General features: G+C 35.9%; 2 protein-coding genes and 2 long non-coding RNA genes across 4 annotated transcripts; 2 read left to right on the top strand and 2 right to left on the bottom strand.

The window, feature by feature from the left end:
* Window positions 1-202979: 202979 nt before the first annotated feature.
* On the top strand, window positions 202980-216967 carry LOC145686150 (uncharacterized). The gene is made up of 3 exons (XR_014131534.1): window positions 202980-203158; window positions 212519-212661; window positions 216173-216967. It is a non-coding gene; the product is annotated as an uncharacterized LOC145686150 (long non-coding RNA).
* A 50946-nt stretch (window positions 216968-267913) lies between these two features.
* On the bottom strand, window positions 267914-558453 carry LOC145684700 (sodium- and chloride-dependent glycine transporter 2-like). The gene is made up of 8 exons (XM_081757078.1): window positions 558204-558453; window positions 506547-506740; window positions 486512-486692; window positions 465399-465636; window positions 395794-396022; window positions 336880-336989; window positions 303873-304034; window positions 267914-268233 (listed from the first exon to the last, which is right to left on the bottom strand). Exons 1-8 carry the CDS (start codon window positions 558434-558436, stop codon window positions 267985-267987), a joined length of 1596 nt encoding a protein of 531 aa, XP_081613204.1. The 5' UTR covers window positions 558437-558453; the 3' UTR covers window positions 267914-267984.
* On the bottom strand, window positions 349647-358543 carry LOC145684699 (uncharacterized). The gene is made up of 3 exons (XR_014131369.1): window positions 358465-358543; window positions 352654-352874; window positions 349647-349921 (listed from the first exon to the last, which is right to left on the bottom strand). It is a non-coding gene; the product is annotated as an uncharacterized LOC145684699 (long non-coding RNA).
* Window positions 558454-559795: 1342 nt separating the features above from the next.
* Window positions 559796-560725, top strand: LOC145685268 (uncharacterized). The gene has a single exon (XM_081757635.1). It carries the CDS (start codon window positions 559796-559798, stop codon window positions 560723-560725), a length of 930 nt encoding a protein of 309 aa, XP_081613761.1.
* The last annotated feature ends 15991 nt before the right edge of the window (window positions 560726-576716 follow it).

The following is a 576716-nucleotide window of genomic DNA, read 5'->3' as shown; positions in this document are numbered from 1 at the left end:
CCTTGTGGAGTCCAAGGATATACATATATTGCAATATGTTGTTGTGTGTACTTGACAACCGAGAGTAACAGTGCCATCTTAACGGTACCATAGCCACTTGGGCGGGGCCCCCATGAGCAAAATGGCATATATTAATTACATGTATTCGGAAAAATTTAGTCATAGGGACCACAACACTTGTTTGCTCTTTGGCCTAGTATACTGTTAAAACGGCATCGGAGCGTAGATTAGTCGGCAATAGCGCGGGGCCCGATTGGAAGCAATCGGTCCAAACGGCTTAAGGCCGGCCCTGATACATTGTGGAATTGCTGTACCCTAGATATATTTTCATAAATTGTTAAAGAACAGCATTGTAATTGTTAGAAATATTGTACCTATTTTACATACCGACGAGTTCTATATCATTTTGTACAAATGTACAGTAATATGGTCCAAAGAATGATCAATAAATCTAATCTAACCTAATCATTTCACTTCGACAGTAAAACTTAAGGGACGGGAGTTATAAAAATATAAATAAAACTTAATAACTCTGGAAACAAACGACCAACCTCGGTCAGATTTTTGACATAGATGAGGTTCAAACCTAGGATGCTTTTTTATTATTTCACTTTGACGGAGCAACGTAAGGGAGGAGGAGGAGATATACAAAAATCAATATAAATAAAAATAAAAATGACTAAGTTTGTGACTTAATAACTCTTGAACCACCTAACCGATCTCAGTCAAACTCCCAACATAGATGAGGTTCGAGGCTGGAAAGTTTTTTTGTTATTTCCCTTTGATGGTAGATTCTAGGGGAGAGGGAGGGGATATATAACTCTTGAACCACCCGATCAACCTCAATCAAATTTTCAACATAGATGAGGTTCGGACCTGGGGTGTTTTTTATCGTATCACTTTGACTGGAGACCTTACGGGAGGAGGAGGGGATTGGGAAGTATTTAAAAATAAATAATACTTAATAACTCTTGACTCATCTGACCGATCTCGATCAAATTTTCAACATGGATGAGGTTCGGGCCTGGGACGATTTTTATTAGGGAAGGGATATATATATATATATATATATATATATATATATATATATATATATATATATATATATATATATATATATATATATATATATATATATATATATATATATACACAGGGTGGCCCATTTTAATCTTTCCACGGAAATATCTCGAAAAGGGTTTAACATATATGAACTGAATACAAAAACTCAAGAAATACCATGGGGCAAATCGAATGGTGATGTCGCGGCGCCCCCAGGGCCGTTTTTCAAGGGGCCCGGGGCACAACTTTAAAATTTTAAATGGAAACATGGGGCGAGTGACACCTCGTTCGATAGATCTTTGAAAACTAAAAAGCGATGCGGTAAAAGATTTTTCATATCGGTCACCGTGTTCGTATTCAAAATGGCCGCCAAGATATGTTACCTGTATCAGATTAAGCGTCTAGTACCACTAATATGAAAACGGTTGAACATAAATGAACCAAACAAAAACTCAAATAATAAAACCACGGAGCAAATCGAATGATGATGTCGCGGTGCCCCCAGAGCCGCCTTTCATGGGGGCCCAGGCCCAACTTAGAAATTTTAAACGAAAATATGGGACAAGTGATATCTCGTTCGATAGATCTTCATACACTAAACAGCGTTGTGGCAAAAGATTGTTCATATGGGTCAAAGTTTTCAAAAGGCTGTCAAGACAAGGTGCCTGTATCCGATAAAACGTCCAGTACCACTAATATGAAAACGGTTGGAGATAAATGAACAGGATAAAACTCGTATAGGAAATCACAGAGGGCGTTTATCATTCCACGCCTCGAGAATAATGCAACGGAGAAAAGGATTATTAAAGTATAAGTGACAAAATGCTCAAATTATTAGAAAATTATCTTTCTGATCTTCCTCCGTAAGTGGGTGAAGAGAGAATAAATGATAAAATCTCAAATGAGTACCCCACTTTTACTTGCAATAGGTATGATTTTTCTGAAACACTTGGGTGCATTTAACAAGAATTTTACCTACTTTTTTTTCATCACAGACATCTATCTGTTATAAAACCACATTTCAGATAATTTTGTTGTGTACATACAATTTGTAAAAACTAAGGTTCTCATTTGCAATTTCACCGTTCCTACCCGATCCGCTTCACCCGCTTAAGGAGGACGTTAGAACGATGATTTTCTAGAAACTAAATTTCCTCCTGTGCATTATAGCACTTTAACTCTAATCATCGTCTCTTCTGTTGCAACATTTTCGAGCCCTGGAATGATAAATACCCTCTGTGATTTTCTATAGGAGTTTTATTCTGTTCATCCGTTATTATCTTCAACCGTTTTCATATTAGTGGTACTGGACGTTTTATCTGATACAGGCACCATGTCTTTGCGCCCATTTTGAAAACGGTGACCGATATGAAAAATCTTTTGCCACATCGCTTTTTAGTTTTTAAAGATCTATCGAACGAGGTGTTACTCGCCCCATGTTTCTATTTTAAAAAAGTTGGGCCCCGGTCCCCCTCGAAAAGCGGCCCTGGGGGCACTCCGACATCACCATTCGATTTGCCCCATGGTATTTCCTATTTTAGTTTTTATTCAGTTCATTTATGTTTAACGATTTTGGAGATATTTCCGTGGAAAGATTAAAATGGGCCATCCTGTATATAATAATTAAAGTAACTGTCTTTGTGACGTCATCACTCTTGAACCAGCCGACCGATCTCGATCAAATTTTCAACATACATGAGATTCGTACCTCATATGGTTTTTGTCATATCACTTTGACGGTGCAACTTAGGGGAGGGGGAGAGTAATTTAAAAATGATCGAAAATTCCTGATATTAGTGTCGAATCTATAGTTTTCGGGATCGCTGAGATGAACAGTGACATTTCCGTTGCTGTTTAAATCCAAGTTCAGCCATTCACCTTGGTGGAGGGAGGGGGAGATATGTATATAAATGATCGAAAATGACTATTATTAGCATCAAATCCACAGTTTTCGGGTTCGCTGAGTTGAACAATGATACTTCCGATCCCGTTTACGTTCAAATTCAGCCCCGTAACTTAGGAGGGGGGGGGGGGAGATACATAAAAATGATAAAAAATGACCAATATTAGTGTCGAATTCATAGTTCTTGGGGTCACTAAGATGAAAAGTGACACTTCCCGTTTAAATCTACATTCAAATCCAAATTCAGCCCGCAATTTGGGGGAGGGGGAGGAGGGAGATATATAAAAATGATTGAAAATGATCATTATCAGTGTCGAAACCATGATTTTCGGGGTCAATGAGATAAACATTGACACCTCCGATGCCGTGCCTCGGAACATGGGGGAGATATGAATAATCGAAAATAACAGATATCAATGTCGAATTCATAGTTTTTGGAGTCGCTGAGATGAAGAATGACACTTTCGATGCCGTGCCCCGCAACACAGGGAGGTGAGGGGGGCATATATATAAAAATCATCGAAAATGACCGATATCAGAGAGCGCTTTAGTAATAGTAAAATTTGACTGACTAACGGAAGGTATTACTATATTCACTTAATTTAACCCAGCAAAGCGGATAATTGATGCTAGTTTGTAATAAAACTTCGAATATTGGTGTATCTGTTTTCATGATAGTTGAATGGCTAGAAGTTCATTCTGGTGTTGTAATTAATTTTGATTTCATTTTTCGAGTCACGTTCGATTATCAGATTTGTCAGTTATTCTAGTATTGTTCCGTATTTGTAATATATTTGTGTATTTCTTTTTTCATAATTGAATGAGTGAGTTGAAAAAGGTACACATTCCAGAAAATAGGTAAGCTAAACTGGGTTGGTTATAATTATTTTATATGTACCTACACCGCATGAGAGGAACAAGGAATGCATTCATTAATTTTAGGTCCTCTTTACTGAAATCTACGGGAACATATGAGTGAAAAATCGAACATATTTATGGAATGTGTTCATATTTCCACCCAATGTTTGAAAGTTGACGTTTTTGGAATATGTTCCTTTTTCAACTCATCCATTCAATTGAACTGTTTATAAGCACGATTGTGATGATCCTGTGTTTATTTTGTTCATAAGGATAAGGAAGAACCTTCACAAGTGAAAGGATCTAACAGAAAACAAGCTACCTCGTCGAAATTAAAAAGGAAAGCGAAAGAAACGAAAACTTCACAAGTATGCAAAAGAAGGAGGCAGGAGGTCAATCCCCGTGATGAAATTTTGAATGATGAAGGAAGCGGAAATAGCTCCCAAGTTCCGGAGGTGAGTTCTACTTGTAATTCTGTCTGTTTCATTTTTCATTTCCCCTCGCAGGCAATCTTGACGATCAACAATATTGCAGTAATTATTATTGTAGTATGTGCTAAAGCGCCTCAGTTATTAAGTGTGTTTCTACCTTTCAATGCGATGTGCATTTTTGTGTCTATTGTATCTGTTTGTCTCTATTCTGCGACAACTTTCATAAATTCTTTATTTTGATTAAGCTTTGTGTGTGTTTTCTTTGATGTTTCATAATAAGGCCTATTAATTGAGGTTAGAATCTTGAGTGAAAAAAAGAAAGGACTTTAGTATCAGTTTTTGTGAAAAATGGAACATGATGTATGTGCAAATGTTTTCTATTGTAATTTCGTCTTCGAGCGGAAGGAATCATCTTTGAAAAATTTAAAGATAAATTAATTTGCTATATTTGGTTCTGCACAGAGCAAACATCTTTGAAACAATCGAAACAGTCTTTTATTGATCCTTGAGACTGTTGTAAAAGTGATAGAAATCGGAAACATTATTGCAGTAGTTTCCAAACTTTTTCAGGTGACGTTGTATCAGTACTTTTCTGCTTTCCAATGACAAAGAATAAATCCTATACGAATTCAAACAGCGAGTGTTATTTCGCGGTACTAAAAGGACTAAGACTAAATCCCATTAACATTCTTACATCAAATGCCTTTGGCGGCGATATAGCGCATAAATTACGTTATTATTATTATTATTATTATTATTATTATTATTATTATTATTATTATTATTATTATTATTATTATTATTATTATTATTATTATTATTATTATTATTTTCTTCACTCTTTTCTCAGCAGGCGATATAATAATATACGGATTACCTAAGTATATCACTTGGCCTCTCTGTTTTTCCCTTAATTCAAGGGTTTGCAGAAAGTTTCATACAGTTCTGTGTATGTCCACTATTTCGCTTTTCTGTATTTTCTTTATGACGTATTCTTGAATTCAAATTGCTTCAAGTGAATTTTTCAGCGTCTTGTGGACAACCTGGTATTCGATATTATTACTTGTATTATTTTCACATTTTTGTATTCCATTGTTCTTTTATATTTTGGGCTAGCCGTTTGTATTTTGAAATTTTTTCTTTCTGCAGGTTTTTTGTGTTCGGTATTGTGATGTCTATTAGATACACCTCTCCCTTCTCTTTGCGTATTACTGTGATATCCGGTCTGTTATGGTGTACTTCATTGCTATTATTATTATTTAGGATTGTAACAAAGATTTCCTAGGGCAATTATGTAAAAGTAAGAAAAAAATCTTATGTATATCTTTAGAACTATATACTGGAGGTATTATATCGAAATATTTAGCTTTCGAATCACGATCAGATTGTCGTCAGTGTGCAGGGAGATTTACAAAGCTTCCAATGATGTGTTACTCCTTTGCCATTTTGGATATTTTGATGGAAAAACGAATAACCAGGTAAATTGGGGAAGATTTCAAGAAAAGTAATAAGACACTTAATAGATAAATAGGTAACCGGATAAAAATAATATTTCAAAATTTCTAGCTGTGTTTGTACCAAATAGAAGAGATAAAGCTCTGAAGAACATGGATTGATAAATGTTTCAGTTAACGTCAAGAAAGCTGTCAAAATTTCCAAAAATAAATTTCTTAACTGCTCTGATCTACAAGGATATATCTGAATGACCTAAAAAATTGTATAATAGTATAAATCCTGAGAACTTTGCGGAGACTACCCAACGAATTTTAGAAAATAATGTTTTTCATTGTAATGATTTCCACCAATTTCTTAACTTCCTCTTACAAAATTAATATGCTACTGAAGAATCTGAATCAATTACTCATATTTTAGTGTAATGTCCTCGTGGATATTTTGTATCTTTTTTTGTTTAATTTCCTATATTTCGTAATTGGGCTCCTCCTTAGTGAACGCTGTGACCCTTGATCCTATCTTCCTTTACGAAAATATCTGTTATTTAATTAATTAGGATCTAACTTGCCTGTATAAGCTTCAGAAGTAAATATTGCCACTGAGTTACTTATGTATCACTTAGAAAAGATGTAAAATTTTATAATACATGTGACTGATTTTCAGTTTTCTAAACGTGATTGAAAATTTCACTCGCTGGATTTCCAACTGTCTAGTGTTATCACTGGTATCTGATTTTCGTAATCAATCTATTCTATTAGGCGTGTACAGGTTACGTGTTTCCCTTTCTACAGACATAACATTTTATCATTCTCCTCCCAACGGGCAGTGTTATAGACTCTAGAACTGTGTTACAGTTTCCTGACCGGATTAGGTATGGTTAAAATTTAAGTTTTCCGTAGTACCATTCTTACTCTCAGTGGGGTTATGGTGCTGACAATTTAGGAAAAATGTTTGAGAGTTGAGAAAAACTGCGAGGCATGTTTGGAATTAGTAGGAGAATCGTTTAAGCCATAGACGTATATTTCATTATAATTAACTTATTGTCAGTATGTAATACGTAATTGATGTAGTGCGTATTATTGATCAGCTATTTTTAATTCAGTTGCAGAACACGAACCAGCTGCAAGATGCTTCATGCCCGAGAGAAAGCTTGGAATCCAAGACTTCGTGTCATAAACCAGGTACTAGATTTTAGAACAGATGATTAGACCATTTAAATAAAGTAGTTTTACTTGGATGAGCAAGGAAATTGATTACTTATTTGCGCAATATTATAAGGTATCAACACTATTATTTTGGTTGCCTATTTGCAACCAGTTTGTTTACAAAATCTCAACTAGCAGAAACCTCTCCTGGCCAGGACCTCGCTGGACGAAATCATACGTAGGACAAAACCTTGCTAGGACATCTCGCCATAGCAATTTCTTTAGTATATAATGTACAAAATATATCTGTGAATATAAACATTAAAATAAAATATATTCTCATTGAAACATTTAACCACATAATAATAATAATCAACGCTTGGAAAATACTTTAACATAATAAGTTATTTTAATAACTTTACAGAAGAAAGAGGAAGATACCTTAGAAGTTAAGATGGACTATTTATCTTAAAACGTACTAGATTTCTTACTCTTAAATGGATACGTAAAAGAACTATGGAATTTTGTAACATTTAAATATCTTCAATACCAAAAGGAAGATAGCTTAGAAGTTAGGATGGACTATTATTTTGAAACGTCCTTGTAACTCTTAAAGGGATAGACTACTAAAAATGATATGAAAACTAACCATTTTTCTTTTGCTCGTTTTTCGTAAGTGAAAAGAGATAATGAAATGCAACTGACCAGAATAATAGATAATGTTATTCTACAACCGAAAATATGAATCAAAAGAATTTTCAGTGTTGCCATCCATAGAAATTACAGTGTGGCCAGAATATGAATTGCCCAAAAATCTAGGTTAAGGCAGCGACTAGAAAAATGAACTCAACGGTAATTGATGACTTATTATCTTGGTAGTTGTCTTGGTTCCTTGTTAACTACTTTTTAAATAATATTGGTATTTATTTTGTACTGTTTATTACAAAGTTATCTATTTTGTATTGCTTATTATTTTGTATTGTTTGTATTGATTTCCGCTTGCGTTATTTTGTATAGCGAGATTTTGTCTTGGGAGTTTTAGCCAGGCGAGATTTTGTTCCGTGAGGTTTTGACAACGCGAGAATTTGGTTTGCGGGTTGTGAATGTCAATGTTTTGTCTACGAGATATTGTCTGTATGCTCTGCATCCGTCTACATTCCCATTTTAGAAGGCGCTGGGAATCCTAAAGTTCAATGTTATTAATTGCAAAGCTAATATCCTTGGTGTGTAATGTCTAATTGTGAAATTATACAATAGCTTTTACATAATTGAAATTATAGAATCATGGAATTATTATTAATAGGAGCGAAATTATGATTTTGGAATGTTGATGTTTCGGTACAGAAATTTTGCATACGGCCTTTACAAGTGGAGGAGGAGAGTAGGGGAGGGTTCATTTTCATCAGTTTGTACATTAGTTGTTTCAGACTTCGGTTTACTAAAATTTTACTGTATAAATTCAGGATCACATATCACACATCAAGGATAGTATCTGTGGAAGAAGAGACAAAACATTTCGATTCTAACAGGCTTCTGAGGTGAGTCTGTGCAGATGGTTGCAAATAGGCAACCAAAATAATTGGTCTGATAAATTAATTCACTGTGTAAATATGTAAGCATTTTTGTGTCTTTTATTTATTAAGAGTACACACTGCACGAACTTCAACTTAAAGCGATACTTATTTAATTTGACTACCCTTAATTAAGATGAAAAGAAGGAAAGAAAATACGATATAAGATGAGTAACTAACATACAGAGTAATAAAAGTATATGCAGTAGAACTTTCCTTAACAGACACCTGTCGATAACAGGCAGATTTTTGGGCCTGGTAAAATATATGCATTATTCTTGGATAGGGCTGTCTTTTACGGACACTCTCAGATTTACATAAAAACAGCCTTCTTTTTCCCCGAACGTTCAAGCAAGCTTTTCATAATAGATAAATATTATCCTCAGTTCATATACCCTTTTCAGTTTAATAATTCGATCCGAGACCATGTAGTAATTAGGATGTATAATGTTGTGTATTTTTGTCAGGTAGTTTCTATACTTCGTTACGTTACTATTATTTATTTATTATTGTTATTATTATTTTGTTTGTTAGTTGCTGCAACTTCAAAGTCTCGCCGCCAACTTACTCCGAAAGAGCGTGCGGCTCGAGATAGGTACGCAAAAAGATATTTCTGCCCTCCTGGATATGGAAATGCGTTCGAAGACTTTCCCCGTCGAAAACCAAATAATATCACTGACCAGGTAAGTATTTAGAACTACTCATGTACTTGAACATTAATTAATGTTACGCTTTTACATAAAGATGATCGGTGTATATCCAACAGACTTCACAACGCTGCTGTCGTGTGAATATTTGCACTGGAAACATGAAACCGTCGTCATTGTCAATGTACTATATCAGCTTGCAAATGTCACAGTGCTAGCGGAATAACACCAAAAATGAACGGTTATTGTGAAGGATACATATCATTACTCTTATTTCACACACATTTTTTTTTTTTTTTTTTGCATAACCAACTAGAGAAACTGTGTGAGAAATGTTTAACCATGAGAGTGACCACAGCTAAAGAGATCGTGACCAGACGAACCCAAATGGGTACCATGCGGAAATATTAGCCAACAAATGTGACCCTCAAGAAGTTACCATCAAAAGTGTCCCCTGAGTTGCTTCGTAGAAATCGTAGACTGACAGGCGAGGAGAATCCACCTTCCGAACCTGACGTGATTTAGAGGCTAAATGTGGCGCAGTCCACTGCCAACCATGTCATTTGCTCCATCTTTGTTGTAATGTCGATTTAAGGGCCAGGTCCACAAACTCGTCCCTCATCATATTTCTGAAAGTAAGACAAACAAACAGTACTAGGGATATGGAGTTTCTCGGACAATCTTCTTCTCCAATGACTATTTTATATTGAATTTATAAATAAAAATTTTATAAATATATTTTACGAAAAAATACCATGCCAAATTGTCTATTTCTAAATTAGATTAAATTATGTATGATTTTAAGTTTTCTGATTAAATATTTTTCATATAAAATTCTTAATTTTGTTATTTTGAACATATGATGTTTACAATTGAACAGCGCATAGATCTTATAAACCAAGAAGAAAATACCTGAAAACTATAACATATTACTACTATATCTTTACAACGTATATTTTATTTAAAAGTCTCAGATACATTCCTTGAAATATTGTTTAAATATTGGTTCTCTCTTAGTATTCTCATTTTCTAGATAAACAAAGATTCGTCCTTGCTATCTTGAAGTACTTGCAAAACTTTCAGCTTGATTTCTCAACACCTCGATTTCAGGATTCACCCTTTCTTTTCCAAGGTCCTGTTATGATGCCATTACTAATTTATTATATAGAAAATATTTTTTAAAAAAATGTTCATTTTTATTAACACAAAATTCTAAAGTTGGACAATAATCTTTCAATTCAGTACATTTAATAGACAATCCATCTTTAACTATCTAATCTATTATTTTATCTATCATATGTTTAGTAAACCGAAGAGGAGAAACATTTTAAATTCATTATTTTCGGCGAAAATACTTTTCCGAAACTTACTTTTTAACTTTCCATCATCTCAAATTTATATTTTATTTCTAATTCTTTCAAACTAATAACAAGTTTGTTTAATATTTCCAATGTTATTTAAGAAATCAATATATTTTGCCATTATTTATTATACACAGAATCTTCATTTACGACTTCTTGGCAATATATAGCCATAAAGATCAATATATAACACATGACAACATAATTAAAATTCTTTAATCACTTTATCATTCTTTGAATCATATGACCGATTAAAATCTCGTAACAAATTGTATTTTTAGCTATAGCTTCTCCAAAATCTACAACAATTTTTATATTCTTTTCTTTACAAATGCACTCTTTTTTTCTACTACAATTAAAGACTTGAAATGCTAAATGATCTAAGTGCCAAAAAGTAGTGTTCGAGGAAACTAAGAAAAACATTGCTACTTTCACAATATGAAAAAGTTTAATGCAGATAGTTCATTCTGTTGGCAGTTATTGCAAATGCTTAGAGCCCTATTGGCTCTTAGATGTCTTAGCAGGGCATTGGTATGGGGACAAAGATCACATATAAGCGACAAAACAATATTTTCTAGTTTGGCACTTAGATCATTTATAGAGACACGATTTTTTGGTGATACGCGAAAACGCGAAATGTATCAGTTTTGTATGAAAATGTTGTGTAGCTAAAATAGATATTTTTTCAATATTTGTTAGGCCATATAACGCTTGCGATTAAACGCGAAATTTTGTCAAATTAGCGAAATTTGCTATAAGTCTTTATATTCCACGAAATTTATGCAAAAGTGACAGTTTTTCGACGCTTTTACGATTTATTCATTACCATTATTTGGCAGTTACTAGCAACGTGACGAAAATTTCTATTTTTGAGAAAATAGACCACTATGAATTTTTGAAACTTTATATGCAGTTACAAAATGAGCTTCAAACGGTATTTACTGGTGATGTGGATAGTGTGGTAAGAGTGTTGTGAGGTATGTTAGATGAGCATTCAAAAATCGCATCTTAAGACCTGAAGGTACATATCAGTTTCGAATGTTGATGTGGAGAGGACTTTCTCTCTTTTTACAATGACATACTTACCGACAAAGGAACAAATTTAACACTAGAAAACGTTGAAACAATGCTTACGTATTATTTGCATAAGTAAACTGTGAACAATAAAGTTATAATGTTCTCTCTGGGTGTTTTTTTTTCTTTCTTTGCTTAAATGATACTTTTATTCAATGAGGATGTTGTGTTATTTTTTAAAAACTCAAATATTGTTTAATATAGTCATGCATGAGTTCATGTCATGATGATGGATGAGTGGAAATTAAGGTGAAATAAAAGGTAACTGACTGTAATTGCCAAGGAAAATAGTGTTCTTACATTGAATTTTCATTCAACGATTTTATCCCGCTTTACGCATATTTTTTATAACGAAATTACGAATTTTTATTTACCACAAAATCGTGTCTCTAATCATTTAGCATTTCAGGTCTTCAATTAATTACATACATTAGTCTATTTTTAATGAATTCATCTCATCACGATACATTACTATTTCTACACATTATTCGACATTATACATCTTCATATAGCTACGAAATTCGTTGCGGTGCTATCCGCTACCCAGTGTCGGCAACCTTTCACAAGTTCTTGCATACAAAGCTCTTTTAAAATTCTTATACACACAAAATTCTCTTAAAATTTTTTTGCACAATTCTTACATAAAAGACTTTCTTGAAAATGTCTACACACGCACTTTCTCTTAAACATTCTTTTACACAATTATTACATAAAACACACATGCTTTCAAATTGTTACACATAATTCAAGTTTATCTTAAAATTCTTGCAACTCTTACACACAAGTTTCTCTTAAAATTCTTAGACACACAAGTTTTTCTCAAAATTCCTGCAGGAAACCAAAAACTCTCGTAAAATTCTTTACAATTTCTTTTTAAAAGTCTTACTATCTTTTCCCCCTTACAATTATTTTAATTTCTTATTACTGTTTTCCAATTGATGTGCTTAGTTTTTTTTTTTTTTTTTAAATAAATATGGAGCCAGAAATTAATAAATCTCCTATTGTACATATAACTAAGTGTAATATAAGGGAATCTATGAGAAGTGTAAAACGTTTCGAAAAACTATTTAGATTTGCATTTCTTTAGGAAAATTTACAGGATAACAATCGCTTAAGTGATGTAGGTCAGATAAATCACTCACAAGGAAAGGAAAGGAAAGGAAAATAGACAATTTAACACCAATTTCCAAGCCGCTCTGCGACAATATTATGTTAATAAAAATAACCTATATTTCTGATTGAGAGAATAAAAAGAAAAATAACAGGTCTTCTTGTAAAGTCGGATTTTGAGGCAATTTTATTTAGCATTTAAGATCCAGATTTTCTAACTTTTCTCTCATTTTACACGGTTTTAAATCCCCAAAACTACTTTTCTTATCACAAGAATCCGCCTGATTTAATGGAATTAGAGAAATTGTGGACGTTGATTTTACACAAATTGAGAAAAGATATGCAGAACCAGTTGTACCCTATAAAATTGAACCTTCTAATATAAAATTGGAATATTTATTACAGGATTACCGGAGAATTTAGAATCACTTAGAAAGGAATCCTACTTTGTTTTTGACTTAGATATCACACAACACTTGGGCGTGTTTATTAAGCAAGAAATTATTTCGGATTTTACAGAGAATTAGTTTTTTGTTTATAAGGGAAGTAGGAGAATATCGTAGAGACTTAGATCCAGAGAAGTCAGAAGAAGTTAAGAGGAGTTTAAAAATTATAGTTAAGGATGATCATACCGTAAGAATCGATTGTCTTCGTTGGAATTTTAGAAACTGTCCTGTGAAAATTTATAACAAATTTGTCTTCCAACTCACACGGTCTGGTGTTTAGAAAGTAATCGGAAATATTGTAATTTAAGTGATTATTTTATTGTGTCTCGACCGAAGATTACAACATACGTTTTCTTCTCGTCATGCACAGAAATTTGGAATTACCAGATTGGAATCTATGATTTATAACGATTACACTAAATTTTGTAAAATACAGCAGAGTTTTGATCCTGTTCTAGACTGTTTGAAAATTTTGAATAAGCATAAGTATTTCAGAAATGGAGCATTTTACAACTTTCGTATTCATAAGATTTGGGAGAAATTAGTTAGCAAATTGCAGAATAGTTGTTGTGTGGTTAACGAAGAGAAAAAAAACTTTCACAATATAATTATTGGGGAAATTTTACTACTAAAAAATTAACCAGAGTCTGTGTTCGATAACATGGCATTTCAAGGAATGCACAAAAGCAATTCTGCTTATAGTTTTAATTTGTTGCCTGTAAATTTAATACGTGTTGAACAACAGCAGAATTCCAGTAGCGAGGTAATTGTGGAACATTTGTGTTATTTAAAGAGTGGGAAAACGCTTATTTCTAGATCTAATTTTTGTTTAGTTCTATTTCTCCAGAGATTTTCATTTCTAGTTTAGGGCTTGTGCAGACCGAGAAGGTTAGCGTAGAAGTTCTCATGAAACGGGTTAATTTATTACGTTAACTTAAAACGTATAAATTAAAAGAAATTAATCCTGTTTTATATATATATATATATATATATATATATATATATATATATATATATATATCTTCGACGCAAATCTCTTAGAGACAGAGAAATACGAACATTAGCGTTAGGAGAGAGGCTCAAAACATTTTTGAATAAATATACTAAAGAAAGAGACGACTATAAGAGATTGGAGGCAGTATCTGTTTTAACATAACAAGAAGAAGCAAAAATATTACCCTATTTCCGAAAGAGATAGCGAGAATTAGACTTGTTTACAACTTAACGAAGTAATCGCTTTCTTTGTCAATGATTTTCCGTAATTACGCTTATGTTGGTGCATTAGTAAAAGACACACAAACTGGGGAGATGTCTGTTCGATTTATAAAGGAAATACCTAAAAAATAAATTTTTGGATAGCTACAGAAGAAAAGAGATTTTGATTCGTCGTTATAATTTTTGTCACTTTTTTTTTTTTTTTTTTTTTAAACATACAGTTCAGCTTTCGACTGTGCATCATTTTATGTGGAAGTAGTAGGTTATCTACGAGAATTGAAGTTTTTAAAATTATTTATCGGGTATTTATAATACACAGTTGATGTAATCGAACAGAAAGAGAAGAAAAAGAAGAAATTCGTCATCGTTCTTATACTTTTTGCTTTTAATTCCTCTTAGATAGATAGACAAGTATGTAAGAATTTTCCTTTTAAATGCTATAAACAAAGAAGGGAAGGAGAAGAAAAAGAGAATTTTCGCGTCCTGTCTGGCCGAGAAATTTCTTATGCATTTCTCTAGAAGTTGTCTCTAATTGCTGTAATGTTCTGGCTCTTACGTATGTTATACGTTTTACAAAAATTCCATTTGTTTAACCTTGGGTGTGTCTTCCTTAAAACAAGGAGAAAAATAAAATTATATACCTAGAGAATTCTGCTAATATCTAGTTTCCTCCAGTAACTAAAAAAAAGAAAAGCGAGTAGTATCGTGCAATGTTAGATTTGTCAATAGAATTTTGTTTCGTTCTTCTCGTACCACTTTCCTGTGTTCTAACATTCCAAAGGACAAAAGACAATAAGGTTTCTTATTTATTTTATTTTTGTTTATTTACGATAATTCCAAATACAGCTGAACGCCAGTTTACACTGAAAATCTAACAAATCTGAAATGAAAACATAATGCAGTAATAATAATAAGAAGAATAAGAATAACAACAACAAAATAACATTAAGTAATGACAAAAAAGGTTGACGATAGCTGATTAAAGTTTATCCACTAAAATGACGTCGTAGTGCAGTTATTTGCAGTTTCAGAATTAAATAAATCTACAGGTACACGAGACATTTCATTGTATAATTTAGAAGCCTATAGAGCAGAGAACGTAAAATTATTCAAAGTCTAGATTGTACTATATGATATAAAGATATGTGTTACGTGTTTGTCAGTGAAATTCTGAAATATAAATCTGAGAGTAGCGTTTCGGTCCTGAATTGACCATATGTGAGTTTATACAGATATTTAAGGTAACTGATTTTATGACGAGTGTCAGATAGTTGAATATTTATTGTTTGTAACGGTTCGTGTTCTCTCCTCGCACTTGTGCGAGGTACTATTGCAAAGAAGTTTAGAACTGAGTTTAGCCGGGATAGATTTGTAGGAGCTGACATTGTTTAGATAGGTGAATACTAATTCATTTTAGGAGAAATTATTGCCTTGTAGAACATTGCTTACAGAAGTCCTAGAATGCGCATCGATTGGTTAGTAATAGTGTTTCGTATGTTCTGTCAAAGTTAGTTTTGTGTCAAAAGTAACTCCAAGATCCTCAGAACCATTGGCTTTTGTAAATGGGCTGACCCAACATTTATATTGTATAAGATGTGTACAATTTTTTTTTTCTTCAGAAAAAAGTTATGGATCAACCCTTATCAGGATTCACTTTTAGGGGCCTTGTGTTACACCAGGAGAAAAAATTTCTTTGTCGTTTTTAAGTAGTGTGGAAGCTTCTATACTATTCACTTCCCGAAGATTTTCTACTCGTCTTCAAATAAGATTCTGCTGGAAGTTGAGTTGAAGCGACTAGTCCGACCATCTATGTACAATATGAATAAGAGTGGTTCAAGTACACTTCCCTGTGCTACTCCAGCTGTTACAGGTAAAGGGTTAGAAATCGATCTTGCCAAGACGACTCTCTCATTGCGACCTTGTAGGTAGCTATTCAACAAGGATAAGAGTGGCCCATGAACACTGAGTCTACTGGAGATTTTGTAAGTTACATAAGAATAGTTAATGGTATTGAAGGCTTTAGATAAATCGAAATATACGGTGTCAAGTTGTGAATATTGAACAAAAAGGAAAATATTGGATGTTGTTCGAAACCAATTATAGCCAATAGAATTTTGTTTTATGTTTCTTGTACCACACTTTCTATGTCCGATCCATGATCTAGCAGTTTCTTGACGGCGTATAAATACTCCGTAAAAATTCCGTCCTCTGTCTCGTACGTCTCCAGCAAACAAATACGTGTAACAGCAGAGAAAGACAACAAGAAAGAAGCTTGCACAAGTTAAGTTAAAGCAAGCGCCTCTGATATTCGAACTTTGAGCAATTGACTTTGTAGATTAATAAGAAAAAGAAAAGTAAAAGAGAAAGTTAGCCAAAGTCTCAGAAGAAGAAAACTTTGCACATAATTCTGTCTTAACTGGATATTTAAAAGAAGACCTGTTGTTTTCCCTTTATTATTTCAATTAGAAATATAGGTTATTTTTTCCAACACAATATTGTCGTAGAACTGCTCGGAAATTGATATAAATTGTCTATATTTTCCCTTGTACGTAAATTATCTGACCTACATCACTTAAAAGATTATTAAGCTGTAAAAGTTTCAGAAGAAATGCTAATCTAAACCTTTTTTCGATACTTTTTACATTTAAAATAAGTTTCCTAATATAACACTTAGCTATATGTACGGTAGGAGAATTATTAATTTCTGGTTCCATATTTATTAAAGGAAAAAAATAAACGTATGCATATCAATGAGAAAACAGTAACGATAGAATTGAGAACAATTGTAAGGGAAAAATAGTAAGAAAAAAAGAAAAAATAATTTTATTTTTTAATAAGAAATTGTAAGAAATATTACAAACAAAAACTAGTAAAAAGGGCTCAAAAGTATATATATATATAAAAAAAGATTATATATAGGCGAGCTGTGTGAACAATGTTAAGAAAACTTTGTGTTTGTAAAAATTTAAAGAGAAACTTGTGTTAGTAAGAATTGCGTATGAGAATTTCGAGAAAATTGTGTGTAAGAATTTTAAGATATATTTATGTGAAAGAATTATATAAATGAATTTTCAAGAATGTGTATTTTATGAAAGAATTGTCTCAAAGAACTTTAAAAAGAATTATATTTGTGCGCGTGAGTAAGAATTTTTAAGAATGATTTTTTTTAAATGTAAGAACTGTATAAAGAATTTTAAGAGGATTTTGTGTGCGTAAGAATTTTAAAAGAGATTTGTATGCGAAAACTTGTACTCGGTAGCGGAAAACACCACAACCAAATTTCTTTCCTATATGGAAAGTGTTAATAATTTCTTCCATACAAGTTATTATCCGCAAAATAATATACTAAATACGAACTACCATAAACAAGAAAATGGTGAAATGAAGGATAAAGTTAAAGGAGCAATTATAGAAGAGTTTGTCGGATAAAGATAAAAGATGTACTTAAAACACCACAAATTGATCTGAGAGACAAAGACTAAAATAAATTCGATAAAGAAATATATTATAAAAATCCAAAGGTACTAACAAGAATGTTGTATATGAAGAGCTCACTTTTAATGAATACAAATACTTAAAGGGAACGGGTGAGGGTCAACACTCAAAACACAGCTTTACCCTCTTAATTTACATATCACAAGTTTTGCAATTTAACATTTAAGCCTTGAACTTCAGTAAGTCATAACTTCGTGAGATACGCGTCACCACATATTGATGGAGATGGTCTTCCATATTAACAAAGTTTTTTGAGTATCTCTTAACACTTAGTGTTGTAACTGTGGTGATTAATTTTACTATTAGCGTAATTTTGTCTTCACCAGAAAGTGTCAGCTGATCTAGAAACTATTGAGAATATTTAACATTTTTGACAGCATTTACAATTGGTAAAGCGTCTGAAAATAAGTATTTATTTAACAAACTTTAAGAAGAATATATACACCGTTTTTAGGTGCCCGTCGGATATAAAGTGGTTTTATCCCACGCACTTTCTACACCTTTTGTTTCGAGGAAAAGGTAAAAGAAAGTATTTCTGCTGATTATTGGTCGCCACAATTAAACTGAAATGCAAATGAGAACAGATCAGTCAGAAGTACCCTAAACAGCGTTACACTGGCTTCTGTCTTTTACGAGTTTATAAACTAAGAGCAGGCTCTAGTGAAACGAGAGAAAAATATGCTGGTCAGTCTATAGGGCCATGGTAAATGGTGGACATTACAACGATGGTTTAACAAATTTTAAGAACTGCGATAAATTCCTCCAGGAAGCACCACGCACGGGACATCCACAAGCCATACACAACAGACACTCGAGGCGACTATTGTGGTTAATAATGACCAAACATATGAGCCACTGAGAGAGGAATTCATTTACAGTGTAGAACACTCTGTCAACTACCAGCTTGGGAACTGTATAAAGTGGCACGATCTATTCCACTGTGGCTCGGAAGAACACGAGCAAGTTCTTGTGTTTATTGTCTCGTCAGGGGGAGGATTCGTTTCTGTACAGAGTGATGCCATGGAATAGGAATTCTTCATGATTCCGTGGTTCCACCATCATTTTTTTTTAGCTCCACGTGAATCCACTCACAAACAACGAAAACGATCACTGCGTCAGAAAGTTTTGCTTGTTCGGTGGGACTTCTTGGGATGTCGTGCATTGCGGATGCCGCGCCTGCCCAAAGTGGTTAATGTAACTATATTTGGATCAATTCGAACGTGTGAATCAAACTTGAAATCAAAAGCCAGTGCTTGTTTTTCTGCTTCAAAATAACGAAAAATCTATCTTGCTGAGCTCTCTTCAGGTACCAATGTGCATTTTGGTTGGGAAGGGGTAAAGTATCACTCATATATCTGATGGTGAGTCATTGAAATAACAGATTTCCATTTGTTTCGTTCATATCGCTAAAAATGAGGACAAAAGTCACTGTCTGAACTATACATTAAAAATGCAAAATGGTTGTAGAAATCATCCTTTGTAGTCAGTTTTTATAATTACGTAATGATTATTGTGATTTACTGTAATTCTTTAGTTAATCGTATATCAATAGTTTGGTCCTTGGTTTTCGCTATGTGGACCACTGTGCAGCGGTTTCAATGCATGGCCAGCAAAGCCCCTTGCTTTGTCCTGTGTCCTTCTGTTAATATAATTCACGTTATATGATGGGTTTCAAGACCCCTGCTCTATAAGGTGTCCCACGCACTGGTCGACCCTTTGTCTAATAGCATAGATGGCATAGTGGTCTCCCAGATCCACTCTGCGTAGTTTCCATAGTTATTCACATTCCACTAAACTCTATTACCGTTTAATCCAAACTTTGCGGACTCCTCCTGCCGACTATAATTTATTTTTAATTACGTCATGTTGTTGCATTTGCCTTTGTAAGCCAAAACCCAACTTTTTTTTTTTTTTTTGTAACTAAAAAAGTATTTCTATTATATCTAAACTTACTAACATTTACAGTAATAGAACCTTGAATATTGATGTGTCTGTGTTCGTGATAGTTGAATGGATGGAGCTGGTGTTGTAATTAATTCAATTTTTTTCTTTTTTTTTTTTAAATTCCTGATCATAGTTTGACAACTTCGACAGTGATGACTCGATTGGTCTACGAATCATTGAAGTACCACCGAGAAGTCTGTTGAAAAAGAAGCGTCTCCATACACCTGCTAAAAGCCCACTTAAAAAGGATCAGGATCCCAAGAAAAAAAGGTTTGTTCAATCTACTTTTCTTTTTTATTACTATTAAAAGTTTAACACAAGATGAACTTTTATTTCGTTGTTACTGAAAACAAGAGATGGTGATAGAAATACTCCTGTAGAATTGACTAAAATCTCCAGGCCGTGAATATTTTTTCTTACATATATTTAAGCAATGCTTGTATCACTTTAATAGAACAGAGCTCTCTCCGCTCATCTGGAAGCTAGCATGTGTGTGTGGGGGGGAGGAGGGGGGGTGCACGCTGGTCCGGATTCGATTCCCAGTTGGAAAGCATTGAACATATTACGGTGATTCAGAATCCATCTTAAACGCATTACAGGTCTATGTGTCATACAGTGTCGATGCTGGAAACGAACGCTGAGCTTCAACAAGCAATAACTTCAATATAATTTGTGTTTATATAATATGATCTAGCAATTGAAAGATAAATCTGGTTCTTTATTGTGTTGCATGTGTGTAGGGCATACTGTGACCAGTGTCGTAAAATTTCCGGAAATTTTGAACCTGTTCGTAAAAAACATTTTTTTTTATTTCTTTAAGGAAAAATTGGGAAAATAACAAAAATCTTTTATTAGGTTAATTTTACTAGTAATGGATTTTTTTTTTTGAATGCGTGAAAAATATAAGTTGAGAAATTTCAATATTGCGAATATTTAAAAAAGAAGCATTCGAAAATAAAACTACAGTAATTATTCTTGGAAATTAATAGTCTGCAGTAATTTCTTTTATGTGCTTTGTAGTCGTTTATTCGTGGTTGTGCATTAATTACAGAACTTTTACAGTTGCATATACATCTACCACCATGAAGCATTTCTGTTCCAACAAATAGATTTGATAATTCTCCAACAAATAGAGTTCTTAAATGAGTTTGATAATTTTAATCAAATTACTTCTTAAAATAGAGAGCAATAGGCAAATTTCACTAATACTCATGCTCTAAAACATTTAATTACTATTATTTAATATTCTAATATAGACTTTTATATAAACTTTATGTACAAAATTTTGTATGTAAACAAATACCTGTTTTCTAGTGCAATAAATTATCTATACAGAGGGTGTTTTAAAACAACACCGACAACGTTTGGGAGAAAATTCCTGACACCAAACTAAGACGAAAAGTATAGATGAGCCTGAGTGCAGAAATGCTTCCTTTCGGACGAAAACATTAAAAAAAAAAAAAAAAAAAAGTATAATGGTCCTTAGCTCTAGAACTATGGTAGATCCTAAGAGCGCTATCCAAAAATACATGTTTGAGAATCCCAAGATAGATACGCAGCAATTTTTATAGAGGCAGTTTGTCTACGGGCATATAATTTGAAGTACTTGTCAACTACCTCTATAAAATTGTTGCTGAAGTACTACAGGATTCTGAAACATTGATATCATATTTGGATAAGGCACATACTAGTTCCTAAGTGAAGTCTTGGCTCGACTACGATACGTTCCATAGTTTTGAAGCTATGGACCTTTAAAATTCATTTTTTTTTTTCATGTCGGCAGCCTACAACTCAGAAAGGAGGCATTTGTGCACCAGGTTTGTCTATACTTTCCGTCTTATCTTAGTGTCAGGAATCACCTCTCAAATGTTGTCGGTGATGTTTTGAAACAAGCTATATATAAAAATAAAAGTGACTATATTTGTAACTTAACTCTTGAACCACCATACTGATCTCGATAAAATTTTCAACATAGATGAGGTTCGGGCCTGGGATGGTTTCTATCATTTCATTTTGAAGATGCAACTTGGAGGAAGGAAGGGAAGAGATATATCGAAAATGACCAATATTAGTGTCGAATCCATAGTTTTCGGAGTCGCTGAGATGAACTATGACACTTCCGATGCCGTTTAAATCCAAATTCATCCCCACAACTTAGGGGAGGGGAAAAGCAATATATATCCCCGAAAAAGAGACCTTAATCAAAGTAGCTCTCCCAAGAGAGAGAAAAGTTTTCAAATTTCCATGTTGCTCACCAACTTATTGTTGAAGAGAGAAATATATATATATATATATATATATATATATATATATATGTAAATGATTGAAAATAGCCGATATTAGTGTCGAATCCATAGTTTTTGAGGTCGCTGAGATGAACAATGACACTTTCGATGCGTTTAAATCCAAACTCATGCAGGCAAATTGAGAGAGGGGGAGATATATAAAAATGATGGAAAATGATCAATATTCGTGTCGAATCCATACGTTTCGGGATCGCTGAGACAAACACTACACTTTCGATGCCATGAAACTTAGGGAATAAGATATATATATATATATAAAGAATGAAAGTGGCCGATATTAGTCACCGCAATATATCACTGGTAACTGCGAACTGAATCATGACCCCGCCACGCCTCTGAAACGAAAGTGCGTGTTTAATTTAAATCTACAGAAACAATATACTTTCATTTTAAAAAAATCGGGTTACAAAATGGAACCTGGGAATCAGGTTTACACCACCTCTCCAGCCCCGCATTCATATGCTTCCGATTCTTGCAAAATAAAATTCTGGTTACCTTGAGGCTACGCTCATCTTCCAAGAAGCGAACCTCTCCCCCCTCCCTTAAACGATCTTTCTGGATCCGCTAGTCGTTATTGGATGGTAATTTATCAAACTGAGAAGTAATACGTTTTTCTTTTTTTTAGGAAAGTTTTGTCTTTCATTATTTCCCAGACAGAAAAGAATAACTTAATCACATCTTGGTAATTGTATTGTGATCATGAAACCGCCTTTTGAAATACGAACACATGTTCATTCTTTGATAACTTTCTATTCATTGTAAACTTACTTAATTACAAATATAACAAGGTTTAAATATTTTATAAAATCTCTTCTTACGACGTATTATTTACGAACTACACCATAATATATTGTTTACATCAATCAGCTACTGCTAATGTACTCAATGAAGAGTTGAATAAATCTTAGTGTCAACCAACTTGTGGCCTACGCTGTGTTCCACTTCACTTCACTTTAGGCGCCAAATTTCACCTATTGACATGCTAACGTGTTACTTAGTGAAGTCAGCAACCAAATTTAAACTGATGAGTTAATAAATTTGTTTTGTAGAGTTTTTTAAACTTAGAATTAAGGAAGTAAGCAGAATTTTGAGAGGATAGATGGTGCTACACCACAGTAACAATAGTTGTTGGTCTATTTCTCGACTGTGTTTTAATTGTTATTATATAAGATTATAGAAATTAATGTGCAATGTGAGTGTTGATATGAAGAGAAAAATAGAAAATCTCAACACACAGGAAAAGAAAAAAATGAAATCTTTAAGTTTTACGTCCCACGGTTATGCCGGTTAGGCTAAAGGAGACGGTGATGATGAGTAATGAATGAAAATGGTGGAATGAAGAAAGTGGGAGGAAACGGGAGAACCCCGAGAAAACCCACGCACACGGTGTTTGTCCACCACAAAGTTCACTTGGCGGGGGCTGGGATCGAACCCGGGACCCCAAGACACAGGAAAAGAATACACGGGGTGTTCGAAATTAATACTTTTGTTTGTTTGTTTGTTTGTTTTGAAAATGAATCTTCACACGAAAACATGAAAGAAATATAGAGCCACAGGTGTGTACAAATGCCCACCAGCCCACCAACAAATGGTAGAAACGAAATGAGAAGGGTCGCGGCTTGAGAATGAAATGTCGGAAGAAGGTTGGGTGAAGTAACAGTAATTATTTTAAGTTTACATTCCATTAATGTATAACTCAATATTGAATATGTGCATGTTTCCTGTTTCTGACCCATCGGTTTTCTTGTCTACAAAACTTCATGAAAATCCTTCTAAGTTTCAAGACTTACCATATTCCCCGTCCTTGTTTCATATCCTCTGGTACATTAAAGGAATCTAGGCTGAAAATAATCACTATGCTCTTTTAACAGACCTTGATCCGACATTTTGTTCTCGAATTAGAATCCTCTTCACATTGTTCCTACCAATTTTCGGGGGGAATCCGAAATGAGCATTTGTGCACCCATGTTAATTTGTAATTTTTTCATGTCCTCTTGTGCGGATTCATTTCCTTAAGTTTTTTTGTTTTGTTTTTGAACACCATATATACAGAGGTTGATTCATTTATATTGAGCCAAATTTGAATATGTTACTACTTTGAAAATGTCCGTTTCCACCACCGGTTGTGTTCGATCTGTAGATCATCATTTCTACTGACTATTGCCTGGCACCGGAGTTTCCATTGCAGAAGACTGCGTTGCAGCTAGCCTATGAGTATTACATCCAACTCCTCTTTACAGCCTTTCCACAGGTCGGAGACTGTGAGGACTCGACGATGGGACAGTCACCATTTGAGAAGTCCGAAAGCACAACAGTCCATTGGGCTGGCATCTGGACCCTTGACAAGGGTGTCAGAGAAGGGAATTGCCGAAATTTCAGATTCCTGTTCCATACGGCGATAGAATTTTTGCAGTTTCTTTTTCGCTCAGCCACATGACACAGTTTCAGTGGCGTACAAACTGTTTTTGCGAACGACCGTGAGACTGTGATTGGTGCGGTTGACTGTCACTTGCGATGTTCGGCATTCGCTATCCCACGCTGTGTGGAGGATTTTCGGAGGTCGCCATACGGCGAACTACATGCAATAGCGGCCGGGTTCTCCTCACGGGAGGGCACTTTCTAGCTCCTCGCGTTAGTGTGTTTGGCCCAGGACTCTGTGCCACATATTTCCTTATAATACAATTTACAGTGGCATGACCTACACGAAAGTTAGGCACTTGACACATTTCTATGATGCGCGACGCCGTAAACTCGGCATCGAAAAGGGCCACAATAAACCCCTCCCAGAATTTGTTCAGTTTTGGTGGCATCAGACTACACTCAACAACAAATATATATGAATGAACCTGTTTATAGTTGAAATTCTATAGAAAAATGGGGTTCGTATTACTCTTTTAAAAAAGCAACAAAAAGAGTTGCATATGCCGTAGACAGAATTGTAAGAACTGTTGTTGAAATTGGTAGTGTGTGTAAAATATCATTATTTAACCAAAATATTGTATCACGAAATTGGTAGTGTGTAAAATATTCATCGTTATTTGGGCAAAATATTATATAAGCGCTGAATATGAGGAAACATATTCATTCAACAGTTTCGAACAGTCCTGTTACTTAATGTTCTATATAGCCTAATTTAATCAACCTCACTGTAGAATATATGAATAGTCTCACTGTAATCCTACTAGTTTTGTTTGTTTAATGACTGAAAGTATATTTTTCATGCGGAAATATTAAGCTAGCAACCAAGTAGATGCGTGTAATGTTTTATTCCACATTAAATACTTGTACAACACGCTTCGAACCAGAATGGAGAATTGTTTCATGCGTCATCTACTCCAATTTTACTTCCATAAAGACCTGAGTCAGTGCAAGGAAGACTTTTGTGTAAGTTGCGTTGCATCTGTTGAGGCGTTTTACAAACTGCAAATGATCTGGACTTCAATTAATGGAATTAGAGCACTCGGAGGGGGAGGGGGATACTCATGCTGGTGGCTGTACAAAACCTAAATGTGAAGATAAAAGAGGAGCTTGTGATGGTTAGTTTAAATAGCCAACTCTTTTTTGTACAGTTAGACCGTGAAATTTAGTTTAGTTTGTATATTAAAACATATTTGTTTTCGTAACTAGTACTTAATGAATTCCTCTCCTTATAGGCAATACCGAAGAAGAAGGCCATAAAGAATCAGCGACGTGATAGGAAACTGAATGAGAAATCTTCAAAGGCCAGCGTATTTAAATTTTTAGTTGTAGTTGTCTCGTTATCTTGTTTGTTGTTCAGTAGTTGTCTTTATTTTTAATGTATATTTATATGTGTTACTACTAATGTTATGATACCATTATAGTATCAAAAGTTTGTTGATATTTATTTTTATTTTTTATTTTTATTTGCGAAGTTATATGTTTCTTCAAATTATTTTAGTATTGCCATTCCTATAGAGAGGTTGCTAGTAGTAGGAACCTTCTACACTTTTTAGGATTGTTCACCAAATAATTGAGAAAAGTGTAGATGTTTCCTTTTCCAATATCTCGCTCAAGCGGATAGTCCACGCATTCATGTTCCCGCGGCATACATGACATACATATTCGTTAAGTACTCATTGGATGTACATGGCTTACGTGTTATTTGCCTTGAGCTTCATGGTCTGAAACCAAGTAAATTCTTTGGAAACAAAATACGAGCTTTCTCAAAATTTCGTTCAGAATCTTAGTATAATAACGTTTATAATACAACCAAAGAGATTATGTATAAGGTAATATAATTTCCATCTCTTCGTCAATATATTAATAGAATTTCAAAGACATGTATACGGATTTCATGCTTTTCTTTGTTCATTTATTCGTAGCTTCTACTCAATGTAACAATGTAATTCCCACTAGGCCAAAATATTTATTCGTTGTAAGTGTTTTATTCATTGATAAAATGCATTTGCATATTTTACCAACATATATTCTAGTGACTTTTTACTTCATTTTATTATTTTAACTTATTTCGTGGTCGATCGTTGAAGAATACTAGATGGTGTTTCAGGGGTGTTCATGGGTGGGATTTAGGAAGTAGGTTGCATCCATGAAATCATTTTTTTCGTGAAAGAGGCACAATTTTCTATTGTAAATGATACAACCAATCTATTTTAATTGTATCATAATAATGCTTTTAAGAACATTAACTGTGACGGAGAACTTAGCAAAATATCATTTTAAAGTAACTAATTGTCACAGCAGCACAGAATTCAGTTTCTTTTGATTGAAAGGAGAAAATTGTGCCGGGAGACGTCAGCGGATATAGACTGATTCGCTTTAAAAACAAGTGGTTACCGTGTTTGATGGTATGGAACCTTACAATATTCATCAGCCATTTTTTGCCGTCTATTTTTTAACGTTAAATGGCACAACCAAGATGTGAAAACCCAAAATAAATAAATATAATTAATATAAAATAATAAAGAGTTTTTCAAGAGAATTCGTAAAATCTTCGCCGTTAGTTTATCTTTATTTATTTTTGTTTAAAACACATGATGCTACAACCTTATCAGGTGGCAGCTTACGAAATATTGGATGTGAAATCACTAACGGAAAATAATTCGTCTAAATTGTTATTTAACTATGTTCCAAGTGATAGAGGAGGTAATTTCTGCTAATAATGCTTAAAAATCTTATGTTTTATATTAGTAAAAGTGTTCATAGTCAGTTTTTCTACCAGTTTATTTATTTTTAATTATATTTATTTATTTGTCGTGGATACAATTTCAACATAATAAGCCACTCTTATTTTCAACCCTACCCGATTTGGTCTGTCGATTCCCTCCAGAGCAACGAAGTCCATCAGTTCTGAGTCAGATCAGTACTTGGATGGCTAACCACTGGAGTCCAGGTACTTCTGGCATTGCGGCGAACATCCAGCATCTTAAAAATTGTTGAAGTTATCCCCCGTTTTCAGCAGCGAGGCTATATGAGACGTAGAACCACATTTTAAGGTGGAATCCGAACTACCGCTCGTGCGTTCTATCCTCTTCCACCTAGAATCGAACACAAAACCACGTGCACCGAAAGCGCACGTGCTCTAGCCACTAGACCAGCATGGAGGGAAGCCTAGTGAACAATTTGAAGAGCTACTGTAATGAATGAAGCGTGAATTCTGATCAAGGAAACCAGCAAGAAGGAATGGTACAGTTTGTCGCTTAGAAATCGTTACAAAAATTTTAAGTCCAAATTAATAACAAACTCTTGCCCTGTTTGCACATGCATTCAGAAACACATGACTCGATCGACTAGTTGCTTCTAGTATTCAAACCAACTCACCCCTCTTTCACCTCTCCTTGTATAAAACAGTATGTGTCGTAATATATTCTTTCCATTCAGAAGGAAGAAAACAGGAACCAAGTTTACAAGGTTTATAGCTCTAAAACCATTTCTTTCATTCTTTTGTTCTGAAATGCCTTTTTACAGCCTGAATAAAAGAAATTTCACAAAATATTTCCATAGCTTTATATATGCCTTTATTTGCATTCTTTCTCTTCTTCGAAGACTGCAAGCTAGGAAGATGATCCTTGTGAAATCTTTGGAAATTGTCAATCACGACAATAGATTTTGTGCTTCCCAAAGTTTGTAATGTGAGCGCAGAGCTCTACTGACGGAAAAATACTGACAGAAATGAGTGTTATTTCATGATTAATTTAATTTTCTTGTCAGTAATTAAAAGCAAATGTTTCAGCGACGTGATTTGAGCAGGAGAGGAGGGTGTAATTTCCCCTCCTTTAATCCTGTTTGCTCAAATGTATAGTAATACATCAATAAAAAAAGTGAAACTCTTATGTCGGCGGAGGATCTCCCCCCCCCCCTGGGCAAAATCGAAAATGACGCTGCTTATTAAAAACAAACCTATAGAGTTACGATAGCACATTGCTGAAGCATTTACATTTGGTTTCAAGAGTCGAAGGTTTGATCCAAGCCATATGAGTTCATAGTGGATAACACTAAGGGAGAAAGGTTCAAATATAAAGACAGAGAGGGATGAATTACATATGCAAATTTAGAATTGGAGAAAAATGATCGGATAACATCCGTATTATGACGAAAATTGTGATTTTGTGAAACAGAAGGAAAGGTTTTGAATTGCGAGGATCACATTAGCCTGTTGTCGAATTTAGATTGAGAACTCTTTTTAGAGCATCATTGTTTGCGAAGGGAGAGAAAGATCATAAGATCTGGGGAATTTAGAATTTAAAAATCTTAGCTTCCGAGACGGGTTTCGAACAACGAACCTCTTCGCTTCCATGACCATGACCATAACCATAACCATAACCTTATCCATTCATCTACAGAGACCTGTATGCAGTAATTCATATACTTTAGTTATAGGTTGCACAATGAAGTCCCCATTGTTCAGGATATGTTTTAAGGCAGTAAAAGTTTATTACTATTGTGTTGATTGAGTTATATTTAATAGAATCGTCTGATAAAGTAGTACCAAATACTCAGACATAGATGATCGTTTCCGAAGCTCTAGTGTAAAATGAAACAAATCGTGGTAAACATGTTAGACTTTTGGAACGTAAATGTTTAAAAAAATGCGCCTGTGTGTGTCTTTTGGATGCGAAACTATAACTTAAAAAAGTAGCATGTTTATTACTACGTAGGAGTAGTAGGAGTCCCTTACACTAACCATTCGTCTAACAGACAAGAAAGTAAACATGCTACTTTTTAAAGTTATAGATTCACATCCAAGTGATATACTCACGCGCATTTTTTTTTAAAAAAATCTTTCACGTTCCAAACTGTAACATGTTTACGACGATTTGTTTAATTTTACTCTAGAACTTCGGAAACGTTGATTTATGTCTCAGCATTTGTCACTATTTTATCAGAGAGGTCTATCAAATATAACTCAATTAACACAGTAGTAACAAACGTTTACTGCCTTAAAACGTGTTCCTGAATAAGGGGAACTTCATTATGCACCCTCTAAGGTATATGAGTTACTGCATAAAGGTCTCTGCGGCTGAATGGATAAAGTCATGGTTTGATAGCAAAGAGGTTCGTGATTTGAAATCCGTCTCGGAAGCTAAAAATTTTTTAAATTCTTAATTCCTCAGATCTTATGATCTTTCTCTCCCTTCGCATTCATCTGTTTCTCCAAAAAGAGTTCTTCATCTTAATTCGACAACTGGCTAATGTAATCCTCGCAGTTCGAAACCTTTCCTTCTTCAGTTTCAGAAAATCACAATTTTTGTCATAATATGAATGCTGTCTGATCATTTTTCTCCAATTCTAAACTTGCATATGTAATTCATCTCTCTCTGTCTCCATATTTGAATCTTTCTCCCTCAGTGTTATCCACTATGAACTCATATGGCTTGGATCAAACCTTCGACTCTTGAAACCAAATGTAAGAGCTTTAGCAATGTGCTTTCGTAACTCTATAGGTTCGTTTTTAATAAGCAGCGTCATTTTCGATTTTGCCAGGTTGAGGAGAGGCGGCGGAGATTCTGCGCCGACACAAGAGTTTTACTTTTTTTAAATTAATGTATTACTATACATCTGATCAAACAAGATGTATTTATCAAGATTAAAGGAGGGAAAATTGCACCCTCCTCTCCTGCTCAAATCACACCGCTGAAACATTTGCTTGCAATTACTGACAAGAAATGAAATTAATCATTAAATAACACTTATTTCTGTCAGTAGTTTTCCATCAGTAGAGCTCTGCACCCGCATTGCAAACTTGGGAAGCACAAAACCTACTGCCCTGATTGATGATTTCCAAAGATTTCACAAGGATCATCTTCCTACTTGCAGTCTTTGAAGAAGGGAAAGAATGCAAATAAAGGCGTTTATGAAGCTATGGGAACATTTTGTGACATTTCTTTTATTCAGGCTCTAAAAGAGCATTTCAGAACAAAAGAATGGAAGAGACGGTTTTAGGGCTATAAACCTTGTAAATCTGGTTCATGTTTTTTCCGTCTAGATGAAAAGAATATATTACGTCACATACTGCTTTAGACAAGGAGAGATAGAAGAGGGAGTGAGTTGGATTGAATACCAGAAGTATATAGTCGATCGAGGCATGTGTTTCTGAATGCATAAGAAAACGGCGCAAGGGTTTGTTATTAATTTGGACTTAAAATTTTTGTAACGATTTCTAAGCCGCGAACTGTACTAGCTGCATTCTGGTAATTACATTCTCCAATTTTAAGTCGGTGGTTGAGAATTTAGTCGATTTGTAACATTTTTACTGAACAGAATCAAATACGAGTTTTCTTTTACCTAATTACGTTCGAACTATTTCAGTAGATTTCTCAGTTAACAAAAAACAAATTGTTATAAAACATTTCATTGAAATAAGTGCATCGCAAAAGAATGGAATCACTGGTTTATAATATATGAACTACGTTTTGATGGAGATAATTTTTAGGGGGGAATGGTTAAAGGTTATTTTTATTTCATTTATTAAGTTCTCTCTAATCTCCCCTGCCATTTCGCTTTGCCTAGCATCCTCTGGTGTCGCTAATACCTCTGTCTCTACAGTTAATCTTTCTTTTTTCCTCTGTCTTTCTCTTTCTCTTTACAACATTTCTTCCTCGGCAGTTTTTGGAGCTACTTCAGTTCATTTGTTTCCTTGTTTTAACAAAAGACCGTTGTTTCTTAATTACCTTTATCTGTTTTTAATTATCCAGGGTTCCTACTGGTTAGATAAATCAGGGAAAATGATGCAGGTCAGGGAAACTCAGGGCAAAAAAATTGGAAATCAGGAAAATTTTATAAAATATATTTTTTCTAGCATTAATTGTATACGAATTTCAGCTTAGCCAGTCATTAATGACCACAGTATGGGACGTTGCTCTAATTTTTGTGGGAGGTAAGTGGAATGTACGTATGAGCAATCGATTATTATTTGTCTCTATGGAGTAAATGTTCTGATATATAAATATTCACCGTTATTTATCCCTTATTTATATGTTAGCGTCATCCGACAACTATCATGAAAGTCAGGGAACTTCCTACCAAAGGTCAGGGAGAAGTCAGGGCAATAGATTTCTCCAGATCAATAGAAACCCTGTTATTGCATTTAATAAAAAAACATTTACTTATTACGAGGGCCGTGGTGGCTCAGTAGTAAAGCGTTCTCCTCTGGTGTATGAGGATCTTGGTTTTATCCCTGATCGCGTCAAGTGAGCTTTGTAGTGGACAAACACCGTGTGTGTGGGTTTTCTTGGCGTTTTCCCGTTTTCTCCCACTTCATTCCACTATTTCATTCAGTTCTCATCATCACCGTCTCTTTTAGCCTAGCCGGCATAGTCGTGGGATGTAAAACTTAAAGATTTTATTTCATTTAATTCACTTACATATTACAAGTATATACAGGGTGTATCAAAACAACGCCGACATTTGCGAAATTATTCCTGACACCAAGGTAAGACAAAAAGTATAGACCAACTTGAGTGCACACATGCTTTTTTTCGGAGATATAGATTGACGAAAACATGAAGAAATGAACTTTAAAGGTCCATAGCACCAAAACTATGGGACTTACTGTAGTCGGGTCAAGACTTCACTTAGGAACTGATATGTGTGCTATCCAAAAATACATGTTTCAGAATCCTAAGGTATTCACGCAACGATTTTTATAGAGGGAGTTTTTCTACGGGGATATAATTTGAAGTACTCACTCTATTAAAATTGTTGCGGAAGTACCACAGGATTGTGAAAGTTAAATATTTGGATAGGACACATACTAGCTCCTAAATGAAGTCTGGATCTGACTACGGTACATCCCATAGTTTTGGAGCTATGGACCTTTAAAGTGTGTTGAACTTTTGACATTATCCTAGGTATTATTATTCTATCATAAACCATTTTATAGGTCTTACTCCTTAGCTTTTCATCTCTTCTTTCTGACTAGACAAGGAATACAGATTGGTTGTTTTTCGTTATTAAACCAGTCTTCCTTTTCATAATTTTCATTGCCGCAATGAAGGCATCTAGTACATGAGGAATTACGATACTTGGCAGTGTGTCCTAAATCTGCACATTTGATGCATTTGTTTAGAGAAATAAAAGCTTGTTACGGAAAATGTCTCGTGAAAGTAGTTTCTCATTTTCAAGGAACTATTTGTGTAGTTTGTTAATTCAATTACTGGACCACATTTTACTATTCTTTTAATCCAATTCTGAATCTGGCTATCATAATTCTTTTCTTGTTTCTACGTAGTTCTGTTTTTCAAAGTTTTGTTCAATTGTTGTGTCAACTATTTCGTCGTTCTTTTGATCAGCTGAAACACATATAGATATTCATCATTGGCAAGGCTTGAAAAATCTTGCATGCAAGTACTAGCCAGCCAAAAAATCTACTAGTTAAACCATTTTGCAGTCACAGTGTTTATACAAATAAACAAAAATCACTTTGCGACACAGTAAACATATCAAGACATTTTTATTTTCTTTATTATTGGCATGTGTCTTACAAATTAGAAAAAGAGTGACACTGCTATTTATTCTTGAACTTCCTGTGGGTATGTCCAGCTATATGGTGTCCATTGCTTTTGAAATACCAGTGATCGATAGACTGCTTTGGGTCAAATAATTCAAGGTGAGGTCCATTTAGATTTATAAGCATCAGCAAATCCAAATTAGAACTTTCGAGTGTTGAACGTAGTTTCATTTTGATTAAATCCATGTTTGCTGAAACATCTTTCACAACAACTGGTGGAAACTGGCAGAACACAAAGTATACTTGACCGTTTTGAAAGAAGGAAACCGTCTTTGTGTCGCAATGTCTTGTGCAGAAGTTCGGGAAGATGAAAGTTTTTTGAAATGGCTTTGAATGTGTAGCACTCGCTTAAATTATCCTTAACTAGCTCACCCTTCTACATTTTTTGTTCGTTGTATGGAATAAAACACATTTTTGATTGATCGGACTTTACTTGCCAAATATAAAAAAAGTCTCCGCCACTGACGAGCAGGCGAGTGGATTTATCGAGCCCTGATCATTGGTTTTCTTTTTCTTCTGCTCTTTCATCTTGAACTTATTTTTACGCTCTTATTTTGTGTGATCTTTGACATATCTTCTCTAGATGCTTTTTCAACTACTAATGAATTCCTTTTACTAAGTGTAATTTCTTTAATTTTGTCCTTGGCCAAACTTATTTAGCTTAAAATTCTTTTATATTGTCTCACTTTCTCGGTTTTGAAAAGATAACAGGTTTTTTTCCTTGTACAGATTTCTGGATTGCGTTCGCTCTTTCTGATTTTGATGAGCTTGCGCGTATGTTAACTTGATGAAAGGTTCCTGTATTTGCCCTAGTGTTGTGAACTATTCTTTTTGCTTCAGGTTTTGAATTTTGTTATAGCCAGCTCTTCTTTGCGTTTGTTATTTTCTTTCTTTAGTTAATTGTTCTCATCCTCAACATGTGCGAAAACACCGTGATCGTGGGGTTTTCTCGGGGTTCTCCCGTTTCCTCCCACTTTCTTCATTCCACCATTTCACTCATATCTCATCATCACCGTCTCCTTTAGCCTAACCGGCATAACCGTGGGACGTAAAACTTAAAGATTTCATTTCATTTTTTTTTTCAACATGTGCGAGTTCACTCTCCCAATCTGGATTCATGCATCAGCCATTCTCTGAGATTTTTCTTAATTGCTTCTAGTTTTGTTGCTTCCATTTTTGTTAGTTTCAAAATATTGTCAACAAATTTTTAGATCTTTCACAAACACTGTGAAATTTCGTAATATTCTCCAGTGGGGAAGACTCATTACCCTCACCTTTGTCTTTTTCAATTAGATATTATCTCACAGGTGAGTTAAATAAGAGTTCTCTTTAACTTGGGGGTACTAGGGAAAGATGAACCTGAAGACATTTTTGTTTTTGAGGGACGTTCCCTTTTCGATCGATTTCGTATCACATCTTTTTGTAATTAATCTCCGAGTCGTTCAAATCTTCAGTTACTGTTCTGTTGTTCGTTGAAGTCACTACTGGTATGCCTAAGAGGTAGGCAACCAACAACGTTTAAATACTGTGCAAACAACATGACACAATAGCTGCCTATGTAACCTGATTATCTAATGAAGATTTTATTAAAACGTTGAATGGTTTATTAATTCTCTTTTTAAGTTACATTAATCGGAATTCGTATTTTGGATCCACTTCTTTAGTCTCCTTTCAGATAATGCTGAGTTAGCGTTATACGTAATGAACGAGCGTCTTCTCCAACAGGAAATTCCATTTGTATAAATACTTGCATTGTATTCATACGTCACAGTTCTTCACACAGAACACTCGACCTTATAGACTTGTACACGACATACTCAAGCAGTTTTGCTTTTAATTTTAGAAAAGACGATAAAATGTTTTAGTCTGTATAGTTAATAGTTAATAGTTATCCGATTAACACTAGGCTTCTCGCATTTAAATAGTCACACTTTCGCGTCCACGACACAAATTCTGAAACAGTCGTCCGACGTATATGATGGGATACACCAACTGACAAAATGGAGTGACCATGAGATACATCCATCCACACGTCACAACACGCATGTACTGTCCATCTGTGAAGAGAGGTATTTCGAAAATTGTGAAAATCGAGTGAGCTAGAGAAAAAAAAGCCACTATTCTTCCGCACCGGTGTGTGTAGAGCGGTATCTTTTATCTCTAGGTAACTCTCGTATTTGCTTTTTTCGGGGGGGGGGGGGGATTTTAAATTTAATTTATCACAATATCAAGTTTAGGAGTTAAATCACTTTGCACACCCACCCGAGATTATTTTTGCTACTTTTTCTCGTGTGAAAATGTAAAGAAGCTTGTAGTCGAAACATTTTATTTCTCAATGTGAGGCGAGGAACTTTGAACAGCTGGCATAGCTTAACAGCATTCAAAGCAAAAGTTTTTGAACCTTCTCCATATCTGTTACGCAACAGATATTTCTATACTCCTGTTGAATTTTCAAATACAAATTTATGACACTTTAGAAAGGAGGAACTGTTACGCGCATTTTTTTTTTTTAAAACGGAAACCTTCACTTGCAGTCAGTGCATTCTTTCATTTCCCGTCTTTACTACAATGTGTGTATTTGCAACAAACAAATCCATGTAAGTTTCTGAATCCCCTTTGCTGGTAAAAGGAAAGATCTTCAACCATTGTTGCAACTGTTTGTGTGTGTACATTCTTCTAAGTATTAATTTCTCGCATGGATTTTTCTGAGATCCTTAAAATAGGCACTTTGGTAATAACACATCGAAAGGAAGAAAGTAGTGAAGTATTCTTAAATTTTGCTGTTTGAAATATTCAGCTCCTATTTTGTTACTTAATAGAATGAGACTTTCAGAAAACAAATACTTTGGCAAATGCAGAAAATTTGTTGTAGTTAAAAAAAAAAATAATAGCATTTCTACCAAAATCAAAACATTGTAGGAAACAAGACTGGTTACTAAGGAGTTCGTTAGTCATCAATACAACTGAAGCATAACTCTATAGTTATTTCAATAGTCATGCGTGTTATAAGTTGTTTCTGTTTGCTGTGATTCATTACTTTTGAACCTGATTTGAATTCCACTGGATTATTTGATTTTATTTATTTTTTTTTTAAAAAACACTTTTTCACTATTTTTGGCTTACAATTTCTGATTTTATGATTCATTTCCTACTTTGTTTCTTAAGAAGACTCACGTTTTAGAAAGTCGTTAACAGATCCCCGTTTGTTTCCGACGATTTCCCAAATACCAGGAATACTAATAATCTCAGCAATTAAAACAACGATGAAGAATTTACAAAAACCTGTGAATCAAATTGAAATATTCTGATATTGTTCAATGCTATATAATTTGAGAGAGCAAATCTGCTAAGATGTCAGAAAAAAAGAGTACAGATTTCTTTATGATAATGGATTTGTATGATGTGTGACTATTATCAATGAAGACTACACTACTGTAGATTTCTGTCTATTTGAGTTCATATTCATTTTTGGCTGTTTTAAAATTGTGTTGTCTACTGTGTATCTGTTGAAAACGTTTCTTTCTCTTCTTTTTCTTTTATAAGGTACATAGATACTACTTAATTGTTACTAAAGTGAGTGAATTTATTTATCCGTCTTCATTTCAAGTACTCAGAAATTGTGGCAAACAGTTTAACTTTACATAAGTGTTTTATCTTTCTCTTGTTCTCTTTTTTGTATTGTGTTCAATAAGCATTCTATCTGCTTTCAGTGAAGTTCAGTCAAGTTTACTTCAGTTTATACGCAAATTCTATTCATATTATTCCCTAGATAACTTGACTAGAAGAATGTTATCAAATTTCATAAATTTCTGCAAGAAAACAGGTAAAATATTTAAATCTAATTAATATCTACACATCTGCTTAAGATCTTCAGCTTCGTCATATTTTCTTGTTTTAGGTTCAGTGACATATATATCACGTTAGTTATGAGGAATGTGTGATGAAAACATTCGAAATTCAATAAATTTTGTAATTATTCAAATGTGTATTTCATTAAAAACTGTATCTCACTTCAGATAAATTTAAGTCATTCCCCCCCCCCCCCAACACTAAAAAAAAATGCTACTTCCAAGAATAGTCACAAACATGATATTGAAATTGCACTCACACCATTTGCTGGATTTCTTCAATGCGGATAGAGGTGAATATTTTTATTTCTTTCTACTACAAATCTTAGAAACATTTTAAATCTATTTAAACGTATACAGCAGGATAAGGTGTTAGGTTTCATCATATTTCTTTCTCTTTTTCAACAATAACTTTTTCAATATCAGCTACGAAGAATATATAACAACGTAAAAAGTGGTTGGAAATCTAACATTTCGTCGTTGTACATTTATTAAAACGTGTTTTTCACTATTCTGAATTTTGTTCTGTATTAATTCCGTACCATTTCACAACAATGAGCTACTTCCAACAATTATTACAAAAAATATTGAAATTTCAGAGTTACTGTTTCTTAAACACCTTCATTGGAGTTAGTGCTACAAAATTTCGTCGTTTTCTGCTTAGTTGTCTCGAAATTATTGAAATGCGTTTTCCATTAAAAACTAAATCTCACTTTAAGATAGTTTCACAGCATTTCACTGAAGTTAGTTACTTCTAACAATGCTCATGAGACAAAATACCGAAATTGCCCTCACACCATTCGTTAAATACCCTCACTAAGGATAGAACTGAAACGTTTCATGTCTTTGTATTAGAAAACGTGTGAATTATTTAAATCCATTCGAAACATGTGTATTTGCTTAAGGTCTTCTGTTTCGTTATATTTCTTTCTCTTCTTGTAACAGTTACTTATTCGCTATCAACTACGAATAATGTATAATAATGGAAGAAATGCTTGTAATTTGTTCTGTAATTATTGAAACGTTCAGTATAAACTAAATTTTTCTTTGAGACAGGCTGATTCTCTTTCAGAAAATTGAGCTGCTTCCAACACTGGCCAGAAACGATATCGAAATTTCAGACATACTATTATCTAGATATCAGGGCTTGGCATAGCCCTACAAAAATACCTCTGAATTCTATTAGAAAATTTCTAAAAATATTTAAGCTGAATTTGAATGTGTGCACTTGGTCAAGGTCTTCTTTCTCGTCATGCTCCTTTCTCCTTTCGCAACAATCAATTATTAGCTACCAAGAATATATACCACAAAAAAAGTGATTTTAAGCTTAACATTTCGCGATTGTAATCACTAGAACGTATTTTTTTATTACGAACTAAATTCTACTTCAGCTATCTCCATTCTATTTCCCAGCAATGAGCTACTTCCAAGAATCGTCACAAAAAATATCTAAATTCCATTCATACAATTCCCTTGGAAGAAATATTGATTTCCAATAGTACTACAAAATTTCACAAATTTTTGCTACAAAACAAGTGAAATATTTAAGCCCATTAAACGGTGTGTACCTAGTTAAGGTTTTATGTTTCGTCATATTTCTTTCTCTTTCTGCAATGACATATTTTATATTAGCTGCTAAGAATGTATAATTGAGAGAAAATCTTTGGTAACTCAAGATTTCGTTATTCTGTAACTATTGAAACACGTTCTCATTGTAAAATGAAAATCTTCTTTTGGGATAGCATTTCACAACGATGAGCCATTTCAAACAATAGTCACAATCAAAATAATGCAATTTCATCCATATTATTCATTAGATATCTTCACTAGGGAGAATGTTATCACTAGGGAGAATTTCATACATTTCTGCAAGAAAATAGGTGAAATATTTAAATCTAATTAATATCTATACATCTGCTTAAGATCTTTAGCTTTATCATATTTTCTTGTTTTAGTTTCAGTGGCATATATATATATATCACGTTAGTTATGAGGAATGTGTGATGAAAACATTCGAAATTCAATAAGTTTTGTAATTATTCAAATGTGTATTTCATTAAAAACTATCTCACTTCAGATAAATTTAAGTCATTCTCCCCCCCCCCAACACTAAAAAAATGTTACTTCCAAGAATAGTCACAAATATGATATTGAAATTGCACTTACACCATTTGCTGGATTTCTTCAATGCGGATAGAGGTGAATATTTTTATTTCTTTCTACTAGAAATCTGAGAAACATTTAAATCTATTAAAACGTATACAGCAGGATAAGGTGTTAGGTTTCACCATATTTCTTTCTCTTTTTCAATAATAACTTTTTCAATATCAGCTACGAAGAATGTATAACAACGTAAAAGGTGGTTGGAAATCTAATATTTCTTCGTTGTACATTTATTAAAACGTGTTTTTCACTATTCTGAATTTTGTTCTGTATTAATTCCGTACCATTTCACAACAATGAGCTACTTCCAACAATGATTACAAAAAATATTGAAATTTCAGAATTACTGTTTCTTAGACACCTTCATTGGAGATAGTGCTACAAATTTCGTCGGTTTCGGCTTAGTTGAAAGTGGGTGAAATATTTAAGCCAATTTAAATTGTGTACACCTGGTTAAGGTCTATTGTTTTGTTGTATTTATTTCCGCAATAATGTAATATCTCATATTTGTTTCTTTAAATATATAATAACAGAGTCGATGTCGGCTTTCTGGAACTTTCCAAAAATCTTTTTCATTATGAACTAAGTATTACTTCCAGATCACACTACAACGAGCTATTTCCAAAATTGATTACAATCAAAATATTGAAATTACACTTACACCATTCCCTAGTTACTTTTACTGGGAATAGGCAAGGAAATCACAAATTTCTAATAAATAATAAGAGAAATTATAAACTTTTTAAGAATCAGTACACTTGGTGAAATCTTCAGTTCGTTACATTTCCCTCTTTTAGTTTCAGTGGTATGTATCATGGTGACCACAATAAGTGAAAAATGAAAGTAATGTTTTTCGAAACTCAGCTATTTCTTTGTTTTGAAATTATTGAAATGCGTTTTCCATTAAAAACTAAATCTCACTTTAAGATAGTTTCACAGCATTTCACTGAAGTTAGTTACTTCTAACAATGCTCATGAGACAAAATACCGAAATTGCCCTCATACCATTCGTTAAATACCTTCACTAGGGATAGAACTGAAACGCTTCATGTCTTTGTATTTGAAAACGTGCGAATTATTTAAATCCATTCGAAACATGTGTATTTGCTTAAGGTCTTCTGTTTCGTTATATTTCTTTCTCTTCTTGTAACAGTTACTTATTCGCTATCAACTACGAATAATGTATAATAATGGAAGAAATGCTTGTAATTTGTTCTGTAATTATTGAAACGTTCAGTATAACTAAATTTTTCTTTGAGACAGGCTGATTCTCTTTCAGAAAATTGAGCTGCTTTCAACACTGGCCAGAAACGATATCGAAATTTCAGACATACTATTATCTAGATATCAGGGCTTGGCATAGCCCTACAAAATACCTCTGAATTCTATTAGAAAATTTCTAAAATATTTAAGCTGAATTTGAATGTGTGCACTTGGTCAAGGTCTTCTTTCTCGTCATGCTCCTTTCTCCTTTCGCAACAATCAATTATTAGCTACCAAGAATATATACCACAAGAAAAGTGATTTTAAGCTTAACATTTCGCGATTGTAATCACTAGAACGTATTTTTTATTACGAACTAAATTCTACTTCAGCTATCTCCATTCTATTTCCCAGCAATGAGCTACTTCCAAGAATCGTCACAAAAAATATCTAAATTCCATTCATACAATTCCCTTGGAAGAAATATTGATTTCCAATAGTACTACAAAATTTCACAAATTTTTGCTACAAAACAAGTGAAATATTTAAGCCCATTAAACGGTGTGTACCTAGTTAAGGTTTTATGTTTCGTCATATTTCTTTCTCTTTCCGCAATGACATATTTTATATTAGCTGCTAAGAGTGTATAATTGGGAGAAAATCTTTGGTAACTCAAGATTTCGTTATTCTGTAACTATTGAAACACGTTCTCATTGTAAAATGAAAATCTTCTTTTGGGATAACATTTCACAACGAGGAGCCATTTCAAACAATAATCACAATCAAAATAATGCAATTTCATCCATATTACTCCTTACGTATCTTCGCTAGGGAGAATGTTATCACTAGGGAGAATTTCATACATTTCTACTAGAAAATAGGTGAAATATTTAAATATAATTGAAATCTGCGCATCAGCTTACGATCAACAGGGTCATCATATTTTCTTTTGTTTTAGATTCAGTGACATATATTACGTTAGTTACGAGGAATGTATGACAAAAGCATTCGAAATTCAACAAGTTTTGTAATTATTGAAATGTATATTTCATTAAAAACTATATCTCACTTTAGATAGATTATTCAAGTCATTCTACAAGAAGTCCAACAAGAGTCACAAACGGGATATTAAAATTATACCCACTCACTTGCTGGATATCTTGAACGCGGATAGTATTAATTTCTTTCTACTAAAAGTCGGAATTCGATTTATTCATATTTCTTTCTCTTTCAAAATTGACTTTCTTGATATCAGCTACGAAGAATGTATATCAACGGAAAAAGTGCTTGGAAGTTTGAAAATACATCGTTCTGCAATTATTGAAACGTGTTCTTCCCTATTTTCTAAATTTCATTCTGAATCAATTCCACTCCATTTCACAAGAATGAACTACTTCCTAAACAGTGAGCTACTGCCAGCAATGAGTACAAAAAATATTGAAATTTTATAGATACACTCCGTATAAAAAAATTGACAGCTAACGCCGTGCAGTTAGGCCACCCAATATACACCATATTCTATGATCATGTCTGTTAAAGAGAGCCCTCTCTCTTCTTCTTTCCTCTATCCCATGTTAAAATCAGCAAACATCGTGAGCGCAATTATAATTTCAAATTATTCATGAATTAGTATCGATAAAATGAAAGAATAAAACCAAGACAAAACAAGATTCTTAAGCTGATGTGGGGAGAAACTTAAAGACACACAGAGTGAAAATTGAAACCAATAAATGATTGTTAGAAAGAGGTTCAGAAATGAGACAGACTAGAGGGGAAAAAAGAAACAGAAATGGGAGAAGAAATAAAAATATGAAATTTAAACGTAGTAAGAAAAGAACCTAACATTATAAAGTTGCGTTTGCAGAAATTAAACAGTAATCAGAAGTAATGTTTCTTTTTATATTTTTCAGGGCTATTAGAAAATATAATGGATGCTTGAGAAAACCATTAAGTTATTTTCGAAATAAATAGCAAACTTGGTGGTCAAATTAAATACTTAATTTCCATTGGAAATATAGATCTCCGAGACACATCTAGGATAATATCAAAATTTTAATACACGTGCTTTGTTTCAGCGTTGTTCGGTTGCAAATTTGGTAGTGTCATTGGACTACTGATCCGAAATACATTCTAATAAACCCAGTATGTGGCGTAGGTCTTACCTTCCAGTCCAAACACATGCACATTAAACAAAAACAAACAAAAACAGAAAGAGATTAAAATGATTGAATGATATTTTGCTGCTAAATTTCTATCAGGAACAGCTTATATTAAAAGAGCAAACTGTATCATGATGAAAATTTACACATGTTCAAAAGGAAAATAGGATGTTCCTTATGGATTTAGCAGAACTTACATGTTTCACATTTCAAACGTGAATAAAACACATTAAATTATAGGATGGAAACGAATTTTGTGCCAAACTAATATATATAAATATATATAAATCATGTTTTGAAATAACCAAAAAAGTGGCAACTTTCTAGTCATCTCTGAAGAATTATGTGTTTCGAACATCCAGTTCCGATTTCATCTATTGCAGATATAACGTTGAAATTCGCACACATAGAATGAACACGTTAGAGCTGAAACGGGTCATGGGGTAAGCCGGGTGATGTCGGTTAGCTTATGGACCACCACTATGTCAAGAATTGTAACCTGTAGTGACTTGGTGATTCGATTGAGACTCGGTAACTCGGAAGATTAAAAAAAGATTTTTACTTATTTCCTTGCGTTTAAACAGTATTTCCTTCAGAGGTGACTAGGACTGGAGATGTTATTCCCAGAACACGAGAAACATGACGCCGAAGTTCCCAGTTAATTAGATTTTCCAGACCAGGTCGATTGAGCTAGGCCATTAAAACTGACTCGGTTTTAACACTGGGACACGCACACGCACATCAAGTGTGTATGTGAATGTGAGAGAGAGGGGAGAGAAAAGAGAAAATGCAAAGACATGATAAGGAAACGTCAAGAAAGAGAGAGAGAGACGAATATAAATATGAATTCTACTTATCATTAGTGTATGATGAAGAACGCACACACTGTTTATTCGGATTCTCACCAGTGATGCCTTGTAAGTTCTCGAACCGCAAATTAATCTTTCTTTGCAGCCATTATTTTATGCGACAAAAATATTACTGTTTGATGGGAAATCGAACCGAGATTTTCCGTTTGGAAATCTAGTACTATACTAATACTTCACCGATCGCTGTATGCAAAATTGGTTTAACAAATGGCGTAGTGTTTCTTTCTGAGAACAATAACACGAAAAGTGGATACTTCAGATGAATTAAGTATTTCGAATGTCCTGGTAATTCCCATAGATATTATTTGCTCTTTCCTAACTCAACATTTGTAAATCGTCTCTATCAAGATACAGGGGTTGGCTTCCACATTCTCAAGGATTGCTCGTCGAACATGAGAAGTCGATTCTCAACAATCACTTTGTAAGCTTGAACAGGATTTGAACCCGCGTTTAGTAGCTATACTAATCGTAAGTGCAGTACGTTACTTTTACACTATTAGTCCACCAAAAACTATAGGCCAAATGCTACTAAGGTCAGCCCTGAACTGACCGGCTTCTTGTGAGGTTATTCACACAAAAGTGAACGCCGAAATTAATTTACTCGACGACCTGTAGACAAATTAGTGCCCACTAATAAACTAAATAACATACAATCCAGGACAAATTACAAAAATAATAACATTTGATTTAGTAATTTTGCCGTACAAGTTCAAAAGTACGCTTATAATAATAATAATAATAATAATAATAATAATAATAATAATAATAATAATAATAATAATAATAATAATAATAATAATATAATGATGATGATAGTAATATAAATAATAATAATAATAATAATAATATAAATAATAATAATAATAATAATAATAATAATAATAATAATAATAATAATAATATATTTTTGTAATTTTCCCAGGATTGTTTCTTATTTCGTTTATTAACGGGCACTAATTTGACTTCAGGTCGTCGAATAAATTAATTTCAGCGTGGACTTGGGTGTAAATAACCTTACAGGAAGAAGCCGTTTAGTTCAGGGCTCGAATTAGTAATATTTGGCTTACAGTTATAGGTGGCATGATAGAGTAGCGGTAACATACTGACACTTACGAGTAGTACAGCTACAAAACATAGGTTCAAATTCTGTTCAAGCTAAAGTTGTGTTTTTCTACAAAGTGATCGTGAAGAATCGACTTCTCATACTAGACGTGCAATCCTTAAAAATGTGGAAGCCAACCCCTGTATTTTGATAGAGACGATTTACAAATGTTGGTTAGGAAAGAGCAAATAATATCTATGGGTATTACCAGGACATTCGTAATACTTCATTCATTTGAAGTATCCATTTTTTGTATTATTGTTCTCAGAAAGAAGCACTACGCCATTCGTTAAACCAATTTTGCATACAGCGATCGATGAATTATTAGTATCGTATTAGATTTCCAAATGGAAAATGTTGGTTTTATTCCTCATTAGATAGTATAAATTTTTCGCATAAAATAATGGCTGCAAAGAGAGATTCATTTGCGGTTCGAGAACTTACAAGGCATCACTGGTGAGAATCCGAATAAACAGTATGTGTGTTCTTCATCATACACTAATGATAAGTAGAATTCATATTTATATTCATCTCTGTCTTTCTTGACGTTTCCTTATCATGTCTTTGCATTTTCTCTTTTCTCTCCCCTTTCTCTCACACTCACATACACACTTAATGTGCGTGTGCGTGTTCCAGTGTTAAAACCGAGTCAGTTTTAATGGCCTAGCTCAATCGACCCGGTCTGGAAAATCTAATTAACTGGGAATTTCGGCGTCATGTTTCTCGTGTTCTGGGAATAACACCTCCAGTCCTAGTCACCTCTGAAGGAAATACTGTTTAAACGCAAGGAAATAAGTAAAAATCTTTTTTTAATCTTCCAGGTTAAGGAGTCTTAATCGAATCACCGAGTCACTACAGGTTACAATTCTCGACATAGTGGTGGTCCATAAGCTAACCGACATCACCCGACTTGCACGATGTCCCATTTCAGCTCGAACGTGTTCATTCTATCTGTGCGAGTTTCAACGTTATATCTGCAATAGATGAAATCGAGACTTGATTTTGGGAACAAATAATTCTTCAGAGATGACTAGAAACTTACCACTCTATTGGTTATTTCAAAACATGATTATATATATATATATATATATATATATATATATATATATATATATATATATATATATATATATATTAGTTTGTCACAAAATTCGTTTCCATCCTATAATTTAATGTGTTTTATTCACGTTTGAAATGTGAAACATGTAAGTTCTGCTAAATCTATAAGAAACATCCAATTTTTCTTTTGAACATATGTAACTTTTCATTATGATACAGTTTGCACTTTTGATATAGGCTGTTTGATAGAAATTTGGCAGCAAAATATCATTCAATCATATTTCTTTTTCTTTTTATGTTTGTTTGTTTTAGTTTAATGTGCATGTGTTTGGAATGGAAGATAAGTCCTACGCTACATACTGGGTTTATTAGAATGTATTTCGGATCAGTGCGTCGAATGACACTATCAAATTTGCAACCGAACCATGCGGAAACGAAGCACGTGTCTCAAACTTTTGACATTATCCTAGATGTGTCTCGGAGATCTACACTTTTACTGGAAATTAAATATTTAATTTGATCATTAAGTTTGCTTTTCATTTTGAAAATAACTTAATGATTTTCTCAAACATCCTCTATATATTGGAATTGCCCTGAAAAAATATAACAACAAACGTTACTTATGTATTACTGTTGGATTTCTGGAAACTCAACTTCATAATAGATTCTTTTCTGACTGCGTTTAAATTCCATATCTCTCCCATTTCTCTTCTTTTTTCCCCTTTACTCTCTCTGTCTCATTTCTGAACATCATTCTAACAAACATCCATTGATTTCAATTTTTGATTCTGTGTGTGTCTAAGTTTCTTCCTACATCAACTTAAAAATCTCTTTTGTTCGGTTTTATTCTTTCATTTTATCGATTGCAATACATGTATAATTTGAGAGTAGAATTGCACTAACGTTGTTTGCTGATTTTAGTATGGGAGAGGAAAGGAGGGGAGAGAGGGGGGATCTATTTACCAGATACGGTTACGGGATAAGCAGATTTATATTGGGTGGCCTATCTCCACGGCTTTAACTGTCGAAATTTTTTTGATGCGGAGTGTACCATTCCTTACACATTTTGACTGGAGATTGTGCTACAAAATTTGGTCACTTTCTTACTTCAAACTGGGTGAAATATTTAAGCTAATTTAAATTTATGCACCTGTTTAAGGTCTTTTGCTTTGTCGTACTTCTTTTTTTTTCTTCAGTAATGAAATACCTCATATTTGTTGCTTCAAGCATATAATAGAGACATTGAAAACTTACCATGTCGGCTTTCTGCAATTTCCAAACATCTTTTTCATTACAAAATAATATTACTTCCAGCTCACTTTACAACGAGCTGTTTCCAAAAATTATTACAATCAAAGTAACGAAATTCCACATATATAATTTCCTAGTTGCCTTTACTCTGAATAGTGCAAAAAGAATATCACAAATTTCCACTAGATAATGAGACAAATTATAAGCTTTTTAAAATTAGTACACCTGATTGAGATCTTCCGTTCGTTACATTTCCCTCTTTTAGTTTCAGTGGTATGTATCATCTTACCTACGAAGAGTAAGGAACGGAAGTAACGTTTTTAGAAATTCAACTATATCTTCATTCTGGAATTATTGAAATGTGTTTTCTGTTAAAAACTAAAACTAACTTTATGATAATTTCACAACATTTCACAAAAATGAGTTACTTCCAGGAATGCTCACGGAAAATAATACCGAAATTTCCCTCACTCTATTCGTTAAATATCTTCGCTAGAGATAGAATTGAAACGTTTCATCTTTTTGTTACGAAACGTGTGAATTATTTAAGTCCATTCCATACATCTGCATCTGCTTAGGGTCTCCTGTATTTCTTTTTTTTTCTTAACAGGTACTTATATGCTGTCAACTACAAAGAATTTATAATAATGGTAGAAATGTTTGTAATTTGTTCTGTAATTATTGAGAAGTATTTCTCTTTATAAACTCAATCGTTTTCTGAGATAGGGCAATCCTCTTTCAGAAAATTGAGCTGCATCAAACACTGGCCAGAAACAATCGAAATTTCAGTCATACTATTCCCTAGAGATCAAGGCTTGGCATGGTGCTACAAAATATCTCTGAATTCTACAAGAAAATTTCTCAAATATTTAAGCTGAATTTGTATGTGTACACTTAGTTAAGGTCTTCTTTCTCGTCATACTCCTTTCTCCTTTCGCAACAAACATTAGCTACCAAGAATATATATCAGAAGAAAGGTGGTTTTAAGCTTAACATTTCGCGGCTGTGTAATCATTGGGACGTATTTTTATTATTATTATTATTATTACGAAGTAAATTCTACTTTCAGATACCTCCATCCTATTTTACAACAATGAGCTACATTCAACAATCTCTGCAAAAATTATTTAAATTTCACACATTAGTTCCCTTTATATGTCTATTTTCAATAGTACTACAAAATTCCACAAATTTTTGCTACAAAACAGGCGAAATATTTATTTCCATTGAACGATGTGCATCTGGTTAAGGTTTTGTTTCTTCATATTTCTTTCCCTTTCCGCAATAATGACATATTTTATATTATCCGATAAGGGTGCACGATCAAGGTAAATTACTCCGAAACTCAAGATTTCGTCGTCCTGCAACTATTGAAACATGTTTTTATTGTACAATTCGCGGTAAAAAAACCTGCAACATGAGCATATAAGTTTATTGTGAAATGACGAAGCCTTTTGCTCCAAAATAAGTGTGTACGGGAGGAGGCCGAGGTTTATCCTGGCATGATTCGTTCCACTTAGACGTTATGTTCATTCCCTGTGCTGTTAGGCGAAGTTTCACAATAAACTTACATCCTCATGTTGCAGGTTTTTTTGCCGCGAATTGTACAATGAAAATCTTACTTTGTGATCGCATTTCACAACGAAGAGTCATTTCCAACAATCGTCACAAGCAAAATAATACAATTCCATCCATATTATTCCCTAGATATCTTCACTAGGGAGAATGTTATCAAATTTCATACATTTCTACAAGAAAATCGGTGAAATATTTAAATCTAATTAAAATTTATGCATCTGCTTATGATCTTCAACTTCGTCATATTTTCTTCTGTTTTAGGCTCAGTGGCATGTATATAACGTTAGTTACGAGGAATATGTAATGAAGTCATTCGAAATTCAACAAGTTATGTAATTATTGAAATGAGTATTTCAGTAAAAACTGTATCTCACTTTAGATAGATTCAAGTGATTCACACAAAGGAAATTCTACTTCCAACAATAGTCACAAATAAGATTGAAATTGCACTCACACCATTTACTAGATTTCTTCAATGCGGATAGTAGTGAAAATTTTTATTTGTTTCTACTAGAAAATCTGCGAAACATTTAAATTTATTAAAACGTATACTCCAGGATAAGGTTTGCGGTTTCATCATATTTCCTTCTCTTTTTCAACAATGACTTTTTCTAAGAATGTGAAATAACGGAAGAAGTGGTTATAAGTTCACATTTCGTCGTTCTCTCATTATTGTAACGTGTTTTTAGGTATGTTCTAAATTTTATTCTGAATTAATTCCACTCCATTTCACAACAATGAGCTACTTCCAACACTGATTACAGAAAATATTGAAATTTCAGAGGTACCATTTCTTAGACATTTTCACTGGAGATAGGGCTACAAAATTTCGTCGCTTTCTAGTTGCTTGAAAGTGGGTGAAATATTTAAGGGAATTTGAAATTTGTGCACCTGGTTAAGGTCTTATGAATCGTCATATTTTTGTTCTTTCTGCAGTACTGGTGTCTCATATTTGTTGCTTCAAGTATTTAATAGAGACTGAAAACTTACGATGTAGGCTTTCTGCAACCTTCTAAACATTTTTTATTATGAACTAAATATTACTTTCAGATCACACTACAACGAGCTGTTTCCAACAATGATCACAATCAAATAATAAAATTATACGTATATCATTTCCTAGTTACCTTTACTGGGAATAGTGCAACAAAACAACACGAATTTCCAATAGATTATAAGAGACATTATAAGCTTTTTAAAAATCAGTACACCTGGTTGAGATCGTCATTTCTCGATCGTCTTCTTTCTCCTCATGTTTCTCCTTTCTCAACAATCAAATAATACCTACTAAGAATATATATAACACAAGACAGGTACTCTTAAGCTCAGTTGGCGGTCGTGTAGTCATTGTTACGTATTTTTGATTATGGACTATCTTCTACCTTGAGTTACCTGCATCATATTTCACAACAATGAGCTACTTTCAACAGTCGTCACAAAAGGTATCTAAAGTCCACTCATACAATTCCCTTGATATATTTATTTCCAATAGTACTACAAAATTTCACAAATTTTTGCTACAAAATAGGTGAAATATTTAAGCCCATTGAACGGTGTGTACTTGGTTAAGGTTTTATGTTTCGTCATATTTCTTTCCATTTCCACAATAATGGTATATTTTATATTAGCTGCTAAGAGTGTACAATGGAGGGAAATTCTTTACAAACTCAAGATTTCGTCGTTCTGCTAAAATTGAGGCATATTTTCATTGTAAAACGAAAATTTTACTTTGGGATCGCATTTCACGTCGATGAGCCACTTCCAACAATCAAAATACTACAATTTCATCCATGTTATTCCTTAGATTTCTTCCCTATGAAGAATGTTATCAAATTTCATAAATTTCTACAAGAAAATAGATGAAATATTCAAATATAATTAAAATCTATACATCGGTTTAAGATCTTCAGTTTCGTCATATTTTCTTCTCATTTAGGATCAGTAGCATATATTACTTTAGTTACGAGGAATATATAATGAAAGCATTCGTAATTCAAGGGTTATGTAATTATTGAAATGTGTATTTCATTAAAAACTATATCACATTTTAGATAGAATCAAGTCATTCTCCCTCCTCCCCCAAAAATTCTGCTTCCAACAATAGTCAGAAACAAGATATTGAAATTGCTGTCATACCATTTGCTGGATATCTTCAGTGCACATAGTGCTGAAAATTTTAACCTCTTTCTACTAAAAAAATTGGCGAAATATTTAAAGTTCCATCTACGAAAAGTGAGGAACGAAAGTAATATTTTCCGAAACTCAACTATTTCTGCGTTGTTAAATAATTGAAATGTGTTTTTCATTAAAAACTAAATCTCACTTTAAGATAGTTTCACAGCATTTCACAAAAAATAGTTAAAGAGTTAAAGGTAGTTTCACAGCATTTCTCAAAAAATAGTTTCTTCTAACAATGCTCATGAGACAAAATACCGAAATTGCCCTCACACCATTCGTTAAATACCTTCACTAGAGATAGAACTGAAACGTTTCATATCTTTGTATTAGAGAACGTGGAAATTGTTTAAGCCCATTCGAAACGTGCATCTGCTTAAGGTCTTTTGTTTTGTCATATTTGTTCCTCTTGTTGTAACAATTACTTATTCGCTATCAACTACGAAAAATGTATACTATTAGAAGAAACGCTTGCAATTTGTTCTGTAATTATTGAGATGTATTTCTCATAACAAATTAAATCTTTCTTTGGCATAAGTCAATCCTTTTGGAGAAACCTGAGCTGCTTCAAACTCTGACCAGAAACAACATCGGAATTTCAGACATACTGTTCTCTAGATATCAAGGCTTGGCATAGTCCTACAAAATATCTCTGAATTCTATTAGAAAATTTCTAAAATATTTAAACTGAATTTGAATGTGTACACTTGGTCAAGGTCTTCTTTCTCGTCATGCTCCTTTCTCCTTTCGCAACAATCAAACATTAGATACCAAGAATACATACCACAAGAAAGGTGGTTTTAAGCTTAACATTTCGTGGCTGTGTAATCATTGGCTCGTATTTTTATTACGAACTAAATTCTACTTTCAGACTAAATCCTATTTCTCAACAATGAGCTACTTCCAAGAATCGTCACAAAAAATATCTAAACTCCATTCATACAATTCCCTTGATATATTTATTTCCAATAGTACTACAAAATCTCACAAATTTTTGCTACAAAACAGACGAAATATTTAAGTCCATTAAACGATGTGTACCTGGTTAAGGTTTTATGTTTGTCATATTTCTTTCTCTTTCCGCAATAATGACATATTTTATATTATCTGCTAAGGGTGTAAAATCAAAGGAAATTCTTTGGAAACTCAAGATGTCGTCGTTCTGTAACTTTTGAAACGTTTTCATTGTAAATGATTTTTTGGGGGGGGGGGGAATCGCATTTCACAACGACTGAGCCATTTCCAACAATCGTCACAATCAAAATAATACAGTTCTATCCATATCATTGCATAGTTATCTTTACTAGGGAGAATGTCATGAAATTTCATAATTTCTACAAGAAAATAGGTGAAGTATTTAAATCTTATTAAAATCTGCACCTGCTTAAGGACTTCAGCTTCGTCATATTTTCTTCTGTTTTAGACTCAGTGGCGTATATCACGTCAGTTACGAGGAATATGTAATGAAAGCATTCGAAATTCAACAAGTTATGTAATTATTGAAATGTGTATTTCAGTAAAAACTGTATCTCACTTTAGATAGATTCAAGTGATTCACACAAAGGAAATTCTACTTCCAACAATAGTCACAAATAAAATTGGAATTGCACTCACACCATTTACTGGATTTCTTCAATGCGGATAGTGGTGAAAATTTTTATTTGTTTCTACCAGAAAATTTGCGAAACATTTAAATTTATTAAAACGTATACTCCAGGATAAGGTTTGCGGTTTCATCATATTTCCTTCTCTTTTTCAACAATGACTTTTTCTAAGAATGTGAAATAACGGAAGAAGTGGTTATAAGTTCACATTTCGTCGTTCTCTCATTATTGTAACGTGTTTTTAGGTATGTTCTAAATTTTATTCTGAATTAATTCCACTCCATTTCACAACAATGAGCTACTTCCAACACTGATTACAGAAAATATTGAAATTTCAGAGGTACCATTTCTTAGACATTTTCACTGGAGATAGGGCTACAAAATTTCGTCGCTTTCTAGTTGCTTGAAAGTGGGTGAAATATTTAAGGGAATTTGAAATTTGTGCACCTGGTTAAGGTCTTATGAATCGTCATATTTTTGTTCTTTTTGCAGTACTGGTGTCCCATATTTGTTGCTTCAAGTATTTAATAGAGACTGAAAACTTACGATGTAGGCTTTCTGCAACTTTCTAAACATTTTTTATTATGAACTAAATATTACTTTCAGATCACACTACAACGAGCTGTTTCCAACAATGATCACAATCAAATAATAAAATTATACGTATATCATTTCCTAGTTACCTTTACTGGGAATAGTGCAACAAAACAACACGAATTTCTAATAGATTATAAGAGACATTATAAGCTTTTTAAAAATCAGTACACCTGGTTGAGATCGTCATTTCTCGATCGTCTTCTTTCTCCTCATGTTTCTCCTTTCTCAACAATCAAATAATACCTACTAAGAATATATATAACACAAGACAAGTACTCTTAAGCTCAACAGTTGGTGGTCGTGTAGTCATTGTTACGTATTTTTGATTATGGACTATCTTCTACCTTGAGTTACCTGCATCATATTTCACAACAATGAGCTACTTCCAACAGTCGTCACAAAAGGTATCTAAAGTCCACTCATACAATTCCCTTGATATATTTATTTCCAATAGTACTACAAAATTTCACAAATTTATGCTACAAAATAGGTGAAATATTTAAGTCCATTAAACGGTGTGTACTTGGTTAAGGTTTTATGTTTCGTCATATTTCTTTCTCTTTCCACAATAATGGTATATTTTATATTAGCTGCTAAGAGTGTACAATGGAGGGAAATTCTTTACAAACTCAAGATTTCGTCGTTCTGCTAAAATTGAGGCATATTTTCATTGTAAAACGAAAATTTTACTTTGGGATCGCATTTCACGTCGATGAGCCACTTCCAACAATCAAAATACTACAATTTCATCCATGTTATTCCTTAGATTTCTTCCCTATGAAGAATGTTATCAAATTTCATAAATTTCTACAAGAAAATAGATGAAATATTCAAATATAATTAAAATCTATACATCGGTTTAAGATCTTCAGTTTCGTCATATTTTCTTCTCATTTAGGATCAGTAGCATATATTACTTTAGTTACGAGGAATATATAATGAAAGCATTCGTAATTCAACAAGTTATGTAATTATTGAAATGTGTATTTCATTAAAAACTACATCACATTTTAGATAGAATCAAGTCATTCTCCCTCCTCCCCCAAAAATTCTACTTCCAATAATAGTCAGAAACAAGATATTGAAATTGCTGACATACCATTTGCTGGATATCTTCAGTGCAGATAATGCTGAAAATTTTTACCTCTTTCTACTAAAAAAATTGGCGAAATATTTCAATTACCATCTACGAAAAGTGAGGAACGAAAGTAATATTTTTCGAAACAACTATTTCTGCGTTGTTAAATAATTGAAATATGTTTTTCCATTAAAAAATAAATCTCACTTTAAGATAGTTTCACAGCATTTCACAAAAAATAGTTAAAGATAGTTTCACAGCATTTCTCAAAAAATAGTTTCTTCTAAGAATGCTCACGAGACAAAATACCGAAATTGCCCTCACACCATTCGTTAAATACCTTCACTAGGGATAGAACTGAAACGTTTCATATCTTTGTATTAGAGAACGTGGAAATTGTTTAAGCCCATTCGAAACATGTGCATCTGCTTAAGGTCTTTTGTTTTGTCATATTTGTTCCTCTTGTTGTAACAATTACTTATTCGCTATCAACTACGAAAAATGTATAATATTAGAAGAAACGCTTGCAATTTGTTCTGTAATTATTGAGATGTATTTCTCATAACAAATTAAATCTTTCTTTGGCATAAGTCAATCCTTTTGGAGAAACCTGAGCTGCTTCAAACTCTGACCAGAAATAACATCGGAATTTCAGACATACTGTTCTCTAGATATCAAGGCTTGGCATAGTCCTACAAAATATCTCTGAATTCTATTAGAAAATTTCTAAAATATTTAAACTGAATTTGAATGTGTACACTTGGTCAAGGTCTTCTTTCTCGTCATGCTCCTTTCTCCTTTCGCAACAATCAAACATTAGCTACCAAGAATGCATACGACAAGAAAGGTGGTTTTAAGCTTAACATTTCGTGGCTGTGTAATCATTGGCTCGTATTTTTATTACGAACTAAATTCTACTTTCAGACTAAATCCTATTTCTCAACAATGAGCTACTTCCAAGAATCGTCACAAAAAATATCTAAACTCCATTCATACAATTCCCTTGATATATTTATTTCCAATAGTACTACAAAATCTCACAAATTTTTGCTACAAAACAGACGAAATATTTAAGTCCATTAAACGATGTGTACCTGGTTAAGGTTTTATGTTTGTCATATTTCTTTCTCTTTCCGCAATAATGAAATATTTTATATTATCTGCTAAGGGTGTAAAATCAAAGGAAATTCTTTGGAAACTCAAGATGTCGTCGTTCTATAACTATTAAAACATGTTTTCATTGTAAATGAATTTTTTTTTTGGGGGGGGGGGAGTCGCAATTCACAATGACTGAGCCATTTCCAACAATCGTCACAATCAAAATAATACAATTCTATCCATATCATTCCATAGTGATTTTTACTAGGGAGAATGTTATCAAATTTCATAATTTCTACAAGAAAATAGGTGAAATATTTAAATCTTATTAAAATCTGTACCTGCTTAAGGACTTCAGTTTCGTCATATTTTCTTCTGTTTTAGATTCAGTGGCATATATCACGTGAGTTACGAGGAATATGTAATGAAAGCATTCGAAATTCAACAAGTTATGTAATTATTCAAATGTGTATTTCAGTAAAAACTGTATCTCACTTTAGATAAATTAAAGTGATTGCTACAAAGGAAATTCTATTCCAACAATAGTCACAAATAAGATTGAAATTGCACTCACACCATTTACTCGATTTCTTCAATGCGGATAATGGTGAATATTTTTATTTGTTTCTACTAGAAAATCTGCGAAACATTTAAATTCATTAAAACATATACAGCAGGACAAATTGTTAGGTTTCATCATATTTCGTGCTCTTTTTCAACCATGACCTTTAGTGCACTCTGTTAGTCCTCCGATAGTTCTTATTTGGATACCAGCGTGAAATTTGGATACCAATGACAGTACCTCACTCTTGTTTCATTTGAGTTGGGGAAGATTTCTTGAAATCGTACTCTATAACAGCTTCATACGAATAGGTTTGAAAATAAAACTCAATAATGCGTGTTCTCTCGGACGGAATACTTCATTGTAACAAAAACAATGTCAATAATCAACGCAACACAACACAATGAAATTCGATAAGTACCTGACTCGAAGCAAAATTACACCGTGAATAAAGAGTTATGTATTTTTCTCCTTGCCAGTAATGGTTACCAACTGCAGATGAGTAATTATTTTTATCGTTTTTTTTTTTTTGGGAAAAATATTTTATTGATGAATCACATTGTCCAACATATGCGTTGATGAGTTACACCTGTGGTAGTGTTTTTGCTGGAACATTGTTGCCAAAAATGCGCTATTTTATTTTGAAAATGTGTTCTTTTCTGAATACGTAAAAAAAAAAAAATAAAAATAAAAATAAAATAAAATAAAAAAAAATAAAATAAAAAATAAAAAATAGCATTTCAAACTGTTAACTCTGCAAAATAACATGCAGTTTTTGTCCCACCCGATAAACATTGATGCGTACTAAACATTTACGTTAATAATTACCGCGATTTATTCTTTTCCTGTTTCGTAAATTTCTACTAGTAAATAGGCGCAAAAGATTTTGAACCGATTAAAAATATACACCAGATCTTCAGTTTCGTCTTATCTTTCTCTCTTTTAGTTTCGGTAGCATCTATCATTATATCTACGAAGATTAGGCCTCTATAATGGAAGGAATGTCTTCGTATGCTACTTCCAACAGATGAAACCTTTTTTTCGAGCGACTGCTTTCGGATAGAACAATTCTTATATTTTGAAAACTTCCCTTTTTCTCTTTTCTTGGTACTCACAAGGACAACGAATTTCAAGGGACAGTCACAGATGGTGTCACCTTCCATCTTGTTTTATGACACACAATATCTCTTTGGATTTTCTTCCAAACTGTCGAAAGACCTAGTCGATTATTGAAAGTTCATAATTTTCAACTTGTGTAAAGAAAGAGCTGAATATTTCAAGATAGCTTAAACCATGCCAACTCCCCAAAGTTCTTCACATCTCGCTGAGAGAAAAAAGAAAAACAGTTTCGTCTGCGAACTGCTTAAAATCTTCATACGATTAAAAGCAGGGAAATAACAATCTTCATTGAAACATAGTTGTAAAGGGCATCTTTATTCAATGCTTTGTTGACTCCCTACTTTCTTAACCGGTGAATACCAGGATCGATATGGGATGTAGAGAACCAGTAGACTTTGTAGGTCACGAATACGTCGATTTCGATGTCGCAAAGTGAGGTGTGTTCGAACAGGAGTCGAAAAACTGATCGACGGTTGCGACAGTGTTGTAGTCACCACTTCTCGGGTCACCGTGCGCCACTGGAGAGATTTTCAGTGGAGGTGTTTAGATCTATCCTCATCTCCTGACTGTTGCGTAATTCTACGCTGCACATTACCCATGAAACCACAGAGATCTAGTAGGATCCTCACAAGAAGTGACGAGAACCGGCACAAAAGCATGGACAAAACGCCTCCCATAGGACAAAATCGGAAGCCTGAAGAACATGCACACGTTGCAGGTGATAGGGATAAAAAAAATATTCTCATATAGAATTTGTAAGATAGTACGTCGACCAATTGCACTCACACTGGCTAGCTACCCGGAGCTCACACCAGGATTTCCCGCAATATCCTGTAGCACATATCCATCTCAGATGTCCGAACCGTAGACGTTTGTTCTACGTCCGCATACAAAGGTGCTAGAGTCCCCAACTCACGTAGACAACTATACACTGCAGCAAATGTTCGCTGATTAGGTTGCTGTCCTCGCAGATATGTTGCCTGGTACAGTCTTCCACCCTCCCGAGGATTTCCATTCGCTTTGAAATATGTAAATATTATTTCGGCTTGTTCCTCGTACGAATAACGGACCATTCTTACAGCACTGACTAGACGTACACTACGAGGCTTTATTACACTTTACGCACTTTAACTGCCTCCCTCCCAAATCATCTACACCACCGTCGCGTCGGTTCTGCCGTCTCACAACACGTTGTACTCTTACCGGACACGAAGTTATTAGCTTTCGTTCAGAAAATACTATCTTCCTCAACAAGTGCTGCCATCAGGTCTTTTTGCTTCACGTTCGTGTGCTGCAGTTGTTTCCTTGTACACAAGAACTGTAAAGTACGACTGCTAGTTCACAACATGCCGCTCATGCGTACCGAGGTCGACCAGCAATCGACCCTTGTACAACCTTTCACCCTTGTATCGCGTCTCTACACACGTACGTAAGTTGGTGCACATCTTTCTGTTCCATTCCAATTGTCAGGATTCGATTTTCGATTTCAAGTTGGCACACCTGTCACTGGTACACGATGTGGTATGACATATGTTTAAAAGTAAAGGAAAATCATGTATTCATGAAACCATCATACAGTAAATACTGATATTATTACCGTTTAACGAAAGAGAAAACGATCGAAGATGAAACATACAACAATCGATAGATTTGATCGAGCTGAACAAAATGCTATGAATGAGTTTAAATTCTCATGTGTAATTTCCGAGAAAATCGATCCTGATAAAGTTTCTTGTTCGTAAACCTAAAAATGGATGCAGTACAATAATTGCACCATTTAAAATGAAACTGTTCCTGAAGTATACACTAATAAAACTATTCATTGTGACAATAAACAGTCTGATTGATAAGATAAGGCCCAAATCATCAATTATCGTGATAGTTTTCGACAGAATCAAGAGAATCAAATTTTTGTAGCGTTAAAATGTCTGTTGTCCATCTGATGGAGTTGATAATGTTTATTCTGCTGGAATAGTTTTTATATTAATTTATGTACCGAATAGAAAAATATTAACCGCTATGTAGCAGATTGTTTCTATTGTTTGATTTATATGAACAGTGCCGCGTATACACTTGTTAATTATTATTTGCTCCGTGTGTATATAAACTAGAAACAGCCAATTCCGGAATTTTTACTTTCTGGATTCCGGAAAGTAAAATCGAAAAAATTCTGGAATTTAAAAATTCCTATTTTCGGAAAATTTCTGGATTTGTCTGAAATCCGGATATTTCCGAATTCCGGATTTTTCCGAAATCCTGAATTTTTCTGAATGTCAGAATTTTTCGAAATCCGGAAAGTAAAATTTCCGATTCCGGAAAACTTTGGTCATTCCTAGTATAAACAGTGTCAGAAAGGTCAAGAAATATTTATTTGTCAACGTAATTTTTCTATTGAACTACAAATAACATGAAAATTAACAGAAATATAAAGAAAGGTCCCGAAATAAACATTAGAATCTATTTGGGACTTATAAACAGTATTAGAATCATTGCTCTATCTTCAAAACTAGAAAAGACGTTCTACATCATTTGCTGCAAATTGTACCGAGTCTTGACCTGGTAAAATTTCACACGTCACATCATTCCAGATGAATAATTTTCGGCAGTGTACTGGATTTTGGGGGGAAACTTTGTAAGTTTAAGGTCACGTGGACGGTGCTAAAGTAAATGGTCAAACAGATCCCAGTATGAATTGCTTGATTGTTGTCAAATACAAGAACTTAAATTTCGAACAGTTCCATTTAGCTAGTTATCACAGCTTTGATATGAAAAATAGTCTTGTCTTTGTCAGAAATAAGTTCCTTATCATTGATGGTGGAAGCAAATTAAAAAAAATAACAGATGTAAAAGGAAAATCAAGAAATAAATATAAAGCGCTAGTTGCACTGGAATTCCAAATTGATATATTGAGATTGAAGCTCAATATTGAATTCTACAAAAGGAATTACCATATTTCCTCTGCAGGTGTGTTTGGTTTATCTTTCACTAACACAATATATTTTTTTTTAAAAAAAAAGACACAACGAAATTATATTTGTGTTGTTTAGGCCTTTGAGTGCGAGTGCCCTTTCACTTTCCTTTGTTGTTCATGACGGGACTTAAAATGTGGCTCTTAAGACTTCTTCTTTCTGGAGAAAGATTAGTGGCAAATGATGCCATTGCACAGGGCCGCAAATTGCCTAGGGCCAGGCCCTGCTAGGCATTTATGCTTATTTCGGGGTTTTCTCCTTATCTTTGTTAGTCTTCATGTTATTCGTAGTTCCATTTAAAAATGACGATCGTTTTTCGTCATTTCTGACATACTTTTTACACATGAGGAGAAAATAGTACTTGTATATGTTATTTTTTAATACAGTTTAGCATTTATTTCCATTAATTTGGCTTAAAAATCGTGCTTTAATTTTGATCCATTCGTAAGTTACAAAATTTTAAACATTTTTTGGTTAATTTCGCGTGGCTACCTTGACTTCGCCATTACAAAGAAAAGTGTGATGTTGGTCGAACACACCCATTTTTTCTCTTTCCTACATATGCAAGAATATATGAGGTGCACACCTAAAGTACGTGCCGTTTCGTTCTAATTTCCAAGAGCAAGGAAATAGAGAGAATTAACCCTTTTTATTGATACACAGTTGCCATCTCTTCGTCTGTTTTGTGTAGCATGTGGCATAGTCTTCTTTGCGCGTATGCTTCAGATACTGGAAAAATCACTGTCCAGGGATGATCTACGGGGAAAACGACATCCACGAAAAAAACCCTTGAGGCTAGGGAACAACCAAAAGTCACTCGGGACTAAATCTGGTGAGTGGGATGGGTGTGGCAGAAGTTCCATACCGTGGTAAGCCAAGAATGAGATCACAACATTAGCACGATGTAGTGGTATATTGTGCATGTGGAGAATATTGCCATTTGCGGTCGTTTCTTAGTCAATTTTGCAAAAATTATGTATACAAGTGTACGAAAATACACGTCCGTAACTGTATGACTTTTCGAAAGAAAGTGGGACAATATCAGTCCCTAGATATCCCAGAAGATAGCGTACAACTCATTGTCATTAGATCTATCTGACGATTTTTTTGGGGGGGAGGAGTGAATCTGCGTGTTTCCGCTGTATCGATTGCCTTTTTGTTTCTGGGTTGGACAACGGAATCTGTGATTCATCCATTGTCACAACACTTTCGAAGAAACGCGTTCCTCTGTTCTGAAGTGTAGCAAATTTGCAATACTTGATCGAATCCTTGCCCCTTTTTCATTGTCATTAAGCAGTCATGAAACCCAACGAGAACAAACGTTCTCTAGGCCCAGTTCATTTGTAATTATTCGTTCTACGGTTCCCATTGTTAGCCTCAAATCTCCAGCATAGTGACGCCTTCTTTTCATGATGAAATTTTCAACACGGACAATGTTAGCGTCAGTTGATGCTGTTTTTCGTCGTCCGGACCTCTATTCATCTTTCACAGTCGTTCGTCCAGCTTTGAACTCACGCACCCACTTCCTAACAGTGTTTTCTGCTAGAGCACTATCACCACACACACTCCAATTGGCGATGAATATTGTCTGCAACGTCCAGCTACGGTGAAGGATTTCACAATCACCCGTTGCTTTTCAACCGAAAATCTGTGTCCCAGGGCAGTATCAGAAACACACCTTATTCGTTCAGGGACTTTGCCACCTAGGAAGCAAAACCTGTATTGCTTAGAAACGAAGGATGGGGGTCTCCGATGTCGCAGTTGCTTTCCTGAAAAGCCAAAATATGAGGACTTTAGAACAAAACGATAGGTACTTTTGGTGTGCACCTCGTATTCCAGTGTGATCATTTCCTCCTTCAACGACTTGCTCATAGAAATACTATCAGCTGGTATATAACATCCACTTATGTTGATGAAATATTTTATAACAATTCGATTCTTGGCAAGTGAGAAATCCACAGAAAGAATTCGAACATTATTAGGTAGAAGAAATAATGTTCAGTAAATTGTTACAGTTCGCGGCATAGAAAATGTTACAAAAAGTTTAAGTTCAACTTTGAAACAAATCCATGCGCGTGTGCTTATGCATTCAGAAACACACTTCTCCATCGACTACTTACTTCTGGTATTCAATGCAACTCCCTCCCTCCCCCATCTCTCCTTGTCTAAAGCAGCGTGTCACGTAATATGCTCCTTCCATTCAAACGAAAAAAAAAAAAAAACGAACCAGTTTACAAGGTTTATAGCTTTAAAACAGTCTCTTTCATTCGTTTGTTCTGAAATGACTTTAGAGCCTAAAAAAGTCACAAAATGTTCCCTTAGCTTCATGAACGCCTTTATTTGCATCCTTTCCCTTCTTGAATGATTGCAAGTTAGGAAGATGCCCCTTGTGAAATCTGGAAATTGTTAAATCACGGCAATAGGTTTTGCACTTCCCAAAGTCTGTAATGCGGGCGCAGAGCTCTAAAAACAACTGACAAAAATGGGTGTTATCCGTTTCCAGTAATTGGAAGTAAATGTTCCAGGGCGTAATTTGCACAGGACAGTAAGGTGTGATTCTCCCTGCCTTGAGCTTGATAAATTCATATTAGTTGATCACAGGTAGAGCAATACACTAATAAAAAGAAGTGAAACTATTATGTCGACGGAGAATCTTCGCCTTACCCCGCTCCATGGGCAAAATTAAAATGACCAAAAATGACATTACTTTTAACAACAAACCTGTTCCGAGACAAATTTTATACCACGAATCTTTTAATCATCGAACCATGACTTTATCCACTTGTTTTTTTTAATAGTTAACTGATTCACCCAACGTGCATCATTTACTTGCTTAACTACTTATTAAAAGATTTTTACTTGTTGTTCTCGCTTAACTCGTGTTTCTATTAACCTAGAATGACAGGGATACAATCACAAAAACATCGAGGACAGTTAAAAATTCCAAAGGCTTTCCCACCGGGAGTCGAACCCGGAACCCCTTACACCAAAGAAACAAGTGCTAATCCACTCAGCCACGGAGAACTCTATACAGTTAGTCTCATACTTTTCCTTTAACTACTAGAATGGGATATTCCAAAATTGACTCGGTGGATGTGCCGTTCAGATGGGATGTAGACCTCTTGTAGCTTAGTTACAGAGTGTATAATGAACTTCCCCTTGTTCAGGAAAACTTTTTAAGGCAGTAAAAGTTTATTACTATGGTGTTAATTATATTTCATAGAACCATATGATAAGGTAGTGTCAAATACTTTGTATCATTGTATGTTAGATGAATGTTTAGTGTCAGGGACTCCTCTTTGGATAGTTTTAGGTTCGAATCCCGACCGTTTTTATTGATTTTTCTTTTAGCTACGCTCATACTGTGCACTCCAGACGACGATTCCTACCCTGCTATTCTTACCCTGGTGGCCCTAGATTCGAATCTCATCTCGTTCATTCTTGTTTCTTTTATTTTTGTTTCTTTTTTATTTTAGCTACACTTAGTTTGTGCATTCCAGATCTTCAAACTTGAATCAAATGTAATAGCAGCTACTGAATTAAATGTAGCTGACATTATTTTCAAAGTTGAATATTATATGCTAATGACAAGTATGTAGCTGGGGGCACGGGAGAAGGGGAGGCGGAGATTTTTTGCCCACATAATAGTTTCACTTTTTATTAGTGTATTACAATACATGTAATCAACCAATATGTATTTGTCAAGCTCAAGTTTGTTGTTAAAAGCAGCGTCCTTTTAGATTTTGCTCGATGGGCGGAGGAAGGAAGAGATTTTCCGCCGACATAATAGTTTCACTTTTATTAGTGTATTGCTATACATGTGATCAACCATTATGTATTTATCAAGCTCAAGGGAGGGGAAATTACACCCTCCTGTCCTGTGCAAATGACGCCCTTGGAACATTTGCTTCCAATTACTGGAAATAAATGAATAACACTCATTTCTGTCAGTAGTTTGTAGAGTTCTGCGCCCACATTACAGACTTTAGGAAGGGCAAAACCTACTGCCGTGATTAATAATTTCCGTAGATTTCACAAGGGGCATCTTCCTAGCTTGCAGTCTTTGAAGAAGGGAAAGAATGCAAATAAAGGCGTTCATGAAGCTATGGGAACATTTTGTGAAATTTTTAAATTCAAGCTCTAAAAAATGCATATTAGAACAAACTAATGAAAGAGACTTTTAAAGTTATAACCCTTGTAAACTGGTTCTTGGTTTTTCTGTCTGAATGAAAGGAGTATATTACGTGACACACTGCTTTAGACAAGGAGAGGTGGAAGAGGGGGTGAGTTGGAGTGAATACCAGAAGTAAGTAGTAGATGGAGAAGTGTGTTTCTGAATGCATGAACACACGGCTCAATTTGTTCCGAAGTTGGACTTAAACTTTTTATAACATTTTCTATGCCGAGAACTGTACTAATCGACTAGACTCCCAGCCAATGACTTAAGTTGTAGTCCAGGAGTAACTCTTAAGTTTGTGAGTTTTTGCGTGAAGCGATGTTCTCGGTAGAAGGAATACCTTCATTAGAAGGCACGTAATCGCGTAATAACAGGTTTCATGCCAAAAAATGTGGTAGGGGCCTGGAGGGTTCGCCGGCGGAATTCGTCTCAAGTTTCAAAGTTTTAAAACTTCTGAAAATTTTAAAACGAAAACTTTGTCTGTCAATATTTAGATAATATATTAGAAATTACATATGAAGACAATTCGTTGTCATAGCAACGCCATCTTTTAAATATGGTGTCCATAAAATTCAAAATTAAGTATTCTCGATCCCTTTTCCTTTATGTCCAAAATCAGATAACTGAAATTGCTATATGTAGAGGAAACTGCCCTAAAATAAACATTGTTGACAATTCAAGAGCTTTCGAATAAGCTATTTACAATTATCTCATCTTTAAGAGTAACCAACTAATCTATTTTATGTCATGGCAGATTTAGTGCTTTATGATTTTTAGTGTGGAGCCCGAAATATTGGTCTAAAACCTGGTGAAAGATAGAGATTACAAATCACAAATTGAAATTTTCGGAATATGTTCCTCTATGCCTACGTATTAATATAATAAAATATTTAAAATTCCATGTGGGGAAACTAAGATTTAAAGATTTAACATCACCAATATGGCTGCCACGCTTTCTGTTTACGGTCTGTTCAGTTTATTATAACAAGGATCGGTTTCATTTGGAAGAACAAAAGCCATTAAGATATAACATTAGTTGAAAGTTTCATTACTATCATCTTATGAATTTTTCCTTTGTAAACTATTGTTAAGACAAACATCTTTATCTTCGTCACAAAGAGACCATTCCCTACATCGCAGGAACTTGGCTCGACATCTTCATGCCAAACAAAATTTAGTTTTTGTGCAACCACAGCGAATTTACTGTAATACAATTTGTATCGTTCAAGGTAGTGTGCATACCAACAATCTTCTTTTCATCTTATTTTCTTCTTTCCATCCATAATCTATTGGGTTTGGCAAATTTGGTTGTGATTTTCCAAACCAGTACTGGGAAGTTAACCCTTTTAATGAAAGGTGTGAGGTCGCTCTTATTTAATGAAAACCTGAGTCTTGAATGTCTCTTTCCGAGAGTAGTTTCGCAGCAGCTTCAATTTTAATGTTAGACAAATTAACTTTTCATTAATTCTATCGTCAGCTTCATATTACACCGACTAGAACCAAGATTTCCAAGAGATTCAACTCCCTTGTTGTGAAATGCTTTCCAAAATAACTTTTAAGACTTCCTTGAAAATGTTTCATCAGTAATTGCGCATCCTGTGATAGCACGAAGCCTAAGTAAAGATTCTGCTGTAAGAAGTACAAAAGAGGTACCAATAGTATGAATATCTATCATCCTCTTATTAACTCCAAATCCTATAACAACCTTCGTATCTGTAAGTAAGTGTCTAGACCACCACACAGACAGAAAGAGGATGTTAGTGTATTAAGGGATAATGTGGATGGTCTGTGTCCCTTGAAATGTTACATAAAAACTGTGAAGTATTATTTTTGTATCTGTTTCTTCATGAGCACTTTTTAACTCATTAATGCCATTTCCTCATGAAGATTTTGCTTCTGACCTCCAGCTGGCAACTAATCGTTTCTTAACTTATTTCCATGAAGGAAATTTTTTCCTGAAAGATAAATATATTTTTGGTTTTTTTGAATGGGATAGAAGACTCATTGTGACATTTTTATACTGGCAGAGTCAGATACATTTTATTTTTATTGACGGACTGTTTCCTTGTCTTTTCTTCGACATTGACATCTTTAATGATTTATTTCCTAATGTCAAACACAAGGTGAATTTCAACGTACTTCAAAATTCTGACTATTTTATGCTGAATTCTGTAGACAAAAACAGACATGTTCATGTGCGTCAGGTTTCTCAGCACCTGGAGTTCCACCATGTTATCAAGCATAGCAACAGAGTAAGAAGAAGCAGATCGCTGCTTCAGTGCTAGTAAGTACGGGTTGTGTTGAATCAATGTCTTCCAGTTAAATTATTTTCTTATATTCCACTTCGATTTTGTCTCTCTCTCCAACTTCCTGCACAGATATCATCTTCCTAGAATAGTAAATATTCTGTAGGTTTTTCATCCCCTTGTATAGCTATTTCGACATTTTCTAAAATTTTCATAAGAATATTTTCATTTTAGGGCAAAATCATGTATCGATCTAGGTGAAATAGTAAAATTGTAACTGGTGAAAATTCATATATGCTAAGGGCACCCTCTAGATCAATGGCTATCTAGGATGTTGAAACAATAATCATTTTAGTATGCAAGGAACTATCAGCTTTAAGTTGTAAGATACTACCAGACATCCTTGTCTTCACTGTTTTCCCTCCAGACTTACAAAGTTCATATTTTTCACACTGTCCCAAAAATTTCTTTGTTGTTACTCGATATGATCCTCCTTGCACTGCTTGAATAATTCAAGTCATTCCACAACAATTCTTGTCAATACTTTTAGTAAAAACTGCCCTTGTATGAGGAATTGTTGTTTGTCACGGGATAAGTGGAATTACATACTGTTATGTACACAAGTTACAAATCTTTTCGATTTTGAATCTTGAATCTGATTTTGTTTGTGTGGTCTCTTTTCATTCCCAGCATAGATCTGGCTTCATTCTATACTCTAGCCAGTTCAAGACCAATCAAGAAAAATGTCAATACATCTTTTTTCTGAGTTATATTTTTAATATCTCCAAAAACTTTCATACTTCTGCTATTTTTTAAAAATAATATTATTTATTTTTATTTTATTTTACAGTATCATGTACAAGTGCCTCATCAGATCCACTTGTAACAAAATGGTATGGTTGATTAATTAATTACCCAATTCCCTTTACCTGGTCCATTTCGGAAAAGCTCCAAGATGTCATGCTCGAATACTAGGTCAGGTGAACAGCGAAGAAATACTTCACTAATTCTTCTAATACCTCAAGGTAAAACAATCATTACTAGTTCTCACAGATCATGTGAAAAAATCATAAGACGCACCATCTCCATGTATTGACACCAGTGGGGGGGGGGGCTTCCGGGCTTAAGCCCCCCCCGAAATCTTACTTGCTATAGTAAAGTATATGAAATATCTTGCAGAATTGTCACATTTTCAGGCAAAGCCCCCCCGAAAGTTAGCAAAGCCCCTCCCGAAATAAAATCGTAAATACGCCACTGATTGACACATAACCTTGAACTATGCAAACTTGCTCATATTCGAAGTAAATATGAGATGACATACTGTATTTGTGTCGTCTTTTCGTGACTTCTTCTTTCACTCGACATCTGACAGCTGCAAACTTCTTATGACGTTACCATTATCCTGTTCAATCTGTGCTTTACTTTTCATATGAGTTTTTAGAAATTTTAGCAAAAGGTTTGCAAAGAGCTGTTTTCGCTGTGATGAACCCACAGGTCTCCGCACATATTTACCAGCAAGAATCTTTGAAACCACATTCTCATTGTCAAGTCCATTTATAAATGTACTTAACAAGTAAAATAAATTTCTAATGAATTATCGAAGAATTCTAATATTTTTAATTGCAAAAAATCTGAGCGTTCTCTATTTCTAAGACGCAAGAACGAAGTTCTCTCTTTAAAATGCCTAGATCTTAAATATCGCTTTGAAATTCTGAGAGATGAATTCCAATGGTGGTTGTATTGATGACGTTATATCTTGATTTCCGCAAGTGGGATTTTGAGACCTCTTATATTAATATATAGGCATAGAGGAACATGTCCAGAAAACTTAAGCTTGTTATTTGGAATTCGCCTTTCGCAAGGTTTTAGTCCAATATATCTGGCCCCATACTAAAAGCCATAAGGTACTACACTTACCATGACATAAAATAGACTAGTTGTGTTAATTTTAAAGTTGTAACAATTGTACATATCTCATTCGGAATCTCTTGAATTGTCCAACAACGTTTATTTCAGGGTATTTCACTTACATGTAACAAATTAAAACTTATTTGACTTTGGACATAAAAGAAATTTCGTTATTTATAGACGCCATATTTAAAAGATGACGTTGCTATGAAAACGGGTTATTCTGAAATGCAATTTATAATGTGTTAGCTAAATATTAACGTAAACATAAGGCTTCATTTTAAAACATTTAGAAGTTTACTTTAAAACTTGAGAAACGAATTTCACCGTCGGACATATTAATTCACCCGCGCCCCTTCAAGACCTCTAACACATTTTCCAGGATGACACCTGGTATGACATGTTTACGTGCCTTCTAATGAAAGTACTTCTCCTACCTGCAACATCCCTTCACACAAAAACCCACAGACCAGGAAATTATTGACACACGCTCCTGGGCTATTTGGGGAATGTGTGGTTGGCATGTAGCTAGTACCATTACCCTTCCTGCTAGTTTCCTTGACCAGAATCCACTGCTTCATTTATGAAAGTAACTCCTTAAACTGTTCATTAACTTTTCCTCCATGCTGGTGTAGTGGCTAGCATGCGCACTTTCGGTGCACGTAGTTCCATGTTCGACTCTAGGTGGTGGAGGACTGAACGCATTACGGAAGCTTGGATTCCACCTTAAACTATGGGTTTACGTCCCATAGCTTTATTGCTGAAAACTGGGGATGACTTCAACAATTTTTAATATGCTGGATGTTCGCCGCAATGCCAGAACTACCTTGTCTCCAATGGTTAGCCATCCAAGTACTGATCTAACCCAGAGCTGATGGACTTTGTCGCTATAGAGGGAACTGGTAGGCTAAATTGGGTAGGGTTGGAAATAAGAGTGCTTTATTATGTTCAAATTGTATCCACAACAAATAAATAAATATAATAAAAAAAATAAATTGGAAGAAAAGCTGACTTTGAACGCTCTTATTAATATAAAACATAAAATTTTCAAACATTATCGGCAGAAACTATCTCCTCCAGCATTTAGAACATAATTAGAATAACAGTTTAGACGAATTATTTTCCGTTAGAAAGAGACAGAGAAAAGAAGAAAATACAACAACCTTATGGAAAAATATCAATTCGTACCAGTTGCAGTTGAATCCGGTGGCTCGTGGGGAAGGGATGGTCTAAACTTTATAAAGGAAGTAGGAAAACGCATCACACACTTATCCGGTGATGAAAGAGCAACCAGCTTCCTAATCCAAAGAATAAGCATGGCGGTGCAGAGAGGTAATGTAGCTTCAATACTAGGAACCATACCTCCCGGTAAAGCACTGGAGGAGATTTTCGTACTTTAAAAACAAGAGTAATGTGTCAATATTGTTGTATAGTAACTATTTTTCATTGTTATTCATTATTGTATCTATATTTATATCTATATGTATATTTATATCTTACCACGAATTATATTGTGAATAAATTTTCCGTTAACGATATCAGCCAATATGATGAAAGATTAGTAATGTAGCCAGCAAATTTTCCGTTTTTTTTCAGGCATCAAAATCACTAGCTGTAACACTTTTTTTTGGTACATTGTAGCTGGCCCCACTCAAAAACGACGGGCTCCTCCTAGATAAACTTGCTGGCTACATTCCTAATCTTTCATCATATTGGCTGATATCGTTAACGGAAAATAATTCGTCTAAACTTTATTCTAATTATGTTCTAAATGCTGGAGGAGATACAAATATTTTGTCTTCAAAATCTCTGTTAGTGTAAATGTTTATATGTCTTTAAAACTGTAATTATTTCTGTACATTAATGTAAAATGATAATTTTATAAAATAAAGACTTGTTTTTAAATAATTTTTATTTATTCAATTCATAGCCAGTTGAGAATGCTCCAAGATCATTTACAGAATGAACTTAAAAAAATGGAGAGATGGAGCGAGAAGGATAACTTGGATCCTACATGTAAATCTTTTTATGCGCACCTTCTGTTTCTCGCAAAAATTCGCAAAATATCATCTCTCTATGACTTACGGTTCCCGAGATTTGGCTCCTTAAATCCCCTGAAATTTGAACTTCTTTGGCCAACATCTGGGGAACGGTGGCCACCGATTACTGTTTGGTACCAAAATGTTCACCATCCTCTTAGGTATTGATCAACACCAATGTAATCTCTCTATAACTAAGGGTTAACTTCCTAGTACTGGTTTGGAGAAGTGTCGGAAAATAACCAAATTTGCCAAACTCAATAGATTATAGATGGGAAGAAAATAAGATGAAAAGAAGATTACTGGTGTACACCTACCTTACACTCCACAAACTGTATTACAGCTGATTCGCTGTGGTTGCATAAAAATTAAATTTTCTTTGGCATGAAGATGTCAAGTCAAGTTCCTGCGATGTACGGTACGGAACTGTGTCTTTGTGTACAAAGCCATGGAACCAGGAATATACCGAAAATACATTGGACATAACCCCTTAATATGGTTAGTTGAAAAGAACTGGAAAAACTAGATCTACTCTAATGATTCCTTATTTATTCACCGAATAATAAACGACAAGCTCACAGACCAACTAATTTACATACTTTTCTCTTAAATTGTTAAAACGGGTACTAACAAAATATGTAAACACTTTCCATCCACTACAACATTCTACTCCTCTTCTTTTTCTTAAGGCACATATCTATGTGGACATCTGCGCTGCCGCTCGGAGCGACGTAATGTTGTTTCATCCATCTCCTTTTTTTTTTCCTGATAATATTGGTGGGCCAAGATTATTGGGCAAGGTTTCAGTTTCCATATACCACCAAAAGTTATCAGGAGACTTATTTACTGTTGTTGGTGTCTGTACGTTTTCACTTGCCTGGTTATTCACTGGTAAGTCGTTACGAGACCCTTTCATGTTCTCTGGTTTTTGTCTTCGAGTACGTAAGTGGTGTACATGTATTGTCTGTCTCATAAGTAAATGCACGTTTTCCGCATGATAGTATCTTTTGCCCCTTGAAGCGATGGAAGATATAAGAAAATCAGTTCGCTTAATGTAATTGACCTTTAAAACTTTTAAAGCTGTGGATCCTGGTAAAAGCACATGCAAATGCAATTACGTTTGCAAATGCAATTTACACAACAAATAACACGAATAGTGTAACAAGCTGGGAAGGCTGAGAAACTGCTATACTGTTATACGGTAAGACGACAGAAACAAAAATCATAAAGTGAATGTTTAAAGTATATAGCAAAAAAAAAAAAAAAAAAAAAAAAAAGCACCTGAGTGTGTGGTGTTGTGGGTAACGTTCTACCAATCAGCTGATCCATGTTCGAATCTTCGTCAAGTGCCTTTTTCTCTCTTCGTCGAAGGAACAGCCATTGTTTGTAATTTTTACTTTTTTACTTTTCGTCAAAGGAACAGCCATTACTTGTAGTATTAGAGTTTTATACATGGTGTCACGTGTCATTCTGTTAGATTTTTTCTTGTTCTTGTCTAAGGGAATAATATAAGGCTACAAGTATGATTTTACCTAAGTAGATCAAAAGTAACGATGTTCTAGATTTCTTTTCATTAATAAAATTTAAAAAATAAGCTTATATCCGAAACTAAATATACAAGTAATTGAAATGAAAGTAGCAGGTTGGTGCAAATATAACCTGAGGGCAGAAAAACAAAGCAATATAACCTGAGGCGCTTTCAAGTGGCTGTCTTATCTCTGTCTTTAACTGAACTGAACACACCTTTTAAAACACAATGTTACCAATGAAATACTGGTCTGTGTGAAAACATAGAGAAGAGAAAAGAAACAATATTAGTATATTTTTTTATAATTAGATGTTTCAGTATGTTGAGAAAAGAAATGTCCACTATTAAATGAGAATATGATTAATAAACTAGTGTTCATACCGAGTGGAATGACAGTATGCATCTGGAAGGTCATATTCTATTTGGGAATACTCACGTGAGAATGAAAAGAATGTAACATTTTTGGAATGAACTCTATCAAGAAATTGATTTCTGATGGGAATTCATTTAGTGAGGGATCCCAAGTTAAGTTGTAGAACCATGTCTCATATAGTCTCGGTGCTGAAAAGGATGTTACACTCCCAATGAACCAACTGACCAGTCTTAGAACTATTAGTTTCAGGAAAGATGATTGGTTTGTGAACTGTGAAAGGTTTCTATTATCTACAAGCCAAGCTGGGAGCAATTTCCACATAGCCCAAAAGAGATTAAAGTCACAAATCTGCGTATAAAAATTGATCGCTCGCTGAACTATTATCGTCCATAATTAAATTTGATTTTTAGCTTCCTAAAATTGAGCTTCTAGGTTCACTGGAGCAAATCCTGAGGGAATGAGAGGGACATGTCCCCTCCAATCTTGGAACTGAGGGGGACTGTCCCCCCAATAATCCGATTTGAAGTGTTTTTTTTTTTTTTGGGGCAGAAAAGTGATGATTTGTGTCCGATTGCCACAAAGGAAAGTGAGATGAAATTGATGTACCCCAGAATAAGCCTGAAATCTGCCTGCCTCCCAATGTTGAAGACAATTCTGCTCCCTTTATCCTCCACACCATTGTTTTTCAACTTTATAAATATTTTGAACATCGCTTTAAAAAAATATGTGAACGGTCTTACCCGTTGCCCCCAATGTTGAAGACAGATTTGTGCCGTAGTCTAGGTTCCAAGTACGGGCTCAAAAGACCTCTAAATATATTTTTAAAAATCAAAAAATAGAATACACAGTTCGTTTAAAAATATAGGCTGAAGCAATCTTTAAAGGTCAGAAACGAACTAGTTGAAATGCTCATTCTTCGAACGAGAAGAATAAGTTTATAGGAATGTTATTTGCGTAAGATTCAAACCTCTTTCCCGATAGAATAGCATAACAATCGAAGTGAAATGAAAAAGATCCAAGTGAATCCAACTGCTAAATATCTTCTAGATTTATTTTAATCAGCTAAAATGCTTACTCACTTTGGTTTATGAACACAAAACGGGTAATCAAGATATTGTGGCAGTTGCCTTGCTTTCTTTGCTAGAGTTGGAATTTCCGAAAACGATGCACCACGTGGTCACAAATTTGTAAGGAGGAGTTTAAATACCGAATTTCATCTTCCAATGATAAGAGATTCGTCAGAAACGCTCTTTATATTTTTAATACTCCTTTTCTTGCTTAGAACATGTATTGTATGAATGTAAATGTATTGCAAGAAAAGCCCGGCGAGAGTTAACTAGCAAGGGGCAAGCAGCAATAAGCTTTGAGGACATCCTTCGGGAAGGTAAATAAGCTTCCAACTTGCCGCATGTATGTGGCGAAGCGTTGGTATCAAGTGACGGCGTGGTAGAGTTAGAAAGATATACGACTCACGTGCAAACGGTCCTGGGTTCGACTCCTGCTTGAGTCTTTTATTTTTTCCTTTAACCAATGAAGTGACCATTTTTAACGAGTAAAATATTAATTCATCGTATTTTTTAAATATGTTTGTGAAGTTTCCAGTAGACCATAGCTAACCATTTTCTTCCAAGTACTAAATGTATTCAAATATTCATTTCAAACGGTTTATTCGATTTCCCGTGATGATCGAACAGACAATCACGATGTCACTTTTACATATTGACCGCGTATTTAGAGCTTGTTCCCTTTTCCCCTCAAAAGCGGATTTTTAAGGACAACGGAGATGGGCTCACATATTTGAAAATAAGGTGTTTATGTTCATCTCTTCTTCTTATGATATATGCGTTAATGAATTATAGAAACCCGACTGGACCAAATGCTAAATACACTATATTAAAAAGATAATTTCAAGTGCTTCATCCGTTTTGCTATGATGACAAGATACAACCTCGATGTTATCATTCTTAAATATTGAGCAAAAATGATACAAATTACCCCTATTCTTCACTTAATACCGAAAGTTTTAAACACTGTCGGACACGTGCACACTCGTTTAAAATAAGGTTTTTATATATCAAGTTTCATCTCACAAACGTTAGATATTCTATTTTTGGCATAAACTTTTAACCCCCTCTCCTCTCTTACGATAATCAATTTAATAAAAATGGCGTGACAACAACCCAGTTCGAGGTAGATGTTAACTATGTTAATAAAATTCCTTTTAAACGGTTCAGCCATTTTTCGTTATGATAGACAACGTATTTTTCATTTATATACTATGTAGATATAGATTAATAGTATTGTTACTGACTTGTTATTTTCTTATTTAAATTATTAATTGATATAATAATGACGTGTTATGTTTAATGTTTAACAATGCCTATCATTTTTCATATTATGAACAGTGAAGTAGCAAACTTTGTGTAATATTTATAGTACATTGAATTTAGTATGTCACGCTAGTAGCAAATTAAGCATGCATGCTTAAACATTGTTCAGTTTCAGTTCTCAAGAGATTTTCTTTCCTGTCTTTCTATTATTTTGTCAATAGCTTACAAAACACTACAGCAGACATTTTTCACATGTAGTCTTTAATATTTTTTCCATATACTTTTCTCAACGTTTAATTTCTTTAGGCTAAAGGAGATGGATGATTAATGATAGAAAGTTCTAGTTAAAGTAAAATTTTAATTGACCCTTAACGGGAATCGAACACGAGAGTACAAGAACCAAAAGTGCATGTGCTAACCACTAGACCAGCAGAAAGCAAGGATAGTGTTATATCAATTCCCCATGTGTATGACGACGTTTCGTCGTCTCCAGGTCTGTTCCGCTCATACCGGGACACGAGTGTGACTGCTTCCAGGTCACGAAATTCTTAACCAGTTTCATCACTGCTTTCCAATACTAGTATAATAATAGGGTCTGTTCCAACCCCATCAGGTAAGAACAGACTGGTAAGATACTTTTTTTTAAAAGAAAAAACGGAGTTCGAGTCTTGGCGGGGGCTCATGTATTTCGGATTCCACATTAGGCTGTAAGTCCATGTCTCATAAAGCTTGCATGGGACGCTAAAGTCAAATCAACTACTACAATTGATGACAGGCATTCTAGAAAGACCTCTGAAGACCATTTTCTTTATAATAAACTTTTTCCCGTACCAAACAGAACAAACAAATATGTATAATAACAAGCATTCTGTAAAAACTTCCGAAGTATTCAAACACTTTAAAAAATATGTAGGAACTTCCACCAAAAATAGGTTCTAGCAAGCAAAGTAGGCTATTTTTGGTATTATTCAATTTCATCAGTTGCTACATTTGCTAATGAAATGTTGACGTTACATGTTCTCCCTGAAATATATGTAAAGGAAAAAATATCTTTTGACCAAAAATCCGGCGTTAGATACGTTAATTTATATATAAGGAAAAACCTGAAAACGATCTAATTTAGTAAGCTACTCCTTGTATTTATCGCTAGTTTAGTCAGTTTGTAACTACAATATTATAACCATGGGACGTCAAACTTGTGTTGCGTCCTTCAAGGTTTAAAGTTCTTAACATATTTCGCATTCTATCGAGGGTTACATTCATGGTGTATATTTCAAGGTGGTTTCCCTGTCTATTCAAGAAACTTGTATTTGAGCATATAAGGGCAAATACTTTTGCTAACTTCAAACACCCTGCATTTCATCGCAGTTTATTTTACTATAAACCATTGCTTAATTCTATTATAGAATTGTTCATAATTGTCATATTAGCTTCGACATTTTCAAGTATAAATATATTATTTTTCATTTCTTTATGTAACGAAATGCAATGCCATAGTGACATTTTGCTCTATGCTCTGTGTTTCGTTAAGAACTAAAGGTGAGTATTTTATATCTAAACGAAAAATAAAATTAGTTATATTTAGTTCCAGAAATAAAGATGATGGAAGCCAATGTGCTGACCACACACAAACAACTGAAATGCACCTCCTTGACCATAGCAAATTATGGAGTACAATTGGAGAGCATTCAATTTATTTTTGAGCTGTAACCTTATTTATAGTTTTTATTAATACTCAAATCTAGAACACTTTTACGCTTGTAAAATTCTACTTCATGTTGTTCGCTTGACAATAAATAAATATACAAATACTTGCAGATAATCAAATCGCACCTTAAACTGTTACCATGTTTCTTTTTACTGGAGTTCTGCCTGATAAATGAAAAAAATAAAAATAAAAAAAGTTGGAGGTTGAAGATTCGAACGCGGGTCGCGGAAATTGAAATTCTGCGCGAATCCAATGAACTACGGAACAAGATACACAAGGCCTCTAGTCTATAAATATATGCCGACAGCCGTAACCTTCACGCTGGGAAAGAACGTTTTGTTTTCTTTTTCTTAAGTTTTACGATATTTCTATAGTGTCTTGTATGAACTGCAAAGAGAGAAATCATGCAGTTATCGATTTGGTTAGTGATTGAGCTTTTAAAACCTTTAAAACATTTAATTAAATCGCAAGGTGGTAGCAAGGAATGTGTACCGATTTCATTTTCATAGTAAGGGGCAAACGATAATATCCCGCGGAAAATATGCATTTACTTATGAGACAGACAATACCTTTCTACACTTGTTTTCTACCCACCTTTGTACAAAGAGTTACCTATCCGTCGAATAATTCTTCCTGCTATAAATTTTGGAAAGTGACAGGGGTTATTTAACCCCTAACCGCATGCCGTGCCATATATGGCACATAAGTTTTTTTCACTTTAGCTTTTTTGTAATTTATCAAAGGCATCAAATGATTGTTTTGTCTGCTGTGTGAGATATTGACGTGTATGAATATGAATAAGTGTTTTTGGTGTCATCTGGCATGTTCTTTGTAAGTTGCAAGTGTGTCATATATGGCACTTATTATTTATCATCGGAATTAAGTGAAAAATCTAAAATTCAAGTTTTAATTCATTTTTCAAGTTCCCATACGAGGATTTCCAATACTGATTACTGTTTTCGCTAAAAGAAACAAATCATGCAGAAAGGGGTTAAGACCCATACTAATTTACCTTTACTGTATTGGTTCTGGTTTAAACACCGTTGTCTCTGCTAGTATCCTAGTCATCTTTGAGTGTTCATATCGGAAGAGTAAACCACTGGTGAATTATGCAACTTTTCCGACCGTGTGAAAATAAGTCAATATACTATGTCTTCCAAGAACATTAACAACTGTAAAGAGGAACACACAGAAAGTCCCTTTTCCATTAACTTCTTTTTAATCAAACCCTTTACGATTTCACAGTCCTCTCTGCTAGACCATTTCTCTGAGGATGCATGGAGGAGAATTCAGTATCTTCACTCCCAGTTTTAGCCAATAGTCCTTGAAGTCCTTACTACAGAAGGGTGGACAATTGTCCGTTACCATGACGTGAGGCCAATCAAATTTATTGAAACAAGTGTTCAACTTTGTTTCTGAAGTATTCGTAGAGTTAGTTTGCCATACTCCTATCCATTTTAATATCGAATACACTAACAAAAGAAATTTTCTTCCAGTCAGGTCGAAGAAATCTATATGAATTCGTTGCCAAGAATATATTGAGTCTCTCCATGATATATCCCTTTATTTACTGTCGGGTACTTTTAAGTACATGCAGAAAAAAAACGTTATAGAAAATCATTCGTACGTTGTGTTCGAACGGTACTTCTTGGTAACGCTTCACTCTGTTTCGCAAAACGACCAACAGCTGGTTGCATGATGTAGAAGAAATATTTTCCCCGCCAAAGCCATTTCGTTTCAGCAATTCAGAAAGGGTGCCACGCAGTTTTGGCTACTAAAGATTTGAAAGGTCCTGGAGAGTTAACTAAAACAGGTAGGTGCTAAGATATTTTTTATTTTTATCAACGTACTCAGTATTCATGTGTTCATTGTTCAGTTTCGGAATCATTTGATTGTTGTGTGCGAGAAAGCCAATTGTTGTTTTTTGCCTTTGATGTACCGTCGGGGCTGTAAAGATAGAGTATTGGCTCATTTTACTTGTTTCTGTGATTTTTATGGGAGAATTGAGTAAACTTCTCCATGTAATGTGAAATGGGTTTGCAGCTTCTTTGAGTGAATGAAGCATATATATATATCTGACTCAGATGCAAGCAGTGGCGTATATGGACAGGGGTTTAGGGGGCATTCGTCTCCATGATTCTTTTATATAACGTAATGTATATTTGGAAATAATCTGAAAAATGGATACCGTAATCAAGTCAAAGTAAATAGGGAATGTTCGGGAGAGCATCTGATGATCAATCTTCCCATGCTGGACGCGCCAATAATGAACCCGACCAGCAAGGTACACGTGGTGAGAGTTTGGGACAATCTGATGGGCAATCACACTTCCGGTTGTGCTAGTAAATTTGTAAGTTTCTACTAGATTCCTCAGTAACATTAGTGTAAATAAAATAAACATCCGGCGCAACAGCCTGTTAGGACCAGGGCCAGCTAAGCGGCTTTTTTGCGGGGTGCACGTAGTCAGTGTGCCGCTATTCCCAGCCACTTTGAGTAACCTCGACTGGTTTGATTCCGGTTTTCCTCGGCACTCATTTTCAGAGGATGAGTGAACCTCTTGGATAGTGCTCTCAACGGGTCGGGTCAATGTCCAACCCGACCCGACCTGGGACCCGAGTAGCTCTGACTTGACCCGACAAGTGACTCGAGCTGCTCTGACCTGACCCGGCCCGTTTGAGAGCACTACTCTGGAACTTAATTCCTGAGGTGAAAGGTTCCTCTACTACATCCACCGGAAATCGAACCTGGGTAGATGGTTTGTCTGTCGGCCACTTTACCGACTGAGCTACAGGCTAGGCACATTTGAGTAAATAGGGCTCTAAAATTAACTTATTTGTACGATATTTATGTAATTCTCCTACGATACTAACATTTTTTTTAGATGGCTGAACATAAACGCCTGCTCCCCTCAGACGAAATCCTTTTTTGCTTGGAAGAGATGGATGACAATGTTATAACGCCTGAGGGTTCAAGCGACGAAGAGAATGAAAATTCGAGTTCTGGTCAACAGGCAAGTTCTTGTACCAAAGAATCTCCATTACCCGAAGATAGGGAACCAGAAGTTGCTGTTGAAGATGAATAAAGTTTGCTTCCATATTCCAATCGCAAGGAAATGGCGGAAGAAGGACGTAAGCATAACTATCCCGATTTTCACACTGCAGAAAGGTCCCATTACAGAAATATTGTATTCATTGGATACCGCTACTGATTATGTCCTGACATTTTTTGACAGTAATATCATTAATAACATCGTCTACCAATCCAATTTGTATTCCGTGCAAAAACAAAGGAAGATTCAGCCAAAGGTGTGGAAGAGATTTATGGGTTTCTAGGTTTACAGTTTCTCTTTGGGTAGCACAGACTTCCGAAAATCAAAGACTATTGGTGCAGTGATATAGATTTGTGCGTTCCAATCGTGCCAAAGTAGTCTAGGCTCAATAGAAATAGATCGAAATTAGTATTAATGTGTATACTAATTTCGACGTTATTCCTGTGGGCACGTAGGCTATCTTGTATTCAACTGTGATTAGTAAATGTCTACATTTATTTCTGACTGGTAATAAACGTCGGTTGTTCACTTACAATGTCCTATTTTATTTAAAAAATCAAAAAACAAAGAGTTAAAACATTTTTTTGTATATTGCGCATTTTGTGAAAAATGACATTTCTGACCTGACAGTACTTTTGAGTCAAAGGGACCGCCAAAAATTCAGGAAAGACTTTTTTCAATTGTTGCGCAAAAATATTTTATTTTACTCCAATTCAAGCAAAAAGCACTAAAAAGATAATGTCTAGCTTCATTGGTTCATAATGTCGTAAATAAAGGGATATATTTCTTTTGTGGTGTTTTATTGTGTAGAGCCTGACAAGAAGTACATGTTTGAACTACAAAATCGGTGTCTTAATACAACGAAGGCCACTAAAAATGTGACCTTGCCTCAGCCTTTATGTTTTGTGCACCTAAATGTCCTTCATGTAATATTTGTAATATCATAGATCTTAAAGATGCTGGTAGTACCAGTTTATGACATCAAAAGAGACAATGTTGTTGCACATATAACTCATGACGTCAATGATAATAAGCTTTTAATTCCTTCATATTACCTGTAAATGGCAATCGTGAAGGCCAACCATGAAGCAAATAGTTCTGTATCTGATTAATCGTAGAATCCAGAGTCGTTTCCTTGGAAATCCTGGCGAACAATGATGGATCAACTGTGATATTAGTAACAAAATTTTGAGATATTTCCCAATCTCCCACCTCTTCTGACAATGGCAACCGAGACAATCTGCTACTTCCATTTGTTTGGAATAATTTATCACATAGTCATAATTAAGTAAGAATAATGCCCACCTTTGTAAGTGGTGTGAAGCAAAAGTTGGTATGCATGTTTTTTCACCAAAAATCAAGTTTGCTGATAGCGAATCCGTTTAAATCTCGAAAGGTCTACCAAACAGACATTATGGAACTTTCTAATAGCGAATATTATTGCTATGGTCTCCTAAGGGTGCTGATGCTCAATCTACAGTATGCAGTTTCCCTTGTTTCCTGTTACAAAGTTGAGCTCCAACTCCGTATGCACTACTATCAGTGATGAGAACGACTTCAGCTGATTTGTCGACAGGTTGATTCGATTTCACCATCCTTAGCATGTCTTTTGATAATTGGAAACCCATCTCTGCTTCTTTTTTAATAATTCAAATTAGTGAGGCAGTTTTAAAGAAAAATTTGGCAGGTGCTTGTGAAAGAAGTTTAACATACCTAAATACGCTTTTCATCGAGACACGTCTTTTGGTGTTTCAGATTTTAAAATTGCCTCTTGATGTTTTACCATCGGAAAAATTCCCCTTGGAGAAATCTATGTCCCAGATGTTCAATCTCGGGTTGTGAAAATTGATATTTATCCAAACGTACTTTAACGTGATGCTCTTGTAAACATTGTAGCACTTTGCGTTTAAAACACTCTTCTCTATCATGTCCAGCTATTAAGATGTCATCTAGAAATGCAAATACACCCGGAAAATCTTTTAAAATTTGCTCTATTACCCTCTGAAATATATGGGGACTGCACGTTAATCCAAATGGTAACCGTTGTGGTTGACAAAGCCCCCCAAGGCGTATTTACTGAAAGAAAAGGTTTGGATTGATCATCAACCAATATTTGTTGATACGCCATCCGTAAATCAATTATCGTAAAAGCGGTCATTCCCAGAATATTGTTAAAAATATCTTTTGGTTTAGGAAGTGGATAAACCATTTTTTCTAGACCTTGTTTAACGTCACCTTATAGACTATATATAATCTAAATTCTCCATTCTTTTTCTTCACCACTACCATTGGGATAGTCCAATCCGAGTACGATACAGGTTTCCAGATTCCTTGTTTGACTAAAACTTCAATATCCTTCTTCACTTGGTCAGCAACTGTATGAGGTAATTGGTAATATTTTCTAAATATCGGTACGGCATACGGCCTAACTGGAATCTGACACTTGAATCCTGCGATTGGCTGGCTAACAGAATCCGAGAAGGCCTCAGAAAGTGTTTGCTTTAAGGTACTCCTAATGTCATTCACTAATGTATAATTCATATTAAGTACCGTATTGTCTACTGGCTTTTGAAACAATTCTCTCCAATTTGTAAACATGACATCAATCCATGGCCTACTCATAATCGGATGATTTACCTTATCTGTGACAATCACCATAATTATTTTCCGAGCAGCATTCTTTCTGCACTAATACTGTGATTTGGCCTTGCATAATTAAAGATGAGCCTTCCGCTGCGCTCAAATGAATATCTGAAACTTCTAATTGAAGATCACTAAAATATTTGTAATATATGTTAATTGGCACTATTGTGGCTGCAGCTCCTGTGACCTCAAATTTCAATGGAATGTTGTTGCAAAATAATAGTATCCAATATATGTTACTCCTAATTACCATTTGTTGTTCCTCTACCAAACTACTTTATAAAATTGAATTAGATTGTTCTCTGTTTTGGTTCGATTTCACCATGCATCGTCGCCAGTTGATAACTTTAAACGTTTTCATATAATTCCATAAGATAGTAATACATTTCACCATCGGTTTACAATAGAATCAGATAAGCAATAGCACAAATACACCGGTTGCGTAATAACCTGCTATTATACAAAGCCATGGAACCAGAAATATACCGAAAATACCTTGGACATAACCCTTAGTATGGTTAGTTGAGAAGCACTGGAAAAATAATAATTAATAATTTTACTCTAATAATTCCTTATTTATTCATCGAATAATAAACGACAAGCTCACAGACCAACTAATTTACACACTTTTCTACACAGATAACAGCTTTTCTACTAAATTGTTAAAACGGCTACTAACAAAATATGCAAACACTTTCCATCCACTATAAAAGGGAATGCGAACATACAGCTTCAAGAGCAGGAAGAGGATTAGGTACTGTCTGCGTGGAGAAGTTTCTGTAAAAAAGATCATTGAATGATTCAGTTCTATTTCCCAATGATAGTGCTACCAGCATAGTTGACATCCTTGGATATGCTAGTTTTGTTTCTCCTTGAATTAATGAGAGACGAGAAGCTGTTAGGTCTCGCACAAAACGAAGTTATAATGTTGGAGACGAAATTATTTTAAATTTTCTAAGTAGAAACTTGGTATATCGACGACTTTGCGAAAAATTATTGTAAGTAAACTGGTTTGGATGTTGTTCCCAGAGAGACTATGCTAGCCTCTTGGTTTTAAGAGCAGATCAAATCTCAGCATCAAACCAAGGAGGGAACTAGATGACTTTTGTGGTTTTTGGCGAACAAAGTCTTTGACAACAGCTGCAATGGTATCAGTAAGAAGCGTTGTAGCATCATCGATTGTCACATTTTATAACAAGCACCATAGAGAAAGATCTAAGGCACGACAGATGTCATCCCACGTAGCTCTGTTCCACAGTCTGTTAACATGTTTAACAGGACTAGAATTTCTGTTAAAAGTTCGCATGTTTCGACAAAAAGTTATATCCAGTGAACCATGGTCCGCAGATAAAAAGTTCGTACGTGGAGTTACGTTAATCTCATTTAGTGAGGAGACAACATAATGCAGGTTGCTGTCCCCGCGCGTGTTGAACATATTAAATTTACTTAAGTTCAGACCATGAATGAATGTCTAAAAACCAGTTATCATTTCCACACTTACCAACTCCCATATTAAGTGATACCCAAAAGTCTGGCAGTATAGCCCCTCGACTTTAGAAAATTGAAACAATGACTAGGTCATTCGTTTGTATTATGTTGATACCGTTTGTACCGAAAATAGTTTCGTTTGAACCATGTTCCTTATAGGGTTACTTGAGAGGCTAACTGTGGGGCTATCTTGGCGCCAAGATAGCCCTCCCAAATGTCATCCCCTTTTTCTCGAAAACTATCAGGGTACAAACAAAACTTTTTTCGGTACAAAACGATTTGCTTTTGAATGGTGTATTTCAATTTTTTATCCTGTGAACCGGGGTGCTATCTTGGCGCCAATATAGCCACCCCAGTTGACCTTTCAAGTAACCCTATAAGGAAATTGGTAGAAACGGTACAAACGTAGTACAAACGAATGACCTAGTCATTGTTTCAATTTTCTAAAGTCGGGGGGCTATCTTGCCATACATGATACCGAATCAATGGACATATTAAAGTCACCCATTAAGAGCACATCATCTAAGGAAAGGGCTGCTAATACCGAAACTCTGCAAGCTTCCGAGATGGAAAACGGTGCGTGTTTATGTGTCCTATAGTAACAACCAAGGAACACGTTTTTATCTTTAGTAATATTAACTTCTACCCGTATCATTTCTCAATTTCTTGTTAGGAGTTCCATTTATTATTTGTACAAACGATTAACACTACCATCCCGAGCGGATTCACGATCTTTCCCATATAATATTATGTCGTAATGATGTCAAAATGGAAATTCATCTTGTACAAAATCATTCAACCACGTTTCGGTGAAAACTAGACAATCATATTGTCCTAAATCAGTCTCTGAAGTTCACACTCTGTTAACTTATTCTTTATGCTCCTGACATTTTAATAATAAATTGAAAAAAATTAACACTGCAATTTAAAGGACCAGGATTCAGCTGAATGTCACCACTAAGGAGGACCAAAAATAATAAATAAAAATTCATAGAATTTCTTTCTTAGAATTCATTTTTTAGAATATCGCTATCACTAAGTGCCAAGGGTGTTATAATATAGATGTGCTTATATGTATCTTCATTGTATTAACTTAATCACATCAGAAAACAACCGAGTATCAGTACGTCTGATTGGCTACCCTCGTTCCCGACATCGTCTGATTAGCTACTTTAGTTTCCGCCATGAATTGGAACATTGTAATCACAACATTGCAATCGAATTGGGCGGAGTGGGAGTGACAAAACTGTGACATCTGTGTTTAAGATTTTGTTGTATAGGCAGATCCTCTATTTTATAATATCCTTGCTAAGCACACGTTTCCGATCCATTTTACAAAGTAGGCCTACAAGATGAAACGTAGAATGTGGTATGTAACTGAATTTTGAACAAAAATGTAAGCAGGAGTCACGACTTATAATATAATATAACGTAAGGCAGTACAAGGCAGGATATATGGCAAAACAACTGCATATAGAACCTACAAATTTTATTTTACTTTTTGCATGTTACATTGTGGTTACAAGGAGTAACGTACCACGATACAATGAAAATTTGAATGCTGCCATCTGGTGAACATCGTGCCAAGTGTGGATTTCATGATAAATTAAGAATTAACAGGAAGGGTATAGGTACACTTATGTCCAAAATTATTGTAGCATATCTATAATTGTCTTCTTGTAAGAATATAATTTGACAATGATTTTGGAGGGTATTTTTAATACTGATACTATGTGTATAATCGGGAAATGGTAAATTTCATAGGAAAAGTATTATAAATACGAAAATTAGAATGAGTAAAATAAAATGTTGCTAAATGGACAAGGAAATTTTATTTTTGTTTTATTATTCTTATTTACTGTTTTTTTGACATGAAATTTGCCATATACATATCTTTGCCGATTATACGTATACTAACATTATAAGAAATACCAGGCGAATTGGGTATCAAATTATATTCTTAGAACATATTTATAGACATGCGACAATAATATTGTACCTGAGTGTACATAAGTATTACCGTGGGATCGTTTGAGACCCTAACACACAAAAAGGTCTTTATGCAAAAGACAACTGAAATTTTTGATAGACTTACTTAGCAAAGCATACACTCGGGATAGAATACAAGAAAAGACTGAATTGTAATCTCACTCGTTTAAAATATATATCACTTTGAACATCTCTGGTGTCCCAAAAGACCCTTGGTAGTACACAAGAGTTAAATATGTATTTCTCGGAGGAAAGTTTATTTGGGATTTCAACTAAAATATTTATGTCATCAGCGAAAAGAACGCTTTTGTTGGATCTATATAATCGGGAAGTTGATTAATACATATAAGGAGAAGTGTAGGACCTAGTATTGATCCTTGTGAAACTCCTTGCCTAATGTGGCTTACACCTGACTTGGTTGTTCCTATTTTTACATATTGTATGCGGTTAGTTAGATAGGATTGGAACCATAAATTAGCATGACCTATAATACCATAATCATAATTTATTTAATAAAATTTGTGGTTAACAGAGTCAAAGATTTTTCTGAGATCCAGAAAAATTCTATATATTTTAATTCTGCTCTTTCTTACTTTATATATATCACTTAGAAAAGCAAAGCAACCACTGCATTGTTAATTGTTTTGCACTTCCTAAAACCGAATTGGTTATTTGTGAAGATATTATTCTTTTCCAGAAAATGTACCAAGCTGTTATACATAACATTTTTCAAAATTTTGGAGAAAACAGATAGAATAGAGATAGGATGATAATTTCCTGGATCAATAGATGATCTTTTTTTTGTATATAGGTCTTATTTTTGCAAGTTTAAGGTCTGGAAATGCTCCCGTTTCAAGAGAGGAATTGCATATATTAGTCAAATGTATAAGAAAATGTTCGAGACATATTTTAAGCAAATAATAAGGAATATTATCGGGTCCAGACGGATTTTCGTCTTTTTTTTTTTTTGATAGTTGATCTTAGTCGATCTTATTTCTAGCTTTGTGGTAGGTATTAAGTATGTAGATTTAGAGTTTCTACATTATTTTTTGTTAAGCTTATCTCAGACGGGCCTGAAGTAAGGATGCGATTCACGATCTAAAACTCACAACCTTTCTTAACGATCATGTGAGAAATAACTTGTCCTTGTAACTTGAAATTCTCTGCTGTCCTTTATTGGATCCTGACTTGGAAGAAATAGAAACAGTTTATATTTTCTTCTGGACTTGCATACAACTAACAGTTAGAAAAGAGTAGTGCCTGACGATATTCAACTATTTCTCGCTGTCATTTCAAAACATAACTACCTGGACAAGGGAAGCATCAATCGTATTAATAGAGTCATACGAAAAATATATAATTTTTTTGTATAACGTGAAGCACAATTTATATTATAAAAGTTGCAAGAATAGAGCCCTTAGAGAAGGTGTGCATTAAACTAAGGAATGTCCGCCCGATGTAATTACATCTTTTGAAAGATTAAAAATAGGAGATAATTTTAGGAAACGGTTCTAGAATGCTGGCCGAATACACAATTCCGGATGTAGTGTATGAGAGGAGCCCGAGTCGCGGTATAAGTTTATTTTATGGAGTATTTGGGTAGAGAGTTGAGCGGATATCCTCAGTATCTAAACTAGAAAGTTGCTCTTCCTCCTTTATTTTAGTTGCCTGATAACGATAACTACCCTCAATTACAAGGTTGTTCAAGTCATATTGCGAAATATAAAAACAATAATATTTACGATTACAACAGCTGATTTCCGTGTACGTAACACATTCTTCTAGTGTTTTTCGTCTATTTAATACAGCGGCCAAGAGAGGCTCTGCTGATAACATCTACCTAATTCAAGGATCATACGAGGCCCCTACATTACTTCAGGATAAAAGAAATTGCGTGGATGTTTGCGTTAAGCAACACTGTCAAGTTGTAACCTGGGTTGAGGCCTCACTTCAGGTCCATGTGAGAAGGGCTAGCTTTTTGAATCCCAGAATTATATATGTTTTAGCAACATTGGGAAAAAATTATTAAGTAGATTTGCAATATGGTATTTAGGACTTGTGTATAGGATACGGAAGTGACAACTTTGAAGATAGTGACGCTCTTAATTACCAGTGTACAAGTGCTAGTTCAATTCTCATAGTGTAGCCAAAACTAAAGTTTTGTGTGTGTAATACTTGTGGTGAGGTGTTTGTCTCAAAATAATCTAGTGCTATTAGTGAGCAATTACCCCGCCTCATGGCGGAGGTATCGGGAGGTACTTTCCCTCCACCCTCGATAGTGTCTGTACCAATTACTCATAGTGAAAACGAGGTGCACATGGACGAGACTATTCCGATAGCTACCGAAGATACAGTTAATTCCACCCCGGCGATTAACTTATACTTGCCCCATTATCCACCACCATATGTGGTACATATTGTACCAGACTCTACTTCAGACACTAATGCAACTACGGTGCGAAAACACCCGCAAGTACTAGGTAAAATTCTCTTCCAATCGAAAGTGATGGGAGTTAAATCGTTTCAACCCACGGGAAGAAACCTCATTAAGATAGAATTTCATACAGGCCAACAGGCGAACGAGTTCCTTCAGCATGAACTCCTCAAAACACATGAATATTCGGCCTTCGTTCCGTACTACACAACACGCTCAGTGGGTATTATCCACGGTGTATACCCGGACTTTACAAAAGAAGAAATAAAAGACAACCTAGAGTGTCGTGCCCAAGTAATACACGTAAGACGCATTAAAAAGCGTGTGGATTCGGACATCCGAGCTACCCCTCCGTTGTAATAACCTTTGACTCCCAACGTCTTCCGGATTTTTGTTCCCTATATCATGGAGGACATACCATCCACACATATGTACCGGCAGTCAAACAATGCAGAGAGGGATGTTACCGTCTTGGCCACCTACAGAGTGCGTGCCGATCTAAACAAAGACTGTTACCGCTGCGGAGCTCCACGTGACTCCAATGCATGTACTCAAGATCCCAAATGTACCAATTGTGGGAGGGGACATATGGCCACTGATCCACAGTGTCCAAAAAGAAAACGTCACCAACGCATCAATCAACATATGGCGACAGAGAAAATCACATACAAAGAAGCCCTGAAACTTATTCCCCCGACAACACCATCTTCTAAAACCGCCTCAAACCCGGTCAACAATAGTCCCTCTCACACACCTGATCTATTCTTTATTTTCAAGGGTCCATCCACGTCAGCCATTTCGTTCCAAACCACACCCTCCTGCTTCAATATCACCAACCCTTCATCACCAAATAACATACTCACTCGGCCTGTGGGAAGGACGCAGGACCAAAGAAAAAAAAAACGAAGAGCGCCTCGGCAAGAAGAAGAGAAGGGGACGTCAGAAGGCACAATACACACGTGTTTTATATGATCTTTAAACAATAAACAACGTAGGACACAGGAAGACTAAAAGGAACAACCAGGAGAGCGCACATCCATACATCGCCGCAGGACGTCGTTCCATTCGAGGCCATCCGCTGAAACTGATCAATCTAAGGAATCATTAAAAACTTTTTTTACACAATTTATTATCTAGTATAGAAAAGTATGTTGCTATCAATTATGGTATTCAATCCTCAACGCACCCCACAGAAGATTCTCCGATCTACAAACTTTTACACGAATACTTCAGAACCCTAGAGAATGGTCATTAATTCTGCCTTCAACATATTACAATGGAACTGCAGACAACTAAGAGGAAAAGAACCATTTCTATGACATCTATGCCGCATCTTTACACCCACTATAATACTTTTACAAGAAACATGGACTTCAGTAGACTACTCTCCAAGGATTCCGGATTATCGATTGTACAAGCAGCATAGATTAGACGGATATGGAGGAGTAGCAATTGGTTTCCATAAACAGACACCAAACGAGGAAATCCAACAAATAGCTCTTCAACATCCTCTGTTGATACCGCCAATACAAGCACAAGGTTTCCGATACAAACAGCTACATATTATAAACGTATATTCTCCTCCTGACCAGGAGATTCCGAAGACATACCTCTTTACACAATGCCGGTCACCATGTATCATCACAGGCGACCCGAATACCAAAAGTGTACTATGGGGATCCTCGAGAAACAATAGGGCGGCGGACCACCTCATCGAGGCTCTGGAAGGACAAACATTATTGATAGCAAACGATGGAATGGCTCCTCGCTTTCCCAATTTGAATTCACCTCAATCTGCACCAGACATAACGTTGCTTAGTGTGGACATCTTTCTACAACACATCTGGCAAGTTTACGGCTACACGGGAGGCAGCGATCACTTTCCTATTATCACCACCTTGGCACATCTGCAAGGAGGCCGATCAACATATCAACCCGACTACGCTTCTACACCGATTCCACATGTCACCAGAATTTATGACAAGGAGCAATACCAGGTATTCGTAGACCATGCAATCACTTCTTTACAGACTATGGACGGAATCAGTTCACTACAACACTTGATGGGTTACATCCAGGGCCGTGCTGGGATACTAATGAGGGCGGTGGACAAGTCTACTAAAAGGGCGCTCATACAAACGGGTATATATATATATATATATATATATATATATATATATATATATATATATATATATATATATATATATATATATATTTTGAAAGAAAGTATATTACCTTTCTATATCAAAATTACCATCAAATTTGTTTTCGAATTAACGTAAATAGCTAATTTGTGGAAACCTTGAATCGAAATCCTATTTACTAGAGAAAAACATTTTAGTTCCTGTAGTAACATTTCTGTCAAATAAAAAGAAGCTAAATGTATGAACAACTTAATATAGCTCTATGGCCTATGGACACAGGAGGTTCAGTGCCGCATTTACAAAAGCTTTCCAATGATTTCCGTCCTTAGCCTACTGAATCCAGTTTCTACTTTATATTTCAATCTCTGCGAGAATAATTTTAATATTGTTCTCCCATCTGCGCCTCGGTCTTCCTAATTTTCGTTTCCCTATCTGGATTTTCAGTTCGAACTTTGAAAGCCTTTCTAATTTCTTCCGATCTGGCTACATAACCTGCCCATGTGACCTCCTAGACTTGATGACCCTAACAATGTTTTTGTAAACGGTATAAAATTATGTCGTTCATCGTTATGGAGTTTCCACCATTCCCCATTCCCGTTCCTCTTGGAGTTCGAATATTGGTTTAAGAATCTTGTTTTCAAATATTATCAGTCTGCGATTTTCGCTCAGAGTCAGTGACAATGTTTCGCAACCATACAGCACAACAGGCATGATTATCGTTTTATATTTTAGGCTACAAATTCCTCAACAGAATTCACAACAATTTTTTTAAACTGAATAATAACACCAAATCCCCGCTTTCAGTTGACAACAAATTTTTTTGTGATTATGGTTTTGGTCTGTTAATAATAATTCTAGGTATTTGGAAGTATCCACTTTGTCGAAAGAAAATATTATTTAGTATTTTAATGCATCCATAAAATTCAGTATTACGATCTCGACAAACTTTCCATTTATTTAGTTTTCTCTGCATTTGTTTTTAAGCCCATATCTCTGCAAGCGTTAAGTAAGATTTCTGCATTCCTTTTTATTGTTCTATCATCCCCTATTAAATTTTCATCATAAGCATACGCCATAACCTGGTAAATACAATTCAGCTCTAGGACCTGATTCCTGTCTTTGATTTTCCTTATAGTGTTCTCCAGAACAAAGTTAAATAATATTGGCGGCAACGCATCTCCTTTCAGGCTATTCTCAACGTGAAAGCTCCTGAACAAGAATTTCTCTACTTGAACCTTACTTTGGGATTCATTTAAACATATCTTAATTAATCTACATTTTTCGGTATTGCAAATTCTGTAAGCATGTTGTACAATGTTCCCTCCTACCAGAGTCCAAAGTCAAGAATTGATGTGCCAGGATGTTGTATTCTCTCATTTCTTTTCAAGTATTAGACGAATGGTAAATATCTGGTGGATAGTTGATCGATTTAACCTAAATCCGTTCTGATAATCAATAATAATTTGATCTGCGTATGGAGTCAATCTTGCTAATACAGTGTTTAAGAGGATTTATTGGATGTTGACAGAAGAGAAATGCCTCGATAATTATTAAATCTGTTTTGTTGCTTTCCTTCTGAACTGGAACAATGATTAATTCTCTTCACTCTTGTGATAATTCACCCTTGTTCCAGATAATGAGAATGAGTTTGTATCTTCCTCTACAATTTTTCCTCTCCAGCTAAAATTAAGTCAACCAGAATTTCGTCTACACCCGGAGATGTGTGTTTAATTTTTTTAAATAGCGATTTCTATTTCTGTCTGGTTAGGTTCTGGAATATACGGATATGCTGTATGCATTTCACTTTCTCCACGCACATTGGGTTTTGGCTATGTGTTAAGCAAATCATCAAAGAAATCTTTCCATCTGTTTAAGACGCTATCCTGATCAGTGAGAGCTGTTCCTTTAGCTTTCTTTAATTATAAGTAGGAAATTGATAGCCTTTCTTAAGTTCGTTGATGCATTTATACATGTCCGGAATGTTTTTATTTTTTACTATTATCTTCAATTTAATTAATTTTAGCTTTCAAAAATCGCCTTTTTGTTGTTCTAAAAGTTTTGGAAATTTTCCGCCAGATGACAGTGAAATTTTATGTAGTTATTTCGTTCGGATTTTGTAGCCAACGCTGTTTCTTCTGTTTTCTCTTCTCTGCTACTTTAGTGCATTTCTGGTTGAACCATGCTTTGTTCCTACGTATTTCTGCGTGTCCCAATATTTCTTTTGCTGGAATCTTAATGTTTTCTCTAATTTCAATCAAGTATCCTGAACGCTAGTGCACTCCGAACCCTGTAAAACCGAGAATCTATTCGACACTTTAATCTGGTTCCCCTCCCACTTGACGATCCTCTAATTTCTTTAAATTAAACCGCTCCGTTTTCAGATATTGAATATTTCCTTTATTCAACGACAGTCTCTCTCTTATTATCATAATCAACTCCTCTGAACGACCGAACATCAGTTGTGCTAGACTGTTTTCTTCTATCTACTAAAACGTGATCGATTCGATTATGTGTTTTCCCGTCTGGTGAGATCCAAGTATATATATGAACGTCGCGATGTGGGAATTTTGTAATCATCACAATAAGGTTTCTGGATGTTGCAATGTTCACGAGCCGTTATTACAACCTTCCTTATGCAGACATTTATTTACTATAATCGGTTTGAAAATACCCTCTCGTCCTACCTTCGCAATGAAACCGCCTAACAGAATTTTTATATGATATTGCATGAGATGATCAAATACACATTCTATTCTTTCGTAAAAACTCTTTTTTATTTTTATCCTTATTTTCTGTTGGGGCATATACATTTAAAACAAATTACACCACCGACCCTCAAGAGGAGTAAAAGAAAATCTATCATCGACAAATTCAACCCATGTAATTACTGATATTATGTATTCGGTTGTGAACGAAAAGCCCTGATCCTAGTTGGTAATTTTTAATTCGTTCCCCGTAAAAGAACGTAAAATTTCCCTACTTGACTCGTCCATTTCCTGCTCATATAACTTCCTGATATCCCACTAGGCCCATCTTCTATTTCTAAATTCATTCGTTACATATTTTAACGCGCTTGCCCTATAGAGGCTTCTTATCTTCCATGTTCCAATTCTCATGTCGATTTTAATTTGTTAAGTTCGTGCCATGTTATCAGTTCTGATCCGAGGATTCTGTGAATATATCTGAACAAGCCTTTTTTTTATTACAGGATGAGTTGTTAGCCCCACACCTAATCCCCAAGCTGGAGGATCATCCCTTGTCTTTCCGCGACTGCTTATTCAGTATATTCGGAGCTAACCACTATATCCCAGAGGACTTCTCCTCGATCCTCAATCTGAGGACGCGCTGTGCCGTGGTGGTAGGAAGGAAGACCACATTTTATGGAAATTAATATAGCTATATTTTAGAATTACAATAGGTACTGATTATCCTGTGTGACTTAAATCACACAGGAGCAATCAATATGCTCGGATATATGAATGCATATTAAGACTGTGAAAGCTTTGATGCCGTAAAAATCGTAAATTAGAGACTAGTGTCAGTATAGTATTTCATGAATGCTTGTACGTTTGACTATCCGAACTATTCTTGATGTATCACGTTGTTTCGTTTTATAGCTACAGAACTTTATAATATTTTTGTAAGTGATTATACTCTTTACCTGTTCTCTGCCAATAGCATTTGTATGAATTGTAAAGGGCGACTTGTATTCTTCACAGCTTCTTTATTAACAATCACTATTTGAATTTATTATATAAAGCTGGTACACAGGATAACTAAAACCACTTATCTATAGGCCTAATGTGATGTTTCGTAGGGCGCCTTATGTAAAAGACGCACTGTATCTTTCACGGGTTCTTTAAAAATAGTAACTGTATGTGTTTATTGTACAGAACTGCAGTATACAAAAGAGTAAATAAAATCGTGCATCTTTGATGTGGGCTCGCAAGGGCGACTAATGTAAAGGGCGCACTGCATCTTTCACGGGTTCTTTACCAATAAAACTGTAAGAATTTATTACTAAAAACTTGTACCTTTATTTATGCTGTGATGTTTCGGAGGGCGCACCGGGACACGTCCCGGGCCCGGTGGGCCAGCACGGGCCTGGTTACATCGTCGCCGGCGCTCATCATGCGGAATGAGGAAGGGAAACCCGAAGGGAAAGACTTCGATGCTATAAATATCCGTGGTGGGACACTTATTGTCAAAAATTACTGAATAATAGTAAAAAGGCGCAGAAACAATATTTTCACGTTAGAACTCCCGAAACATACTTTCTCTCAAAACAGACACAGGGAAAACTAAAACAATACATACAAAGATGTCGTAAATCACATTGGCAACAATTTTGCAACACTCTTCAAGCAGGAACCAGCGCCAACTCTATCTGGAAATTCATAAGGAACAATTTGACAACACGCTCTCTCCAGGCTGCGCCACAGCTCAATCCCACCTGGTTGGAGGAATTTCACTGCACTTTAACGGCATCAACAGCCTTGTCTTCACGCACAGCTTTGATGTCAAACCTTACTACTACACCACTATCTCCTGTCCTCCCAACCGTCTACTATGAAGAATTAGCAGAAGCCTTATCAGCTGGAAGACACACGAGCCCGGGCGCAGACCAGATCACCTATCAGCACCTCAAAGACCTCCCAGTTACAGGTCATCAGCTATTAACGCAGTGCTATCAATATGTCTGGTCTACGGGACATGTACCGCCAAATCGGAAACATCATTTAGTAATACCAATTCTGAAACCGAAAAAAACAAAGGTCACGCCAACAGTTAACGACCTATTACACTGCTCCCCTGCCTCAGCAAAGTACCTGAAAAAATTATCTTACGGAAAATGGAAATGGTACATTGAATACCATAATATTCTCCCATCTACAATCATAGGAGCTTGTAAAGGTAAGGCTACTCACGACGCGCTCGCCACCTTTCCCATAGACATATAGCAAGCATTTCAACATCGCCAGTATGTAGTGGCTCTCAAACTGGACTTTGACAGATCAACCTAGATAGACTGGTACAGCATCTCTCAAATGCAAAACTGGCGTCTCAATTTATCAGGTATGTACATAACTTGCTAGTTAATAGACGTATTAGTGTAAAATATCAAGGGAAAATATCAGATTCGCGCATCACATCTCAAGGTCTACCTCAAGGATCATGTCTCAGTCCGCTCCTATTCAATATTTACATGCTAGAATTTCACCTTACACTGAGACAACATGTCAGAATCCTGAGTTATTTCGATGATCACCTATTATATGTACGCAGCCCATCTCTAATTGAAGCCAAACACAAACTTCAAGCCGCACTACTATACATCAAACATTGGAACCTAAACAACGGAATGCACGTCAACTGGGAGAAAACGAGATATACCATATTTACAAGAAACGACAAGTGGGAAACTTTTGATTGCATATAGACAACCACATACTGACACATCAACCACAGCTTCCTTAATTGGGAATTTATTTTGATTCCCGCCTATCTTGGAAGCCTCAATTAGCATTCATTCAGGTCAAGATACAACCATACATCAATATCATAAGAAGTGTCAGCAACAAAAAGTGGGGGACGGACATATTACCACTCCTTCGAATATCTCAACAATGTATCAAATCCATATTGAATTATGGAGGATATCTCCTAACTCCGATTCCAGCGAGACTCAGTACTATACCTCTCCATCTTCAAGCTATTACTCACCGCACAATCTTCTCATTACCTCAATCTGCGCCGACGAATGCTCTCTTAGAAGCAGCAGGCACAATACCGTTTCAGATACAAACACAGTACACGGCTGCCCGTTTCATCATGAGCAGATTAGGAACTTCTTCATCTACAGTTATTCCCAAACTGGAACTGCTGTATACACAAAATCGAACCGGTTGTTTTCCGTATCGCCAAAGACTTCCCTGGCTGTATCAGGCTTATGTTAACCTACGCCGTTGGACACATGCTATATATCGCAATCCTCGCCTGGCATGTTATAATATTCAATATAATACCATTCTTCAATCAGTGGAACTGGAATTTCCGATCACTACTACCAAACGAACGAATCTATTATGTCCGAGAAGCGTGGCGCCGAGATGGGAATATTATATGGATCAACATCATCCTCACCGCACCCTAATATATACAATACAGATGCTTCCAAACGAACGCAAGGAGGATTGGAATATACAAGAGTGGGCATATACATACCCCACACATCTCAGTTTGTATTTCAACGATTACCAAATCAAATGTCTATATTTCACGCAGAATTATGGGCTATTTGCACAGGATTAAGACATGCCATACAGCATAAATATCGTTGTTTTGGCATCTGTAGTGATAGCCTTAGTGCCTTACAAAGTTTACATACAACGGCTCTATCGAATCGAATATCATGGATTCATAGTAATATCAAACAACAACTCTCGATTCTTAGGGAAAGAAGCCAATCTGTCTCCTTTTTCTACAGTCCTGCACGTCTTGACATACCTGGCAACACTGTCTCAGATATCTTGGCAAAGGCCGGAACACGGGAAGATCATTTCATCGACATCCCTCTTCCAACGGAGAGTCTACACGCTTTCCTACATCAACAAAGACAAGAAAAGTGGTGACGCTATCAAGAGCAAACACGACACGGCAAAGGTAAACACTTCTGGAATATATTTCCAAGTTCTACGACCAAAAAGTGGATTTCAACCGAAGGTTGTACGAGGAGACACGTCTGTTTACTCTTTAGGTTATATCTAGGCATAGCCCAAACGCCGTATCGATTATATCAGCAAAGAATACCGCAATACTCCTTTATGTTACTGTGGAGAATCAGAAGGAAGACACCCCCCCCAATCTCATCTTTCAGTGTAAGTTAACGCCAGCTTATCGTGATATCCTTTACATGGTTCTGTACCGGTAACACAACATAACACCAGTGAATGTGTCGTTTACCTTAGCAAATAATATACGCAGCGTAGTTTATCATCTTCTCCAATACATAATAGTGAACAACATTTCGCTCTAACAATACTTTTTACAACAATTCAGTGAACATAATCAAAACGATCAGTTTATCTTAGTGGACCGTATAAAGTATACTAATCCCGTCAAACTCATCAGTTTATAAAGTGTCCAAAGGTGGAAGCCGGGGCAAGAAAGCAAACAAGAACCATTGAGATAATATGTAGACCTATCTCAATGACAAGAACAAGAATATGGTATTTATTTGTTATTTCTTGGCCATTTTATAATTCTTATTTTCCGAAGTTTTGTTGCGGTTAAAAAACAAAAAATAATGATATTAAAAACAAATAATGAAGATAAAATATAAAGGTAAAATACCTCGCCGAAGGATAGAATTTTAAAACAAGATACAAAAAAGAACACACACACACCAAAGGCGCAAATCTGTCTTCAACATTGGGGGGGACGGGTAAGATGGTCCCGTATATATATATATATATATATATATATATATATATATATATATATATATATATATATATATATATATATATATATATAAAAGCGATGTTCAAAATATTTATGAAGTTGAAAAACAATGCTGTGAAGGATCAGGGGAGCAGAATTGTCTTCAGTGACGAATTTAGGAGGCTATCGGGCTCATTCTCCCCTCGAAATAATTTGTTAGTTTTACGCATTCCACGTACAACAATAATCCTTCTTACCATTTCTAGGAATGTCATTGACTTTCCATTTTCTTATGCTTTTTGTTTAGAAATAATACTGTATTTGTCAAATTTCATTCCATGTAAGAACCGCGTCCTTAATTGTTCTTTCTGTCATCCTTTCTATTTTTCTGTTTCTTTTTCTTGACGTTACTTTCTTTCATTTCGCCTATCATACTTTATCGACCGTTGTCAGTTGTGATTCAAGTTGGCCGTCATCAGTAACACCAAAACTAAGAGGAGTTGATAAGCGAAACTAGTGTTCCACACCAACATGCGCGGATATCAACATGACAGGACTTTAGTTATTATAACAAAGGAACAATTATATCGTTTAGTTATTTTTAAAAGAAGGAAATGTTTGAAATAAAGAAAATCAAAACGGGGAAATAATTAGCCCGGGAAATTAGGACGGCCAAGAGGATGCTTTCTTTTTCTTGTATGAATAGAATAAAGGGTTAGATTCACTTCTAAATTTTTGTGTAATATCATATAGGATTTATCGATCTGTAATTCTTGTCATTATAACTTCAATTTATGCATAAATTAAAATATATTTAATTCTCAAACTCAGGTGGGCAATTGCCCACTTCCTTCCTTGTATTGGGCATAGCCCTCAAAAGAAAATCCTAAATACGCCATTGGTTGTCTTCAACATTGGAAGGTGGGCAGATTTGAGGCTTATTCTAGATAAGGGAGATGAAACTCATATTACGGTAGATGAATCTGATCAACTGTTGTAGAGTATATTATATATTAGGTGATGTAGATGAAGTAGTAGTACATATGGGTGACATCCAGAAGTCCTAAAGTGCAGAAGTCCTAAAATGCAGAAGTCCTAAAAATATGGGCACTAGACCTAAATTTTAGGACTTCTGCACTTTAGGACTTCTGCACTTTAGGACTTCTGCATTTTAGGACTTCTGCACTTTAGGACTTCTGCACTTTAGGACTTCTGCATTTTAGGACTTCTGCACTTTAGGACTTCTGCATTTTAGGACTTCTGCACTTTAGGACTTCTGCCTTTTAGGACTTCTGCCGTTTAGGACTTCTGCCGTTTAGGACTTCTGCCATTTAGGACTTGTGCCTTTATCATTCACTTGCTTTAGTTCTGAAATTCGCCACCACCACACGAAATTGGGACGATGCAGCAACTAGTTGGCAATAATGTTACGAACGTATCTAATTCCAACAGTAACAGCTATATTTGTCTACTAAGATCGTTATTATCACTATCTGTTCTGCACTTATACACGAATGACATAATACAACCTATTTCATTCTAAGAATTAATTACATAATTTGTTAAGAAATTCGTTTCTTTCGAATGGAGATACGAGAATCCCAAGACAAATTCCTAAAACAAGAATAAATAAATAAATAAATAATAAAAAAAATGTTTAAAAAGAATATTTTACCAGACTTCTGAAACCAAGCAAACATTCAGAATTGCAATATATACTGTGCGGAGCGTATTTTATTAAGAGTAGGACAAAAATCCACCAAAGTTTACTTAATTAGGACAAAAGCACACTAGACATTTCACGAGTGAACATTAAATACCAACTGTATACATAAAGAACGCAGTAAATTTAAAATTGAGCAAAGAACATTTATTATGCAATACAGTGGGTGACATTAATAAGTCTTAAATGGCACAAGTCCTAAAAATATAGGCATTAGACCTAAATTTTAGGTCCTGTGCCATTTTTGCAGAAATTACTACATAGTCATTTAGGGGTGTAGCCTGCAAATTTTTCTAGGGGAGCATGATTTTTATATATTAAAAGCAAATCAAAAGTTTATTTCCAGATTACGAAAGCTTCAATAAGACAATAAATTTATACATATTACACATGTACACAAATACATAATATTATTATATTTCCAGTTAGTTCCTTTTTGAAACCTGGACCTTGACAGAGCGTAAATTTAAAATCACAGCTTGTGGGAAATGTACGAATCAGGTAGTTATAAGAAATCGGAAACTGTTCATGGAAATCCATTTGTTTGACTGTATTTATCTTCTGTACTCTTATATAAAAGAGTAAAGATGAGTGATTTTTTGGGCATACTACTACAAGTAGAGTCGTTAAATTTTAATTATAAAATATAATTTTCTTATGAAAGCAGGACATAAGAAAGAATTTTTGGAAATAAGTATCGTAAAATGGGTGGGGCAAGATTTTTTTAAAGGGTAGTGTATCTCGCAAGTTTCTGAAGCTAGTAAAATGAAACTTGGCATATAATCTTTCCTGTTAAAAAAAACTGAAAATTGAACACATAAAAAGGAAAGAGCAAAGGGAGCACTTTTTTAATGTTCGAATTCCCCATTACTTACTCAGAAAATATGTAAATAAATTAAGGAAGGATTTGTTTAAGCTAGATGCGTGAAACTCTGTATTCTTTGCTGATATAATCGATACGGCGTTTGGGCTATGCCTAGATATAACCTAAAGAGTAAACAGACGTGTCTCCTCGTACAACCTTCGGTTGAAATCCACTTTTTGGTCGTAGAACTTGGAAATATATTCCAGAAGTGTTTACCTTTGCCGTGTCTTGTTTGCTCTTGATAGCGTCACCACTTTTCTTGTCTTTGTTGATGTAGGAAAGCGTGTAGACTCTCCGTTGGAAGAGGGATGTCGATGAAATGATCTTCCCGTGTTCCGGCCTTTGCCAAGATATCTGAGACAGTGTTGCCAGGTATGTCAAGACGTGCAGGACTGTAGAAAAAGGAGACAGATTGGCTTCTTTCCCTAAGAATCGAGAGTTGTTGTTTGATATTACTATGAATCCATGATACTCGATTCGATAGAGCCGTTGTATGTAAACTTTGTAAGGCACTAAGGCTATCACTACAGATGCCAAAACAACGATATTTATGCTGTATGGCATGTCTTAATCCTGTGCAAATAGCCCATAATTCTGCGTGAAATATAGACATTTGATTTGGTAATCGTTGAAATACAAACTGAGATGTGTGGGGTATGTATATGCCCACTCTTGTATATTCCAATCCTCCTTGCGTTCGTTTGGAAGCATCTGTATTGTATATATTAGGGTGCGGTGAGGATGATGTTGATCCATATAATATTCCCATCTCGGCGCCACGCTTCTCGGACATAATAGATTCGTTCGTTTGGTAGTAGTGATCGGAAATTCCAGTTCCACTGATTGAAGAATGGTATTATATTGAATATTATAACATGCCAGGCGAGGATTGCGATATATAGCATGTGTCCAACGGCGTAGGTTAACATAAGCCTGATACAGCCAGGGAAGTCTTTGGCGATACGGAAAACAACCGGTTCGATTTTGTGTATACAGCAGTTCCAGTTTGGGAATAACTGTAGATGAAGAAGTTCCTAATCTGCTCATGATGAAACGGGCAGCCGTGTACTGTGTTTGTATCTGAAACGGTATTGTGCCTGCTGCTTCTAAGAGAGCATTCGTCGGCGCAGATTGAGGTAATGAGAAGATTGTGCGGTGAGTAATAGCTTGAAGATGGAGAGGTATAGTACTGAGTCTCGCTGGAATCGGAGTTAGGAGATATCCTCCATAATTCAATATGGATTTGATACATTGTTGAGATATTCGAAGGAGTGGTCCTATGTCCGTCCCCCACTTTAAGAATGGCCTGAAACAAGAAGATGCGTTGTCGTCATTATTATTCAACTTTGTCCTGGAATACGCTATAAGGAAGATGAAGGATAGCAACCAGGGCCTAGAGCTGAACGGTGTTCACCAGGTTATGCGTACGCTGATTATGTAAGTTTAGTAGGGCTTGATATGAGAAAAATAGAAAGAAATGCAGAGGTCTTATTAGGCACGCTTGCATGGACATGAGTTTAGTAGTAAATGCAGAGAAAACTAAATACATGGAAGTGCGTCGGGACCGTAATACGGCAAATTATGTATGTGTTAAAATATTAAATAATACTTTTGATAAAGTGGATACTTTCAAACATCTAGGATCAATATTAACAGACGAAAATCATATTCACGAAGAAATTAAATGTCGACTAAAAACAGGGAATTCGTGTTATTATTCAGTTCAAAACCTCTTGTCGTCGCGAATTCTGTCGAGGGATTTGAAGCTTAAAATGTATAAAACGATAATCATACGCTTACTGAGTACAGAGCATAGACTGAAAGTATTTGAGAACAAGATCCCGAGAGAAATTTTCGGACCAAGAGGAACGGGAATGGGGAATGGTGGAAACTTCATAACGACGAACTACTTAAATTATATGGCTTACCAAACATTGTTAAGGTCATCAAGTCTTAGGTGGGCAGGACATGTAGCCAGGATGGAAGAAAGTAGGAACGCTTTCAAAGTGTTAGCGGTAAGACCAATCGGAAAACGACTATTAAGAAGACCTAGGCGCAGATGGGAAGACAATATTAAAATGAATCTCGCAGAGATAGGAATTCAAAGTAGAAACTGGATCCAGTTGGCTAAGAATAGAAGTCAGTGGAGAGCTTTTGTGAACGCGGCATTGAACCTCCGAGTTCCATAGGCTATAGAGTTTGTTAGCTTACGAAGCATGAGTAGATGCCTAGGCTGATACTACAAATAGATTAAATGCGCATTTACTGAAAAGATAGGTTCTACTGACATTGGATAGTCTATATACTCTTCGTGTGCTAGGGCCTAGGGGAGAGGAGGAGATAAGATTTCATATGAGGTTACGTCACGCACAGTCGCACGCCTTCATTTTCATTATAAATGGAAAAGCCAAGAGAAACAAATTTCATCTAACTTTCCTTTGTGGCAGTCGGACACAACTCATCACAGTTATCTGCAAAATGCACTTTTCAAATCGGCACTTTTCAAATCGGATTATTGGGAGAGCCTCTAGTTCCAATGTTGGGGGGGACATGTCTCCCCATTTCCCCGGAATTTGTGCCCGTACCTACAGCTGAGACAACTTTCCAGCATGATGAGAGGGGCATATCCTCCTCTGGCATTTATTGCAATTTGTGCCCAAATAGCGGAAGTGGAATTAATACATATTGATGAGACTACTAAACTCACTACAGCACGAAGTTCAGTTTGAAATACTACAGAATACGATTCTTTTTATAAAAAAAATGGAAAAGCCAAGAGAAATCAATTTCATCTTACATTCGTTTGGGGCAGTCGGACACAAATCCGAAAAAGCGCTTTTAAAATCAGATTATTGGGGGGGACAGTCCCCCCCAGGTCCAACATTGGGGGGGACATGTCCTCCTCGTCCCCCCGGGATTTGCGCCAGTGACACACACAATTTATTGCAAATGGCGACACAGACTTCGGTCTGTACCAGAATAAAGGCCTTTTCTTTCCAGGAAAGAAATAGGATAGAACGAAGATTAGGGGTTGGAAAAACATGGCGGATAAATAAAGGATCTGCGTTTGATATGTGTGAACAATAATTGATGTTGCCAGGAAAATGATTTGAGTTGTGATCTAATGTTTTGTGTTTTGGAAAGTGAATAATTCAAGAAAGACTTGTCTTCTCAATAAAACACAAACAATTATTTACTTACGGGTTAAAAGACTAGATTAGTGTTACAGTGAAAACAAACACTAAGAAAAAGTGAATACACGAACTCCAGTTTGTGGTGAGATCTAAGCTTTTTAATCTATTCTTATTTTTGCAGTTCTCAGTGTTTGTGTGTGTGTTAGCCAATTGAGTTTCTTATTTTTTAGTTCATTAATTTTGTGGTTTAGTTATAAGTTGTAAATATCTTGATTTGTCCTATAACATGCTTGTATATACCTAACAATCAAAAAATGGCGGAAGGAAATGATATGGAAATCTCCATACCGGTAAAAGATATAGAACATAAGGAAGAGAATATAGAAAAAGGTATCCAATTGGATACTAATGGTTATCAAAACAAAAACACGAAAATAGATACGGTTACATGTTCAATTGAAGAGCAGTCAAAACAATATTCAGTTTCCTTAAGAGAAAATCAGAAGGAAAATAATGACCTTATCAATAGGTATACTTTACTACATGCAGGTCCTTTTTTTGTTTTTCTAAAATCAAACAAAGATGATTTAGGTCGAAAACATTTAATGTCTATCAGTAGGAAACTCTATCTGGCAGGCATAGAAGGCATTACTAATTTTCAAACAATAGGGAAAAATCTAGTTAAAATTTACTTCAACAATGGCATGAAAGCTAATAATTTCCTGTTACATCCCATCCTCAAAGAACAAGATTGGATTGCACTTATTCCCAAACACGCCATTTATACTATGGGTGTAGTTAAAGATGTGGACCCAACAGTAGAAGTAGATGAACTACTTCAGGAAATCAAATGTGATGTACCTATAATGTCAATAAGAAGAATTTACAGATTTAATGAAGAACGTAAAAAAATAACAACCCCTACTATAATAATCACATTTAATTCCCAAAATTTACCACTTGAAGTAAAAGTATTTTATCTTAAACTGAGAGTTGATCCATACATACCGGCAATTAGACAGTGTAAACTGTGTCTACGATATGGCCACACTGATCGCACATGTAAAGTGTAACCCACCCAAGTTTCATAATAAAATGAAAATTTTGTAAAAGGAAAAATTTTGTGAGATGAAACTCCAGTTTACTGTTAAGTCGGTTATTTCTCTTGGAGTTGGAAGCACTGCATAACCTTCTGTTGGATTGCGCGAGTCGTCGATCGGGATGACGTCACGTTGCAGCCGAGGTTCTGGCTTTAAGACTGAAGCGCTTTGCAGTGTATAAAATGAGGTAAGAGTGATAGGTCATCTGAATGAAAAAGAATGGGTCATTAAATTAATATTCTTTCCGTCTAATCGTATGGTTTAATTAACTTCTTTTAAGAACTATAACAGTTCCTGACTATGGTTATTATTCAGAAGACATTATTATTATTCAGTATATCTGGAAGCATTTATTTCTAAAATATTGAGAAAGAGAGGAAAAAAAAGTAAAATAGTTATTCGATCAGTTAATGTACATGGTTTTGTGTAGGCAAAGTTATGCCTTTTGTTAAAACATGTTGATTCTTGTTTTCCTTGATAAAACTAAAGTAAAGTCGCTAGTCAGGAAGTTTAATATATTGAAATTACGGAAAATATTAAGGCTAGTGGAGACTTCAAATGAATGTTTTATGTCTTAGGTCCGCTTTGAAAAGGAAAAAATAAAAGGATTTTATAGAATTACAGTTGAGCTATTGCTCGTAATTCATGTATTTTGACCCATATTTAAGGAATCATTTCCTCCCACATTTTCATTCCAAAGAAAGCCACTTTGCAGTAACTTCGAGTTCCATACATTTTGATGATATTGTTGTATAGGGTTCTAAATTCTATATTTGGATTTACGATTGGTTATAATAATACTTCAGAAAATTTTGTCACTTGGAAAAAAAAATCCTTTTGGGAAAATGTTGCTTGCTAACGGAGATTTCGATTAATGATATTCTTACTTGTTAAAATTATTGAATGTTTTCTATATTACTATTTATATAACACGTTTCGGATTTGTTATAATAAAATTTTCCATTTTGTTAGAAAACTTTTTTTACATTTACAAGTAATAGTAGAAATATTCCTAATTATCTTAATAGGATATTTTGCATTCAGTGTAAGCCTTTTCCAGTATTGAACCTCACTCTTCACGTCGTCATTATTCTCAGCCGTGGGGGAGTGGAATTCTCCTTTCTCTCTCCTTTTAAAATTCTTATATTCTAAAGGGGGAAGTGGGGTGACGTCCGTTCTCGCAGGACTGTGGGTAGTGGGGGCTATTTAAAGATTATATGTGTATCGTTCATCCGTTACATATATAATTTTTAAATAAAAATAAATTTTATACACTGCCCTGGAAAGGCAAAATTTATGCTGGCTTCGAGGTCCGGCTCGGGGAGGTCCAGCAAAAGGTGTTTCCCTTTATATTCTAAAATTTATGTGTAGTTTTTGGTCAAATTAACCTCTAAAACAAGTAACATATTTTCATTATACTATGCCTTTCTTGTTGAGTAATATAAATGTTGTATATGAATGTTAACGTAAAATACTTAATACAGTGTTGCCGGGGTCGGATACAAAATTTATGGTTTAGTAGGTCATTGTGTAATAAGCAAATAATTATTGATAAGGTTGTAAAAATAGTAGTAATTATCCTTTTGGATTCTTTGTGCTCAATATTTTGTGGTGTGCTTGTAAGGATGGCACAGTCAAAGGAGACACATGTAAAATCTAGATTTTCGGATTCCTCAAGTTCTAGTGGGGATGAATTTCTTGGATATTCTTATGAATTTAGTAATCCTATGTTTGATCATTCAAGGCCTTCAGCCCATATTCAAGTGAATCCTCACGAACCTTTGCTAAGTGGTCAAAGTAGACCATTTCAGGATGAAAATTATAACGTGGATCCACAAAGAAAAGTGGGACACAGTTCACGGTTTGCGAATTCCTCGCCTAATTTAAGAGCAGGAGGGAGTCAGAGCTTTCAAAATAAATATAGAGATCGACCATTTAATATGGCAGCTTCATTAAATTTAAATTTTGAGAAATTTGCTTCGGAAGGAATCTATAAATCTTTGTTGCATGATATTAATAATCTACCTATAATAGATGGTACCAATACTGAGTCTGCATTTCAGTTTTTACTAAAACTTGATAGTATTGTCAGAGGAAAGGGTTTGCCTTTAGATCTTGTGTTAGTAGCTTGTCTTTCTCGTACAAAAGGAGAAATGCAAGAAGTAATACAATCGTTCATTGGGGACGCTTCCCCTTGGCAAACAGTTTGTAGACATTTAGTGGTGCGATTTATTTCCACTATTGGTAGAACACAATTCATGCGACTATTTTTCTACGTTCCCATGCGGGAGGATCATTCATTATATGAGTTCGTAGATAATAAATTATCGATTATTCACGTTCTTGATATGTCCTTTGATGAAGCCACCATTTGTAGTGTAATCACTAATATGGTAACGCCTTCTGCCCATCAATTTCTTGCTGAAAGAGGTATGCCTATCGATTTAAATCAGTTGTATTTAGCTGCAGAACACTATGATGCTTTGCATAGGTATAGGAAGGACTATTATAGGTTACGTAATCAAGGTTGTAACGTACGGGACTTGGTACCACCCCGTAAATCATCTTCCTTTATCGGAGCGAAGAATACAAAACAGCAAGTAGTGTTGCAATCTCGTGAACCAATAAATTTGCATAAAAATTTAGTTTCTCCAGCTAGGTATTCTTTACCATCTAACTATAAAAAATTTGATAAGGCGGAATTTTCTCATTACCATAATTTAGAATATCAACACTTAACTCAAAATAACTTAGACGTAAAACAAAATGGTAGTAAATTGGAAAACTTCTTAGCGATTCATGTTTACATTACGGGCATGCGTTTTAAGTGCTTAATTTATACTGGGAGTACGAACTCTTATTTGGCTCGACATCTTTATGATGAACTTAGAAAAAAATGTAAAATAAAGGCAGAAAAGGTGAACGTTCAGACTATCGGCTTAGGAAATATTAAAGTTACAGTGGATATGAGAGTAAGACTATATTTTAAAATTGGAAGACACCAATTTAGTGAAATTTTCTTCATCGTGGACTCTAATGAGTTTGATCTTCTGCTTGGAAATGACTTTCATACAAAATACGACGCCATAATAGACATTGCTGGTAATTTATATAATATAAAAGCTCGGAAGTTAGTGGTTCCTATGATCCGAGCTGATGAACTTTTGTGTGCCCAGACTTCTCTCGCTTCTGCATATACTTCTAGGAATGGGGTGAGTGGAAAGCAGCCGCCATGCGACCTTGGTTGTCCGAAAGCTACACCTCAACCTAGATCTTTTGGTAATTCTCATCAGATTTTGACTCCATCGACATCAGTAACCAGAGACAGCGGAGTTAATACCACGTTTGACCCAGGAGTGGAATTCGTTTTTGATCAGTCCATATTGCATCCACCGGAGACTAAACCGGAGGAATCTCAAGGTAATTATACGGTTCCTGATCAATTATTACTATGTGATTCTAATTTACAGGAATATGTTAATAACTTGTTAACTTCATATTCTGATGTTATTGGAAACAAAATTGGTAGAGTAAAAAATTTCACTTACAAAATTGAACTTGCCGATAAAACTCCCATTCGATTGCAACCTTATCAACTTCCAACGCATAAGCAAAAGGAATTAGATTCTTTTATTGCCCAGCTTTTAAAAGACGATATTATAGAGGAAGTAGATTATTCTCCCTACACATCACCCTGCTTTCTAGTAACAAATTCAGACGGAAGACGGGCTTGTAATTTCATACGGAGAAGTGAACAAAAAGGTTATGGTAAACAGCTATCCTTCTCCTAATATGGAGAATGTAATATCTAGTATTTCGGACAATAATATCTTTTGAAAACTTGATTGTAAATCCTGTTTTCATCAAATTCCTCTGTCTGAAGAGAGTAGAAATATTACTGCTTTTGTGACAAAAAATAAAATCTATCGATATAAATCGGTACCAATGGGATTAGTGTTATCACCTTTTGTTTTAAGTAATTTGATGTCAAAAGTCTTTGAAGGGTTAATTGGTAAGAATTTAGAGATATATTTTGATGACATAATTTTATTTAGCAAAGATATTGAGAGTCATAAAGTTCTATTAGAGGAGGTATTATCTCGACTAAGAAATTGGGGAATTACTATTTCAGAAAAGAAGTCCTGTCTATTTCAAACTAGTATTAAATATTTAGGGTTTCGTTTTGAAAATGGCAACATGTCAATAGACCCTGAGAGAATTAAAGCTATCCAGGAGATACCAAAACCAAAGAATAGAAAAGGAGTGAACAGAATATGTTCATTTTTCTCGTTCTATTCTAAATTTATTTATGGGTATTCAGAGTTAATTGCTCCCCTTCAAGAATTAAGATCTGTAAAAAAGCCTTTTAAATGGACTAAAGTTCATGATGAAGCCCTACAAAAATTAAAGGATGCCTTTTGTAGTCAGGTCATTTTGAAAGTCCCAGATATGAATTCCAACTTCGTAATACATTGTGATAGCTCTTTGCGTCATTTTTCTGGGGTTCTCAGCCAATACGATTCGGAAGGGAATCTTAGACCTGTATCTATGTTTAGTCGGGCAATTCCACAATCTGATTGGAGTAAAAATATATACGAATTAGAACTTAAGGCTCTTTCTTTATCTTTGGAAAAATTTGAGTATTACTTGGCAAATCCCTTTGTAGTATATACTGATAGTAAGAGTTTAACTTGGTTACTTAATAACCATAAAAGACAAAGGAGATATGGAACTATGTTAGAGAAAATCTCGAGGTTTAAATTTCGTATAGTCCATGTAAGGTCAAAAATAAATAGTATAGCCGATTTCCTTTCAAGGGTTGGAAACCATCTAGAATTCTATACAAAAGATGAAAACACAATGGAAGTCATAAAAGATCATAATAAAACAGTAAACTTGTCTTTCATTAATTTTTGGCAAAATCCTGTGTTTAATGTGCCTCTTACAGATCACCAGAGGAAGGATCCTGAATTAAGAGAGATTATCAATAGGTTAGAGCGAAAGGAAGAAGTTCCTCCGTATGTATTAAGAAATAAGATCTTGTTTAAAAAGACAAAAGGTAAAGGGAATAATGGATTTAGAATTGTAATACCTAATTCTTTAATTCAGTCGATTATTGAGTATTCTCATTGTCCAATAATTCATGGTGGGCATATGGGATATCGAAAAACCATTGCTAAGGTCGCTGAAAAGTATACCTGGCCTACTTTATATTCTGACATTAAGAATTTTATACAATCTTGTCATTTGTGCCAAACCTGTAAAGATTCCAATCGAAAACCTATGGGTCAATATTTTACAAAAAAGGTAATGCACCCAAATTATACTTGGTTTATTGATATTGCGGGGAAATTGCCTAGTAGTTCTGGATTTGAATATATTTTAATTGTCACTGACGCCTATAGTCGTTTTGTCTTTTTAGAACCTTTAAGACGACTAACCTCAAAAATCATCTGTAATAAGTTACAGGAATTATTTCTTCGATACGGCTTTCCTGGTAAGGTCCTAAATGATGGCGCCTCTTATTTTGTGAGTGATTACTTCTTAAAATTCTTGTATAGCTATGGTATACAGAGTGTAAAATTCTCTCCATATAACCCACAATCGAACAGAGCCGAACGTACGGTGAGATCGGTTAAAAATTTAATTCGTATTTATGTTGATAAGTCTCAACAGAATTGGGCCCAATTACTATCTAAAATTGCTTTTACTATTAACATAAGTATGAATGAAACTACTGGGACCAGTCCATGTGAACTTTATATGGGACGGAAATTTTACCATCCATTAGATGTTAAATGGTTGATGGATTTAGATCTTTTAGACGATGACCAGGATAAAGAGCAAAAATTATTCAATATAAATAACAACATTGAACGCGCTTGGAAACATAGTGCGAAGGTATATAGTCAAAAACATAGTCCTGTTAATTTAAATATTGATGATTTAGTATTGGTTAAAAGGTTCATGAAAATTTCAGCAGAGAAACATTTCAATCCAAAGATCGCCCCTCAGTGGGAAGGCCCATATCGCCTTATTTCTAAACCCACACCAAATACAGTTTGGCTAGAAAATATTGAAAGACCATATGTTCATATAAAACGTCATGTTCGTTTTTGTAAGAAATATTTTCCACCAAGACAAGTTAATCAACCTAACCCATAAGGTAACACGAAAAAAAACTGATTTGATTTGAGAATTTAGGTTAAGAAAATTATTAATATTGTACTTATTTATATATTTTAGGATGTTTGTTCGAACAAATTTTGTGTTGTATATTTTTTTTATTCCTGCAGGAATGCCTCGTCCGAGAAAGTGAGAGGTCAACCCTTTTCATTTTGTAAATACCTCATCATCATCCTTTGTGCATGTTATGTAAGGAATTGGAAAATTTACTGTAGAAGTTTGTAAAGAAGGCGTTAGCATTTGAATATTTACGGAAGATTTGGTAATGTATTGAAATTATTTTATTATTCAACTTGAGATTTGTTATGGTTAGGAATTTTTTTTGACCGACCCTCGGATATTATGTAACCCACCCAAGTTTCATAATAAAATGAAAATTTTGTAAAAGGAAAAATTTTGTGAGATGAAACTCCAGTTTACTGTTAAGTCGGTTATTTCTCTTGGAGTTGGAAGCACTGCATAACCTTCTGTTGGATTGCGCGAGTCGTCGATCGGGATGACGTCACGTTGCAGCCGAGGTTCTGGCTTTAAGACTGAAGCGCTTTGCAGTGTATAAAATGAGGTAAGAGTGATAGGTCATCTGAATGAAAAAGAATGGGTCATTAAATTAATATTCTTTCCGTCTAATCGTATGGTTTAATTAACTTCTTTTAAGAACTATAACAGTTCCTGACTATGGTTATTATTCAGAAGACATTATTATTATTCAGTATATCTGGAAGCATTTATTTCTAAAATATTGAGAAAGAGAGGAAAAAAAGTAAAATAGTTATTCGATCAGTTAATGCACATGGTTTTGTGTAGGCAAAGTTATGCCTTTTGTTAAAACATGTTGATTCTTGTTTTCCTTGATAAAACTAAAGTAAAGTCGCTAGTCAGGAAGTTTAATATATTGAAATTACGGAAAATATTAAGGCTAGTGGAGACTTCAAATGAATGTTTTATGTCTTAGGTCCGCTTTGAAAAGGAAAAAAAAGGATTTTATAGAATTACAGTTGAGCTATTGCTCGTAATTCATGTATTTTGACCCATATTTAAGGAATCATTTCCTCCCACATTTTCATTCCAAAGAAAGCCACTTTGCAGTAACTTCGAGTTCCATACATTTTGATGATATTGTTGTATAGGGTTCTAAATTCTATATTTGGATTTACGATTGGTTATAATAATACTTCAGAAAATTTTGTCACTTGGAAAAAAAAATCCTTTTGGGAAAATGTTGCTTGCTAACGGAGATTTCGATTAATGATATTCTTACTTGTTAAAATTATTGAATGTTTTCTATATTACTATTTATATAACACGTTTCGGATTTGTTATAATAAAATTTTCCATTTTGTTAGAAAACTTTTTTTACATTTACAAGTAATAGTAGAAATATTCCTGATTATCTTAATAGGATATTTTGCATTCAGTGTAAGCCTTTTCCAGTATTGAACCTCACTCTTCACGTCGTCATTATTCTCAGCCGTGGGGGAGTGGAATTCTCCTTTCTCTCTCCTTTTAAAATTCTTATATTCTAAAGGGGGAAGTGGGGTGACGTCCGTTCTCGCAGGACTGTGGGTAGTGGGGGCTATTTAAAGATTATATGTGTATCGTTCATCCGTTACAAAAGCTAAAAGACACTTTTGTCACAAATGTGCTCAAGATAACCAATCCCAAACATGTACAAACACGGTCAATTGTATCCATTGTGGTGAAGAGCATGATGCCTTTTTTACCGACTGTCCAGAAAGACATAGGCAAAAGAAAATCATGCTGATTATGGCACAGCAGCATATATCCTTCAACGAAGCTAGTGCTCAAATTGATAAAATCTCACATAATAAAGGGATACCACTTTACAGCAAGGTAGTCAAGGACTCACCAATGAATCGTACGGAAATCTCAAATAAATTTAGTATTACAAATCCTGAAATGCAAACAATGAAGTCTCCTGTAATAACCAGCTCTCAGATAGTACAAAGGGATCACTCCCCTCCTCCATGGAAGCGACGTAGAAATGCTGATAATTCAGTGACTGCAACAAGTCATAAATTTTCAAATGATAGAGTATTAAAAGGTTATAACTCTAATGTCAGCAACAAAAAAGATCAACCATCGCCTGCTCAAACAAGTAAAAACTTCAATAATAAAACTACATTACAAAATTGGGATACTAATTACAAGTTTGGTTCCACACAGGGACACTTCTCGAAAGATAACACGTACTCCTCTAAGGATCAGCGAGTAATCTTTAAGCAGATAGGAGAGACAAAAGGTCTCAAAGGGAACACTAATATGGATTATTCCAAAAGATTATGGTCATATTCGCAGAATCAAACATCTCAAGAATCTACAGAGCTATCATATGAGTCAAATGAAAAAACAAATTTTCACATAACAAAAACAAAGATAGCTATAAAACAAATTTTAGGAAATATACTTACCTCAATCAATGGTGACATCAATAGTGAAACAATTGAAAAACTAGCACAACCTCTCTATGATCTTCTCATCTCCATACATGAATAAAAAAAAGTTCAAATCTAGACATAGATTATAGTTATCTTTCCGATATGTATATATAATTAAAAAAAAGTTTGTGTTTACTACTTGGTAATGGATAGTATTTTTAGGAAGAGTTTGGTAATAATTCAATGGAATTGTCAGAGTTATTTTACTAAACAATATGCTATAAGACATCTCATTCAAACGTATGAACCAGATATTTTGTTTATCCAAGAGACATGGGGAAAACCCAATATACCAATTCATATTAAAAATTATGTAGTATTAGAACATTTGAGATCAGATGGTTATGGAGGTTTGGCAACCATCATCCATAAGAATATTGCGTTTAAACAGGTAAATTCACAATTTGCTCATACATATCAGAATGTTCAAATGCATGGTATTGAAATAGCGAACACAACATTTTTAAACTTATATGTACCACCTGATGTTATACCTAATAGTAAATTCTGGTCTGATATTTTTCAACATCAGAATAAGTTTGATTATATCTTAGGAGACACTAATACACAATCTTCTCTAACCGGTAGCACAAAAATAAATAAAGCTGGAAAAAATTTTAATCAAGCATTACTAACTTCTCCGTACTTATTGTTAAACGATGGAACACCCACTAGAACAGCCCTGCCCACGGCGAGCAGATAGTGGAAACTCTCCTCGTGAACGCTCACGAGCATTCTACGGGCAAATACCATTGTTCGTGCTTCGTGGATCTTCGGGTTTTGTCCTTAGAGGAGCGGAAGTGTTGTCAACCTTGGCGGTAATCACTAGCTTACCAAAAAAAAAGTATGTATGGTAACTGATTGCCATTTAGTGTAAAGTGTTTTTTTACAATGCGGTAACCGTTAACTATAGACAATACAAACTTGTAACAGCAATCAAATGATAAACTATGTAGTTCCTTTTCTTCTTTTTTCTTTCCTTTTGTTAAAGAGGGATGTGGGTTTGTTATATCCGAGTGTGGGTTTGTTATATTATGTTGTTTCGCTTTTTAGGAAAAGAGATAATCTGTTGATAAGAAAAAAAACTGTAGCACTTGTTTGTAATTATCTAAGTATATCTCCAGAAAATTAGCTTATGCATGTATGTGTGTACGAATAGGCTTAGCAAGGGGTTGGTTGTGGAGATTAGAAGCCACATTACACTATCAATAGGAAGAATAGTATTTCTTACTCCACTTTTAAAGTTACTTTGATCGCAAAGAATCAAACAAAATATTAAGAGAGCCAAAGAGATTTTCCATTTTTAAGTGTGACCGTTAGTGACTGCAATTAGTTTTTTTTTCTAACAAGGAGTGTCTTTTTAATAAGGAAAAATGTATTGTCCCTGGCTGGTTGCTTGCCGGTGGCTTGTTAAAAGTGAAAAAGAATGTTAAATCATTTCAACGACTGAAGCTACACGCTTGTCTTTCTTCGATAGTTACTGACTGATTTTGAAAGTCACAATGTTGTAGGCCTACTGTAATAGCGTAGGTCTACTGTAATAGCGTAGGTCTACTGTAATAGCGTAAATTCGAAAGGAAACGTTCCAACTGAATGATACGAACAATTATTCCCAATGTCTTGAACATGAAACGTGGGTTGCACGGATAACGCTTAAAATAGGCTGGACTGCACTGGAATTTCCTTCCGGCAAATTAGTGTTTGGTCGAAACTCGGTTCTTCTGTGTAATTGTCTCTTAACAACATTTGAACATTTCTTTTAGATAATAATAACTAACTAACTCTATGGTCTATGGAACCCGAAGGTTCAATGCCGCGTTTACAAAATATTTCCACTAACTTATGTCCTTAGCCAACTGGATCCAGTTTCTACTCTGTACTCTTATTTCTGCAAGATCCATCTTAATATTGTCTTCCCATCTACGCCTAGGTCTTCCTAGTGGTCTTCTTCCAATTGGGTTTTCAGTTAAAATTATGAAAGCGTTTCTAATTTCTTCCATTCTGGCTACATGGCCTGCCCACCTGAGCCTTCTACACTTAATAACCCTAATAATGTTAGGTGAGCGGTATAAACTATGCAATTCCTAGTTATGAATTTCCTCCAATCCCCATTTTCATCCCTCTTTGGTCCGAATAATAATAATAATAATAATAATAATAATAATAATAATAATAATAATAATAATACGTATTATTATTATTATTATTATTATTATTATTATTATTATTATTATTATCAACCTCCCGTCGTTCTCCTATCAATCTAGCAACGAAAGGCGTTTACAACTTAGCAAACGTGAAGCGAATGACAAATTACAGACCGAGTGCTAATGTAATACAACGTCACGAATTGTGTAAGCAAGCTAAAAAGGTCTGAAACAATTCGTTTCCGATTTTTGCAGTCGTTTTTACGTCTGTAAGATGACATGTTTAATATTAGTTTCTTTCTTTCTTTCTTTCTTTCTTTCTTGTTCATTTGTTAGTTACTTCAACGCTAACTGTAACCTCTATCATGCGTCTTCCTCAACCAAAAAACGTACCAATTTTATTTCCTGCAGTGTTTTCGCGTCACTGCTTTCGAAATGGGGAGGGGGAGAGCACACCTGCACATTTCACGCTTGCGTCTGCTCAATGCTTATCATCGTGCGAATTTCTGGCCAGGCTTGGCCATAGGTTTTTTGCCATCATGTGTGGTTGGCAACACTTATCGGATGCAGTGGAAGAAGCGAAGCTAGCAGCACCTGTGCTCACCTGTTCTTATCTTCGCTCGTGCCCGCTCACGCTTTGGCTCCGGGAGCCAATTCATGGACAGGCCTGCACTAGAATAACCTTAGAGGGTGTGAGTGTTCCAGATATTTCTTTATGTAAAATTTCTCTATATATTCAAGCTTCATGGAAAGTACATTACGATTCTTTTGGCAGTGATCATCTTCCTATAATCATTTATACGCATCCTATATCTGTAAAAAGACATGATCAATTTCCTCAGGATAAGACACACTATTCTATGGTAAACAGAATTGAAACTAAATTAAACTGGTCAATTTATAATAACATGATATCTAGAAATTTAAATCAGGACAATATAAGAAAGGATAACTTGAATGATCTGAATAACGTAATAATAAAGTCGGTTGCAAATACAAAATCGGAATATCTTACAGACAGGGCTCAGGCTGTTCATAAAAAATATCATAAAAAACAAAATAGCAAACCTATTTGGTGGAATATTGAGGCACAAAAAGCAATCAATATGAGACAAAAAGCTTTTCGGAATTACTATCAAAATAGAAGCAAGGAAGACTTCCTTCAATACATAAAAATAAAAGCAAAAACCACTAGAATTCTAAATCAAATTAAAAGGAGCTGTTGGATAAATTTTTGTAATTCACTCACTTACCAAACACCTAAATCTACAATATGGAAATTTTTCAGAAATCAGTTCAATAGATTTAATAAACAACCGAATTCTAATTCAATGCTCGAACAACAATGGATAGAAGACTTCCACAGAAATCTTACCCCGGATACGTCTCATACGGATAGATCATTTTTACAAGCATACTTCAATTTATCAACACCATCGGAACTTGAAGAATCTTTTACAAAATTAGAATTACAAATAGCATTAAATAAACAAAAAAAGAATTCTGCCCCGGGCATTGAAGGGATTCATTACTGGCATTATAAAAATTTAACAGAAGAAGGGAATCAAGTATTACTTAATGCATTTAACCTAATTTGGGATACTGGAAACATTCCTAAATTATGGAAAAAATCTTTAGTAATTCCTATCTTAAAATCTAACACACAATGTAACATAGCTAAAAACTACAGACCCATAGCATTATTACCATGCAGTCTTAAAATCTTTGAACAACTTATATTGAATAGACTACAGTGGTTTGTCGAACATAATCAACTACTGCCAGAAAATATGTCGGGGTTTAGAAAAAACAGCTCAACTTATGACGCAATAGCTCCATTAATTTTAGACATTTGGTGTTCCTTTCAACAACAAAAATTTCTAATAGCTATCAGTATTGATTTCAAGAAAGCCTACGACTCTGTTAACTTAGATATATTAATACAAAAACTAGTACGACTAAAAATATCAATAAAATTTACTAGAACAATTCATAACATCCTCTTTGATAGAAAAGTTCATATAAAAATTAATAAATTCATGACTAAGGCAAGAACTACGTCCTTAGGACTTTTACAAGGAAGCAAATTAAGCCCATTATTATTTAATTTATTTATAAGAGACCTAATATATCAATTAAAACAAATAACCAATGTACAAGCATATGCTGATGACGTAATAATTTGGGAAGCGTCTTCAACAGTTGATACGGCGGCAGAAAAATTGAACAAAGCATTGGAGATCCTTCAAGAATGGAGCTTCCTAAATGGTTTAGATATCAACTGGTCCAAATCTTCATACATCATTTTCACGAAGAAAAAAATAAAAACAGTTCCAAAATTCAAAATTAAGGACTCTTATCTAAATTACACGAAGCAATTGAAACATTTAGGTCTCAATTTAGATCAACAATTAACATGGAAAGGTCATTTAAAATATTTATTCAATGAATCGCAACTTTATATGAATATAATGAAAAGCTTAAGTGCAAGAAAATGGGGCATAAATCCTGTGATTCTCAATAAAATAATAAATAACACCATAATGGCAAAAATATTATATGGAAGTATATTTTACTCTCAACAATTATCACAATTCTACGACAAAATTCAGCAATTACAATATGATACAGCGAAGATAATTTACTCACAACCATCATATTGTCCAAAGAATGCACTTTTAGAAATTTCTAATAATATTCCTATTGAAATTCAAATATATAAACTTACTGCTAATTATCTACTTTCAGGAATGGGCAAAAACTCGACTCTATTATTCAAATACTTGGACAAATTAATAATAATAAAACAAAGAAAAACACGCCATATCAAAACAGACTTCCTTGGATATTTCATGTATATATTGAATACAACCAATATAAGACAAGTATCTCTAAAGTTCCTTCAATAACTCCATTTATATTTCAGTATAAAGTAAACTTAATTAAAATACCATCAATAATACCTAACTACATACAATTTCACTCAAAAGAGAAATTGCCAAACATACATAAAAACATATGGAATTATTATAAAGATCAGCTGTCAGATGATTGCACATTCATCTTCACCGATGGATCAAAACAGCAAAATAACCCAGTTGGTGCTGCGGTTATCATTCCTAAGTACAAGATTGAAAAACAATACAAATTACCAAAAAGTACGTCAATATTTGAAGCAGAAGCGTTTGGAATTCGTCAAGCTTTCTTATTAATCAATACGCTACAGATAAAGAATGCATGCATATGCACCGATGCTTTAAGTGTTATAACAGCCATAAATCATCCTAAATGGTCAGCTTGTACATCATGGAATATCATGTTAATTAAATCTAGCTACTTCGCTCTAAAAAACAAGAATTTTCAAATCCATCTATTTTATACCAAGGGTCATGTAGGCATAAAATTTAATGAATTAGTGGATGAACTATCAAGAAAAGCGACTACAACTGGCATTAGATACAACATAAAACTTCCATTTCATAATTTCAAGTATATAGTTAAACAACAACAAAAAAGGAAACTAGACTTATGGAAAAACAAAATTAGACTTGGTCCTGGAAAACACTATTGGGAATTAATGGAGATCAACGATAAATCGTTATACAATATCATAGAAAAATGGACAAGATACAAAACGATACTACTCATCCGAATGTTTCTTCATACAATATTAACTCCTATAAAACTACATCAAATTAAAAAAAAAGAGAATAATCTATGCTGGTGTGAAAAAGATCATGGTTCGATCAATCATTTGATATTTCAGTGCGAACTATTTAATAAAAATAGAAATATTCTTTGTCAACAATTAGTAAAAACTATGCAAACGCTGCCAGTTAACATTAGTATGATTTTATATTCAAAAGATGTTGATATATTAAGCTATCTCATCCAATTCATGATTCAGAACAATCTAAACTTTTAAAAAAGAAAGACAGATAAAATAACAATCAAGGAATTCATCAGATATTATCATACAACCCTGCGAATTTAGTCAAGAGCAAATGGATAAAAAGGAAAAAAAAAAAAAAACAATCATATAGTATTCAATCTTAAAATTAAACATCCTACTTAATACTAAATTTTATAATCTCAATTTCAGGATATAGGCAATCAAGGATGCAAGATCTGTGCCTTTAAGAAAAAAAAACCCTCGTTGGAGGTAGAAGGAAAAGAACGAAGATTATTTTCTTCACCATTTCATGGGAGGCTGTCTTTTTGAAATAAGGTAGTTGAATTAATTAGGTATGAATTGAAGTGCAGTTACAGAACTGTGCTTTCTCACTAAATGTAAAGAACTGGGGGGAGCGGGCTATACACAAGCCGTAAATTCAATTCTTTATCCTTACTAGTAGAGTGTTCCGTACTCGAGGATAGTTCCATAGTTCTTACTCTTGCACCACGTACAGAAATGGTGGTATGTCATGTACAAGTGGTAATAGAACACAGAAGAAACCCAGATCATGTTGTAATCACACTGGAATATGCAGTATGAATACACCGTGATCTGCGTTTCTTACGTGTGCTATTACAACTTCTACATGAAATATCATCACGTTTGTACGTAATGCAACAGTAAGAACTATCCACGAGCACGAGACATGCATATGCGTTCAAGTCCCCCCCACTCCCCACACAGAGTGAAATATAAAGTGCAAGGGCACTACAGAGGCGCACATAAAGTAATGGGTACCGGTACGTACCGGTCTTCACGAAAACCTGTACGGAATGACCCCCAAACCTTCCTTTCTGTCTGTAAACACCGCTAGGCAATCACGCTTGACCTGGTACTACTCCGTACACCTCAGACATTTGAACATCAGCAGTCGTGAAGAAAAACAACACGTAAGAACAACAAAGGTGAATACAGGTTCGTTTTTTTTTTATTTTCGTATCAGTCGATAAGTAAATGAAAGTCGCTTTGTTACCCCATTTTCAAGTCCCTAGATCCTCAATGAATAATCCGTAAAAGACTGAACTTCGTGAGTCCTCGGGGAATGATGAGGATCTGTTGTATACTATATCCCAACATGAAAATATCTTACTTGGACTAGATAAAATTCAAGGAGACCACCAGAAATAATTGTTGAAAATTTATAATTCTTTCACTATTTCTTTGCGTCCTTAAGTATGCATCCTTTGGGTTATAAATTTAAAAAATGACACAATTTCTATAAATACTGCAGTATAGAAATTTCATGCGTGTAGAGAATGTGTATAAATACGGCTTTCGGATATTTGGCAGACTGCAGTGCAAAAAATAAGCCAATCTGTGCTAGGTTGTAAGAGTTAATTTGCTTTTTTCCTTTCCTCAAAATTTGGCCTATGTTGGATACTCTCCTGGGTACTGAAAGTATTCCAGGCTATCCAACCATAACTTACAGTAAATTGTATTTGCGCAAGAAAAAAAAATGCATCTGCAATAATGAAGAAAAGATTTTAAAAAAGAGAAAAAATCTATTAAGAACTATAGGGGAAACTGTTGTACCATGGAACACTTTTTGCGTTTTTCAAGATATAATATTACCAACAGTTATTTCTGCAATTGTATTGCAGTGCATTTAAACTTGGATTCTTCTGAATTAAACTGTATCATTATTTAAGTTCTTATTTCTGTTCTTCGTTATGTTTTTAAGTTTTCAAAAATTCCCAAGAAAGTGTTCCGTGGTACAAATACTCATGTACCTTGGAACACAGCTTCATGTGCCTTGAAACATATATTTCTAATATGGTAATTCACAAATAATTGTTCTAAGATTTATTTTGTATATCCAGATTTGTTTTTGATATACAAAAGCGTGTGAAAAAGAAAGAGAATGGAAATTTTAATACTTACTCTAATCAGGCAAGTTTTTACCTTCATTTTTAACCTATTATTAATCGGAAGGTTAACCTTACTTATTTATTAAAAAATTCGTAAACCTAGCAATAACTAAAGTATGAAAAGAACACTATAACAATATTCTATTTGTTATTCTATTCTTAAAATCCTGAAGAAAAAACAAAGAACAACGGCTCTAAAACAGTTACAAAATTGATCATACGTTGGGCATACTATGTTCTAATTCTTTCAACGTAAAGTAGACAGACCTATCAGAAGATAACATAAGGAATTACTAAATCGGGAAATATTGACTTATTCGTGAAAATGGTCTCGGCCTACGTGATCTATTACTTATGTAACTCAATGTTACTCAATTATAAGAACCAAATCCACTTGAAACCACAATTGTTCAGACATTCTACTGGAGCCTATTGGCCGAACGGGTGGTGGCAGTTCCACTATAATATCAGATGTATTCACTTCAGACTGTCCTGCAAACTTTTCATAAAATTTATTTGCAGTACCTGAAATATGCTTAAATAACTTGATTTTAAATTTATTGTAATTAGATTCAACTGGACAAAATCCTGCATAAAATTCAATGCTTCGTTTTTTCTTAAACTGCACCAACACATAGTCATCCAGATTGGCATTATGGCTTCAATGCTTTAGTCTAATTCAACTTCTGTGTCCATCTGTTCTGCAAGCATAACATCACTATCATAATTTTCATACAGGCTTATGTTCTCAGATTCTTCATCAGATGTTTCGAAACTATTTTTTCTATTGGATTTGCTCTTTCCTTTTCTTTGCTGTTCTTGCTTCTTATTTCCTTTCTATGTGGCTCTGTGCTCTTTCTTATATTTCAATACTTGCTTTGCAAGTGTCTCTCTTACTACCCTACTTCTACCTGTGACAGTCTTTCTTCGACATTTTGTACTTTACCAAGTTTGTGCTTTCTGGTTTGACTGTACTTCCTCCTTAAAGACTGATGTAGGCCTATGACATGGTTTCTTGACTACTGTAACGGACAAGGTTCTCTTTTGAAAGCCACACCTCTTACTTGACAGTTTTATTTTGTTAATTTAAAAATCAGTTTTATTTAAACAAACATGTAATGCAGTGGTGCCCCCCTTATGTCCATGACGCACCCCCTCAATTGTCTATCCGTAGGTGTTCTTCCATGAAAACAATCTTCTTTTCGATTAATTTTTACACCCCCTCAAACATATTTATATAGATTTTTACCCCCCCAAATATTTCAATGACGCAGTTTGCGTCACAGCCCCCCTCTGTGGGCACCCCTGATGTGTTAATGTATGTAGAACTTTCTTCTTTCGATTTATATGACGGTCTGTTCACTACTGTAGCGGACAAGGCTTCATTTCAAAGCAGCATCTGACTATGATTATTTGCCTGACGTGACATGAGTGTTTATATATCACTGGCATCCTTTTCAAAGCATTCGGTACGGAAAAACCACAACGGTTTGAGAAAAGTTCCTTTTATGGAACTTGGCAATGAACAGACAAGTAAAAGGGATAACGTGACAGCATTATCTTTCGGGAGAACTGGTCTAAAGACGCATGATCGGCAGCCCTGACAGCAGGGGCGGAACAAGGGAAACTTTTTTATTTTATATATAAATAAACCCATCCATAAAAAGTTTGGAGCTCTTAAAAGTAGCTCTAAGTAGCAGTATTACTACCGACCGCCCCCCCCAGAAGTCCGTCCTGGATCCGCCCCTGCCCGACAGTATTTTGCAGCATCCGCAGCCAGTCTCAACATAACACTCAATGATCTGCATGGTATCCCATGAAAATCGGCTTCTTAGCTGTCAATTTAATTTTATACTTTCTGTTAATCTGTTTTATACCGCAAAATTTGGAGAATTTTATATAGTCTACTTTTGTAATTACATGCAGTATATTTTGATTTCATAGTTTTTGCGAGACGTGGATTTTCGCCAACATTTTTTTTTTTTGCTCCGAAATGTTTTTTTTTTTAATTGTGGAAATTCCCCAAAAATCATGAGGCCGAGTATAAAACAAAATTAAGTGAAAATTTATCAATAGTTATTATATTTTTCTGACTACTCCACTACAGTAAGGATTAGTATTATGCATTAGGTAAAGTATCCATTTCATTCTCCTATAATTAATTTTCTGCTCTTGAGCAAATCCAGTTCTTTTAGGGGGAAAATCACGACAATATTCTTCTTTCGGGGAAAGTCCACGAAATTCACATTCAGGTAATCATTATTTTGAAGAATAACCACTGAGCATCTATTTTATTTTTATTAGCTTAGTTTGCAAATATAAATATTTTTCTAGCTTTACAGTTTATTTTATTTGATAATATCTTTATTTACATATAAGATACTTAGGTAGTGTGGTCTAAGATGTAGAAAAAATTTTGTTTTTAGTTTAGACGACACAGTCGACAGTTTTATTATGTATTCTTATAGTTGGAATTTGATTTTGTTTAGTAATTTTAATATCACAAGTTGCATACAATAAGCTCATAATTACATATATTTTTTCTCTTGAGATATCGTTTTTTTTAGAGTTGAAGGCTTTTTTTTTTTTTACATAACACGCAACTGATTTTTATTTGCCTGATGCAATTGTTTAGATTATCCACAGACCGTTTTTTAAATTATTTTGTATGAATAATCATTAGATTGAATTAACAAATTACTTTTATGCATATTTCCAACGTGTGAAATGAATTAGTGGATTATGCAGAACCTTGGAAGCTCAATCCTCGTGGCTGGCAATCGTAAGAATTTTTTATTCACACAATCCTTTTTATCTCATCTAGGTAATAACAAGTTATATCGAATAATAAAGCTATTATTGGTTCCTTCTCTTTTATGGTAATTTTAAAAACAGTTAATGAGGGATAATAATTAATCAAAAGTTATTACTTATAGGTATTTAGAACTCTTGTGGATTTTTTTTAGGGGTAACAGTAAGTGGAGTATTTTGTTACATAATCAGCCTAATCCACCATGAAAATTGGCAACACTGTACAAACCAAGCTACAAAAAAGTTTATACTTTCTCAGGTAAAACTTCTTTCTGACAAGGGAGGGTCACGAAGTGGCTCAGCTGAGATCCGAACGAGACAATTGTGTTTGCATTTGATATGTTATAACTAGAAGAATCCCAAAGTTATACGTGCCACCGCGTGGAATATCATGAGTTACAACATATTTTGTAATGTAAAAGCTGCAAAAAATTACCTGGTAGAATAGTTTGAAACGAGTCATTTCTTCGAAACGGTTGGGTAAATGGAAAACTCGGCGAACACGTATCTCATCATTTTCAAGGGCACACTTTTTTGGGATAAAGTTTGCCCCAGGGTCCCAGACGGGATCCAACTCAAAAGTTTCAAATGACACGAGGAGGGGGGTTAAGTACACATTTTTTTTAAATTTGTAAAATGGAAGAAAGTGGAGCAAGTCTCGACTCTCTACGAAAAACCTGTGCAAAATGGTGGCGGGCAAAATGTAAACAAAAACTTAATTGAAAAGTCAATGGTTACCCCTATAAATCGGAAACGATGAGACAAATGTGAAAACAGGAAAGGACGTGTAGCATTATTTTCAAAGTACAACGATTTAACTTAAAACGTCTTGTCCCAAGACCCCCACAAGGTCCCAGGTAAGGTCCAACTGAAAAGTTTCAAATGGCACGGATAGTTAAGTATAGCACATCGTTTGAAAAGTGTTGTTAAATGAAAGTAGTTGGAGCAAGTCTCGACTTTCTACGACAACTCTGTGCAAGTTGGCGGCGGGTCAAAATGAAAACAAAATCTTAATTGAAAAATCTATGGCCACCTTAAATCCAAGATGACCGCTTAAAACCTATGCCGAGAGGATAGGCATACCAGACTGTTGAAGGTAGGAAAACCAAATTTGGCATGAACGTTGATCATTAGGTGACGAAAAGATACGAAATGTTCAAAAACGCGACATCTTGAGTTCAAAATGCCGCACTAGGTATCGAATGCATGTCCAGTTCAAACACTGATGTTGTAAAAACGAAATGTGATATTTACGTTTATGGTCAATAGTAGATATCCACAAAATATAAAGAGTAACACCTGCAATCCAATATGGGTGCCAGCGTGAAAAATGAGTTTGTATATAAATATGCTATTTTTTGGAATATTGTGACCAAACAAACAAAGTTCAAATTTCAAATCTCGATGTACTGAAATGATTTACACGTTGGTTTGGTACTGCTCGCCAATCTTGCAAGTAAACGTTTATTATATATATATATATATATATATATATATATATATATATATATATATATATATATATATATATATATATATTTGTTATTGCTTGAAATATTGCGATCAAACCAACGAATGGCATACAAATGTAACCATCACGAATACGTTACAATATAGCCCCCAACCTGACTAGTGCAGCAAGTCCTTTATGTATGAACTAGTGTATGATAAAATTAGAAAAACATCCGTATGATAAAATATTCGACTTTTGTTTAGCAGTATGAATAGGAAATCAGAGTTGTGTGTTCATCACATATTCATTATATTAACACAAATGATATCGAGAGAACCGTGACGAACGTGCATTAGGAACAAAACATATATGTGTTGTTACGGAATGAAATAATAGTTGAAGTGAATCGAAATACAGTTGTTATTTAGTCTTCCTATTGTTTCTAAATACATATTTAAAAAAAAAAGATTTAGATTTGTACTGTTATGAATGACACAGGTTTTAAGCAGCCATCTTGGATTCAAAGTAGCCATAGACCTTTCAATTTGGTTTGTGTTTATACTTTAACCCGCCGCCATGTTCCACAAGATTATCGAAGAGAGTCGAGACTTGCTCCATCTTCTTTCATTTAACAACAGCTTTAAAACGATGTGCTACTTAACCTCCCTTGCCATTTGAAACTTTTGAATTGGACCTCACCTGGGACCTTGTGGGGGCCCTGGGACAAGACGTTTCAACTTAAATCGTTTGAATATAATGCCACACTTTGCAAATAATGCCACACGTCCTTTCCTGTTTTCACATTTGCCTCACCGTTTCCGATTTATAGGATAAACATTGACTTTTCAATTATTTTTTTGTTTTACATTTTGACCCACCGCCATTTTGCACAGGGTTGTCGTAGATAGTCGAGACTTGCTCCATTTTCTTTCATTTAACAACAGTTTTCAACTGATATGCTACTTAACCCCCCTTGTTTTTTGAAACTTTTGAGTTGAACCCCGTCTGGGACCCTGTGGGGGACCCTGGGACATACTATTTTACCCCAAACTGTGTGCCCTTGAAAATGGTGGGATTCGTGTTCGCCGAGTTTTCCACTTACCCAACTGTTTCCGAACAAATTACCCGGTTCCAACTATTCTGGTAGTTTTGTAGCTTTTACACTAAAAAATATATTGTAACTCACGATATCCCGCCCGGTGGCACGTGTAACTTTGGGATTCGTCTAGTTATTATAACATATCAAATGCAAACACAATTGTCTCGTTCGGATTTCAGCGGAGCCACTTCATGACCCTCCGTTGTGGGTATAAATTCCCTTTAACTAGTTTTCGGGATAACAGGAAGTGCTGATGCGTTGAACATGGCCGCCTGCACAGGTGTGCGATAATTAAGTAGGCAAAGACATTCGGCGAAACTGAAATAGGCGAAACAGGAAAATACAACATGTTGCAAGAAATGTAATTTCCAATTATTTGTCGCAAATTCTATAGTATCTGGCTGTGGAACAGAAAACCACTTTACACAAAATAAACCTAAAGTAGCGTACACAATAGTCCAAAAGTTTGATGAATAATTTGTTAATTGTGTGTTAAAGACATGGAGAAAGTCATATTTGATTTTTTAATTTTCTTTCTAACTTACCCGGAGACTAAGAACAGTTTTTAAAAGTAATTCTGTATTCAAGTGTTTTCGTTTCAAATTTGATTAAGAAACCATATTATAAGAACTGCAAATGTAAAATGCCATAGCTGAAAACAGGATGGTAAATATCTTCACTGTTTCAACGGTATTACTGTAATTTCTTACGCGAGGCACCAGATTTCGATTATAGGTAGAAGCATATGCGGTGCGGGTCCCACGTTGAGTTGTGTTTCCATATCTCAAGTAGACCCGCTGCTGAAAGGGACGCTAAACTCTAATTGAGTTCATTTTGAGTTTAACACCCCTTTCAGCAGCGAGGCTATATGAGACATGGACCTACTGATTAGCGTGGAGTCCTAACCATGGCTAAACTCTAATTAATCAACTATTACTTTCTGATTTGTAACATAAAATCATTCCTCAATGCTTTCTTGACAAATAGAATAATTCACTGGTTTCTTGCTATACATCTCGTAATGGCAGAATTATAACTTTTATAGATAGAACAAAGAAATATTTAGATTATTCTATTACAATTGGCATGTATAATATCGATTTCAGCGGAAGGAAGGTGCTTAACTCGCTCATGTAAAAATAGTATTGAAAACGAACGTTAAATCTCAATTAATTTATTAATTAATCAATCGAACAAGTATGAAACATGTCGCAGTGGGGTGGGGTGGAATCCACTCCATCGTTCTTGATTGATTTTAAATCTAACAAAGGACATCACTCAATTGTCCGGCTCTGATTTCAATATTTTTTTTTCTGTTAAAGGACATGTATGCACTATTTGTGATGATAGAAATATTTGCCGTGGTGCATGTTTCTATTTTTTATAATTTTTAAGAGTTGTGATGTGGTTATTAGAGATTACTGCAGAAGTTCCTTACTACCCTTTGTAAACGGAGCGTTAATGAAAACAACAACAACAATATATATATATATATATATATATATATATATATATATATATATATATATATATATATATATATATATATATAAAGCTTAGGGGGAAGCCGTATGGTAGGTATGACCTTGACGGCATCGATCTTGAAATCCGCCATTTTGAATTAAGGCCAAGTTTTTAAAATAGGAATAGGTAATACGATACATAATTTCGGGCTATAATTTAATTAGGAAGACAATGGTGAAGTTAGTTTTAAGATACGTCAATTTGGGTGAACCTGCGCTCTCTACACAGCGCATCATTCGCATATGAGCATAAATTTCCTTCTCATTCCTCACAACATCTGTACATGTCCCTTTACAGACACAAGTGAAAGACATATTGATTAAAAAAAAGGCAAGGGGTATCATAAATGGGAGGCTATTTTCGATTATTTTTCCTCAATATCTCGCACCGTTTACAAGATTTGAGCCTACTTCCGGTTGGAGTTTCTAATTCATGTATGACCAGTGTTTTCTTTCTTCTTGCATGCAGTATGTAATAAGACAATACATTACATACACAATTAATTATAATGTCAGTTATATATGGCGTTCATTGGGCAAAACACTCCAAAAATAAAGGTTCATCTTAAACTGGAGAAATGGTTATCCTTGCCGTTCCATTATTATTTGGTCATGAAACAAACGCCTGAGACATATACAACCCCTATATATAACTATGTGGTATTGGAATGTATAATGCGTAGGATGTGATGCTTTAGTTTTTTTTTAAATTTCAACCCTTCCAATGTACCCGTAAAAATGTAATAAAGAAATAGTGTCCATGTTTTTTTTAAATATTCAATTAGAACTGGACAATCTACATGAAATTTGCAATCGATCAGTGAAAACGCCATCTTTCTAGAGCCTGTAGTTTCCGAGATGTCATTGTCGAAAAGATTGACCACAAACAGATAACCGTCCACAACATCTATCTATTAAAATGCTACAATAGCAATTAAAAGCGTTTTTTTTAAGTGCTCGCCATAGGCTAGCTCCCTTTTTGAGGGCTACACCCTCTCTTAGGTGGGAGAAATGAAGGTATTATGGTAAATAAGTAAGGAATGAGTGGGCTAAGAGTAATTTATTTATTTATTTATTTATTACTAGAACTAGGACATTATGATCTTTTCGATCATAATCATACTTGAATGGTTGGTGTAGTTTTAGTAACATAAGAGCAGTAACATAATAACGAGTATAATTGAATACAACATAAATATAAATATGGTAATTATAGAAATATATATATATAAGTGAGGAAACAAAGCAAAATATGAGAACAATAGAAGTGCGAAAGGTAAGATGAGATAGATTATATAAATAGATGAAAAGAAACTTTACTTTACATATATATGATTGTTATTAATAAGAAAATAAATAAGAAAATAATCAGACAGCATATTATAAGCAAAGAACATTAATGATCATAACGAAGGGTTAGATATAGCATGCACGATACGTATGATATAGTAATCGGCGTGAATGATGTGGCGAGGTGCATACACAGGACAACACGTGGGTGATATTAGTTAGACAAATGAGCTTATCTTCAGCCTAGAGACTGCTCTATTCAATGATGAAAACGAATGAGGCCCATGTTAGTAAATAATGGTAATCACTGTGCTGGAAATGATGGGTGAATGAGAGGAAGATGTTCATGAATGACGCAATCGGCGATGATCTAACGGTGGTAGAGTATAGTGATATAAGGTGAAGAGAAGCGAAAGTGGAGAATGATAGTAACGGTGAGGTGTTGGGTGAAGTGCTAAATAACGCATTGTATCCTGAAGTAAAGGATGTCTGGTTTCGAAACGTCTGGCAATATATTTTAGCCGCAGCTTTTCAAGAAAGTATTGTAAGGTCGGAAAGGTAATTTGACGGAGTGTGGAATTAAAATAGTTATCGTGGGATATGAAAAGAACACGAGAAGCTGACTTCCAATACGAGGCCGAAACATGTAAGTAGCCAGTAATGACATTTAATGCCTAAATGATAGATTTACTCTTAAAACAGTTCTAAGCGATATAGCCCAAGGCTTATCCAATGCCTGGCGTGTTATTTCAAATCATTTTGCTAATATGATAATCTTTGTAAGTCAAACAAAATATATATTATTTTAAACTCTGTTAAACTAACTTTTGTGACACACAGAGTTTGACCCTGGTTTAGCAGATACGCAGTAGTGACCAACAGATTCCCTTTTGTTGTAGGTATACCTTATGTAAATAAACAATCATCATCATTATATATGTTCTCTCTTATTCCATTTTGCAATTGTTAAATAAGATTACCAAAAGATTGTAAGAACTAATAGCGTTATATTAACAAAGGTTCACCAATTAGTTTATAAAATAATTTCGCCCTTATTTGTAATGGAATTGCAGGGGCTTATCGCCCAGCATTGTTAGGAAGAAGAAGCATATACAGTTTATTGCATTGCAGATAGCATACCCTACAGGGAAGTTAAATCATAGGTCACACTCTATCACTGTACTACCAAACCAAACTAGTAATATTCCAAGACAAGAACCATTGTCTTGTTCTACAAATAACACTAGACTAGTATGTGATAACACAATACGTGTACAGAAACCAATACATAGTCATTCAGGGTGTAGCCAGCAAGTTATTCTAGAGGGCCTTGATTTTTACAAACTAAAAACAAATCAAAAGTTTATTTCAAGATTATGAAAGAATTAATAACACAAAGATACATATGTATTTCAGAAGTACATATTATTATTATTATTATTATTATTATTATTATTATTATTATTAGTAGTAGTAGTAGTAGTAGTAGTAGTAGTAGTATAGTAGTAGTGGTAGAAGTAGTAGTAGTATATTTCATATATGCTACATTTCTGAGACTGGGACCGGGACCCGGGGTTAGTCTGTTTTATGTTTATTAAACGTGTTTAATAATTACAGCAAATGAAGGATGTTTATAATAGAATGTGAAAGAATACAGTTTTAAAAGAATTAAACTACGTCAACATGTTAAAATAATTAAAAGAACCTAATTAATCAGCCACTTTGTACTCTCGTTTGCTTAACTGGATGAACCGAGGCCTTTTAGGAAAAGAGTTTTCTGCCCAAATCTCATAAGCAGTGGGATATTTTAATATTATAGAAATTGACCCTCCTTTCGCTTAGAAGTGTAATTTTCAAGACGCTGAAACATATAGTATTTTATTACTTTTAGTTAAAAGTTCAAATACCGAGTTTCACGCATCTAGCTTAAACAAATCCTTTCTTAATTTATTTACATATTTTCTGAGTAAGTAATGGGGAATTCGAACATAAAAAGTGCTCCGTTTGCTCTTTCCCTTTTATGTGTTCAATTTTCAGTTTTTTTAACACGAAAGTTTATATGCCAAGTTTCATTTTACTAGCTTTAGAAACTTGCGAGATACACTACCCTTTAAAAAAGTCTTGCCCCACCCTTTTTACGATACTTATTTCCAAAAATTATTTCTTATGTCCTGCTTTCATAAGAAAATTATATTTTATAATTAAAATTTAACGACTCTACTTGTAGTAGTATGCCCAAAAATCACTCATCTTTACTCTTTTATATAAGAGTACAGAAGATAAATACAGTCAAACAAATGGACTTACATGAACAGTTTCCGATTTCTTATACCTAACTTATTCGTACATTTCCCACAAGCTGTGGTTTTAAATTTACGCTCTGTCAAGGTCCAGGTTTCAAAAAGGAACTAACTGGAAATATAATAATATTATGTATTTATGTACATGTGTAATATGTATAAATTTATTGTCTTATTGAAGCTTTCGTAATCTGGAAATAAACTTTTGATCTGCTTTTAATATATAAAAATCATACTCCTCTAGAAAAATTTGCAGGCTACACCCCTAAATGAATATGTAGTAATTTCTGCAAAAATGGCCCAGGACCTAAAATTTAGGTCTAGTGCCTATATTTTTAGGACTTGTGCCGTTAAGACTTATGAATGTCACCCACTGTATTGCATAATAAATGTTCTTTGTTCAGTTTTAAATTTACTGCGTTCTTTATCTATACAGTTGGTATTTAATGTTCACTCGTGAAATGTCTAGTGAGCTTTTGTCCTAATTAAATAAACTTGGGTGGATTTTTGTCCTACTCTTAATAAAATACGCTCCGCACAGTATATATTGCAATTCTGAATGTTTGCTTGGTTTCAAAAGTCTGGTAAAATATGCTTTTTAAACATTTTTTAATTTTTTTTATTTATTTACTTTTGTTTTAAACATTTGTCTTGGGATTCTCGTATCTCCATTCGAAAGAAACTAATTTCTTAACTAATTATGTAATTAATTCTTAGAATGAAATAGGTTGTATTATGTAATTCGTGTATAAGTGCAGAACAGATAGTGGTAATAATAATCTTAGTAGTACAAATATAGCTGTTATTGTTGGAATTAGCTACGTTCGTAACATTATTGCCAACTAGTTGCTGCATCGTCGCAATTTCGTGTGGTGGTGGCCAATTCCAGAACTAAAGCAAGTGAATGAAAAAGGCACAAGACCTAAACGACACAAGTCCTAAAAGGCAGAAGTCCTAAACGCCAAAAGTCCTAAAAATCATATCGCGGCACAAGTCCTAAACGACAGAAGTCCTAAACGGCAGAAATCCTAAAAATCATACCGCGGCACAAGTCCTTAACTGCAGAAGTCCTAAAATTTAGGTCTAGTGTCTATATTTTTAGGAGTTCTGCCGTTTAGGACTTCTGGATAACACCCGGCACATCATGCTGCCTCAGTGATGGTTTGGTGAGGAGTGAGCTACTCAAGCACAACTCAGCTGTAGTTTTGCGAACAAGGTGTTAAAACATCTGCCAAGGTATACCAGGGCACAGTGCTAATACCTATAGTGTAACCACTGTCTGCTACCATGTTCCCTGGAGAAAGGTGGACCTTCCAACAGGATTCCGCTCCAGGCCACACAGCGAAAACAACTTAGGACTGGCTGGCACGGAACGTCCATTTCTACCACTGATTGGCCTTCTAGCAGCCCGGACTTTAACCCGTTGGACTACAAACTTTGGGCAGTCCTTCAGGCAAAGGTCTGCCATAAACGGCATCCATCTGTTGACAGTCAGAAACAATCCTTGGCCCGAGCAGTGAACAATTTTCCCATGGACAGTGTTGGGTAAGTTACATGTAAAAATGTAACGCGTTACAAGTTACTTTACTTTTTCCTAAAATCTAAAGCGTTACTTGTCCCCAAAAAGTAACTGTTGCTTTACTTCGAAAGTAACGCGTTACTAACGCGTTACTTTCAAGTCCGAAACTTAGAATATGTGGAAAAAATGTTATCACTTCAATTTTCCTTACTACTATTACTATCGCTTTTATTATTATTATTATTATTATTATTATTATTATTATTATTATTATTATTATTATTATTATTATTATTATTATTATTATTATTATTATTATTATTATTATTATTATTATTATTATTATTGCACGTTCTGAATCGCTTTATGTAAATGCAAGGACAAATTTTTACTTGACAGCTATAAGTTATGAATATTTTCATATAATGTAACATTGGCTAAAATGCCATACTGCGTTACTCGTATTGATGGGCTAGGGTAACCAGACGTACTGATTTTCGCAGTACAGTACTGTTTTTTCAAAGAGCTGTCCTGCGTGTTGCGAAGATGCCTAGGAAATCGAGAAATATCCTTCTTCTTTAAAATGTCCTGCGAAATATCCAGAGTTAATTTATTTGCAACATTTTAATGTTTCATGCTTTATTCACAATATTTTGAATCAAACACACTCTTTTCCTGAATGATGAACCGCTGTTTTTTAACACTCCTCAAAAGACTAGGGATGGAGAACAATCAACAAACCATTTTTTACAATACATCGCTTTTACTGAGAAGGGCTTGTTGAGATATCGGTAAAGTAGGAAAGGTTTCTTTTTGAACTTATGATAGTGATCCCAACCAAGTTAAATAGAAGTTCCCTTGTGCCGGTCTAAATTTTCTCTCATTTAAAATAATACCACGCTTCGAAATTTATTATTATTATTATTATTATTATTATTATTATTATTATTATTATTATTATTATTATTATTATTATTATTATTATTATTATTATTATTTTTAGCCCAACACGAACTTTGACTTACGTTCATAAAATAAACCAATTTGTTATTCATCAAAGCATTTCGAGTGTATTTAATTCCTTTAATACTTTTGTTCAGTGCTTCTTCTTAACAAAAATGTTTACTAACTTAAGGTTAACATTAAATGAAATAGATATGCGTATTACCGACGCAGTAAGATATCAACTATTATACTTGTGTCCTACTTTTCGATTGTTAGAATGTAGTCATCCTACGATGGGCACGAGCGAGTACGAGCGAGTATTCTTTGAAACTCGATTCGACTAAAAACAGACATCTTTGAACTCGATTCGAAAAATTTCCTCCAACTCGACTCGAATTCGGGTCGAGTCGAATCAAATCTGGTGTGTAGTTTCGAGTATTCTCTTCAAGTATCTTGCATAGACAATATAGGTTATCAATGATACTAGTACTACTACTAGTACAACTTTTATTATTATTATTATTATTATTAATAATAATAAATAATAATTATAATTATAATTATAACAACACTGTGTTTAAACATGAAAGATACGCGGTCTGTATTTGAATACTACATAAAAAACTAGTTGATTGCCAACCTCGGTAGTCGTGAAGTCTAGGAGTCAAGGATATTGTTCACGAGCTTCTGAATTTGGGTTGAGGGTTTAGGTTGAGTATTCGGGCTCGAGCCAAACATTGTTAAAAGTTATAGGGCACTGGCCAAATATCTTCAAAACTGTTCGGCCCGGGTTTACAATTGTCAACAACTTGAGCAGCTCGGCTCACAGCTCACTCACTATCGACCCGAACCGAGAAGTGAGCCGAGGCAACAGCTCACCAAAGCGAGTCAGCTAGAGCCTTCGGCCCAGATGAGCCGAACCGAGCAGATGGCTCATCCCAACCAATCCAGCTCGAGCCGATGGTTCACCCCAAGCGAGCCGGCTTGAGCTATCGGCTCAGTTATTACTTCCCAACTGAGCTTCTTATTAAAAAATCTCTTGTGGTCTCGATATCGAGTGTTTCCTCTCGTGAGCAACATTAAAAGTATTCCATATTACTACTTAGCTTACATTTCTCATGGCTTTCGCTTTCCAGTGTAATCAGGCCATGATTTCAAAACGAGTTAAAACGTAATAATAATAATAATAATAATAATAATAATAATAATAATAATAATAATAATAATAATAATAATAATAATAAATATAAGTATTCCATACATATAGAAATGCTTTTGACCAAGCACAGAAGAAATTACATTTTGTCCATTTAGCACTATCATTCTTTTGTCACTCACAATTATTAATATTCATATAGTAAAGATCATATAATTTTTATATTTTAAAATCAATTGACAGGGCTCTGATTGCTTTTATGAGAAATAAATCTTTGGTTTTATAGATCCTACGCAGTGGCGATGATCGTGCGTCGTTTCGGTCCTATGCCGTTTCGGTCTTGCGCCGTGTCGATCCTGTGCCCTTTCGGTCCTATGCCGTTTCGATCGTACGTATTCTATGCATATAACTTGCACAGGCATAGGATCGACAGGAGTTTATAATTTGTAAGAGCAAAGATTAAACAGATAAAAATATTTTTTTAGGCACATGATTAAAAGTTAAATTATTTCAGAGCAGTGGCGTAAGAGCAAAACGGCACAGGACCGAAACGGCATAGGATCGACACGGCAATGTAGATAGGCCTGCTTATTGTAAATTACTCCTACAATGGTTAAAGTAATAATAGTTAAACTTCTTCCGAATAATGGAACCTAGAAACATGATCGCTTAAAGTAACTATTTCCGGTCAAGCATGGGTCCTCAGTCGCCTGGGTGATAGAATTCGTCCTTCCTCTCCCTTCACTTCCACTTCCACTTTCCTCGGTCAGAACTTCAAATATCGAAATTTACGTATAGGTTAGCACCTCTCCATATCAAATCCGCGCCTAATCTTTTTTTTATGTGAATTTATTTTCTTTGTTAGTTAGTTATAGTGGTTAGGTTAGTTTTAGTATTGTTAACGATTGCTTATAAAGTCTAAAATTGGCTCTGTTGTTTGATGTTACTAGGATCCTCCTAGTAAACTATATATATATTAATCCGGGGTGATGTTTAGCTCATTCACTGCTCTCTCTACCCTGCTGACATGTTATTAATGTTCATGCATTTAATAATGGAACTACAGGGTGCGGCACGGTAAAAACGGCCCGTCGTAATATTCTGGTATATTGTGTTTTTGGCAACACTTAAATAATCTACCTTCCTACCAAGAGATGGCGTGTCGAGGTCGGGTCGACTTACGTGACCTGCAGCAGTCACGTGCAGCCGCAGCCAGTGAAACTTGTCGAAACCATTGAGAAAAAGGCCTCGTTGTGTTAAACCGGGTGAGTGTCAGTGTGTGATAATGCCGTATTCGATACCCGAGCGTGTTGCCATTGTTGAAGGGTTCATTCTCACTGGATCTTTTGTGAAAACAAAGAATTTGTTTCGGGAGAAATTTCCAGGATGTTCTGTGCCAGCAAAAAGCACCATTCAGGAATTGATTGAAAAATGGCAGCGTACAGGATCGGTTCAAAATGCTCCCAGGAACAGACGGCCATCTGTCTGCACACCTGAATTAAAGATGCAGGTGGTGGAGGAGATAATGACAAGAAGTCCGCGAAAGTCAACCAGGAGATTGAATCAACAGGTTCATGCGAGTGAGAGAAATTGCAGACGTGTTTTAAGGGGACTGAAGTTAAAACCGTACCGGATAAGTGTTGTGCAAGAACTGAAGGAGCCTGACCTGCAGAAGAGGGTGCATTTCTGTTCATGGCTGTTGAGCAATGTTGCCAGTGGTTTCTTGGATCCAATAATGCTCATCATGAGTGACGAGGCGTGGTTCCACCTGTCTGGGTACGTAAATTCCCAAAAAACTGGTATTGGTCGACAGAAAATCCACACGCAATCCACCAGGTACCCTTGCATGATGAGAAGATTGGTGTTTGGTGTGCCATTTCCGCCACACGCGTTATTGGGCCCATATTCTTTGAGACGACAGTGAACAGTGACGTGTATATGGGAATCCTGGAGCAGTTTTATACACACTTGACCGAAGAGGAGCGTCAGTTATGTTACTTTCAGCAGGACGGTGCAACATGCCACACATCAGCTGCATCATTGCCCCTTGTGCATGAGATGTTTACACCAGAGAGGACAATCAGCAAAGGCTTGTGGCCTCCTCGGTCACCAGACTTGTCCACGTGTGACTTTTACTTATGGGGACTGTTAAAGGGAAGAGTATACGAAACAAATCCACATACAATTGAAGAACTCAAGACCAGGATCCAGGATGTCACCAATAGCATTACAACACAAGAACTGACAAGAGTATATATGAATCTCCTCAATCGTGCTCACATGTGTGTTGAAGTGGGCGGAGGACACTTTCAGCACCTGCTGTGACGGTGAGTAGTCATATTCAATACATTACATTTCATTTATGTGTTGTAGTTAATCATATTCAACACATTACATTTCATTTTATGTGTTCACTTTACGGGCCGGTTTTACGTGCCGCACCCTGTATATTAAGCTTACTCTCTCGGACCCGTAACACAACGAAGTACGAATTGGCAGATGTAAATAGTTAAAAAATCGTATTATAACTGAGTGAAATTGGAGTAGCTATTTAATGAGCCATGGGCGAAAATAGTTAAACATCTGAAGATTATGTGTATTCGTAGACGTGTTGCGCCTGAAACGGACAGGTTGCCCGCTCGAGGGAGAATTATATTTCATTTCTTCAGTGTGTTTTGTAGGCCCGGCCATTCTCTATCTCCATCGCTGCCACTTTTATAGGGTGCTCCGCCATTAGGAAAGCTGAGTGAAAATTGTATTTAAATTTGTGAACCGATCTAATATGATGATGTGAACCCTTGTAATAGATTTTTTTAAATACTTATTGTGTGTCAGCAGGTCAAGGAAATGTTACCACCCCCTTTCTATTTGAGTGATGTGATAAAAGCTTTAGTTCCATTGTGAAATTTAATACTAAATTGTCTCAAAATTTAATTTGGATAACACAATAATTCATTATTATTTAAAGGTCAAACCGATATAATTGAAATTGTATTTTGTTTCATGTAGCTCGAAATCTTTAAAATCTTAAGAATGTACTCGCACTAAGAATCGGATTGACCAAACAGAGTTTATATTGTACGAAACTAACTAACTCTAACCTTAACGAAATTATTCTTTGAAAATTTAAGAGGTGCATTAAAAATTTGTTCTGTTAGCGCGGAAATTGTTGTGAAAAGTAAGATTTGTGAAGATAAAATTAGAATTGAGAACTAAAATTAGGTCTAAATTTTAAACCTTTCTATTATTTTTATTTTTGTTAATCACCACTTACAATGTGTGCTTCAGTCTTTTTCCTCCCCGTGCGGGAAGGTAGCTCTGTCATTGTAGTTTTTTTTCTGTTCTGACAATAAATTTTAGTTTGTCATTAGTGACAACGCCAGAGAGTTTCAAGGGGGCGACCGCCCCCCTAGTAGCTACTTCTGCCCCCCTGACTTCCACCTAGACTGCCGCCCAGTCTCATACAACATTCTACATGTAGTATTTTATATCAGTATCATAACTAATCTCATTGTCAAATTGTAGTCTACTCACTGTACTTTCCATGAATTTACTGTACTATGTGGCAGATAAGTCCTCAAGCTTTCTTCTTTGAGCGTCTGAGTATTTCTGTTTTCTAATTTAGCGCCTTTTGAGGTAAATTTTAGTTATACTTCTTATGATTTTTAATTATTGTGCCTAGCGAGCAATAGTAGATTTGGTCGACTTGTTTTCTTCTCATTGGATCAACTTCGATTGAAAACAAAAGAAAGGAAAAACCAGTTACGTAACTTGTTTGTATTTATCCAGGTTTGAGGTTTTCAGTTTCATATTTTGTTTTATTTAAAGGTTCTATACCGGTACTTATTTTTTCTGAAACATTATTCTCGGCTTTCAATATGCAGAGGATGTGCTTATAACAGCTTAGTTTGCAACTACCAGGGCTTAATTTTTTGAAGGGGATAAAAAGAGTTGTGTTTTCCCTTCCTGCAAATCATAATAATAAATTTATGGAATTAAATTGATTCCCAATAAAACGTATTGTCAGAGTGCTGATCTTTAGTTAGTAATTGGCTTACACTATTGCTTCCTTAATTATTTTGTTTCAAAGTACTGACGTGACGTCTACCATATTGACTAGGAACTGCTGAAAACTTCGTAGCCCAACCCAGAAGGAGTGCACGTGGAATGGTAAAGTTTTACTTCTTCTACACTTTCCTCGAGAGTCAATATACTACCTTGTGCAATGCTCCAGTTTTTGCAGAAAAGTTAAAAAATCTGAAGATTTCCTCGTACCACTGTTCGTAGCGCTATCCCTATCAGATATAAAATGGCATTCTTTCAAGTGTTATTTAAGTTTGGGGAATAAGTACACGTAATAGTTAGACAGAGCTAAATCTGCGGAATAATAATGATGATCTAGACATTGAAAACCTAGATTATGCAATGTCAGTTGTGTTCGCAGGGGCTTGATGGACAGATGTATTCTCCTGAAAAAACAGAATTCCTTTCTTTTCATTTTCCGCGGCGTTGAACTTTGAATTTTTCTTTCAGTTTTGTAAGTAATGTAGAGATTCTGGATTAAATATTTGACCGTTGCGGAGGTAGTCTATGAGTACGACTTCATATTTATCCCAGAAGAAAGTTGCAAACAGTTTCTCAACCTACTTCTCTGTCTTGAACTTCTTGGGGCGCTGGAGAAATGAGCGCTACTACTCCATTGACTATTGTTTCGATTCAGGATCAGAGTGGTACAACCATATTTCATCTATGGTTACTATTCGTGAGCGAAATTGATCAGCATTACGGTCAAATTGAAAGAAGGCTTCTCTTAATGCCGTCACTCTTTTATTCTCGTGACAGATATTTTGGGAACCCATTATGTCGAGAACTTGAGCATACCCAAGCCATTCTGAATTATGCTACCGACGAGTTCCAAAGAAATGCCCAGAATCTCTGACAAGTTTTGCTGAGAAGGTAAAAACTGAGAAAGCGAGGTGCAGCCATGCCTCAGACTATCATATGTATATCGTGAGTTTACTATACACTTTAAAAACTATATAAACAATAGATTAAATTATTTTTGTCACTCAAAAACTGGGGTAGCCCCGGACTATATCCACCACTGGCTGAAATGCTGCAATTTTCAAGAATAATGTCACAAATTGTATCCATGATTTCGGGAAAAGTCATTGCTTTTAATCATCCTGGATGTAAAGCATAATTTGTTGAGAAATCGCCACGTTTATACTAACCCACTTACTTCTTCACCACTGTATATAACGGAGGAGAGTCCCGTGGTGTTTCACTGATTTCCTAATTAATTTACTTCGGAGACTTTCCTTGGTGAAACAAAAATGTTATAAGAGTTAGGATCTGGATGTTCGTGAAATTCGCTCCTTGGGCACACATAATCACTTCAGAGGCCTGAGAAACAATAAGAATTTCATTATTAATATGCAAATTTGTATTTGTATATACAGAGATATGTTTTTTCTAAACTACGGTATCATTTTTCTACCTAGTACCTGCACTCCTTCTGGATTGGACTAGGACATTTTCAGCAATTCCTCGTAAATTCATTCTCTCTCTCGATATATATATATATATATATATATATATATATATATATATATATATATAGAGAGAGAGAGAGAGAGAGAGAGAGAGAGAGGGGGATACGTAGCATATAGTTCTGGACGAATGTGTTACTCGCAGCATACGCGAAAATAATTCAATTTATGTTTAGATTTCAAAAGTTTCATTGAAAAATATTTCTATGCAGACGTTACTTATTTGTTAGTTACAAATTTTACCTGAAATAAGTTTAATTTATAATCATATAGGTCTAATATAAAAACAGCAACGAAATTACACAATGTAATGTAAAATAAGTCAAACGTAATAAATATGCCATATTTGGCATGGCAAATAGCCGCCCCCCTGAAAATGTATCTGCCCCTCCTTTGCCCCTTAAGAACTTAAAGCTGGCGTCGTCACTGTTTGTCACGTATGAAGTAATAGTCATTGTATTATGAGATCTGGATATCCCTTAGTTATAAGTTGGATTAATAATATGTGGCAAGTGGTCTTTAGAATGAAAGAATTATTATCAACAGTTACAGTGCTTCTCGCAGTGGTCTCAACAGGAGAAAAGATCCTGATTCCAAGTAGGGGAAACCGTTGTACCTTGAGCATAGTGTACCTTGGAACACTCGCATGTTTCTGAGCTCCTATACTATCTAGAGGTGATTCACGAACTATATGATGCTTTAACATTGTCAGACAGTGCCATCGTGGCTTTCGTTGTGCTAAGAAGTGTATGTGATTTATGAAAGTGAAAAACTTTATTTCAGGGATAAAACGAACTATTTAGAAATTGAAATATTGTTTTTTAGTGCCATTACTGTTTGTTGTTTGTATAATCTGTAATAATCTATTAGTTCAGAGGGATTAGGTGAGCATTTTTGTGACTTGCTTTCCTACTCTGAATGTAGCGTTATCATTATTGCGCCATTTTAGTAATTGACTACAGCCTCTTGTACCATGAAACAGAAACATATCTTGTACCTTGGGACATGTTCCAAGGTACATGAACTCATTGTCAAGTGCATTTTTTGAACATTCTTTTACTATCGTTGCAGGAATCGAAATGCCAAGAGGCAAGATAGGAAAGAAAAGGCCTGGCATTAACCCAAATTCAATCAAGAACGCAATTAAAGCAGTCATTCCCGAGCCTGGGAAGCGTATTTCAATTCGTGAAGTTTGCAAAGTTTGCCAAGTGTCTTTAGCTACTTTATCCCGACATCTGGAATATTTTAGACAGTCAGGGAAAGAAACATTTGAGTATAGTGTGAAATGTGAGGACGGAGGGGAGAGATTAACTACATACATAACAAATATACCCAATGGCCACATCAATAACTATGAAACGCACTTATCTGTTGAGGCTGTTGAGATGGTTGCTGAAGCTGGAGTTGTCATGCTGACTCCCCATTCGCATACTTCAGGACTACAATCACTGGATGTGGCTGTTTACGGTCCTTTTAAATGTTTTTATAACTAAGCTGTGGAAGAATGTTTACATAATAATCCGGGGAAAGGTTTTGATATTTATGCTGTGGCCGAAGTGTTGGGAATTATCTATCCACGCGTGCCTTCAGCACATCAAATATCACCAGTGGTTTTCGCTGTTCAGGAATTTATCCTATAGGTAAAATCTTTTCTTGGAGTTAGACTTTTTACCAGCTTCACTAACAGACCATCGGCCGGATTGTCATCTAAATGATATACGTGAAAAGGACAACAGTCTGGTACATGAACGAAACGAAACAATTGTGCAACTCGTGCAAGTTTTGCCTTCTAGGCTATAAACTGAAAAAAAGTTTACAACTGTGAACACATTGTATGTAAATAAAAGTGATCTTTATATTAATGGAATCCTATTAAGAAATCCTATGAAAGAAAATCTTAAGAGATTTAAGTTGCTGTTGTAATCGTGCAGCCATATTTTCGTGAGCGACCCCCTCCCCCTGCCCCTTCGGCCGCGCATGGGTATAGGCTATAGCAAGATACTGTTACAGTTGTCCTTCCCTGTTAATGTTATTGGGTTTATGTCATGAACAAAGTCGGCTGAGATAATCGCTGTAGTTATTTGTTACAGAGAACAGAATTGCCAAATTTGCTTACATGAACGGGATTACCTTACAGATAACCAGCGTTAAAGTCACCGTTATCCTTTAAGGAAGTCGGTAGAGATATTTGCTACAACTATTTATTTAAAAAATTCATATCCATTCAAGAGGTATCCTGCGCAGTAACAGACAGACGGACGTACAACACAATCTTATAAGTCTCACAACGTGATCCTATTAATCAACGAATTATCTTATCCGATCTTAATTGAATCAATTTGGAGTTTAAGATCTCGTTCAGCAGCGAGGCTATAAGACATGGACCTACTAATTAACGTAGAATCCGAACCACATGAGCTCCTGCCGGGAATCGAACCCGGGTCTCTCACGCCAAAGGCGCGTACGCTAACAGCTTAGCCACGAAGGAGCTCCCCGCTCTTAATTCTGGATTGGTGCAACTAAGCATAGAACTACTTAGAATCTATCTTCTTTATCCGAAATCTATACTAGTTTAGAAAAATGAAATACTTTTGAACTTGTATATATATAGATAGATAGATAGAGAGGGGGGAAGGGGAGAGAGAGAGAGAATGATAAAGAAAAAAGGTGTTCAGATGTGAAATCCCATCTTTGTATGGCTTATGAGATAAAGAAATTACCGCGGCGTTAGTTTAAGATGCACATTTGAAATTTGTATCGATTGGTCTCTATTCTAATTGGGAGTTTATTGAGTATTTTTATGGTTTGGACTTACGTAGAATTGGCCCCACTCTTGTGACAAAAATTGGAAATTTTTGTTAGGATTTAGTGCTGATTTAGACAAAGGTGTTTTGCTAAAATGATGGGATTGTAATCAAAATAGCTTTGTTTAAAGTATTTGTATATTGATTTGTGTGTTTGTGAAAGTTATCTGCTTTTATGAAGTGTCAAAATAAAATAAACTTCACTTTGCATACGAAAACTTCTAGTTTTACTATAGATTAATTTCTTGATGGCAACTGACCAAATCTGAACGATTTGCTGGGCAAGTATCCCTCGTTTGAGAAATACATTTCGGTGTCCATTTAATTGTAGAGCGACATCTTCCAATTCAAAAGTAACTAGCTCAGAATTTTGTCCAATTTTTGTACCTTTTTGTATTACCAAGAAAAAATGTACCATTCAAATAAATAATGGAGGTTTATTTAGAAATATTGGCCACTTCGATCACCTTCAGTATGGCGTCTTCAAATTAGAAATTTTACTTGCCTAGAATTTTGTACCATTTTTATACTTCTTCGTTCCACGAAGAAACAAAATGATATCATTCAAATAAACGAAGGACGGCCATTTCAAAATTTTGAGGGTCGATTTAGTTGTAGTGCGACATTTTGAAATTTGAATTTTAACTAGGTCGTATCTTTGTACTATTTTTGTGCCTTTCTGTGACAAGAAAAAAATGTACCATTAAAATAAACGCCGCAGTGACATTTCAAAATTTGAGACTGTATTTAGTTGTAGAACATCATCTTCAAATTCGAATTTTATTTCTTCGCAGAACGAAAAAGTAAAAAATAGAATAAAATTCTGGTCTAGTAAAATTTCTAATTTGAATACATCACACTGAAGGTGATCATAGTGGCCAAAATTTTGAATTTTTAGTGATGTATACTTTGCCTAAATTTTCGGGAGCGACTACGCTTCCCTTAACCTTAAAAAGAAACTTATAAATTATTTCCTTATATTAAGGTATTTTTCAATAATTTGTCCTACTTTTCCTGGCAAGAATCAAATTTCCTGACATCCCCTGATTTTTGAAGGTCCGTAGGAACTCCACAATAGTAAAAAAATCTAAGCAAATCAAAATTCAAGTTTCAGATGTCGCATTACAACTAAATGGGCCCAAAAAATTTTGGAATGGCCTTCCTTCGTTTATATAAATGGAATAATGCTTTTTTTGGTGGTACAAAATGGTACAAGAATGGTACAAAATTCTGAGGTAGTTAAAATTCGAATTTCAAGATGGCGCACTACAACTAAATGCACAGTCATAATTTTGAAGTGGCCCTCCCATGTTTATTTGAATGTCATCATTTTGTTTCTTCCTGGAACGAAGAGGTACAAAAATTGTACAAAATTCTGGGCTAGTAAAATTTTGAATTTGAACACATCGCACTAAAGGTGATCGAATTCATCGGTGAAATGGCTAAAATTTTGAAATAGTCCTCCCTCGTTTATTTGAACGGTACAATTTTTCTCTTGGTGGTACGAAAAGGTACAAAAATTGACTAAATTGCGAATTAGTGAAATTTGAATTTGAAGATGTCGCACTGCAACTAAATGCAACCCCCAAATTTTGAAATGAGACTCCTTCGTTTATTTGACTGATACAAATGTTTTCTTGGTAGTACAAAAATATACAAAAATTGGACAAAATTCTGAGCTAGTTAAAATTCGAATTTGGAGATGTCGTACTATAAGAGATCGAAGAAGTCCAAATTTTGTAATGAGCATCCATTGTTAATTTGAATGGTAAATGTTTTTTATGGTACAAAAATTTACAAAATTGGACAAAATTCTGAACTAGTGAAATTTGAATTTGAAGACGTCGCACTACAAGTAAATGGAACCCCAAAATTTTGAAATAAGACTTCTTCGTTTATTTGAATGGTACCATTTTTTTTCTTGGTGATAAAAAAATGAACAAAAATTGGATAAAATTCTGAGCTAGTTAAAATTCGAATTTGAAGATGTCGCACTACAAGCGATCAAAGTGGCCCAAATATTTTAATGAGCCCCTTTTGTTAATCTGAATAGTACAATTTTTTCTTGGTGGTACAAAAATGCTGAGGTAGTTAAAATTCAAACTTGAAGATGTCGCACTATAAATAAATGTACCTTAAATCTTGATATATTTGATAACTGAGCTCTGTCAGATACAGGTTTGGCTCGGCAACAGAGGATGTCTTCCATAGCTTTGCTCGTCGGGAAAGAGTTACCATATATCAAAAATGAAAATCCGGGACGCAACTAAATTACGAAGATCTTTGAAATGCTTAAAATGAAAAGAAGTGTTATATACTAATTTACTTTCTTCCATTAGATATTGTTGTTCAAGTATTACATAATCACATTTTTACTAGTTATTTAGTAGACCTGCCTTCTCCTTCCTGGTTAAACAAACTTAAGCAGATGATTTGTCAGGATCTGTTATGTTTCATGGCTTTCAGAGTCTGTTTTAGCTCATTCCAGGCTCAGTGAAGTGCTGGCTCAGAAGGGGCAACGGAAACGCGTGGCCATTGTTGCGTAAAATGAAGGAAAAATAAATCTACCGCAAATAATTAAAAAAAAAAATAAGTTTTTCCCCATCTCATAAGCTTCTGTTTTTTTTTTTTCAAAAAGTACTCTCAACATTTTTCTATTGCTGTCTCTTCAATTGTACTAATTAAAACAATATATTTTTCTTCTTGAATGGTGGGCGGAAAATTGCCAAAAATATCGATCAGGGATTATTGATTAAAATATTTGTGAAGCAAGATGAAGATTGAAACAGAGTACTAAAGATAACAATAAGATTGAGCAGTAAAACCTTATGTCCCTAGCCCAATGAAACGAATGCTTTGTTCAATGTCAAAGTAGTTAAATCGTGAAGTTAATTAAATTATTGTTTTATGTATTCATTGTTTTTTCGGCGTTTGAATTGCCATACTCAGAAATTGAAGAGAATAATGATATACATAATCATGTGAAAAAAGCAAACTATAATATTCCCTTCATTTCTTCTTCACTGAAATTCGGGACACTTAAGCGTCCCGAGAAATATTTCCGGGACGCAGATCTCGATTCTGTGACTGTCCCGGATTTTCCGGGACAAATTGCAACCCTACGTCGAGAGCTTCTGAGTTCGGTTCACCTCAGCTTGTTACATTTTATATTTATCTGGTTGATTTATTTTTATTTTTATGATATTGTTCTAAAAGGAAACGTTAAAAATTTGTGCAGCTCTCAACTGTATAGTGTAATAGGCGCGCACCCAGAAATTTTTGTTAGGAAGGCTCCGATAATAAAAGACACTATGTTTAGGTAGTATCTAATGTGTGTTATTCAAAGGAAAAGAAAAAAAAAGTAATTTTTAAGTGCTAACTAGGGATGATTCCATACCGGGACCAAGTACCTTGGGAAAACCTATATATCTTCTGAAAGCTCTTGCCATGACAAGTACGAAACCGTTTTCAATCTGATCTTATAAGGGACATGTTTGTTGGTGTTTGCGACCCTATGTATGTCATAGTCGACAGATGTAAATATGAATGTTACGATGCATTACGGGTAAGCGCCTGAGCCAATCATGATCCTTTTCGGCTCATTGCTAGAAAGTAACCCCGGCAAAGGTTTGAAAATATCAATTTGCACAGAGACATTTGGTCAGTGTTGCCAACGAATTGTAAATACAATGTGGCAGATGGTTTTTGTGTCATTGGATGTATATCCATGAAACTTGGCATAAACATCATTCGTCACTAGTGAAAATATAATTTTAACGTATTCCTCTTACAAGAAATCCATTTTGTTAGTGTTGCCAACCAATTTTAAAAATGAGAAGTTGTAAAACAGGTTTCATACGATGAGAAGTTGCACCAAGCTTGCCAGAAACATCACACGACACTTTAGCAAAAAGCCGTTGAGTGTCACCGTCTCCCAACCATTCCACGTTCCCAACCATTAAGTGTTGCCAACCGCATGTTCATATTATTAAACAATATAAAAATACCACCAATCTTGCATACTGCTATTTGAAGTATTTCCCTTTGAAAACGCTAGCAACACTGACAGACTCGGGTGCTTGGGAATGGTAACAACCAAAATATATTTGCTGTTGTGTCCAATAATATTTATGCCAAGTTTTGTCTCTATGCATACAATGGTCAAGTCACCTTTCGAGAAAATGTATTCTAGAATGGTTGGAAACACTGACAACATAGGTGCTTGTGGATTTACACTATAGTACAAACCTAGTGTGGATTACAGTCTAATTATGTCCGCCAATGATGTAGACATCGTGCGAAAATCTTGAATGTTTGCATTAGTTGGCAACACTGCCAAACTTGTATGCTAAGGACGCGGTTACACTCACATTATGTTTTCCATTGTCCAATGCTGCTTCTGTCACATACGTTATATATTCTTTCAATGACACGCACGTCATTTGCAACATTGTGATGCTTACACTTGTTTGGCAACACTGACAGCCTAGAATGGTTGGGAGACGGTCACACTCATCGTCTTTTATAGCAGGGGCAGCAAGAGAAGGTTTCTGACAGTTCACAACGGTGTTGCCACTACTCATGTATCAAGGCTTTTTTGAGTGCATCTATAATGACCATTTAACTAATGGTGTAAGACAGACTAACCGTGTTTAGTAACACTAGCACCAGTGGCGGCGTTTGGACGTTGAAAGTGGGGGGGGGGGCAAGACATGATCTGAATATTTGTGTATCACTGTTAGTTTCCCTGGTTGTTTCCAACACTTTGTTTGACGAAAGGTTGTATAACTAATAGGATACTATCTTTTTCTGTTAAATTACTGTATATCGTATTTTTATATTTTATTAAATAAATTGACAAGAGCAACAGAAGTAGGCACTAGCCCTTTGTACTCTTAAACAATGAAGGTGTAAGAAGAGATTTGATTACTTGCTCACGAACATCTTAAAATTCTGGGGGTCGCGGTGGCTCAGTGGTAGATCGTTCACCTCTGGTGCATGGTGTTCCTGGTCCAAACCCTGCTCCCGCCAAGTGGATCTCGTGGCCGACAAATACGTGTGCGTTGGTTTTCTCGGGTTCTCCCGTTTCCTCCCACTTTCTTCATTCCACGATTTCATTTACAGTATTTCTCATCTACACCGTCTCCTTTAGCATAGCCGGCATAAGCGTGGGACATAAAACTCAAAACTTTCATTTCATTTCTTTCTCTTAACATTCTGTCTGGAAAATTGTGTAATCAGATTATTTAATAACAAATTTACAAAGCAAATAAATAGATAGGATAATATTAATCATAGTAATGAATAATGAGGTATATGTTATGTAGAAGTAATATTGAAACTGGGGATTAATGAACAACTTAATTTTTAATTCCACATATGCTATTAAATGAATGTTATTACTCTTGGAAAATAAAAGCCAGTAAATACAACAAACATTTGCTACGACACTTAAAGCAATACATGTATTTGCTTGTGCAGCTTCTCGAAACATGTTCGTTGCTATTAGGTGCAGTTGTAACTCACTTGGAATACATCAAAACACAACCACACTTAGAATCATTTCACACTCCAGTTATACAAAATAATTCTAAAACCTAGAATTATGTTGAATTTACTAACTCTAATTGTGTATACACTCGTACACCTCTAAACAAACCACTGCACTCGTATATTACACTACAAAACAATGGAAAAGGTAGAAGTTGTTTCTTATTATCTTTTTTTTAATCAATATTCCTTACTTTAGAAAGAAGAAAAGATATTTTAGAAACTGTCAATTTTTGTGCAATTAAAGAATTCCTTGAGAAATACTTTTTTCAAATGTTCTCTCAATTATTTTCAAAGCGGCTGACTAAAATATCGAGCCGTTGTAAGAATGTTGTATAGAAGCAAAACCTTCTAAATTCGTTCCTGAATTTTGTCTGGGAACGAAGAAAAAGTTACGCCCTCATGTTTTCAGAATTTCTGAACGACTTTTTTGTTTAGTTGTTGATTTCACTCATTTGTATTATTATTGATCACTAAACAAAAAAATGTTCAGCAATTCTGAAGCGTAAGGGCGTCACTTCTTCGTTTACTGACAAAATTGAATAATGGATTTATCAGGTTTTGCTTCTATACCCCTGAATTGAAAGTATGCTGGAATTGTTGTGCTCCAATAGGTTAATTTTGGGGTTGTTTTCCATGGCAATTAAAACGCAATTCCTGTTGCTTTCTTAACTTCACGGGAAAACAACCAATATATACTCACGCAATGACAAATATTATATGGCCCAATTTTTTCTATGAAACAGTAATACATACAAAAACTACATTTCTAAATGAAACTATATACATTAATGGGTTACTTCAAAAAAGTGGGGGGCAAATGCCCCCCTTTGCCCCCCCTAATCGCCGCCCATGACTAGCACCAACGTAGAAGTTGCATTTTCCCTCCGCATATGGTAAGAAACTGCAGAGACCATCGTTTGTTAGCCCTGCTATAGTTATAGCGTCGTGTGATGTTTTTGCTAAGCTTGGTGTATAAACGTTTCATCGCACGGAACCTGTTTTACAGCTTCTTATTTTTTAAAAAAAATGGTTGGCAACACTGACAAACTGGAGTTCTTGGGAGATGAATACGTTCACAGTATATTTTCAGTAGTGATGAATGATGTTTATGCCACCTTTCATGGATATGCATTCAGTGGCTCAGAAACCATCTGCCACATTGTATTTACAATTCATTGGCAACACTGATCGAATGGGTACGCGTGGATACAAAGCGATATTATAATACCCTTGCCCGGGTTACTTTCTAGCAATTAGCCGAAAAGGATCATGACGGGCTGAGGCACTTACGCGTGATGCATCGTAACATTCATTTTTACTTCTGTCGAATATAACACATAGGGTCACAAACACCAACAAACACGTCCCTTATAAGGTCAGATTGCGGGTTTGCCCGTGATTTGAAAACTGTTTCGTACTTGTAATGGCAAAAGCTTTCAGAAGATATATAGGGTTTCCTAAGGTATTTGGTCCCGGTAAGAGCTATATTTTCACGTAAAATAATGAAATTAGATTGTTTTTATCATAAAAAATAGTACAGATGATGAGGAAGATCAAATCTTTGACTATGACAAGTATTTCTCTGGTATACAAATAATTACAATTTGATTAAGAAAGTGTGCAAATGTACACAGTATGTTAGAAAAATAACGGAACTTTTTAAATTAAACCAAACGAATTAGGTATTTTACCAATTGTACTTTATTTATTCCAAATACATCACTTCCACATCAATATACCGCTGGACACGTTCAACCAATGCTAATATAGTTTGTAATGTCCTTTCGGAAGCGCCTCAATGACCCTCGTCACGGTAGATTGCACATGTGTAACATTGTCATTAAATATTCTTTCCTGGCCAATTTTAATTTTGGGAAGGAAATAGTCAGACGGCGATATAGAACGGTTCAGTTAAATTATTGAGCCATTAAAATGCCAACTCCGTTGAATAAAAATCCATGTATTTATTTTTTGTGTTGTCCTGACACCGACATTCCAAAATCCTATTATTTAAAACATATAAAAGCATATGAATATCTTTTTATATCGATATTATAATTAACATATTTCTTTTTCTTTTTCTTCTTCGAATTACATAATCAGCCTAGTACATATTTTAAAATATCTTACGCCCTAATAAAATAAGGATTTACAAGTAGTAAAAATATACAAGGATTTACAAGTAGTAAAAAATATACAAATATACAACGTTCTGTTGTATATTATGGCGCTCGACGGACTTTTCCATTTTATTTATTTACTCAATAAAAAGAAAAAGAATACTGGACCGTTTACCTTTACATGTTAATCATTCGAATTTTCGAATGCACCTCGTATACTTGAAAATTAAAATTCATATAAATATACATATATATCATATTTAATTTCATACACTGACGCAAACCCAGGGGGATGAGGGGGACATGTTCCCCAATCTTGGACCTGGGGGGACTGCCCCCCTCCAATAATCTGACTTAAAAAGTGCTTCTTGGGATAAGTGTAATGATTTGTGTCCGACTGCCACAAAGGAATGTAAGATGAAATTGGTTTCTCTTGGCTTTTCCATTTTTTAAAAAGAATCGTATTCTGTGGTATCTCAAACTGAACTTCGTGCTGTAGTGCGTTTATTAGTCTCGTCAATATGTATTAATTCCACTTCCGCTACTTGGGCACAAATTGCAATAAATGCCAGAGAACGATTTGCCCCTCTCCTCATGCTGGAAAGTTGTCTCAGCTGTAGATACGGGCACAAATTCCGGGGAAATAGGGAGACATGTCCCCCCCAACATTGGAACTGGAGGTTCTCCCAATAATCCGATTTGAAAAGTGCTTTTTTGCAGATAAATGTCATGATTTGTGTTCGACTGCCAAAAAGGAAAGTGAGATAAAATTTGTTTCTCTTGGCTTTTCCATTTTTAATGAAAATGAAAGCGTGCGACTGTGCGTGACGTAACCTGATATGAAATCTTATCTCCTCCTCTCTCCTATTCCCTAGCACACGAAGAGTATATAGACTACCCAGTGTCGGTAGAACCCATCTTTTCAGTAAATGCGCATTTAATCTATTTGTAGTATCAGCCTAGGCATCTACTCATGCTTCTTAAGCTAACTAAATCTATAGCGTATGGAACCCGGAGGTTCAATGCCTCGTTCACAAAAGCTCTCCACTGACTTCTATCCTTAGCCAACTGCATCCAGTTTCTACTTTGTATTCCTATTTTTGCGAGATCCATCTTAATATTGTCTTCCCATCTGTGCCTAGGTCTTCCTAATGGTCGTTTTCCGATTGATCTTACCGCTAACACTTTGAAAGCATTCCTACTTTCTTCCATCCTGGCTATATGTCCTGCCCACCTAAGCCTCCTAGACTTGATGATCCTAACAATGTTTGGTAAGCCGTATAATTTATGTAGTTCCTCGTTATGAAGTTTCCGCCATTCCCCATTCCCGTTCCATTTGGGTCCAAATATTCGTCTGAGCATCTTGTTCTCAAATACTTTCAGTCTCTGTTCTTCCCTCAGAGTAAGCGACCATGTTTCGAAACCATACAGAACAACAGGTATGATTATTGTTTTATATATTTTAAGCCTCAAACTCCTCGACAGAATTCGCGACGACAAGAGATTTTGAACTGAATAATAACACTAATTCCCTGTTTTTAGTCGACATTTAATTTCTTCGTGAATATGATTTTCGTTATCCTAGATATTTAAAAGTATCCACTTTATCAAAAGTATTATTTAATATTTTAACGCATTCATAATTTGCCGTATTACGGTCCCGACCCACTTCCATGTATTTAGTTTTCTCTGCATTTACTTCTAAACCCTTGTCCCTGCAAGCGTTTAATAAGACCTTTGCATTTCTTTCTATTGTTCTCCCATCATCCCCTATTAAATTTACATAATCAGCGTACGCATAACCTGGTACCATTTCTTTCTTTACTATACCTAGCGCTCTCAACGGGTCGGGTCGGGTCGGGTTGAAGAACAACCCGACCCTACCCTTGACCAGAATTGACTGACCCGACCCGACCCGAGTGACCCGACCCGTGATCCGATTCGATTGACCTGACCCGACAACCCGATCCGAGCTGACCCGATTGACACGACCCGAATAACCCGATCCGACAACCAAACCCGAGCTGACCCGACTGACAACCCGACCCTAGTAGCCTGACCCGACAACCCGACCCGAGCTGACCCGACTGACCCGACCCAACCCGATCCGTAATCCGACCCGAACTGACCCGACCCGTTTGAGAGCACTATGGTAATATAGCACTTATATCCCAACATCTTCCCCGGGTCTCCGCAAACAGTTAATTCCCAACATTTCCCTCGGGTCTTCATGAAAAGCCCTCCTGTACTTCTCGTCCAACCTTTATGAACGGCAACCTACTCACTGACATAGCTTTCCTGTTCTGAAGCATCTCGACATCTTAATGTTTATGAGCACTAAACTCCTTTTGAGCACAGAGCTCCTCCTGAGCACAAAGCTCCTTCTGAACACAAAGCTCAGTTTAATCTGAGCACAAGGTCCCAACTGAGCACACAGCTCCTATTGAGCACATAGCTCTCTCAAAGCTCCTCCGAGGAGCTGTGTGCTCAAAAGGAGTTTAGTGCTCATAAACATCAGGATGTCGAGATGCTTCAGAACAGAAAAGTTATGTCAGTGAGTAGGTTGCCGTTCAAAAAAGTTGGAATTTTTCGTGCTGCTACTCATTTACTTTAAAAAAAATCAGATGCTAAAATCAATTAACCGCAGTTTAAGCAATTCAATTTGTTTTATTTAAAAACAAAACTCTCTATTTACAAATTTGGTTGTTCCTACGTATTAGAGCAGTGTTCGAATAATCAGTGCCTATTGTATTTCTAAAATATAGCTGCATTGATTTATTGGTATATATTTACCTTCAGTTTGTTTGAGAGAAAATTATTACAAGAACTAAAAAGTGTTTCTCTAGTAAAGACGTTTTCATAGATTAGCTATTTACGTTACTAAACAAATTTGGTGGTTTAAATACATAAAATGGCGCCCGTATATATGTGTAACTTAATATAACAAACGTCATTAGGTAATTCCTGACACCGAAATAAAACGAAAACTATACAACAACCTGGGTATAACACCCGAAAATTTGTCGTAAAATGTATAAACCGCCATAACTCATGAACAAAACGTCGGATTGAAGTCGGGTAAAAGAATGTCCATTATTTTTAGTCGTAGATTCGATTAGTGTACAAACGGATATAGTGCAGTGGCGATGCAAGGATGACTTCCAAAGAAACTGGAGTATTCCTTTGAGTATTTTATTAGACGTTGAATGAAGAAATGAACAATCAAGTTCAAGATTTAACATTAAAAAATAATAGTGCATCGTTCAAGTTAGAAGAACACTCAGAATTCGAAAGAAAGAGGGATACACATGTGTGATTCACCTATTTTGTCTCAGTACAGAATAAAGTCTCGGAAGAAGATTTTAAATGAAACGAAGTCTTGAACGTATTACACTTATATCTTCTAGGCTAATGGTAACGGATGATAAATGAACGGCTTCTGTCCAAGAGTGTGTGAAAAAGGAAAAATAACTTTGATCCAGATTAGGTTTAAAACGACTGTGCATAGGACAGTCAGGCGGCATGTAAAGAAATATAACATCGGAAAATGCAAAGATCATATGTGATGAACGAGTGTACAAGGAATTCTCCACATGACCCAGGGATTCCAAGTTGTGTGAATACATATGGGGCAAAAGTAAGCTGCATTAAACGGTTTCCTCCTCGTAATATGTAATTCCGTGGAATATGGTACTTCTGTGCACAGAAGCAACAAAAGTGGAGAAACAAGGGATGTTGTACACGTTGCATAACGATACCAAGAAGTGTGCTGGAACAGTATACTTGATTTATCCGTTAGGTGAATCTTCTCCCAGGAATACATTTGATGGCGTTTTCCCCTTCCTTCGAGTTGGCAAACCTCAACTTTTCCCTGAGCTATGAAAAACTTCATTGCTATTGTGAATATACCAAAATACTATCCTAGTATAGACCACTTACATTTTGATTTTGTCATTGCTGGAGAAATTTTCTAAAAGAAAGCTCGTTGAAAGTATATTAAAAAGAAGGATAGTCTTTTTTCGACATTCTAATGTACCTTGGAACTGTATGGAATACCTACACGGAGGAATACCTACGAAACTATCGTCCCTTGTGTGCCAATTGCGAGTGGCTTGCAGAAGGCTGTCTTGCAGTTTTATTGTGGAATGGCGTCAATTGGCATGGCTGAGTTGTAATAAGCATCTACGCAACTTGTGAGTGATATACATAGTCAGATGCTCTACTGTTACACGTGTAATTGCTGTGTAACAGGATGGGAAGTGTTGCGTTCAACGGTAGAGGGTTGTATCCAGGTATTCACGGTCGTGTAAAAGTGTAGACGTTGGTGTTTAAGTAAAATTGATTGTGTTAACCTGTACACGTGTGCGCAATGGCAGATTACCCTGTTCACGAGCTGGCAGATATGCAACTCATTTATGGAGAAGCAAGGGGCAATAGCCCAGAGGCGAGGCGTTTATATCGTGACCGTCGCCCTCAAAAGAGAGTAACTTTCCTTGTATTTTTCCACGCCTCCATATTCGACTTCGAGAGAGGGTCCCTTCAGTTTCTCGTACGTGAAATCGGAGGAAATAGCCCCATATGGACAGCTGAACTTGAAGACAGCGTACGTCGAATGATCAGAGACCGTCTTGAAATTATCATGTGTATGGCGTAAAAATCCACATGCAACTCTAGTAAACGATCAGCAGCAGAAATTTGGTGTGGTATGGTGGATAATTTTGTGGTAGGATCTTATTTATCACTGACCTGCCTGTGTGGGAGTACGTATCTTTTATTTTTACGTAATTTTCTCCCAAAATTGATAGAACATGTGCCCTTGAACATAAGACAGCAGATGTGATTTCAGTATGACAGTGCACCTGCACATTTTGACAGGAATATGCAGACTTACCTAAATGAAACATTCCCAGATCGTTTGATTGGAAGAGAAAAACCTGTGTTATGATAACCTCGTTCATTCTACCTCACGCTGCTTGATTTTTATTTCCGGGATACGTATGGAACTCCGGCCACGACAATCGAAGTACTCGTAGCTCGATTTAATATAGTTGCGGCAATCATCTACGAATTTCAGATGTCCTTGACAACACGCGGAAAAATTTGCTTCGCCGATGTCATCTTTGCAATGCGGTCAACGGTCGACAATATCAGACTGTGAACTGTTATTCTTCACAGCTGTCTCGTGTACACATACTGCATTGCACAAATACTGTACAAGGTACCTCTGAGTATTTCACAGTTATCCTACCTTGTACGAAACAGAATAAATTGTAATTTGAAATTGTATTTCTTTCTTTCCTTGTGCAACACGCGCAACACCTTGAGTATCGTCGAATTTCATTCCTTCTGTACTCGTAGTTATTATCTTCCACGGATTTACGCATTACGGGAGGAAATCTTTTAATGCAGCTTACTTTCGCTTCTCTTCAAACCAATCAATAAGAAAGGAAAACACGTTATTAGCTTGGGTATTGAATCGATATTTAAAAGCAGAAAAAAACAGTATGAAGTTGACCACCAAATGTATCCTGCAAATGAATATTTTTTACTAGTTGTTTTGAAACAAGTGATTTTTTCTTCAAAATAAGCAACCCGCCCCGAAACAAATCACCTTCATCAACATTATTTCTTAAATATATTCTTGTTTTTCGAATCAAATTACTTTTCCTCCAAACGAGCAACAACAAATCCATATCAAACGATTGATTTTGGTCTTGAATCGAAATTTGTAAGTAAAGGAATCAGATTGAATTTGATCACATTCTAAATTTACTTTGTAAATCTCTTTTTCTTCTATTTTTTCGAAACAAGCGATTTGCTCTTAAAAACAATCAATAAGAAACGCTTAGCTTCGGTTTTGATTCGAGACTTTAAATTGGAGCCAATATGAAATTCCATCACCCATTTCTCTTGAAAAGACTCTTTATGTTTTTCGAAACAGACTATTCTTTTTCAAAATAATTAATAGCATACGCATATTAAACAATTGATTTTGATTTTCAATCAAAATTTTAAGTGGAGGAACAAGGGTAAATTTGGCCATATACCGGTACCAACTTTATTTTGTAAACATCTCTTTATGTTTTAAGAAAGATACGATTTTTACGATTTTTTTCTTCAAAAAAGTCAATAACAAACGAAAAACAAACGATTGGCTTCCGATTTCAAGTCGAAATTTGAAAGGAGGCAACTTCACATAGGTGCATTTCTTCGCTTAAAAAATTCCAAACTTCCAAACGCAAATTCTAAGCCTACAGTTTTAAAATTGCAGTTACATGTACATACTTCAACTTAGTATCATAAAAACTTACAACATTATAAAAACATCAGACAAATACTATTATTTATTCGGTATTGAAAATCTCGAATCAACTATTGGAGTTATTTAGCGTCATTTTTTTTAATATTACAAAATTAAAAGAGTGGGACATGGATATATTACAAACAGTATTTTTATACAATTTGTATATGTATATATATATATATATATTAAAAATAGACCGTTTAGAATTATTTATCATTACAATTTTGTATATCCCCAAATTCAAGGTGAGGGATATGCGATATTGATATATTCAGAAAGTGTTGACCACCCTATAGAATGTCGGTCGTATGCTGTTTCGGTCCTGTGCCATGTCGATCCTACGCCGTTTCGGTCCTGTGCCGTGTCGATCCTGTGCCGTTTCGGTCCTATGCCGTGTCGGCCCTGTGCCGTTTCGGTCCTATGCCGTGTCGATCCTACGCCGTTTCGTTCCTATGCCGTTTCGATCGTATGACGGTTCTCTCCTATATATCCTTAAGAAAATAATTGTTAGTTAATATTGTGTAATTATAAAATAATGTATTTTTTTATTATTTCGATCTATGAAAGTTCTGCTGGCGATCCTATGCCGTTTCGGTTCTGTGCCGTGTCGATCCTATGCCGTTTCGGTTCTATGCCGTTTCGGTCGTATGCCGTGTCGATCCTACGCCGTGTCGGCCCTACGCAGTGTCGGTCCTGTGCATGTAACCCGCATCATGGCGTAGTAAATTACATTTTGGTGTGTAACACTGTAGGTAAGGAGCCAGGTAAGTTTCTTTGAGTGCAAAGGCTGAAATTTGTTTTTCCTGTAATAACTGCGTGAACGGCACTTGATGTGTCAGCAGAGAACGGATGTTCATAAATAATAAATTGTAAGCCATAACGAAATAACAGAAAAATAGCAATGAAACCTGCCATATTAAACGTAAACTTCGACAGGTTGGATTTCAAAATGAACTGTTGGTCCAAAATAGGTGGCACTGAGCTGAAGACTAAACAAGATTTTAGCTGCATGAATGATTTGGTTGAGAATGTGAGTGCGAAGAAATGGGTGGATGTTCTGTGAACTAATAGTAAGAAAGCCGAGCAGATCATCAACCGTAACAGGATGAAATAAAGAATTAGTAGGTGGAGTTGGACGGTCAGCAGACCTTACTGGTGCAACAAGTTCTGGTTTGGATGGCTCAGGTTGTGGCTTAGCCTTACATCTGTAGCTATGAATCAGATGTTTCTCTGGACATGTACTGCATTGTGGCGGTGCTGTTTGATTGGGGCAATCCTTGGTAGGACACTGCAATGAATAATAGCCACATTTAATATCGTTAGTACATTCGGATGTGGGATGTGCATTATACATTTGATGTCTCACGCATAGTAACGGTAGAGGAGGTAGTGTACGAGAGGGTTCGACCTTATAACGTCGCCTATAAATGTAAGCACCTTTAGACAACTATTGGTCGATCAACTGTGTCTGATCTGTGAGTACTCGCACAAGATATGTTGCATCTTTATTGTTCTTTATCCTGATACATCGTTTTACAGGGAATCCTTCCTGATGTAAATACTCACAAATTTCCTCATTGGTGAGGTCTGGTTCCACTCCTCGCATAACGACTGATAGCATTGGTGATCGTCTAAGGGAGGAGGGCTTTTGCGTGTGCTGGGAGTTAGTGCTGTTAATTTAGCCTTTGGCCCAAATATTTCAAAAGTGGCCTTGTTACTCACATGCGATACAAAATTGGAGTTCGTAGACTTTAAGATTATGCCTCTGCGAATTTTGACGATTTCGCGTCTCAGGACGAGGCACATAGTTAACCAACTGTTGAAAAACTGCGCGAACAGTGTCATACTTCTGGTCATATTCGGTTAAGAGAAAATTATATACAGGCTCTGCTTGGTGGTGTGTGTTGGTATTTTCGACTGAACTTGATGCCCTATCCATATTATAGCTGCTACTCTGATCAACTATAGGTGTTACACGTTTTTTCTTAAGATCCATAGATTGTTCACCATCTGAGAGAGACCGAGAGCGAATGCGTTGTCCTCCTGTAATAGACTCAGCGTAACTAAGTAAAACAGAGGTTTTGAGTCCTGATTTTGCCGTTCCGGTAACAATACGAGGCTGAGTTTTCTGACGACCGTTTGAGCCTATATTAAGTGGAGTTTGTTGACCGAGATGCGATGGTCCGGTAGCGTTGCTAAGGTCCGTCATAATGAGAAATAAGCCTAGGGCCAAAGCCCAGATGAAGATGGAAACGGAAAGAAAGATGTTTAATATGTATGTTGCTGAGTCTGTTCATCTCAGCGACCGTCAAAACTATGGATTAGACACTGATATTGGAATTGTCGATCACTTCTATAAATCCTCCTGCCCCAAGCTGCAGGGCTGAATTTGGATTTAATCGACATCAGAAATGTCACTCTTCACCTGAGAGACCACCGACAACTACAAATTCTACACAGATATTGATCATTTTTGATCATTTTTAGATACATATCTTCCTCTCCTATGTTGCGGGACTGAATTTGGATTTCAACGGGATTGGAAGTGTCACCGTTCATCTGAGCAACTCCGAAAAATACAGATTCGACACTAATATTTGTCATTTTCGATCATTTTCAAATGACTCTCCCCTCTCCAACCCCACGAGTTGCACTGTCAAAGTCATATAATAAAATCCATCCCAGGTCCAAACCTCATCCATGTTGAAAATTTGATGATTTTTCTGATGATCTTCACGTATGATCTTTCTGTTTTTATATCATCCATTAGTTGTAGTCTCCTTCGCCCCTCCCTCTCTTTCCCGTCACTGTACCCTCTAGGATGTCACTCATGGTACACTCCCCCCACCATTTTTAACACCCTCTCATTCGTTTTCCGCTCCTCCCAACTAATTCTTTCCAGTCTTCTCCACACAAACATTTCGAAGGCTTCCAATCGCTTTTCATCACTTTTACATAATGTCTACGTTTTCGCTTCATATAGTACAATACTCCACACGAAGCATTTTATGAGTCTTTTTCTCAACTCTTTATTCAAGGTCCCACAAAACAGACTTTTCTTCCTCCTAAAGGATTCTTTCTCATTCCTATCCTTGCTTTTGTTTCACGTTCGCACTTTATGTCATTACTAAGAATACTACCCAGATATCGAAAACTATTCACTTGTTCTATTTTCTCCCCTCCCAATTTTCTATTCAACACAAATCTCTTCTTTTCAATCACCATGGCCTTTGTCTTTCTAACATGTATATTCATCCCATATTCTTCAAAGCCCTTTCTCATTTTTTCTAACATTTTATTGATTTCCTATTCAGATTCTGCAACAAGCGCCATATCGTCTGCAAATCATGCATCTAATCATTCTACCTGCTACATAAATGCCGCCATCTTCATGTAAACTCTTTTTGACTATCTCTTCTAAATAAACATTAAATAGTGTTGGTGAGAGTCAGCATCCTTGTCGAAATCCCCTTCCAATTGCACTCTCTTCCGTCAGTTCTTCCCCTATCCTAACACTTACTTCTTGGTTCATGTATACGTTTCTTATGAGTCTTCGATCTTTCCATTCCAACCCAGTCTTCTTTAGAACTTCCAACAACAATTCCCAATTCACCCTGTCAAAAGCCTTTTCTAGATCGATAAATTCAATATACACCTCTTTCACTTTTTCTATAAATCTTTCACCGATCACGCTTAATAATCCAATGGCATCTCTTGTGCCCTTACCTCTCCTGAACCCGAACTGCTCCTCAACTTTTTCATTTGCTCTTCCACATGAGATATAACCTCATGTTCAGTATTCAGAGCAAAATTTTAGCTGCATGAGTTATGAGACTAATAGTTCTATAATGCTCACATCTCTTTGGGTTCGATTTCTTAGCCATTAGTATCATGATCGTTTTCAGAAAGTCTTTTGCCACTATCCTGTTTCATGTACTTCATTGCATAGTCGGAACAATTCTTTCTTTCCCTTGTCTCCTTATTTTTTTAATGAATTCGATTGTTATATTATTTATCCCGATTGCCTTTCCATTCCTAATCTCGGATATAGCCTTTTTAAATTCATCCCGAAGAATACTAAATCCTTTATCATCCTCGCCTACTTAATTTTCTGCTTCAACATTTAGGTTACACGGTCTATCCCTACTCTCATATAAGTCTTTAATGTATTATTTCCATCTTTCTGTGACATCATTTCTCTCGCTGACTACCTTCCTATTCTTATTTTCTACTGCCATCGTAATACCCCCTTGTTTCCTCCGAAATTTCATAGATTTCACCTCCCTGTACATTTCCTCATATTTCCCAACTCTTTCTAATTCTTCTATGTCCTCGCATTTTCTTTTATATGTCTGTTTCTCTCCGTAATTCATTATTTAACTTTCTGTACATCTTTCTGCCCTCTTCTGTATCAACCTGTTTTTACGTCTTCCTTTCCCTCATTTTCTGCAACATCTGCTCTCTAACCCATGGTTTCTTAGCCATTTTGTGTTCGCGGTAACCTACTGCTTCTTCTGCAGCCTGCTGTAAGCAAAGTTTAATGTGTTCCCTTCCTTGCATTACTACCTTCGCCTATTCTTTCCTCGTCTGAATATTGTTCTAATTTTTCAACAAAAATATTTCTTAGTTTTCCGTTTTTGAACTTTTCAAATTCAACACTTTGTTACCTACTTTTCTTCTGTCTACATTTTTCAATTGAATATCTACTTCGACCAGCAGAAGATTATGATAAGCCCCGGGAAGGGTCTTCGCGTTCTTTAAGCTATTCCGGTATATGTCCTGAATCATAACATAGTCTATCTGATATTTTTCCCCGTCTATTGGTGATTTCCATGTATATCTTCTTCTCTTGTGGTGATTGAACCAACTGTTTCGAATTATTAGTGAATTCTGTCTACAGTAATTCACTAGTCCCTGTCCCCTTTCATTTCTTTCGTCTAAACCATATTTGCCCACGATACTACCTTCCTGTTTTTCTTCCACAACTGCGTTGAAATCTCCCATTACAATTACGCATGCACCCTTCTTCTCCCTATCTATAATTTCTTCTACTTTCCCATAATTTTCCTCTACTTCTTCTGTTGCATACGAAGTCGTCGGTGCATATGTCTGTATCACCACTAGATCCTTCGTTTTCACTTTAAGTCACTTAACATCATAACTCTATCATCAATAAATTGTACTTTCACTACCTTCTCTTTGAAGCGCTTTCCAAGAATTATTCCTACGCCATTATGAACCCCTTTTCATTACCTGAGTAAAACATTCTATATTCTTCGTTGTTCAACATCCCATTACCTTCCCATATAACTTCACAAACTCCTACCAAATCTAGATTATTTTGTTTCATTTCTTCTTTAAGATTTTCTAATTTTCCTCATAGTACGTACGTTCCATGTCCCTATTCTAAACATTTTGCTCTTCCCTGTCTGTTTTTCCCCCATTATTACTTTCTCGTCCAATAGTCCTTCCCAAGTCATCCCCCCTCCATAGATCCGAATGGAGGGATATTTTACCTCCAGAACTATATTTTGACCTGCGAAAGACCATTGTACATACATTTTCTTTTTGATGCCAGCAAGCTAGGGAAAATAGAGTGGTGGTTTCACGTTGCCTTCCATCCCACAGTACCCAAGCCGTTAAAGTCACTCTGACCACGCCTGGGAATAATGTCCAAGTTGCCGTACCAATCACTATGATATCCACCAGCTTGCCTACTGGAGAACTGCTGCCTTGTCCCAAAACAGTCTTCGTCTAGCTACTCCATTTAGACCAATTCGATAGGGGTGGTCCTTCTGGTAGTGAACTACCACCGACATAGCTCGAAATTTCACTGTAGCACGCAATCCTCCCCATCTGGCACATAAGTGTCTTCGTAATCAAATTTCTGCCTAATCTCTTCGATTACCATATTATAGCATTCGTCGAAGTTTTATTTATGGAGAGTCAACTCTCGCGGAATGCTCTGTTTGCAATAGTTCTGTTAGAAAAATACGAAAATGTGCATAACTTAATTTACCCCATGGTCTATTCACAGCTAGGATTACATGGCATAAACCACATATAATTCGTTCTGACTATTTGAAGGTATTTGTACTGTTAATAAAGTTAGTTTACTAGATGCTTGTCTATCAGGTGCGTCATTATCTTATGTTGTACAGCCCTTGTGTTGGAATCCTGGAAAAGTTGATACTTTTTTCTCTCATTTCCTTGTTACATGGTTAATAATATTTCACCATTTGTGACGCAGCTTGTATCGTTTTGTATCCACTGTTAAACCAGTGAGCTTCTTGAAGATTTATCTTTCAACATTTTTTGCACCCACTCGAACACGCTATTAAAAACTTACAGAATATGTTGAATATGCTCTTAAGCACTAATATATACATTAATCTTTAAAATATGCATTTGTATGCACTATGAAACTTCAAACTTGAGTAGTATCAGTGTTGTTAGAAACTCCTACCAAGTTTAAAAGAGATACATATACTCTAAGCAAACGAAACATGCATTTGCATAAAAATGAAATGTCTACTCATGAAATCGGAAAATTTTAGTGCTTCCACCAGGAATAGAATCAGGAATCATGATACCGAGGCTGCACACGCTGAAAAACCCGATAATAATAATAATAATAATAATAATAATAATAATAATAATAATAATAATAATAATAATAATAATAATAATAATAATAATAATAATAATAATAATAATTCTATAAATTTGAACATCCACCATTTTTATAAGGCTCTCTATGCGCAGTCACGGATGGTAAGTTTTAATACATGTATGGTAACGAAAAGAGTTGAAAAAGAATAGTAATACAGGAATTGAATATTCTGCTGAAATATTTTTAGGGTTAAAGGCTAAGCTTATGAGAAGTAAGATTTCTTTTGAACATATTATTAAAATACTTGGTTCTTGTGATAAGGGTTTAACATAAATGCGTGGCCAAAAGTGACGAGGTGATTGCGTACATCCAAATAAGTAAAAATGTTATTATAAACATGGGTCCGATGCCGCTTCATTTCCGAGATACAGGGTGTTTAATTATCGAGTCCCTACAATGGCTCACTATGGGGAAATGAATGGAAATGTTCAATATTACAGGAATACTACAATCAAGTGGAATTATGCTTGTGCAAATACATTTACACTAACATAGAGAATGAAACTAATCAACATTTGAGGTTATTAGTCTGTCAGTTTTGCCAACCTAGTACAAAGTGTTGTTTTCAAATCTCACTAGACGTTCACACGTTAGCATATAACTGCTGACATCAAAATGTTCCTAAGCATGGGAAAGATTCCGCGTCCAAGTGTGAAGTCAATGAATTAATGGTTTACAATAGTAAATAACAGTTCATAGATCACAACTATTGCATGTTTCCAAAGATAAGTAATTGAGAAAGGTTTTTTGGATGAAGGACATAGTGTTCGTTTATACCACACATAAACTTCGGAAGAAACACTGGAGTGCGGCGCGGATTCGAGTCCTGTTGCTACTTATCCTCAAAACGGTTTTCTGGTGTGGTTCTCACTGCTATGATGATCCCTGGTAAATATACTCTGGCCTTTATTCGAAGTGGACAACATTGTTATCCAATAACATTACTTTGTTTCTTTTAACATTTAATTACTTTGTGGTTTCATACGTAAGTTATTCTCATTTGCATTCATTTGTAACGACACAATAACACTTTCATGCAAGAGTTGTGATTTATGAATCGTTGTTTCCTATTGTGCGCCTTTAATTGATTTCACACTTGGACTCCGTGTCTTTCGAAAATGAAGCTGGCTCTGTCCCATCTTTAGGAACGTTTTGATGTCAGCAATTATATTCTAACGTGTGAACGTCTAGTGTGATTTGAAAACATAACACTTTGTACCAGGTTAGGAACAGTGACAAAACAATAACCTCAAACGTTGATTAGTTTCATTCTCTATTGCTCAGTTGCACCAACCGAGGATTGGGATCGAATAAGATAATCCGTTGATTATTTTTATCTTTGGATAAGAATCTTAGATCGCTGCACCAATAGTTTGTGAGAAAGGATTATCTTATCCACGAATAATCGGAAGCTGTATAAAACTATGACGTTTACGATATGACGACATACAATATCATAAGTTTGATTGGCTAAAAGAGTGGAGTAACAATTGAAAACTGATTCGTGTAGTATATGGTAACTTTTCGTACTAGATATGGGAAGAAAGCGAGCTAAGTCGACTCCTGGGGAAGGCAGATACGTTTTAATGCTGGTGGATAAAAATATACTTTAACAATAACAAAAATTTAAGAAAAAGCTAATAGGTATACTGAAACGGAAGCTCTTTCTGGTGTTTCAAAATATATATAGGAGCTTAGTTTTTTTTTTTTTTTTTTGTCCCTGCAGTTACAGAAGTTCCAGGTACGCGTGTGTTGCTACTAATTTCGACAGTATTTTGGAATCAAATTTAGTAACTTTTTTTCTCTTTTACGAGCTTGCAGTGAGAAGTTCAATTAGTTCATTAATTTTAAAAAGATTTAATTCTCAGTTTGCGAAAATATTAAAAAGATGCATAAAACTAAAAGGGATTGCAGCATAATATATTGCTTTAGATAAGGATAGCCTAAATAATTTAGCCTAGATAAGTATACTCATTGTTTTCAATTTTGGTATTACGTTGGCACATAGCGTATGTAAAAAAATGGTCAACTTGACGACAAATATAACTTGGGAACATATTGACATTTTGTTTTCAGATTCGTTATTAGATAGGTACAAAAATAATTTCTGGGACATTAATTTCGGTGACATTTTGAATTCAAATTTAGTAACGTTTTTTCTTTTTACGATATTGCTGTAAGAAGCTTAATTAGTACAATGGTTTTAAAAACGAACAAAAATAAATATTTTTAAATATTTAATTCTTAGCTTCTGAAAATATAAAAACAGAGGTTGCAGCAACATAACTCTTTTCAGTTTTCGTATTATGCTGGCACATAGAATATGTAAAAAGTGGTCAGCTCGACGACAAATATTACTCGGGAAAATATTGACATTTTGTTTTTAGATTCGTTATTAAATAAGTACGAAAATAATTTCTGGGACACTAATTTTGGCTCCATTTTGGAACCAAATGTAGTAATCATTTTCCTTTACCGATCCTGCAGTGAGAAGCTCTATTAGTATATTGATTTTAAAAATAAAAAAAAATATGTGATGTATTTCATTTAATTGTTGCGTAAATACGTCAATGACATTCTCTCTTAACACTTCGAGTGTGTATGATGAACTATTTTCTGTTCAACAGTTGGCAACACATGCGTTTGGAATTTCTGTAACTGCAGGGACCAACGCAATAAACAATTGTATTTTATTATCTGGAGTTAACGTTTGCAATTACAGCGAATTACAAACGGGTGTCATTCAAACACAATTCCCTGCATTTAAGTTTTAAAATTGAATAATGTACTCCACAGGAAGTCACGTAAGAGTATTGCGCGTCACTCCAAAGTATCGGAACTCCGTTGTGACTGGTTTTAATTCCTGTTCCGGTTCCTCCGACGATGTTCATCTTGCCAACGTTACCTGTAAGGCTAATTCTGACCCTGAAATTGCAATTTTGAAATCCCATTTTGACCTCAACCTGACCATTTTTGTACATCATGTATGTGCTGGCCCGGAAACTAAATATGCACAAAAAATGGTTCCCCACTTTGACCTCAAGTTAACCATATTTGTACATAATCTATGTGCTGACCTAGTATTTAAATTAATATTAAATTTTAAATATGTGGAACGGTTCACAAAATATACGGACCTCGAGTTATATTGAATCAAATATTTGACCTTTGTTTGACTTCAAGTTGACCACTTGGAACATCGATATATCTCTTAAGTTATCAACAATGGTTCCCATCACCATCTTCTGTCAACGTTCTGGAAGACCATGAATTTCATCGCGAAGAAAGTATTTGAACTGGTGTTTCCAAGGAATGGAACAGGTGCAATGTCCGGGGTGTATGGCAGACACTATTTTGTTTCCACGTGTGGATTAGCTTTGCCCCGATACAGGAGGACTGGCTCTAGAGTGTTGTATTAATGCTAGAAAATACGGTGATAAGAAAAACATGGAGGTGTCTATCGAAAGGAACTTTGTACCCACCCTGTACTTCATCGGGGACGCTGCAGTAGTCCCAAATACGATAGTGTTAAACTGCAGAATGAGGGTATGCTCCGCGCAGCACCTCGAAAACTACGCATAAGAGTCATATCATCTTGTTGAGCTCTACGAAATTCATTAAATCGAAATTATGAGTGCCCTCTGTCTTTACGGGCAGAATACAAAAAGATCTACAACACAGCACAAATTGCAGTTCTCCTGTTGTAGCAGAAAACCTGACTCTAGCTGGAAAAATTTGCGGCCACGGCTATGTAATTTCTGGTATGTTAAATAGAAATTGCAAAAAATACCATAGCTTTATAAAAATCGCTACATGTAACGGTCAAAAGTTTGTGATTTTTGCTATGTTACATAGGGGTTAAAATATGTAAAAATAAGTCATTCTCTTTCATTAGCTCTGTAATATTACATAGAAAGTGTGCTAGTAGCTTTTAGTAATAGTCTGTTTTTTGTTATGTTAGTAATAGCTTGATTTTTGTTATGTTAAATATGTTCGCAGTCTGCTCATTTGTAATTGGAACCGGGACTAGCACTGTAACCGAAATTGGAGCTGCACATACGTCTAAAAGTGCTCCGTGTGTGTGTGTGTGTGTTTGTGTGAGCTAGAATGCATTTTAAAGTCCCATTTTTCCTATGTTACATAGGGGTTTAAAAATTGTTCATAGTATATCTTGAAAAAATGTTCATAGTATATCGGGAGAGGTTCAAAAATAAGCCATTCTCTTTTATGAGTTATACTATGTTACATATTGTTAAAAAACAGTACTAGCAGCCTTTGGTATTTGACTTTTACAACTTTTTGCTATGTTAACATGTGCATAGTCTGCTCCTGTGTAATCGGAACTGGAACTGACACTGGAACCGGATTTGGAACTGAACATACGCCACTAGGTTCCTCGTAAACCATGTGTGTGTGTTTGTGTCTGTGTGTGTGAGCTTAAGTTTTACGTCCCACCTTTATGCCTAAGCTAAATAAGAATGATTTATCCACCACACGCGAGCTGAAAACGAACAACTGAGCCGTTTTAGCTGTTTTAGGGGATGAAAAAAGTGATCGTAAAAGGCAACTCGTTGCGTAGTCTGCTCATGCGTTCAATCGGAACCGGAACTGGCACAGGAATCGAAGCTGTATTATGCCACTAAGTGCTCTGCAAACCAACTGTGTATGTGTGGATTAGCCAAATTTATATAACCAAATTTATATCAATATCATATACGTTGATCACGAAGCTAAAACTACTGAGTCACTACGAGGTCATCTTGACCCATAAAACCCCATTTCTGGTCACAATTTTTGAGATTTTGAATTCGACACCACCAAATTAATACCGATGCCGTATAAGCCGAGCACGAATTTGAGGGTCCCAGATCTGTCACTCCTTGCCAAATAGGACTTTGAGCCCTAAATTTTGACTGTCATAAAAGAGAACAAATACACCTCTACTATGTTACATATGTGTTGGATTATGTGCTCTGTTAGATAGGGATTAGAAAAGAGAACGAAGTTTTGGGGGCTGTAAAATATGGTCCATGCGAAAATATACCGTTCCTTATAAAATCTCTGCATGTAAGGGTTAAAAGGTTGTAATGTTGTATAGGTGTTCAAAAGTTGATCATTCTCTTTTATTAGCTCTTCCATGTTCGTAGTCTGCTGCTGCTGTGCGTTATCGGCGCAGGAATTGGAACAGGAGTCGGAATCGGAACTGTACTTTTTCTCCGCATGCGTGTAATTAATACTAAACCCGAACTTTCATTTTACTGTGCATGCGCCATCAAGTGCTCCGTAAACCGTGTTTGTGTGTATTTTAATCTCTGCTGCACTATTTTCGTCGTAAAAAAAATGAACGAGTAAAACGGGGCCACTTCTTCATTTCTGCCAGTGGTCATAGCTTTTCCAGACTGGCAGTTGGAATATGTGTTGCGTAGTATGTTGCTGCTGTGTCGTAACCTTTCTTGTGTAATCTTAAAACGTCTGATATGTTCGTAGTCGGCTGCAGCTTCTCCTGTGTTGTGTATTCGGAATCGGAACAGTTTGCGCATGCGCCACAAAGTGTTCCGTAAACCTAGTGTGTGTGTGTGTGTGTGTGTGTGTGTGACAGAGAAAAAGAGAGCTGGAATGTTAATACCGGCCAAGCTAAAGGAGACCGCATGCAAGCGGGGAGCGAACCATTGCTCTACTTTGTTCACACCAAACTTGTATTGTTTTAGGGAATGAAAATAGAGTTCGTAAAAGGCTATAGAAACACCAGCCTTTCTAAATTGCTTGTAATTTCTACTATGTTCAATAGGAGTTGGAATATGTGTTCATAGTCCTATGCTGTAGCGTTTGTGTCCTGTGGTCATAATCTTCTATGTTGTAGTCTGCTGCTGGTGGTGGTGTGTTTAATCAAAACCGGAAGTGGAACTGTAATTTTTCTGTGCATGCGTGTAATTTCTACTAAATTGGAAATTTAATTTTACCGCGCATGAACAACCAAGTGTGTGTATGAATAACCAGACTTATGCTATATTGTTAAATGCTGTTGTTACCTGTAATTTTTAATCTCTGCTTTACTATGTTGACATATTCTTTTTTCACATCAAAATAGTGTTCTTAAAAGAGAACGAGTACATCCCTGATGTTATAATGGTTGAAAAAACACTACTAGCAGTGTCATGGTCGTTCTACTATGTTCATAGTCTTGCTGTTGTGTATAATTCGAAGTGTAATGTTTCTGCGCATGCGTGGTCCGATGGTATTCATAGTCGAAAAAAGGCTACTCGTTGCGCGTGATCTGCTTCGGGGGAACCGGAACAGGTACTGGAACTTCAGTGCGAACAGCAGTCGGAACAGGAATCGAAATCGGAACAGGAATGCAAACTGGAACAGAAACCGGAACTGGAACAGTTTTCGAATGCACAGTAGGTCAAAAACAGCGTCAAGCGTCACCACCTAACTCACACAGTTGATCAGTGTGGCCGATCGTAGTATGATGCCGCAGAAACTGAATGAATTATGTGAAGGTTTCATTGTGGCCCTCTCCGATGCTAACTTTACGAAGTCGCGCATCGTACAAATGTATCAAGTACGTAATTTTCATATAGATCGGGACACTGAGAATCGTATTATACTGAAATATGCGGTATATAGTCCTTAGCTTACCATACCGACGCTCTAGCTAGAAACCAGCCTCCCTTGAAGAGGATCACGCTGCTATTGTATGTAATTCAACGTATGGCGACCTCCGATAATACCCCCACACAACGTAAGATGACCAGCAAATGCCGCACATCGCAAGCGACAATTGAACGCGCCACTTACAGAAATTTCCGCCTCACGGTCGTTCACAAAAGCAGTGTACACGTTCTGAAATCATGTCATGTAGTTGAAGAAAAAAGGAACTGCAGGAGGCTCTATGAACGTGTTCTCCCAGATAATCAGTGGAAGGACAAGACGTACGGACAAGACGTAAAGCAGGCAGGTCAAGACAGTGCACCAAGACAAGGCATCCGACCTCACGGTGAAAACATCGTTGAAATTCTGTCGCCGTATGAAATAGGAAACTGGAATTTAGACAATTCCCTTGTCTGGCAAAGGCCCAGATACCAATTTAATGTACTACTGTGCTTTCGGAGTCCTGAGGCAGCCCTGTCCCTTCGCCTAGTCTGCACCTTTTCCGGCCTGTGGAAAGCTGTAAAGACGAATAGGATGTAATACGTTGGTCCAGCTGAATCACAGTCTCTTAGAATGGATACTGCGAACCCTGACATTAGTCAACACAGGTAACCTGCATCTCAAACACAACTGGTAGCAAAATCATATTTTCTAGGGGTGTCATATTCAAATTGTGCTCAATATAAGTGAATCAACCTCTGTACATTTAAAATAAGAGTGATAATTAATAAAAGAATAATACTTCATCCAAAGCCGGATCTACCGTTTGGAGATTCTATATTGAAGTACGAACCATTGAATCAATATCTGGATTTATTTTTATTTAATATCTACATTTTACATCCTTATGGATCGTTATGGTTACGAAAGAATGAACCAAATAATAACTTAGATTCTGATCCATAACTAGTGCAGTTGGGAGTCTGCAAGATCAAGCCTTAAGTATAGACCGTATCCCACCACATTATCTCACCATCAAGAGAATTGGATTATAGGACGATGCCATTGGTCCCAGAAGCAATAGATGCTACTGAACTTTTACGTTGTGTAATGTTATGGTTAGGAAAGACGGAACCTAATATTAACTTGGATTTCGAACTATGACTAGTGCTTAAATCTGGTTCAGTTGGGAGTGTACAGACCATCTGCGTGATCAAACCTTAAGTATAGGGTATATCCCACCATATTATCTCTCCTTCAAGAGGATTGGATTATAGGACGATGCCACTGGCCCCAGAAGCAATAGAAGTTATTTTGGGCTAACATGTGAGGTAAATTTAGGGGTGCAACATGTACCAAAGAATAGCAAAGTATACCAGAATAGAATTCTAGTAGTAAACGAAGCATATATGTTTTCAAGTTCAGAAATACATGCAACTTATTTTAACCCAACAAGAGTCGTAATTAGAGATTTCGGCACCCGGAGCGAAGTGGAAATTGATGCCCTCTACAGTAATCTCACCTAGTTTTCCTTTTTTTCTTACATATAAGAGAAGCAGCTTTTGTTGCTACACTACTATGTCCTGGATGGGGAATCAGTTAATAGGTCAGATTACAATTACTAAACGCTAAACATAGGGATGTAAAATATAATGATGAAACTTGATGTCCTGCACCGAACTTAACTGTTAATGGTTATGTTTGAATGTAAATAAAATTCAAATGATTCAATTTTATAAAAAAAATAGACTAGTTAGAAAGGTAAAGTGAAATTATTAGAAAGGTATAGATTGTAATAATAAAGGATGAGCACTAGCCTGAATAATTCCTTGGTATCTGGCACCGTTTTTGGCATCTGGAATAACGAATGCAACCTTCCTGCGTCTACACTTTCTGGTTGGAAACTGGACAAATTGAAACTAGTTGTCATCTGGAACCAAATCCTGTCAATCTGCTAAGGGCGTTGAGAATCAAGTCTACGGAGAGCAGTTTTCTTCATCTCTGTTTTATGAGTTAGGTGTTCTGCCAAATTGTTCTGTAGCGAAGAGGCTTCAGAATGATAACTCAAAAGAGTATGAAGAGCAGCCGTCTCTAATGTTATTGTATGTCGCTCTTCTTGATGTTGTACCTTAATGAATGTTTACAACTATTACCCCTCTCCAGTCTCGGAATAGGGGTTTTAGGGCCCCGCAGAAGCTTCACTTGGAGGGCTCCACGGCACAATTAAAAAGATAATTAAATTTTGTCCTTTATTCAAGGTGAATGCTAAAGGGACACTACCGACGCGAACACTACCTTGGCGCCGAAAGTTAAGAGGCCAGTGTCATTTAGTTTTTGAGAACAGCCAAAAATCGAACGCGCGCTGGCTTTTTACTTCAATTTAGAGAAAAAACGTCTCGCAAGTGAAGCTTGGCTTGCCTGCACTACAGCTTGTGCTAAACAAAATAAGCTTTTGTGTATAAATGAAAGCGAAATAAAATCAAATAAAAGCGATAGGCAAGCTTGCGACAAGCAAGCGTGCTGCCTGGGACAGCTGACGGGTTTCCTTGGTTTTTAACATAGGTAAAAGAGACAGAATGGAATTGCAATGTGAACGAAGTGATGTTAAGGAAGGCATTTAACCAACTTAAATTCAATCTGCAAAAGTAATTCTTAAGTTTCTAAGAAAATACATGCCTTGTTTCTTGATTGATAATTAGATTTATTTATTTATTATTAACGAATATTCCCGTGAAAATGGTCTAAACATTGATACAAATTTGCGTGTTGCCTCTAAGTGATGTTGCTCAATAACTAATAGACCCCATTGGAAAAACTGAAATAACTATTTTAATAAAGTTATTGTTATTCTGCTTGACGAGATGTCGTGAATCATTTTTTCTTTCGTAGCAATAACTCCCTAATTTCAAAGAAAATATATCCTGTTTCATAAAATCACAGAATTTTTGCAAAATTTTGGCGGAACGAATATTTTTAACATTGGTAAAGATAAATTTAAATTCAATTTCTCATTATTGATCAATTTCCACTTAGTTGTTTGTTCTTAAGCTTCAGAAAACATATATGCCATTTTCCAACAAAAGTCCAATAAATATTAACGAAAGTTTTCGGAAAAATCCAATAGGTTGCGGGATCATCATGTACTTCGAAATGCATAAAATTGGATACTTTTTTACACAAAAAATCCACATTTTTAAATGAAAGAGATCTAACCCTCATTAGGGACAGGTTTGTGAAAAACAAAGTTAAAAATATTTCGGTGATTTCTATTGGGTAAAAGTGGGTTTTATTGGTCAAAATTAGATTTTTTGGATAAAATTGTTTTTTATTAATTTTGAAGGTGTAAAATCCCCAAAGGGTTAAAGCTGTGATCCTTAATCTAAACTTCATTAGGAACATGCTTGTGAAAAACAAAGTTAAAAAATAATCCGGTGATTTCTATTGGGTAAAAGGAGGTTTTATTGGGCAAAATTAGATTTTTTTAGATAAAATTGTTTTTTATTAAATTTTGAACGTATATTTAAAGCTGTAATCCTACTTAAAATAGTCCTTAAATATTCGTATTATATTGTAGACATGAAACAATGGAATTCCCTTGTCTGAATGGAATAGGAAACTGTGAATCTCCATCCGCGTTTCGTAGGACATATTTCACAATTGCTACTTGCTAATATTTCGATTACTTGAAATGAGAAAGTGCATCATTTTCTAGAGCAACAAATAGGTAGGTGATCTATATTATAAAATTTAAAGTGACTATGTTTGTGACTCTTGATCTCTTGAACCGCCCGACCGATCTCGATCAAATTTTTTATGCAGATGAGGTTCTGGCCTGGGAGTATTTATTAGTTATTCACTTTGATGTTAGAACTTATGGAAGGGGGAGGAGGGGAGACAGAAAAAAATGAAACTTAATAACTTGTGAACCACCAAACCGATCTCTATCAAATTTTCAACATAGGTGAAGTTCGGGCCAAGAATGGATTTTATCATTTCACTTTGACGGAACAGCGCAGGGGAGGGGCCTGAGTTGATATATATAAAGCTCAATAGAAATAAAAATAGAAGTCACTTGGTTTGTGACTTAATAAGTCTTGAACCACTGGGCCGATCTCAAACAAAATTTCAACATACATGAGGTTCAGAACTGGAAAGTTATTTATAATTTCACCTTGACGTTAGTGATGAGCAGAATCGAATACAGCGAATTCGACTCATTCGATTCTCCCAAGAATTCGGATACCTCGAGTACTACCAAAAAGAATCCGAATTCTGTTTGTATTCGCTTTTGTTGCTTTCCAGTGAAGTTACGTAAAGTTTCCAGTGAATTCTTGTACAACGACTTTACTAGTACTTTTTGAGGAGGTATGCAAGCACACAGAATTTCTTACTTCATACGCCATCTTTTATTTTCGTGTATGAGTATTGACCTACCACGTAGTATTATTTCCAGGCAGTGAACTATCCTTTACATGTTGTTGTCCACTCAATTTTCGTCATAAAATGTCTCGAACGTCCTTTGGGGAATCCCCTGCGCCGCCATTGCACAAATTGAAAACTGCAAATTTGGATAGAGCAAGTTAGGGTCCTCTGTCGATAATGTCGCATCACGTCTACAATCAGTAGTTTGTGCAATATTTAACTTTAAAGTTTGTTTTCCCACGCTTTCGGCAGCCTATAACACGTAAACGACACGCTTTTCGTCCTATGTGTACTGGAACTTTTTTTTGTTTGTTTTGCTCTCAGGAATCACTCCTCTGTTTTTGTAGAATAAATTTAGCGCCATACTGTGTAACGTCATCAGAATCAATTTGACCACACTAACGCGACAAAAGTCACTGTTCTCAAAAACAGCACAAATTTTCTTGGTTACCTGATAATATTGCACCACGATATATTCCACATATAGGGCGTAAATCATGCTCCCCCTAGTCATTTCAAGATGAGTTTAATGTTTCGTTCTAAACGGAGCTTCTCTTGGAATAGCGTCCACCCTTCAAGTAACTGCCCCCCCCCCCCGTCTACCACGGTATCTCCTAAATCCGCCCATGCAGTAAAGTTGTCTTCCAACTGATATTAAGAGTTTCATTCCAAAATCCAAAGCATCAGTAAAAGTACCCACACAAGTACGACCCCTCAATTGTTTCAGTAATATGGAAATAATTTTAAGTTATACCGAAAAACGTAACATTCAGCCTTATTACAATGTCTGGGTGCACGATTCCTAATAATGCAAACTGCATTTCTGTCGATTTCAAATATTGAACTGAAACCGAACAAAACAGTCCTCAAAAAGGGCCCAACAGATCTTAAACCGAACCGAACCATTCTACAAACCGAACCGTTTCAAAACCGAACCGAACCGAACCGATCCCAAACCGAACCGAACCGATCCCAAACCGTACCGAACCGAACCAAACCTTTCCCAAACTGAACAGAACCTTTCCCAAACCGTTCCCAAAATGAACCTAACCGGACTGGTTTGAAGCCCAAATCGATTGATTCGGTTTCAATTAACAGAATTGAGCTGAAACTTAACTCTAGATCTCGAAAAATTAACTATTAAGTTTATGCGTTCTGTACCTTTCTAAAGTAATAAATGCTGGAATTCGTTTCAAGGCTGTTTTTGAGTGATATTTTCTTCAAAATATTAAAAATTATAGCAAGATTTTCGAGATATTCGAGTCGAGTTGAGACTTTTACGAGCAATCTCGATTCAACTCGTGTCTCGACTCAAAAATTCGAGTCAAGAAATGCGCTTGTTTCGACTCGTCTGGAATTTTACAAAGTGTGTCTCGACTGGTGAGCATCTCTACTTGCTACAAGCTTGCAGCAAGCAAATTGGCTTGCATAGTAGAGCTTGCGAAAAGTAAATTGACCTCCAACAGCAAGTTTTGTGCAACTTTGCAGCAAGTTTAAATTGCTGTCTGGGATCGTACATATCGTACCCCTACATTTATTTCACATATACCCCCAAAATAGCATCTATTGCTGCTGGGGCAGGTAGTATCGTTGTATAATGCAGCTCTCTTGAAAGTAAGACAGTGTGATGGGAAACAGTCTATATAGATTTGAATTGATTTTGAATATAATGTCTCATTCAGCAGAGAGGCTATATGAGACGTGCACCTACTGAATAACTTGGAATCCGAACCACATGAGCTCCCACCGGGAATTAAACCCGGCTCTCATACTTCAAAAATGCGTATGCTAACCGCTTAGCCACGAATGGGCTCTCCGTTCTATATTGAGAGGGATGATGTTGCAGATGGTCTGTGCATCCCCAACTGCATCAATTTCAAGGACGGGTCGTGATTCGGTATCGACATTAATAGTAGTTCCGTCCTTCGTAGCGACGACGTTGCATTACCACATAAAATACAGAAGCTCAAAAAACTTCAACTCAGCTATTCCTTGTAAATTGATTCAATGACTCATACTTCAACATACCCAGTGTTTCTTCAAGAAATGTTTATGGATTGTACTACCCCTCGAAGCTCTTAGAGTACTCCCGGAGGAGATAAAAATAATAAGTCTGTATAATATAATAATAAATAGAACAGTACCAGAAGTGCCTCCCGGAATACTACGTGTGCCCTCAGAGAACATTGTTTCTGAAAGAAACACTGAACATATATCCCTCCAAACCTTGACTTTGGCGTTGAATGAAGTTTTATTCTAGTATAAATTATGCTTATTTTAAATATACAGATGTGATTTCACTTATATTGAGCCAAATTTGAATGTTCCAATTATCTAAGAAATGCCGTGTTTCCACCACCGGTTGTATTCGATATGCGTGCCAGCTTTACTAGCTATTGCCCGCCATCGAATTTTCCATTGCAGGAGATTGCCTTGCAGCTGGAATATGGGCATTACATTCCACTACTGTATATAAGCTTTCCACAAGCTGGAGATGGTGTGGACTCGACGATGGGACAGACATTGCTTCAGGAGTCATAAAGCACAATAGTCCATTGACCTGGTATCTCAGCTCTTGACAGCGATGTCAGAAAATTGAATGGTGGAAATTCCAGTTTTCTCTTTCATTCGGCGATAGAATTCCAGTGTTGCTTTCGCCGTGTGGTTGAATTTCTTGCCTTAGTTCATTTCAACCTGCTTCTCGTTCTGTCAGTACAATGCTGGTATTTCATGCTGGTACATTCCAGGCAGGACATGAGCTTATAATACGTATCATTGATTTTGACGTTACGCTTCATCTCTCAGCGAAGCAGTCTGCTCTGTATCGTCATCCGCAAAAAAAGTTCGCATACACTGTAACTTCCACATTTTCATTAATAACTCAGTTTTCTTAATATATTATCGCTTCTTTGTGCTTTCCTTAACAAAGCAGTGTAGTAATGAATAATTATTTATGACTTTTGTGAAAAAATAAAGCAAAATAAGAAAATTATAAGCAAAAAACTGTGATTGTTATGAAACTTTAGTCTGCCAGATAATTACGCGAAGAATATCCCGAGGGAAATTCACTCCATACAGTGCACAGGTATTAGGAGCACTCACAAATACGTAAAATTGAAGGAACAGAAAATAATGTATTTTTGAGATGAACATACAATTCACACTTCACGTGAAGTTCCGGTTATAGTTAAGGAGCCGTACTTCCCATTTAGGGAAGGACGAAAAACGCCATACTTTCAGAAATTATTCATTGACTATCTAGGATGTTAAAAAGTAGGTAATAGACTGAGTTCTTGCCCTTGTACTTACGGTGTTTAGGTAGTGCAACAGTAAGATGTATCCTCGTGCACGGGAGATGAGAAGTAGCTGTTCTTAACTATTACCGAAGTTCCAATATGGGAAATCAATCAATATCTTCAGTTGAAATTACTGAAAAAAACAGAAAATGGCTATTTAAAACTCCAAGTGTAAACCTGCGCTTGGAGCGAGTCTATTTCTAATATAAGAACGCGTTATTTTGTAACATGCCTGCGTGGCCAAGCGGGTTTAGCAATGCTGTTGAAATTCTAGAACCGAAGGGTGGCAGTTCGAGCCTGAGTGCGGAACGCTTTTTTTTCAATATAGTGAAATATTTTTTAAAATGTCTAGTTTGAAGTGCTTAAAAACACAAGACCAGATGAACAATCACTTTTCAAAGCTCAGTCACATTTATTCACTATGTTCATCAATTAGGCTATATACGAAGACACTAAAATGTGGAACGTTAACGATCCTTATTAACGTTAATACCACATCCGTTATAATGAGAACAGATTTGTGATCTGAATACCAACCTTAAACCATACGTCCAAAATGAAAATTATTCATGTTCTTGATACCTATTGCAACACTCAGTTGTAATATAGAGAGTGAGAGTGCGAAAGAGAGATAAAATACTGTATACAGGATGCGGAAAAATTCCCGGAACGGTCCAATATCTCGCGAAGTATAAACAAAAATAACACATGTTAAATAGTTTTAAAGAAGCTATCCAATGATAGAAAACACAATCACCTATCCCTACCTCCTTGGGGACTACGGGGGATAACTTTAAAATTTTAAATGGGAAACCCTATTTCTTATTTCATATGTGGATTCTCCAGAAAAAGTTATAGTGATTTGATCAAAAATTGAAAACAGTGTGTGCGAAGATGAAGTTACATGGAATACAATATCGATAATTGTTTTGCAAAGTAGCTTTATGAAGTAGTTCTTAGTAGTAGGGTTATTTACAACAAAAATAAGCCATTTTTGTCACCATTTGTATTTTCTTACAAATTAATAAATATGGACAAATGCATTATTTTATGGAAGTTAAAATGTATGAATTCGTTATGTGGGTAAAAAAATCACATGAAAATTTTACTCTGCGTGGAAATCGAACTCATGACCTTTCGTGCCGCAGTCCCGTACGCTAACCGCATGGCCCAGAGCTCGACACTGAGAGGCCACATTTTCATAAAGATTTGCCGCCTCCATTTTTTATGTGTCGATTCAAGTGCTATCCGTGAAGGCACTGTTTTCAATTTTGGGTCAAATCACTGTTACTTATTCTGAAGAATCCAAATGTGCAACAAAATATGGGGATTTCCATTTAAAATTTTAAAGTTACCACCCGTGTGGGAATGGAGGGCTGCGTTTGGTATCATTGGATAGATTTTTCAAAACCGTTTAACACGTGTTATTTTTGTTTTGCTGATCTGTATATTTCGCGAGATATTGGACCGTTCCGGGACTTTCCCCGCACCCTGTATAAGCTTGTATTTTTAATTAAAACAGTTAGTGTAAGTCATAATCTGGATTTTTATAAAGTAAATGAAACAATCATATAGAAAATGTATACAGTTTAAAATTGAATTAAATTGCAATTCCAGAATCTGTAACATTATACATTTCTTATTTATTTACATCGAATGTTAACTTATTGCATAGTTTATAGCATGAGTATCAGCTGATGTGTAACACAAAATTATCTATAAATTTAATTTAAATAGGAAATGATATAGCTGCTATAAGAACAAGTTTATGAAAATGAACTGTATAATAATGGTTGTATTTGAAACAGAGTTTGCGTAATGGAGTAAATATTTACACCGCCAGCTTTGCAATACTGTGCGGTTTAAATTGTTAATCTCATCAATTTTACTTATTTCGCTTGAATGTTTATGGAATTTAGTATAGCATTATGAAACATTCAACAACTGATCTAGTAGTGAAACATATTCAATAAGATTACCGCACATTACGGTAGATTCCGAGATCGCTCCCAGCTTTGGGAGCACTTGATAATATCTTATTATTATTTCAGATAAAATATTATGTGGAAGAGCTAAATTAAATTAGAAAATGAAATGAAATATTTAACATCCCACTATTACGCCCTTTAGGCGGGAAGGTTCTAGATTGCTGGTCCTCACATAGAGGAGAATTTGGATTAGTAACCAGTTTGGTTCTTTTCTTTATCAAATCTCAATACACAATTCATATAGTAATGTCGAGCAAGCGATAGCGAGTGAAGGCAGGTTAACCAGGTTAATTGCTTTCTTTATCACCACTCAATTGGTATACGGACCAGTGTTCTAGAATCCTGCTATTTTAGGCTAAGGGAGAAGATAATTAAAGTAAGAAAAATGATATAAGAATTGGTGGAATGAGAAAGTGGAAGGAAAAGGAAATGCTTTGAGAAAAGTCACGGACATAATGTTGTCCACCACAAGCTTACTTGAACGGAATAAAACCAGAGACCGCATGCACCAAAGGTAAGCGCTCTACCAGTGAACCATCGCGCCCCATAAATTAAATAAGAAAGATAAGTAGTAGGCATTTTATAATTGAATATTGTATGTAAGAAACTTATTGTCCAAAAAGATTCTTTCTCTTCAAGCTTTTGTAATTGATGTTGCAAATTGTCCGATGCTTTGCAATGCTGGTCAAAGGAACAAATGCATTTTTTCGGGATAGTATCGTCTGCCCCTTGCTGCCAGGGGTGCCCACAAGGGGGGGCTATGACGCAAACTGCGTCATTGAAATATTTGGGGGGGGGGTAAAAATCTATATAGATATGTTTGAGGAGGTGTAAAAATTAATCGAAAAGTTTTTTTTTCATGGAAGAACACCTACGGATAGACAATTGAGGGGGGTGCGTCATGGACATGAGGGGGGGGTGGGCACCACTACTTGCTGCTATTGGTGGTATAAAAGTAGTGTTGAGTTGATTTTTAGTTTCTTGTTCCTTTTGTTATGTGAATATAAACTAGACCAAAATTTTTTACTGGTGTCCATTTCAGGATCACTCGGTAGCATGTTTTTAGTGGAGGAATGTTACGTGAATATAGATTACACCAAGTCACAAATATTTTGACAAAGATATACATTTTTATTACACAAATAGTTTCTGCTTTTCCTTTTACTGCAAATGTTTGTTTCTAATAGTGATTTTTATTCTTATTGTATCCGTGAATACACATTCAAGACTTTTTTTTTTAAAAAAATAAGTTGTTTAATAAGGCACTGAAAAGTGTTGGATTTTGTAACACTCTAACACTTAAAAACATAATACTGTGTGATCCTGAAATGGACACCAATAATTAATTTTGGTCTAGTCTATATTCACGTAACACTTTCAACAGCGAGGCTATATGAAACGTGGGCTTACTAATTAACGTGGAATAAAAATAAAAAGTCTAGTGGCTAGCGCGAGTGTTTTTGGTTCTTGTAGTCTCGGGTTCGATTCCCGGTAAGGGTCGATTCAGGTTAAATTTTCAGGGGAGTTTATGGGAAAAACGTTAAAAAATATAATTGCAAAAGTCTGATGCCAGTGTTTTGTAAGCTATTGACAAAATAATAGAAAAACAGGAAAGAAATTCTCTTGAGAACTGAAAGTGAACAATGTTTTCGCATTTATGCTTGATTTGCTACTAGCGTGACACATTAAATTGAATATAATATAAATATTAGACACAACACTCGCTACTTCACTGTTGATAACATGGTAAATGCTAGGTATTGTTAAACATTAAACGTAACACCTCAATTTTATATCAATAAATAACTTAAATAAATAAATAACAAGACAGAACAGTACTATTCAGGGGTGCCCAGAAGGGGGGGGGCTATGACGCAAAGTGCGTCATTGAAATATTTGGGGGGGGTTAAAAATCTATATAAATATGTTTGATGGGGGGTAAAATTAATCGAAAAGAAGATTTTTTCATGGAAGAACACCTACGGATAGATAATTCGGGGGGGGGGGGTGCGTCATGGACATAAGGGGGGGCACCACTGTTACTATTAACCTATATTTGCATAGTATATAAATTAAAAACACGTTGTTTATCATAACGAAAAATGGCTGAACCGTTTGAAATGAATTTTATTAACATAGTTAACACCTACCTCGGACTGGGTTGTTGTCACGCCATTTTTATTGAAATGCGTATCCAAACAGAAGAGAGGGGGTTAAAATGTATGCCAAAAATAGAATCTCTCACGTTTGTGAGATGAAATATGATACATAAATTTCTTATTTAAAACGAGTGTCCACGTGTCCGACCGTGTTTAGAAATTTCGGTACTAAATGGAGAAGAGGGGCAATTTGTATCGTTTTTGCTCAATATTTAAGAATGATGACATCGAGATTGTGTCGTGTCTTCACAGCAAAACGGATGAAGCACTTGAAATTATCTTTTAAATATACGGTATTTAGCATTTGGTCCAGTCGGATTTATTAACACATATGTCGTAAGAGGAACAGATGGATATAAACACCTTATTTTAAAATATGTGAGCCCATCTTCCGTTGTCCTTAAAAATCCACTTTTGAGGGGGAAATGGGGCAAGTTCCAAATAAGGCGGTCAATATGTAAAAGTGACGTCGTGTTTGTCTGTCCGATCATCACGGGAAATCAAATCAGCCGTTTGAAATAAATATTTGAATACATTTAGTACTTGGAAGAAAATGGTTAGCTGACGTTCACTAGAAACTTGACAAAACTTCGATACAAATTAGAGGATAGTCAGCTATGCCTAAATCTAATATTGTAGGTGGAAGTGAAAACGACGAACGAAGTAAGAGCGGATTAAAATTTAGCATTAGAAGTCATTGAAAAACAGAATGTGATGCGCGAAAACGAGAAAAAAGAAAAGGAAAAACGTAACGTTGCCGACGACAACACACTGGATGGTGCTTATTGAAAGACCCATAAACGCTATTCATTAGCTCATTCTTTACGGTTTGGATTGCAAGAAATAAAACTATTTCTTCGTGCTAATACGCCTCTCAAAACGAAATGTTATATTTCTGCAAAATTTGTTTTTCTCACATGACTGGATAATTTTTTAAAAAATTCTATTGTGCTGAAGAAAACAAAACCATATGACAAGCTGTATCTGAAGACCCCATGATCTTTACTACATGTTGTTATTCATTACATCAGCGAGACGTTTGCAATGCCACTGATACATTGAGTGGTTTGTTCGAGAAAGTTGCTTGTCTCGATTTTGTTTACTCTTTAGGTTTTTCGTAGATACATAAAAAAGAAATACATTTTTCGCTTAGATATCCAGGAATCCTGTTTTAACTGATCAGAAAACAGCAATCTACTGGTGAAATGATATGGGGTAATGTGTAACATTTTGTTTTCATGCCATCGATAGCAGCAAGGGGCACATGAATTACATAAAAAGGGAGTGTGTTGTTATGAACTACTAATATCTTTTTCAAAAAATATACGTGTTACTTTGTAGCTCAGGGGATAAGTGAGAGATTACAATACACAGGTTAGCACGATCGATTCTTGTCCATTGCTATTATGTTTTTTTTTCATTTTCATTGTTTAACGGTGAAAGTGACATAGATACATTTTCATTGGCATTCAAAAAAAAGAATGGAAGGGAATACGTAGCCCTGAAAAGGGCTGTTTATATATGTGTCTAATAGGAGGTCCAATGAATGACCTTCTACATCGATGACTGCCTGGAGCCTTCTGGGCATGCTTTCGGTAAGTCTGCGGAGAAAGCGTTCACTACGGGAGACTTCCTCCCAGTTGTTTTCAACGATTTCCCATAGTTGATTTTTTGTGGATGGAGGCGGGTTAGGCCAGTTCTCCTTCATCACCCTTTTGACCTATGCCCATACTGTCTCAATTATATTCATATCGGCTCCACGCGGTGGCCAATCTAGGACCTCTAAATCAGCCTGCTGCGAGAGCCAATTCTGAACTAATTGACACATATGAACCGGAGACCTGTCGTGCTGAAACTGGATTACTCCATTGGGGTAGATAAAACGCACAGATGGCAACATAACATCCCGAAGGATATGTAAATATTGCTCACCTGTAAGACGCCCCTCTACCCTATGGAGTACTCCAAGACACTGTGATGTCATGAAACCCGAAGCAGATACAGATACGCGTCCACAGTGACGTTTGTGGAAAACGTATCTGGGATCATGCATGGAGCCTCTCGGACGATACACGACTACTGGGCCATTATTTGAGGAAGAAAATGTGCATCCGTCTGTGAAGACAACATGTCTCCAATCACGGTTCACATTTTCTTCCGCAAACTGAAGCCGTCGTCTTATATGCTCTTCCGAGAGGAATTCTTTCACCGCAGCACATCGGGCGTGAAGATTAGCTTCCCTAAGACGCCGTACAGCAGTATCTCGGGAGCCTGGAAAAGCTAATGCGTGCCGAAGTTGTCTGGCGGTCATGTTGGGATTAAGTCGCGCAGCAGCAACAAGCTGCGCATCCTGCTCAGGTGTTGTCACACGACGCCTACCACTACCTCGGCGCCGCATAGTTTCTCCAGTCTCTCGAAAACGCTTTATCCACTTCTGTGCTGTTCTTGGTAAAACTCCACACCTTTCAGCGGCTTGTGCAGCGCAATAGCCTTCTTGCACTAAAGCAAGAACACGCTCTTTTCTATTCTCAGCCATTTCTGACTTCTACCCTTTTCACGAGTTGCACGTTGAATGAGCACCCCTTTTAGTTGAAGCTATTAAACGACATGCGCAGTCGGTTACTCCAAGAGCTAGTAAGATCGTAGTTTTTATTTGCTAAGAGGCAGAAAACACGTTATTTCGATATATGCTGTTTGACTACAAGGGAGCACTTCACAACTGATTACTGAGTGATAAGATCTGTGGTATTCTGTTCAACTTTCCTTTAGGCAATTTTAAACGTAATAGACAATATTTGTCTGACCTTGTCAGTGCCTGAGGCAGAAGACAAAATCAATGAAATGTTTTCAACATAACATTTTCGATTTATGTTTATCTCCTATCTGTTTTTGTTACGATTGCCTCCTTTAGAAATATCAGCTCTCTTTTTTTGGCCCCTATAAGGAAATGCTATTGCGGTTTTCCAACGTTCAATATTTTTGGCAAAATTAACATTTTCAAATAAAGCTAAACAAGCATATGTTTCACAGACAAAACAATATGTAAAGTTCTACTTTCCAGTTAGGCAACATTCCTTCAAAAAATTGCAACTATAGTTTGCATCTCAAGTAATAGGGTAAATGTGCCAGTAGTCGACCATTTAAGGAGATTTTCAACTTTGTTAAAGTATAAAAAAATCATTTTTACTAATAACTTTTACTGTATATGTCATTAGAAAGAACAGTGTTTAAATTTTACGTTTGTGTAGCTCCCATAGGAAATCTTTTATACATAATTACACAGGAAAAAGAAAATACCAGAAACCCTGAAAAAAACAGTAGTCGGCCTATGAAAACCAAAGGTCAGCCATTATTTTAACCAGTACTCAGCCTCACTATAGAATTGACTTTTTTAATGGAATTTTAGAGATCAATTCCTCAGTAGCAAATTAAGGGACAAATATATTGCACTCAGAGTTCCTACAAAGAAAAACTACGTGGAAAACAGGCCCGCAACTAGAGGGAGCTAGGGGGCCTGGCCCTCCTAAACTTTTCGTGGCCCCTCCAGACCTCAACACTGAAAACACAATTTAGATATGTGTAAGATATTTTTAATTTCTTGCCCCCCCTAACATATCTATGCCCCCCAAACCTCTGTGGCTAGAAGCAGGCCTGGTGGAAAATATATTGCGATACAGGAAAAAGACTTCTTCTATGATATTTACCATAAACTAAGAAAAATGTGCCTCAGCCTAGACTAGCCTATTTAAAACTAATATATAGGCCTATTTATATTTACATTTATATTTACATTGATATTTATATTTAGCTATGATATTAATCCTTTAATATGAAGTTCATTAAGCACATTCAGGACACATAAGCACTTGTTTAGCAGGTTCCTCGTACGATAATACACTGAGGCACGTGCATTTTAAGTGGTACCAGTGATCACAAAAGTGACACCCAATATATTTAAGTGTATCGTTCTCAATATCACTTATGAATTCTTCTTCAGGCCTTAGACGGCATTTCAACAACTTCTTGCGTCTCGTCTTTTTAACTACTAGTGCTACTTGGCTTGACAGTCCTTTTCTTTTTTTCGACTTAAAATTTTTCCTTTCTTTTGTATTCTCTCCCTTTTTCATTTTAGACATTCCTCTTCTAGTTTTCTTTTCTTTTCATTCTTTACCATCTGATAATTTCTCCATGCTTGGGAGGACACTGCACTTTGAACTTTTTCTCTGGGCACATGTTTGGTAGTTTTGTTTTTGATTGGAACTAGCCAGAAAAGATGCTAATCAAAGCCAGATGATATGGAAGTATTTTACGAAGGTTTTCTTTGAATTTCTTCTGAGATCATATGGAGTTATTTCAGGCTCTACTGACTGTAGAAACAGAAGCAGACCTTTCACCTTGCGTCGTTTCAGTACAAGATGCCATAACGGATATGTTGTTTTCCTGGTTTGAGTCAGACGTAACGTCTATTTCTGATATCGAAGATATATTTGTAGGCTCTAGACGGCCGATTGCTAAAATTTGGTATGTTCCAGGACTAAGATATCGAGCATTTCACTAGCAAGTATCTACTGATAGCAGATCGATCCTCTTCGGACAGAACAATAGCCTTATATGTGTTCATTAGTGTAGAATAAGAAGACTCTTTGGATAGAGTATCCTCAACGCACCTGATTGCAAAAACATCTGACACTGAGTCTATTCCAGTAGATGTCTTTGGACTGGTTGAAAGAAACGCTAAATCACGCGTTCTTAAACTGTTAGACATATTTTCCTCACGCTCATAGTGAGTTAGAATGTAAATATTTATGATTATTCTGTATTGTTTCGGCAATCAGGCAACTCTAGGAACAGAGCAGATAAAAACAGATAATAATAATAATAATAATAATAATAATAATAATAATAATAATAATTGAAGAGCAATTGCAGCCTTGGAATTAAAAACGTGCAGAAACGCGACATTGTGCGGAGTAATTTAAAAAAATAAATCAATTAGATATGGATAACCCTTACTTCCTCATAGCTACCTTAGATTAAAAGACTAAGCTATGATCAGGGTCAAGGGTGTCGATCCTGCTAGGGCCGGGGGCCCGGGCCCCTAAAGTTTATATAGGGCGTATGCTTAGGGTAAAATAAATACTCATTACCTGTCCTTTTTAAATTTTAGAGAAATAATTCAGACCAGCCATAAATCCTTAACCTTTTTCCCCTCACAAGTAGACCTCACCACTTCGCCGTTGCGTTAGCAAAAGGAAACAACTACTGTCCTAGAGTAGGGTTGAATATGAGATATTGACAAAAAGTTTAGCTGCTAATGAGCGCTGGAAATATGGGAAAACGAAATAGAAACATGAATGTGGGAAAGCCATCTATAATACTGTATAATTTGATAGTTGCAAGACCGATATTTTTTTTTCGAAATAGATAGAGGAACAATAGGTATGACTTCAACTATGTAAATCGAGTTAGGAGGGATGTTTTTATGGCATTCCAGATCATGGCCGCCATCTTGAAATCCGCCATATTGGATCGACGTAAACTTTTTCAAACGGAAAGAAGACCATGTGAGGTATCAAACAACAATTATTTTTTCCACCCAATCTCATACACTAATTAGTTTGTCCATATCTAGAACGGTTTACAACTTACAGTTCTTACAATGTTGAAAAATTCGTTGTTTGTAGTAGATAACAGATAACTATAGTGACAATGAATATAGCTCCAGAGATAGCATTCTTACTGGACAAAATTACGGCAATTCAAGAAATGCAAGTCCTCAGCATCCATAAAACGGTCAAAACAGAATTTTGCAGAGTACCATGAGCAGCTAATAAAAAATGAAGCGTCACAAATATCACAAAAGTTAATGCCGGAAATATTGAAAGCGTGCTTCTTCGGCACTTCGAACCATTCGATCAGCTCATCAATATATACTGATTTACAAAATACTTATTGAATCATTCCTGTGAAGCGAGGAGACTGAAATTGATTGTACACAAGGGAGTGACAATAGTATCTCTGTCATGCAGTTTTGAATGGAAATGTTCGTCCTTTATTGCATAATCACATATAGTACGCCAATGTTTTGTATTGTCTAAAAAAATATATTGAAAGCTTGAAATATGCCGGTGGTACCGTTTGGAATTTGTCACACTTCCACTGATTTCCCAGGTGGAGCTATTATACTTCGCACCTCTTCATTATTAAGTAATTCTCAGGTATCCAGCATAAGTGAATTCCTGCTCCCTGTATTCGACCAATAGCAATTCACATATCATTCCGCTTCCACACTAGCTTCTTGATTGTTTATCTCATGATGTGCCTCCTTTAGAATATCCAGAGTGTATTCCATTTCGAATTCCAATTCTTCATCCGCTAGGAATCTAATTATGTCATTTGCGATTACTGTTTCCTGTTCTGATATATTTGATTCATTGTGCTTGAACCGTAATGTCTGTAACTGCTGCAGGAGGTACATAGCAATGTTTACCTTATTTAACGCCATGGTGTGTCGTTTTTTAGTCTAGAATTGTTGCCTGCACACACTCTCCCTAACACACACACACGCACGCACCTCACAGAATTACAGGCTTAATGCAATAAACGAAATAACTATTTCTCAAACACTTCCAAGTTCACGGGTAGAACTCACACTGAGAATAATATATTTCCTGCACTTGTCTCTTTACAAAGAGTTTGTGGCTGTAGAATGGTACACGATGCACGTAAGCTTCTACCTTATACCATAGCTGCTACGACCAGGAATGCCATTGGCAACCAATAATTCTATTCTCTTCATCGTGCTGCCCCAACTGCTTATAGTTTCAGTTCGAATCTACAAACGCACACACGAATTGGTGAGGTCAGAACCACTTTATGAATGCTGAGGACGTTCATTTCTTGCATTGCCGTAATTTTGTTCTGTAAGAATGCTGTCTCTGGAGCTATGTTCATTGCCACTGTAGTTATCTGTTATCTGCTACAAACAAAGAACTTTTCAACATCGAAAGAACTGTAAGTCGTAAACCGTTCTAGATATGGACAAACTAATTAGTGTATGAGATTGGGTGGAAAAAATCATCGTTGTTTGATACCTCACATGGCCCTCTTTCCATTTGAAAAAGTTTACGTCGATCCAATATGGCGGATTTCAAGATGGTGGCCATGATCTGGAATGCCATAAAAACATTCCTCCTAACTCGATTTACATAGTTGAAGTCATAACTATTGTTCCTCCATCTATTTCGAAAAAAAATATCGGTCTTGCAACTATCAAATTATATTATAGATGGCTTTCCCACATTCATGTTTCTTTTTCGTTTTCCCATATTTCTAGCGCTCATTAGCAGCTAAAATTTTTGTCAATATCTTATATTCAACCCTACTCTAGGACAGTAGTTGTTTCCTTTTGCTAACGCAACGGCGAAGTGGTGAGGTCTACTTGTCAGTTCTAGAAAAATACAAGAATTGAAATGGTTACAATACCAGACTGACATTGAAGTACGGGACAAAAATAAACGACCAACATCGTCATAAGTTTTAATGGCATTTTCGATCGTTTAATTTTGTCCCGTACTTTATAACTGTATTATACTTGTATGATGCAATTAGTGACATCATAACAGTTACTTTTTCATTAAATCGTTAGAAAAGTCTTCTACGTATTAGTTAAGTGTCTTAGTTGTATGTCATGTGTCATTTAAATTGAATGAATGATAAGTGGATGACTACTGAAGTATATGTATCCAGTAGCCGTCCGTTGAAAGTAATGGGGGGCTGACCATTGGAAATTGAAGTGAATAGTCATTTCCAGTAGTCAGCCCCTAATGGCTGACTACCGGAAAAAGTTATCAAAAATACAACTTGTAGTCAGCCCCCCTTATTTCTACGCAATATCTTGTTTTGTATCATAAACCACGAATTTTTGATAAGCTACGATACATTCATGCATAGAAGAAAGCAATAACTCGTACTATTTTAGAATAATATAATTTTAACTTAACTTTGAAGTAAAGCTTCTTCCTTATTTTTTTATTAACAAAATGCGCACTTTGCTCACTTGCATCAGCAGACCTCAAATGATAATTTTTCTTTTCTGCCACGAGGAGTCACACCAGGCCAGAACAAATGAGGTTGAATACTGGAGCTCTGATTTAAGTTGTAGTTGATTATTTGTTTGATAACAAGCTACTGTATGTTTATTTAATATGCTTTTTACTGAAAAATGGCTGACTACTGGAGACGGCTGACTTTAGGCACACTTACCCTACTAACTAACTGATTAATTCTATGGCCTATGGAACCCGGAGGTTCAATGCCGCATTCACAAAAGCTCTCCACTGACTTCTATCCTTAGCTAACTGGATCCAGTTTCTACTTTGTATTCCTATTTCTGCGAGATCCATCTTAATATTGTCCTCCCATCTGCGCCTAGGTCTTCCTAATTATAAGCTCAAGTAATATGTAACATAATAATAACAATAATAATAATAATAATATCTTAGTGTCAAACTTTAAGCGATTTTTATATGATGCATATATTTATGAAAATAGTCACTACTTGTTATGTACTCATTTGGTGTTCCCCTAGGGTTACTAGGAATTGAAATCAGGATCTCTGACTGTGCAGTCCAGTATGCTAACTGTATGACCACAGAGCACGGATCTGACAAAAAACATTTTCATAACGTTTTGCTACCCCTCCTTTTCCCGTATCGATTAAAGTGCCATCCGTGAAGGAATTGTTTTCAATTCTGGGTGAAATCAGTCACTTTTTTCTGGAGAATCGAAATGTCCAATAAGAAATGGGGGTCCCACTTTAAAATTTTAAAGTTACCCCTACCGCCAAAGGGAATGGGGATAGCGGATTTTGTTTGGTATAATTGAACTATACATATAAAGCAGAAACATATATTCTCATTTTGAGCGTGTGTTTTCAATTTGATATTAACTTAGAAATCTATTTGAACTTTGGTAGTGCTAGCATTTCCATAGCGTCATCTTCGTATACAAACAGATGATGAATAAAAGTGACAGAGGTTTGAAAGCTGACAGTTTATCTGATTTTGTTTTTATAACCAATTCAAATGTTAAAAATGTAACGTTGTATTTAGAAAAAATAAAATATCCTTATATTGAAAGAAAACCGGACTGGGAACCGAACCGTCAATCATTACTGTAATTTCAAGCGTCTCGCCAAACCCACTTATTTTCTTCTTAATTTACGTCGCGAAAGGCGGCCCGGAAGTTCACTTACCAAAGTCTACTTTCCCCTTATCAGTACTTTCTGTATATTTCCTACTCGGTTATACACGTATTACACTAACCTTGAATGATAGGGACACAAACACAGACACGTCGAGAGCATTTAAAATTCCAAAAGTTCTCCCACCGGGAATCAAACCCGGTACCCTGTACACCACAGACACACATGCTAGCCACTAGACCACACAGCCAAGTTATAAAGCCAGCGCGTTTTAATAATTCTACTGGAAATGCACGAGATATGCACTTGTAATACATTGAGTGATTTATTCGAGAGAGGCAAAGCACTTTACTTTGAATTCATTTCTTGGTTTCGTTTCTACTGTGTTTATTCTTTGTATTTTTCGTACACTACTTGAAAAAGCAAATACATTTTTCGCTACGGTGTCCAGAAATACTATTTTAACTGATCATAAAACATAAATCTTTCGGTGAAATAATATGGGGTAATGTGTGCTATTCTAGTTTCATACCGAGTTCCTTCGTAGCTAAGCGGTTAGCATACGCACCTTTGACGTAAGAGACCCGGTTCGATTCCCGGTGTGAGCTCATGTGGTTCGGATTTCACGCTAATTAGTAGGTAAACGTCTCATATAGCCTCGATGCTGAAAGGGATGTTAAAATCAACTCAACATTATTTTATACCATCAATTGAAGCAAAAGGTAGACGATACTATCCTGTTAAAAACATGCATTTATTTCTTTGGCACATATTACAAAGCATCGGACTATTGGCGACACTTCAAGAAAAAGATGCTTTATGAATATTAAGTCGCTTCAAGCGTTCAAATCGCTTTGTAAAAATCCAGATTATGAATTGCAATAACTTTTTACGTCGTAATTAAAATTACAGCATATATTGTTTTCTATCTCTCTCACATACTTTCTCTCTCTCTCTTTCTTTCTCTATATATACACACCTGTATATTACAATAGGTATCAGAACATGAATAATTTTCATTTTGGATTTGTGATTTAAGGTTGGTATTCAAATCAGAAAGTTGTTCCCATTATAACAATGTTAACGTTCCTCATTTTAGCGTCTTCGTATATAAATGATGACAGGGTGAACAAATGTAACAGGCTTTGAAACGTGATAGTTCATCTGATTTTTTTTTCAAGCACTTCAAAGCAGAATTTTATATTTAAAGAAATGTTTCCATATGTTGAAAAAAATCAAAACTGCCGGGAAGCAGATTTGAACTGCCGCCCTCCGATGCTAGACTTTGAAGAACACTACTAAACACGCTTGACCACCGAGACAATTCATGAAAGAATATGCTGTAATAATGCTCATATGGCGCTTCAAGCGCACGTTCACACCTGAAGTTTTAAATAGTCATTTTCTCCCTATATCAGTAGTTTCAACTGAAGATATTGACTGATTTTGCATATTGGAACTGTGCATGAAGTGTGAATTGCATATTAAACGCAGAAATACGTAGTTGACTCTTCAGTTCATGTTTCTGTTCAATAGCTTCACATGTTAGTGAGTGTTTTCTAATACCTGTGTCATTTTCCCTCTTTTTTCCCACGGGATATTCTTTGTGTAATTATTTGACACACTAAGGTTTCATAAGATTAAAGGTTTTTTGCTTATAATTTTCTTATTTTGCTTTATTTTTTCACAAAAATCATAAATAATTATTCATTACTACACTGCTTTGTTAAGGAAAGCACAAAGAAGAAAAATATAGTCAGAAAAGCGAGTTATTAATGAAAATGTGGAAGTTACAGTATATGCGAACTTTTTTTTTTTGCGGATGAGGATACAAGAAACCGGCCACAATCATGAACGCGTTTTGGAAACTCTCTGCATTATAGCAAAAGAAGTGCTTCGGCCTTTGGCGTCAACAAGTCTGTTTGTAATGGCACGAACATTACCACAGTCTAAGGTAAATCCACGCCTCATCAACTGTAAAAAAACAAGCTTCCACCGTTTACCCGGAGGATGACGTTCATACAGCCTCCTGCAGTTCCTTTTTCGCTCCGCTACATGACATGGTTTTAGAGCATGTACACTGCACTTGCAATCGACTGTGAGGCGTAAATCTATGTGAATGGTTCGGGCGATTGTCACTTGCGATGTGCGGCATTTGCTATCCATCGTACGTTGCGTGTGGGGATTTTCGAAGGTTGCCATAAGGTGAAACACACTCTATAGCGTCGTACTCTTCTTCACAGGAGGCCGGTTTCTAGCTCCTCGCATTGGTGTGGTGATCCCAGGACTCTATTCTGCACATTTCAGTATAATACAGTTCTCAGTGGCACGACCTACACGAAAATTACGCACTTGACACTTTTGTATGATGCATAGTACTGTAAACTTACAAGAGCTTCGGAAAGGGCCACAATTAAACCCTTACAGAAATATATTCAATTTGGGCGGCATCATACTACCCTCGATCACATTACTCTACTGTGTGATTAACGAGATACTGTTACTTTCCTAGTGAGAATCTCACGACGATGGGCTGTGTATGCTTGGTACAGTTGTACAGCGAAAGACACTTCTAAATGGTATGTACAGCCATATGGAGGTTTACGGCCAAAGTGCTCCACCAGTTGAGTCCGAAGCATTTGCTGTAAAGGAAGGCGGGTGGCATAAACGCCAGGCACTGAAAATTCCCGTACACTTGGGCGAAATTCCCACTATCGTCTACAGCATCATTTCTCCAAATGAAATGAATCTAATTCTTATGACAAACATATTACTTGATATTTGTTCTATTTGTGGAGATAAGTTGAAACAAAAAAATGAAGTCCAATCCTGTTGCTGTTGGAATGAACACTCTTTCTGTCGTTTGATCTGAAATGACTTTGCAGAGTCTGAATAAATATCCTGTCACTTCAGGAGGGTAGGAAGAGCGGATACCCCCCCCCCTCCATCAGTGTGAAAACACATACATTTAATCAAATGCTTAGTGAGAGTGAGCCCATTGGTATAGCACTTTTATGGTATAGCACTTTTCAATCTTTGCTCCCAAGCCATCTTATGTCATAGCTGATGACCTTGGAAAACGAGAGATGCAAATATGATGAAAGAGAGATACAGTCACATGCGCAAATTTAGAATTTGAGACAAAATGATCGGATAGCATCCATATTTTGTCGAAAATTTTGATTTTGTAAGCAGACCTGTAAAAGCTCACCCGAACCTGAGAGCATCCTACTACCAATTGTTGAATTCAAGTGGAGAACTCAGTTGAGAGTATCAGATGATTACAGAGGGGGAGAAACATCATCAGATATGGGAAACAAATAATGAAAAAAATGGACTGGCCTGGGCAGGACTTTTTTTTTTTTTTACTTTTATTTACATGCTTAGTAGTACATAAAGATCACAGGAAGGTTTAACATTAAAAAAAAAACCTCACCAATACATATTGATAGTATATACAAAAGACCAGACGATTAAGTTAAGACTGTTAAAAAATTAGCAAAATATTTCCGCTTACGAGCAATAGAAATGCTGGTAGCAGCGGATTTTAGGAAAGCAAGGTAAAGATCAGGGTGATAAGGTCCGGGGGTGGTTAACAAATAGACAATAGTGTGTGCCACAAACCAAATAACAGTATTATTCTTTGTAACAGGGTAGTAATTAAAATCTGGGTAAAGTATTAAAGCAGTGGCACGAAAAGAGGAAGGAGGAAGACGGCATATTTTGCTTAAAAGTACACACAACTGCTGCCAAATACTAGTGACTGAGGAGCAAGTTTCGAATCTATGACTAAGAGAGTCAGGTTGTTGGCAAACATTACACAAGTTATCAGCACCAATGTTTAAGTGATACAAACGTTCTTTTGTTTCATATGCGTTATTAACAATAACATACCAAAGAGATTTGTGGGTATAGTTCAGAAATTTAGCATGAACATTACACCAGATACGAGACCAGTGATGATAGGGTTGCTTGACTATTATATGTGGTGTAACTGCGGGATGAATGTTTAAATAGTACCAATACAAGTCCTTAACAGACATGCATTCTATTTGACATTTTGTCAAAAGTGCATAAGCCATGTCTATTATGACGTCTTTCAGGTGAGGATATTTCCAACTCCACGGGAAGGCATTGATAGGTCCCTCAAGGTCAATACAGGCAAAACACGCTGCAAACACCGCTGCAGAGACAGTGCTGTGAGTAGAACACGCGACCTGACAGCTGCGATGTAACAAGAGAGCTTTGGCTTGAATGTTTACATCTAGAAAGCCAATGCCCCCGTCCTTGGGAAGCAAACGTAACTGAGTGGAAGACACACGTAATAATTTGCCGTGCCAAAGGAAAAACAACGCAGAACTATGTAAGGAGCGGGCGATATTGTGGGGGAGGGGATAAATCTGGGCAAGGTGCCAGAGTACGCTATACCCAGTCTGTTTAAGAAACAACATTCTGCCTAATAAACTAAAATGACGATGTTTATGAAAATAAAGAATATTTTTAATTTTTGCAGCAACGTGGGCAAAGTTAGTAGTAATGGTACGTGTGGTATTAGGAAACCATTCAATTCCTAGTATTTTAAGAGAGTTGACAACCGCAAAATAAACCCCATACTCTTGAATACAATTGTCATTTAAACACATAATTTTCGTTTTACTGTCATTTAATTTTGCACCAGATATTCTTTGATACTTGGTTAGTAAATACAAAATATGTTGAATTTCTACAGGGCTGTTCACGAAGTAATGTGTGTCGTCGACATAGCTTTGTGCAACAATTTTAGTATTATATACAGGGACCCCTGGTAAAAGAGATTGAACAGAAAATAACAAAGGAGCCAGAGATAAACTAAATAAAATACTGGACATGCTATCGCCTTGAAGGATTCCGTTATTAAAAGGAATCGCTACACTTAAGCCACCATTAATCTTCATCTTAGTGAGTCTCTGAGAATAGACACCTTTAATCATAGAGATAAATTTGTCACCAAAACCAAAGCGAGTTAACACATTAAACAAATATTGATGCTGAATTCTATCAAAAGCCTTAGAGTAGTCCGTTGAAAGAATAGCCACTGTATGATCAGTTCTACACTCATAATATGCTATAAAATCTCGAAGATTGGATAGCGCTTCATACATACGGCGAGTCTGTCCATGGTCATATTGACAGGGGCTTAAGAGATCTTCAATGTATGTTTTCATTCGCAGAGTGAGGCAACGGGTCAAAATTTTCAGGTCCGTACACAGTAAGCTGAGAGGTCGAAGGGCATCAACGTCATGGGCGTTTGCATGTTTGGGAACCAACACAGTGATACCCGTTCGTAAGGACGTTCCTAAAATGCCACTATCACGATACTCGTTAAAAAGGTCAGTGAGAAAGGGAGCAAGGATGTCAATAAAAGTGACATAGAATTCCACGGGCAAGGAGTCGACACCAGTGGATTTGCCTCGCTTACCAAGTTTAATGGAGGTCATGACCTCGTCTACCGTGAAGGGCTGGCTAAGACGCTCCCTGTCACCATCGGTTAAGGTAGCTGGTATGTGTTCAAAAAGAGTATCATCACTGACAAACAAAGAAGGCGTGGCATAGAGATGTTTAAAATGTTCTATAAGATATGCAGTCACGTGAGGTCCCTCATATAAATGTCCATCGGGGTCTTTAAGATGCGAAATCAGCTGTTGTTTACCTCTACTACGTTCTCGCTGTACGTGGACAGTACTAACAGTTTCTGTGGAATCAGTCGAAGGAATCTTGCTACGAACAATATGGCCGTACATACGTCGGCGATGCATAGAGAGAAGAAAAGCCTTGATTTGATGAATTTGAGGCCGAACAGATTCTCCTTGAGCCTGCGCCTTCACATAGTCCCGTAAAAGCTTAGAATAATATGCATACTGTTCACAGAAGGCCTGATGACGATGAATACTGTATTGTTTACTAACAAAACGAAACACAGGTTTTACACGTTTCTCCCAAAAGTTCATAAAAGTACCTTTATAGCTGCGTTTCTCCTCCATTAAGGATGCCCACTCAGCACGGATGACAGATTGATAGTCCGCTTCAGCGAGGATCGACGTATTAAAATACCACAATGAATTACTTTTAAGGAATTTTGTTACAGGTAAATTGATAGTCATAACGACACAATAATGATCACTATAAATCACAGGTTCAATTTTGATGTCCTTGACGTAAGGCAATAAGATGCGGCTGACGTAAATTTGATCAAGTCTCGAGGATGAATGCGATGTCCAAAAAGTATGACCCGGAACGCTGGGAAAATAGAAACGCCACACATCGACGAGGTCATATGTTTCAATCACTTTGTGGAGGGAAGGTGAGAAGGGGTAATGAGGCTGGGCATCTATCTCTGAAAGTACTGCATTGAAGTCTCCAGCGAGGATACAGGGGTTGGACCCATTATATAACGCCTGCATGAGATCAGTTTCGAAGAAATTGTTTCGTGCCCTAGTTTGAGAGTTCCCAGCAGGAGCATAACTGTTACATAACCGTATAGTCCGTAGTTGGCCCACAGTAAGTCTATCAGTCAGAGGAGTAGGATGTTCAAGAAAGTCTATATCACTTCTATATATAATTGCAGTTCCTAAGCCTTGGGGATTAAAATTAGAGCACCAGGAGTGAGTAAAGAGGTTGGAAAATTCAGGCAAAGCCACTTCCTGTGTGAAGAGGATATCTATCTCTGCTTTACGGATGAAATCACTCAAAGCATGTTGCTTAACCAAGGAACTTAAACCGTTTAAGTTTAGAGTGGCGATACGAAAACTATACATTTGGATCCACCAAAGAAAAAAAATTGTAGAAAGGAGAAAGAAGAGGACATTAGAGAGAGAAGGGATATTACGAAAGATCCGATGCACTGTCAATCCCTTTCCTAGGACGAGATTTTGAACGGGTACGAGCGGACTCTACAATATAACTATCTTGAGACTTTATTAACTTCAAAGAAAAATCACTGTCGCCACTTTCAGTTTTCTTTTTCTTGCGCCGGGTTTGGGACAAAAACACATTTTCACTTGCACTAAGGTTACTAGCAGTAGAAACAACCACATCACTGGGCAAAACACTATCACTAGTAGATGGGGCGTTGACACTAGGTGGGGCACCAGAAGGGGACAGAGAGGTGAGAGTTGTCACATCAGATTGGCGGTGCACAGAGGGAACGTCATCACTGTTGAAAACACGTTGGTCAGAAAGTGAACATAAACCTGTATCAGGTTCCTGTGGAGGCTCAACAATATGGTCATCACTAATGGGAGGGGCCTCTTCAATATTCACTGTGCCGTTGGCAGAATCCATAGTATCAGAAGTCGACGGAGCTGTATGCATCCTGGAATCACAAGAAAGGTGCACGGGAGGATCGGGCGATTTGACAGCAGGAATGTCACGAGGCGAGGTCAAAAGTGGGAAGGTGTTGAAATTAAGTAATTCTGGTGTGGACGTTGCGGAAGGAAGATTAACAGGAGCAGGGCGTGACAAAGGGGAAGATCGAAGTACGGGACGAGAGGATAGGGGAAGGGTGCTAGAGCGACGCTTATCACAATCTTGGAAAAAATGTAGAGGACTATCACAGAAACTGCATGTCTTGATTTGACCATTATATGTGACCCACAATCGTAAACCTGCGATTGTCATAAACGAAGGTATGGAATGCTTAATGTTCATGCGTATCAACTTCCTGCCAGTACGAGTTTTATAAATGTGACCTGCATCATAGTATTCGTCTTCAATATGTTGCACCTCGCCGTACTTAGAAAGCACACTGATGATTTTTGCATTATCTAGTTCACTAGGACATACGTGTAGTTTAACTAATTGCGACATATTACTAGCAGAATCAAGGTCCAGAACAAATTCACTGTCATCATCTTTGTACACAACTTTACCTTGTGAATCACGTAGTATTTGCTCATAAGTAATCTGGTTTAAGAGTTTAATATACAATATTTTCCTGTTGAAGTCCATTTCTATTGAGATAACCTGGTCCGGGGATAATTTGAAGGTTGAAGCAATCCACTCATGGAGTTTAATCGACGTGGGACGATTACTGACAGGACGAAAATTAATTCGTATAGTATTCACTCGTAAACTAACCATGTCGCAAAACCGTTATCAAAAGACCAAAAGAATAGCACTGGGTCGTAATAAAGACGTTCACAGTCCAATACCACACACAAATGTGCAAAACACGAGGAACAAAAACGAAGCGTTCGCAACTGCACACAGCTTACAAGCACACAGCAGACGAGCGATGTGCACACCACGACTGCCACACAGGCTCTTGACTTGAACCATCAACCTCACTATTTCGAAGCAACGGCTCTACTCACTCATCCACAGAGCCACACTAAAGGTAGGCAGTCATAAGTCAGACGTAGAACGTTTGTTACTTACGAAACGTTTATTTCTAAGGGGGAAAGCTAAGCAAATTCCCCGTGTCTAAAGCGTTTTTCACAGTCCTTTGCACCCTTTAAAAACAAACCGCGTAACTTGACGTTGTATCACTGCGGGCAAGACTGCTGATTGGTGAAGAGGAAATTGTTTACTCTGTTTCCCGCAATATTTCTGCTGCAGCACGTGCATGCATATATTTCTGCCACTGGGATGTGCATTACTCGTCTCACTCTCACACAATTGCAGCAATATGGGGCAAAATACCCAATACTATATAATCCTCCCTCCTTTAAGAACAACTGAACATTGTTATTTTTGTCCAAATTGTGATTACAGATAAAACTACAATAAATTGTGTCAAATTATCAACGATAAAGAGATGGCTCTGGTATGTAACAGCAAGCATATTTATCATCATGGGAGATTATTTCTTTTTCATCTATTACCTAAATCATTACGCCGCATATCCATGAAAACAGATGGTACTTTTCCTACTTAAGTTCAATTTCTTGATGCGCTTTCTTACATTATATAGCATGCGAACATACAAATAGTGACTTCAGTACTACAAAGTAAATAAATAATGTATATATACTATTTTATGAGAACACGAAAATTAGCTACTTAAAGTCTTAATTTTCTTCAAGTGAATTGAACAACGTTGATATCGTTTGATAAACTATTTGCTTTTCTTCTGCACTTACGGGTTAGCCTTGTTTATGTTTAACAAAATAATTCGATCCCATATAGATTTCGATCCCATATAGATACACACTTTGAGTCGGATCCTAAATGTTCTTACTATGTCTTAACAATACATTAATTACCATAATATATTGCATTTGTCGATTACTATTTGCCAGAGATGGAGTGGGTCAGTGGGTCAAGTGGGTCAAGTTTTCTGAGTGGGTCAGTGGGTCGTGGGTCATCAACGTGTGACCCACCACCCACCGTGACCCACTGCAACCCACCATCCACCGGGACCCACTGCGACCCACTACCCAACGTGACCCACTGCGACCCACCACCCACCATGACCCACTGCGACCCACCGACTCAGTATGATCTACCGACCCTCTCTGCTCACTGCATTGTAGACAGTATCTTCTGAAGACTGGTAAATTTGTCTTCGTTTTACTTTCAAGACCTTCATTTCCCATCCTTTTCCACTTGTTTCTGCCTACTTACCTGAGGTGAGTATATCTAAGTGAAAAAAGAACTTCAGACACTTTTGGATATTGTTATTTTTAATTGTAATAATAGCAATAGGACTTATACTACTACTTGGCTTTCGAGATCTCTGAGTTTATAGAGGAGCTAACTACTGGAAAAAATATTTTTTGAATCACTGTAATATATAAATTATTATATAAAAAAATTGAATGTAACTATGTTGCCTGATCATCACGGTCAAATTGCAAAGTCAAATGAAATGACTTTTGGTATATAGTTAGGCCTTAATCCAAACTGGGATGTTATATTGCTTTCATTATAATGCATGATATCCTAAGGAGGTAGTGAGGATTCGAATTTTTGCGAAAAAAAAATGAGTATCTCGCACGCCGTTAAGTTACGGAGCTGAGATTCAGTGTATTAATTGTTTACTGAAAATAAACAGAATGTGTAATAGAATTTTTCAAAATTCTCCTTTATGTGAGGGGGGGGGGGGCATTTTCTATATATGGAAAATTGTTAGTGAGTTGGTTTGTAAAAATGATCGAAAACGATCGGTTATTGAAGTAAAAAAAAAAAAAAAAAAAAAAACAGAAACAAAAAATACAGTGCTTGGCTTCATATATACATTGCTTTCTACTATAATAATTGCTGAAGCTTATGTTTATTATATGGAGCGCTTACAGCACAGGGCAATCAACCCAAAACTTGTAACTAAAATAGGCATAAAATTTGTACTGTAAGCTTAATTACACGAAAATTTTAAGTTTGGATTGTACGCATAATTATATGGAAAATTTATACTTTTTTCCCTTTACGTTGGTCTACTTACCTTGATTTGGAACTTTGAAATTTCATCCTTTTTTCCACTGAAAAGTATTGATAATTCAAGAAGGAAATAATTATACTATGATAATTTAATTTAAATTCATCGTAATTTGGCACATGGCAAACAACAGTGTAGTAATTGAAGGGGAAGAAGGAGGGAAATTCCCATTCACCTCTGAACACTCGAGGAACCTCGGTTCCCTTTCGCTTTCTAGACGGGGGAGGGAACTTGGTAATGGCATCAAACCTTCATGTGTAATTGCAAAAATTAAATTTATAAACAAGTAAGAAATCATCAATTTATCAGGCTTTAATTGATAATTTATTCACAAGATTCCCTATCGAAGGCGTGGTAGATGAAGTTTCTGTTCTCCATGAGTCAACATAGCCAACTGACATGGTCGATATGGAAAATATGTTGTATGGTGATAGAGAAATTATACTTCTTGCTGAATATTTAAAAACTGACCAAGAAAAATCGTTATCATACTTAAGTCTAAGAAGCAGATTGTCGATGAGGAGTTGCAGAAATCGGGTAGAAGTATTATCAATTTCCACGACAGAGTGCGAACGGAGATTTCCCCTTATGAATTTACAGATGACTGATATTAGAAATAGACTAAGTGCTCAAACGTTGTCTAACTTGTTGTTCATCAAGTTAATGGCCCACCGCTAGACAAGCTCAAAGTACACGAGTTAGTTATTTGTTGGCTGAAGGATGGACATCATTCCGCTGCGGATGATTTACCACGAAAAAGTTACCAACAGGAAATAAACCCGATTTCAGGTTTGTTTTAAGGTGGAAAATTACGAGTTATGGAAAATGTATGTTACTAATAGCTTATTTGTGTTATTCAACTTTGTACCTATTTTTTTAGGAAGCCTCTTCTATGCTTTAGGTAAACTACTTTGAATAAATATTCATAATAATTGCAATTATGCATATTTGTAACTTAAATTTAACGTGGTGATTCTATTATCAACATTATAACACAATCTCTTCTAAGTTGTGTCTGTGGTCAAGCGGGTTTAGTACTGCTCAGTGGCGTATTTAGGGGGTGGCTTCCGGGCTTAAGCCCCCCGAAATCTTACTTAGTACAGTAAAATAAATGAAATATCTAACGTAAATTCCAGGCAAAGACCCCCGAAAGTTAGGAAAGCCCCTCCCGAAACAAAATCGTAAATACGCCACACTCTAGAAACGAGTACTGTTATCAGAACCATAAAAATATAGTTAAAATTGGCATTGTCATTGGAAACATTATTGTGGTTATATATATAATATTATTATTTTTTCCTATGTTACCAGAATGATATGAGAAAATTCGTATGTGCTGTGTGAAAAATATTGCATAGTTATCATTTTTATTGTTATAAAAATTATCTTTATAGCTCCATAAACAATATGTATGATTGGTTGTGCAATTCCGTGTTTGCGCATGCGCAGAAAGACGTGCAGGAAGAAAGAAGCGAAGCCGCCATTTTCTTGTTCAATCGTATCGTTTCTGATATTTGTATGAATTTGTTGTAAAATGAGTGAAAAAACTGTTGAATTGTTACGAAAATGGAAACTTGAAGACCTTATAAGAACTTTTCAAGGTAAGTTTAGTATTTTAAAAGGTAATAGTTAAGAACAGCTACTTCTCATCTCCCGTGCACGAGGATACATCTTACTGTTGCACTACCTAAACACCCTAAGTACAAGGGCAAGAACTCAGTCTATTACCTACTTTTTAACATCCTAGATAGTCAATGAATAATGCCTGAAAGTATGGCGTTTCTCGTCCTTCCCTAAATGGGAAGTACGGCTCCTTAACTATAACCTTTTAAAAGAAATGTGTGAAAAAATATATGCTTCATTTTGTTTAAATTCTGTGATTGAGTAATTCAATTTTAAAAACATAGTGATTTTAATTCGTGTTACCTCGGCCGTATATTAAAGCAGAACTGGTCGTACTATCCTGTTTTAGGGAGGCATACTTATAATCATGCAATATTCTTTTAGCGCCAAGTACACTCTTTGTGTTTTAGAAAGTGTTTCTTAACGGGGAAGCTGCATTGTGACCCTATAATCAACTGGGCTGGCATAGGTTGTTACTATTTCCAGCATCAACATGTGCCTAAGTTACATAATGGAATAAAGGTTCAGGGACGCATTTAGAGTTAACAGACAGGAAAATTTGTGGTGAGGGTTGGGCTTTTGGGTAATTGCATATTAGGAGATAAAAGTTGGAAAATGTTACTATAGCAACTCATTATACAATACAAAGTAAATTTCACAGAATAAATATTGGGGAAGGTTATAGAATGCTCACCCCCATGGCTGGTAAGTATCCAGTTTGGTTCCTTTCTTTATCAGGGCAAGTCTTTACTTTGGGCAAGGCAGTGACAATAAGCAATGAATCTGAACCGGTTCCCGCAATTATAATTACAGTTTCCAAGAAGCAAAGACATAAAACAACGTGCCCTGCGGGGCTCTAACACGCCTTCATTCGCTGACGCTCGCTTGGCAATAATATGTACTGACAGTATATCACTGTCTTGCCCAAAGTAAACAGTTACCTTTATCAATACTCAATTCACATGGTATTGCTGAGCGAGCGATAGCGAGTGAAGGCAGGTTAAAACTCCTCAGGGCATGTTATCTTCTATTATTATAACTAAATGTAGATATCTGGGCTCTTGCCTAAATGTTGCTGTGAGACGGGTACGGGAAGACTACAGGTTCGAGCTAAGAATCTCACGTCCGAGCGACTCTACATAGAATCCGGGTTATTCTAACTATATAGCCCCAGGGAAAGGATTGCTCGAGCAAACGGGTTAGCCCTATACCAAATAGAAAATTTATATGTAAAATACAGTGTGAAATATTTTTCATAAAGGAATGAGAGTGTGAATAGAAGTAATTACTATTAGTGTACAGCGTATTGAGTTGAATTTTGAGTGATAGTGTAAGTTTGCTCTTCTACTGCCTTCGTTTATGCGTATACCCCATTCGCTGACGCACCCTTCGCTACCGTCTGGCCCGCTGCTGCGCTCCTGTTCTGACTCGGTTAGATAACATTCTTGATTTTTACTGAGCAACTGGCACAATTTGGTTCATGGTTTATGCACTTTAGTTTTTATGCGATACATCCACGCTATTTACAGTCAAACACCGTAAAGTGAGTCTGCAAGTAGTAATGGAGCTACTCATTTAGTGCATTCTCTGCTAAAAGAAACACAAACCTCTAACCTGATCTGAAAATGTAAGAAATGTGTGAAAATTTGGTACAACTGTCTGCTCGAGTAATGCCCCAAGGAACTCAAAATGTTTCTTCGTGGGTGTGTGTTTAGCGTATGTAACTTTTTTTTTTTTTTGTGGGTAACTCAGGTTGGAGCTCACATAGTTCGTATTCCACACAGTGTTCGTAGGTTATCTTAAGAAAATTTCCCTTGACTGAAACAGAATTTTCCCTTTTCGTGTCAAATTTTCCCTAGTTTGTTGATTGAGTTGATTTTGAGTTTAAGGTCCCATTTAGCAGCGATGTTATATGAGACGTGGACCTACTCATTAACATGGAATCGGAACCACATCAGCATGCGCCGGAAATTGATCCCAGGTCTCCCACGCCAAGGGCGAATACGCTAACCGTTAGCCACGAAGAGCCCTTTCCCTAGTTTGTTGAATGTTTAATTCCTATGATGCACGGTATGTTGTAAGATTAATTTAGTTAGACAGTATATATTGAAGGAAGTATGAACTACATTTATTTTATTCATTTCCTTTTCGTTTCTAACTTTTTTAAGCAAAAAAGAAAAAAAAAAACATCCAGTCAACAATTGACGCAAATTATGCTACTTTGAATACACACTAAACTCTGGCTATTGCATTGGTTTATTTCTGAAGAACAAAGATAATATGGAACATTTATATTGAGCTCCTTCTTGGCTAAACTGTTTTCGTGCGCGCCTTTGGCGTGGGAGACCCGGGTTCGATTCCCGGCGGGAGCTCATGTGGTTCGGATTCCACGTTAATCAGTAGGTCCCGTCTCATATAGCCTCGCTACGCAAAGGGACGATAAAGTCAAGTCAACAACTAAACATTTATATTGAATAATAAGTCAGTGCGAGAATTTCCCTAGATTTTGACGTTTTATCATAAAATTTCCCTTTTCGCTAAATTTACTTTTGAAATTTCCCTAGATTAGGGAAATTTCCCTGAAACTACGAACAATGATTCCACGTTAATCTTCAGGACCCCGTCTCATCACCAGAGTGCAGGAGGGATTAAAGCTCCAGTGGCGGTTCTTGACGGAAGTCACACGGGAAAGGGTTACCATTTTATTACTAGTGTCTAATAGAAGAAAACTTGATACTCAGCATTACTCGAGCAGACGGTTCTACCACGTTTTGACACATTTCTTACATTTTCAAGTCAGAATAGAGTTTTGTATTTCTTTTAACAGAGCATGCACTAAATGAGGAGCTTACTAGATAGTGCATGCAGCAAGGGTGTAGTCATAGGAGTTCCATCGGGGCCAGCCCCTAGATGATTTCCTGGAGCACCCAAATACCAAACTTTTAAAACATTACCATTAGATTACTTCGCTTCAGTCATTTAAAAATAACAAAGTTTACATGCAATTAATAATTTACGGAAAATTATTTACCGATTGTTACTGATGGAAAAATACCACCGTTTTAAAATGCTACTATAAATACTACCATTAAATAATGGTGCTAAACTGATTTGTAAGTACATTATATTTTTTCTATGCTGTAACTAGTGGTTTAGAATACATTTTTATCAACTGGAAAATTTGGTGAAAAACGATGTTATTATTCCGTTTCTCAGTTCGGATCTCATTCGCTTTTTTTTTTTTTTTTTTGCGCAACTTGATGTAAAACAGGAAGCGAGATATAACTGTTAGTAAAATAATTATGATGTTTTTATTTTAGTCACGAATAATGAATAAATATTTTTGTCGGGAAATTAAGTGAAATTTAAAAAAAATCAGTTTATGGGCAAGATTCTAGAACACAGGTCCTCGTTCTCATTTAGCTGTAATAAAGACAGAAAAAGACGTGCCCCAGCGGGATCTAACCCGCCTGCACACGCTAACGCACGTTCGTCAATACTATGTGGATTAAACATCAAACTTTGGTGTACAGAAAGGAATCAATCTAGCTACTAATCCATATAGGGGAACATGCGTTCTAGAACCTTCCCGTCTTCTGTAGATAGATTCTGTGTAAAAGATCCTAAATTGAAATAGTTATGCACAAAGGTATAACGTTTGGTCCTGGCAGTAGTTCTTGGTTACGCATAATTAGAACTAACTGGTACATAATATTTATGGTGATAAAAGCTAATAAATAAATGAGCAGTGTTTTGGTTTTCTGGACGGAAACCAAATTTTCCTGTTTTTTCAGGTTTCAAATCACTACCTGTAACACTTTTTTTTTTTTTTTGGCTTTGTACATTGTAGTTGCTCCCGCTTCAAAAGCGATGGGCCCCTCCAAGATAAAACTTCCGCCTATACCCCTGAATGCAGATGACTTGAGGAAGGCTCAGTATAAATATAGTGGGACATGTGGCATAAAAAAATCTTCCGTGAATAAAAGATGAACCAACTTGTGCTAGGTTGCTACTAAAAAGCACGAATTCTATTTAACCGATTCAGGGCAGAAGGGTAGAGGGATAGTCCACGCAGTAGGGAGGGGTGCATCCGTAGGGAACAGGCGCGTCAGCGATGGTAGGTATACAAATAAACGAGGATCGTGAACTTACATGTACAAGAGGGGGCGCGGTGGCTCAGTGGTAGATCGTTCACCTCCGGTGCTTGGGGTCCGTGGTTCGATCCCAGCTCGCGCCGTGTGGAATTTGTGGTGGACAAACACCGTGCTCGTGGGTTTTCTCGGGGTTCTCCCGTTTCCTCCCACTTTCTTCATTCCACCATTTCATTCATTTCTCATAATCACCGCCTCCTTTAGCCTAACCGGCATATGCGTAGGACGTTAAACTTAAAGATTTCATTTCATTTTTTACATGTACAAGAGGAATTTAAAACTCCAGTGGCCGCTCTTGAGCGAAATCGCATCGGAAGGAATTGCCATTTTATCACCACCGTCCAATAGAAGAAAACTTAATGTACCATACTAATCTTAGTATAATACATTAACAATGAATTATCTATCAACTTCCTTAGCTTATGCCAATGAAACGTTTATTTTTAATATTCTGACTTCCCTCGAGAACAACCAATGCTCAATTGTTTATTTTATTGTAGCTTATTTGAATTTAATGTTATTTATCGATAGAAAGTTCGATTTCTTTACCTCCTACTCAGAAGCCTAGGAAGGGTTTGTTTCTCTTTATACTAAGGACACATCAGTTTAGTTTTATTTGAAATTATTTCGACCCTGTGTGGTATCTTTGTACGTAATTTTCTCTCGTTACTCTTCTTGTTTTTTTCTTTCTTGTTAAAGGACATTGTTAAAATATCAAAAGGGGCTACCGTTGATCAGTAGTAGAGCGTTCACTTCTGGTGCATTGAGTCCCTGGTTCGGTCCCAACTCGCACCATCTGAACTTTGTGGTGGAGAAGCACCATGTGTGGGTTTTCTCGTGGTTCTCCCGTTTCCTCCCACTATTCTTCCCATCATTCCATTCATTTCTCATCATCATAGTGTCCTTTAGCCTAACTGGCATAACCATGCGATGTAAAACTTAATGATTTCATTTCATGTGTAATTTAATCGGTGAACTAGTGTTCAGCGGTATAACTCCTAATATTGCATAGTTTTACATTTTCGAATGCTACTACGGTACTGTTAAAATAACGTTATGTACATGGCCGTTAATGGCTCTAACATTGAGTAATAAACTTATATTAGAATTTAATAGAGTATCTGAAACTGATAATAAAGTATTTCTTGATTGGAGATGATGCTTTTTTGTCTGCCTGTTTGAATTTCTTGAATCCGTACTACACATGACAAGATTTTCAGGAACTTGATATTGGCTAGGCAACGAATATTGCACAACTTGCACATGCTGGCCACTATACTGTAGCCGCTGTATCCCTGGCTCTGACAGCTATGCGAAAAAGAAAGCGAGGGTTTATACTACACTGACCCTCCCCCCCCACAAGGCCCAATGAGTGACCGAGCTGTCACCGCGTTGACACGGAAAGCAGACGTTGTTGCCATTCTGTCTTCTTCCTTTCGTTTGTGCATAGTTGAGTGGAAAGTACTTTGAGGTTGTATTCGATTATTGCAACTTTGAGTTGTTTCCTTTCCTTTTTGGGTGTTTGGGTGTGCTCTTAAGAATATTGTTGTATTTAATTGGTGACAATGGTTAGTTCTTCAGAACCGAAGCCAAAGAAAATAGGAGTGTATAAAGGACAAAACCGAGAATTTATATGGAGACTTCGTGAATATTTCGAGAACTAGCGCGATAATGGAGGTCCTCTTCCTGTGACCAGTGTGGTGAACAGAGTTGCTGATGTCTTGCGTGTGGGAACATCCACTGTTTAGAACATAACAAACTAAAAATGTTCGGAAGAACTTAATTCTCCTTCTGCAGTTTTGGTTACTCCAGGCAAAAAAAAAAAAAAAAAAAAAAAAAAAGCTACTTTTGTATAGTTTTCTTACACGGAAAGTTTTAAAAATTCATGAAAATTCAGCATTTCTTAAGCAAACCGTTTCGATTAAATTCGCTTGCTTTTTCTGTTTATTCCTAGTGTACCTATATACGGTTAAACCCTCGACAAATTGGCAACATTGTTTTGTCCACGTGCAGAACTGTCGGAGCCAGAGACGTAGCGGCTCTAGTATACTAAGATACCGGTTTAATAGCCAAGAAAGGCAACCAGCGGCAGAGGGAATAGGATTCGAAAGTAGTGTATGTTGTAAAGGTACTTAGGATTAAAAAGTAGTGTATGTTCTAAAGGTAGACCCCCTACTTCTTTCGTTTCACAATTTAGTACAGGAAAATGAAGGTCGTACTTGAATAAGGAAAACATAGTCAAAAAAGCTAACATTTCCGTTTTCCTCCCAAAATCCGGCTCTATGAGTGATTAGAGTGCAAAATTAAAAAGATTGTATAATATTTTAAAAACTGTTTAGGCGCAGAACAGGGATATTGAAAGAAAAGATGTGGAAAAATGTTAGATTAGTAATACATAATACAAAATGTTTTATTACAAGGCTTCGGATAGTCATGCACTAAAAACCTCAAAATATGCATGCAAATATGTCCTCTTTTCTGTTGATATGCCGAAATGCAATCATAGATAGCACATAACTAGCTTACTTGTCTCTTCAAAACTGCTGGAGTGTTATCATCAATGGATAAAGGTGACCCCTGTTTCAACTGGATTCCATTGCAAGGAATTTGGTCAGTGACATTTCGTAGCAGATTTCTGATCACTCAACAAGATAGAAAATCTGTGCAAAAATAGAATTTCCGTCCTAGCAGGGGCAGTTTTATATAAAAAAAATCATCGATAAATGAGTTATATTTCCATGTTCACTTACAAATTATGGTCTTCTTTGCAGCAGATACCATTGAATGTGCATTAGAAGAAAAACAGATGCTGTAAAATATGCAGTGTCTCGTAAAATACGATAAATATGCATTTGCATAAGAAACATGGAAAATGCATAACTATTCAAACCCTATTTGTTACCTAGTTCACTGAAATTTAAATATTTTGCTACGAAAAACAATGGTTCATGAAATAAACTCCTTCATTTTTCTGATAGATTGAGATTGATTTCACACATAAATACAAAGTATTACGTCTCTTAGAGAAGTGGCCAAACGTGAACACAAAAGTGGAGGAAATTTTGGTAAAGAAACCTAGAAGTCTGCCAGAGACACTATAGTACTGAACAACAGTACTGAAAAGAGAAAATCTTAATTCAGGTTAGTGTTGATATGTTTTCCCGATAAGGAGAATGTGTTTGCCTTTGCTTCGTTTTCAGCAAATAAATGTAATATATTGTTGTAATAGAAGAATTGCAGGAATACAAATTGATTTATTTCAGTGTGTATGATACAATAGTGTTAATTACTATTATTAATATTATATTCTGTGCTGCGTCATTTGGGTAAGTCGAAGTGTAGAGAATATTCACTGGCTGTACAGAAGATTCCATTCCGGTATTTGTGCGGTGTGACTGAAATATTCCACGTTAATCTTTAGATATCCATATCATCACAGTAGTGCAAGAGGGATTTAAAACTCCAGTGGCGGCTCTTGAGGGAAGTAACATCGGAAAGAATTACCATTTTATCACTACCGTCTAATAGAAGAAAACTCAATGTACCTTACTAATCTTTGTATAATACGCTAACAATGAAAAGACGATCAACTTCCTTAGTTTATACCAATAAAACATTTATTTTTAACATTGTGACTTCCCTCGAGAACCACCATTGCTCAGTTGTTTCTTTTGTTGTGGCTTATTTGAATTTAATGTTATTTATCGATAGAAGGTTCGATTTCTTCATCTCCTACTCAAAAGCCTAGGACAAAGTTTGTTTCTCTTTATACTAAGCTGCAGTCTATCTTGAATGAAGTCACATCAGTTTAGTTTTATTTGAAATTATTTCCACCCTCTTTGGTATCTTAGTAAATAGCTTTCTGTCGCTGCTGCTCTTCTTGTTTTTCTCTTTCTTGTTATAAGACATTCTTAAAATATCAAAAAGGTTGATCAGTATTAGAGCGTTCATCTGTGATGCGTGGGGCCCTTGTTCCGATACCAGTACGCGCCTATTGAAAATTGTGGTGGACTAACACTGTGTGAAGAGGTTTTCTCGGGGTTATTCTATTTCCCTCCACTTTCTTCATTCCTCCTCTTCATTCATTTCCACAATCGATGTCTGCTTTAGCCTATACGCAGTTCCATGGAACGTAAAACTCAGATTTCATTTCTTTTGAAATATCAAAATAATTTAAAAAAAAACTACACTTTGCGCCATCAAGAGCAGTATCTCTATCCTTCGTGATTCTGGAACTCAATGAATAATTAACACTTCTGACCAGAGTATATACACTTATTTATTAAAACTAAAATACAATGTAACAGTTTCTATAATATAAATGTCTATGCTCTGAAGATCTCTTTCAGTTAGTGTTTGATGAAGACAACGTTAAGTTAATTTAGTTTTTAATAAATAAGTGTATATACACTGGTCAGAAATGTTTATTATTCCAAGAGCAGTATGTAATTTTTATTTAGAATGTATCTAATAGCGTGGATTAGCAAGTATGTACATTTTTGGTATAGAGTTTGCTATTTCCCACCATAGTTTCTCAAGGTAGTACCTTCAGCGGGAGAAGCTCAGTTACAGTAGTTCAAGGTAGCACTTTTCTCATGGTAACTCAACTGCTAAGAAAGTAAATACAAGACCTCAGGACATGTTTTAAAGGTCATTGACTTATTATTGATTACAAAACAGGTTACGAGTCAATCCTTTTTGGCTGAGCAGTGTGGAAACTGTCATAGTTCTAGTTTAAAATGGAAAATAACTGGGTCTTTTAGGGTCATAAGAGCATGCTTTGTCTTGGAAATGGAGCAGGCAATCGTGACATTGCTTCAGTGACTTGACCCAGGTGTTTTTTTTTTATGTAGTTACCATGCTTTGTACCCCTGGAATAATTGCCTTGACGAGCATGGTGACATATGTTCAAAATATATATTTACAGTGTCTTACTACTTGTGAATATGCCTTGGAAGTAAAGTTTATTCGTGGGAAGTCTTCGCTTTTTTTTTATTAGCATGATAACACATACTACCGAGTAATTTATGGTTTAAAATAGTGACACAGTGGCTGTAAATTTGATTATGTAACATAACAAGTATTTCCAAGGGGATGCCTTATACTAAAAGAGAACGATAATGAATGTTTCACAGTTTATTTTCTTAAGTTTGAAAGGGATGCTGAATGCTTATTCTTTTCTTCCAGATACAAGAAGCACAGTCCTTTTTACTTTATTGAGAAGACATTTTCCTGTAGTAACATCAACTGCGAAGAAGAAAGACACAGCTGGAACGTGGAGACCCACAAAATACGAAAGCGAACAAAGATTCTCCTTTTTTCACGTAAAGGTAAAAATAATATCATTTACTTTCATATATGAAATTACAAATTTGTATAATAAGCTAGTTTCCAGGCCTTGAAAAGTAAGAAGTGGGAGAAAGTATTTCAACCCTGCTTGATCTGAACAAAAAATTATAGGTTTAACACAGATAAAGGGAATTTGGATAAGGATGGGATGGTATCATCTAATTTTATCAATAAGAAATAGTCTAAGTAATGAGTTAATATTTTTATTTCAATAAATGTACATAGTTATATTACTGGCGTGTACAAACCAATTATTCCTCCTTATTTGATATAAAACTTGCAAAAAACTTTTATTTTACTGTTCAAAAAAAATGGACCATGTGGTTTTATATTCATAATAACGAGCCACAGAGCCCCGTTGAAGGAATCCTGATAGTGATTCCGAAATATCGGTGAAGTTATTAACACTAGGAGGCGAGTATTTTAATAACTAAAATATAGCATCCTTAACTGTACTTCCTTATTGTAACCGGAGGTGGGAGAAATTTACTACTTCCGGTTTTCATATTAATCTACGTAGAGCAAACACTGTTAGGTATGTCGAGAAGCAGCTTTACACAATCAATTTAGTATTGCAAGAATAAGAACCAATTTTTTATCTTGAAACCGTATTCAAACCGGAAGTTGCAAAGATCAACCACTTCCGGTTTTAACGTTGATCTCTATAGAATTGAAACTGTAATAGATGGCAGGAAGTGGTTTTCTGCAATAAATTTAGCGTCTCAATAGTATTTTCTATTTCTAATATATACGAAGAAAAGGAGAGGTAGAAATCTACAATAATTTTCGATTGTAATATTGAAAAAAATATTATGGCATACAAACCAAACTCCTTCACGTGGTGTACACGTGGCAGTACTACTTGTTTGTACATACAATATATCCCATCAATAGGTAATTTAAGAAATTATAAGACACTATTCATAAATTGTGTAGTTTGTCACGAATTATAAATAACAGTAAGAACAAATCTAATATTACTAATTACAATTGCACAGTTACTTTTTTAATTGCTAGTTTATATATACGGTGAGTCATTTATAATATTCAACCTTAAAACGGAAAACCAAAAGAGTGAGAGAAGCGAAACTGTGACAAAGCAACCAGAAGATAAGGGTACACACATATTAAGCATCAACACCCGGAGAACAGTCTTGCTACTGTAATATAAAGTTAGGTTTTTCAGAAAGCAAATTGCATACCATCTTATTACAAATTGCAAATCTACGTTTAAAGAGAAAACAAACAATACCACAATTGATGTTCAGTGGTGGAAACTAACAACTCTAGTTTCCCAAACATGAAAAGAAAAAAGGGGGCGCGGTTGCTCAGTGGTAGAGCGTTCACCTCCAGTGCTTAGGGTCCCTGGTCCGATCCCACCTCGCGCCGTGTGGACTTTGTGGTGGACAAACATCGTACTCATAGGTTTTCTCGGGGTTCTCCCGTTTCCTCCCACTTTTTTCATTCCACCATTTCATTTATTTCTCATCATCACCATCTCCTTTAGCCTAACCGGCATAATCGTGGGACGTAAAACTTTAAGATTTCATTTTCATGGAAAGAAGAAAGAACTTGGAAGGCTTCTACAATAGAAATGATACGAGGCAAGCTTATCGAATGTACCTTAGTGTCAAACAGTACACTCAATACTTGACATATTGATACGTACAAAATTGTAACAAATTAAAAATTGAACTTTTTCAAAATGCTCTTCTCGAAAATTATATCTCGAACGGTTTGAGATATCAAAGAACAGTAATGTTATTACGGTTTTAATGTTTTTCGAAAGCAATGTACGTAATTAAATGTGATAGTTACATATTAAACTTTCCAAAATAAAGCATTTGAAAAGTCAAATTTTCAGTTTGTTATAATTGTGTTCCTATCTCTTCGAAATACGTCAAATCTTCATGGTAGTATTTTACCAAAAGGTACATTCGATATGCCTTGTTCCGTCTGTCTTATTTGCGTTATTATTATTGTAAAAACCTTCAAATTTGGTTACTTTTTCATGTTTCCTATATTGTAGTATTGTTGGTTTGCAACATTGAACAATAAGTTTGGCATTGTTTGTTTTCTCTTTAAATGCAGATTTTAAATTTGTAATAACCTAATGTGGTGTTATTTAAAAAAAAAACTAATTTTATATGGGGTTGACATCACTGTTCACTGGATGTTGATGCCTAATACAGATTAATGTGTCACCCTCCCCCTAGTTGCATCCTACGAAGTTTCGCTCTTCTTCCTCTCTTTTGGTCTTCCCGTTGTAATCATTGGAGTTTATAAATGACGCACCATATATATATATATTGTACATTGTACAGCGTGTGAATGAACTAGACCACAAACTGTAACAAGTGATTCCTCACATTGAAATAAAAAAAATAAATGAATCTGCTGTTAAAAGTGCATAGTTTCGGAGTTAAGACTGCCGAAGAAGTGACCAGATTAACTTTAAAGGTCCATAGCTTCATTAGTATGTGCCCTATCCAAATATCCATTTTTGAGAATTCTCCAGTTGTTGCATAACGATTTTTAGACAGGCAGTTTGGGAGTATTCATAAAATTTTAACTAGTCCCAAACTGCTTCTCTAAAAATTGTCGCACAAGTACCGGAGGATTCTGAAACAGATATTCGGATCCAATAGAAATATGCTCCATAGGAGTGGAGCTGCGGAACTTTGAAGTTAATTTTTTCGCGTTTTCGGTAGCTTATAACTCCGAAACTATGCTCTTTCGACCACACTTACTTTCATGTGAAGAGTCGCCTGTTCATTAACACTTATATATATATATATATATATATATATATATATATATATATATATATATATATATATGGTGTCTCAAAAGTCCCCTGACATAGGGTAACACTGTTATTATCAGAGTTACAACAAAATGTAAGAGTAAAAACCATCTACAAATATGATGTTTTCACTCTAAAGTGAAGGATTTTTTTTTTTTTAATTGCACGAGCCGTTTGGGCTGTACACTCTTTATGCGCTCAATGTTAAACGAAAATGCAACGTTGGCATTAACCTAGACCCACAACATAAGTGAATGAATTTACTGTTTGAAAGGGGGGCTCTCCATCGACATGTTAGCGTAAAAGACAGTAACTTCATTCACTTATGTTGTGGGTCCAGGTAAATGGCAACGTTGCAGTTTCGTTTAACATTGGGTGCATAAAGAGTGTGCAGCCCAAACGGTTCGTCCCATTTAAAAAATCTTTTCACTGTAGATTGAAAATATCATATTTGGAGATAGTTTTCCCTCTTACGTTTTGTTAAAACTCTGATAATAACAGTGTTACCCTATGTCAGGGGACTTTCGAGACAGCCTATATATATATATATATATATATATATATATATATATATATATATATATATATATATGTGTGTGTGTGTGTGTGAGTTTATAGCTTTAAGATTCGTTTTGACTTCGTTTACAATTTATGGACAATTTCTTATTGAGTATATTTGGTTTCAGGCTATAGATGAGTTGCTGCCTGAGTGGAAGAACATAGAGAGAAGATGAAAATATTTGCAAAGAGTAAATGTAAAGGCTACAATTTTTGTAATACATTTTCCTTCAGAATATCCATCTATCCACAACCAAAAAGTTCCTTATGTAATCGACAATGTTCTGATCATGCACTCTTGTATATCTGGCCTGCTATTCAAGTTTGATTTTAAAAAGAATAAAACCTGCATAACGTCTTTTCCAACTGTTCTTTCATAAACTTCTACATCAAATCTTGGAAAGGCTGATCATTGGTTGATCCTTCATAAGTTTCTACATTAAAATTTGGAACAACGTGTACACCAATTCATAAGTCACAGCTGAAGCAACGGGTTTTGGAACATTTTCAACGAGGTTATGGTGAGAAACATTTGCAGTAAACACCTGTTAGACTGTTCGTGTTTCTGGAGATGTTTTCTAAGCGACTTAATATTTAGAAAATCGCGAAAGCAGTATTTTTCTCCGTCGATATTTGCTACAGGTTACAACTTGTGGAAAAAACGAAAGCGGAGAAGAAGATATTTAGGTGATTTAAAGCTAACTTGCACAAGAATGGTGGTATTGTTGATATAGGGATGGTGTTGTTACTAGTATAACTTTTTAAAGAAAAGAAGTATAACTTGTTAATCCTTATTAAAAAGATTACTTTGTTTCAAGACAAATATATTTTGGATATATAATGTATACATTATTTATATTAAGTTGTAATTTAATGTAAAATATATTGTGTTGGTTCTGAAAAAATAAATACAATTAAATGAATTCTGATAAAGTCTGCTTTGTGCGTTCATTAGCCATTACTTACTATTGAAAAAGTACAAGGAATTACGATAAATAACAAATTATTGTTTTGATGTACACTGAAGGCAAAGTTTCCTCATGACATTTTGTTTAATAGCTTATGATGGATCGTAGTAATTTTTATTCAAAGTATCTTAACAACTTCATATTTGCGTACTTTTATGTATGATATATATATATGAGACGTTTTTTTTTTAATTTTCGTTACTACGAGATTTTTGTTAACTTCTTCTGGGGGTTCCTGTTTGCTTAATCTGAGTTATCTTACAACATATTATGACAGGAATCCAACCTGGGTCTCTGACTTACCATGCAGAGTGCAAATTCCATCATATTCAAAGAGTGAAAAATATGAAATAACTGGTTCGAGACTCGAACCCAGGTCTCCGAGAACAACCAAGTCTCCCGGTCTAGTCGTATACTTTTGTTATCCCTCGAATGTACTTGAATTCGTACCTATAGAAGGATTAGTCTGTTCTAAAAGTTAGTTTTTCCATTATTATCTAAAAGCTCTATTATACTTATCTACAATCACTATAATAACACTCAATAATTTAAAGGGTTTGTTCTTTCAATGTAACGATACAGGAAAGGAAAAAGAATTATATCAGCATGTGGACATTTATATTTATACGAGAATAGATATCCCAGAAGTTTTCCAGTGTACAATCATGTACAAAACATCTTGAACATCCATTCCCTTTGTAACAACACCCTATATTATTAGTATTGGTATTGCACTAAACGAAGTCTATATTACTATAGTCCGCGTCACACGAATTGGCGTGTGGCATCAGCCAATAAGCTCGCAGTGTGCTTGGCTGATGCCACACGCCAGTTTGGATGAAGCGGACTATAGGTAGTATGGGTCTTTTAATGGGCTATTAACCAAAAATAAAAAGCATGAGTGCAAAAAAAAATGAAGATAAGAAGGTAAGTGAAACTGGACTATATAGCTTATATTGAAACGCTTTCTTTGAATTTCAATTAAGCACGTTTTGTGTTAATTTAATCATATACATTTTGGCAAGTTCTTATCGTCAGTAAGTGTTAAGTTCTCTCACAATGGTATTTTTTCACTTTTTTGGTAAGAAAGAAACACTGATTTTAAAATTTCAGTAAATAATTTCCGCGTTCGTGGCCCTCTGTTCACATTTACAGCAAAATATATCGTAGGTTAAGAATGAATTCTTTTAAATGCTGAGTCCATATTCTAAACGCTTTCTGAGTTCGAATTACTATAATAGCAGTTGCTCCCACTTTTAAATGTTTAAATTTTCAGTTTGTTGTTCAATTATATTATTGTACAATGATTTTCTTGTTTAAAAATCGCTGTTGCACTTTCAATTTTAATATTTGCTGGTAAGCCATCTAATTTTACATATAGTTTAGGAATGTATATACTATATACGAGGACGTAAACAGAAAGTCACGTATTGTGTGACGTCGAAGTTGTACACTTCAAGTGGTTAATTCAAGTTATAAATCCTTAGTTGTGGTTTTTGTTAATGAAATATAATAGTGTTTCTTCTTTCTAACGACTGAAAAATTTACCATTATGTGAATTCGTGAATATAAATATTCATTAAAGTCACTTCTTTGTTTAACGTCACACGATTATGCTTCCAGGCAAATGAAAACTATGATGATGATAATGAACGACATGGTGGAATGAATCAGGTTTGAGGAAATGGTGAAATCACGAGAAAGGACACGTACATAGTGTTTATCCAATAAAAGGCCACTTCATGTGAGCTGGGATCAAACCAGAAACCCCTCGCTCTAGAAGTGAGCGCTCTACCATTGAGCCACGGATGATGATAAAGAAATCATCGAAACGTATAGAAATAAATTAATAAAACGGTTGCTTAAGTGACGTTGGAAGGTTCATAAGATTATTAAATATGCATTCTATCAACTCATGTAGTCTGTACATTATTCTTACAGGTGCTGCTGTATAGTTTTACTACTGCTGTTCATTGTGCCAATTCCAGTGCTGTTATAGTGAGTGTTGCCGTACTGTGGACTTTACCCATATTGCACTGCATTGCTATTATGTAACACATTTAAGAAACGGATGACGACACATACCACCATGGATCGTTACCATTTTAGATACAATCTGCCTATATGCAATATTGGTGCCGTTGTAGTCTGAGAGCTGCTGCACAAGATTGCATCTAAAATGCTAACTATCATTAAACTAGTCTAATACTTGTGCATAGTTGTGTGTGTGTAAACATCCTTCCTTAAGACATGTTTCATAATAACAACCCCATGCAATATAAACCCGTCGAAAAAAAAACCTCCGGACCTCATGCAATTTTGGCTGAGAAAATTATCTGGCTTGGTAGACAGCGTTGTTTGGTTTTGTCTTTATTGCTGGGAAGCGATCCAACAGTAAATATCAGAACCCACATATGCCCATGCGTAAATATTTCCGTCTTCAAAATTAAACAACACTTCTACCAAATCAGATAATTTTCTTAGCCAAAATTGCATTAAGTTCGTAGGTTTTTTCGGCGCGTATAACACTCACAGTATGGCAGCACTCACTACACCCGTATTGCTAAGACAACATAACAGTATCGTTAGGGCAACTATACCAGTATTGTTAGGGCAACAATAATAGTATGGCCCTAACCATACCAGTATTGTTGCCTTAGCAATACTGGTATAGTTATTAACATGATATGCATAGTACGGACAACATAAAAATATAGCTGCGATAACAATACCACATTTCTTGGACAACAATATTTATGGTAAGTGCAGCACAACAATATAGTTTTACTAACAACGCAGATATTTATACTGACCATAAAGTATAGTCGTGAAAGCATCAGGACACGTCACACCAACTATTTTAGCACTTCGAGTATGGTTACAACAACTATACAAGTTGGTGTCACAACATATATTGTATGGTAGGGACAAACACAATACATTTTTGGATAGTTCCGATGACCATATCATATAGTATTTCCAACTATATAGCAGCTGTATAGTTGCAAGTACAATAATTGGCATAGTTGTTAATATCATAAATATGTCTAGGACAACCATAATTATTGTTGACCCAGCTAAATTTTTTTAACAATATAATATTGTACTCCCAGTCATAATTCTTGCTGGCGCTATATTAACAATACTGTATAGTTACATTCAACCATAATTATGGTTGAATATAACAATACCGTTTTTAGAGTGTGGTACTGCTACTAACATTTCTGAAACGAAGGGCGACGGTTCGAGCCTCCGTGAGGAAAGTTAAAGTTTCTCTTCCTATTTTTTAAATATATGAGAACTTTTTTATAAATATAAATTTCTACTGTGAAGTGATTGGAAACACATTATCCGACAAACTGTCACTTTGTAAATCCCTGTCCCATTTACTAGCCCGCCATGTCCATAATTAATATACGAAAACGCTAAAAGTGAGAATATGAACACAGTTGAATACCTAATACCACACGTCCAAAATGAAAATTATTCATATATATATTTCGGGGGGCTTTGCTAACGTTATTCTTGGAAATGTGAACATTCTACAAGATACTTCATTCACTTTACAATATTTTATTTGAATAAACATAAAAATTCGGTGGGGGATCAAGACCGGAAGACCCATAAGATACACCTATATATATATATATATATATATATATATATATATATATATATATATATATATATATATATATTTGTATTTTTTTGCATTACAAAAACTTAGGGTACCTCATAATCTGGATTCTTATAAAGCAATTTGAACAATTATTTAGAAAATATGTACTGCTTAAAATCGTATTAAATCGCAATGCCAGTAATCTGTAATATCTTATATTTTTATTTATTTACATTGAATGTGTACTTGTTTTATACTGTATAGCATGAATATTAGCTGCTACATAAGAAAATTATCTATAATTGAATTTAAGTAGGAAATCGATATAGTTATTATAAGAAGAAGCTTGTGAAAATGAAGTGTATAATAATGGTTGTATCTGAAATAGATGTTGCGTAATTGTGTAGTTGGTTACCCCGCCAGCTTTGGAATACTGGTTCTTCAAACTGTCCATCCTTAGGGATGCACAGAGTCGGGTCGAGACAGAATTTTCCTGACAAAATTCGAGTCGAGACACAGCTCTTCCAATAGAAAAATATACATTTTTCGAGTCGAGACATCACTTTTACAGCATATTGTCGAGACGAGACAGCCTCAAATCTTGTCTCGTGCGCACCCCTATCCATCCTACCTAGATAAAATCAATTTTGGATACGAATATTCAATTTCTTTTAACGATAATTGTAATCTACGATAGAGATTGAAGTAAGATATTGGCTTAAACTGCTTTATTACCCACTTAACCTTCGTATACTGCAATTATATCTAAGTTTGGCATAAATATTTATTATTATTAGAATGTAAACACTAAAGAATATATATTAACACACAATGAGGAAGAACTCAATGCTCGTAGTAATTAACAAATTGGTTGCATATTTATTTAAAACTAACTTTCGTGCAATCTAAATCATCATTATTAGAAAAAAATTAAGAGAACCGTTTTGTTAATTTGAACCTATTATAAGGGATTGAGGAATGTGCATGTAATCGAACAGAATATATGAAACTAAATGGAATGGCATGTAGAACTGAACTTGAATGAGGATAGGATGTGTAAATGAAAAATTAAAGAAAGCAACTGTTAACAGCAGTAGCTGCTATTTACAGCAGATGAGTGAAATCTACCCCCCCCCAAAAAAAACGTACAACATTTCTGAAACATAAAGGCGTCACATTTTCTTTGTTTCCTGACAAAATTGAAAAATGGATTTTGCATATTTTTCGTTTATACCCCTTCAATATAGTTAGCTAACAAACCAAGTACGATCAACTAACTAGACGTCACGTGAATGAAATTTATATAGGAAGTTTCGATACAGCGTTCACCGAAGTGACGCAGACGTGGTGTTGAAGTTTCTGGTAGGTCCTATTTCGTAAGGATTTTAGGTTAGTGAGATTTCTTTATATGTATCAGAAAGCTCTTTAACTCCATACTAAAGGCGTGTCGTATGATTTATTCAAATAGTCAGGTATTCGGACAACCGTGAGCCCAATTCGTTTTGCTTCACTGCTCACAAGTTGAACTTGAAGTAAATTCTTACTTTTCCATGAAAACATAAACATGTATGAATGCTCATTGTATTATGGGAGAAATGTATAATTGTGCAAGTAATAAAATTTTCATGGCCTTCTCCGATATTCGATCCCTCGTCCTTTGGCGCAGCAATTCAACACGTAGACCGCTAGACTAATTGTCATTGTGTAACAGGTCGCAGGAAAATCGGTTTCAACTGCACGAAGGAAATTGAGGGCATTGGTTATAAAGTTCTTAGTGCCACTTGCTGTATTTAGAAGATGAGGACAGCCTTAGGGAAATCACGTGTACTGATTGCAAGCACCTGGAAGATTTTGTCGTAGATTTTGACAGCTCTAAATCAATACATTCAGTGAGTGAATTAGGAGTGCAATGATACTGGTAGTCTATTTTACTTTGATTGGTGTTTTTATAAAGATGGAGAACAAAAAATTTTACCGTTCGAACATTTGAAAGAATACTTTTTTCTTAAGAGCTGAGGATGATAGTGGACAGAATTTAAAAGTAAACAGTCTGAACTGCACCGGCGGAAAATATTTATCAACAACTAGGGTGCCATAATTAACGATTTATAGTAAGGGGTTAATATGAAAAAACTGTGTTCTGATGAGCAGGCCTACTTTATTACTAGAAAATAGTTTGCTGATGGTATGTAATATTGGAGTTCTTTCAGATCAGTGTGCTTATCCTAGAGCCCCGTTCATTATAGAGTTTGAAATTAGCTTTAAAAAGCATGTATCGATTTTAGAGTTACTGGCAAGTTTTGATTCCTTCCCAGTTCATGTGTTCTCATTTTATTAGTTATAGTGTAATGTTTCTCTATATTCTGTATTTTTAATTTTGCATAACAACATTGTTATTATATAATTAGTTTAGCAGAATAATAATAAGCTGTTACCTTATGCTCAGCATAACGTAACATGGCCCGATGCTTTTGAGCACCTTGTATATTAGCAGGGAAATTTTAAAATTTATTTAGAATGTAAGAGAAGAATTTTATTTTATAGTAGAAAAATGGTAGGTCGAAAATTTTGTGTAGTTTTAGTAAAACAGATCGTTTCAATGGATGTTATATGAAGATTACATGATTATTAATTATATTTTATATATTTTACGTATTTATCCATGAATATATCATTATTTTAGACAAATAAGTGTAAATTCCAGCTTTTTCAATGGTTTTCAGTTTATTTCTATCCATATTTCGGCATAGGGAATCTTCACAAGAAAGCTAAAAATTTTATTTCGTAAAATCTTCTTCAAAATTCCAAATTAAGAAAGTCAGCCATAATTTCTTCTTGGTGCATCTCTTTGTTTCGAAGTAAATTTATTTGATTGGCTAATCCACAATCACAGCTGCGGCTGAGATTTCGGTTTTCTTTGATCTTCGCACAGAAGCCTATCATCCGATCGTTACGTCACGATTATCTTCCAATTAGGGATCATCTTCATGTAATTCTTGGTCTTACGGCGTCAGCCATTTCAGGAGTCAGACGTGTGGTGTACAGCGTCTGCAGAAATAGTGGAATAATTCGCGATTACGTTAAATTGTGATAAATTCTTCGTTTTGGCGAATATTAGAAATTGTCAGCAGAGACAAACGTACTGTGTTTGGTGTTTCAACGAAATTATTAATCCAGAAATATTCCAATTGTGAAGGGATTTCGTATTGCAAAAGGAATACTAGCATGGAAGGTGCTGGTGTTACGGAATGAGCTTCTTGGCAAATTTTGCGTTCTCGATCAGCCAGAGAACATAAGAGAAGCCAGAGGAGACGGTGATGGAGAAGAAACATTGAGTAGTGGTGCAGACATCGAGGAAGAAGAAGTCAAGCAACGCTCGATGGCTTTTTCTGGATAGGTGTTGCAGGAGTCGGTATCCTAAAACTGTTTTGAGACCACGATCTAAGAGTTTCCCAGGAAACTCAAGTGGAAAGTCGTCAGGAACCCTTTTTGGTTAAAATATCAGTTCTGTCTCTGTCTAAGAAGCGGATTCAAGTAAGTAAGAAATAGTGAAAGTGAAACTCACTCCAGGTATTTGGCTTCAAAATTTCCTTGTTTCGACAGACAAACATGTGTGATTATATTTTCTGGTGCATGTGTGAAATTCATAACATGAAGTGTTAAGTGCGTAAAGTTTCCCTCAGCGCCGCACACATACAGATTCGGGCAATGTGACATCGTGATTTTATTCGATGGGGGGGGGGGAAAGAAAGCTAGAATCTCAGCACAGAGCGATTGTTGTAATTTCAAGAAAATGTGTGTACCACACACACATTTTCCCCAGTGAAGAAAAGATGTTTTAGATTCCCCAAAAATCTTGAAAGTATTCATTTTTCGGTAACACTGATCGAAATTAAGTTTTATTTATTTTGGCATGTTTTCTTTGGTTTTGAAATAGAATGATTCTAAATGTTGATTTCGTAAATAAGTGTCAGATTCACGGCTGCAGTTAAGTACAAGGGTACATGAATTTTGCGTACCGGTAACTGAAAACTTTCGGCAATAGGCTAAACCTACGTAATATTTTAAATCTGATACCCATCAAGTTAGAAATAGCAGGTTTTTTTTATAATTACTAGTAAATACTTTTTCTTCTTTTTTTAAGAACCTCAATATATTCAGAGCGACACTAATCCAAATAACCACTGCGTCTTCGGTATTGATTGTGGTAGCGAAACAATAACAAAATATAAATGCAAAATAAGTATGGTGCTTTATGAAATATATGTGTGATTTTTTTTATATATATATGCTTGTTTAGGTTAAGTTAGTATAGTTAGAGTAGGGCTTTAGGTTTAAGTATGTCAATATGTACATGAATGTTTACCTGTGCTAGGTTGTCAAGTGGGTCCGAGCTGCAAAAGAGGTCGCGAAGAGCTTAAATCCTCTACGCCGGCCACAAATTCAGATGCACAGAGAGGTTTAAGCACCAAAGAATATTTAAACAAAAGTAAATTAGCTAACCACAACATGTAGGCAGTGAGGTATTATTTTGTGTATCGTATTTCTATTGTGTCCTTTTGTTTGTTTTTGCGTGTCAATACAATGTCAATGTTCTAGAAGGCAAGAATATTAAATGAATATTAAATGAATATTTTGGGAATATATGTACAAAGTAAACAATGTTTTTGGCTCTGAAAGATATAGAAATCGATCGTATTAATTTTCGTAGATGGGTATGTCAGTTTAATGTAAAGATTTGCTTCTGTTTTCAAATATTTTGTCCAACACTATATTCATGAATATTTTAAAGAATAAAACTTACTAGCCGTGAAACATCTTTCTTTTTCGAATACAAAATCTAATTAGCTTGTAAAATTAAGAAGTGCTAGAAATATGTAGTTGAAGTTTTGGTATGCATGCGAAGCATGATCAAAACAAAGAGCAGTACGTGCAGAATAAGTTTACTGGGGAAACGAAATAGCTGTGAAATTCAGGGAAGAGACTTTCCTTAGTGTGACCGAGTTGAGAACAACCGAATCTGTAGAAAATTTCTCATTTTATCAATTTCTATCAAAATCTCGGTTTGGATTTTTTTTTTTAATTACAAAATTCTGTTTCAAGATATTTTTTTTAAAGATTCAGATAGGGCTTTCACAGACAACATCAAGATCTTCATTGTACTCATTGCCAACTCCACTCGTGGGTCGATGTCCTGTGTCTGTAGTCGTGGTTCACAACCTATTCCCGGATGGGATGTGGATGATGAACTGCAGGCCTGGAGATCGGACTGTGAGTTGAGATGGAAGAGAGTTTGGAAGCTTTATATTTCGGGCCAAATTTGAGTTCTATTTTCCGTAGATGATTGGCTTGGTGAGTGTATCAGTGACTGTTGATGACGAGCCCATACGGGCCCAGTAGGTTCGGTGTCACTAGTCAGTGATACATTCAACATAGCATGCAATCTCAAGGAAAGGGAACATCATACAAAACACAATTAATTCAATTCATATTATTTTTTTTAAAGTTAAAATGGCGACCCTTATCCAGGATTTCTGTTGTTTCAATCCTACGCGAGCGCTAAGGAAAACAAACAATCACAGCAGAGTATTTGTAACGGGGATCATTATGACAATCGCTGCATTGAATGAATCATGGTTACTTCTGGATCTGTATGTGCGTGATGTTGTGGGAAACAAACTTCATGAAAGTGAAAATGTCTGTGGGTAGCAGATCGAGTAACGAATCTCGTCATCCGAGTGAATATATATGCTGCAGTGACGAAATTGCAGGGTTCAGCGTTTATTGTGACAGTTGTTTTAGATGGGTACATGCCCAATGTTATGGTTTGTCAGAGGAACAAGTGCAGGAATTAGACAAAAGTAGTGAGCCGTGGCTATGTAAGCCTTGCCTGGCGAAACAGGTGACAGTGTTGCCACTTCCGAAACCTCCGGAAACCGGGAGTGAGGAAGGTGAACGTGTAACGCGGGGTAGCCCGAACGATTCTGACAAGGAGGAAGGAAGTCGAGGAAACGTAGCTTCCGGGTCAAATGTGCAATTAACTGACTTTGCAGCCATGATGGAACGCTTCAGTCAGACTTTAACTGTAACGCTAAACGAAAAATTTGAAAAAGTGGACAATAAATTTCAGGATATTAGCAATAAATTTCAGGATGTTAATAGTAATTTCCAGGCGATGAGTAATCAGGTTGACCGTAAATTTCAGGATATGAATGAAAAATTCGATAATGTAAAATTTGAATTGTTGCAAACGATTAATGAAAAGGTAGCCCATGTAAACGAAGACGTAGAGGCTGTTAGGTCGGAAGTTCGCGATTTATATACCTCTGTTGGGAACTATCAGAATAAAATAGACGCGCGGGTAGATGCCGTTGAGGAAGGTCTCCGGTTATCGGTTGAGGCGCAGAATCGACGATGTGATGACTTGACTAAGGAGTTCTCACATCTCGAACTAAGTACCCAAAGGTCGTGTCAGGCACTTGAAGCCAGGATTCAGACGTTGGAGGAAAAACGAAACCAAAGAAAAGATAAACGGTGTGGTCGTAAACGAGCGCGAGACTTTGTTGTCGGTGATGGAATCGAGTCTGACGGGACCGAGTCAGACATCCAAGTGGATGTACCAGTCTCTTCAGTTGGGGAGACTCGTACCATTCCCACGGTGACTGTCTCTGTCTGTCAGCCGACCAACATTCACGGCACAAATGTCCTTCCCTTTGAATTATCTGCACGTACGTTGAACTTAAACGAGTCCCATGCGTCCGGTGTTGAGACAATAGGTTGTCAGGCGCTGACCAGGAGGTCGAATCCATTGTTAGTTTCACCTCAGGTGTCAGGATTTTCCAATACTAGTTGTCGTTTGAACCATGTGGTGTCCTCTAGTAATGTAGCAGACATGACTCCTTCGTGTGCTGGAGTTCAGGAGGGAATATGTGGTCACGCGGTGGTATCGATGCCAGACAACTTAACTTCTGGACAAAATTACCAACACTATTCTATTTTCGGTCAAAATCACTCGGGTGCAAAGAGCCCCGTCGTTGGCCACAATTCTCCCGTGAACCCCAGTAGAAGCGAGGAAGGCTTTGGTAAGCGAACTCTAAATTTAAGACTTTCTGAATTAAATCACTTACCTACATTTTCTGGTGAATACGGTTTGGCTAGAACATTTTTAGAAAATTTGGAACAAACTTTTAAGGTAATTTCGGCATCAGAACACGAACGTCTAACCTTGGTACCTTGTTGCTTAACAGCTGGGGCCAAGACATGGTTTCAGACTGTATGTCAAGACATTAATAGTTATGCGGATTTTGTGCGTCTGTTCCGGGAACACTATTTTTCGGCAAGGATGGAAAGGTTGCAAAAGAAGTTCATTCAAGGAATGAAGTATGATCGAGCGAAGTACAACCGATTGACGGACTTTGCATGGAAAATTGTAGCGGAATATTATGCGGTGGCACAACACCCGGATGAAACCGAACTTATTGAGATAGTCTTGGATTGTTTACCAGCTGGTGATGCCAAGTTGTTGAGGGCTGTTGAGCCGAAGAACATTCAACACCTTATGGTTAAAATAGCTGAGATAGAGGGACATCCGGAGCCGAGTGAACCGGTCACGGACAAGAAGTTTAGACGCTTTCAGGTGCGTCAGGCGAAAGTCGTCAAAAAGACCGAAAAGTCGGGGAAACAAGCCACCAAAGATACTTCGTCTCAGACGGAGGAAGACGAAGGCAAGAGAAAGGAAGGAAATTCCAATGGCAAAGGAGATGACCGATTTTCCGGAAGCAGGGGTCGAAGAAGGAACTTTCAGTCTCGAAGACCTTGGCCCAATCAAGGAAGACCGAATTGGGTAAGAGATGGTAATGGAAATCGGAATGCTCCGTATGGGTACAACCAACGCTACTATCCAGCAGCGATGAGTTACGGGTATCCGCGGGGTACATCTCAAACATGCGCGCCAAATGCGATGAACTCAGCAGGAGCGCAAGCCTATCCGGGATACGCGCCGAATTTACTTCCTGGAGGGGGAGTGGCGGCTCCCACGTCCACTTCTTCCCCAGGAGTGAACATGGCGATGTCCACTGGATGGCCTCCGCAATATACGACATTCGTACCTACGATGGCTCAGCCACCGGAAACGAACGGGAATAGTTTGGGAAATGCATACCGCAGCCCTCATTAGGGGAGAGTGTGGACTGCGATGTGGATTCCTCAACTCCTTAGAAAGAACAAGATCGGTTAGCGAGTAGTCAAAATTCCAATTTGGTAACAACCTCGTTCGATTTTGATACCAACCTTCCGAATTCAAAATTCAATGTTTTGGCAGCTTCCGAAATTCGGGGATTTTAGAAAACTACATGCCATCTGGAAGGATTCTCAATTGTAGTGAGAACCAGTCCAAATGGAGTAATTTTCTAAAAGCAGCCCAAGATTTGTGCAATCACTCTTGGTGTGATGCTCTCGGATGTACTCCAGCGGAGCGCTGAATTGTTTCCTATCGTATTCAGCATCCAAGAGCTTCAAAGAAAACTTCATTTGGCCCAAAGAGACGGTGCAAGTGAAGGAAGACAAGAAATTTGTAGTTTCTGTTCCGGCAGCAGAACCGAAGAAAGAGAGAAAGCTGCGGAAACAGCAAGACATCGTCACAGAAGGTTCTTTGGTGATGGTGAAAACTCACCATGTGTCGTCGATACCAAAAAAGGTATTCGCTAAGTTTATGCATACCTACGTCGGACCTTACAAAGTGGTATCTTTATCTCGAAATTCAGCGAGATTGCAAACTCTGAAGGGAGAAAACATAGGAGTTCAGAGTTTTGACAATCTGAAATTGTTTCGCTGTTCCGAAGAGAAGAGAAAGGAATTATTAGAAGGATGAAAAAAAAAGAGAAAACTTAGTCTATAGGTTAAGGTTAGGTTAGGATTGATTAGAATGTATAGTTGTAATTAGAATTGAGAAAAAAAAGGATGTTTTATCTTGTATAGTCTCCAGTAATTTAGTAGTAACAGAAAAAAAAGCAACTTAAGAAGAACTCATAAGTTCAGATTTTTTTTTCTCCGAAGCTCCCGGAGGATGTTACCTTATGCTCAGCATAACGTAACATGGCCCGATGCTTTTGAGCACCTTGTATATTGGCAGGGAAATTTTAAAATTTATTTAGAATGTAAGAGAAAAATTTTATTTTATAGTAGAAAAATGGTAGGTCGAAAATTTTGTGTAGTTTTAGTAAAACAGATCGTTTCAATGGATGTTATATGAAGATTACATGATTATTAATTATATTTTATATATTTTACGTATTTATCCATGAATATATCATTATTTTAGACAAATAAGTGTAAATTCCAGCTTTTTCAATGGTTTTCAGTTTATTTCTATTCATATTTCGGCATAGGGAATCTTCACAAGAAAGCTAAAAATTTTATTTCGTAAAATCTTCTTCAAAATTCCAAATTAAGAAAGTCAGCCATAATTTCTTCTTGGTGCATCTCTTTGTTTCGAAGTAAATTTATTTGATTGGCTAATCCACAATCACAGCTGCGGCTGAGATTTCGGTTTTCTTTGATCTTCGCACAGAAGCCTATCATCCGATCGTTACGTCACGATTATCTTCCAATTAGGGATCATCTTCATGTAATTCTTGGTCTTACGGCGTCAGCCATTTCAGGAGTCAGACGTGTGGTGTACAGCGTCTGCAGAAATAGTGGAATAATTCGCGATTACGTTAAATTGTGATAAATTCTTCGTTTTGGCGAATATTAGAAATTGTCAGCAGAGACAAACGTACTGTGTTTGGTGTTTCAACGAAATTATTAATCCAGAAATATTCCAATTGTGAAGGGATTTCGTATTGCAAAAGGAATACTAGCATGGAAGGTGCTGGTGTTACGGAATGAGCTTCTTGGCAAATTTTGCGTTCTCGATCAGCCAGAGAACATAAGAGAAGCCAGAGGAGACGGTGATGGAGAAGAAACATTGAGTAGTGGTGCAGACATCGAGGAAGAAGAAGTCAAGCAACGCTCGATGGCTTTTTCTGGATAGGTGTTGCAGGAGTCGGTATCCTAAAACTGTTTTGAGACCACGATCTAAGAGTTTCCCAGGAAACTCAAGTGGAAAGTCGTCAGGAACCCTTTTTGGTTAAAATATCAGTTCTGTCTCTGTCTAAGAAGCGGATTCAAGTAAGTAAGAAATAGTGAAAGTGAAACTCACTCCAGGTATTTGGCTTCAAAATTTCCTTGTTTCGACAGACAAACATGTGTGATTATATTTTCTGGTGCATGTGTGAAATTCATAACATGAAGTGTTAAGTGCGTAAAGTTTCCCTCAGCGCCGCACACATACAGATTCGGGCAATGTGACATCGTGATTTTATTCGATGGGGGGGGGGGAAAGAAAGCTAGAATCTCAGCACAGAGCGATTGTTGTAATTTCAAGAAAATGTGTGTACCACACACACATTTTCCCCAGTGAAGAAAAGATGTTTTAGATTCCCCAAAAATCTTGAAAGTATTCATTTTTCGGTAACACTGATAGAAATTAAGTTTTATTTATTTTGGCATGTTTTCTTTGGTTTTGAAATAGAATGATTCTAAATGTTGATTTCGTAAATAAGTGTCAGATTCACGGCTGCAGTTAAGTACAAGGGTACATGAATTTTGCGTACCGGTAACTGAAAACTTTCGGCAATAGGCTAAACCTACGTAATATTTTAAATCTGATACCCATCAAGTTAGAAATTGCAGGGTTTTTTTTATAATTACTAGTAAATACTTTTTCTTCTTTTTTTAAGAACCTCAATATATTCAGAGCGACACTAATCCAAATAACCACTGCGTCTTCGGTATTGATTGTGGTAGCGAAACAATAACAAAATATAAATGCAAAATAAGTATGGTGCTTTATGAAATATATGTGTGATTTTTTTTTTATATATATATGCTTGTTTAGGTTAAGTTAGTATAGTTAGAGTAGGGCTTTAGGTTTAAGTATGTCAATATGTACATGAATGTTTACCTGTGCTAGGTTAGTGTGCTAGGTCGCGAAGAGCTTAAATCATCTACGCCGGCCACAAATTCAGATGCACAGAGAGGTTTAAGCACCAAAGAATATTTAAACAAAAGTAAATTAGCTAACCACAACATGTAGGCAGTGAGGTATTATTTTGTGTATCGTATTTCTATTGTGTCCTTTTGTTTGTTTTTGCGTGTCAATACAATGTCAATGTTCTAGAAGGCAAGAATATTAAATGAATATTAAATGAATATTTTGGGAATATATGTACAAAGTAAACAATGTTTTTGGCTCTGAAAGATATAGAAATCGATCGTATTAATTTTCGTAGATGGGTATGTCAGTTTAATGTAAAGATTTGCTTCTGTTTTCAAATATTTTGTCCAACACTATATTCATGAATATTTTAAAGAATAAAACTTACTAGCCGTGAAACATCTTTCTTTTTCGAATACAAAATCTAATTAGCTTGTAATTTTAAGAAGTGCTAGAAATATGTAGTTGAAGTTTTGGTATGCATGCGAAGCATGATCAAAACAAAGAGCAGTACGTGCAGAATAAGTTTACTGGGGAAACGAAATAGCTGTGAAATTCAGGGAAGAGACTTTCCTTAGTGTGACCGAGTTGAGAACAACCGAATCTGTAGAAAATTTCTCATTTTATCAATTTCTATCAAAATCTCGGTTTGGATTTTTTTTTTAATTACAAAATTCTGTTTCAAGATATTTTTTTTAAAGATTCAGATAGGGCTTTCACAGACAACATCAAGATCTTCATTGTACTCATTGCCAACTCCACTCGTGGGTCGATGTCCTGTGTCTGTAGTCGTGGTTCACAACCTATTCCCGGATGGGATGTGGATGATGAACTGCAGGCCTGGAGATCGGACTGTGAGTTGAGATGGAAGAGAGTTTGGAAGCTTTATATTTCGGGCCAAATTTGAGTTCTATTTTCCGTAGATGATTGGCTTGGTGAGTGTATCAGTGACTGTTGATGACGAGCCCATACGGGCCCAGTAGGTTCGGTGTCACTAGTCAGTGATACATTCAACATAGCATGCAATCTCAAGGAAAGGGAACATCATACAAAACACAAATAGTCAATTCAATTACATTCATTTTAATAACAACATTTATTTTATTTATTTATTTATTTACTTTTTTTTTAAAGTTAAAAAGCAACCATTTTTTCTAACGCATAGGGATGAGCACGAGTCAAGTTAAAACTCTACTCGACTCGAATTCAAATTGAGTTTCGAGTCAAGTCAAAGGTAATAACCTCGAGTCGAGTTCCGAGCCGATTCAGTTTTTCGCGTCGAGTTTCGGGTTCAGTCAAGTTTGATAAATGGTTCGTTCGTTTTAACTCGTCTTGAAATCATGGCCTGATTACACTGGAAAACGAAAGCCATGAGAAATGAAAGCTAAACAGTAATATGGAATACTTTTAGTGTAGCTCACGAGATGGGACACTGCTCGCATCTCGTCTCGTCTCGATAGCGAAACCACAAGAGATTTTTCATAACAAGCTCAGCTCGGCTCGGCTCAACTGAGAAGATGGCTCGAGCCGGCTCACTTGGGGTGAACCATCAGCTCGAGCTGGCTTGGTAGGGATGAGCAATCTGCTCGGTTCGGCTCAACTGAGCCGAGGGCTCTAGCCGAGTCGTTGGGTGAGCTGTTGGCTCTGCTCACTTCTCGGTTCGGGTCGATAGTGAATGAGCTGTGAGCCGAGCTGGTCGAATCGTTGACAATTCTAAACCCGGACCGAGCAGTTTTGAAGACATTTGGCCAGGGTTGAATTCAGGGGGTAGCCTGGGGGAATCTCCCCCCGAAGAAAATGCATTCCCCCCCCGGAGAAACTCAAAGAATTTCAGTCACAAAATGTAGAAATTACTTCACATAATTATTTGCTTTCTTTCCGTGCACGTGCAGACGAAATCCAATCTCTCAATATACACATAAATGACGCAGACCCATTCTATATAAATATTAAACATGTAACATCTAAGATAGAATACCAAATAGCCAATAAAACTTGTATTTCTTAACGCTATGACCGAGTTTGGCAGAACATGAAATTGCCAACTGTTGAAGAAAGGTTTGTATTTTAGTAGGTACTATACTCTCGCCCTATATTGTATATTTGTAGGTAGCACTAGCACAGGTTGAGATAGGAAAGGAAAGATAGGGAAGATCTTTCGATCATTCCATATGATCTCTGATGTCAACAGACTTCAGCTCTTGAAAATGTACAGTTCTTGCATTATTTGAAATAGGGCACCTAAATCCCATTTCTCGCATCGGAAGTAACAGACGTAAATGTGTTTTACGATTGTTAAAGTAAACATACATTTCTTTAATTAAAAATAATTAAGTTAAAGGGAGAGATTCAGAGGACGTCATTTAGAGGGATCAGGGAGGAACAGTTATCCCTCCTGGATTAGAGACTTATATAGAATTTATCAATATGATACTAGTATATAAGTGAAAGATCGCTATTGAAGGTGATGAAGATCCTGCTCAGAGCCGTGCCATGGGGGAGGGGCAAGCGGGGCGACGGCCCCGGGCGCCGAAGTAAGGGGGTGCAAAATTCGGGAGGGAAAAAGAAAAGAAAAGAGGGAAAGAAAAACAGAGAAATAAAACACATGTGCACATATTATACAAAATAAAAGAAAAAAAGTAATGAAAAGTGCTCAAAATCAAGGAAAAGCAGGGTTTACTTTTTAAAATTTTCTCACCTTTGCGGCTGGTCTCTCGACCTCACTCATATATACGGGGGTGCCGTCGTATACTCTCGCGCCAAGCGCTGATTTTCCACGACACGGCACTAATTCTACTGAAGATTTCGTAAACTAAACTATTGATGTGTATGCAGCGAAGAAACCAAGGCTAATATGCTTGATTTAGAATCATAAGTGTGAGAAAGAATGATAACTTTTTGTTAATATATTTTTGTGTGTGTTTATTTTAGAACAAAAAATATTTGAGTTAATTTAAATCTTTTTAAAAACTTCTACATTAGTAACAAACAATAACTACTGAATATAGGAAATAATAACAAAAATAGCTACTGTAAATAGCAGTTAAAGTTTAGTCTAAAATATTTTTGTCAGTCTTTATTTAATGCTTTAGATGAAATCAAACGATTGTTTTTCTTTTTTAATTATAATTTCACATTGAATATTTATCAGCAATTAGTCTCAATATTAGGTAAGATGTGTATGTGAATGGAATTGTTAAATATGCTGCTGCTTTCTTGCAAAAATACAGAAAAACAACCCCCCCCCCGAGGAGTTGACATTCCCGCCCCGGGTGAAAATGTCTGAATTCAACACTGCCCTATAACTTTTAACAGTGTTTGGCTCGAGACCGAATACTAAACTTAGACCCTCAACCCAAATTCAGAAGCTAGTGAACAATGTCCTTGACTCCTAGACTTCACGACTACCGAGGTTCTCATTTAACTAGTTTCTTAGTTTTCAAATACAAACCGCCTATCTTTCATGTTTACATAGAGAGTTGTTATAATTAATAATAATAATAATAATAATAATAATAATAATAATAATAATAATAATAATAATAATAAAAAAGTTGTAGTAGTAGTAGTGTCATTGATAATAATTATACTGTGTATGTAATATACTTGAAGAATGTACTCGAAAATACACACCGGATTTGGCTCGACTCGACTCCAATTCGAATCGAATTGGAGGAAATTTTTCGAGCCTAGTTCTCGGTTCGAACTCAAAGATGTCTGTTTCTAGTCGAATCGAGTTTCAAAGAAAATTCGCTCGAACTCACTTGTGTCCATCCCTACGAGTAACAACACAGTATGGCATTTTAACATTGTTACATTATATGAAAATGTTCATATATCGGTAAAATGTTACCGAAGAGACCTCGTGATCGATGTCGAGGTATAGGTCGCGGTCGCACCCTCGGTAGTGGCACAAACACAGTGCTTAGATACTGGCGCTGTTCACTGAAACAAACACCCATGTGAATTTGAAACACATAGATTCTAATGGGTACGATCATGCCGAAGATGTACGCTACATCGCGATCTAGAGGTCGACCGCGAAGGTGAATTAGTGATCACGATGATAAACAACCGAGTATGTTTTCACATCGATATTCAGGGGAAGCATCGCTGTGCATTATGTTCTCTTTGGTTCTCCCTGAAGCGCTGCACGGAATAAAATCTTCATTTGTTGAAAATTTCGTCTGCAGAGGATTCTGTATGTCTATACTCGAGAGGTCTTGCTGCACTGTTAAATTTGATTATGAAAGACATATTAATAGAACATGTGAGGAATCCAGCAATATTGTATAAGAAACACAAACATCATAATAGACACGTTTTAAATAGAGAATGAAAGAAAATAGCAACTGAAATGTGACTGTCAGATAAGTTATTCATATTTATTTGAGAATTATACTGTAGGTTATTATTATATATAGCAGTGGCGGTTACAGGAAGGCGGTTTCTGGGCTGAAGTCCGTAAAGTGTGGAATTTCTTCCGAAAAAAAAATTACTGTTATTTATATCTATGTTTAAAAACTCCACTCCTCTCCCCCAATTCCGAGATTATTAAAAAAGGGTTTCTTCTAAATTCGTTACTGATATAAGGTAAAGAAATACCAGTAAAGACAGGGACATATCCATAGGGAGAAAATGTCGGATAATGGAATTGCAGTGACGAAACTTCATTTGCTGCAGTTAATACCGCCTCCAAACCGAAATCTGAAGATATACGGTACCTGTTTTTTTTTTTTTTTGTTTTTGTTTTACTGGGAAATGAATTCCCGCCTGAGTGCTGAATGAGGGCATTTCTTTACAGAAAATTGAAAAATGTAAAAGTCTTTGATTTATTGATGGAGATGGACAAGAGATGAGACTCAAATATTTTTGCGAAACAAGAGAGGAGACTTTAGCATTTCACATGTCTCGTCTCGCGTCCATCCCTATCTATAAACTGCTTCGTCCTTTCAATTTCAAAATGTTTTGAAGTGATTTTTATGCAATAATTTCAGATGTGTTACAGTAATGTTTCTCCTCAAACTGAGGACTTACAGCGGGGATGCGACCTCCTCGTTATGTCCGCCTTACATCCATCTAGACCACTGGTGTCCAATTATAATGAGCCTGAGGGCCATAACCGTCTTTACTAGTAAAGTGGAGGGCCGCAGCTAATAATAATAATAATAATAATAATAATAATAATAATAATAATAATAATAATAATAATAATATTATTATTATTATTATTATTATTATTATTATTATTATTATTATGGATATTAATAACGGTATTAAAAGTTTTAAACTAATAATAAACTAACTTGTAGAATATGCAGATGCAATTATAAAAACTTTGCTACAACAATATATACACAGACCGTAATTCGGTTAGCTCTGAAATACAAAGTAACAAAATAACGTATAAGATGAAGTCTACAGAGCAATTGTTACTGAAAGAGTGGCATACACTATTTCGAGAATCGAGATAAGACGAGAAATATTTACGATACTTTTCGCCTCGTCTGGATTCTCATCTCTAAAGCTAGACGATAATTTGAGTTAGCCTTGTCCCGTCTCGAATGTAAAATGTTAAGTCTTATCCAGATTTTGTTTGGTTTGTTTTAGAATCTAGATGAGAAATTCCTCATGCAGATTTCACATGCTTATTCCGCTAGGCCCTTTACTACAATGACGGTCTGATCAAATTATTTCAAACTATGTGGGAAATATTGTTTACAGCCAACTATCCAATAACTTTTCTACAAAGAAAACATGGACAAATAAATGACGTGAAAGTACTGTTTGCCTTCGCTCGTTTTATGTCATTTTCACTTTAATGGTGAGGTAACTGGACAGAAGGCCATTAATAGCTCACTCACAAGGAAAAGGCACATTTTGGTAAGTGAACTTCAGAACTATTTTTTGGAAGGCGGTAGTGCACATTTAAAGAGTTAATATTACAAACTGGCAGAGCGCAATGAGCAAAAATGACGTAGAAAAACCGTCTTAAAGTTTTCTACTCGACGCATATATCGTACGACAGGTCTAGCTCAGGAGAGTAATGCTCCCGGAAGTAAGAACGAAAAACGCAGTTCTGATTGGTTGGCGTTATCCATTTCTTGCCACATTGCATTCAAATAGCAAAAATCAAACCATATTTGCTGTCGGTCTTCGTGGCCGAGTGGGCTAGCGCAATAAGCTACTAATGAAAATGTCTTTTGGCGTGAGTTCAAACCCGGGCGGAGTAATTTTTTTACATTTTTTACATTTTTATAACACTTTTTAAATTAAAATAATATGAAAATAATAGTCAAAAAAGTGATTTACTTATTTTTGTGCAGATAAATAATAGTAGTAATAGGAACGGGTTAGAAGCCCCGCAGGGCTAGTTTTGTTCCCCTTGTACTCCATGATATAGGGCTCGTTTTGTTTCCCTTGCACTCCCTGATATAAATATTGTGACCAGCTTAAAACAATTGGCTAGTATAGCGCGTAAAACAGCTGGCTATAGTAACGCACGAAAAAACGTACACCTTGTCTCAAAAAGGTTGAGCGCATTCGTTATTGGTGTTTTGAGGCAAAAATTTTCTAAGTCCAACTTCGGGTATCTTCGGAAAAAAGTAAACCAGGTTCCAACCTCCAAGCCAGCCTTTGCAATCGGGAAAAACTTTGAAGATGTGTTTTTCTTCTTTTAAATATAATAAGACTTGTTACCAAGTGTAGAAAAAAAAGCAACATTGATTGAAATACTTAATGATACAATATTTCGAAACCTTGTATTAATGTCAGCACTGCTTGTTTGTCATTTAGCTCTCCATACGTAATTGAACATTTAGATAAGTTAAAGAATCTTTCCATATGTAAAAGAATGCTCAAAGTTAAGACATAGAACATAATTATCGCCTGAGTACTAAAATAAAAATCAAAGTAGAACAAAAACAGCGTTTGTAGTGGATATGAATGGCATAATTATCTTTAGAACCGTTATACATGTTTTGGTAGAAGCATGTTTACGAAAGTCCTTGGGTGAGCTCATTGGTAAGCTGTCGGATTTTAAATCATAAGGTTGCGAGTTCGATTCCTGTCACGGTCAATGTTTTTTAAAAAATTATATTTTCCGCAATGAATGAAAAATTATATAAAATAATTACATTAAAATACATCATTTATATATATATATATATATATATATATATATATATATATATATATATATATATATATAACATAATCATTGCAGAATGTAGTAATTATTATGTTTAAAATATAACACCTGAGATAGGTAGGTATTCACGGTAGGTCTGTATTATATATGAAAATGTTAAATACAAGTTAGGAAAATCGTTCAATAGCAATAAATAAATTATGTAGTGTACTTATTTGCAGCTATTTGTCATATAGTGGGTACTTCTCAATATTCATATTATGTTCAATGAATATCATTTATGCTCAATTAATATCATTTATATTCTTGAAAAATTATTCGATGCATAAAGAGAGGGTATAAACAGAGAATCCAAAGTCGCAACGCTCGCAAGAAATTCATGAACCCCAAAGGTCACGTGAGCAGACTGGAATTGTCCTTATGAAGCATGCCACAGCAGAAAGTCTTTACATAGATTTTCAATTCAATTCCCATTGGCGTAACTAGGATATTTTCCTAGGAGGGGGCATGGTCCATTTGTTCTGAAAAATTAGAAGAATCTTTTAGAAGACCTTGTTATGATGTTATATATGGTCTTTCTTACCCCGCACTCATTATCAACACAAAGTTATTTAGTTCTAACACAACACTGTCGTGTAACATTTCAGTGAAAATTTATTTTTCAGAAATTTGCTAAAAAATATTCCCTATATTCTGATGCTACTATATAACTACCTAAAATCTAATTATGGAAACTCATAATGTTCTATTACTGTTTTACTCGAGCAATTCTGAGCGAAAATACATTAGTCGTAAACGTTAACTGTCATGCTCTCAGTTTACTCTTACACAGGGGTAAAAGTGGGTCTGAAAAGATAGGGGAACGAATGACGTCACGCCGTCTCCCGTGCCTATTTTTGCCCATTGCATTCTTTAGGAATTGGAGGGGCACCGTATATAGTTTTGGAAGTGGGAGAACGGTGTCTTCCCGCGTTCCCCTTTACTTTTACCACTGCTCTTACATCTTATAGAAACACAAATAAATATACAAGCAGTGACATAATTTAAAGTTCTAACTTTTTAAAAATCAGTCATGGGCTAATGTTTATTCATTTATGTATTTACAGTAAAGTGTAAAATTGTTTCATTGTCGTTTACTAATGTTGCAGTTTAATTACATAAATCTTTGCGAACAAAGAAATACAATCAACTTTTATACACAAAACATTTTTAACTAAAAAACAGAAACAATGGTATACAAAACAGTGGTAGAAATATAGTTGGCAAACTTCTCGAACGACTTAAATATTTTTTTAAAAAAATACAATTAGAGTAAAGCAGATTAACAATACGGGAGAAGACATGTAGACGGACTTGAGGGACTCGTTTTCCTATAAAAGATGTTTCCCATTATCTTTTCAATTAAATATTAAATTACACACCTTACAATTTTCGGGAGGACGTATGATAAGTGGCCCTGATGGACAAGCAGATGTGATCGTAAAAATTAAAACAACAAACATTTAATGAAACAAAGATTCAACCAGCAGAATTGATTGATAATAATATTGATCACAATATTTTGAGAGAGAGGGAAAATATTCCAACACTTGTGATATTCCTGAATTACATTATGAGCTTTTAAGCATATTGTTGTAGTTACATCGTTAGCGTCAACCGTTGGGAAATATTACAGCCAGGGGACACCCACGAAGAGGTCCACCGGACCCGAACCCTAAAAAAAAATATATATATATATATATATTTAATGATTGTGTTTTGTCTGTACCAGGGAGCACTCATGGAAAGTCCACCCAATTTGGACCGCATGAAATCTTAGTGACTTGACATACATATGTGCACTTCCTTAATAAAACTATACTTGACTTAACAGTGAAATTATTATTGGTTTATTTCCGAAGAACAAAGAAAAATTTAAATATTTTTATATTGGGTAATCAGTAAGCGCAAGAATTTCTCTAGATTAAGGAAATTTCCCTCAAACTACGAACACTGCTTGTTATTGCTGCGATGCCCATGTAACTTTTACAGCAAGAAACTAAAATATCAGGTTATCAGGAACATATTTTTTTTTTCTTTAGCATAGCACAAATACACTCCCTTTTCGAAAGCAAAATCTAAAAATTGTTCATATGGTGCACAACTTACGCTACTTGGAAATTATTTATGGTTCACTCGGACGCAGAATAACGCCGTGTCTGTGTCTTGCAATATTGTACCCCTCCCAACTTTCGACACTCTGAACAAAAATTTTTGGGTGCGCATCTGATTACAGTTTATACCTTAAGAATGTAACTACAAACTTCAGTTCATAAATAATACTAATACTAAGAAGGAGGAGGAAAAGCAACAAACGATATTGAATAGTGAATTTTGAATGGGTATTATATGCGTAATTGCTTCAGTTTAGCAGTTCAAGAGTTCGGCTTCTTTTTTCTTTCCCTTCTGTTTTTAGTGTACCTTAATATTTTGCTCTGAGAATCGTAACTGTTCAAACATTACTACAGTATGCTATAAATAAAATAATAACAATAAGACTGATTTATCACACATATATAAACAAGAAAAAATACTACGTCAATAAGTGAATTACTTGAAAGAATACAAAAATAATTTACATTAATGAAGCTATCAAATAAAAAAAATCGCATACAGCGCAAGTCGAGAGGTCGCTATACTGCCCACTATCACATTGGTCCAGGTATTTTATTACATTCAGGCACAAGACCATAGATCCATATAAAAAAAAAGTCGATAGGCGGACGAATATAGACACTATTAAACATGTCGAATGCAAGCATAATTAAAGTTGTTATGCGTAAATTGAGGTAAATTAATAACATTATTTTCATCCAGTATAAAAATTCTGGGGAGGGCCAGCTTTGCTACTAGGGGGAGCCGGCACCCCCTGGACCCTCTCTAGTTCCGCCTATGTCAATTCCTGATATATGCTTTTGCAATGTGGAAGTGGTGATGCCTTGAGTCGCTCTCTCTCGCTCGCTCGCTCACTCTCTATTTATACAGAATATAAAAGTGGCTGTATGTGTGTGTTTCAACATAATTCTGATATATCTAGAGCAATTTTAACTACATTTCTTACAGTCTGGAAAAGAGTACTGTCGGGCTACATATCAAAATGCTAGAAACGAGTCGATATTAGTATCGAATCCATAGTTTCGTGGTCGCTTAGGTGAATAGTTCTACTTTGAACTCAAGTCCAATTAAGCTCCCATTAGCACCCAGGGTGGTTACGTAGCGACATAAAAATATCGACATCAACCGATATTAGAATCGAATCATAAGTTTTCAGCGCCGCTAACAGTGCCGCATTTCCCATTAGTCCACATTAGTCCACATTTCACATTAGTCCCATTGCCTAGAGGGCAACATATTTGTAGCGTGCGAAGTTTAAAACTTGAATAATGTCTTAATTTTTTCCTTATGAAAAAGTTAAAAATCAAGAGCAAATATACTATTTCATGAACAATCCTCTTTTACTATTGTAATATGTTTAATAATAGCGTTAGAAATCCAAAAAATAATTCAGAACATGTTTCACATTTGTTATTTTTTGTTACGTAGTTGTAGCTGTAGCATCTAGTGAGTGGTATTTAACTGTAATAAATTCACTAATTAAGCATATTCGAATTAAGTTTTATTTTTAAGTTAGGGATTAAGGGGCGGAGAAATATGTAGTTATTGGGAACGACGAGAGCAAAAGTGTGTATGTTTACCGAGCTTATGTGCAGAGATCGGAAGATGCAGAAGATGAGGGGCAAGATTAATGAACTTGAACAGAGTTGAAAAAGAAAAGAAAGAAATCAAATGATGAAATGATTTACTGTAGCCCTGAAGTAGAGATCATCTTTTGTTGTAGTTATGTAGACCTTGAATTCTTTTGCTGTTTTATTTCGATAATCCCCGGGAGAATATTGGGATGAGACTGTGCTTTTGACAATTTGTTTTTGGCAATACCGGGAGAGTGTTAGGTTATATTAGTTAGCCGGACATGGTGTTGATTTTGAATAATCGGACAAAGTGTTGGAAAATAGAAACAACAAATGAAGGATGTTACTATGTAGAAATAAATAATGTGTAATCGTGTTGATGTAGAAATGGAGCCATAAGTGGCTGAAGTCTTTTGTATGTTAAGGAAAGTTAGATCCAGTGTGGCAATTGATATTTTAGGGTTTATGTGCCAAGCGTGGCTGTTGATAATAAGGTTGAAGATCCGAGAGTGGACACTGTTATGTTAGGTTGATGAGCCAAGAGTGGCTTTTCATATTTTAGTGGCTTATGGTAATGCCAAGTGGGATCATAGTTATTGTTATAGTTTTTGGGATTCAGAAAGGCTCCTGTTTAATTAAGTGTATTGGTGTAAGTCAATTAAAGGTTGACAGTGAAAAGAAAGTGGTATAATACATTTATAAACTCTAGTAGATTTGAGAAGTTAATTAAAGTAATACTTTGCTTCACTGAAGGTAGCAAAAACCAATAAACAAACCTAACAATTATAATACATATCCTTAGGGGGGAGTAGAAGTCCGACTTTTTGCGAAAAATTGAGTATCTCACAAGCCGTTGAACTAAGAGCTAAAATTCAGCATATAACTCTTTATTAAAAATAAACAGAATATGTCCTGACATTTTTAATTTTTTTATGAGCGGGGGCTGCATTTTCTATATATTGGAAATTGGTACTGGATTGATTTGTAAAAATAATCGAAAACTATTGATATTAGTTAAGAAACAAATTGAGTAATAAAAACTACAGTTCTTCGAATTTTATACCCACTGTTTTCTATTTATAATTGCAGAAGCTAGTGTTTAATATGTAGCGTTCAGAACATCAGGCAATCAAGCCATAAAGTTGAGAGAAAATGACCATAAAATTTGTATTCTAAACTTAATTACATAGGCATTTTCAATTAGTACGGCATGGTTAATTATATAGAAAATTAGTTTTTCTTTCTGTTTTACGTTCGTCTACTTTTCCTTGATTTGAGACTTTAAATTTCATCCTATTTTCTACTGAAATGTGTCTGTAAGGCAACTTAATTCGGAAGATGAGAAACACTTTACCCTTGTATATCTTAAAGGTCAGGTTCACCAGTATTGTAACAGGGAGTGTTTGAGCCATTGAAGGTTGAAATTCAAACTCCGATAAGTGATAATTTCACAGTCTTGTTTTATTACAAGTGTAACCTCTTTAGTCAATGGAGAGGAGGACGTGGATCATGGGTCAGAGTTGATGACGGTGGGTTTTGGTGGGTCGGAGTTGGTCGCAATGGTTCAGAGTGGTTTATAGTTGGTTGTGGGTCAGAGTGGATCACGATGGATGATGGGTTAGAGTGGGCCAATGGGTCATTTGTGTGTTGGGTGATAGTGGGTCATGGTGGGTCGTGGATTAAATTTTCATTGATCCACACCATCTCTGGTTAAAATTGTACTAAAGAGAAGAGGCACCGAAGATACATGTCGGATATTATGCTCAAATTTTGCACATAGATAGTACCCCACCAGAAAGCAATAAATCTGAAATGGTTCACGGTACCACTTCCTAGAACTCGAGATGTAGGGGTTTGTCTGATTGGCTAAATTTAGACCTCAATGATTTATCCTTCAACAAGCAAGCTTTTTATGATCATTTCCGTGGGAAAGTCAGAAAAACACGTGCCTAGCAATCGTAATATGAATAGTTCGCATCCACCACGGGGTATTTGTTTAGTGTTTTTTTGACTCACCTAAATATGAACAAATCACACATATAGGCAATTTAACATATTTTGGGAGAGTAATTTTGTGGTTCGTTGGCGCTTCATCGCGTCTCTACCAATGGTAGTAAAATTTTCAAAATGGAACTGGGGCCACCGCGGATCGTCGCTGCGGGACCACCAATTTTTGGCGAGATCAATAGTTGACCATCTGTAGTCCACCGACGCTTACAGCTTAGAGTAATGAACGATGTCTTTGCTTTGTAGACTTCATGACTACCGACATTATTATTATTATTATTTGTAGTAATAGTAGTATAATTGATATTAGAATAATTATATTGTCTATGTATTGTCTCGGTAGGACTACGCACAGGATTTGGCTCGTTTTGGTTCGACTCGACTCTAATCCGAGTCGAGTTGCAGGAAATTTTTCGCGCCGAGTCCTAAAGTAGACCTTAAAGATGTCTGTTTCTAGTCGAGTCGAGTTTCAAAGAAAAGTCGCTCGTGCCCATCCCTACTAATGAGAGCTTAATCGGAGTTAAGCGAAATCGAAAGTCACACTATCTCTCTAGGCGACCCCGAAACTATGAATTCGACACTAATATCGATCATTTTCTAGCAATATTTTATATGTATCCCCCTCCTATTCGCCATAGGTAACCCAACAGCACTCTTTTTCAGACTATAAGAAATGTGGTTAAAATTACTCTACGCCAGTGATTCTCAATATAATTTCTATCACGATCCCCTTTTATCACATCCTCTTGCCAGCGACCCTTTTATAATTTGTTTTATAAGAAGCTTGTATGGGATTTTTAACATACCTATTTCTAATAATAGTAGAATCAATTTCTTGCTTATAGTGAACAGTACCGTGGCATGGAAAATTAGCGCCCGGGACGAGAGTATACGCTGTTTCCGTACATATGAGTGATGTCGACAGACTAACTGCGAATCGCCACCATGGTTGGCACGAAGCTCAATAAAATTTTCAAAAGTAAACCCTGCCTTTCCTTGATTTTGAGCACATTTTATTGTTTTTCCTTCTATTTTATACATGTGCACAGCACCTTCCTAACATGAGTAACACACTTCCTCCGAAATTTGTGCCCCCTCTTTTCGGCGCCCGACACTGACAGTGGATTCAGTAACTGTGATATCTATATTCCCAACGACGAAGGTGCTGGTTCAAGATGGATGTTAAACTCCTTCATTGAAGACGTCATTAACGTATCTGATTCCACAACTTCTTGACCAAATAATAGAATGATCATGCGACAAGTCTTTGCAACTGGTTTTCTGTAACGAAGACTTGGACAAGTTCTGCCTGATGAGGAGAAAAGAATATCCTGATCTGGTATCTGCTGCTGGTATCTGCATACAGCTCTGCGAAGGCTTCATCATGCTGGGTTACGTGGCCGTGTTGCTGCCGTGAAAGAAAACTCTCAGACGACCACAAAATTTACCGTCTCGCGTTTGCACAGGCGAATGTGGGTCGCAATTGGGAAAACGTAGTTTTCTCAGATGAATCCATATTCACAACATCAAATGAGGGACGCCGTTTTGTGTATCGTCCGAGACGCACCCGATATGACCCTGGATATGTGGCTGCTTGCAATCGCACTGGCCATGTATCTATTTCATGTTGGGAATGGATTTTCAGTCGTGGAGCAGGACAGCTTCACAGAATTGAAGGACATTTGGACAGTGCTCAGTACTCAGACATTATGAGTAATATCATGGTGCCATCTGTACGAGTATTACAGCCTGATGGTGTAATTCAGTTCCAGCACAACCAGTCGCCAATACATACTTCCCGTGTGGTTCAGGAATGGTTCGCAGGGCAGCCTGAGATTGATTTAATTGACTGGTCGCCTCGTGGAGCAGACCTCAATCCCATGGAAAATATGTGGGCAGAAGTGAAGCGCACTCTAAGGGACAGTTGGCCTGAGGCAGATCCACCAAGAACTCAGGATGACCTGTGGCATCTTGTTTCCGGAGCATGGCTGGAGGTAGGGGAAGGAGATAGATTTGTCACCCATTTAATAGATTCCATGCCCAGAAGAATGAAGCGTGTAATAAATTGAGAAGGGTCTTGGACACAATATTAATGTGACCGCCTTAACTCCCGAAAACAGCTTTTTTCAAAAACGCTTCTGAAAATATTTCTAGAAGTAAACCACTCCTTGTATACGAATTCAGTGCAATTCTACTAACAAAAAAAAGATAAATCGCTGCAGGCTTTGAACTCGAGACCTCTTCATTGCCAAGCCCGTACTCTACCAGTGAGCTAACATGAACTCGCAACCCAAACACGACTTTCAATTTCTGGTATTCGATGACAATGATGCTCATATACTTTGCAAATGTTGTATTCAACTTGGGATATTCCGCAACACACACACACATAAACAAAGCGTGCGCGCGCGAGAGAGAGATGAATATACAAAAGCATATTCAACGTATTCGAATGAGACTCTAAGTAACGACATTCCGTTCTAAAGATAATTTGTGTTTCTTCCCGTGGCGTTAAGGGGATCGGGAAAAATTAGTGTGTCTTGAAGCAGGATCCGACTTTGGATACTGTGTTTATACACTTTCTATATCCGTAGGAATATACTGTATTTCACGAATGTAAATGACATGCTGTAATGAGAATATTGAGAAGTTACATCTGTATGACAAATAGCTGCAAATAAATACACTACCTAATTTATTTATTGCTATTGAACGATTTTCCTAACTTGTATTTAACATTCTCATATATAATACCGACCTACTGTGAAAATTATCTCAGATTTTATATTTGAAACACAATAATTACTACATTCTGCAATGATTATGTTATATATATACAACTGATATATTTTAATGTAATTATTTTATATAATTTTTCATGCATTGCGGAAAATATAATTTTAAAAAAAGGCATTGACCTAGATAAGATTTGAACCCATAACCTTATGATTTAAGGTCCGACAACTTACCAGTGAGCTAACACAAGGACTTCTGCTAAGATACTTTTAGCGATGTATAAATATTCTCAAGATAATTATGACATTCATATCCACTACAAACACTGTTTCTGTTCTACTTTGACTTTTATTTTAGTACTCAGGGGATAATTATATTCTATGTATTAACTTTGAGCATTCTTTTACATATGGAAAGATTCGTTTACGTATCTAAATGTTCCGTCACGTATGGAGAGCTAAATGACAAACAAGCAGTGCTGACATTAATACAAGGTTTCGAAATATTGTATCATTAAGTATTTCAATCAATGTTGCTTTTTTTTCTACAGTTGGTAACAAGTCTTATTATATTTAAAAGAAGAAAAACACATCTTCAAACTTTTTTCCGATTGCAAAGGCTGGCTTGGAGGTTGGAACCTGGTTTACTTTTTTCCGAAGATACCCGAAGTTGGACTTAGAAAATTTTTGCCTCAAAACACCAATAAAGAATGCGCTCAACCTTTTTTAGACAAGGTGTACTTCCGGGAGTATTACTCTCCCGAGCGAGTCGTCGTACGACGCGCAAACTTGTCAAACCACGGCGTGGCAGAGTGAGAAAAATCAGCGACTCAGGTGCAAAGGGTTACGGGTTTCATTCTCGCTCGAGTCAAGCTTTTTTTTTTGCTTCAACCAATAAAGTAGGTATTTGTAACTATAAGTAAAATATTAATTCACCATATGTTTATAATGCATAAATCAATAGAAATTTTCAATTACTTGTAAATTCTTTTGATGTTCCATTTTAACTAGAAACAAAATTTAATCTCTTCCGTGAATATTATTGTTACTGCAGTCGTTGTGTAAAAAATGTTCTTGAAGCTTCGTGTCTACATCTGTTGACAGTGTGTAGGGATGCACGCGAGACGAGACAAGACGAGAAATTGAAAAGTCTCGTCTCGTCTCGCAAATGTGAAGTCTCGTCTCGCGTCTCGCATAAAATTTTGTGTCTCATCTCGCGTCTCGCGCGAGACTTTCTCGCATGGTCTCGCAATCTCGCATATATTCTGGGTCAAAATTTTGCAATCTGATATTCTATTTCTGTTAATGAATGATCATGTGATATTCTGTCCGAAGGCAGGTATTTGACCTAAAAGTCCCTTGGCAAGTTGAGTCCATGGTGGTTTGCCATTGCTTTCCATGTTATGAATGTTCATAACATCCTAAGGAGACGGAACCTAGAGTTCAACATGGTATCCGAACTTGTGTCCCCTCCGCTCCAAATTAAAAGAAAAGTTGTGCTGGAATTTGATCGCTGGACCATTAATTTTCGTCAAATTAATAGCATAATTTACAGCAAAACCAGCATAAATTGTTGCTGGGTCCAACATTGTTTTCCAGCTTAGAGGTCTCCAGCAATATTTTCCAGTATGCCATGCGGGCGCATTTTTGCCCCGAAACAAAGTCACCAATGTAATTAGGATAGAAAGAATATAACATTTCCGTATATGTTTTTCTGAACTCATTGAACCAAACCCGGATCCTTTTACTATATATATATGTAAATTTCTTCGTCTTTATTTAACCGGATTTCAAACTTGTCTTTGCCTGCTTCTAGTCCGAGGAATGCTTTAATGTCGCAATATCCAAAATTGACATGGATTGTTTCCTTAGAATATGTCTGAACTTTCTTTTCGGAAAGTTTAAACTCTCTAGCATTAAATTTGTGAAAGTAGCAGAGAAAATATAAAAATACGTTACTTGTGTCCAGTAGCATAGGGAAGGGGGGCAAAGAGGCCGCCCCCAAAGAGGTTCGACAATGTTCTTTGGTACTATGATGTTTGTAATTTTTTATATATTTTTATGTTTATATTTTTTTGTTTGTAATTTCTCTATATGTACCTATAACAGCACTTGCCCCCCCAAACACACATTCTGGCTACGCTACTGAGGAGAACAGTGCTGCCATCTATTGTCGCCTATCTCCCTTTACACCAACCACCAAGGAATAACAGTACTTGTGTCAACGGACTTGTAGATAACGCAATATGTTAACAATTGCGAGAATCAAAATATCCAGCAAACTATACTTGATACGAAAAAAGCTTTCTGGATCAATTTCCAGATCATACAGTTGAACTAACTGCAGTGTTGCCAGAATATCAAAACCTGAAAAGTTTTGATTAACCCGACAGCACTGGTGTCAAGCCACAAAGACCAAGACCACGTATCCTTTGATCTTGAGCTAAGTAAAATGCTGACCTTACAAGAACGCGGTTTCGTCTAACTTTCTACTTCAACACCTCAGTTGTAGACCGCATTCTATCGCTTGCTGATAGGCATTTTATCCGGAGGCATCTAACTAAAAATATGTTATTTCTGCGAGCCGGGCCGGGGATAAACTTTGACGAGAAGGGATTTCAACGTCATCCCCCAACACTAATCGCTAGTAGTAATGTGAAAAAGACAGAAACAACAGAAATATCACATTTCGCAGCAATAGGGAGTCTTGTTCCATTTTCAGACCAAAAACAGAAGTTCCTGTATTCGTGCGCGCCCGCGTGTGTGTGTTTGTGTCGCAAAATAAAGTCCTAAATCGATGCTGTAATAAATTTCCAATTTACAAAGCTTTTTATGATGTTTGGAAACTAAAGAAGGCTTTAATTATGAAAATCAACCTTGCATAATAATAAATCTCATAAAATGTCTATTGCCTCAATCACTTTTTTCCCTGGAGGCATTAACGCAAAACTCAATAAATGTAAAATCACTAAATATACAATTAAAAGTAATTCATAAATGTTGCGAGACTGAGAGAAGTCTCGCGAGACTTCTCGTGCGAGACTTAACCGAGTCTCGTCTCGCATGGTTTAGTCTCGTCTCGCATAAAATTTTCACTCTCGTCTAGTGTCTCGCGTGCATCTCTAACAGTGTGAAAATTACAAGCGGTATGAGGGGAAATCTGCGTTGGTTATAGCAACACCCAGTATTAGCAAAGGGAATTTCCCCCCTCAACTTCTTTGTAAATCGCACACTGTCAACAGATGTAGACACGAAGCGTCAAGAACATTTATTACACAACGACTTTCGTCACGGGCGCAGATCATGGGGGGCGGACCCCCAAGCTCATGTGGGCCCCATGTATTTTTATGAATATGTATTTTTATATGTATTTTTTTATTGTTACATGTATTGTTGTATGTATTTTTTATAAATGCCCCCTCCCAAATTTACAGAGAAATCGGCGCCGTTGACTGTCGTAACCATAATACAATCGTGATATCGGTATATTTACGGAATAGATTAAATTTTCTTGCTAATTTACATGGAACATCGAAAGATTTTACAAGTGATTTTAAAATGTCTATTGTTTTATTCACTATAAACATATGGTGGCTTAATATTTTATTTATAGTTACAAACGGTTACTTTATTGGTTGAAGTAAAAAACAAACAATGATTGACTCCAACGGGAATGGAACCCGGGTCGCTTTGTATACAAGTTGCACACTTTACCCACTCTGCCACCCCGTCCGTTGATATACTAGCACGTCGAACAGTATATATGGCGAGTAGAAAACTTTTGAAGACTTTTTTTTTTCCCTTATTTTTGCCCATTGAATTCTCCCAGTTTGTAATATTAACTCATTAAATGTGCATTACCTTCTCTCCCTGTTCCAAATAGAAAGATTGAATTTGGATATTTTCTGCAAGACTATTGTCGAGATATAGAATTTCATATCCAGTATTTCTGTTTACTTGGTAATGGAATTAATAGAGTTGGAAGTAATTGTTTTGTGTAAGTATAATTGTGCAGAACAGACATAGATAAATGTTTTGTGCTGCTATATATAAATGTATGAAAATTGTTAGGAAAATTTATGGCGGGGTTGAAAATATTCTTCCCAGGCTGGAACAACAGTAATTAAGTTAGTGTCAGGGAAAGAAATTTGCTTAGCTTTCCCCCTTAGAAATAAACGTTTCGTAAGTAACAAACGTTCTACGTCTGACTTATGACTGCCTACCTTTCTGTGTGGCTCCGTGGATGAGTGAGTAGAGTCGTTGCTTATTAATAATGAGGTTGGTGGTTCAAGTCCTGCCCAGCCCAGTCATTTTTTTTTCATTGTTTGTTTCCCATATCTGATGTTGTTTCTCCCCTCTGTAATCATCTGATACTCTCAACTGAGTTCTCCACTTGAATTCAACAATTGGTAGTGGGATGCTCTCAGGTTCGGGTGAGCTTTTACAGGTCTACTTACAAAATCAAAATTTTCGACAAAATATGGATGCTATCCGATCATTTTGTCTCAAATTCTAAATTTGCGCATGTGACTGTATCTCTCTTTCTTCATATTTGCATCTCTCGTTTTCCAAGGTCATCAGCTATGACATAAGATGGCTTGGGAGCAAAGATTGAAAAGTGCTATACCATAAAAGTGCTATACCAATGGGCTCACTCTCACTAAGCATTTGATTAAATGTATGTGTTTTCACACTGATGGAGGGGGGGGGGTATCCGCTCTTCCTACCCTCCTGAAGTGACAGGATATTTATTCAGACTCTGCAAAGTCATTTCAGATCAAACGACAGAAAGAGTGTTCATTCCAACAGCAACAGGATTGGACTTCAATTTTTTGTTTCAACTTATCTCCACAAATAGAACAAATATCAAGTAATATGTTTGCCACAAGAATTAGATTCATTTCATTTGGAGAAATGATGCTGTAGACGATAGTGGGAATTTCGCCCAAGTGTACGGGAATTTTCAGTGCCTTTCGTTTATGCCACCCGCCTTCCTTTACAGCTAATTTGGTTGCATACTCCCCGGCATATGCTTCGGACTCAACTGGTGGAGCACTTTAGCCGTAAACCTCCATATGGCTGTACCATTTAGAAGTGTCTTTCGCTGTACATTGACTTCGACTTAATATAAATGAACCAATGTCTGTAGTTTTAAAGTTTCTATAACTTTCAGTTACGTCGCTTTTGAAACTTCCTTAAAATTTTAATCAGAAGTACTCCAGCGGTGAATGAGTTATTACACTGAATACACTGAAAAAAGTGACTTGGCCAGATACCAAATTCGTTTGGTCAGGGCATTTGGTCATTTTGTTTAGTTTAACCAAAATTCGATAATTTATACCAACCGTGTTTGGTCATTATCACTATATTTTTGTCAGAACATTTAATTAATTAATTTTGTTTTCCTGACCAAAATATTTAGTTATAGGTTCACGTGTACTTACAACGGTACGTTGTATATTAATATTGTAAATATGTATTTATTTATATTTTGTATATCTCTGGTTGTCTTGCCAACGGCGTGCCAAAACCTTATTATTAGGCTTCGGATTTTTAGGTCCCAAAAAATTCAAATTAGGATTTTAAAAAGTGCATTTTAGGATTTTATAGGTTTTTAAAAACACCGTTTAGGATTTTTAGCGTTATATTAGTGAAAACGAAATATTACTACACTTTAAACACTTTGTTAGCTATTTCATACTTAAATGGTAACCTTAATTTAGTAAGCTTTATGCTAACCAGTCTTCTGCGTAATAAAAATAATAAAACCCTTCTTACCTTGGACGTTTCTTGATAGCTGAAATATAGTTTAACATATGTATGGCCTGTCGTACTATAGTAGTAGTAGTAGTAGTAGTTTTTTCTTTTTTGTCAGTTTTCTTATATTTGAAATTTTATACAACACCACAAGTATCACTTCACTTTTCTAACGATACACTGAGGAAATACGAATGTTCAAATATTGTTTTTCCGGCACTTTTCATGTTTTCTATAGCGCAAAAAGTGGTCACTTCACTCTCTGTAATGGCACTGAACATCAAAATATTTGGCAAGATTTTCTGTTGTGAACTTTTTCCTGTCGTCTGACAAAATTCTCTTGAATGCAGAAAAACTGCGTTCCACATCACACGATGTAAGGCGCATATTTCATACTGGCTAATTCCTCGGGATTCCATAGCAAATTTTCTTGGACATTGTCTCCACGAAGAATTCGGCCCACTAGTTGTATCTGTGTGAAATCAGGACTGCGTTTCAAAACCGCCTCCAACTTGACCGCAATTTTTGTTCCAACTTCCCCAGGTACTTTTTCCTCTTTCACTTCTTGAAGAATTTGAAGAGCTTCTGTTAGTGGAAGAGACTTCTTCTCCAATTCAGTGATGGCTTGAGGCAGATGAGAAAAATTGGCTTTAATGTAACTTAGTTGTTGTACAGACTGTGTTAGTTGTTGAAACTGTGATTTCAGTTTTTTTTTCAGACGTGATTGAAGCGGCTTCAATCTCGTCGAGCGAATCGATGACTTGAACAATGCTTTCAAAATTATCTGCATAGTACAGTGCTGCTGAGAGCCACGTTCCCCAACGGGCTGTGGTGGCAGTGGTGTGTTTGGAAGCATATCCTTGAAGATAGCCACTCTGTTAGGAGCTTTCAAGAAAACCTTCTTTACAGATGAAATTATATCGTTGACGATTGGGTGTAATTCTCGAATGATTTCTGCTACACGATGAAGTCCGTGTGCTAAACAGGTGACGTGCAACATGCGAGGACGGAAAGCCTTCAAGCATTCACCCATTTTCAACATACACGCTGCACTCAAGCGTGTATGTAACCAACAATCTCAGTCTATCTTTTTCTTCATTTGGGCAAAGCAATTGTAAAGCTTCCTTAACAGCGATGGCCAACGTCGAATCGTTTGTTTTGGGCAGTTCTTTACATAGAATAACATGAGGGAGTCCCGGCTCTTCACAGTCAAGTTTTCCCACGATTACACTTGCAATGTATCTGCCGCAGCTATCCGTTGTTTCATCCACACTTAGCCATGTGAGGTTGTCACCAATGTCCTCTTGAATTTCTTCAATTGTCTTTTCATACAGCAAAGGCAAATAATTTTTTCGAAGAGTTGATTCATCGGGAACTTTCTGCATGCAAAAATCTTCCAGAAACTTTTTAAAAATTGGATTTTGAAGCGATGAAAACGGAATGTTGACTGAAGTGAGAGCTTTACAAAGTTCTAATTTAAAATTAGGTTCGTCTTCTTCGGACTTGAAACCGAGGAACGGTTGCTTGTTTCTCTGTTCTCTCTCCTTTCTACATTTGCTTTATGAGTGGCTGATTTCTGATGTTGTTGTACGTGAGATCGCTTGTCCGCAGGCACCCGAAAGACATTAAACAGGTACTCTGCTGTTGTATAAAAATAAAAAGTGAGGAAACATCTTAAATATTGTTATCAGAAAAACATATTACAGGTGAAATGATTAAGAAAAAGGGACAAATATGTTTCGATGGACATTTTACATATCTTGTATTATGGGTTCTCATTTCTTTTAAAGACTTTAGTTTAAAAAAAAAATCATTTTCATACAGACCTTATTTCTCTTTCTGTCTGTTGAAACAATCCCATGAGAGGACAAGAATACGAGGAAAACTGTACAAAAATGTACAAAAACAAAAATAATCTACAGTGATACGTAAAATTATGATGAAAAAAAAGACGAGTTTTTAAACTTTTTAGTGAGAGGGTGGGGAAGGATACAAATGATTCGTTGAACACGTTTTGAATGTCTCCTTTATTTTTTCTGAGCAACCAATGAAAATAAATTAAAATTATTTTACGCTATTTTCACTTCCTGCTCTTTTTTTTAGTAAAATATTTCCGTTAATTGCCGTTTTAAGTTTTAAACTAAGGGAATAAATTCCCTTTAAGTGGCTGCTTAACGCACAAAACCGTAGTTAAACGAATAAACAATAAAACTGCCAGCAACCCAGAATTTAATGTTAGAAGATTAAGAGGCTCTGTAGTCTATTGGTTAGAGCGTTGGACTCTTATTCGCGTGGTTCCGGGTTCGATTTCCGTCCAGAGCATCCAGTTTCGGAGTCCAGCCAGCGTCGTGGAGCAAAGAAATATAGACAATACGCTTGTTGGCGGGCAGTGCTTTGTAACAACTGCTCCGTTACAGAGGCGGATGCGTAGTTCCACCATTTGCTAACCGATGTCACTGAGGTAGCAAGGTCTGTGACTTCAGTGGTTAAACAATTTTAAAAATGCTAGATTACTAAAGGGGTTGCATATCTCGAGCTGAATCGTGATTGAATAAATTTCATGCAGCAAATATAAACACAAAGAAAAGTAAAAGGATAGATGGAGATAAATTTTACATTTGGCAGTACCAATCCTACACATTTACGCAAGGAAAACTTTAAACCAGGACTTAAAGCACACAAACGACTATTTAGATTTTAAACTGAGGACAACATCTGTTATCCCTCAAGAGTCAATTACAACCTATTGTAAATTTTTGTTGTAGTAAGGTGACACCAAAATAAGTTTACAACCAGCCCATGATTTGAGTTGAATTGTGGTCAGCACATCGTTAGTCTAACGTTGCTGGTTTTCTTGACCGGAGTTTGCTATTTTTAATTCAAGTATCTGCACAATCGCAATCGCTTCATGATGATTGGCCCAAACCAAAAAAATGAATGTCTAGACTGGGAATTGAATTAAATGCATTCTAAATTTAAACCGAAAATTCAGTACACATTTCAATAATTACAAGGCTTTGAGACAACGCAGGCTAATGCTCTTTAATGTTCATGCTTTTAGGGGGCATGGTCCCGATTTCGACCCTCAATAAATGCACAATTTGAGGTAGCTATCGTGAAGCAACTAAAGACAATAAACTTGCTTGAAAATTGAAATAAGAAAAAAAAGAACAACGAAATTTGGACTGAGCCAGCAACAATAACAATAATTAATGGCGATGTGCCGTTTACCCACCATTTCCACAAAATTCCGTGCGCATAATTTTGTAGGAAGAAAGAATATGCTTAGATCAACTAAAATTAGGTGGTTAGTCGAATAACATCACATGAAGGGGGGGGAGCCATAACTCACTTGGTAGAGTGCTGCATTCACATTCGGGATGTACTCCGTTTGATCTCGTCCACAGTCACCACACAAATACTGGAATGGTACCTTTAAGTAGGCCTATTTAAACTCAAGAGAAGGTACCATTCCTTCATTTGCCTGGTATGACTGGGGGGAAAGGAAAACATAGATAGGATGGTCGGTGACGGAAACGCACGACTTCCCGAATGCCAAACCAACACTCTATCAACAAAAATAACTCGCCAAGGCCCATTTTTCTTAAATCTCTTTCCTTTGTTGTTTAAAATTCTCATTGTAAAATGGGCTTCCTAGCTATGAATAATCCTAATTGTTTAAAACAATGAAAAAATAAAATTCTTAAAATAATAATTTATTAAACTCACCTGCTTGTCACATGCTTGACAAAAGATGACTTTGCCATCAGTTGTGAAGTTGCTGTCCGATATTATCCATTCTCGAATTAGAGCACTTTTGGATGATTTTTGTTTCGGCATGATCTTTCCTTTTCAATTCCAATCTTTAATGTTAAGAGAACTCGTACAAATTTGATATGATCCAAATGCAATCCCAATAAACACACTTCCTTCTTCTTTCTTACGAGGTTAGAACACTGACACAATGTCCATTGCTGACAGGGAGAAGAGGTCAACGTCATCAGCTTGAACTTTCTATCGAATGACCGCGCACCTGTTGTTGCTAAAAATAAATTTGCTGCCCCGCTTATTCACAATCGCAGGCGCAAATTACAAAGAAACATGCTGTGTGAAGGAAATCTTGTTATTGCATTGTTGAAAACTGGTTGACTACGTGTTTGAAAGTATTTTTCAAGTTAAAAATAACTATAAAGAATCATTTAGGACGATATAGGTTCTAAAAGCTAATTTAGGATTTTTTAGGTCCTAACTCCCCAATTAGGACATTTTAGGTCCTATAAAACTAATATAGTTCTACTTATAGCAACTTGAAATGAAAAGGAAACACGAATTTTTTGCATTCACTGTACAGGAATAAAATAAGTTCGAACCTAAGAATCCGGAGCCTACTTATTATACTTTACTGTTAGATGATGTGTATTGCTTATTTTAGTGGCCGTAAATTTGGGGTAACAAATAAACGTCTATACAGATGAACCGGACCAGATCCAGTGACGACGCTACAGTAAGGTACAGAATTGTAGAGGGAGGGGTTGGGGCAAATAATATTTCGGCACTGGAAACTTCCGAAAAGGGGTAAATAAAGTGACACTAACGCAGGAAGTTCGTAAAATGATTGGGTGCATTCACAGTTTACAGATGCATAAAATTTAAAATTTACAGAAGAAACATTAAATATAATTTTGAAAGTACATTTCAATAGAAATCCAAATAATTATGTGAACCCTTACCTGTGAGGTCGACATTTCTTGAGAAACACGTTAATATAAGTTACATTACTCAAACACGTAAATTGTATTAAAAAAACAACATATAGCATACAGGGTAGCAAAATATTTATCATCAGGGTTGAAAACTCTTGCACACAAGGTAAGTGAACAATTATGTTTTACTTCACATTATTTCGCACACTGTCCTTAGAACCGGCTTCGGCGGTTATTTAGGCAGTAGTGAGTGCCTTTGCGACGTTACTATCCCTCTGTCACCTGACTAATACAATGAATACTCCAAAATTAACCCAGTGGGTGCGCTGTTTACGGGTACAATGAACGTAAACGTCATGTAGGTTGGTTACAGGGTGCACAATCTGCTTTAGTTCATAAATTTAAATGTACACATCTAAAAGGGCATAGTGCAATTTCTGCCATTGAGAATCATTTGCAAAAGCTGTAAAAGATCATTCCGTGCTAAAAGAAGTAAATGTTTCATAAATTTGAGTAGGCACCCGTAAAATACGAATGCAAGAAATAATTATAGTAATTCGTATATAATTAACATGTTTTTTTACATGTAATTAATGGTGGACCAAGAGTCAGCCGTATCTCGAATATTACGTAGATTAATAATTGGATGTTCAAATATTCTTCCAATTCTTCCAGCATCAAACAATAACGTTGTTAAAGATTGGAGGAAGGCACATAACAAGTTTCATTAAAATGGAATATGATTTTCAAGAGTTATGGTGAAACAGGCAGACAAATGGATAGAGACACACATGTTGGTTGAGTTAAATGGTAGGCACTTGCTACGTTCGTTTTAATTACGTAAATATTTAGTTTCGGAAAAATAAAGAACAACTTTACTTTGATGTAGAATCATATCTCATAACATTAAAGGATAACTCATTTATTATTAGGCCTAGTTAAAAATTTTTTAACTTTCTAAGTAAACCTCGTACAAAGGCAGCCCTGAGAAACTTCTCTTCGCAAACAGACAAAAGTGTATATGTATGTGTGCGTCTTTGCGACGCAGACAATCCTTTCGCTTCTACAAATATGGTTATAAAATTTACTCCCTCTGCATTCTTAACCACAGTCCTTCATGGCTATTTTTAACTATTACGTTATCCATTGCGTGGCGTTGGTGGTTGAGAGCATCGGAGTGAGGAGGGACTGGCAACAGTGAATTCAGTCTGTGATGGACGACGGTGAAAGAAGTTTGTTAAGACAATGCTAATGTGTCGATGAAGGAAATTCTCAAATAATTATTTTAAATAAACAAACTGTGAAACCAAAGTAAAATTCATCAAGTACAATGAAGGTCTCCAAAAGTGCAATGTTTTTTTTTTTTTTTTTTTTTACCTGAAAACAGAGGCTGGACACGGACAATTGGAGAGATAAGTATAGCAAAAGTAGGGTCTTTCCCTCTAAGAAGATACGCGAACGGTAATCGCGAGTTTTATAGGGCCTTAGTTAAGATAAAATCGTACGATTAGAATACAAACAATTACCGTTTACAAACAATCATATATATAATTTTTTAGATATGTATGATATCTTTGTGTTTCTTTGATTTCCTGTATGCACGAAAATGAAGCGTTTTAAGTTTAGTAACTCCAAGTTCCGTTCATAAGTGTAACCCACCCAACCAGGTACATTCTAGGAACGTGCCATTTAAGTTCCATATGTACCGTTTACGTACCTGGTACTTGAAACATGTACATTTCATATGCATAGCACGTGTCGCTAGGTACGTGCCTTTCGAGGAATTTCTGACACTTGAAAGGTACTTTTACATGCTTCACTGGAATGTGAGGAATGTGAATGGCACATACCCCATGTACCATGGCATGGTTGTGCGTTTGCTTCGTATTGCGACTAGGGTTGCCAATTTAGCCACTTTGTGACGAGATCTGGCCATTTTGAGAACGTCGTTAGTCACATAATTTCCAAAGAGCCAATAGTGGCTTTTTAGCCATATGCTTTTCACTTCTATAGCCACTTTCTGAGTTTAGCCACATTGTAATATATTGTGTGTGTCATTTTGCAATTTTCTGACGTTTGATGCGTTCTCTAGGTTGTAACATTCTAAACCCCACTGGCAGAATTGTCCTCATAAAATTAGCATTGATGGTTATATTGTGACGTTACACAGCAGAGAATTAGTTCAAAACCTGTACGTTAAAACTAGACGTTAAATAAAATTTTCGGGAAGACGTAAGTTTAAGTATAAACTAACTCCTTAAAGAAATTCAGCCTGATAATATAGACATCCTTCAGGAAATGGTTATCCTTCCTTTTCCATTATTATTTGGCTATGAAACAAATGCCGGAGACATATACAACCGCTATATACAACAGTGTGGTGTTGGAATGTGTAATGATTAGGATGTGATGTTTTATTTTATTTTTTTGAAAGTTCAACACTTCCAATGTACCCGTAAAAATGTACTAAAGAAATAGTGCCCATGTTTTTTAAATATTCAATTAGAACTGGACAATCTACATGAAATTTGCAATCGATCAGTGAAAACGTCATCTTTCTAGAGCCTGTAGTTTCTGAGATCTCATTGTCGAGAAACATATATGTGTATTTTAAAAGAGCTCCAAAGATGGCAGCACAATTCATTTGCATGTATGTCGGAGAAGGCTTACTAAAGGCAAAGGCCTTTGAACAATAATTTAAAAGGATAAACTTTGTGAAAAATATTTATTTCAGTAATTTATTTAAACTACACTCTTTTAACAATATTTGTCTTTGTTATAAACGTGAAATCACAAATAACCGTAAATCAAACGTTTGAATGCTAAGATTATAGGTTAGAGCTCGGTCGCTCGTAAACAGCATCACTTCCCAGAGCTCTGTTTAGCATTGCTCTGAAGCGCCACTAGAGCTTAGTGACGATTTTTGTTATATCCTATCCTCACTCCTGGTCACTGAAGCTTGATTCCTGTGTGTATCGGTTGAGAGACTTATCTAGCCCAACTCATCAGATACCTACGCAGGTTGATAGCATCTTTGGCCCACCTAGACCACTATCCAAACGGGTGGTCTTCTTCAAACCTGTAACCTTGTAGACGACTTTCGCTATGGCTTCTGGACAACTCTCTGGTCATACCGGTCTACCTTCTGTTGTTGCTCAGGGTCCATCTCTGACGGCGGCAAAAATCGACAAACGGAAAGCCCGCCAAGAGTCAGAACCGAGTAGTCCAACGGCTCACTCTACAACCGCTGCTAGTTTTGCTGCTGCGCTTCAGATGACACCACCAACCAAACGTCATCATACTTTAAGTGAGTCCTCAGCAACATCTAGTAACATGGAGACCGAGACCGCTGATAAAGTGCCACCATCTAAACCAGTTGTTCACTCTTTTCTACTTACGAATTACGACGCGAAGTACCATGATCTAAAGCAAATCTACCTACGTCTGCTTAAGTATGTTCCACGCTCAGACGTTAAACAGCTCATACCTACCAAGAATGGTATTATTATTCGCTCGACCGATCCAAACATGGCCTCTACACTCCGAAACACCTACTCTTTCGAGATCTTCGGCGCCTCTGCTAACATTCAGAAGCTTACATCGAATCAGGCAAAGCAGCCTCCACCTCCTCGCAAGTCTCCAGCTCTGTCTGTTGTCATCCGTGGAGTCGATCCACAATATACAGATGCCGAGATAGCTGACGAACTAAAACTTGATGGCCATTCAATCATTAAATGCATTCGCATTAAGAACACATCCGGATCAACTTACATGGTCCGTGTTCTCACTAATAGTCAAGAGACAGTAGACGACCTTCTTCATAATGGTGCATTTATTTTCTTAAAAAGACATCGAGTAGAACCTTCTCGCTCACCTCCTCCCCTTCCTGTGCGCTGTGAGCGCTGCCAGGCCTATAATTCGCACCATACTAACGATTGCAGGAACCCCTTCAAATGCGGATATTGTGCTGGCCCCCATTCAACTAAGTCTTGCACTAATTTACAGAATGCACCTCAATGTTCAACCTGCCCAGAACAGCATCCCACATACAGTTACAAATGTAAGGCTAAACCCGCGGCAGACTTACTCAAACCTGAACTCACTGTTCCAATCCGGATACATAATACTGATTCTACCACACCACCTCCCAGCTCAGCCCACCAACCGATTACCATCGATCAATTTCTTTCATTTCTTACAGTCACCTTACAGAATATTCATCCTTTCCTCCGTCAGCACATTCTCCAACAAGTACAACTCGCCGCTAAAACCATTCTGCATGTTAATTTCACTGGCACCTATTCCAACAACTATGCTCACTTTTGTTCTACTATTCATGAATCTGCAGTGTAATCTCTCTTACCATCTACCATCATTTCTCTTCACTATGGCCGTTCACTTTTTATTTCTGAACATTCGCTTCCTCCATAAACATAAGCCTTTGTTCGAACAGCTGCTCCTTGAGGAACACATCCATTGTTTTATGCTTAATGAGACCTTCCTCACGCCGAAACTTCCCTGTAAAGTTCTATCCTATCATCTTCTTCGCCATGATAATGCAGTCCCAGCTCGCCGTGCCAATGGCGGTGTGGCTATTGGTTTTCCCCCATCTATTTCTCATCGCTTACATACTACTGGTGACCGAACGCTGCCTGAACATATCATCTCCACTTTATATTTCAAACAATGCTATATCACTGTTGCTACCATCTATATCCGACCCGGCCAACCTATTCCTTTAAGTTTTTTTCAATATATATCAGACCGCTTTCGCAGTTACATTATCATGGCCGACATTAACTACCACAGCCGTTCTGATCACCAAAAGCGCACTTTTCTTCATTATATTCAGACCCACACGACAGGATTCTTTCACACTCTCCCTAAGCCGACACGACCATCCTCCAATACAACCCCAGATATAGTCATAACTTCGCCCAATCTTCTTACTAAGCTTACCCTGACTGTACTTGATCCTTTGGGGAGCGATCATGTCCCTGTCAAACTTACTCTTCAACTTAAAGAACCTCCTCAATTACCTCAACCAGCTTCTCCCCGCTCAGTAGCACGTTTCGATCGTGCAAATTGGCCACAATATAGAGAATTTCTTTCCAATAGGCTTGAATCTGTACCAGCTCCTACCACAGAAACAGAACTCTATCATACCCTGCATACCATCACCGACAGTATACACCAGGCATCCTCTAAATTTATTCCTCAGACCCCAATTACTTCCTATAGACCAAAGCTGCCTCCACAATATCTACCTTTAATACGCCGCTCCCGCCAGTTCTACCGAGATTTCACTCACACAGGAAACCTGGAATCGCTTCGGCAACATCGCCAATACCAACGGGCAGTCCATAATTACATCATTGCATACAAGACCAGAAACTGGATAAAAGCTTGCAATAATCTATCTGATACAGCACACCCCACACAATACTGGAAAAGATTTCATCAGCTCACCGGCAAAAACACCCGCACATCTTATCCACTAATTGTTAACGATACGCCCTTACTCACTGACGAAGACAAAGCCAATGCTTTTGCTACCCAACTCCAAGACGTCTTCACGCCCCTTGGACCTACTCTCTCACTCCGTCCTCATCCTACAGCTCGACTAAATCTTGACTCGCCCTCACTTCAACCAAATGTTCAACATGTTCTGCCAGACGATTCGCCGTTGACAGTTCCTATCACCGTCACAGAAATTACCACTATCGTTGCCCGTAAACGTAATACAGCTCCCGGACTGGACTCAATCACATATCGCCATATCAAAGAGGGACCGTATATTCTCCACTATCTTTTATCTCTCATTTTCACATTTATTCTTCGCACTGGGTTTATCCCTAACGATTGGAAAACATCCAAAACCTTAATGTTCCTGAAACCGAACAAACCAGCACCATCTGTGTCCTCCTATCGACCTATTCAACTCACCCTTGTTTTCAGTAAGATGCTTGAACGAATTCTAGTCTCACGCCTCCACATACATCTCGCCGATCACAACCTCATTCCCATACATCAAGCAGGATTCCGACCGAATTATAGCATTAATGATCAACTCCTACGTCTTACCACATTCATCACTGCTCAGTTTAACCAATCCAAGCCTTCCTGTCTCGTCCTTTTCGATTTAGAAAAGGCTTTTGATAAAGTATGGCATCTAGGCCTTCTATACAAACTATTTTCCTTCAGACTTCCATTCTGCTATATTCGCTTCGTGTACCATTTTCTCTCTAGCCGTCTCACTTATGTTTCCATTAATAATACTCTCTCTCACCCTGTATTTATCCACTCTGGTGTTCCCCAAGGCTCTGCTCTCTCGCCGCTGCTTTACTTACTGTATGTTGCAGACTTTCCTGCCCTTCCTCCACATGTCAGTATATTTCAGTATGCAGACGATACGGCTTTCTTGGCGATAGGTAATACTATTCAAGATATTAACCGCATCCTTCAAGCGGCCATAAATGATTTCCTTCAATGGTGTGAAACGTGGCGTCTCAAACTTAATGCAAGCAAGACCCAAGCAATAGTCTTTCTGCCACCAGGCAAACGCAGTCGTGTACATCGAAATCCATCCAACCTCCACGTCACGATTGACGGTACACCCCTTGCCGCTAGTCCCACGGTGACGTATCTTGGTATTACCTTCGACTCTCATCTCAAATGGTCTGCACATCTCAAAGGTATCATTCTCAAAGCTACCAACCGCCTGAACCTCCTCCGTCGCCTCACTGGGACAACCTGGGGTTTGAAATCTCGCATTCTTCTAAACACATACAAAACTTTTCTCCGGCCCGTTTTAACCTATGGTTTTACAGCTTGGCTCTCCGCACCTGAGTCTTATTACCGCCGACTCCAGATTCTTGAGCGTCACGCCCTACGCCTTGCGTTTCGCATTAAATTACCAAGTCCCACCAGAGACTTATACGACAGAACGCCCTTTCGCCACATACTTTATCATCTCGAAGATCTCCGGCTCAGGTACGTTGCGAAGCGATTCCAGAACCACCATTCACTACTCTTTGATGCAATGCACCACGAAGCCACTCTTCGTAAGCCATCTGTTACTCTCCGACATTCTCCACTCTCCCTGCTCTTTACTTTGTATCATCATGTTCTTCCGCCAAATAGTCCCGATCTACTACTTCTAGAAGATTTTATCGTTCCTACTCCACCCCCATACATCACTCCATCATATGTTGCACTGTGACCTTCCAATACTAATAGGGCTCCCCCTCGTCTTCATTGCGTCCAGAGTAGCCCCTGGACAGAAGATAACCTACATTCGTCTCTCTAATCCTGTTTATGTTGTGTTGTGTTGTCTAGTGCACCTCATGGTTTCATCCTGCATCACTGTCTTGTTATCACTAATGTCATAATGAATTAAAAGACAGTATTCTCAACCTTTCCTGATGATTATGGTTAACGGCCATAATGACCTGTACTGAAATACACCTAATAATAATAAAGATTATATAGAATCTCCTTGCCCCTCGAAAATACCCCCAAATCAAAAATGAATAGTAACTTCACATCCCAAATAAAGGGCGTAACCCTTTGGGTGGATGCTAGCTACGGCTAGCAAAAAAAAAAAAAATCGCTCGTAAATGTTACTGTAGTATTTTAATAGATAGTTAAATTACCACACAGATGCCGGAGAAGGGCATATATTTTCAGAGTTAGTTGCTTGGCTTTTTTTAAAAGTACAAGCTTCTAAATTCGAACGTAAAAATGAAGCGTTAAGGTTGTAGTACTCGCACCCCCAGTTGCATAGCACTGCCCTAAGGAACATTACTGACATGCCTAGTACATTCCTGGCACATGCCAATGCCAAGTAAATGTGTCAAGTACATACACGGTACGTGATATACACATAATAGATACATTCCTCGGTATGTGTCATGCACGTACTTTTGGGCGGAAGTAACCTTATTCCTTACATGTGTATTTCACATGATTGCTCTATTCACGTACCTATCATGTACATTCCAATGTACCTCGAGGAACGTTCTTTACACATGATCAGTATGTACTTGTGTTGGGTGGGAATTAAATACGTAGTGTTAACGTTGTAAATACAGCTTAATATGGTGTCCTTACACTAGGTTACACAAGCACATTCTGGTCTCCGAATTCTGGGTTAAGTAGGTTGGAAGTGATGGTTGTGACAGGTTAACTTTGTGGGTGCCACTAGGTGTATCTGTGCGCGGGCCCGGTATGCAATAAAGACGGTACTATTGCATGGTGGATCCAGCGGGGTGTAGCTGGGGAACCCGCAAAGTAAACAATAGTGCAAGGCTATTATGACGCTAATGTTCCTAACCACTGAAGTCAAAATAAGTACCGAAACAAAAGCCCTGTATTATCACTCACCCACCCGCCTACATTTTAATAGTAAAGTAGCGGAATGCATCAGTGTGTAATAATCAAAATACCGCCACAACTCGTTTCCTTAGATTATTATCTTACCATAAATAAGTAGGGAGAAAATCAAACAGGATGAAATGAGATCTAAAACTGTAATATATAATTATATAACTATTTCATCAATGAAAAGATTGCCAAAATCTATGTCCTTCACGAAATTGGAACATAGAACACCCAACTGATAAGTAAGAACGATATTCCCTACGCCAAATATTAACGTACTTACTTTTCCGATAAACTTTAAATATTTAAGTGATTTTTGTACTTCTATTGTGTGGAACTTAGAGTAATTATAAGTTTTTCTGATTTACCCGTTTGTTACATTATATGTGTTAGTATGTGTTGCGTAAACTGTATTTTCAAACAGCGTTCACCTCTGGTGCATGGGGTCCCGGGTTCGATTCCAGCCCTCGCCAAGTGAACTTTGTGGTGGACAAACACCGTGTGCGTGCGTTTCCTCGAGGTTCTCCCGTTTCCTCCCATTTTCTTCATTCCACCATTTTCATTCATTACTCACCATCACCGTCTCCTTTAGCCTCACCGGCATAAGCGTGGGACGTAAAACTGAAAGATTTCTTTTCCTTTTTTTGCACTTTCAAATGTATCATATTTTGTTATTTAACAACTAAAATTTCTAATAAGACAAATAAAATGATTTTCTCATGCCTTCCACTGCGATAAGAGGCAAAAAATAATGTCCTGCGAAAAGAGCATTTTTTTTTTATTGTGATAGAAGATACTTGGATAGACTCAATTGGCTTAATAGAACAACCTCAGTTGACATCTGTTGGTACGAAACCGGTAGAGACGAGTACATTGTCTCTACTTGAGAACAAGAGGTACTAGATGGTAGCACGAGCCACTCCATTGTGCTGCCCATTCAAGTTAATGAGTTAAAACTTACATTTTAAATCTCATACTTTGATTTATGAAGTTCGTGGAAGACAATTATATTAACAGAATAAGCATTTATTTATTTGGAATATATCTCCTATGTATATGAGAAGAAAGTGGTAGTAAAATTAAATTTCAATTTTATGTCCCACTGTATGCCTTGTAGGTGAAACGATACGGATAATTAATGAAAGTGAATAATTGTAATGGAAATTGATGGAATGAGAATGTGGGAGGAAACCGGAGAACACAAAAAACATGGACAGGAGTTGCCCAGTTCAAACCCATTTAGAATAGGATTGAACCAGAGACCCTTCATACCTGAGATAAGTGCTCTATCATTCAGCTATCGGAACCCCATATCAAAATCTAGATTTTTCTCTAGAATACATTAGTTTCAAATTAATATTACATATATGCTCATCGCTGGTTAGTTTATCAACATGAGTGTGTATTCCCAGTGGGGATATTCGGTCGAAAAAGTGTAAAACCTTTTTAGGCTAGCCATTCTAAGTGAGGTTTTCTTTGGTTTTACTCATTCACACCAGGCAAGTGCCGGAATGGTATTTAACATGCAGGTCCCAGGCCGCTTCTTTCCTTCCACAATCCTTTATTTTTTTTTCCTTTCCTCTGATAGTGTGATCGCCGAGGGACGTCATCCCTCATACGTGACTGATTAACATGGCCGTACATGCCGAAAGCCCAGATATCTATTTCCTAATCTTAATCCTAACGAGTGTGTGTCCGTCAATGCAAATTATTAGGCCTATATACTACTAATATTAAATTGGAACATGCTTTTACGAACAAAAATATTAAACACAATTTTGTTCAATATTCAATATATGTTTTATTCTTTATGTAGTAAACACTACAACAATCCGAAAATTATGCTTCATAAATCAACTCAGGTAGTCAACCTCGTACGCTGTTGATCTTCTTCGGGTGTATGATGTCTGATCAAAATCAAAAGCTTCGTCAATATCTTGCACTGGCACTAATTGAAATATGTCTACATACACTTTTCCTCCTGGACGTTTTGATTCTTCAATCCAAATTGCTTTAATGAGTTCCTTGTATCTTGAACCACGTGGCTGCCCAGGCCTAATTTCTGCGTCGTGCTTTAGGAAATCTTTTATCTTACCCTTACTCTGATACAAAAAAAGAAAGAAAAAGGTCAGATTATTAATCATAATAAAAGTGAGTTTCGAAATTGGAAAGTTCGATAGGCAATACTTAAGTGGTTATGTTACTCTAATGAGGGCTGCTACACGTCCAAATTTTGACGGAACAGTCCTGAGTTTGGGGAAAATGTCCCGCATCCTGACGTGGCTCCGTCAGGATTTTAGAGCTCCCTCGTGGCTAAGCGGTTGAATACAAGCCTTTGGCATAGGAGATCCGCCGGGAACTCCTGAGGTTCGAATCCTGCGCTAAACTGTACGTCCATGTCTCATATAGCCTCGCTGCTGAACACGATGCGAAACTCAAAAACGAATCAAATCGTCGGAATTTAAAATGTCCCGACTTTCATATTTATTGATGTCGTTTGTAATTATTATTGGAACTTAAGTTCCACTTTATTATATAGTTTTCAAAAGAATATAACACTTCACAACCATAGTAGGCAGGTAGCAATATCCCTCGTCCTGGAAACAGAAAGTCTAAGCTAACTTTGTAATTGGTGAAGATGGACTTCTCAAGGCACGAACAAGTATAATAACCAGAAACATGCACTTAAATAGGAGCAACAGCAAAAGTAGATTTGGGAAGCAACTGACGCAATAATAAAAAATGGAATTTAATCAGAAAAGCAAAAAGGCTAATACTCCCTGCAAAAGATACTTAGTTGAGTTTTCTTCTACATGTAACAAGCAGCGCTTTCGGAAGTAAACTCTTCCTTCTTCGCAAAGCAAAAACAGCAACGGAACGAAACATCAAAGAATAATATTACACCCATAAAGAAAGACCAATACTTAATTTAGATAGACAAGAAATAAATATTATTTGGAGTAATCTTTTCACTGCATACTTTCGCCATCTGAAAAATAAGAAAAGAAAACAGTGAACAGCAGTATGCATTGACAGTGAGTGCCATTCCCATTTGTTTCATTTTTTGACGGAAGATTTGTTTTTACATTTCTTAACTTTTTTTACTCTTCTAAATTTTCCTTTATGTTTTAAATTCTTTTTGAATTTTATACAAGCCGAAGAAGGAAGAGGTTACTTTCGAAAGCGCTACTTGTTACATTTACTTGTTACATGTAAACTCAACTATATATATTTTGCGGTGAGTATTAACTTTTTGCTTTTCTCATTAAATATCGTCACCGCTCGCAATACTTTGGTAACTAGTGCGATTATTCCTAAAACAAGAATTACATTAAAGTATTAAATTAACTGCTCCTAATATTTACTTAGCTTGTATTTAGATACGCAAGATATAAGCCAATACATAAGCCCCACAGTATGAAAGTTGCCATAATTTTGAATTTTATAGAGATGATAAAACTTAAATTGTCTTAGTTTTCTTTTATCAATTAGATAAATATGATTCGCTCTTCACTATGATTCAGAGAGAGAGAGAGAAATGCTCTAAAAATTTCAACTGAAATATAGAAAGACCTAGAAGACGAAATAGGCATGTAAAGTTTACTCTTTAGTAAAACCATAATAAGTGGCAACAGCGGGAGAAGGACACTTATAATAAAGAGTCTTCACTATAAAAGCACTAATATTAAATTATTGCGGAAAAAGGAACCCTGGTTCCTTCTCCCTGACACTTCCCGAATAGCTGCATGAAGCGTCCCGACAGTTTGCTTGGAATTCTTACAAAAGTAACAGTAATCAAATTCTATTGATTGAGTAAGTAATTAGTGATTGGTTGAGTTTTAATGGGGACGTCAGTGTCGAGACTATTTGTCCCCGTCACCGTCAAGCAAACTCTCGTAAATAAAATTCATAAAAGAAACATATTGAAGTATAACAAAAAAATGCTATAAAAAGAAGTAAAATATAAAAGAAGAAATAAATAATAAATACATAAAATAACAATAAATAGTGAAAAAACATTATAAAGACAGAATAAAAGTTAAAAGTGCAGGAACAATTAGCACACGAGCAAACTACTTCAAAAAATCTCAAAAGAACGAGAGCAGTGTTACAAGCATGCACAAAAGGGAGGAACGCTCAACAATAGCAATATCATTGCTCATGCCCGATCATGTGTAATTGACAGACCGTGACGCTCTTTGACTTCGGAGTATTCATTAATTCGACAATAATGTGCCGAATACGCAGTGGGACAATACATTCCTCACAACACGGACGATTCAAACTACACAATTAATAACTATGCGTCAGATGAGAGTGTCCGATATGTAAACGCGTTAGAAGCACTTCATGTCGACGATGAGAGCGAACGGATTTATGCTATTCTTCAAGGCGTGGCTTAACTACGTTAATTTTATTTTCATTTACCTGCTCCAAATCTGCTTGCCAATGAGAGGTTATATGGAAATAGTTATAGAGATCAGAGCGAGGACGACTATGAAGCAATGCAACTCCGGCCATGGTGATGTGCCTGGTAGCTGTGTCAGCACGTTCGTATCCCCGAATGCCGACAAAACCCAGCACCCTGCAGATAACGCCAATACCACCCTCTTCCTGTAGTTAATGACATCTAACAAGAATATCTTGAACGAGGACGTGCTTAATGAAGACATTATGTACTCTCATAATTACACTTTTAGAATCGGTGGAAACCAGCAAACAACGTAATGAAAGCATAAGCGCATGGTTGAGGTCAAGTTTAATTGCTGTTTGTTGTACAGTATGTACTGATGCAAACTGAATTCTGAGCTGCCCCCGTTGGTGACAAAGGTACATGCAACAGAATTCTTATCCTTAGAACCATCCATATAAAACAAATTAAAATCGTGGTAAACCTCTAATAATGGGGCCAACTCCTGTTAGTATACCTGGGAAGTCGTGTTCTGTTTCAAACAAAGACAAGCATAACTCGAATCTTGGTGTGCAAAGCACCCATAGAAGTACAGTACAAAATCGAAGCAACCAAGGCCATACAAATTCGATTCGGAGAGAAATCCCTAAAAGCACGAATGTACGATGTGTATGCAGCACAAGGACGTGCAATATATCGGTCGTAAATCCGCCCACCATGGAGACGAGATCTACAGGAGTTGTCAGAAATACTACATGCGCAGAATAATTGAGTCTCTCATGATGAAACATTGACGATGGTAGGTTGCCGTCCACACAAAGACTGCCAACAGAACTAATACGGAAGGCGCCAGTAGCTGGTCAAATACCAAAGTGATGGACTGTGTCAACTTGTCTCGGCAGAGAGGAGCGAGCAGACACATAAGCAGCACAGCCATAGTCTAACTTGGGCCGGATTATACTATGGTATAAGCGGAGTAGAACAGTACGATCAGCACCCCACGTACGGCAGAAGAGAATATGAAGAAGATTCAGAGCGCGCAGACAAGAGTACTTAAGGGAACGTATGTTTGCTGCCCACGCCAATCAATGGTGAAAGATCAGACTCAGAAAACAGACCGTATGAAGAAAATATAAACGAGTGCCATCTATATACAAGTCCGGGTAAATAAGGGATGTTCGTTGGCTTCAGAAGTAGACAGAGTGAGATCTCTAAGTTAACGAGCGAAATTTTGCCTTGTATGGTCAGCGAATAAGACGATATAGACTCAGTTGAAGTTATGAAGTAATAGCGCGAAGGTGGCGGGAGCGACAATAAATAATTGGATCATCAAAATAAAGCAGACTACGGTCAGAAGACTGGAAGTGCGAGAGAACACTGCTCACGGCGATATCAAACAACGTGATACTAAGTACACAGCCTTATGTAACACCATTATCTTGGATTAAGCGCTCTGAAAGACTAAATACTACACGCTCGAAAATGTCGCTTATGACGAAAAATCACAATGAAGTGAGCCATATACCTACGAAGGCCGCAGTTATATAATTGTTCAATATACCGCAATGTCAAGTGGTGTTATATGCCTTCTCTAATTAAAAAAATTATGTTCTCACACACAGAATATGATGTTGCCACAAGATGTTCTCCGTTGAGAAAGGCTTCACGAATCTGTCACTCGAGATGAAAGAGATTGTCAGTGGTGCTTCGGAAAGATCTAAATTCACTCTGATAGCTGTTCAAGAGCGAATTACTTTCCAAATACCACAAGAGGCGCAAACAAGGTTGAAACAGCTTACAGACGCAACTTTTAAGAGTAATATGTCTGTAGCTCATGGAACTAGTTGCGACTTTCCCTAATTCAAGATGGGAAGAACTAGAGCCTCACGTCAACCGGGTGGGGACAAATCCTCTAACCAGATGCGATTATATAATTGCAATTATTGGAGTTGAGTATCCCGGAAGAGGTTGCGCAGAATTTTATAGGAGATGCGGGCAGGTCCTGGGGCCATTGGACATGCCCCGACAGCAGAGAGGCAGATGCGACAGAACCGCACCATTTATAGAGAGCAGAATGAAGCTCAAAAAGTGTGAAATGGGCACTATAATGTTCGGTATTGGTGTTGCGGAAGTTTAACCGGTTCTGCTCTAACCTTGCCCGAAAAGGAGCAAAGGCTGCTGCGTAGTGTGCAGACTCAGAGATGGATGCAAAATGGTGGCCGAAAGTGGTAGCTATCACTGAAGGGTTAGTCTCCAACAACCTACTCACAAATAAACAGGTACAGTAACAGAACAATTATTACCAGACAGAGATCAAACCAGACGCCACATTTGTAGACATGGACGTTCCACCACTGAATGACGAAACAGAATTCTTATAGCTTTGGTGCTTCGATAGGTTTACAAGGCATTGAGAGGGAGCACGAGGACACGAAATTGGTGACGATTTTCGTCAGTTGGAAGCAATTAAAAGTATCAAGAGCCGAGCAGCAGGCCATGGTAGCCTCACGGATTTCCACAGGCCATGATAGAACTGATCGGCAGGGACCGTCGCCACTGCATCCTGGAATTCAACAACAAGCAACATTAAGAAGAGTCTGCTTAGAATCCTCTGCTACAGGAGCTGCAGGAGATCATAGCAGCATTGGAACTCACTGAGTGTACGAAAGTTAAGGCAGTCAGCACTGTTCAGATTTAAGCGTCGGAGAGGAAATGAGGAAATACAGGGAGACCTTCGATGAATAACGAAAAGTAATTATTATCAGAAAGATCCAGATGCAATCTCCACGTGTATGAGTTCGGCAGACCAGCACTGCATACGGAGAGATGGATACATACCATGGGCAGTGGAGAAAGTAGTCCGACTTCCATCACTGAGGATGAGCAACCCAAATTCTTCAAAAAAGTCCGTTACTTAATGTCCATGATAGGGTGTGCGGACATAGCCCCACTGACGTTGATAGGCATTAAGATCTCCAACAAGCAAGAATGGTGGTTGAAGCTGATGATAGAGCCGAAGCAGATTGGCGTTCGTAAAGTCTTCAGATTGAGGAAAGTATAAGGAACAAAAGGCAAGCGGGCAAGGAAAAAACTTGCACAGCAACAGCTTGAAGTAGGGAAACTATATGAATCTGTCAAGAATTAAGAGAATCGGAGGCTTAATACATTTATAAACACTATACCCTGAAATAAGAGAAGACTAGGTAGGCCTGAAATGAGCTTCTTGTAAACAGAATAATGAGTACTCGGAGAGAAGTTGGTCTATTCCTCAAGGTAATGTTTTAAGTGAACCTTTCCACGTGGCCTATAAAGGAGCCAGCAAGAGAAGGTCTGAGAGCTCGCAGTGACGTTGCCACTACTCACATGTCAAGGCATTTTTCAGTGCATCTATAGTGGTAATTTAATTACTGGTGTAAGACAGAGCGACTGTGACTGGTAATACTAGTACCGCTGCATTGTCCCTCCACATTTGATAAGAAATGTCAGAAACCATCTCTTGTTGGCCCTGCTATAGTACAGTACACTCAGTGTCCATTAGTTCATCTTCAACAATGTCGGATTTTAAAGAAATTACATGTGGCTTATGAACATGTGTTTTCGGACAAGGAACTGTCTCAATGAGCCGGGATATATGCTGGCTAACCCTTAGGGCGGCGACAAAAAATGGGCGGCGATGGGCTTGTTTTCACCGAGGACCACCACTAATAGAAACACGTGGGATTTTATGGGGTTCAGTAGCCGATGCGAATGAGGTTGGAACGGAATCCAGAGAGATCTGGGTGGAAACGTCGTACGTTTGGGTTGCCGCAGATTTAAAAGAAGTAGCTGCAATAGTAGCAAATGACATAGAAAGCAAAGAAGGGATGTTTTCTTTTAAGCGATGCTTAGCATCAAGAATAGAGATCTTCTCAACAACCATTAGCTCTAGAATACGTTTCTCGCGTTGAAAGGCTAGAAAGACCCAAGACCAAGCAGAATGCTCGCCCTTGCATTTGACTCAAAAGGGGTTTGTTTGTTATACAGAATCCCACACAACGACTCCCCTGCTACCCTGGCTACAATTCACACAAAGAGCTGCATTCGCATTCCACGATGTGCTGATGTGCCCGTAGTGACATTTGAAACAATACAGGTAAGTGGGAATATAGGGACGGAAATCAAGTATATAATAACCAGCCTTCTCGTAGTTCGGAAGTGCAGGGAAACTAAAAGTAAGAATTAGTAACTTGCAAGGAGACTTACAGAAGTGTCACTCACTGATTTGAACGAAACTTTGAACACTTGTAGAACATCAAAAAATAATTGACAAGTATTTTTTGTTTCGGCAATGGTGAAGATTTATAGGTGAAAACCACCCTTTGAACATTAGGGATGCTCTCTAAGCATAGACTGAAAACAACCATTTAATTTAGAAGGAAACATACCGCCAGTTGGGTTAGGACAGCTGATTCAGAATCTGACGTCAAAATTACAAAATTCAAAATGGTGGGTCCAATATAGTGATTACAATTACAAAATGTCTTCTGGTTTACAATTACCTGCAGTTAGCCCAGAACAATTATAGTTGGCAGAAGTTTTTAAAACCCCTTTGTCTACTAATTTTAATGGGATGCTTGATTAAAGTGAGTCTCTGCACCTCTCATTATAGTGTTACAGAGACACAAACAGTAGAAAATGTAGCACAGTCAATAAATTATATGACTCACAGCTACACCATACAGCCTTTAATGTCTGAAAATGGTATTCTGTTATCACCGCTATATAATCCAAAACAACGTCTTTTAATCTGAAAATGTCCTTGTGAAAGCATCAAATTCGGAATAATTAACATCAGATCTTGTGAGATCATTTTTTCAAGAGGTTTTTCTTCCAACGTCTAATGTAAAGTCCATTTTGTTATTAGATTCGTGGAGTGATCATAATGAATCTTCTTTCAACCTATTTTACGAACAAAAGAATACCTCAAAATAGAAACCATTCTGCACTAAAAACTAGTAGAATCCAACCTGCCGTGGAAGTGTTTGTCTTTAGGCCATGGAAAAACTTCTTGTTACATTTTACTGATATTGTCCTCTACAACTAAACATAAATTTACATCTTCTGAATAATATAATTTAGATCCAAATCACTGATTCATATTCAGTTTTCTTCTCCCAGAATTACAAATCTTATTAGATACACATGATACAGAAACAATTATTTGGAAGAAGATAGTGCTGCATTTCGCGGTTTGTAACGGTTATTGCTGTAATAAGGTGAGCTTGGTGTAAACAATGTTTATGCAACACACTGTTTATCAATAAATGAATTATCAATAAATTCATAATTATAACAATTCAGGATATGTGAAGTTTTGACAATGAGAGGCGACGGGGTTCACTATACATAAGCACCCCGAATAGGGAAAGGTGTAGAGACTCACTTTAATCAAGCATTCCTTTAAAATAAAGGGGTTTCAAATCAATAGAAAGAGATTTCAAATCGGTCTGCAACTTTCTCGTAGTAATCGCTGCCAACTATAATTGTTCTTGGCTAAATGCAGAGAATTTCAAACCAGAAGACATTTTGCAATTGTAATCACTATATTGGATTTGCCATTTTGAATTTTGTAACTTTGACGTCGGATTCTGGATCAGCTGTCCTGAAACCCTCTTGGTAGTATGTTTTCTTCTATATTAAATGATTGTTTTCTGTCTATGCATGGAGACCACTTCTAACGTTCAAAGGGTGGTTTCCAACTTAAATCTTTACCATTGCCGAAACAAAAGATACGTGTTGATTATTTTTCGATGTTCTACAAGTATGCAAAGTTTCATTCAAATCGGTGAGTGACACTTCCGTAAGTCTCCTTTTTAGTAGGAAAGTTCATGTGGCTTCTTGCTTTTGATGAGACTTACATATATAGCATCTTGGTCAGCAAATTCAAATTCTATTTCCTCCTTGGTAGCAGTTAGAAGGACACAACACGCCATCACACAGCGAGAGATGTTCAGTAGACGATGAGGTTTTACCAATACGCTCCTAGTCCAATGTTAGTCAGTTTAAGAGCTTCGCAGTTTTCTTCTCGACGACTGTTTTTAATAATAAAGTGCCATTCCGTAATTTCTTGATATGTTTAATCTGTCCGTCGTTATTAGTAATAGCTTTATTACAGAGGAAATGGGACAAGGCGTTAGTAGTACTCGGACGATTTGCTTCAACATTGATACTATTAACATCTTTATCTTTAATTACAAAATATCGAACTACAAGCATCACGATACTTGTCTTTTCCACACCATCTATAACTTGAGAATATGTCTAATTTTTGTTTAGTTTGGGCATCTTGAGCCTAGACCCGAGTTTATATTTTAATGCCCATAAGAAGTTGGTATTAGATATACATTTATAAAGAGAAAATGTGCATTAACGACACAACTTCACGCCGGAGCGCATGAGAGAACTTATGTTACTCTCCTGGCTACCCCATAACAACATCCTCGTCATAGAATTTTCGTGGGGCCGACGCTGTCAAGGGAAATGGGAGTGAAAAAAAAAACATTTCTGTGGACAGATACGCATGACTTCGGAAAAAGAAGAATTTGAAGTAAAAGAAACAACCTATCGAATAACAACAAAAAGGGACTCCACCAGCGCACAAGAGAACAAAATATGCAGATCTTTCATCTTTTTGTGTTTTTATTTTTTAATAGTTCTTTTTAATTTGTTTATATTTTCAAAGACTTGGATACCGGATATGACAAACACTGGACGCATACAACAGCAGGCTGGGACGGATGCGCGTCCACCCCAGATGGAGAAAGACGTCCAAGGACCATCCACGTCCCAAGACTCCCACATTTAGGACACGAATCCATCTCATCCCGCTGGATGCTCGTGCCCTTCACTCCTTCGCCCCATGGCTCCAGGTCCATACGTCTTCTGAAATACAAATCCGTCTATCAGAAACTGGCCATAGCCTGATGTCAGCATAGCAAGGTTGACATCAAGAATTCTATTGTCTAATATTTCATTTCACAGCAATGCATGCAAATTTCAGCATAGGTATCTCTATCTAGAAAGTCACTTGTTTTGGACTTTATGTTGAGCCGAAGATTTGGTAGGTTTTGTATATGCGTAAAAAGTTTTTTTTTTTTTTTTTTTTTTTTTTTTTTTAAAGGGAGCACAAGGGACTGAGTTGTCACTTGCTGTCTTTCTCCTTTGAGCGCGATTTGTTTCTTCATCAAAATGATTGAATCTTGTTATCTATCCACAGCATTATACGTACTTGAGAGGTCCTTATGTTTGAGTAAATAGCTACAGTATAAATATTTCAGTTTATCTTTTTGCATGTTTCTGTGATTGTAGAAAATCTGAGTTAGAAACAATAGTTGTTTGGTCATCACCTGACTCACATCCTGCATTCACATCTACTTGGGCGTTGTTCTGACGAGAGTAGCATTACATCAGCCTCTTGATCACTGGCGCAAATCCAGGGGGATCAGGGGGATATATGCCCTCCAATCTTAGACCTGCCAGGACTGTCAGCCCCACTAATCTGATTTGAAATGTGTTTTCTGGGCAGAAAACTGATGATTTGTGTTTGATAGCTACAAAGGAAAGTGAGATGAAATTGATGTGCCCCAGAATAAGCCTCAAATCTCCCCGCCTTCTAATGTTGAAGACAACTCTATTCCCTGATCCTCCACAGCATTGTTTTTCAACTTCATAAATATTTTGAACATCACTTAAAAAAGAAAAAAATATGGAAACGGTCTTACTCTCCCAATGTTGAAGACATCTTTGCGCCACTGCTCTTGCTCTTTCGAAATTGACTAGCCTATGTATATTAATACTATTAATGATTACTTTCATTATAAAAGTATTAGACCAACTATTCACAGAAACGTGGAGGATTACAGGTAAAATTATAGGGTACGTAACAAAATGCTTCAAGTTATTTGTTTTTATTATTATTTTATTCCTGTAATAGTGTCTAATAGGTGTTTTAGGTATGTTAGTTTTTAAGGTTTGCATTTTAGAGCTGCCATTCTTAAAACATCTAAATAAATAACACACGCAGTTTGAAACAAGTCAAATATTTTTCTATGCCTTGGAAGTTGTCACTTGCTGTCTTTATCCTTTGAGCGCGATTTGTTTCTTCATCAAAATGATTGAATCTTGTTACCGGTATTTGTTTGAATAGATATCTGAACATAACTTGAGGAAAAAGCGACATTCCGAACTCTGTACCTGAAGACCACAAATTATTCACTGATATTTTTGACTGTGCACAGATCGAATGCAAAAAGTAAAGCTATTCAAGCACTTATTGGTTTAACAGGATTGAATTCTATAGTTTTATTTTTATGGCATTTGCTAGAACCTGTTATACATCAAGAAATGTTCGTTTCTGTGCAAATTATATCAACAGTATGGTCACAAATGAACAAATAGATTTAGCTAAACTTTGTATCAATATTTTTACTGCATGCAGTCAAACACAAGACGTAGTTTATATATTAAATATATATATATATATATATATATATATATATATATATATATATATATATATATATATTTCACTGTTCTTATTTAATTTCTTATCTGATAACACTGATTAAGGACATAATTGGCATCATCAGTGTGATAGCCGTCGTAATATTCTTTAATGCATCGTTTAATTGTCTCGGTATCATTTTTCTGCGATAATGTTTCATAACATAGTGCAATCTCCACTGCACTTCAAAGAATGAAATAAAACCAAGCGCCTCATTAAGCACCACAACAATAGCAGCACAACGTAAGAAAAATTATGGATGTAACATTTCAACACTAAAAGAAACATACTAATAGTATTTGATTCAGCAGGAATGTAAGAACATCTTACAGTATTATTCATATTTAAATATGTTGTATGAAACTAAATATACCTCCTTGTTATTACCTAACTAGGATAGCAGGGTTATTTTTGATGGGGGTGTTAGTATTGTCTTTACCTCAGTTACTAGGCGAACGCGGTGAGACAGGGAAGTGGAGTCTGCAACTGTTGCAGTGAATGCAATGGCTTTTCAAAGTTGCAATTTAGATGTTCAAGTACACTAATTTGATTGCGTTTATTTTTCAAAGAAAACACCACCATAAATTACACATTATTAATTGTATTATCTGTAGGGATGGTTCACCATTCCTGCAGTAATGGAGACGTATTATCGGTCCCATATGTACGGAAGTTACGAATGCATGAACAGCATAGCACAATTGACAATTCAATAAACTTCTACCGTGTATTAAGCAAATTGTATAAAAATTTGGTGCTTTTTATTCGATTTCATTACAAAATAGGAACAACCTGTAAAAGGAAAGAATGGCAATGCCAATAACTAATAGATTAGTTTTGATAGGTACCTTTCCGAATTGACTTGTGCTATATCTTGTATGATTAAGTTTAAATCAAGACAACATTAAGGTTCAAAAAACTTTACGATGCTTGCGTTTCTTTTACGACTAAATATATGTTTATTGGTTAACATAAATCCTTTTCTTGTGTTTCAGTCAGGAGAGAATTCAGATACGTTTTCACTCGAGAAATATGATTGTTATCTCCGCTGGTCTAATAGCTAGTACGTGGTCTCTTGAAGTATGCGTTCCTGGGTTCGATTCCCGGTGAGAGAGCGCAAAGTATTTTTTAATCCAAGGATTACATTGATCAGCCGTCTCCTTTAATCTAAAGGACTGGGCATAATCATGGGGGCTTGAACCAAAGAAAATCTTATATTTTCAAGGAATCTGAACTCTTAGGGCGAAAAGGAGGTAAAGAAGAAGTTTTTCCTTATTTTTAAAAGGATTATGAGATTGAATAACTTGCCTTTCCAGACTGACTTTTAAAATTTGATTACAGTACATCTTTCTTTAAGTATTATTATTGAAATCGAAGTCTTTTGATATATTTTGGATGAATGTATTTGATAAAACAAGAGCAGATTGGGAGAGGTAAGTGTAAGTATGATTGCTTTAGCATACAACAAACTTACAACTTGTATGTGTGAGGACAGAAATTTTCCGTGGGTAGGATTGCCATAATTTTTTGATCCTAAATACAAACAAACCTTAAACTGACGACCCATCGAAGATACAGTGCTCAAACTCAGAACAAGTATTTTAAAATTTCTTACCTAAAAACCACCTTTTCAGTTATCACACAATTGTTTACTGTATTGGTTAAAACGCTATTGAAAACAAACATCTTTAATATTTTTTTCATAAACACAAATATAATAAATCATGCCATTAAATTAGGTATATTAAATATAACCAAAAGAACCCTGGAATGGAAAAGTGAGACATTTTTAAGAAACATAACCTATTTTACTAATAGTAACTCAAATAAAACTCTATGATGAAAACACAATTCTTTTCACCCACGATTTTAGCGATTCCCGATTCGGAAATTTTCCGGCAGCTCCCAAAACTGTAAAATATGGACATTTTCCTATTTCATGCTTTGTATCCTCGTCGCCAAAAGTGCCTTTACATCGCCGTGACGGGTATGTGACCGCGCAGTGCTCCAAGGAAGGGATGGTTGCACAAGAAATTTTGATTAATTTTGAAGAGTTTTTATTTTGACTACGGAAATAACGTAGGTGTAGGGAGTAAAGACATAGATTTGAAGCATGAGTACACTGTCATCTCCGAAAAGATTCGTATTCTCAGTTTTTCATTTTATTCTCCTATATGTTAAGTTAATAACTGCTGAGAACTGCTACTAGCGCTTTTCACTTTTCAGGAATTTAACACGACATGTTCGCAGGACACTTTTCTAAGTCCTAAATGTATGCACGAATTATTTCATTCGTCTCACTGTCCTTATTTCAGAATGGAAACTGAATATGCTGAACGTGAATATGTTTCGCTGTCGTCAAGCAAGGGTCGTAATAAATGTAAATAAGGTTCTTATTATTAAATAAAACATAGAAGTTTCTATTCCACGTATAGCACAATATAATACAGTAATTAACGAACATGATAATCACTAACGCCCGCAGGATTTTTTCGAACGGGGAGGGGGGGCAAAAGACCGATATAGTTTTTCGATTTATTGCCCTATATATATTAAGTCATAGTTTATCATTGATAGCGTATATCCTCTTACTTTTCAAAATCGCCACTGTAACCTATTAGTCAGAACATACATCTCCAGATATAATGTAGAGGGAAGAGAAGGAAGGAGATATGGAAAGTGCCGTAACTAATTTTAATGCGCCCTGGATAATCCATTACTCATACCCGCCCCCTGTCCCACGCATTTCAACTGCTGCGTTATATATATATGGTTTCATGTCAGAGCAAGGTCAAAGTATAAGAGCAAGGTCAAAAGTGCCCGAGTCGAAAATGCACCGCGTGAAAATGTTCCCCTCGTCAAAAGGCCCCGGGTCAAAAGATCTTCGCGGGAAGAGGGCCCTATGTCAAAAAACCCGGGTCAAACAGGACCCCGCCTCAAAAGGACACGGGTCAAAAGATCCTCGCGAGTAAAGAAGCCGAGTCAAAAGGGCCTTATGTCAAAAAAGCCGGGTCAAAAAGGACCCCGCTTCAAAAGGGCACAGGTCAAGACGGTCCCGCGTCAAAACGACCCGAATCAAAATGGCCCAGAGTCAAAAAGGCCCCGCGTCAAAGGGGTCGGCAAATACAATTCCACGGCTAATAAACCTGAGATCAGGAGTGAAAATCAGGAGAAAGATACATATGACCAGTGGCGTAACTAATTTTATTGTGCCCTGATCGTTCATAATCTATTTACTCATACCTTCCCCCTGCCGCCCGCATTTCAGCTGGTGAATATATATATGTCAGAAGGTCACGGACAAAATGACGAGAACAGAAATGCCCGAAGCAAAAGGGTCCCAGTCGAAAGGGCCCTGGAACAAAAAGATCCGAATTAAAACAGGCCCGGTGTCAAAAGGGCCAGAATCAAAAGGACGTCGCGACAAAAAGGCCCTATCAAAAATGTCCGGGTCAAAAGAGACCTCACCTCAAAAAGGACATGGTGAAAACGGTCCCGTGTCAAAAGGGTTACAGGCGAAAGGGCACCGCGAGAGAAAACCCGAGTCAAAAAGGCCTCCGTTAAAAGGGGACGAGTCAAAAGACCCCTGCGTCAAAAAGGCCCGACTCAAAAGGCTCCGCGTCAAAAGAACCCGGAAAATATAATTTCACGGCGAAAAAGTCTGAGTAAATAGATGATACGACCAGTGGTGTAACTAATTTTCCTGCGCCCTGATCATTGATCATCTACTTAATCATACCTGCCCCCTGCCCTGCCCCACGCAGAGTTGATGTATATATATATATATATATATATATATATATATATATATATATATATATATATATATATATATATATATATATGTAGTTCTGTCAGAAGGGCACGAACACAAAGGCGAAGACAGAAATGCCCAAGTAAAATGAACCGCGGTCAAAATGGATCGGCGACAAAAGGGTCCAAGTCAAAAGTGCCCCGCTGTCAAAAGTGCCCAAGTCAAAAGGTCGTCGCGACAAAAGTACCTGAGACAAAGGGCTCTATCTAAAAAATTGCCGGGTGAAAAACGACACCGCCTCAAAAGGGCTCGGGTCAAGACGGTTCCGTGTCAAAAGTTTCCGAGTCGAAAGGGCCGCGCTACAAAATGCCCCGAGTCAAAAGAGGCCCCGCGTTAAAAGAGGTCGTGTCAAAGAAGCCCCGCGTCAAAAAGACCCGTGTCAAAAAGGCCCCACGATAAAAGGCACGGTAAATACAATTTCACGGCTAAAATGCATGACATCGGGAGTGGAAATCAGAAGAAAGAAAGATAATGACCAGTTGCGTAAGTAATTTTACTGCGCCCTGGATCTTTGATCATCTACTTACTCATAACTTCTCCCTGCCCAACGCATTTCAGCTGGTGAATATATATTCAATGTCAGAAGGGCGAGGACCGAAATGCCCGAGTCAAAAGGGCCCCGGTCGAAAGGCCCCATGACAAAACTGCCCTACTCAGAAACGGTCCCGCGTCTAAAGGGCTCTTGCCAAAAAGGCTCGGCGACCAAATAGCCCGAGTCAAAAGGGTCCAAGTCAAAACGGCCCCGGGTAGAAAGAGCCCGGGTAACTAGTCGGCGACAAATGAGCCCGCGTCAAAAGGGCGCTGTTTTAAAAGTGCCCTGGTCAAAAGGTCCGAAGTGAAAATGGCCCCGCGCCAATAGGGTTGGAGTCGAAAGTGCCACGCGTAAATTAGTCTCGAGTGAAAAAGGACCCGCGTCAAAAGGGCCCGGTTCCACGGCTAGAAAGCCTGAGATCAAAGCACGAGTGGAAATCAGGATGCACAAGTGTATATTGTCCCTTTGGTAAGTTGAAGGTTTGTGCAAAAGAAGGAAAAATATCTGTAGCTATTGGTAACAAATAGGAAATTTGAATGGTGGTATAAGTTTTGTTTGGTTGTTGATTGTTTTGCAACAAATGCTATTGCTTAAGTCATTCTCCATTAAAGTAAGGTTGCACTCCCGTCTTTCGGAGTTTGTATTCTCGTTACATAGCCTAATCAAACTTTATATATTATTAAATTTCCCCTTAGTTCTAAAATTCGATTTCTAGCCCTGGATCAAGGTATAGTATGAAAAATATTCTGTGGAAAAGATTAGTTTAATTTTGCAGTGAGAAGACACATGTGCAGCTGTATACATGGTTAGTCAAAAGTATTGGGACAGAACAATAATAACGACGTGCGTGGATGGAGGCAAAAAATGTTACAATTGGCATTATTGCATTGATTTGGAGTGGGGTCACCTTCGAACCCATCTTGAATTCCACCACATTGCATATCACACAATATTATTAAATGTAAAACGTTATGATTTTAGAGTAACTTAGACCTTAATATTCCTACAAATGAGAATGTGAACTCGTTTGTGACACATCATCTGTTTGAGATAGAGTATGCTCTGTTTCACAGGGTGTCCTATGTTTAAAAGTGAATTATAGACATTCAGTAAAGCGACTTCAGCACCATCCCTATTTATCGTATGATCATGCTTCATACCTCGTTTTATCACAATAGAGCAACCTTTCAAATAATAAACTCCCCATCAAAAAATTGTGACAGCTAACGCCGTGCAATTAGGCCACCCATACACCTTCTTATCCCATAATCGTGTCAGCGAAAGAAACCCCTACCTCTCATCCTTCCTTCACTCCCATACTAAAATTAGCTAACAGCATGAGCGCAATTCTTATTTCAAACTACACATGTATTACTTTGAATAAAATGCAATAAAACCGAGACGAAACAAGATTCATAGGTTGATGTAGGGAGAAAGTGAAACACACAGTGAAAAATTGAAACCAATGAATGTCACTTACACAGAGATTCCGAAATGAGGCAGAGAGAGAGAGAGAGAGAGAGAGAGAGAGAAGAGGAAAGGAGGGAGAAGAAGAAAAAGTAACGGGAGAACAGATAAAACTGTGGAATTCAAACGTAGTAAGAATATAACCTAACATTATAAAGTTCTGTTTCCAGAAATCCAACAGTAATATAGAAATAACGTTTACTTTTACATAGTTTTTCAGAACTATTCGAATATATAGACGATGCTTTAAACATTTATTATGTTACTTTCATAATGCATAGTATACTCAATTTCAAGTAGAACTGTAGATCTCCGAGACACATCTAGGATAATGTCAAAAGTTTAACACAAAATGCTTCGGTTTCGCGTGGTTTGATTGCAAATTTGGTAATGTTCGTTGGACGTAATGATCGAAGATACATTCTAATATAACCAGTAGATAGCGTTGGTCATATCCTCCATTTCAGACTACTAATGCAAACTGAACAAAAAACGAAGCGAAAAAAAAGAGAAAGAAAGAAAAAAGAGAAAATTGAAGAGTGCTATTTTATTGCTAAATATCTATCAGATATAACCTATATTAAAAGTCCAAACTATATTGTAATGGAAAGCTACAAATGTTGGAAAGGAAAAGTTTGTTTCCCATGTTGTAGCATCTTTCAAATTTCAACGTGAATAAAACACATTGAATTATAGGATGGGAACAAATATTGTGTCAAACAAGTATAAATAAAATTTTGTTTTCAAATAACCAAAGAGATACCATTTTCTAGTCTTTTCCAAAGAGTTATCTGTACCGAACATCCGGCATTGATTTCATCTCTTCCGAATATAACGTAATTTGCACAGAGAGAAAGAACAAGCTAAGAGCATAATCGTGTTAGACGTATGGTGTTGCTTAGGTTATAGACCACCACTGGATCGAGGAATTTAAATCCGTAGTGACCCGGTAATTCGACTGAGACTCGGTAACCCAGAGGATAAAAAAGAGATTTTACTTATTTCCTTGCGTTTAAACAGTATTGCTGTAAGAGATGACTAGAACTGTTGATGTTATCCCCAGAGCACGAAAAACATGACGCCGAAGTTAACAGCTAATTAGATTCTCCGGACCAGGTATATCGGGCTTCTGCTCCGTTTTAACTTTGGAATATGAAGTACATGTATGTGTGAGAGGGAGAGAGGGAGAGAAGTGAAAGATGCAAAGACAGGATAGGGAAACGTCAAGAGAGAGAGGGACGGGACGAATATAAATATGAAGCATACTTACTATTGCAGTGTATGATATAGAACGCACACACTATTTACTCGAACTATCGCCAGTGATGCCTTGTAAGTTCTCTATCAGAAGATGAATCTTTGTTTGCAGCCATTATTTTATGTGGAAAAATCATACTACCTGATGAGGAATCGAACTAAGATTTTCATTTGGAAGTCTGACATGTTACCGCTATACCACCGGTTGCTATAGCCAAACTTTGTTTAACAAATGGTGTAGTGTTTCTTTCTGAGAACAAAAACACGAAAAGTCTATACTGCAGATAAATGATGTATTTAGAATGTCCTGGTAATTCCTTTGCTCTTTCCCATCCAACATTCGTAAATCGTCTCTATCATGATACAGGCGTTTGCTTCCACATTCTTACGCAGTGCTCTTATGATAAGTCGATTCTTCAAAATCACTATGTTACGAGGCCCATCCGGAAATTGGTACCCGTTTGTGCAATAAAGACACAGTAGTACATATTAACAAATATACACATTTTTATTGGAAGGAGCATACTTTACACTACTTCTCCACATAATCATCAAGCAAATTTAGGCATTTGTCATACGTGTGACGAGTTTTTGTATTCCAGCGTCATAATCCTCCGCCACCAGCGTATTGAGATACGTAGTCACGCCTTGTTTAAGTTCTTTATCGCTGTCAAATCTTTTTCCCGCCAGAAAGTCGAGACACATTAGGAAAATGTTCACAGAGTTCATCAATTGTGACGCGCCGATCGTTCCTCACGCATTCGTCTGCTAACCTCAGCAGTTCGTTTGTTATGACAGATGGTCTCCCTGAACGCTCCTCGTCGTGTGTACTCCCCCTCGCCAGGTTGAAGTTGCAACACCAGCGCCGAATAGACGACTCGTCCATCACATCGTCTCCATACACCTCCTTTAATTGGCGATGAATTTCACAAGGTCGAACGTTTCGTACATTAACAAATTTAATCACGGCCCATACTTCACAACTGGCGGGGATCTCAATTCGTTTAATCATTATAAACGAGCACAGACACAACACAGGCACTGTTAGCGTCACGCAACCTTGCACAGAGCAGGCAGACAAGCCACTGATGCGGTCTGACCTTGCCCAGCGGCTCCCCGCATCGTCAGCGCTTCAAGCGGCGCAAACGGATATCACTTTCAGGATGGCCCTCGTAGATAGCAATATTATTCATAACGCCATTGCGTTACCCCTACACTATCATGCCATCTAAAATTTCAAGCCAAATATTACTTTCTTTAGCCCTGATCTTTGGAACGAATCGGCTTCTTCCTGTAACATTATTTGCAACAAAGTGCACAACGAAATTGATCTGTTTGACGGCCTAGAGAGAAATAAGTGCCCACTGATAAAAAAAAAACACTTACAATCGAGGAAAGAATGTGGAAATAAAACTTATTTTGCAGTAATTTCTCCGTGCTACTTCAAAAGTACGCAAATAATAATAATAATAATAATAATAATAATAATAATAATAATAATAATAATAATAATAATAACCTATATTATAAAATTGAAAGTAACTATGTTTGTGGCTCCTAATTTCTTGAATCACCAGACTGATCTCTGTAAACCTTTCAACATATATAAGGTTCGGATCTGGGACTACTTTTGTCATTTCAGTTTGACGGTGCAACGTAGGGGCCGGTGAGAGTGAGATACATGTAAAAAAAAACTGAAAATAAAAGTGGATGTCTTTGTGACTTCATCACTCTTGAACCACCCGACCGATCTCAATTAAATTTTCAACACAGGTCAGGTTCGGGCCTAAGATGGCATTTATCTATTTACTTTGACGATATAGCTTAGGGTTGAGGAGAGGGAGAAGTTAAAAAGTGTAAATAAAAGTTGATAACTCGCGAAACAAAGGATCCATCACGATCAAATTTGTAACATAGGTGAGGTTCGGGCCTGAGATGTTTTTTTTCATTTCACTTTCTCGGGAGAACTTGGAGAGGGAAGTGGGAGTGGAATATATATAAATAAATTAATTAATTAAATTAATAAAACTTAATGACTCCTGAACCACCAAACCAATCTTGATCAAATTTTCAACCTAGATGAAGTTCGAATCTGAGATGGTTTCTGTCATATCACTTGGACGCTGGAACTTAAGAGATGGAGAGGGGGAGCGACATTTAACAAAGAACGAAAAATTACTGCTATAAGTGGCGAATCTGTAATTTTTGGAGTCGCTGAGATTAACAGTGACACATCTGATGCTGTTTAAATCCAAATTCAGTCCCTCTACTGAGAGGAGGGGGAGACATATAAAAATGATCGAAATAACCAATATCAGTGTCGAATTCACAGTTTTCCGGCTGGCTGAGATCAACAATGACACTCATACGGCCCACAACATAGGGTGAGGGGGATATATAAAACTAATCGAAAATGACCGATATTAAAGAGGGCTTTAGTAATACTAAACAGTGACTGAGTAACCGACCATATTACTATTTTTTCTCAATTTAACCCAATGAAGCGGGTAATTGATGCTAATAATAATAATAATAATAATAATAATAATAATAATAATAATAATAATAATAATAATAATAATAGGCTACTATACTGTGAATGTATACATTATTATTATTATTATTATTATTATTATTATTATTATTATTATTATTATTATTATTATTATTATTATTATTATTATTATTCACGTAGTTTTGAACTTGCACGACGAAATTACTGGAAAATATGTTTTATTTCTGTAATTTTTACTGGATAGTATGCATTTCCTTTATTAGCGGGCACTAATTTCTCTCTAGGCCGTCGAATAAATCAATTTCGTTGTGCACTTTGATTCGTTATAAAGATCACAGCTAAAGGAATATTTGGCTTCTAATTTCAGGTGGCATGATAGCGTTGGGGTAACGCAGTGGCCTTATGAATAATACAGCTATCTAACATACGTTCAAATCTTATTCACGTCAAAGTTAATATTTTTACAATGTGATTGTGAAGAATCGACTTATCATACTGGACAAGCATTACGTAAGAATACGAAAGCAAACAATTGTATCATGATAGAGACTATTTACGAAGATTGTTTGGGAAAGGGCAAGGGAATTACCAGGACATTTTAAATACATCATTGACCTGCAGTATAGACTTTTCGTGTTTTCGTTCTCAGAAAGAAATACTGTTTGGCTAACAAACCATTTGTTAAACAGTTCGGCTAAAGCAATCGGTGGTGTAGTGGTAACGTGTCAGACTTCCAAATGGAAAATCTTGGTTTAATTCCCCATCAGGTAGTATGATTTTTCGCATAAAATAATGGCTGCAAACAGAAATTCATCTTCTGATGGAGAACTTACAAGGCATCACTGGCGATAGTTCGAGTAAATAGTGTGCGCGTTCTATATCATACACTGCAATAGTAAGTATGCTTCATATTTATATTTGTCCCGTCCCTCTCTCTCGTTCTTGACGTTTCCCTATCCTGTCTTTGCATCTTTCACTTCTCTCCCTCTCACACATACATGCACTTCATATTCCAAAGTTAAAACGGAGCAGAAGCCCGATATACCTGATCCGGAGAATCTAATTAGCTGTTAACTTCGGCGTCATGTTTTTCGTGCTCTGGGGATAACATCAACAGTTCTAGTCATCTCTTACAGGAATACTGTTTAAACGTAAGGAAATAAGTAAAATCTCTTTTTTATCCTCTGGGTTACCGAGTCTCAGTCGAATTTCCGGGTCACTACGGATTCAAATTCTTCGATCCAGTGGTGGTCTATAACGTAACCAACATCATGCGACTGACACGATGATGTTCTTAGCTTGTTCTTTCTCTCTGTGCAAATTACATTATATTCGGAAGAGATGAAATCAATGCCGGATGTTCGGAACAGATAACTTTTCGGAAAGGACTATAAAATGGTACCTCTTTGGTTATTTGAAAACAAAATTTTATTTATACTTGTTCGACACAATATTTGTTCCCATCCTATAATTCAATGTGTTTTATTCACGTTGAAATTTGAAAGATCCTACATCTATGAGAAACATAAACTTTTCCTTTCCAACATTTGTACCTTTCCATTACGATATAGTTTGGACTTTTAATATAGGTTATATCTGATAGATATTTAGCAATAAAATAGCACTCTTCAATTTTCTCTTTTTTCTTTCTTTCTCTTTTTTTCGTTTCGTTTTTTGTTCAGTTTGCATTAGTAGTCTGAAATGGAGGATATGACCAACGCTATCTACTGGGTATATTAGAATGTATTTTGGATCATTACGTCCAACGAACACTACCGAATTTGCAATCAAACCACGCGGAAACAAAGCGTGTGTGTTAAACCTTTGACATTATCCTAGATGTGTCTCGGAGATCTACAGTTCTACTTGAAATTCAGTATGCTATCCATTAAGAAAGTAACATATTAAATGTTTAAAGCATCGTCTATATATTCGAATAGTTCTGAAAAACTATGTAAAACAAACGTTATTTCTATATTACTGTTGGATTTCTGGAAACAGAACTTTATAATGTTAGGTTATTTTCTTACTACGTTTGAATTCCACAGTTTTATCTGTTCTCCCGTTACTTTTTCTTCTTCTCCTCTCCTTTCCTCTTCTCTCTCTCTCTCTCTCTCTTTGCCTCGTTTCTGACTCTCTGTGTAATAGACATTCATTGGTTTCAATTTTTCACTGTAGGTGTTTCAGTTTGTCCCTACATCAATCTATGAATCTTGTTTCTTCTCGGTTTTGTTATTTCATTTTATCTATACTAATACATGTGTAGTTTGAAATAAGAATTGCACTCATGCTGTCAGCTAATTTTAGTATGGGAGAGAAGAAAGGAGGTGAGAGAGGGGTCTCTTTACCTGACACGACTATGGGGCAAGAAGATGTATGTTTGGTGGCCTAACTGCACGGCGTTAGCTGTCGCAATGTTTTTGAATCGGAGTGTACAATTTACATTTCCCTATTGTGTCCCTGAAGTGAGAAATTTTGAGAGAAAACAGAATTTTTCTCTGATTTTTAAAATTTTTTTTAGTCCCTTTGGACCCCCGCGTAAACGCAGACATCTTAAAATCAATTGAAAAATACTATATGTGTGTACAAAATTTCAAGTTTCTATATTGAATAGTAAGAGCAGGAAAAGTATTTAATTTATCAATAATCCCCACAGTGCCCCAGACTACCGCAAAAGACTCTGATGGCAGGTAAAAAATTTCCTGAGACATCCGTGTTTATTCTAGGATCATGGTTCGCCATCATTCTCTTAAGAATAGAACTACCTTTCAAACGGTACCATTAACATGTCTCTATCATGAATCTAAGGCGGCAAAATCGCGAAGAAAGAGATTTTTCGTCAAAATATCCTTTTAAAATTTTGCCCCTCTGGACCCCCCTGTTTTAACGCAGAGATCTGAAAGAAATCTAATAAATACTATTCGGTGGAGTGAATATTTGTCCAAATTTCAGTCTTCTAGGTGCAAAACTAAGCCTGCTTAAATATATATATATATATATATATATATAATATATCCATAATACCCCAGATTCCCGTATAAAACAGGATCTTGTGTCGAAATTTCCTTGAGAGATCCCTATTTATCCTAGGATTGTGGGTCGTGTATAATTCTCTTCAGAATAGAACTGCCTTTCAAACGATACCATTCACATGTCTCCATCGTGTATCTAAGGCGTGAAAATCGCGAAAAAAAGAGTTTTTTTGGTTAAAAATATTTTTTTACTTTTGCCCCTATGGACCCCCAGTGTTAACGCAGAGATCATCTGAAAAAATCTGATAAATACTATTCGGTGGACTGAATGTTTGTGCAAAATTTCAATCTTCTAGGTGCAAAAGTAAATCCGTCAAAAAAATAAATATCGGCCTAATAACAAAATATGTTTTAAAGTTTTGACGTCATCACCTCCTATGTCTCGACGCAGAAAGGCGTGAAACCATACATAACGTGTTCTACAATGCCTCTAGACTTGGAAAAACAGAAAACCCAAAGTAAAAAGCTTTATTTGTTCTTTTTAAATCGAATAATGAAGACACTACTTTAGTAGCTAAAAAGTATTAAGAATCCACAAGAACTGTCACATGTTGAAACCCTCATATCGACTTATGAATGGATTTCAGGTGCTGTACTCAACAAACGAAATTCAAGCCTGATGTGCATAACAGCTGACCGACTCATAGCAGACATGTAGACTACAACTTTCGTGCCACAACATGTACTGTGCTAGTGGTTGTCCTTATTCATCAAAGTAAGGCCGAGTGGGCTAGCGCCATATGATAGTAATGAAAATTCTTTTGGCGTGAGTCCAAACCCGGCTCGAGGAAAGTTTCTTTTACATTTTTTAAATATTTTATAACACTTTTTAAATTAAAATAATATCAAAATAATACTCAAAAAAGTGATTTACTTACTTTTGTGCAGATAAGTAGTAGTAGTAGTAGGAACGGGTTAGAAGCCCCGCAGGGCTCGTTTTGTTCCCCTTGTACTCCATGATATAAATTTTGTAACCAACTTAAAACAACTAGCCAGGATAGCGCTTAAAACAGCTGGCTAGAGTAGCACGCGAAAAAAACGTACTTCCGGGAGCATTACTCTCCCGAACGGGTCGTGTGCCAAACACTGCTCATGGAGTCCCTTTCCAGCACAGTAAAAGGGCGAAAAAAAGAAAAGAAAGGAAAAAAGAAAGAATACGAAAACGGTTCCTTATGCAAAGAGCGTTTGAAAACATTTCAAAAGGTACGCTATGACAATTATCAGTTAATTGGCAACAACCGATATCGCGGACAGATCCATGGATTTTTAAAGGGCGAGCAGGTCTGAAAAGTAAATTTGAGACATTTCTTGATATGTGGTTGGCTAATCAAAAATGTGAACTGGAGTGCTTCATAATACGTATTTATCGCCCTTCTGGAGGCAGCATTGAGGAAAGCCATGTTGTTCAACACGAGAGAATCCAGGATTACCATAAAAACTTTTTATTACCATCTTTTTATTATTGCATTATTTTATTTTATTATTATCATTATTTTTCTTAAATTAGATTATGTAGAATAAACTATTTTTAATTTAATTTCCTATTAATATTAATTTATATTAATTCTTTACTAATATCGTTATTTTTATACTGCATAAGTACTATCGTGGGGTCAGATTTAACCCCATTAGCCTATTTGTTTTGAAATTAAAATATGTTAATACGTATTACCATTGGCAGTTGATTGTGGACCGTTTACTAGTGCTATACTTTAACGGATTTAACTAGTTTTTGGGACAAAAGATATTTTTAAAATATTTTTTGACTAATGGTCTTTTGGTAATAGATTATTACAAAGCGAAACAACATACTTAAATGAAATAAAGTTTTTTTGTTATCCGAAAATAACAAAGTATGAAAATAAACTTATTTTCATGTAAAGAAAGCATGCAATTATTATAGTGTGTCCAGTAAGAGAACGTCTCTGACAGTTCGCAGTGACATTGCCACTACTCGCGTGTCAAGGTTTTTTCGGTGCAATTGTAGTGGCAATTTAATTTTTCACCAATTTTGCTTATTTTGGGAGTTATTATAATAAAAACAATTTTTATAGCAGAACTTTTATTACAAAATGCTTTTATTCTGAATGTATTTTTAGTGTTTTTCGCCAATAAATAGAAATATCTGTATGGTAATAATATTTTAACCGCATAAGATTGCTTAATTAAGAGTCCTAATTCTTCAAAACTGCATACTGTCGTTTCTCAAGAAGATCACACCTATCCTTTTCGGTCAGATGATGACAATGAGAAAATACTGACAAGGAAGATGAAGGTGGAACAGGATCTAAAGAACTAACATCGATCTCTTTTTTCAGGGATCCAGGATGTTTCGTGCATTTGAAGCTCGCCAGTTTCGACGATGCAAAGTTCCTTTCCTCGTCGACCACAGATTCAAAGTGGCTGCACATGTGAAGAAGCAGGGACATCTCGTTTGTGAACAAGCTTTCGAGCATCTTTTTTGGACTTCGGACTTCAGTTTACCTCTTTTCATATTCTTCTTGTCCTAAATCAATGCGAGAATGCGAATAAACTCAATTTCTTCAGAAATATTCAAATTCAAAAACAAACAAAAAAAATTAGTACGAGATAATATCCGACGAATTAGGTTTTTTAATATCTTATTTTGATCTACAAATCCTGGATCGTTCCATTGTGGAAAATATAATTTCACGAAAAAGAATTTCTTCTGTTTCCCATGCAAAACCCCTTAGAAGACTAGAGTGGGGAATGAATCAAATCAAAGGTTTCAGATAACATTCTCAGAAATAGCAATACGAGTGGGAACATGAGGGCATTTTCAGGCGGTGGTTACGATCACTAACAACTAACTCCGGTAAAGCGTGTTGCCTAAATCCAATGCTGCGATAGCCGCAAAACGGAGTTTTATTGTATTGTAATACATGCAGGATTCGCCACCATTTACGCTGGTGTCTAGTGCGTCTTCGAACCTCTTCTGTATGATTCAATTTATATAGGCTATAGTTTGCAATGTTCCAAAACAATAGAAATATTTATTTATCTATATCGATATATATATAAATGAAAGTGACTATGTTTGTAACTTAATAACTCTTAACCGCCCTACCGATCTCGTTCAAATTTTCAACATAGATGAAGTTCTGACCTGGGATGTTTTTTTATCATTTCACTTTCAACGTGCAACTTGGGGAAGGGGGGGGATGTATAAAAATGATTGAAAATGAACGATGTTAGTGTCAAATGCATAGTTTTCGGGGTCGCTGAGATAAACAGTGACACTTTCGATGCAGTTTAAATCCAAATTCACCCCGCAACTTGGGTAAAGAGGAGGATAGCATATACAAAATGTTCGAAAATGACCGATATTAGAGTCGAGACCATGGTGTGTGGGGTCGCTGAGATGAACAGTAACACTTTCGATGCCGTTTAAATTAAAATTTGGCCATGCAACTTGGGGAAGGGGAGATATACAAAAATGATCGAATATGACCGATATTTGTGTCAAATCCTTAGTTTTTGGAGTACGTAAGTTGATCGTGACAGTTTTGGTGCCCTTTATATCCAAAATGAAACGTATTCTCCCCGTATGAAACACGGGTATTCTAGCTAATTTATAAAAAAGAAAAAACAATAAAATTATTTGTTTAAAAGATTGCATATAAATCTGAGAATAAAAATAAAAAATACAGCAGAAAAAACTGTTATGTAACGAAGACCTAAAGCCCCTCCTCCCCCTTGTCACGCTTCGTAACGCAAGGCCGAACCCCCTTCCCTCCTTGCCGCGTTATGTAATATGTGGACGACCCCTAAATGTGTGTTAATCACATATCCATTAGACACAGAACAAATATAGACACTTTAGTTGTTCTACTGACAGTCAGTACAAATAATGATATTTCTTGATTGACCCTTGTGCACATTTCGGTTGCACATAGAACAAATCCAAGAACGTTTTTGTCATCAATTCGAGGACAAATAGCACATCTCTTCCTTTTAGCTGGAGAATCTGTTTGTGGACGGTCTTCATTGATGTTCCCATCAGTTAGTCGTAACAATGACTGCCGAAGCCTACGAGAAAGTGTCCCGCATTCGCCCCTTACTTTTAGGTGATCTTGAATGAGAGTCATCGCAATTCTCATCATGAAGTCTCGTCTCTGAAGTCTTCTTTGTACGTTGGAAAGATGGTAAAAAAACAAGGCTATTTAAGCATGCAACGTCCAATATTCTATAGAAAATTGCAAGAAACCACCTGCAAAATCTGCCAGTTCCGAGTTCTGCACACATCTCTCTAATACTCCCCAAGAAAACCACAGAAAAAATGTAATGCAGGAAACGCATAGCGCAAGTACTATCCTGGGGAAAATTTCGACCTCAGAGGTCCGAAACCATCGAAACAACAAAGCGCATGGACACGAACAACAAGTCGCTAGGAGATTTCAAGATCAACTGAAAAAATGCAACCGTTAAGTTTTACGACCCACGATTATGCCGGCTAGGCTAAAGGAGGCGGCGATAATGAGAAATGAATGAAATGGTGGAATGAAAAAAGTGGGACGAAACTGGAGAACCCCAAGAAAACCCACGCACACGGTGTTTATCCAGCACAAGGTTCACTTTGCGCGGGCTGGAATCAAACCCAGGACCCCATGCATCAGAGGTGAATACTCTACCACTGAGTCACCGCGGCCCCCTATCAAGGTCAACTGAGAATAGACGACTGAAGCCTCAGTGAAACAATATATATATATATATATATATATATATATATATATATATATATATATTGTCCACAGCTAGAAATGTGTTTGCTGAGGTCAAATTTAATCCCACACGCTATCAATCATAAACTATGACTTAATATATATAGGGCAATAAATCGAAAAACTCTATATCGGCATTTGCCCTCCCCTCCTTTCGAAGAAATCCTGTGGGCGTTAGTGATTATCATGTTGGTTAATTACTGTATAATATTGTGCTATACGTGGAATAGATACTTCTGTATTTTATTTAATAATAAGAACCTTAATTACATTTATTACGGCCATTGCTTGACGACAGCGAAACATATTCACGTTCAGCATTTTCAGTTTCCATTCTGAAATAAGGACAATGAGACGAATGTAATAATTCACGCATACATTTAGGACTTAGAAAAGTGTCCTGCGAACATGTCGTGTTAAATTCCTGAAGAGTGAAAAGCGCTAGTAGCAATTGTTAGCAGTTATTAACTTACCATATAAGACAATAAAATTTTAAAAAACTGAGAATACGAATCTTTTCAGAGATGACAGTGCAATGATGCTTCAAATCTGTGCTTTTACTCCCTATATCTAAGTTATTTCCCTAGTCAAAATAAAAACTCTTCAAAATTAATTACAAATTCTTGTGCAACTATCAGACATTAATATGTGAGGATAATGTATTTGAACACCTTTCATTTAGCATATTTTACACTACGATATAGCAGGCGTTTCCAGGTCATTTCTCAAATACCTACGCAGTTAACAGTAGTGAACTAAATTGCATCAATTGCTTTACTAAATCAGTAACTATTTCTTAACCTATAAAACATTCACTGAAAAGTATTTTAAATTCGGATACATTGATATAGGAACTAACTGAAGCATTCTTAACAGTGACGATAGCACTTTTAATTAATTAAGTGGGAGTAAGCGGAAGAACAGAAAAAACGAGACACAGCAAAATTTTGTATTTGAAAAAGGTTATTTTATATTACTTTATTACTTTACCTATTTAACAATACAATTTGTCTACAGAGGGCAGGCGTCGTCACATGAGACGGACGCTCGTCCTCCTATTCCCCTATGGTGTTGTCACTGATTGTTAACTTTCACATAATTCGGGGTATCACAAATGTGTTAGGATATGAAAAGTGGAAGGGCATCGCAAACGAAACGTGTGTATGCAACTTCTACTATGAGAACTTATAAGAGTAAGACGAAAAAAGGACAGATAACATACTGTATATAATAAAATTAGTAGTTCATATGATAGAAAGTTCAATAGTGAAATAGAAAGTGAGAGTTTTGAATATATATCCTAACATAATACATATTTATTTTTCCATATCTTATGAGAAGTTAAACACCAAAATTCTCTTGCATACTCCACAGTGTAAAGACAAAAAAGTGTTATTATAATGTGACAACTTTATATGTATAATTGCATGTTATGTAATAATTACGAACATTCATATATTATGGATTCTGTCAAAGTATTTCAATGCGAAGGTTTTCTCTTTCTTTTCAGTTCTACACTCAATTCGATTATGATGTTTTGGTACTGTTCGCGCTAATTGTGAGTGTTGGTTACATCATGTAATTTTTATTGACTTAAGCCACAATCTTACTAAAGTTCGCGATAATCACTGGTGTACATGGGCGGCGATTAGGGGGGGCAAAGGGGGGCAGTTGCCCCCGCACTTTTTTTAAGTAACCAATTAATGTATATAGTTTCATTTGGAAATGTAACGATTTTGTATGTGTTACTGATTAATAGGAAAAAATGCTGCCATATAATATTTGCTGTTGCGTGAATACGTATTGGTTGTCTTCCCGTGGAGTAAAGAAAGCTACAGTAATTGCGTTTTAATCGCCACAGAAAATAACCCCAAAAAATAACCTATTGGAGCACAATTTCAGCATACTTTCATTTCTTCTTACAAGGGCTCGATATGTTAGTGAGCCGCTTTGAAGCTAATCGAAAGAACATTATGCAAAAAAGTAGGGCCTATTTCACAAGTTATTCTTTAATTGCACAAAAATTGACAGTTCCTAAAATGTCTTTTCTTCTTTCTAAAGTAAGGAATATCGATTAAAAAGAGCGTGATAAGAAACAACTTCTACTTTTCCATTGTTTTGTAGTGTAATATACGAGTGAAGTGTGTGTTTAAGGATGTACGAGTGTACCAGTATATACAATAAAATTTAGTAAATTGAACATAATTCTAGGTTTTAAGTTTATTTTGTATAACTGAAGTGTGGATTGTAAGTATTGTTGTGTTTTGATGTGTTCCAAGAAAGTGAAATCTGCACCTAATGGCAACGAACATATTTCAAGAAGTTGCAAAAGCAAATATTTCTTTAAATGTCGTAGCATATGCTTGTAGTATTTACTGTCTTTCATTTTCTAAGAGTAATAACATACATTTAATAGCATGTGTGGAATTAAATATTAAGTTTTTCATTAATCCTCAGTTTCAATATAACTTTTGCAAAACAAGCATCATTATTCATTACTATGATTAATATTATCCTTTCTATTTATTTGTTTTGCAAATTTATTAAATAATCTGATCACACAATTTTCCAGACAGAATTTTAAGATGTTCATGAGCAAGGAATCAAACCTCTTCTTACACTTTCGTTGTTTAAGAGTACAAAGGGCTAGTATCTACTTGCGTTGTTCTTCTCAATTTACTTAATAAACTATTATATACGATATACGGTATTTTAACTGAAAATATAGTATCCTATTAGTTATACAACCTTTCGTGAAACAAAATGTTAGAAACAACCAGGAAAACTAACATTTATATACAAATATTCAGATCATGTCTTGCCCCCTCACTTTTAACGTCCAACCGCCGCCACTGCTGGTGTATATATATATATATATATATATATATATATATATATATATATATATATATATATATATATATATATATATATATATATATATATATATATATATATATATATATATATATATGTGTGTGTGTGTGTGTGTGTTATTACTTTAGCCCTAACTGTTGGTCTAATGACTAGTGCACGAACCTTTTCTGTTTGAGAGCTCGGGTTCGAATTCCACTTTAAACTGTAGATCTATCATCTATGTCTCATATAATCTCGGTTCTCAAGAAGAAAGCTAAAATTCACGTTTTGTTTGATTTAGCTTCGTCTCTCAACAGATTTGTAGTACTCTCTTCAATTACCATCAAGCAACATAAAAGTTAGATTATTTCTTCTGAATCGAGACCAAAAACTACTTTACGAGACAAGAGGAGACGGGAAGAACTTTTAAGATAATCGAGACGAAAGAGAAATAATTATTCGAAAACCGAGACGAGACGAGAATTCTATAAAAATTGACGAAACGAGAAAATCTTATTTGGGAAACACTACTAATTTATATTTTGGATGGAATTATGGTCCTCTCATCATATGTACTACTGAGCCATCAATCTTCTCCCTCCTTAGTGACACGGAAGACTTGATTTAATTACCGGTACGTTTGCGTAGGTACAGAGCGTTTGCGTACCATACGCTTGTTCACGAGACGAGACGAGAAATAAAGTTTTCTCCTGTCGTCTCTTAAATTAAGTGTTGGATTCTTGTCTCGTTTTGATTCTCGTTTGTGTCTCGTGAGAGGTCCACTAAGAGTGTAATATATTAATATTTAAATCATATTTATTATTGAAGCATATTATATAATAACTTACATATCCTAAGATGTTGATAAATACTCTTCATTGTCCGTGCTCGTGGTTTTTCTCGGGGTTTTCCTGTTTCCACCCTTTCTTCATTCCACCATTTCATTCATTTCTCATTATCACCGTCTCCTTTAGCCTAACCGGCATAAGCGTGGGACGTAAAACTGAAAGATTTCATTTTACTCTTCATTGTGTTCGTATAACCACTGTAACAATTTATGAACTTTTACTATGAATCATGTAATACTAAAACACTGGTATCTAAGACTTCAGTGAATTGTTGTCCATGAGACTTGATAAATATCTTGTCTCGAAAATGAGACAAGAATTGTCGTTTCTCGTCTCGTCTCTAACTTGGACATACACCTCTTGTCTTAACCCTTATTAGAACATACATTTCTCGTCTCGTTTCCGAGACGACACGAGAAATTTCTGTATCCTGCACATTACTTTCTTGCTTCTCCAAATACTAAATTTCTCACTCACCTTTCATACCATTTGCTTTCATTTGGTTGATTCATCAAGAATTTAAAAGTTAAACTGAATTTAAATATTTTTCTTTGAAGTATAATTTCTTTCTAATCAGATGTTTTTAAAGGAAAAATTCTCTATGCGATCTAGCATGATGCAATAATTTTAGAAGAACCAGTAGCTTTAAAACCTACTAACCTATTATTCTCTTAAAATTTCTGCCAGAAATATCATTTCTAAGAGTTTTTTATATGATACGAATGTTTCTTATTACCATTATTCTACGGACAATAACAGTTTTAATGTGATAAAATTTATTTTATCTCTTTCTCTGTCTTCTTAGCAACCAGTGCGTATCATTTAAAATTATTATACAGGGTGTTTCAAAATCTTGGAAAGAATCCTTGTCCGTCGCCACTCTTCACTCCATAATTTTTTCGAGACTATATTCATATAGGATGTCGTGAGACTCTTCGTCATCACAGAGCTCTTCAACGCACAGTCCAAAACTATGTCAAAGCATATAAATTACGTCAGTGGGTGAAAACCTGCAATACTCTTTCAGAGACAACCCACCCGTAACGTTACTGGAAACGCCTCAATGTACTTTCTGATAAATCAAATAGAACGTCATATCCACTTATTTTAACGACACATTTCTGCACTATGATCTCGATAAAGCAAATGCCTTTGCCACATATCTTCAGGGTATCTTCACACCACTTACTCCTGACCGTCCTGTTCATAATTATCCGGTAGATCGCTTTGAATTTTCATCTGCTCATCTTCAGCCGAACAGTAACCACCAGCTGAATATTCATAGAACACTAACAGCGGCCATCACTCCTGATGATATTACTTCAGCCATTAGAACAAAACGTAATATAGCCCCAGGTATAGACTCCATCTCTTATCGGCATATTAAGGAAAGTCCATATGCAGTCCTCTACCTTCTCTCACTAATCTATACTTTCATCTTACGTTCTGGATTCATACCAAAATAATGGAAGAAATCTGAAGTTCTGATTTTTCTCAAACCTAATAAACTAGCCGACAGTATTTCCTCATATCGCCCTATTTAATTAACACCTGTGTTCAGCAAAATTCTCGAAAAAATCTTAGTTCAACGACTGCATGTCCATCTTCCTCATCATAATCTTTTACCACGTTCACAAGCAGGATTTCGTCCAAATTATAGCATCAACGATCAATTACTCTGTCTCATCAATCACACCACCAACTACTATAATACATTACAACCATCTTGCCTTACCTTATTTGATTTGGAGAAAGCATTTGATAAAGTATGGCACCCAGGACTTATGTACAAACTTTTAAACTTCCGGCTTCTTCTTGCTTATGTTCGATTCATCTATAACTTTTTGCATTGTCGCTTGGCATACGTATCTATTAACGACATATTCTCTCATCCTATATTCCTTTACTCTGGTGTGTCCAAGTATCTTCACTCTTCCCTCTGCTTTATCTTCTTTACTACCATTACCTACGAACGTCCATATTTTCCAACATGCAGACGATACCGCCTTCCTAGCACTTAATAAAACTGCTCACCAACTTAACATTTCAATGCAGACCGCCATAGATTCGTTTGTTAACTGGTGTGAAAAGTGGCGCCTCAAGATGAACGCTCCGAAGACCCAGACTACAGTTTTCTTGCCGCCCAAAAACCGCACGAAAGTCCACCGAAATCCCAACCTACTTCACCTCACAGTCGATGATACCCGTCTTCAACTCAGTACATCTGTCAAATACCTCGGCGTCATCTTAGACACACATCGCACTTGGAAAACACATTTACAAAAGCTTCAAATCGGCTCAATTTATTAAAACGTCTCACGGGCACTACCTGGGGTCTCAATTGTACAGCTGTATTAAATACTTATAAGGTCTTTTTGCGTCCAGTTCTGACGTATGTTAATCTGGCTTGGATCGCTGCACCACCATCCTTCTATAACAAATTAAAGATCTTAGAACGCCATGCACTCCACATTGCATCAAGTGCAACATGCGAATTGTACGAAAAATACCTTTTCCACATATTCTCTTCTATTTATAATCTGTTCGTCTCAAATATATTGATAAACACCTGCATGAACGCCATCCGCTTCTCATAGACACCATGAACGCCCATATAGACTTTCCTATTGCAGCTCCTATTATATATACACCGTTATCTCTTCTTTTTCACGATTTACCACTACACTCTACCCCAAACCACAGGTATCTCCACTTAGCAGAAGAATTGAAGACCGACGACCCCCAGCCTCTCATCTGTCCATCATATGCACTGTAATACCTCTAGTACTAATCTGGGCTTTCCCTTGTCTTTCATCAATGCTTGGAGCAGCCCCCAAGCGAAAAGATTAACCAGCATTACTCAACTAACATAACCCAGTGCTGTGTTTGTGTTTCGCACTTCACCACATCATATTATGCCCTCTTATCTTCGCCTCATGATTGTGATCTAAAGATCACAATGTTCAACCTACCAATGCTGAAATAAACAAATAAAATAAAATAACATCCTCTGTATAATAATCCTACAAGGTTTCTTCATTTTCTATACCCCTCTTCTAACTCAGTAAGACAAATATCCCATAAACCAACCACTACTACTCCTATTTCTTCCGATTATGATGTCACCCACTTCCCCATAGAGGGCGTCACCCTCGAGCGGGTAGCTAGCTCTAGCTAGCATGCCAAAAGAAGAGTTTTTATCGCTATTGTAGCATTTAAATAGGAAGATTTTCTTCAGGTTAGTTAGGAAGTCACGTTACTTTCTGACTATATTACAGAGACGTTCCCGGGTAAGATGAAGTTAAGTGGTGCCCTATATACAGTTTCGGAACATCTTAAAATAAAAATTATCGTATGATTATAACAAATTTTTGATGTCATGTAGAAGATTTTTCTTTAATATATAGCTACTAATACACAATCGTGCTTTGCTAAAAGAAAATTATATTTGTGTATTTTTGATCGTCAAGGTCTTGAAGCCGGGTCTCAGATGCTGCCATTGAAAGACCCCTTTCTTTGAATTTTCTTTCCTTACCAAATTTGATAAAAAATTTTATAATAAATATAACAACAAACTGTTTCGTGTAAAAAGAAAATACAAGACAGAAAAAATAAGAGATATTCTGATTTAGTAGAATACCAAAATTAAAATAAGTACCATCATTTCAAGACTGGAAAATTTCCAAGGAAATAAACTGAATGTAGTAGTAGGATGAACAACTTACTTTTGCATATATTAGCCGAGATGCCATCACTCCTGGTATAGGGATAAGGATGATCGCTCCAACAATCCAGCCATATGTTTCAGATTTTTTCGGCAATACGTATTTTCCATTTTGTCCCAATGAAGCTCTTTCATATGTAAATAAGTCAAATCCAATTATTATCTGTAATATTACGAAAACAGACTGAATCAATTTAAAAGCAAACATTCGTTTTTCAGTAATAAAATATAAATCCATATATTATTATTTCTTTATAATTGTCATGAGTTGATTTTGAGTTTATCGTCCCTTTCAGCAGTGAGGCTATACGAGACGATACTACTGATTAATGTAGAATCCGAACCACGTGAGCTCTCGCCGGGAATGGAACCCGGGTCTCCCACACCAAAGGCGCGTACGCTAACCGCTTAACCACGAAGGAGCTCGATAACTGTTAAATTTGAAAGAAGAATATTTCCTATGGTGCTTTCCTAAAAGGTAACTACCAAAGATAGGTAACAAATGTCAGGGGAGTGGCAGTGATTCACCACGTCACGCATGATAAGTAGATTTATTCAGTATTTGTCTTTAAAATATACACATACACACACATACACTCTTGCGGTAGTAACATAATTTTAGAGTTTGTTTGGAAAACGGGTGGAGCAAGATTCTCCACCGACATAAATAGTTTCATGTTTTCCATTAATGTACAGCTATGGAAAATATTTTTCTATAAGAATTAATAAAAAAAATATGTGTGACTGTCATCAGCTTTTCGCATAGAAACGAGACAACTAGAGACATTAAATTTCTACACAGATAGATTTTCCACAGATCTAATCGCGTATGAACTTAATTTATTGATTTTTGGGTTAGGGTGGTCATGATGTATGCGTGAGTATACGCAAACAAAGCCCTTTTCGTTGGTCTAATGGGTAACGCGTGTCCCTTTGATTCAAGTTGTCCCTGGTTTGTTTCCCGATGGAAGAGCACAAACATGTAATTCACAACCATTTACTTTCATTGCTTGTCAGTTTCCTTTAACCTAAAGAGTATAACCACGAATTTTCATTTCATTTTTCTATAAATGCGCCGGCAATTCCTGTACGTCAACTGATGAAGGGGCAAGAAAATAGGGAGATTTTACCTACAATAGATCTCATATCGTGGGACAATTCTTCGAATTCATTCTTCAAACGCTGAAGCTTCTTGGCATAAATTTTGTACAAAATAAGCTCCCTTAACTGTATTTTGCAATTAGCACAAGTAGAAAAATGTGTGAAACCATCGTTCTTTAGCTGTTTCTCCAAGAGTTGCAACTTGCGTTTAAATGTTTTTATCTTATCACTCATATTAATAATAAATATTTTAGCTTGCAGTTTCAAATTTATAACTGACAAATATTTCATAATATTAACCATAAAACAAACATCTTCAAATCATAAGGATCATTTCAGTAAGCTAATGTTGCGAAAAATGAACGAATTTTATCTCAGAAACTCCAGAATAGAACACTCGCATCTGGTGAGTGGGGTCTCTGGTTCAATTTCAGCTCGCGCCAAGTGGACTTTGTGCAGGACAAACAACGTGTTTTTGGGTTTTTGTCGGAGTTCTCCCACTTCCTCCCATTTTCTGCATTCCACCATTTCATTCATTAACATCTTGACCGTTTCTCTTATATTCGCTTGATAATAGTGTAATGTGAAACTGCTAAACTAGAAATTTCGTTTCATATCAATTTCCAGAAATTTTCACAGTTGTGGAGTGGGGTAGTTAGCGCACTTTTCAGTAATAGGGAAGAGCAGAATTTATTCTTCCTAAGTCTTTCAAGGAAACGGAAAACTGTCCCTGGTTTAAGCCATAAGATTTTATGTTGATTTGTAAAGAAGGTTTCATGGTACTAAAATAAAAGTTCAAAGCAAAATATAAATTTAAAGCAAAATTGCCACAAGTTGTGTGAACTCCAGGTAACATTTCCACTTATCTCAAACCCTCCAGAAGATTTTTTTCTCATGCATTCCAGATCCAGGAGACATGAATGTAATTTATTTATGGAAATCAAAAGTATTTTTTGTATGTGTAAATATGAATGATTGGAATCCAGAGTGTACTCAAATGATTAGTATCTTTTGTTCACTTCCTTTCTAAATATGCAAATTAAATTAGACCATAATGTTTGTTTCAGTAAATTGCTTTGGAGAAATTAGATCTTGTATACTCTGTAATATTTTGAAATTATCTATTAGTACCAGTCTTAATAATGAGTATAATTATAAATCTGAACAATAATTTCACTTGTTCTGCATCTTTTTGTCCTTCTGAAGTGACTAAAATATTCACAAGCATGCATGCAAGTCCATTACAACCTATGTTTACTCCATGGTTGAGTCGGTAAATTCACCGCCTTTGTAATCAAGGGATTTCGCGTTCGAAACCAGCTGGAGAGCAATTTCTCTCAGGTGTAAGGTGAATGTAAGGCTTGGAGGTTATGTAAGACTTATAATATTTGTTATATGTCCTTTATAACTCTATGGTTACATAAGGACATTAAGAGCAAGGAAGCTTAAATTTTCTTATCACATGTGATCTATATAAATAAATCAAATCTATTTACGTAAAAACTGGTTTTTGTTTCTTTTAATCACAGTTTTGCCAGCCCCAACTTGTGCCTAGGAATACCAGTTATGAAACATTTGCTTTTTGTGTTAAATCTTATTGAATTATATAATGATCAGAACTGTAATGTGACGATGTGCTTGGTCTCTTTTTGTTTATGATGCTCGTTAAATTCCACATAATGTAGAGAACTGCTAACGCTATTCTTTAGCGGTTGTCACAAAAGAAATATAATTAAATTACACCATGATTTTCATGGGAAAAGTGGATTAATCTATGGGAATGACAACATTATTTCTAAAAAGTAAGTTTATTACATAACTAAAATGGTAATATACAACAACATTTAATTGAGTAATTCACAAAAGTAATTTGATATCTGATAGTTCATTTGATAGTTTGATACCTTATTATAAATCGATTAACAGACAAGTTATTCAATTAATTCAGTTATTGGAGATGGAAGATGCAATACGAATATACGACGACAGCTCTTAATCTTGAAAGTTTTATTGTAGGTAAACAGATCATTTTGAAGTACTGCATGACATCTCTGAACTTGAAATAACTGATGCAACAAGTACTCATACATACCTTATAGTAGTAGTGTTGTAACTCTTAGAAACTGACGATGATTGCGTTAGCTCACAACCTGCGTCTCGAATCTCGACACTCTGAACCTCTGAACTTCTGAACAACCGTTTGAGACCTTGAGGTCCTTTTATACTAATTTCGAGGGACACACCCAAACCTCGTATCAGTCAGTTCATCCATTTGCATCAGATCCACAAATATGGAAACTTAGTACTCTTTTGCATTCTGATTGGCTCTTAACAAGGGCCACACCCAGAATACATGGCATGACACACATGTACACACGTGTACTGTCACAGCTGGAATAATTCAATAGCATGATTTCTAGACTTATCCATAGATTCTTAATTATTTAACCAATTTGCGCACATTAATGCGGCGTCACCTTGTCAAAATCATGATAATGTATCCTGTATGATGACTATGAGTAACCTTCGACAAGTAAACTTCCTACAGAATTGCGCAGCAAAAGCAACATTAGTCACCTTCAGAAAGTTTTACGTATTTCCTTTCTCTGTTGCTAGCTTGTGGCAAGTCAAGAGAGAAAAATGTCTTTTAAAATGCATATTAATCCAAAATAATCTGTTTCAATTCCTTCAATAAAGAGCAATATAACCATATTTTTAGATTCAGCGTCACATTCCCACTGCTTCATAATTTTCGACCTCGAAAATTACCAAGAAGCGAGCGTTAGAGCCGGAACTTGGGTAACTTACTTTCCGAGTGGTCCTCGTAGAAGAAAGTATATTGAATAAAATAGAAAATTTTTGCAAGGTGAAGAATATTATGTCATGCACATAATTATGAGCCTGCTGTCAACATAGTCGCATTTCACCTTTTTTTTTTTTTTACACAATACAGAGAACGTTTACAACTAACAAGGATGGCGTCTCTGTTCCATTACTTAACACAACTAAATAGAAAAACAACTGATCAAGTATAACCAACTTCAAGTTAACAAGTATATGTTAGTTTGACACAGCATATAGCATTATTGATGCAATATATCAAAGTTAAAGGTCAGCAACCTTTTGAATATGCGACGATTGCAAGTAGTTACGTGAATGAAATATTACATTAAAGTTGAAAAGTCAATAACATTTTGAACATGCTACATTTGCAAAAGGTTAACATTACAACAATTTATATAATGCCCTGAAGTTCAGAATAGCTAACAGTTCTCATCTCCTCTAAAGATTCATTACTAAAGATTCAAGAACATAGCATAAAATATTTAACGACATACACCCATATCTTAGAATTATCTTACTGAATAATGACATAGAGTGTAAAACAGTACAAGTGAATTAGATTATTAGACAATTACGGATACGACACCATCTCAGATTCGAACTCAGTTCCTTTAGTACAGTTAGGTTACTAATGGTGAATTCTGAAACTTTATTAAGACTAAGTATTTATGTATGTTAAATGCTTACAATCTAGTGAGATGTGTACCATCTCGTATTCAACGAAATAGGGTTCCATTAGAAATTGAACACTACACAAGTAAGTAAGAATTAGTATTGTCATAATTAACAACAAATGTGTATACTCAGGGGCACAAATAGTTTGCATTATTCCTTTACATTACATAGATTTTAATATCAATATTGTGCTTATGAAGTAATTGAATGATTGAAACATCAACAATTGGTTAAGAGATTGATGCATTTGTGGCATCTAATTAAATGACATTAGCAAATTGAAGAGCAAAATTCTAACATGAATGGAAAAGAAGATATGCCAATACATAGTTTATGGTAGATTACGTTACAAAGATGAGTGAGTATTTACAAAGTAGGCACCCCAAATGAGTAATTAGTAACAACAACAATTAATGGGGTTTAAAAGTCAATTTATGTAGTTACATAGCAATGTAGAGATTTGATTACATACAGATTTGAGATATCTAAGAGGGCTGACTTACTCATACTTTATTTTATACAATGAAATCCTAGTATGTAAGATCATGAAGAATCAAGGGTGGACTACTGTAGTTACATAGCAATGTAGAGATTTGATTACATACAGATTCGAGATATCTAAGAGGGCTGACTTACTCATACTTTATTTTATACAATGAAATCCTAGTATGTAAGATCATGAAGAATCAAGGGTGGACTACTGTAGTTACATAGCAATGTAGAGATTTGATTACATACAGATTCGAGATATCTAAGAGGGCTGACTTACTCATACTTTATTTTATACAATGAAATCCTAGTATGTAAGATCATGAAGAATCAAGGGTGGACTACTGTCACTGGATTTTACAGGTTTTTAATAGTATAATTTTTTAAATTTTTATTTACTATTCTATTATATTTTATATTATGTCATGCATGACAAAAGCAACAAGACGAATAGAAGTTTAATAATGAATTGACTTGTAGTCGCCGCCTTGAGTCTACATGTCGGTGAAACTATAATATTGGAACCCTGTTTCGTTATGAGTGCTCTCTAACCCAAAATAAGGGGTGAATTCCTCTCTTTCCTTTCTCATCTTTTGTGCGTTTTAAAAGTTTACAGGTGTATTCAAAAGGAGCGAGGAAGGAAAAGGATCCCTTGTTGTTTATTAGTCGGGGACTTCGGAGAATCGAACCAATACTTAGTTAGATTTGGAACCTCCACACCTAGTGGTTCTTACTTTTGCTAGAGGTCGTGGGCGAGTTATCAGGTATACCGAATTTAGCCAATTAGAGAATTTTATTCATTCACATTTTATTAACTTCTCGCTGGCAAAGTATATTGCCACAGGAGATTATTCGCAATCTTAGATTATGTAAAACCGCAGGCATTTCCTGCTGACTGGCTATAATTTGCATAGGCAGGAAGGGTGTGCCACTTCGTCTAGGAAAACGTTTACAGAATTTCCAACTGAATAAGAAGTAATTCTATAGTCCTTTTTGTTTTTACTGCTGGAATCCACAAGAATCAGGGGCTTAATTGTGAGTGTTATTGAGTTTTCATAATTCACAAATAAAAGTGTCGGGTTGGATACTCCTTATTCGAGTTAATGTTCTAAGGATGACACCATACATCATATAAGGAAAGTAATAGGTGTCTCAATTCTTTTTGGTCTCTTAATACAGCTGATGGGCAGATGCCGGATATTTTGTATTTTTCAAAGCTTGTGACCACGTATTCAAACGTTGGTAATTCACGGATTGACATGCACATCATAGTTACTCTTATTCTTGAGAGTCGCGAAGTGATTGTAATGTAGGTGTTTGTGTGAGTGTTGTTTAAGTAAGAAATGCATATCAAATGCAAGTACAACAATTCTTACTAAAATATAAAAGTGTGTTTAATACTACGGGTAGTTAGGGATTTAAATCATTTTGGAAATATTATAATCGCGTCGGCGTGATTTACTTCAGCATCCTACCTATAGATTACCATGGGAAAAGTGTCCAGTGGTAAGTAGAAACTATATTCTGACATAGTATAATACCACATAGTATAATACTCTAACACTTGAATGTAATGCCACGTTTTGAATGAAATACGCCACTGAAATACACCACTATACACAATTAAGAATAATTTCTTCCTGAAGTTGTAGTCTGATGTCCAAAGCACAGTAAGGATTTTCAAATTATTTCCAAATAGGGGGGTTCCAAATTTTACTCTTCTTAGGCATTCTTCCATTTTTCAAGGAACAGAACTCGCACTCAGAAATCAATTAGATTCGTGAAAATAGAATAAAACACGATTAGTTTATAATATACCATTTTCAATTAAAATATTTAAATAACTAATAAATAAACAATAAGGAAATTCTCCATTTAACTAAAAGACTTATATGACACACCATAGTATAAGCAGAATTTCTTAACGCAATGTTGATAAATAAATAAATAAATAAATAAATAAATAAATAAATAAATATATATATATATATATATATATATATATATATATATATATATATATATTAAGTAGTAAAAAAAGGAAAATTGAACTTATAGTAACGAAATAAAATTAAAAGAAAAATAAAATTCTTAGCAATAGTAAATGGTAGTTACAACGATTTGAAAGCCTCACTAGTATAAGGAGGGAGCGTAACCAATATTGAGCGCACAAGAAATACACACAGGAAGCTATGCAAGTGGTCGCAATGGAAGTAGTGGTATTAGAACAAGGTATTCAAGTAATATTTGTTATAGGAAGTAATACTTGTTATATACAATAATTGTTAAAGGAAGGGTAATGAAGGCAATTGTTATGTAACATGCACATTCCTCAATTGAACGTAACGAATTTAAGTAAGTGGGGATCGATGGTAATTTACAGAGGAATCGAAAAGTGAATAGCTTATATATGCTCATTAGTATTATTATTTAACTTGGATGACAGTACAAATTATATATATTTTATTATTATTATTATTATTATTATTATTATTATTATTATTATTATTATTATTATTATTATTAGTATTAGTATTAGTATTATTAGTATTGCATGAAAACTTTTAGAGTAAGGCTGCTGCCATTCAACTTGACCTAATTCAAATAGTAGAGCATTAATCTCAAATAGTAATGATGGTGATTTTATATTTTAGAATCTTCTTTTTAAAGTAATGCACTTCATTGCATGCAATTTGTAGATAAAGATTTTTGTGTTCTTGCTAAGAGTGTGTGCTGATAACAGTTAGTTGAGTAAGGAAGTAGATAACTTACTTCCGGAATGCAGGAACTATGCAAGAGAACACTTTTACATAATAGCAGACAATACTGTTATGAAGTAAGATCGTTGAGAAAAGAAACAATGTTTGATTTAACAAATATGAAGTATATAATAACATTTTATTTAATAAATATGACTTGCATAACAAAACATATACTTGTTTGGAGAGAGACCTTTGAAAAAGGCACATAACGTTGCAGGATCAGGCGGGAAATAGACCGGAAATAAAAAAATAAAGGGGAAAGGAGTCCTTGCTTCATAAAAGAGTACTATGCCTACATTCATGCCAATCCAAAAAATAAAGGGGGGTACACAGGTATTTCGGGGCTACCTATAGTGCTCACGCAAACGGTGAATTATGAATTGTCATCCATCTGCAGTATTTGTAATACAATAATGTACTGTATGTAACTATAATACTTTATATAGAACATACTATAATGTTGCTTGACTTGACTTGATTTTGAGTTTAACGTCCCATTCAGCAGCGAGGCTATATGAGACGTGGACATACTGATTAACGTGGAATCTGAACCACATGAGCTAACGCCGGGAATCGAACCCGAGCCTCCCACGCCAAAGGCGCGTACGCTAACCGCTTAGATACAAAAGAGCTCACCATTATGTTGCATTGCATTAATACAAACAAAACAAGACGTAATTACTTACGACAAATGGCAATTAATAGAGGCTTTATCTGTAAAAGGAAGCAAAACATGATAATACATAATTAAGATTGTTGTCGCTTGTGTTCTTTTCTTGTCTTTGTTTTTGTTTTCAAATGACAACTACGTTCTCACTGCTCCATTATATAATCTTCTAGAGTAAAATAATACTAATAGAATTAAGGAATTTATTAGTGTTATTTCTATTCCCATCAGAAAAGACACGTAAACCTGCTTGAACCTTAGCAGATTCATACAATTTTAGTAGTCTATCGACTTCATTTACACACGACCTGGCTCACGAGTAAGGATAATTTCCAAAGCACGGGGGTTCAAACCTTTTCATATATGTCGTTTCCACTAATATTAACATCTAGTTTGTTACATACTCTTAGAATTGCATAATTAATTCGAAAAACTTTCATGAGGTGTTTTATTCCGTCTTGCCAATAAGGCAAGTGGTTCACCAAGCTCAGCTGAGGCTGCGAAGTCAAAAGCCTATCTGGACCTACAAAATACAAAGGCGTCTCCTATTTTTTTATTAATTTCTTTTTATATTCTTATTCTCTTTTTTATTATATTCTCATTAATGCGAATCTCATATTCTCAGTCTCATTAATGCGATTTCCAATGCTTCTAACGGAAGCTTTACTTTTAACAAATAAAAATAGCTTTTGTTTTTCATTTGTCTATTCACTTCTCTCTTTTTCTTTCTCTTGGTGTTTTTTTCTTTTTGTCTGTCTGTCTGGCCAGCGGTCTGTCTGTCAACACAAGGAATATAATACCTACGTAAGGAATCAATTTGTTTCCTTAGTTATATATATATATATATATATATATATATTTCTTTTCTTTTCTTTTCTTTTCTTTCTTTTCTTTGTAGCAGGGTTTCCGACAATGCATGAATTTCAAAACAATCATGTACTCCTCTAAACATCTCTTTTCTCTATTTATTCTTCCTATACACTTAGATATATTTACTTAATTGATTGGGTACCCATTTACTTGTTTATTTATTTATTTATGTATTAATATATCATTTATTTCAGAAAGCCTGCGTTATCATTGAATTTCACGTTAGAAGTTCCTACGCCTACCGCGATAACTTATTAAATTAACATATTTTAATTAGACCTTACGTGTAAGATGATCGAACAAAATCGATCAGGTTTGGAACTAGAGAACCTGGATAATATAACTTCATTCTTTCAACATTAACTATCTTTGGCTGATCTTCCTCGTTTACTTTTAAGAAATAACCCCGGCTTAGTTGCCAAATTTCTAATGAAGACTAAATCATTTTCTTTTGACGTATGGGCTTTCCTATGCCTATCAATTTTGGCTCTTTGTTTTTACTGCTGATTAATTAAAGTATTTTAGCTAGTTTTCTTATACGACTAAGATTCTTTTTCACGAGTTTCCCATACGGGGTTCGACATGGTGTCTCGAGTTCGAAACCTAATACAGCCTTTCTACCAAACACCAATTCAAAAGGAGAATGAGGATGGTGTTAGTGTCTCGCAGTATTGTAAGCATAACAAGCGATTCTAACAAATAGAGACCAATCCTTTTGAGAGGTAGACACATACTTAATCAAATAGCTTGTCTGAGTCATACGAAAGAGGACTAGGAGTTACTGCGTCACGTGCAGCCTTTTCCTGGTAGGTTCCCTTTTTGCCAATTGCTTAATTTCATCATCTGAATCACATTTACTTGATTCAGGTGGCGAGATTTCTAGCAGTTTACCCCACAAGGGTTTTCCCACTTGAGGAGGTATTCCAAATGGAAAATAAACTTCCTCATCCTCCACTACTTCTGAATCAATAATATGCTTCTTTTCTTCCTTCTTTAAAGGTGTTGAAGCTAATTAGGATCAAACTCAAAATCGCTTGTCATTACACCGGGGACTCTTCGGAAGAACAAGCTGCACCTTCATTTGAAGGGTCAGTCAGTTTTTCTGGCTTAAGGAAAATCGTACTTTCGCAACCACCGGTTTATACTGCGTACTGTCTAAAGGAATCAAGGGTGGCATTTTACTACAAGTATCTTCAAACTTCGCTAAATTTTCTCTATAACGCTGCGCTTGCGTTATTGGTTGCCTATCCATAGGATCTGGTAAACTATACTGCTGAGGATGGTCTATCCGGTGGTCTGAGGATGGTTCACCTACTTCATACATGTACTTGGCAAACTGGGTTGCTGCACTGGCGAGTCTGTTGCTACTTTTGCCATGGGACAGTTCGGAACGAACGCCCTCGTGAGCGCGGTTTCCTGAGCAAGAGCTTTCCTACGATATTTGCAATTTACTTCACCCGATTTTGCAACATACCAATAATGAAACTTTGGCGGAGATTTCTTAAATTTCAAAAAGAGGAACCAATGGGAAGACATCTCGAATTACTTTGTTAAAATTTGTTTCTGTTGGAAATAGGATTGGGTAATAAGTGTTTAGAAATATGTAAATGTCCGTTATGTAGTTAAAGAAACAGTCTGTGCAAATAAGATTTAGAATTATGATGAATGTATAAGTTGATGTGTGCGTTATGAATAAGTATGAAGAAATTGTCCATATGAAATATGTAATAGCTGTGGAGTGACAAAGCTGAATTATTATAAGTAAAGAGTGCACTGGGCACAGATTAATAATAAAGAGGTATATAAGAACTCAAGTATTCATTGTGTATATAATAAGATGGGAATATAGTTGCTAAGAGGTTTACTCATACATAAATTATTGCATCCTTTGGCTATGGTTTAATATTTGGTGCAGGGAATAGATTGGTTGTTTCTAAGTACTAACAATTGGCGCAGTCGATTTTGAACAACGCTTCCGTATTGAAATATTATGGCAACGTTTTCAGGTTTCAAGCAAGATCAAAGTCATAAGGTAGTCATGATCAGTTCAGACATCAAGTCCAGTAAATGGGCACATCGTTTCAAATTTCATTCGATGAAGCAACAAAACCAGCAAAGTGTTGTGCAGTTTATTACAGATCTTCAGAACGCTGTTTCTTTCTGTGCATTTGAAAGATATGAAGAACTTGCTTTATGCAATCAATTTATTTTTGGATTAGGTAGCAATCAAATACGTAATGTATTACTGTCTAAAAACAAATTGTCGTTTGCAGAAGCAGTGCAACTAGCTTGTGATATGGAGAGTTCGAGCGTTCAAGTTTATGCTAACCAAACACAAAATAACCAGCATGAGTTACCAGCTGTTTGTCAGCGGTGTTCGTATCGGTCTAAATATCAAAAATGGAAGTTTCCTTGCGGAAGGTGTAAGAAATATCATGAGTTTAAGAACTGTCCGGCGTATAAAAAGCAATGTTTTTCTTGCAATGGAATGAATCATTTCGCCTACGCATGTAGACATAAGAAGGTTTCAAATAGTGTTCAGCCGATAAAACAAAAGCAAACAGTAGTCATGCAAGGCAGTAACAATGGTAGTGGTCAAACAAATAATACGGTCATCAATTCTAACAGTCCGTTATTAAGTGCGAATGTAAATGGTGAAAGCTTTATGATCTCAAACAAGAATGGTGTTGGTTCCCATATAACAGTGGACCAGTCTATCCTAGATTTAAGTGTAATGGACTCAGTAGTACAGAATGAGAGGAAAAGTTGTGAAAAAGGAAATACAGCAATCGATCACAATGAAACAAGTCAAGAAATAAACGATAATCTACAGGTAATAAGTGACTGTGATGTTAGAGCAGATTCTGAATTGCAAGACAAGGAAGGACAAATGACAAGGTATGGGAAGAAAAATAAAAGGAAAGGAGAAAATGGTAAAAAGTTTCGGAAAACCAAACCACACATACTTCGGTAGACAGCAAGCCTAGTTCGTCGGAGGCTATTATAAGCAAGAATACGGTAGAAGTGGTGAAAGAAAAAAGCGAAAAAGTTAAAGAGGATATTATGGAAGAAGAAAAGGAAGAACCAACAGGGAAAGAAGCAAGCAAAAAAGTTGAAGAGGATAATATAGAAGAAGAAAAAGAAAAAACAGAACTTGTGGAACAGAACAATTGTAAATGTAAAGTCGAATGGATGCAATTGTTGGCAGAGGAATTTAAAAAGAGAAATAATGACCTTGAACAACTTAAAAAGCGGAATGAAATATTTGAGAAGTTAGTTCTTGGGGAGTTGAAAAAACGTGAGGAAATATTAGAGCAAGTGCAAGTAGAGATAGGAAAAATAAAGAAAAAACTGGAAGTAAATGCATTGAAGGTTGAGAATTTGGATAATAAAGTAGCAACCTGGTATATGCATTTGGATAATAGATTGAAAGAGGCTTCCAGGTCATTAGAGTGTTGATTCATTGTTAGATAGACTGTGGAGAAGGTTTGGTAAAAATATTGACTCATTAGTTTGTTAGGTTAGGTTGAATACCAGTACTATTGGTTTTGTAATTAGAGTTAGGTGTAGATTGACTTTATGATGGACGTTATAGTCATTGAATTATTTTGTTTTATTAGAGTAGATTCTTCTTTTGTACAGGGGGGAGAATTGTTGGAAATAGGATTGGGTAATAAGTGTTTAGAAATATGTAAATGTCCGTTATGTAGTTAAAGAAACAGTCTGTGCAAATAAGATTTAGAATTATGATGAATGTATAAGTTGATGTGTGCGTTATGAATAAGTATGAAGAAATTGTCCATATGAAATATGTAATAGCTGTGGAGTGACAAAGCTGAATTATTATAAGTAAAGAGTGCACTGGGCACAGATTAATAATAAAGAGGTATATAAGAACTCAAGTATTCATTGTGTATATAATAAGATGGGAATATAGTTGCTAAGAGGTTTACTCATACATAAATTATTGCATCCTTTGGCTATGGTTTAATATTTGGTGCAGGGAATAGATTGGTTGTTTCTAAGTACTAACAGTTTCCACTATTCAAAAAAATATGGGGGGTTATTGCACTATAACAATATAATCAGGTGACTAATTGCCATAAGAATCCATAACAACTTAAATTAACATGCACAATGAACATTACACTGAAACATAAAAAGAGGGATGTCATAGCAGCACCACAAAAATTTTCGACACGAAAAATTGAAAAAGGAGAAAAGCTTTCGACGAGCCCCCATTTGTCACGATGTGCAGGTCTCTTTTTGTTTACGATGCTCGTTAAATTCCACATAATGTAGAGAGCTGCTAACGCTATTCTTTAGCGGTTGTCACAAAAGAAATATAATTAAATTACACCATGATTTTCATGGAAAAAGTGGATTAATCTATGGGAATGACAACATTATTTCTAAAAAGTAAGTTTATTACATAACTAAAATGGTAATATACAACAACATTTAATTGAGTAATTCACAAAAGTAATTTGATATCTGATAGTTCATTTGATAGTTTGATACCTCATAATAAATCGATTAACAGGCAAGTTATTCAGATAATTAAGTTATTGGAGATGGAAGATGCAATACGAATATACGACAACAGCTCTTAATCTTGAAAGTTTTATTGTAGGTAAACAGATCATTTTGAAGTACTGCATGACATCTCTGAACTTGGAATTACTGATGCAACAAGTACTCATACATACCTTATAGTAGTAGTGTTGTAACTCTTAGAAACTTTGACGATGATTCTGTTACCTCAAACCTGCGTCTCGAATCTCGACTCTCTGAACCTCTGAACTTCTGAACAACCGTTTGAGACCTTAAGGTCCTTTTATACTAATTTCGAGGGACACACCCAAACCTCGTATCAGTCAGTTCATCCGTTTGCATCAGATCCACAAATATGGAAACTTAGTACTCTTTTGCATTCTGATTGGCTCTTAACAAGGGCCACACCCAGAATACATGGCATGACACACATGTACACACGTGTACTGTCACAGCCGGAATAATTCAATAGCATGATTTCTAGACTTATCCATAGATTCTTAATTATTTAACCAATTTGCGCACATTAATGCGGCGTCATCTTGTCAAAATCATGATAATGTATCCTGTATGATGACTATGAGTAACCTTCGACAAGTAAACTTCCTACAAAATTGCGTAGCAAAAGCAACATTAGTTACCTTCAGAAAGTTTTACGTATTTCCTTTCTCTGTTGCTAGCTTGTGGCAAGTCAAGAGAGAAAAATGTCTTTTAAAATGCATATTAATCCAAAATAATCTGTTTCAATTCCTTCAATAAAGAGCAATGTAACCATATTTTTGGATTCAGCGTCACAGTAAATAACAGTAAAAAATGTGTTTACAATCCAAGCAAAATGGGAGTTGAGAATCGAATTTTAGTCTACTAACGATCTTTTCTTGCTGTCGGGCTACCTTTATGATACCTGCTATTAAAAAGTAAAAACCAAAAAACTATTTTTTTAAAGTCCTTTGTTAAAATATTATTCTACAGAGTGATTCTTTATAGGGTTTAAAACTTCAATAAGTTATAATTGTTTATTGGAACCATGTAGAGACTTGGTTTATATGTCGTTATACTGCGAAACACCTCACGTTTGACTTACGTAGTGAGTATTTGCGGAGTTGACCAAACGCGGTGCTACCGGTCAGTCATTGAAAATGGAGATTTTCACTGATGTAGAAAGAGCTAAGTGCATGTTTTGGTTTGAAAAACGAAGTCAGCAACGAGTGTACAACGTAAGTTTCGCACACAATACAGCAAGGAACCACCCAGCAGAACAACAATGTACAAATGGTACCAGACATTTATTAAAACAGGTTGTCTTGTGCAACGCACAAAAACTCCAGGCAGCTCATCCTTGACTGATGATGTGGTGGAAGCAGTTAGGGAGAGTTTTGTTCGCGGTTCTTGAAAATCTACACAAAGTGCATAACAAGAAACTGGTATCCCTCAGACCACTGTTTGGCGTGTATTGCGTAGACGTTTGTCATGAAGGCATAGGGACTGTCTATGATTCAAGCACTGAGTGAAGCGGATAAACATACCCGACATGAATTCTGTGTTACCATGTTGGATCGCATTAGTGGTGATGAGTAATTCTTGAACAATGTGGTATTCAGTGACGAATCAATTTTTCACCTTTCCGGCCGATTCAACACCCTGAATTGTCGTATTTGGGGCATGGAAAATCCACATGAGTACGTAGAGCTGGTTCGTGACAGCCCAAAAGGGAACGTGTTTTGCACTGTTTCCAGAGCGAAGGTGTATGGACCATTCTCCTTTGCTGAGAGCACCATAACCGGCATCGGCCACCTTGATATGCTCTACAACCTCCTTATTCCACAGTTAGATGAAGATCACCACGATGGCTGCTTATGGTGGCAACAATATAGAGCCCCGCCGCACTACCTGATGAACGTAAGATACTTTCTTAATCAGCGGTTCCCAGATAAGTGGATAGGTCGTGGTGGACCAATTGCCTGGTCGCCCCGGTCTTCATATTACACACCACTTGACTTCTTTCTGTGCGGGTTTGTGAAAGATAAGGTGTATAGTGGGTCACAAAATTTCTTGATGTAACTAACGCCTGCTCCAAGCTTAATTACGCCTGGTAGTAGCTAGCACAGCAGCATGAAGTTGTCCCCAACTATTAAGAGCACGAAACGTAAAGAGAGTTTTTGTGCAAAACTGGAGCGAAACGCTGGCTGACGAAATGACAAAAGGGAGTCTTTGGATACTTGTATTTACAGTAAACAGCACAATACCAGAAAAAACTATGAGGACAACAGGGGCGCCGATGAGAAGATAACAGTCAGGGGACTTATAATTAAATCAAATGAGGGATTATAAACAAGTTAACTTACTTCAAATGGCTATACATATATGCGTATCAAATAATATGCGGATAGATTATGCTGTATATGTAGCAGGTCATTTTTTAAGTAAACACAAAGCCTTGCGTTGAGTTTTGAAACTATTAATAGTAGTTCTACCTTCAAATCAATTAAAATATGGAACCATCATTCGGTTGAAGATCCCAGCCTACAATGAAAATTTTGGGGGTCTAACAATGCCTAAGCTCCTGGGTTCCGGCGCCACTGATTGATACGTAATACTACTTCGAAAGAAGAACTTATCAGATTCCATTATTTGTTAAATGACTTTTGAGGATGCTGGTATGCAGTAATTTAATTGTAAATATTAAAAATGTAAAATTCGATAACACTCAAACGAGTTGGAGAACTTATCCGTACTAAGCATATTTCCCCTTAGGTTGCAAATATAACTGAAGGTTCCTGATTTGTATAGTATTTGTGAAAATTTACACATTGAGACACAAGGAGAAAAGGAGAGAATATAGTGTCAATTAACAACAATTTAAAAATGCACGAAATTAACGGATAATATCAAATATAGAACCATTAACAGAATTAACTTTGTAACTCGTTTTCTCCATTCATTTTTCTTCCTTTATTTTCAAGAGTACATCAGCAGTGAATTTCTCCACTGGAGATTATCTTCGTTTAGCAGCATCCAACTGGAGCTCAGCCTTGTAAATGAAACATAGGAAAAAGTGTAAAGGAAGAGGGAGCCAATCGAACGCCGACTGGAAAATTAGCAGATCTCCACGCTAACCATTCACCTAAAGCGTTACTTAGATCGGCTCGCCAAAATAAAGAGCCATTTCTTGTCGCTCAAAACAGTAGCTTATTTATAGTCAAATAGATTGACAAAACACAGGAATATGTAATTGAGTACTCGCAGGGCATTATATCATTGCATCCACTAAATTATCAACATTGCAGATTTTTTTAAAAAAACAAAATACAAAACTCCTTTATTTTGAATCAAATACTGCGCGTATATTATACACGTAAACAGACTAAAAACGAATAAATTAACGCGTAGTAATCGTGGTTCAGTGGACAAGGCGCTCGACCACTGCGGTCCGGGAAGTTTGTTTTCAATATAGGGTACCATTTCCTTAAATATAAAGTTATGGTTTGAAATGCTCGAAAAAATAAAATCAACTGGTTTCGTCACATTTCAAATCTCAGTCACATTTATTCACAATGTCCATCATTTATATAGGAAGACGCTAAAATGAGGAACATTAACATTGTTTTAATGGGAACAGATTTGATTTGAGTACCAACCTTAAACCACACGTTCAAAATGTAAATTATTTATGTTCCTGATACCTACTGCAATACACAAGTGTATATGTAGAGAAAGAGGGATACTGTGTGTGAGAGACAGGGGGAAAGAGGGATAGAGAGAGAGAGAGAGAGAGAGAGAGAGAGAGGAAGGGAGATAAAAGCAATATTTGCTTGTATTTTTGCTTACAACGTAAAACGTTTTTGTAATTCATAATCTGGATATTTATAAAGTGATTTGAACGGTTGAAGCGACTTAATGTTCATAAAGCTTCTTTTTCTTAAGGCTTTTATAATTAATGTCGCAAATAATCCGATGCCTTGTAATACGTGCCAAAGAAATAAATGCATAGTTTTAGCAGGATAGTATCGTCTACCCCTTGTTTCTATTGATGGTATAAAACTAACGTTGAGCTGATGTTGAGTATAACGTTCCTTTCATCAGCGAGGCTATGTGAGACGTTTACCTATTGATTAGTGTGGAATCCAAACCACATGAGCTCACATCGGGAATCGAACCGGATTTCTTATGTCAAAGGTGCGTACGCTAACCGCTTAGCCTCGAAGGAACTCGGTATGAAAATAGAATACCACATATTACCCCATATTACTTCACCGACAGATTTGTTTTATGATCAGTGGGTCTGTGGTGTACGGGGTCCCGAGTTCGATTCCCAGTGGGAGAACTATTAGAATTTTAAATGTTCTCTATGTGTCTGTGTTCGCGTCGTTCAAGGTTACTTGAAGTACCTGTATAACCAAGTAGACACACAATTTATTGATGAGGGGAAAGCAGACTTTGCTAAATGAACTTCCACGCTACCTTTCACGAGGTAGGAGTGCACATTTAAAGTGTCAATATTACAAACTGCAATAGCCAGAAAACCCATCTTAAAGTTTCTGACTCTCCGCATAAATGAGAGAATGCGTTAAGTTATCAAGAGGCAGAGTGAGAAATATCTATACCTTACGCGCAGAAGGTCCCCTCGAGTCATTTTTCTTGGTGTAGTTAATAAAGTAGTCATTTGTAACTATAAGTAAAATATTTATTCACCATATGTTTATAATACATACAACAATAACAGTGTTCAAAAAGTTGTAACCGTAAATATATTGACACTGGCGTACTTAGGGGGTGGCTATCGGACTCAAGCCCCTCGAAATAAATTTCGTACCTACACAATTTTATTAAAATTTGTCGGCACCCAAAGGAAAAACGTAAGTGCTAAATCACGTGTTTTGCATGGCCCCTCCCCAAAACAAAATCCTAAATTCTCCAGTGTTTATTGATGTCACTAGATATATTATGGTTACCACAGTCGTTGTGCAAACAATGTTCTTGGCGCTTTGTATCCATATCTGTGGACAGTACGAATTACAAGGGATATCAGGGGGAAACCCCCTTTGGTAATACTGGATATATGCTAAAATCAAAGGCATAATTTGAGACCTTGCTTGATGGGGGCAAGAACACTACCGACAAGAGACTTTCATGTTTTGCAGTAGTACATTAATAGGCAATTGATTAAAGCATATGTATTCCTCAAACTGTTGTGAGGAGGAGGTAAATGTACCCTCTTGCTCCCCTAAGTGACGCTCTTGGCTATGGAACTTTTTATGGAAAACACAAGAATTCTATATGTGTGTATGTCTTCTTAGTCCCAGAACGATCAATTATCTCGCGAAATATACAGATCAGGAACACAAAAAGAACACGTGTTAAATATTTTGAAAGGCTATCCAATGATATCAAACGCAACCCCTATCCCTATCTCCTTCGGAGGTACGGAGAGTAACTTTAAAATTTTAAATGTGAACCCACATTTCTTATTCCACATTTGGATTCTGCAGAAAAAATGATATATGATTTGACCCAGAATGAAGACAGGCCCTTCACGGATGGCGCTTCAATTGACACACAAAAAACTAGCAAGATCGCGTTATGAAAATATCGATTATCAGTCCTGTAGTCTGTGGTTAGATGGTTAGCGTAATGAAGTCCTACTTCAGAGGTCTTGAGTTGTATTCCCGCGCAAGCCAATCTCTATTTGTTTTCCCAAATGATAATTTTATACATTTTACCTTCAATTAATACTTTATTCAAGTTACGCACAATACAAATTTCGATAACTGTTTTGCAAACTAGCTTAATAAAGTGATACCTAGTAATAGGATTATTATGATGAGAGGTCATAGGGTTATTTACAACAAAACCAAACTATTTTTGTTGCAATTTGTATTTTCTTGCAAATTAATAAATTATGGATAAATACATTATTTTTATCGAAGTTAAAATGTATGAATTTATTATTTGAGTAAAAAAGTACACATAAAATTGTTACTTTGGGCGCGAATTGAAATTAGTATTTCTGATTCCTCAGGACAATACGGTAACCCTATGACCACACAGCACGGACCTGCCAACCTATATTTTCATAACGTTTTGGTTCCCCTCCTTTGCTTACATAAGTGCTTATTTACGTGTTGTGCATAGCCCCTCGCCGAAACAAAATATCAGTAGATATATTGTGGTTACCAGAGTCCTTGTGTAGAAAATGTTTTGTCGCTTCGTGTCTTTATCAGTGGACAGTTTGCGAATCACAAGGGCGATAAGGGGAAATTCCCTTTGGTAATGCTGGATGTATGCTATAACCAGGAGCGTAATTTAAACGACAGTTGCATGGGAAACTATAAACGTTGTAGCCAAGGGCGTTATTTAGGGGAGCAAGAGGGAATAATTACCCCCCTCACAAGAGTTTGAGGAATAAATATATTTTAATCAAGTGTCTATTAATATACTACAAAACATGAAAGTCTTATGTCGGTCCTGTTCTTGCCCCCTTCAAGCAAGGTCTCAAATTATGCCTCTGGTTGTAGAATATATCCAGTATTACCAAAGGCGATTTCCTCCTCATATCCCTTGTAATTCACACTGTCAACAGATATGGACACGAGGCGCCAAAAACATTCTTTGCACAACAACTGTGGTAACCATAATATATCTAGTGACATCAATAAACACTGGCGTATTTAGGATATTGTTTCGGGGAGGGACCATGCAAAACACGTGATTTAGCACTTACGTTTTCCTTTTGGGTGCTGACAAATTTTAATGAAATTGTGTATATACGAAATTTATTTCGGGGGGCTTGAGCCCGATAGCCACCCCCCTAAGTACGCCATGTCAATATATTTAGGTTACAAATGATTTGAACACTGTTATTGTTGTATGTATTATAAACATATGGTGAATAAATATCTTACTTGTAGTTTCAAATGGCTACTTTATTAACTACACCAAGAAAAATGACTCGAGGGGACCTTCTGCGAGTAAGGTATAGATATTTCTCACTCTGCCTCTTGATAACTTAACGCGTTCTCTCATTTTTGCGGAGAGTCAGAAATTTTAAGATGGGTTTTCTGGCTATTGCAGTTTGTAATATTGACACTTTAAATGTGCACTCCTACCTCGTGAAAGGTAGCATTTAGCAAAGTCTGCTTCCCCTTATCAATAACTTGTGTTCCTACTTGGTTATAGTTATTTCAAGTAACTTTGAACGACGCGAACACAGACACATAGAGGACATCTAAAATTCTAATAGTTCTCCCACCGGGAATCGAACTCGGGACCCCGTACACCACAGACGCACGTGCTGGCCACTAAACCACACAGGGAAGTTATAAGATCAGTACGTTTTAGTAGTTATACTGGAAATGCTCGAGATATGCAATTGTAATACATTAAGTAGTTTATTCGATAGAGGCAAAGCATTTTACATTGAATTCTTGTCCTTGTTTCCTTTCTGTTTTTATTCTTTGTATGTTTTGTATAACGCATTAAATAAGAAATACTTTTCGCTACGATATCCAGAAATACTATTTTAACTGATCATAAAACAGAAATCTGTCGGTGAAGTAGTATGGGCAATATGTGGTATTCTATTTTTATACCGAATTCCTTCGTGGCTAAGCGGTTAGCGTACGCACCTCTAACGTAAGAGACCCGGTTCGATTCCAGGTGTAAGCTCATGTGGTTTGGATTCCACACTAATCAATAGGTAAACGTCTCATATAGCCTCGCCGCTGAAAGGAACGTTAAACTCAACATCAGCTCAACGTTAGTTTTATATCATCAATAGAAACAAGGGGTAGACGATACTATCCTGCTGAAACCATGCATTTATTTCCTTGGCACATATTACAAGGCATCGGACTATTTGCGACATAATTATAAAAGCTTTAGGAAAAAGAAGCTTTATGAACATTAAGTCGCTTCAACCGTTCAAATAACTTTAAAAAATAAAGATTATGAATTACAAAATCTTTTTACATCGTAAGTAAAAATACAAGCATATATTGTTTTTATCTCGCACACATACTCTCTCTCTTTCTCTCTCTGCCCTGTCTCTCACACACACATAGTATCTCTCCTTCTCTACATATACACTTGTATATTGCAGTAGGTACCAGGAACATAAATAATTTTCATTTTGTACGTGTGGTTTAAGATTGGTATTCAAATCATAAATCTTTTCCCTTTAAAACAATGTTAACGTTCCTCATTTTAGCGTCTTCGGATATAAATGATGGACATTGTGAATAAATGTGACTGAGATTTGAAATGTGACGAAACCAGTTGATTTTATTTATTTACTTTTTTTGGAGCACTTCAAAACATATCTTTATATTTAAGGAAATATTTCCATATTTTGAAAAACCTTCCCGCACGGCAGTGTTCAAGAGCCTTGACCACTGAACCACGATCACTACGCGGTAATTTATTCGTTTTTAGTCTGTTTACGTGTATAATATACGCGCAGTATTTGATTCAAAATAAAGGAGTTTTGTATTTTGTTTTTTAAAAAAATCTGCAATGTTGATAATTTAGTGAATGCAATGATATAATGCCCTACGAGTCCTCAATTACACATTCCTGTGTTTTGTCAATCTATTTGACTATAAATAAGCTACTGTTTTGAGCGAGAAGAAATGGCTCTTTATTTAGGCGAGCCAATGTAAGTAACGCTTTAGATGAATGGTTAGCGTGGAGATCTGCTAATTTTCCAGTCGGGGTTCGATTGGCTCCCTCTTCCTTTACACTTTTTCCTTTGTTTCATTTACAAGGCTGAGCTCCAGTTGGATGCTGCTAAACGAAGATAATCTCCAGTGGAGAAATTCACTGCTGATGTACTCTTGAAAATAAAGGAAGAAAAATGAATGGAGAAAACGAGTTACAAAGTTAATTCTGTTAATGGTTCTATATTTGATATTATCCGTTAATTTCGTGTATTTTTAAATTTTTGTTAATTGACACTATATTCTCTCCTTTTCTCCTTGTGTCTCAATGTGTAAATTTTCACAAATACTATACAAATCAGGAACCTTCAGTTATATTTGCAACCTAAGGGGAAATATGCTTAGTACGGATAAGTTTTCCAACTCGTTTGAGTGTTATCGAATTTTACATTTTTAATATTTACAATTAAATTACTGCATACCAGCATCCTCAAAAGTCATTTAATAAATAATGGAATCAGATAAGTTCTTCTTTCGAAGTAGTATTACGTATCAATCAGTGGCGCCGGAACCAAGGAGCTTAGGCCGTGTTAGACCCCCAAAATTTTCATTGTAGGTTGGGATGTTCAACCGAATGATCGTTCCATATTTTAATTGATTTGAAGGTAGAACTACTATTAATAGTTTCAAAACTCAACGCAAGGCTTTGTCTTTACTTTAAAAAAATGACCTGCTACATATACAGCATAATCTACCCGTATATTATTTGATACGCGTATATGTATAGCCATTTGAAGTAAGTTAACTTGTTTATAATCCCTCATTTGATTTAATTATAAGATAAGTCCCCTGACTGTTATCTTCTCATCGGCGTCTCTGGTGTCCTCATATTTTTTTCTGGTATTGTGCTGTTTACTGTAAATACAAGTACCCATAGACTCCCTTTTGTCATTTCGTCAGCCAGCGTTTCTCCTCACTCCTGCACAGAAGCAGTCTTTAGGATTTGTTCTTTTAACAGGTGGGGCATACTTCATGCTGCTGTTCTAGCTAGTCTACCAGGCGTAATTAAGCTTGGAGCGGGCGTTAGTTGGGTTGCCTAACTCACGGACTTTGTACATCAAGAATTTCTGTGGCCCACTGTACACCCTTGCCCTGCCTGATAATGTAAATGAACTGAAACATCGCACCACAACAGCCGTCGCGGACGTTACCCCCGAAATGCTGGCTAGTGTTTGGCAGGAAATCGACTTTCGTTGGGATGTGTCCTGGATGACCGTAGGTGCACACATTTAGCCCTAATGGATTGGTCACAAAAGAAAACTTGATGTGTTTTGCAGTACATTGACATATAAACCAAGTCTGTATGCCGTTCCAGTAAAGAATTATAATTGATTGAAGTTGTAAACCCTATAAAGAATCACCCTGTACAGTATCTTTTACTTCATTTCATTCTCCGTTGAGCAACATCATTTATTAGATAGCTTAGATGCAACGTGGAGTCCTGTCACATAATCATTTGTGTTTTACTATTCCTCAGGGTGTGTCTGCAACAAGTCAGTGGGAGCACGCAATCTTGTGAAAATTGCCTTGTTTGAGATGTTACAAATGCACCTATATTTTGAGATACTATATTCCTAATATTCATTTAGCTAACATCTTTTATATATAGCCTTCTGGTTCTACATATGGCATTGTCATTTGAATAATTTCTATATTTTTAGAACCACATTGATCAAAACATGCAACTGTTACTCTTAAGAACAAAGATACACAAATGTTCATAAAATTTTCTATGGACTGCTGTTGAAATATTAGCACCTGGCTATTCAACTAACTTTTCAAAAGGTATTTTTGTTATCACCAATAATTCCTTGTAGTTGTCTTTATCCTGTTGCCTTTCTATACAATCGTAAATAATTATCCTTGCACCCAGCTTCAAATTTTAGATTGTCAATTTTAGATAACGTTTCTTGAATCCGTTTGAAAATTAGAATGTCTGGTTCTGATGTAAGTAAATTTATCTTCCATAGAATACAATCCATAAAAAGATTTCTAAAATAGGACGTCGATAAGGAAGATAACGTAAAGATATGAACATTTCAAACACACTATTTCGAATCGATATACTATGAAACTCTAAGATTGTTGTATCCATTGTACTTTGAGTCTTGGTTTAAAATATGACACTTCACAGTTTGGCTCTGTTGCCTTCTCTCTTCGTGTTCACCAACTTCTCCATCATATTCGTATCCAAGACAGTTTCAATGTCATTCTTTCTGTTTTTGTTCCTTGTGTGTACAAGCTTGTGTCCATTTCTTATTGTCTCTAATGTTGTATCCTTCCTTTTAATCTTCTAGATGAATACTATGCTTACTCCTCTTCTTCGCAGTATTTCCGATAACACGTAACTCCTTTCTGCCCAGATCCCGACTTCCACATTCCTATTCTGATCTGTAGTTTGTAGACTCGCATGTTTATCCCCTTGCCGTTGATGAGGGATAAGGCCTTGTTTACTTCCTTTTAGACCCATATTTGGTTTTGCAGTTACTTTTACAACCGGCTGTAAACCAGATTCAACACCTCAATATGGTGTCCCAGGATTTTGTCGGAATTTTCTTCTGTAGCCATGATTTTCCGTTACTGCTTATTCATCACGAATGTCTCCTTAGCGCACAGCTAACCTCCATATATGAGGGTCGTTCCTCTATAATTCTTGAAAATCTATGAATTCATGGCAATTTGTAAATACTCCCTCGAAGTTTGAGCTACATACGAAAACTAGAATAGTCTATATTAGAGTATATCACAGGACCGTGCAACTATTCCCATTTGGCTTTCCTCTACTGGACGAGGCGCACCCTGCGCGAAAGTAAATGACAAGAATCCTATCGGAGTCACATGAAAGCATGGATTAAATGTAACGTGGAGTAAAATTCATCATGCTTTCTCCATGCTTCTAGGCGCCCGACCATGCCACATCGCCATGTCACCGCTCATTGCCGAGTAACCTCGTGCACTGGTCCAAGAAATAATTAATACAAAAAGGACTTTTAAACCATCATTTGAGACGCGTCTCTTCATTCAAGTCCCAGTATATATAAATCTTGCTGCAATTCTACTCCAGTTATGCACGAGTGAAGCAGTTCTTAGATGCTTGTTCAAAACTTATAGATCGTATAATTCCGTTGCGGCAGAAACTTCAATAACGAAAGCAAGAGCATTTTTAAGCTATGTTCGAATGTGGAATTCATTCTTACAGACAGAGCTTTGCAATTTACCCCCAAGAAATGAGAAACGGAAATGAAGTATTTTTAAATGAAGCATGTAATGAGAATTTCATACTACTCTGAGGTAGATGTTGCCCCAAAAAGCGCTCAGAATTACAGCGAAGGTATTGAGAACCATTGTTACGGTAAACAGAAGAGCTGGTAGAGTAGGAGAAATGTTGGTGGTAATATGACAAAGAATATGTTCGATACCGCGCATGGGTGGAACGTTTTCGTGACTCCCGTGGTACAGTCTTTTCCTCTGAGTGTTGGGGTCTTTCGTTAAACTATAGACCCGAGTCTCATAATGTATTGATGCAAGACATATACTATCTTAATCTAGAAATAAATAAATGAGTTTATTACACTAAAATGCTCATTTAAGCTCATTTCAACGTCAACATTCTTAGATTTCCACGTTTATGTGGTTTAAATTTGAAACTCGTTCGGGAGCAGAAGAAAGATAACCATGGAGTGGAGGTGAGTAATCTTGAATTGAAGTTTGCTGCGTAAATCTTCTTGTTGGCAGTTTACATTTCTGAAGTTTACATTCCAGCTGCATCGTGTTAACTGGTAACAGAAATCGAAAAGATTTCTTACTATAAGTAACATAAAAGAAGATATTAGCAAGAAACAACAATTGCTTTCAACATCATTACTACTGTCATACTTCTTGAGATACTATTAAAACACTTTATTTTCACATTGTACCGGTTTCTTTGGGAACAATTTCTCATGTGTTTTGTAATTGTTCGTGTTGTTCTATGGAAAAGATTGTGAACCGTATTTATTTTGAAGGCTATCTCCCTTTGCCCCAGATGCTAATGCCACGAACACACAAAATCAATATCTAAAATTTTGTAAATTCATATCTTTATTTTAAAACATTTTTTTTTAAAAAAAGAATAGTAGTTTGAAAAAGGGAATTCGTTGGGTAATTTAAATTGAAATAATTCGACTATATTGTTTTGACTTACTTGGAATTGAAAATGATGGACTGGCTCCAAAGGGCGGAGGCACAGGCGGAGGCAACTGGTAGAGTGTAATATCAATTATTCTTTATCATGATTTATAGATGTGTGTTAATAGAAATATTTTATTATATTTATAACCATCTTATACGTATGTTTCTAATTATAAGACAAAACTGAACTATTTTAAACAAAAGCATAAGTAAAATATATTTTCATTTAGATTTATAAATATTATAATCATGATAAACAACCTTATATTGAAAAAGGTAATGCAATTTTCATTTGCTGTATTTACAAACAAAGTCTATTACAGAACAACTTCACCTCATTGATCTTCTGATTTCTGTACGTTCCTCACAAATTTTGTCTATTATGCCATTGTTGTCGATTTTACCGAAAATGTATAATTTCTGAAATTATCAAAAACGAAGCTTCCAGATGTTTACTAGTACGATGTGAACAAAATTTTTTATATATTCTAGCACAGGCAGTGTAAGAATTTATTTGGATAGTCCTGTGTGGAATTTTGGGCACATATTATGTTCCAAAATCAAATAGAAAGGTATAATTGAAACACAGATTGCACTTACTACTACTTTGCATTTTAGGGGTTTGCAATCCTTGACTTTTCCCCCTCAAAAGTCGGTAATAACTGTGTGACATCTGTTGGTTTGTCTTCCAAATCTGAAGCAAAGTCTTTCTCATTTGTATAGTCCTTAACAATTCCCCTTTGAACTTAATAACCTTGTTCGTAAGACAGACTGTCAGGAAAATGATTGAGTTAATTATCTGTGACGCACAATGTATTCTCCTCATCAATTTTCTGCTGAAAGGACAGGCCACTGATGACTATTATTCTAATTTTTTCAGTGCCTGCTACAATTATAGTCTGCTTCATGTCCTGACAACATCATTTGCTGGGCAGACACTTTCATATAAATAAGGCGGTTATGGATTCTGTAAATGACTGGTTAGACACAGAAAGGAACTGCTCTTTTTTTTTACAGTGGTTTAGTGAAACGGAAAACTACTGAAAAAATGAATTCAAGTAAAGCGGACAGAATACATACAGAATCTAAACTTACTGCACGTCACCTTCCCTATCAGGAGAGCAAATTTCAAGCCGAATCTTTTAACAGTTAGTTACCTCATTCGTAACAAAAATTATAAACACGATTCTTGATACAAGACAATTTTATTTCCGATAAAATGTAAAAGGGGTATTATTAAAATAGTTTTAATTTTTAAACAAAATAAAATTAAAAAAATATTCATCACTATATTCATCCTAATATAAAAATGAATTCTAGAGAAAGTAACCAAAATTCCAAGGCAACGATAAGGGTAGGTAAATCAGATTGATTGTAAAACTTTGTATAGAGAATTAACAGCTTGGTTAGAATTACAAGTAATCTTATCATCTGGAGTTATGTTTATTAGCTGAATGCGGTGCATAGGCTTAATAAGAGGGAGCCAGCAGCCCTAAAATACCGTTGATTCAGAAGCAAGTTTTTCTTTTCAATTCTCAGAAGTCCCCTGGTAAAATATACGAGTTACACAAATGGTGGAGTTAACTATTAGTTTGATGATTTCAGTAGGGCATGGCAATTATTTATTTCATAATAAAAGGTCCAGGCTACCGCATTCTCTTTCTCAGTCCAATTTCTTATACTAAAAGATATCTGAAAAACCACGCAGGATTTCAAAAACTTACTATTTTTATTTATTGCTTTTGGCGATATTGTTTTTGCATTTGTTGTTATCAGTGAACATTGAGGTTATGTTTTGATATTGTGCTTTTGTTTTCCAGATCAGTGTTTGTGAAGTACCGTCATGGAAAGATACATTGCGGAACAGCAAGTGTTGATTATTAAAACTAAAAGAATTGTGAAAATTTCGCGGAAACTGTTCGGAAACTCCGTACGATTCTTGGGTACAACAATGCACCAAATGAGTCCACTGTTCGTAGGGTGATCAAGAAATTTAAACAAACTGGTTCAACAGTTGACATCAAAAGCCCTGGACGCCCTCGAAGTGGCCTGAATGAGGGATATCTTACTGTGAGTTCGGGAAAATCATGTTGCCATAGTGCTCAAGGAATACGCATGTGTCCAGCAACAATGCACAGCATCTTAACAAAAGATTTGCACTTACGCCCGTACAGAGTTCAGTTGACATAGGAACTTAAACCAGCGGATTATTGAAAATGACGGCAATTTGTGCAATGGATCCTGGAAAAGGAACGAGAATGGTGAGTGTTAAAATAAATTGTTGTAGGCTATCCCGTTTGTTTTATTCTACGAGTATGAGAACCTGAAAAGTGATATTATTTTCGATTTGTAGTAGAAAACTGAAATGAATTTGAAAAGTCATTTACGTGAATACTATCCTTAATGCTTAATTAGTATTTAAAAACATGTTTACTCAATTCATTACGCCGTGTGCGTGGGTTTTCTCGGGGTTCTCCCGTTTCCTCCCACTTTCTTCACTCCACCATTTCATTCATTACTCATCATCACCGTCTCCTTTAGCCTAACAGGCATAACCATGGGACGTAAAACGCAAAGATTTCATTTCATTTTCATTTCAATTCATTACGTAGAGATCAAAGGATTATGAAACATATTTAGAGAGATCGCAAACTAGGTTCTAAGCGCTTACGGTAAGTCCCATAGTTCTCGGATTGTATTTTCCATCGTTTTCGTTTTCGTATTACTTCGTTTATTTATTACATACTTAACTTCTTTCAAGATTTCTTTTTACACGATGGGTAACTCTCCAGTCGCCATTATTTCAGCACCCGATATGTCATTAAGTGTGATAGAAAACTTCTACACAAAGATAAGTCAGTTTCAATAATAACTATCATGTATGGCTGCAAATAGGGTGTGTCACTGGTCAATCAAGAAATTCGAACACCCTCAATCTATACATGTTGCCCTTTTATGCACACTACCAACCACTCGCCTAGGAAACGTACCCCGCTACTTCCTTGTTCATTGTGGCCCTGCAATCATAGCTTTTAAAAGAAAATATAGTAGATCGAATCGTACTCACAAATAGTGTCAGAAAATGGTAAAATAAAATTATTACAAAAAACGTCTTGCTGTCTGTCATTTATAAAACAGAAGACAACAGACAAACTACACGCCTAAAGTAATTGTAGTATTGAAAACATCTTCTGTGTTATTATTCAACCTATGCATAATGAATTAATCTATTACATAAAAAACACAAAAGTGTACTACAAGATGCTATGTTCTGCTATATCAACAATCTACTTACCAATCTACAGACAGCAACAGACACAACCTAACTTAAAAACCTCATCAGTATCTTCGAAGTATACTTCGAAATATCAGTAACTTCGAAGCTCCTATTATAGTTTGATGTTTGATTGATTACAAAATACAGCCCCGGCAATATAGCTGTAATTTCAGTACAGTAAAAGCTCTTTATTCCCGGGGTATATGTTCCATAAATATGCCGCGAATACAGAAACCGTGAATACGGAATGGTAATTTATATGGGATTATAGGGCATACGTTCCTAGGTGACAAAATAAAAAACAAATACATATATTAATAAAATCAATTTACTGTAGTTGAAGTTTTTGACCATATTGGTTAATTATTATTTTCAGGCTTAGGCAATGGTTTGAAGAATTTTGTAATTTTTTCTTGCTTGGCATTTTTTAAAAGCTCCTTCAATTCAAACTGATATTCAGCAGTGGCATTAGCAATTTGCCTCTTAAAAATAAGACTTCGTTCCATAGACGGACCAATTTTCATAAAGAAATCACAAAGCTCATTTGCCATTCTTAAACCTTCACTAAGATTTTTCAAATTAAATGTCACGTTTCCAGTGCTTGTTGAAGCCTCTTCTTCAATGGGCTGTGAATTTAACATTTCCTCTTAGTCGGTTTCAGTCAAATCTTTATCTTGCGATTCAAGCAATTCCTGAATGTCACTTGATTCTATCTGTTCGAACCCATCTCGTCCTATTCCATTCGCAGTTTCGGCTATGTTTGCCGTCAAAGTTTGAATTTGCACACATTCCTCGTCATTTTCCGCAGTCAGAGCAGGCCACAGTTTTCAATGTGTGTGGCTTCAGTTCTTCCAATGATTCTTTTATATTTACGATGCATTTTGCTATGTCAAATTTCTTCCAGCATTCCATAACATTCACATCAGGATTAAATTCCATATTATCCAATACGATTTTGAAGGTTCGTCTAATATGTAATAGAGCTTAAAGGCCTGGATTATTCCTTAGTCCATAGATTGAAGCAAAGCCGTCGTGTTGGGAGGTAAAAATGTCACTTTTATATTTGGATGCATAGTTTCAAGTTCGCGAGAATGACCTGGTGCATTGTCCAAAACTAGAACTGCTTTAGAGTCTAAATTCTGTTCTTTTAAATAAGTTTCAACTTCAGAAACAAAACAATTCCGGAACCAGTCACAAAAAATAGCGCTTGTAACCCACGCTTTCTTATTAGCACGCCAAAACACTGCCAGGTCGTCCTTGTTTTGATTTTTTAAAGCCCGAGGATTTAACGATCTGTAAAGCATCAGTGGTTTAATGACAAAATCTCCAGATGCATTAGAACATAGCAGCAGTGTAACTCTATCCTTTGCTGCCTTAAATCCAGGAGCAGACTTTTCGCTTTTAGAAATGAATGTTTTGTTTGGCATTCTCTTCCAGAACAGTGCAGTTTCGTCTGCATTAAATACTTGCTCACGTTTGTATCCTCCATCAGCTACTAAGTTTGCAAATTCTTCTGGATACCGTTCTGCTGGAGCAGTGTCTGCAGATACAGCTTCTCCAACGATTTTAATGTTATGCAATGATTGTCTCACCTTAAATTTATTGAACCAACCTTCCGATGCTTGAAATCCTCCATCTGTACATTCACCACTACAGCTACTATCAGGTTCTTTAAAATGAGCGTAAAGACGCTTTGCCTTTTCCCGGACCATTGAACCACTCAAGGGCACCCTTTTTTGGTTGCGGTCTTCGATCCATAATGACAACGCCACTTCCATTTTTTCTATTGCTGGATCTCGAACAATTTTCGCTGACAGTGAAGTTGAAGCTACAGACGACCTTATTTTATCTTCGGATTTTTTTATCGATCGTACAGTTGATTCGTTGACATTGAATGAGCGTGATATGGATGCAAACGACTCTCCAAGGCGTAAACGATCAAGCATTTCTATTTTCCCTTTAAGAGGTAAGAGATTTTTTTCGTGTCGAAACTAGTTTCTCATTTTATTTAGTTGATATTACTGTATAAATTAGGAAGACAGCGGTAGAGACGTGTTACTCGATCACAATTTTTGTAACGAATGGAAAGACGAAACAATAAAACACGCAAAGCGGCTCGTACCAAAGGACGGAAGGTCTAATAATGTGGCGGCATTTAAAAATATACTTTATTCATTGAGTAATAAGGTTGTTTTCATTCTGTTTGTTTACATTCTCAAAAACACCGATCGCGACGAAGGCGGCTTATGTCAAAGTCCGAACCAATACAGCGGCGATATCATTTAACAACATACTTTAGGCAAAGTTGTAATAAGGTCTATTTTACATTTTATTAGTCCATTTGACGGTGTTTACAAAGGATATTGGGTTGGATACCTATTGGAATCCTTTTTATTATTACGTATGTATGTACGTACTGATTAGATCCGCGAATAAAGAAATCTTTCGCCGCGAATATAGGAATTGGGTCGGATTTTTTTAAATCTGCGAATAGTGAAAACGTGAATGAAGGAGGCGCGAATAAGGAGCTTTTACTGTATTAACTAACCTGATCATGCGGCTTGAAAAGTTATTAACAAAAAAGATTTACAACTTATACAAATTATTTCGTACATTTTTATCAATTGAGTTATTTTGTGTATCATTACAAAAAATAATGTAAATATCTGTTTAAGGGAAATTTATTCATTTTATTTTCGTTATTAAATAGATTTTTGAGGGCGCCATAAAAGGAGTGAGCACAAGACATTTGCCCGGCAGGCCAGTAGACCCCTGGAGGGTGCCTAGACTTATGTTGGCAATCCTAGTTTCAAATAAGAAATGGCTTCCAGTTCATCTGTGTATATATTATAATACGAAAATAAATAATACTTTTGTTAACTTACCAACAATACAATTGGTGTGATGAATTTCCACATAATGCACCAATACCATTTCCCTATTTTTGACATGTGTATTCCCATCTCTTCAATATTGTCAAAAAACTCATTAACGCCTGTGAAAATAAAATTGAAAAAGAAGTAAGTCAGTTTTGTACTGTGAAACCACGTTAGATTTCAAAACTGTAAATTCAAGATTGAAATCGCAAATAGGTTTGCTAACTTCCCATTGCAAGAGAGGAATAAAGTCGTGTTTTTCGTTATATATTTCCATTTTTCACTATGGCAATGAATGTTAAAACTCAGAAATCGTTGATTTACAGAAATTCAAGTTTGAATAGAAGGACAAAGCTCGAGAGATGGAGAACCCACATCAAAAAGCCATTTCTCACTATTTCTTGGTACTTTCGTTTTATGGAGATCCTAGTTCGACTTCCGGAGGGAGCCCATGTGATTCAGATCGCACGTTTGGCTGTAATTGTACATCCTATATAGCCTCGCTGCTGAAAGTGACATATAATTCAAATTCAATCCAATCCTACCCAATGTGTGGTTGAAAGCGGAGGTGGGATTAGATTTCTATAACTTCTGGTTTTAGTTGAAGAGATACAGTTGAGGAAGAAATTTACTTTTGGGGGCCCTGACTCAAGTTTGAATAGGAGGGACAAAGCTCGAGTCGAAGCTTATTCTTGCGAAGGACAACCAACATCAAAAGACCATTTCTCGCTACCTCTTAGCGTTTTCGCTTTATGGATGGCATCGGAGATCCTAGTTTCATTTCTAGAGGGAGCCCATGTGATTCACATCCACATCAGTGGCGGCGCTTAATAGGGGGCAAGAGGGGAGGCAAGGGAAATTTTGGGGAGGCGAGGCAACCACACTTGTTTTGCTTTTATTATTATTATTATTATTATTATTATTATTATTATTATTATTATTATTATTATTATTATTATTATTATTATTATTATTATTATTATTTAATTGCGAGCTTCTACTAATCCAATTTATCTCAGGTGTGCCCTCGGAAAATATGCGAACTATATTTAGGCCTCATCCCTGCCGCCCTATGACGGAGGAAACTCTCCCTTTGTTTACGGAAAAGAAGTGAATGACCTTAGCCGTGTTGACAATAATTTGTCATTCAGTCGTTTGGTCTTGACGAGTGAAGATCATAGGCTACTTAGAATGACTAACAAGACAGTGCACAGCGAAGCCTGTGAAATAATTCATTGTGGCAACGCTTCCGCATCTAACAAATGAAAGATCTCGGTCACACCAACTTGTCCCTCCTCTTTCGAGGGAGGTACAGGAACACACACATCGACGGTAGCGCCATAAGGGGCACAGTTCAAATAGGCTCTAGCGTATGAATATTGTCACGTTTCTGGACACATTTTAATGTAAACACAACACAGGAAGAATACAACAAATATTGAAGGAAGAATATCACACAAATACAGTAAAATGAATTGTAAATATTAGAAGCATGTATGCCTACAATCTAAATGCTATAAAAATGCGCAGTCACATCCAAAAAGATTGTGGCATGTCTATAAATATGTTATTCTGGAATATAATTTGATAACGATTTGGTCCGGTATTTCTTATGATGTTAGTATGTGTGTAATCGACATTCATGTATGTGGTAAATTTCATGTCAAAAGAGCAGTAAATAAGAACAATACAACGAAAAAAAACCTCTTGTCTATTTAGCAACTCGTATTTATAATTCTTTTCCATGAAATTTAACACAAATATACACTTCCCAATTATGCACATGTAACAGTATTAAAAGTACCCTGCAAAATCATTATCAAATTATATTCCCACAACAAGTCAGTTATAGATATGCGACAATCATTTTTGGATATGACTGCACTTGAAAGAAGAAGCAACATATTTAAACTTTATAAAGGCATGTAACAGTATTATGAAAACAATTACATGTAAAGAAACATTAATGTCCACTACTGTAAGAGTTTTCAGTTTTTAATCTGTACCAGCGTTAAAGAATGCGTTAATGAATAAAGGTAGCCTCTACATCTGTAAATATGTCAATGGAGAACAAAGATTTCAATGTCATATAGATTTCAGTGGCGTATTGTACAGCAGCAGTTCATAATCATGAGTTCACTAGTTGTACAGTAAGGAACACTTCTGGATGGTACACCCATATGGAGATTTACGGCAAGAGTGCTCCACCAGTTGAGTCCGAAGCATATGCCGGGAAGTATTGCAACCGAATTATTTTTAAAGGAACGTGGGTGGCATAATCGCCAGGCAGTAAAAATTCCCGTACACTTGGTTGAAATTCCCACTACCGTCTACAGCAGCGTTTTCCAACCGGTGTGCCGCGGCACACTGGTGTGCCGTGAATAAGCCGCTGGCGTGCCGCGAGGAATCGAAACAAAATTATTAATTTTAGAGGAATGAAATTGTAAAACGTAGGAAAAAATATATACTTGTAATTCACATTATATGAATCTATAATTTTAAGTTTCATACAGTGTTACCGTTCTGTACGTACATTTCTAATGTTGAAGAAAGTATTTGTTGTCATTGTTATGACCACTATTGCTCCTTTATTGTTGCAGACTATATCGTAACTTGAAAATTTAAAATATCATTCAATCCTTTCGACAAAGTACCTACATTTGTGTTTTAAAAGTGAATGTGATTCGTTTCTTCGTTCGTTATTTAGTGATCTTCCTTCTTAGTAAAAGGTTGGATATAGTTTTTTTTTTAAAAAAAAAAAAAAGAAAGCGTATTTTTACAAACTTGAGTCCAATATTTCATTGCAATTGTTTTCCATTTTTAAATTAGAATGAAAAATAACATAATGATTTACCACGAAAAAAAAAACAGTATTCGAGCTTTCTTCTTGTGAGAAGGAGATCAATAATCACAGAAAAAATACCACTGTGTTTTATATTTACAAATAATGTCTATATGTGCCGCGAGAGTGCAAGTAACATCCGTAGTGTGCCGCAAGTTGAAAAAGGTTGGGAAACGCTGGTCTACATCATATCTCCAAAATAATAAGAATCTTAGACGTGTAGTTTTTATTTCAAATATACTACTTGATATTCGTCCTATTCGTGAAGATAACGTGCAACAACAAATAAAAGCTCAATCCTGTTGCTGTTGGAATGAATACTCTTTCAGTCGTTTGATCTAAAATTACTTTGCAGAACCTGAATAAATATTATGTCACTTCAGGGTAGGAAGAGCGAATGCCCCCCTCCTTCAGTATGAAAACATATACTTTTAATCAAGTGCTTAGTGAGAGTGAGCCCATTGGTATAGCGCTTTTAAGATTTGAGGTCTTGCTGCTAATCCATCTTATGTCATAGCTAACGACATTAGAGAACAAGAGATGCAAATATGATGAAAGAGAGATAAAGTCGCATGTGCAAATTTAGAATTTGATATAAAATGATCGAATAGCATTCATATTTTGTCGAAAATTTTGATTTTGTAAGGAGACATGTAAAAGCTCACTCAAACCTGAGAGCATCCCCCTACCAATTGTTGAATTCAAGTAGAGAACTCAGTTGAGAGCATCAGATGATTACGGAGGGGGAAAAACATGTTCAGATATGAGAAACAAAGAATGAAAAAAATCCAACAATTGGTAGTGGGAGACTCTCAGATTTGGGTGGAATTCGATCCATGAACCTCAAGATTAACAAGCAATGACTCTACTCACTCATCTACGGAGCCACACAGAACGACAGGCAGTCATACGTCAGACACGAAACGTTTGTTACTTACAAAACGTTTATTTGTAAGGGGGAAAGCTAGGAAAATTACCCGTCTCTAGTTTTCCTTTCCTTGGCAATAACTTAATTACTGTTGTTAGAAGAATATTTTCCATCAGTTTAGAAACTTTCATAACAATTTTCATACATTTTAGCAACCTAAAAAACAATTACTTCCAATTCTATCAATTTTTCTATTTGGAACAGGGGGGAGCACTCACGCGAGATTTAGGGAGCAGGTTGCGCCCATGAGATGTGTTTTGCGGAGGGGAGGACAGAAATTTATATTTAAAATATCAAAATCACACAATTAATCATACCATAATTTTATCTTTAAGAACGCTAAATGCGAAGGACAACGAATGTTTTATCTTTGGCTTGAACGAATAAAATTATGGCTGAAGGTGGACAGAGACTGATGATGTTTAGGAACAATGGATAATACAAAGGAATGAAGTACCCAGGAGGTTTGGAACCTCCGACATTTGTATAAGTTGTTACAATAAGAACTCTGGGTAGAAACATACCGAAGAGAACGCGATCGAGGTCGAGGTTTAAGTCGCGGTCGCACCCTCGATACTGGCACAGACACATGGATTCAAATGAGTATGCGCATGCAGAAGATGTACGCTAAATGGCGACCTAGAGGTCGACCTCGAGGGTGAATTAGTGGTCGCGATGATAAACAACCGAGTTTGTATTAACATCGATGTTCAGCGGAAGCATCGCTGTGGCTCATGTTATCTTTGGTTCTCTCTGAACTACTGCACGGAATAAAGTCTTCATTTCTTTCGAATTTCGTATGCAAAGGATTCTGTATGTCTACGCTTGAGAGGTTTTGTTGCACTATAAATTTGATTATGAAAGACATATTAATGAAACTAGTGAGGTATGTTCTAAATACAGAATGGAAGAAAATAGCAAATGAAATGTTAATGTCAGATAAGTTATTCATATTTATTTGAGAATTATACTCTAGCTTATTATTATATATAGCAGCGGCTGTTACAGGGATGATGCTTTCGGGCTAAAGTTCGTAAATTGTGGAATTTCTAAAGAAAAAACTACTGTTAATTATATCTATGCTTAAAATCTCCACTTTTCCTCCTATTTCCGAGATTAATAAAAAAGAGTTTCTTCTAAATTCGTTACTGATATAAGGTAAAGAAATACCTGCAAAGACAGGCACATATCCATAGGAAGGAAATGTCGGATAATGGAATTGCAGTGACGAAACGTCATTCGCTGAAGTTAATCTCGGGGCTGCGGTGGCTCAATGGTAGAACGTTCACTTCTGCTATCAGGGTCCCTGTTTCCAGCTTGTACCAAGTGAACTTTTTGGTGGACAAACACCGTGTGCATGAGCTTTCTCGGAGTTCTTCCGTTTCGTCCCACTTTTTCATTCCATCATTTCATTCATTTCTCATCATCACCGTCTCCTTGAGCCTAGACGGCATAATCGTGGGACGTAAAACCCAAACATTTCTTTTCTTATCAAATTTCAGAGAATTTATTTCTTTTCATAAATATGTGGCAATTTTATCCACGAATTATTCCAAGGCCTTTGACAGAATTAATCACAACCAAGTTTTAACTAAATACGGAATTGGTGATATTTTAATTTCTCTTATCAAAGGTGTGTATTCGAAACGAACTACAACATTGAAGCTAAATGTTGGATTAGATACTCCCATCTCAGTTTATAATGGTATTCTACAAGGGGACACAATGTTTAGTACTTTATTCAGTTTATCTTTAGTATCACTTTTATAAGCAGTACACTGCCTACTCTCTGGTATTTCTATGTATAATAAGAGTCTAGCAGTGCAATCATAGATAGATGATACTATTGCGCAATGAAGCAGATCTGGAATGTATAGCACCTACTAACCATATATCAAATCGCCTGTGGCGCGCACCTTGAAGCAAAAATGTTATGTATACATGAAAAATATCAGTTCCTGTATATATTGGCTAATAGTAATAGTGAATAGAACACCACAGAAACGTTTGCTGCACTCACGTTTATTTGTGCGCTTGAGCGATGTATACCTACTCTCAAGGACAATCGAGTGATAATTCTGTTTCAGTCGTGTTCGTACTGCTTGGAGCAGTTTCACTGTATTTGTTTTGTTTCCCAAACGTTAGTCGTAATAGACATATAGACAGGAATAAATTACTTCTATTTTATTTTCATGTATTAGTATCTCCTTGCAACAGTGAAGCTATATGAGGCGAGTCATGACGTGTGAAATTTTACTTTGGAATTCGTAGGGAAAAATACTTTTCGTTTTCCTCTTCGCAGAAATTGACAGAGGAGTAACGTAAGAATATACTGTATATCATGACGGGTTGATGCATAATCGTTCCAAAATGAATACCTTTTAAGTAGAATACATTTCACTAGAGGTTCTGCTTTTCTGATAATTAACATTCGATGTTCTTAAGTCATACGGAAGATTCAAAGAACAAAAATAAATATTTGGAAAAAGAACGAACATAAAGATAGAAAAGAAAAAATAATCATTGTGTTTAAATACATTTCCCATTAAATCAAAGTATTGACAGCAACAAAAATAAATTACTCGTATTATCAATGATTTTCCACAAGATAAAACAACTTGTTATATTTTCTCCTGTGAAAGAAGTTGTTTCAACTCTAACTTGTAACAACGAGAGAAACTAACTTGTAACTATTTTTCATGTTATTATATATTAGGGATGGCCATTTCCGGAAAAAGAGTTTCCCGGTTGCCGGAAATCACATTTTCCGTTTTCCGTTTTTCCGGAAAATTTTCCGTCTTCCGATTTTCCGGAAAATTTTCCGTTTCCGTTATTCCGGAAAATTTTCCGTCTTCCGATTTTCCGGAAAATTTTCCGTTTTCCGATTTTCCGGAAAATTTTCCGTTTCCGTTTTTCCGGAAAATTTTCCGTTTCCGTTTTTCCGGAAAATTTTCTGTCTTCCGTTTTCCGGAAACTTTTCCGTCTTCCGATTTTCCGGAAAATTTTCCGTTTCCGTTTTTCCGGAAAATTTTCCATTTCCGCTTTTCCGGAAAATTTTCCGTCTTTCCTTTCTAATTATCCAGTTTCCGGAAGAATTATATTCCGTTTTCCGTTTTCTCTGAAAATGTGGTCATCCCTAGTCTGTAGGAAGTTTAACCTTTTATTAAGAGTTCTGGTATATTTATATACCATAGCGTACTATCGTCTTTGATCGCTAATTTAGGTTCTATAACAGGTATTTAAGCCGGGATTTTTTTTATTTTTCAAGGCAAGGATGGACCAAAGAACACCGCAGATGCGTTTTGGAACCGGATGGTCAACTTGGCGGCGCCAAGTGGTGCGAAGGGACGTGACTTTTTTTCTTAAGGCAAATTCCAAAACTTTTTCACGCCTTTAGTTTTCAAGATATCAGATTGAAACTTGCATAAGGATTGTGTGTACCTTTGGGTATTTATAATTTTTTTTAGATCCCTACGTAAAACCGGGGACGGGCCCGAGGGGCGCAAGTGTTACGAAGGGATGATTTTTTCAGAAAAATTCCGTTTTTTTTTTTTCGATTTTTCCTGTTAAGGTTTATGATACCGACACGTGGTACCGTTGGTAAGTATGCTCTATCGTGAGAAAAACGAGGTATGAACCATGATCCTACGATAAATAATAAGGAAGCAGTAGAACTCTAGTTGTTTGAGTGAAAGTCTAAAATTTTAGATATCCTTAAAGGGTTAAACTTCTTGCAACCTGACGTCTTTGTTACATTTCTATCTGATAATTCATTGTTAAGAGCTCTTCTTTGTTCTATCAATCTCTCAAGCATTTCATGTATGCTGTTCCACCGAGTTTTAACTTGCTGTATAAGGAAATGTACTTCCAATCCTAATAACCTTTACTGTTTTTCCAATTCTGACGTTGCCAACGTACTATATTTCAAGTGGGAAACAATCCGACTAACAACACTTAACATTTTCTCGATTTTCTCTATTGCAAGACCCTTATTTATAGAGAGTTGTAGGGTCTGAGCAAAACAACATATGCTTGCATACGGAAGTTCTCGTACCGCACTTGTTATATTACTAGCATTGTCATAGACAATTGCATGTATTTTATCTAAAATGTTCCACTACTCTGCAACATGTGATACGTGCTGAGTTAGGTTTACTCTTGTGTGCCTCACTTCTATTTCAATTATTTGAAGGACTGAACTTATTGAACTTAGATGGAAGCATATAGTGGGCTGAGATTGTAATATAACTTTTCCCAGCCTACGAAGCCCAGCTATCTGTTGTTAAATCAATCGATTCCGCAGCCACACTTCTCCTTAGAAAACAAGGCCTCAATACGGCGAGTCACAGTTTGCCTGGATGGTGAGTGGTAACTTGGTTCTACTTCATTCATAAATTCAAGAAACCGAATTGCTTCAACGAAAGGCAAAGGAAGAAAATCCTTTGGTACCATATTACTTATTTTACTATCAAGCACCTCTGCTCTTGCGGAAGAACAAGGTTTAGGGTCTCTGAAATAAGACAGAATTCTTTTCTGTTTCTTCCGTACTACTATGTTCCCTTATTTGTAAAACATTTTTTCTGGGATCTTTCTGTTACTTTAGATGCATTTGAGCGTGCGCCAGGTGAAGCGATAATCTGAGATATAGAGGTAGCAGCACCTACATTATCATCTACGTTTATGAAATAATAATAATAATAATAATAATAATAATAATAATAATAATAATAATAATAATAATAATAATAATAATAAAACACTTTGATGGCATTAGTTCACAATTTAGTAACAAAATATGAATGTAGAATAATAAGTAGAGCAACCCACATTATGCTTTATTTTTTCCAAAGTATGCTTTATTATTAATTTCAATCATTGTTTTACATTAATCGTGTATAACGTATAATATTTACTATACATTAAATATTCTAAATATCTTGATCTATTTATTAATATTTTATGCAACCAGTTTCTTTCATATTTAATGAACTTTCTACCTCATGCACTGTAAAGAGAGGCTTTACTCGAGTCAGTTTTTTTTTTTAATCACTTGTGTGCGCCTTAGAGGTACACATAACAGTATAGTGTGGAGTTCTTGTGTACTATTCATTGTTGATGGAAGTTTTCTTCTTTTTGTCCTTTATTCTTTTCTCCACGTCAAAAGAGTAGACCAAAAAGTTTACAGAAATAAAAATAAGCTTTTCATTGTTGCATTGTTATGTTAATGATTTTGCATTGTAAATATTATTTCTTAAAAATATTAATACAGTATGTTAAACTTGAAGTTAAAGAGATTTTTTAAAAAGAATTATGCTATATCTTTTAAATTATGCTTTAACGCTTTATTTTCTAAAATTATGCTTTTAAAATTAGTTTCTTCTGGACCCTTAGACAGCCACAACCATGTTCAAGGTACCAACCATATGTGTAAATAGCTATTATGCTTTTTATGCTTTGTATGCTTTGGGGCTGCTCTAATAATAAGTAAAACTTTCAAATGCATACAGAAGCATAGATAATAAGTCAGCATTGAGAACTGAATTGATGTATCGATGACTAAGTGTAATCGTATTTCAGTTTAAGAGAAATTAGTGGGAAAAGTTACGAAGAGAATTATGTGGAATAGATCATTATATGAATAGCTGGCACTAGTTTCAAGTAGTGTTACATACTATGGTATTTATAGTCAATAGTACCGGTATTTGGAATTCGTGACGCTTATAGTTGCAAGATGGTAACACTAGGGTAAAGTGTAAAATTGAATTACATCAGTAGAATTGAATTTATCTTAGGGTTAAAAAGTCTATGGCACAGGTCGGATGGAACTGAGTAATAAACTTACAGAAAAAAAAAAACAGTCGGAACGATAGGACGCTCGAATCGAACATCGGCCTTCTGAATGTAATCCGATATTCTAACGCCTGAGCTCAGTTGGAATACGTAGTGTACTCCCACCAATACTACTGCGTGTGGATTCTATAGAATCTAGGGAGCTGATTTCTCTGTAACTTTGGGGATCGATTCAGATGCAGAAGGTATATATGAGGGTTTTAAGACAAACTGAATTCAAATTGTGCAAAATATTGTATATTTATAAATAGAATGCGGGGTCCACATGAACTTTGAGGGGGCTGCCCCCGGCCCCCCAGGATCTGTGACCTTGACAGATCACCGTGGTCACGATAAGCAATGAAGAAATGGTTGGAATATAAACATACCAGTTGTATTAATAACAAACTGCCAGCTCTCTTTACTGCCAGAGTTCTGCCCTCAGGTACACGCATAATCGGGGATTCCCCGAAACACACGCATGATGGGAATTTCCCGGTGCAAACGAATGATCTGCAAGCCCTCACGCAAACAAAAGAAGTACATGATTAGGCAAGTGTACAAATAGATGTAGGAGGAAGGAATGTTTCTTCGCTGATTTACTCGACCTTTTCTCTCCTATCCACTGTTAAGTTTGAGTTGCGTTTCTATAACACTAGATGGTGAAGAGTATTGCCTCATTTACAGGTTGTTTTCGCGTAGCATTTTTCGTTATATTTCTTAATGTAAGACGACCAATGTCACTATTCCAAGTGAACATTTTCATTTTCCGGAAAATTTTCCGTCTTCAGTTTTCCTGAAAATTTCCGTTTCCGTTTTTCCGGAAAATTTTCCGTTTCCGTTTTTCCGGAAAATTTTCCGTCTTCCGATTTTCCGGAAAATTTTCCGTTTCCGTTTTTCCGGAAAATTTTTCGCCTTCCGATTTTCCGGAAAATTTTCCGCTTCCGTTTTTCCGGAAAATTTTCCGTCTTGCGATTTTCCGGAAAATTTTCCGTTTCCGTTTTTCCGGAAAATTTTCCGCCTTCCGATTTTCCGGAAAATTTTCCGTTTTCCGTTTTCAATTTCCCGGTTTCCGGAAAAAATATTTTCCGTTTTCCGTGGCCATCCCCACACAGCACACCGACGTCCAATGTACATCCATTTAACGTCCGGGCAAGGATTTACGGGATGTCCAGTGGACGTGTGGTTTTGGTCCATTCAACGTCTAGTGGATGTACACGGGAGAGTACAGGTGGCACAGTTGCCGTGCATCTACTGGACGTCCAGAACGTACATATTATGTCCATTTCTGGTACCAAAACGAACTAATTATGGACGTACAGACGCCCAATGGACGTTCAGAGGACGTGTTCTTTTGGTCCATACGACGTCCACTGGATATACACAAGATGTTACTTTGGGACAGTTGCCATGCATCTCCTGGACGTCCATTCGGAGCTAAAATGGATTTACGGGATGTCCAGTGGACGTGTGGTTTTGGTCCATACAACGTCTAGTGGATGTACACGGGAGAGTACAGGTGGCACAGTTGCCGTGCATCTACTGGACGTCCAGAACGTACATATTATGTCCACTTCTGGTACCAAAACGAACTAATTATGGACGTACAGACGCCCAATGGACGTTCAGAGGACGTGTTCTTTTGGTCCATACGACGTCCACTCGATATACACAAGATGTTACTTTGGGACAGTTGCCATGCATCTCCTGGACGTCCATTCGGAGTTAATTGGACCTATTATGGACTTCAAACTGATGTAGAGGATGTCCATATGTGGATATCATTGGAACTTGAACGTACAAATTGTGACTATTTTTGGTCCCTACACGGACCAATTATGGACTTCCACTGAATGTTCTAAAGGACTGCCACAGAAGAACTATTTCACTCGAAGCCCGCTATGGAAGCCATGCTATCTAGAACCAATCTATTTCTAACAGACGTTACACTTTTACCACATCAAAGTGGCATCTAAATAAACCTTATTCCATCAATTTTTACCATCAGTCAATAAGTACACACGTCAATATTTACACTATAAAGTTCTATGTGCAAACAAAGAAACAATGTGACATTACTATGGTCACGTTTTTTAAGAATACGTTTAGTTTAATAATCAAAATTCTGGTTGTGTACCACAAAAAAAAGTTTCGACTTTTATCTACTAAAAGGTCAAACTATTCGAAAATTATGTATGAATAGCAAATATAATTTCAATTTTACATTGATTTTTTTTTTCTAATTGAGGTTATACCATATATTTATTCATACATTACTGATCCTCCTCCTTTAATAAAGGTCGGTGGGTTTTACACCGTGCCAATAAAATTAAAATATTCTACATCATGTAGTTATTAATAAAAATCTAAATAAGTATGAAATAGCATGTGCCCTTTACAGCTAGATTAAAAACTACAATAATGCTTCCTTATTTCCCGACAATAAGCACTGAAAATGAAATTAACACAGTAAAGTATTCTGCCCATACGCTTCAGTTAATAGAATTTGTATCTTAATTTATAATCTTCAAACCTGCATCCTCTTCCACTGTTTGCATTTGCGTAGAGAAATATCGAAAACAGAAAACTCTATAGTAACACTTTCGTTTCATTACCGCCACCTTCCCCATTTCTGTGATTGATGTAAAAACCTCCATCGATTCAGCCTGAAGTTTCATAGCGTTCACCTCCGGTGCTTGGTGTCCCTGGTTCGATCCCAGCTCGCGCCGTGTGGACTTTGTGGTGGACAAACACCGTGCTCGTGGGTTTTCTCGGGGTTCTCCCGTTTCCTCCCACTTTCTTCATTCCACCATTTCACTAATCTCTCATCATCACCGTCTCCTTTAGCCTAACCGGCATAACCGTGAGACGTAAAACTTAAAGATTTCATTTCATTTCCTGAAGTTCCATAATTCGTTTCTGAAATATCACTTCTCTCTTTTCCTTTGTATGGACAACAGGCTGGACAGCTAATCTTCTTCTTCTAGCTTTTTAATATTGTCCCCAAAACCTCTTTTTTTATATTATCGTACTCATAAGAAATAATAACTTAAACATGACGTCCCTTAATGCCCGAGAACGTTTCAAATACTTAACTTTGAAATTGTATACATTATAAAAATAAGGAAGTCGTAACAAAAAGAAAGAAATAAGATAACAATACACTTTATTGAGTGACCTGTCATTACGTCTTAAAGTTCTTAAAAGTTTCCTTATTTATTTTCAAGAAGATTGTAATTTTTTACATTTGTATACAAAGAAAATACATAAAACTATCTAGCTATTTAAAAATAGTAAGATATTTCGCTATAAAACTATCTAGCTATTTCGCTATAAAAATATCTAGCTATTTCGCTAGGGCCCATGGGCACAAAACACTGAAATCTGGTCCTGTACACAATGAGTGATTGACTTAAGTCCTTTCTTATTGCTGTTCTCCACATTTCTTTTTTCTGAAATCAAGAAAATGGGAAAATTAATTCTAGATACTATCAACATCAGAACGATCAAAATTATTTAAAAAAAAAAAAAACAAATTATGAGCTTGTAGTTAAATAAGTTTTTATGTTTAATTTTAAAGAGTAAAAATTACGTGACCGGGGTCGGGGATCGAACCTGAGAACTTCTAACTTTAAACTATACAAACGAGACTCAAAGGTACAAAGTTAAAATTACAAATTCCAAATTGACCCACAAATTACAAAATGTATTGTTATTAAAATGTGTTTACGTAAGCATTATGAAAGATTAAGCACTTAAAATAGCATGTTTCAAAGGAAGCCATGTCTTCTGGACAATAGAAAGAATGTGTTGAGATGAATAATTATGGAAATTTACGAAATCATATTACGGAAAAAAAGGAAGAAAAGCACTTTAAGAAATGCATGCCCTTACACTTTTTTCTGTTATGACAAACTATTACAGAATTAGATATTGCAGTTGGAAGAAAGCTGAAAAATGTATATAAAACCAAGAAGAGATTCAAAGTTTTCTACTGTCAAATGAGAATTGAGCCGCCAGCAAAGCAGAAAAGTACCCTCTGATGCTTACCACAATTGGGTGCAACACTGCATGCTTTCCACTAATCTAACATGTTCAGTGTCCTTGCAGGAATCAACCTCCAAAGCACATGAAATCTTCCTAATTATAATGTTTGTATATAATCCCTAATGTATACCATAAAGCATAGTCTATTTATTACTTTATTTTTCTAAAACTATATGGAATATAAAACTTTTTATTGAAAAAAAATCTATATTTGAAATATTGTATGGCGCGACATCATCATTTCACATTCTTAGAATGACACTGAGAAAGACATATTTTGACTTCCTTTTTTTATTAACTCCATCCACCACAAATCACAAAGGAACATAGTGCTTGGAGAGAGTCTTGTCATTGCAATGTGGGAAACAAATTTACTATAAACGGTTACGGTTGTTATTTAGTGTTAAAATTAATTTTAATTTCAAAAGTATTTAAGAAAATCTGAAGGAAAAGGAAATAATAATAATAATAATAATAATAATAATAATAATAATAATAATAATAATAATAATAATAATAATAATAATAATTGATTACACAAAGAAACTGCCTACCTGAACACATTTTTCATTAAAACTAAAATCATACCTTAGCCAATTCCAATTGGGTTTTACTACATGCAAACAAACTGAGAAAGTGAATGGTGAGCTAACAGCAACAGCAGATTATAGCATTCTTCAATAAACTACAGCATACTCCCGATTATACGCTGGCGTCTCCCGGAAAAAAGTTAACTCAATAAAGCTACTGCACGAGTCATACAGAACGAGAGTTTAAATATAGAGTATAAATTAACTTACAGTATCGTACCTTGGCTTCACTGTAAATATACACTTTTTCGTTGATTGTTTTACGTTGTACTGAACAATACCGGCACAAATATTTTTAGTGTTCTGTATACATATTTGCACGCTTTTTCTTACGTTTTACGTACAATACAATAAGTTTTTAAGCTAGGACAATTCTTATTTTACGAACAAGTATTGTTTGTCATTTTCAGCTATTCGCGGTGCCTCTGCCAGCTAATTCCGCGAATAATCGGGAGTTTATTGTTCTCTTTTTCTCTACTGCTGCTTGTTCGGTTAACTTGAAAGAGCTTTCAACTAATAAGAAAACTTTGAAAACTGAAATGAAATTACGAAAATATTGAGCCCTAAGAAATTACTGAGTCTTTGCAGAATCATTATCCCTTCATTCATTGGAAAACTAAAGAGAACTCTAATAATCTCCAACAGAAGGATAGATTCGGGATCCGAACACCTATACTATATGTCGAAATTTTTATACTTTTTACAAGTTTCAAATTTTTATAAAAAGTCTGATTTGAATGCATAAAGATAGCAGACGATTTCTGCTTCAAACCAAGTAATTGCCCAAACTCAGTATCTCAAACACATAGTTGTAATTATAAATACATTATTGCACTTTTCTCCAGAAAGGCATAAGCAGATATGTCGACTTTTGGCGAAATCAAGATATTTTGCCTTTTTAGCTTTATCATTTGTGAGCAAAAGCATATAACTATAAGGTTTTAGCAAGATATGAACCATAGCATTTCATTCCTTTTCTGTAATGAAAAAAAAAAAAAAGATCTGAATTCGCCTTCAGAGCTACAAATCGACGCAGAAAAGGGGCAGTTTCAACAGAGTTAGCAGCTAATACTGAATAGATATTTCTACCAAATCCTGTACTGTTGATCTACGAGGTTGCTGCATTGAACTGTCGAAATATGTCTAACAGCTAAAGTATAACTACTTGTACTCCTGTAACCCTATACAATTTTGAAAGTAATACAAATTATATAAAACTTTAATATTCTCTTTCGCATGGATCCTCACGAAGCACAAAATTATGCACAGAACTTATTCGTTATTTCTTGAGCTTCATATGTTTTAATAATAGATTTAACTAAGTTGAAAAGTAAAACGGGATTAAAATATATTCGAACTTTGGAACTTCTAATAGTTTCTAACAAAATAAAGTGCCTAATTAAATCCATCAAATTCAGTTCAGCTAGTTTTGCATTTCCCGACCAATGCATATGCCTAAATAGGTGCAATGTGCGTGCAACGTGACTTATCACATGGAAGTGTTAGCGAAGCTTGTCTAATATAGCTCATTTAAATGAGATACTTACTTTGTTCCTTATCTTCAGCAGAAGCAAGGCACACGGAACTAACGCCAACATCTTGCTTCCTAATAGATTTAGTTACTTTAGGTCGTCCGAAGTTTCACTGTTAACTTCTGGTGTTAAAGGCCTTTGTTCCTTTCGTTTACGTAAACGTCCTTCATCGTCTGTGTTCAGATCTGAGGTGTACTCAGCCTTTCTCAGCTTGCTACGAGCCTTGTCTTAGCTGTCTGTATTAAATAAGGAAATTTAAAATAGAATTAAAAGTATGGAAATTTATGTAACTTTCGATTTTTATATACAATACACTTATATGTGCAGATATCGTTATTCTGTAACACTACTTTTACTTAAAAAGCTGTAGTAGAATATTTTTAATACTTATACGTCCAAGCTTATTTTATTTTTCGAAAATGTAAGTTTTATTTACACAGGTTGAATCAGAAGGTTGTTTACAACGCTTGAGGCGAAATTCTAGAGATCAACAGGAGAACAAAAACCTCAAAGACATCGTGTCTAGCTCTATTTACATGCGTTTTCGTAATTCTAACCGGCAAGACAAACCGTGATGTTACCTAACGCATAGGTCCTATCCAACTTCTTTCCAATATCTCATACCCTTTCCCTTCAGTGCTGAGACAAATTAGTGTAAAAGTCACAAATAAAAATAAGTTTCCCCGGAGTCAAAAGAGGACCCAGTGCAAAAATGCTAAATTTTCGTCCCATTTTGATCTAGAATCACCTCCCAAGCGTAGGAACGACTTTTTGATACATTCCGTAGATCAAAATTTCTCTCCTTCCCCCCAAAATATATCTACTCAAAATTAAAAAAAAAAAATGACTCGTTAAAGGTTTCGATGCTCGAATGTAATACTATGGAAGGAAAAAATGAAGCACCTTTAAAAATTGAGCTACAAATGTGAATGAGGTCACAGTGTTGGGCAATTGTCCAGTTAGAAAAAGCTACATATGTGAGCACGGATAGAGAAATAAAAGGATAATTTATAGTACGTTATTTATGCATAAAATCTTTGATTTCAAGTTCTTTGCACACTTAGGGTTTAGAATGATATTTGTGACTTCTATTGTTCGAAGCTGAACCGTGATAATCATCCTAAAAGAATATACGAACTTCTAAGGTGATTTTTGGTAAAGTTTTATTCGAACAACTTCGTTCAAATGGACAACCACGGGCAACGAAGGCTTGCCTGCATCCTGTCTACTACTTTAAGCGAGTGTCTTCCCAGTGTTAGAATTAAATTTCATCAATAGGGGAGCCTTCCAAAGACGTAGAAGAAAGGTGTTTGTAATCTAAGTCAGAGTGGGCTGTGACGATATATAAACCAAAAAAATAATAGCTCAACACACATGCAATGAAGAAAATAAACGAAAGTACTTTTGGCGATTTTACATTGGTATCCTCGTTGTTACTAATAGAGTGAATACAAAAACACTGGATTCACGAATGGTTAAAAAACGGTAATATATATATAAAGCAAGAAGAGCATTAATACATATCACGTCACTACAGTAAAAAATAAAAAATTAACCAGTATTTTATTTATTTATTTATTTACTGCTTTTCAACCATTTGTGAAGGAAATACCTATGCATCCTTTTTAAAATGGTAACAACCTACGATGACGATGTGAAATTGCATAAACTACTTGAACAACACCCACCCACCCTATATCTATCTATCTATCTATCTATCTATCTATCTATCTATCTATCTATCTATATATATATATATATATATATATATATATATATATATATATATATATATATATATATATGGTATTACAAAAATCGTGGACAAGCTCTACAGGAGCTTCTAGAAGTCAAAAGGAGACAAAATAAATTATCTTGCGTTTTTTCCTGTGGGACCTCCTTTCATTGGAAGAGTCCTTCTAAGGGTCCAAATTTGAATTTTACATTGGCTTTTAGGCAACTTTCGATTAACAATTTGCCAGGAAAGGAAATAGGATATTGGAAAGAAATCGAATACGAGCTGTTCATAAGGTAACATTCTGCTTTTCTGTTATGCAGTGCGCAGATACAGGCTTGCAGTAAAACTGGACCATTAGGTCAAAATAGACATGCTAACTACAAACATTTATCTGAGTCCTGAATGACAAAGTAACGAGATGTTAATTTATGAATAAGCTTTATCCTACTTCTTTCCAATACCCCACACCCTTTCCTGGTCCTTTGTTTTTCGAAAGTTGCCTATAAACCGAAAATAAAATTAAAAATTGAGCTCTTTGAGCGGCCTTACCAAGGAAAGTAGGGCCCACAGGAAAAAAAAAAGACTCTTCCTTTGAGCTCTAGGTAAGTTGCTGATAAAAATGAGGATATTACACAGGTGTATACGATATACTAAAATCTAAAGTATTAGGAATGTAGCCTACTCACAATACAGTACAATACAGTTCAATTACTCACCGTCGAGCAAGACATGATATATTATGTGTAATTGAAAGGAAAAATGTTATAAGGTAGATATTTGTAATCGACTTCAAAAATGTTATCTATCTAACATTGAGCCGACTTACTACGAAAATATATTTATCGCACATTAAATGTGCAACATAAAAATTGTACTATTTTTTTTTTAATGAGATAAACATATTTGAGTCATTGCACGTCAAATTATTTCACTACAGCCCATTTTCAACCCGACCCTTTTCTTTCAAGTAAATTTTATTTCCGTGTTATCCTGGATAAAAAATCATTAACTGTCTTAGAAGAAATTATGAAATCAATTACAATTTTAACTACGTCCATTATAGCTTACAATTTAGCCTTTACATATTAAGACTAAAACCAAATCTTTAAATATTAAGACTAAAACCAAATTGATGATGCAATTTTTTTGACAATTTTTCATATTTCAGACTCGTGTCTCTGGTAACATGCTACACGTATGAACCTAACACTGCATTTCTACTAGGACAGTACCGCAAATGCCATTTAATTCTGGAGATGGTGTGCTATGGACTTACAAAACTTACAACTATTTGTTGACTTAAACCGAAACAATTAGCCATAGACCCCAAAAACGTATGATCCTCTCAATACAGACCGATTATACTATCCTCAAACCAGCTATAAGTCTGTGACCAAGCAGAGATACGAAGGAGGACCACCGTTAGAAAGTTCCCCCTTATTAACTGCGTCTTAGTTATTTCGTCTCCGCTAGACGACCTTCAGAATTGGAATTTACAAACAAATTCTATATAACAAACAAACTTCGTTACCACCAAAGTTGGTTAATAAGCAAAGATAATAAAAAGGAAAATTTAAAAAAATTCAGTTTAAGAAAATTTAAATAATAGAAATTACTCTAATCAAAAGGTGAACTAAGTAAATAGGAATAAATTACATGTCCGAAGGAAAGCTTAAAATTAAATCGGATAGTTATTAGTACAAGTCCATCGGTGATGGAAAATAACGTTAAACTTTCTTACTGTGAGCTCACACACATGTCCCTCCACATCACACCGCTCTGCCCCGAAGGAACCATGACAAACGCCATGAAGTATACAAGGAGATGAAAATTTCCTCTCACACGAAAACAAAGTAGGAAGAAAGTACTTAATTCGAATGAAAATAAAGTACAAAAAAAAACTGGAAAATACCGAAATAATGAAAAAAAAACATAGGATGTGTTAACCTGTATTACTTTTTCCTTACTAAATCTTCCTCGTTATTGGAAATATATAATATAGTAACGTTACTAAATAATATATGGACGTATTTATGAAGTTTCGCAAGATATCAATACGCATAGATGTCGAAGAAAAGACGCTGCTACATCTCCTACTCCCAGCTTCTAGAAATCTGAGAGCTAAAATCTTTAACCAATGACATTTCTTCTATCCACCTGTGGCAGATGTGACAAAGCAAAAAATATCACTGCTAGCCAGGCCGGTAGCCAGCCCAAAAATTTAGGGGGGGGGGCCTGATCCAACCATATTATAGTTCATATCTAAGCGTATCATAAAATTTTTAAAGGGGCCAGCAAAAATTTAGGGGGGCCCGGCCCCCCTAGACCCCCTGGATACGGGCCTGCTGCTAGCATTTGCTAGTAATTATTTCAACTTAATAAATATAAAGGATATTGTAAATAATAAACTTTACTATTATGATCCAAAAAAAAAAAGATGCTATAGACCTTTTACGTTCATTTATTAACTGACATTTCTGTTTCTTGGCAAAGCGCTGATACTTAAATACACGATAAAAAATCTATACGGAAAAGGGTATATAAGACGTAAACTTACTGATTAACGTGGAATCCGAACCACCTGAGCTCTCGCCGGTAATCGAACTCGGGTCTCGCACGCCAACTGCTTAGCCACGGACGAGCTCACTTCCGCAATGTATTTATACTTATGGTATTACTGCTGTATTGCCAGAATACGAAAATAAGAAAAGGAATATTATTTAGTTTCCCACCCAAAATACTAGATATTGGCCCTGGCTCACTTGATAATGATTAATGTTCGAAATACGATGTGAACGTATGGCATAAAAGCTAGTCCATAAAACACTGACTAATTTGTGCTACGTGGCCAGTAAAAAGCACGAATGCCATCTAACCGAGTCAAAACAGGAGAGCAGAAACAGCGTCCGTAGGGAGCAGGCGCGTCAGCGGCGATGAGTATACGCATAAACGAGGATGGTGGAAAACAATTTCATCTAACAGTTCATTTCATAAAATGCACGCCTTATGTGTTGCACAGCTTTGGGGGAGGTACTACATGCAATCCGAAAAAGTACCAAAATGTACTAAATTAGATTATACTCGATTAGGTTTGGTTAAATGTTCCTCTTCTTTTCTGTAGCTTCAATTTGTTTACACTAGTCACAATAAACTTTTTGCCTGTTTAGTAGACCATGCCTTTCACACAATTTCGACAACTGACATTCATTTTTGTATAACTTCATAAAACTCAATCACGATATGACACAACCTTGTCATTTACGCACTGCCTTTCCCAAAAATCATAACAAATATACTGCCAAATAGTCCCTTCCGCCCGGCAAGGTTCTAGATTACTGGCCCCCCTTCCCATTGATCAGTAATAAAGACAGAAAACAACGTGCCCTGCGGGGCTCTAACCCGCCTTCACTGGCTAACGCTCGCTCGGCAATACTGTATAAGTTAAATGTATACTCTTTAGTACAGAAAGAAACATACCCAGCTACTAATCTGCATGGGGGACCAGTAATCTAGAACCTTCCCCTTCCGCCCCCCATATATAAAGTGTAGCTTACAATATCAAAAATAACTAACGACAAGTATTTTGGTAACTATCACCCTCAACTTACTTTTACTCACGAACCAAAAGAAACTCTCCAATTTATCTGGTAAATTTTCTAAAATTGGTCCGGCGATACAGTAGTTAACCCATACTGAGCCCTCCTGAAGTCAATCTGCAAGTAGTAATGGAGCTCCTCATTTTGTGCATGATCGGCTAAAAGAAATACAAAACTCTAATCTAACCTGGGAATGTAAGAAATCTGTCAAAATTTGGTAGAACCGTCTTCTCGAGTAATGTCGAATTGAGTCCTGAGCTTTGGTACAGAAGGAACGAACCTTACTAGTATCTTATATGAGGGTGTTATTACACCCTTCACCATCTGAATTCACTGATATATATATATTACCAATTCCCATGTGCCTATCTACGTTACCCCAGCCTATAATTGATAATGAGTTACTTTTGTCCACACACAAAAACTTTCAGTTGTAAAATAAATGGTGCAGCGGAATAAATCTATATAAACAAATCACTCATCATATCTTACCTTTTTCGCAGTTCCTATTCTCTCTTCCTTCTTCAATCCAACATAGAACTAAAAGTATTAATATAACTGAAATTTCTACGCTTCTCAACCACTGAATTCAAACTTGCTGAGAGTGCACTGTGCAAGGATCTGCGCATGTGCCGTCACTAACAATTGAATGTTGTTTTCCGTACGTCCCTTTTTTAATCCAGATCATGTAGCTCCGTGGACGTTTCATTCGTGGTTTAAATATTGACATCCAATGGACCATCCACTGAAGTCCAGAAAATGGATATTCACTTCTGAACGTAATATGGACATCCAATGGACCGTCCACTCAAGTTCAGAATGTGGATATCCATTGCCGAACGTAATATGGACCACCAATGGATGTTACGCATAAGTCAATGTACTAAAACTGGACGTTCTGGATCTAATATGTACGTCCACTGGCTGTGATGTGCTCTGTGGGTCCCTATTATACATGACAAATATGAACATTCTAAATTATTTTTTTTCTGAATTTCCTCGGCGGGACTCGAACCGCGGAACCCCAACTCACGAAACGAATGCTCAAGTCACTACCCTAATACTGCTCTCTTATGTAAGAGTCAAGAAACACTCGCGTATCTAACAAATTGCAAACGTTTAAGATTCCAATACATTATTAACGATGAAACACTGATTTCAGTTATGATAAAATACTATAGTCCAGGGAATTCAAGTTTAAATTAGAAAAGGACCGAAAGTATCTCCATAACTTGTCTCTATTATATTCGGTTATTCCTTTTACAGTTATTTCCAGTAACCTTGAACGACATGAACACGAACACAAGTACATTGAGGACATTTAATATTTCAAAGGCTCTCCCACCGTGAATCGAAACTGGGACATTAAACGTAAGAAAACGAAACATTTCATTTTCAAGCTGTTAACCCAAACTAATCCGAATCGAAAAACAGTTTTACTTTCTACTGCTCATTAACGTGTTTTCAGAAATAAATTTGTAAAGAAAAAACATGGGGAATCGTAATTCCATTCAAAAACAAAACAGCAGACTAACAAAACAATTACATATCGTTTGGAACTTTTCCAAATATGTACGGGTAATCTGAAAAGTGCCAATCAGAGTTGGAGTGTCAGTGAATCAGTGGGTCGAGTTTCCTTAGTGTCAGTGGGTAGTGGGTCAATAGCATGTGACCCACTGCGACCCACCATGACGCACTGCGACCCGCTCTGCTCCCTGCATTGTAGACAGCATGAACAACATATTTCTTTTAACACTCGACCCTAGCCATAGAAAATAAAAACACGTTTCTGATTGGTTGCAGTTTGCGGTTGTCCAAACCAGACCCGCAATAAGACGTTGCTAGGGAACCTGGCCCTCCCTAAAGTTTTCGTCGCCCCTCCAGATGTCAACACACAAAACACAATTTAAATATGTGTAAGAGAATTTTTAATCACTTATCAGCCCCAAACATATCTATGTCCCCTCCAAACGTCTTGGCTGGTTGGGGGCCTGGTCCAAACATTCTGGTCACTTTGTTCGAATTGAAGAAGAAAACAGAAGAAGGAGTTGAGGTTAAATTTATATCATGGCAGTCAAGGTAGAACAAAACGAGCCCTTCGGGGCTTCTAACCGGTTCCTACTACTACTACTACTACTGTTGCTTCTAATGCTACTACTACTATTAATACTACTACTACTACTACTAATACCTATACAGTGGAATCGTATGGCAAACCTACACAGGTAATGTAAGTGAATCACCTTTTGGAGTATTATTTTTTATATAAAAATAAAAAATTCTTTCCTTGGCCCGGATTTGAACTCACGCCAAAGGTAATTAAAATTACTAGCGCATTGCGCTACTACACTCATCCACGAAGACCGCCAGTAATAGCAACTTGATTTCTGCTGTATTTATATATGCTACGTGCGAGATACTGATGATGAAAACTTACCAGAACCGCGTATTTAGCTCCTATGCGTAGGGTCGAGCGTGATTTAAAAATATGCTTCTGAACACTTTTCAATTTGTCTACGTTTTACATTCAAGGCCTCAATTTCCCTTTTTCATTTGGTTCTGTTTACGTGCCTGAGTTTAGTATCTCTAGGTGAAAAAACAACTTGAGGCATTTTTGGATATTGATATTTGGAATTCTAATAATAGCAATAGGACTTACACTACTACTTGGCTTTCGAGACACACAGCTTGTAAGTTTTTAGAGGATCTAACTACAGGAAAAGATATATTTTTGAATCACTTTAATATATAAATTTAAAAAATGAAAGTAACTATGTGTGCCTAAGCATCACGGCTAAATTGCAGTCAAACGAAATGAATTTTGGTATATTCTTAGGCCTTAATCCAAACTTGGATGTTATCATATTCCTTTCATTATAATAATATCCTAAGGGATAGTGGGGATCCGAATTTTTGCGAAAAACAGTTACTGTCTTACAAGCCGTTTAACTTACGGAGCTGATATTCAGTATATTAACTCTTTACTGAAAATGAACAGAACGTGTCCTAGCATTTTTTAAACTTGTCCTTTATAGGAAGAGGGGGCTCTTTCTATATATGGTAAATTGATAGTGAGATAGTGGGTTGTAAAAATAATCGAAAACGATCGATATTAGTTCAGAAACAAACGATACAGTGCTCCGCATTATATATCCATATATGCTTACCATCAGGGGCGGATCCAGAACGCACTTGGCGGTACAGGCGGGGGGTTGTAATACTGCTAGTTAGAGATACTTTTAACAGCTCCGAACTCTGGTTTTTATTTATATATAACATAAGAGATTCCTCTTCTGGGGGCGGTCGCTTCTCCTGGATCCGCCCCTGCTTACCATGCGCTTTCTACTATAATAATTGCTGACGCTTGTTTATTATATGGAGCGCTTAGAGCATAGCGCAATCAAGCCATAAAGTTGTGAGAAAAATAGAGACAAAATTTGCAGTTTAAGCTTTTGTACGTTGGTCTACTTACCTTGATTTAGGACTTTAAAAATTTCATCCGTTTTCCACTGAAAAGTATCGATAATTGAACAAGAAAATAATTAGGCCATGATAATTTAGTTGAAATTCATCGTAATTTTACATATGACAAACTACCATTTTATATCGTAAAGGTCAGATCCATCATTATTGTAACAGAGCCGTGCATGAGCGATTGACCGTAGAAATTCACACTCCGATTAGTTAGAATTTCACATACTGGTTGTATTACAAGTGTAAACTCTTTAGTCGATATAGAAGAGGCCGTTGAACATGATTTTGAGTTGGTGACAAAGTGTTATGGCTTGTCAGTGGTTCATGGTGGTTGGTTTGTCGGAGTGGGTCATAGTGGGTAATCAGTAAAAGTGGGTCACGTTGGGTGCTGGGTCACGGTGGGCCATGGGTCAGAGTGGGTCACGGTGGGAGCTGGTTCAGTGGTCTGTAGTTTGTTCTAACGGACCCATGCCATCTCTGGGTTAACTGTTTTGTGTTTGGTTTAAACTTGAAAGAGAATGTGTCCGTTTATTTCAGAAAATGAATCGTAATTTGGTTCAGTTTTGTTTGAAAACAGACACTATATTGCCACTTTTCAGAATATCCGTATTTATTTTGGAAAAGTTCCAAACGATATGTAATGGTTTCGTTTAAGTTTAAAGTATTGTGAGTCTGCTATTTAACTTTTGAATGGAATTATGATTCCCCACGTTTTTTCTACATAGGCCTATTTCTTTTTGGTGAAAATACGTTAATGAGCGGTAGAAAATACGACTGTTTTTCGATTCGGATTTGTTTGGATTAACAGCTTGAAAATGAAATCTTTACGTTTAATGTCCCACGACCATGCCTCTTAGGTTGAGGAAGACTATGAATAAAGCAAGTGAATTATGATGGACGAATCGGTGGAATGAAAAAGTGGGAGTGTCCCCTGAAAACCCACGAGTAAGATGTTGTCCGTCTTTGGCTTACTTGCCTCGGAACGAACCAGGCACCCCAATCATCAGATAGTTCAGTTGGCGGGGTCCCAGTTTCGATTCCCGATGGGAGAACCTTTGAAATATCAAATGTCCTCGATGTATCTGTGTTGGTGTCCCTGTCGTTCAAGGTTACTGGAAATAACTGTAAAAGGAGAATAACCGAATATAATAGAGATATGTTACGGAGATACCTTCAGTCTCTTTTAAAATTTAAACTTGAATTCTCTGGATTATAGTATTTTATCAATACTGAAATCAGTGTTTCATCATTAATAAAATATTGGAATCGTAAACGTTTGGAATTTGTTACATACCCAAGCGTTTCATTACTCTTACATAAAAGAGCAGTATTAGGATAGTGGCTTGAGCATTGGTTTCGTGAGTTAGGGTTCCGCGGTTCGAGTCCCTCCGACAAAATTCAGAAAAAAATAATTAAAATGTCGATATTTGTGATGTATAATAACATCAAAAATAGTCTACTTCTCTCGTTACAAGTTAGAGTTCAAACGACTTCCTTCAGACGGGAAAATATAAGAACATGACGTCACAGTCTACAATCTCAATTCCTACTGTGTGAAACCTTCGCGTGTTTGGCAAACAATTCATGAGTACAAAAGGGTCATCCTTAAGGCCTAGTGTCACTTACCAATTGGTCTGAAACGTCATTGTGCAATTATTATTAAGTTTTTCCACTCTTGCTAAAAATAATAATAGTATTTTCCTTAGCTATTTTCAACAGGTTCCATATACTCGTTGAATCAAAATTGGTAAATAGGAACTGTTCTTTTTATATTTGTATATATATTTTGTTAAAATATCAATATAAGGCAAACATATTCCAATGTCTTTTACCCAAAGAATGGGCGATACTATATATCGTGATGAAGACAAATCCTACTTAGTTTCTGATAAGGCATCAGAAGGTTCGATTTTCATATTGTACGGTAGCTGACACCTTTTCCCCCTCTTTTCCTTCCAAAGTATCTCCTAATAAGCAATTCACCCTTATAGAGGGTCCAAAAACATTCCTTTACATTTTTCTTAAGGTTATTGTACCCTGCCCCTTCTCGGAGTACTTCGTCTTTTCGCCACCAGACGCTCACTTTTTTATTGATGGGTAACATAAATCTTTTCGTTTTGCAGGTACGAATAGAGTTTCTGTACGAAAAATGGGAATTAGGTTGCAGAGAACAGTTATTTGCATAGCGTTCATAAATTTTCTTTCATCTGCTTAACACATGAAGCTCTTATTTTCGCTTATTACCAGGAAATGAAATAAATAACCTAAATGGTTCTTTGTATACAGAAAACAAACGAACAATATTAATATTTTCTTACAATTATCAGTATTATATGATTTTTTGAAGTGTATGATGCATGAAAAATAGACAGAATGAATTTTGACTTTTCTATTTGTCACTATCCTTTTGAGTAGAGAGAATGCTGTGGTGAACTAAAGGGCCTGCAGGGCCCGCAACATTGAGAGGCCCAGAACAAAAAGAGGCTCATTTTAGTTTCCAAGTTAAACTTTATAATGTTAGGGTGTTATGTGTTGTTCCAACTATATCTTATTTTTACCTGTGAAGACGGTAAAATCTGAGCGATTATTTAGTAAATTAAAATCCAACAAAACTTATACTGACCAGCGAAAACATTATGACTACTCGCTACTCTTTGAACGAAATTATTAGTCTGAGATAAGATCTACGAGGCATAACACAACCGCGTGCCAGGAAAGGAATCTTACTCGATTAGTCAGTGTGGTGCTTGTTCCTTAAATGGGGAAGGACGACAATATATCAGGGTGATCAAATGGCTGGGAGCTTCATTTCGGAAACAGCGCGACTTGTCGAGTTTTCGCGATCTGCCGTGCTTAGTGTTTTTCAAAGGTGGGAAAAGGGCAGTGAAACCAGCATCGAACCAAACAAGAAAAAGTGGGTCAACCACACCTCATAAAAAATGTGGGATGTCGTAGACTCTCGAGGTTGGTAGAGCAGAATAAACGAAAATTATGGCACGCTATAAAATAATAATAATAATAATAATAATAATAATAATAATAATAATAATAATAATAATAATAATAATAATAATAATAATAATGTGCATATTTTGCGTATGAGCAAGTAGTGACTCACTAGATAGAACGTAGAAAATCCAAACACTGTTCTCTGTAAATTTTACGTGACTCATGATTGTGCTAAGAGTGGTTCCGTTTAACATTTTTGCTGAGAGGCCCATTCGTCCTTACTTATGCTATTGAGAGAATGTAAGGTATTGAGAGAATGTAAAATAATATATATACAGAGTGATTCAATAAGAACGTACGAGGCCTATATCGCAGCTAATACTGCACGTAGAGCCTTCAAACAAAAAATTGCATTACCAAATCGTATGTTTAGAATACAATAAAAGTAGTAGCGAGACCAGTGGCGTCTCGTGAATACCTCTAACGGGGGGCAACTTCAAAATTTGAAAGGGAAAGTTATATAACTGTTGGAATCGTTCGAAAGGACATTAAAGGTCATGTAACTTTTGGAGGACAAATTTAGTCATATCCTTTCCCATTTAGCCGCTAGAGGCGTTGATGCAGACTTGTATCTGACTACCCGTAGCAGGCCTTTATCTCAGCTAATAATGCACATAGAGCCGTCAAACGAATAATTGAACTACCAAATTATATGTGTAGAATGCAATAAAAATAGTAGCGACACCAGTGGCGTATCGTGAATATCTCCAACATTGCACAACTTCAAAGTTTGAAATGGTAACAGAGGTTGGTTTTGCCTCCATTGAAACAAGCGCAAAATGGAAGAAATTTCGAGAGGAAACACGTTTGCATATTTCTTCCTCTGTGGCAGCAACACGATCGCATTACGAGGTCGAAGTCAGATGATGCGTGGGTTTCTAAATACGGAACCAAAGGGAAGAGTAAATACTAGTCTGCAACAAACGGGACGTACAATTGTGCATACGCGGAATCACCGTGTAAGTTGCGACAACAATGGCGTCAGCAAGAGACCACGACGGGGGGACGGTACATACTGTAACAGAAAGCAGAGGTACATTTGCTGCTGTTGAATGAAGCTCTAAAGAGAGAACAAATGACATACGCAATATTTGAAGAGAGTGGTTTCCGTATGGCTGCGGCAGAAGCGCAGTAGATGGGGAGAACTATGATGAGGAACAATGTACGATGCTATAACAAAACGGAAGAAGAAACTATTGGTTGCAACGAAGAAAGACGAACCGAATTTGCAGTTGCCAATGCATGGAACAAAATATGGGGACAGAGAGCTGAGGCATTGCAATCAAGCGATTGGAAAAAGATGAGTAAAGAGCTAAAGAATCAGCTTACATTCTGCGGAGTGTAGTCGATGCCCCATGGCTTTCACAAATTTTCAAAGTGATGTCCCCGAACAGCAATATAACGATTTATTCGCTGTACGTAATTGTGAGCAACAGCTTCCAAGTCGGCCACGAATGCGATTGTAATGCGGTTTTGCATGTTGCAAATTGTAATTGGTCGATTGACATACACAAGATCCTTAATTCGACTCCAGAAAAAATAGACCATAGAAGTAAGGTCGGACTACCGCGGAGGAAACTGTGTATTGGAGCCTCTTTCGATCCAGCATTGCGGAAATAGACCATTTGGCTTTTCCCTACACATGGCAGCATTAAGGGCTGGATAGCCATCTAATTGAAACCACAGCGTCTGACGTATATGGAGCGATACGTTTTCCAATAGCGGCTGTAGATGGTGTCGCAAGATATCACGAATCATTGCACCTGTTAAATGATCAGAGAAAACTATGGCCCAATGCTCTGAGTCCCTACAATGCCACCCCACACATTATTGCGATATTGGTGTTGTCGATTGACTTCTCTCATCCAGTGAGGGTTCTCCGCTGCCCAGTAATGTGCATTGTGGAGATTCACCTTGTCCTCACTGCAGAATGTCGCTTCATTAGTCCATAAAATGAAGCGAATGAAATTCGGATGTTCTCTCACGCGTTTGACCACCCAGTTGCAGTATAGAAGCCGTAAATTACAACCCGTATTACTTAGTTCTTGATGCTGAGAGAGGTGGTACGGATGAAAGTGATTTCCACAGAATATGCAGGACACTACCTTGACTGATACCATGATCTCGTGCGATCTGCCGCGAAGATACATGAGGATTTATTCCAATAGCAGCAATTATAGTAATGACAACGTCTTCAATATGTACGTTTCTTCTCCGGACACCATATCGCCCACGTATGTTGCCTGTCTGCCGCAATCGTGCTGTTAATCTCCGCAGCAGATTGTGGGAAATAGCTTGTCGCTGTGGATAGCGTTCAGCGTTTAATTGAGCTGCAGCCCAATAATTTTCCCGGCATTCCCCTAAAATCATGAGCATTTGGAATGCCTCCAAATTCATATGCCGTATGAATGTTATTTACTGCCGACACCTTCTACTACAATCACTCAAACTTCAACACAATCAAAGAGGTTTCACTGCTTGTGGAAGTTTCGTATTCGTCCCGTCACGAGATTGTAATGCACAAGGGTAAAAGAACTCAATGCACGACACCTTGTCCAGTACACGGACCACTTTAAAACACTGCAGAGGTTAATCACTCTCGGACTCTACACGCCTGTGTTACCTGTTTTAGCTACAGCATCGCTCCTTCTTCCCTCTGTCTGACATAACAGTAATCGCCTGTTCGAGGCAGCATAGACTATGTCTCGAGTAAGGTCATGTACGTGTTAGCTACTGGATCTTCAAGAGTACCACCACATAATCACTAGCAACGATAAATGAGTGTGCTGTTCGAAACAACGACAAACAAACCCACAACATATGCTCCCGGATTTGGGAGATATTTCATATTGTACGTACGCGCACAAGATACATCGTGCATCCACATCATTGTGGGTCTGGGCTACCCTTGGCTTAGGCCCCGAGTTAATCCTCCAAAGGCGTCGGCAGTTGTTTGCCGGGGCATGGTTTGCACGTACCCTCCCGGCATTCGCCTGCTAGGACTGGGGACACCCTCGCACCATCTGACTTTCACCTAGTAATGCGAACGTGTTGCTGCCAACGAGGAAGAAATATGCAAACGTGTTTCCTCTCGACGTTTCTCCCATTGTGCGGTTGTTTCAATGGAGGCACAAACAACCCCTGTTTCCATGTCAAATTTTGCAGATGACCCCCGTTGGAGATATTCACGATACGCCACCGGTGTCGCTACTATTTCTATTGCATTCTACACATATAATTTGGTAGTTCAATTGTTTGTTTGACGGCTCTATGTGCATTATTAGCTGAGATAAAGGCCTGCTGCGGGTAGTCAGATACAAGTCTGCATCAACGCCTCTAGCGGCTAAATGGCAAAGGACATGACAAAGTTTGTCCCCTAAAAGTTGCATGACATTTAATGTTCTTTTGAACGATTCCAACAGTTATACCACTTTCCTTTTGAAATTTTGGCGTTGTCCCCCGTTAGAGGTATTCACGAGACGTCACTGGTCTCGCTACTATTTTTATTGCATTCTACAGATATGATTTGGTAATGCAATTTTTTGTTTGAAGGATCTACGTGCAGTATTAGCTGCGATATGGGCCTAGTACATTCTTATTGAATCACTGTATATCTATCTATCTATCTATCTATCTATCTATCTATCTATCTATCTATCTATCTATCTATCTATCTATCTATCTATCTATCTATCTATCTATCTATATAGATAGATAGATAGATAGATAGATAGATAGATAGATAGATAGATAGATAGATAGATAGATAGATAGATAGATAGATAGATAGATATAAAACTCCTTGCGCAACAGTCCCTTGTGATCTGAGTCTGCAGCGGGCTTATGTGAGTGGTCAGCACAACTTTACCCAACGTCGCCGGCTGTCTAGTTTGAAATCTTATGTTTGGTCAACACAGCAATGTTTGAGTGCCACACCGGAAATTAAACCCTGGACAACGCACACCGTATCACTCTCGCTAATTATTTGGTAAAATTCAGGTTACGGTGATACTGAATTATTTTTGGAATGTACAATTTCTCATAAAGTAAAATTCAAATGTATTGTGACATAATTAAGAACCTCTAATAGAGGTTCTAAGTACATTAATATTATCAAGCCTATTTGGGATAATTATATTAAACCATCTTTAAAAGGACTAGTGAAGGAATTAAACAATATACAGAGATACCTAAAAATATATATGGATGGATGATGTGAGAAAGTTAATCGATCGGTTAATAGTTATAGATGGAGAAGAAAAGGCTTGTAATAATAACTTTTATAATGAGAAAGTAGGTATAGTGAGTATGATTAATAATAGGATTTCACAATTTATTCCTAATGATCCAAAAGGTATAGGGTATTTGATTAAGATCTTAAATACATTACCACCACGATTCTGGAATGATGAGAAGCTTGGAAAAGGACTAATGAATAAGATTTTAAACATGAAGGGAATACCAGAGTTACATATACCAGGCTTGAGATTTTGCGGTCCTTTTACGAAGCTACAAGAAAGATTAGAAAGAGGTGATGAAGGTATTAACCCATTAGATGAGGCTTGTAAAGAACACGATATATACTACAGAGACAATAAATATACAGAGTCAAGACATATTGCAGATAAGGAATTAGAAACTAAAGCATGGAAAAGAGCATTTAGTAGTGATGCACGATTGGTGAATGATTAGCTGCTTTTGGGGTTGGTACTGCTATGAATGCTAAGGTTAAGTTAGGATGGGGATTATAAGTTTTTAAATGTTATTATGTATGATTCTTTTATGGGTATATCCCATAAAAGCGTTTCAAGATTTTCTTTATAATAAATGGATAGTGTTGAGAGTTATGAGTTACAAAGTTTTAAAGCTAACACAAAAACATTTAATAATTAGAATGAAGCTAACAAAGATATTGAGTTTGATTTCGATGTGGGGGATGGGTTCATACATCCACACAAATCAGATTGTCATATGACTTTTGAAGTTGTTGGTGCATCAGTTGGAGGAACATTTGGTGCAAATGATACTATAAAACTTGTAGATAACTTCTTACCATTCTTCTTTTCTCAAATTGAGGTTAGAAAGCATGGAGTTGTTATAGATAAGATTGAACTACCAGGAATAACATCTACAGCTATTGGAACATTAAAGATTTCCAAACCAGAAGTTGAATATTTAAAACAAGCAAGATTCGAAACAGATGATAAACTTGGTCTACGAAAGGACTTTAGCGTTTTGTACCCATTAAGATTAATCCCAGACTTTTTAAGTGATTATAAAGAGGTTATGTGGATAGGTGGATTGAGAATAACATTTACAAAAGCTAACAACAATAACGATGTATTGTACTAATGGGCTGGGACAGAAGCAGTTGCAACAGCTCCTCATGATGGAAAAATAACATAAAAAGTATGGAGATAAGTATGCCTATTGTTGAATACGAATCTAATTATGAAAGCCAGTTAAAGTTGAATATTCTTAAAGAACCTAAAATCATGTTTTCATTCCATACTTATCAATGTGTTCAGAAGACTGTTGTAAGTTCTTTCTTGGAGTTTGATGTTACTACTCAATTTAATTCTAGACAATTTGATATGCCTGATTTCGTAGTTGTAATGTTCCAAACTGATAGAAGTGGTAAACAAATAGCAGATGCAAGTAAGTTCGATCATTGTAAGGTAAAGAATACCTATCTTAAAAATGGAAGGAATGAGGTATTTCCAAAAGAATCAAGAAACTTAGATATTGCTAACAAGGATTGTTTTAAGATGTACGAAGATTATACTGCGTTTAAGAGAATAACATGTGGTAATACCGAAATGTACTATGATCCTAAAGAGTTTATAGATAACAGACCAATGTATGTGATTAATTGTAGTAAGAGGAAGAATGTATCGGTAAATGAGAGAACAAACATAAAGATTGTAGTAGACTTTGCAGAAGCTGTGGCTGATAATACTATATGCTATGCGATTTTAATTGGACAAAAGAACTTTACATATGATCCCAAGAATGAGAAAGTAGTAGAAGAGTTTTAGATAGTTAAATGTATTTTTGTGGTGTTTATGGAGGTTTTTCCATAAATGAAATTAGCAAAAAATGATTAAAATATTTTGGTGAAGATAAAAATTGAAGAGTTAATTGATTTTCTGTATAATAAATACGATGGCGAGTCATATTGAGTTTTTAAATAAACTTGGAAGTCTTGAGCAAAAACAAGTTATTGGATTAAGAGAATTAGAATTAGGTACAGAATATAAGATTGTGAAAATGGAAAAGATTAAAACTAAGTTTGGAAAGAGCATTTTAGTTGAGTGTGAGGAGTTAAGGTCTTTCTTCCACCTAGATTTACAAAACACTTAACAGATAAAATGATTGATGAGATCGTTAAAGATGGAATAAAAATCAAATACACTGGTCTAAAAGAGAATTATCCAACTGTTGAGTTCTGTATGTAAATTTTAAATGAGAAGTGGTTTTATGAATTACTCATAAAACGAACATTTTCCTTATAACAAATAAGCTATGGCTACTTATTTGAATAAGAAAAATGATGTTAAAGCATTGAGATTCCTTCGCATAGATGAGTTAGAAAAAGGTAAATCGTACTAGATAACATTATGGAAATTAATTCAAACACAACGTTATGGTCAAAGAGTTTTAGTACATTTAGATGAGAAATATAAGACGTTATTACCACAAAGATATAATGATGAAACTGAGCAAGTGTTGAAAGATATGAAAAATATAAGTTGGTTGTTAAGTACGAAGGTTTGAAAGATTTAGATAATGGTTATAAAATACATCAGTTTTACTTTAGAAATGAGTCCAAAAATAGCAGAAGATTCCATTATCAATATCCGAACTTGTAATTTTTAGTATGTTTTAAGTGTATAAGTGTTTTTATGGTCTCAATACTATAAAAACTAAGATCTTTGGACGTACAGAACACAATGCCGTTTGAATTTTAAAGATACATGTATAAATAAGAGATTTATTTGAGTTTTTATAATTATATCCTTAGAGTTATACAACCTGCAAGACATTCAATAGATAGTAAATTTATGTCTCTATTGATTGTCGTTTGAATTTTGAAAATCGGTTAATATTTTAGTTATAACTAATTCAAAATTTTGGGATTTTTTTACGGGTTTATTTTTGAGTTTTCTGGAAAATGTTATTCTTTAAAAAAGTCTTAGAATTTTTTGTAGATTATGCTAGTATTTTTTGTTTTTCCGATTTGATGAAATTTTGTAGAGATATTGAAAAGGGAGAAATATCCTGAGGGTTATGCAACCATTTATGCACTTTGTAAAATTGGTTTTGTTATTAGTATTCATTTGTCGTTTGGATTTTGGAAATCGGTTAATAAACAACGAAGTTTAACGATTTGAAAAATAACATCCCTCAAGTACGCCATTAAAAACAGGGTTGGTTATCGTTTGCAAAAAAATATCATGTTTACTATATGTCATAACGAGTCGTTAGTAATAGTTTCAGAGCTGAATTCGTAATTTTAACAATTCTGGAAAAACATGTTAAAAATGTTTGTTTCCAACCCTGTTTGTCACGTGAAGGCAAAAATCATCACGTTACAACTAAGAATTTTAAAACTTTTTCGATTGTGAAGAGAGAGATAATTGTAACTATATAACGTGACAGTATAACGTGACAGAATTGGTATTGTTATTACTACACTTCCATATGCTGCTTGATTACTAAAAAGAAAGAGAAGAAGACATGCATGACTGCCCGAGGAGATGCAACTTGTAGCTTCTACTACGGCTATGCTCATATGGAAGTCACGTGCGCAACTTGCATGCGAAATCATTCTCATATACAATGGAAGTAGATAACCTTGGCTTTAGTTCAACTTTTTTTTTTATTCTCACCAAGCAAACTGGATTGTGTGTGTGTGTCTGTGTACATGTATCAGTGAGTTAGATGAATGAAAATATATATACTGTTTGGCTGTGCATTTATTCAATACTCATACACAGTCTAAAGTTCATCTTCTTATTACTCGGGCATTTGTGAACCGATTTTAATCAAACAAAAAGTATCTGTTAAATCAAAGACAGCTCTATAGATTATAGGTTTTTAGATGTAAGTTTTTATGATGTTAAATGTCATAAAAGCCTATTCAATCTCACTTTGCGCTATCCTTCTGTGTTAAAGTGTAATGGTCAGTGGTGGGTTCATAATTTTTTGGTAGTTAGGGGTAGAGGGGGAAAAGTGTCTGCAGAACATACATTGTTACCCTACTCGGTATAGAATAGCAGTTCCTAAACCATTTTCAGTGAAGCCTAAAACACATGAATAATTAGGAATGTCTAGAAAATCGGGTATGCCACCTCTTCAGCAAACATAATATCAACTTCTTCTTAATATATAAAATCTCGCAGTGCATGTACTTTGACAGGAGAAGTAAGACGATTTAAATAGACTGTTGCAAAACGAAAACTAAACATTACAAAAAGTATATAAAGTATATACATGAATGTAAAGCAATGCGATAACAAGAACATGTGTAAAGTGTAAACAAGAAAGAAATATATAAACAATATAAATTATTGATATCAACGGTGGGCAAAACACTATTCGCCGTCTGATTGAACAATAGATTTCAACTTTTTGTCCGAAGCTCGTGTTTTCCTAACATTGTTACTACTTGTTGTTTCAGCACTTAGATTACCTTTACAATTTTTAGACACTGCACTACTGTTAAACTGAAGTTGAATTAACTTGCGTTTTTCACAGGCTGCTACGCTGAGATCGGAATCACTTATGGTATCACTAGTAGCATCTTCAAAACCAGTGGTATCAATGCAAGCAACAATCATCTACCACAGAGTGTATTGGAAGTGGCTGATCAGCCACAGGAACTGGATATGTAACACTTGTCTCGTCAGCATCAGGAGTAGGTGTGACTTCCATACTACGTGAGCTGTCAGCAATCGAAGGGTGAATGGGACGAATGTCGGGAGCACTACATGCAGCAAATTCGGGGACGGTGCCGGTATGTGGGTATCCCTTTGTAGAACAGGCATGCATTGTAACAACAGACATTGGGAGCTGATGTTTCCACTGAAAGCATGCACGGCATGTGGACACCTGGAGAGACAGACGTAGACCTGGGAAAAGGTGGAGTTCTCTTCTTACGACAATCCTGTAGAAAATGGTCCTGAGAGTTGCAGACCGCGCAGGTTTGGATTTGACCGGCGTAACTGACAAGACGACGTAAACCACAATCAGTAACAAATGATGGAATATTACGTTTAACAGTCATTTTGACTAGTTTGCGACCCGTGCGAGTATGATAAATATGATCAGTAGAGTACTGTTCATCAGCAATATTCTGAATATCCCTATACTGGGTGAGTACACGACTTAACTGGGCATCACTAAGTTCCATTGGACATAAAGATACTTTTACAACAACAGAGTTGTCTGCCAAATCAATGGGTAACACATTACTCCATCAATATTGATAAAAATCACATAGCACTTTACTAACTAGTTTGATGTATAAAAGTTCTATACTTAACTCTTGGTCAATAGTTAACTTGAAAACACTTCGAATCCATTCATGAATATGAATAGATGTAGGCTTTTGACGCACCGTTACGAAATTAATTCTGAGCGTATCAGACCTCATACAACTCATATTGCTTACACTCGACGTTACACGTCAACTACAGAATATATATATAAAAATGTTGTTGCACAAAAGTGAAACAAAGTACTTGTAGTTCACACTTCACCCGTTCACTAAGTCACAGAAAGAAATCAAATTGCACTATTCGATAAACAAGGCAGAAACGATAGCACAGGTACGGACAGAGAGACGATGTTATGCGCCCAGTGTCTCAACGCGAACTAAACGATAGGCAGTCATACGTCACACGTTACTTACAAAACGTTTATTTGTAAGGAAGAAAGCTAGGAAAATTACCCGTCTCTAGTTTTAATTTCCCTGGCACTAACTTAATTACTGTTGTCCCAGCCTAGGAAGAATATTTTCCATCAGTCTAGAAACTTCCATAACAATTTTCATACATTTTTAGCAACACAAAACATTTATCCATAGCTGTTCTGCATAATTATACTTACACAAAACAATGACTTCCACTTCTATTAATTCCAGTGCCAAGTAAACAGAAATATTGGATATGGAATTCTATACCTCGCGAATAGTTTTGCAGAAAATATCGAAATTCAATTTTTCTATTTGGAACAAGTTTGAGCACACACTCGGGGTTTAGGAAGCAGATTGTGCCCATCAGATTTATTTTGGGGAGGAAGGGACATAAATTTACATTCAAAATGGCAAAATAGCACGTTTAATTATACCATAATTTTACTTGTAAGACCGACAAATGCGAAGGAGAATGAACGCATTCTCTATAGTTTGAAAGAATAAAATTATGGCTGAAGGTGAAAGTGAGCAGAGACTGGTGATGTCTAAGAAGAAGGAATGCTACCACGCAATGGCGTAACCAGGAGGTCTGGACCCTTCGACATTTGTAAATGTTAAGATAAGACTCAAGATTGTTGTTTCATTAAAAATTATCCGGGGGTGGATCCCGGATTCCCCCAAAAGAGCCTTTAGTCAGCAACTCCCCGAAATCAAATTTTGGTTACGCCCCTGCCACCAAGTGATGTACTCGACTATGTGTGTGACATGCAAATCAATGTGGAATACTTTAGATGAGGGGAGAAATCTCGCTAACAATTTAGGCTCTCTTTTTCTGGTGGGGAGGAGGAGAATGATAAATGTGGGAGAAATTTCGCCCAAGCACTTGGAGGGATAGTCACCCTGCTACTTTTTTTTATCTCGATTATATTTTTGGAAGGCAGCATCTGATTCTATTATTATTTCCTTGTACTGTTCAAAATCATCATCGTCATAATCTTCAATGGTTTTATTAGTATTCATTGTTAATAATTCCCATAGACCTTCTGTTCCTTTATAAGTTTCACCATTATCTATCAAATCATCACCATTCACTTTAACTTCAGAATTTCCTATCTTATTTATTATTTTTCCATCTTCTTCTACAGTTCTTATTCCAAATACACTATCATTTCTTTTACTATAATATTTCGTTGCAATCTTACCAAATGATTGCTCTGTTGTTAAAGATTCTACTCCTTCAACTTTGTCTTTTATTTGTTTTCTCATTTGTTTTATTTCTCCTGTTATAGGCGTATCACTACTACTTGGGGAATTATCATAAGTTTTTTTAGGTGTTTCTAGTAGACTAGGATCTATTGAAGCCGCCTTATGTACAACTAGAACAAGTTCAGTTATTAGATTTTTATTTTGTTCTGCCACTTCTTTGATTTCACTTCCTAAATTTTGAATAGCATCAATTACAGGTTGTTCTTGTGTCTTAAATTTTTCATATACACCTGCTCTTTCTTTCTTCCAAGATTTGAAGCTCTTTATCAAGAACTCCTTTAACTTGATATTCTTATTAATTTCTTTCTCATCCATTTATTATATAGAAAACGAACAAACATGAAAAAACTTCAAACGTTAAAACGTGAAAAAAACGTCAAAAACGTCAATAAACGTGAAAAAACATCAAACGTTAAAACGTCAAAAAACGTCAAACGTTTAAGAAGTGTTTCATCTTGTTCCTATACTTACCATTGTTAACCTTCCTTGTCATATCAATTACTATAAAACCATAATCTTCTTGCCAACATTTTGAACATATCTCTTTAAATTTATCATAAGACATATCTCCTCCAACAAACTCATTATCCACATGTTTAAGATTAGTATCATCTTGTCTGAATATGCATAGGAAGTTAACGTTATCTCTTATAAGCTGTTTAGGTACTTTTAAATATGTTTGTGCAAGATAGAAACAGTCTAAATGTCTATGTCTACCTCTCGTAAAGTAATTTCTAACAGTATCTTGATTCTCTAAACTGTAATCGTCAAACACAACTATAGAGTATTTTTCACATTCATCAATAGATACAATACGGTCATTACCGCTTAAGAACGTTGCTATTTGCTTCTTAAACTTTAGTTCTGCTTTTTCAAGTCGATCTTTTAATTGCTCATACTTTGGCTGATTCATGCTTTTAGAATATATGTAAAAGTAATTATTGTTTAACCAACCTGGCTGTAATAAAAAATTAAATAACAAAAAATTTTCACCACACCCAGATGGACCCACAATAAGACATCGAATATCATCAGGTATAAGCTCTCCATTTCTTTTCTTAACTGTTGTTTCTTTTATCATGTCTTTTACATCCCAATTAATAGTTTTCTTACTCATTTATTATAGAGAAAATCGTCTCTTTTATGATCTTATATCTTTAAGTTGGTCTCTGATCTTAAGCAACGTATCTTTTATATATTCGTTATCCATTCCACCATTTAATGTTATTATCATCTCTAACTGTTCTTTAAATGAGTTAATACAAGTGACAATGGTTTTATATTCGTCTTTTCTTTTGCTTATGTTTAACTTAGAAGACAAACCTGTTATAATAGCACTTCCAGTTGCAAGAGACGTTGTTAATATTGAGTAAATTTTTACAGGTATAAAAATATTAATAAATCTAGTTGTTGCAGAAGGTATAACCGATAACGTAATCAAAGTGTAGTATGCATATCTAACAATTCGTAGTTTTCTCTTTTTCTTCTTTAAACTATATTCTAACTTTTGAATGATATCTTCTATTAACTTGATTACTTTCTCTCCTGGAATATCTCTAGGTAAATGAAACTCATTCATTTATTATATAATAGATGGCTAAGATATTTAAGTTAACGAGTGATACTTCTGTTTTAAAGAAGAAACTCCATTACGAATTAGACAACAGTAGCAACTATTTAAGTATAGGACTAGTTGGGTTTTACACAACATACTTAACTCCAAACATTACAGAAAGAAATAATAAATTAACATTTTGTATTAACCTTCATCCTAATCTTACAAAACGACTCATAGTTCAACCTGGTCAATATAATTTAAAAGAATTAGAAGAATATATTAAATCAAATCTTCCATACTCCGCCGATGTTTTTAAAAATATTAAATTTACTGAGGAGAGAGAGAAAAATAGTTAAAATATTTAGCGAGTATTGTGATATAACCTTAGATACCATTAATACTCTATTAGGTTTTAGTGAGAAAAACAACCAAAAAACACAGAACATGTTGGAGATAAGATACCAAAGTTTCACCCATTCGATACAATTAATGTTCACTGTAATATATCAGACGGTATGTTTATTAAAGATACAGAATACACACATAGAGAAACAGGAATTATAGCATCATTTAAAACAGATGCCGAGTTTAAACATAGTATTATTTACGAGCCTACTTATCCATTATATCTAAAGACAAGGTTGATAATTTTGAGATAAGGATAACAGATGAGAATGATTCCTTAATTGAATTTGGTGGAGCAACAACAACTCTACTTTTACAAACTAAGATTTTCTCTTAAATAAGTAGGAAGATGTGTTCTATTAAAGGTTGTATGTTTAGTGTTCCTTATAACGAACTAAAGGATTTAAATATCGATCATGTATTAACAAAGAAACAAGTTAGCAATAAATATAAGGAAATCAAAGAAGGTAAAGGAATGGATTTAGCTTTAACTACTGCACAAATGAAAAAGATTAAAGAGCATATGGGTGGTTTTATTTTTACAATTCCAGCCATTTTAGCAGCTTTAGGAGCAGTTGGCTCATTAGCAGGTGCTGCAGCAGTGATTACTAAAACTGTACTAGATGCTAAGAAGAATAAACAAGAACTTGAAGAACAAAAAAGGCACAATATGGCTATGGAAGAAAAGCAGGGAGCAGGTAAACCAAAGAAGTCAAAAAACTAAAACCATTGACCAACTTCGATATAGAGAGGTTGTTTAAAGAATTAAAGATAAAACGATTTAGAGATGTATTTATGAGTGACAAACTTCCACAAAAGCCCTATGTAAATGAGTGTGGTGTAGTTAACCTTGATAAATCAGAAAACATTGGCACTCATTGGATATGTTATTGGAAAGATAACAACATAAAGTACGTGTTCAACTCTTATGGTGGTGTTCCTCCTAAGCAGCTAGTACAATATCTTGGTACCAAAAACTTATTTTACAATGACGAACGAATACAAGACTTTAATTCAGTTATATGTGGTCATCTTTGTGTTAAGGTCTTAAATCTAAATCAAGGGTATTCTTTTAGTGATGTTATGTATATGATTAAAATGATTAGGTTTAAGTGCTTTTATGGTATATCCATAAAAGTTTTGTTTTAATATAAATATGGAAGCTATACACAATAGATTTTTAGATTATTTTGAGAAGCATGAGGATGAACTAGATGCACTAGTTGGATATAATTTTTGTTCGTATTTTCGGGATGTTAGTAAGATAGACTTAAAAGATAAAAACAACGCATATACAGTTATTCAGTTATGGAAAATATTAATACCTAAATTTTTGTACACGGAAGAAGAGTTGGGTAAGTTATATCCAATAATTACCTTAAAGGACTTGTAATCAAATTATAACACCGGACCATTAAAATGTAGTTATTGTGGTAGTAAATCATTAACTAAAGGTAGGAGTAGATACATTTGTGATTATTGTTGTGTAGGGAGTGGTTGGGTTTACAGTACTAATGAAGGAATGAGAGCTGGTTGTGTAAGAAAACTAAGGTATAATACTACAAAAAGATTTAAGTTACAGCTATCTCGTTTGCAAGCTTTACAGGATAGAATTCTTCCTGAAGATGTGTTCAAGGTGTTAAATGATGAATTTAGAGACATATCAAAACAGTTAATATCAACAAAAGATGTTTTAGAAGTACTAAAGAAAAACAAATACACAAAATATTATGATGATGTTTATTTAATACACTATCACCTTACCGATCAAAAACCATTAAACTTACGACATATGGAAGAAACACTTATAAACGACTTCGAATATTTATACGAAACCTTTAAAGAACTGTATCCAAAAAGAGTATTGTTTATTAACTTAAAATGTGTATTGTACTATCTGTTGAAAGAGCACGATGTTCATGTTGATATTGATTTTAAACACTCATCTAGACAAATAGAAATGTTAAAGAAATGTTTTGAAAAATTAGGATGGGCATTTTCTGTATAATAATTGAGTATGGATATATTTGGTAATGTTAAAGATAGAAAAGATGATGTTAATATTAGTGAAGAAAAATTAAAATTGTTGGAGAATTTAAATGATGTTAGGGTAAGTCAACTTAGATTAATAGAAGCTCAATTAGAGAACGATAGAAAACGATTTGAAGACGCATTAGAAACGTTACAAGACACATACATAAAGAAAGAAGATTTTCAAAAGATTAGGATGGATACTACTAAATTGATTATGCAAAAAGAAACTATACCTCTATTATATCGATTAAGAGCTAAAAACGTTAAGGAGTCAATCTTTAGAATATTTAATCTCTCTAATGGTTACAAATTTCTCTATAATGGGAAAATAATGCACATGGAATTAAGTTTGGATAAATACTTTCTAGACATATATTTAGTCGATACTTTGATTGAAAATTTACCTTTTAACTTTAACAAGAACGATATAATTACAATTAAACAAACTAAAAATTCAGCTATAGAAGAAGGTCAATTATTGTTTGTTGTAATGTACATAGAAAGAGAGCTTTTCTAAAGACGTTTGCTATATAATAAATATGGATATTTTTGGTAACATTAAAAGTATAAAAGAACAATGTAGAGAAGTTTTTACATCCTGGGTTGATTTTAAGAACAAAAGATTGGTTAATGTATCTAATGCTATTGATAAACAAGATGTTGTAACATTAGAACAGCTTGAATCAGTGAAAGAGGAGTTTAATTTACTTACAAGAAAAGAAATTGTTGAATTTCCATGTCGATTGGCAGAAGATGATCTTGGGAAACCAGCCTTTTTTGTATATAATTTAGCTGCTGCTTACAAATTTCTTTATAGAGGTAGGTTAATGCATATAGAATCAAGTCTTAATAAACATCTTATAGATCTATTTTTAAATGACGCTTTAGTTGAAAGTTTTCCATTACACTTTAATATACATGATCAGTTAACAATTAGACCATCTAAAGATTCTGAATTGAAAGAAGGTAAATTATTATTGCTTATTATGTATATAGAAATAGAAGATGAAGGTGAAAACGAATCAAGTGATGATGATGATAATGTTAAAAGTATAGTATTAGGTAGTGATAAATTTTAATTTTTTTGTTGATTTTCTATACAATAAATAATGATGATGTATTGTGTTAAGTGTAAGAAATTGACAGATACGGAGAAAGATACCATTAGAATTGAACAAACAAAGAATGGAAGATATCTAAAGAAAGGTATTTGTTCTGTATGCGGTGTTACTAAAACTCAATTCGTTAAAAAGAATGATTGACTATACGATGGTAAAGGTGTTAGAGAAGACATTATAGAAGAAATTCACAAGCCATCTAGAAAAAACTTTGACAGATTAAGTGTAGTTATAAAAGGTATCGATGATCTTTGGCAAGCTGATCTTGTAGAAATGGATAGTGGAGTATTAAAAGGTGTTTCCAAATTAAATAAAGGTTATAAGTATCTGCTAACGATTATAGATGTGTTTTCGAAATATGCGTTTGCTGTTCCTGTTAAAGATAAGAGTGGTAAAAATGTTACAGAAGCATTTGAATCCATATTAAGAATGAGAAAACCTAGCAACTTATAAACTGATCAAGGTAAAGAGTTTTACAATAAAGAATGTAAGAAGTTAATGGACTAAAATAAGATTAATCATTACTCAACCTATAGTGGTAAGAAACCTTCTGTTGTTGAGAGATTTAATAGAACACTTAAACAAAACATGTGGAAAAGGTTCACAACACAAGGAAATTATACATGGATAGAGATATTACCAACATTGGTTAGTGAGTATAATAATAGAGTACATAGAACAATTGGTTTAAAGCCTACAGAAATTAATAAGAAGAATGAGCAAACAATATTGGAGAAAATGTATAAGAAAGAATATAAGCGTGTTAAACACAAATACAAATTAGGTGATCATGTTCGTATAAGTAAATCGAAAGGGTTATTTGAGAAAGGATATACACCTAATTGGTCAACAGAAGTATTTGTTATTAGCGAAATTATTCCATCTAATCCGCCTACATATAGAATTAAAGATTTAGAAGAAGAGGATGTACAAGGTAGATTTTACGAACCAGAACTATTAAAGACGAAACATAAAGATGAATACTTGGTGGAAAAGGTGTTAAGAAAGAAAGATGATAAAGTATACGTTAAATGGCTAGGTTTTGATGATTCACATAATAGTTGGATAGATAAATGTAATGTTGTAATGTAAATATAAATGTTTGTCTTTTATGGAATAATAACCATAAAAGGCTAGTTTGAATGAAGTAAGGGTAACGAAACGTTACTCTCATAGCATATATTTCCAAAATAAATAACAGATGGTAACGAAATAAAGTTAAAAATAATGATTTTCTATATAATAAATATGAGTACTATGGATAATTCTCTTAGCTTAAATGATATTTGCTATGAACAGATTAAAGGTAATTATTGGTATGGCATTTTTGGTGATTTTAAATTGATGATAGATAAGAGTACAGGATATTTCAATGCTACTAAGTTGTGTTATGACGGAGGAAAGAAATTTTATAAATGGTTAAAAAGTAAACAATCTAAAGAGTTAATTTCTTATATAAAGTCATCGCACCGAATTCGTGGGGATGACTTTAAGATCGTTAAAGGTGGACAATTAGATATTATACGAGGAACATATGTTCCGAAAGAGTTAATACTTGATATAGCAAGATGGGTTTCACCAGATTTTTATATTAAATGTAATGAAATTATTATTAATTAAATCACTCAGGAATTTAGACAGTATCAACAAAACAATGAAGAGTTGCAAAAAAGAGTAGAAGAAATAGATCAAACAATGGAGAGATTGAGAATTCAAAACGAGAGCTTAAAAGAAATTTCAGCACCATATACAGATGATGTTTCAAAAGATAGTTGTCTAATCATATATAAGAACAAACCTAATGATCCTTTCTCTTATTATGCTATCAGATGCCAAAAGAGAAGTCTATATATGCCTCTTAATGAAGCAGAAGAAAAATATCCGAATCATGTAATACTATATGAAAAGTTTAGAGATCCTAACAGTATTAAGCTATTCAATCTAATGCAACAAGAACTAGATATTCATAAAGGTAAGGGTAATGAGTTTTGGACATCACTATCAGAAGAAGAATTGATTAAAGAAATTGATTGTTTATATGATCAGTTAATATCTGATAATTAAGGTTAATATCTGATAATTAAGGTTAATATCTGATAACTAAGGTTAATATCTAATAATTAAGGTTACGATTTTTATGATATAATAGTCACAAAAGGTAATTAGTTAACCATTAAACAAACCATTTGTTGTAACATCGAATGCTAAATTCAATATACTACTTAAATCGAAATTATTACGGTATTTTCTTATTATAACTCTCCAATCTACGTAATGTCTAAATAAATATATAAACTCTACAGAAAGGTTCTGATAAATTGAAATGTTATGCCAATGAACTTTGTCTTTGAACTCTGCAATAAATCCTTCTGTTAAATTTTGAAACATTGAAATTATTTCCCAATCTACTTTGTCAGCGTAATCTCTTATAAGGTTTTCTGATAATTGTTGAGTTCCAGATAAGCGCCACCAGGAAACTTTATCTGCATGTACTCGTATAATGGCTTCAGAGAGTTTGCTTCCATAAGATATAGCATCAAAATCAACTTTGTCTATAAACTCATTAATAAATTCTTCAGATAGGTTTTGATTATACGATACTTCTCTTCAATGAACTCTATCTGCAAATTCTCTTATAAAGTCTTCTGATAAGTCTTGGCTTTCCGAAATAATCTCCCAATCAACTTTATCAGATAATTCTCTTATAAACTCTTCCGATAACTTTTTCCATGAACATATTTCACTCAAATTAACTTTCTCCTTTTATTTGCGTATGAAATCTTCTGTAATGTGATCATAGTTATATTCCTCCTCATTTTCATCATAACCTATAGATAACCATTGTTCATCAGTCAGTGAATCTAATATCTCATCAGACAAGTTCATAACGTTTGTATAGAGAATGTTTTGTATAAGAAATGAGTTCTTTTCTTTAGTGGCTTTCTTGAACAAATGATCTAACATACCTATGGAGATGCTAAAATTTATTTTGTCTTCATCATTATAACCTCCAATATCTAAATGTTTACATACACAATCAAATATAGGTTTGTAAGATAATATTTCCTTAGCACTAGTCATATTCACCTGTTCGTTTTTATTCTTAGATTTTTTAAATTTATCTCATTTTTGTTGGTTTTCTATATAATAAATATGGAATCACATTTTGATTTATTACATGATAGACTTAAACTAATTCATCATGATCTTAAACTCTTAGCAGCACTACTAGAGAAGCAAGTACTGTTAAAGGAAAAAGAATTATTAATAATGCAACAAAAACATCTGATTTGAGTAGTGATGATGAATATATATATGGTAGTGATGATTATGACGATGATGAGTAAGTTTACAAAAATAATTTAATTTTAATATGTATATATGTAACTTTGATGGGTTATTCTCATCAAAGTTGTGTTCTAATACAACGCGTAATATGTAGACAATGGCAGGAGTGTACAATTTTAAGTGTTGTATTAGGATATATTGAAGTAAAAATAGTACAAAAATGATTAGAAATAATCCGGCGAAGATAAAAAATTGAGTAGTAAGATTTTTTATATATTAAAAGATGAGTAATTATAGTAGATTTACTGTAATAGAGTTAAGACGGCAATGTAAAGAAAAGGGAATCAAAAGATATTCCCGATTAAGAAAAGCAGAACTAATAAACATTCTTAAACAATATGATGATGAACAAAGCAAAAGACAGATTAGAAATATATTCCCATTTAAACAAGAAGTAATTGAAGAACCGAAACCAACACGTATACCTATAAAAGTAGAATTCGAAGAAACAGCAATAAAGAAGCGTTTACAAACCATTAAAGTTGAAAACACAGGAGGATATAAAGACCCAATAAAATTTTTAGATACAAGTGGAAGAGTTGCTATTAACAAAATCAAAGAGGAATTAAAATTTCACCCTGTTAAAGTTAACGTTGTTTTCATTTGTGACTATATTAAGGATAAAGAAATACAAGAGCGCAATTTTAAAACATCAAACGAGAGAATATTAGAATCAACTGACTTAAATGAATATATATCTTATGCCAAACAAAAGCTTCGTAGAGAAATGGAAGAATTTGAAGGTAGAGGATCAGGATGGACATTGCATCAAATTAAACATTTACAAATCAGATTAAACAAGTATGTACCATTAAGAGCTTCTTCCTATATGGAACTTCCTAAACCAATTAAAGATAAGAAAGCAGTGATTAATATTAAAAATAAAGAGAATAAATGTTTCTTGTATTCTATTGCAAGCTATTTAAAACGTATAGACAGATGTTCTCAGTATCAAAGACCTTCACATTATAAACAGCTTGTTAATGAGTTGCAAAAGAAGTATTGTGATAACATTGAATTTCCTGTACAATTAAAAGATATTCCAAAATTTGAAAGAAGAAGTAATATTTCTATCAATGTTAACAGCTATGAGAAGAACTATAATGTATATCCACTTCAAATCACAAAAACAAAGCAAGAAAAACATATTAATTTATTATTTATAAAAGATGATCAAAATAATAGTCATTTTTGTTGGATAAAAGACTTATCACGATTAATAAGAAGTCAAGTGACAAAACATACTGAGAAGTTATACTTTTGTGATAGATGTTTAACAAGACACTTTCGAAATGAGAAGCAATTACAGAACCATGAGCTATATTGTAAAGAGCATGAGGCTGTTAGAATAGAACTCCCCAAATCATATGACAATCAAATAGAGTTTCAAAACTATAATCGTTCATTAAGAGTTCCATTTGTCATATTTGCTGACTTTGAATGTATCTTATGTAAGTTAAAAATAGAGCATAATTGTAGTAAAACAGTAAAATATCAAAAGCATGAACCAATGAGTTTTTGTTACTATGTCAAATATTCAAATGGGAACTAAAAGCCCCTGTTAGTTATATAGGTCCAGATGCTGCGAAAGTATTTATTGAAATGTTACAAAAAGAAGCAATAGAAATTATGGAAATATATAACAGGGTAGTTGATATGACCCCGCTTAGTGAGGAGGAAAAGGAAGTTTATAACAGTTCGGATACTTGTCATATATGTGGGAAAACTTGAATGACTTACCACCAGCCGTTGAGAAAAAATAAATATATTAAAGAAGAAAATACAGTTCTACAAGGATAAAGATGATATGAGTGAAAAAATAAAAGAATGGAAATACGTATTAAGAAAATGTTTGTATAAGATAAATAAAGATAAAGCAAAAGTAAGAGATCATGATCATTTAACTGGAAAGTTTAGAGGTGCAGCTCACAGTTATTGCTATTTAAACTATAAAAATCCTAACTTTGTTCCTGTATTTCTTCACAACTTAACTGGCTATGATACGCATTTGTTCATTAAGGAGTTAGCTTATGATACACAGAAAATTAAACTGATCGCAAATAATGAAGAAAGGTACATAACATATGAAAAATATGTAAAAGCAGGACCAAAAAAGATGAAATAAATTTAAGATTTGTTGATTCCTTTAGATTTATGCCAAAGAGTTTAGCAGAGTTAACTAGTAATTTAAAACCAGAACAATTTCGAGAAACATTAAAGTTTTTCCCGATTGATAAACTTGATCTAGTTAATACTAAAGGTGATTATCCATTTGATTTTGTTGATTCATTTGAAAAATTGAAAGAACCTGTTCCATTATCTCCAGACAAATTTACAAACAGATTAACAGGAGAAAAAATGAGTCCTGAACGTCATAAGCTTCATATACGAGTTTGTAAAGAATTCAATCTAAAGTTAACGGAGGACTTAACTGAACATTATAACAAAACAGATGTTCTTCAATTATCAGATATGTTTGAAAACTTTAGAGATGTGTGTTTAAAGGCATATGGATTAGATCCTGCTTGGCATTATACAGCACCGGGTCTATCGTGGGATGCAATGTTAAAGATGACTAAAATTAACTTAGAAATGTTAACTGATTATGATAAAATACTAATGTTAGAAAAGGGTATACGAGGAGGAATCTCACAATGCAGTAAAAGATATGTAAAAGCTAACAACAAATATATGCAAGATTATAATAAAGATGAGTGTTCAACATACCTAGCATATCTAGACTCAAACAACTTATATGGATGGGCTATGAGTCAATACATGCCTTATAAAGACTTTAAATGGATTAAACCTTGCATAGATATAATGGACATTCCAGATGACTCAGAAACTGGCTACATATTAGAAGTAGATTTAGAATATCCGAAGTATTTACACAACAAACATTCTGATTTACCATTAGCTCCAGAAAACATGTGCCCACCAGAATCTAAACAATCAAAACTACTAACAACACTATAATAAGGAGAGATATGTAATTCACTATAGGAACTTAAAACTATATATGTCGCTTGGAATGAAATTAAAGAAAGTGCATAGAGTATTAGAATTCAAACAATCAGACTGGTTAAAGAAATACATTGATCTAAATACCAATAGGAGAACGCAAGCTAAAAACAAGTTTGAAGAAGATTTTTATAAGCTCATGAATAACTCGGTATTCGGAAAAACAATGGAAAATATTCGAAAGAGGCAACCCGTACAATTAGAATGTGATCCTGAAAGAGTAGAAAAATTAATTGCAAAACCTAATTTTGATTACAGAACAATATTTACAGACAATTTGTGTGCTATACATATGAAAAAAGAGCGACTGACATTTAATAAACCAATATATTTTGGTATGAGTGTATTAGAACTATCGAAACTATTAATGTATGATTTTCACTATAATACTATGAAGCCGAAATATGGAAACAATATAGATTTATGTTATATGGATACTGATAGCTTTATATATGAGATTGAGACTGAAGACTTTTGCAAAGATATAGCAGAAATAGTTGACCAGTTTGACACGAGTGAATACAAGGAAAATAATATATATGGACTACCACTAATAAACAAAAAAGTAATAGGTAAGATGAAAGATGAGAATAAAGGTAAGATAATGACAGAGTTTATCGGATTGAGATCAAAGATGTATGCTTATAGAGTAGAAAATAAAGAAGAGAAAAAAGCTAAAGGTGTAACTAAAGCTGTAATATCAAAGGAGTTGCAGTTTAATGATTATAAAGAAAGCTTATTTAAAAATGTAAAAATATATAAAGACATAAACCTTATTAGGAGTTATAAGCACGATATATATAGCATAACCGTTCATAAGCTGGCACTAGATTCCTCGGACGATAAAAGATATGTATTAAGAGATGGTGTAAATACATTAGCTTGGGGTCATTATGGGATAGAGTAAAAAGTGTAATTATATGTAGTGTAGTGTAATTTTAGATGTAAGTTTTTTAGATATAAGTTCTTTATAGTTAAATGCTATAAAGTTCTATACACAAACAACTCTTTAACTTATTTTCATATACCAAAAGTCTAGTCCCCAAAAATATGGTAAAAATTGTGCTAGTCAACTAATGTTAAAGCAAAAAAAATTATTCAAAGAAAGTGCTTAGTAATTACGTTAGTCATCTAGTGGTGATTTGTAGTTAGTGATATTATATCCCTTTTCTTTAAATTCTGCCAATCTTTTTTGTATCCAATCATGTAGTTTTATATGGGATGGGGAACAAAAGTTCTCATTATAATATGCAGGAATTCCACATACAACACATTTATTATTAATATTTCTTTCATTAATTAAGTCATAACAAGATGTAGTTTCATTCCTTCTAGTAAAATATGGTGGGAAACCATCACGTATTATATCTTTAAATAAAATAACTTGTGGTGCTGGTAATGTAAAACCTACAGGGTTATATGTTGAATCTACAAACTTACATTCTGATAATGTAGCTGGTCTTAAAATCTTAAATCGTGTGTCTATATCCTTAAAGAAAAGATACATTATTTTTATAAAGTCATGCTCTAGCATTTTATTATGTATTTCAACCACTCGTTCTTTTGATGAGAGTGAATAATCTAACAACGGTCCGGAATATTTTAAACCATGTTCATTTTTTTATTCATATTCTCTGCTCTATAATATCTTTTATAATTATCAGACCTCTTGTTTCCATTTTTCTAGTGAACTCTTGGAATTGTTTTAATTCTCCACAAATTATACACTTTTTCATGATTTATTAAATATAAAATATTCAAAATAGTTAGTTGAATTTTTGTTTGATTTTAAATGTCATAAAAGCCTATGCGATCTCACTTTGGGTTATCCTTCTGTGTTAAAGTGTAATGGTCAGTGGTGGCTTCACTTTTTTTGGCAGTTAGGGGGTGGAAGGGAAAAAGTGTCTGCAGAACATACATATGTACCCTACTATACCGCAGTGATATAGACATTCAAGAGGTTCTCCAAATGCCTACTGAACGTATCACCTTAGGAACACTGGAAAATATAAGCCTGTGTACAGCCTATACTCCGAGCGGTTCGAATCATGCACGAGAGCACAATAATTTCTTTAATACTGCGCTTGCTCAAGCGTTACATTATGGTTCTCTTTTTGTATATTAGCCGGAGACTTTAATGCTGTTTTGACACCAATAGATATGACCCCAAATTATATCTTCTCAGCTAGTTTGTCCAATTTAATTGACACCTACGATCTAGTAGACGTGTTGCGACACTTATTTCTAACTACGCCTGGCCATACTTTCTTTACAGGGACGAGTTCCTCAAGATTGGATAAATTCTATGTCAGTCGCACTCTTATATATCAGGTTCAACACATGGCTGTGGTCCGTCTGTTTTAGTAATCATCATGTTGACTCATGACCATCAAACTACCAGTGCACAAACTACCAGCCCACAAACGTAGCCCATTGTGGCACTTAAATACTTCAATTTTACATGACCCCGAATAAGAAACTCCGATACATGCTAAATGGGAAGGTATCCTTTATATGAAACAACGCTACATGGGTTCTCTCATGCAATTTTAGAAAAACCGTGTTAAACGAACTCTCTACTCTGTGACCAAACAATATTGTCGAACTCGAAACGCCGATCATTACCAGCAATATCAGTCTACTGAGGGATTACATGATAGAACAACAACGTGTTGGTCAAGTACAACCTCAAATTCAGCGGATAGAAACTCATTTATTAACGTTGCATAAACGACGTATGGAGGGTTTTATGATTCGTAGCAAAACACGTCAATATGATGACATTGAACAGGATAGTATCCTCCAAATACGCAAGGAGCTCACACGGGACAGACAAAAATTGAGTTCTAAAATTAAGGGTGAAGATGGCCATGTGTATGAGAGTGTAAACGTCATGACTTGTTTTTGATTATTATAAACAATTATATGCTCAACCTCCTACTTGTACTGATTCTTCTATACTAGAGTATATTCCCTCTGTTTCAACGGATGATGATCGAAAATGTCTATCGGGTCCGTTCACAATAGACGAGGTCAAACAGTCCATACGATTAGGCAAACTAGGAAAATCCACAGTTATTGATTCTCACCACTAGAATTCCTTATTACATTTATGGATATTTTAGCTCCCTTTCTCACCTACCTTTTAATAAATACCGCATACATTTTGTTTTAGGCCAGTCTCTCAAAACGGGCATTACTGTTTTGGTCCCCAAACATTCATCAGCGGCTAGTGTTACAAATTTCAGGCCAATAAGTCTCTTGTGCACGGACCTAAAACTATTAACTCGTTGTCTGACGATCAGAATGAAAACATACCTCGAGAAGTTGTTAAGTCCTTGTCAATACGGTCTTGGCGACAATAACCCTATTTATAAGGCCTTATCAAATCTCAGAGATTTTATTTCCTTTCGTAAGTCTGCCAATCCTTCTTTGGTAGCACCTTTATCCACAGATTATTCCAAGGCCTTTAACAGAATTAATCACAATTATCTCTTCAAAGTTTTAGCTAAATATGGATTTGGTGCCTTTTTCATTTCTCTTATCAAAGGAATATATACGAAACGAATTACAAGGTTAAGGCTTAATGAAGGTTTAAGTGCTCCCATCTCTGTTTGTAATGGTATTCTACAAGGAGACACAATGTCTGGTATTGTATTTAGTTTATGTTTAGCACTTTTTGTATATGTGGCACACCGCCTACTCCCTGGTGTTTCCGTGTATAACAACAGTCTAGCGGTGCAATCATACATTGATGATACGCACTACATATTACGCAATGATGCAGATCTGGAATGTATACAGATGCTACTAAGCTTATATCAAGATGATTCAGGCGCACAACTTAAAAAAGCAAAAACAAAAATATTGTGTTTACGTAAAAAATATTAGTCTCTGTATAGTAGAACGTTTGAAACTGTTCCATCCATCAAAATACTTGGTATTGTATGGTATCCTGCTTTACAACAGACTATCACGAAAGCATATAAAGTCATAGCCTATAAGATCCGAAGTCTTTTAACAACACATAAATCACATAATCTTAGTCTTTTCAGTAGAAATTTGTTTCTTAACCCTTTCACAGAGGAAGTCGACTTTTGTCGACAGAAAGAAAATTTCCTTAACATGCGAATGTCGACTATAGTCGACAGGTTAAAATTTGTTTGTCCGCACCTTGGTTTTGTCGAGAGTAGTCGCCAAAGTTGTACCGTTCAATTTTTTGTGTTCTATTGTTTTCGATAAACAATAGAAATCACACAGAAAACCTTTGGCGGCTATAGTTAACTAAAACAAAACCAAGATACAGACAAATTTTAACACGTCGACTATAATCGACATTCGCAGGTTAGGGAAAGTTTCTTTCTGTCGCCTTCCACAGTGAAAGGGTTAAAACTACTGTGTTTAACTAACTATGACATTCTGCACAGACTTTCCCGTTACCAAAGCCTATCTATAAGTCTTTAAACAGTCAGGCGTTGTTTTTTCTCTCACATAATAATGCATTAAGAGTAGCTCAAACACAACTACATTTTCCTGCAGCAAAAAGAGGAATAGAGTTTATGGATATTGGAATTCAGTCACGTGCTCTGCTTGTGCATAGAAGTTGTCGTATGGTTTGTTTCTACCATGATTCGATCCCTGTTACGGTTTTCAATGTCCGTTTTCAGTGTCTTGACCTTGTGCTTCCGATTCCTATCTTTCCTTGGGCGATTAAATTCCCGAACCTTCGCGATGTAGTACTTGATATGCTATATGCAATAGTCGCTTGACCGCAGGTCGAAATTAGGTCAGTCAAAGAAATATACTGGCACTATCAGAGCATATGCGTACCTGTTACGCCACACCTAATGATTCACGTGCTTTGCAAAAACTGGAATAACATTTCAGAAAACATAACTTCCAAGTTTCTTACTCACAAACAGAAAGAAATATGGTATTTTATTGTTAATAGTATATATGAAACGTCTGATAGGCTCTTTAATCTAGGAATCACATCTACAAATGTATTATTATTGTAATCAGATAAACACTCTTGAACATCGATTCCATATCTGTTTAAACATACCATCCATTTGGCAGACACTATACTTAGTAGAATATGTCGTACTTCACCCAATGTTTTAAGTGTACATAATGTAATATTATTTCCAGATTTTCATTACTTTCCTAGCTATAAACATAATGCTGCGATCTGGCTTACTGTACAAACTATCATGTTTATTCTTGTAACAGCAAGACCATTATGTATTAAAAAGGATGGAATGTATTTAACATATATGAAGCTCTCTCCTACATATGAACTGAACCAGTGAGTTTTTCTTGAATGCTGTTTTACAGTTTCAGTTAAGCTGTGAATTGTAAATATCCTTGTAACTTTCTCTGTATATCAATCTCAATAAAATTTCTGTGTATCCTCGTGGTTGAGTGAATAGCGTCGTTGCTTGGTAATCTTGAGGTTCAGAGGTCGAATTCCATCCAGGACTGTTGAAATTTTTTTCATTCTTTGTTTCCCATATCTTAAGATGTTTCTTCCCCTCCGTAATCATCTGATACTCTCAACTTAACACTTGAATTCAACAATTGGTAGTGGGATACTCTCAGGTTTGGGTGAGCTTTCACCTGTTTACTTACAAAATCAAAATTTTCGACATAATATGTATGCTATCCGATCATTTTGCCTCAATTTCTAAATGTGCACATGTGATGTATCTCTCTTTCAACATATTTGCATCTCTCGTTCTCCATTATCATCAACTATGACATAAGATTTCTTGGGAGCAAAACTTCAAATCATAAAAGCGCTATACCAACGGGCTCACTCTGAATAAGCATTTAATGAAATGTATGTGTTTTCACACTGAAGGAGAGGGGATTCGCTCTTCCTACCCTCCTGAAGTAACAGAATATTTATTCTTGCTTTGTAAAGTCATTTCAGATCAAACGTCGAAAGAGTGTCCAACAGCAACAGGAATGGGTTTTCATTTTTTGTTGCGCTTTATCTTCACGAATAGGACAAATATCAAGTAATATGTTTACCATAAGAACTACACGTCTGACATTCATTTGATTTTGGAGAAATGATGCTGTAGACGGTAGTGGAAATTTCGCCCAAGTCTGCGGGAATTTTCAGTGCCTCGCGATTATGCCACCTTCCTTTCTTTAAAGCTAATTCGGTTGCAATACTTCCTGGCAAATGCTTCCGAAGTAACTGGTGGAGCAGTTTTGCCGTAAATCTCCATATGGCTGTACCAGAAGTGTCCCTTACTGTACATAGAAAAGTAGGGGGCGAAGGAGGAGACGAGAAAAGGCGAAACAACCAAATAAAATTCGTGTCCATGCTAATGAATCAGTTCCGCTCACAACGATGCATTGGATTGTTTCAGTTTGCGTTCCACAAGACAGTATCCTTTTTGAATCATCTGTCGAATTTACTTTTCGATTTGGTTATGCGAACTGTTCCCTTGACTGATGCAGCGTATTGCACATACAAAATGTTCATGGTGCAAGGAAGTCTTTTGCCTGCGTCATTTCTTCATAGGGCAATAACAATAGTGACAAATTTTAATCTCTAACGTATCATTATTGTGAAGAGTATAGTGGCTAATTTTAACTAACATCCCGTTAGTTACTGCAAAACAGTTTTTCTGTTACCTCCGATAGATTTCAATTCGTATGGCAATATTCGTTGCTAATAATGTTGTACTTATGCGTTTAAATGTGCATATACTCATTTTTCATATCAACTCCCAAGTTGAATCTCTCGAACAGTTCTCAAAGTACAGGAATTTTATTAGTTTGTTGTAATTAGCATGAATTGGTTCTTCAAATGGCATGCTTAGTTTCTCTGCAGGCAACTACTCTCTCCCGCAAATCCCTTGTGAGTGAACAGCGTGTGAGACTCTCAATTTCAAGGTTCTTGTTTCGATTCCCAGCATGGGTTTTCGGTTATTTTCTACAGTAAATTAAGCATTGTAAATAATGCTCACGATTACTACTGGAAGAGATTTATCTCATTAATGGAGAAAAACCCAAGACAAAGAGAGGGGCAGGGAAAAGGACGCAGACTGTTTATCATTAACGTTAAAATGTAATTTATTCAAGTGTTTTCCGCTTTTCTCTTTCTCTCTTTCCATCTTTTGTACATTTACCCTCTTTTTCCATGGTTTCTCTCTCTGCATGAGGCATATTATTATTTTCCTCTTCTTTGCATTAATTCCTATCTCTTGGAACTTAACATGAATGGAATGTCTATATGTCTGTCTATCTCGTGCTTCTCTAAGTGATATTCAACTACTAATTCTTTCTTGCTCCAACTGGAGGAATATCTTTTCATGTCATGTTTTGGGGAATATCTGTACTCTCATTTTGGTTGTTCGACTATCAGGCGTAGTGCGAAATAATTCTGCTGGAGGAAGGAGATGCCATTTCCTGTAACTCAAACATCCACTTAGTTCAGTCTTTCAGTGTACAAGCAACTTAAGAACACAAGATGCCTGCACATGACTAAGAGCTCGAGAAAACTGAATTGTTTCAGATAAGAAACTGGAACAAATCAGAGTAAGTTTGCTTGAAGTACCAGCAAACTATTAGATGGTGCCTTACCCTGGCGTCTTCTTTTTGTAGATGTATTTAGAGGACGGTAATTACATGCCACTGCTACTGCCAAGCTCCCTCTTGCGACGCATTGTAGCTGCAATAGTAACGTTTATTACACCAGCCAAGTTATTTTGTAAGTGGCAAGAAAGTAACTAAATACAGTAATCCGAATACGTTTAATCCGAGCAGGTACGGCAGGAATTTTTGTAGCGAAAATACGCAGTTTTAGAAAAATAACAAAGGATGAAAATGGGCGAATGTTTTCGTAGAAAAAAGTAAACTTTTGTTAAATACAGTTTCACTCTAATAGCTTATTTAGGTCTTAAGCTACATTATGACAATTACACAAAGTTTGAAATAGAATACAGTGCGTACTGTACAATATTGAAACGTAAGTTTAGTATGAGTGAAATACAGTACTGTAGTAGAATATGTACTGTAACATAAAATTGAATACAATACTGGTAGTGGTCAGTACTAGTACTACCATAGTGCTATAATACCAGTACTAATATTATCTGTTGTAAGACATTAAGCCAGTTATTGTCTTTCGTCGCAGTGAAGAGAATCTATTGGGCGACACGTAGTTTCGTTCATCGTCTCACTAACATTATATCGGCAGGTGTAGCAGTAGCCTGTTGTTCTAGGTATCGCAGTACAGTACACATACTGTAGTCAGAAAACGTGTTTTGGAATACTATACGCTATATATTACAACACAATACACCCGTTCACACGCTTCATACTGCGATTTTACTGTTATTCCGGCTAATCCGAACAATCACGTAATTCGAACAGGGTTGGTCCCAATTAGTTTGAATTTGTGGGACTTCACTGTATTAGATGTGTATCGTGCCAGGAAGAGACACTAACATCGTACACTTGTAACCCGTTAGTAAAAACTGTTTGAGTTACCTTTTCTTTTAATGTATGTTTCATTTGTGTGTTTTATATGTAATAGGAGACACGCACAATTAAAGCCCATATATTCATTCAGCAACACGCTGTATGTACGAGTATAACACGTTTCTCGTATTTCTAATACAGAGGTAAAATAATTGCAGACTTACCATACATCCAGCTAACAGTAAAAAGTTCAATGAATGCAATAATAAGCGTTGGCCACGAAGGACAATTCCAGTCGAGTATAGTAAGCAAATAAACTCCTCCTTCAAATGCCATAGGAATACCACAAAGGAAGCATAGGAGACCGAAAACTATTGCCAAAAGTATCTTGTATTCTTCCATCGAAGGCCATGTATCAGTAAACATTGTTACATATATCTGTATTACTGGCATCTGTAAAATAACGTTTATGAAATTCATTATTGTTTAATCATACTTCATTTTCTCATGAGTTGATGATGGATATAAACCCAATACTACATCACTAAGTTCATTCAATTAAGACAATAAAGCACAAGTATTCCAAGCCACCTTATTTCAAGAATGTGAATTTTTTCGGAGTCAAAAATAGAAGGATTAACTTCAAAGGTATAACAGTTAACTGCTCAGGTACCTAATATCGTAGCAATATTATTCTTATCGTTTTAAATTTAAGGAGTATTAAATACGTTGTTTCAATAATATACTAATGCTGATATTATAAAGGGATCAAGCAAAATAGTCGAGAGTTCGTTGACATAGAATTACTGTTCTTGTAAGGAGTGAATAAACTACCTGTCCTTACAGCTAATGAACCGTCAAGTTTTACAGCACATAGATTTCCTTGCAATAAATAAACTCCTGATTTGTATACTGATTTGTTATGCAGACGAAGAACTTTCTTTAAGACAGAATGCATAAAATATAATGAGGTGCAGGAATTCCTTGTATAATGCAGCTCTTATTATTACACAAATTTACGAATTGAGAATACGTTTTCCAATGCAAAGTTTTAAAAATAACGAAGTATGACCACTAAATATTACGTTTACATGTCATCACATGAGAACCAGAGGTTTGCAGACAAGAGGACAAAAATAATATTTTCTTACAAAGTTGTGTTTCTAATAATGTGGTAATTGAGCTACATTACAACAGATGATCGACAAGCAGAACAGATAGCGTTACATTCCATTTACACCAAGTGGGGCTTTCACAATTATGTCCAAACATGAAGAAAACGAAAACCACATTTTTGCAGTGACGTTCTTCTGGTTCTCATGCGACGATGTATAAATGGAAATAATGTTAATGACTGCCACGAGACACGAAATCTGGTCTCACATACATATCTTGTGTAGGCCACGCGACCTGTTTTCAGGTTTCACTACAACAAGTGCTTCAGGCCTTGAGGTCTTTATCCATACCTCACCTCGTACTTGATAATATGGATTGAAATATTCGTTTGGCCTCAGAAAGTTGCAAAGTGATTGTAGCCCGTGGATTTTTTTATAGTATGTGTTTACTAAAAGTAAACAAAAATCACAGAAATAATGGTAATTTTAAAATTTCGCGGCGTGGATCCAAGCTAAGGAAACAACTTTACCCCCGTAGCAGTCAACCTGTTAAAGCTGAGTCTACTATTGACTTGTGAAATGACTACATTAACTACAATTCATTGCGCGTTCAGTACACAAACGAGTCAACATCACTTTTGTTCGTTTCGGACTATTTCATCCCTAATCTCTCAGAGCTTAAAAGATGCATGTGCAGATACAGTATATCACATTCTTATTCAGACATATTGTTTTTCCAAACAAAATATTTAATTTTTCCATTAAACTACAATATTGTGCTAGCTAATCGTCATATTTGGATACATTAGGGCTTCACAAACTGAAAAACATAGAAAAATTAACTCGTAACAAATTAAATATTAATTAATAAAAAACAAACAATGAGAGAACTCCTGTTTTCGTGCAACTTTTCTATTCGTACACGGGCTATTATACCATAAGAAATCATAAGAAAAACACAAATTTGGCAAGTCTAATATTTTGTGTCATATCCCTTTGCCTCAATTACTGCTAGACACAGTATCTTCATGAAGTTTGATTTTAGCACTTTTCGGGGCTTATTTTATTCCACTCTACTTCCACAACACATTTCAGTTCCTCTTTTGATTTCACACTATGCTTACGAACGTGCTTTTTCAAATCTGCCCACGAATGTTCAATAGGGTTTAAATCCGGGCTTTGAGGCGGAGTTTGCAGCAATTTCGGCACGTTCCAAATCAACCAAGACATACTAAGTTTAGCCTTATGTTTACTGTCATTGTCCTGTTGAAATCTGTAGAGAGGAGGCATACTCATTTTTTGCACACTCTGCTTGACATTGTTCTTTAATACGTCACAATACAAATTGACATCCATAATGCCATCAAAAAAAACTGGATGGTGCCAACTCCCTTCGATGGCATACAGGCCCAAACAGTTAGTGACCCACCACCATGTTTAACTGTGGGAAGTGTGCTCATATTAATATTCTCTGTATTTAGTTTTCTCCATACCCTACGTACCCCATCTGATCCAAAAAGGTTTATTTTCGTCTCATTGAACCATATAACATTATCCCAAAATTCTTCACCCTTATCATATGTTCTTTTGCAAATGTAAGGCGCTTCTTGCGATTCTCCTTACTTAGGCTTCTTTCGCGCTATTCGGCCATGATACCCATTTTTCCACAACACATGCCGGACAGTTTGGTCACACATCTGCTTCCCGGACACATTTTCCACTAATGGACGTAGTTAAGGGACACTTAATTTGGATTTTTTTCGAACACTTTGAAGAATGAAACGTTCTTCGCGTGCTCTTATTTTACGTTCCTATGGTCTCCTCGGTAAATTCCTGGTTGAACCGTGCTCTTTGAATTTTTGTACTATGTACTGCACAGTGGAGTGCGAGCTATTAACGGTACGTGCTATTTGACGTAAAGAATTTCCTCTCATTGCTAAGTTTATAATTACCTCTTTTAGATCGCATCTCAGCTCCTTCTGCTTACCCATTTTGATCTGTGGTTATCGAAGGAAAGTACGCGCTGCACCTACCACTAAGTCACATATACCACCCACACTGCTTCAATACAAAACGAAGAATACTCGTGAACGATAATATTATTTACGATTAACAAGACAAGTCATATTAAAGTACGAATAGAAATGTTGCATGAAAACGTGGTGTTTTTCTTTAATTATTACTATTGGATAGTTTTAAAAACTATTTTGGATTGTTTTTTAAATTGAAACGTGTGAGCAAAACCTCTTTTACGCATATACACATAGTAGATATAAAAATAATAAACGTAAAATACACATATATTACATTTCTTCTCGAAAACTCAGATGTAGGAATAAGAATGTTATAAACTGTATTATAAATAACTCTTCTAATGTAAAACAGTATTAACTTTTCCATGTACTTAAAAGTAATCCTATAAACTTTAAGTTGGTTTTGCTTACAGCTTTGTTATTTGGATTTGACTATCTTCTGCTCTTAGCACCTCAATTGAAGAATGGGAGTCAGTGGCAAAGCGCTGGTCTCTGGTGCGAGATATTCATGAGTCAATCCCATACTGCCTGGATTTGTGGTGGACAGCATCGTGTTCGTGAGTTTTCTCAAGATTATTCCGTTTCCTTCCACACGGTCATTCTATCAATTCCATATAATTATTAACACTCATTATTCATTCTACAGGGAATAGCTACGGGACTGTGGCACAACGCGATATTGCACAGCACACACTGGGCGAAATGCACAATCTAGCTGTGCAAAAGTCCAAAATCTAGCTGCTTGGGATTGCACACACTGTACTCGTAATGAGTCACTAACAAGTAAACCTTACGTTTGGGTGAATCGAGTTGCTGACTGAGACACATATGAGAAAGTAGTACTAAATGTGGTCAGTATTTCAGTGAAGTTGTAGGTGCGAAGCTCCAGGAGTTTAGGAGATACAGCTACCAGAACATCACATGGAAGTACAGAATAGTCTTCATACAGTTGGAGGTAAAAGCTCTGTAAGACCTCTTGTAACGACAAAAGCTGAATAACAAATATATGGGTGTATATTAGGACTAGGGAGAAGTCATATAGTAAGAGTATACCTGACGGCGGCCATCTTGAAATCCGCCATTCTGAATTAAGGTTAAGTTTTTAAAATAGGAATAGGGTCATGTGATACGTGATTTAAGGCGCAAATTTAATCAGAAGAACAATGGTCACGTTAATTTTGAGTTGCGCCAATTGGTAAAAAGTTACAGGGAAATTGAATATTGTTGCAGCATATGTATTAGTCCTTTACCCCACCTTGTAAATTTTGTTTTAATGATAATAATTAAATAAAAAGCAGGTGGATAAATATTAGGTCTATGGTAAGAGTTGCCTTGATGGCGACCATGTTCAAATCCGACATTTTGAAGCAGACAACATTTTTAAACAAAACGCATAACAGTGATACCTTATTAATAGCAAATTTTACAATAACTCCAACGGTATAACCATTTTTGCTTTACCATTAACCAGCACAAAATTAAATGGATCGCTTCTTACGACTACTGCTTTGACGGAATTGTTAACGACAGATGTGTCAAGTGTAACTCGATTGCCTTTGTCAGGTGTGCTCACTGTGAGCAGAGCATTTGTGCAAGTCATGCACTCTTTTCTGAACTACATATTGATTGTGTTAATTGAGGACTTTTCTGGAAGAAAGAGCCAAGTTCAATTATGAATCAATTCCTCTTTGGTCATTTTTCCTTAAATTAGCAACTTGTTTATGCGATAACAAATGCTGGTTCATGATAAAACAAAAATGGTTATACCGTTGGATTTATGCTAAAATTCTATATTAATAAGGTGTCAATGTTATGCGTTTTGTTTAAAACTTTTGTCTGCTTCAAAATGCCGGATTTGAACATGGCCGCCATCAAGGCAACTCTTACCATAGACCTAATATTTATCCACCTGCTTTTTATTTAATTATTATCATTAAAAGAAAATTTACAAGGTCGGGTAAAGGACTAATACATATGCTGCAACAATATTTAATTTCCCTGTAACTTTTTACCAATTGTGCGTAACTCAAAATTAACATGACCATTGTTCTACTGATTAAATTTGCGCCTTAAATCATGTATTACATGACCCTATTTCTTCTTTAAAAACTTAACCATAATTCAAAGTGGCGGATTTCAAGATGGCCGCCGTCAGGTATACCCTTACTATATGACTTCCCCCTAGTCCTAATATATACCCATATATTTGTTATTCACCTTTTGTCGTTACAAGAGGTCTTACAGAGCTTTTACCTCCAACTGTATGAAGACTATTCTGCACTTCCATGTGATGTTCTGGTAGCTGTATCTCCTAAACCCCTGGAGCTTCGCATCTACAACTTCACTGAAATACTGACCACATTTAGTACTACTTTCTCATATGTGTCTCAGTCAGCAACTCGATTCACCCAAACGTAAGGTTTACTTGTAAGAAATCACAGATAATTGGAACAACAGTAGAAAAATATGGCGTTCTGCAGGAAAATGGGTTTGCATGTATAAAAGCCGGATTGTGTTACAGCAGCAGGTATTACTAATGTTGGTCAGATTTAGAAGGTCAAAGTCAACCCATCATGCTCAAGGCTTGGTGGACTATTAGGAATCGAGAACTGCTGTATTTGATGCTGCAGGAATGTACTATGATTGAAGTACAAATTGACTGGAAAATTAAATGCGTTTATCACAAGTAGCACGCGTACAACATTAGATGTTGCTGTTCGGAAAAAAAAGATATGTGATATTGCATTTTAAGGGAAAACAATAAAGATATCCACCTATATCAGCCTCGAAATTTGTTTATGTGCAATAAATGAATGTTTTCTTATACAATAATAGTGACATTAGCTGCAGAAAACTGCAACCTGATTATGCGTTTAATAATTTTAGAGACGATATCTGTATCCCGGTGAGAGCTGTTTAATATGTGGCATGAGAAAAGAACCCTAACTGACAAGCATGCTGCAGTTGCAACAAATGTCTGGAGCAGACTGGGACTGCAGAAGACAAACACATATGAAAAAGAGTACATTCAGCAGCAAGTAAACAATTTTAATCGTAAATTGTATCAAAATTGTCAGAAATCGAATCGTGTTCTGAAGGAATTTTTATCACGAGATGGTAAGTGGATTGATAGCAATGTCCAAAATTTTAATGGCAAGTGGCAAAAAAGCTTGGTGCGTGAGGTCTGTGAAACAACACCCCACAAGCGTACAGCAGCCCTTCTCTCAGACCAACGTAAACCACTTTGGGTGGCAAATGCTAATTCTTCTGTTGAGTGTGTTTTCACTAACGAGGAAACCTTTCTCTTCTTTTGTTCATATGGACAGTTGTTCAAATTCCTTCGGTGGCCTTCCGAGTGTGCTGCAGAATGATGCCCATGGTTCTGGATCATCTTGTTGCTGTTGAGGCACAAAGTTGACATTATTATACAACCACTTATCATCTCGTGATAAAAATTCCTTCAGTACATGATTCGATTTCTGACATTTTTTATACACTTTGCGATTAAAATTGTTTACCTGCTGCTGAATGTAATCGTTTTCATCTGTGTTTATGTTCTCCAGTCCCAGTCTGCTCCAGACATATGTTGCAACTGCAGCATGTTTGTCAATTAGGGTTCTTTTCTCCCGTCAAATATCAAACAGTTCTCTCCCGGATACAGATCGTATCTGAAATAATTAAACACATCATCAGATTGCAGTTTTCTGCAGCTAATGTTACTATTATTCCATAACACACATTCATTTATTGCACATAAAATAGTTCGAAGCTGATATAGGTGGATATCTATATTGTTTTCCATTAAAATGCAATATCATATACCTTTTTGTACGAACAGCAACTTTCGATGTATACAGTCACGAAAATTAATAAATGGAGGTTGGAGCCATAAGAAATAATGGCTTCAGCCTCCATTTATTAATGTTCGTGACTGTGCACGTGCTACTTGTGGTAAACGCCTTTAATTTTCCAGTCAATTTGTACTTCAATCATAGTACATCCCTGCAGCATCAAATACAGCAGTTCTCGATTCCTAATAGTCCAGCAAGCCTTGAGCATGATGGGTTAACTTTGACCCTCTAAATCTGACCAACATTAGTAATACCTGCTGCTGTATCACAACCCGGCTTTTATACATGCAAACTCATTTTCCTGCAGAACGTCATATTTTTCTACTGTTGTTCCCGTCATCTGTGATTTCTTTCTGACTCATTACGGGTACAGTGGGTGCAATTGATTTTGGACATTTGCACAGCTAGATTGTGAATTTCGCCCAGTGTGCAACGTGGCCATTTCTTGGAACCAATTAACCGCGTTATGAAATGCATTCCAGGTGGGACTGTGGAACAATGCAGTATTTCTTTGCATGGAGATTTCTTGGAACAAATTCGTATTTCTTGGAACAATGTGGTATTTCTTGGAACCAATTAACCACACTATCCGCGATATTCCAGGTAGGACCGTCGTAGAACTAAAGTTCATTCAACGAACCTTCTGGCCATGATGTAAACATTGCAGACTGGTATTTCTACGCCAGTCATTGGATGATTGACTATTGGTCAGCTCTTTTTTTCGAGAAGCACATGCTTGTACCTTGTCGATGTTTTGCATTTTCCCCGCACGCAGCCATATTGTGATTCGTGCTAAAGGTGAGTCAAAGCCACTTTCTACGCACGTGTATTCTCTTTTATTGCATTAATTAATTTTAGTTCTTATATACGATGTCGTGTCTGTTATTTAATTGTAAGGAAACTGCATTTCTGGTAATGAACCTTATAAGCAACAAAAAATTGAAAAACTGCTTACTGGCAATGGACTATTTTCTTCTGCTGCATAGATGTTCCCAGGCGCTTTAGCCAATAAAATGAAACAATCAACACGTGTATTTGTTTACATGAGGTACTGAACGTTCCTTCAATTAACTATAGTTGTTGTATACTGCAGACATTTCTTGGAACGAATTAATCCCGTTATTTAAGACATTCCAGGTAAAAACAAGGTACAACGCGGTATTGCATAGCACAGACAATTCTTGGAACCAAGTTTCCACGTTATGTACGATATTGCAGGTGGGACTGTCGCACAATGCAATATTGTACAGTGTGGACATTTCTTGGAACCAATTAACTGCATTATACAATATATTCCCGATGGGACTGTGAGCAATGAGGTATTTGTTTTTGGGTTGAGGTTTATTGGTATCAATTTCTTGGAACAATGCGGTATTTCTTGGAACAATGTGGTATATCTTAGAACCAATTAACCATGTTATGCAAGATATTCCAGGTACCACTGTCATAGAACGAGCTGTTGTATAGCGCAGACATTTCTTGGAACCAATTAATCCCGTTATGAAATACATTATGCAAGACTTTCCAGGTGGAAACGTTGCACGACGCGGTATTGCACAGCTTGAGCTTACGTTGGAATCAATCCACTATTTGTTCCAGCTGCTAAGCACAACAATCCAAAGAAGTGCTATGCTTTCGCACTGCCTTTTTTTCAAATTAAACTATTCATTTTTCTAATATTTCATGAAAAAATAAAGAAATAATTTGGTTCATTTGATTGTTTACTTTAATGTCCTAGAAATATAAATTATGCGCCTTGAATTGCGTAAAACAATTTTAAGATTGTCACATTTTATGGTTTGTTTTTTTCTTTTCCTTTCTTTCTTTTTTTACATTATTTCATAAGAATTTGTTGATGAATCAAAGCTAAGGAGGAAGGAGATGGCTTGGAAATCACTATATTAGTAGTACAGTAGCAAAACCTTTCATTTAGGTGAAACCTGGAAAAATTGTACAGAAATGATTTATAACTTGTTTGAAAGGTTTATGTTTGTATTTCAACGTAACCAAAATTTCCTTCGGGAATATAAGATAAATGACGTCACCAAATGGCCGCACATGAATTACGCCTCAGTACATTGAAAAGTTCATAAACCCTTACCGTACATTAGAAAAGTTAAATTTTCGGTTCATTTATAAGAGAATACAACAGAAAAAATCTGTGAAACGTACCACGCGTACTCAGAAATAATTTAACATAATATTCAGCGAGTCCGAGTGTAAAACTTATCCACACATTTTGTTCTCTCCATAACATGGATGCTTAAAAAGTCCAATACACGCTTTTAAACAAGCTTGAAATATAGTTCTGTATTCGTGGGAAGGAAGGTTCAATTAGGAGATGGCGTCGGGCCAGAATGGTTCCGCTGAAATGGAAATTGAAGGAGATGAAGAGATAACTCCAATACGTGCACTATCTGCCATATTGCATTTTGCTCCACATCGTGGCCCATGATAAAAATATGAAAGAAGTAAATGCACAGCGAGAAGCAAGTTCACAAGGATAATGAGTTGGTTTCTGTCCTGCATGTAACTTCAGCCATTTCAATACATCGGAACTGTCGACGAGATTACACTGAAAAAATGAAGGATAAAGAGACATTTGGAAAAATGAAATGAAATCTTTCAGTTTTACATCCCACTTTATGCCGGTTAGGTAAAGGAGACGGTGATGAGGAGAAATGAATGAAATGGTGGAATGAAGAAAGTTGGAGGAAACGGGAGAACCGTTAGAAAACCACGAGCACGGTGTTTGTTCACCACAAAGTCCACACGGCGCGAGTTGGGATCGAAGCAGGGACCCCAATCACTGGAGGTGAACGCTCTACCACTGAGCCACCGCGCCCCCCAAAACAGGCATTTGGATATTCAAGGGAAGCTCCCATGGAGCACCCAGGGAATCTCCCATAAATGTCTTTGGTCTAGCTAGATATTTGATTGGAAAGATCATTGCTTTTTTGTGGAAAACGTATAAAAGCAAAATCTGCAGAGACATACTTAATAAGAAAGCTTCCGTTTCATGTAAACGTCCTCGCCAAATGAAACGAACGCGATGACGAGTGGGGTCTACAAGCTATAGGAACTCTTCAAGATTGCATTTATTTTGCCGCTGCAAAAGCAGTGTGTCACAAGTACTTTCACACGGTATTCGTGTCAGGTAAAAAGGTTACGCCTGTAATCACTGTTGAAAAGGGACGTCGGGAAGACCTGAAAGTACAGAAATAAATGTAGCATGTCTTCATCTGTGGAGTGGGTAGAAACATCACCAGATTAACGACGTGTATATCTGGATGAATTATGTGAAAAAATAAAGGAACGTGAACAAAATAACGACTTATATTCGCCTAAGAGATTGAAATTGAGGCTGTAAGAAAATATAAAAAGCATATGGTGTTTGCTGAAATTCGAGGAAACAGAATATGGTATGCTTCCATGAAATGGGCAATTACCTTATAAACAGTGAATGGTATGAAGACAGGAGAAAAGACATTTGTGATTAGAAACAGCGCATCATTCTTACAGTACAAAAAATTATACTAGCTGAGATACTAAAACTTAATTTCCAAGCGAAACTACTACCAAGCTCCTGCACAATTAGGAGATACAGAACACGGGCTCCACTGGCTGACACCAAGCATGAAAACCTTTTTACAAACGCTCATACTATCACCTATGAAGCAAGTATCAATTGGACATGTGTCTGCACGCTTGTTGTTCTAGACTTGGAATCTCTCCAATATTACTGGAATTAGGCGTAGAAGTGGACGTTTTCGGTTCTTCATGGCTGGCAAACGATCTGACTCGATTAAGTTATAGTTTGAATTACGATTAATTTCTCCGTTACAAGTAGTAGCGTCAAGGAATAAAGAGCAAGAAATGGAAAATGAATATTGTGGAGCTTTACCGAATGGATAGCTGACAAGTGGAACACAACGTTGCAATGATCAATGGAAAAGGAACCTTCCACGGAATGGGTATCATATCTGCATCAACTCCACGATCAGTAGATATGATAACATGTTCCACTATGATTCTTCGACTCTCGAAAAAAGCAAACACGAAAATAACAAATATTCTAAGGCTTGAAGATATAAAAATTGTACCCCACGATGGCACCATTGAAACGTTATCCATGGCAAACATCTTGTACGCACCAGTAATAGAACTTCAACATCCATATGTTATACCAACCTCCACAAATCTACATCTGTTGGGTCACGTTGGTGGTGAGTCGGTGCAGATATTAGACACCATTGGTTTAGGTTTATGCAGGGAGTATTCTCATCCCAACATTTACCTGCTGCTAACATTAAGTTTCTGCTTATAATTTCACTGAATCCGTCAGATAATACATGCATAATCTTCCCTTCTGTTTATCGAAGAACATGCCAAAAACCTGAAGATAGTTACGTCTTGTGTGACATTCGATCAGCTAGTGTGGCTTAAAGCACTTGCAATCATAAATGTCATGAAAATGAACATCGTGTGCTGTCTGGGCGGTTTCCACATATTAAAGAGGTTTTTTGGCAGTGTTGGTTATGTCATGATGGGTTCTGGAATCGAGTAAACTCTTTACACCGTTTATGGCGAGAACACAATGACTCATATTCTAAGTGTAAAGCCATACGCACGTGCTATGCAAACTCACTATTTGGTAGAATCTGTCCTAACGAATGAACTTTTAAAACATGCAATGAGCGAAAGTGATATTGAAGAAGATAATAAACAAAGATCTAAAAAAACGTACCTAGACTAATAGCCGAAGAAGGCTCAATAAGTGAAATCTCGACTACAGGTACTACAAGTATTTCAGCTGAAACATCTCCACGAAGAGAGGGAGCTTTGAACCCTCAAGCATATCTAACTCGCAACTACAATCAACTACACTTGTACCAAGCAGAAATCAATTACAGATAGTGTATTCACGGCAATCCATGCGAGGAGATCCTTGTGGAGACTTCAGTAAAGTACTTGTAGTGGAACAGCATCTACAGAAGTACAAAGAATTTCTCGCAGAAAATTCTCGGACATCACGATTGTGCTTGCGGTATCTGGACTATGTGGAAACTGAAATTATTAGTTCATGCTGAAACGATTGGCACTTGCAACGGCGATTGCTCATGAGAGTATTGGTTATTGGCATTTGCACTTGTTTGCTGTCAGTTGTATATTCAATCTCCTTGCAGCAAGTGAACACATACAATACCGGTACGCAAAAGTTCTCGCTTGTACTTGCAAACCATGTACGAACTTCCGACATCTCATCCCTGGTTATGTGAACAGCTCATATCAAATGCCTCCCAATCTCTCGATCGAGTCGTGAATAAGCTGGATTATGGCCAGACTATGTCATCGAAGAAACGGTAATACGGAGCATTAAAACAAGATGTGGTCTGACTCAAGCAGGGGATTTTCCGACAATGTGAAATTGTTTTGGATCCACACTATGCATGTGCTTTTCTGTCCAGAAGCCATGACTTAGAGAACAACATGTTGAAATGAGGACAACTAAAAGAAACCGTCATGAATCTGATCTACTGGAAATAAGGTACCTGAGTGGTTTGAAGTTCAAAACCCATTTGACATTAGTGACGACTCTCTTCGAAATTTGTCATCAGGTATTTGTAGTGTTTTGAGAGATGGGAGTAACTGCGATGACGCTGAACATGTTGGCGCAAGATACAAAAGATGTTGCACAACAAGAAAGTATGCAAAGCACCAATTCGAAAAGCATTCGAGTTCAAACGGTATTAACTTTCCAGAAAGGAATCAGTGTTGGCCACAAAGTGCTCTACATTGATACGTCCGTACTGTTTTTCACCTGATTACCATTTCTGAACGAAAAGGAAATATGAATGAGCAACTCAAACACAAGCTTACTGTAGAGCCTGCAGCATTGTCCAAAGACGGGTACATGAGAAAGAACAACAAGGCTAACCTAATAACTATATTAATGGAGCAGATATGTCTTAGATGGTAGAGCTCTTCATCATATTCGATGGTCTACAACTGGAAACTACTTTGACATCTGTAAAAACTACAGACGGTACATTTTCAGCAGATATGGAAGTTCCAATGAAATTATAGTAGTATTTCATGGCTAAGATGACCAGCCTTCCATTATAGGCCATGAATATCAACGGCGCTCTGTTAAAGTCATATCAGCCACTGTAAAACTTACTGAAGGCACGAAAATCCAAATAAACATAAACTCTTTCCTCGTAGACCCATATATCAAAAGACAGTTGTGTAGGACATGGAGTAAACTGCCCTAAACATTAAAATGTGTAAGGTTGAGAGAAAGATTATGCTAATTTTAATAATTAAAGTTAGTTAATATGCAATAATCTAAATGAATCTGGAAATGTCGGTAGAGCATAAATAACAAATTATTATTTAATTAAAGAAACATTTAAATTTTGAAAGGAGGATACTCCAAATTTACGAGGGATAAATCTCATTATTCTAAACAAAATGAAGTGCTTTTCTCAGGGTGTTTCCTTGGTTTTAACTTCATTGAAGCAAATACCAATAATGTCACATATAACTATCATACACTGACAGACAGAAGCTATAATTCGCTGATTATCTGCTCCTCTGGCAATGCTGTAAAGAAAAGAACATAAAACAAATAATCCAACACATACCTGTGATGTCTCCCAAGGTGTAGGTAGAAGAGAAATTCCATACGTTTTCAGATGACAAACTTTTAATAATAATAATAAAAAAATCACAATCACCAATGAACACTGAATGAGTAGATAATACGTATCCGAGTAATATTGATTAGATTTGTGATAATTATCAGTTTGTGCACACGCGTTATTGTTCCTTCCAATTCGGCGCTGATCCCGTTCTTCCGTTTACGGGACTGTCTTGTTACTCCTTCACCGATGGTATCGCCTCTTCCGTTCCGGCAATACTTGCTGGAGCTCTTCTTATGTCCATGTGGATGATCCCAAAACACCTTAGTATGTCATCCCTACTATGTACAAGTCCTTCTCGTAGAGAATGACTAGGTGTACTTCGAGAAATTTGAATCGTGTCTCGATTTCACTGTATTTACAGCTATCTGAACGATGTATAAGTATTTCAGTCGCACCGTCTGTAGATCATGTCTACCACGATCTGATTAGATTTTTAGCATAAAATTAACTTCATGCACACGAATCTAACACTGTTTATATACATGCAATCTGACACGACGCATTATTTACAATGGAAGTCTTTCACGTAGCACAGTTCTGAAAGAATATGATGGACCTTCACTAGCTTCAAGGAAGTCTGTTGATATATATATAATTTGTATAAAACTATATAGCCAGTATCAGCATTTTTCAACTATCAGTTGAAACAAAAAAAAATCACTCGAGTAACTATTACGAGTACAATTCAAAACAAGTTCATCTCCGATCCGGAGAATCACTTTTACTATATATTGGAATATTCTATCTACTCTCTTGTAAAGAGAGTCAACTTTCACGAACTGAAATCTAAACGAAATTTCATCCGCACGGTCAACGAACTAAACACCAACTAACTCTCTTCCGCCCTTTTCGTATATATAAAACTATCCATTTCTTTATTTCCCTGAGACTCGCTTCTAAGTACCCTTCTTTCTTATGAAGGGGATGGTGCGGAAGGGTAAAAGTATCTTGGTGCCATCATGTCTAGTGACTACACCTTGTCCTATTCTTTTGCAAATAAATAATTTACTTTTGATTAATGTTCTGTTTTAACATTGTAATCTAATATGGTAAACTTGTACCCTCAAATTGATGCCTATCATACTGAGTTTCCTTACTTCGATCTATGTTAAATTTTAATTCGAACATTCTAACTATTTACAGATATACTTTCTAGCAGACATGTTTACAGGGCGCATAGTGGTCTGAGAGTCACTGACCTCTGGTGGCGGAACATCCAAACCACTCTCAAAACACTACTCAGCCTGTGTCCGTGCTAGCTGTGAAGTTTTTACAAATAACAACACAAATAATTAGATTTAGAACTGATATCACTTAAAATACATCTTTCTTATTGATTTGAAGCATATATATGTGATTGTCATTGCATGTCATATTAATATTTATACACAAACACTCTTTTCCGGTTTTCTACTGCTTGAGAGGAATCACCTGGCTGCTGCTGTTACACACCATGTTCCCCCTTCACAACATCACGTGAGGATACAAATAAAACCAAAATAAGCTTTGTATTTATGTTTTGTAAATAAACTGAGACACAAAAAAGCAAGGCTAAGGAATACTAGAATATTCTACTCATTCAAGAATACATAATAACTTAAGAAGAAGATGACTGTTTTCTTTAGTTTATTTACAAGGGGTGAAGGTCGGTGGAGGGAATGTCCTTAGCTCCAGCATTTTGAAAATACAAGGAAGTTGAATGAAAAATTATAGGCTCGTTTTTACTTGAGATGTCTTGGACGCGCTCTCAGCAGATATCATTAAATCTGGCCAGAAACTTCGTGGTTCACACCTATTGTTACTGATATTTTTGCACGGAGGTATGAAAAATTATATTGCTTTTACCACAAAGAAACTCTAGTCTGGGTGTCGTCAGTATAGACTCAGATGACATCGTTGTCAACTTGAAAATTTATTCTTATTTTATTTTCTTCGTTGTTTCTCAAGTAGAAATAAGAAAAAGGTTTCCTTTTCCACCAGATACCAATGTCTTTCGGGTGGCAATACATCTGCGCTCACTCGACTTGAGTGCAGAAAACTTTTTTTTTTTTAACTAGATTCTGCTTCTTCTGCGTTGTAGATATTTCCTCTGTATTTTATTATTTCGATGCAAGAATATTATTGAATCCAAACAAACACAATATATTCACATACCTAATTAAATACTACCTAATTTTGAACAGTCATCTCCTTATGTTAATAAAAAAAATGGGATATAAATTGAAAATTAAATCGAAAAACTTAATACGCCACTAATCCCTTGATATGCAAAACATATAATATGATATACTAATTTAAATATTGATATGCAAATAACCTAGTTATGTGTGCCTTACACATATTTCCCCCTCCTTGGTGTGTTCAATGTAATCGGGAGGTACATTGAACATTCCAAGCATTACATAATTATAACAAGAACACTGAAATTTACATATATATAAAATAATCAAAGTACAGATAAACTAAATAATATCCTGCCACAGCATAACTAATCGAATAAACTAAATATACAGAATAAACAAACAAACCACAAGCAGGTATGTTCCTGTTGCTGTACACGGCCTAGTGAGTTACCACCAGGAGCCTGTGATTTCGTTTTTTTTTTCTTTTCGTGACCTACCGCTGTGAGGGCTCCCTTTCTACATATTTTTTTTAGCAGGTAGCTGTTTCGCTCCATTTTAAATTCTCTAGTAACGGGATCACCCAGAGTCTACGTTCTTTTGTACGTGAACAGGTAGAAAAGGTATCTTTGAATATTCTGAGCCTGAAGTAGTATCGATTGCTCTGATAGGCTCTTATACGAAAAATCTCAAAATAATTTTGGTTGTGTTCATATGATCAAAAAAAAATATTCAATAAAGTCGATGGTGGTACAGTTGCCTACGGATACATGCTCTCTTTTCTTGGTGTTTTTTTTTTTGGTCAATTCTACACTGTGCTCATGATTCCGTCTAAATCCTGGCTTTAAATCAAACACTCCTCTATGATGATTAGGAACGGCTGTTAAAATCTCTTTTTCATCCTTACTTAAATCCGTATACCTTCCTACGTGTTCTTCAATTTCTTGTGGTGTAGCTTTAGTCCGAACCTTCATCCATTCTTGAGGAGAGTATATAACATTGGCGAGTTCAGTGGTCGTCGGATACAATCCGTCATCCAGACGCATACGAGGAGTAGTCATCTCCTTACTATGACATTCTCTCTCTACTAAGTATTCCAACTGAACTGTAGTTGTGGGTCCCGCACCAGACACACACATATCATTCATTACACTACTATTTTTACCCCTCCTACAACTGATATCGTTCTCAAACTGCCACGGCAGTTGTCTTAATATTAATTAATTTTCAGAAATTTTAATATCTCGGAAGGAAACTTCAATCTTGTAAGAAGAATTTAGTTGTAACACGCTCTGATTATAATCCAACACTGCTCTTCTTTCAGCGAAAAACTGTGAGCCTAGGATTAACGGTCGATTTAGTCCTTTTACTATGATTGCAACAGTATAGAATTGTTTTCCATTAAAAATTAGCACTAACATGCATTGTCCGATAACGGTGGCAACCGATTTACCAAAAGCAGAGCTTACTTTTATGTTATTAACTTTAAGGAAAGCAGGAGCAGGTCTATAATCTTTGAATTCCTCCCACGAATCATAGCTTAAGGCGCGATTAGAGGCTCTGCTATCAAGTAGCCCATATACGCACTTATCAAACAAAACTACCTCTACTTCAGGAAGTACAATGATGTTATTGCTGGGCATTGTATCAGCACTTCTGTCTAACACATCTGTAAATATCGCGTTCGTCTGGTCAAATTTTTCTTTATCTAATTTAATATCTTTCTCATTCCTTAACAACAGACTAATTTCTCTAGGACGAACGTCTGTACTGTTATTATAGACAAATTCTCCTTTTCCATTATTTGTTTACACTTTAAACATTCCTGTGATTCTCCGTTAATTTCTCTAATTTCAAATTCCTTTATATTTGTTTCACAACTATTATTGTGTTCAGAGCAATCTTTGTTTCAAAATTACGCACACTTTCCGGGTTTAGATTCGCAAACTCAGACAGAATATTCAAAGTACACCCCCTCTTAAAGTCTTCCCGTCTGTGTGGGTTGCTCTCGCGGTGAGAGGTAATTGTTTTGGTCATAAGCTTCCAGCACGTTGACCTGCTGATTGTAACTGTAACCCTCATGCTGGCTACCTCGATTGTTTCTTCCTCTACGAGCCCCCCTCTGTCCTCCAAAGTGTCCGCGAGAATCCACGCTCTCTCTTCCCGGATTATTCTCAGAACTGTTCTCCCTATTTCCATGGTTGTCAAATCTACCATTATTCTGATTTCTGTTTCTTAGTTGATATGGGGCTCTGTTTTCTTTCCTATACTTCCTAGGGCTATACGGCCTATCTCTTTGAGATGACGTGGACGGTTGAGGAGTCTCGTTCTCATTTTCCAATGACATCATATTTATCCCCCTTCTGACATTATTGCTACTATTCCCACTATTGGCAGAATTTTGATATGTAAGCTGCAGTTCATTAACGAGAGACAAAAACTCATCAATAGTACGTGGTCTTGCACTAATTACTGATCTATAAATCCATGCCGGTAATTGTCTCGGGAGTATACGAAGCAGTACCTGATTTTCTAACGGTGGTGTTAAAATACTATTCTTATGTAAGAGATCTAAAAGATACTCCATGGGCTGTTTGTTCGAACGTGCTTCGAATCTTGATGTTAAGATACTTGCGCGCAGATTTGCAAGTTTCTCCTCGCTTAAATACGTGGCTCTAAAATGCGACACAAACTCTGAGTACGTTCTACATTTCCTAGCCGTAACTTGATACCAATTTAATGATGCATTTCTAAAGCATTTTCCTACAAACGCTAACCTCCTTTCCATTGGGACACCTGTCAGTTCAAAGAAATTTTCAAGTTCAACAAGAAAATTGTGCGTCTCAACTTCATTCTGAAGCCCAGTAAAGGTCGGCAATGTGAGATCACGCGGTATGAAACCAAATGCTGTAGTAAACTGGCATGGTTGCATGGAACTATGAGATTGAGAACGAGAATGAAGATCATTCTCGTCTCGCGGTAGGGAATTCGAGACTTGACGGGAATTATCGGGATGGACATCCGGAGAACATACATTGCGTTCAGAGACCTGTACTGGTATGCTCACCTCAGCTGATCGGTCTCTTACTGTGTCTCGCAATGTTGCCAACTCCTTTTCTAGCTTGGAGCATACAGTATTTACGTTGTCTTGCATCTCCAAGATACTATCCCTACATTCGCTTCTAACTTCTTCTATTTGAGTCTCTTGTCCTATCTCCCCTCTAACTCTAATTAATTGTTCTTTCCATACTACTTCTGCCTGTCTCAAGTTTTGTTCCAGATTAACCATACTAGTTTCTACATGATCGAGACGAGACGCGACCTCGGTAACGCTACCTTTCACATTCTCAACATGCTCGCTTACATCGGTTAGGTTATTGCTTACTTCTGCCACACACGATCTTAAATTTGTAACATCCTGATCCACTTTCTGAATTTCAGCACCCAGACTATCTGTGATTACATCCAACTTATTTTTAGTACTATTCTCTAATTGCTGCACTCTCTCGTCCGCTTCTCTAAGAGATGCCTGTAATTCCTGACACGCGATATTGATTCTTTCATTTAATATTTCAGAAGTTGAATCCAGCCTAGTGCCTAATTCTATAATGCTGGCATTCAGCTCTTGTCGTACACTATTTGCTATCTCTCGCTCTGCTACTTCTAGCCTATTAACTAATTCTCTATGAGCTTTCTCTTGTCTATCTGCAATCTCTTTCTGAACAGTATTCTGCTTTTCTAATAGTTCCCTCTTAAATTCATCCTGTTTCCTGTCCTGTTCCTGTTGCTTCTCCAATAATTCTCGCATCATCGCTAATAATGGATTCATACTCGCATCATTTACGGATGTAGTGGTACCCGAAGAAGTACTGGGAGTTACTACTAAACTATTATCTGTCTTGTTTTGTTCATTACTATTTCGTGAAGTTCCTACGCTTTCTACACCATCCCTAACTACTTCTTCTTCATAACTAGCGTTATCTGAAATAGCTCCGACCTGATTTTCAACTTCCTCTTCAATATCTTCTAACTGATTCATTTTGAAATGTAAAAACTCTTCCTCCATTTTCTTCCTACTTCGACTTCTCGTTAATACCATCAAATAAGCTATGAATTCTAAATATATATCTATCAATAGGCAAATTTAATTCTCCCCCTCGATCTTCAAATACTCTAGGCACACAAATAATAGCCAGACTTTAAATAAACATAAGAAATGCACACACTAAATTAAACACATAATTAAATCCTTCCTTGAATGATTTGCAAAGAGAGAAAGAAAAAAAATCAGACACACGATCCGTAACAAAGCTTATTTCAGTTCGCAGAACACAACTTCTGTATGTGACATATTGGCAATGTATCTTGTGGGGTCACAATGAGAATATACTATGCACTGAGCCTTTAATTAACTTAAGTAACAAGGAAAAACATGCCCCACAACCAAGAAGCAAATTTCTGAGTGAATCAAACTTTATAAATATGAAGTGATCATGCCCCACGCTAGGTGGCCAAGTTTTGTGTAGGACATGGAGTAAACTGCCCTAAACATTAAAATGTGTAAGGTTGAGAGAAAGATTATGCTAATTTTAATAATTAAAGTTAGTTAATATGCAATAATCTAAATGAATCTGGAAATGTCGGTAGAGCATAAATAACAAATTATTATTTAATTAAAGAAACATTTAAATTTTGAAAGGAGGATACTCCAAATTTACGAGGGATAAATCTCATTATTCTAAACAAAATGAAGTGCTTTTCTCAGGGTGTTTCCTTGGTTTTAACTTCATTGAAGCAAATACCAATAATGTCACATATAACTATCATACACTGACAGACAGAAGCTATAATTCGCTGATTATCTGCTCCTCTGGCAATGCTGTAAAGAAAAGAACATAAAACAAATAATCCAACACATACCTGTGATGTCTCCCAAGGTGTAGGTAGAAGAGAAATTCCATACGTTTTCAGATGACAAACTTTTAATAATAATAATAAAAAAAATCACAATCACCAATGAACACTGAATGAGTAGATAATACGTATCCGAGTAATATTGATTAGATTTGTGATAATTATCAGTTTGTGCACACGCGTTATTGTTCCTTCCAATTCGGCGCTGATCCCGTTCTTCCGTTTACGGGACTGTCTTGTTACTCCTTCACCGATGGTATCGCCTCTTCCGTTCCGGCAATACTTGCTGGAGCTCTTCTTATGTCCATGTGGATGATCCCAAAACACCTTAGTATGTCATCCCTACTATGTACAAGTCCTTCTCGTAGAGAATGACTAGGTGTACTTCGAGAAATTTGAATCGTGTCTCGATTTCACTGTATTTACAGCTATCTGAACGATGTATAAGTATTTCAGTCGCACCGTCTGTAGATCATGTCTACCACGATCTGATTAGATTTTTAGCATAAAATTAACTTCATGCACACGAATCTAACACTGTTTATATACATGCAATCTGACACGACGCATTATTTACAATGGAAGTCTTTCACGTAGCACAGTTCTGAAAGAATATGATGGACCTTCACTAGCTTCAAGGAAGTCTGTTGATATATATATAATTTGTATAAAACTATATAGCCAGTATCAGCATTTTTCAACTATCAGTTGAAACAAAAAAAAAATCACTCGAGTAACTATTACGAGTACAATTCAAAACAAGTTCATCTCCGATCCGGAGAATCACTTTTACTATATATTGGAATATTCTATCTACTCTCTTGTAAAGAGAGTCAACTTTCACGAACTGAAATCTAAACGAAATTTCATCCGCACGGTCAACGAACTAAACACCAACTAACTCTCTTCCGCCCTTTTCGTATATATAAAACTATCCATTTCTTTATTTCCCTGAGACTCGCTTCTAAGTACCCTTCTTTCTTATGAAGGGGATGGTGCGGAAGGGTAAAAGTATCTTGGTGCCATCATGTCTAGTGACTACACCTTGTCCTATTCTTTTGCAAATAAATAATTTACTTTTGATTAATGTTCTGTTTTAACATTGTAGTCTAATATGGTAAACTTGTACCCTCAAATTGATGCCTATCATACTGAGTTTCCTTACTTCGATCTATGTTAAATTTTAATTCGAACATTCTAACTATTTACAGATATACTTTCTAGCAGACATGTTTACAGGGCGCATAGTGGTCTGAGAGTCACTGACCTCTGGTGGCGGAACATCCAAACCACTCTCAAAACACTACTCAGCCTGTGTCCGTACTAGCTGTGAAGTTTTTACAAATAACAACACAAATAATTAGATTTAGAACTGATATCACTTAAAATACATCTTTCTTATTGATTTGAAGCATATATATGTGATTGTCATTGCATGTCATATTAATATTTATACACAAACACTCTTTTCCGGTTTTCTACTGCTTGAGAGGAATCACCTGGCTGCTGCTGTTACACACCATGTTCCCCCTTCACAACATCACGTGAGGATACAAATAAAACCAAAATAAGCTTTGTATTTATGTTTTGTAAATAAACTGAGACACGAAAAAGCAAGGCTAAGGAATACTAGAATATTCTACTCATTCAAGAATACATAATAACTTAAGAAGAAGATGACTGTTTTCTTTAGTTTATTTACAAGGGGTGAAGGTCGGTGGAGGGAATGTCCTTAGCTCCAGCATTTTGAAAATACAAGGAAGTTGAATGAAAAATTATAGGCTCGTTTTTACTTGAGATGTCTTGGACGCGCTCTCAGCAGATATCATTAAATCTGGCCAGAAACTTCGTGGTTCACACCTATTGTTACTGATATTTTTGCACGGAGGTATGAAAAATTATATTGCTTTTACCACAAAGAAACTCTAGTCTGGGTGTCGTCAGTATAGACTCAGATGACATCGTTGTCAACTTGAAAATTTATTCTTATTTTATTTTCTTCGTTGTTTCTCAAGTAGAAATAAGAAAAAGGTTTCCTTTTCCACCAGATACCAATGTCTTTCGGGTGGCAATACTGCTGCACAAACATCTGCGCTCACTCGACTTGAGTGCAGAAAACTTTTTTTTTTTTAACTAGATTCTGCTTCTTCTGCGTTGTAGATATTTCCTCTGTATTTTATTATTTCGATGCAAGAATATTATTGAATCCAAACAAACACAATATATTCACATACCTAATTAAATACTACCTAATTTTGAACAGTCATCTCCTTATGTTAATAAAAAAAAATGGGATATAAATTGAAAATTAAATCGAAAAACTTAATACGCCACTAATCCCTTGATATGCAAAACATATAATATGATATACTAATTTAAATATTGATATGCAAATAACCTAGCTATGTGTGCCTTACACACAGTTCATTTCCATACTCACGAAGCATATTTCAGACGATGGACACAGCTTGGTACAAGCTTCTAGTGACGCGGACACTGAATTATTGCAACCTCCTTCATACAGCTTTAGGTCATGAAGTGACCGTAGTTGCTGATGATACAGATATTTTCATTATGACACTTTATCATCTTAAATCGGAAATGGCTAATGTCTACTTTATGTCTGAGAGGTGCAACTAAACATATTAGTGTGCGCCATATATTACAGAATGTGGAAGAAAATCTTCAGCCGTATCTTTTTTTCACCCATGCAATGACTGAGTGTGATGCTACTTCCGCTCTCTTTGTATGTGGAAAAGAAAGTTGAGTAAAAATGCTCACAGCACCAAAGGATTATCAAATCACCAGTGAACAGATTGGCGACGTTAGCTCCACCCAAGAAACTGTTGCATTCAGTGGCCTCTAATTTCTTTTTAAACTATATGGTGGAAGCGATTCAGACTCTTTCAGTGTTCTGCGCTATAAATATACATGAAGATGGTTGTAACCGGTAGCACTCTATCCCAACACAAAAGACTGCCACCCAGAGAAAGAGCAGTGTATTTTCACTGCGTACGAGTGTATGTTCAAGTTGTTTCATGAAAGCAACTTTCACTTTAGGCCCTGGTTACTCTTGAATGAGGCTGGAAGCTCGAGCATGGGAAGCTGGCATTTATTACGAATGTCCAGACACCTGCTCCTGTTGACCTGTTAAAAGTCATACGTTGTCAATGCAGGATGTGTTCCAAGCAGCCATGTGGAACAAGTATGTGCTCATGTCATAAGTACGGCCTAAAATGCGTGATCCTGTGGCCTGTGATCATTGGAACGGTAATAGGTGACAGAATGATGAATCTCCGCAAGTTGAAGAAAATTAAGTGCTGGAGGACTCAAATGAATTTGGTAGAACTTTGTCTCCCTTTTGATTTCTGTGCTAATTGTTATATTAAGCTATCAGAGTTTTTCGTTTCGTTAATCGATGTTTTCTTCAGCATTCATAGATAAATTTTAAAGAAAAAGAAAAGAACATAAACAATGGATGTCAACGATTAACAACGTGCATGTGTTTGTTGTACAACAGCGCTTATGAGTAAATTGTCTGCAACGAAATTGTCAGTGACGATTAACATACAAATATAAATACCGATTAGCATATAAAACGTTTTCTGGAATGTGTTTTTGAGTAATAAGAAAACTATGAGCAACAAAAATTCTCTTATCCTAATGGATTTTGGCGAATTTTAGATATTTTTTGTTGATAGTAAGTATTTTGCTTTTAACTGTTAGAAGATCCTGTACAACTTTGTCGGGTAGAAATGAAGAGCTACCGCAGATATTCCGTTAATTTCCATTCAACCTATAATAGGAATAATCCTTGTATGGGTATTATTACCTGAGACAGAGTCTTATCCCAATAATTGCCTTCAAATTGACGTAACTGGTCCTTGGTTACTAGAAATGAATACAGGTGCCTGCGTCGTAACAGACACGGATACCAGGTCTATTATAATATAATCTTTTAGGGATAATATCCAGATTATTTGTTCCAAGCATGATAAAATCTTTTATATGTACGATTATTCGCAGAAACTTCTACACCACAATCCAACTTATTCTTCTTGTGATCTATTCATATATCATTTATTTAGTCTTGGGATTCAGAATATTTGCACTGCTCACTATTCAACATTGTAATCGTACGCAGCGTCACAATTGCAACATAAAATTAACTCTGAGAGTGTATTTAAATAAAAATTAAACGACATGGGTGGAGAATATTTATAAAATTCAATACACTCTAAATTCGAGTGAACATTTCGAGATGGGGAAAGCAACAGCGAAATTTATTTAGGTTGAAAATCACTTAATCTACTGGTTATTTGTTGGACAGTTGAGCTTGGCGTCTTGGAAGGCTCTCAGAATAGAGAAAATGAAAAATAGTGTAGTCTAAAATATTGAGAAGGCTTGGAGAGAAAAGAAATTGTCTATAACAGAAAACTTACTCTTTCAGCCTTACCTAAACGGGAGACTATTTTATATATATATTAAAGGCTTCTAGTAAGAGAGTAATGCCAAAACTAACCGAGCAATGCATGTATACATTCCAGATTCTTTCCCATTCTACGCCAAATACTGTTTGGCTACAAGCTTCCAAGATGAAAATGTAAAAATAAAACATGGTGTTATGAACATTAAAAATATTACCGATCTAGAAATGTTCAGTAGAAATGTAAAAGAGTATTAAGGAATATAAATGTAATATTTAAAATTGCGTTTAACGTAAAATTGCATTTACACTAAAGAAATGTCTAGTCATTCTAATAGAATACTGTAACGTAATAATTCTTATGTTTACTTGTTAAGAAAAAGGAAGAGAATTATTGTTATTTATTGTTTTTATTGTTGTTATAAATGTATACTATTTGTGTGTTTGTAACCCTTCAGGATCTGTCTTCGTCTTTTATCTATCATTTTCATTTCATGATCAAGACATCGACATGATTACTTGAGATTGAAACTTGAATACTTGAGACTGAGTAATTATTAGGACATCTGAGGAACTTCAAACTTTAATACACCTAAATTCAGCAAGCTTTATGCATTATGGAACATTCTGTTAATGTATAGTGTATCAAAATTTAACGAGGCTGTGTATCAAATGATCAACTATTAAAAAGTTTGAACTATTGCCGATGGTGAGTGTATCCATTCCTTAATTAACATGGATGATACTTCAGTAAACTGGATCAAGTTTTTTTTTTAACCAATTACTTTAATAACTTTTTAGAATTTTCAACAACTCTGTAGGGTAATTTGTAACATGATTTATAAAAAGAGGTTTGTTCTTACTGTTTATGAAACAAATTTAATGTTTTTCGAGTCTCACTTGTATAATTGTATGGTAAGTTACAGGTTTGATTGTCAGCTAAATGCGTTTTTTATTTGATGCTACTATCTCTGAGAATTAACGATAACTATTTCAATATATATGCTTGGGTACCTGAACTCAGGTAGTGAGTTGATTAACAGCTTTATATTTTTAAGTCTCATTTAAGCTGTTATAAAGAATATATGTGTGAAGTGTAGAAATGCGAGTGAAATATGATTAGTATAATATACTCCAATTTAAAATAAGTTATCTGGGTGTTTGTAGTAATATTTAAAGTAGGTAGATATTCATTTATTTGTTTTTTACAGTTAATTGTTCTATTGAGTTGCTCTTTGAATTCCATTTGAAGAAACATTTCAAGTGCAAATTCCATAGGACTTTAATGATAGGTTTTATTTTATGATATTATTATTAATAATAATAACTATGACCTTTATACGTTAAAACCTTAAATTTTGTAAATTCAATACGAGCATGAGATATTCTTGCAACAGAAATAAAATATATTAACGGCATAGGCATACAAATCGGAAATAAAAATTCTTAGTTTAAAATATAACCTTCGTCTTAACTTCTGTAAGATGAGGGGTAGGCTTGCCATTTAAAATAACTACATGTAACGAGATAATTCTATCCGCTACATTTTGTTCGTTTTCTTCGGTTTTTTAATTATTCTATTTTTTAAATTCCATTCCTTGTTGTATTAGGCCTGTTCAAAATGATATATTTAACTGAGAGTAGTATTTTCCCAAATAATTTTATCATTAGTTATTAAAACGTTGAGGTGGAATTTTTGGTGAATTTTATATAAGAGGGAGTTAGCAACATTGGCTAGAAGCAGAAACAAAGGCAGGAGGTGCGCGTGTTGGGATGTCAAAATCCGCCGAGGTGCTTCGTTTAAAATCTTCTCTGCAGCTAATGAACGAAATACACAGTTACAACGTATGAAGAAAACAATAAAACTAGCTAAGGACTCTGAGATCCAGCAAGTTGTTGATTTTGTAAGAAACATAAAACATAGGCCTCATTTTCTAAATCTAATAGAAAAAAGGACAAATTTCGTTTCGTATGCATGTTTTGTAGGGCAGCCATATTTCTGTGTAACGCGTAACAATTGGAGATATAAGAGTCTAGTTTTAGTAACACTCCTCCTTCTTTTGGTTTCCAGTAAATGCAAAGATGTGATTAAAATTTTCATTTAAGAGTCATTTATTCTGTTATTTTTCTCCCTCATTATTTATTTCGTTATAATTTGTTGATATTGGATGAATTGAAAGTAGTGAAATGAATCATTATTTAATTGTGCTGAGGCTTACGAAATAAAAAGGTGTTTATATTCTTTAAATAGATACTAGAATTGTTTTGGTATAAAGGAGACGAAGATAAGATTATTTCGTGATTTCGTTCCTAGAAGTTTCTAATTTTTGCTAGTAATAACATACTCTTTGTCCCAAAACATATTCTACGTCTTAACAATGGCAACAATTCGGTATGTTAATTGTAATATTAGATTTGTTGAACTAATGAGATGGCGCTATGGCATAGATCGAAAATAGTTATTTCTGGTAGTGTAATTAATAAATTTTAAATATTAGGATAGGTAGTTACAAATGTAAAGTTAGGATTCTTTTTTTAAAATTCGTGCTGTATCAATTTCGTTACCGGTAGAAATATTGAAATCCTGATTAGTCATGGCATAGTATTGTTATTTCGGTGAACATTCAATGTTGTCTCTTTACATGCTTACTTCAGAATATGGTATAGGTCAGGAAAGAGGGGTAGTTTAAATTATGTGGTTTAATATATTCCCTAATTATTTTGCGATACGTGGTTTTCTACAGTAGTTACTAAAAACAAAATCTTACATTTGTTGTTGTTTACATTTGAGGGTCTTACTTACTACAGCTTACTGCTGAAAATAGTTGATCACACATACGCATTTGTTTTTAAAAATTAAATTCACCTTACAACCCTTGCCTATTTCTTCTGGCTTTTGTATGATAAGTCCGTCAATGTAAAATATTTATTTTTGTGTCTTAACTGCAAATTTTATCAGTGTACCGTAATATTTTCGGCAATCCATTGCCTATCCTTGAGCATAGGGAACCTAATTTAATTAGACTTACCGTCGGATGCCTAAAGTATTTAATGGAAGATAAATGTGTTGCCAGTTATGCTGTTAAATATCATTTATTTTAATTTTCTTTCAGTTTTCGTAATTTGGAAGGAAAAATGTTTTCGTTTATTTTAAATATATCTTGGTAAAATGTATTACTGAATTGAATACGAGACGACTGATTATCTCTAATTGAACGTTTGCGAATATAATATCCGAGACTGAAATCGTTCTCGGAGAGGAAATGTTACGAAACTTATCAATTTATGTCCACTTTTTTTCCAATTCATCAACCTTATGTTTCTGAATTCTTTCCAAAGTTTTACCCAACAACTATGTGTTTACATTTAACTTTAATTTGTCCTTAAGCTATGTAACAGTTATTTCGGTTTGATCAGTGATTAGGAATATGCAAAAGTTTAAAATAAAGGAAAGCTGTTATCGCGTTATCGGCTGTTTGAAGTGCATCCAACCTTTCGTTTATTTTTGTAATCCTTCATTAATGGTACTGATTTATTGAATTTTCGGGATAGTACTTAGAAAATTTTGAAACTCCAAAGGACCGTAAACTTCTGAGACTAGTGTTTTATTCTCCTTTTTTTGATTGGCGTATAACATTTCCTTTTGTAACCCTCCTTGGTTAAGTAAAAGTTTCGAGATTGAATTGAGTTTTTGGAAGTATAAGTAATGTAGGAAAACGGTTTCTTAAAATATTTACACGGGGATATTATTGTAATTAATAATGTACCGTAATTAATTATATAATGATTAGGAAATGTAGCTCCTTTCTTCGTTGATTGAATAAGTTATGTAGCGACGCGTCAATTGTAAAGAATAGCCAATTAACGGCAAATAGGAAAATATTATGATTAAATGAGTACTTGTAGTAAAAGTTTGTAACGGAGCTGAGAAAAAAAACAACAATCCCCGCGGCTGTCTCTATCGTCTCATTCATTGCGTTCGGTTTTAAGGTATTAATTTTGTAAATGCCCTAGAAGTGGAATTGTTACTGTAATCGTAACATTATTGAAGTCAATACGAATTCAGCACGTTAATGGGAATAAGAGACCATTAAAATTAAATGTCTAGGATGTTTGGAACTGTATGTGATGATCATGCGTACGTGTTGATTGGACAACTAATTGGTTCTCAATGTGGTCTTCGAGTTCCTCTATCTGTCGTCTGAAATTTAAAAATAATAAAAAAAGTAGTTCGTTTTCCTCAATGTGTATAGAAGTATAGGACTTACCTGATAATTGAATATCGACATTTACCACATTGATTATTATTTCTATTCTTTCTTTTGGAATCATCTAAAATTCTGGAAAATATTTCATCAATCTAAATTCTGAAAAAGTTTGAAAGTTTAACAGAAGCATTAACATTTCGTTACATTTGGTTGAATTCTTGGATGAAGTGTTAGTGACAGTTTATACAGCATACGTTCATGTTTAATTGAATTTTCGATCTTGATACTGGAAATTGAGAATAAAAGTATTCTTATTCAGTTTTCTTTATTTTTGGACGATACCATGGAATTTAGTTGCATTTTGAATATTTGATAAATTTTCGGCTTACAGTATTTAAAAATTAATATAAAAATATCTGGCTTCCTGTGTATGTCTGTAGGACAAATATCTTGAGTTTAATTGGTGACTGAATTAATTTATCAAAGTTAACTGTGAGGACTAAATTGGTGGTCAAGAATAATTACTAAATTATATATTCTTTTTCTTTTAACATTATATATTTAAAATTTTTTCTCTTCGGGTAAATATTGATATAACGATGAACGAGATCTTATGTCTAACTATCGATGAGAATACTAAATGCTTCGAACCTCGAAGACTGTGATTTCAAGTATTAAAAAATAGGAGAAGGGAAAAAAGAAAAAGAAAGAAAAATCTATTGAACTATTTTGCAACAACGCAATGTAACTGGGTTGTATATTGACTCCTTTGTGGCAATCATTAGTAGTTTCTCACCGGTGAGGATAGATCATTTCGGGCCCCCCTTTTTTTTTTTTGCTTTGTTAAAATAATTTTCTTTTATTTGATGAATGTGTGAACCTGTTATATTTTTAAAAAATGTTTATTTTTTCAACTGTATTTTTCCCTCAATTTGAATTTCCACAATGGATGAACTTCTTAATATATATTTATTGGATGATTATTACGATTATTTCTTTTACTTAGCATTAATTTATTTTATTTTATTGTTATTATATTTTTGTTGTTTGTTATTTTGTTATCCCCTTTTTGGGAAATAAACTATTTTAAAAATATCAGCGGTTTACATATTTATCACTTATTATCTTTTTAACAGTGTCAGCACCTGATTTATGGTAGGTTTATGGAAAATATCATATTTTATTTAAGATATGTTGAATGTGGATATTAACGTTAATGTTAAGCTAGATATATAAGTGATATTATTGTGTTTTTATTAAATGATTATTTTATTCGAAAGGGGCTCGGGTCTTGTTGAGGCAGGAATCTGCACTACTTGGCAAATGCATTTGTGTGGTCATAGTAATGAGAATCGGATTGAAAATTTAATTTTTTAAATACTCTTATTTTTCAAATTTTTTATTTAACAATATTTTATTAACTTTTGCTTTCTTTACTGACTCATTGGGTGATATCAATAAAAACAAGTAACTACTCCTGAGAAGTTCTTCTCGAGAATCGGAGTAACTACACCTGGAGTAATCTCCTCTCTCAATTTCGTATCAATAAAACAAGCCACTACTCAGGTCTAGACTGCTCCACACTTATGAACGTTCACTCCTGTTTCCTATGCACGTAGCAGTGAGTCATATCAATAAAAGAAGTGATTACCCATTTCTTCCATCCGTCGCGCGGTCATTTTGTTCATTTTTAAGCTATGGCGTTGTACCCAAAACACCATGGAACGGGCAAGTAGCAACGACCGCTTCAATCAAAGTGTATTTGTGAATGTTATAAAAGAGTTTCCAGTGGTACTTTCAAAAGTCACAGTTACCAGAAAGTAAACTAAGGAAAGTCGAAGCTTTGAAGGAAATTACAGTGAAATGCAACGAAATCATCTACAAATACATCTGGGACTGAGACACAAATCCAAAAGAGAATCTTTAATATTTGAGCGAGAATAAAACAAAAAGAAAAAGAGAAAAAAAACGGGAAACAAGAAAGTAGCACTGAAACCATGGGAACGAACCTATTGGAGCTGATGGATGTTTCAAATCCTGCAATATCAAGATTAACACGACAAGCGCATATCACGTGTTGTCCAAGGTCTTTGTAGATTGTTTGGCTTTAAGAACGAAATCAGACACTTGGCCCCTTTGTTTCCTTTTTTAAAAAAAGTCCAGCCAGTCACGTCATAAAGCACGTCCACCTGATTGCGTTTTCCACACCATACTTGTCCCCTTTCGCCTTGACATAAACAAAATACATTCTCATGTATACACCCTTCCTATCAACGTTGAGTTGAGTTGATTTTGAGTTTAACGTTCTTTTCACTAGCGAGGCTATATGAGACGGGAGCCCCTGATTAACGTGGAACCCGCACATGAGCTCCTGCCGGGAATCGAACACGGGTCTCCCATGCCAAAGGAATGTACGCTAACCGCGTAGCTACGAAGGAGCTCTTCCTATTAGTGTATTCGTTTCCAAAATACTAGGTTTCTTTATTGCCACGTGTGTATAGTCAAGTGCTCCGATATCACCCGGAAATGTATATTGTTTTTGCCACTCTGCCTTTGCTGTTTGCATGTTACGCATACTTCCGGATTTTCAGATTTTGCAATAATCGCATCCATTACACTTGTAGTAGTCATAGACACAGTACCTTGAGCCACACCAGAATCCCCTGATATTCCGACCTGGAATCCCGGATCACTCACGTAACGCAAGAAAACACGCATCTTTTCCTCATTACGTAGTGCACCACCCCGAATTTCGGTTGATTCTCCTAAAAAATGTTGTGCTAACCACTCTACATTTTCTGTCATGAACCTATAGTGTTTTTTTTTTTTTTTGGTAATGTCCATTTGCAACATTTCTATGCAATTTACAAGCTTTTCTACGTAGCGAAACAAGCATATACTCTGTCATATTTCGCACGAAGTCATCTATCTAGCTTGCTCCACAAATTTGGAGAAGTTACTAGTATCACAGAGGAGTCTTTGATTTTTATTGATATCAAACGCGGAGTAGTTACTCGGCTCGAGAATAGAAGTGTGGTTACTTGAAAAGGGCGGGACTTCTCCGAGGTCAGCCGAGACGAGTAGTGCTCAGTTCACTTTTATTGATACCCATGCGAGTAACTACTACAAAATTGGGAATAATGAGTAACTTCTCCGTTTTATTAATACCACCCATTCTCTCTCTTTTGGAATTAAGGTTCTCGCTAGTATAGCTGTACATCTCCATTTCCTAAATTCTAAAAAATAAAAGAAATCCATTTTTTTCTTCTTAAATTCAATTCTAGCTATTATTATTATAGAGATTATTTACGTTTTGGGAGACGAAAACTTTAACACGTCTCATACATTATCATTGAATTCAGTGAACCGAAAGGACATAATTGCACTTTATCTATCATACGTTTACGGCTTAATTTTTATACAAAGCGAAATATCCGAATTCGTGAACCTTGAACAGATACCACTCATCTGTTCCGGTGTTGTCTTGTTTGCACAAGTTGAATTAGCAGTAAGGAAACCTAGGCTTATTTGATATTTTGTCAAAGGTGATATAATACTACATACAACGTTGTACAAAAGGGTAATGGAATTCCTTTTATCCTTTGTAAATTAAAATTATATAAACAAATTAAACTGTATGATACACAAAAAAAATGAAATTTTGAGTTTTACGTCCCACGCTTATGCCGGTTAGGCTAAAGGAGACGGTGATAATGAGTAATGAATGAAATGGTGGAATGAAGAAAGTGGGAGGAAACGGGAGAACCCCGAGAAAACCCACGCACACGGTGTTTGTCCACCACAAAGTTCACTTGGCGGGAGCAGGGTTTGAACCCGAGACCCCTAGCACCAGAGGTGAACGCTCTACCATTGAGCCACCGCGACCCCATGATACACTAAAGTATACAATGCCCAATACACTGGTAAGAATAGGTTCCCTCTGCTTTGTCCCTATGTTTGCTCGATTTCATTCGGCAGAAAACATTCTTCTCGCTACCGACAGCAATTGAATGTTAATCTGAACAGCGTTGCACCCTTACAGAGCAAACGACATAGGGAGTAAGACAGTGAGTGTTTGTTTCCTCTTAGAAAATTCAGGTTTTAGAATAATTTCGTTTTTACTTAGGAAGTCAGAGAAGGGAGGAAAGACGTCCTTCCGTTTCTTCCATCGAGAAATGGCTGCTGTAGTAAAAGTATTCAAAATTTGAGTTGGCTTGGGGCATTATTTAATATTATGTAATTGAGCTAATTTTTCTCATAGGTTACTTCGGGCTGAATTGAAACTTTTTATAGTGGCTAGACTCAAATGCAACTCGGAAGTCAAAAAATAAGGAGAATTTTTATACTATATATATAATTATTGTATAAGTTATTAATCAAATGTAAATAAATTAAAATTATTTTGATAAGGCAAGACATAAAGCAGAAATCAGTAAAAGCACATAAAAAATTCCCATTCATTTCAAAGAAAACGGAACAATTGTTTGACTTATAAATCAATTGCGAACAACGATATAAAAGGCATAGATACTTAACATTGTTAATAGGAAACTGGTAGAGATTATTTGTACTTTTTGGGAAAAGAAACTGAGTATTAGAAGAATCGGAAAAGTAACATCATCAGCTGCTTCTTCCAATCTCCCTCCACGTCCTAACATGAGCAAGTGGCCGAGCTAGTAGTAGTCGAAACGACGTAGAAGTACAGGGTGCAGCATGTTAAACCGGCCCGTAAAGTGAACACATAAAATGAAATGTAATGTATTGAATATGATTAACTACAACACATAAATGAAATGTATTGAATATGACTACTCACCTTCACAGCAGCCTTCACAGCAGGTGCTGAAAGTGTCCTCCGCCCACTTCAACACACATGTGAGCACGATTGAGGAGATTCATATATACCCTTGTCAGTTCTTGTGTTGTAATGCTATTGGTGACATCCTGGATCCTGGTCTTGAGTTCTTCAATTGTGTGTGGATTTGTTTCGTATACTCTTCCCTTTAACAGTCCCCATAAGTAAAAGTCACACGTGTACAAGTCTGGTGACCGAGGAGGCCACACATCTTTGCTGATTGTCCTCTCTGGTGTAAACATCTCATGCACAAGGGACAATGATGCAGCTGATGTGTGGCATGTTGCACCGTCCTGCTGAAAGTAACATAACTGACGCTCCTCTTCGGTCAAGTGTGTATAAAACTCCTCCAGGATTCCCATATACACGTCACTGTTCACTTTCGTCTCAAAGAATATGGGCCCAATAACGCGTGTGGAGGAAATGGCACACCAAACACCAATCTTCTCATCATGCAAGGGTACCTGGTGGATTGCGTGTGGATTTTCTGTCGACCAATACCAGTTTTTTGGGAATTTACGTACCCAGACAGGTGGAACCACGCCTCGTCACTCATGATGAGCATTAGTGGACCCAAGAAACCACTGGCAACATTGCTCAACAGCCATGAACAGAAATGCACCCTATTCTGCAGGTCAGGCTCCTTCAGTTCTTGCACAACACTTATCCGGTACAGTTTTAACTTCAGTCCCCTTAAAACACGTCTGCAACTTCTCTCACTCGCATGAACCTGTTGACTCAATCTCCTGGTTGACTTTCGAGGATTTCTTGTCATTATCTCCTCTACCTGCATCTTTAATTCAGGTGTGCAGACAGATGGTCGTTTGTTCCTGGGAGCATTTTGAACCGATCCTGTACGCTGCCATTTTTCAATCAATTCCTGAATGGTGCTTTTTGCTGGCACAGAACGTCCTGGAAATTTCTCCCGAAACAAATTCTTTGTTTTCACAAAAGATCCAGTGAGAATGAACCCTTCAACAATGGCAACACGCTCGGGTATCGAATACGGCATTATCACACACTGACACTCACCCGGCTTAACACAACGAGGCCTTTTTCTCAACTGGTTTCGACAAGTTTCACTGGCTGCGGCTGCACGTGACTGCTGCAGGTCACGTAAGTCGACCCGACCTCGACACGCCATCTCTTGGTAGGAAGGTAGATTATTTAAGTGTTGCCAAAAACACAATATACCAGAATATTACGACGGGCCGGTTTTACGTGCCGCACCCTGTAGTATTCTAGGGTTCAAACGGGAGTAAGAGAGAGACAAAGTCGAAGATTTATACACAAAAGAATACATTTTCAAGTAAGTGAGGGAAAGAATGAGGAGAGAGAAGTGAAGTGATCTGGCGAAGAGGGGAGGAGAATATGAGATAGGTCAGTAAAGATATGATCAGAGAAGGAGAGAAACGAATGTGCAGATGGTTCTATTTTTCAGACCTTGTTCTACTGAATCTATCCTCTTCTGTTTTCTGCCTCTCTCTCCTGTTTTCCGGTCATAGGCTTAGAGATCTCCTTTTCCTCTAGCTTTTGCTGTCTGCCTGTGTTCTTTCCTGATCCCTTTCCATCTAAATATATGCGCAGTTCCTAGATCTCCAATTGTTCGGAGTAAACGTTTACTTGTCAGTGCCCCATAGTCACTACTTTATAGACAGTTATGGGTTTAGACTATTATTAATAAGGTATAAAAAATGTGTCGCGACGTCGTGGAGGTTAGTAAATTGTGTCGTATAACAAATCAAAACATGATTATGAGCATTTATTACATCATGTTACCTCTGAAATGCTTAATCAGGTTATATTTACTTGTGTTTACGTGGAGGAAGTTACAAATGATATAAGTTTACGTTTTCCACAAAGATGAAAACTTGCTACAATTAACGGACTTCCCAAGAGTAAAGGAAATAGTAGTGAAGTTAAACGTTAATTACTAGTAGCAATAATATTAGCACTTGCCAAGGTATTTGAAACTGTTGTTAAGAAAATAATATTCAGATATTTATCCAATTATTTCGAAAAGTCGGCATCGTTTTCTATCCCAGAACTCAACAGTAACTAATTTTGCTGAGTTTATTGACTTACTAGCAACATTATTGCCAATAAAAATTAAATAGACACAGTTTATAAATATTTCAGTACAGAGTTTGGTCATAAATCATCATGCTTTTCCTAGCAAGCTTGTATTTTGTACTTTAATTTCTCACATATCCTACCTAAATTTATATCATTATATATTCGTGAACACAGATAACGTGTACGCTACAGTAATGACCTGACTTATAATTTGTTAACCACTCAGATGTTTCGCAAGATTCAAATTTAGGGACTTTGCTACTTTTGTTATATAAGAATGACTTACATGATGTAATAAAACCACAAAAACAGTTTTTTTTGCAGATGATTTAAAATTTTAGCCTGTCATACATACAGAAAGAGAGAATATTAGCTTGCGAAATATTATTAACGCACTTTCTAATTAGTGCAAACTAAGCAAATTATTGTTAAATACGGAGAAGTATAGTAATAAACCAAAAAGAAAATGTTTCTATGTTCAATATCACATAAATAGTATACAACTGCAAGGAGTTGACAGCATAACTGATATTGGTGTGTCATTAAAATCAAATGTTTCGTTCGAATGGGATCGTAAATGAGACTTACAGAAATCTGGAGTTTGTAATTAAATTCGAAAGTAAGTTGAAGAACGCTAAGGTACTTTAAATTTTATTGTAATGGATGTATACGTTCCAAACTAGAATAAGTATTGATAATTTTGAACACTAGTGCGCAATAATATGTACACCATCAAAACTAATTCAATCCAAGTGTATGTACTATTTAATATACAAGGATACAGGAATATATTATCGATATGAACAATACAATTTATTTCTATAAAATTATTTATTGTATTCTCTTGAAACAAGAACTGCTCACATTGTAAATAGTCCTAGACATAATGAGAAAGATTCATCACCAACATTGCTATCAGATATCTCGCATCATTTGTCGAAGAACAAAATGCACTCGAGCTTACCAACACCTCACAGAGTACCATAGTGTACGACTATATTGGGTATATGCTCTATTACAAACATGTGCAGTTTTTAAATGCTGCTTATTTAGCAGCATTTAAAACTGCAATATGATTATGTAGCGTATATATAATATGAAGAAGCAAAACAATATTTTGAGCATATACTTTAGTATATATAGAAGTAACATTGTTGATTGTATCTATGTACGTAACTATATACTACTAAACACCACCAATAGGTGTACACATGTTGTGTGTAATTGACAATAAAATGAAATGAAAATTAAGATTTATTTTGAACACTTACGACGAAGGATTGTCTGAAATTTCTAACAAAAAAGAGTTTAGAGATGTCTTCGACTTTGAGTTTAAGCAACTCAAATTACAGTACCAGTGACATAGCCGCCATGGAATATTGTTCTCATAAAATCAACAAAGCCAAGCAGTGCCAGAAAGATGTATGATAGTTTCTATGCATAAGATGGTGTTTGATTAAAATTACAGCACTCACCCATGTCTTAAAGACAATTGGGAGCTACCTCAAAGAAGTAGTAAACTCCGATCCAAAAAGAAAAGAGTGAACTCTGATCTAGAAAGAAGAGAGTGAACTCTGATCTAGAAAGAAAAGAATGAACTCCGATCTAGAAAGGAAAGAGTGAACTCTAATCTAGAAAGGAAACAGTGAACTACGATTTAGAAAGAAAAGAGTAAACTCTGATCTGGAAAGCCAGTATTAACAGCAAGAAGAGCTGATGTGCTGAGCACGTATTTTCCCAAAGACATGACAAGCAGGGATGGCTCTATAATGTACTCAGAGATCTTTGAAATTAATAGGAATAATAAAAATTGATGAAAAAATTATGGACATTTTTTCTTGTATAGGAATGAAGATCGACCGCACAAAAATTTTAGTCATTTTAATATGAAGTTTGTAGCCCAAATTGATGTTCATGAAATATTTGGCAACATAGTATAAATCCCTCGAGGTTACATTCTGTGTTCTGTCTTAGCTATTTCTCGCGTTAGTCTGCCTCAGAGAGCCTGTTCTAGCGTACAAGGTAATCAAACTTTGTCTAAATAAACATGCTTTCTACCTACCTTCTTGTAGCCGGCTGGCGAAGAGTTAAGGTTAATGAACACTCACGGTAGGTTTAGTAAATTCTGCCATTGCTAACCTTGAGGAATGTTATGCATATTTTGGAATTCCTCCTGGAAATATATCTAGCAAACACGCCTTCCGCATAGAATACCAAGGTTCTGTTCCCGGTAGAACACATGTAATTCAGATTCAAAGTTAAATAGTAGATCTACATTTTGGTACTGAAAATGAACAGTCGAATGAATTGTCATTTGCTTTATGAAAGAACGAAAACTAATGAATATTTGAATTGCAATGCATCAGGAGAATGTTATCGTGTCCCAATTTAACAAGTTAAGAAAGATTATAAATATAGGAGAAATGAGGCTAGTGAACTTTTTGTTATTATTTACTTTATTGTATCCTTTTCAAATTGCACCGTTAATAATAATTATGTAAGTTAATGAGTATGTAATCAAATTACTTTTACGAAGTCTTAACCAGAATGAGAAATTCATTTTGAAGGAATGATTTGAGTACTAATGGCAACATAAATTATTTTTTTAATATTTGTACTTCCTATCAGATGTAAAAAAATGCCTTCAAAGTGAAACATCACTAGAGGTCCCGAAACGATCAATTCATTTTGTAGGGAAGGGATACAAAATTCTACCGCTGTCGTCCATGTAACTTATGTCTTGTATAACTCTTGAGCCACCACTAGTTGCAAGACAGCTCACAAGCCTCTATCCTGGAAGGACTGTTGCGGCAGAAGTTTAGCTATCTTGACAGTATGGGACAATTGGTTGGGTCAAACAAGTATTAGTCGAGACGATATTACTCGGTTTGTCCACCTCATACATTCTTGAGCTAAAGGATGGATGTTAAAATATTCTTATGACCAATTATTTGAATATAATTCACACCATGCACTACAAGTGATGTGGATAGTCTCAAAATAGAGCAAAAAGCTACACAAAACTTTTACACGTAGGTAAGTATAGTCAGTGTTGGACTATACTTAAATTCTGGGAAAAGAACTAATAAGGCAATTTTCGTAAGGCTTCGTGTGAGATTCATTGTAGAATGAACAGAAAAAAATCGCTTTTGAAACATGTTGATGATTAAGGTTGATTATAGTAATATAAGGGAGTCAGTTCCAAGCGGTCGGTCTGTAACATAGAATTCGGGATTTCACAAGCTGTGCAAATGAGAAAGAAACACAACGAGGGAAGGAAGCGGGGGGATGATGTATGCAAGGTCGGCCCTAGGCAATTTACCGCCCGTGTAATGGTGCCATTTGTTGCCTCTCTACTTTTACCAGGAAGAACAAATCTTAAAAGTCACGTACCTAAATATGCTACCCCATCATGAATAACATGTGAGGGAAGGGCACTGGGGAGGGAAAGGGCACTGGCACTCAAAGGGCCTAAACACTACAAATACAATCTCGCTGTATCTTTTATTTTTCTTTACATATTAATATTATGATAGTGAAAGACTAAGCAAACACACTTGCAGAAGAAATGTGGTAAATTATTTTTATAGAATTCAATATCGAGTATCAATCTCAATACATCAGGTTGCAGTTTCAGTGCTACTACCTTTTTTAACTTTATACCTTGATTTTCCTTCTACATTTGTTAAAAAGTTTTTATTTAAAAAAACTTTGTTTCCATCTTCAATGAAAAATGCAAAATTCGATAACGCTCAAACGAGTTGGAGAACTTGCCCGTACTAAGCGTATTTCCCCTTCGGTTGCAAATATAACTGGGGGTTCCTGATCTGATTAATATTTCTGCAAATTTACAAATTAAGACACAAGGAGAAAAGAGGAGAATATAGTGTCAATAAACAACAATTTAAAATTGTACGAAATTACCGGTTAATATGAAATATAGAACCATTAACAGAATTAACTCTGTAACTCGTTTTCTCAATTCATTTTTTCCCCTTTATTTTCAGGATTACATCATCACTGAATTTCTCCATGGAGATTATCTTCATTTAGCAGCATCCAACTGGAGCTCAGCCTTGTAAATGAAACATTTTTAAAAGTGTAAATGGCGAAGGGGAGATTTGAACAGGGATATCCGGATTACAAAACCACCGCGCTAGTCACTCACCTAAAGCGATACTTCTTCCAGCTCGACTAAGTAAAGAGCCTTTTTTTTCGCTCAAAACAGTGGCTTCTTAATATTCAAATTGATTGCCAAAACAACGGAATATGTAACTGAGGACTCAGAACGCATTATGTCACTGTAATCACTAAACCATCAACATTACAGATTTCTTAAAAACAAAAGAAAATTCAAAATTCCTTTGTTTTGAATCAAATACGGCGCGTGTATTATACTCGTAAACAAACTAGAGATGAATCAGTTACTACGAGTAATCAAGGTACAGTGGTCAAGGAGCTCCATAAATAATCTGAAGGTAATCGAATCGAATCGGATCCAGGAACGATCAGTATTTTTCATTTACTTTAGAATTTTGGTGGCGATTGATCGGCGATGATACACATTTTATTATCTACATATATTTGAATACTCAGATGTTTCAATACTTCAACTATCTCACTAATAATAATAGTAATAATAATAATAATAATAATAATAATAATAATAAATTAATCATAATAATTATTATCTTATAAAATATTAAAAGTTAGGATGTTATTATCACTCAGGCCATAACATTACTACCAGAAATGTAACATTTGGCAAGAATATTTAGGTTTTATTTAGTGTTTACGAGAAGAGGAATTTCTCATCTCGTTTGTAAAATAAAACAAACAAAATTGGGACGAGAATTAAGAGTTTACATTCAAGACGGGACAAAGCTAACTCAAGTTATCATCTCTGTTTGGAGATGGGAGTCGAGACGAGACGAAAAGTATCGTAAATATTTCTCGTTTTATCTCTATTCTCGAAATAGTTTATATCCATTCTTGAAGTAACAATTGATTTGTAGACTGAACCTTGTACCCTATTTTCTTACTTTGTATTTCGAAACTCATTGAATTTATTATGGTCTGTGTAGGTATTTATGTAGCAAAGCTTTTATAATGACTTCTGCATATCCTAAAAGTTAATTTATTATATGCTTTACTGTTCAGTGATATTCAGTTATTTTTATTACAGTTATTTTCCTCAAAACGTACAGTAAAATACTTTGTGCGTGAAATTTTAGTGCAATGCTTTCGTTTAAAATTTTGGTAGTTGCAGAGGTGTGTCCTGCCGGTTCACACACCATTGCGAAATCCCGACTTATGTGTAAGTTTTGCCTAATTTTAGGGCAACTTTAAAAATTTTAATACCACTAATAACATTATTATTATTAGTAGTAGTATTAGTATTGTTAGCGAACATTTAAGACTTCAATATTACGTACTATTGCATTGTAACTAAGCATAGTGAAGTTGATAGGAAAAGAAAAAAACAAAGGATAAGAGATACTTTCGAGGGATTACTGTCCGAAAGGAAACGACGGAAGAGAAAGAAGGTGTCAGCTCCTGCACAATATTATTATCGAAATTTCGGATGCCTAAACAGAAACTAAGTAGGATTTGTCTTCATCACAATTCATAGTAACACAATTTCTTTGGATAAAAGACTTTGCATTATGTATACGTTATATTGATATATCAACAAAATATACATACCTATATAAAAAGAATATTTCGTATTTACAAATTTTGGTTTAGAAGATATGTGGAACATGTTGGAAATGGCAAACGAAAATATTATTTCTAGGAGTAGGAGTAATAGTGGAAGTCGCTCGGAATAATTGCTAAGAAACAATTTCGTTTCAGACACATTTATGACTCATACTCGGCCAAAAGCATGACCCTTAGGAGTCGTATTTGTGAATTGTTTGCTAAACTCATTACGTTTCCACACATTACGAATCAAGGTTATAGATAGACATGTGACGTCATATGGCTAGTATATCCCCTGTGAAGAAAGCCATTTTCACTCTAACTTGTAAGACCGAAAGAAATTGAATGTTTCATGTTATTTCACATTGGAAGTATGAATATTGTAGTTGATAAAAACAACTTACCGCAGCGGGAATCGAACCCGGGACAACCTGAATGAGAAAACGAATGCTCACGCCAATACGCTAAGCCGCTCTGCTAATAAGAGTCAAAAACATTCGTGTGTGGAGCAAATTGCACACGTTTACGATAACGACGAAACACTTTGATTTCTGTGATGATAAAATTCTATGATCGAGAGACTCCAAATTTAAATTAGAAAACAAAAATAGACATACAAACACGCAAGGCATATAGGAGAATCTGGTTTAACAGTAATTCGTACCCTTAACTAGAACCTAGTGCTTCAGACCACTTTCTTTTCTGATTCACCAAAAGTATCTTCATAACTTACCTCCATTATATTCGGTTATTCTCATTTTACAGTTATTTCCAGTAACCTTGAACAACAGGAACACGAAACACACATACATCGAGGACATATACAATTTCAGAGGAAATTCCCCCGGGAGGTGAACACGGAACTGCGAGCATTGTACTGTCTGATTCAGTGATAGCGTGGGTCAGTGGAAACTTGATCCATCACCTATGGAGGCCCACGACCAACCATGACACTCCATGATCCACTACCTACCATGAGCCACCATGACCCACCACCAACCGTGACCCACCATGACCCACTCGGACCCACCACCCACCGACCTGCTCCAAATCACCATCCACCATGACCCACTCAAACCCACCACCCACCATGATCCACTCTGACCCACCACCTATCAAAACCCATCGTAATCAACTCTGGATTAAATTATCATAGTATAATTATTTCCTTCTTGAAATATCGATACATTTCAATGGAAAAACGCATGAAATTTGAAAATCTCAAATCAAGGTAAGTAGATCAACATACAGTCCAAACTTAAAACTTCCGTGTAATTAACGTACGTTACAAATGTTATGTCTATTTTTCTCACAACTTTATTATTGATTGCCCTGTGTCCTAAGCGCTAGATATAATAAACATAAGCTTCAACAATTATTATAGAAGAAAGCGCATGATTTTTTTCTCAATTTGTTTGTGAATTAGTTTATCAGCTAATATAGATCGTTTTCGATTATTTTTACAAACCAAACCAGTATCAATTTTGCATATATAGAACGTGACGCCGCCCCCTCATAAAGAAGAATTTTTAAAAATGTTATGAGACGTTCTATTCATTTTCAATAGAGAGTTAATATACTGAATATCATCTCCGTAAGTTTAACTGCTGCTGAGATACTCATTTTTTTCGCAAAAATTGGGATCCTTACTACCCCTTAAGATATTATTATAATGAGAGTGATATGATAAAATCACAGTTTTTATTAAGGCCAAACTATATACCAAAAGTTATTTAATTTGAGTTCGATATGATGATCAGGCACACATAGTTTGATCCAGTTTTTATAGAATAATTTATAAATTACAGTGGGTCAAAAATGACTCACAAGCTGTGTGTTCTGAAAGTCAAGTAGTAGTATAAGTCCCATTGCTGTTATTGCAATTACAAATATTAATATCCAAAAATGCATGAAGCTCTCAGGTAAGTAAACAGAAACAAATGAAAAAGGAAGGGTAATGCAGACCTTGAAAGTAAAATGTAGACAAATTCACCTGCATTCAGAAGCATACCCTAGCTATAGGAGGTAAATAGGTGGTTCTGATTAGTTGAAGTTATCCTTTTCTCGCCACGTAGCAAAAATATATCAGAAATCAAGCACATACTATTGTCGGTCTCCGTGGCCGAGCGTGATGGCACAACTGATTAGTAATTATAATTGTTTTTGGGGCGGGTTCAAACCCAGCTCAGGAAAAGTTTTTAATTCTTATATTTTATGTTTTAATAAGTTCCCATAATATTTTTTTCATTAAAATAAAAAATAAATAAAATAAGACTCAAGAAAAGCGATTTACTTATATTACACGTGCAGTTTTGCTACACGAATCCATAGTATAAGTACTAGCGGTAGTAACAACGGTTTAGAAGCTTTGTAGGACTCGTTTTCTTTCAGTTTGACTGCCATGATATTAATTTAACCTCAGCTGCTTCTTCAATTTTCTTCTTTAATTCCAAAAAACTGACAATTTTCTTCTATTACGATAATACACAAGTAGTGACGTGAGGTGGAAAATTTTCCGCGGTAAATTTTCCACTATATTTTTCTGGAAATTTTTTCGTTCTAAAAATATCAGTAATCAAGTAACAATTCCTCAGTAAGAATAAAATTTATTGAATTCATGTATAGAAATGATAAAAAAGTGAAAGATAGTTTAAAGAATCTGAAAATTTTAATGGCTCTCAAAATTTTCAGTACTATGTAGGAAGAAGTGAAACAATTCTTCATTAATCGAAATATTTTCTGACTTCAATGGAAAAATTGAAGAACTTTTTATGGGTTGGAAAATATTCATTTTGAATCAAAAATAAAACAACTTTTTTGAATCGGAAAGTTTTATTGCTCTGTAGAAACAAGTGTAAAGAATTTTCATAGATAGGAAAATGTTTATTTACGATGTAGAAATAAGTGGAAAAAACTTTTCATAAGCCGGACAATTTTGGATTCATGTATAATGATGTTAGGTGGAAACTTTTCCACTATATTTAACTATGTATTGAACTACAAAATTTAATTTCTGTAGAGAAAAGTTGGTCAGCAATAAATTATAATTTTCCAATTAGCTTTCGGGAACCGGAAAATTTTCTAATATTTCAAGTTGGGAAGTAAAAATTTACATAGTGGTTTCTCTCTCTCTCTCTCTCTGCGAGCTCCTTCGTTGCTAAGCGATTAGCATACGCGCCTTGGCATAGAAGACGTGGCTTCGATTTCCGTCGGGAGATGATGTAGTTCGGATTCTATGTTAATCAGTTGGTCCCGTCTCATATAGCCCCACTGCTGAAAGCGTTAAACTCAAAATCAACTCAATTCAACTCTCTCTCTCTCTCTTTCTCTCTGTGTGTGTGTGTCGAGTGGGTCGAGTTCCCTGAGTGGATCAGTGCGTCGAGGGTCAACATGTGACCCACTGCGAACCACCACCCACCATGACCCAATGTGACCCACTGACCCAGTCTGATCTACCGACCCACTCTACTTACTACATAGTAGACAGTATTTTCTGAACTGTATATTTTTTCACCCCCGACCCTAGCCATAGGAACTAAGTACACCTTTCTGATTGGTTGCAGTTTGCGATTGTCCAAACCTTCTGGTGTATGTATTGTGTATAATACTAATAGAAGAAAATTGTCACTATGTTGGAATTAAAGAAGAAGAAAATTGAAGAAGCAGCTGAGATTAAATTAATATGATGGCAGTCAAGCTAAAAAAAAAAACGAGCCCTAGGGGCCTTCTGAACCGTTGTTACTATCGCTACTACTACTACTACTACTACTACTACTACTACTACTACATATACTATGGATTCGTGTAGCAAAACTGCACGCGCAACGCAAGTAAATAACTTTTTGAGTATTACTTATCTTATTTTAATGAAAAAATTGTTATGGAAACTTAATAAAAATAAAATATAAGAATCCGAACGGAATATAAGAATCAGAGGAAGTTTTGCTGAGCCTGGTTTGAACTCACATCAAAAGTAAATATAATTACTAACCAGTTGTGACATCACGCTCGGCCACGAAGATCGACAGTAGTAGGTGGTTGATTTCTATATTTTTACGCTACGTGGCGAGAAAAACATAACTTCAACTAATCAGAACCGCCTATTTACCTCCTATGGCTAGGGTCGAGTGTCATTGAAAAATATGCTTCTCAACACAGGTGAATTTGTCTACGTTTTACTTTCAAGGTCTGCATTACCCTTCCTTTTTCATTTGTTTCTGTTTACTTACCTGAGATGAATATCTCTAAGTGAAAAAAGAACTTCATGCATTTTTGGATATTAATATTTGTAATTGCAATAATAGCAATGGGACTTATACTACTACTTAGCTTTTAGGACACACAGCTTGTGAGTTTTCAAAGAAGCTAACTACTGGAAAAAATACATTTTTACCCACTGTAATTTAAAAATTGTTATATAAAATGGATGTAACTATGTGTGCCTGATCATCATATCAAACTCAAATTAAATACCTTTTGGTATATAGTTTGGCCTCAATAGAAACTGGGATGTTATCATATCACTTTAATTATAATAATGTCTTAAGTAGGTAGTGGAGATCCAAATTTTTGCGAAGAAAATTGAGTATCTGAGCAGCAGTTAAACTTACGGAGCTGATATTCAGTATATTAACTCTTTATTGAAAACGAATAAAACGTCTTATAACATTTTTAAAAATTCTTCATTATGAGGGGGCCAGCGTCACGTTCTATATATAACCAAATTGATACTGGTTTGGTTTGTAAAAATAATCGAAAACGATCTATATTAGTTGACAAACACATCCACAAACAAATTGAGAAACAGAAATCTTGCTCTTTTTATTATAATAATTGTTGAAGCTCATGTTTATTATATGTAGCGCTTAGGACACAGGGCAATCAGTAATAAAGTTGTGAGAAAAATAGACATAAAATTTGTAAAGTACGCTTAATTACACGGAAGTTTTAAGTTTGGAGTGTATGTTGATCTACTTACCTTGATTTGAGATTTTCAAATTTCATGCGTTTTTTCCACTGAAATGCATCGATAATTCAAGAAGGAAGTAATTATACCATGATAATTTAATTGAAATTCATCGAAATTTGGCCCATGACAAACACCTTACCATTTTATATCATAAAGGTCAGATCCACCGTTGATGTAACAGACCGGTGGTTGAGCGAGTGACCGTAAAAATTCAAACACCAATTAGTTACAATTTTACAACCTGGTTTTATTACAAGTATAAACTTTTTAGTCAGTAGAGAATCGACTGTGGATCATGTGTCAGAGTTGATTACGATGGGTTTTGATAGGTGGTGGGTCTCAGTGTATCATGGTGGGTGGTGGATCGAGTGGGTCACAGTGGGTGGTGGTTTGGAGAGGGTTGGTGGGCGGTGGGTCCGAGTGGGTCATGGTGGTTGGTGGGTCATGGGTTACGGTCGGTGGTGGGTCATGGTGGCTAATGGATCATGGAGTGTCGTTGTTGGTCGTGGATCACCATGGGTGTTGGGTAAAATTTTCATTGATCCAAGCGATCACTGCCTCAATTCAGTGATTGCGGTCCCGTGGGAGATCCTTTGAAATTGTATATGTGCTCGATGTATCTGTGTTTGTCTCCCTGTCGTTCAAGGTTACTGGAAGTAACCGTAAAACGAGAATAACCGAATATAATAGAGGTAAGTTACGGAGATACTTTTGGTGAATAAGAAAATAAAGTTGTCTGTGGTACTAGGTTCCAGTTAAGGGTTCGAATTACTGTTATACCAGATTCTCCTTCATGTTCTTGCGTGTTTGTATGTCTATTTTGGTTTTCTAATTTAAATTTGAAGTCTGTCGATTATAGTATTTTATCATGCCCGATATCAATGTGTTTTGTCGTTATCGTAAACGTGTGCCATTTGCTACATACATGAATGCTTTTTGCCTCTTAATTAACCTAGCGTAGTGGCGTGACCATTCGTTTCGTCATTCATGGGTTTCGAGTTCGATTCCCGCTGCGGTAAGTTGTTTTTATCAACTACAATATTCATACTTCTAATGTGAAATAAAATGAAACATTCAATTTCTTTCAGTCTTACAAGTTAGAGTGGAAATGACTTTCTTCACAGAGTAAATACTAGCACATTCACATGTCTGTCTGCAACCATCATTCGTACTGTATGAAAACGTAACGTGTTTAGCAAACAATTCACGAATATCACTCCTAAGGGTCATGTTTAGAGCCTAGTATGAGTCATGAATGTGTCTGAAACGATATTGTTTCTTAGCAATTATTCCGAGCGTCTTCCACTATTATTCCTACTCCTATAAATAATAATATTTTCGTTCGTCATTTGCAATATATTCCACATATCTTCTAAACCAAAACTTGTAAATAGGAACTATTCTTTTTTATATTGGGATGTATATTTTGTAAAATATCAATATAACGCATATATAATCAAAAGAAAGCGTGTTACTATGTATCGTAATGAAGACAAATCCTACTTAGTTTCTGTTCTGGCATCCGAATTTTCGATATTAATATTGTCCAGGAGCTGATTCCTCCTTTCTCCCCAGTTGTTTGCTGTCGGACAGTGAACGTTTCTTATCCTTGCTTATCCCTTCATAAGTGTCTCTTATGCTTTCTTTTTATTTTCTTATCAACTTCTGTATGCTTTTATACATTGCAATAGGACGTAATATTGAGCTCTTAAATTTTCGGTAATAATAATAATAATAAGTATGCAGAAATATACTTGTTATTAAATAATAACATAAGTTATAATAATAATATGCAGAAGTAATTATAGAAGCTTTGCTAGAAAACTACCTACACAGACCATAATATATTCAATGAAACTTGAAATACAAAGTAACTAAATAGCGTATAACATTCACTCTACAATGAAGTTGCTACTTCAAGAACGAACATAAACTATTTCGAGAATCGATATAAAAAGAGAAATGTTTACGATACTTTTCATCTCGTCTCGATTCCCATATCCAAAGGAAGACGATAACTTGAGTTAGACTTGCCTCGTCTTGAATGTAAAATGTAAATTCTTGTCTCAATTTTGTTTGTATTGTTTTAGAAACGAGATGACAAATTCCCTTTTCTCGGGAATAACACTAAACAAAACGGAAATATTCTTGCCAATTGTTACATGCTTGGTTGTAATGTTATGCTCTGAGCGATAATAATCTCCTAATTTTTAATCTTCTATGATACAATAATAATTACTTTTAGTTTATTATTGTTATTATTAGTTTATTATTATTATTTCTGAAGATTTGATACTGCAAGAATTGAAACATCCGAGTATTCAAATATCTGAATATAATAAAACGTGTGTTATCGCCGATCACTCGCCACCAAAATTCTAAAATAAAAAATACAGGTCGTTCGTGGTCCCATTCGACTCGATTACCTTCAGATAACCTGTCGAGCATCTTCACCATTGTACCAGTATTACTACGTAGGAATTGATTCGTCTATAGTTTCTTTACGAGTATGATATACGCGCCGGATTTGATGGGAAACAAAAAAGTTTTGTATTTTGTTTTTAAAAAGTCTGTAATGCGGGTAATTTAATGATTACGGTGATATAATTTCGTACGAGCCCTCGATTATATATTTCTGTGTTTTGCAAATCAATTTTACTATTAACAAACTACTGTTTTGAGCGAACAGAAAAGACTCTTTATTTAGGCGAGCTTGTGGAAGTAACGCTTTAGATGTGTGATTAGATTGGTGGTTTTGTTATCTGGCAATCCGTGTCCAATTCTCCACGTTACCATTTACACTATTTAATGTTTCATCTACAAGGCTGAGCTCCAGTTGGATGCTGCTGAACGAAGATAATCTCCACCGAAGAAATTCAGTAATGATGTAATCCTGAAAATAAAAGAGGAAAAATAAAGTGAGAAAACGAATTAGAGAGCTAATTCCTTAGTGGTCCTGTATTTTATATTAAACGTTAATTTCGTGCAATTTTAAATTGTTTATTGACACTTTATTCTCCTCTTTTCCCCTTGTCTCAATATGTAATTTGGCACAAATATTAAACAAATCAGGAACCCTCAGTTATATTTGCAACCGAAGGGAAAATACGCTTAGTACGGACAAGTTCTCCAACTCATTTGAGTGTTATCGATTTTTTCGTTTTTAATATTTACAAATAAATTACTGCATACAAATATTTATCATTTTCAAAAGTTATTTAACGAATAATGAAATCAGACAAGTTCTTTCGAAGTAACATTATTCATCAATCAGGAGCGCCGCAACCTAGGAGTTCAGGTTCTGTTACATCTCCAAAATTCTCATTAGGTGCTGGGTTTTCCCCCTGAATGGTCCATCCATACTTTAATTTGTTTGCAGGTAGGTACTGTTAATAGTTTCAAAACTCGGCGCAAGGCTTTGTGGTTACTTAGAACTGTCTTTATGATTTGTCCTTTTAACAGGTGGGGCAAATTCATGCTGCTGTTCTAGCTACTCTACCAGGCGTAATTAATCTCGGAACGGGCATTAGTTAAATTGCCTAACTCATGGATTTTGTACCCCAAGAATTTATGTGGCTCATTGTACAGTCACTCATGTAAGTACATTCACTCACATAAGTACCTGGACTCCCGACTGTTATAATTTCATTATTTGGAGTACAGGTCATTTGCAGTTGTGAGAACGCCTAGACAGTTGCAACCCAAATTACACGTAACTTTTCTTGGCACTGACAGTAGTTGGTAGCACTGAGTCAGATCTTCATGCAAGTAAAATTGTAAGTAGATGACGCAAGATACATTTCTCCATTCTGAATCTCTCTTGTTCAGAGCGTGTTGTCCAATGAACATCATATGTTAAACTCAATATTGCTGTGTACGTAATGTATTATTTCATTATATATTGTATATTCAAACAAATAAAAACACTGATCACACATAAATCAGAAAACGCTTTTAAGTAGACGATAATATCAAATCTAGAACAACTGCTGTTAATAAGTTTGAAAATGACTGTTTCCATTGACAGACCTCCTCTAATTCTCCTTATTCCAACATCCTTCTCTTTCTAAGGAAGAGAAACTCTTGCTTATCTCACTGAGTATGCATTTAAATTGAAATTCAAACAGGAAGACTTGAAAAAAATTCAGCCTGGCCGGAATTCAAACCCAGGTCTACCGACTAGAAATTCAATGCACTAATCACTAACCTTTCGTGTCAATTAACCTTCCACTCAAACTAATACCTAGTTAAAATCGTTTCATGGAAAGATATAAACACGTTACTAATGCTTATGTGAGTGTGTTTATCTATATTATATTCTTAAACTCAGAAATAAGTTATATAGACGTTTCTGAATGACGAAAATATAAAACGTTCTTCAAGTTGAGGCTACGTCGTCGGTTTATGGAATGGTCCCGATTTACATTGCATTTCGTCTTTATCGTAACTTCTAATATCCAATGAACAAAAGACGGCAGAAATAATTTTCACATTCTTTAAATTGTATCAGCACGTGTAGAAATAGACAGTTCAACGTTTATGTTCCATAACTACTGGTTTATTTTCTTATATTTATATCCGGAATTTGTGGCAAATTGAGCCGGTGGCACTAGCCGAGTGATCTCGGGCGTTCGGCTTCTGATTATGGGGCGCAATCCATTAGGGGTTCGAATTCCTCTGAAGAGTAAGGTCGAAATTTTAACTGTCCTGAGTATTTCTGCGTTCGTGTCCCTCTAGTGTTTGGAATACGTCGAAATACATGAGGTGCCAGTGGCGAATAATACTCCAGTTGGGGTGATTGTTTTAAAAATGGTTGTGAAAGCAGGAAACTCTCATTGCAGCTACCTGGGTTCAAATCCCGTCGTAGTAATTATATTTTTTTTTCTAAATGGAAACGTAACGTTTATGTAATTGTATTGTAATTATGTTATTCTTTTATTATTATTATTATTATTATTATTATTATTATTATTATTATTATTATTATTATTACCACAGAAAGAAAGAAAAAGAAACATAGTCGAAGTTATTCATAGTAACAGAAAATATATAAGTATATCAGATCTTACTTTGGTTTACACACGAACGCAATAATATTATTACGTTTTTGGATTTAGAGACAGAATTAGCACTTTATGACAAGAAGTTTAATATAAATGTTTGTTAATTGATAATAGTAATGCATTTTGTTTCGCCTTCTTCTAGGTAGAAAGATGATGCGACATCTTAAATAGGATCATTCTCGTGACTAAAGTTGTAAGTTCGATAACTGTTTGCAATTTGTGCACAGCTAGAAACAATTCCTTAGAGTTCATTTTTGGCCCATATTACAGCAGTAAGAACGCGTTTAGCCCTTATGCATTCATCAATTCTTGTAGAAACATGTTACGTTTCCAGACAATTACGATTGAAGGTTGACACGGATGACGTACTTTTGGGTTGTTGGTATCTCACCTGTGAAGGGAGCCATCTCAACTCTTAGACCCAGAGAAATTCAATATTTCTCATGTCAGTATACACCAGAAATATCAATATTGCAAATTATAAAAATTTCCTTAACTACCACAAAGGGAATCGAACCCGCTACTGCAACATTATAAAACTAACGGTTAAGCCACTACTCTAAGACATCACTGTTATGGGAGAAAGAAATAACTGGATGTGCAATGAATTCAGTAATTACACACTTTTACGATTAAAGTGTTATACTACTTAAACTTCCTGATTTCAGTCATGGTAAAATAGTAAAGTATTGTACAGAAAGAATAATCCAGAGAATTCAACTTTAAATTGACAACTCATATGTACGGAGGCGCTGCCGTATGCTCTCGCCTCGAACCCTGATTTATCACGGCACGGCATTGGATAGATACTCATATTAATTGGAATCTGGTGTTTCAGGGCACTGGGTTATTTATTTTAAAGTTAACTAATTTAACGAGCCTTCCTCAGTAGCTTGTTTCCTATTTTGACGACGTTTACTCACTTTTACAGGGTCAAAAACACAAAAACATCGAGGACAGTAAAAATCAAAAAGACTATTCGTGCGTTCTTCCCTTGCCTGAAGTAAAACAATAAAATATGGTGAACATGTAACTTTTGGTCTTCTGTGTTGTCAAATCCAGAGTTGGATTGGGTCAATGGGTCAAATGGATCGAGTTTTCTGTGGGTCAGTGGCTCGTGAGTCAACAGCATGTGAACCATTGCAAACCATCACCCACCGTGACCCACTGCGACTCATAACCCAACAAGACTCACCACCCACTCTGACCCACTGACCCACTCTGCTCACTGCATTATAGACAGCATCTGAACAGTATTTCTTTTACACTCGACGCTAGCCATAGAAACTAAAAGCACATTTCTGATTTTTTGCAGCTTGCGATTGCCCAAACATTCTGCTGTATGTATTGTGTATTATAGTAGTAATAGAAGAAAATTGTCACGTTGTCGGAATTGAAGAAGAAGAAAATTGAAGCAGTTGAGGTTAAATTTATATCATGTCAGTCAAGATGGAACAAAACGAGCCCTGCGGGCTTTTAAATCGTTCCTGCTACTACTACTATTACTACTACTCCAACTACTGCTTATACTGTGGATCGTATTGCAAAACTGCATACGTAAAGTAATCACTTTTTGTATATTATTTTTATCCTATTTTAATGAAAAAGTGTTCTGATAATTTAAGAAATAAAATATAAAAATAAAATACATTCCTGGGCGCGGGTTGAAATTCCCGCCAAAATCAATTATAATTACTACTTCATTGCGCTAGTATGTTCGAGAACTAAGACCACCACTAACAGGAACTTAATTTTTGCTAAATTTATGCTACGTAGGGAGAAACGGATAAGTCTAAATAACGAGAACCACGTATTTAGCTCCTATGAGTAGAGTTGGGCGTGATTTAAAAATATGCTTCTGAATACTGGTCAATTTGTCTAGGTTTTACTTTCAAGGTCTCCATTTCCCTTTTTTTACTTACCTGGATGAGTGTCTCTAAGTGAACAAATATCTTCAATCATTTTAAGATATTGATATTTGTAATTGTAATAATAGCAATAGGACGTATACTACTACATGGCTTTCGAGACACACAGCTTGTGATTTTTAGAGGAGCTAACTACTGGGAAAAATACATTTTTGAATCATTCTAATATATAAATTATTCTACGAAAAAAATGAATGTAACTGTGTGCGTAATCACAGCCAAATTGCAGTCAAATGAAATGACTTTTGGTATATAGTTAGGCCTTAATCTAAACTGGGATGTCACCATATTGCTTTCATTATAATAATACCCTAAAGAATAATGGGATCCGAATTTTTGCGAAAAAATTAAATATCTCACAAGCCGTTAAACTTACGGAGAGTCGTTCTTTCAGAAAAAAATATTGCGTAGGGCACACTTAGTATTCCGGAGGGCACTGTTGGTACTGTTGTATTTTTTGTTATATTAGAGACATATCTTTTGGTTTCCTACGGGGATCACTCTCAGAGCTCCGGGGGGCATTGCCCCCAAAATACGAGTCTGGAAGAACATTGCTTACTGAGCTGAAATTCACTATATTAACTCTGTATTGAAAATGAACTGAACGTCTCCTAGCATTTTTTTAAAATTTAGCTTTATGGGGAGGACGGCACTTTCTATATGTTGTAAATTGATAGTGAGTTATTTTGTAAAAATAATCGAAAACGATCGATATTAGTTGAGAAACAAAAATACAGTGCTTCGCATCGCATATGCATTTATACTTGCTATGGGCTTTCTACTATAATAATTACTGACGCTTGTTTATTATATGGAGTCCTTACACAAAGTTTCGTTGCAATTCTTCATGTCCTTTACACACATCTGACATGCTGTTATTAGGACTTTCTATATTTCGTGATGAAATGATTGGAGGGGTGCGTGTTCCACCCGACCGTTTTTCCCAGAAAAATACGTAAACATATTCCCTTATTTTACGTCTACAGTATCTGTGCACAATTTCATTCACTTCGGTCCACATCTTCTTGCCTCCCGGCATTCAACTTTCAAAATTTTGGTTGGGGGCTTTCGCCGCCCTAAAACCGATTTTCCACGGAAAATACAAAACGACGTATTCGTTTACTTTATGTGTAATATCTACCTGTCAAATTTTATCAAAATGGGAGTGCTACACATGGGAAGTATTATATCTAAGTTATTAAGAGAAAAACAAGGAGAATAGTAATTTCGTTCAGAATTGTAACTGAAGATTCACAACTACTTAATCTAAAAAGAAATCATTCCATATAGTTCGAGCTTTGTTTCAAGATATATAAGAATATAGGAGAATATATAAGAATATGAGAATAAAGTAGTAGTTACGGAATATAAACTTAGAACTCTATTTTTACATGTGTTGATATTCAAAAGAATGTGAAAATATTTTTTGCTGCCTTTTCTTCTTCGGAAATTAGAAGTTAAGGTCAGGAAAAACAGTAGTAATGTAACTCTGGACCATCGTTAAAAACTATGAGGTAACCTCAATTTGAGGAACCTTTTGTGACATTTTCCTCATTGACAAAGGTCTATATAACTTGTTTTTGAGTTAAAGAAGTAAATTTCGAATAAGTCATTGTGACACATAAGCAACGTCTCCTTATATGATCCTTAGTATCTATGCATAGTCTTCCATGAAACGATTTTAACTAGTTAATAACTTATGTGGAAGGCGAAGTAACGCGGTAGATAAGTGGTTAGCGTTTTGAACTTCTATTCGGGCGACCTGGGTTCCAATCGCCGCCAGGTTCAAACTTGTTCAATGTTTCGATTTCAATTTAAATACATACTCAGTGTGACAAGCAAGATCTCTCAAAAAAAGAGAACGATGTTGGAACGAGGTGAATTCGAGAAGGTCTCTCAATGCAAGCAATCATTTACAAATTTATTTCCAGCAGTTGTTCTAGATTTGATATTTTCAGCTACTTTCAAGCATTTTCTGATTCATCCGTGGTCAGTATCTTATTTCTCTAAACATACAGTATATAAAGAAATAATACATTACTTACACAGCAATATTGAGATTAATGAATGGTGTTCTTTGAAAACACGGTTCGAACCATAGAAATTCATATTAGAATGGAGACCAGTTTCGTTAATCACTTACCTTACATTTTACCTGCATAAGCACCTGGATCAGGGCGACCAACTGCTGTTAGTGCCGAGAAAATTTTCGTGTAAGTTGGGTTGCATCTGTTTAGTCCTTCTCACAACTTCAAAAGACCTAGGCCCCAAGTAATGGAAATATAACAGTCAGGGGTCCAGGTACTTATGTGAGTGACTGTACACCCAATAGTATACCTGGATGAATCCAAAAGCAGTAATTTTGCAAAACTATCGACTATGCTATCAATGTTCTTATTTTCCCTCCATCGCAGTCTCTTACCAACGTCAGCCTATCTTCCAGGTCCTCCCGCTCTTTCTGAGAAGATTAGAAGTAAACTGTGACGTTCAGAGCAGCCCTCTACAATTTGCCGCCCCATGTAATGACATCATTTGCCACCCCCACGATTTTAAATATGCTACGCCATCATGAACAACAGAGAGGAGGAAAAGCACACTCGCACCCAAAAAGGAATGACACTACAAATGCATTGTCATTGTATCTGTTTCTTTTTTATTTAAAAAATAATATTGTTACTGAAAGATGTTTCTCTGCAAACATAGCTGCAGAGAAAAGATAGTTACGCCTTTCATAGAATTCAATACCAAGCTTCAATCTCAATATATCAGTTTGCAATTCCAGTGCACTACTTCTTTTATCTTTATTTCTTGATTTTCCTTCTACATCTGTTATTTTTTAACTTGTTTCCACCTTCAACAATAAGGAAATTTTATGTTACAAATTCAAAACTACTTTTCATATCAAAACTGTGATAACTAACTAACCAGAACAGGTATTTGTTACTGTTGGAGAATTGAGTTTTTGTATTTGACAATAATGAAGCAATTTATTCTGGAATTTGTTTGACCATTTACTTTAGCACTACCACGTAACCTTAAACTAATGTGACCTAAATATGATTTATGAACGTAGTATTCAAATAAAAGGTCAGTTTAGTAACTGTTCTTATCATCATCATAAAGTCTGTATCAAAAAAAGAAATATTTATTTTAAATGATATAGTTATGAGTGATTTTGCCACCTACCCCTCGAAACTTACTGCAGCGTGAAAATGCATGTATCGCATATATAGTTAAGCCGTCCCTGGATGTAGGAGAGAAAAACGATGGTAGTGTAGGCGTAGTAGTATACCTGCATAGATCCAAGAGTAGTAATTCTGCAAAAGCATCAACTATGCTATTAATGTTCGTATTTTCCCGCCAGCACAGTCTGCAGTGTCGATCTAAGACACAAATGGTGCTTGTGTGCAACAATGAATTATTGTGACACTCATACCAGCATTTCCCCAAAAATTGTAAAAAAGAATACTAGAAATTAGCATTTTAGATCTATTTGATCCTACAAGTTAAAGCGAAATAATATCTTAAAATTATGTCTTTTATAGACTAATATTCTCCCCCTATGTACAAGTGTTTACTACCTATTTCATGTCAACTACCTTTACAACGGACACTCAAATAAACTAATCTGTAAATGAACGATCGAAAAATCTAACTTATTATTTTGTTAGTGACTTCTTTCAAAATACTTTTCCACAAGTAAGCTTTAAAATTCAGTTATAACTCACTGTAACACACATTGTGTTGAAAAAAAATTTGAAAAAATAATTTACCAATGCAATGTTTTACTATTTTGTTATAATAGCAAATAGAACTGCCAATATCTCCTAGTACATTTATTATTTGTTTGAAAACAAAAATAAACAGTGCTATAAAATGTTATGTAAATATGCTAAAAATTAATTATAGTTGAAAATAGAATCGTATTTATTATTTACTTAGAAGAGGAAAAAGTAATCCGTACTCTTATTTCAGTAAATAGCAGACTTGTAAGTAGAGAATATTTATAAAATTATAGTAAATTTAAAAAAAATACTATGTGTGTTTGCTTTTAAAACTATATAAACAATTAGTTTTATTATTATTATTATTATTATTATTATTATTATTATTATTATTATTATTATTATTATTATTATTATTATTATTATTATTATTGTTGTTGTTTTACTTTTCCCGGTTTTTCCCAAAACCTCCGCGTGTACGCTTGCACATGTCGCACACGTCTCAGGTCTCCCCTGATAGTCTCTTACCAACATCAGTCTATATTTAACTTCCTCCCGCTGTTTCTGATATTAGAAGTAAACTGTGACATCACAAGACGGTCAGTTGGAAATGACTCATAACCAGGGGCAGACTCAGAACCAGTGGTAGGGCCACCGCGCGACGCCCGATGCGAAACCTAGCGAATCGTCTCCAAAATGCAACATCTAGAAGAAAATTTCGGACTGAATGGACCAAGTTTTAAATCGTGAAAATCAATGCGGCGTCGTAGAAAGAAGACAAAGCTCTTAGAAGCAGATGCTGATGGCTGCAAAAAGATCACATACCTTTTTGGTGCCTTCAAACCGGCAAGACTATCAACTACTGACTGCCAACAGACTGTACATAATGTTGAAGTTAACAATCCTACCTCATCCCCTACGAGTGGAAAATGAACAGGAAAACCCTAGTTTCATGAATGCTTAAATTAATACTCCTACCATATCAGCTATTAATGTCCCTGTCGGAGTGGAGAATGAACAAATACGTTCCCCTTTCATAAGTCTTGAAATTAGTACGCTTCCAACATCAACTACGATTGTTGCTATCAAAGAAGAAAATGAACAGAATAGCTGTAGTTCTGGTGATGCCCATTCCGAAGTTAGTGAAACCACGTGATTCAGCAAAGAACAGAGCAACGAACTCTTTCATACGTCCACAAGAGGATGATATCCTCAAGTTTTTGAGTTCCATACCTATCAACCAACATAAGGTATACTCTTTTATCCTGACTTTGCTTATATACAAGCAGATAGCACCAACATGGCTTGGCTGTCATATTATTATGCTCAGAATACGTTTTCTGCAGCGTGCGCGAAGCTTATCTGCAGATCGAACAAACACGTTTGTTAAAGGTTCTGTAAGTGACAAACGGGACACTGAACACGGTTATCAGATAGTAAGAGAACACAAGTTTTCCAAAACACATCAGATCACGTGGATACTTAAGTATCTAACAAAAGAAAACATAGTATTAAGAAACTACTTTCTCATGGACAGATAAAACAACCGCAGTATGTGATTGAGAAGAACAGATAGGTAATGAAAGCATCGAGTTGTCGAAGTGCTGAAACTCATTGGTTAAAAAGGGTTCACTTACAGAGGAATAGGAAATGAAGAAGCCTATAGACTGCAAGACACATCTACAGATCATGGAACATTTTTGAATATTATTCTTTCGTTAAGCAAATTTCATTTTCCGCTTAAAAGTAATTTAGAGAAGGCCATCGAGAAGAGTAAACAGTCATGTACGAGGAAGTAAGCATGATTGTGGTCACATAATTTTCAGAAAACACGATGAATTATGTTTTGGATGCTATCAACACACTTATCAGAGAAGATATTTCGAAAGAAGTCGCTCAAGCTGGAATGTTTTCTGTTCTATTAGACATTACTTAACAGGCCAGTTCTCTGTTGTTTTACATGTTAAAACTGTTTTTTAAAAAAGAATTGTTACATTATAAAATGCATGTCTAACTCAAGGCCAGTATCTTTCCGGTTTACTGTTGGAAATTCTGCTGAAGCTGAACCTTCATATTAAGAAGTGTATTGGAAATTCAGCCGATGGCGCAAGTAACATGTAAGGATTCGGGTTTTTCAAAACACCTATGATCAATTAGACGTACCGTGTTACGCTCATATACCCAATATTATCATATTCGATCAGACAAAAAGTTCTATTGATTCTGTGTCACTGTTTTTCTTCTGAATGACTGTGCAGTATTTATAAGTAAGTATTATATGCGAATAGATATTTGGAAGATCAAATGTTAACAAAGGCGTCTTACAGTTATTGCGGAAACAAGATGGTGGAAAACATTCTGCTTTGCAGACAACGTTTGGTCGTATTCGAACCCAGAAAGTTCTTTGAGCTCGGAGTTGACCATAACAATGAGGAAAATTACTTATATCAAAAATATCAAACCAGAAGTTAGGTGTGTAGCGAAAGAGAATACAAAAGATCTTAATAAGTGTAATACAATTCTGACAGCACAAGTGTTCTTGAGAATATTTCAAGTGACGACCCCTTTGTCAAACTATCTCCAAACACAGGGTGCTAGTGTATTGTAGTCGTATCGAATTGTGCAGGCTACTCTGTGCCAACAGAAAGAGCAGAGAGTTTATTTTGAATCTGTTAAGAATGCAGCGTTAAGATTTGCAGAATGAACCAATAACAAATTTGCATAATTGGAACGTGATTTCTTTGTTTCTACTCACCTGTCAACAACTCGCCTTCGGAGGTGAAAAAGGATGTTTCGTTATGAATGTGAAGATGAAGCTGCTTCTGATTCAATGACTAGGTACTGCATCGAAGCATTCAACACAATATTCGATACGATAATTTCGAGTATTTCTTCAAGATTCAAGAAGAGAGATACGGATTGGGTAAGGATTGTTTGGACCCTTGAAACTTCAACCAAGTAAGAGAACTTCCAGACACAGCTTTCAATAACCTTACCTTCTGAAATAAACTGAAGCCAGTAAAGGAATTTCCAAAGATTCTATGAAAGCATTCTTTTGGAGTTTTCAAGGAAGTGGAAATTCTTCAAAGTCAGTCTTGATGACAAGTTCAATCGAGAAGAAACGACTGATTGTGCTGATGGCACAAGTGGTTCAGAATTAGAAGAAATACATTCCTTCACAGCGAAGGCGAGTGCAAAATATGTTGAAAAATTGTCCAATGTGCTTTTTTAATTTTGCAGGGTTGTAATTTCTTCAGTAATGCGTTTCCAGATTTGCTACTAAGCATACAAATTTCTATTGACTTTGCCCATAACTCAGGTAATATGTCAAAGAAGATTTTCAAAACTGAAATACATTAAAAATAGTACCATGTCTCAGGAACATTTAGAAACATTTATGTTTAACTCTATTGACAAGGGCTTGTTAGAGAATGTATAGAATGAAAATGTTCGATAGACTTTGTATCATCAAAACATAGTACACTAAAACGTCTACTAATTTCGTAATATAGTATACGTATTCCTTGAACTTAATGTACGAGTAATACTTTCAGCAATTCAGGATAATATGCTGATGAAAGAATACATGGATTTTAATTGTTAATACTGTTGACTTATTATAGAAAGAAAGTTGTGCAACTTGATTTGTGACATTGAGGTACTAGTGGTTCTTGTGGAAAAAAGCACCAGCGACCCTTAATAATGCCTATCCTCCTCTGCTGGTAACAGGGAGTTTAAAACATCAAGTGAGCAGTCTTTATCGATTCCTGGGATTCAATTTCATTCTAATTAATAATTGGCTTTGTTTGCTAACTAATAGAATTTGTACATATTTATCACTTCAAGCTGTATAGAAGACTAATACATATTTTGCTTTTTCTTCGCTTTACTTATAGCGATGTAATGTTCATCTATATTGTAAAACTTTGTGTAATTTCGTCTCATATAAGGAAGAGGTAGAGCAGATAATAAAAAGAGTGTCCGGAATCGACTCCCACTACCAGTTTTATTATAAAATCCACTATATGAGTATTTGTACAAATACTATACAATTTGGTCTCTATTTAAAAGGGTGAGTAAAAGGTAGTCTTTGACCGAGTGGTCGCAGACAGGATCTCCAACAGAGCCCCGTAGCAGGCTAAGAGGAGTGGAGTTAAGGAACCAATGCTCCGTAGCAAGCAGAGGCAGGTTAAGTTGCCAACAGAGCCCCGTAGCAGACTAGAGGCCTGGGGTTAGGTTACTCCAAGAGTCCCGTTGCAGACTAGAGGAGGGTCACCAAAGAACTGGTCCCGAGTTGCCTTCGTCCATCCAATTTATAGGGTCCTTTTGGGTGGCGGTGGCGCTGTTGCTCCGATGTCGTCTTCTGCTCCATGGGAGGGGCCAGAAGCCGTCGTCTGCATGTGATTACAGGTCCCTCTGGTGGAAGATCCTCTTGCCGAACCATGTGGTGTTGTTTGTAAACATTCAAGCGTGGAACTGCTTGTTTACGACATCACATAGGATATTACACCCCCCGGCTTGTTTAAAAAATAAGCCGAAGGGTTATTTTTCTTTATATGAGGGTTGGCAACACTGAGGTATCAAACACAAAAAAGCACTAAAACATTAATAACACTTGCAACACACAAAAAAATCACTTTTCGGAGCAGTAATAAGGTAGCGGAAGAAAGCACTAAACAGTTAGTCCCTAATCACAGGCAGGATCGGTGCATTTATATATGTCACTTCATTTCCCTCGAGGTAGGGCTGTTTTAAGCTTTGGCTTAATACACATACATTAGTTCACTTATAGTGAGTGGTGTTGGAGCGTGTACTGTCGGTTGCTCCATAGTTAAAATATTGGTATTAAATGTGTCCATCGGAATTGGAGGAGATATTTCTAAGCGAGGCGTTTTGGATATTTTTGGTAACGAGCGAAGACGGTGATATAATATGTATAAAATAGTAAGACTTAGGCATCCTAAAAAAGTTGCAATTAATACGGTTATATAAAGATAATTTATATTGGAAAGTTCTGATTCGAACGGCGTGATTTCTTGGTCACCCTGTATAAGGTGTAAAGGTTTCTAAAATATTTGCACTAAAGATATGTATTTCAATAAAATAATCCAATTTTAAATGTCAATGACAATAGTAATGATGGTCCTGAATTCCTGGTCATTCTGTATAATGTAAGCGTGGTCATAACTTTTGGAACATCCTGTATAATATTTATGTTGCATAATGTCAGTGACAATATGTAGTTCACAGAAGAAAAGAAAAAATATTATCGATGATAATGTAGAAATATGTTAGCTGTCCTTGTAAAAGATCATTTGCCTTTTAAATGCGGAAATGCAGATGTCAGCATTCTTTCATTCAGTTGCAGAATAATGAATCAGCTTTTTATAAAACAAAGAGGAAATGAATGTTTGTGTCGTTATGAAGAGTGTTTTTATCTGCTGAACTCGCGTCTCTGTATTTCTTTCTTCTTAGTGGTGAGTACTGCATTTTTTTTTCGCTCGTGTAGAAAATAAAATGAAGTTATTTATTCTTGTTCTATATGATCTCTGTATTCATGAAATGGCTTAATCCGGTCCACTGAAATCTCCTGTATTGTTTGACGATATGAATTTGGAAATTTGATCTTATAAAGATTAGGATTAACTCTTTCGATAATTTCTAGAGGTCCTACATATTTGGATGAAAATGATTCTGGTATCCCAATTTGACGATTGGGAAAGAATACAAGTACTTTCTGTCCCTTATCAAAATTAGTTTGTTGATGTTTGCTGTCAAAATATTTTTTCTGTTTATTATAACTTGCGATTAAATTATCCTGAACGATCCCTCGTATCTTATTCAAATGTTCTTTGTTGACACTCAATGTTGGAGTTGACGCTAATGCAATATCAGAGATGGTCTTAGGTTCGTATCCATACATGAGGAAAAAAGATGAATATTTAGTTCCGGCCTGCACAAATGTATTAATTGCGAATGTTATGTATGGAATTAGTTTTGGCCATTGATTTTGATTCTCCTGTACAAAAAATTTAAGAGCGTTCTGTATTATTCTGTGGAATGTTTCCACTACACCCAGATTTTTGTGGTCATACGCTGGACAAAATTTAAATTCAAAATTGTAGAATTTTGCTAAGTTTTGCAGTCTCTTAGCGTTATGTACAGGGTGTCTATCCAAATACAGGTATGAAAAAGCTCCGTACTTAAGAATAATGTCATATATGAGAAATTGTTTAATTTCTTCTGCTGTGATGTTGTCTACAACTCTGGTGACACAGTATCGCGTGGACATTTCTATAGCAACTAGTATGTGTTTGAATTTTCCATCTCCGACCGGCACTCGCCCAATTGAATCGTACTGCCAAGCAGTGGCAATGGGTTTAGATGGGTGATGCAGCAATTGGCCCGCTGGTTTAGCTGGTAACTTCTTTAGTTTTTGACAAAGATTGCATGTCTTTATTCTATTGGCTATGTAAGCTTTCATGTTAGGAAAATAGTATTTCCTAAGCGCCGACTGGTATGTTTTGGTATATCCAAAGTGTGGTGCCATTGGGTTATTGTGTAAGGCATCAAACCACTTACTTAATAAAGATTTCGGCACACAAAGTAGATATAACAATCCTAATTGGGGATGCTTCTGTGTTCTGTATAATATCCCGTCCTTTAGAGAAAAATATTTTGCGGCTCGAAAAGTAGACAACTTATTAGGTTCCTTATTTTCCAAAACAGTAATAATGTCAGAGAATGAAGGATCTTTTCTTTGTTCTTCTGCTAAATTTGGTAGGATTATAGGTTGTTCAATTTGGAGAGTAGTGTCTAAAGAATGGGATGCAAATACTTTAGCATCTTCCGTGTCCGAGAAATTGTCAATTTCTTGTTTTTCTCCCTGTTTAATCTCCTGTTTATCTTCTAAACGACTAAAGATGTCCGCTGGGTGTAATTGACTTTTAATGTGTTGTATTTCGAAATTGTAGTCTGCTAAGAATATTCGGTAGCGACTAAATTTTCCAACTTTGTCCGCTTGTGTTGTGAGAGATGTCAAGCATTTGGCGTCTATAAATAATTTAAATCTTCTATTTAGTAGGTAGTATCTAAATTTTCTCAAAACATAAATTAAGGCATACAGCTCTTTTTGCCAAGTGGATGCTTTCCTTTCACTTGGTGTAAAACGTCTACTAGCATAGGCAACAACACGTTCTTGTTTCGTTTTTTGGTTATAACATGCTAATAAGCCTCCTGCGGAGATAGAGGAAGCGTCGGTATACACACGTATTTCCAGTGAGGGATCGAAGTGAAACAAAGATGGCGCGTGTATGATGTCAGTCTTAAGTTTCTCAAATAATTCGTCATGCTGAGAGGTCCATTTAAATTTTGAATTCTTGTCTAAAAGGCACTGAAATGGTTCTATTTTTTCTGAGAAATTTTTGATATGTGCTCTTAAATAAGAACATAATCCTAAAAAACTTTTCAGAGTTCTTTTAGTAGTTGGTTTCTTAAAATTTCGAATCTTGTTAGCGATTTTGGGTGAAATCTTGATTTCTTTCCCACTAACTGTGAAGCCTAAAACGTCCAATTCTGTGTATAATAAGTGGGTCTTTTTTGGACTGGCACGAAAATCATGCTTTCTTAATCTTTTAAAAAGTAATTCTAAATCCGATAACTGTTGTTTCCAATTTTTACTTCCTATGACCAAATCATCAGCAAAGGCAGTTATACGGGGTGGTAGGCCCTCTAAAAGCATGCGTACAGCTATACTGAGTCCGGCGGCGGAACTGGAGTGACCCATGGTACACCTCTGGAATTTATATGCCTTTCTAGTATGGTTGACCTCAAAAGTCATGTATTTTTGGCTTTTGGGATGCAACAATAGCTGGAAATAGGAGGATTTTATGTCAATTGTGGATATAGAGTTTTTTCCTCTTAAAACGTGTAGAATATCCTCCGTATTTTGAAATGGTATACTTAGGTAATGTGAGAACCTATTACAAGCCTGGAGGTTCAAGACTAACCTGAATTCCGAAGTCCCTGGCTTCTTCACAATGAACAATGGCGATGAAAACGAATTATCGCTAGTTTCCTTGATAATATTTGCGTCTAAGAGTTGCTTAATTTGTAAGTCAATTTGAGGTCTTACTGCTAATGGAACCGGAGGAGATCTTTGATGGAAGGATGCTCCTTTGTCTATCCGTATTTTATGTATATAACCTCGGAAATATCCAATGTCTGTTGGTGTGTAGGAAAAAACATCTCTATATTTAAAGAGTAAATCTTGTATGGCTTTCTTTTTTTCTTCTGATAAATCCGGGTTTATGTCAAACAAATTAATATCAAAAAATGATTTTGTTTCTTCTAATCGATCCTGAATTTCTTTGTCTGATCTGTAAAAAGTTTCGTCATCATGGCCATTATCTTGACAATTACCCTGTAAATCTACTTCTTGAAGATTCTCTTCTACGTAAGCAATTGGGGTGCTCTTTACTAACGTTACCGGTCTACTAGTAGAATTTGATATTAATAAAGTCAAATTATTCTTAGGTACCTTAGTAGGTAACGTTTGTAGTCCGTATTTGTCCAGCAAATTTTCTAATGGAGAGATGAAAAAATATTTATTATTCTTTTGCCGATTCTTGACACTAATTGGTAAAAAGAAATGTGACCTGGCTGGTATGGTAACCTTCCGAATTGTAAAAACATCAGCCGACTTGTGCTGTTTTATTGTGTGCATAGCGTTAGCAGATAATTTTTCCTGGGTGTCAATTTCAATTGGATACTGCGGAGGCCGTGGTTTCTTGTATACTGACAACATGTTATTCTTTAAGTCAATTTTGGTCTGTAATCGATTTAGAATGTCTTCACCGAATAAAGGCAAAAAATCTCCATGTTCTAAAATTCTGAAATAATGAGAAAATGTTGTTGAGCCAATTCTGAATGTAATCAAAGCTATATAGCGTAAATTTACGACAGAATTCTCAATTCCTCGTAGATTAGTGCTAAAAGGAATCAATTTTGTGTATGGTGGAAGCCAATTTTTAGGCCAAAGACTCAATGAACTGCCAGTGTCTATGATTACAGGATACTTTTCTTTATTAATTGTCACATTTATTAATAATTTATGTTCCTGATTTAACATTTTAATGTTCTCCCTTCTATCTGATAACGGAGCTACTGCATAAAGTGATGTATTTGCCAATCTTTGTTGTTCACTTTTTTCCTCGTTCTCGGCCCTCAGAACATGTTCTTGAGAGGGTTTGTCCTGGGGCCCCCCTAGGCGTTTCCCTGCTGATTGTTCTTATAACATGTACTGGAAGAATGACCTTTCTTATAGCACGTACCGCATACTGTAACTGTTTCTGGCCTAGGATTACTATTATTATCTTTATTGTTATTTTTAGAATTGTTCTTATTTCCATTTCTCTGCCGATTTTGATTTCCGTTATTTGTACTTTTCGACCTATAATTGTTACGGCCACCTCTCCTAAATTGTGAGTTCTTTATAGCATTTTGAGCTACAAGAAGAGATAGTTCAGCCATTTGATTTGCTAATTTAGTGAAATCTAACGAATTACTTGCACTGGAATTACTAGATGTACTAGGCGCGGGGGGTTCGGGAGGGGTATTCGGATTAGCAACTTGGGGGGAAGGATTTGGAATTATCTGATTTTGTGATGCACCCTGTAGCTGTGGTGCTGAAGGTGTAGGAAAAACTGAAGCTGGTTGCTGGTATTGATTCCAACTAGGTGTTGGGTTACATATTGGATAGGTCAGTTGTTGTTGATGCACAGGGAAGGAAGCGCCAGCGATTGCTGATGAATGCAAACTGCTGACTGGTGTACTCTGATCGCAGAGTGAATAAAATGTCTGTTGTAATTCCACGTAATCACGTTTCTTCATTAGGTCATTAGCTTTCTCGAGGTTGTGTAAATGCGTTTGTAAGGCGTGAACAGTTGTAAATGTTTCTAACGCTATCTTTTGCAAAAAAGTTTTCTTTAAACCTAAGGATAAATAATTTATTTTCTGCTCCTCGGTGGCCTGAGGCAGAACTTGTCTAATGACCCTTAATTTTCTGAGAAAATAAGCATCTACTGGCTCGTTTTCACCTTGTTGGACTTGAAAAATTTCGAATTCCGCTCGATATGCCGGTAATCTTGGTCTACTCAGTGCAACTAATTTGTCTTTTAATTGTTCATAATTAAGCGCGTCTAACTGATTCTGGGCCTTTAACTGTAGTACTAAATCAAGTGCTACATCTTGTAAGTACATAGGTAATAGTTCTTTCTTTTTCTGTTCATTCCATGAATGCAACAATGCAAGATGGTCAAAAAGCATAAAAAATCTATCGGGGTCCTCCGTAACGTGTCCCGAATACTTAGTGAGGTGTGGTATATTAAAAGAAGGGCGCGAATTCTGCTCCATGTTAAAAATGTTTTCTGGAAAAGTGTTTTTACCAGTTCTAGTTTGAGGCATAAACAAATTCACTTCACTAAAAGCACTAACACTTTAAAATTCACATACCTTCCAAAGAAAAAAAGTCCACTTCCGGTTAATAAAAATACTGTCCGGTAGGGGAGTATTCAGAGCTTATTCTGAGTCGGTCAAGCCTCCACCATGTAAAACTTTGTGTAATTTCGTCTCATATAAGGAAGAGGTAGAGCAGATAATAAAAAGAGTGTCCGGAATCGACTCCCACTACCAGTTTTATTATAAAATCCACTATATGAGTATTTGTACAAATACTATACAATTTGGTCTCTATTTAAAAGGGTGAGTAAAAGGTAGTCTTTGACCGAGTGGTCGCAGACAGGATCTCCAACAGAGCCCCGTAGCAGGCTAAGAGGAGTGGAGTTAAGGAACCAATGCTCCGTAGCAAGCAGAGGCAGGTTAAGTTGCCAACAGAGCCCCGTAGCAGGCTAAGCGGCTGAGGTTGGGATTCCCAGACAGAGCCCCGTAGCAGGCTAAGCCAGGAGATAGGATAGGCGTAGTCCCGTAGCAGACTAGAGGCCTGGGGTTAGGTTACTCCAAGAGTCCCGTTGCAGACTAGATGAGGGTCACCAGAGAACTGGTCCCGAGTTGCCTTCGTCCATCCAATTTATAGGGTCCTTTTGGGTGGCGGTGGCGCTGTTGATCCGATGTCGTCTTCTGCTCCATGGGAGGGGCCAGAAGCCGTCGTCTGCATGTGATTACAGGTCCCTCTGGTGGAAGATCCTCTTGCCGAACCATGTGGTGTTGTTTGTAAACATTCAAGCGTGGAAATGCTTGTTTACGACATCACATAGGATATTACAATATCAATGCTTCTTTAAGCCGCAGCTGCTGTATCTAAGTTCTTGCAAGAGAGTCAAGTAAGCAATTCCAAAATATACTACTTGATATTTATGCTCCCTTCAACCTCTTACCTCTTGCCTATCTATCTATCTATCTATCTATCTATCTATATATATATATATATATATATATATATATATATGTATAAGTTGATTTATGATCTCACGGTATATACAACCTAGAAATCGTGTAAAATAAAACAAATTCTTCAAAATGCCTGTTCGTTACTTTCTTTTATTTTCTTCTGTCGCAATGGCAGAAAGAAGGAATTGGGTACGGCACCCTACTCCTTTCTATCCATTGGAAAAACACCTGGGGAGAATTCTCTAAATGGCTTTTTCAACAACAGCTGTTGTGAGACTCCCACAAAATCAGGAAAGTCTTCCACGGTTATTCTATCCTATTTGGTAATATTAATGCCATTCCAATTTCAGCAATTTATGGGAAATATTTCTTACAAAGAATAAACTCCGTTAAGTACAATTGAAACAACTGTCCAATCTTTAGTGTTATTCCGTAGTCAAATAGAATTTCGGAAATGTTAGGTACAACATTTCATTAGTTATTCTTGAGTTAAATTTTATATTTTCTCTTATTGAAATTGAAAATCCTTTTTCTAAGAGAAATAATTTCCCCTTACTATACGTATTTTCTATATGGAGCCAGTTTTAGGGTTTGGTTTATCCCATATTGCTAGTAGCAGACCAGTTCACACTGCCTCTCAACTCTTTCAGTAATAAACTACTTGCATGCTATTCAAAGTACATGCATGATAAAACATAATACAATACCCTATTGTTCCTGTAAATTTTACCTGAGATGTTAGTGCAAGGATGACCACAGATAGGAATAACATGAAAGACCATGCATTCGGGTTTCCCCAATCATAATATGCTTCAGCCATTGCGATGAACGACAGTTCTAACCCCGAATCAACTAATTCACCGACTGGCTTTGTTAATTCATATGCAATAGTTCCTGCTTGAGCAAACACTGAAGCTCCAAACAAGACGGATGTAATAGAGCATATAGTTCCGATCAAAAGTGCATCCCTGCAAAGAAAGAGCAGCATATTAATGTTGAAATAAATATCAATATAGTTACAAACAGATAGCTTGGATCCTAAATGCCCTAACTCAAAAAATAACATTTTCCAGGAGTGAAATTTGAAATCAATATCACATGAACAATTCATATTTGTGTTATAGTGACAACCAAAACCATGATTATGTAATCTCTGGTTTCAAAATTTACTGTATACCTAAACATATTAAGTACAATAAAAATGAATGAAAACACTAGTCCTTTTTTTTCATTTTTTAAAGTGAGGCATTCACGCAATTCATATAGATGATCTGAAATAGATCACACACTGCTCTGTGTGAAAATTGCAACACTAAGCAAGATACCTGTGAGCGGTATGAAAGATTGACTACACGTTCGTTTTCTGTCTATTCAGTAATTATTACAAGTTCACATCTGTATAACACCTCTAACAATGATCAAACAGTATGGTATGAAACCTCTACGTGCTGCAAGTCAGGGCATCCATTTGCCGTGACATTAAACCCAATATACGTGAAATGTGTTCCTAAGGAATTGGCTGCCACCTTTGTATCAAGTCCATAAGACATCGACATTCTACTGGAGAACAATGTGTCGACGAATCATATCCTATATATGTTTCATTGGCAACATTTAAGGAAATCGTATTTGCCAGAAGAGCAGAGGTATCCGCGGTTCCTTCAAGAAGAATTTGACATTCTTACATATATGTATATGACTGGTTATTGTTGTGCTGAAGTAATGCAACTGGTGCTGAATGAGTGAGAGGTACAACTCGGCCTCTAGAATCACCTTGACGTGCGGTCACTGCTAACAGACCCTCAATATACACCAGCCGAGATCGTTTTGTGTTTTTAATATTTAGTATGAAGATAACATAAAACGTAAGAAATATAGACTTCACAACTAAATATACCGATGCGATGTTTGTTTACTCCTCAGAGTGACGCCTAGCCGCACTCTCTCTTCCCCTCAGCCAATCAGAATCCTTCACATCCATCGATAGCAAACCAATAAACACTCACAATACTTGGAATTTTAAAATTAGTCATCCTTAGAAGCGTTAAAAGAAAGACAAAATACGTAAACATTTACTGCTTTACACTTATTAAAGTGTGACATAATAATTCATGGTGAAGTTTATAAACTTAAAAGTTTGAGTACATGTAATTTTTCTATAGAATTAATTGCATGAAAATCCTACTTCAATAAATTAATTCTACTTTTCTGTATAAACTCATTCAACTAAAGATTAAACTCATAGGTTTATGCCAGTAAACTACTGTAAGGCACTCAGAGCTCACGTGAAAACCAAATAAGATATAATTTATAAATATATATTTTTATTTTACTGGGACAATTTCTTATTCTTGGACTAAGTTGGCGAAAGATTGAAAACTCTTAAATGCAAAAGGAATCATTGACCAACAAGTCTCAAAACATAAACAAAAACAATTCCTAACAATATATAGTTAGGAATTGTTTTTGTTTATGTTTTGAGTCTTGTTGGTCAATGATTCCTTTTGCATTTAAGAGTTTTCAATCTTTCGCCAACTTAGTATATGTTTCATACTTATATAATAATTGTCTGATAGCAGATGGAATTATTTTTGAAGATGAACGTTTTTGCTCATACCAATTCTGTAGGGAAAATGATCAATTGTCCTCTCATATCAGAAAAGCAAACAGACGTTTGAAATTGTCACGTGTTAACATTGTCTATTTTACTGGAGAATAAAATTATACCAATTGCCGTGAGGGGGACCTTTATCACAGAAGCTTTTCGCATCTACCGAAAAGACTCATGAATGAAGAGGTTCGATGTAGTTAAAATGGATGTGACCACATCATGGGATGTCAGATCTCTTTAACGTACGGCCATGATAAATGGTACGACGTCCTCAGTCTTAAATCAGATGCTGGGGTACGGTAATTGCTGTGAAATTGTCTGCATCAATAGTTCGACATCATCTCCCAAAGGCGGAAGTGGTAATATACGTGCCTTTCCAACATTGTCCTTTGGGCCAAAATTGCAAACGACTCTCGTGTAAATGGGAACGTAAGTATTATCGCTGGTTAGTTAAATGGAAAAGGTCAGTTTCAAACAGTTCTGCTTCAACGAGTTTCATGGTGACAATCGCATACGCCGTAGGTGCTTTTGCCGTAAGGTTAATATATAGTGTTAATTGTCAATGGTAAATTTAGTAGTTGTGCAGCCTCTAGAATCCTTCGCTATCTAGCCTCTGTTCAAGATATCAATATCTTACCAATGGATTTTTGTTACCGGTTGGGACGTCTTCCATACGTCATTAACGGACTCCGCTTTTGTAGCGGAATATCCGAGAATCTCTTACCGTCTAGGGGCGGGGGGAGGGAGAGAATACCTTGTTCTGCCACTATAATTTTCTGAGTTATGCATTTTTAGATAAATCAGATTGCAAGTCTAAGAAAATAACTTGCCGCCTTAGCTCAACGACTAGTAGATTTTGAGATGTTCATTTTTGAAGTTTATTTTATCACGCCTTAGGCAGCCTGTAGATCTGAAACTAAGCAATGCTTAGGAAACGTTTATTGGTATTATTTTACTTGTTTCCATGAGAAAAGACACCTCCGAGCGTTTTAAGTATATTTCAAAATACCTTATATACTGTATATATAACGTCCTTGTTACTCTTAAACTAAAATGCAAAAAACACAAATTTTGCACCATGCAAATATCGACAGGGGAAATTCTTCGGAATACTCTTATGATACAAGAAGGCTGACAATGTGACCAATTCAACATAAAGATGTATTTTTTAAAACGGCACACATTACAAATCAACATGTCGAAAGAAAAACTTACAATGTTACATTTCTTATTCATTGTAGCAAACTAAGGACGCTATAGTATCACATATATCCTAATTTTAATGGCCTCTACAACAGTAACAACGCAAGTGAGACAGAAGGGGCAATGCATATCCAGAGTACTTTAGCGCCTAATACTACGATCATGATATGACTGATTTCGAATGAATACGAACAGTTGCAAGGTATTGAAAATGTGTTATTTAAAAATACTTTACATTTAAAATATGCTTACAAGGGACATCACCCAATTGTCCGGCTCCGATTTCAATGAAATTTCTTTTGCTGATAGAGGACATGTATTTATTATTTGTGATGACAGAAATTTTTGCGATGATGCATGTTTTCTATTTTTCGATAACTTTTAAGAGTTGTGATGTGGTTATTAGAGATTATTGCAGAAGTCCCTTACTACCCTTTGTAAACAGAGTGTTAATGAAAGGACAAGCATGTAGATACATATAAGGCTTAGGGGGAAGTCGTATGGTAGATATGACCTTGACGGCAGCCATCTTGAAATCCGCCATTTTGAATTAAGGTCAAACTTTTTAAATAGGAATAGGGTAATACGATACATAATTTCAGGATAGAAATTAATCAGGATGACAATGGTGAAGTTAGTTTTAAGATGCGCCTATATGGGGAAAAGTTACAGGCATATTAATTGTTTATACTTACTTTGTGCGTAAGTCCCTTATCTCCGCTTCTAACCCGCGTATTAATGACAATAAGAAGATAAAAGCTTCAGTAATACATATTATGCCTAGAAGGAAATAATACGGTAAGGGTATCCTTGAAGGTAGTAATTTTGAAATCTCCCATTTTGAATTAAAGTGAAGTTTGAAAAATGAAAACCATAACATGTACACCTCATTGTAATAGCAAATTTTCCCAAAAAGCCAATGGTATGCTTATTTTGTTCTATATTTAACCAGTATGAATTTAGGACTGCTTCTAATGTGCACCAAACGTCCATTATTGGATCTTTCAAATTGGCAAATTTTGACCGCGTATTTTAAGATTCCAATTGTCACTTTGCAATTGTTGCCATGCCTCATGTTTTCTAAATTGATTACATTATTTAAGAGTTGAGATTTGTCAGTTCATGAATAGTGTTGGGATAAGCATTCAACAATCTTTCTGAATTTTCAAGACTTGCAATGTAATTACGTATTTATTTGAAACCAGAATACATGAGGAACCTATCAATGGACCTATGTAACGTAAAGAAATACAAATGAAATATAACAAATTGGTATTATACGAACACAAAATTATTAGGAAATGTAGCCTACATGTTGCGCAAACGACAAACAATAAAATATTTTTAATAATTACAACTTTAAAGGAACTGCAGCAATGATGGAAAAAATCAAGGAAGCATAATATGACTGATCCAAACACGCTTTTTGTACCATGGACATAATATGAAAACAGGTAAGAGGTGTAGTTTAGTCAAGTTTCCGGTCAATACTGATTATAAATCTTACACACATGAACCTTCGACAACAATCGCTAGAAACCAAATGATTTTTTTTCTGACTGGCTAAAAAATTACCATAGAATATATATAATAAAGAAATAAATATAAAACAAAACAAAAGACCATTGATTTAGGAATATACAAAAATCATATCTCGTTTTCCTTTTTTAACTGAATTTTCATTTGATTTTTCGTCTCATCTACTATCCATTACAAGCTGCGTCTTCGGTATTACATGAATGCAAAGTTGGAGTTCTTTGGTTGTGTGATAATTCATGGCAGTAAACAAGTTTTTGAAGGGCAGGTAAAGGAAATAAATAATTACATGGCATAGGGAATAAATAATTATATGGCAAGTCTTCGAAATTCAGAAAGATTGTTGGATGCTTATTCCAACACTATTCATGAACTGACAAATCGCAACTCTTATAAAATGTAATCGATTTAGAAAACATGAGCCATGACAACAATTGCAAAGTGACAGTCGGAATATTAAAATACGCGGTGAAAATTAGGAGTGTTGCCAATTTGAAAGATCGAATAATGGACGTTTGGTGCACACTAGAAGCAGTCCTAAATTCATATTAGTTAAATATAGAACAAAAATAAGCATACCATTGGCTTTTTTGGAGAATTTTCTATTAAAATGAGTTGTCACATGATACGGTTTTTCTTTCTCAAACTTCACTTTAATTCAAAATGGCGGATTTCAAGATGACTACCGTCAAGGATATCCTTACCGTATTACTTCCTTCTATGCATAATATGTATTACCGGAGCTTTTATCCTCTTATTGTCATTAATACGCGGGTTAGAAACGGAGGTAAGGGACTTGCGCACATAGTAAGTATAAACAATTAATATGCCTGCAACTTTGCCCCAAATAGGCGTATCTTAAAACTAACTTCACCATTGTCTTCCTGATTAATTTCTATCCTTAAATTATGTATCGTATTACTCTATTCCCATTTAAAAAGTTTGACCTTAATTCAAAATGGCGGATTTCAAGATGGCTGCTGTCAAGGTCATACCTACCATACGACTTCCCCCTAAGCCTTATATGTATCTACATGGTTGTTCTTTCATTAACTCTGTTTACAAAAGGTAGTAAGCAGGCCCTTGCTGGCCCACCGGTACACCGGGACGTATCTGCGCCCTTCGAAAGATCACAGTATAAATAATGGCACAAGTTTTTAGTAATAAATTCTTACAGTTTTGTTGGTAAAGAACCCGTGAAATGTGCAGTGCGCCCTTTACATTAGGCGCCCTTGCGAAACCACATCAAAGATGAACGATTTTATTCACTCTTCTGTATATCACAGTTCTGTACAATAAATACATACATTTACTATTGGTAAAGAACCCGTGAAAAATACAATGCGCCCTTTACATAAAGCTCCCTACGAAACTTTCACATTATAGATAAGTGGTTTAAGTTATGCTGTATACCAGCTTTGTATAATAAATTCAAATTGTGACAGTTAATAAAGAACCTGTGAAGGGTACAATTCGCCTTTTACCTAAGATGCCCTGCGAAATATAACGATATATTGATTGTTCCTGTGTGTTTTAAAGCAGTGTTCTGTTAATCAGTACCTATTGTATTACCAAAATATAGCTATATTAATTTCCGTGAAGTCTGGTCTTCCTATCACCACGGCATGGCGCGTCCTCAGGTTGTGGATCGAGAAGAAGGCCTCTGGATACAGAGGTTAGCTGCGAATATACTGATGAAGCAGTCGCCGACAGACGACAAGGGGTGATCCTCCAGGTTGGGGATTTGGTGTGGGGCTAACAACGTCATCCTATTAAAAAAGGTTGTTCAGGTATATTCGCAGAATCATCGGATCAAAACTGGTAACTTGGCATGAAATCAGCAAAGTATAATTGACATGAGATTTGGAACATGGAATAAAAGAAGTCTTTTTTAGGGCAGGCGCGTTAAAATTTGTAACGAATGAGTTTAGAAATAGAGGATGGACCTAGTGGGATATCAGGAACTTAGGTGAGAAGGAAATGGAGGAGTCAAGTCGGAAATTTCACGTTCTTTTACATGAAACAAATTAAAAATTACCAACTAGGTACAGGGCTTTTCGTTCACAAACGAATAATACCAGCAATTACATGGGTTAAATTTGTTAATGATAGATTTTCTTTTACTTCTGTTAAGGATCGGTGGTGTAACATTATTGTTTTAAGTGCACATACCTCAACAGAAAATAAGGATGACGATAAAAAAGACAGCTTTTACGAAAGAATAGAACGGATATTTGATCAATTCCCGAAATGCCATATGAAAAGTCTGTTAGGCGGTTTCAATGCGAAGGTAGGACGAGAGGGTATTTTCAAGCCGATTATAGGGAATAAATGTCTGCATAAGGAAAGTTGTGACAACGGCGTTAGAATCGCGAACTTTGGAACATCCAGAAACCTTATCGTGAAGATTACAAAATTCCCACATCGCGACATTCATCAATATACCTGACTTCATCAGATGAAAAACACATAAGCAAACTGGTCACGTTTTAGTGGACAGAGGAAACAAGTCTAGCACAACTGATGTTCGGTCATTCAAAGGAGCTGATTGCGATACTGATTACCAGCTGGTAGCAGCGATAATAAGAGAAAGACTGTCGTTGAATAACAGAAATATTCAATATCTGAAAACAGAGAGATTTAATTTAAAGAAATTGGAGGAGAGGGGAGCTAGATTGAAGTGTCGAATAGATTCTCGGTTTTAGAAGATTCGGAGTGCACTAGTATTCAGGATACTTGGTTGAAATTAGAGATAACATTAAAATTTCAGCAAAAGAAATATCGGGGCACGCAGAAATACGTAGGAACAAACCATGGTTCAACCAGGAATGCACTAAAGTAGGGGAAAACAGAAGAAACAGCGTTGGCTACAAAATCCGAACAAATAACTACGTAAAATGTCATTGGCATCTGGCGGAAAACTTCCGAAACTTTTAGAACAAAGAAACGCGATTTTTGAAAGCTAAAAACTCACTTGACTAATTAACTTGAAGATAATAGTAAAAACAAAAATATTCTGGACATGTATAAATGCATAAACGAACTTAAGAAATGCTATCAACCATGTGCTTATATATTAAAGAAAGCCAACGAAACAGTTCACACTGATCAGGATAGCATCTTAAATAAATACAAAGATTTCTTTGACGATTTGCTTAACACATAGCCGAAAACCAACGTTCGTGGAGAAAGTGGATATCATACAACATAACCGTATATTCCAGAACCTAACAAGACAGAAATAGAAATCGCCATTAAAAATTAAAGAAACACACTCATCTCCGAGTGTAGACGAAATTCTGGCTGACTTAATTTTAGCTGGAGGGAGAATATTATAGAGCAAGATACACAAAATCATTCTTCTTATCTGGAACAAGGAGGAATTACAACAAAAGTGAAAAGAATCAATCGTTGTTTCAGTTCAGAAGAAAGATAAGAAAACTGATTGTAATAATTATTGAGGCATTTCTCTTCTGTCAACATCCAATAAATCCTCTTAAACATTCTATTAGCAAGATTGACGTCATGTGCAGATGAAATTATTGGAGATTATCAGAGCGGATTTAGGTAAAATCGATCAACTATCGACCAGATATTTACCATTTGACTAATACTTGAAAAGAAATGGCAAAACAATATCCTGGCAAATCAATTATTGACTTTAGACACGGGTAGGAGGAAAACATTTACAACATGTTTACAGAATTTGGAATACCGAAAAAGGTAGATTAATTAAGATATGCTTAAATGAATCCCAAAGTAAGGTTCGAGGAGAGAAATTCTTGTTCATGAACTTTCACGTTAAGAAGGGCCTGAAACAAGGAGATGCGTTGTCACCATTACTATTTAACTTTTTTCTAGAGAACACTGTGTGGAAAATCAAAGACAGCAAGCAGGTCCTAGAGCTGAATTGTATTTACCAGGTTATGGTATATACTGATGAGGTAAATTTAATAGCGCATGATAGAACAATAGAAAGGAATGCAGAAATCTTAATGAAGCTTGCAGGGATATGGGCTCAGAAATAAATGCAGAGAAAACTAAATACATGGAAGTTTGTCGGGATGGTAATACTGAATTTTGTGGATGGTTAAAATATCGAATAATACTTTTGATCAAGTGGATACTTTCAAACATCTAGGATTAAGATCATTATTAACAGACCAAAACCATAATCACTAAGAAATTTAATGTCAACTGAAAGCAGGGATTTCATGTTATTGTTCAGTTAAAAATTCACGAATTCTGTGTTGTCGCGAATTCTGTTGAGGAATTTGTAACTTAAAATATAAAACGATAATCATGCCTGTTGTGCAGTATGGTTGCGAAACATGGTCACTGAGTCTGAGGAAAAATCGCAAAGTATTTGAAATCAAGATTTTTGGACCAATATTCGTACTCCAAGAGGAGCGGGAATGGGAAGTGGCGGAAACTTCATAACGAGGAAGTGCATAATTTATACATTTACCAAACATTGTTAGTTTCATCAATTCTAGGAGCGTCAGGTGGGCTGGTCATGTAGCCAGAATGGAAGAAATTAGAAACGCTTTCAAACTTCTAACTGGAAAACCAAATAGGAAAACGAGCATTAGGAAGACCGAGGCAAAGATGGGAGGACAATATTAAAATGGTTCTCGCAGAGATTAGAATATAAAGTAGAAACTGGGTCCAGTTGGCTAAAAACAGAAATCAACAGAGCTTTTGTAAACGCGGCACTGAACCTACTGTATCCATAGGCTAGAGAGTTATATTAATAGAGCTCTATTAATAGAGCTATGTGGATATATTTACCTTCTTTTTATTTGACAGAAATGTTATTATTGGAACTAAAAAGTTTTTCTCTAGTAAAGAGGATTTCGATTCGAGGTTTCCACAAATTAGCTATTTAACAACTAGCTGATTTTGATATAAATGGCACCCATATTATATATATATATATATATATATATATATATATATATATATATATATATATATATATATTGTATGGGCGCCCTTTTAGTTGACTTCTCCACCGCCCTCATTAGTATCCCAACATGGCCTGGTAGTAAGGGAATTCTGCAGTAATCTCTAATAAGCACATCACAACTCTTAAAAATTATTTAAATGATATTACTAATTTTGTGCAAATTACACACACACACATACTTTATGAATACTTCATGAATTTGAATAATATGGTTAAATGAACAAACCGACTTAACTATTTTATCCTAATTAGCAGTGTAGGACGTGGTATCACGCAAAATTGAAAAATCCTTTGCTAAATTTGTCCCACTTTTCACGACATCCTCGCAAAGCTGCAGTCCACTTTTAAGGGCTTATATTGAACTTTGTCGTTAAGAATCTCTCGTAGGATGATCCAGATAGTCAGCTCAGCGGTTTGCATCCTCATTCTGATGAGTTCTACAACCTTTGGAAATGAACTCGTATTGCACGAGCTTGGATTAACAGTTGCAGGATTTAACCCAATTATTAATTATTATATCCAATTATTATACTAAATTTGTACCATATCGCCTGCATTTAGCTGTTCATCTTAAAAATGAATCATACTCTAGTTATGAACATTTAATTAAGATGCTACACGAGAAAGAGGCACGAATTATTAACAAATTTGCTATTATAATTCCATGTGATTTTAGAAAAAGATGTTGCCACAGACACAAAAAATTATATTCAATTTTCTGACAGGACTGACAAGTTTAACTTCTAGCGGATTTTCATTTTATGAAGTTCATGAATTAAAAATTTCTAAAGTAACTTTAGACTTACCCACATCGTTTCTAATTTAACTGTGGCAAACGAAAAATTGATTTTCCAAACACACCAAGAAATTGTACAACTCATGTGTACCACAGCAACGAACGAACGATTTTTAATCACACTTTTAAATATCCAACTGATAGAGCAACATTTTGATCTGATTATACAAAACATTTTCGATAATAGAATCAATGTTGCATTAGTTAAGCTACCCTTGCTAATAATATTATACAAGGTAATCCAAATCTGTGAGGCACTTTGATGAAACAGAATGTATTACTTTTCTATCAATATTCTAAGACATCTTGTATCTTATGATACAATAAAAGCAAGCCTAGACATCATTCTAGAAATTCCTATCATCCGGGATGGCAATCATCATTTTCTATATAAAATATTTAAAAATGGATTTTTAACAGATTCATCTTTACCTACAAACACCTGAATTTGCCATATGGACGTAATCAGAATTTTTCTGAACTTAGCCTTTTACTTTGTCAGAAGCATGGTATGCTTGAAATCTGTAAATTTCACACCCAGGCAAAATCCCAGAACACGGATTGTCTATATAATCATATTTTTCGTGACATTACTGTTAATTGCTACATTAAGCCAGCGCCAGGCCCGTGCTGGCCCACCGGGACACCGGGACGTGTCCCGGTGCGCCCTCCGAAATATCACAGTATAAGTAAAGGTACAAGTTTTAATAATAAATTCTTACAGTTTTATTGGTAAAGAACCCGTGAAAGGTGCAGTGCGCCCTTTACATTAGGCGCCCTTCCGAGACCACATCAAAGATGAACGATTTTATTTACTCTTCTGGTATAACACAGTTCTGTACAATAAATACACACAGTTACTGTTGGCCAAAAACCCGTGAAAGTCACGCCAATTACATAAGGCGCCCTACGAAACATCACATTATAGATAAGTGGTTTTAGTTATCCTGTATACCAGCTTTATTTAATAAATTCAAATACTGACTGGTAGTACAGAACCTGTGAAGAATACAAGGCGCCCTTTACATAAGATGCCATGCGAAATATCACTTTTTTATTTCATTCTTCTGTATTTCAGTTTTGTATTATAAATTCATACAGTTGCTATTGGCAGAGAACAGGTAAACAGTATAATCACTTACAAAAATATTATAAAGTTATATAGCTATAAAACGAAACAATGTGATACATCAAGAATAGTTTGGATAGTCAAAGGTACGATGCATTCATGAAATACTACACTGACACTAGTCTCTAATTTACGATTTTTACGGCATCGAAGCTTTCACAGTCTTAATATGCATCCATATATCCGAGCATATTCATTGTTTCTGTGTGTTTTAAAGCAGTGTTCGAATAATCAGCACCTGTTGTATTTCTGAAATATAGCTGTATTAATTTCCGTAAAATGTGGTCTTCCTGTCACCACAGCACGGCGCGTCCTCAGGTTGTGGATTGAGGAGAAGGCCTGTGGGATATAGAGGTAAGCTGCGAATATACTGAGAAAGCAGTCGCGGACAGACAAGGGGTGATAATCCAGCTTGAGAATTTGGTGTGAGGCTAACCTCATCATCCTGTTAAAAAAAAATTCAGATAAGTTTGCAGAATCCTCGGATCAGAACTGATAACTTGGCAGGAACTCCGCAAAGTAAAATCGACATGAGATTTGGAACATGAAATATAAGAAGTCTCTATAGGGCAGGCGCGTTAAAATTTGTAAAAAATGAGTTTAGAAATAGAGGAGTCAAGTTCGTGAAGAGGAGGAAATTTTACGTTCTTTTACGGGGAACAAATTGAAAATTACCAACTAGAAACAGGGCTTTCCGTTCACAAACGAATACGAAATATCAGCAATTACATAGGTTGAATTTGTAAATGATAGATTTTCTTTTACTTCTCTTAAGGGTCGGTTGTGTAATATTATTGTTTTAAATGCACATGCCCCAACAGAAAATAAGGATGGCGATTAAAAAATACAGTTTTTATGAAAGAATAGAACGGGTATTTGATCATCTTCTGCAATACCATATGAAAATTCTGTTAGGCGGTTTCAATGCGAAGGTAGGACCAGATCGTATTTTCAAACTGATTATAGGGAATAAATGTTTGCATAAGGAAGGTTGTGACAACGGCGTTAGACTCGTGAACTGTGCAATATCCAGAAACCTCATCGTGAAGATTACAAAATTCCAACATCGCGACATTCATAAATATACTTGGACTTCAACAGATGGAAAAACACATATTCAAACTGATCATGTTTTAGTAGACAGAAAAGAACAGTCTAGCACAACTGATGTTCGGTCGTTCAGAGGAGTTGATTGTGATAGTAAGAGAGAGACTATCGTTGAATAAAGGAAATATTCAATATCGGAAAACGAAGCGGTTTTTTTTTTTTTTTTTAAATAGATGAGAGTCAGGTGAGAGGGCAGCCAGATTGAAATGTCGACTAGATTCTCGGTTTTAGAAGGTTCGGAGTGCAGTAGTGTTCAAGATACTTGGTTGAAATTAGAGATAACATTAAAATTTCAGCAGAAGAAATATTGGAGAACGCAGAAATACGTAGGAACAAACCATGGTTCAACCAGGAATGTACTAAAGTAGCAGAGAAGAGAAAATAGAAGAAACTGCGTTGGCTACAAAATCCGAACGAAATAACTACATAAAATTTCATTGTCATCTGGCAGAAAACTTCTAAAACTTTTAGAACAAAGAAACGCGACTTTTGAAAGTTAAAATTAATTAACTTGAAGATAATAGTGAAAACAAAAACATTCGGGACTTGTATAAATGCATCAACGAACTTAAGAAAGGCTATCAACTTCGTGCTTATATATTAAAGAAACCTAAAGGAACGGTTCTCACTGATACAGATAGCATCTTAAATAGATGGAAAGATTTCTTTGACGATTTGCTTAACACATAACCAAAAACTAATGCGCGTGGAGAAAGTGAAATGCATGCAGCATAACCGTATATTCCAGAACCTAACAAGACATAAATAGAAATCGCTATTTAAAAAAAAAAAAGTTAAACACACATCTCCGGGTGTAGACGAAATTCTGGTTGACTTAATTTTAGCTGGAAGGGAAAAATTGTAGAGCAAGATACACAAACTCATTCTCATTATCTGGAACAAGCAGGAATTGCCACAAGAGTGAAGAGAATCTATCATTGTTCCAGTTCAGAAGATAAGCAACAAATTATCGAGGCATTTCTCTTCTGTCAACATCCAATAAATCCTCTTAAACATTGTATTAGCAAGATTGACTCCATACGCAGATGAAATTATTGGAGATTATCAGAACGGATTTAGGTAAAATCGAACAACTACCGACCAGATATCTACCATTCGACTAATACTTGAAAAGAATTGAGAGAATACAACATCCTGGCATATCAATTATTGACTTTAGACTCTGATAGGAGGGAAACATTGTACAACATGCTTACAGAACTTGCAATACCGAAAAAGGTAGATTAATAAAGATATGTTTAAATGAATCCAAAAGTAAGGTTCGAGTAGAGAAATTCTTGTTCACGAGCTTTCACGTTGAGAATGACCTGAAACAAAGAGATGCGTTGTCGTCATTATTATTTACTTTGTTCTGGAGAACACGATAAGGAAAATCAAAGACAGCAATCAGGTCCTAGAGCTGAATTGTATTTGCCAGGTTATGGCGTATGCTGATGATGTAAATTAAATAGGTAATGATAGAATAATAGAAAGGAATGCAGGAAACTCAATTAACGCCAGGGGCGGATCCAGGACCGCTTCTGGGGGGAGGCGGTGTGTTGTCATACTGCTACTTTTAAGGGCTCCAAACTTTGGGATGGGTTTTATTTATATATATAAAATAAGAAAGTTTCCTGTTCTGGGGGGGGGGCGATCGCCCCGATCGCCCCCCTCTGGATCCGCCCCTGATTGACGCTTGCAGGGATATAGGCTTAAAAGTAAATGCAGAGAAAACTAAATAAATGGAAGTTTGTCGGGATCGTTTTATGGGTGCGTTAAAATTCCACATAATATTTTCTTTCGAGAAAGTGGATACTTTCAAATATCTAGAATCATTATAAACAGACCAAACCATAATCACTAAAAAAAAAAATTATGTCAACTGAAAGCAGGGATTTCGTGCAATTATTTAGTTAAAAATCTTTTGTTGTCACTAATTCTGTTGAGGAATTTGTAGCTCAAAATATAAAACGATAATCATGCCTGTTGTGCTGTATGGTTGCGAAACATGGTCACTGACTCTGAGGGAAAAACGCAGACTGAAAGTATTTGAAAACAAGATTCTTAAACCAATATTTGAACTCCAAAAGGAACGGGAATGGGGAAAGGCAGAAACTTCATAAGGAGGAACTGCATAATTTTATACCGTTTACCAAACATTGTTAGGGTCATTAAGTCTAGGAGGATCAAATGGTCGGTTTATGTAGCGAGAATGGAAGAAATTAGAAACGCCTTCGAAGTTGTAACTGAAAATCCAAATAGGAAAATGACCGTTAGGAAGACCGAGGCGCAAATGGGAGGACAATACTAAAATGGTTCTCGCAGAGATTGAAATATAAAGTAGAAACTGGGTTCAGTTTTCTAAAGACAGAAATCAATGGAGAGCTTTTGTAAACGCGGCAATGAGCCTCCTGCGTCCATAGGCGTGCTATATTAAGTTGTTGATACATTTAACTTCTTTTTATTTGACAGAAATGTTATTACAGGAACTAAAAAGTTTTTCTATACTAAAGAGGAGAGGATTTTGATTCGAGGTTAAAATGGCACCCATACTTTCTTTCAAACTCTCTCTCTCTCTCTCTCTCTCTCTCTCTCTATATATATATATATATATATATATATATATATATATATATATATATATATATATATATTCCCGTTTGTATGGGCGCCCCTTTTAGTAGACTTGTCCACCGCCCTCATTAGTATCCCAGCACGGCCCTGGCCAGCGCTATCCAAAGTGGAAGAATTTTGCTTACATACAGCAAACTAGATCCTGCTTACAATAAGGAAATCGGTGCGCATAGCTCGTCAAATGAACCACATCGTTGTTAAGGATGAAATGGAGCATTCTCTCACTTACTTCTTTCCACATGAAGATTATGAATATATCAAAACAACCCCTCAACCTACCCACCAGACATTCGGCTAATTTCGCTCTAGAATACCACACGCTTCTTGTCAACTATAGTTATTTTAAATTACTTTCATCCTACAAACTATCAACAAACAGTAACATTACTTTATGGTCTTCTCCAACAAGATTAGAACAATTTACAAAGTCATTTTTCAGAACTACATTTGCACCAATCCTTTCCATAGACCATTTTGATTATATCTCGTATCATATTTATCGTTTTACTCGCTGTAGGCATAGCTCTCCATTTTCTACATAAACGGTTACAATCACGAGAATAATAATCTCTTTTCCTTTCCAGAAAGATGCTCCAGATTCTGATTCCAACTATTCTTTCCCTAATTCTTATAATCATAATCACCTATTTGTGTGTCATTTTTAATAAGTTTTGTTACAAAGGCGAAGACAATTCATTAAATTAGGAAAGAATCACTTCGTCGGCGCGTACTATTCCAATGAACATTCCTCCAACCCAGTCAAATACTACCGGACATAACACTAGAATGTACACCGAACTTAGTTACAACAAACTTGAACCGTACCTACAAGCAGTGATTTGGTGTATATATACTAAATACAGTCATAGCACTTTCTGCCTTCATTGAAGGAAGTGATAACGTTTCGATCCTCCTCAGTCGGAACAGAAGTATAGTGCTATTACCATTTTTCTTATTTGCATATATTTCAACAAAGGAGTTTTTAATTATTTATAGTGTTTTAAATGTCTTCAAACTAAAACAGTGTTTACAGTATCACACGTGTTTAAAGTGTATTAATGTTTTTTTGTGTGTAACCACACCTCAATGCATTACAAATGTGTTTTTAAAAATAATCGTTTTGTACATTTCAGTGTGGGGGTGTAAGGATCTCCACCTTTCATAGGAAGTACATGTTATTGATGAAACACGTGCTATTGTTTACAAGCATCAGTAAGCAAAAGATACACATAAAACCAGGAAGACACGAAGCCTTCACGACGGGACCCGAGGAGGAATGAGCCACCCAGAAAGCACCTATAAAAATGGACCCGAAGGCGACAGAAGTATCAGTCGACAACTGATCACTTAACCTACATTTGCTCCGGAGGTAGCCCTAGACGAAGGAGTACTATCTTGCCTAAATCCCTGGTGGCTGCTATGAGCAAAGGACTTCCTAACCACAACCCGAAACACTGGAGAATACCATGAGCTTAGGATATTACCAAATGTATTGTATCCTGAAGTCGCTGCAAGACGGCCTGAAGGTTGGTATGAACTAAAGGGTTCCCATATAAAACATTTCTTCCCTTCACCTCACTTGTTATAAGGAAGATTTTGTCGTTTTCACTTTGTAGATAAAAAGACTATCTTTGTAATATTTTTATAAAATAAATTAAGTGAAGGGCTAAAATTCCGGACTATTATTGTCTCTACCTAACAGGACATTACAATATTCTTGTGAAGAAACGTGTATCATAACCTATTAAAATGTTATCTATCTGCAACACTCGTTGTTTGTGAACACTTCTTGGCAGTTTGGTAACAATGCAATCGGAAGGGAAGTAGTAGCGAAAAGCGAGACCTTTGAACACAGCTCACAAACGGTTGCTTAAAATATCCAGTTTCTCTTTCCTTACTAAATACCATGTTACATTTAGAACAAAACAATACATTGGCAAATGCAAAAAATGATATAGTTTTAAAAAGCACACAAGCCTTTCAACCCCAAAAAATCATTAAAAATAGGATGATTCGTAAGGACTTTGTTAGTTACTAATCCAACCGAAGGAAACTCTAGTGATTTTGATAGTAATGCATATTATTTCTTCGTATTGGGACTGAATACTTGTGCTTTGAATCCCACTGAATGATTTTATTTTCTTCTAGCTTTTCTGTTGTTCTTATCTCATAGCTTTTCGTATTATATACATTACACTGAAATGATGTGCAACTTTTTTCTAAAGAATAAAAGTACAAAGTTGCACAATTGTGAAACTTTGTCTATATTTTCCCATGTAATGCCTCCTTAGGAACTTTGGAAGTCACTTCGTACATCGATCCATAAGAGTTTCGTAAACCTGAAAAATTCGGAACCTTAGTGTTCCGAAAAACACTATCAAGCCATAACAACTCCTCCATTACTACCTACTAGAACAGAGACAATTATCATTATTATTTTGAACTTTACTTGGGGTTGGTTTTTCGGACTTCTATCTTCCAACTGTTTTGTATGTTGTGTCATATCCCCTGTGACACCAATTGCACCATACCATTCTCACTCTATCTCTCCACATCTTTTTTGATCCGTCTTGTGCTCGTTTCTCAAATAGTTCTATAGCATTCACTGGGTGAGTTACGTATTCTGAAGGTCCGTTCTTACATGTCCAAACCACCAGAGTTACTTTCTTGCGGCTTTTCTACTACTAGTCCCACCTTTACTGTTCCTTGAATCACTTCATTTTCCGATTTGTTCTTCCACATTATTCCATGAATCCACCGTAGCACCTTCATCTCCATAATATGTCACTTCTGTTCTTCTCTCTTCTTCATCGTTCAATATTCCGCTCCATATAATATGACAGATCTTACTACTATCTTCTAAACTTTTTCTTTAACGTGTATTGATATACAACAGTCACAAAATACTCATGCCTTTTCCCTTTCCTTTATTCAGTCGCTGTTACTTTGCTGTTTACATTTTCTATTCCTGACTATCCTGTAGTATTGGTCCGAGATACTTGAATTTCTTCATCACTATCCCCTCTTCTTCGCCTAATCGTATTCTTGAATTTTTCTATTGAATTTGTGCTAAATATGTAATGTAAACATTTTCTCTTGATTTTACTAAGTGTCCATTAAAGCTAGTCACGAAGCACCAGGGAATAATAATACAAAGCTTTTACGAAGTATTGATTTAAACTGAACTATGGTAGCAGTAATGAGAATGCAATGAAACAGAAAAAAAAGGAACTAGACAAACTTGAAGTACTCCCTGGATGTGCAACTGTTTGACATATATTTTGAGTATTTAAACATCAGGAAGAAGAAACGATTAAAGCTATCTCAGTAACGATTTAGTAGCATCTATGTACCTATAAACATTGATTAATTGCTTTATTGAGGTTCAATGAGGACGTCAGCAAAGAGGTTACTTGTCCCCGTGACGATAAACACGAGTTAAATTTAAAAACAAATTTAAATTTATTATGTCAAAATATAATAATAATGCTGGTGTAAAATATAAAAGTAAAAATCTAAAAGAACAAGTAGTTATAAAATAATAAATATATGAGAATAACAAATATATAACAATAATAAGGACTAATAAATATATATCAATAAGAATAAATACTAATAATATTAACAATAGAGGAAACATAAAACAGAAATGAACGCTTCAGCCGAACCTTTTCAAGCGAGCCGACTACCGTCCACTCTGTATCCATAAGGTCGTCTTCCACCATGTCCGATTTCAAAGAAGCTACAGTTAGCTTACGAACAGGCATAGATTTTGCTCTTTTCGAGAAAAGATCCGTATCATTAAGCTGGCGTGGCGATAAGCTGGAGTTCGCCGAAGACCACAACTAAAGGAAACACGTCGAGTTTTGTGTGTTCACTAGTACATATGATTGGAGTCTGAACTTCTGAACTTTTGTCGGGAACAAGATGAGTTTTACACTTCTAATGGAAACATATAGGAAAGCGGGTATTCGCTCGTCGATACGATTGAGGTCAGAATTTCTCGACTTTGATTGATAACAAGATCTGTTTTTGTGAAAGGTCGGATGTCTAGGTCGCCATAGATTTACAAGAAGTAGCTGCAAGAGTAGCAAAGGGCAGAGAAGGCGAAGAAGAAATACTTTACTTTAAGCGACACTTAGCATCGGCAGCAGAGATCTTCTCAAAAATCATTAGCTCACGGGTACGTTTCTCACGTTGAAGGGCCGGACAGTGCCGAGTTCAAGCAGAATGCTCGCCCTTGCAGCTGATATAAAAGGGTTTAGTCGCTGTACACCATGACTATTCTGGCCATAATTACACGACGTGCCCGAAGTGTTTACATTTGAAACAATGCCGGGAACTGGGAATATAGGGATGGATTTCAAGTCGATAATAACTAGCCTTTACGCAGTCTGGAACTGTATGCAAACTGAAAATAAGAATCGGTGACTGAGTAGCCACGTGACCCACCTGACTTCTTACTTTTGAGGCCTACTTCTACAATATAATGTTCAGCCAACTCCGATTTAATGTCTTCTTCGGTGTGTTTTAAGAGGTCACAACATGACATCACACCGTGATAGACGTTCAGTAGACGATCGGGTTCTGCCAATTCATTCAATGCTCCAATGGTAGTCAATATAAGGTGCTTCACTATTTACTTCTCGTTGACCATTTCCACTAATAAAGTCCCATTCTGTAACTTCTTGATGTATTTAATCTCTTCGGCATTATAAGTAATAACTTCATTAATGAGGAAAGGAAAGCACTCGGACGATTTTCTTCAACATCTTTATCTTGGGACCATCAGCATCTTTATCTTTAAATACAATATATCGGACTACAAACATCACGATATTTGTCTTTTCCACGCTATTTACACCATGAGAGTTTGTCTCTCTTTCATTTGGCTTGGGCTTTGTGCAAGAGGGGGACCGCGGACCCGATTTTAAAATTTTAGTTTCATAAAAAGTTAATATTAAACATATATTTATAAAGCGAAAATGTGTGTGAACGTCTCACCTTCGCTAGCCAGAACTTACGCTACTCCCCTGGCTATCGCACAAGCACGTCCTCACCGTAGGATCAGTGTGGGGGCGTGTTGAAGAATGGGATGGCCTAGAAAACCATTTCCGACGACAAAAACATATGGTCTGAGAAAAAAAAACAATAGCTGCACCTTCACCAGATGTCTATCCTACCCTTAAAAGTACCTCAACTACAGGGCTATACAAACTACATAATACAACAGCAAGTAAATATATATAATGGGTTGTCCATCACTGGACAGATTCCTCTGAGTAATCTAAAATACCGTCAGATTCTTAGAGTTTCAAGAATTCATCTACTACTACCCAACTAACCTTAATTTTTACACTAAAAAGAATAGGGTATCTAATCCTAGTCTAATTAATAATTACACAAATAATAATTTCACCAATAGATAAATAAAAGAGAATCACCCTAACACAAGCATAACTACACTTTAACTGTTACTTTTCATTTAAGTCTTCTCGTCTCACCCAAGCATCTGGCAAGAATATAGCCAGACCTCCACTCTTTAACCATGTCAAACAGTAATTAACACAAGCAAAAACGAGCACTGCGAACGCTATTTTATTTTTCACTTTTAAGATACTCCCCTTAAGGTTGCATGTGCAATCGAGAGATAAACAAAGAAAATTTAGAATAATGCTTTTCTGTAAAGATGTAACAATAGAAAAAACTTATGATATAAAATTTATCAGTAATTGATTAAAATTTGAATTAAGTGAAACAATTTTCATTTAATCAAGTTTTCTGTTATCTTCTATCCTTGGCTTTTTATTAGAAAAATATAATGAAAAATGAAAATAAGAACATAATATTTTCCTTACCGCAAACAGTTATTTGTAAATTTCTTATAACTATATTGTGTTATAAGACAAGCATTAGCAATCCCCATGGAGAAAAACATTTGCGAGGAGGCATCAGACCAAGCATGAGGTGTCACTAGTTCATTCCAAGCCAAGCGAGAGAAAAAGTGAAGTCCATTTCGATAACCATCTTTAGCAAGAGCTTCGATTCAAAAAAGAACAATAAGATTACACAATATAATTATTTAATCGAAAAGAATATTAAGTTTAAATAGGCGCAAACAAATTGCCTTTTCTCCTCTAATTTGGAGTGAGGAATCCTGAAACAAGAGTGAGCACGTGCAAGACGTAACATTGTATAGACACGAACATTAGAAAGTGGAGGTTGGATATATAAGAAATGATAGCCTTTACCAGTAGCAGAATAGTTGCACTGTATGTCTGATAATTGGACAACCAACATAACAGCAAATACATGCCCGAAAACATAACATACCAGGATATTCCTTCACGTGGTGAAAAAAGTATTACTATCTGAGAGAATCACTTAGAGAAACTACCACGAGATAAATCTGCAGAAATTCCATTCACGTTAAGTTCAAAGAGATAGGACTTAATGCAAAGAAAACGAAAAGAATAATACTCATCATGTAGAGACCGAAAAAGTATGGACAGTTAAACAAAATGAGAAAAGAAGGAAAGAGGGAAAGGAAAGAGCAAAACACATGGGAATAAATTAAATTTTAACACTTAAGGATAAACATTCTCCGTCTTTAACCTTGCCCCCTGTATCGGTCTTTTTTTCTCCCTTCATAGGATAAATCTCTTTCAGTGTCTAACGCGAACATCATTTATAGTGTTTAATTCCTTGAAAAGAAGTAACTCAGTCTAGGCTGAGACTAGAACCCAGGACCCTTAGAATGACAGTCACATACGCTGTCCACTTAGCTACACAGACCATATCAAACGCGTTCATGCCCCCTTGCTTTCATAAAAAGCAATTCTTCTCTAGATTAAAATCAAGAATGAATTAATCTGCACTCTTAAGAGCTTACTGGTGCACCAACTTATCTACCTATCTCTCTCTCTCTCTCTCTCTCTCTCTCTCTCTCTCTCTCTATATATATATATATATATATATATATATATATATATATAGAGAGAGAGAGAGAGAGAGGCCATAGTCCCCCATTAACGCTCTGGTATATACTGAATAAGATGGGCTTCAATCTTACTTTACACTGGATAAAGTTGCAAACTATAGTTTAGCCAATCTCTTGATCATGCCCTGCATCAACCACCATATATATATATATATATATATATATATATACTTTAGATAGATAGATATCAATATATACATATATACTTCATGAGGTATTTAATACCAATTGTGTATGTATCGTGGTGGACATAAACCATTGATCAGGTAAGTGCGACTGCTTTGAAACAAATGCAGAGTATGAGAATTAAATCAGTCATATCTGTGGTTTCGTGTGGAGAAGAAACACACTTGTGAACCAAGGATTAAGAATATCTCAACTTATTAATATAAACTTTGCCGAAGATTATTCACTTATATCATCATAAAAGAAATACGAATGATGTTTTGAAACGAAGAAATATAACATACAACTTTGCAAGCGGAGGCAAAGAAACCTTAAGTAACGAAATTAAAGTAAGAGGGCGGAAAAAAAGATGTCAGCTACTGGACAATATGAAAATCGAACCTTCGGATGACTTAACAGAAACTAAGTATGATTTGTCTTTATCACGATACATCGTAATATCCTGTCTTTGCGTAAAAGATATTGGATTATGTATGCGTTATATTGATATTTTAACAAAATATACAAACAAATATAGAAAAAGAATAATTCCTATTTACCAATTTTTGCTGAACGTATATATGGAACGTGTTGAAAATGGCGAACGAAATTTATATTATTATTTCTAGTAAGAGTGGAAGAACTTAATAACAATTCCACAATGACGTTTCAGACAAATTTATGACTCATATGAGACCTGAAGAATGAACTGTTTGTGTTCATGAATTGTTTGCGAAACACGCGAACTTTTTAGAGAGTAGGAATTGAAATTGTGGACTGTTCTGTCATGTTGTTAGTTTTTCCACTGTGGAGGAAGCCTCTTCAACTCTAACTTGTAAGAACGAGTGAAATTGACTATTTTTCATATTATTACACATCAGAAATATCTATATTCTAAATTATAAAATTTTTCTGAATATCCTCGGGGAGACTCGAACCACGCACACCTAACTCACGAAACGAATGCTCAACCCATTACCCTAAGATCGCCATTTTAAGGAAGAATCAAGAAGCACTCGTCTGTGTAGCAAATTGCAAACGTTTACGATTCCAATATTTTGTTAACATTGAAACACTGATTTCGGTCATGATAAAATACTATATTCCAGAGAATTCAAGTTTACATTTTAAAAAACACCGAATGTATCTCCGTTACTTATCTTATTCTCGTTTTACAGCTACTTCCAGTAACCTTCAACGACAGGGACACCAACACAGATACATCGAGGACATTTAATATTTCAAAGGCTATCCCACTGGCTATCGAAACTGAGACCACGACTAGTGAACTATTTGATGGGTGGGGTGTCTGGTCCGTTCCCAAGGGACGGACAACATCGTGTTTGTGGGTTTTCTCGTGACACTCCCACTTTCTCATTCCACCATTTCGTCCATCATTTTTCACTTTTTTCAATCATAGTCTTCGTCAACCAAAAAAGCATAATCGTTGTACATTAAACGTAAAGATTTCATTTTTAGGCTGTTAACCCAAACCAATCCGAATTGAAAAGCAGTTGTATTTTCTATTGCTCATTAACGTTTTTCACAAAAAATATGTAGAAAACACATGGGGAATCGTAATTCCATTCAAAAGTGAAACAGCAGACTCAATACCTTAACCTAAAACGAAACGACTACATATCATTTGAAATTTTTCCAAAATATGTACGGATATTCTGAAAAGTGCCAGAGTTGGAGTGGGTCATTAAGTCGGTGGGTCAAGTGGGTCGACGTTTCTGTGTGTCAGTGGGTCGTGGGTCAATAGCATACGACTACTGCGACCCACCACTTACCGTGACCCACTGCGACCCAGCACCCAGCACGACCCATTCGACCCACCACTTACCATGACCCACTGCGACCCACAACGCACTGACTCACTGTATTGTAGACACCACCTCCTGAACAGAGTGTTTGTTTTAACACTCGACCCTAGCCACAGAAACTAAAAACATGTTTCTTATTGATTGCAATTTGCGATATTCCAAACCAGGCCCGCAACCAGGGGGGCTAGGGGCCTGACCCCCTAAACTTTTCGTCGTATCACCAGACCTCAACACAGAAAACACAATTTACATATGTGTACGAGAATTTTCAATGATTTGTTCCCCCCTAACATATTTATGGCCCGTCTAAACCTCTCTGGCTAGTTGCGGGCCTAGTCCAAACCTGGTGTACGTATTGAGTTGTAATAGAAGAAAATTGTCACTTTGTTGCGGTTGAAGAAGAAAATTGAAGAAGCAGTTGAGGTTAAATTTATATTATGGCAGTGAAGGGGGAACAAAACGAGCCCTCCGGGGCTTCTAATCCGTTCCTCCTCCTCCTCCTCCTCCTACTACTACTACTACTACTACTACTACTACTTCTTCTTCTTCTTCTTCTTCTTCTTATAAGCTGAATCGTATAGCAAAACTGCACACGTAACGTAAGTAAGTCACTTTTTTGAGTATTATTTTTTTATATAAAAATAGAAAAAATATCCTTGTACCTGGTTTGAACCAACGCCAGAAAGCAATTATAATTACTAGTGCACTGCGCTAGTACGCACGGCCACGAAGACGGCCAGTAACAGTTGCTTGATTTCTGCTGTATTTATATATGCTACGTGGCGAGAAACTGATAACTGCAACTAACCACCTGCTATGAGTAGGTCAAGCGTGATTTAAAAATATGCTTCTGAACCAGGGTTGAATTCAGAGGGTAGCCCGGGGGGGAATGTCCCCCTCAAAGAAAATTCATTCCCCCCGGAGAAACAAAAAATTTCAGTCACAAAATGTAGAAATTACTTCACATAATTATTTGCTTTCTTTCCGTGCACGTGCAGACGAAATCCAATTTCTCAATATACATATAAATGATGCAGACCCATTCTATATAAATATTAAACATGTAACATCTAAGATAGAATACCAAATAGCCAATAAAACTTGTATTTCGTAACGCTATGACCGAGTTTGGCAGAACATGAAATTGTCAACTGTTGAAGAAAGGTTTGTATTTAGTAGGCACTAACTCTCGCCCTATATTGTATATTAGTAGGTAGCACTAGCACAGGTTGAGATAGGAAAGGAAAGATAGGGAAGATCTATCGATCATTCCATATGATCTCTGAAGTAAACAGACTTCAGTTCTTGCATTATTTGAAATAGGGCACCTAAATCCCATTTCTCGCATCGGAAGTAACAGACGTAAATGCGTTTTACGATTGTTAAAGTAAACACACCTTTCTTTAATTAAAAATAATTCAGTTAAAGGGAGAGATTCAGAGGGCGTCATTTAGAGGGATCAGGGAGGAACAGTTATCCCTCCTGGATTAGAGACTTATATAGAATTTATCAATATGATAGTAGTATATAAGTGAAAGATTGCTATTGAAGGTGATGAAGATCCTGCTCAGAGCCGTGCCATGGGGGAAGGGCAAGCGGGGCGACGGCCCCGGGCGTCGAAGTAAGGGGTGCAAAATTCGGGAGGAAAAAAGGAAAGAAAAACAGAGGAATAAAACGCGTGTGCACATATTATATAAAATGAAAGGAAAAAAGTAATGAAAAGTGCTCAAAATCAAGGAAAAGCATGGTTTACTTTTAAAAAAATTTTCTCACTTTTCGCGGCTGGTCTGTCGACCTCACTCATATATACGGGGCTGCCGTCGTATACTCTCGCGCCAAGCGCTGATTTTCCACGACACGGCACTAATCTTACTGAAGATTTCGTAAACTAAACTATTGATGTGTATGCAGTGAAGAAACCAAGGCTAATATGCTTGATTTAGAATCAGAAGTGTGAGAAAGAATGATAACTTTTTGTTAAGATATTTCTGTGTGTGTTTGTATATTAAATATTTGAGTTAATTTAAATCTTTTTAAAAACTTCTACATTAGTAACATACAGTAACTACTGAATATAGGAAATAATAAAAATTGCTACTGTAAATAGCAGTTAAAGTTTAGTGTAAAATATTTTTGCCAGTCTTTATTTAATGCTTTAGATGAAATCAAACGATTGTTTTTTTTTTTTAATTATAATTTCACATTGAATATTTATCAGCAATTAGTCTCAATATTAGGTAAGATGTGTATGTGAATGGAATTGTTAAATATGCTGCTTTCTTGCAAAAATACAGAAAAAACAACCCTCCCCCCGAGGAGTTGACATTCCCCCCCGGGTGAAAATGTCTGAATTCAACACTGCTCTGAACACTGGTCAATTTGTCTACGTTTTACTTTCAAGGCCTCCATTTCCCTCTTTTTTATTAGTTTCTGTTTACTTACCTGAGATGAGTATGTCTAGGTGAAAAAAGAACTTGAGCCATTCTTGGATATTGATATTTGGAATTCTAATAATAGCAATAGAACTTATACTACTACTTGGCTTTCGAGACCATGAGTTTTTAGAGGAGCTAACTACAGGAAAAAATACATTTTTGAATCACCACTGTAATATATAAATTATTATGTACCAAAATGAAGTAACTGTGCGTGCCCAGTAAATACGGCCAAATTGCAGTAAAATGAAATGAAGTTTGGTATATACTTAGTCCTTAATCCAAACTTGGATGTTATCGTATTGCTTTCATTATAATAATATCCTAAGGTATAGTGGGGATCCGAATTTTTGCGAAAACAAATTGAGTATCTTACAAGCCGTTCAACTTACGGAGCTGAAATTCAGTATATTATCTCTTTATTGAAGATGAACAGAACGTCTCCTACCATTTTTTAAACTTGTCCTTTATAGGGAGGGGCGGCACTTTCTATATAATGTAAATTGATAATGGGTTAGTTTCTAAAAATAATCGAAAACAATCGATATTAGTTTAGACAAAAACAATACAGTGCCTCGCATCATATATCCATATATGCTTACCACCAGGGGCGGATCGAGGACGCACTTTTGCGGGGGCGGTGGGTTGTAATACTGCTACTTAGAGCTACTTTTAAAAGCTCGGAACTCTGGATTTTATTTATATACTAAATAAGAAAGTTTCCTCTTCTGAGAGGTGATCACCCCCCTGGATCCACCCCTACTTACCATGCGCTTTCTACTATAATAATTGTTAAAGCTTGTTTATTATATGGAGCGCTTAAAGCACGGGGTATTCAACCCATAAAGTTGTGAGAAAAATAGACATAAAATTTGTAATATAAGCTTCTGTACGTTGGTCTACTGACCTTGAATTGGGACTTTAAAAATTCCATCCGTTTTTCCACTGAAAAGTATCGATAATTCAACAAGGAAATAATTAGACCATGATAATTTAATTCAAATTTATCGTAATTTTACCAATGACACTTTACCATTTTATATCGTAAAGGTCAGATCTATTGTTATTGTAACAGAGCGGTGCTTCAGCGATTGAGGGTAGAAATTCAAACTCCGATTAGTTAGAATTTTAGAATCTGATTGTATTACAAGTATAAACTCTTCAGTCGGTAAAGCGGCCGTGGATCAAGTCAGAGTTGATTAGGATGTGTTTTGGTGGGTCAGTGGTTCATGGTGGATGGTGGGTCGGAGTGGGTCATAGTGGGTGGTGGGCCATAATGTGTAACGGTGGCTGATGAATCACGGTGGGTCATGGGTCAGATAGCGTCACGGTGGGTGGTCGGTCGTTGGTCACGGTGGGTGCTGTGTCAGTGAGTTGTCGGACAAGGTTTCATTGACCCACGTCTTCTCTGGGTTAACTGGTTTAGGTTCGGTTTAAACTTGAAACCGATTTAGTTCAGCAAACGAACCGCATTTTGGTTGTTTTCTTTTAAAATAAACACTATATTGCCACTTTTCAGAATATGCGTATATATTTTGGAAAAGTTCCAAACGAGATGTAATGGTTTTGTTTCAGGTTAAGGTATTATGAGTCTGCTGTTTCACTTTTGAATGGAATTACGATTCCCCATGTTTTTTCTATATACATATTTTGTGAAAACACGTAAATGAGCAATAGAAAATACAAATGTTTTCCGGTTTGGATTGGTTTGAATTTACAGCTTGAAAATGAAATCTTTACGTTTAATGTCCAACTATTATGCGTGTTAGTTCAGAAATACTGATTAAAACAAGTGAATTATGATGGACGAATTGGTGGAATGAGAAAGAGGGAATGTCCCGAGAAGGCACACGAGCACGATATGTCCGTCTGAAAGTTACTTGCCTTGGGAACGAACCAGGCACCCCACCCATTAGATAGTTCACTAGGCGTAGTCTCAGTTCTGATTCCCGCTGGAGAGCCTTTGAAATATTACATGTCCTAGATGTACCTGTGTTTGTCACTCTGTCGTTCAAGGTTACTGGAAATACCTGTAAAACGAGAATAGGCGAATATAATAGAGATACGTTATGGAGATACGTTCAGTCGTTTTTAAAATTTGAACTTGAATTCTCTGCAGTATAGTATTTTATAATGAGTGTTTCATGTGTTTATAATGAGTACGAAATCAGTATTTCGTCGTTAATAAAATATTGGAATCGTAAACGTTTGCAATTTGCTACATAGACGAGTGTTTCTTGACTCTTCCTTAAAACGACGATCTTAGGGAAGTGGCTTGAGCATTCGTTTCGTGAGTTAGGGGTTCGTAGTTCGAGTCCCCCGAGGATATTCAGAAAAATTTTATAACTTAGAATGTAGATATTTCTGATGTATAACATGAAAAATAGTCAATTTGTTTCCTTCTTACAATTTAGAATTGCAACGACTTCCTTCACAAGGTAAAAACTAACAACTCTGACGTCACAGTCTACAATTTCAATTTCTACTGTCTGAAAACTTCGCGTATTTCGCAAACAATTCATGAATACAAACGGGTCATCCTTCAGGCCTAGAATGAGTAATAAATTTGTCTGAAACATCATTGTGGAATTGTTAATAAGTTCGTGAACTTCTACTAGAAATAATAATAATAATATTTCCGTTCGCCATTTTCAACACGTTCCATATATTTGTTCAACAAAAAATGGTAAATAGAAGTATTCTTTTTTATATTTGTTTATATATTTTGTTAAAATATCAATATAACGCATACATAATCCAATATAATTTACGCAAGGAAAAGGTGTTACTATGTATCATGATGAAGACAAATCCTATTTAGTTTCTGTTAAGGCATCCGAAGGTTCGATTTTCATATTGTCCAGTAGCTGACACCTTCTTTTTCCACCTCTTTTCTTTTCAAAGTATCACTTATAAGGCAATTCATCCTTATAGAGGATCAAAAAAAATTCTTTTATTTTTCTTAACTTCAGTATGCTTATTTGAATTGGAATAGGACGTAATATTGAGGTCTCAAATATAGAGGAATAATAATAATAATAATAATAATAATAATAATAATAATAATAATAATAATAATAATAATATAGATGACAAATTCTGTATGAGCACAAATTGTATTAAAATCTCTAAAATCGCCCGTAGCGTTACGCAGAATTTACAAAATAGCCGGGATTGAAGAGAAGTGTCAGGACCATCAGGACATACCCTCTGCATACGTTCCTACAACTAGCTAAATGTTAAAAAGGAAAGTTTCGAGGCAAATTTTATGTAGAAGGTAGGGATACAGAACTCATAAGAGCCGTAAGAAAATTTCTTTTTAAGTAATGGTTATGCCGGTTAAGCTACAGAAGACGTCGATGATGAGAATCAAAGAGATATTGGAATAAAGAAAGTAGGACGAAGCGGAACACGGAGAAAACCTACTCACAGTGTGTTTGTTCAGCACAATGCCCACTAGGCGGGATCTGGGTGGAACAGGGTGAACCATTAAATTATCAACACTTCAGTAATAATAATAATAATAATAATAATAATAATAATAATAATAATAATAATAATAATAATAATAATAATAATAATAATAATAATAATAATAATAATGGTATTTCAAGTTTTAAAGTTGCCCTAAAATTTGGCAAAACTTACTTAAACGTAGAAATTTCGGAGAAGGGGTTCCGTACCTTCAAGACACACCTTTGCAACTACCCATATTTTAAACAAAAGGTTTCCACTAAAGTATCATGTAAAAAGTATTCTACTGTATGTTTTAAGGAAAATAACTGTAATAAAAATAACTGAATATCACTCGACAGTAAGGCATATAATAAACTAGTCTTTAGAATATGAAGAGGTAATTATGAAAGCTTTACTACAAAAATACCTACACATGCCATAATTCAATGAGCTCTGAAATACAAAGTAACAAAAAGCCTATGAGATTCAGTCTACAGAGCAGATGTTACTTAAAGAATGGACATACACTATTTCGAGAATCGAGACAAGACCAGAAATGTTTACGATACTTTCGTCTCGTCTCGATTCTCATCTCCAAATCGAGACGATAATTCGAGTTAGCCTTGTCCCGTCTCGAATATAAAATGTTAATTCTCATTGTTTTGTCTGTTTCTTTTAGAAACAAGGTGAAAAAATCCTCTTCTCGTGGGCAACATTAAACAAAACCAAAATATTCGTGCCAAATGTCACGTTTCTGCTTGTAATGGTATAACCTGAGCGATAATTAGCTCCTAGGTTTTAATCTTCTACGAGATAATAAAATTATTATTAGTTTATTATTATTACTATTATTATTCATGAAGATTTGATAGTTCAAGTATTGAAACATCCGAGTATTCAAATATCTGAATATAATAAAGCGTGTCATCGTCGATCAATCGCCATCAAAGATCCTAAAGTAAAAAAATGTCCTATGTTGATTCGAAACACGAACCTCCAGATTACTGGTCCAGCGCCTTGACTACTGAACCACGATAACTACGCGGAAAACGGTTCGTCTTTAGTCTCGTTACTTTAGGTTTCTTTGCCTCCGCTTGCAAAGTTGTATGTTACATTTCTTCGTTTCAGAACAGCTTTCGTATTTCTTTTATGATGATATAAGTGAATAATCTTCGGCAAACTTTATTTAATAAGTTGAGATGTTCTTAAACCTTTGGTTCACAAGTTTGTTTCTTCTCCACACGAAACCACAGATATGACTGATTTTTAATTCTCATACTCTGCATTTGTTTCAAAGCAGTCGCACTTACCTGATCAATGATTTATGTCCGCCACTATACATACACAATTTCTATTAAATAACTCACAATTGCTCTTAAATAATATATGTATATATATAGTGGTGGATCCAGGGGATGATCAAGGGACTGGCTAAACCGTAGTTTGCGGCTTTATCCAGTGTATACCTGACCGTTAAGGGGGAATATAGCCGCTATAGCCCCCCTTGGATCAGTCTCTCTCTCCCTCTCTCTCTATATATATATAGATAGATAGATAGATAGATATGTTGGTGCATCAATAAGCTCCCAAGAATACAGATTAATTCATTCTTGATTTTAATCTACAGAACAAATGCTTTTTACGAAAGCAAGGGGACTGCTACCCATAGATTGCTAAATCCCGTAAATAAAATTTAAACTTCAAATGGAACAGGGGTATCTCGCAGACAACGATTGGTTTAACAACACGTTTGATAATAGCGGGTGTAATGTCTGATTTAAGAACGCAGTTGATATGGCCAGTGTAGCTAAGTGGATAGCATGTGTTACTGTCATTCTAAGGGTCCTGGGTTCGAGTCTCAGCCTAGACTGAGTTACTTCTTTTCAAGGAATAAAACACTATATATGATGTTCGCATTTGACACTGAAAGAGATTTATCCTATGAAGGGAGAAAAAAGAAGACAGATACGAGGGGCAAGGTTAAAGACGGAGAATGTTTATCCTTAAGTGTTAAAATTTAATTTGTTCTCATGTCTTTTGCTCTTTCCTTTCCCTCTTTCCTTCTTTTCTCATTTTGTTTAGCTTTCCATACTTTTTCGGTCTCTACATGATAAGTATTATTCTTTCTTTGAACTTAACGTGAATTGAATTTCTGCAGATTTATCTCGTGATAGTTTCTCTGCTCTGAGATAGTAATACTTTCTCCTCCAAGTGGAGGAATATCCTGGTATGTTATGTTTTCGGGTATGTATTTGCTGTTATGTTGGTTGTCCAACTATCAGACATACAGTGCAACTATTCTGCTACTGGTAAAGGCTATCATTTCTTATATATCCAACCTCCACTTTGTAATGTTCGTTGCTGTATCATAGTAGTCAGCTCGTCTGTACCTTACCTACAGGGTATGCGACCACTATATATAAAATATATATTAGAGGAATTGCATAAACGTATGACACAGTATTTCTTTCAAATAGAGTACTAAAGAGTTGGTCTATGATATTCAAGGTCAGATTTACATCAGTTTGATCTCTTTTCTCAAAATATTCGGCCTTCCAGTTTCTCGATTTGTTGTCTGAAGCATTAAATTAAGCTAACCACTACAAAGTGAAACACTAAGAGCAAAGATCGATTTTTGAAAAACATATCTCTGCAGCCTACCTGACAGAACATTCATCTCCAGTGATAATGAAAAGAAAAAGAAACTGAGAGTTGATTCACTATCAGGTATGATAAGAAGAATATAGGGAAAAGCAGTCTCTTTACAATACAAATAACGGAATTTAAAATCTAAATTTTTGAAAGCGTCCCGAAGAGGTGCAAATACAGAGTATTCAGAGAATAAGCCAAAACACTTCGTATACATGTTTAGGTCAAAACATGTAACTACAAAAAAGAGTTTATCTGCAATTTTGTTGGACACCCCTAATTACGAAGACTGTCAATTTAAGGTAATTGGAATTGGTTGTAAGATGACTGCAATAAATAAAAGAACCGAAAATCTTCACACACGTATTTAATAACTTAATAAAAGAATAATACTCGTATGTGATATTGATCGGAAACGCCGAATTCCAATAATGGAGTTGATTAGCTGAGTTGGTCGTAGGGTGGTTAATAGAGTGAAGTGAAAAGAGGACCCAATTGTTTTAAAATTCGATTTTGGATAGGGGCATATCTTAGTACGATGGAAAATTTCAATTTCTTATATTATTTTTAGCTGTGGTGCAATGAACCTTAAGTTTGATAGATTTTGTAAATAAATACACATTTGTTGTGTATTTGTGTAACTATTAAGACAGCTCTTCCCTTGAAGTAGAATGTAATTCGAAGGCGTTAAGATTCGTTGTCGTGTCAAGTTGGATTTCTAAAGCTACCGAAGTTCATATTATATGTTACAAGCTACATCAAACCAGAACTCACAACGAGGAGATGATTGCCGTCGAGTTCCATTCCATCCACCCGCCAACATTAGATTGAAAGTTCCATAAGTTTCATTCACGTTTTCGTGCATAATAAGGCATGTATTTTCTCGATCAATTTTGGAACAAATAAAGAAATCTCTCACTCGTGTGTCATTTACTCATGAAGAAGCTTCACTGCTTTCACTAATCTTGCCACTGCTTGCATATGACATGGAAACTCAGAGATTTTTTGAACTTAAATTTTTTGCAATTTGTCATCTGTCACTTGAGTCAGTATTGGCGGTTTTGTTATGTTACACTCATTCCAGTTTTTATCATCCCTGTGTAATTATTAGCCTCAAAGTTTAATACTGGCACTTGGAAGGAACGAATTTCAGAAGGTTTACCCTGTTTTCTGGATTGGAGATTTTATTAGCAGCAAGGATTGTTGCTGATCAGTCGCCACCAATAATGGCAACGAGAATATTTTTAGGTTTAACATATAATGCATTTCTTGAAATTACTTTATTGACAGAAGTCTTATATGGTTCTTGTTAACATCGTGAAAGTCTTACGGTCAAGAACGATTGTTTATCTCCGTTTTTGACCAGAGGTTTTAGTTTGATTTTGAACCACACTGGTGCATACACTTCTACTGCGAATTTTGCGAGAGTTTTAAGCTCCTCTGAAGGAGTATGCGTTGATATACATAAACACGAAAGTCTGCAAGCTGTTGTTAACCAACGAGCATGCACAAGTTTCCCAGGTATCTTGTCTGCTAAGTTTTTATCACAGTCTCCTCTTATGACAGATTGGCATATTTCATGCAAGTACTTTTGATCATAACTGAGATCACGGACATTTAAGAATGTAGGCAGTTCTGAAGAAATCTTTTCGAAGCCACACACAGGATATCTTTTACAGTTCACCAATGATCTACCAATAGGATCAGAGAAAGTCTACGGACCAATATTTACACTATCAATTTCTTTTATTAAATGATGAAGTGGTAGTTCAGTGAAATGCAATAAACATGTGCACCACTGTAAGGGCCTCCTAAATGGTTTTCGAGCACTCTAATTACCCCTCCTTTTGACCCAACATTAGTATTAGCTGGTTACTACCATGTTCTGGGAGATCCACATTATTTTCTTGTAATTCGCGGCAGATTGAACTAGCAATATTCTTTGCTGATCCGGTCAAAGAGGAATGGCCGAAAAATGTGTTACCTGGTTCTTCAAGGATACAATAATATTTTTCCATCTTCATATCTCTGTAACTTCCGGACATCACGAGTGTTCGATCTTTCTTCCCAACAAAATAGAAGACACGGGATTTCACTATATTAACAGTCTCTATAGTTCTTACACTTTTACGATTTTTCGCAACCCCATTTTGTATTTTACTTCTGTAAATTGTGTTTTGCGGCTGCTCTGGACTCACAATATTAAAATCTCCCAAAACTTTCAGTAACTAATAACACTAGAGGACTACGTCCTGTTTACTTTCAGTTGAGTCGGATAACCAGCGATAAAATTGTAGTAGTTTTGTTTGTTGTTCTAGTTCTAGGAATAAGTTTCACAGGGAGATAACCCGATTCATATTTTACTTAATGACGTTTCAATTGGTGAAGGAAAATAAATATTGGTCAGGTTCACTTCGCAGTAGATTACTAGTAAACAAGCTTCGAAGTTTCACAACCATCTAAGACAATAACATACCTAAGTAATATGTATGCTATAATTTACTATGTAAAAATGCGCGTCACACTCCATTATTTTCTTGCATTTATTCATGAGGTATCCTTGTCACAAAAATGTAGATCCTATAGAAAATATATCTTTTCGTAGATGGCGTTAGAACCCATGATAAAAAGAAACGTATAACCTCCTTGGGTCCAGCAGTTTTTTGGTAGAAATTTTATGTTCCAATATTATAATTACCCCCGATTGTATACCCTGTTAGCCAATTTTCAGTTATTTTTTCGTATCTTTGTCAGTTGTCCGCTGAGTGCATGTCGACTATAGGCAACATGGGGTCTCAGTGTATACATCATGTATAACACACAGGTCGCCTATTGGTGACACGATCTCCGAGGAGGATTTGTGTAAGTCTGACATGCTCTCCACTACACCAGCTACACTCGTTTTTTGGCATGTCGATAATATTCATTCCAAATCCTTGGACATATGCATGCATTACGCAAGGTTTCAACTTTTATATTTTATACCATTACTGATATACATGGGTTAGAAAAAAATATAAAACGTTTGCAAAAGTGTTAAAATCATACCTAGTATAGTGTGGGGTCTCCTTTTGCGTCCAAAACCGCTTGGATCCGACGTTGAATGGACGTAAACAGCTCCTGAATCGTAGTGTGTGGAACTTTGTACCATTGTTTCTCCAAAACATGCTCCAGTTCATTAAGGGATGCTGGTGGAGCTTAATGAGATTGAATACGCCTTTCTAACTCAGACCATAATGGCTCAATGATGTTCAGATCTGGTGATTGTGGGACCCAGTGAAGGTGCGATAGCTCCTGGTCATGCTCCTTAAACCATGATTTTACCGTTTTTGCAGCGTGACAGGGTGTAAAATCATCTTAGTAGATGCCATCACCCACAGGGAACAATATTTGGGAAATGGGTAGAACCTGGTCCACCCAAATGGCCTCATACGTCTTAGCATTTATCATTCCATGCAAGGCTATGATGGGTCCTGCAGAAAACCACGATATCACTGCCCATATTGTAATAGAACCACCCCCATGCTTTACAGTTGGGAGCAGACAGTCTGTATCATAGGCCTGCGATGGTGTTCTCCATACGTAAACACGACCGGTTGTTAGAAATAAGGTGAAGGGCGACTCATCGGACCACATTACGTGTCTCCACTGCCCATGAGTCCACGCCTTGTGGTCCTTGCACCACTGGATACGCCTCTTCGCATTTACTGCTGTGACCAGGGATTTGGCGATAGCGGCCCTGCCATGAATTTTCATGTTATGAATTTCCCGTCGCACTGGTTCGATGAAACCGGGTTCTGTAGGCCGGAATTGAGTTCAGACGTATTTCTCATTGTAGTGGTCTTCTTTTTAGCTGCTACAATCCGTTTAATGCCCTCCGGTCCCTATCTGACAGGATTGTCTTTCGACCACTGTTGTGCTTTGCAGACGTCGTTTGCTCATGAATTGTGTATGCTCTCGTAACATTGGACACAGTGCCTTTCGATACCCCCACAGTGTTCGCCACTGTTGTCACTGAAGCTCCAAGCAGACGGGCATCAACGATCATGTCTCTCTGGAAGACTGTCAAGTCGCCCATTTTACAGCACCACTTTCACACCACGATACTCACAGGTGAACTGATTACTGCTAACGGAAGAGGAAGATCCACATGATACGTTGAAACCAAAAAGCGATCGGCAACCGCAACACGTGTTGTACAATGCAAGGCCAAACTTACGTGTCCTATATGAAGTGTTTTTACCGTAGATTCTTTTGTCTATCCGTGTATGTTCTCTACATGCCAATTATATATTTGATACATGTAATATGCATATTATTGTCGATCGTGGAGTGAAAAAACGTTTCCTTACAGGCAGACGTGGATAAATTTGGAATGATGTGAGTTCATTTCTGGGATTTATGTTAATCTCTAGAAGTATTTATATTTAAGATGCCCAGAAGTAAATCTTTTAAGTGAATATAAGTCACATGATATAATAAAGTGGCGGAGCACAAATGGAAGAGAACCAAGAATGATTCAGATATACCGGGCTTTGGCTATCAAAGCATAATCTATTATATGAAAGCAAATGTGAGTTTCCGTCTGATCGAATCACACAATAACTGGTGAATAAATTAAAATAGTGAAGTAGCATTATTATCAAACTTATGCCTCCCGAAAATCTTGCGACACTAAATTGGTTAAAATGTTTATCTAAGGGTGTGTATGAGTGATGTTCTATTCGAAAATTGAGTGATGATATGTATAAATAATCATAAAAGGCGAATGTTAGTGTCCAATCCATAATTTTCGGGGTGGCTGACATGAATAGTGGTACTCTTGACACCGTCTAAGTTCAAGTTCAGCCATCATCGTCGTAGGGGTGATTGGTGGGTAAAACTGTATCATTATACTTTCAGTGTGAGGTTAATGGAGTTCAAATTCTTTACTTAAATATATTCTTCTCGTTCAAAAAAGGGCGTTTCAATACCTTAGAGATAATGGAACTTAAACTATATAAAGAAAATGAACAATGAGAAGTAAAGCGAACGAAGTGGATACATAACAATAATTTCTTTCCCTGCCAGGAATGAGTGGAAAATGATAGTAGAATGATGCATTCAACAGCGAAACGAGAACAGTATGTCGACACATCAAGTTTTATTGCTGTTATGTGAAACATTAGAAACAAGCATGAAATAAAAAACAAAATAAATGCTCTAGTTCAATATCTCACGGTTATTCAACTAAGACTGAAGGTGGTATTGATAAAAACAAAATAACTGATGCTATCTGGAAGTGATGGAACGATGAAGTGCGAGAAAATGTTAGAACCCCAAGAAAATTCCAATCCATAATTTTCGGTCAAAATATTAGACTACCACCAAACTCATATGGCCGGTCACAATGCTTTCTATAAATGACCATGTTACTAGAGATGTAGACAACAACACATCTGTATTAAAATTTGGTATAATCACTAAGTGTTGCAATTACGATAATCACCAAGTGTTGCAACTATGACACAGAGTAGCTCATGGATGTCTGCAACAAGCGCTCAAAATTTACCGAAGCTATTGCGATAGTATTGCCATAAATCTGACTAGAATATGGTTCACAGAGAAACCTGGTTTCTCTATGACGGGTGTAGATGCAAAAGTTGCAATCTCCAATTTTTTGAGAAATTGAGTTAGAGGTGGGACTGTATTGTTTAAGTGTCCCCGACCGAACGGTAAAGTCTGTTTGGATCAAAACCTATATCTTCCCATTAAAAACTGAAGGCAAGTTTTTCAAAATTTGCAATCTCCACTACCCGGTGCGGTTCAAAAGTGACACTCTCCACTTCAGTCAATCAGAGGCCCGCTGGAGTCAGACGTTGCCATGGCGACCGTGTCGCTTGCCTGGAATCGTTCCAAACTTCCTCACTATTTTGTGAGTCAACAAGTCTGTACTAGTTCACTGCTTTTTATAAAATTGAAACACTGCTTTCACTCTCGACGAGTATACGAAGGCACCCACGCCGGTCTGACCACAACAGCAATAACAAACCAGAGTGGTGACGACAATAAATCTCTGGTAAAGCTTTGCACACCGGGTTTTTTTTTTTTTGCATTTATTCAAGTAAGGAAGTATCAAAGAACATTGTTTTATGGGCATTCTACAATCACGTGTGCGATGCCTGGGGGCAGTGACATCACAAACAACGAAGGCGGCTTGTAGAAAAGGGTAAATATTTGAACTTTTAAAAAAAAATTGGTGACACATCCCTATTAATCGTAGATACATAGTATGTACCTCGTTGGTTTCGTTATAAAACACAGTTTCCAAATGTAGCACACAGATTTTCCTATTATGTACCAGAAGCAGGAAAATCCCGTCCAAATCGAAAAAAAAAAGTTTTTTAGGAGATGATTGCCCTTTTGTTCCAAATTTCTCCCCTCAGGGACATTTACAGACATATAGAAGTGGTACCGTTGGAAACCTACTCTTATTTAGAACAAAGCAAGATACAAATCATTATCCTAGAGTAAATAGAAATATGCCAGGAACTTTTCCAATGTTTGAACTTTTGTTTTATTTACACGTTCGTTTTCAAAATTTGCAATCTCCAATTTTGGAACAGTAATCACGAAACCTGAGTTATTTTCTCTGGGGAAAATTTATGTTCAACCCTCTAATATTGTTACGATCTACTATGCCAAAAAATCTGTACGTTAAAATCTTATGGGGTTTACGTGTTATCAATTAATCGCTCGTCCTGAAAATTTTGGCCAAGTGGAAATTGTCACTTTTGCATCTACACCCCTCATATACTATCTCTCCTCCCATACCTGCACCGTGATCCGCAATAGATGTTTTATTGGATGGAGATCGGGAGACCGTGGAAGCCAGTTCATGTATATGGGTTTTAGGTGTTCTTGTAGCTATGCCTGGCTACATCTGGATGTATGCATAGCATTGTTGTAGTACATGAATAAAAACTCCTCTTGGTCTGTAAAATTTACACGAAGGAGTAGTCGCAACGTTTCTTGCAGATATCAATAAACTTGGTTGGCCATTCACTACGCTATTGGGATTGCTTCTCCTAGCCCAGCAGCTGTATATAGACCCAAAAAGTTTTTCAATTTTTTCGAAATGCCCTGTCTGCACTGTGTGTTCAATTTTTATTATCAAAATTATATCGTCAATGGCAATGATATTTCTAATTTCCTTTAGAATAAAATAATAAAACATTTGTCGTATGAAGGATCCAAGAATTTAAAACATGTGACACAAGATTTTGATTGGGAGTGAACTATGGTGCTTCAGATTCCTATTCGGCTGTCTTAACTCATTAAATCACGACCATTTCGCCCTAAATGTGATATCATTGATGTCACTATGCAATTTAATTTAATGTGTCCACTTCAAATCTTCTTTGATATTGTTATCTTTTCACAAATTGTTTCATATTTCTGTCTTCCTACATAATATATTCCAACTTTTGTTGCTTCCTCACAAAATATGGTTACTACCAATTTAATTTCCATATTATTCATACCAGCCGTTGCAGGAATGCCCAACATACAAACAAATGTACATCTATTTTCTAGACAGGTAGTACATTAAATTTAACTGATTTCACGAAAATCCCTGTATATTGTTCCATGCCACAAGCGTCACCAATATAATTTGAAAAGGCTTTTCATTACGAGTGAAACTATGATTTGTATCGCTTGTGTAGCGAGGAAAAACTCAATTCCTTATTAATATTTAGTTTTTAAAACTAAATCTCCATAACTAAAGACGCTACTTAGCTGAAACTTTCGGCGTGATGTTCCATATTATCAGGATAGATTTTAAAACGATTCTACAGCTTTCTTCAAGCAGAGATAAAATTCGTGGAAATTATTGATAGTTCAGTAGGGAAACTTCGGAAACAGGAAATTATAACTAAAATTTCATTTTGTTATATCTAATAAGAATGGCATACCGATGAATAGGTACTGGAGTTTAAAAGTTGGTTTAACTACAAATAAAACGAAGTATTTTTTGGCTTCTTCGTGTCTCATTCCTCAACTGGTTTCTCAAAATTTGTGGATCGCAACGGAGAACAATCAATTTTAACTACTATGAGAACTATCGCAAACTAACACGCCAATTTTGCATTGCCTTGACGTAAATCAGTATGGAATTGAGACACTTGGTACAGTTGCTCTGGGAACAAGAAAATGGACTAATATTTAAAAAGATAAACACTACCGAGCAGAAATACTTTCGTTAAGCAGTATATTAAAGCAATTTAAATTTTTAAATACTTACATTAAATGTTTTTAATACTAGTAATATGTTAAAGAAATTTAAACTATTTTAAGAAGCATTAAGAAATTTAACACTTACCGCTGAGAAACATTAACACGATCATTATATATGGAAATAGTGTACTGGCATAAATTAGATATTCTGATGTAGTTAAGTTCTTTAAGTACCCTATAACAATGAGAGTCCACAATATAAAATTATATAAAACTATGTCTCCTCTGACTACTCCCCAATCGTTCCAGGTAGCTTTTTGTATGTGTAGTACATCATTCCTAAGAAAAAACAATATAGAAACATGTTCAATTAGACTGTTGTTCAGTATTCAATTAACTGACATAAAGCATACTTCTGTATATCCGCTAGCGGACGTATCATTTTTAGGTTTATTTTTTTAGCATTTTGGCGATATATAGGAGAGAGTTCCCGATATCGCACCGAGTTCTAAATCGCGCCACCTCTAGTTTAAAAAGAACCGTAGTACTAACATACCATCTGACAGTTAAATTAAGTACTTAAGAATATTTCCATAATTACAGAGTAAAGTGACGACGCACAGTGGGGCGAAAACGCAAAAAGCTGGCCAAAATATGATAACTGTATTCAGATTGAATGAAATTTAGTATTAAGGGGTTATTGAGGTTGCTGATTACGATTCTGCAACTAACGATAAAAAAACATAATGGCGGAATAAAATTTGCAAAAGTCGAAAAAGTCGTAGAAATGTTCTCAAAAGTGGCGATAAAGGGGTTATTAAGGTTGCTGATTACGATTCTGCAGCTAAAGTTGAAAAAACAAAATGGCGGGTCCAAAATGGCGGAATAACAAGAATGTCAACATACTTCGTAATTTTTACAATGTATCTTTAAAAACATTCACTTTTTTCCCATATTTTGATGAACAATTACTTGTTACTTACGTTCTTATTTATTAGAAATGTATTATTACTTAAATGACACAAATTATTGGTATTTGATTCGGTTATGATAACTGCAACGGCTTGTCACTGTAACATTAATGAGCAATAATTAACATCAACACGCTTCGTAATTGGCACGTTTTGGCAGCTACGTTTTTGTCGACTGCATTAATTAATTTTCAGACTACCATTCTACAAAACATGAACGTGGTGCACGAGGGTGCACATAATGTTTTCAACGCTTTAAGTTAATAAAATATATAAACAATGTGGAAATTTTGCCTGACTTGCGATTCAAATTATAAATTATTATATTATTATTATTAATTTTTCACTTCATACACTTATTCTACTTACCAGTACGATCTAGGAAAACTTTACAGATTTAAAAACTATCAACGCGTTCGAAAGTTACAACCGGTTGGACGCGTCGCAATTCTTCTATTGTTCTCTACGCATTTAACCTGCTGAAGGGTCTACTTAAGATATCTTCAGGTAGTCGGAATAAAGTAAAAACCCTATTCTATTTATGGATTTGGGTCCTTCTAACATCACTCTAGCCAACTACATTAAAAAATTCCTATATTACTAACTTTCGTTTTTTTTTTTACTTTTGGCCTACTTTTCGCCCCACTGTGCGACGTTCAGTAAGTTATGTGTGTGTGCAGTTGCAGTACAATATAATTGGAGTATTCCTTACTAATTTTCGGGATTAAGGTACGAGAATTAGCTTATGTGTCAATAAGTAGTAATAAACAAAATACTATTAATATTATAATGACAAGCTCAAGTTATTCTTGTTTAATTTGTGAGGCATATAAATATTATATATACATTTTTAAATGGTGTAGTTTCCCAAATCGCACTACTACCGTGTGTCCGAAATCGCACGAGTGCGATTTTGGCTCCCGTGATGAATTGTTTTTCCTGATTTCTTTCTCGTTACATCTTACGAAGGTGGACACATGTCAATATGGAAAATGGTTTCCAAAGTCTTTGAATCCTGCTTTGAACAACTATAAAAAATAAAGTGACGCTGCCCAGCCCAATAGCAGGACGAAATAGAATTACCAACATGCAATGACAAAGAACAGAAGTAGGTATTCATCAAGTCCTTACAAAAAACATCTTGAATAATGACGGCAAAGGCAATCAAGAGTATCCAAACGTGTGGAGAAATCTAATATTTCTGAACCGTCAGCTAGGTCTGCATCTGCTTCAGGAAACCATAACACCAAAAAGTGTATTCGAAAAGACGATACATCCAAATCACGATACTCCTAACTACACATTCGCAGTGTTTCAAATGTGCCTTTTGAAATCTATGAACAAGATTGGTTTTGCGTCCTTTGTCAACAAAATTTAATCGAAGATATGGTACAGAGCGTTTTTTGTAAAGTCTGGATACATGAGTCTTGTGTGAGTGATTCAGATGAACGTGCATTCCAATATGATTTTTGTGCACATAAGGTGTAGCTGTCTGTGTTCCATAAATATAGATACAAGGATTATGATAAATATTGCTCTTTGGATCAACAATATGGATATTTTTTCTTTAATGATATCTTCTTCCTCGTATTAATAATACTGAGATAAAAGAATGTGATATATCATAGAAATATGAATTTGTTTTACTTGTAGGTTGCATTTCTACTTAGCTTATTTCTAAGGTGTTATTTCTATGCTCGGTTATATACATTGCAGTATTTTTTCTCTTTAAAGATGTATTATACGTCATCTTAATATAATATAAATAAAATAATGCGATATTCCATGGAAATGATAATTTGTTTTACCCATATGCATTACTGTAAAATTTTCATATATTAAAATGGCGGTGCGATTTTGGCTTCACATAGTGCAATTTGGGAAGCCTGTAGGGTAAGTCATACCAATCGCAGGCTTCTAAAATATCATCATTTTTTATCATGATTATGATAAGATATCGTTATGAAATCAGTGTGAAAGAATTGGAAAACTATAAAGTTCAATACGATCAAAAAATCATTTTAAATTTCTTCAAAGGTTTCGAATTAAAACCATTAATGTAAATAGTTGTGCGATTTCACCTACTCTACCCTAAGACTTACAGCTTAATATTATTACTGTAAATGTGGACTCCAAATCAGAGCCCTGCACGGGCCGGGCGCGCCCAGTTCGGCCCGGAATGTGCCCGGCAGGGTCCTGCCTTTTCAAACTGACCTAACCTAACCGGATCGAAATCTGAAAGACGGATCGGAAACTAATGTTAGCCTATGCCAATCGTAATGTGTTTGGGAAACTGACTCTTTATTCAAGACTGCAAAGTACTGTAATACTAATACTATTACTACTCTTACTACTAATACTACTACTTCTAATATTACTACTACGACCACTGCTAATACTACTACAACTGCTACGACTTTGCGTCAGAGTTGACATGTCTGGTGGTGCCGAATTTACCTTCTAAGTACAAAAAAGGGAGAAATACTAGTTACTATGGCCGGTCTGCGTACAATGTGGACCGATGCTTGATTTACGAGGGACAACGGTAGCTCATTAGGAAAAGCACTCACATCTGGTGCTAGAGGTCGTCGGATCAATCCCTGCTCATGCTATGTGAGCTTTCTGGTAGGCAAACACCGTATGAACACAAACACCGACAAACATGAACCTGTGATTGTGGGGCAGTGATAGAGCGCTTACTTCTGGTACATGGGGCTCCTTGTACCGTACAAGTAAATGTAGTGAACAACATCGTGTTCGTGGGTTTTCTCAGGGTGCTCCCATTTCCTCCCGCACTCTTATTTAATCAATTCTTCCATCATCATTCATTTTCTTCATTCATCGTCTCACTTAGTCTGAAGGGCATAATCATGAGACGTTAAACTGAAAGAACCTATGATAGGGTGCGACAAGAACCTTATTAAGTATGTTTTGGATTTTAAAATGTCGCAATTTATGTCGAAAAACTTTCAACAAAACGAAAAATCTCCATCCAAACTGACTATATTTTAACGAAACTTGGAAGAAATGTATTCCACAACATGTAGTAGAGATTCGGTACGCTCTTAACGTTTTTAAAATTTCACTTCGAACGAAATCTTGTCCTATTCATTGTCTTTTACAGTAATTAATACTATTTTATTTCCTGCGAAATCCAACCCGACAAGGAAACGAACACGGGAAATTCGACGACAGAAACGGGCATATTCCTCAGTACAGCTCGAATACACGATCGTAAGCGGATGCCCAATATCACTTTTCAATTATTTATTTACCTGTTTATATTTAGATTACTCGGCTATTGCAATGGTTTCTACTTAACTGCGACGAATACTGATAAACGGAACTCATAATAATAGCTTTCATCATTATGGCAGGGGAGAGTTGCAAAAGTTAGGACGGCTTATAAAATGGGACGTTGACAACACTGCTCTACTAAGCGCGTTGCATGACGCGCTCCGAATGCTAGTGTGCAGAGGTTGTATGAAGAAGTGGCACGACTATAGTTGTGAGCAGTGTTGCCAACAACATCTCAAGAAAAAAGGCTAGATTGCCTTCAAAAGTAAGCATTTTTAGGTAAAAAAAATGGGTAGATTTATGACTACTAACCTATAACTTAGTTTCTAAATTTTAAACCCCCCTTTTTATGTGTGTAGCCTATAAGTGAGTTATAGTAAAATTTGGAATGCTTAATTTTATTTACTGAATACTTGCAAGTAACATATATGACTGTAAATTACAATAAAATTCATCAACAAATCACCTGATTTGAGAAAGTCAACAGCCATAATTATCAGTCGAATTGAAATAAGTTATCATAGATGTCACCGCTAGTGATGGGCAAAATGATTCATTTCGAAGAATCGATTCATTTACTCTGATTCACTGAAATGATTCGATCATTTAATTCGTTGATATGAATTGGTTGTCAGCGCGCATTCCCTTTGCGCAAGTGAGTTGGTTGGGAATGATTCGCTCATTGAATCAGTTAGGTTTCCGCGCATCTATTTTGAGCAGATGAATTATTCGATCATATGAATTGAGTGGGAATTATTCGATCATATGAATCGCTTAGGCTATTGCACTTCTTTTCTGCGCAACTTAATGAATTCCTTGTGAGGAAGTACAACCTCGTGTATCATCTTTGCAACATGACACGGCCAGCCCCAGCGTTGCATTGGGGTGAGTGCGTGGTAGCTCGGCTGTTATGAAGTTTCAATAATATAGGGTCTTATGAATAAAGTGGAGCAAGGTGAGCATGCTCCAGTATTTGTGGAGTTTACTCCTTTTGGTATGAATAAAGAGGAGCAAAGAGAGCATGCTCAGGGAGAGGTTACTCAGTGCTGGAGCATGGTCTGAAAACTATCGAGCATGCTCACATTTCATATGAATAAAAAACGAGTTCGTTCTCGCACTTCGGAGTACTGTCTCCAAAAATCTGGAGTCACCTCATTAGCTGACTCAAGCCGTGCAGTGAAGGTGTGTTGTGAAAATGGCTGCATTCATGAATTTACAACGATGTAAAATATACAAGGAGCGCAGAAACACGTGGGAAGTGGACTATAAAACTCTGTATCGCTTTGATCAAGAAAACGTGAAGTGGTTTTCCTAGGTGCAACAAATGAAACTAGAGGCGGGGCACTTACTAACGAACAGAGAATACGAATTTTTTTGAGATATTTGAGTGATCCAGGGTTTCAAAGTGGGAAGGGGAGGGAGGATATAGGTGTGGATTAGAGTATGGTGTTCGTGACATTTGCAAATGTTCTAGACAAAATAATCGAAAAGGCTCCCCTGTGGATAAAGTTCCCAACAACTGTTGCTGAACAGTAGACAGAAATGAATAAGTGGCACAAAAATATACAATTTTCCCTTTGCCATCGGGGTCATCGATTGCACACATGTGGAAATTAAACGACCTCATGTACACGCGGAGGAGTACATAAATCGTAAAGGACGTTTCACCTTGAATGTTCAAGCCACTTGTAATTGTAACGAGGAATTCACGAGCGTTGATGCTTCCTGGCCAGGTTCGGTGCACGACTCCCGAATATGGATGAATTCAGCTGTTCGTGTGCTCATGACAGAAAACAGGTCAGGAGCCTTGCTCCTGGGCGATTCTGGATACGCCATTGCTCCTTGGCTTATGACTCCTTTCCAAAATCCAGCTACAGAAGGAGAAAGAGAATTCAACAACTGCTTCAAAGGAGAACGAGTTATAATAGAAAGATGCTTCGTCAAGTCAAGCAGCGATTCCCTATACTGGAAAATAAAATACGATTGGCGACCAACAAAAGTGCCTTCGGTGATTCTAGCCTGCTTTGTCCTTCATAATGTGGCTAAATATCTGAAAGACAGCGAGTTTTACATTGTTGAGAGAGCGTTTGAAGACTATGACGACATGGAAGAGGATAACGAGGGCATCCCGCGCGTGAGACAACGGGGGCACCAAAGGAGAAATGAAATTGCCATTGCCAGGATGATAGTTGGTCATTAAAATGTAAGAACTTTCATGAAAAGTACAGTTTATTTACAGTAGTAGTTTGTCAAATACTTGATATAAAATATTCATGTTATACTACAGACCTAGTAATCCTTATAAATCTTATAGCATCTATGAGGTTTTATAGAAAAGTTCAACACAAATTTCTTGAAATAAATGTCTCTCTCTCTCTCTGTCTTTTTTTTTTTTTTTTTTTTTTTTTTTTTGTTTCGTTTATGTCTGTTGACACTTCTTAAAATAAATGACAATACATGCTATTCTTTTAAAAATAATATAGCAGAAATAAGTGCAGTTGCAGACTGCTTGCTTCGTCGTCCCAGCGCGGAGTGGAGCAACCTCTATGAGCATGCTCGGCTTCTGCAAGAGTAAGCTCTCAAAACTATTGATAGTTTTTATTCATACGAAATTTTTAGAGTTTGCTCACGAATAGAGCATGCTCACCTCAAGTGAGCAGAGTCTAGGCTTCATTTTATTCATACCACCCATAGTGTTGCTCAACTCCCATTGTTGTTATTTTTGCATCCTGTTTTCATATTAGGGCTTGAGGCAAAAACTAAAACTGTTGCAATCTCCACGTTTTTTCTGCCAATTTCAGTTCTCGAGGAAATACTTTGTTGAAATATAATTCATAAGATTTTCACGGGATACGAGCAGTTTTAACAATTTATTTTCAACTTCTTATTGTCGTACATATTAATATGGGGAAAAATATAGAGCCCTAAAGTGCAATGTATAGGCTACATTGATGTGTTTGGTTTTAAATACAAAAAGTAGGCATCTACTATGCAATGAGTCCGTAGTACCATATTCATTTCTGGTGCATATTATTTTCCCAGGTTATGTACACTTTGTAAAGTACACATTATGTTAATGAATTTCTTTTGTTGTTATAAGTCTTACAGTTTTTCACTATAGGCTAAAAAAGAGGTGGATGATTAATTAAAGTAAATTGTTATCTCGCAATCCATTCTATTCTAACCTGAGGTCACCGTGACTCACTTATAAAGCTGTTACCTCCGGTGTGTGGGGTTCCTGGTTTAATCCATTGCTAAATAAGTTTGTGGTGTACATCATGATGTCCATGGGTTTTGTCGGGGTACTCCAGTTTCCTCTCATACTCTCATTCCACCTATTCCATCATCATTAACTTGCCTTAATCATTGGTTTCCTTAGGTTAGTGGACATAAACGTGGAATGTTAAACTGCAAGATTTCTATTTTATCTTATTATATTCTAAACTATGTTCTATTTTATTCTTGACTGGCAAAAAATAATGATCTTTTTGAATTCTTTTGAGCTAAAGAAGAAACGGAGTTAACACATCAACATATATTTAATATTATTGTGATCATTTTATAAGACATTGAGTAAGCACGGAATAAAATGAAATGTTAAAAACTTTTACGTTCCATGGTTATCTTCCTCTAGACTAAAGGAAACGATGATGATGAGAATGAATGAAATGGTGAAATGAAGAAAGTGAGCGAAAACGGGAGAACTCAGAGAAAACCCACACATATGGTGTTTGTCCACCATAAAGCCTATTTGGCGTAAATAGGAGAAAATTACCACCTCTGGGGATAATTCTTAGCCTCGGGGTATTTTCTCCTCGCCTACCCCTGAAATCATCACTGTTCGTCTATATTCTTAAGAGAAAATCATTAGTTAGTTAAATTTGAGTTGAGTTGATTTTGAGCTTAACGTCCCATTCAGCAGCGCGGCTATATAAGGACGTGGACCTACTGATTAACATGGAATCCAAACCACATGAGCTCTTGCCGGGAATCGATCCCGGGTCTCCCACATCGTCTTGTTTACATGGAAGCTCAGAAAACCATTTGTATCTGTACGTCCATTTCAATACTAGTAAAGTGAAAAATAGGTACTACTAAGCAAGGGCGCCGATTTCTCTGTAACTTCGGGGGGGGGGCATTAAAGTGTGTTTGGTTGCAGACAAGGGTCTAAAGGATTTTAAGACTAATTAAAATTATGCCAAATGTTGAATATTCATGAAAATACATTTGAGCATTCAGGGGGTCCGGGCCCCCCAGAATCGGCACCCTTGCCACTAAGCTCTGTTGCATGTGGACAAGTGTTTCTACTGAAAGATGCAATCCATTATCTTCCCAGAAAGAAGCTACGTTCGTCTTTCTATACATTTATATAAATTTGTGAAGTCCATTATGTACAGTACAAATAGTTTACAGTGCACTTTTTCTGTGTAAATATTGTATTTAGATTGAGTATAATATAGTTCTTTGAGCTGATTATGAAACATTAAAATTGACCCTTTTGGCTAGTGCAGTTGAAAGTGATGGTAATAGCTTTATCCAATGTACGTACAGTATCTTGACAATATAGATAACTAGCAGCGTTCACCCCGCTTCGCTGCGGTCACCCCGGAACGCAATAAACTTTGTTACTTAGATAATTTTTACTTTTTCGCTTTCAAGTGATATGATAAAAAACATAGAAGATTGCAGTAAATCTTAACATTATATCGCCTGTCATTTATGTTAACCCGCCCCGCTTCGCTGCGGTCATCCCGGTGCTGGCATATTCTAAAAGTGTCTGTAAAAATAAGCAAATCAATTAAAAAATTTTAAACAGAAGATTCAAGCTATTTTCCGCTGTATATCGCCTGTCATTTATGTTAACCCGCCGAGTGACACGGTCATGCGGGTTGCATATAAATACGTTTATTTTTACCTATGATGAACTAATAACAAAGGATTTGTACGTTATGGACACTTGAATGGTCAATTATCTCAAGACACTGGTAATTAAAAATTAAAGTGATATGATAAAAAACATCTAGGGTCCAAATCCTAATAACCCCCCAAAAATGAAAGAAATTGGTTCAGCCGTATTAGCGTGATGAGCGGACAAAGGATTTTGTACGTTCTCTTTTATATATATAGAATTGATCTTCAAGAGTATGCTGAAACTAACTACGAAATCGTATTACATCTAATTGAGCAACAGTGTCAGTACTTCTCGACGAGAAGAAACCAACAGAAACGTTTATTTTGAAAGTAATCTGCTTCCAACAACACGGCTTCCTCTCTTCGCAAGAAGCAACCCTACCACGCAGGAAGAAAAGAAACGCACGCATCTACGAAAGCAGGAAGAAAAAGGGTGCGTACGGTTTTCTTTCTTTTACCAATCCCCATGAACTGCAAGCGCATTTGCAGAAGCAACCCTACCAATTCTCTCACACAAGCTGGTACTTTGTGATTCTCAATTCATTTCGATCACGGCAAGCAATTCAGTGAAAAGTACAAATGATTCATTGGAAGAATCCATTCATTTCTGGCAAGAATCATAATTCATTTGATTCACGCCATGATTCGTTCCTAATGATCGAATCGTTCATGATCGACACAACACTAGTCACCGCCACTAGAGCGATAGATCGTACCTCTATGAGCCTTTATGTCGCACTTGCAAATAATCCTGAATTCATTTCCCACGATCCATTGTTTTCGAAACCTCTGTTGATACTGAGGTGGTATTTTTTTATTTACACATAAAAAAAATCTGCAATATACAAACTGTATTAACAAAAAATAAATGTTTAGGCCTACAACTTATTAATTATTGTATTCAAAATTTACAGAAAATAAAATTCGCATTTAATTTTCATTTCCAAATTTTCATTACAAACTCCAATTCAGGAAATTCTCATTACAAACTAAAGCAAAAATGAGTTGTAAGTTACCGTGTAGAAACTTGCCGGAAAATTTCAAAGAACAATTGCCCCATCTCGAACTCGTATTCTTGGATTCAACAGAAAAAGTGTAGATAAATTTTTTGACTTATTAAAAAATATGTAACGGACATGAATATACTGTTGGTAATATCGACAACTGAGATGTAACAGGCATGAAAACTGTATACCCGTCGAAGGTGCTGGGTAAGAAGGGAAAGAAACACGTGGGTGGTATTACTACTGCTGAGAGAGGGAGAAATGTAACTGTTCTAGTAGTGTCAATACGTGTGGCGGAAATGTTCCACCGACATTTTTTCGCAAGAAAAAGGGAGCAGCCAATATTATTAGACAAAGTTCTGCATGTTCGATTCAGTTAGTAAGAACGGACGGATCACTGTAGAATTATTCTTTGCAAACATCGAGCATTAAGCTACTCATGTTCAATCATCATAACATAATCCTGTACTGCTGACTGTAGACGGGCACACGTCTCACATTTCACATCTAGCCACATCAGGTTTTGCTTCTTATAACGGAATCGTTCTTCTCATCCCGCTCCCATATTGTTCTCACAAAGTGAATCCGGTAGATGTTTCAATTTTCGCCTCATTGGAGAAGCACTACCATCAGGCTGTTCAAATGTGGCTAGGTCAACATCTTGGTAGATAATTCACAGACCATCAACTGGTAGAAGCTTTCAATATCGCATATGGCAAGGCAGTTACCGTAGCCAATGCAGCAAATGGCTTAAGGGAAAAAGGATATTTGGCCTATTGATTGTACTGTTTTCGCATACAGTGATTTCCTTGCACTTTTAGATGAAAATTCGTGTAGTAGCTCTACTAACATTTCAGAGAGGGAATTCAGCAACGACCCTTTTCAAAACCCACAATCACTTCATGAAGGCAGCTTTACTGCGACGTAGTCTACAAGTAACGCGGTTGAGATAGTGTGGACATCACAAGAAGTACATAATATTGAACTACCATCCACACTCAAGTGCTTTAGCCCTACGCCTGAATCGTCACATGTCAGCGTTGAGCAGACAAGTTCTTTTCCAAACTATTTCCAAGTTACAGGAACAGTTACAGAGGATTGTTCGTAGAAAGAAAATGATGTAAAAGTATTAACTGCATCATTGTACAGAATCAGTCTCCGTGCCAAAACATCACTACCACCTACACGTGCGTGTAAACTAACATCTACTTCATAACACATCGCATAATACGAAAAAGAAATATTACCTTTCATGAAGTTTCGTCTGAAGATATTCCTTGTAGACGCAACGGAAGTAACAAATTTGACACATCCGTCGAATGGTCTTGTTTAGTGTGTAGCAAACCGTACAGTACTTCAACAGAAGAATGAATTCAATGCTTGGAATGTGAAGGTTAATCACACTTACAGTGTTCTACTGTAGTGCAATTGCTGACGTTTACATTTGTGTAGAGTGCGACGACGCGGTTTAAACGGCGAGTCCCATCTTAAGACATGTTCTGTCCCAACTTACACGACCTACTTCATAAGATGGGACATTTGCATACTTCGTTTCATTTTATGGTTTTGCACATTTGTTATTTCTTTGGTACTAAAATATTTATATGCCTTTGAGTACAATGTCCAATGTATCCAATGAGCACATTTGTCTTCATATTTTGTAGTAGTATCTGTAAACTAAATATGAATTCCAAAAGTGTCCCAACTTATGCAACTCTCCCCTATGTCACTTTCTGTTCCTACCCTGATTCTTTGATAATTACTTTGTTTAATCGAATGTGATATTCTTTACATTGTATGCTTAAAACATTCAGCATTCAGAAATGTGTCGTATTAGTTTGAACACTATTCTGTCCAAAATATATTTTTACAAAGTTAACGTGCACAGTGTCTTATGTTCGAGGGGCCGCGGTGGCTCAGTGGTAGAGCGTTCACCTCTGGTGCTTGGGGTCCCGGGTTCGATCTCAGCCCCTGCCAAGTGAACTTTGTGGTGGACAAACACCGTGTGCGTGGGTTTTCTCGGGGTTCTCCCGTTTCCTCCCACTTTCTTCATTCCACCATTTCATTCATTACTCATCATCACCGTCTCCTTTAGCCTAACCGGCATAACCGTAGGACGTAAAACTCAAGGATTTATTTGTCTTATGTTCGATTCGTGCTGAGAGAGCACTGAATGCATTATAGTGGTTTCGATGAATTTACAGCTTAAACTGTGGTCTACGTCTCATACGTTCTCGGTGTTGAAATCAGACACTAACTTGCTCAGCTGCAAGATTACTAAAATACATTTGCATATTCTGACAACACTGATTATTTTGCGTGTGTATAGTTTCGCACTTCAGGTCATGATAGTCCTATTTGGAACTACTCCAAGCAGAAATCATCAATTGATGTAATCTATCAATATGATGTTTTTTAGTTTCTCCTCATCATGCTTTGTTTTGTCCAAATATTTTCTTCACTGAACAAAAGATCACGAAAAACAAAAGAATAAATATAGACCTATTAATACATAATCACGAATTCAGTTGCATCTCTGGTGTATAAATATTCCTGATATATGACTTTTTTTTTTCCTTTCTCGTTTTCTGTTTTCAATTTAAAATGCCAAATTTAGTAGATCACTGATATTGGCAATACTTTTCAATCTATGTACTATCCTTCATTCGAATTTCTCAATGAGCTCCTTCATGGTTAGCGTACGCGCCTTTGGCGTGGGAGACCAGGATTCGATTCCTGGCGGAAGCTCATGTAGTTCGGATTCCAAGCTAATCAGTAGGTCTCGAACCATATATCCTAACTGATGAAAGGGACGTTAAACTTCAAATCAACTCAACTCGAATTTTTCAATCTTCTCTGTAAAAATAATTGATTACACAGAATGCAGTTTGAAACGAAGATAATTGAATCACTAATTGGAATAAGTACATATTTTTACGATTTTAAACTGAGATAGTAGATGTATTCCTTTGAGATAGCTACATCGTTGAGTAGAAAACAGGAATACTTGCGCAACTCTATATGACCAATATAGAAGGCGAAATTTCTCGCTGATTAGGAAAACGGAATAATTAAGTTTCTTAGTTCCTTCTTCAAATCACTGCAGGACACCATCACAACTGTGAGGCTGTGTGTAAATAGACAGCCACTAGAGCTCTCTCCTGTCATTACTTCCGTTTGTCTGTCAGGTTTGTTCAGTGGAATGCAGCCAAAAGCATTTATGGTGTGAGCTTTGACCAACAATGTTACGTGGCTTGTGCCTAACCGCCTAGACTTAGTCCTCTTTCACGAGACTTGTGCGTGTAGAACTGTGGTAATAGTGTGTAGATTATGTGTGGCAATGTCAAGTGATGACGAACTTGGCCCAGCGCCATCTAAACGAAAGAAAGGGGTGAGAAATAGAGCGAACTATGTAAAAGAAATATGAAAAACAGCAAGGATGAAGCGCCACGAATACATAAATAGTAAAGGTAAGATTATTCCTGCTAAGACAAGTGGTTCAAATTGTAACTGTCAGAAGATATGTTGCAACTCGTTTTCCCAAGAAGAGAACAACGTCCTATTTTCCTTATATTCAAATAGAACAAAAAATTAAACAAGATACATTTCTCATGGGGAATAATGAGTGATTTGATGTATAAAGGCCAAAAGCAAATGCAAACAGTAAAAAGAAACAACATTCTTCATTCAAGTATTTTGTAATGAAAGACACGGAGCGAGTGAACGTCTGCCGTAAGGCGTTTCTTAGCTTGTACGCTGTAAGTAACAAATTTGCTTGCCAACAATGAACCTCAGTAAGACAAATGTGATAAACACTACAATACAGGTAATCTGTTGCAACTGGACGCAATAGCACAGATTGATGAACACACTCAAATGTATCCAACGAAAATAGCTCATTACATGGGTAAATCTGTAACGTACCCAGATAGCACCTTAAGAGTAAAGATGCATGAATTGTTTCCCGACAAGCACTCTCAATGGAAAGATACCGTGAAATATGAATATTATCTTAAATATTACAACACCAACTATGGCTTCAAATTTGGTAGACCGCAAGTGGACGTATGTTCAACTTGTGAAGCGTTGAATACTAAAGTCATATCTCATCTTTTGAACGGCATGGCAAAACGATGTGCTGCGGCCGAGCTGATTGTTCACAAACGAAGGGTTAGTAAATTCTAGAACAAGTTGAGCAAAATCAAAGAACTCAGCAAAGAAAACGCAAATGTTGATGGTTTAGCATTGGGTTACATGCAAAACCTATATATACATTTCATCCCTGTACAAGAAATGTTTAATTTGCGAAAATTGTGGCATTACGTTTTTGTCATTTATAATATCTCTACAAACCAATCTGTTATCTACACTTATCATTAAGGCCTAGGTTGCAAAGGACGTTCATTGCACATTATATAGAGAACTTTATGCCCCAACCAGTGACAGATTTGTATATTTTCAGTGATGCATATAGCGGTCAAAACCGCAATCATACAATGACAAGATTGCTTTCCAGGCTGACCGTGTCAAAGCGTTTCACAACTATACGGCAATATTTTCCTGCCAGAGAATTTTTTTTACCATGTGACAGAAATTTCGCTGTAATCAAACGAGAACTCACATGATACGATCGCATTTATTTACCAGTACATTACAACCTACGATTGCGAATGCAGGAAAGGCTGATACTCCATTTCAGGTTTACGAGGTTATCAATGAAGAGATCTTCGATTTTAACCTTTTTCCGGGCCGTGGGAAGATATCTTCCCAAAATCATAGTGTCAAAAGTGCATTATTTAGGTTGGTGGGAATAGCATTTCCCACTTGGTTATCGTGCAGTAAGGCAGTTCGAAAATGACTATTTTGAAGAACAAATGCGTGCTTCTGCTGACGTGATTAGCACGCACGTTAGTGCTCACTACATGGCGTGTAAATAGTAAGCACTTTTTATTGATTTCTGTTTCCATGCAATTCGATCCATACCCATTAGCATCGGGAGGGGAGGGCAAGTGGAGGCATTTACCCTCCCCTGAAAATTGAAATACATGCATTACAGCCAGAAAATAATACGAAATAATAAGTAAAAAAATCTTCATTCTTCTACTGTGGGAAAAACCCCCGCTTTAAATTAGGCTCGTGGGAAGAATACTTCCCACCCCATAATCTATGGGAAATACATAGAATAAATGGAATCCACCAACATAATTATTCATATTCGCCTGGTGGAGATCTTATTTTAATAGGCATAACACGGCATCATATCTACAAAGAAACGGCCCGGAAAAGGGTTAAACATTGGTGGCAACCGTTTTACAAGAAAACTCCAGATAGCATTGTGGACAAAACAGTGAAATAGCAAACAAGTAAATACAGACACTTTGTTTATAAAACAGAATCTAAAACTTATGTGCAAGCTCATGAGTTTATCAATAGACTAAGAACTGATATTTTTCGATTCCTCAAAAGTAATATCACAAACGTTTCACTGCCAACATCAAAGGAATACGATGGGCAAGTCCCGATCAGTCAGAAGAAGATCAACAATGTTTCACAAATTATAAAATATATACCTGACCCATACAAAGAGTTTTATAGGATGATTTGTCCATGAAAGACTACTGACCAAGAAACTGTAGAAGACGAAGATTTAGACGACTAAGACTCTTTGTAAAACCATTCTACTCTGACAACGTATTTTGCTACGTATTTTGTTCAGTGGTCTATTGTATTACGTTTCTTGCTGTACGAATAACATGTACTGAATAGAAAAACGAACGGTGACAATAAAAGTGTTCGAAACCTAACACGTGTGATAGTTCGGATATACATAACCAAGATTAGCATACAACATTGAACTCAGCATGAATATTTTCATAGTTTTCTATCATCAACTGCACATTACATACCATACACACAAGTACAATTGCGTCCAACTCTAATTGATCGGAAAAATGGAATATATTTTCCATTTTTAAGCTTTTCTAACCAATTGCAGTGCTGCAATATAAGGTTCTTATTCTTGTCTTAGTGTTTGTTGGTTGTTTTGCTACAGGTAATCAATTAGACACTTTTTGAAACAAATGCAAATAACGCCTCGCGATTTTTTTTTTTTTTTTTGCGTTTTTGAAAAGTTAGGTCTGGTGCACTTATTCCCCTTTTCCAATCAGCGATTCAATTGCAAAATAACCATAGGAAGTTAAAGAACTGTTCGTTATGATTGTTTTACAGTCTTTACTAACTTGAAGAATAGTGTCAACTAATAAATAAGAGGAATGATTAGAAAAAAGATTACAAAGCTTATTACGGCTCATGTGCGAGATACAGGTGGAAGATCAAAACACTTGATGATAGAGGGCATTCAACACACTGAATGCCGTTCATATAAAAGTACCACCGAGTCTGAAAAGGAGGATGAACTGTTGGAAGGACAGGAGAAATCTAATCTTAAGAAAATGTTTGGAGATAATGTGTCTGATATTCCCGACACATTCCCGAAACTGTAACAATGTTATTTATTACAAGTGATTTACTTTGATCAGATTTTAGTTTCAATTAAGGTCAACATTAGTCCTTCATATAATCACCATTTCTGTCCAAGCACTTATTTCAACGATAGATGAAGTTTTCATACCATTCAAAAAAATCCGTGTCAAATCCTTGTAACAACCGTGAGGAAACAGTTTTGATAAAATCACACATCAAATAGTAATTAAGATCAGCCATGTTCTGATTTAGAGAAGAAGAAGAGGCGAAAGTCACTGTGGATTAAGTCAGGCCTGCGGGGAGTTATCTAGTCAATCGCAGAGTAAATACTGAACACACTCAACAGTTTGGTGTGCTGAATGAAGTCTCACATTATCATTCAGAATAATCCCATCTCGGCGAAGAGACTGAGATGTTCTCGTCTAATGATATACCGCAACTTCAAGAATTTGCCGTTTCTCCTTGTTCCAAATAATCAACCGGTGACACATATGATATGTATAAGAATACAATGCACAAAACTATCCGGGACGAAGCGACACTTTGAACTTCTTCCGTGGAGAAGCTGCATGATTCTATTCCATGAATGCCTGTTTCCTTTATGGAGCTAACAGATACAATATCGTTTCATCACCAGCCTCAACCCGGTCAAGAAAATAGTTCACTCTGCTGCGTAATGCTACAGAATATTTAGTGATATCACCATTCTGGTATTCTTATGATTCTCGGATAGTGCCCGTAAATCCAATTTCACGCATACTTTCCTATACTTTTGTGGAGAACCACAATGTTCTACACAAAATCACATTGTGGTCCCATTACATCACTGAGTGTAATGTTCCTGTGTCCACACAAATACACTCATCCTCACGAGCACGGTTCAGGTCAGTGGTTGAGGTACTAGGTCTATTGCTGTGTCTAGAGTTACCGTTAATGATACTCTTCTATCCTGTTTTGAGTGCACGCCACCACTTCGCTGCAAGTGGTTTTGAAATTGAGCTCACTCCATACACTTCTACAATCTGCCTATGAATGCCAGCAGAAGTATTTTTTTTCCCACAGGAACACTGATTTTACTTCTATACTCTTGACCAATTTTTCAGAAGTTACCATTTTAAATGTATACTTCCTATTCGAGCAGATTTGGGGCGAAGGGGACAACCGTAACATATAGTATATTTTTTTCTTTGCTTTTTATTATCGAATAGAATGCCCTCCTTTAGATTTCGAAAGATATCACCTTGGCATCGTTGGGCAATTTTAAGTCTGATGCCACTTTATCAGTTATCTAATCTATGTATTAAAAGATGATGTATGAGTCTCTAGTTTAAAACTCTATAACATAAAAACCACACAGTAAAAAGAAAAGTTTTGCCAAACCATATGTAATTAGGCCTTTCCACAATTTGGAACATTTTGGTAGTCATTGCGGTGGTCTGCGGTGGCCTTCGCGTTACGAAATTATACGGAAACATACGCAAAATATTAACACTATCATCTGTTGTGGACTTTCTAGCTTCAAAGACTATCATCATATCCTGATAAAATTTATATGGACCCTGAAAAAAGTATACTCTTTGAAACTAAAAACAGAATGATCGAAATCAATACATCTGTGTTGAAGTTATGAAAAAGAAAACTTCAGACAACTATACAAAACAGTATCTTCTGACATCAGAAGTATAGAGAATTGGCACAACAAGTTTCTGACTACCGAAAGTGTTTGTGATATGCAAAGAAATGGTCGGCCGCCAGTGTGCCCAAACACGGTGCGAAGGGTTGTCGACAGCCTGGATAGAAGTCCAAGAAAATCTATTCCGCTGCAGTCGCTGGAGTGGGGAATCTTCACTCAACAACGCGCAAAATAATGCGTAAACATTTGAAAGTCAAAACGTACCACATTAAATTTGTGCATGAACTGACAGACACGAGACTGAAGTTCTCTGGACTGATGCTGAAACGACGGGATGATGACAGGGAACCTCTGCAGTTACTCATGTTCTCACATGAGGCAACTATCCATGTTTCAGGAAGGGTATGCAAGTACAACTGTCTTGTTAGGGGAACTGAAAACCCTCATGACTATGAAATACACGAAAGAGACAGCCCAAAAGTGAATATGTGATGTGCTGTATCAGTGGATCACCTCATATGTCCGTTTCTCTCCAACGAAAACTCTTCCTGATACCCGAGTTGGTTAGGTTGGGAATCAAGGATCGCTTCCACTAAAAGCAAGACAGCCCCTCCCTCCACATTTTGCCCAAGTTGTCAGGGACTACCTTGACCGTGTGCTAGCTAGTCGCTAGTCTCCTATAATCCCAGCTAGGAAGTTTTTTGGGCACAGAAGCCCCAACCCTTGAATCGCCATTTCCCCAGTTTTGACAAACTGTGATTTTTGGTTATGCGGTCACGTTAAGACTCAGATGTATACAGAAAAACCAAAGGACGTGCAGGACCTGAAAGCTAAGATTAGTGAAGTAATCAATGGCATTTCTAACGACACCAGACAGAATAGCATTCACGGATTTCCCTGAGGTTGTAGGAATGCATGGATACCAACGGAGCCCAGCTGGAGGTTTGGCGATGATGGCGGCGGTGTATCTATTGATGATGGTAAAAAAATGTTAGTCTCAATACAAATCTTAACATTTTATTTCACTGCAATATCATTATTTCTGAAAAGTTTTAAGCATTTCTTTCATAACAAGGACTTTGTAACATACCTGTAATGAACTCTCAAGGTGTTCAGGTGGTGCAGAGGTTCCCATACATGACTGCAACTCTCAAGGTGTTCCATTGTATAGAAGACTACCATTATATCACAGTGAAGTTAGTATGAGATCACCGAGAAAGTTTACTCTTTTTTTAACAGAAAAGTCGTCAAACTTGGTGAACAATGAAAGATATAGGTGAACATAGACATACTGAAATTTGTAAATATCGATCTTTATATTCATTCGTAGAGGTATATTGGGCTATTGCTCCATAAGCTACCATTATATCCTAATAATATTGATATGAAACCATCAAAAAGGAATATAATTATTTGAGGTTACGCGTAAACACAAACATATTGAAGTCGGTTCATTACGATTTTCACACTACGCTCGTTCATAGTTTCTTAGTATAGTTCCAAAAACTCTTATTACATCGTAATAAAATTTAAACGAGACCATTAAAGGAGTACACTCTTCTATAAAACGGAAGAATCATCAAAATTGATGCATCTATGTTGAAATTATGCGTGAATGAAAATATAATCAGGTCGATTAATTACGGTTTTCACATTGCACCAATTGAAGTGTTTCATAGTCTAGCTAAAAAGAAATACTGATTATCTGTGTACGAAGTTGTGTAAACATAAACATACTAAAGTCCGTTAATTTCTGTTTTCACATTGTACCAATGGAGATGTTTTATTCTAGCTCAAGTTTCTCATTTTATTCTGATGATACTTATATGGGACGACGAGGAAGTACATTGTTTTAAAGAAAAACTCATGAGAATTAATGCATCTATATTCAAATTATACGTACGTACATACACATGTTACAGTTGTTCAATTATGGTTTCTACTCTGCACTCGTTTTGCAGTGCGGTGTTATATAGTCTAGCTACAAAGAGTTTTATAATATCGATATGATAGTGATGACACCACCAGAAAAATAAGTTCTATTGAACAAAAACAAATATTCGAAATTGGTGAACCTAAATCGAAGTTATGTGTGAAGAGAAACATTATTTAGGAAAATTTCCTTCATTTAGGAATTCAGCACCTTCATTCAAGGCTCGGTTGTTAAAGGTTACTTTTCAATAATCACAGCCATTCTCCTTCGCGAGACATCAACTGTGTTAAAAAATACTCATCGGTAGTCTGACACAACTAACTGAAAAAAAGCTTAAACAGACTTCGTTGCCATGGCAATAGCCTTCCTCTTGAAAGAAAACGTAAACGAAGAAAAACATGCAACGTACTGGAGAGAAGAGGAGTCGCTAAAATTAATTCTCTTTAACGAGGACGATTACCAAACAACACCTACTAATTGAAATCTTGATTATTTTCCAATAAAGTAAATTCCAATAAACTTTCTTGTTATTGTTGATTATTCCATATCGGAATCCCGAAGAAAACTCATCTAAACAACTTATTGACCGTGCCAATAGCGACTACTCTCAATCATGAATAGAAAAGAAAGAGAAGAAAGTAGAAGGGTAAAAGAAGGAGGTAGGAAAAGAAGAAAGAAAAGAAATAGGGTATTTTAATGAGAAACAGATTACTGGATAATTCCGGAAATATAGTAAGAAGTCGAGAAAGTCCTCGAAAGATGAATCATTCTAAATGTTATTAACGACTAATCAATTTTGGAATGCTTCGGAATAGACACATGTTCCCTCATACCACCCAGACCTAGCTCCAGGCACCATGATCATGGGGTTGCCCAGACCTAGACCTGGAAATGAGAAAAGTGAAATTTAATTCTTTGTAATATTATTTCAACCGGTGATTGATAACCATCCAGCATCTGAACTTTGTTCTCTAGGATCGACCAAACATATGAATTAGCCAAGAAAAAAAATCAAAATTATAAACTCAATATAAATTTATGTATCGTATCAATAAGAGTCTCAACTTCCTGGAAGAAAGATGTCGTATTTAGGCTCATCCTGCTATTTTTGCTTCAATCCTCGAACCGATTTAAACCGTTAGTGACGGTCCTTCATGACCTAGGTTATTTACCTTAACACATATGTCAAAACATGACACATATATTACAGATGTTAATATGACAAATGATATCACACAAATTACTTAAATTAAATCTATCAGGCATTCACACGCTCACTCACTCAGGACAGTGTGTATATGTTTAAAGGAAACCAACTAACTACAAAGATACAAATAGTTTATTACATTCATAGTGGAAAGAAGAAAAAATTAATTACAACGAAAATCTTAAAAGCACAAGTTCTTGGTTATATATTAATAGAGTACATAGTGTTATATTTTAGTAAATTTTTTATATATCCAATCATCTTGACAAATAGAAAGAGGAAAAAAAATTATTTACATGTATCATATCTTAGGCATGCTAAAACAAATTATGATTTGCGACATACGCAAAAAAGACACTTATTTCACTTGAAAAAAAATTTGACAAAGAGGAAAGAAAAGAGAAAAAAACTTTTTGGTGTATCAGAACTTATATGAGTCTCTACCTCACATCGGGTAATAAAATATTAATGATTTTGAGCGTTCAAATCACAGATCACGCACTACTCATAGTGTCCAAAACATTTCGCTCCATTTGACTTAGTTTGTGGTCATTTATATATCTATATATATATATATCTAACTATCGGTTTACAAAAACCATTTATCGTCTATATTTTGTTTGTAACTCGTAACAGTTTATGTCTGCAATCGCACATTACGACGCTTTACCCATCTAGGGATTTTGAGAAAATAACTTTCACTAGAGGATGTTTCTCCTCTTAGACGACCCATTTCCAAACTTATTATTTGAATAGTTTTAAGTTATTTATTTAACACAGGGACACGTCATGAGACCTTTCTTCAGGATCACTTTCGTATATATGTGTATATAATTTGGATTTTTAAAAACGATCTCCCGCAGGTGTACGGAGTATAAAGGTTCAAATTGAGGATAAAAAAAAAACTGGTCAAGTCACAGGATACATATGAAGGTGAGAAGGATTCAAGGTACACTTTCCACAATGGTTTTTGGGTTAGTCGTTCAGGGATAATATGCGTTATGATGTGAGTTACGTTTAGACCTGCCGTTACTTTCCAATACATGCCATTACATAATTACATAAGGTACCATTTACATTTATTCAAAAGAAAAGGAAAATTACTTAAGTGCACGGCGGTATTCTTAACAAAATCTACATTCTTACATTCGTCGGAGAACTTACTGGTAAACTATAGCAACCAACACACGTTTAGGGGGACAGACACGAGCGCTCTTACATATATTCATATAATACTTTTAATATCATACTTTTACTATAAAATCATATTCGTATACTAAGTACATATACATCTCGACGTATTCATTTCTCTCTCTATATATATATATTTATTATAAATGCGCACACATTTAAATTAATCACCCCCAACAATAAAATTTTTACAAGGTTGCAAACATTGTCCCAAAACAAATGACTTCCGACATTACATATGAAAAAAGAAAATCGCTTTTCTACCTGATACCGCGCATCTATAAATTTTCACTTTTATATAATCAGTTCGTGCTTAAATCATGGAAAAAAACTCTGTGAGGCAGGCACGTAACACAGAGCATTTCTAAAGATATAACTAGATAAACCAAAGTACAATTTCTGGGCCCAGGTTAACTACAAAGTAATCGAAAACCAAAACAGAAAGGAAAGTGACCAACGGATTTTAAAAAAAACTTAAGAGAGACGACGGTGAAAGAACGTAATTGAAGTGTCGTCAACTACGAAGTCTTTGTTCATTTCGGCGATAGGTCAAAATGTGATGGAGGACCCAATCATTATCTACTCTATCCATGAATCGTGTCTTCCAACGTCTCAGCCGGTAATTTCAGATCAGAGTTGTATGTTAAATAAATCGTAAGCGACAAGTTCGAAATCGGGGGGGGAGGTTAAAATTTAAAAAAAATCTCGAAGTAAGAAGGAAGAGACAGGAGAGAGAAAGCGGCGCCAACGAAAGGAGAAAGATTAAAGTACTACTCACTACACAGAAGAGTGATCGAATTTAAATATATATATATAACAACTCATAGCCAAAATTATTCACATATGCCGAAAGAGGGTGGTTTACTTAAATACGTAAACTAGGAGGGAGTCCCTGCTGCCAAAGATGCAAGTTCTGTGTCCATCAGATCCCAATCCCACAAGAATTTGCTTGTAAGATTGAAATCCGATCCCCGTATCCGGCCCAGACCAGCAGGATAAAAGGAGAGGGGGAAGGGACCAGGTAACTGCGTCCCCAATTTTGAAATCTCTAAGTAAGAAAAAAAACATTCGACCCCTCAGAAAAACTAAGAAGGTTCAAGGACAGTAAAGAAACTAGAGTAAAAGTAATAGCTAAGATATCCCTAATTAGTGATTTGCCAAAATAAAAAAAAATTAAATAAACTGGATTTTGGATCGGTGATTTCTATTGCCAAACTTCACCGATAGCTCCCCTTCGCAGAATGCGCTAAATTCTGAGGCATCGATTAATTTCCATCACTATCTAGTTTGGAAACTAAGAAAAGAAAACGAAAATATTCAAGGGGGGAGGGGACGATGCCCGGGTACGGGATAATAAATTTCAATAATTAATTGTTTTGCTCCTGTACTCCTGTCCGAACCGTCGCCTCCATGAACATTGTAAGCTAGCCTGAGTAGGTAACGTGAAGAAAAAAAATCTCACGGAGTGGTACATTCTATTTTTAAAACCGACCAGAAGATATGATTCACTACAGCCCTGTTGTATAACTACTATTGTCTTTTCATAATTTATTATTCAATATGTCTAGTCAACGATTATATGATGCTACCCCTTCTATCAGATGGTATTACTATGGTTGATTATTATTATAACACATAAAACTACAAAGTATTACCGTAGTCCGACTATATATCGCCCTCCGGTCCGCGTGATATTATGGTGCAGGGGTCAGAACCTGAGACGTTTGTAGTTACACGTATCTATTCAATATCTATATATCAACACACGGCGAAGTATTCACTGGGCTACTATATATTTAACTATATGGGTGTCCTATATTCTATATTCATTTACTACAATATTCATATACTTTATATTCATATCATCATTCTTTTCATTTGCCACAACGCTATATTCTACAAACACCCTGTTTCCTCTATCTACGCCCAGCCTATATACACATTTCATCGTAACACTTTAAAATCTATAATCACTGCAAACATTTCCCATTCCGATCACCGCACGACAACCTCACTCGAACCCAAGACTCTTTCACCACACACACAATACTACATTATACCTGGTAGCTTTATTAAGAACGAAGAAAAAAATCCTACGTATATTCACTGAAAATAGAATTATCTGCGATAATGTTTAATGTTTATAAAATTCTGCACAAACAATGAACTTCTGCAGCCACGAAGAAAAAATGGACATTTATTATAATTTCAAAGCGAAGAACTAGCATCATATCGCCCGACTTCTGTTAAAAATTTACGTATTGTTTATTTATTTAAATATTTCGATTTCTAGACTAGGCAGAATGTTGAAATTTTCAGAATATATTAATTTTGGGTCACTTGACCTAACTGTACATTCATATGGGCTGTGAATTATACCTTCTAGGTTTTATTTCGGAAAGAAAGGTCAATTTCATGAAATCTAAATCACTAAGCACCTCGACAGAAGAATGGCGGTTAGTACTGACTTTTGACACTAGGGCTAGCGACGATATAATCAACCCTTGAACAACTGAATGTGACCTTATACACGGAATTATTATACTATATTACGTTCACTATTAAATATTGTGTATGAGTTCACTTAATGACGGAATAATAAAGAATTTATCGCATAGTAAATACTACACTGTCCATATTTAATTATCTCACACACTCTTTCATCACTTAACTACCACAATTACTACTACTAGAACATGTTTCTACATTACGAACACATACATGCCACATTCATACTACACACTACATTAATACATGTTATACTAATAAATATATACAGAAAACATTCATATTTTACCATGTTAAATCGGCTCTATGAAAGGTAACGAAAGGAAAGAAATGAACAGGGCCAACTGGCCCTTATATTTACTAAATCACATTCTTTACTCAACCTGTTTAATCAATGCCCTGAGGGGACATATCGAAGTATTAACTAACAATAGGACCCCTGCCCTGAAGGGGCAGGAACCCGGAAACAAACTAAATGTTCAACTCATCCCGCTGGAAGCCGTACTCCCAATTTGGGAGTCAGATAGGAGCCCTTACTGTAAATTTACACGTGCATTATTCTACCTATCTTAACTACAAAGAAATTAAATACCGCCATGTTACGAATGAATAAATACAAAAGAAATCACATCCACTATATACACGAACACAAACGGTAGAGGGACAGGTCTTACGTAACTAGAAAAGGAATAATTTTGAGGATAAAGTATTTTAAGGGGAAAACACCACTTTCCGAAACTATTTGTGGATCCCTAAGAATAACTCGCGAACTGATGCACTTCACAAACCTGTCCACTATTGACTATATCTGCTCAACATGGCGCTGCTAGATTATGCTTCCTATTTTTGCTTTTTAGTCCAGTTTTTACTCTGAAATTTAATAGTTTGTGGCTCCCAAGACTTCCAGTGATTTTTAGACGTTAATAAAGTCCCAATATTACCTTTATTTGTAGCTTTTCTAACTCCTTTTCGAGTTTTTAAGTTAGACGATCAGGATCCAGTGTCTTCAGTGAGACTTCCCGGCATAGAATGGAATAATTGCGCCCTAATATCATAGCGTGGGTTTATCGGCCAATCAAAACTAAGCATTTTGGCGGTGGGGCTTTGAAACGAATAAAATTTGGTAAAATCTGGATTAAACTAGATTTTAGAAGGACCTAGGTATCTAAAAGAGAGGTGAAGGGTGGTCCTGAAAATTCTGTCGAATTTTAGATTGGTTATTTGATCTGGAAAGTTCCGTCCAATAGTGGATCTATATTTTCAGATAGCACTGACACCGTAAGAATTGTAATAATCCATTTACATATCCATATACAAGACTTATAACTAATTTAATATATAAATAAAGATATTGATTCCCAAAACTATAATCCGTAATGATTTTTTTTACAGTTTTCCATGTTAATTTGAAATAGAATAACAAACAATATTACGAATTATATGAACAGCCAGAAATTTTTTGTTGAACGTCAAGTACAGTCGGTGCAAAAAATTTCGGGCACCCTCCTATTAAAAACATAATCTCATTAGACTGTAATGGCATATTACAGTTCCCCGGCGTCGTTAAAAAAATTTTGTTTGAATAACAAAATTTTGTTGAATAGAATTAACATGTATTAATACTAATAAACTAACTACTCACTCATACTCTCATACACTCAAATGAGACAGTGTAACATTCACTTTGGGTATTGAGATAGAAGTTCCCGTTTTTTGTCCTCAGTACAGTTGAAAAGCTTAAGATTTTGGAAATTGTGAGTTCCGATACTTTCACCTTTTAGATTGTGTAATACAGCGCAATTTTTCAATAATTTAACTGCTAAAAACGGGCCGGTATAGACTTTCATCCATTTTGCTGACTCATGCTTTATAAGTGAGGATAAGTTATGCAGTTTCAACATCACTAATTGCCCTTCTTGCAGATTTATAGCGTTTGACGACTGTTTCGCATGACTTTTTAATTTTACCTCTACTTCAGCGTATCGGAAACGGTTATCTACGGAATCTAACTCTTTGGGCCATGGGAACACTTTCCTATAGCTATCAACGGCAGAATAACTGAGAAAGCGTTCCGCAGGCGTACAGCCAATACTGGAACAATATGAATTATTTAGGAGATCCTGAATTTTGACTAAGTATTTGTGCCAAGTGGTTTGATCCTCATGACACCATAATCTAACTAACCTATTGAGTTCTTTATGGCTACGTTCTGTAACGCCGTTAGCCTGCGGGGAATAACTGGAAGTTTTCTTATGTTTAATTTTGTATTTGTTACAAAAGTCCTGCCATAACTTAGATTGGAACTGCGGTCCTTTATCGGATAAAAATTCCTGTGGGTAAGGCAATAGATGAAAGTATCGTCTCTCTAATACTGTGATTATTTCCTTAGTATGAGCCTTTTTCAGTGGAAGGAAAGTAACGAAACGAGAATAAATATTTGTTAGAGATAAAATATAATAATATCCCTGACTGGGTGGCAATTTTCCAATAAGGTCCACCCCCAGAGTCTCATGGGGTACGGTCGCTTGGATATGATATTCCTGCTTAGCTATAGCACGGTTTGTAAACTTTGTTTCGGCACATTCTATGCAATTTCGTATGAAGTTTTTAATCGTGGTTTTTTGATTTTTCCAATAAAATATAGCTCGACAAAAACGATAACACTTCTGAACTCCAAAGTGACCGGTAGAATGGACAACACTGATAATTTGGGGTATACAACTCTGCGGTATCACTAAGAGCCATTTCTGAATACGCAAAGGTTTAATATAAATTAACCCACAGTACATTGTTACTCTGTCCAGATTACGGTTGTTTTCATATTGCTTTAACAGGTTCTTACATAATTCATCTGTTATTTGATTTTCTCGAATAAAGTCTAGATTAATATCAGCATCCTGCGTTTTGGTTAAAAAATGAACATAATGTGTTTCGGGCTCAAGCAATACCTCAGGTGGGTATCTACTAATTGTGTCGGCTACAAAATTTTCTCTGCCTGGACAGTGTTGAAAAATTAAATCAAATGTCTGCAGTTTCAATAGAATGCGGGTGGTTCGTGGCTCAAGGTTCTTTTGGGTGAATGCATGTGTGACTGCCGCGTTATCTGTATGGACATAAGTAGTACGACCCATGATATACTGCTCAAAATGTTCACAGAGGAACAGGACTGACAGGAGTTCCAGCTGAGATATTGAAAGAGACAACTCATAGGGTTTCACCCGTCGACTGGCATATCCAATGACGTTAGGATTATCTTTATCTGAAGGATATTGTGCAAGTAGGCCAGCCAAATTTTCCATGCACGCATCACTATGGATGTGAAAAGGCAAGGAGAAATCTGGCTGACTTAATGCAGGTGGATTACTAAGAAGAGTTCTCAGTTTATTGAAAGTTTCCAAGGCTTCGTTATTCAGTACGAATTTCTGATCCTTTTTCAGGAGTTGATACAGATTAGCAGTGAGACCAGAAAAGTTTGGGATGAATTTTCGCCTCCATCCTATAAGCCCTAAAAACTTCTGTAATGCTTTCTTGGATTTCGGTACTGGAAAACAACGAATTGGCTCATTGAGTCGAGGGTCCACCCTTATTGTTCTGCCACTAATTATATGTCCTAAAAATTTGATTTCCCGTGCAAAGAACTTACATTTCTTGAAATTTAATGAGAAATTGGCTTGTTTAAAGATTTCGAAAGTTCTCTCTAAATGAGCCAAATGCTCTTCTTCAGTAGTTGATTTTACTAGAACATCGTCTAAGTACAAAATAACAAAAGAACGGGTTGAGTCATTAAAAAATTTTGTCATTACCGATTGAAATACAGCAGGACTACTTTTCAGCCCCTGTGGCAGAACAGTAAGGCAATATTGTCTTCCCTTGTACACAAAACTGGTGCATTGGTAAGAGTCTGGGTGTAAACTGATCCCATAACATGCACTTGACGCGTCAAACGACGAAAACCACATTGCCTGCGAAACACGGTGTAGTAACTCATTGATAGGTTCTACCTGCACCTGTGGAGATATAATTTTTGAGTTGGTAGCCCTCAGATCTAAAACTGGACGTACACCGCCAGAGGCCTTCCGGACGACATGAATAGGATTTCGATATGGAGACATTTGTTCTATTGCTATCCCCAACCGTAACCATTTATTCAACTCTGCTTCAAACTCAGGTTGTATAGCCTGAGGAACGGAATAACATGGTCCAACAACTGGTTCTTCATCCTTCAACTGTATTTTATAGGGAGGCGCGTTTACGCGGCGTGGGTACTCAGAGAAAAGAGAACGGTACTTCATTAATAATTTCCGAAGACCTGATTTAATCGGTGATGGTAAGTCATCCCGAGTGGCAATATATGAATCAATCTCTTGTTCCGAGACATTGCATTCGGTGCCCAGGAGTGGATCCAGCTGATCTCTCCTGTTAACCCCTCCCTTGTGGAGAGGTGTCGCTGCACAGGCAGCTTGACAATTTAAACTGGGGTCAAGCATGGGTCGATCCACCACCGGCCATCCTGATTCACCGATTGCAATCTCTTCCACTGGTAATTTCACTAGCATTATGTTCGGTCGATCCGTAGGAACAACAACAGTGTTTCCTAGACTATCTTTCATTCTAATCTCTTTCTTTTCCCGGTCAATGATACAATGGAATTTGTCCAGAAACGGACATCCCAGTATTAGGTCCGTTCCCAAATATTTTATGACGAAGATGGCTATTTCGAATATATGATTTTGTATGTTTAGGTTAAAATTTTGAACGTCCTGAACCGAAAAACTTTCTTTTCCAGCGAAAGCGCCAAGTGTAAGGCCCGTGTATGGTCTCAATTTAGCGGATAGAAACCGTTGCTTTAATTTTTTCCACACCTCCCAGTCCATTAGGGAGAGCTCCGAGCCACTATCTATTGTAGCGACAAGTTCAACGCCGCCGATACTTCCTCGTAGGCTGGGAGAGGTAGAAAAATAGCGTTCTTCATTTGAAGCAAAGGGTTCCTCATCTATAACAAACTTTATAACAAATTGTAACGAGTCCCGAAATGATAAATTTTGTGTCCACAAATTAGATTTACATTCGTGGTCAGTCTGATTTTTCAAAATAATGGGGTATATTTTCCCGCAACTATCCTCCCCCATTTCACCAGGTAGTTGCGGAATTAGTTTGTCGATTTGACAGCGGTCTCGCGACTATCAATCCCTCGAGTGGCTAGAATTCCATTTCCGCCATTAGTTGGTATTTGCGAAGGGGCAGAATTCTGAGATCTACTTGCACAGTTATTGTTAACATTGCCGTTTTGACCAGTACCGTTTTCTCTTCTCCGGTACGCCCCGTTAAAGTTCCTCCTATTATCGTCCCTATTCGGGTTCGATTCCCCCATTGTGCGGTCATAGGGGCGATAACCCCGGCGATTGTTAAACATCGGTCGGTTACGGAACAGACGTCGACCGTTATATTGATTGCTTTCTGAGCCACTCCCACTCGGATAGCGAGATCCAGCTTGGGTGTAACTCAGAAAGTCCGTTTGGCAACTAGCCGTTGCCTTGCTTTTCACGGGTTTCACAACTTTCGCTTGTCGGGCGAAATACCTCTTCGGTGGGCCTCCAGTTTCTTTCCCACACAGGGCAGCTAGGCGTGACGTAACTTCTCGCACCGTTTGGCACAAGTGGGAAGCAATAGCCCGCGACTCATCTGGTGGAAGAGCGTTCACTATGATGTCTACTAGTTCGGCTTGCGATGGATTTTCTGCGATCTGGTAGTACAGTTCGATGATCTTCCGAGCATAGTCCAAAAGGGACCCATACTTGGCTCGATCATATCTTAAAGATTGGAGATTGCGTTTCTGAAGCCTCTCTATATGTTCGTTGCAGTATTCTTCCTTAAAAAGGATCAGAAAATCATCAAACGTATGAATTCTATATTTAATAGAAGCAAACCACGCGCCTGATGCTGCAATTAAAAGTTTTTCAACTATTTGTAAACGTTCTCTATCGGTCAGCCGATACATTTCTAAACACTGCTGCAATCTACGCAGAAAAACACGAGGCTGTCCATTGGTAATATTCCCGTCAAAAGTGGGAAAACGTTCGATGTCCCTCAGCGAAACCTTGGAACCCATACTAACATAAGCAGGGGAATAGTTACTGGGAATTAACATATTATCCTGCACAATCGGAGTCGTCACCGGATTTACCACCGACGACGTAGTAGCGGTATTATAATTACCCATGTAAGTGAAAGGGATTCTGTTGGTCGTATTGAGTATGTTGGGCTCCATCCCCGGACCAATCGCACCCATGAACAACGACTCAGAATGGCAAACATCTCCTCTTCCCGGCAACACGCTATGTGATTGTATACCTTCATGTAAGGAGGGAGCACTCATGCTAGTGACCGTAGTCGTCACAACACTCGACTGATTCGGCACACTATTGGAATTGAACCACGACTTTGGTTCTGACCGATGCATAGGGTAGTGCGTCGCAATATCCCGTGCATCAACTGACGTTAAATTTTCTTTTCCTGCGCCACGGGTAGTTGTCATAGCGGGTAATATTTCTGAGGAATCGCTACCGGGGAAAGGATAGGTTACCTCTGATTTTTCGCGACTAGATTTTATCATTTCTTTTTGAATATTTGCTATCTCGTTTTGAATTTTCGAAATTTTCTGGTCAGTTACTTTCAGTTTGGTTTCCAATGATAAGTCTGACAAGGTTGACTTTAAACTATCAATTTCGGCCTGCTGTGTTTCTAATTTATTGTTGATTTTATGCAATTTGGTATCCATTTGTTCAATTTCAGAATTTACATGCTCTAATTTACCCTCAGTCTCCTGCTGAAATTGCTTTAGGGACTGTTGAGCCTCGCATCTGACCAAATCAATTTCAGTAGACGTTTGCTGCCTCAATGTGGTTATTGAGGAAGCAAAGTCCAAACATATGTTGTCGATTTTCTGGGTTAATACCTCGAATCGAGATTCGGTTTCTCGTTTCGAGGTGTCAAATTTTTCTTTTATTTCGCGTCTTATCTCCCGGTTACTTTCATTCATTTCACGTCTCATCTCCAGGCTATTATTATTTATTTCGCGTCTCATTTCCAGGCTATTATTATCTATTTTCTCATCTATTTTTTGTAGCATTTGTTGCAATGAAAGGAGGAGAGCGTCATTATTAGATGACACAGTCTTCCTTTGCTTTTCTTTGGGTTTATCACCAATTGGATCCCCATCTTTTTCATCATCATCGAGGTCAGATATCTCCACTGGAGATATTTGGCCTCGGTTCTTCGGGGTACTATACCCTCGCTCACCGTCCGAATCGGGATGTTCATTTTCTTTTTCAGAGGATAAACTCATGGGTTCACGCGACTGGTGGAGCTTCCCCTCACATTCTTTACAATATTTAACTATCTCACCAGCCCGGACCTTTTCTGCATTTTCAGCAGTATCCTCTAAATTAATACAACTGAAATGGATCCATTTCAGCCCACATTCGTGACACCTCACTAGCCTACGAGAGACGCGAGCTCTTTTCTCACTACTTTCTAAAGTACATTGTGTACATGAGACTTCCGCGTTCTCGTGTGATACTACTTCCCTATTGGTTGCCATACTTTCCATATAAAAAGACACAATATAAACACATGCAATTATATCCTTATAAACTAACAATACTTATTAATCAGGTACTATTCATAAATTAAGGGACTCCTATCTAATTCCCTCCTTGGGTCAACTTCCAGCATTTTCAAATTTTAGAAGTCACTTTAGCAAATTCCTTCATTTCCCCCTTTCTACAGAGAGAGACAAAGATAGCAGAACAGCCAATGACTATAATTATTTAATCTCACTGTAACTTTTTAATTATGCACCTTTTGTGGCCAAGTCAATATGTGCTCGATCCTAAACAGTGTTTAATAAATAATTTCAGATTCGTTACGAGGGAAAACAATTGTTTCCATGGTAACTGTCCGATGTCAACGGTCGCCAATATTGAAAGAAAACGTAAACGAAGAAAAGCAAACTGCTAATGTAGAGGAGAGAAGAGGAGTCGCTAAAATTAATTCTTTTTAACGAGGACGATTACCAAACAACACCTACTAATTGAAATCTTGATTATTTTCCAATAAAGTAAATTCCAATAAACTTTCTTGTTATTGTTGATTATTCCATATCGGACTCCCGAAGAAAACTCATCTAAACAACTTATTGACCGTGCCAATAGCGACTACTCTCAATCATGACTCCGTTTTCTTTCATTTAGAAATAGAAAAGAAAGAGAAGAAAGTAGAAGGGTAAAAGAAGGAGGTAGGAAAAGAAGAAAGAAAAGAAATAGGGTATTTTAATGAGAAACAGATTACTGGATAATTCCGGAAATATAGTAAGAAGTCGAGAAAGTCCTCGAAAGATGAATCATTCTAAATGTTATTAACGACTAATCAATTTTGGAATGCTTCGGAATAGACACATGTTCCCTCATACCACCCAGACCTAGCTCCAGGCACCACGATCATGGGGTTGCCCAGACCTAGACCTGGAAATGAGAAAAGTGAAATTTAATTCTTTGTAATATTATTTCAACCGGTGATTGATAACCATCCAGCATCTGAACTTTGTTCTCTAGGATCGACCACACATATGAATTAGCCAAGAAAAAAAATCAAAATTATAAACTCAATATAAATTTATGTATCGTATCAATAAGAGTCTCAACTTCCTGGAAGAAAGATGTCGTATTTAGGCTCATCCTGCTATTTTTGCTTCACTCCTCGAGCCGATTTAAACCGTTAGTGACGGTCCTTCATGACCTAGGTTATTTACCTTAACACATATGTCAAAACATGACACATATATTACAGATGTTAATATGACAAATGATATCACACAAATTACTTAAATTAAATCTATCAGGCATTCACACGCTCACTCACTCAGGACAGTGTGTATATGTTTAAAGGAAACCAACTAACTACAAAGATACAAATAGTTTATTACATTCATAGTGGAAAGAAGAAAAAATTAATTACAACGAAAATCTTAAAAGCACAAGTTCTTGGTTATATATTAATAGAGTACATAGTGTTATATTTTAGTAAATTTTTTATATATCCAATCATCTTGACAAATAGAAAGAGGAAAAAAATTATTTACATGTATCATATCTTAGGCATGCTAAAACAAATTATGATTTGCGACATACGCAAAAAAGACACTTATTTCACTTGAAAAAAAAATTTGACAAAGAGGAAAGAAAAGAGAAAAAAAACTTTTTGGTGTATCAGAACTTATATGAGTCTCTACCTCACATCGGGTAATAAAATATTAATGATTTTGAGCGTTCAAATCACAGATCACGCACTACTCATAGTGTCCAAAACATTTCGCTCCATTTGACTTAGTTTGTGGTCATTTATATATCTATATATATATCTAACTATCGGTTTACAAAAACCATTTATCGTCTATATTTTGTTTGTAACTCGTAACAGTTTATGTCTGCAATCGCACATTACGACGCTTTACCCATCTAGGGATTTTGAGAAAATAAGTTTCACTAGAGGATGTTTCTCCTCTTAGACGATCCATTTCCAAACTTATTATTTGAATAGTTTTAAGTTATTTATTTAACACAGGGACACGTCATGAGACCTTTCTTCAGGATCACTTTCGTATATATGTGTATATAATTCGGATTTTTAAAAACGATCTCCCGCAGGTGTACGGAGTATAAAGGTTCAAATTGAGCATAAAAAAAACTGGTCAAGTCACAGGATACATATGAAGGTGAGAAGGATTCAAGGTACACTTTCCACAATGGTTTCTGGGTTAGTCGTTCAGGGATAATATGCGTTATGATGTGAGTTACGTTTAGACCTGCCGTTACTTTCCAATACATGCCATTACATAATTACATAAGGTACCATTTACATTTATTCAAAAGAAAAGGAAAATTACTTAAGTGCACGGCGGTATTCTTAACAAAATCTACATTCTTACATTCGTCGGAGAACTTACTGGTAAACTATAGCAACCAACACACGTTTAGGGGGACAAACACGAGCGCTCTTACATATATTCATATAATACTTTTAATATCATACTTTTACTATAAAATCATATTCGTATACTAAGTACATATACATCTCGACGTATTCATTTCTCTCTCTATATATATATATTTATTATAAATGCGCACACATTTAAATTAATCACCCCCAACAATAAAATTTTTACAAGGTTGCAAACATTGTCCCAAAACAAATGACTTCCGACATTACATATGAAAAAAGAAAATCGCTTTTCTACCTGATACCGCGCATCTATAAATTTTCACTTTTATATAATCAGTTCGTGCTTAAATCATGGAAAAAAAACTCTGTGAGGCAGGCACGTAACACAGAGCATTTCTAAAGATATAACTAGATAAACCAAAGTACAATTTCTGGGCCCAGGTTAACTACAAAGTAATCGAAAACCAAAACAGAAAGGAAAGTGACCAACGGATTAAAAAAAAACTTAAGAGAGACGACGGTGAAAGAACGTAATTGAAGTGTCGTCAACTACGAAGTCTTTGTTCATTTCGGCGATAGGTCAAAATGTGATGGAGGACCCAATCATTATCTACTCTATCCATGAATCGTGTCTTCCAACGTCTCAGCCGGTAATTTCAGATCAGAGTTGTATGTTAAATAAATCGTAAGCGACAAGTTCGAAATCGGGGGGGGAGGTTAAAATTTAAAAAAAATCTCGAAGTAAGAAGGAAGAGACAAGAGAGAGAAAGCGGCGCCAACGAAAGAAGAAAGATTAAAGTACTACTCACTACACAGAAGAGTGATCGAATTTAAATATATATATATAACAACTCATAGCCAAAATTATTCACATATGCCGAAAGAGGGTGGTTTACTTAAATACGTAAACTAGGAGGGAGTCCCTGCTGCCAAGGATGCAAGTTCTGTGTCCATCAGATCCCAATCCCACAAGAATTTGCTTGTAAGATTGAAATCCGATCCCCGTATCCGGCCCAGACCAGCAGGATAAAAGGAGAGGGGGAAGGGACCAGGTAACTGCGTCCCCAATTTTGAAATCTCTAAGTAAGAAAAAAAAACATTCGACCCCTCAGAAAAACTAAGAAGGTTCAAGGACAGTAAAGAAACTAGAGTAAAAGTAATAGCTAAGATATCCCTAATTAGTGATTTGCCAAAATAAAAAAAAATTAAATAAACTGGATTTTGGATCGGTGATTTCTATTGCCAAACTTCACCGATAGCTCCCCTTCGCAGAATGCGCTAAATTCTGAGGCATCGATTAATTTCCATCACTATCTAGTTTGGAAACTAAGAAAAGAAAACGAAAATATTCAAGGGGGGAGGGGACGATGCCCGGGTACGGGATAATAAATTTCAATAATTAATTGTTTTGCTCCTGTACTCCTGTCCGAACCGTCGCCTCCATGAACATTGTAAGCTAGCCTGAGTAGGTAACGTGAAGAAAAAAAATCTCACGGAGTGGTACATTCTATTTTTAAAACCGACCAGAAGATATGATTCACTACAGCCCTGTTGTATAACTACTATTGTCTTTTCATAATTTATTATTCAATATGTCTAGTCAACGATTATATGATGCTACCCCTTCTATCAGATGGTATTACTATGGTTGATTATTATTATAACACATAAAACTACAAAGTATTACCGTAGTCCGACTATATATCGCCCTCCGGTCCGCGTGATATTATGGTGCAGGGGTCAGAACCTGAGACGTTTGTAGTTACACGTATCTATTCAATATCTATATATCAACACACGGCGAAGTATTCACTGGGCTACTATATATTTAACTATATGGGTGTCCTATATTCTATATTCATTTACTACAATATTCATATACTTTATATTCATATCATCATTCTTTTCATTTGCCACAACGCTATATTCTACAAACACCCTGTTTCCTCTATCTACGCCCAGCCTATATACACATTTCATCGTAACACTTTAAAATCTATAATCACTGCAAACATTTCCCATTCCGATCACCGCACGACAACCTCACTCGAACCCAAGACTCTTTCACCACACACACAATACTACATTATACCTGGTAGCTTTATTAAGAACGAAGAAAAAAATCCTACGTATATTCACTGAAAATAGAATTATCTGCGATAATGTTTAATGTTTATAAAATTCTGCACAAACAATGAACTTCTGCAGCCACGAAGAAAAAATGGACATTTATTATAATTTCAAAGCGAAGAACTAGCATCATATCGCCCGACTTCTGTTAAAAATTTACGTATTGTTTATTTATTTAAATATTTCGATTTCTAGACTAGGCAGAATGTTGAAATTTTCAGAATATATTAATTTTGGGTCACTTGACCTAACTGTACATTCATATGGGCTGTGAATTATACCTTCTAGGTTTTATTTCGGAAAGAAAGGTCAATTTCATGAAATCTAAATCACTAAGCACCTCGACAGAAGAATGGCGGTTAGTACTGACTTTTGACACTAGGGCTAGCGACGATATAATCAACCCTTGAACAACTGAATGTGACCTTATACACGGAATTATTATACTATATTACGTTCACTATTAAATATTGTGTATGAGTTCACTTAATGACGGAATAATAAAGAATTTATCGCATAGTAAATACTACACTGTCCATATTTAATTATCTCACACACTCTTTCATCACTTAACTACCACAATTACTACTACTAGAACATGTTTCTACATTACGAACACATACATGCCACATTCATACTACACACTACATTAATACATGTTATACTAATAAATATATACAGAAAACATTCATATTTTACCATGTTAAATCGGCTCTATGAAAGGTAACGAAAGGAAAGAAATGAACAGGGCCAACTGGCCCTTATATTTACTAAATCACATTCTTTACTCAACCTGTTTAATCAATGCCCTGAGGGGACATATCGAAGTATTAACTAACAATAGGACCCCTGCCCTGAAGGGGCAGGAACCCGGAAACAAACTAAATGTTCAACTCATCCCGCTGGAAGCCGTACTCCCAATTTGGGAGTCAGATAGGAGCCCTTACTGTAAATTTACACGTGCATTATTCTACCTATCTTAACTACAAAGAAATTAAATACCGCCATGTTACGAATGAATAAATACAAAAGAAATCACATCCACTATATACACGAACACAAACGGTAGAGGGACAGGTCTTACGTAACTAGAAAAGGAATAATTTTGAGGATAAAGTATTTTAAGGGGAAAACACCACTTTCCGAAACTATTTGTGGATCCCTAAGAATAACTCGCGAACTGATGCACTTCACAAACCTGTCCACTATTGACTATATCTGCTCAACATGGCGCTGCTAGATTATGCTTCCTATTTTTGCTTTTTAGTCCAGTTTTTACTCTGAAATTTAATAGTTTGTGGCTCCCAAGACTTCCAGTGATTTTTAGACGTTAATAAAGTCCCAATATTACCTTTATTTGTAGCTTTTCTAACTCCTTTTCGAGTTTTTAAGTTAGACGATCAGGATCCAGTGTCTTCAGTGAGACTTCCCGGCATAGAATGGAATAATTGCGCCCTAATATCATAGCGTGGGTTTATCGGCCAATCAAAACTAAGCATTTTGGCGGTGGGGCTTTGAAACGGATAAAATTTGGTAAAATCTGGATTAAACTAGATTTTAGAAGGACCTAGGTATCTAAAAGAGAGGTGAAGGGTGGTCCTGAAAATTCTGTCGAATTTTAGATTGGTTATTTGATCTGGAAAGTTCCGTCCAATAGTGGATCTATATTTTCAGATAGCACTGACACCGTAAGAATTGTAATAATCCATTTACATATCCATATACAAGACTTATAACTAATTTAATATATAAATAAAGATATTGATTCCCAAAACTATAATCCGTAATGATTTTTTTTTACAGTTTTCCATGTTAATTTGAAATAGAATAACAAACAATATTACGAATTATATGAACAGCCAGAAATTTTTTGTTGAACGTCAAGTACAGTCGGTGCAAAAAATTTCGGGCACCCTCCTATTAAAAACATAATCTCATTAGACTGTAATGGCATATTACACTCTGAAACATTAAAATTCCAATTAAAGTTATAGTACAAGACCTAAATGGACGCTGCATCATAAAATATAATTCTCCCTACTATATTAGTAAATAATTATTAAACCTAAAATTCCTTATCCGGGGATTGAAATCCTGGTTTAGTGCTACACAAAATCATGACCATACACATTATTTATTTATCCTGTATTGTGTGCCTCTAAAGCAAAGCTGAAACCTTTGAGACCTATTACTACAGGCTGTTATCCTTGTCTCCTAACTTAAGAACACAGCCCAGAATCGTGACTGAAAGAAATTGACCCCGAAAAAAGTCGAAGAACAGAGCTGCATTCCTCCAGTCTTAGTATCATAGAACAAGAAGCTCAATTGCCTCTTCCAACCATCCAACAGAATTTCATCTGATTCTGAATGCTGAATCCCGAATAATTTGTTCCTTCCTGCCCCTACTCTCTCTTTTATATGATCTGGAAATCCCGCTCTCCGCAACGAGAAAAAAACTTTCATTTCGTGCTGCCAGTGTATCTAACTAAACTACCTAGCGTCTAGAAAAGATGAGTTCTCGTATAATTGGAATTAAATGTTCTAAAAGCTGTAAAGATAAATATCTGGTTAATGCATATGCACGCGTACAAAAATAATTAAGGGTAGATAGCTGATGTCAAACCAAGACAAAAAGTCCCGTGCAACTTTGGCCAAAAGACCATAGTTTCGGAGATATAGGGTGCCGAAAGTGTGAGAAAATAAACTTTAGATATCTATATCTTCACTATCCCAAACGATAGAGCAAAGGCAGTATGGTCAAGTCAAAGATATCGAATGTGCCCTATCCAAAAATGCGTACGCCGCAATCGCGAAACTCATGTGCAAGGGATTCCCCAAAGGAAGTGCGGAATCCTCGTCAATTCTCTTCAGAAAGAGAGGTCTAGATTAGCGTGGTTCGAGGACTATAAAAACAGCAAACAGTAATTCGTTGTCTTCAATGTTATATCTTCAACGAATTCAACATGGCGCGGGAATTTTGTAATTAGCTATGTGGGGTTGTATAACTGCAACATCAGTAAGAGGTAAAAACATAAGCTTTAGTTACCATAAATGAAAGAGGCGGGTCATTCGAAGTGAATAACAGCAGCACAGTGTGTGTGTACGTATACCTGCAATAAAAATTGGGGTGGGAACATGAATGAAAAGAGGGTGCAGTAACCAAAAACATAAGGAATATGAGAAACTACTAAGAAGAACATGCACATGAACACCGTAGTAAATAGAAAAATGAAAAGAAATGTGTATCCAGTATGTGGCAAAATAAACGAAATAAATAGGGATAGACTATAGCTGCATTGTACCAACTATAAACAGGTTCTATTTACCAAATAGCTGTTCCATACTTCCAATATCTGCCTTAGTCGTTTCTATGTACTCGTGGTATGTTCTTATTATGTCCTCCACCAACTCGCTCACATATATGGGCACGACGCAGCAATGACTGACAAACATTATCGAGTACTTCGGGTGTATCACGAATCGACTGGAAAGTAACCTGGATACATTGTTTTAGATCGTCTATATCATGAATGTCCGTTGCGTAAACTACTTCCTTAACATGTCCCCATAAATAAAAATCCAATGGATTTAAATTGGGAGAATGAGCAAGCCATGCATAGCCCTTCCTATCCGTTTGCAAATGCAACATCAAGATATTGCGAACTTGCCTCTGAAAATGAGGAGAAGCCCCATCGTGCATGTAACACATGGAACGCCTTACTTACATCCTCTAGAAGTTGTGGAAGTTCATGCTGTAGAAAATGGAGATACAATTCGCTAGTTAAACGCCCAGGGAAGAAATATGGCTCAGAAATGGCGATTGTGTAGGTTCACGACGCCATCTCTCGTAAAGCCAGCTTCATCTGTGAAAAGAATGAAGGATGGAAACATTGGGTTGCGCGTGCACTTTCTCCGTATTCACCAACAAAATCTTCGTGGCAGGGAATAGTCTCTCATTTCAAGAGCATGTGCAATGTAAGTTCCATGGATATAACAGCTGTTCACGAAACAAACGCCAAATAATAGTGTGGGATATGCCTTCTGTTGTAGCTGTTGTTGTTGTTGTAGCCGTGCTACTTTGTTAAGAATCCTTTCCTCGTCGGCAGGACGAAGCATTTTACGTGGTCTTCCACGATCCGCATTTCCACGGAAACTACCTGTTTCTGTTTCCCTGAGACGTCTATCAATGGAAACAAATGTCTGATCATTTGGAACCCTGCGGTTTGGGAACGTCTGACGGTATAAACGTTATGCTGCCAACGAGTTACCTTCAGCACGTCCATAAATTAGTTGCATATCGGCAAGCTCACTAAACGAGTACTCATTCATCTTGTAGCACTGAAGACGTCACTACTCTTTCGTTCGAATCACAAAATGTAAATTGTCCACCACTCACACAATGAAAACCACATCACTGCACTGTAATCGGGCCAAAATGTTACTTATTATATAAGCACATGATTCAGTTAGTGTCAGGCACATTTTGTGTTTCGTGCCGTTAAAGATGACCGTTTCACTAATGTCTTACAGACATACACAGCTTCTGTTCTAGGCTCCTGTAATAACAGCATACGACGATTGCAATCTGCTTCTTTCAGAACAAATTCTGCCACCTCTGTGTTCTTGTAAGTTGCACGTCACAGGTGAACTGCTTGTGTACTTGAATCCAACAAAAGTGAAAAGAGGTCTAAGACACTACCCAATTAAACACAGCTACACATTTGTGAGACTCCCGCGTGGTTGAGTATTAGTCTGTGTGATTGGAAGGTTTACGTCACTAGACTTGCAATCACAGAGCTCCGTATTCGAATTTTGGCTGGAGCAGACGCTCTCTCTGTGTGTGTATAAGGTTGTATGTAATGGTAGTAAGTAAAAAGAAGCTGTGATTATTATTATTATTATTATTATTATTATTATTATTATTATTATTATTTCACAATTTCGTTAGTTTCGTTGCCTTTCCCAGCAAGTTTTTTTCATTACTTCCTATAACTACATTCCAAGCAAATGAGTGTTTGAGGAAAGGTGTTCTCATATCAATTCTTGCTTTCCTTGCTTTTTTTCTTCGAACGAAATCAATTGGTGTTTCGGTGTCACTATCTTCTGGGTTGCCTAGACGATTTCTCTCTCTGCATACGAAGAAAGCAAGTTTCCTTTTTATTTCCATTCACCCATTAGTTACATCAACCACAGTTTATCGTTATTTGGGTTGATCTGTACTACAGTCGTGTGCAACAGCCGGCCCGTGGGCCATATGAGGCCCGTCTAACCCTGTCTTTCGGCCCGCTGGTCATTGAAAACAATAATTATTATAATTTTTGATTTTTACAAAACCTGTTTTCTTTTTTACGTACACACACTGTACTGCTGATATTCACCTCAAATGGCATGCCTCTCCCATTTATGGTAACTAAAGGATATATTCTTACCTCTTACTGATGTTGCAGTTATACAACCCCACATAGCTAATTACTTCCTGTAAATGAATTACAAGGCACACGTGGTAGCCACTAGACCAGCGGGAAGAGTGAAATGTATTATGTAGTGTCTGAAGTTTATACCTATTTCGCCCTGATATATGTCTAGTAATGTTTTTATTTTTGCCGTATTCGTTACTTTCAGGAATGATATATATGTTATTCATATGGGGTCTATTACGTATTCATCCAAAAATATTATATAAATTATCAGAATTATTCATAGTCTTCCATGGAAATTCACTGGTGCATGCACAGTAGACAGACAGTGTAATTGCAAGGTGAGTTCAACAGAGATTATATATTTCGCCGATATTATTTAATAGCTATTTAGAAGAGATAGCAAAAACGAGTCTACATAATGAAGATGGAATTTCGGTAGGAGATAGAATAGTATGATGATGTGTATACGGTTTGGGGTTTATATGGTTGATATTGCAGAATCTAAAAAGAAAATTAATAAAATGTAGAAAATTTGTGAAAGGCTCTAAAGAATATGGGATGAAAATAAATGTTAGAAAGACAAAATCCATGGTGATTGAAACGCAGCGATCGGTGTCAAATATAGAAGTAGGAGCGGGAAAAAAGAACGGGTGAATAGTTTTCGATATCTGAGTAGTATTACTAGTGATGAAATGACAAGCGAACGTGAAATAAAAGGAAGGATAGAAATGGCGAAAGAAGCCTTTAGGGTGAAAGAATACTATTTTGTGGGACCTTGAATAGAGTTGAAAAAAAGACTCATAAAATGCTTCGTGTATTGTATTTTACTGTACTTATAGGACAGAAACATGGACATTACGCAAAAGTGATGAGAAACAATTAAAGGCTTTCGAAATATGTGCGTGGAGAAGAATGGAGAGAGATAGCTGGGTCGAGAGGAAAGCAAATGAGAGTGTGTTAGAAATGGAAGTAGAAAAATATTATTAAGAAGAGGAAGAGAAACTGGTTGGGATATTGGTTAAGAAGAAACTGTATCATGAGGGATGTGCTGGAGGGTATGGTGGCAGGAAAGAGAGGGATGGGACGGATTAGACTATATAGAAACAGAATTAGGCTATTGGAGATATTGAAACAGAAAAATCGTATGTGAAGATGGATAAGTTAATAGAAGATCGTGGAGCATGGCAGCTTCTCAGCTGCGGTAAGTGACCCGCTGGTAATGGTGGAATACTACTGATATAATGATGCTGATGATACACGGTAGAAACAGACAGATCCACTTTACTGTCATTGCTAATGCAAAATTCTACAGGCTGCCAAAATGCCTCGCTCTAAAGGCTGTAGAAAACTATCTGTTACTATGCGAGGGGAAATCATAGGTCGAGAAACAATGGGACAAACTGCCATTCAGATAGGTAGAAGTATGGGCTGTGAGGAGAAAACTGTGAAGAAATTGATTTAGCGGTATGAAGAAGGTGGTGAATATTTCACATCTTGGTCAAGAAGTGAGAGACCAATAATAATAATAATAATAATAATAATAATAATAATAATAATAATAATAATAATAATAATAATAATATCAGAAATTTATATTTATTTACAGCAAGACTTTTACATACCCTCCTAGTGCAGTATTATGTTTTTAAACGGTCATTATAAAATTGTCAAGCTAAATTTTAAAAGTCATTATAAGTGGTGCTTTATTTATTTATTTCACAATTCATTTCTGCTAATAGCTTTCGCCCCCTTACTCCCTCTTCATGCTTACTCAAGAGGAAGCTTCGCGTCCCCAGGTTGGGAACACACTGCTTTCCATTAAGAAATTCTGACAGCCTGTTATAAATTTGCATTCTGACTAATATCAGTAAACTGCATTCTTCTGTTTCTACTGCGCATGCACCAGTGAATTCCCATGGAAGATCATGAATATTTCAGATAATTTATATAATATTCATGAACGAATATGCAATACAACATATATCAGTAACATACCGTATATCATTTCTCGAAATAACGAATACGGTAAACATTGAAAATCAATAGACATATACAGCAGGCTGAAATAGGTATGAACTTCAGACACTACAAAATACATTTCATTCGCTCTTCCCGCTGGTCTAGTGGCTACCACGTGTGCCTTGTGTACATGGGGTACCGGCTTCGATTCCCGGTGGGAGAAGTTACGAATTGTAACTGTCCTACCCAGGTATTGTTTTTGTGTTCGTGTTCTTGTCGTTCAAGGTTAATGGACATGATTGTAAAACATGTATAACCGAGTAGAAAATAGACCCAAGTTCCTCAGATACGTTCGGTGAATCAGTTAAGTTAAAGAAAAGGAGAAAGTGTTTAAGTCACTTGTCTGTAAATTGTAAAGAACTCTTAAAGGTTACTTACAATCCCACAAAACTAACATTTTTGTTTTACCTGTTCTCGAATTTTCTCTTTGTATTTCTATCGGATTCGATTAAATAGAACTTCGAATAGAGAACCCGTTGAATTCATTTATTGACTAAGCCAGAAATTCTGATAATGATATGGCTATGATGTTATTATTATTATTATTATTATTATTATTATTATTATTATTATTATTATTATTATTATTATTATTTAAAGTACGAAGTTTCAAATCAGGCGACGTAGTTTTTACGTAAATTAAATCATAATTTATTTGATAATATTTACTAGTCCACCATACATTTGCGAGGTTTCGCTTTGGGAAATGAAGCGTATACAACATTGAATAGTAAAAGTATTACAATAAATTTATATTATTAAAAATATTGATTAAATAATTGGAGTTAAACATGCTTTCCAGTAAGACTTATATAGAGAGATGATTTACTTTAAAGTGTGATGCAAACGAATATTCGAGTTTTAATCTGATTAGAAATCGAAAACTTACACAAGAATATTTACTTTATTAGTTCTATAAATCTTTATGCTTATCGTATTATAATTCTCTTTAAAATTATGATTTTTCCATTTCAAAACGTAGAACGAGAAATAAATGTAATATTATATTTGTTAAATAAACCTTTCAAACAGTGAAGATTTCAGGGCATGACCTGTGGGAGGATTTGAGACCCTGTCGACATAAATTTCCCCCTTCGTGGTTATATATTATCTTCGATTATGCTCAAAGTGGACTAATAATGTTTTATCAGTTTTCTCGCATTCATATATTGACCATCCCCAGGGGAGAATCTTCTGAAATCGTCAATGCTTATAATTAGTTTTTCATTACAAATCAAAGGATAATAATGAAATATTGAACATACTTAATATTTTGTTCTCAGCTGTGGATTTTAGATTTGTAATTCATATAATGTTCGCTTCTAATCGAATTTGAGAAAAAAGTAGTTGCCAGAGATTTATTCAAAGAAATTCTCAATCTTCTGATGAAAGTGGGAACTCGCTTTTAAGCAAAAAAACGAATACTTCCTACAGGGTTGGAACACATAAGCTTCTGATTGATAGGCTGGTGACCCAAACCGCTCGACCAGTTCGTATGTCGTCACTGAGCCTCTTTTGACTTTTATGTAAAATGGTTTCCTGCTCCACACTTTTTTTGTTTATGTCGATACGACTATAAGTTTGTGGTGAATATTTGGATGTTAGAACTCTTGCAATGCATAAAAGTCATTTTCGCATAAATTATATTCAATTTTATGTCCTAATAACTTATATACAACAGGTTTAATCTGTGAAATGATTGGGGTTGGAGTGATCGTAAATGTTTTCATAGTTAGGAGCCTGGATATGCAAACCCGCTTAACGTGGGATTTACTTCTGTGAAATTTCGTACCAACATGACGGGTGTCCAGCTCACAGAGCACGACGCGCTTCAGCATGTGTGGAAAACATGTTTCACAATCGGTGATTGGACGTGCCGTGCCTGTCAAATGGCCGGCTCGTTCCCCAGATTTGTAACCATTAGACCTTTTCCTGTGGGAAACGCTGAAGGACATTGTCTACCGGGATGTGCCAACAACACCAGAGGATATGTAACACCGCATTACTGCCACCTGTAGGGACATTCCCTCTGCGATGCTACATTCTGTGCAACGATCTTTGCGTGGGCGCCTCGATGCCTGTATCGCAGCTGACGGCCACCATTTTGAACATACACTTTGACAGGTTTTCGCTTATTGCACACTGGTTATGCCAATAATGTAACTGCCATTGTCATTATGCTGTAACACTTTCACATAAATTGTGCTGACGATGTCTCCTCTATTTTTCTTCCTTGTTATCACGCCCTTTCTTCATTTTGTCTGATTTGTTCTACATACATGCCGTGGTACTGACGATCAAGTGGGCCACTTGTTATTTTTTTTTTTTTACACCTATTTACATAGCCATATCTTCGTTCCTGTGTGTAATACACACATGGGACCAACAGCGTTGTGTTTCTCTGCGTGTTTTTTCTTTTTATATTATGCATGTTAATGTATATCATTCCATTTAACAAAATACAAGTTTGCTTCAGATGCCCCGTTTGTCACTCGTTTTCAAACCAAACCATACCTTCATTTTCTGAGCCCCTACTGTTGTTATTCTTTCTCGCAAAGCTTACATCGCTAGTGTTTCTAGTTTCTTTGCTAATTCAGGTGGCACTTTTAGCTGCTTCACGCTATCTATCTATCTATCTATCTATCTATATATATATATATATATATATATATATATATATATATATATATATATATATATATATATCAATATGCAGAAAATTAACAGAACAACAAATATACTGTATATAAATGATTACTTAATATTAATAATACATTACGGTAATTTCCCAGCGCTAGTACAGAATTGTATTTACATAATTACTAAACAACATCATAAGAAATATATGAATATTTTAACCTATATTAAATATCATATATACTCAAAGATAAATAGCAAAGAGCCTAAAATTGCTTATTGCAGAACTTTTGGTATAAAATACTTAAATTTCTATTTCAATTTATACTCAGTGTGACACGAACGATCTTCCCCCGTTGTCAAGGAGAAAGATGTTTCGATGGTTTGAATGGAAGGGAATGGAGTAGGACAATGCATGGAGAAAATAATTTACGAACTTATTTCTTAAATTGTCCTAGATTTGAGATTTTCAGTGTATTTCACCCTTTTTCTAACTGATTGTTGACAATATTGTTTTTACATGTTCTGTTATCAGTGATCATTGAGGTTATATTTTGATAGTGTGCTTTTGTTATCCAGGTTTGTGTTTGTAGAGTATTATGATGGACCGATACAGTACGGAACAGCAAGTGTTGATTGTTAAAACTCACTACAAGAATGGTGAAAGTTTCGCTTAAACTATTTGCAAAATCTATATGATTCTTGGATACAAGAATGCATAAAATGAATCCACTGTTCGTAGCTTGATCAAGAAACTTGAACAAACAGGTTCAACAGTAAACATCAAAAACGCTCGATGACATCGATGTGACCCGAGTGAGGCAAATGTTCTTGCTGTACTTGATTATTTTACTGACAAGGGACATATTTCGGTTCGAACGCGAGGATCAACATGAAATTTGGTACATATATACAGGGATACGCACTGACCTCTATAGGGTAAGTTATTCCCGTGTAAAATTTCTTTTACGCAAGCAGCGCCAGCTATAAACAAATAACATCATTTCAGTTTTGAGGCAGGAAAACAACAGTGAGAGGGAACACGATGACAAGTACAGTAATTGCACAAGAGTAATTACAGAAGTTATTTATATTGTTAAAAAAACAAATGGGTATCAACAAAACTGTACATGCGGGTCTACAATATAATGAGTGGAACATAACATAATTTTGCAGTACGAACACCTCGATTAAGGCAAATCTGTGCACTGCACGTATTCTTCACCTTCATATCCACAAAAATCAGCTCCAATGTTGAGGCTACGTCAGTCACGTTTCGGAGGCTACTAACTGGAGATTCAACCTATTACCCCGATTTTTGTGAGGCATAACGAAGCATTTGTTAATAAACTGGAGCTGACAGTTGATTATAGATTACAGAATGCATGTTCATTATTATAAAACACCTATCATGCAACTTCACTGGGGCTTATCAAAGTATAAGCGAACATAGTCTGTGATTCTTCCGGCGTAAAGTTCGTATTGCCGAAAAAAATAAACATCGAGTGGCTGAACACATTTGGTGTTCTTGGGAGGAATTATTTTCAAGTCAGTGTGCTTCTCGGGAATAGCCTTTGCGAGAAAGTGACATCCTTATGCCCAGACCACGAATCACAAAGTAATACAGAGTGTTCGTCCATGTAATTAGAGAACACTTTTAAAAATTGCTTCAGATGCTCTTTAGTCATTTTACCACTACTGCTAGCGTCGACAAACAGATTTTGGGGATATCATTGCTGCACATTCGCCACCAGCAGTGTCCTTGCAGCTTCTGAAATGGAACTCTTTCGCAAGTTTCTCATTCATGGATATCCCAAAATCAATGGTATAGCTATGAGTCGTGCTGGACATTGCCTTAATAGTTCCAACAGTGTCTTTCTCCCTTCTTTTCGATGAAGTAGCACGAGTTCACAGTTCATAATTGAACTGACTCCGGTCACAATTTAATACACTGGCTGCAGGCAGCCGATGCAAATGTATGTAATCATTTATTTCACCACTAAATGCCTCACCACTTACACGAATAGCTACATCTTCTGCAATGCCCTTTTTTGTTTAAAAGGTCGTAATCGTTCGTGAAATAATTCGTGATTACTTCTTAAGATTTTTAGTAAAAGTCGGCGACGCTTTGAACTCTAATAAGCCAACTCCTTTTCCTGCTTGGAGAGCCCAGCATTGTAAATGCCAGTAATTCACTGATGCTCCACGCTCTCGCACTTCATCAAATAATCTGATGACTTCACATTTAACTGCTTGGAGTTTCATTTCCTGATTCCCTTTGAATCAAGCAGAATTCGTAGACAGGACGTGTCCATAATCCAAAACAGGTTTGCAGTTACTTAACGATTTGTGTGTGTGTGTGTGTGTGTGTGTGTCGTGCCAGAAGCTTCTTATACAAGTTGTATCCTCCTTCATGATAATCTTTGTAGATATTCCGGATTTCCTCATTTGTAAACTGCAAAAAAATAAAATGTTCTTTTCAGTTTTTGTGCTGGAGTCGTCATATTCGCTTTGACTACTGACTTGTTCCCGCTTTGAACTGTTATCATAGATGTCTTTCTGTGTCGTGTCAATTTCTTCATCATCTCGAGTGTAGACGTATCATTTCTAATTCATTATCGTACTCTCTGTAATTAAATTGCACAAAAATGTCGCTAATGCCTCATCTTCCGCTCCAAATAACATTTTATTCCTAATTATGCGCCTTAGTTTGTATTTTAACAGTTGAACTACATGAAACGGGTTAATGCCAACAGCCTGCCCCATTTTTTCCACATTTGACTACTACACGTAACACTAATTGGAACTTACTACTACACACTGACGCACCTGACTGATCTTCACCAAGCGCCTACAACGCGGAATCTTAACTGGTAGTGTTTCGAAGGATAGGTGGCGTTGACGGCGGAAAACGAGTTTTACACGAGAATGACTCACCCCACAGTGGTCAGTAGTTTGTCCTGTATATGTCTGCCAAGTTTTAAGATGATCCTCGTGTTCGAACCGAAAAATGTCCGTTGTGAATCCGGGAAAAGTATGTCGCCGTGTACTTAAGAAATGCGCATGTTCAGCAAAAATGCACAAAATCTTAAAAGATTTGTACTTACACTCGTATAGAGTTCAGTTCACACAGGAACTTAAACTAGCGGATCATGGAAAATGACAGCAATTTGTGCAATGGAACCTGGAAAAGAAACACGAGAGCCATGGTTTCACAAAGCGCATCATTTTTTAGATAGAGCTCACTTTCATTTAAATGGCTATGTGAACAAGTATAATTGCCGAATAAGGGGATTAGATAACTCAAGAAAAATACACGAAAAATATGTGCATCCTCAGCACGTTACAGTTTGATGTGGAATTTGGAGTGGGGATATAATCAGACCTCACTTTTCTGAAGGTGAACTAGAAAGACCTGTCGTGATGAACATAGTTCATTATCGTACAATGCTTACTAGGCCCCATTTGAAACAAATCAACATCGATAATTTATGGTTCCAACAAAACGGCGCAACTTGCCACACTTCAGGAGACGCTCTGCTTCGTGGAAAGTTCCCCAAGAGACTAATTTCATTACAAGAGACCAACTTACGCAGCTCTATTTTGTGGCTTGACATCTTGTAACTTTTTCCTATGGGCTAAGCTAAGTCACGAGTTTACCAGAACAAACCTCGTAATCTATTGGAACTCAAACAAAACATTCGACGTGTCCTCGACAAAGTTGATGGGTAATTGTGTGAGCGGGTGGTGGTTAATCTCATGGACCGAGTTATCGCGTGTAGAGCTAGTACTGTGGGTCATATGCCCGATATTGTGTTTCATGTTTAAATCTCAACATCTGAAGAGAATGGTGTTTTGTTTGCTTCTTTCAAATAGGTACATTCCATTTACAGTAGCTTGAAATCCGGAGTTCTTTTGAGACGCCCTTCAGTATATAGTGAAATAATACATTACAGTCACAACGGGCTATAGCGTCAGTGATATATGGTGTTAATGCATAATACACTTCAAATAATAGAGATCTGTCTTAGAAGGACAAATGGTTCGTGCCTAATTCACTGTAGAACATGAAGATTCTCTTTAATTCTAAAAACTTAGGTCTTTAGGGAGAGAATGTGACAGTAGCTGCTGGAAATGTGCTGGATAGAAAGTAATGGAATTATATCACTCAGATGTCTATATTCTGTTGTTGGCGATTATACAATAGACAGGCTGTTGATCGAGAGAAGCAAGACAAAGTTGTAACGAAATATTCTCTTCTATATTGCGTAAATCAGAGCTGTAGACTCCATATTAAATAAAATTAATATTTTGTTGTTTTCGGTAGTTGTAAAAGATTAAATATATATTAAAAAAACATTTCTCTTCGTGTGTGTAATTGGGAAGTCTCGTGACTGGATTATGGTAGATCCGTGCGTACCGTAATCAACAAACTTTAAAATGATACTGATATACTTACTGAAAATACTCTTCTGAAGACAGAGTCCTAGGTATTAACTTCTGAAGTGGAATAATTGACGAATAATTGATTATACCGTTTTCCACTGCAGCACAATATCTGTAGTCTATTCCAATATAGTTACTATAACCAGGCATCATACTACACATTTCATCCATAGATATGCATGAGTGGTTGTAGTAGGTCGTAAAATTTCCAGTTCCAGTATCATTATAAATTTTGGAACATTCCATTCTAAGTTTCCTACTGAAGCAACCTGAAATAATCAGAATATGGATGCATGAATTACGTCTAGAATTGATATATTTTTTTTTAGATATTATGACAAGTTGACATACCTCATGTTCTTTCACGAACACCACGGAAACGAATGGAGCAATTAGAGATTTTCTTTGACGTAATGATAAATGAAAAGTAAAATTAAATCTTAGTTTAATGACCCACTGGTATACCCTTTAGGCTAAAGAATACGAATGATTTTAATGAAAGTGAATGATTGTGGGTCTCTCACCAGCCATCATCCCGCAATCAAGTGCAACGAAGACTCCTGCTCTAGTCACTTTAATAGCGAGCAGAGCAACGGCGTTAAAATTGCTTCCTTCGCATCTAGGCATTCATAAATTGTAAATTTATGAGATTTTGATGTATACTTTTGTTGGTAATTGTGCAATGTCATTCAAAAGTAGATCTCCACTCATAATACATACTTTATCAGCTAAATATAAAATGAACTAAACAATACAAATATTTCATATACATACAGCTACTAGCTCCCCGCCCCCTGAGGGCATTAATTCCATTACTTGGATTCTAGATAATTGGCAGCTCGCAAAACGTCTGGGTAGATGCAACCAAACTTCCGCGTAACTTTTCTCGACACTGACAACAGTTGGTAGCATTGAGTCAGATCTATAAGCAAGTAAAATTGTGTGTAGCTGACATACGAAATATTTCTCCACTTTGAGATGAATCTCTATGATATGGATCGTGTTTCCCAATGAACACCATATACAATGTATAATTCTTAATATTGTTGTTTATATAATGTATTATTTCATTATATACCGTATATTCAAAGAAAGAAAAACACTGACCACGCATGAATCAGAAAATGCTTGAAAATAGTTTAATATATCAAATCTAGAACAACTGGTGGAAACAGTTTGTAAATCATTGTGTTAAGTTTGTAACAAGAGGTGAGAAACTGTTGTAGCAAGAGGTGAAAAACTTGTCTGTGTAGTAGTCTGTGGTTTAAGTAGAGTAGAAAGATTATCTGGTGAACTAGAAGAGTTAACCGGGAAAGTGACTGAATTGATTTTGCAAGATTCTACGAAAACAGAGGAGGACTTTGAACAGGAATTCGGTAAGTCAGAAGAGTATACAGAAAAGATGGACGCCGCTCGTATCGAGGTTGAAATGTTTTTAGTGCTCGTGCAGTGTCAAACAAAGGTAGTGAAGTGTCAGTGGTGTCTTCGCCTACTTCAAGGAGGAAGTTGAGGCTGCCAAATATTGAACTAATAAAATACGGAGGTGAAGTTAAAACCTGGTTGAGTTTCTGGAGCCAGTTTAAAAGAATTCATGAGGATAGAGAGATGGAAGAAGAAGACAAGTTTCAGTACTTGATCCAAGTCACGGTGGAAGGATCCAGAGCTCGTGAAATAGTGGATAGTTTCCCGCCTACAGCAGAGAATTATTCTAAGGTCATTCAATGTTTGAAAAATAAGTTTGGTAGGGAAGAGTTATTAATAGAATTTTATGTGAGGGAACTGCTTGGATTAGTTATTAAAAACGCTACAAGTACAAAGTGCAAGGTTGATACGTCACAGTTGTATGATAAGCTTGAATCGTACCTGAGAGCACTAGAATCCGTAGGAATGACTACTGATAAGTGTGCTGCGATGTTATTTCCATTGGTTGAATCATGCATACCAAAGGACATTTTAAGAGTGTGGTTGAGAAATGCTAGTGTCACAATAAGTAGCGAGGATGGGCAAGAAAGAACATATGGCGATAAGTTAAACCAGTTGTTGGCGTTCTTGAGAGCGGAAGTTGAAGGTGAGGAAAGAATATCACTTGCAAAAACGGGATTCAAGTTAATGGAAGCTTCCAATAAGAGGGAGAAAAAGAAGAGAGAAGAGGAGCACGTTATGACCGCGAGTGAATTGTTTGTGGGTGAGCGAAATAAAAATTCTGTTAGTTGTATTTTTTGTGACAAGCATTACGAAAATAAGGAATGTTTTCATGCTTCAAAGCTTTCTTTCAACAAGAAGCAAGAATTCGTAAAAAAGAAAAAAGCGTGTTTTGTTTGCTTAAAAGTTGGGCATTTTTCAAAGGCGTGCAAAGCAAAAGTGCTGTGTGTTATTTGTAAACAAAAACATTGGGTGATTATGTGTGCGGAGTTACCGTCCGAACGTAAGGATACTAGCGAATCGGAAAAGGAGGAAGAGAAACCTAAAGCTACCCTGTCTAATCAGTGTTGCACTGTTGCACACAAGAGGTTGTGTTACAAACTTTACCTGTAGTGTTGGAAGCTAACGGTAAAAGGCGCATTGTAAGGGCGCTCATTGATTCAGGTTCTCAGCGATCCTACATTTTGTCTAGTACTGCTAAAGCGATGTGTTACACACCAGTGAAAATTGAACAAGTAATACATGCGTTATTCGGAGGTGGTTCTTCGAAGAAAACAGAACATAAATGTTACAATATAATGTTGAAAAGTAAGGTAGGTAATGGTGCAATTGAAATACAGGTTTTGGATCAAACTGTTATTTGTAATCCCATTTGTAATCCCAGATTGTAGAGTTCAACATTTCATAGAGTTTACTCGATATTGCACAGAAAAAATCTTTACCCGTTGGTCCGTAAAGACGTGATGTGCGGTCCGCGCACTATAACGTACTTTTTATACATAATTTTTGTTTATTACTTTATTTTATAGACGTTTTGCATTTGTGAAATGTAGAAAAAAACTTACATGTAAACAACCTGAAACTCAAACTATTCCATTCTGAAAGCGTCGGTAGACCAGCGATGGTCAACTAGCTACCTCTCAGCAAAAATTGGATGTCCCGCAGCGACGATCCCCTGTGGCACCACTTTGGTTTTGAAAATGATAAATGTAGCGTTCCACCAGCAGCCGAGACCAGTGTTGCCAACAAGTTGTTACAAAAAGTCGCTAAATAGGAGATGAAATGACTCCAATTTTGGGTGAAAAGTCGCTAAAATATTTTTCGTGGAATTTTGCTTCTTTCATATATATATATATATATATATATATATATATATATATATATATATATATATATATATATACAGGGACGGATCCAGGATATGATGAAGGGAGGGGCTAAACCATATTTTGTCGTTTTATCCAGTGTATACCTGAGCGTCAAGGGAGGGCTATAGCCCCCTTGGCTCCGCCACTGTATACATATACGTGATCAATTCAAGCTATAGTACTATCTACAAGAACGTATATGAAAGATAATTTCACTTTTAAGTATTTTTAACTTTATGATCAATTTTGCTTCAACGAAATCAAATATGAGTTCAGAAAAACGAAAAAAATTAAAGGTCTAGAAAAAATTCTTACTTCACTTCTACTCACGCTTCTACAGTTTGCTATCGGTAATGTATTATTTGTGCCTCTAAATGGAAGCTCTGTAAACTAAAGGTCATTATAAGCTGGAGTTGGTCCTCGGTAGAAGGTAAGAGGTAACAGCAATCAAAATGGGAATATAGAGATAAATGTTGTGTATTTTTCCCAGATAAATGTTGTGTACTTTTCCAGCTTGTCAACATCTGCACTGATTCAAATAAGCAAAAGGAAAAAGACATATATATCTGAACTGATTCGAGCTAATAGTACTTATTTTGGACAAATTGCTTGCAGCACAAAAGTCGCTAGATTTGTAAGTCGCCAAATCGTCATTCCAAAATCACCAAAAAAGTCGCTAATCGGAAAAACAAATTTTTGTCGCTATCCTGGATGGCGAATCCCCTAGATTTAGCGACTTTCCCCCCAAATTGGCAACACTGGCCGAGACGCGACGAAACGCCAATGAACTACAAAATTACTCCCCCAAAATAGGTTAAATGACCTATATGCGTAATTTATTTACATTAAAGTGAATCTAGAAACACTAAATAAAAGTACTCCGGGGGATGCGAATCACCAACCATATGAAGGGTAAGGGGGAAAAAGGAAGGAATGTCATAAAACTGCATTTTCGAGTAAACGGCGTTTTAATATTGAAAACCGGGTAAAAAAAGAATAGGGTTAGTCAAAGCTTTTACCCCTTTTACATGGACATTTCTACATCTACGCATGCAAGGTATATAAGTCAAATGGTACTAAGAATCACCGACAGATAGGACAAAGCACACACATGGGCATTTCTTCTTTTTCCTCTTACCCTTCATATAATCCGTAGGCGCGTGTTCTTTTGATTTCGTCACGGAGGCGATGAAGGAGACGTCGCATGTAGAGGTCTTTTTAATTTGACCAATCATAATGTCTCTTTACTGTGTATATTCGACGATAACCATTTGGGATCAGATAAAACGAGTTCGCCATGTAATTTCATATTACAATTAGGCACATCTATTTACTTTATTTCATAGTTTTCCCATATCCACTTTCTAATGATCGACGTCAGTTGCGATCGAAATTCATACAATTCGACATGCTCATTTCAAGATTTTCCACTTCATAATGCAGAGGCAGTGGCTATTCTTGACCCCTGTAGCTCGCATTAGAAACAATTCGTCTTTAAAAAAATACATAATTATAACCGCATGCAAATGACTGGCGATATTTCTTGTTAGTCTCTTCGGGATTCTTCGCGACGAATCGAAGGAATGCGGCCAAGATGAAGTCCTCGTTGCCAGAGGCGGACTGACAAGGACGGGGAGCCGGGGATTCCCGCCTGGGCCACTAGTCAATAATAATAATAATAATAATAATAATAATAATAATAATAATTTTCACATATTACCACTAAAGTTGAACTAACTCCATGCGAATAGATATTAGCCGGCCACGGACACATGGGCCTTTGTATAATTTGTTTTCTCGGATGCCTGGCTACGCTCTTCTAAAAAAGAGATGAATCAATAGCAACTGGATTTTATTTTGACAGGCGAAGTTTAATTACCTATTTTAAAAAGAATGAATTCCAAAGGTCAGAACTCCATTACGTCATATTTATTGGGTATATTGAGTACAGTTGTATGAAGTTACTCAACACCTGATTACGAGGCCTTGAAAAGTAAGCGAGGCACTTCCAAAATTTCCTAAAATAGTAGAAATTTTCTGAGTTCCTTGGGATGATAATCAATTAATGGTATTATTTGCCTGTTTTGATCGGTGGCGGCTGTTCAGATTTTGGGCATCCAGTAAAGATTTTGATCCCTCTTGACAGGAACGAAATTTCAGGAAATTGAAGGGAAAGCAATGAAAAGAGGTCTAAAGGTGCCACACATCCACGGGATTCCAAAGAACAGAGCATGTGGTCGGGGGTCTAATGCCCCAGATATTGTCGGATTTACTAGAGGATTCTGCCTAACAGAGACTCATGCGACAGAATTCTAAAGTAGGACCCCCCAATCCTTACTCTGTAAGTTGTGTACTTGGAGCCCTATGATTTAACACTTGAATTGGACATCTCAGTTCTCATGTTTTCCATACTTGGAAGGAGCAAAAATAATTGAAATTGAACCTTTCTGGAAGCTTTTGTCAATTATTTTAAAACCAACCAAACTATTTAAATACTAATGCAGTAATCTAACAATGTTAGAAGTTAGCTGATTGTCTTAAATTCTTTTCTGTGTCGTTATTTATGTCACGCCCGATACACTAAATCGAATATTAAACTTACAAATCAAGAGAAATCAAAGAAGTTAGAATTTTAGCCTTGAGTAGTAGCAACGAAATCGTGTGAGTTAATTACTTCTCTTACATTGTAGGTAATTATATTATTTGTTTGTAACTGCAATGATTGGGAAATTGAATAAATAATGTAGTGTATACTATGCTTGCGTCTTTTAGGATATTTAGGGTGTATACAACATTTAGTGTACACTACATTTTATTACCATATTAAAAAAATAATATATTCTAATACCAAATATATATATATATATATAGAGGGTTGATTAATTCGTGTGTCAATTTCATTGTTCACTGTGCAAAAGTGGTATCAGGTAAAGCCGTGCAATTTCGTATAACTTTAGACGAAGGACATAAGTTTTGTTTCGCCATAGAAGCATGCCACTTGTACTAAAGATTGAAGAGATACAGGGTCAAAGGTCAAATTTCGATTTTGTCCTTATGGGACTTCAATGGTAAATTCTGAAAGAGCCTCAAGAAACGTAAATCGAGGTGATAACAAAGAAAAAGCTGTATGGTATGATTCTATGTCGCAAGCCGACCAAATATGTGTCAATCAAGTGTCAAAGTCAGAGGTCACGGTCAGATCAAGGTCACAGGTCATCTTGAGAACCCATTTGAATACACTGAAAGCAACGCAATGTCTGTACCTCATCATGTCACATGGGTTGTGTGTGTGTGGAGAGAAAGGGCCTCAATTATTAATCTGTCCTTATATCCCACTCTGCAACTTCTTGCTGCTACGCAGTGGTAACTTCAACACTCCGACTATTACCACTCGACAAAACCATGCCGTCATTTGCACACTAACAACAATCCTTCGACGTGTCACTATATCGATTATTGACTTTTACCGGCAAGTGAGCCACTAGGTGTTGGCGACGTTTATGGCATGGGTTATTGGCTTTTACAACCCCAGGAAAGCTGATATAGTTTTGAAATAAATAACATTTGTGTTAATAATGTTCATTATGGGAAAAATAAACATTAAAACAAGGATATTTTGTATATTGAGAGTATATTTACAACTACAAAACAGCAGTTTTTGGTATTTAAGTTTTACAAAAAAAAAGTTGACACATTTTTTTAAAAGTGATTTTTGGAAGGGCAGTTGTTTCATTTCTTAATTGTGGCACGCAACATGATGCACCAACTGGTTTACACACACACACACACACACACACACACACATATATATATATATATATATATATATATATATATATATATATATATATATATATATATATATATATACAGGATAACCTCGTTAACACGAACTCGCTTAAGCCGAACACTCGGTTAGGACGAACAAAATTTCGGTCCCGGCATCGCTGTACGTTATCTTATAGGAAATTTTATCGGTTAACACGAATTTCGGTTAGCACGAATTACGAACTAATTTTTAGTCCCTTGAGTCAGTAAAGCTTTTCATTTAACACGAACTTTCAATCCTTTTTTTTTTCAGATAATTTTTCTTATTTCAGATTTCACTCCAGATCAGTTTTTGTCATACGGTATTTATACAGACGAAAATTGGCTTGTAAATAAGAGAAAAACCAGAAACAGGTATCTTTCCTCTCTTATGAGGTGTTGATTCTGGCCTCTGTCAAGCGCTGAACATGCAGGAGCTTGGCAGACGAGCTGCTGGCGACAGCTCGAGACAAAACATCTTGTCTCCCCTGTAACTCCAAACTGGTGACAGCAGTCATAAATACCTTTCCGTTACTAGCGGTACCCAACCTGCTAGCAGAGCTATCAATTTTATAATTTGACCTGGATTTTCTGCGTGGAATCTTTTATACATATCTTCGAAGATAAGATAATAAGCTTACTGTAGTGTTTTCACTTTTCAGAGGACAGTACCGAGGCCGAGACTACTCAGTCTCGTCTCGATACCATCTCTAGCTGTTTTCTGTGACATACATAATATACTTTAGATGTGTATATATATAGTCTGTATACTGTAGTGCGTATGTATGGAGAAAATTTATTCGAATAATAAAATTTGGGTCGCCGGTTAACACGAATTTTTTTAACACGAACTCCTGATTTTTCAGTCCTTGGAATTCGTGTTAACCGGGGTTTACTGTATATATATATATATATATATATATATATATATATATATATATATATATATATATATATATATATATATATATATATATATATATATGAGTGGATCCAGGGTCTGGTCAAGATTAGTAGACCTGGACCGTTAGAGGAATCGTAAACCGTAGTTACGCTTCGTAATATAAACGTATTTCAAACGGTTAACCGAAACCAAACCGAACCGATAATGGCTCTATTTTCTATTGATAATTAACGTGTTCTTTCAAAGTAAGGTATTAAGAGAAAGACATGTGGAACCGTAATTTTGTTCAAAAGGGAAATAGCACATTCACAATTACTTAATCTAAAAAAATCGGACTTCGTTTCAAAATATATAAGAATATTCTTTAAAAAAATGAACCCACTGTGTTACAAACCGAACAGAACCAAGTATGGTTTGACTTCTGAAATAAATCGTCCTCAAACCAGTTAAGTGCTTAACTAATATCCTGAAACACTTCTAGTGGATAGACTGTAGTCAGTCTTTCTATTGTTAATTGTTGTTTTGAACCCATCGGGCCACTTGAGCTGTTGGGTATCATGTCGGGTCGGGTTGGGCGGCCAACAATTAGAAGAATGAAAGTAATGTCCTTCCAAAAATCCCTTTTTTTAGAAACATGTCAACCTTTTTATACAAGTTTAATACCAAACACTGAGATTTTGTAGTTGTCACTACTTTAAAAGGCATTAATATGAATTTAAAACTTTACTCCGTTGGAATGTGTATAGAAAAGTGGCAAATGTGAAAATGTCCTTCTTTTAACATTCTTTTCCATAACGGACATCATTATTACAAATGATATTTATTTCAAAACTATTTTAGCTTTCCTTGGGTTGTAAAAGCCAACAACTTAAGTTTCAGGCAAATCACAACGAGGAGCACCCTGAATCGCCAAATTAAAAATACCTCAACCATTTATCTCCCTACAGGCAATGTCTCCTTCTACGCCTCTGTGGTGAAGTCGAAAGAACACGCGACTACGGATCATAAGGTTGGTTGTTCGCGCCCACCCAGCGGTACTTTTTTAAGACTAACTTTAATGCAAACAATCGCATCTAGGCAATTTAACATATATTTGGGGAGTAATTTTGTTGTTCATTGGCGTTTCGTCGCGTCTCTGCAAATGGTGGTACGCTGATGGTATATTTTTCTCAAAACGGAAGTGGAATAGTAGTAATGGGGCAGCTGACTTTACCTTTCGCGCCACAGGATTCTGCTGACCAAGCGAAAAGGTCAATGTCCTAGGGCACCTAGGGCAAACCCATCTATATTTTGGCGGTGCTACCTTGATCCACCCCCTAAATTTTTGCCAGCGGTACATAGGACCACCCTTTCAAATTTTGGAAATTGCCAAATCTTAAAAAATTGGAATCGTAGCCTAGGAGAAGGGTATGTACTTCTATAAGTTTTGGGAGTCAATCTTGTTACGTTTTGCGGTTAAAAAATTGTTAAGAATTCAAATTTCGGAGGTTTCTGATCTAATTTAACCCCTTTGATGAGCTCTTATTATCTTATATGGTTGTATGATCAAGTACATTGGTCCATTCCCTTTTATAAGACATATTTACATTCGTGCACGACTTCAAAAATTTGGGAGGGATACCTTGACTCACTCCCTAAATTTTGTAAATTGAGAAATTTAAAAATTTGATATACCAATATAGGACTTCAATAGGTAAAATTATACATTTGGGAATTCCATGTCGTTTCCTTTCATGGGTAAAAATTGCCAAAATTTAAACATAAGCAATACATTGTACCTCGTGTTCGGTTATTGGCACATTTTATTCATTGATTTGGTCTTATTACCTTATATGGTTATATGGACGTATAAAGGGGTCTATTCTATTTCTTAATATGTAGGTACACCCATGTCCAAAATTATTCTCGCACGTCTATAAATATGTTGTAGGAATATAATTTGATAAGGAATTCGCCGGTATTTCTTATAGTGTTAGTATGTGTATAATCGGCAAAGACATGTATGTCGCAAATTTCATGTCAAACGAGCAGTAAATAAACACAACAAAATGAAAATAAAATTTTCTTGTCCATTTAGCAACATTTTGTCTGTCTAATTTTCGTATTTATAATTCTTTTCCTATGGAATTTACCACAAATATACATTTCCCAATTATACGCATAGTATCAATATTAAAAATACCCTGCAAAATCATTATCAAATTATATTCTTAAAAGAAGACAGTTATACATATGCGACAATCATTTTGGACATAAGTGTACTTTGGTGCACCCTTTGAAAACTTGGAAAATTCAGTATAATAGTATATGATCTTAATATATGCCACCATAAATTTCGCTGGTTCACCTCGTTCCCTTTTACGGTTAAAAATTGAGAAAAAAAATAGTACACTACTTGCTCGGTTATTGACCCATTGTATTTCCTTTGATGAGGTCTTATTAACTTGTAATGTACCATTACAGTTGAGAGTAATGGCAACTTTTTTTTACTCAACCTGTACCTAGTGAATATTTTTAAAATTCGATTTCGGTTTAATTACACAATTTATTTATTCTCTTTACTTCAAAAAAATGTAATGAATGGAAAGGTCTCATTAGTAATCATATTTTAACTGAATAATATATTTATTTATATTTTGATTAATTGTAAATCCCATTTTCGCATATACAAGTTGAATAGTTACAAGGTTTGCCATTCTGACGTCATACCGAAACATAGTTCCGTCATTGGATATAAATTTTCTTAATTTCAGACCAATGTAGAATTTGGCCAGGTACCTAAACCTTCCCTCACCCCCTCTCACTAGTCCATAGTCACTTTCAGATCCGGTTATATCTGGATTTGACAAATTTCTATTTGTTTTGTAATTTCCGCGGCTAAAGGTTTCGCCCTGATTGGAGGAATTCTCCAACCCCTGTCGTTTTCGGCGCAATGTTTTCATTCTCAACACAGAATTCTACAAGCACAGCCGGGGACATCAACCACTCTATATCTGTTGGAAATACTGAGTTTTCGAGTGAAAAACAAGGTAAACATTAGATTACATTTTATAATAAACGCCATATGATTATATAGGAGCCTGTAAACCCATACTTTAATTGAAAGAACTATAAAACCAAGGGGAAATATCAAATTCAGGATTTCGGTTTACAAGACGCCATGTTGCTGGAAGACTGAATAGACAGTTTATAAAAGTGATTTTACTTTCCTTTTCTTTCAAACAGTAAAAATCAGTTAGGGATTAGGGAAATACGACCTGGTTTTGTGCAATTTGTTCGTGTATTCGGTGGATGTGATTTTTGTTTTTTAAGTCCATGTACCGCGGGGGGCACTTCTAAATGGCACAGCCATATGGAGATTTACGGCTAAGGTGTACCATTTAGAAGTGTCCCCCGCTGTACGTAGTAGGTTTGATACTGTAATACTAATCAGCAGAATGGCAGCTTAAGCTAACAAAAAGGGGCTCCTATTTCTCTCTCCAAATTGAACCAGTTCTAGCGGGGGAATGGGTTAGTTATTGTTTGATTTAGGGCCTTTTTCCCTTTAAGGGGAAGGGTCCCTCAATAAACCATGGTTAAGGTGCCCCCAGGGCATCAGTCTCTAGTAATCATTTTGTAAACAATTGGTCAGGTCAATTGGACCTAGGGTTAACTCTTCTCATTTTGCCCCCTAAAATTCAATAGAGCCAACTCTATATACCAACAAGGAGTAATATGTTTAAAGGTGCTTGCCTTTAATATGCATGTAATTAAATGGTGCTTGTTTAGTTAGTAGTTTTTATGTGTAGTATTTATAGTGGTGTGTGTAGTTAGTAGTTCTGTGTGAGTGCGTGATTTCTACTGTTAGGACAGTGTAGTTCACATGCGTTAGTTTAATACCATTTGTCTAACTCAAAGCACACTAAACGAGAGTAAATATTACATTTCTGATTAATAAGTACAAGTATATATTTCAGTACACGGTAAATTATGTCTCCACTACACCGCCATCGTGTCCGTTTTGCTAATCAATTGTTTGTTGACATTACGTCATCTCCCAAGTTAGTGATCTTGAATGTTTGATTTTGGCCCCTTATTTCTAAATTACATCCCGTGGACATCGTTTTCGGTTCAAATGATTGTACGTTTTGATGAAATAGCACGAGATCTCGTAGTTCTGAAAATTACAGTTTGCTAGGTCAATTAGAAATCGAAATATCCATTGAAATCAAGAATGCCCATTTTCTTAATAGAAGTAAAGCCCATATGCTGTTACTATTTGTTTCAAAATGTAGTATTAAATTCTCTTTTCCCGTGGCTGTAGAAAAAATTCCATTGTTGCTTTAGTTTTATCAGCAAATCAGAAATTAAATCATCGTTGACAACTTAACTTTCAGTGAATACACGTATGATTTTTTTTCTGCGAAGTAAATATAATTTGAGTGCTTCGAAACAGTCTGTGGTTCGATGAATGTTATCGTGTAGTGGCTTAAGCGTGACAGATTGTGATAATTATATATTTATTAGTGCGTAATATAAATATGTGTATGGCCTGCGTGTAAATATATTTATTAGGGTGTCTGTAAAATATTAATTCGCGCAAAAATGAGTAAATAATGAATGAATGTAATGATATAGTAATAATACGATATAAAATATGAATGAGATGGTAGAACACCCGTACTTAAATGAATAGGCCCAGTGTATATTCTATATGGAGAATATGAATATGTTTCACTGAAAATCTCTCTCGTTTTGACTTCTACACCAGTACATTCATCTAACCGAGTTTGCTATTGGATAGTAATGTGTAGTTGGGAATTGTATGTCACTTCGCATTTAAGTACCTCATACTAACAGCCCCGGTTCTTAAGCCTCTTATCAGATAGGGTAGCATCATGTGGGAATTACTTTTAAAGGTTGACAGAAATGATAATTAAGAAAAGATAACTGCTATATCCTGTGATCATCGAAAAGTACCGGTTTGGTAATTTGTACCTTTAACATTCATTGACTTCCGAGATTTTTTCTTGTTGCTTTCCGTATTTACCGTGCAGTGTTCACATAGCTAACAACTTAGATCGAACTATCCGATTAAATCAACCGCTACTAAATTAATATTTATGTCCACTTGCGTACCCGAACGTCGACCCATGACCCTTTTAAGTATTTTCGTTTCTTTTCTTAGTTCAATTAGATGATGGAAATTAACAATGTCTCAGACTTTGGCATGTCTGCGCAGGGTAGCCATCGGTGATGTTTGGTCACTGAAATCACCGATCCAAAATTCAGTTTATTTATTTTAAATTTTTTATTTTGGCAAATTATCATTAGTGATATCTTAGCTATTACACTAGTTTCATTACTATTCTGGACTTTCTTAGTTTCTAAGAGGTCGGGTGTTTTTTTTTCTCTTTGAAATTCTAAATTATCGCCTTCTCTAACCTTCCGGTGGATTCCGGAATCTGCAATGGCGTTGACCGGATACGGTGAGTGGTGGGATTTCCTTAAAGCATTTGTCTTTCCGAAAATCCCATCGAGGACACAGACTCGTCTCGTCTTTGCAGACATTTGTTTTCGGCTATTTATTTGGTAAGCCGAACCCTTTTTGGCATAAAAGAGAATATTTGATTATAGTATGTTATATACGTAAATTCGACCACTTATCTTTCGTAGTTGTAGTGTTCTGTCTCCTCTTTTTACCTATCCTTCTACTTCTTCTCTAAAAGTTTTTTTTTTTAGATTTGAACCTTCTTCCCGGTTCTGAAACTCATGAAAGCATACAATGTTCATATCACTTATTTCGATCATATGTACTAACTGAGACATGGAGGGATACAATTCGTGGAGGTATTTCAGAACAAATTACTACCGTTTTTCACGATACTCAGCCCGCCATGGGAGGGACTGACGAGAAGGTACACTACTATTTCAGATTCTCAGAAGCTATATTATTGTTCATCGATCGTACAAATTATATACATTGATTACTGATTTCTGGTTTTCTTTCTATTGATTGGTTATATGGTATGTATGTATTAGTAGTTTGGGCCCACTACTTTCAAATAACCTTGATTTTTTGCTTTCTCTGTATATTCATCTATATATATATGCTTACATAGTTTGGAAACTTACGTGCCTGCTCTATTTGTTGTATTTCCACCTCTTGTGTCAACTTACCAAATAACATCAACCATTTCTCTATACGCGGATCTTAATAAAATTGAATTATTATTGATTATCGGGATAAATATACAGTTCAATGTTGCAACCTTATGAAAACAAAATAATTTTTCTTTGTCAGGATTTTTGTTTTGTTTTTGAGCCAATAAAATGTGAATACTTGTTGAATATGAAAAGGTTATGTAGAATTTAAATGTCGACGAAATACTAAGATTGATATTAGAGTGAAATTTATTATATTGAGTAATATGAATATATATATATATATATATATATATATATATATATATATATATATATGCGAGTATGTATGTGAAGGGCTCGGTATTTACCCTGGTTATTTTAGGTTGCCATAGATTTTGACACCCGATATTTGACCAACTATTTGTGTTGTAAAGTATTACCGCGTAGCTCGTAGTAAATGACACCTTACTGATTTGTTAGTAATTTTTGTAACTATTAAATTTTTAATACTATATCAAATGTTGCATGTAAATGTTATATGTAAATAAGATGCGTGTAATGCTAAAATTACACAACTTATCGTCAATAATAAAGCAGGAATCCGCCAAATGGATGAAAATTTTCACTGGCCCGTTTATCGTGAAAAATTGCTAAAAACTGCGTCGTTTTGCATAATCTAAAAGGTGAAAGTATCGGAATTCATAATTTTCGAAATTTAAAGATTTTCAACTGTCCAGAAGATAAACGAGGCGAATTACTCGCGCAATACCCCAAGTAGATGTAATATACTGTCCTAGTGAGACTGGTAACGTTTGAATGGGATGAATGAGTGTGTTAACAAGCATCAGTAGTTAGTATTCCCAATTAGCAAAATTTTGTTATTCTAACAAAATTTTGTTAATGAGCCGGGGAAAACTGTAATGTACCATTACAGTTGAGAGTAATGGCAACTTTTTTTACTCCCCCAGTACCTAGTGATTTGTTTAAATTCGATTTCGGTTTAGTTACACAATTTATTTGTTCTCTTTGCTTCAAAAAAATGTAATGAATGGAAAGGTCTCATTAGTAGTGTTGTAAAAAAACGGTTTTTTTTCTGTGAAGTTTTTTTTCAATAAAAAACATCGTTCTTTTTCATGTTTTTTTTTCAAATGTCTGTTTTTTTTCTGACAGCTATTATTTATTGATTTATGTTGAAAATTATTGAAATAATCAATAGAACTTGAGTTGAAGCCCTCGTAACTTACAAATCGTTTGTTTCCTTGTACCTATACGAGCAAAATCGTGTGATTATTCCTTTGGGACCCAGATCATTTTTGGCGTTTTCCTACTTTGTCAGTTAGTGACTTATTGCTCAAAAACCATTTACCCTATTGATATGGTTAAGACCTTGTTTTTTAGAAAAGGAATGTGGCTACTTTTTGGTGTACGTTACATTGCAGTGTTGCGAGCGGGTGGGAAATTACTGAGGGAAATGTAGGGGTGAAAATTTACAAAAAATCCCTAACCGAATTTCAAGATTTTTTGTATCTAGCACCACTGTTGCCATATGGGTCTAAGTCACCTAAAAACATTCTTTGGTGCGTTGACATGGTACAGTAAAAACCTAAAGTCGCTGGCTTCCATTCAAAGAGAGAAAGAAAAAATTCTCTGTTTCCATACACATGAAATTTTGTCACTTTTTACGCCTCAGAAGCAAAACCCACCAGATATGCCGGGGCTACAGCTTCTCTAATTATCCTATTGAAACTTTTTATAGTGCGTTCTGTAGGCTAAAGAGAAGGCGTTCAGGTAGTGGTACATTTGTTGCAACGTAGCGAGCAACAGGGAAATAATAGAGGGGAAAGGGAAATTTGCCAAATTTTTTACTTAAAATCGGGAATTAATTGTTTTGGCTAGAAACACTGCCATAAAACAGACGTAAACTATCTGAAAGTAAACCTTCGTACCCCAAGAATACTACCTACAAGTATCATGGCGATATCTAACAAAGTAAGCATGATTTTTTTTTTTAATATCTCATTCTACCTCAGAAATTCACAATTTTCTTAACATTTACAGAACATAGTTTATTATAAGCCTTAACTGTACTTCCCCTAATTATTCTACCGAAACTTTTTATGGTGTGCTGTGTAGGCTAAAGACGAGGCTTTCAGACAGTGGTATGTTTGTTCGAATGTAGCCAACAAGAGGGAAATAATAGAGACAAAAGTTTTTTTTTCAAAATTTCTCCCTAAAATCGGAAATTAAAATTTTCTGTAGCTGGGAACAGTGCTAGCAGACACACACAAACTATCTTAAAAGAAGCTTTGGTATCTCTATAATATACCCTATAAGGATTGTAGCGATATCTAATAAAGTAAGCAGGTCATTAAAGAATATTTCAGTCTACCAAAAAAAATCACAGTTATCTTTCCACTTAGAGAACAAGGTCTACTGTAAATCTTAACTGTACTTCCCCTAACTATCCTATTGAAACTTTCTATAGTGCGTTGTGAAGGGTAAAAACAAGACTTTTAGATACTGGTACTTTTCTTCCTATGTAGCCAACAAGAGGGATATAATAGACAAAACACGTAATTTTCCCCTAACATCTTGAATTAAAATTTTCCGTAGCTGGCAACACTGCTACCAGACAGACGAAAACTATCTTAAAATAAATACTGGTACATTACTAATAAATCCTACAAGTATCATGGCGATATTTAAGAAACAATGCTTTTAATTACCAAAAATATATTTCGATAAAGAGAAAAGTAGGGGAAAATAAAGAGTTAGAACCTTAATCCGAATTTTTCGTGCGTCCCCTAATTACCCCACTGTAACGATATGTACCCGAGTTTGTTCAGTAAGAACAAATGTTCGACTGGCGTAAGTTGACTTGCATTCGGACGTATAGGTACGGTTTATAACAAAAAATTCGAACTTTTTGCCCAAATTTAAGGAGATTTTAATTTCTGTAGTTGGTAACACTGCGCGCAAGCCCGTCCAATTGATGTCAACAATTAGGTATCCATCCGACGTATCTACCTGACAAGTCTTAAGGAGGTCTCTCTACAACGAATGAAGCTACAGGAGCAAAGTAATTTAAAAAATCGAAAATTCTCGAATTTTTGACTGGGGTGAAATTTGAGAGGGAAATTCGACACACAGAAGAAAAAGGAACTAAAATGATAAACTATGGACCAACCATATTTGGCAAAATATATATATACCGATATCTTAATTAGTGACCATACAGGAGTGGATTAAAACATGGACACACCCGTATGTGCCACTTTGACCACCTGGGTCCGAAAGGGTTACGAGTGTACATTTAATTACATTTTTTTGACTACTAACTTATGTTGTTGTAGTAATTATAGTCTTGACTAATAATAATATCGTTGTTGTAACCAATCACAATCTCTCCTATTTACATCTTAGTTCCAATACTGATGCTGAGAAATGCAGGGTGTTTTAAAATGAATATCGGGGGAATTAAGTCTTCGTAGTACTTATTACATTTTACGCACAATTATAAACAATACATCAAATAAAAGAACACCTCAAACAGTTTTTGCTTCAAGTGTTCGATATGAGCTTCATTCGTCACATGGCACACATTGAAAAAAATGAAATGAAATTTTGAGTTTTACGTCCCACGGTCATGCCGGTTAGGCTAAAGGAGACGGTGATAATGAGTAATGAATGAAATGGTGGAATGAAGAAAGTAGGAGGAAACGGGAGAACCCCGAGAAAACCCACGCACACGGTGTTTGTCCACCACAAAGTTCACTTGGCGGGAGCAGGGATTGAACCCGAGACCCCTAGCAGCAGAGGTGAACGCTCTACCACTGAGCCACCGCGGCCCCATGGCACACATTGAGTCAATAAGTGAGAAAGGCCCATAAACTTTCCGCTATATGGCACAAAACATTCAATTCACACAGACGGTTGCACTGTAACTACAGATTCAGTCTTTGCAAAGTTAAAACACAAAGCTTTCTGGTCTCTAGTCTCCATCTTTGCTACTTGCACTTTCTAACGGCAGACAGAGGAAACAATGCATGGCATGTGTGTGTACAAAACTGTTTGAGTTGCTCTTTTATTTGATAATACTTATAATTGTAAGTTAATTGTTAATTGTTCAAAACCGTAATATTCATTTTGAAACACCCTACATTACTTCAAATTATGTCATCCTATATTCATGTCTTGTATGTACACTCATGTCCAATATTATTGTCGCATGTCTATAAATATGTTGTTGTAGGAATATAATTTGATAACGAATCCGCCTGGTATTTCTTATAATGTTAGTATGTGTATAATCTTCAAAGACATGTATGTGAAAAATTTCATGTCAAAACAGCAGTAAATAAGAACAATAAAACGAAAATAAAACTTTCTTGTCCATTTA

Source organism: Thermobia domestica, chromosome 5 (genome assembly GCF_964235325.1).
Source record: "Thermobia domestica chromosome 5, izTheDome1.hap1.1, whole genome shotgun sequence".
Taxonomy (NCBI): Eukaryota; Metazoa; Arthropoda; class Insecta; order Zygentoma; family Lepismatidae; genus Thermobia; species Thermobia domestica.
Note: the sequence above shows the minus strand (reverse complement) of the source record. Positions and strands in the feature narration are given on the sequence as shown.

Coding starts and splice junctions, on each gene's coding strand:
- LOC145685268 (XM_081757635.1), top strand. CDS start 559,796: ATGGAAGAAGAAGACAAGTTTCAGTACTTGATCCAAGTCACGGTGGAA.
- LOC145684700 (XM_081757078.1), bottom strand. CDS start 558,436: ATGGAATGTTCCAAAATTTATAATGATACTGGAACTGGAAATTTTACG. Junction 486,693..506,546: donor CGTGTTAATGTTTCTCAGCG/GTAAGTGTTAAA, acceptor TTTGAATCGAAG/CTCTTGCTAAAGATGGTTAT. Junction 465,637..486,511: donor TTTACAAATAACTGTTTGCG/GTAAGGAAAATA, acceptor CTTTCTTTGCAG/GGATGCACTTTTGATCGGAA.